Source organism: Meleagris gallopavo, chromosome 1 (assembly GCF_905368555.1).
Source record: "Meleagris gallopavo chromosome 1, MGAL_WU_HG_1.1, whole genome shotgun sequence".
NCBI classification, from domain to species: domain Eukaryota; kingdom Metazoa; phylum Chordata; class Aves; order Galliformes; family Phasianidae; genus Meleagris; species Meleagris gallopavo.
The window spans coordinates 70,247,170-70,739,669 of record NC_139404.1 but is presented as its reverse complement, the minus strand read 5'-3'; the positions used below and the strand labels follow the sequence as shown (position 1 = coordinate 70,739,669).

The 492,500-nt window shown below is 39.0% G+C and overlaps 9 protein-coding genes and 1 long non-coding RNA gene across 27 annotated transcripts in view; 7 read left to right on the top strand and 3 right to left on the bottom strand.

Annotated features, from left to right (window-relative positions):
• Positions 1-7,503, top strand: part of LOC100543750 (protein mono-ADP-ribosyltransferase PARP12-like) — a 25,102-nt gene extending 17,599 nt beyond the window's left edge. For all 3 annotated transcript variants that reach the window (XM_085233377.1, XM_010716069.4, XM_085233382.1), the window contains 3 exons: positions 2,589-2,719; positions 4,740-4,891; positions 5,524-7,503. In XM_085233377.1, the coding sequence (XP_085089503.1) occupies positions 2,589-2,719; positions 4,740-4,891; positions 5,524-5,807 (567 nt within the window). In that variant the 3' untranslated portion in view covers positions 5,808-7,503. The remainder of the gene's footprint in view (positions 1-2,588; positions 2,720-4,739; positions 4,892-5,523) is intronic.
• Positions 7,504-18,699: 11,196 nt separating this feature from the next.
• LOC104915621 (tetratricopeptide repeat protein 38-like) lies at positions 18,700-36,817 on the bottom strand. The gene is made up of 14 exons (XM_085233359.1): positions 36,635-36,817; positions 34,454-34,531; positions 33,625-33,706; positions 32,565-32,736; positions 30,983-31,156; positions 29,273-29,348; positions 28,123-28,242; positions 25,262-25,321; positions 24,080-24,118; positions 23,830-23,911; positions 22,806-22,971; positions 21,775-21,934; positions 21,416-21,489; positions 18,700-20,601 (listed from the first exon to the last, which is right to left on the bottom strand). Exons 1-14 carry the CDS (start codon positions 36,656-36,658, stop codon positions 20,508-20,510), a joined length of 1,401 nt encoding a protein of 466 aa, XP_085089485.1. The 5' UTR covers positions 36,659-36,817; the 3' UTR covers positions 18,700-20,507.
• LOC104912478 (polycystin family receptor for egg jelly) lies at positions 36,776-44,504 on the top strand. Its single transcript, XM_085233358.1, has one exon. The coding sequence runs from the start codon at positions 37,065-37,067 to the stop codon at positions 43,857-43,859; it is 6,795 nt and encodes a 2,264-aa protein (XP_085089484.1). The 5' UTR covers positions 36,776-37,064; the 3' UTR covers positions 43,860-44,504.
• A 7,190-nt stretch (positions 44,505-51,694) lies between these two features.
• Positions 51,695-68,083, bottom strand: TTC38 (tetratricopeptide repeat domain 38). 3 transcript variants are annotated; one of them, XM_085233347.1, is made up of 14 exons: positions 68,008-68,083; positions 66,334-66,411; positions 65,505-65,586; positions 64,015-64,186; positions 62,245-62,418; positions 60,654-60,729; positions 59,458-59,577; positions 58,203-58,262; positions 57,238-57,276; positions 56,352-56,433; positions 55,245-55,410; positions 53,630-53,789; positions 53,271-53,344; positions 51,695-52,457 (listed from the first exon to the last, which is right to left on the bottom strand). In XM_085233347.1, the coding sequence occupies exons 1-14, from the start codon at positions 68,044-68,046 to the stop codon at positions 52,364-52,366; spliced, it is 1,416 nt and encodes a 471-aa protein (XP_085089473.1). In that variant the 5' UTR covers positions 68,047-68,083; the 3' UTR covers positions 51,695-52,363. The 3 variants fall into 3 exon arrangements, with proteins under 3 accessions (XP_085089473.1, XP_085089470.1, XP_085089482.1); XM_085233344.1 differs by lacking the exon at positions 68,008-68,083 and adding an exon at positions 67,553-67,683; XM_085233356.1 differs by lacking the exons at positions 64,015-64,186; positions 68,008-68,083 and adding an exon at positions 67,553-67,683 and having other exon boundaries at positions 62,245-62,317.
• PKDREJ (polycystin family receptor for egg jelly) lies at positions 67,624-73,231 on the top strand. Its single transcript, XM_085233335.1, is given in 2 exon segments — positions 67,624-68,153; positions 68,757-73,231. Coding segments are annotated over 2 exon segments (4,617 nt in total). The 5' UTR covers positions 67,624-67,972; the 3' UTR covers positions 73,193-73,231.
• A 1,276-nt stretch (positions 73,232-74,507) lies between these two features.
• On the top strand, positions 74,508-93,925 carry CDPF1 (cysteine rich DPF motif domain containing 1). 3 transcript variants are annotated; one of them, XM_085233307.1, is made up of 5 exons: positions 74,508-74,655; positions 78,691-78,931; positions 83,999-84,118; positions 86,324-86,435; positions 87,150-89,451. In XM_085233307.1, exons 3-5 carry the CDS (start codon positions 84,006-84,008, stop codon positions 87,384-87,386), a joined length of 462 nt encoding a protein of 153 aa, XP_085089433.1. In that variant the 5' UTR covers positions 74,508-74,655; positions 78,691-78,931; positions 83,999-84,005; the 3' UTR covers positions 87,387-89,451. The 3 variants fall into 3 exon arrangements, with proteins under 3 accessions (XP_085089433.1, XP_085089442.1, XP_085089425.1); XM_085233316.1 differs by lacking the exons at positions 78,691-78,931; positions 87,150-89,451 and adding an exon at positions 92,345-93,925; XM_085233299.1 differs by lacking the exon at positions 78,691-78,931.
• A 1,396-nt stretch (positions 93,926-95,321) lies between these two features.
• PPARA (peroxisome proliferator activated receptor alpha) lies at positions 95,322-269,136 on the bottom strand. 8 transcript variants are annotated; one of them, XM_085233236.1, is made up of 17 exons: positions 269,053-269,136; positions 268,322-268,519; positions 248,956-249,121; positions 227,795-227,884; positions 227,313-227,510; positions 214,739-214,856; positions 213,617-213,728; positions 191,823-191,992; positions 190,559-190,655; positions 132,232-132,332; positions 130,357-130,423; positions 113,058-113,302; positions 111,053-111,213; positions 109,548-109,686; positions 106,697-106,899; positions 104,009-104,456; positions 95,322-102,511 (listed from the first exon to the last, which is right to left on the bottom strand). In XM_085233236.1, the coding sequence occupies exons 12-17, from the start codon at positions 113,263-113,265 to the stop codon at positions 102,264-102,266; spliced, it is 1,407 nt and encodes a 468-aa protein (XP_085089362.1). In that variant the 5' UTR covers positions 113,266-113,302; positions 130,357-130,423; positions 132,232-132,332; positions 190,559-190,655; positions 191,823-191,992; positions 213,617-213,728; positions 214,739-214,856; positions 227,313-227,510; positions 227,795-227,884; positions 248,956-249,121; positions 268,322-268,519; positions 269,053-269,136; the 3' UTR covers positions 95,322-102,263. The 8 variants fall into 8 exon arrangements, with proteins under 8 accessions (XP_085089362.1, XP_085089368.1, XP_010714318.1 ...); XM_085233242.1 differs by lacking the exon at positions 191,823-191,992; XM_010716016.4 differs by lacking the exons at positions 190,559-190,655; positions 191,823-191,992; positions 213,617-213,728; ... (4 more) ...; positions 268,322-268,519; positions 269,053-269,136 and adding an exon at positions 134,776-134,915.
• Positions 118,260-136,457, top strand: LOC116217114 (uncharacterized). Its single transcript, XM_085217305.1, has 3 exons — positions 118,260-118,307; positions 134,095-135,342; positions 135,699-136,457. Exons 1-2 carry the CDS (start codon positions 118,260-118,262, stop codon positions 135,088-135,090), a joined length of 1,044 nt encoding a protein of 347 aa, XP_085073431.1. The 3' UTR covers positions 135,091-135,342; positions 135,699-136,457.
• LOC146545401 (uncharacterized) lies at positions 140,359-142,206 on the top strand. Its single transcript, XR_014885654.1, has 2 exons — positions 140,359-141,023; positions 141,243-142,206. It is a non-coding gene; the product is annotated as an uncharacterized LOC146545401 (long non-coding RNA).
• On the top strand, positions 268,494-299,171 carry LOC146545400 (uncharacterized). 5 transcript variants are annotated; one of them, XM_085233275.1, is made up of 4 exons: positions 268,551-271,638; positions 292,621-293,389; positions 293,818-294,123; positions 294,655-299,171. In XM_085233275.1, the coding sequence occupies exons 2-4, from the start codon at positions 293,263-293,265 to the stop codon at positions 294,822-294,824; spliced, it is 603 nt and encodes a 200-aa protein (XP_085089401.1). In that variant the 5' UTR covers positions 268,551-271,638; positions 292,621-293,262; the 3' UTR covers positions 294,825-299,171. The 5 variants fall into 5 exon arrangements, 2 of the variants coding, with proteins under 2 accessions (XP_085089401.1, XP_085089408.1); XM_085233282.1 differs by having other exon boundaries at positions 268,552-271,638; positions 293,824-294,123; XR_014885652.1 differs by having other exon boundaries at positions 268,540-271,638; positions 292,621-293,378; positions 293,824-299,171.
• Positions 299,172-492,500: the final 193,329 nt, after the last annotated feature.

The window sequence follows — 492,500 nt, the reverse complement described above, 5'->3', positions numbered from 1 at the left end:
GTGGGGATGTGTGGGGAAAAAAAGCCATCTTGCTTTCTAGAGCTCATTTTACTTGCTGAGTTGGAACCTAAGAAAACTGTCTCTTACCTTGTAAACTGAGTGCCTTTCATATGAAAAGAAAAGTTAACTCTATCTAAAAAAAGCCCTCAGTACCCTTTGGTACTAAAAATAAAAACCTGATTAAGTTATTTCTCTGGGAACCTAAGCATGTTTTTTTGCAGTAGGTAATATTGGGACTGGCTGGGATTCTGCATGCATGTGGTGACCATCGTAACATCTGACAATTACGACTTGATGAATTCCCTTCTCTTCAGACAGTGACATTTAACCCCAGCTAACTTCCCTGCACTGAAAGTGATCAATTATAAAAAGGAAGACCTATGAGATAGGGAGGAACTCTTCCTTCTTTTAAAAAGAGCTGCTCTGTTTTGGTAACATTGCTTATTTTTTGAGTGTTGAAGTGTCTAAATCTGTAAATCATGTGGAATCATAGTTCTATGGAAAGTAGTGTAAAGGAAAAGCTTATTAGACATTAGTAACAAACACCAGTTGGAAAATTGGCACGAGTCTCCTGTCTTTGTTTTGCAGATAGAGTGGAGTTAGCTGTTGGCAAAAAAAAAAAACAAAACAAAACAAAAAAAAAAAATTGGTATTATCTTGGAACTTCGTAGCTTAAATTGTGTCTTTAATGTAGAACTGAGAAATATGTGTGATGAAGGCAATATGCTTTTGTGTCAAGAGGATTAGTATTCATATAGCTGCTGAATCCTGACAAGACTGAAGATTGCTGTGCTGTAACAAGATTGGGAGATGATGTGTCATATAAAGTCTGTCCATATACTTTTTAAACATTAGTTCTACTTGGGTCAGTATAACTATTAGAAACTGTTTTGCTTCCAAAGCCTAAGTTAATGAGATATCAAAGTTTGATGTCCTTTTGTACTGAAGTTTTGCAGTCACATGCTAATAATAAATTACTGTCAGTGTCTTAAGCAGTGATTCTTTCTCTGCTTAAGAAATTCCACTCCATTGACTGTGGATTAGCAAATGCTTATCCTCTCTAAGTTTTCCTCCTTAAGTCTAGAGATGAAAGGAGCTTAAGAAGTTCTGCTATTGTGAAGCATTAACTTCCAGTAGCAAGGTGGTGTTACTCTTCATCAGCATCTTTGAGGAAATAAAAACAATCTCCGTGGAGATTCTGTGCAAAATAGAAATGGCTTTGTTGCTTATAGGCTGTGCTATCGTAAAATAATTGAAGTACCTGTCTTACAGCCGTAGGCCTTGTGTCATGTTGCTGACAATTTTACCCAGGACGTTTACAGTTTTTCAGCAAAAGATGTTATGTAGCAAAAGCACATTTCATGATCTACATAGACAATTCTTATGTATTCATAGCAGATGCAGTACTAAAATATATTGACGTTATTTTCATCTTGCAGGTGGTGGTGAACTGTTCTGTTAAAAAGCAGGCAGATAAGAAATTCTATCTTGTCCAAGTTATTTTGTATTGCATTGTAAACACGCTTTGCAAAATATTCTTGTGTGGACAGATATACAACATGTCACTCAACCTTGTAAAAACTTTTTAATAAATTCAGAAAAGTAATTCTTCCTTGTGCGGCTGACTTTATTCTTACTCCTTGCAGTCCTTTTCTGTGATAAGCCTCTTCTTCAGTAAGTACTTAATGCTCAAACTGGACACAATGTCTAGGAAAACATTCCTTTATATATATATGCAGCTGTGAAATTTAAGTCCTATTTTATCTTCTCTCCAAACTCAGCCTTCTAAAATGCGCATCTTTTGACTGAAAGATAATCTTGATCTCATGATACCTCCTAGGATGACCTCAGCTTTCCATCTTAAAATACGTCGTCTCGTAGGTGACTTTCAGTTGGCTTAAGCAGCAATAAAAAGGAGTGTTACCACATGACATTAGTCTGCCAGCATTAGGCATTTTCAGTCTACACTATAGAAGTACCAATTCTAGAAGATGAAGGACAAAATTGGAAAATTAATTAAGATGAATTTAAGTGTGTTTTTACTGCAACATTCTTATTAGAATCTTAATTGCTCTCTTATGCTTAGAAATGTAGCTCTTTTTAAAATTATTTTTAAGCCTATATTTAAATGTTTTCAACTTTTATCTTTGAAAAGTTAAGGAGTTATGATGTTCAGAAATTATATGTGTGTAACAAGTAATAATGTTATCAAATATCTTTGTTCTTAATCAATTTTATTATCAGTCTAAGTTTTCTTTCTGAAATTACTCTTTTGTTGGGATTTATTGTTACAAGTGTCAACTCCTACTTGGAGGTGATAAATATTTAACTGACCTCCTCACTTTCAGTGTCTTTTCTGAAGAAAGGTGAGGGGTTCTAGCAGAGCATGAGTGACATACTGATTTGCACATTAGTTGTTTGTCCTCACCATTTGCAACAATTTAAAGCATTAAATCAGCCTCCAAAAGTATAGTTTGAAGGCCTATTTGGAGGGCCATTTTGAATGTATATCTGCTGCAGACAGGCTTCTGTGTGGAATATGAGCTAACTGAAGCCTCATGTCTTCTGCTTTGGTTTATATTTTATAGGAAGTGGAGATCAGTAATATATCCTCTGAATACCAAGAAATAAAGAAGCAGTTTGAGCAGACTATGAAAAACTACATCATCATTAAAGTACTCAGGATTCAGAATCCATCTCTCTGGAAAGTGTTTCAGTGGTTAGTATTTGTTTTGTCATCCTTAAAGGCAAGGAGTTTCCAAGTACCAATGTTCTAAATCTACGTCCTAGGAAGGGAAATTTTTAACTAGTATTTCCTTCTTAGAGACAGTTTCAAGAGTGAAATGAAATGTCTAAGTCCTATCAGTTTAAGATTATCCATGCTCCAGGGGGAGCTGTCTTCTGCATGACTCCTTAGAATGTGAAGGAGACAGAAAGATGTGAAGTGACACAGCAGGATGAGGATATCCAAAGTGGAGTCAAATAGTGTATTGTCAGAATAGTAATTGCCTGTTGTAGGTGCATTCTGTTGTAACTGTTTATCCATTACAGTATACAAAGTACTTGTTAAAAAAACCTGTTGGTCCCAGGAAGCAATGGGCACCAACTGGAACATGGGAGGTTCCCTCTGAACATCAGGAAGCACTTCTGTGCTGTGACAGAGCACTGGTTGCCCAGAGGTTGTGAAGTCTCCTCCTTGGGGATCTTCAGAAGCTGCGTGGATATGGGTCTGGGAACCTGCTCTGGGTGGCTTTGCTTGGGTAGGGGTGGGACCAGATGGCCTACACAGGGCCCTACCAACCCCAGTGATGCTGTATGATTCAGTGTGAGGAAAAAAAGTGGGCAAAGGTAAGGATGTGCTTGAGCCCCTTTGTTCCAGTCAGATTTTTTAAGGCTTATTCAAGAGCTTGGGTACATCTGCTCGAGCATTCACTGAGAATGAATCCTTATGCTTTCAGTTAATGATCTCTGTCTTGCGGAACTCCTTTATGTTTTTCAACATGTGCATCAGTGATATCAAATTCTTAGTACTTATGCCAAGATACATACCAGTAGATTAGAGCTGGCAGCAGGGACAATGACCATGTTCAAGTGAATGTTCAAGCAGATTGAGCTGTTGTGTAGAACAGTGGTCTAGTTTAAAACAGAAGCACAGATACTTAGTATTTAAGAATTTCATATTTAGACCTGTAAAGTGGCTCAATTCAGGAAGTTGTCAGTTCCTAATTCGATAAAACTTTTCATCTAGCAGAACTTAGGCACTTCACTGTGTACTTTTTGCCCTTCTCCAATGAGATGTTTCTGCTAACCGGACAGAGTTTAACATAGCTGCAAAGTTATCAGTAAACAAATTTCAGTCAGTTGCTCTATTTCCCCTCTACCTGGCTGTAAACCTTTTAGCTGATAACTTCCTGAAGAATATTACTATGTTATCTACTTCAGGAGGTTCTGAAAAGCTGTGGAGAGTCATGATGCTGTGCAACAGTGATGGGAGATAATAGTTAAGTCTCCCACTGTGATTTCTCTTTTGGTACTGATCATAGCTCACTCTCTGGTGCTGGCTCTAAATTACTAAGTTCTTCAGTGGTGAGAGAAAGGCCAGTTTATCTCTTTCTGTCTCCTCAGCTGAACTAATTTCTCTGAGGAGCTCAGGTAGGAGTTCCAGGTGGCAGAGAGTTACACCAGAAGAGATGATAACAGGGAATGTTAGGTGTGTGCAGAATGCCCATTTCAGCACAGCCCTGCCCTCTTGTAGAATGTCTGGCCTCACATATGGCAGTTTCTGTTTACCAGGGGAACACAGAACAAGCTACATCTAGGTTTACTGGAGCACGGAGTCTTAGGGGTTAGTATGACCTCCACTCTGTGCAGAATCTGGGGATGTGTGGGAACAGACAGGAGACACTGGAGCATAACCAGTGGGAGTCTTCAGAGGAGCAAAAGCTTTGAGGTGTGTAGTAGTGTCAGTGCTTACTTAATTCTTCTTTAGGCTTTCATCAATTTTTATCTAAATTTTATGGGCAGTGGTATCAGTAGATTGTTTGTCCTGTAATTTTTTATCATACTGGTAGTCTGTCTCCCATGCTGAGAGAGGAGAAAGTAGACTGAATATCTCATCCAGCTGGTATTTACATGTACATCCTGCACATTTATTTATTTATTTATTTATTTATTTATGTATTTGCACCTTTCTCCCTTTTCTTCTGTGATTCATTCTGCTACTGCCTTTTTTCTGTTAGGCAAAAGGAGCAGCTGAAGAGACAAAGTGGAGGGAAGGAAGTAAAGGAAAGCCTTCTGTTCCATGGAACCATGGGATGCCTCCTGGAAGACATCTGCCGTCACAACTTTGACTGGAGAACTTGTGGGAGCAATGGAACGCTCTATGGGAAGGGTATGTAGGAGATATGACTCTAAGTATCAAACCTTAGACTCCCCTGACACTAGGGCAATTAAAGTTTCAAAATTTAAAAAAAGAAAAAAGAAAAAAAGAATTGGCATTAGAATCTTTCTTCCCTCTGAAGAGGACAAGAATTTGCTTTGTTCAGGAGTATGCCTTTTCCAGGGTGCTGAGGGAATTAATTTAGGGATTTGAAAAAGTCCTTGTTGCCACAGGAGAGATCGTCTAAAGGCTCACGGTCATGATTTGAACTTGACAGAGAAAGGGCACTTAGTCATGGCAGGGAACTAGAAGTTGTGCATTCCCTCAGTATGGTTGTGGGAAGTCTTCACGTTTTCTTGTCTCTCCCTCTCATAATAGCACACAAATACTTATATTGTTTTTATATTGTGTGGTTTGTTTTTTTTATAACCATTATTCCTACAATAACAAATTCCTAATAGAAATTCTATGGTGTAGCTGTTTCATTTTATTGATATAATTCATATTATATGATGTTATGTAGGCTGAGTAAGAGGAGATCTGAAAGTCGGGTTAAATTCCTCCTGAAAAATGAGGAGATGCTCAGTTTTCACTGTCATTTTCTAGACATCCCTTTTAACCATGCTTTCTTTGTCATTTTCTAGGAAGTTACTTTGCTAGAGATGCTTCCTATTCTCATGGATACTGTCAGTCTGCAGGAAAATCAACCGTCATGTTCATGGCTCGTGTTTTGGTTGGAGATTATGCTCAAGGGAAGGCAGACTATGTTCGCCCCCCAGCAAAGTTGGGTGATAGGTTTCGGTTTTATGATAGTTGTGTGGACAACGTGGCAAGTCCTTCAATTTTTGTTGTCTTTGAAAAAAATCAAATTTACCCAGAGTATCTAATAGAGTATAAGAAAGCGCAACAAAAATGCATTATATCTTAGAGTGATCAAAGTTGTTTGTATCCCTCATGTTATTTTCTGCATTGCAGATGTCTCCATACTTCTTTTTAATACGATACTTTGACATGTTAATCCAGAGAATTTCTGTATTGAAGAGTGTTGGCAAAACAAATGCTGTATTTGTTGAAACTAACTGACTGACTTTTTCCTTTTTCTCTTCCAAATGAAGCTTAGATTTTTGGATAGCTATAGGAGAAAAATCAGAACCGTAGGACAGGAAATTGAATATTAGAACTTCTGCAGGTAAATAAGTGTAAACACATTTTCTTGGAAATGAGATTTCTCTTTACAAACAGATTTGGTTAATTAACAGTACGGTAGTTTTTAAGCAAACTTATATTATTAATGGTTCTCAAGTTTCTTATGGTGTCCTGCAATGCTGAAGGCTTTGTGGAGAACTGAAGATCCTTTTTAGCACAGAGTACAACTGTACTTGATCCTCTTGTCTATTGCAAATCTAACTGTGTCAGTGTACGTAAGAATGACTTGGCTTACTTTTCAATGTGCTGTTTGTTAATGTCAGTACTAGTTTCAAGACTGAAATGATCGGTTGAATTTCATGTCGTAAGTTCTCATGTGGAGAAGTTTCATCTGTACAACGGCAGCTGCAGTTTGGATCCAGAAGCTGTTGTATCAAATTATTTTTGCAGATTTGTGGTCACTTGCTCAGTGACCTGTTCGGAAATACAGATGAAGTGAAACTGAAAGTCACAGGTTATTAAGCTAAACTACAATTTGGTGGCTTGGCTGCAGCTAACAGCTATACACATAAAGGCTATGTCACAATGAGATAGGTTTTTAATTGAACGTGGCCGTTAATTTTTCTTAATGTGAACACTTGCTTAGCAAGTGCCATGGTATAAGAGAAACAGCTTAAGAAACATTGGTATTTTCTGTCCTACTTGTGTACGTTAATTTTCATTTTTCCCAAAATAAGAAAGACCAACGGTAGAACTGCTATCTTGAGGTATTTCATGTGTGTTTTGTTGCCCACAGTGTGTTTGCATGAGAACTTGTTGACAAGTGTAGTTCCTCTTAGTACACTGAGCTAGAGATCAGGATAATCCTGGATACTGCTGCTTTTCCAGGTCTGTTTTTAGATAAACTTGTGTTGTCTTGGTCAGCAAAAAACAACCCTACAAATGATGGTTAAGCCCTATTTTATAAAGTTACATGTTTTCTTGTTCCAGAAGAAAAATGTCAAATAGAGTCTCTGTTGAATTTTACTGATGAGTTTGTAAGTAAATCTGTAGAAAGATGTCTTATGCAGCCAATCCAGCTGTTGAGAGGGAAATTTGCTGAGGCCAAAGAAATTATCACTTTCTGATAAGCTTTACAATAACATGAATAGCCTCCCAGTTATTTGCATATTGAACAGGAGCCTGCCAACCACATGTAGTACTCAAATTTTTAAAGTTACCAAGATGATGGGGAAATAATTGAGACTAGGCTATCTTACTATGTAGAAAAGACTGTTTTACAACTAAATTGAAAACAAGTCAGTAACATACTAAAAGGGAAAGTATGATGTTTTCTCAAGATTTCTCACTTTCATTTTGACTGAACCACATTTTGCCATGTTTGCAAATAAAAATGTTTTCAGTCACTTTTCATCTTGTTTGTATGCATTTTGTCTCCATATGTAAACTGATTACAAAATTAAACACTTAGTGAACTAGCCACTGGATGTAGTTTTTCATTTTAGTATATATGTCAGATAAGTATGAAAGATGCATAGGTCACTCCAAAAGTAATACCTCCTATTTATTTCCATAGAAAATACAACAGATACAAAGAGCACTACCAGAATATTTGATAGAACAAATTCTCTGCTACAAAACCCTGTTTTTCAGTATAGTCACCAGTATTAGCTATGCATTTTCACCAGCAATGAGCAAGAGCCTGCATGCCATGCTTGTAAAATCTGTACCAGCAGAGATGACCCACTGTCTCCACTGCTGAAACGTACCAGACACAGCCACACTGTGCTCACATCCATTGTTTGGTCTCCATAAATGCTCAGCATACATCAGTGAATGTCAACAGGTGCAGCTTTTTTCTGTGTAAAGGAATTCAGTGACACACCTTCATACCCACTTCCATCTCGGACGCCATTTTGTCAGACTTGCATTCTGCTGCTATCTGTTGCATGGCAACAACATGTAAAAGAATATTGGTGGGAAGGTTCAGACTCTACTGTCATACACCTACATCCACCTATGATGTTGTGGGCCAACATAAAAAAAAGAGGAGACATTGTTTTTGGATTATCCCTCATAGTATACAGTCTGATTCTTTGACAATATGCAAATGAAAGTTGAGCTGAGATGTAGTTCTTCATATGAAGTACTTTGATAGTTTGGTTAGATTCCACATAGTAAGCAACTACTTTGAAGTTCTTGTAAAACCTAGAATGACTATGTCATAGCAGAACTGTTTTTAAAACATGGAAAAAGTATTCAGGTATCCTTATTCTAAGGATGTGTCTGTCCTAAAGGAGTAACTTCTAAAGAATTGAACTAAGTGCTGCAACACATAGTGACACACTTCCATCCCTCTGCCCCTTGGCAAAGTCAGCCCAAATCACAAATCTAGAAGAAGCAGCTAAATTTCCACACTGTTAAGATTGCATTTCCGTAAGTGTGGCAGGAAATGCACTAGGTGGGGAGTCACAACTGGTGCTTGGGACGTCAGTTACTATTGTGTGAGGGTGAGGGAAGTCAGACTGTATGTGGGATGTAACAAGAGTAGTACCAGCACAATGAGAAGATGTTACAAAAAGAAGAATATTTACCCATCTCCAAAGATCTAAGCTTGCAGAAAAACTCCACAAAAGAGGGGATCTCCAACAAGAGATCCTTTCTCTGTGGCTATCAGTCCTTAAATGACATCTAAGAGTTTGAATTGACTTCACCTATCCTTCCAGGGCTGATCAGGTCTTTTCTCCAGGTGCTCAGTCAGTGGTTCGGGCCATGACTCAGCAGTTCCCATACACTCCACCATACACACAGCGTGAGCCACTGATTAAGCCGGTTGGAGGGTGAGCCTTCCCTGATACTGAGATCCAACACACCATGATGCTTATACAATTGCCCATCACGATGTAGGTTGACACAGTATAAGATGATTGATAATCAGTTCATGGTTGAAGTTCACATTCTCTCATGGGCCAGTGCTCAATGATGTTACTGGAGGCATGAAGTTGTTTGCTGCAGGTCGGTCTTACGTTCCATCAGTCCCACATAGGTTCTTGATCTCATGGTTACACTGCAGTGCTTCGATGACACTTTGCTCCTTCTGGTGATCCTGGAGACTCTAAAGACTCATGGGAAGTAGTGCAGATTTTTCACTGGTACCAAGAGAAGGAGGTCTAACCCTCAATACAGGCTGTATTCCTGTCCTGGGTCAACACTTAGGCTGCACTGGGACATGTCCTAGCCGTCCACACTACACTCTTTGGCTAGATATCTATGACTGCATAACTATATCAGACACCAAATGGGGGGTCCTGATCTGCCATAGGGGCATGATTAGGGTCCCCATAGCAATGAAGAATGGGGCGTTGACCACAATATTGGTAGGCCATGTACCAAATACTGGAGGGACTACCGAAACCCCCACCTCCAATAATCTGCCTCAAGGTGAAAGTAGGCCACACCACTTCGGTCTTACTTGGCACTCTACTCTATTCTATGGATACTGGGTTCTAGATTCTCAGGAACAGGGAGAGAAGGTTATTTTCATTAGCAGTTTGGGGTCTTACCTGATTGTCAGTGCCTGCAATTTGGATCCTAAGCGGGGAGGCTCAAATTGTTTGAAGCATCTTGAGGGTGCTGGGTCTGCTATCCCTAGGTCTGTTGTTCAGGTCCCACAGGGTTTCATGCAATCTCTTCATCCACTCCTGCAGGGACCGAGAATCTATCTTCAGAGCAGTCTTAAGGATGCCATTATAACTTTCAGTGAGGCCTGCTCCCGTTGGATTATATGGCAGATGAAATTGCCATTCAATGTTGTTCTCTTCCATCCAAAGTTATAGCATTACACCTGTGAAGCGTGTACCCTGGTCGCTCTCGATGACCTGCAGAGTCCTGTGGGCTGCCATTAATTTGGTTAAAGCCTTGATGGTGTAGGCATGGTTTGCTTTTGGTATCAGATAGGACTGCATCGGTCTACTTGCCATGTTGACTCAAGTTAATGCGTATCTGGCCTCCTCAGATCTCAGGAGAGACCCTATATAATCAACTTGCCACCTTTGAAGAGGGTTATGTCCTCTGGCAAGGTGGGCAGTCATCTCTGGCAAGGGTGTGGTCTCATCCTCAAACAAGCATCGCAATCATGACATGCCTGGATATCTGACATTGTTACAGGCAGCCCCCATGCTTTGGCTGCTGCCCACATCATCTTCTGTCCAGCACATCACAGCTTCTGGTATAGTCAGGGAGCAGTGTTCTCTGAAGGAGGGTTCTCAATCCAGCATACTCAAGCCAGTGTGTTGGCCTCATCATTTCCTGGTGACTGCAGGGGGTGATGTCCAGAAACACGGTAGACACATATGGTTCTGTGTTTAACCACATTCAATATGTCTAGCCACATCTCCTTGCCCCAGATTTGTAATGTGTGAATGGTCTTGTCTTGGGTGGCCCACTGCGATCCAAAGAGAAAGACCCCAGTACACAGCCCAATCATGTGTGCAGATGTTCGGTTCACTGCCACTGGGTTCCATGGTGATAACCATCCACATAGCTCGCACCTCTGCCCATTGGCTACTTTGACCATCCACTTCTTCAAATCATATGATGTCAGTGCCACTGCTCTCCACTTGTTCGGATTACCTTTGCTGGACCCGTTCATATACTAAGGATCTTCAGGAAGAGATATTTCCCTTCCTGGGTGGGACATATTGTATGTTTCCTCTGCTCTGTGCCAAACCTGATTGGTCTCAACCTCCCTATTGGGATCTGAATGGAATTCTAGCATTGCCACAGATCCCAGCCAAAGCTATCCTGAGTGACATGGGCATTCAATTCAGCTGGGATGGTAAGATTAAATACACTTAACACCTGGGCTTGTTTAACAGGAAGTTTTGCCTGTTGGAAACCCTCATTTCTGTTCTCCCCCAGCCCCACAGTTGCCCCTGTTTGTGAGTCTATATAATGGTTTCAGCTGCTGCACTAAATGAGGTATGAAGGAATGCCAATATCCCAATATACCTAAGAACTCCTGCAGCTGCTTTGGCATTGTAGGGACTGGAAATGCCTGAACCTTTTCTATGACAGCACTGGGTAGTACTTCGGTCTTTCCTGACCAAACTACCCCGGAATTTTACAGACAGGCCCGGACCTTGCACCTTCTGAGGGTTTATAGCCCATTCTTTTCCCTGCAGATAGGTGGTCAATGAATCTGCTGTTTGTCCTAATGCCTCCAGTGAGTCAGATATCAACATGAGATCATCAGTGTAATGATAAAAGTTAACATTACTAGGTTTTCCCCAATTTGCCACATCATGTGCCACTAGATTATGGCAATATGTTGGCAAATGCACATACAGCTGTGGCAGGAGCTGAAAGGTCCACTGCCTGCCTCCCCATGTAAATGCAAACTGGCCCTATGATTCTTCAGCAACTGGAATACTGAAGAATGCATTTGCCAAATCTAGGACACAATGGTAGGTTTTTATCTCCCTACTCCATGTGTCCATTTAGGGAGGCGATATTTGGTACGGCTGCATGAACAGGCGGTGTGACCTTATTTAATTCTCCATAATCTACTGTCATTCTATATGCACCATACGATTTCCACACTGGCCATATGAGGGAATTATATGGGCTATGTGTGGGTCTTATGATCCTAGCTTTTTCTAATTCCAGCACAGTCCTCAATACTTCATCTTGCCCTGCTGTGGGAGTCTGTACTGCTTCACATTAGTAATCCAGCGTGGTTCTCAATCTTCACATGGCCTCTCAACATCACCTGCACCACCCAGGCACTAATACACCTTTCTCGGAGTCTGAACTCTCCTACAGTTGGCTGGAAACCAGGCCCCATAAAACATCAATGCCAGTGGCAACTGAGCATGGACTCTTGCTATTGCAGGAGAAAGATCTTTACTGTAGGAGCTCACAACCTTTTATACCCTTGCAACAAATCCTTGGTCACGTGTACTCACCAGGCGCCTCATGCATGTTTACATCTGGTGCAAGTAGCTGCTGAGCTTGTTTACCCATCCCAAAGTCTTTCACATACCAAAGCACTTTGTTTTCATATGGTCCTACATCTCCTCCTTCTTTATTAGTTTGAACAACAACCACTTGGTTGAATATAAGGAATACATACCAACAAGCATGCAAAAACAAAAAGACACATTAATCTGCACCACCTTTTGGACCCACAGTCTCAAGCCTTGATACCACCCATCAAACCAACCCTATGAGTTTTCAACTCGAAGCTTTTGCCCCACAGAAAAAATTTTCTGAGGTAGTTGTCACACTGCTTGATGCTGAGAGATTGCTTGCAGTGTAGTTGTACCAAGTGGATCCACAGAAGGTTGTTATGGATCTGAAGATGCTGATGGTACAGTCAAGAAGGGCTTTGTGACTCTGGCTGGAATGCACCATGGACCAGCGCCTGTGGAAACACAAGCACAACCTTTTCCCCAAAGCTTTCACATTTTGGTGTAAAAAGGTACGCGATAACTATGTCTGTTCAAACGTACTAGGTACAACCGCAACACCTGCCAGTTGATCTGCAGATTTATTAAGTTCTGTAAGCAGTCTGGGCAAGGTGGTATGGGATCAAATATGTGCGACGAAGTAACACTCATTTCAGGTATTAATCAAAAACAAAAGGGAATACAGTAACGTGAATAGCCACTCATTAGACACCTCTTTTAAATATGGTGCTGGGCAGACACGCTGCCACTGCCTGCCTGGCGCCGAGACTCTCGCAGCTGGAGCTCTCCTCCATGCTGGGCTGTGGGGTGGCCCCAGGGTGGGCGGCTGCGTGGCTTTTTTGTTCAGACAATTCGGTACAAGTGACCTGGCTGACAACACGGAAAGTAATTCTGAAAAGTCTGATTTCATCACCGCAAACGCTGCAGCCATCATGTTGCACTGATGCTGCATAGTGCCCACTTTATCACAAGTGTCTATCAACTGTAAGAGGGTAGGCTTGATTTGCGGAATCAAACTCAATAACCCAGAGTTAGGTTGTAAAGCAGGCATGTTTTATTCAGTATTTAGCACCAAGCTGGGTGCAAGGGGGATAGCTCCTTTGAAATTGCACACCGTAGGGCAAAAGCTTGGTACAGATATAGGCCAAACTAATACATAATCAATGATTTTCCCAGAATTCATATACATATTCACTACATTTCTGAGAACCCATCAGCATATGGTCCCTCCCTCTTGCACGTGCGCCATGGACAGTGGGGGTCTCCTTCTGGTGGTCATGGGATGAAGGCTCACTGTCATCAACAGAACTAATTCAATCCCGACCCATTCCTCTTGTGATGTTTTCTTCAAGTTTACAGTAGAGTTTGAAGCTGTTCTTTTTTTATCTGGACTCACATCCTGCTTACCTGCATTCCCATACAATAGTTAACCCTTATCGTGTCCTCTCTTTACTCACATTCCTATACAATGGTTAACTCTTATCTACTGCACATCCTGCTTGATACATTCTTTTATCTTTATCTGTCTTCGGCTTCCTTTACAGCCAGCCCATGTTTACCCTTCATCCCCTAACTCAGGCTTATTCAGAGGGCAGAGAATTCTCTGATAATCCTCATTAGCATTTTCTATAGCCATTTTTTGTAGCAATATTTCCCATGCCTCCTCAATTTCCACCTGTTTGTCCAGACTACCTTTCAATTTATCAACAAACTGCTTGAAAGATTCATCCGGGCCCTGCTTTATGCTGGTAAACTAACTCTGGGGCTTACCTGCATCGGGGACTCTTAAAAAGGCACCAAGAACTTAAATCTTTGGATTGGTCCAAAGCTGCAGCATTCAATTGTATTTGAGCCATTGTAGTGGCATAATTACCTTCCCAGAGCAAGTCTTCCATACCAATGACTTGTAATGGGTCCCCGTTCAGTCTACCGGTGCAGGTTCTCTCCAAAAGCTCATCCACATCATGAATTGCATACTTGTCAAAATCAGTTGTGCCAAGATCATGAAGACAAAGAGCATAGTGGTCTGGGGTCTAAAGGGTCATTGTCTTCCTCACTGTAGCCATTTGCAGCAGCTCCCACCGCAGTTGGAGCAGTGGGCTCTGTTGGTATGGTGGATTCTGCATGTTTTTTCAGCGACTCAAAACTGATCTCCAGGGCCCCAAAAGTCCTGAAGGGCCACAGGGATAGAGAGCATAGCTGAGTCCCACAGCCTCACTCTTACCTTGTCTCATGTCTCTGTGTCATAGATTGTAGTCCCTACAATCTACTACTACATCAGAGAGACCCACACCAAAAGTTGCCACTTTAGCGTGTTGCTTCTGCAAAATCGTTTCCATTACTTGACAAACTGCCTTCTGTTCCTTTGTCATGCACGTTCCCATAGTTCCCCATTGTTCACCTCCATCCTGCAGAAGTGACTGTGTCAGCGCAGCTTGCTCCTGCTTCCTTTCAGCAGCCCTGGGTTCTGCTTCCTTTCAGCAGTCTTGAGTTCAACAGGACATGCCACCAGTCAGCTTGATAGCCAATTCTCTCCCGAGACCATCCCCTGATATAGGGTTCCAGTTCGGGCGTCATTTGTGGCAATTGAGGCATGGACTCCATTGCTACTGCAGGACAAAGACCTTTATTGTACGTGCTTACAACCTTTTATAACCCCACAACAACCTCTTGGTCACGTGTACATCTGGCGTGAAGCTTTTTTACTCATCCCAAGGTCTTTTGCATATCAAAGCACTTCTTTTTCATATGGCCCACATATGCCCAAGATGTACTCTGGGACTGGGGCAATAAACACCTTATACTCCTGGGGTGGGAGATGCCCAACCCCCAGCTTCAACCACATCTGAGTAACAGGAATGGTCTGTCCCCCGAACCAACCAATCATCACTCTATCCCCATTAAACTTAGTTGGATCTCCATAAATAATAGCTGTTTCTGTGCCTGTATCTGCTAGGGCCATTACATGTTGTATGTTCTTCAGGGACCAGAAAGTCATCAAGTCAACAAGGTCCTAGTTACGGGGGCAATAACATCCCCTGTCGTGCCATGAACTGTGAGACTGCCAAATCTTATTCCCCTTTTCCTCAGGCTCTTTTTGCTTGAGCCACCTGAGGAGGTTTTTCCTTTTATTAGGGACTATAATGTCCTCTAAATTCCAAGTTTTTGTTGGGACTTGTTCAATTATCCATACCCCTGCTCTTTTGAGTGTATTTTGAAATTTTTGATTGTCCCTTAGCTGTTCCTACTGTTGAAGCAAAACACGATTGGGTTGGCAATCGATCTTTGTGAAGGTCACCCTGGTCAGTATAAGATTGTTAAACATTTGTTTTCAGGACACCCATATGGGGCCCAATCGGGGTGCCTGGGGGATGGGTTTTCTGGTTCTGATAACTGGAAATACTTCAGTGCCTTCTTCCATCCTAATATTGTGCCTTGCTCTTAAGTGCCCCATCTCCCCCAGATTGACCACCAACTGGGTGGTCTGCTGAACAATGGCCTCTGAGGCCAAGGAATTCATTATAGACACTAACATGCCATATTGGTGAGAGGGTGCCTGCTGTAAAATTAGGTCTCCCATTCTGGCTGAATGTTCTACTAAATCTGGGCTTTTGAAGGCTTCCTTATATATTGCCTCTTTCATCCCTAGCTTGAGAATAAATGTTTGGAGGTCCTCCATGGAGAACCATAAACCTGTACGTACCAGGACATTGGCCTTATCAGGACAAGTGATACGGCATGTTGCCATAAAACAATCTATTAGTGAATGGTTTTCATCATGGTGTTGCACAGTTGCATACAGTCTTTGCCTAAGGGCAAGGTGTGAGGCAATCGATGCAAGCTTGGAAACTTCTGGTCCATTGATCACAACAGTCTCTGCCCCCATGTCCCATAATTGAAGTAACCAGGCAGTACACTTTCCCTTGTCTTCTGTCAGAATTGTTGTACCAAATCCACTAATTCAGATGTTGTACAGGGGCAAGCTGTTATATGGAGGTGGTTTTGGGCAGGGGCCATTGATCAGGGGGCATCCCTACCACTATATCCTGTCCCCTTATGGGTTTTTTTGTGTCACTATATGTAGGATCTCAAAGGAATCCACCTCAAATGGGGCTTCAAGATCAGATCTTACAATTTTTTCCTTTGGATCATCCAGATCCACTGATTCAGGGACCTGAGTATTCTCAATATGATATGCTGTATTTGTTTCAGAGGGAAAGTTAAACTTGATTTCTTCCCTGTCAATACACCAAGCTATTGCTCAAGTTTCTCAATGAGATCACACAGTAATTGGTTCTCATTTTCTGAAGTACTATTTGAAAGTTCTGCATGATTCAGTGCCACTAGAAGTGGCCACGCCACAGCAGACGCAGCCAATTGTCATTCTTTTGTAATTAGAATGTCTTTATCCAATCCATAGAAATATTCTGCCATACAGGGAAAAATATTTCCATTATCCTACAAGGGGCCCCACTTTTCAGCTATGGCCGCTATTTCATAATATCCCAGAAATCCTGGGATATGCCTCGGCAGGGTTTTATCTACGGGGACAATTTTCTCCCCCTTAACCCCACTTAATGTTCAAAAGGAAAGCTATTTTAATAGTCCAGTCTGCCTGGCTCACCAAATGTAATGGCAACAGGACCAGTGCAATGAGAAATTGTTACAAAAGGAAGAATGCTCACCCATCTCTGAAGATACAGGCTCGCAGAAAAACTCCACAAAGAAATTATTAACAAGCTTGATCCATTTTTTTCCAGTCTAGCCACATGCGTTGGGGTGCCAACCAACAGTGTTGGCCAGGTGTGATACCTGCAGTCAGCTGCTCAGCAGCCTCCTCCCTCCACTCTACCTAAAACCTTCTGAGCATTAGAAGCATAGTGTTGTGAGACGTCCATGAATGAGGGTGGTCACATCTTCCTAGCCTGCCCTGAAAGTCTGCTGGGGTTTCACTTTGCTTCCTAGCACTTTCAAAGAAGATGCCATGTTGGCAACAACGCTGAAGAAGCATAAACTGAATTTGCAGGGCCTGTGACAACAGCTGCTCAGTGATCTCCTAATCTTAAAGATGAGGTGGCTGCAGGCCTTGGGCCTGCAAGACTGCAGAGCAGTTTCCTGGAAGACCTAGGACCCTGGACCAATCCCATCCACCACTGTCAAGTGCTGGCTTGTCATCTGAGATTGCACGGTGGCTGTATACGCAGGTAGGCACAGTAACACCTCTGTAGGTCTTGGGTCAGTTGCAGTGCATGAAAAGAACTTAAAGAGTATAAAGCTTAAACATTCTATTAATTAGAGAGGTTCCTGCAACTGACTGAGGCTTTTCTTTCGTATTTGAGATACGTATGTCTCTATGTTCTATACGTATGTCTTTTCTAGATAAACCCTCAGTTAATAACTTGGTCTTGATTAGGAATTATAAAAAAAAAAACCACAAAACCCTCAAAACCAGTGTCTCTGTTAGAATAGTACATCTTAATACCATTCACTCTGAGAGATACTTTCTTTGCCAACAAAACCAATAAGCTCCGATACTGTAGGGCTTTGGCGCTGCACGGCAAGAGCCTAGGCAAGACCTTGACCAGGAACTGGATGGCAGCTAAGTTTTCAGAGCAGTTTCCCACACCTACCACAAAATAAACATAGTTTTAAAGCAACCTTAATTGAATCTTATAATGGCAGGCAAAGCTGGTGAGTTGGTACTAATTAAAATATAGCGGGGTTTTAGTACAGCTTAGCAGCACTAGCATTCTATACCAGCCAGGTCTTTAACTTCTTTGAACAGCTCCTGAAAGATACACCCACTGTGGCAAAGACTTTCTAAATAAGCTTTTGGTTTAGTTTGCTTAATGTTAACAGAACAGCTATGAACAACAATAGCAGCTCTGTAGCAGTGAAGCCTACTACATTACCAGCTCCACAGATGACAAGAAACAGTTGATACTCACAAAGCTGTAGCTTCAGAGGTAAGTGAGCTAATGGCACAGTCTGAGCTCAGGTAACAAATAAAGCAGCTCAGGAGGAAGCTGCAAAGTGATGACTCTCACCTCTCTGACCATCTGCAAATCTTAAAAAGTACTGCCAATGTGAAAAGGAGATGTTGGCAGGCGAGTTACTGCCCAGGCTCACAAAGTTTGACACGCAGTACAAAGGAGCAACCGTTTCTACTCCTCTTAAACCAGAAGAAGAAATACAGAGGAGGTTCCAGGAAGGTTGCCTGCTCACTTCAGAGTGAGCGGTAAAGATAAAACAAGAGCAAGGATATGTTTGTGCATACACAGTCTCTGCAAAAAAGCATCACAGCAAATGCTTACATAATACTATGTAACAGCTGATTTTCAACTGCTCTACTGATATTTCAAAAGGGGAGCTTCTAGGAGTCAGCATGCTCTTTGGTTAGGTTCTTCCTCTGCTTCTCCTATTTTCTTGACCAAGCTATGTGTGTTTGTTGTTTTCCATAGCAGTTAACTGAAAATGGTTCAGAAAGACCAGTTGGATCATTTCACATAAAAGTAAGAAGAGGAAGATAAGGCAGAGAAACAGAGAAGTGCTCATTTATAGCAAAACATGTAGTACTACTGAATGAAAAAGCTTCTAGTCACGTTCATGGGGAAAAAAAAGACAATGCATATTTTACAGGTTTACAAACTCAAGTTGAATAACCCATTTAGAAGCTTCATCCTTAGAGGCAAAGAAGTCACACACTTGTTGTTCAGCTGAACTCATCTTCAAATTTATTGATGCAAAGTAGACAAAGTTGTAAATCTGTATCAGAAGTACTAAAAATGTCATTCTTAGATTTGCATAGCAACTCATCACTTAGGATACACATTTTGTAAGCAGGCAGCAGATTTCTCAGGCTTTTGTTGCCTAGTAAGATTTCTTACATTCATTGAGTAAAAATTTATTTGCTGAAGTCACTGCTTGAAATACACAGACTAAAAATGGGGCGCAAGCTACTGACTGAGCTGATACGTTGGGAACTATGACTCTGCCCAAGATTCGAAAGGCTGCAAGCCTTTACATGATTTCACATTGTTAGCAATTTATAGCTAAAATATTTTTTCCTTAAATGAAGGAAGAAGGCTGGCAGCAAGGCACTTGCTCATTTCAAGTCTATGCGTAGGTACTCCAGGGTAAGTGCACGACCAGCTACACAAGTGCTTTGCATCAAAAGGATTACATGGGAGAGGAAACTGTTGTGGGACATGGGGATGAGCATGAGCTGGAAGAAAGGAGGTGCAGGCACATGCCTAGGAGTGCTTGCAGATGCCAGACCTTAGGTAGTAAAAGAGGGAAGCATTTCTCTCATGGAACAAGAAGAGGAGGTCTTAGAATTGCTTTGAAGGGAAGCACGTCTCTCTTCTGAAACAAGAAGAAAAGGCCTTAGAGTTGCTTTGAAATTCTATCTTCTTTCCATTAGGGAATTCTGTATTACTGCTCCAAGACAACATGTTACCTCTGCTACACTGCAGAGGCGGAAATCCAGAGGCACCAGAAACTATCAGAGCTTCACAGTTCATATCACACTTATTTGCAGCATCAAAGCTTGACACATCATTTGTGGAAGGATAAAGCTTTGTGTTGGTTACTATTATCTCTCCTTACGTGAGAGCTTCCTTCCAGTCCTTATCTGCACGAGATACCCAATGTCCCTATCAAGTGCATGAAAATTAGTTTTAAACTCTACTTTGCTAACATGGCATGTGTGCTACTGAGATGGTAGTAAGGCCTGACTTCCCCAAAGCTAAGGAAAGCGCTAAGATTGCAGTTACAACTACCACTCAGAGACCACACAGTTTTAGCTGAAATTCAGGCTTAAAATTTTTAGTAAAAAATGATAAAATGCCAAACAACTATCCACATTAAAATAGTCCAAACCAGTTATCAGCTATTGTCTCTATTGTCCAGTTTCATTCACCTAGTAATTCCAGGAAACTCTGAGGGAACATATTGTAACGAAAAAAAAATGTAACTTGTTGTAAGAGAGTGTTTAAAGATATACAACAGGAAAAAGATTCTGAAGGCAGACAGATCTGTAATGCCAGGGTAAATCAAGTCTTAATGGACTGGGAGCTTGACACTCCAGTGGCTCTGGCCCCATACTTTCCTATTCTTATGCTGAGGAAGTTCATTTGAATTATCTGAAAAGTTTTCTGATTATTTAACATATTAATGTAGTAACAAACTGGGCCAATGAATGACTGAAAACCTGGCACTGCTACTGTACTGAATATTAGCATGCTCAGGGGGAACTTCAAAGAAACTATACTAGAAAAGCAGTGTCCCAGGAAGATTCAGATAGCTGTGATCACAAGCAGGTAATCTTCTCATTTCCTTGTGGAATCATCCAAGATTTAAAGCTGTTGCATTTCAGGCTGTATCTTCCAAGTAAGCTGTCATCAGATCTCTCGCTCCTAGCGATTCTTCAGCATGGTTTACAGCACAGCATCCCTCCACCCAAAGCGCCCAGACTTCGACTGATAAGCTTATTGCTAGCAGTGAGGACAGATTTATGCCACCGAATGAACAGCCGCTGCCCTCCTTATAAGTCGTTCCGTCATTGGTGAATTTGGTCTCATCACATCACGTTCTCTCAAGAGGCACCTGAAAAAGGAGAATAAGCAGCAGGAAAACAGGAAGAAAGTCACTGAGTATGTCATTTTTCCCATAAGACTGTCAGCAATAGCCCTACAAGAGCAGGAAAACAACACCTAAAGACCTGCTCTTGATTTCCTTTACTGAAAACATTTGGCCTTGGCAGCGAGATAAGGCAGAAGAGTGTTCTTTCTAACACTGACAGAGACTGAAAATGAGCACTCAGAGGGCAAAAAACAGTCATTCTGATATTTTATCTAATATCTGTGTTTCAAAAAGTCTTCAAGAGGCAAACAGGCAAGGCTTCACGTTGTCCTGAGGAGACAGGCGTTCCTTTAAGCGCACAGCAGGCTCAGCTAATAAATTTAAATAGAACTCTCAGCAGGACAATGAGGAACATCTATGATTTCTACTAAACAAAACTCTTGTGACTTGTACTAAAGCAAGCACGCATATCAGAATCTATTCATCCTATTTCTCAGTAAAACAGCTGTTAGGATTACCCTGATTTCCAGCAAGTCACCAAAATTTAGGAGTCCATTAAGTACACAACCAGCTGGCAAGATGCCACAGTTTAAGATGGAACATCTGAAAATCAACAGCCCTTCAACAAATACAAACGAATCATCCATACTGTAAGCCTGCGCTTCTGGAACAGACAGCTATTGTACTTTTCATCTTAGTTAAGTGTTACTACATTTAACGTGAACGCTTGTGTGTAATTTCAGCACGGACGTAGTTGCTTGGAGCTACTCTGCTACATCCTGATTTTAAAACAGTACTATCACCACAGAAAAAAAAAATTACCAGGAAAAATACTCACTTAGCGAGGTTTTGTTTGGCCTGGGATTTACAATTTAAAGCAGCATGAATCAATAGCTGGCTGAAAATATCTCTCTGAAAAAAGAAGTTAGTAAAGACAGAAGTTAGTAAGTAACTTAGAAAGTACTGCTGGTTACAACGTCTCCTTTGCCAACAGCCCCCAAGTGAAGTGTTCCTGTGGAGATGTTGAATAGCTAACACTGCTGGGAAGTGTTGGCAAACAGGATTCAGTCACGAGCACAGTTTGGTTGTTCCCTTCTCTAGGAATCAAGGGCTCTTAATAATGAGAGCACCTAAGGGAGGCTACTGAAAGTGGACCGAATCACACTGTGAGTCACTTCTTCTATCGATATCCTTTACCTGAGCATTACTGCCTCCTAGTTGGATTAGTTGGTAACGGATCGGGTACAGCAGATCTACAGCCTTGTCACAGTTTCCATTTTCAAACTCCACCAAAGCCTGCAATAATGGCAACCCCACACTAGGAGCCAAAGAAAGCTCATGGTCTTTGCCGGGTTCTCTGTAGAATGAGAAAGTGATTAACACTCACAAATCAAATCAGAAATATGCATATTTAATGCCAGCCTGGCACTGCCTGCAGACAGAATTATTTTTTGACTCAACCAAGCCTGATATTTCAGGTACCGTACTTACACGGTTACTTTTGGTGAGGTTATTTTACTTTCACCTTTTTATTACTCATCAGTCAATCAGATTTCATTCTTCTCACACATTCGCACGCGTCACAAGCCCAAGCCTTTGCAACACATCATCTTGGCTGGGAAAAAAGCCAGAGAACTCTGCACTAATTTTAATTCTGACCAAGGTGTGAGTGAAAAACACAGCATGGTTAAGGTGGAAAGCTTCAGTGCACAATTTATGCAAATAAGTGAACTCGAAAGCAAAATTCTCAAGAACTATTTCAGCACTGCTTAGAAATCAATTTCCCACAGAGGGACTATGACAGTCTCACTACCAGCTAATGGCTAGTTCCTTTTAAAACAGAGCAGAAAGAACCAACACAGACAGCTGACACACTGCACAATGTCCGTATTGTTATACAGGTGAAATCCTTTATCCGCTGCACATAACGTAACTTAGTGTGAACCCACAGCAAGAAAATCCTGAGCAAACGTTCCGTTAGTGTCTGGGACAAACACTAGAGATTCTTGCTGAACACCAACAGAAGCCCCTCTGGACAGTAACTCATACAAATCATTATAGAGATGACCTAAATGGACACTGGTCTATTTAAACCAGGCCTGACCCAGTGACACAGTGAAGCAGAGAGAAGCGGGTGGGAACACTTCTGCAAGCCAGAGAAATCATCACTCAGATGCTCAGAGGCCAAAATATTTATTCAATCCAGTACTTTAAATCACGTAACCTACCTGGCAAGTTCTTCAAGAGTTGTTAAAAGCTCATTAGTAGTTTTGTGGTCTTTGGCTCCAAGTGAGGACATCAACATGTGTGCATCATTGAAAAGAAGAACGTGATCTTTGGTGTGCTTCTTTGCACGCTTGAGGACATTGTCCCACCTGTCTCCAAGCTTCACACCTTTGAGTAAAAGATATTTTTTTAATCAAAATACCAAGGGCAAAAACATCGCTTAGTAGTATGGATCAGCATCACGTGCCATGGATAGCACTGCTACTGAACTCAAAAAGACAGTCTCTGAAATTATATTGTAGAGTAATGTTTATGCCTTCTCTGGGCAAAGGTTTCATTGAGTGTCAGTAATTCATCAGCAATATTCTAGATTGCATTATGTGAGTATCTCTCTTCGTTAGGTGATTGCTGCCATCTGCTTGGAGAAGATGTTCATTCCAAATCACCCACAGCAATCAAATGACAGACTAATAAGATGAATTTCATAAACAAACCCAATGCATCATTAGTCTTGCAGTAGCATATTAGGAAAGTCATTCCTCCTTGCCTTGTTCAGGAACACAAATTTTAGCTTTGAAAACTTAAGAAGAAATGCCAATGAGTTATGGGAGTACATAAAAGCCAGAGGCTAATTAATATCAAAATATGAAGTATCTAATTTGAAATTTGCTTGGAGAAAGTTCTATAGCTTTTTAGAGGCTAACGTACTTGATTTTTCAGCATCACATCTTCAAGGACAACGTAAGCTGAACTTTCGAATAAATAAATACGTGACCCAAGTTAGCTTAAGCTGAATGAGATTCTAACTCTATCCCACCCAAACCAATTCAGCTTACTATTATAATCTTCACACTGGGACTTTTCTCAAGAGCAGAATGGCAAGATTTCTTTTGTAACACTGACCAAGCTAGCTCTCTAAGTGTCTTTAAACACTTTTCTGACATGCCAGGGTGTGCGTTGGAAGGGGAGATAAAAAGGAAACTCTTCCCCTTACTGTTTAAAAAGAATTACAGTTGAATATCCTACCTTCCAGGTGAAGCCTGTACAGCATCGAAGAGCTATCTACTATATCCAGCATGCTTCTACCCGACAGGAGCTTAGGAGCAATCTGTAATCACAAGTACCCGTAAGCCTTGCTAACAGGAACTTACTCAGATAATCAAACTTATGTGCACTGTACAAAATTATAGTAGGTTTCAATTTCTTACAGAAGGATGAAAACACATATCAAAATCTGAAGTATGCCCTTCAATAAATATAAAAGACCCCTACTCACATGGTTGTCATAAATTGTCAAAGCAGCCTCATATTCCCCCTGTAAAAGCAAACAAGGACCGTGTGATTAATATTCTGGTAGACTAAGCAAGAGTGATGGGTAGCAACCAAAGATATAAATACAATTAAGAGATACCATAACATTACTTTGCTGTCACATGACTTCAGGAAAAAAAAAAAAAAAGAAAGAGAGAAAAGACCAAGACAACGCAGGATTTACTAGCTAAAACAACCAGTATATTTAGTTTTCATTTAATAATGAGAACAAATACTGGTGTTTGTTACATATGAGGGAGAAAGATGAGGTTTCATCTCTCTTTCTCACCTTCCTTTCAGGATCCTTTGCAAAAAGTACTGTTTCATAAAACATGTGCACTTTCTTAAGCATGCTGTAAAAAAATCTGTATAGACAGAAGGTGGCAAAACAAACAAGCTACTAGACTACTGTTAGAGCTATGCTTTCTATATCATTACTATGAAGCATAAGCAACTGACACTGTGTTCTGACCAAAGGATAGCACCTCTTCAATGAGATGGGGTCCAATTCACTAAAGAGACAAATATGACAAGTGCTAAGCATTATGAACTCCAAGGAAATCCTGCACTGCAACCTGATATGCTGGATAAGTTGCAATCATTACAAAGGAGTTTCACTAAATTTTAAATCACTTTAATAACAGGAATTAGTAACATGAATCATCAACATAATTAAACATAAAAAACACTGATCAACATAATTAGCTACCAAATTTAGAGATTAGTCTTTTTTTAGTCAGTGAATTTTGAGGTCAGCAACTTAATATTGAACTTGAAGAGAATTTTCTGGTTTTTTTTCTAAAAATAGGAGATCCAAGTTCATATATCCATCAAATAATTGTACCAAGTGTAATCAGTGAGATTATTTCATCTTCAAAGATGGGAAAGTCTCACAGCAATCCTTCAACATTCTAGCAAAGATAATGGATCTTTGTTCAGTGTAATGAAAAACTGTCAAGCTAATGGGACTATAGGACTATCTTGTAAAAACGTCCTTGTGCTATTTTATTTCAAGCATTTATTTCAAGCTATTTATTTCAAGCATTCCTTGAAATAACCCATAAACCCCTATGAGTGCTAGGATTGCCTTTTAACTAGCATTGGATGAATTATCTGTCTGGACCATAAATCAAAAAACATCTCATACCTTTTCTATGAAGCCTAAAGCCCAATGCCAGTAATTGTGGGTAGTAAGCATATCACTGCCCTGCAAAAAAGTAAAAAGAGAGAAATATTACGATTTACATAATAACTTTTCATTTCAACATCTCTAGGCAGATTTCTGTTCTCCTCTTCAACAGGCAAGTGCTTCAAAAGTCAGGACAGACAAGAACTTCACATCAGCTGGCCTACATAAAATCTCTCATTGTTACACTCGCTCCTTTCCAATTCAGGGAGACACTACAAAAAATCAGTTTCCCCCAAGTCTTTTTCCAGAGAAGAACTGCGCTTGGATGCCTCAGGAGAATTCACTTTCTTGCAGCACTCCTTAAGGAAAAAAATCCAAAAGCTATCTTGCTATCACAAGAGTAAGATTTGCCTCTTCTAAAACGTAAGGGTCTTGACTGAAGCAGTGTGGCTAGACAGTGCGGAGGAAAGGCCCACCTTATGAGGGCCATTCATCACACTCACCTTGATCTCCATCTCAGACTGAGTAATCACTTCTTAAAATTACATCTTACTATGACTACAAAACAGATCCCAAATACATGGGCAGTTCCTCAGATGAGATGAATATTCCCTGAACGGTACGAACCTTGCACCATACTTCCCAGCTGACACCAGGAGTTCAAATGCTCTTCCCTAGCCTGTACTTCAAGGCAATGTAACTGCTGTTGACTTTTGTGAGCATGCTGAGAATAGACAAACAGGAATATAATTCCTTTATCCTTAAGGGAAAAACCAAAATACCAGGAAGGTTCTCTCTTCTCATTCTCTCTAACACAGTAGTTAAATTTAATCTTCTCACAAGTGGAAAAAGCATCTTCATTATCATGCTGACAACTCCTTCAATTGAAAGAAGCAAAAAGGTTCCCAGTGAATGTCAGAGCTTTACTGAGCTACAATAAGTCCTGTAGTAATCTTTCCTTGTTTAATATTACACCACAAAATCAACAGCAGCAGCTCAAAAGTTAAGTGTTTGGCATAAATCTCATCATACCACGTTTACTACCATATCAACATACCAAACAACATATGAATAAGAATATGGGATTACCTCACTGTATAAAACAAAAGCCCTCTTCCGCTGCTGACTTGGAGTTTTGAATGAGATTAAATTGCTAAGTGAGAAGTGGGCAACAAATAGAGCACAAATACTCTGGCAGTACAGATAGGTAATCCCAGTCATTAGAAAATTTTCAATTGATCAGGCCAAATACAAACAACTTTATTTAAAGCCTTAGAAAGCTCTGCTTTCTTCAACATGATTACATCTTAACTGGCTTCATGATGGCAAAAATGAAAAATATTGCATAAGTGAATATGTACATTTCATTATGACAGTGTCAGCTATTATAAGCCTTATTATGACAATGTCAGCTGTTATAAGTCTTAACTATATTGGACCAGGCAAGAGGATACATCAGACAATTATACTTCTGCTTTATTCTAAATCTTGTTTTATTCAAATAAAGGGTATAAATGATAGAGACATGGAACTATTTTAAGAAACAGAGTCCAAACAGGTTTCAAAAGTTAGAGAGCCATTTTAAAAATGTTGGTGGTGGTTTTGAAGGTGCCACCCAAACTGTCATTAAAAGTATTGTGTCAAAGGATGAGATGCTTTCTAAAGACATGACAGATATGAACCTCAAGAGAGGGTTGCTTGCACATCTAAACTTGATATCTGAACAGATTAACTTTAAAAACACCTGAAAAGTAAACCATCTATCTAGTCTCATTATCCAGCCTTACTCTTAGGGTGAGGTGAAATGATGACCTCACTTGACTGAAATAAATTCCTGGGAGTTCTCTCAACAGCAAACCACGCAAGCTTCTGCTCTGAACATTACCATATTACCTGCTCCGTGGGTAATGGTCAGGAAAAAACATGCTGCACATCACAAATAAAAATTAAGCTTTACTTGCAGCAAAGGACTACATGACAGACTAATTAAGCTGTCCAATACAATGTTTTTCTATATAACAACCTTGTCAGATACACAAAGCAACTTCAGGAGACAAGAGACAGAAGCACCATTTCTCTTTTATTTTCTTACAGTTGACATATGAAGCCTTTCACATCCAGAAGCAAAGAAAACCGACCAAATTACAAAACAAACAAACAAACACCCAAAACAACAACAAGAACAAACTAATTACATGAGCTTTCTGAACTGTGTGCTTTTGATGTGTTATTTCACAGCTCACCTTGGATACACAAGAAGAATTTAGACAAGTTTCTCAACTGATGTCTGATTCTCAGTCTAAGCAAAAGGCTTATGAAAATATCATTGCCCACTTTGCTGCTATGAACATGTGCATATCAATGAACCATAATAATCACAGCAAAGTTTTATCTGATGCTACATCTGCCAGCAGTGACCATGGCTTTATGTCACAAAAACACCTAGCCCGTTCAACCTGCTTAGAAAAAAGAAACTATGGTGTGTGCTTGTACAACTGACACTCTTGTTGAAAAGCAGTGTGCTGTTTTATTTAAACAATACTCCTAGCTAACATAAGGCACTGAGAGAGGACAGATTGCATGAACGCTTCCCAACTTGCATGTAATTTGGCATCCGAGTAATTTCACTAACAATGGCTTGAAGTCGTCCAGAGTACGGGCCTTTCATAGTTGACATTTTTTTGCTTCTTGCTTCAAAACTGACATGGATAACAGCACCTCAAGTGAAGTTTTCTACTCATTTCTGAAACCTGCATTACTTGTAACACACACACACACAGACAGAAAGGAATTAGATGAAGAACAATTGCAGGACTCGGCTGGAGCAGGCAAAGACGACCTAAAAAGATATTTTTCAGAGATGCTGTGACAAAGCTTACCTTCCAGTTGTCTTCTGTTTCCTTCATGAACGCCAACCCTTTCTCCACCTCTGCTTTCATTTCATTTACGTGAGCTATAGTATGAGCTGACCATGCATCTGTCCGATCTATATCCAAAGCCTATGAATGAAAAAAGGAAAATGTGATGAATCTCTCAAACTGGCAAATAACCAGTTATTACTGGTGACAGGGAAACAAGAGACTAATTTTGTGTGCTGCATGTTAGGTACAACCCTGTACTGCTCCAACCAGCTACACCTGGAAGACTGATATGGACAGAAAGGAAGAAAAAGTTTTCTGGATGACGTCCTGAAGTCGACTGCACAGAGGTGAACATGTGCAAAACAGCTTCAGAATGCAGGATTCAATGAAGCTTATCCAACAACATTTCATTCCACAGACATACATCAGAACCAGCCATGAAAGAGTTGCGTGCACAGGCATGATGCACTCTACAACAACTCCTTACAAGCAATTGCTTTTTAATTCGAGACCACAGCCAGACCTGAATACTGAGCAAATAACTCCTTCTTGCTCCAATCTCTATTATATCTTAGCCATTTTGTAAGGTTAGTCAGTAGCAGTTTCGTCTTTGTTGCCACTTTCAGCAACCTAATGCAACAGAACCTTGTCAAGACACCCATTAGAGATTAACTCCATCCAAGACCACAAGATATAAGAATATAAGAATAATCCTGAAGACTGTAGAAGATCAAACACAACTACTATCTTTATAAAAAGGGTATATGCAGACTAACTTTCATCCCCAGGAACACTGTACACTCAACTGCTCACTAATCCATGAGTATGTGTCTGGAAAAAAAAAAGAAACAGAGAGGGAACCCAGACAGAATGAACTCTCAAGAGCAGATTACAATAAACTAATTTAACATTCTTTACTAGAAATTAACAGCCAGTTACACTTAGGGGGATGCAGCAAAAGGCATAGAGAAAGGAATCCTACTAAGGGATAGTTATTAACAGTTCCCTATGAAACTGAGCATTTCCATGTTAAGCCTTTCCTACTTCTACTAAAAACTGCAATAATGAAGAGTCAGTTTACAGCATTTGTGCAAAACATCACTCAGAGATAGGGAGCACATGACTAACAATTCTAAACACATTTTACCATCAAGAACGGGCAGCTTACCTCACGGGCAAGCTTCTCTGCACGATCAAAAAAGTTTGATTCCATGAGTCCAAAAGCGTAGTAGCCCTTCACGTAGCTGACCAAAATGTGAAAGAACAACACTTTACTCATTCAGAACTAGATTTAAGCAAGGATTGAAAAACATACTAGAAACCGCATTCAACTCAAAACAGTCCTTGCAAAGTACTTCACAACACTGAGCAACAGGAAGAGCTCACGGCCTACCTATTATAAATGTGTGTACTTAACAAAAGACCAACCCTCCCTCATGCCCAACAGATGTACTAAAAACTGATTGCATTGCCAAAAGCATCACGTGGAACCAGGAACACAGTTTTTTCAATGATGAATTGTAGATAATGGAGACAATATTGAGAGTCAGTGTCTCCATTCCTGTAGCTAGTCTCAACCACTGTCATGCCGTTTTTCAAATTCAATGTGTTTTGTAACAAATTGAATTTTACCAACAAGGGAAACAGAAAGCACCCATCAGTGACTTCAGATTTACATTTCCAATGTGGTGAGTGGGAGTGTGTCAAAACACACTCTGATTTCTAAAGGTGACTACTCCAGCTCCTTCAACCCATCGGGCTGTAAGTGAAAGACATCTACTGAGAGGCTGCTGCTGGTGGCAAACCACACTGCTGTTATAGGACTCAAAGGATTCAAGCTTGCAGAATATGGAACAACGAGCTACTCCTCATAGGAAAGGGAAGGCCCAAAAATGCCGGCACAGGAATCAGTGACAAGAGGCATACCACCAGTAACTCAAGAGCAGCTGACATTTACTCTTTTGGATAAGCTGGAATTAAGAGTTGCACAGAGCAGTTGTAAAAATGAAAAATTAGATGTTCATGAGTAAGAAAGAGCTGTCACCAAACTTATCAGAGTATCTCAAAGGTAACAAGAATGACTGCAGCCATCTGCATTTTCTTCATTGCGCACTGTACACAAGTACGTTAATGCAATGTGGCAAAGGTAGCATCATTAAGCAATAAAGACCCAAAGAAACTGGGCTGTTACATGCCCCTGGGATTAATGCTCCTTAATTGTACCCAATTAAGCGGATAAGAGTTTGCACCTTGGTAGAACTGCGCCAAAAACAATTTACAAAAGCACAGTCCAAACTGCTAAGTCCTACCTCCCCAACAAATGACATTAGCATAGCATATAAACAAAGAACAAAGGATTTCACATTTTCTTCAGTTAACACTGATGGAAAAATGACACTGCCTTCTGAGTCATGAGACTGCACAATGCCATAGTTTCATTACTAGATTAATATTCAGTCTACACTGTCTGCACTGTTTGTGGAAGAGAAAAGCATTCTGTCCTGGTTGTTGAGGAACAAAAAAAAATAAAAATGGGCACACAAGCCTGAAGGCATTTTGCCCCTGCCTGAGATGAGTACACAACTCTACCTTAGGCGATACGTGACATGTGCCTTATTTGACAGCAAAAATCACAAAGTGAGCCACTGCTCATTTCTGAAAACTAAACTAAACAACCTCACTAACAGTGCCAGCAAGGATATAGGGGAGAGGTTCGAGCTGGCGTCACCTATAATTCACTCGACTTCATTTATAAGCTGTTAATCTTGTCTACACTTCTGCTTCTAACAAATCCTATTATTTAGATGTGTTGAACCTAAAACCTACAAGTATGCATACATCAGATACGGAGCCATTTTGAAAATGAAGCATGACCTACCTGCTCAGAGGAACGTCAGGTGTCCAGAAAGGAAAAACCCGAGCAACAGAATCTCGCATTTCTATTTGGTATCCGAGAGAGAAATAAGTGTCATGGCAAAATTTGAGGGCTAGCAAGTCAGTCGGATGGTTCTGTAGAATCTGTTCCCATACATCACAAGCTTTTGGAAGCCGTCTATAAACAAAAATTTTGATAGTTGAAAGAAGACATGCTTACCTGCCCCTGCTATCAGTTCTAAACTCCTCCTATTCTGAAAAAGAGAAGATTCAACAACAAATGCCTTTTTCTTCTTGAACAAATTTTAGTGAAGTTTGTTTATTTCTTTAAGCAACAATGACACTGTTTAAACAGGGCACTTTCTGGGAAATCACATGAAAAAGTATTCTTACAAAAGCTGTCAAAGCCAAGGAAAAAGAAACAAGCTTGAACCATAAAGACTTTCCCGAGATTGAACGTGAATCTGCTGCTATCTGCTTGGGAGCGGGAAGGCTTTGCAGATGAATTTGGAAAGGCTGGCTCAAAGGGCTAAGTCCAACTGCATGACATTCAACAAGGCTAAGCCCCCGGTCCTACACTGGAGTCACAACAACCCCATACAGGGGTACAGACTTGCGCATGAGTGGCTGTAAAGCAATGTATAAACCTGACACTACAGAACCTGGTATAATGACGGAACTTGGTAGTTTGGCCTTAAAGACGTTTTACATGCTAAGCAATTCTATAATTCGATAATTAATCTAGAGTCATAGGCACACAGACACCTTTGTTCCAATGGGAACTGAACCCATACTAGCAGGGTTTTGGTAGCTTCCTCTTTACCTTTGCTTTGAATTATGGAAGGTAAAGCCATGTTCACATGTTTGATGAATAATAAAAGTGAATGATTACTTGTCTAGAGTGCACAGAAATTCATCGTACTGAAAGGAACAATAATGCTGTACAGAACTGCTGATACTAGCATCTCCCACTCAACTTTCTGACACTAGGAGCACTGGAACAGGTTGCCCAGGGAGGTTGCAAAGTCTCCTTCTATGAAGATATTCAAGACTCATCTGAACTCATCTGGTGGTGGACTCAACAGTCTTTTGTGATCACTCCATCTCCTGCAATTCTGTGAAAAGTTAGTTTGAGGATTTGCATGCCCGGTTCAAAGTACGTATTATATTACAGAAGACCTTAGAGTAGTTATAAGTATCCCATTTCTAAACCCTTTACTGCACTGATGTAATTAAGACGGATTTAAAAAAAGAAGTGCTTAAAAATATGTCAGAGGCCATATGGCACTTTCCCTCCTAGGATTCTGATGGCAATACAATTCTGGGAGACACATTTGAGAACAGTAACAAACACCTGATCCTGATTCTTTGCTACATGACTGGTTAGACTGCTAGGACAAAACCCGACAAGGCATCGCCTCAACCTTTGAAAGCTTAACTTCTTCACAGTACTTTTCATAAGAAGAAAGAGGAGAACAGAAGAGCAAATGGGACACAGTGTAAGGCAGCAGTACACAGTAACAGCAAGAAGGCCTTGAATGACAAAACCAGCCACTATCCCCTTCCCCACAAGGCCAGCCACTTACCCACTGGCAAACGTGTCCAAGGCCAATACGTGAAGCTTCTCCCACTCAGTCAGAGGCTGAGATCTTGACAGCGTCATCATTGTTTGCAGCGCACTGCCCAGATCTTTGTTGAGCCGCACTGAGCTTCCAGCACCAATAAGCTCCAATCCATTAGCAATGACATGTCCCATTACTATGGAAATCAGCAAGTTATATCATGAGCAGTACAGAAATGCACATTATTCATTTCTATATGAGCATGAAGAGGTTTGGGTTGGTTTGGTGGAAATGGGTCTCATTTGTAGCCAAAGACTGAAAAGACTCTAAAGCTTCAAGTTTTCATTGCCCTTCATGACAGGCATTACAAAAGACTTGAGTGAAAAACACGGAAACATCACCACAGCCTGCTCTCCCCTCTAAAGACAAATTGCAGAATTCTATACCACACCAGTTTCCACTTGCCAAAATGAAGTACAGTGAACACAAAGAAACAGGATAGAAGGGCTGCTCCAAAAGTAATACCTCCCATTTTATTACACTGATCCACAGTGTCAGAGGCGAATGTTGGTATAGCAGTAGAACTTTCCAGCCAATATTCTGTAACATATTGTTGCTGTGTGACAGATGGCAGCAGAGGGGCAGCCTGTTAAAGCACTGTCTGACGTGGAGGTGTGTATGAAGCAAAGATGTTTCCCTGAATTCTTCCACATGGAATCAATGGCAACTATTGAAACTATTGACGTTTGCTGAACACTTATGGAGACCAAACAGTGGGTGTCAACACAGCAAGGTGGCAGGTGATACATTTCAGCAGAGACAACAACAGGCCACCTCTGCTAGTGCAGATTTTTACAGGTGCAGCATGCATGCTCTTGATGGTCTCTGGAGAAAATCCATAGCTAGCTGTGGTGACTACGTTAAAAAATTGTGTTTTGTAGCTCAGAAAGCGTTACATCAAATAATATTATTGCGCTCTTTGAATCCATTGCAGTTTAAGTGGAAATAAACAGGAGGCATGATTTTGGAGTGATTTACGTATCATCCAGCACTTCCCATGCTAACAGTTAAAGGTTACACTTACCAAAATTTGGATCTGCAGCCTTTAACTTGGAAAGACACCCTTCAATACCTCCTAGATTCTCATCGTTGCGCCACGTCGCATACTGCAAAAGAGACAGACAGTGCCAACGACACTGGGCATCTTCTCATTCTCACACAGAATGACAGAATGGCTTGGGCTACAAGGGACCTCCAAGTTCATCGAGTTCCACTGGCAGGGTTGCCAATAAGTCAAACAGGCACTAGATCAGGTAGCCCAGGATCCCAGGCAGGATAAAGTTAAAGGAAGCAAGACAAACAGAATCTTTACACTTAGTACACTGAGTTTACTTAGGAAGAAAACAGAGAAAATGTTTTCTTTAAGGTACTCCGGCCACCAGCAGAACTAACAATCTTCATTTTCTAAGCAGCATATGTCTCTTCCATGATTCTCCAGTGTTAAGTGTCATAAGCGTATCAGATGAAGCTTTTCCCACAGCTGCAACACTCAGCAGAGCTCTCTGCTAACTAGGTTAATTAGGTTTTCTGCTGACAGCTAGTGGCTGAACTCAGCCTGATTCTCAGGCTCTGTTCCTCAGCCTATTCCCAGAAAATACATGAGAGCGTAACACCTCTGAGACCACAACTTACCTGTTAGATTTGACTCTGCTGTGGGAAAGAATCATGGGCGTACATCTAAGTACACAATAGCACAGTGACTGCTTAAGTGTTCTTTCCTCAATCGATAAAACTAAATACATCTTCTTCTCATCTTCCAGACGGTCACAAATGCAAAAATTAGCTACAGCAAAGACTACTTGGTGCACAAGACCCTCCAAAACACATTCTCTTATTTTTGCTTTATGTCATACCTGGCTTAGCGCAGCATCAAACAGTTTACAGGCTTCGTTGCTAGTGGTGGACAGCCCAAGTCCAGCATCCTGCCAGGCCTGCACAGTAAACAAAAAAGGAACTGCTTATTCCATGCACTGCTTGTCCAAACGCAGCCAACAAACTTCAAAAGCAATCATTTGCTGACGCTTCTCAACTACGTTTTCTTGTTGTGTTCTTGTGCTGTACAGACAACTCGAGCAGCCACAGAAACATTCTCTGCAGCCGTAATTACATACGACATTACATTATGACAATCAACTCCATTAGTTGTGGTTAGCAGAGGGGAGGAAGAACCAACACATCCTAAACGGTAAAACTCAACAGGCTACAGACCTCAAAATGCAAGAACGATTCTCAACTCATCATGGTTCCCTTTTGACAAGTTCCTCTGCTGCAGGCCCACCTCACGTGGAACTGTCACATGCTGAATTAAGGCCCTGCTTTTCTACACGTGACAGCAGCACAGTGTTTTCCCACACAGGATAGCAACACAACCACAAGTTTGTCATCAACCATCTGTGATCAACTCTTTTTTTTTCCCCCTTTGTGTATGTGAACTGCTGAGCCTTGGCCTGAACAACTGATTGAGTACCTGGAGAAACGACCCAATCAGCTCTGAAAGCCAGGCTCCAACCTCTTGGACCTAATTTAAGGGCTGACTGCCACTCAGGAATGCTCTCTTACTGAAGGTCACTCCTTGGTGAAGTTTTTTCTGCCAGCCTAGATCTTAGGAGTCTGGCAAGCATTCTCATTCTTCATAACAATTTTCCATTGCACTGGTCCTTCTGCCCTAACACCTTGGCTCAGAGCTCACTTTATGAGACGTTTTTGGTGATAAGGCTCTAACTGACAACAGCGAATTATCTAGGAGGGCAAGTGGTGGGTGTCACCGTGCCACAACTTTTGATTATGGTTATAAAGATTAGCAGAATTTGGAGGAGGGGTGGGGGCCCTGCTTGAAAGAGCTGGCCACTGCAAAATGCGATAATGCCCATGCATGGTAATGAAGGCACCAATCCCTGTTGATCTGGAGGGCCAGGAGTATCAAGCTAACAGAAAGATAAGAAGAAAAAAAAAGAAGTTGAGAAGTGGGCGATAAAAGGTATCCACTAAACTAAGCATAATGTAGAGAAATTCCCTGAGAAAAACAAATCCTTTATGAAAGAACCTCCTGGGCCCTACTTGCTGCCAAGCTTCCTGGCTTTCTCCCATCTCTCATGGTGACTGGAAGAGTTCCTGGGATCAAAGGACAGTCACAAGCTACATTAGACCCTCGGTGCTGACTATCCCTCTTGCTTTCCACAAAGACTCCTTGCTTTTATTTCCTATCTCCTTTCCAATGCCTGTCATCCCTTCCCCATCTCTCTAAGTGACTAGGATTTATAATAAACTGGTAGGACAAACATTGCACATGTTGTGTCTTAATCTCGCCAGGGGATATATATACATGAAAGAATCACCTCATGCTCCTGTAAATGGTGGGAGACACAATCTCAGGTGCTTCCCTTCCCAACTTAATCACACAGCGAGTGCCATCCTTGTCAAAGCTTTTAGGTAGGCTGGAAGACATTTTTTACACAATATTCTAAAGCTTTCACACTGAGATTTGATTAAAGGCTCACATACCAACCATTCAAGTACTGGACAGTTCACATTACACGCCTGCAAGTACTCGACAATATAACGTCACAAACTTGTTTTTCTTTTTTTTTTACAACTCGCAAGGTTGAGTTCAGAAAGAAGCGAGCAGAAAGAAAATCACCGAGAGAGCAGCCAAGCCAGGGCTGCAACTCACAGGTTACCTGGCTTCCCCCGGAGGGAAGAGGGCAGCACTCAGCCCGCTGTCCGAGCCCCAGGGCGAGCGAAGCTCCCCAAACAGCGCCTCTCGGGACGACCCGGACGAGGCCGCACGAAAGCAGGGCCGGCTCCCCACGCCCCTCCCAGCCGCAGCCGCCGCAGCTCCCAGCCGCGGGCTCCTTCCCCGGCCCCACGTCCCGGCGGTGGCCGAAGCAGAGGCCTGCTCGCCCTCGCCGCCCACTCTCCCGGCAGCTGCGGGACCCGCGGGCACAGCGAGCACAGCCGCCCGGCAGCCTGCGGCCGCGGAACGAACCCTCGGCTCGGCTCCGCCGTTGCGCCGCTCTTTTCCGGCCCACCCGTACCTTGCAGTCCCTCAGCGGTGCCATGGCCGTCCCACAACCCCTTCTCAGCCTTCGCCCGAGCGACTCTGCACTTCCCAGAGCACGCAGGGGCCGGGCCGGGCCGGGCCGGGCCGTGGGGCGGGGCGGGGCCGGTCCTCCTCTCGGCACGGCGGCCCCGCCGATCCACCCGCCCCGCTGAGAGCAACGCGGTGCTGCCGCCTGCCGCGCTTCGAGCGGTCCGTGGCCCCTTTTGGCAGCCCGTCCAGGGGCCGTTTCGAAGCCGACGTCGTTTTTCTGCAAGCCGCGCCATGGAGGAGGGCGGCAGGTACCGCTCTGCACGCAGAACGTTTTGGCTTCCGAGGTCGTTCGCTGACAGTTGGCGCTACGCAACCGGCAGCCGCCGGCTGGTCACGCCGCAGGACGAGCGCTTTCCGTCGCCCGTCGTCCTGCCATGGCCACGCTCGTTTTTCTGCTCCAGCTGCTCACCTTTTCCCTGCTAGCCCTGCGAGCCTCCTCTCCGCGCATGCAGGCGCCGCCCCTGGCGGTCACCTGCCTCGGAGCTCACGGACGCGGCTCCGAAGGGCGCAGCGGCGAGGGCTGGCTCTCCTGCCTGGGGAATGGCACCTTGAGACTGCGGTACCAGCCAGCCCCAGGAGCGAGAGCGGAGGCAGAGAGCAAAGAGAGGCAGCCTGCCTCCCCGCCGCACTGCCGCTGGTACCTGAATTGGGGCTGGGTGAAGAACACCTCCCTCTGGTCAGGGCAATTCACGCTCCAGACAGGCCTCTCCCCGGGAAGCGCTCTCTGGCCCGTGGCCTCCAATCTCATTACAGTGCAGTGCTCATCTGCCTCATGCGCTGCACCCGAGTGCCTTTATGGCAACGTGAGCGTCGAGATGTCAGCAAGGTGGGCCGCCCAGAATAGCTCACACGCTTACCGTGATGGCACGAGAAGCGCCGCCTGTGTGTTCCACTGCTCTGCTTTCCCCTGGGATCCTGAGAAACACCAAGGGTTCGTGGCAACAGTGGGCGGCACCCGAAGTGGACTGACACCAGCTCTCCCAAGAGTCAGGGATGATGCTTCAAGAACAACAGAACCGGCAGTGCTCCACCAGGAAGCAGCCTGCAAATTAAACTCGGTTACAATTCAAAAACCTCCTCTTCACACCTCTGTGATACGTCAGAAAAAGGGGACAACGTTTTACCTGTATGCCAGAGTGCTAGTGGACTGCAACCTCCGCGTGTCCATAACGCCTCAGTGGATATTCTATGCTGTTAAGGACATGAAAACGAATCCAGACTGGGACCAACCTTTAAATATATCATCGATGCCCGGTGTAAACACAGTACAGTTAACGGTTCCCAGCTGGACTTTGGATTATGGAATGTATCAGGTCTATTTTACTGCTACAGTATACGTGCTTGGGACCAAAAGATCCTTCAGTAAGACAGACAGAGTTTTCCTCGAGATAGAGAGAAGTGATCTTGTGGCAAGTATTGCAGGAGGTGTCTTCCGGACAGTAGGCTTTTTTGATAATTGGACTCTTGATGGCTCTGTGTCCTATGACCCCGACTCACCGGAACGACTAAAGGGAATCACGTTTACTTGGTACTGCACTAAAAAGCTATCGGACTATGAAAGCATGAGAATCGGTGCAGGAAATAAATGTCATCCAGCCCAGAGGGATTTGAGGTGGCTGACATCTTCAGGGGCTGTCCAAGTGGTAGCACCGGAAGCACTCCCAGGAAACACTGTCTACCACTTCCGTTTAGTCATTCAAAAGGACACAAGAAAGAGTTATGCTGACCAAAGCGTAAATGTGCAGTCTGGCTTCTCGCCTCTCCTGGATGTGACGTGCCTTGAAAACTGTGGCAGCGCTGTAATTCCGACAGAGAGGTTTACGTTGTCAGGCAAATGCCTCAACTGTCAAACGAGCAGCAAGCCAGTCTACCACTGGTCGCTTTGGCTGGAAAATTCTACAGAAATTAGCTTTGACTGGTCTTCCAGAACCTCAACAGGTAGGTCTGGTGCTTACCTTTCTATACATGCTCTGACTTTTACCAGTACTGCAGATCAGTCATACATACTGCTACTAAAAGTGACGACGTGGGGCGGTAGGTCATCGCTCTACAGATACGCATTTAAAGTGAATTCTCCACCCAGGGCTGGCAAGTGTAGCATCAGCCCTCACCGCGGAACGGCTTTCCTGACAAAATTTGTTGTCCAGTGCAGTGGATTTTCTGACAGCAACTTACCACTGACATACAAAGTCATAGTAGCTTCCGACGTATCCAAAACTGCCAAAATTAACTCGGTGAAGGACAACACATTTGGCACAATTCTGTACTTTGGCTATCAGCCTAGAATGCCTCCATCTCTCCTCCCAGTTGGTGAACCCTCTCGGAGGTATGCTCTGACACTGTACGTTCAAGTGTGTGATTCTCTGGGGGCGTTTACCCAACTGAGTCTGCATGTCAGAGCACAGAACCCATTGAGAAGTCGACCGCTAGCTGTTGTGTTTCATGAACTGCTTGCCTCAGTGAGTGGTTTAAGTGCGCCCATGACAGCTTATCTCCAGACCGGAGACTATTTTAATGCGGGTTATTTGGCTTATCTTGCAGCCTCTGTCCTAAACTACATCGAAGCTGCACCAACGCTCCCGATGCCCAAGGCTCAGTTGAGGGAAAGCCTTATTAAGGCAGCCCTGAATATTTCGGTTGAGAGCACGATGGTAATTAACCAAGTGGTAGCCTCTCTTTTTCAAGTCACAGAGCAACCTGAGGAAGTGAATGCTCGATCGCAAGAGATTGCCATTACAAAACTGACTGAAGTAACCAGGGTGTTGAAAACACAGAGGAATGAGAGCCACTGGTCTGAACAAACAGAAATTCAGACGAGTGGAATACTAAAATGCCTGTCCAACATCCTGAGAGCTGCTCTTCTGCGTCGCAGGAAGGTCAATGTTAGTGCAGTCACGCAAGTCTTCTCCATCATGGAAAACTTAACTGAGATTGTTTTCCAAGGCAAAGTCCCTGGGGAGGAAGACACTGTCATGGAAACCAGCAACTGGAAAATCACTTTGATGAAGGACGAAAACTGGAATGTTGCAAATGCTTTCTCTACCACAGAAGCCTGCAGGAATTGTTTCTATCCAACACTAAAAACTGGAAACTCTTCAAGATTGTCTTACGATGCAGTCATTTCCACTGCCCTGTTTGAGTTTGATGAAAACCCTTTCCCTTGGTTGAATTATACTTCAGAAATTGCAACAGCCATCTTGGGCTTCAAAATGGCAGAGACCAAGGCTAATGGGGATCTGCAAGGGATCCTGCCTGAAGAAGCAAACGTCCTTATCGCTAGGAAAGACACCGAGTCGTCAACATTTCAGTTAGCAATGGGACCTGATAAAACACAAACCTACACAACCGGAGGATTTAGTCTTGAAGTGAACAGAGATACCAAAATCATATACATCCAGATCCTGACCAAATTACAAGTGGCTTTCCAGGTGCTAGTGTTCACAGGCACTAATGTCACTCAGAATTTTCCCATAGCCTCTTTTGATGCTTTTCACAACATGACAACGGTGGCAAGCAAAACCAAGGCAGTTGATGAAGAGTGTAACATCAAGGCTCCTTACATCATCTGCCTCCCAGAGTCAGTGCTGAAAGTTGCAGCTCAAGGAAGCGGTGCCCAGAGTCGGAACATTTCCATCATCTTGCTGACCCCCTACATCACAAGGTATCCAAACATGAGGCTGGTGAGCATACACACTTTTAGCGATCACTGCTTGTTTCTGGGGGGAGTTCAAAATCAGTGGAGGGAAGACATGTGCAGACTTGGTTCCCTGACCAACTGGCAACGGGTACACTGTGTCTGCAGCATGAAGCGGAGTCACAGGAGTCGGTCAGTCCTCACTGCGTCAAATACATCCACATTTGACATCAAGTTCCTGGCAGCCAAAGTCATCGTTACTCCCAACACAGTAGATCTGAAAAGAAACCTAATAGCAGACATCCCTAAGAACCCCGTGACTCTTCTAACAGTGCTCTTCATTTTTTCAGCCTACTTTCTTTTGTCTCTCTGGGCCGTGCGAAAAGACAGGGCTGAGATGGTCAGCAAAGACAAAATTATCGTTCTGCCCGACAACGACCCCTTTGATAAAGTCAGCTTTTTGGTCACTTTGTACACTGGCAGTCGCTGGGGAGCTGGGACCAACGCAGACGTTTTTCTTCAGCTCATCGGCCAGAACGGCACAAGTGATATCCACTGTTTACGGCACCCACAGTTCCCTGCTTTCCGTCAAGGAAGCACTGACTGTTTTCTCTTGACTACAAAGGAAGACCTGGGAGACATCCTCGCCTTCAGGGTCTGGCACAATAACAGAGGCCCATCGCCAGGCTGGTTCTTAAGCAGAGCCAAAGTTGAACACGTGTCTGCTCGGAAGACCTGGTTCTTTATGTGCAGGAAATGGCTTGCCCTTGACAAGGGAGATGGCTTACTAGAAAGGACATTTTCCGTCACCAACCCAAAAGCACCTCTATCCAGAAAGGACTATTTTTTGATTGATCTGGCCAGTGGTCTGAAAGAGGGCCATCTATGGCTCTCCGTTTTTGCTCAGGTTCTCACTGGTACTTATAGCAGGCTCCAAAGGTTATCTTCCTGTCTAACAATATTATTATTAAACCTGTTTGTTAACATTATGTTTTTTAATGCTGACAAGAATGAAGAATCTCCAAGACACTTGAGGTACATGAGATCAATTGCCATAGGCATTGAATGTGCTTTGATTACAATACCCGTGGAAATGATTATAATGGCCTTATTTAAGTATTCCCAGAAGAACCCACAGAGAAATCTACCCCTCCTTCCTGGAAATCTTAAAACCTGGAGAGAACGTTTGCAAAAATGGAAACTTTCAGAAAGGTCCTCACAGTCTGGTAGCATTAGTTCCCCGGAGAACGTTCCTGCTCACAGCAATTCTCAGAGCCCGACACATCACAGAAAGACGAGAAGCCTGGGAGCTCCCCAGAACAGCAGGAAGTTCCCAATTGCAGAAGGAGGTGCAAGTACCACCAGAGACAAGGAGCAAACAGAAAAGAATTCCCCTCCAAAGGTTAAAGCCTGGCAGAGAAGACTACTGTCAAATTCCAATTTTAGCAATAACTACGCAAAAGAAGCAGGGAACTTCCAGGAAGAAAGCAAGCTACCCAGCGTTACTTCTGCTCTTTTGTGCAAGAGACCACCCGTGGTTTTTTGTTGGTGGTGTATCTATATCTCGTGGGTGTTAGTGATAATTGTAAGTGGGGTATCATCATTTTTCATTGTACTGTATGGTTTGTCTTACGGCTACCAGACTTCGCTGGAGTGGCTTTTAGCATCGGCAACCTCCTTTGTTCAAAATGTATTCTTTGTTTCAATCATAAAAATCAGTTGTTACTCAGCTTTGAACACCGTTCGTCCAAAATACTGTGAAAACGTTCCATGGTTTACCCAGGATCTCTCTTCTGAGATTAAAACAGATAAGGAAGCACTGAATGAAGAAGAGATGCAAGAGAAGCACTTTAAACTTGCCCAGATCAGAGACACCGAGCAGTATAAGCCTTTAGAAGATGGGGAAATTGCAAAGATGCTGGAAGCAGCAAAAATGAAATTCAAGGCATTCAGTTTCATAAAAGATGTGATCGGTCACCTTGTTGTTTTAGCAGTTGTCTTACATTTTGCTTATTCTACTGAGAACACTAACTGTTTCCACTACAACCAGTTTATTCGGAACCAGTTCTCTCCCAGACTCCCTGCTGTGGTTAAGCTAGCAGATATTTACATGTGGGTGAACGACACCTTCTTGCCTTTGATCCACAACGACATTCAGCCAACTTTTCTTACCGACAGCTCATCCAAAATCATCGGTTTGCCTCGGATGAGGCAAGTGCGGGGTAAAGGTACTGAGAAAACATGCTTCCACCCTCACAGCTTCGTAAATAAATTTGTGATCAGTAGAAGCCACTGCCTTCACAAATACGGCAGGGACATGGAAGAGAAAGGTGACTATGCTGGCACATGGACCAAAGTCGCCAACCGTTCTTTTTCTGAGGATACCAGCAGTTACCATGGGTTCACTTACCAACCAAACAGGACTCCCTGGACTTACGTCTCATACGGAGATTTGCACACATACGGACCAGGAGGATACACGTTTTACTTCTTCCCTGAAGAAGGAAAATATAATTCCACAACGAGGCTGGATTTGCTGCAAGAGAGCAACTGGCTTGATGAAAAGACCTGGGCTGTGATCATCGAACTGACCACGTTCAACTCTGATGGAAATCTCTTTTGCAGTATCTCAGTCATATTTGAACTGTCTTATTTGGGGATCATAAAACCGACTTTGTCAGTATACTCTTTTGCTGTCCCCATTTTCCATCAGCAAACAAAAGGTCAACAATTGTTTTTCCTAACCGCTGTTGCCTTTCTGCTCGTGTACATTGCAGACGGCCTCTACAGCATGGTCCAAGGAAAGGAAGATACTAAAAATATTTCTGGGACAATCAGCTTCATCTTAAAATCGGCATTCTTCCTGCTTGTTCCTTTCCAGGTTTTAAAGTTCAAGATGGGAGCGGATATCGTTCATTTTTTCTTACTTTATCCAAACGATTTCATTCCTTTTCATGCAGTTTCTCATCTAGATCAGAATCTAAGGAATACTTTGGGCTTTTTGGCCTTTCTTGCAGTTTTGAAGACGCTAAAGTATTCTCGATTATTTTACGAGGTGCGTCTGGCTCAAAGATCAATCTTGGCAGCCCTTCCTGGGATCTCCTCTATGGCCTTTGTGGTGGTGGTGTACTTCTTTATCTTTATGGCTTTTGGCTACCTTGTGTTTGGCCAGCATGAATGGAATTACAGTAATATGATTCGCTCCGCTCAGACCGTATTCTCTTACTGCGTCTCTGCCTTCAGAGACACTGCATTTTCGTCCAGCAGGCTGCTGGGTGGTTTTTTCCTCACCTCCTTCCTGTTGGTGATGACCTGTGTTTTGATCAACCTCTTCCAAGCTGTTATTATGTCTGCCTATGGAGATAGGAAACAACTTGTCTGTGAAGAACCACCTGATGAAGCAAGAGCGGTTGCTTTTCTACTGCAAAGGATGAAACAGATGCTGTGTTTTCTGATCTGTAGAACGGCCAAAAGAAGTGGCCCCAATCTTTGCCACGGTGTGCCCAACGGGCAAGCTGAGAGGAAAGTTCGGTGACATTCGGGCCTCAAGAAAAGAAAAGGAAACGAGGAACAAATGGTTTATCTTGTAATAACAGCAAAGCAAGATTTTATATTCCAGACCACCTCTACTCTGTAACACTTATGTTTCAAATAAATGTTTGTAAATTATTTTTTATTTATTTTTTTTTTTTTTCATGGATTTGGTAAGATTTTAACTTTTGTTACTGATTGTATTGAGATTTTCTCAGCTGAGACAAATTGTGCTGAGCATATTTTGCACCCATTTCAGCGGTACATGTTGCCGAGGTGCAGTCTGCTGACCCAGCTGGGAAGGTAAGCCCCCAGCCAGTTGGTTGCTCACTGCCTATACATCAGGATGGGCAGGGAATTGGAATGGCATGGTAAGAAAAAAACCATGTGGTTTGCAGTCTGTGAAAGACGATTTTCCGAACCCTTCTGTTTATTCTCCCTGGCTCAACGCTTCCTTTGTGAGACCTTTTTTGGTGATAAGACTCTATCTGAGTACTGGGAATTATCTAGGGGGGCGAGTGGTGGGTGTCACTGTGCCACATTACTTGTGATTGTAGAGATAAGCAAAAGGGGGACAAGGAGCTTTTTTGGGGGGTGTGTCTAGAATGAGCCTCCCACTGCAAAAAGCAGCAATGCTTGTGCATGGCAATAAAGGCACCACTCCCTGCTGGCTTATCTGGAGGGCCTGGAGCATCACCCTAACAGAGAAAAAAGAAGAAGGAAAAAAAGAAACTGAGAAGCAGGGGATAAAAGGTCCCCACTCACCTAAGTACCTTGGAGAGGAATTCCCCGAGAAAAGAAAGCACTCTGGTGGAGGAATTTCCTAAGAGTAAGAAACCCCTTAGAACAAAACCCACTGGGCCTTGCTTGCTGCCAACCTTCCTGGCTTTCTCCCATTCCCCATGGTATTTGGACAAGTTCCTGGCATCCATGCAAAACTATGAGCTACACTGGAAACTTCGGTGGTGACTTTCTCTATTCCTTTCTCCAAAGACTCCTCGCTTTTATTTGCACTAGATAGCCATGCTGCTTTGCTTTTACAACTAGGGCAGCCTTTGCCACCACCATCGTCATCTGATGTGTTGGACACTGCCTGCCTGCCAGTCAAGCCAGGTCAACACAGGTAGGCAGCAGGCAGGAACAATCACAGACCCATGTATATGTGTGGGTGAGTGATGTCTTCTTGATCCACAACAGTGTTCAATCAAGCTCTATCACTGACAGCTCGCCTACTATCATTGGTTTGCGTAGGATGAGGCAACTACGGGGCAAAAGTACCAAAATAATAAAAAAAAAAAGTTATTTCCATCCTCACAGCTTTGCAAATACATTTATTATCAGTAAAAGGCTGGATTTGCTGCAAGAGAGCACATGGCTTGGCAAAAAGATATGGGCTATGTTCACTGAATTAATTACATTCAACTACATTTTCCTGTTGTTTCCTATTTGGATCAGATTTCAAGGATTACTATAGGCTCTTTGACATTTCTGGTAGTTTTGAATGCTCTAAAATGTTGTTGTAGGGTGTTTTTTATGACGTGTGCCAGGTTCAAAGACCATCCTTGGCAACCTACCTTCTGAAGAATCAAGAAGAAATGAGTACTTGTTCTTGTATTACAAAGGATCAGAAAGGCACTGTGTTTTCTGATGGGAAGACCAGCTATAATAGGCAACCCCAGCCATTGCCACAGTGTTCTCTATGGGCATCCTGAGAGGAGATGTCAGCAACATTTAAGGATTGAATAATAAGTACTTTAGTCAACATCATATTGAATTTTACAAATGTTATCACAGTACTGGCTATTATGTGATAAGTGAAAACAATCTAAGGTATAATACATACAGTTTTCTTAGGAAAATGTTAGTCAGCTTTTCCTTCTGTCCACATCATTCAATTGTTTTTTCCCAAAAGGCATCTGCAGGAAAGCGTTCTCTGTTTAATAGGACATATGATCCTTGGGGCTACATGCCAGGTCTTTTATCCAAAAGTATTTCAGGCATGTATTTCCTTAGAAAAAGTAAGGAGCTTACTGTTAAAATGCACTGAACTCACTTCATAGTGATAGAGTTATATAACATTCTCAGTATTATACCTTCTGCTTATTCAGATTATTGGAACATTATTCCTTTCAACTGAATGACTGGAATATTAATTCATATCCCCTTCTTGAGCTGGTAGTGGTTAACTTCTCACAGTGATACAGTTTGGGGAGGTAAATGTAAATCTGAGAACAATTCATCCTCTTCTTTACGGGAGGAAAGTGGAGAAGAGCAAGCAGGAAACAGCCTAAGGCAGCTGTACACAGCAATAGCAAGGAGATCCTGAATGACAAAACACCTGCTGTCCCCTTTCCCATAGGGCCAGCCACTTACTCACTGGCAAACATATCCTGCACCAACACCTGAAGTTTCTCTCGCATGGTCAGAGGCTGGGGTCTTAACAGCATCATCATTGTTCTTGCCTCTGCACAAGCATGAAGAGGTTTGGTTTAAGATGTGACTGACTTGTAGCTGCAGAGGAACAGGTAGTCTCATAAGTCTTAAGGTTTCTGGGCCTATCATGACAGGTATGTAAAAAGTCTTAAGATGAAAAACAAAAACAAAAATATCATCCTAGCACCTGCTCTACTCTCTAAAGAAGCTCTACAGAATTCTATAACCTAGCGCTTTCCACTTGCCTAAATGGAGCATAGTGAACACAAAGAGGAAAGTTATTATCCAGTACATTCCATGCTAGCAATGAAAGGTTATACTCACTAAAATTTGGATCTGCTGCCTTTAACTTGGAATGGCATTCTTTGGTGCTTCCTAGACTTGCATCATTGCACAAGTTTGCATACTACAAAAGAGAAAGTGGCAATGACAGCGAGCGTAACATTTCGGAGTCCACAACTTACCTGTTAGATTTGACTTTAATGAGCTAATCAACTCACTTGTTATGGGAAAGAACCACAGGGGTACACGTACGCACACACATGAAGACACTAACAGAGTGATTGCTTAAGCATTTTTTCCTCCAGAAACAAAACTAAACAGAGCTTCTTTCTCATCTTCCGGATGATAACAAGAAACTGTCTGAATGGCCAGACCCAGGGGGTGGTGATCAATTGCACAAAGTCCATTTGGAGGCTAGTGAGTAGCAAAGTGTCTCAGAGAGTCTCGTTCTGTTTAATATTTTCACTAATTATCTGAATGATAGAATAGAGTGCATCCTCAGCATGTTTGTAGATGGCACGAAACTGAGATGAGAGGCTGATTCACCACGGGGCTGTGTTGCCATCCAGAGGGATCTGGATAAGGAAGCTCTCCAAAGGAACCTCGTGAAACTCGACAAGTATTTAGTCCTGCATCTGGAGAGGAACAACTCCATGTATCACTACATGCTGGAGGCCACCAAGATGGAAAGCATCAGGCAAAAAAGGACTTCAGGGTTCTGGTGGACACCATGTTGAACGTGAGTCAGCAGCGTGCCATGACCACAGAATAGGCTAATAGTATCCTGAGCTGCATCGGATAAACTATCTATCAGCAGCAGGTTGGAGGAGGTGATCCTTCCCTTCTACTCATCCCTGGTGAGGCCACACTTGGAGCGTTGTGTCCAGTTCTGGGTTCTACAGCGAAAAAGATATGGATATCCTAGAACAAGTCCAACAAAGGCACATGAAGCTGCTGACACTTATAGATGTCTTGCCTGTGCTTTCCTACACTCTCATTTCAGGGCACACCTCACAACAGTTCTCACAGATGCCTGTTTACAAGTGAAATTTATACATGGTTGTGTAGGTAATTTATACCTGTTTGCTTATGGAAATGAAGTTTGTAGAAAGACGTAATGTCTTTTTCAAGACCAAAGATGTAGTTAAAAATAATCTTTTCGTCAGGAGCCTTTCTTCAGGCCTTAAATCAGAGTGATTCATCAGTGTCACAGAGTGGGCCATAGGGGGTTAAGTGACACAACTTACATTTTTCCTTCTAGCTTACTCTGACTTAGGAACTTGCCATGAATTGGAGATATTGCTGTTAACACAGAGCTATGGTAACCCTGGTAAAAAAAAAACAATAATGTTATTTCTTACATTCAATCAGTAGAGGACAGGCTTTAATTACATTAAGGATGCATGAGATCTATGCACATGGTTTACATCTGAATATGTTTTACTAACTGTTTAACTAACCTGGAAAGTGAATTTAGCCAAATCCTGTTTCATGTGCCAGTTAGGAAGGGAGTTAGAGGCTTCAGCTCAAGCTGCTCCGTAGTGGCCTTACCTTCTTGGACCCTGGCCTCTTCCCAAAAGTTCTTGTTAAATCAGATGCAAATGGCGGACAAAAATAAGAAAAAAACAAGAGGGAGAGAAATCAAGTTACAGTTAGCAGAGAATCTCAGTCAGTATGCCTGCACTTCTGTCACTACGGGTAGAGAGTTACTAATGGTGCAGGAGCATGTACTGCTGTCACAGAGCAGTCTCTAGAGACACCTGGAGGTCACTCAGCACTCTGTAAGGTTTCCTGCATGTAACTCATTAAGGAATTGTATTTTCTTGGTTGGGTAGGTGAACAGTTGGGTAGGTGAACAGTTACCTGATTTGTTTCTGCTAGCCCTTGTGTTGGGTTCTGGGAGCCCCGGAGGTGATGCACTCTGATCAGCTCAGCCCTGAGCTCACAGAGATCACAATACCAGGCCACCACGGTGCCTGTAGGCTGTGAAGGCCAGCTCACAGCACTGCATCTGAAGAAGGAAAGAGGCAGTCTGCTGAGACTGCAGTTCACAATTACTTAGACAGTTGCTCATTCCTTGTTGAAATTTGGTGACCAGCAACATTCATTTTAGCAGCTGCAACTAATTTCAGAAGACTTTTTCTCTTCCAGAGCCCTGCATGGATGAGAGGGACAGCCCTTCACATCACAGAATCACAGAATGGTAGGGGTTGGAAGGGACCTCCAGAGATCATCGAATTATAAACATTAATAAGATCCCCTCTTGGTCTTTTTTTTCTCAAGGCTGAACAAACTCAGGTCGCTCAGCCTTTCCTCTTAGCTGAGATGTTCCAGGTTCTTTGTCATTTTTGCAGCCCTCTGCTGGACTCTCTCCAGGAGATCCCTGTCTTTTTTGTACTAGCTTATAACCGGACACAGTACTCCAGGTGAGGCCTGATCAGGGCTGAGCAGAGAGGGAGGATCACCTCACTTGACCTGCCAGCCACGTTCCTTTTAGTGCGACCAGTTCAAAACCATGTGGGTTGCAGTCTGTGAAAGACGATTTTCTGAATCCCTCTGTTTATTCTCCCTGGCTCAACGCTCCCTTTGTGAGGCCTTTTTTGGTGATAAGACTCTATCGGAGTACTGGGAATTATCTAGGGGGGCGAGTGGTGGTGTCACTGTGCCACAGTACTTGTGATTGTAGAGATAAGCAGAAGGGGGACAAGGAGCCCTTTTTGGGGGCATGACTTGAATGAGCCTCCCACTGCAAAAGGAAATAATGCTTATACACCAGAATAACCTACAGTGTATTGTTTGTTAGATTTATTACTGTCACCAGTACTGGTTTGCAGGCCTTCGGTTAACACGGCGCTGCCCCTTTAAGGAGCACGGGGCGCGTCCCCGCGGTGTGACGCGTCGCAGTCGAGACGGAAGCGGCGCGAAGCCGAGTTCCGCAGCACAGCGTTGGCTCCCAGTTTTTAGTAGTCACAAGGCGGCGTGGGTGCCGGCTGCGTGCCCGGGCTCTGAAAAACGCTGCCGCTTTTCTCCCTGGCGGCCGGGATCTGCGGGCCGCGATCGGGGAGGACCTTGGGATCCCGTCCCGAGGAGCGGGCCTCGGGGCGCCGCGGCGGAGCGCGGGCGGCAGCGGCAGGACGGAGCCCCGCGGCAGGTGGGAGAGAGGGGCGCTCGCAGCGGGGCGGCGTGCCGCCGCGGTGCCCGGCCGCCAGCGAGAGGGGTGCGGAGGGGCCGAGCCGGAGAGCGGCCTGCTGCGCGGCAGGGGGCTGCGGTCACAGCTCCCTCCTGTTCTGCGGGGGATCTGCGTGCGAACGCTCTCCCTGTTTGCGATAACGTAGCGGCCGCGGGTTGCTTCTCCTCGCTTGAGGCTGCAGCTGCGGGACGCGGCCCTGAAAAGGATTCCCGGAGAAGTGAAAGGCGGCCCGAGGGCAGCGTGCGGCGATGCTCGTGGAGGTGCGCGGAAGAGGAGCTGGAAGGAGTCTGGAGGAAACCTTTGTGTCCTCTGAAACCTGGGCGTTTCCAGTATAAGGCTGCACCCAACCGGCTGTGCTTTGGCATCGCGGCTTTGCACTGAGAGAGCCGCAGAGCTGCGGAGACAATCGGGCACCCGGCTCCTCTGTAAAAATGAGGAGGAAGCTGGAAGTTTGCAAGAGATTTGAGAGACAGTTGCACAGTTTCCTTCCGAATTCGCTCTGAGAGCACCCAGTAAGTATCCCCGTGGCTCAGTAATGTAAGAAACGGCCTCTGCTGCCGGAGAGAGTTTGGTCGGCTCCGAGGCACTTGAGCAGGTAGGAGTGTCGTCTCTGGCTGCACTGCAGAATGCCGTCAGAACTGTTGTGTCTTTGGTGTAACGGACGGAATAATGCCTTCTGCTGTCTGTCAGACCTCTGTGCGTCTGTGAACCTAAGACTTAGGTTTGTGTCCTGGTAATCGTTACCCCAGGCAGGTCTGTGCGTTGTGGAGTTCCTTCCACCAGGACTTTCCCCCTGCTCTAATTTTACCAATATACCAACTTGGAAGGACCAGTAGAAGTGAACCAGTGCAAAGACAGCTCATGTTGATTTCTTTCTCTTAATTGGTGTGGAATACAAGTCGTACTGATACAAACCCCTTTTGACAAACTAATTCTGTGTGAGGGTGCTACATTAACTGTACCCTTACCATTGAAATGGTATATTTTATGTAGAGAAAATGTATGTCCTTTGTGCTCCAAGATTCTGTCCTAGAGAACTTTGCTAGACAAATACAACAGGAGCATTACTTTGTACACTGCTACAAGTAGAGAAAGGATGTACATCTTTACAAATATGGCATACTTGTATAATCAGGAACAAGGGACGAGTCCTTGTCAGTTCTAGCGTGCAGATCATGCAGTTATCAACCCAACTTGATGTGGGAGTTTTCTCCCTGGGCTTGTTGAGCCGCTAAACTTTCTAGCTTGTGCATTACCTTTGCAGTGCTCTTTTTTGCTGACACAGAGCTTTTACTGCCAAAAAAAGTCACTGAACCAAAAGTGCCATAAAGAGTGCAAACGTTGTGATGGTTGGGGATTTTTTTTTTTTTTTTTTTTAATTTATATGACTTATTTTCCCTTTAGGCCAGAATATAGAGAAAGGGGGCCACTGAATGTTCTGTAGTGTTCCTATTCTCTGCCAGCTGAAGAGAACCCCTTTTACCTGCTCCTTCTGCTTTTTCCTTTTACTGACCAGCTAACACATGAGCCACGCTGTCTCCAAAAAGTCTCTAACTACATACCATAATAATTTTGCACTAAGCCCTCTTCCCCCACCTGCTCACTGTCAGAATTTTCTTACCACTACTTAAATTTCTTATTAGAATCATAGAATCACAAAGTTGGAAAAGAGCTATAAGATCATATAGTCCAACCATCTTCTCATTGCCACTGCTACCACAAGCTACTAAACCATATCTCGCAGCTCCTCGTCCAGACGCCTCTTGAACACATCCAGGGACGGTGACTCCACGACCTCTCTGGGCAGGCCATTCCAGTGCCTGACTACTCTCTCTCGGAGAAAATGTTTTTCCTCGTGTCTAAACCACGCTTATACGTATGTATCTGTCTTAAATGATGTGTGTCTAAATCTGTAACATAAACGTCACAGCATGTTGAAGTGCCATCTGTAGCTATATCCAGTACTTTTACACACTCTCACAACACAAACAAAGGGCATATAGAATTTGTAAGCATACGCCATCAGCATCAACCCCCAACATCACTTGGGTGCCACTAAACAAAAAACAGCAAAACATTGTTCCAGCTTCTTACAACCTGGAAAAAGATTCTGAAGGCAGACAGATCTGTAATGCCAGGGTAAATCAAGTCTTAATGGACTGGGAGCTTGACACTCCAGTGGCTCTTGCCCCATACTTTCCTATTCTTATGCTGAGAAGCTCCATTTGAATTGTCTGGAAAGTTTACTAATTATTTAACATATTAATGTAGTAACAAACTGGGCCAATGAATGACTGAAAACCTGGCACTGCTACTGTACTGAATATTAGCATGCTCAGGGGGAACTTCAAAGAAACTACACTAGAAAAGCAGTGTCCCAGGAAGATTCAGATAGCTGTGATCACAAGCAGGTAATCTTCTCATTTCCTTGTGGAATCATCCAAGATTTAAAGCTGTTGCATTTCAGGCTGTATCTTCCAAGTAAGCTGTCATCAGATCTCTCGCTCCTAGCGATTCTTCAGCATGGTTTACAGCACAGCATCCCTCCACCCAAAGCGCCCAGACTTCGACTGATAAGCTTATTGCTAGCAGTGAGGACAGATTTATGCCACCGAATGAACAGCTGCTGCCCTCCTTATAAGTCGTTCCGTCATTGGTGAATTTGGTCTCATCACATCACGTTCTCTCAAGAGGCACCTGAAAAAGGAGAATAAGCAGCAGGAAAACAGGAAGAAAGTCACTGAGTACGTCATTTTTCCCATAAGACTGTCAGCAATAGCCCTACAAGAGCAGGAAAACAACACCTAAAGACCTGCTCTTGATTTCCTTTACTGAAAACATTTGGCCTTGGCAGCGAGATAAGGCAGAAGAGTGTTCTTTCTAACACTGACAGAGACTGAAAATGAGCACTCAGAGGGCACAAAACAGTCATTCTGATATTTTATCTGCTATTCGTGATTCAAAAAGTCTTCAAGAGGCAAACAGGCAAGGCTTCACGTTGTCCTGAGGAGACAGGCGTTCCTTTGAGCGCACAGCAGGCTCAGCTAATAAATTTAAATAGAACTCTCAGCAGGACAATGAGGAACATCTATGATTTCTACTAAACAAAACTCTTGTGACTTGTACTAAAGCAAGCACGCATATCAGAATCTATTCATCCTATTTCTCAGTAAAAAGCTGTTAGGATTACCCTGATTTCCAGCAAGTCACCAAAATTTAGGAGTCCATTAAGTACACAACCAGCTGGCAAGATGCCACAGTTTAAGATGGAACATCTGAAAATCAACAGCCCTTCAACAAATACAAACGAATCATCCATACTGTAAGCCTGCGCTTCTGGAACAGACAGCTATTGTACTTTTCATCTTAGTTAAGTGTTACTACCTTTAACGTGAACGCTTGCGTGTAATTTCAGCACGGACGTAGTTGCTTGGAGCTACTCTGCTACATCCTGATTTTAAAACAGTACTATCACCACAGAAAAAAAAAATTACCAGGAAAAATACTCACTTAGCGAGGTTTTGTTTGGCCTGGGATTTACAATTTAAAGCAGCATGAATCAATAGCTGGCTGAAAATGTCTCTCTGAAAAAAGAAGTTAGTAAAGACAGAAGTTAGTAAGTAACTTAGAAAGTACTGCTGGTTACAACGTCTCCTTTGCCAACAGCCCCCAAGTGAAGTGTTCCTGTGGAGATGTTGAATAGCTAACACTGCTGGGAAGTGTTGGCAAACAGGATTCAGTCACGAGCACAGTTTGGTTGTTCCCTTCTCTAGGAATCAAGGGCTCTTAATAATGAGAGCACCTAAGGAAGGCTACTGAAAGTGGACCGAGTCACATCGTGAGTCACATCTTCTATCGATGTCCTTTACCTGAGCATTACTGCCTCCTAGTTGGATTAGTTGGTAACGGATCGGGTACAGCAGATCTACAGCGTTGTCACAGTTTCCATTTTCAAACTCCACCAAAGCCTGCAATAATGGCAACCCCACACTAGGAGCCAGAGAAAGCTCATGGTCTTTGCCGGGTTCTCTGTAGAATGAGAAAGTGATTAACACTCACAAATCAAATCAGAAATATGCATATTTAATGCCAGCCTGGCACTGCCTGCAGACAGAATTATTTTTTGACTCAACCAAGCCTGATATTTCAGGTACCGTACTTTACATGGTTACTTTCACCTTTTTATTACTCATCAGACAATCAGATTTCATTCTTCTCACACATTCGCACACGTCTCAAGCCCAAGCCTTTGCAACACATCATCTTGGCTGGGAAAAAAGCCAGAGAACTCTGCACTAATTTTAATTCTGACCAAGGTGAGAGTAGAGGGAGAGGAATCTAAGTCTGAGCGAAGCTTTTAACCAGCAATCTGCAAAGCAATACCACCAATTATGGGCTTGAAAGCGGGATGAAATGGAATTCCTAAGATGCTACAGCGAGAAAGCATAGGAGGAAAGGTGGTAGCGTAACTCCAGGCAGAGAAGCTGGGCAAATAGGGATATCATTTGACTCTAAGTTGTAAGTTTACTATCCTAAAAAACCCACGCGTCAGCTTTGTGTTTCCTAATGCATTCTCTCTAGATTTCAGCAGCCTTTTATTCACTTACAGCTGGAGTTGTTCAGCGTTTAAATATTCACATCTGTCAATCACGCTTAAGGGAGAGATTCAATTTAGAGTATTTATATCTCAATATTTATTAAGTATTCTCTTTTTTTTCCCTCCCCTCTGTTTACTGCAGAATCTGGTCAGGTGTTCTGTTGGTTACAACTTCCAATCCAATAACTTTTGTGCGTAAAACTGTACCACTCAAACCATTAGCTTGCTTTTAGGATCTACCAGCTACATTTACATCATAGATAGATGAACCCTCTCAAGAAAAATGAAAAAAAATCATGGTCATTTACAGTTAGACATTGCAAAGAATATGAAAAACACAACATTGTTAAGGTCAAAAACTTCAATGCACAATTTATGCAAATAAGTGAACTCGAAAGCAAAATTCTCAAGAACTATTTCAGCACTGCTTAGAAATCAATTTCCCACAGAGGGACTATGACAGTCTCACTACCAGCTAATGGCTAGTTCCTTTTAAAACAGAGCAGAAAGAACCAACACAGACAGCTGACACACTGCACAATGTCCGTATTGTTATACAGGTGAAATCCTTTATCCGCTGCACATAACGTAACTTAGTGTGAACCCACAGCAAGAAAATCCCGAGCAAACGTTCCGTTAGTGTCTGGGACAAACACTAGAGATTCTTGCTGAACACCAACAGAAGCCTCTCTGGACAGTAACTCATACAAATCATTATAGAGATGACCTAAATGGACACTGGTCTATTTAAACCAGGCCTGACCCAGTGACACAGTAAAGCAGAGAGAAGCGGGTGGGAACACTTCTGCAAGCCAGAGAAATCATCACTCAGATGCTCAGAGGCCAAAATATTTATTCAATCCAGTACTTTAAATCACGTAACCTACTTGGCAAGTTCTTCAAGAGTTGTTAAAAGCTCATTAGTAGTTTTGTGGTCTTTGGCTCCAAGTGAGGACATCAACATGTGTGCATCATTGAAAAGAAGAACGTGATCTTTGGTGTGCTTCTTTGCACGCTTGTGGACATTGTCCCACCTGTCTCCAAGCTTCACACCTTTGAGTAGAAGATATTTTTTTAATCAAAATACCAAGGGCAAAAACATCGCTTAGTAGTATGGATCAGCATCACGTGCCATGGATAGCACTGCTACTGAACTCAAAAAGACAGTCTCTGATGTGGCAAAATTACATTATAACGTTTAGTTACAGCCTGCCTTATCCGGGCAAAGGTTTCATTGAGTGTCAGTAATTTATCACCAATATTTCAGATTGCATTCTGTGAGGATCTCCCCACATTTGCAACGGGGAGAAGAATCAGAAGGGCAGAAGTGAGAAAACTTGTGGAATCACATAAAGACAGATAAGTAGGTAAAACAAAAGCAGTGCATGTGAGCCAAGCCAAATAAGAAATTCATTCGCTACTCTGCATTGGTGGGTAGATAGGAAGTTCAGCCACTCCCAGAGGGAAGCAGGGTTTAATGATGTGTAACAGTTTCATGGGAAGACAAAATTTAACTCTGAAAATATCCCCCCTTCCTCACCCTTTCCCCAACATTTATTGCTAAGCAACATCTCAGGGTCAGCTGTATTCTGGCTGTGTCCTCTCCCAAATTCTTGCATGCACCCCAAGCCATTTGCTGGCAGAGCAACATGAGAAACAGAGAAGGCCTTCACACCACCACAAGCACTGTTCTACAATGGCTGAAATATCTGCGATATCAACACTTGCTCTGCTCACGGATTCACAATGCAGCACACTGCAAGAGTTACTATGAAGAAAACTAACTCTACCCCACCCAAACCAATTCACCTTACTATTATAATCTTCACACTGGGACTTTTCTCAAGAGCAGAATGGCAGGATTTCTTTCGTAACACTGACCAAGCCTGCTCTCTCAGTGTCTTTCTGACACACCAGGGCATGTGTTGGAGGGGGAAGCAAAAAGAAAACTGTTCCCCTTACTGTTTAAGAAGAATTACAGTTGGATATCCTACCTTCCAGATGAAGCCTGTACAGCATCGAAGAGCTATCTACTAAATCCAGCATGCTTCCACTTGACAGGAACCGGGGAGCTATCTGTAATCACAAATGCTCATAAGCTGTGCTACCAGGAACTTACTCAGATAATCAAACTTATGTGCACTGTACAAAAGTAACTTTATGTTTTCATTCAACCCAAAATACCTGTCTCAAAATTGCACTGCTAACTGCATCGTTCCTGAATACAGCAATTTGTAATGAAAAACGCTTCCACGTTGCTTCACTTGTCTTGTTTTATCTGTTATCAAGTTCAACTCTGTAAGCAATTGGGTCACCAATTTTATTTTATTTTTTTCCCCTCTAATCTTGTGCCATAAATATTACCTCAATATGCCAGAGTTAGTAGAAAGAGTCTGCACAACAACTTCCTTAACGACAACATTGCTTTTACAATCCTTACAAATATATGTTATCCTACCAAATTTGATTTTAGTTACTAAGATTGTGTTGAAATCTACACAGTACAGAACCAGAGCATATTAACTAGAAATGCAAAGACCTGCTTCTGTTAATATCAGCAGTGCAAAATCAATTATTCGTATGAGTAACTTGACTTTATAGGACAAACACTTTACATCCTTTTAAAAAGCTTTTTCTTCTTTCCCTCCAAAAAAAAAAAAAAACAAAAGCAAAAAAAACCCTGAGACCTAAAGATCACGAAGAAGACAGACACAGGTTTTTGGGCATTTCACATGGTGAGAAATCACTTTCTTAACAACAGATGTAAGTATTACATAAGCACTGCACACTGTGGTAGGTTTCAAGTTCTTGCAGAAGGATGAAAACACATATCAAAATCTGAAGCATGGCCTTCAATAAATATAAAAGACCCCTACTCACATGGTTGTCATAAATTGTCAAAGCAGCCTCATATTCCCCCTGAAAAGGCAAACAAGGACCGTGTGATTAATATTCTGGTAGACTAAGCAAGAGTGATGGGTAGCAACCAAAGACATAAATACAATTAAGAGATGCCATAACATTACTTCACTGTCTCATGACTTCAGAAAAAAGAAAGAGAGAAAAGTCCAAGACAAAGCAGGATTTACTAGCTAAAATAACCAGTATATTCAGTTTTCATTTAATAATGAGAACAAATACTGGTGTGTGTTACATACGAGGGAGAAAGAAGAGCTTTCATCTCTTTCTCATCTTCCTTTCAGAATTCTCAACTACTGTTGAGAGCTATGCTTTCTATCTCAGTAGTACCAAACATGAGCAACTGACGCTGTGTTCTGACCAAAGGATGGCACCTCTTCAGTGAAATTGGGCTCAATTCATTAAGGAGACAAACGTGACGAGTGCTAAGCATTATGAAATCCAAGGAAATTCTGTATTGCAACCTGATATGCTGTGCAAGTTGCGATCCTTACAAAAGAGTTTCACTAAATTCTAAATCACTTCAATAACAGAGATTAGTGTCTTGTTATAATGAAAAAGTTAGTGAATTCAAAGGGAATTTTCTCTATTTTTTTTTCCCAAAAATTGGAGATCCAAGTTCATATTTCCATCAAATAATTGTGCCAATGTAATCAGTGAGATTATTTCATCTTCAAAGATGGCAAAGTCTCACAGCAATCCTTCAACATTCTAGCAAAGATAATGGATCTTTGTTCAGTGTAATGAAAAATTGTCAAAGTAATGGGACTACAGGACTATCTTGTAAAAACGTCACTGTGCTATTTTATAACAGCATTCCTTGAAATAACCCATAAACCCCTATGAGTGCTAGGATTGCCTTTTAACTAGCATTGGATGAATTATCTGTCTGGACCATAAATCATCAATACGAAAACATCTCATACCTTTTCAACAAAGTATAAAGCCCAGTGCCAGTAATTATGGCAAGCAAGCATATCACTGCCCTGCAAAAAAAGTAAAAGGAGAGAAATATTACAATTTACATAATAACTTTTCATTTCAACATCTCTAGGCAGATTTCTGTTTTCCTCTTCAACAGGCGAGTGCTTCAAAGGACAGGACAGACAAGAACTTCACATCAGCTGGCCTACATAAAATCTCTCATTGTTAAACTCACTACAAAAATCAAAGTTTCCCCCAAGTCTTTTTCCAGAGAAGAACTGCACTGGGATGCTTCAAGAGAATTAACTCTTTTGCAGCTCTCCTTAAGGAAAAAAATCCAAAAGCTATCTATCACAAGAGTAAGATTTACCTCTTCTAAAACGTAAGGGTCTTGACTGAAGCAGTGTGGCTAGACAGTGCGGAGGAAAGGCCCACCTTATGAGGGCCATTCATCACACTCACCTTGATCTCCATCTCAGACTGAGTAATCACTTAAACTTACATCTTACTATGACTACAAAACAGATCCCAAATACATGGGCAGTTCCTCAGATGAGATGAATATTCCCTGAACGGTACCAACCTTGCACCATACTTCCCAGCTGACACCAGGAGTTCAAATGCTCTTCCCTATCCTGTACTTCATATGAATAAGAATATAAGATTACCTCACTGAATAAAACAAAACCCCTCTTCTGTTTCTGACTTGTAGTTCTGAATGAGATGAAATTGCTAAGCAAGTACTGGGCTTCCAGGGTGCTCAAATCACTAAACAGAAACAGGCTATGAGAACTCACTGCACCAGTTCTGGAGAAAAAACATTCCCACTTGAGACTAAGCCATGCTAGCATGGGGATCCCTCTGCTGAACTGATTTAACCCTTCTGATTTTGTGCTCAAATACATATAAAATGATAGGCAACTGTGCTTCTGTGAGAGGAACAATAAAAACTATCATGTAAAGAAAACCTGTACAAAATCTTCTGTGTAATTTGGCATCCGAGTAATCTGACTAACGATGGCTTGAAGTCGTCCAGAGTACGGGCCTTTCATAATTGACATTTTTTTGCTTCTTGCTTCAAAACTGACATGGATAACAGCACCTCAAGTGAAGTTTTCTACTCATTTCTGAAACTTGCATTGCTTGTAACACATACACAGACAAAGGAATTAGATGAAGAACAATTGCAGGACTCGGCTGGAGCAGGCAAAGACGACCTAAAAAGATATTTTTCAGAGATGCTGTGACAAAGCTTACCTTCCAGTTGTCTTCTGTTTCCTTCATGAACGCCAACCCTTTCTCCACCTCTGCTTTCATTTCATTTACGTGAGCTACAGTATGAACAGACCATGCATCTGTCCGATCTATATCCAAAGCCTATGAATGAAAAAAGGAAAATGTGATGAATCTCTCAAACTGGCAAATAACCAGTTATTACTGGTGACAGGGAAACAAGAGACTAATTTTGTGTGCTGCATGTTAGGTACAACCCTGTACTGCTCCAACCAGCTACACCTGGAAGACTGATATGGACAGAAAGGAAGAAAAAGTTTTCTGGATGACGTCCTGAAGTCGACTGCACAGAGGTGAACATGTGCAAAACAGCTTCAGAATGCAGGATTCAATGAAGCTTATCCAACAACATTTCATTCCACAGACATACATCAGAACCAGCCATGAAAGAGTTGCGTGCACAGGCATGATGCACTCTACAACAACTCCTTACAAGCAATTGCTTTTTAATTCGAGACCACAGCCAGACCTGAATACTGAGCAAATAACTCCTTCTTGCTCCAATCTCTATTATATCTTAGCCATTTTGTAAGGTTAGTCAGTAGCAGTTTCGTCTTTGTTGCCACTTTCAGCAACCTAATGCAACAGAACCTTGTCAAGACAACCATTAGAGATTAACTCCATCCAAGACCACAAGGTAACAGGAATAATCCTGAAGACTGCAGAAGATCAAATACAACTACTATCTTTATAAAAAGGGTATATGCAGACTAACTTTCATCCCCAGGAACACTGTACACTCAACTGCTCACTAATCCATGAGTATGTGTCTGGAAAAAAAAAAAGAAACAGAGAGGGAACCCAGACAGAATGAACTCTCAAGAGCAGATTACAATAAACAAATAGAGGGAACCCAGACAGAATGAACTCTCAAGAGCAGATTACAATAAACCAATTTAACATTCTTTACTAGAAATTAACAGCCAGTTACACTTAGGGGGATGCAGCAAAAGGCATAGAGAAAGGAATCCTACTAAGGGATAGTTATTAACAGTTCCCTATGAAACTGAGCATTTCCATGTTAAGCCTTTCCTACTTCTACTAAAAACTGCAATAATGAAGAGTCAGTTTACAGCATTTGTGCAAAACATCACTCAGAGATAGGGAGCACATGACTAACAATTCTAAACACATTTTACCATCAAGAACGGGCAGCTTACCTCACGGGCAAGCTTCTCTGCACGATCAAAAAAGTTTGTTTCTATGAGTCCAAAAGAGTAGTAGCCCTTCACGTAGCTGAGCAAAATGGAAAAGAACAATTTTACTCATTCAGAACTAGATTTAAGCAAGGATTGAAAAACATACTAGAAACAGCATTTAACTCAAAACGGTCCTCGCAAAGTACTTCACAACACTGAGCAACAGGAAGAACTCACGGCTTACCTATTATAAATGTGTCTCAACCACTGTCATGCCGTTTTTCAAATTCAACGTGTTTTGTAACAAATGGAATTTTACCAACGAGGGAAACAGAAAGCACCCACCAGTGACTTCAGATCTACATTTCGAATGTGGTGAGTGGGAGAAACTCAAAGGCAACACATACAACTGCAGCCATCTGCACTTTCTTCACACTTTCTTCACTGCCCACCATACACAGGCACCCTCATGCAATGTGGCTTTTTCAAATCAGTTGAAGATAATGTAAAAGCAAAAGGTACCATCATTAAGTAATAAAGGCCCAATGTACAGGGAAGCTTAGCTGTTCTATGCTCCGATGAACGTACCCAATGCAGTCATTTTAAGAAATATTTAACTGATACTGTATTTGCATAATCATAGAGGGCAAAACACCACCACAGGACATTTTTCTTTTTCTGAAAATACCTGCTTAGCTATTGGTTTCAAACTCAGAAGGCAAGAACGGTACTAAAATATGTGGAGTATATTGCACCTGAGGAATAAAGATTTGTGGGTGTGTTGTTTGGTTTTGTTGGTTGTTTTTTTTTTTTTTTTAAATATATACTTATTTTTTGCCAAAGTATAAATTCATATGCAACCCCACATGCCTATCAGTTTGAGGACACATAATAGTTGCCAGATTTTTAGATAACAAGGAAAGTTTGGTAAATGGGTATTGCCCACTGCTTCACAACTAATTAGACAACAGTCTGTAGCACACACCTTCTTGTGCCAAAGAAATTTACAAAAACCCAGTCCAAACTGCTAAGTCCAACTTCCTCAATGACATAAGCATACATAAGAAGAACAAAGGATTTCACATTTTCCTGAGTTGAGATAACACTGATGGAAAAATGACACTGCCTTCTGAGCCGTGAGACTGCACGATGCCATAGTTTCATTACTAGATTAATATTCAGTCTACACTGTGGGAGAGAAAACATTCTGTCCTGGATGTTGAGGTACAGTGCGTTTGTCCACAGGAAAAAAAAAAAAAGGAAATGGGCACACAAGAGCCTGAAGGCATTTTGCCCCTGCCTGAGATGAGTACACAACTCTACCTTAGGCGATACGTGACATGTGCCTTATTTGACAGCAAAAATCACAAAGTGAGCCACTGCTCATTTCTGAAAACTAAACTAAACAACCTCACTAACAGTGCCAGCAAGGATACAGGGGAGAGGTTCGAGCTGGCGTCACCTATAATTCACTCGACTTCATTTATAAGCTGTTAATCTTGTCTACGCTTCTGCTTCTAACAAATCCTATTATTTAGATGTGTTGAACCTAAAACCTATGAGTATGCATACATCAGATACGGAGCCATTTTGAAAATGAAGCATGACCTACCTGCTCAGAGGAACGTCAGGTGTCCAGAAAGGAAAAACCCGAGCAACAGAATCTCGCATTTCTATTTGGTATCCTAAGTAGAAATAAGTGTCATGGGAAAATTTGAGGGCTAGCAAGTCAGTCGGATGGTTCTGTAGAATCTGTTCCCATACATCACAAGCTTTTGGAAGCCGTCTATAAACAAAAATTTTGATAGTTGAAAGAAGACATGCTTACCTGCCCTTGCTATCAGTTCTAAACTCCTCCTATTCTGAAAAAGAGAAGATTCAACAACAAATGCCTTTTTCTTCTTGAACAAATTTTAGTGAAGTTTGTTTATTTCTTTAAGCAACAATGACACTGTTTAAACAGGGCACTTTCTGGGAAATCACATGAAAAAGTATTCTTACAAAAGCTGTCAAAGCCAAGGAAAAAGAAACAAGCTTGAACCATAAAGATTTTCCCGAGATTGAACGTGAATCTGCTGCTATCTGCTTGGGAGCTGGAAGGCTTTGCAGATGGATTTGGAAAGGCTGGCTCAAAGGGCTAAGTCCAACTGCATGACATTCAACAAGGCTAAGCCCCTGGTCCTACACTGGAGTCACAACAACCTCATACAGGGGTACAGACTTGTGCATGAATGGCTGGAAAGTTGCTCAGCAGAAAAAGAGCTGGGGGTGCTGGCTGACAACCAGCTGAACGTGAGCTAGCAGTGTGCCAAGGTAGCCAGCAAGGCCAATGGCATCCAGGCTTGCATCAGAAATAGTGTGGTCAGCGGGATGAGGAAAAGGATTGGGCCCATACTCAGCAATAGTGAGGCTGCACCTTAACTACTCTGTTCACTTTTGGGCCTCTCACTACAAAAATGATATTGAGTTGCTGGAACTCGGTCACAGAAGAGCAACAAAGTCAGAGGGACTGTAAAACAAGACATTTCAGGAGCAACAGAGCCAACAGGCTGTTCTGCTTGGAAGAGGCTAAGGGGTCTACCTGAAAGGAGGTAGCAGTTAGGGGGCTACCAGTGGAACAGCTTGCCTAGGGAAGTGGTGCAGTCCCAACCCCTCCATTCCCAGAAGTATTTAAGCAATGTGTAAACCTGACACTACAGAACCTGGTATAATGACGGAACTTGGTAGTTTGGCCTTAAAGACGTTTTACATGCTAAGCAATTCTATAATTCGATAATTAAACTAGAGTCAGAGGCACACAGACACCTTTGTTCCAATGGGACCTGAACCCATACTAGCATTGCTTCGGTAGCTTCCTCTTTACCTTTGCTATGAATTATGTGAGGTAAAGCCATGTTCACTTGTTTGATGAATAATAAAAGTGAATGATTACTTCTCTAGAGTGCACAGAAATTCATCGTACTGAAGGGAATAATAATGCTGTACAGAACTGCTGATACTAGCATCTCCCACTCAACTTTCTTTCTGACACTAGGAGCACTGGAACAGGTTGCCCAGAAAGGCTGGGGAGCCTCCTTTCATGGAGGTGTTCAAGACTCATTTGGATGCCTACCTGTGCAACATGTTGTAGGGAACCCACCTTAGCAGGGGGTTTCACTCAACAGTCTTTTGTGGTCCTTTCCAATCCTTACAATTCTGTGAAAATACTTTTGAAGAATTGCTAGTCTGGGTTGAGGACTGCATTATTTTACACCAGATCTTAGAAGAGTTAGACATAAAAGTATCCCATTTCTGCCTAAGGCAGCAGTACACAACAACAGCAAGAAGGCCTTGAATGACAAAACCAGCCACTGTCCCCTTCCCCACAGGGCCAGCCACTTACCCACTGGCAAACATGTCCAAGGCCAATACGTGAAGCTTTTCCCGCTCAGTCAGAGGCTGAGATCTTGACAGCATCATCATTGTTTGCAGCGCACTGCCCAGATCTTTGTTGAGCCGCACTGAGCTTCCAGTGCCAATAAGCTCCAATCCATTAGCAATGACATGTCCCATTACTATGGAAATCAACAAGTTATATCATGAGCAGTACAGAAATGCACATAATTCATCTCAATATGAGCATGAGGTCTGGGTTGGTTTGGTTGAAAATGGGTCTTGTTTGTAGCCAAAGACTCATAAGCTTCAAGTTTTCATTGCCCTTCATGACAGGCATTACAAAAAACTTGAGTGAAAAACACAGAAACATCACCACAGCCTGCTCTCCCCTCTAAAGACAAATTGCAGAATTCTACAGAAAGGCTGCTCCAAAAGTAATACCTCCCATTTTATTACACTGATCCACAATGTCAGAGGCGAATGTTGGTATAGCAGTAGAACTTTCCAGCCAATATTCTGTAACATATTGTTGCTGTGTGACAGATGGCAGCAGAGGGGCAGTCTGATAAAGTGGTGACTGACATGGAGGGGTGTCTCAAGCAAAGCTGCATCCCTGAATTCCTCCACGTGGAAGCAATGGCAACTATTGTCATTATTGACATTTGCTGAACACTTATGGAGACCAAACAGTGGGTGTCAACACAGCAAGGTGGCAGGTGATACATTTCAGCAGAGACAACAACGGGCCACCTCTGCTAATGCAGATTCTTATGAGTGTGGCACGCACGCTGCTGGTCATCTCTGGAGAAAATCCATAGCTAACAGTGTTGACTAGAGAAGCCGAGAAAACCAACAAATTAACATGATACGCCATTTAATCACAGAATCACAAGATTGGAAAGAACCTACAAGGTCATCTAGTCCAACCGTCCTCCTATCATCATTACTACCACAGCTATTAAACTTATCACTTGTAGCACTTCATCCAGACACCTCTTGAGCACCACCAGTTACAGTGACTCCACCACCTCCCTGGGCAGGCCATTCCAGTACCTGACCACCCTCTGAGAGAAAAAGTTTTTCCTTACATCTAATCTAAATCTCCCTTGGTGCAACCTGTGGCCATTTCCTTGGGTCCTATTTGTTTCCTTGGAGAAGAGGAAGACCCCACTCCTCATCACAACCTCTCTTCAAGTTGTAAAGTGCAAATTAGTTACATCAAGCAGGTATTCTCTTTATTATTGCACTGAGTGCATGGGGGATCACTCCACCAACACACACACTGAGAGAAGCAGCGACGACATATTTAAAGGTATAGTGTATAAATACACCTTCACTATATTCCAAGGACAGGGGCAGAAATTCCAAGAAATAATTAACAACTCATCCAGGGATGAAGGCTAATAGTCATTCGCACTGTAAATTTCCAACATATGAAAGGGGATAGACCAAACCAGTTCCCACTGGTGTAGCGTTGGTGCATCTGGTTACACTTACCAAAATTTGGATCTGCAGCCTTTAACTTGGAAAGACACCCTTCAATACCTCCTAGATTCTCATCGTTGCGCCACGTCGCATACTGCAAAAGAGACAGACAGTGCCAACGACACTGGGCATCTTCTCATTCTCACACAGAATGACAGAATGGCTTGGGCTACAAGGGACCTCCAAGTTCATCGAGTTCCACTGGCAGGGTTGCCAATAAGTCAAACAGACACTAGATCAGGTAGCCCAGGATCCCAGGCAGGATAAAGTTAAAGGAAGCAAGACAAACAGAATCTTTACACTTAGTACACTGAGTTTACTTAGGAAGAAAACAGAGAAAATGTTTTCTTTAAGGTACTCCGGCCACCAGCAGAACTAACAATCTTCATTTTCTAAGCAGCATATGTCTCTTCCATGATTCTCCAGTGTTAAGTGTCATAAGCGTATCAGATGAAGCTTTTCCCACAGCTGCAACACTCAGCAGAGCTCTCTGCTAACTAGGTTAATTAGGTTTTCTGCTGACAGCTAGTGGCTGAACTCAGCCTGATTCTCAGGCTCTGTTCCTCAGCCTATTCCCAGAAAATACATGAGAGCGTAACACCTCTGAGACCACAACTTACCTGTTAGATTTGACTCTGCTGTGGGAAAGAATCATGGGCGTACATCTAAGTACACAATAGCACAGTGACTGCTTAAGTGTTCTTTCCTCAATCGATAAAACTAAATACATCTTCTTCTCATCTTCCAGACGGTCACAAATGCAAAAATTAGCTACAGCAAAGACTACTTGGTGCACAAGACCCTCCAAAACACATTCTCTTATTTTTGCTTTATGTCATACCTGGCTTAGCGCAGCATCAAACAGTTTACAGGCTTCGTTGCTAGTGGTGGACAGCCCAAGTCCAGCATCCTGCCAGGCCTGCACAGTAAACAAAAAAGGAACTGCTTATTCCATGCACTGCTTGTCCAAACGCAGCCAACAAACTTCAAAAGCAATCATTTGCTGACGCTTCTCAACTACGTTTTCTTGTTGTGTTCTTGTGCTGTACAGACAACTCGAGCAGCCACAGAAACATTCTCTGCAGCCGTAATTACATACGACATTACATTATGACAATCAACTCCATTAGTTGTGGTTAGCAGAGGGGAGGAAGAACCAACACATCCTAAACGGTAAAACTTAACAGGCTACAGACCTCAAAATGCAAGAACGATTCTCAACTCATCATGGTTCCCTTTTGACAAGTTCCTCTGCTGCAGGCCCACCTCACGTGGAACTGTCACATGCTGAATTAAGGCCCTGCTTTTCTACACGTGACAGCAGCGCAGTGTTTTCCCACACAGAATAGCAACACAACCACAAGTTTGTCACCTCACAATCTCAGGTGCTTCCCTTCCCAACTTAATCACACAGCGAGTGCCATCCTTGTCAAAGCTTTTAGGTAGGCTGGAAGACATTTTTTACACAATATTCTAAAGCTTTCACACTGAGATTTGATTAAAGGCTCACATACCAACCATTCAAGTACTGGACAGTTCACATTACACGCCTGCAAGTACTCGACAATATAACGTCACAAACTTGTTTTTCTTTTTTTTACAACTCGCAAGGTTGAGTTCAGAAAGAAGCGAGCAGAAAATCGCCGAGAGAGCAGCCAAGCCAGGGCTGCAACTCACAGGTTACCTGGCTTCCCCCAGAGGGAAGAGGGCAGCACTCAGCCCGCTGTCCGAGCCCCAGGGCGAGCGAAGCTCCCCAAACAGCGCCTCTCGGGACGACCCCGGACGAGGCCGCACGAAAGCAGGGCCGGCACCCCACGCCCCTCCCAGCCGCAGCCGCCGCAGCTCCCAGCCGCGGGCTCCTTCCCCGGCCCCACGTCCCGGCGGTGGCCGAAGCAGAGGCCTGCTCGCCCTCGCCGCCCACTCTCCCGGCAGCTGCGGGACCCGCGGGCACAGCTGGCACACCGGGCACAGCGAGCACAGCCGCCCGGCAGCCTGCGGCCGCGGAACGAACCCTCGGCTCGGCTCCGCCGTTGCGCCGCTCCTTTCCGGCCCACCCGTACCTTGCAGTCCCTCAGCGGTGCCATGGCCGTCCCACAACCCCTTCTCAGCCTTCGCCCGAGCGACTCCGCACTTCCCAGAGCACGCAGGGGCCGGGCCGGGCCGTGGGGCGGGGCGGGGCCGTTCCTCGTCTCGACGCGGCGGCCCCGCCGATCCACCCGTCGCGCTGAGGGCAACGCGGTGCTGCCGCCTGCCGCGCTTCGAGCGGTCCGTGGCCCCTTTTGGCAGCCCGTCCAGGGGCCGTTTCGAAGCCGACATCGTTTTTCTGCAAGCCGCGCCATGGAGGAGGGCGGCAGGTACCGCTCTGCACGCAGAACGTTCTGGCTTCCAAAGTCGTTCGCTGACAATTGGCGCTACGCAACCGGCAGCCGCCGGCTGGTCACGCCGCAGGACGAGCGCTTTCCGTCGCCCGTCGTCCTGCCATGGCCACGCTCGTTTTTCTACTCCAGCTGCTCACCTTTTCCCTGCTAGCCCTGCGAGCCTCCTCTCCGCGCATGCAGGCGCCGCCCCTGGCGGTCACCTGCCTCGGAGCTCACGGACGCGGCTCCGAAGGGCGCATCGGCGAGGGCTGGCTCTCCTGCCTGGGGAATGGCACCTCAACAGGTAGGTCTGGTGCTTACCTTTCTATACATGCTCTGACTTTTACCAGTACTGCAGATCAGTCATACATACTGCTACTAAAAGTGACGACGTGGGGCGGTAGGTCATAGCTCTACAGATACGCATTTAAAGTGAATTCTCCACCCAGGGCTGGCAAGTGTAGCATCAGCCCTCACCGCGGAACGGCTTTCCTGACAAAATTTGTTGTCCAGTGCAGTGGATTTTCTGACAGCAACTTACCACTGACATACAAAGTCATAGTAGCTTCCGACGTATCCAAAACTGCCAAAATTAACTCGGTGAAGGACAACACATTTGGCACAATTCTGTACTTTGGCTATCAGCCTAGAATGCCTCCATCTCTCCTCCCAGTTGGTGAACCCTCTCGGAGGTATGCTCTGACACTGTACGTTCAAGTGTGTGATTCTCTGGGGGCGTTTACCCAACTGAGTCTGCATGTCAGAGCACAGAACCCATTGAGAAGTCGACCGCTAGCTGTTGTGTTTCATGAACTGCTTGCCTCAGTGAGTGGTTTAAGTGCGCCCATGACAGCTTATCTCCAGACCGGAGACTATTTTAATGCGGGTTATTTGGCTTATCTTGCAGCCTCTGTCCTAAACTACATCGAAGCTGCACCAACGCTCCCGATGCCCAAGGCTCAGTTGAGGGAAAGCTTGATTAAGGCAGCCCTGAATATTTCGGTTGAGAGCACGACAGAAATTAACCAAGTGGTAGCCTCTCTTTTTCAAGTCACAGAGAAACTTAAGGAAGTGAATGCTCAATTGCAAGAGATTGCCAAAGCAATTAAAATTATTGGCAAAGTCCCTGGGGAGGAAGACACTGTCATGGAAACCAGCAACTGGAAAATCACTTTGATGAAGGACGAAAACTGGGATGTTGCAAATGCTTTCTCTACCACAGAAGCCTGCAGGAATTGTTTCTATCCAACACTAAAAACTGGAAACTCTTCAAGATTGTCTTACGATGCAGTCATTTCCACTGCCCTGTTTGAGTTTGATGAAAACCCTTTCCCTTGGTTGAATTATACTTCAGAAATTGCAACAGCCATCTTGGGCTTCAAAATGGCAGAGACCAAGGCTAATGGGGATCTGCAAGGGATCCTGCCTGAAGAAGCAAACGTCCTTATCGCTAGGAAAGACACCGAGTCGTCAACATTTCAGTTAGCAATGGGACCTGATAAAACACAAACCTACACAACCGGAGGATTTAGTCTTGAAGTGAACAGAGATACCAAAATCATATACATCCAGATCCTGACCAAATTACAAGTGGCTTTCCAGGTGCTAGTGTTCACAGGCACTAATGTCACTCAGAATTTTCCCATAGCCTCTTTTGATGCTTTTCACAACATGACAACGGTGGCAAGCAAAACCAAGGCAGTTGATGAAGAGTGTAACATCAAGGCTCCTTACATCATCTGCCTCCCAGAGTCAGTGCTGAAAGTTGCAGCTCAAGGAAGCAGTGCCCAGAGTCGGAACATTTCCATCATCTTGCTGACCCCCTACATCACAAGGTATCCAAACATGAGGCTGGTGAGCATACACACTTTTAGCGATCACTGCTTGTTTCTGGGGGGAGTTCAAAATCAGTGGAGGGAAGACATGTGCAGACTTGGTTCCCTGACCAACTGGCAACGGGTACACTGTGTCTGCAGCATGAAGCGGAGTCACAGGAGTCGGTCAGTCCTCACTGCGTCAAATACATCCACATTTGACATCAAGTTCCTGGCAGCCAAAGTCATCGTTACTCCCAACACAGTAGATCTGAAAAGAAACCTAATAGCAGACATCCCTAAGAACCCCGTGACTCTTCTAACAGTGCTCTTCATTTTTTCAGCCTACTTTCTTTTGTCTCTCTGGGCCGTGCGAAAAGACAGGGCTGAGATGGTCAGCAAAGACAAAATTATCGTTCTGCCCGACAACGACCCCTTTGATAAAGTCAGCTTTTTGGTCACTTTGTACACTGGCAGTCGCTGGGGAGCTGGGACCAACGCAGACGTTTTTCTTCAGCTCATCGGCCAGAACGGCACAAGTGATATCCACTGCTTACGGCACCCACAGTTCCCTGCTTTCCGTCAAGGAAGCACTGACTGTTTTCTCTTGACTACAAAGGAAGACCTGGGAGACATCCTCGCCTTCAGGGTCTGGCACAATAACAGAGGCCCATCGCCAGGCTGGTTCTTAAGCAGAGCCAAAGTTGAACACGTGTCTGCTCAGAAGACCTGGTTCTTTATGTGCAGGAAATGGCTTGCCCTTGACAAGGGAGATGGCTTACTAGAAAGGACATTTTCCGTCACCAACCCAAAAGCACCTCTATCCAGAAAGGACTATTTTTTGATTGATCTGGCCAGTGGTCTGAAAGAGGGCCATCTATGGCTCTCCGTTTTTGCTCAGGTTCTGCCTGGCACTTATAGCAGGCTCCAAAGGTTATCTTCCTGTCTAACAATATTATTATTAAACCTGTTTGTTAACATTATGTTCTTTAATGCTAACAAGAATGAAGAATCTCCAAGACACTTGAGGTACTTGAGATCAATTGCCATAGGCATTGAATGTGCTTTGACTAGAATACCCGTGGAAATGATTATAAAGGCCTTATTTAAGTATTCCCAGAAGAACCCACAGAGAAATCTACCCCTCCTTCCTGGAAATCTTAAAACCTGGAGAGAACGTTTGCAAAAATGGAAACTTTCAGAAAGGTCCTCACAGTCTGGTAGCATTAGTTCCCCGGAGAACGTTCCTGCTCACAGCAATTCTCAGAGCCCGACACATCACAGAAAGATGAGAAGCCTGGGAGCTCCCCAGAACAGCAGGAAGTTCCCAATTTCAGAAGGAGGTGCAAGTACCACCAGAGACAAGGAGCAAACAGAAAAGAATTCCCCTCCAAAGGTTAAAGCCTGGCAGAGAAGACTACCGTCAAAAGTTTTTTGTTGGTGGTGTGTCTATCTCTCGTGGGTGTTAGTGATAATTGTAAGTGGGGTATCATCATTTTTCATTGTACTGTATGGTTTGTCTTACGGCTACCAGACTTCGCTGGAGTGGCTTTTAGCATCGGCAATCTCCTTTATTCGAAATGTATTCTTTGTTTCAATCATAAAGATCAGTTGTTTCTCAGCTTTGAACACCGTTCGTCCAAAATACTGTGAAAACGTTCCATGGTTTACCCAGGATCTCTCTTCTGAGATTAAAACAGATAAGGAAGCACTGAATGAAGAAGAGATGCAAGAGAAGCACTTTAAACTTGCCCAGATCAGAGACACCGAGCAGTATAAGCCTTTAGAAGATGGGAAAATTGCAAAGATGCTGGAAGCGGCAAAAATGAAAGTCAAGACATTCAGTTTCATAAAAGATGTGATCGGTCACCTTGTTGTTTTAGCAGTTGTCTTACATTTTGCTTATTCTACTGAGAACACTAACTGTTTCCACTACAACCAGTTTATTCGGAACCAGTTCTCTCCCAGACTCCCTGCTGTGGTTAAGCTAGCAGATATTTACATGTGGGTGAACAACACCTTCTTGCCTTTGATCCACAACGACGTTCAGCCAACTTTTCTTACCGACAGCTCATCCAAAATCATCGGTTTGCCTCGGATGAGGCAAGTGCGGGGTAAAGGTACTGAGAAAACATGCTTCCACCCTCACAGCTTTGTAAATAAATTTGTGATCAGTAGAAGCCACTGCCTTCACAAATACGGCAGGGACATGGAAGAGAAAGGTGACTATGCTGGCACATGGACCAAAGTCGCCAACCGTTCTTTTTCTGAGGATACCAGCAGTTACCATGGGTTCACTTACCAACCAAACAGGACTCCCTGGACTTACGTCTCATACGGAGATTTGCACACATACGGACCAGGAGGATACACGTTTTACTTCTTCCCTGAAGAAGGAAAACATAATTCCACAACGAGGCTGGATTTGCTGCAAGAGAGCAACTGGCTTGATGAAAAGACCTGGGCTGTGATCATCGAACTGACCACGTTCAACTCTGATGGAAATCTCTTTTGCAGTATCTCAGTCATATTTGAACTGTCTTATTTGGGGATCATAAAACCGACTTTGTCAGTACACTCTTTTGCTGTCCCCATTTTCCATCAGCAAACAAAAGGTCAACAATTGTTTTTCCTAACCGCTGTTGCCTTTCTGCTCGTGTACATTGCAGACGGCCTCTACAGCATGGTCCAAGGAAAGGAAGATACTAAAAATATTTCTGGGACAATCAGCTTCATCTTAAAATCGGCATTCTTCCTGCTTGTTCCTTTCCAGGTTTTAAAGTTCAAGATGGGAGCGGATATCGTTCATTTTTTCTTACTTTATCCAAACGATTTCATTCCTTTCCATGCAGTTTCTCATCTAGATCAGAATCTAAGGAATACTTTGGGCTTTTTGGCCTTTCTTGCAGTTTTGAAGACACTAAAGTATTCTCGATTATTTTACGAGGTGCGTCTGGCTCAAAGATCAATCTTGGCAGCCCTTCCAGGGATCTCCTCTATGGCCTTTGTGGTGGTGGTGTACTTCTTTATCTTTATGGCTTTTGGCTACCTTGTGTTTGGCCAGCATGAATGGAATTACAGTAATATGATTCGCTCCGCTCAGACCGTATTCTCTTACTGCGTCTCTGCCTTCAGAGACACTGCATTTTCGTCCAGCAGGCTGCTGGGTGGTTTTTTCCTCACCTCCTTCCTGTTGGTGATGACCTGTGTTTTGATCAACCTCTTCCAAGCTGTTATTATGTCTGCCTATGGAGATAGGAAACAACTTGTCTGTGAAGAGCCACCTGATGAAGCAAGAGCGGTTGCTTTTCTACTGCAAAGGATGAAACAGATGCTGTGTTTTCTGATCTGTAGTACAGCCAAAAGAAGTGGCCCCAATCTTTGCCACGGTGTGCCCAACGGGCAAGCTGAGAGGAAAGTTCGGTGACATTCGGGCCTCAAGAAAAGAAAAGGAAACGGGGAACAAATGGTTTATCTTGTAATAACAGCAAAGCAAGATTTTATATTCCAGACCACCTCTACTCTGTAACACTTATGTTTCAAATAAATGTTTGTAAATTATTTTTTATTTGTTTTTTTTTTTTTTTCATGGATTTGGTAAGATTTTAACTTTTGTTACTGATTGTACTGAGATTTTCTCAGCTGACACAAATTGTGCTGAGCATATTTTGCACCCATTTCAGCGGTACATGTTGCCGAGGTGCAGTCTGCTGACCCAGCTGGGAAGGTAAGCCCCCAGCCAGCTGGTTGCTCACTGCCTATACAGCAGGATGGGCAGGGAATTGGAATGGCAAGGTAAGAAAAAACCATGTGGTTTGCAGTCTGTGAAAGACGATTTTCTGAATCCCTCTGTTTATTCTCCCTGGCTCAACGCTCCCTTTGTGAGACCTTTTTTGGTGATAAGACTCTGAGTACTGGGAATTATCTAGGGGGGCGAGTGGTGGGTGTCACTGTGCCACAGTACTTGTGATTGTAGAGATAAGCAGAAGGGGGATAAGGAGCCCTTTTTGGGGGCATGACTTGAATGAGCCTCCCACTGCGAAAGGAAATAATGCTTATACACCAGAATAACCTACAGTGTATTGTTTGTTAGATTTATTACTGTCACCAGTACTGGTTTGCAGGCCTTCGGTTAACACGGCGCTGCCCCTTTAAGGAGCACGGGGCGCGTCCCCGCGGTGTGACGCGTCGCAGTCGAGACGGAAGCGGCGCGAAGCCGAGTTCCGCAGCACAGCGTTGGCTCCCAGTTTTTAGTAGTCACAAGGCGGCGTGGGTGCCGGCTGCGTGCCCGGGCTCTGAAAAACGCTGCCGCTTTTCTCCCTGGCGGCCGGGATCTGCGGGCCGCGATCGGGGAGGACCTTGGGATCCCGTCCCGAGGAGCGGGCCTCGGGGCGCCGCGGCGGAGCGCGGGCGGCAGCGGCAGGACGGAGCCCCGCGGCAGGTGGGAGAGAGGGGCGCTCGCAGCGGGGCGGCGTGCCGCCGCGGTGCCCGGCCGCCAGCGAGAGGGGTGCGGAGGGGCCGAGCCGGAGAGCGGCCTGCTGCGCGGCACGGGGCTGCGGTCACAGCTCCCTCCTGTTCTGCGGGGGATCTGCGTGCGAACGCTCTCCCTGTTTGCGATAACGTAGCGGCCGCGGGTTGCTTCTCCTCGCTTGAGGCTGCAGCTGCGGGACGCGGCCCTGAAAAGGATTCCCGGAGAAGTGAAAGGCGGCCCGAGGGCAGCGTGCGGCGATGCTCGTGGAGGTGCGCGGAAGAGGAGCTGGAAGGAGCCTGGAGGAAACCTTTGTGTCCTCTGAAACCTGGGCGTTTCCAGTATAAGGCTGCACCCAACCGGCTGTGCTTTGGCATCGCGGCTTTGCACTGAGAGAGCCGCAGAGCTGCGGAGACAATCGGGCACCCGGCTCCTCTGTAAAAATGAGGAGGAAGCTGGAAGTTTGCAAGAGATTTGAGAGACAGTTGCACAGTTTCCTTCCGAATTCGCTCTGAGAGCACCCAGTAAGTATCCCCGTGGCTCAGTAATGTAAGAAACGGCCTCTGCTGCCGGAGAGAGTTTGGTCGGCTCCGAGGCACTTGAGCAGGTAGGAGTGTCGTCTCTGGCTGCACTGCAGAATGCCGTCAGAACTGTTGTATCTTTGGTGTAACAGACAGAATAATGCCTTCAGCTGTCACCCACCTCTGTGCGTCTGTGAACCTAAGACTTAGGTTTGTGTCCTGGTAATCGTTACCCCAGGCAGGTCTGTGCGTTGTGGAGTTCCTTCCACCAGGACTTTCCCCCTGCTCTAATTTTACCAATATACCAACTTGGAAGGACCAGTAGAAGTGAACCAGTGCAAAGACAGCTCATGTTGATTTCTTTCTCTTAATTGATGTGGAATACAAGTCGTACTGATACGAACCCCTTTTGACAAACTAATTCTGTGTGAGGGTGCTACATTAACTGTACCCTTACCATTGAAATGGTATATTTTATGTAGAGAAAATGTATGTCCTTTGTGCTCCAAGATTCTGTCCTAGAGAACTTTGCTAGACAAATACAACAGGAGCATTACTTTGTACACTGCTACAAGTAGAGAAAGGATGTACATCTTTACAAATATGGCATACTTGTATAATCAGGAACAAGGGACGAGTCCTTGTCAGTTCTAGCGTGCAGATCATGCAGTTATCAACCCAACTTGATGTGGGAGTTTTCTCCCTGGGCTTGTTGAGCCGCTAAACTTTCTAGCTTGTGCATTACCTTTGCAGTGCTCTTTTTTGCTGACACAGAGCTTTTACTGCCAAAAAAAGTCACTGAACCAAAAATGCCATAAAGATTGCAAACCTTTCGGTGGCTGGGGATTTATTATTATTATTATTATTTTTGAATTTATTATGACTTATTTTCACTTTAGGCCATGATATATAGAGAGGGCCGTTGAGTGTTCTGTAGTGTTCCTGTTCTCAGTGCCTGGTGAAGAGAACCCTTTTTACCTTTTTTTTTTCTCTTTTTTTTCCTTTTACTGGCCAGGTGACACATGAACCCCACTGTCTCCAAAAAGTCTCTAACTACGTACCATAATAATTTTGCACTAAGTCATCTTCTTCCACCTGCTCATTTGTTTTGGCATTATTTTCCTACCACTAAGGAATTTTTTTTATTAACCATGCTGTCATGTGTATATATATGTCTGAAAAGGACATATGCATTTAAATTTGTAACATAAATGTCACAGCATGTTGAAGTGCCATCAGTAGCTTTATCCAGTACTTATACAAACTGTTAAAACACAAACAAAGGGCGTATTGAATTTCCAAATATACCCCATCAACTCTACTTCTTGGTTAGCTCCATCTTGCAGCCCGTGTTCTCATCCTCGACCTCAGTGTGATCTTAGTCAGCCCCAGTTACTCTTGCTGAACAGATAGGGATCTGAAGGGTGAAAAACCTTCGTTACATGTGGAAAAATCTGTCTCTTTCTCATTTTTACCTGTGATGAGTGGATGAGTAGGTTTGTCCAGAAAATCTTCTGGGAGGGAAGTGCATATGCACACATGCTGTTGAGGGCAAACTCTGCAGAATACAGAACATGGGGCAGAAACCCCTACCTTGGGTATTTGTATTAACAGATGTCTCCCATTGTTTAAGAACAAGTAGTATTTCTCTGTCCTATGGAAAACTATGGAAGCAGTTCTTGTAAGTGGGCTGTGATAGCTACTTGGTAAGAATATTAGGTATTGAAGGAAATAAGTTCAGCCTTATTTCTTGTGTGTGTGTTTTTTTTGTTTTTTTTTTTATGCAGAGTAATTCAGGTAATATTTGGGAAGCAAAATTTTTCAGAGAGTAAACAGATTAACCTGTACACATCTACAGTTGTAGTGCCTGGGCAGTTTACATTATGGTGCTACATATACAGAAAATGGGAATTTACAGTATGCATAAGTGAGGAGGACTTGTAGCTACTAGTCTGTGTTTTAGGAATTGATTTACTCTGTAGGCTGTAAATGAAATGGAAAAAAAAGCATAAAAAAAAAAAATACAGCAACCCATTCTCCCCCAGAATTTGCGAGCTCTCAGCAACTGCTCTGGAAGAGGAAACTCTGTAAGTGAGAGTGGGCTTCTATCCTTTATAAAAGATGCTAGGGATATCTCTCGCATTAGTGGCTCATGCTCACTGATCACAACAGCCTGGTCAGTGAACTCTGAGCAATACAACTTTCAGGAGAAATGGTCGTGCCTGCAAGAAGGTCTGTGGGGCTATATACATTAGAATGTTATGCATATAGTAGGTACAGCACTTTGTTCTTTATTCTTGGGATTTTTAAAGCTGGCAATATGTACCTTATACCACCACACTCATCAGTTTTGTGTTTTGTTTTGTAAGGTGTTGCTTAATTCCATTAACTGGATTATGCAGTCCTTACCTTGAGCTCAGCCCTAACAAACTGGGAGCATCAGTCACATTATTGGAAAGAATTCTCTTCCCCAAGTTGCTTAATGCTTAACATTTTGCTGATCTCAGGGAAAAACAAGCACTACCTCTCACAGCAAGGACACTGTAACATGTAACCCACATAGCAGAGGGTGTTTCTATCAGTACCAACTTTCTTACTCTAGAGAGATAAATCACTGAAGCTATATTTATTTCTTTCAGGATTATGTCAAGTTGCAGTGTCTTATTCTGATATACTGTTCCCCTCCTCCCGTATTTCCACGAAATCTTGGTGTTCCTAGTTTTATGCTGTTGAAAGTGTCATGCTAAGTTTAGGTTGTACTTAACCGTGCCGATACTTTGACTGGTACATGTGGTCCTCCATAACTTTTCTTAAAGGACAACCAAAGGGAAGCATAATAGCTTACATATTAATAGAGCCTTACTATCTTCACCATGGTTATAAATCTAACAAAGCTGTAACAGGGAGCAGTAGTTTGGAGGGAAGAGAAAGTCAGTTCAGGACAGGGTAAAATATAGCTGTAGCATGCTTTATTGCATCTATACCAGAAGGGAGATCTACTGAAATTAAACCTCAGATCTTTTTTGCCTTTTTTTTTGGCAAGGAATAGCTGTAATCCAGAACTGATGTTCCATTCGGTGTGTTCATTTGGTTGGTCTCCTATGTTAACTACTCTCCCCCCAAGTCCCTGTAACTGCTGCGAGAAGAGCAACAAATTTGCCTTCTTTCAACTTACGGGCCGTTTTTCCTATAGAATCACTAGGATGGATGATAATCAACGATGTGATAAACATTGTGCTCTACCTAGAAAAGCCTGTTGGAAGAGCAGAAGAAGGAAGAGTAATGAGGGAGATGGGGGGGGGGGAAAAAAACACCAAAAAGCAGAAAAGATGATAGATTAATTTTGGGGTTAGTGGAAAAGATCCAGTGATACTGCTGCTCCCTGTGTCAGCGTTGTTCAGTTGCATGACAGGGATCCAACATTCACTGTGCTTCTGCAGGCAGACATGGAAACAGCCTCAGACATAGACCCTAATGGCCTATCGTGCATACTTGGGCAATTTGCTTTTGTGGTATGCATTGATTCACTCTTGCACTATCCACGTAGCTGGTCTTTTACAACCGAGGCCCTCCTAACAGCTGAATTACTGAACCAGGAATTCTCAGCAGCTGGGAATAAACACTACAGCCAGAGCTGTGCTGCTCCGACGTTTCCACCGGGGGGCAGTAGTATGTGCCTGTTAATCAGCGCCTAGTTGCAGCATTCTTGCGTGAAGCTGTTAAATTCTCACCTAATTTGAAATTCTTTACTAAGTGCTGTCTAATTCAGAGCTGGCTGGCTGCCATATTCAAGTAAGGAGTGGTTGGGCTAGGGTGTTGGTTTTTTGTTTGTTTGTTTCACAGCGTTGTTAAATGCCGTATTAACAAGTGTCCTTTTGAGACTCATGTTCCTAAAACCTTTTTGCATTAGGAAAGTTTTTGATTTTTAAGAAATCTATGTTACTCTGCTGCAGTATTTTGTCTGGCACACTCTATTTAAACATTTCCCTCCAGGTGCTCAGAAAACACGCTCACTTTCTCTTCTGTGTCCGCCTCTAGGGCTGGCCCCATGGGATAACCACTGGCAGGGCTGTTTGTCCTGCTGCCATGGGGACTCCCACTAGTTGTCATTAAAAAGCAGCACTTGAGGCCTACTATGTGACCTGTACCTTGGGGGAAGCCTGTGTCCTGCTGTGATCTCAGTTCCTTCTGAGCAGAGAGAGCAATACCAGCACCCAGCTGAAGAGAGAAGTTGCTGCAACAAGTCAAGTTTAATTCAGTCAAGTGATCTTTGTGAGAGGTAATAAAGATAAAAGTTCCGAATGGCCACACTTGGCTAAACTGCATTTCTAGACTAATTCTTTGCGGTGAATCCAAGGTAAGTCAGCTCAAAGAAAGAGCAGGGAGGCAGGCCAGTAAGCGACCTAAATGTGCCTTCAGGGCAGTAGCATAAGGAAACTGGAGGGAGAGAGAGCTGTTCACCTGGGGATTAATGAGCAGGAAGAAGGTTCTGCTATTTTATTTACTAGCTGAGCAGTGAGGCAGTAGATTCTTTTTCTAAAAGAGGTGAGTACATTCCTAATGTTGAAGTGTGTTTAAACTTATTCCACTCCAAATGCTGCAGAATAACTTGCTGTTTACTAAGCTATGTATTCAGTGGCTCCTAGCCTTCCAATAGAGAGCACTTCTTTTCATAGAGAATCAAGCTGTGAATATTTTAATAGGTCATCATCATGATCACTGGCTACAGCAGGAAAATCTTGGCAGGAGAAAGAAACGGGTTTAATTGGAGAGGATTAAAGGTGTGTCAGTGTTGATTTTATCTGACGCTCTTTCAAATCAAAGTCTGTCTATTTGTAAGCAGGTTGTTTCTTGTATAGTTTCTTTAGTTTATGGGTGATTTAGAAATACATGGGTCTTGTGTAATATCAAGAGGGGCTTTAAACTATACGTTGTAAAGACTTGTACTAACAAGGTTCCAAGCAGAGAAAATCAGATTACTTATCTGTGTCACTGCTTTGCCGCTGACCCTGACAGTTTAGTGGTGATTTATTATTTCTGGCATGCCTTCCAGACCTGTTAGCAGTGTGCTCCAAGCAGAACTACCCTGAAGTTTTTAGGAGTCCCCAGAGAACTGCACTGAAAGCCATTTCCTCCGTCTGTATCATGTATCAGTCACAGCATGGAGAAACACTTTTAGAGCAGTGCTAACTTGCTCCTTTCTTTTACTGCAGTTATTTCTTCAGCATGACATTCAAATCTGTGCTTTGCCTTTCACCATGACACGTGGGCCAACCTCACATCTGTCCTGCAGCGTTCTGGGCTTGACTTGGCAGGTTTCTGCTGAGCATGCTTGTTCAGTGTTTTGCTTCATAATCAAATGTGTTGGTAGCAGAACTGTTCTTTTCAGAAGAACTATGCATGTGCTTAAAGTAAGTATGTGTTAAAGTGCCTTGGGGCTTACAGCCAAGAGGACAAATGCAGAATTCAATTCTAAACAAGCTGTTCTTAAAGATTTCTTCATTACATCCCACCCAGAACATTTGGCATGTTACTGGGATATGGTGCTTAAAAGAGAAAGAGAAAGGTGCCAGAGAAAAGAGAAATGCCCAATGTTAGTACAGCTGATGATTTGAGTCACTCTGGGTCACAGATTTGCCTGTCATGGTGATAAAAGGATTAATCTCTATGGCTTTTACTTCCTCAAGAGATCCTTCATCCCGTAGTTGGTATGCTGGAGAGGAACTAATCCTCACTCTTACTTTGCACATCTGCTTGGAGGAGAGGCAGATACTTTGTCGTAGTTTTCATATTGGGCATCTTGCTAAGATTGTGTGTGAGACCAAAGCAATGAGCTTGGAGTCTGTGGTTGTCTATCTATCCCAGAAATGCTTCTGTGCCTTTGTTATCTGAGATGAAAATAAGGTTCTTTAATTGCAGATGAGCTTTTTGGAAGTACTAGATGCTTTGTGTGAGAGTAGGATGCATGTGTTTGGTGGTTTAGACTGAAGGTGTGAAGCACGTGCATAAACTAAAAGTTTATTACACCTGTCATTAAATTTTTTTTGCAGAGGTATGACAACCTTGCTTTGTTATGTAACAGACTTTACTTAGGAATGGGAGCATTGGTCCTGAAATCTGTATGTGTGTGAACTTTGCACTGTCAGTTAGTAACCTTCACTTTCCTAACTGCTACTGTGCAGACAAGCTCTTGGAACAAATGCTATTTCCAATGAAGTAAAACTTCGTACAGCTGATACTAGTGACGTATAAGCCTGGATTAAAATGGAAAGCATTGTGAGTTCACCTGTGCCTTGCAGGCAGGATCATGTGCTTTTCAACTGGCATAGCCAAAAATCTGTTTGTACGTAGATATCATTCCTTCCCAGTGGTAGTCAGTGAACAGATTCTGTTCTACGTGCCAGAGGTTTATAAGTGAGCTGGTGTCCCTGTATCTAACACGCTTCATCTCTGAAGCTTGGGCTGTTCGTCTAGCTTGGAATAAGGACACATTCATTCCAAAGTCTGTGATCTTCACTGCCATAAATATCTTTCTTTTACGTTGTTTTTTTTTATTATTATTATTACTTAATTTGTGTTTTGCTTTATTTTAATGAAAGGATCACTGTGATTATGTTGTCTATTTTAATTCAAGTGACTTTCCATACCCTATGGGGTTAATTATTTCCCCTGTTTGAAAAAAATAATGATGACTGAAAATTACATACAGTTTCCTAGACTGAATTTCATTCAGACAGGTGAGTGTCCTGGTATTGCTACTGACTGCTGACAGAAAGGTAACTTTCAGTATGTTTGGGGGTCTTATATGTTAAACCTAAAATGCGTGATTCAAAAAGCAGACTTCTTATTTGAGTTTGTATATAGTTTGAAGATCCCTAAGTTTAATATTCAGGGAGAAATATATAGCACATACGTGCTTTATATCTAACTGGAAAATCTGAAAGCACTTCAGTTAATTAAATTTCCTCCACATCCCTGTGGGCAAAGTAAAATACATAATATCCAAGGTTTACATCACTTTCCAGAAAATATAGTTGCCTAAGGTATTTAAGAGTTGAATTTATTTATTATATCAGTACCCAGACCCATTTGTGTTACATTTGAAGAACTCATACCACTGAAATGCCAGGAATGGCAGTGGCCAGTAATGGCCAGGAATTGGTGGTGGTTGAAGGAATTAAATGATAAGGGTGATTATTCCCAAAGTTAAATTTCACAGTTTAACAGAGCATGAATTTATGGACTGATTGTCTGTTAATGAGGCCTCGTAACATCTGAGGATCTTGGGGCTCCCTGTTCTTCTGGAATATTAGATGTCAAGTAGTCACAGCCCTGCTTCACCTTGCCCTCAATTCCCCTTAGCGGCATGTGTCTCTAAGGATTCAGTTTCACCACACTGGGTGAGCAGAAATAGCAGCTTACTGTCACTGAAAAGGGAAAATACATGTCCCTCTTCTCAGCCCTCCCTTTCTGGCTCTATGGTTTTGCTTCTTACCATCTATTGCTGTTAGCAGTAGTTGGATTCCTCTGCAAGCCAATTTAGCTCACAAAAGCAATAGGAAAAAAAAAAGTAAAAGTAGTTCTTTTACTTTTGACTACACTGGTAGCTAGTAGTAAATAGTGTGATGCAATAAGAGCAAAGCCATGAACCCATGTATTTGATGCCAGGTACTGGATACCCACTCTGTATCCATCAGGGTGTTTCTGACTCTGTGTAGTCCTATCCTGTAGACTGAATGCCCTTTAGTTGGACATTCAGGTTGGAGTGTATTAAGATACTTAATATGCTTTTGGAACATCTTTCAGTTGAGTTTTATCTGAAACTCTGGTTTGTGGGCTTTCAGACTGCTCCATGATGCCGAGCAGTGTGGTAAGCGGGGACAATTATACAATTAGTTTCCAAAGCATACCCCCATCCTCAGCTGAAACGGAGACATGGCCTTAGTGAATTGAATCAGCTCTGCAGAGGAAGGGTGCAGATGGTAAGCTAAGAGAGTAGGGGATGATCTGCTGTCCTTTGGCAGAAGGGAGCTGGATGACAGCTGAGCTACTGTCCAAATCTGAGTTCTATCTTCTGAACTACTTGATGCCAGCTCTGGTTCACTTAAAAAAAGCTGATAGGTTTACAGCTGAAAACTGCATGCCGTGCAATGTGGGAAGACTTTAGTTAAAAGTTCAAGTTGTCTTGCCAGCTGCAGAGTGAGTGTCCATTCAGGAAAATGGTGCAGGTGAGCAAGGATTCCTGAACTCTGTAAACAAGTGATTACATTACATTCATAGACTGGGGCAAGTTTTGGGCACGCATGTTGTTAGCTGTGTTTGTTCTGATCATGCCTACACATAAAAATCAGTCCTGAAAGAATACTTGCTGCACCGTGCTTTTTGAAAACTGCAGCTTGTGCCTCTCAAAGAAAGTGGTATCAGTGTAGAATAAGCTCCCAGATGGAAATCCATGGCCAAAAGTTTAAACAAATTCTATTGTAAGCACTGGAGCTGAGAGAGCATACTACATTTTATTTTCTGTCTTGGAGTTGATAGCTATATTTTTGTAATGTGTGACTGAAGCCTTTCAGAAAGATGGACAATAGCTTTCCTATGTGCAGGTTCTCATTATTAGAAATACACAGGTATTCTGAGTAAAGATAAAACAGTCTCCCTTCCGTTTTCTGCCAGTTTTCTTAAAAGGTATAGAACATAAACATTTTTGAGGGGAACTGCTCCTCTGTGCTGTGGTTTGAATGGGCCAACACTCTCTCTACACAAGGAATGATTACATTAGCCTTGTTTCCATTAGGAGCCAGATAAGAACAGGGAGTCAGTGTTAAGCTCCCAAAACTATGAGGAGGTGAACCAGATGCAAGGAAAAAGTAAATCTTTGCAGCACCCACGTTTCTCATACCTGCCTCATCAGTAGGGCCCCAAGCCTTTCCTTTTCACAGGCTCCATTTGTAGCTGGTGGGATGAGATGAGCATTGCAGAACTGGACTGGGATTCTGCACAGCCGATGGAAGATCGTGGCCTGAGAGGCACTAAGGGAGCATAGGACTCAGATTTTCCAGGTCACAGTCGTGTACCTTGCTACCTAAACTCTTTCATGGATCAGGTTCTAAATTAATAGGCAAATTTTTCTTTTTAGACTCCTATCTAAGAAATTTGGAAACTTAACTGGGACATGGGAAAATAACTTGGTTTGGGAGAAAATGTTTACTAGTTAAGATTTGCAGTAGCCAATTTTCCATTGGAATTTAGTTTGCAATGCTGAATGTTTCATGTTTTAATCTTCTCGCAGGCATGCTCCCATAACTGCATTTTGGAGCTAAAATATTTTTGCTCTTTTTGTTAATAGCTTAAAGATGGATTCTCCCAAAGAACCTGCGCCTACAGGAGAGTTCAAGTGTCAGCTGTGTGGCTTAACAGCTCCATACACATACTACGGGCAGAAACCACCAAACACACACTCTGTTGTGTAAGTATAGTTTTTCATGTTTTACAGACTTCATTTATGCTCTAGGCATTGGAAACCTTGTGCTGCAGAATAACGTGTGCTGATTTAACCCAGTAATATGCCATACTGACCCTGAATCTTAGGTTTGGTACTTAGTCATTTTCTTTTTCTATAGGAAAGAAATTTTTTTAAGTGTCAGTGTTGATAGCGAAAACAAGAATCAGCTTTCCTATCCTGCTTCAGTACTGTGGACAGACTTGTATTTTGCGTATTTCCTAATTTAGTGGCCTACAATTTACCTATAGCATAATTTTCTTACTAGAATATTATTGACTGTCAGCACAGCCTTTCTGGGAATAGCCTGTACGTCACAGCTGTGTCAGCTGGGCAACATGTAAACACAGCATGAATCTCATATGTATGGTAAATACACTTTTCATGAACTGTTTGACATGTGGAGTTTTGAACAGCAGTGCTTTTCTTGTACTAGACAGTTCTTGGGCATTAAAGCGTGTGGCAATTTAGTACATATTTACTTTTTAGAAGACTTAAGCCTTTTCTATCTGCCAATCAGGGATAGTTTGACCAGAAACAATGAAGTCAGTGCTTTGTCTGCAGACATCGTATTTACCACAAAGCAAAGTACTTAGCTTTAAATGTGTGAGCAGTTCTTTTGAGGCCATCCTGGTCAACAAATCCATCAGACAAACATATTCAGCAGTGAACTGGAAATCAGGTGTGTACTCTGTGTTTTACCCTTCTAAGACGGCTCTGTTTCCTATAAAGTTGAAGCAGCTGTTGATTGCCTCCTACTTCAGCTGAGATTAGATTTGTTATCCTTGGATAGCTGTATTTTTATCATTCCAAATCCCACAGTGCTATTAATTTTTCCTTTGTCCACTCAGAAGAGGAATGGACCTCCTTTGATCACATGCTTTTGTAGAGTCTGGATTAAAGCTGAGTGTAAATCTTAATGCTAGGTTATCCAAGCTTGGCTTTAACATCTAGACTGTAATTGAATTGTTGAAATTCAAACAGCAAAATAATAATGATGTAGCATAACACTTCTGTATGTGCATAAAAAGTAGCTTTACGTACTGTTTTTATTGATTTATTTTCTTGTCTACTCGCTAGTTCTAAATGCAGTGCTACAGAAACCATATGCCAAACATGAAGGCTTGTACAATGGCCTGGAATCTATGCTGATGATGACTATATCAAGCCTGAAAATCTTGCAAAGGAAGCTTTGCAAAGATAATCCAGTGTTTATACACTAGAAGACTTGTTAAGGAGTTGATCTGCCATGTAAAGATGCCTGCTTCTTGCTAACAATGAAAGGGTGAAAGGCTTAAGCCATCCCACTTTTTGTATGAGCAAGGGGGGAAAAAGGAATGCACCTACAGATGCTCATGTACGTACATGTGTCTGTATGCAGGCAGTTAAAAGATGATAGTATGAGTTAACAGTATCTTTTAAGTATGTATTATACTCCATGTTACTACAGAATTCAAGATTGATTTATATGAGAAATAAGCCAGCCTTGCAGGGTGCCCTGTGCAGACAGACATCAAACTGACTTCTGCACTGTTTTGTGTAGAGCTCCCAGGAAGAATAAGGCTTTATCTTTCCCTAGCAAGTTGCCAATTTATTAATAAATGCAAATTATTAATAAATGTTACTGTGAAGCAAGCAGTACAGTCTTTGACACAAAGGAAGAATATATTGGATCACTGTAATGCTTTGTGCTATCAGCTCCTGTTCGCAAGTGATGAGAACCATAGCTTTACAGCATGGACATAATTAAGAGCAGGCCTTTTTTATTTTATATTTGGTGTACGCAGCTTTGGAAAAGAAACCTTACTTAAAGTTGTGCAGTTGAGGTAATAACTTGAGAAAGTACTAAAACTGGCTGTGTGAAGGAGTGCCTGTCATGAAAGCAGACCATAAGAAATACTTGAAAGCAAAGCACTGAAAAAATGCTTAATCAGACAATGTTGAGATTATCACCAATTGGCCTAATCTTGAAAGCTAGATAGTGGAGTATTGTTGGCAGAAAACAGTCACAATGCTGGTTTTGAAGAAGAAGGGAGCTGCATAGCTGCTACATTGCCTCAAGCAACACCGGGAGGGAAGGCTACCACCCTTTCAGCCTCCGTGATTTCCCTGTTTGAACTCTTCCCATACTGTGAGATTTACCTTTAAAAGTCTGAAATTATTCTCTTATAGGATTTTGGAAGACAGTTATGTCATGAAGGACCCTTTCACCCCTGACAAGGAAAAATTCCTCATCCTTGGGTCTCTGTGCAGTTTGTGTAGAAGAAGTGTGTGTGTTGGTGCAGTAAGTAACAAACAAAACAAACTTCTTTAGTCATTTATTTTTGTTCCAGTCCAAGACCACACATCAAAAACCCAAACATCTTATTTTTAAGGCTGGTTAATTGCATGTTCTTGTTGATTTCCCTGTGATAAAGTTAATAAATGGATAAAGTTAATAAATGGAAACAATCAGCAACTTTGTGTGCTATTTACTGAGGAGCACACAATCTCACAAACACGGTGCAAACTCTTTTCTAATTTCTCAGCACATGCAAATGCAGGGGAGTTCACATACTACTTCAAGATCTTTAGGTTCCTACTTACAGTATATTGTGTTATAACAATGGTAGGTTTTTTGCATAAAGAGGATACAAACAACCATGGGTTTGCATCTGCAACGCAAGCTCACCATTGTATTTGCAAGCGCTCATGTAGAAATTAAACAGAGAGGAGCGTTGAGCAATGCTGTGATAGCTCTCTAAAGACGAATGAATTTGAATAGCAGCCAGCACCAACTTTAAGCTATGAAATCTGAGCGCAGTCCAGAAAGGTGGTATAAAATTACAGTTGTCTTAACAACTTCTCCTGGGTGCTGGGCTGGTCCTTTTGTTTGCTGTGAGTTCAAAGCAAAAATGAAGACAGTTATTATACAGTTATCACTGTCTGGAGGCTGTACTGTGCTTCTTTAAGGCAGTACAATGAATGAGAAAATTCAGGTTCTACTCCTTTCCCTCAGCGTGCCAGTTTTGTGGCTGAAAGAGATTTGGAACTCATGCAGTGGTCAAGATGCATGGATGAGTCAACCCAGGAGGAAATGTCACCTGATCATTTAAATGGACTACAGCATGTATTTGCTCAACCAGACGCCACTGCCCTAAGAGCGGCCAAATCCTGGCCTTTTTTCCAAAGTGGTCATTCCTTATCTCCAATCAATGTGGTTAAATCTGGAGCGCAGCTAACAGCATGTATCTGAGCACGCCTTAATCTTAAGTGTCAGCTTTAGCAGTTTTCAAATTCAACCTTTTCAGCCCTTTCTTTGTTTGCTCTTTCTAGGGACTAGCTTCAGAGACATGATTCTTGCCAAAAGTAGCTAGTAGTATGAGTAGTATGAGTTTAAAAACAATCAGCCAGCCAAATGAAGAAAAAAAAAAAAAAAAAAAAAAGAAAGACACTTCGTAAAGGTGTGGGATTTTTTTTCTCATGTTGTTTGGTAGCCAGGTATATTTCTGGTAGGACAAAGTAATGCTGCTGGCATCCTCAGAGCAGGAAGTGAGATAATGTGAGCAGCTGAGACAGTTCATATGCCAATGCCGGACAATTTCTGTGTTGGAACTGAGGAAATTCTCCTGAGATTAAAAATAAAGTTATGCTCACCAAATTCAGAGGGAGAAACACAGCTGAAAGAAAATTGAGACTCTTGGACAAGTTTAAGTGTTATTCTGATTTGCAGGGAATTATTACTGAGCATGACACTGCTCTAAGAGGAGTGCAAAATTAGCACTTTTCTCCTGATTAAGTTTGTTTACCATTTCTGAAGTCTCTTCTGTTACGTCAGTGAAAGAAAATCATAAAAAGATCAGATTAGCATTTGGAACTGAGATTTCTTTTTCTTTTTAGAACTACCTGACGATTCCTATGGGAATCAGATGAAGCCCGAGTGCTGAACTCAAGTTTCTAGAGCCAAGTAGCTTAAGGCAGTTGTGTGCATGTACACAGTGTGGAGGTAAAGCTGACATGTGAGCAAGGTCTTCCTTGTGACAGTGAATGTCCCTGTCTGGGCCGGTGGTTGCCTCACTCACACACAAACAGCCAAAGTGATAGCAAGCATATGGGCAAGTGCAGATCACATAGTTAGGGGTAATGAGCTTGATTCTTGCCATAACAAGTCAGGTTTACCCCTCCTATGTAATGGCACAGGATTAGTAACTCAGGTACACTTTGGGCAAACCTGAGCTCTTTTTGCTATTTGCATTCACAATTTAAGTGTGTTGAATTTATGAAGGATTCAACAGATACTTTCAAATCTGGCAATCAAATCTATCAGAAATATTGAGGTTCAGCCTCTCAGTGTCCCACCATGCAGTCTTCCTTCTTTTATTCCTGCCTATTTTAGCTGTTGTGTAAATATATCAGGCATTTACTTTTTGTTATCTGAGTCTTCAGGATTCTCCTAATGGTATCACTCAAAGCAAAATTGCAAAATCGTAATCATAAATTATTGAAAATAAATTCCTTACCGAACTGGCCAGGCCAGATAGTGAATCGTGCATCAGCTATGATTTCCAAATCTACTTAGCAATGCTACTTAGGTAACATTGAAAAAGATCTGCAGAAATGATAATTAATGCTTTAAACACCCACACCAAAGTAGGTAAATACATACTATTCCTCTTTCATGTAGGGAAGATTAGAGTGTAGAGAGGTAAAAATTTATCCAAGGCAACAGAGAGAGACAAAGTTATAATAATATCTCTGTGGGTTGTTTCTGGTTGCTGCTATTGCTTGACCCAAGTACATCAACTGAGCCTTATGCTGTTTCCACAGTGTTATAACATAGGAATTGAAAGTAAGAAAATCATATTTTCTTGGTCCTCATTTGCAAAGAGGCTGGAGCAATATGATGGAAAGCTGTCAGTGACAGGTTGCTAACATTTCTATGTTAACTCAAAATATAGTACTAGACTAACATGTAGTAAAAATAAGACTTGTCTGATCTTAGGTTGAGCAAAGGGATTGGATTTAATTTGCTAGCTTTTGTATCTTAGAATGAGATTTTAGGCTTTTTTTGAGACACCCCACGCTAGCAGAAGGGTCTTTATAACTGCTGTTCCAGGGAAAGTCAAGATTTATGTTCTATATGTTCATAAACTCACGTCTTCAGATAGTCTCTGAAGTCTCACTAAGTTATTTTACAGTCAACTTACATTGTACTCACACTACTGAACCAATCTTTAGCACATTATTGATAAGTACGTTTGGTACAAATGGAAGTAATTCTAATGATTGTTTTAAAACGTGCCAAAAAAAAAACCCAAAAACCACTGTAAAAAGTAGGATAATAAAAATATTTTTTTAAAGTCTTTAGAAAGACTGAGTGCCTTTTTCCTGTTTCTCTTTCATTAAAGGGAAGAGGAAATGATGTAATGTGATCATGTTAGTCATTTAAAGCAGGTATTTCCTTTTATTGCAACACTTACTAAAAATAGGTTTTAAACACTTTAAGTCGCTTCTTAAAGAAGAAATGAAGAAAGAGGGCAATTTTCTTCTGTTATTGCTCACTGTAGCAGAAGCTGAGTAGACAGTGACCTTGGACGTGATTGTAGGTATTAAGTGATAAACATAACACTACAACTGCTTTCCACTCAACTTTCAGTCATGCAAGGTCAGTCCTGAAGAAGGTTAGGCAGAATCTTTCCTTTACATAGGGTTTCCTTCATAAGTGTGCTAAAAATAATGCCGCTGTCTATATTACTTTTTGACATGATCCGTATGAGAAGAGAAATAAACTCTGTCAGTTAGCTTTGACAGCTCAGAGTTAAAGAATTGTTCAGTTAAGGATGGAGCCCTGTCAGGACAGTGGTCAAAGAAGGGCTTGGATATACGTAATAAATGTAATTAATAGTAAATAGGCTACATTATCCCATGACTGAGAGAGGAGACTGAGGACTCCATCCCTAGAGGTGTTCAAGGCCAGATTGAATGGGGCCTTGGGCAACCTGGTCTAGTATTAAATGTGGAGGTTGGTGGCCCTGAAGGTGGCAAGGGTGTTGGAGATTCATGATCCTTGAGGTCCCTTCCAACCTGGCCATTCTGTGATTCTATGATTCTGTAATGGTGTGTGTACCGAGAATCCGGATGTGTGTGGCTCATAGGCATGACTTTCTGTAAGCTCGGTAAGTGGAAATCAGCAGAAGCTGGCAACTCATTTCAGCTAAAAGAATGCAAATTAAGCACCTGTGTGTCTGTAGGGAGCTTGGTCTTAACATCTGAGTTTCCCATCTTTAGAGTGGGGCAAAAGTCTCTCCTGCCTTTGCCACTGCTGAGCAGTATCCTCAGGTGCAGTGGCCATCTTCTTGTTCATGGAGCCATGAAGTTAACCTGAGGGCCTGGGGAGCTGTGTGCTATATTGTAATACAAGCAACAATAGCAGGGCCAACTTAAACTCTAATCTTCCTTTTTAACTGGCAGCTTAATGTATTAAGGATATCAAAGGACAAAAAACAATAGGCTGTGGAGACTGTGCAGGGGGCTTTTCAGAGGGCTTTTCAGAGAACAGGGCCTCACACAACTCTGAATGTGCAAAAGCCTGACAACTGGTGCAGAAAAGGACAATAGATGAAGAGAATTTGTCACATGGAGGCAAGGTGACTGTGATTTTGATATAATTGAGTGGTACCTACTGTTGAAGTGCAGATGGTGAGTGACAAGGGAAACAAAAGTGAGAACAGAAATGCATAAGTATGCAAACCACGTTCTTAGAGAAAGGCCAGCCACAAACCATCATAGCAAGAGGAAAACTTTGCTATTTAGGTAAAACCCTTGAAATCTACTGCACCGAGAAAGATGTCCTGATCCATCTGAACTGATGTCTTTATTCGTGCTTAAATCCCCAAGAATAATCCATCAGTAACACCACTCTAGCTTACTTATTAAATCCTGTTTGGAATTTAGTGATCAGCACGCCTGGAGAACCATGAACTTCAGTCTCACTGCAGGGCAAAAGAGTAACACTTCAATAAGTTTCTCCTCCAGTTGTCTGAACTCTGCACTGCAAATAGATTAAAATATTCCAGCAATTTTGCTTCTTCCCATTCAATAATTCTAGCATCTGGTTAGAGCTAACTGTATGGAAAATAAATATGGGGTCTGTAACACTCCTTAACTAAATCAGATGTGAACTATTTCAGATCACAGCCATTCCATTTCAAGGGCAGGAAAACATCTTGGAGCACAACAGATTCTAATACTTTGCCTTCAGTAACTTGGGCAAGGGATGTCCACTCAACCTTTAGTACAATGCATGTTTTTAGTTTTTAGTCAGCGAGTACATTTATTCAAGGTAAGAAAGGTTAATGGGTAAAATCTTGGTTAATGGATGAAATCTCAGTTGAATTGTCTCAGCTGAATTAAATTCAGTTAGCTATTCTGATTACTGGACATCTCTATGATATTCATATAATATACTTTACGTATTCTCCTAGGGCTATGCAAACATGCAAATTACAAAGACAATTAAGTTTTCAGGTAGTTGTGGAAAAATATGCGGCTAAAGTCTCAGAGCTTACTGTTTCTGACCTACATTCTTTGTGCTTGCGTTTGCCCTTTTGCTGTTTCATGGAAATTTGCAAGAAGAGCTTTCTCAAACTTCAAATCTCAAATGCCAGTTCAGGAAGCTGAAAGATCTTCCCAGCAGGGAGAAATCTTGGGAAGTCAAATGAAGATTTAGCGACAGAGAACTTTGCTGTTTAGGTGAAACCCACAGAATCTGTTACTCCCAGAAAGATGTTCTGATCTGTCTGATGTCTTCATTCGTGTTTAGCTCTCCAGGAATAATCCATCAGCAACAGCAGCTCGGCTTAGCCATTACACTTTGTTTATAATTTAGTGATCACACCAGGAGATCCATGAATGATTCTTGAAGGAAAAAGCCAATTGCAAGGAAATTGGTAACTGTTTACTATAGCTTTGAACTGATGAAGGTCAGTTTTTAAAAATAATTGTTTATTTGGTTAGCTTTTGTTACAGTCCAGTTTTTATTTTTCAAATAAAAAGCTAGAATTATTGAATAGAAGAAGCAAAATTGCTGGAGTATTTTAATCTAGAAGAATAATTTAATTCAGAATAAAGATTCTACATATAAATGTGGTTTAATGAGACTGGAACTTAGGCAGTTCCATTTTGTGTATCCAGCTAATACTGTTTTCTTTACAGGAATGTAGTCTGTTCTACACTAAAAGGTTCTGCCTCCCCTGTGTGAATGAAAACCTACAGGCTTTTCCTTTGGAAATACAAGAAGATATGGATAAAAGGAAACCCCAGTCAAAGTCTAAGAAAAAAATGGATTCAAGAACATAAATACTGAAAGACCAAGAAAGAGAGACAGTTCTTTGGCTGAGCTTCCTCCTCTCTCCTTTTTAAGACTATCATGTTGCTCCTTTTGAAGTAGTGACCTTCATTAGTTCACTGCTACAGAAAACAGCTACACGTTTCCCACTGGCTTGGCTTCAAGCATCATTGCGCAGCAATTGCAGCACCAGCAGAATGGCCTTAGGGTGCTGGAAAAGCAGAAAGAATGTCAAAAAGGCCTGTTTGTTGACGTATCAAATGCATGTAGTAAAAAACTGAGCAGTGTTAAAGCTTAGGATCTATGTCCAAATTTCCCATTTGCTATTTTAATGTGTTGTATGGTTCTTGATAATCCTACAGTGTTATGAAAAATCTGAGAGATGTATCTGACTTAATACATCCAAGAATGTAATTGTTAACCTGTCATTGTTAGCTTGGTAAGATTACAGTGAAGAAGGAAGTCCAAAATAAAACTGGTAGGACAAAACATCATAGATAGCCACAGAAATATCTAAATTCAAAATTCCAATATCAACACTATCACAGAAAGTACATGCTTTTATAATGGCAACATTTACATTTTTTAAAATAATAATTTTAAAAAGGATACAAATCTGCAGTCACTTTGCACTCAGTCTTCCAGTCCGTCTCTGCACAGTGATAGAAGAGGTTACTTTGTCTAGTTTATAGGATTTCCTGGAAATAGGGAAATTCAGCTACTAAAGTCAATTGTTTTCTGAAGCGGGCAATTGAACAATCAGGATTTGAGAAACATAGTTTTAGTAAAAAAATATATATATAAAAAATTGCTAGGAGAAAAAGCAATTTCTTTAGTCTGTATATTGGCATCATGAATGTCTGTGTTGACTTTGTCTTAATTGTAAGGAAGATTTATATGCTAATATAATCAATCAGTCACACATCTTGAGGATATGTCCAGAGTGCTCCATAATCACCACATTCATGTTATTTATTCATGCTTTTTTGGTCACTGGTTCAGAAGCAATGTCTGAACCAGTCAGTATCAATGCCTCGGTTAACATCTCTCCTTTTCTTTACTCTTTCAGCCTTATCATTTGTTTTATACTTACACAATCCTTTTAGGAGAATTAGCCATGTATCTGTTAGAAGAAATCAACATAATTTTAATGGGTTATTTTATGTTGTTTAAGACTTTCTAGTGTCCTGGAATCTTTCACTGTGTTTTTTACTGAACCTCATGTATTCGTTTCTGCTGTTGGAGACTGGAATTTCTTGCAGTTACCAGATGAGCAATCATGGATATATTACAACCTTTTTCAAGCTTTAGTTGCACTTGAGTATGAAATGCGTAGACCTCTTTAATTGCCTAAAAAAAATACTTGTTAAAACTCAACATTTCAGATTCCTTTCTGCAGTAATAAGAAGTTAGTCTTTCAAATAAAGTGATGTACAGCTTGCTTAAAATTAGTGTTATTCAATTTCAGTTTCATGTTACACACAGCTCCTCCCCCCCTCCTTACTTAACACAAGATCCTATGGTATGTTTACACAGGCAAATGTCTTTCTAAAACATTATCTAAGTTTTTATTTTCTTTATTTCACAATATTTGCAGCAGGTTGTATGTTAACTCTTAGCCTGAAAGTAGGTTTTAAAAGCCTGGTGAATGCAGTTCGCATCTGAATGAGAATGTGCCTTTGGGCTGTAAGATACCTGAGGCCTGGGAAGTGCACCCACATGGTGCTGGGAAGGACCTCTGTTTTCTGAGCTGTTTTTCCTCTAATTCAACCTATTGTGTGCCCTTCTTGTGCTAGGAAAGGAAAGCTGGCCTACATGTGATTAGGGATCTCCTGTAATGACAGGGTTATTATCTGTGTCTGACTGTTACTACTTGCATATTCTGCATTCTAATACTTCCTACTGAACGTGGGCATTATGCTCTCTATCACAGTGTGTTGGTATATATGTGATTTTACAGATCGAACGCTGTCATCATACCTAAATTTACCACAGCTTAGCAGCCACGAGTCCTTCCTTACAGGATGCACAAAGCCTTTACAGTTGGGTTTTATCAACTCCTCTTGGTACTTTCTGCTGCTGAAAATGAGGCCCTCAATCCTCCAGCACACAGATGATGAAAAAAAAGTTTATTTACTCTGTTGTGATTTTCCTTCAGCACCGTTTTACCACTTCAATAAATCCCTGGGTTTGCAAAGGAGATAATGCATATGTATGTTACACACAAATCCCTAACAGCACTTACAAGCATCCACACGTTCTAGATACTTCAAATATTATTCTGTCATTAAAAAACCCTTGTAATACTAACACGTTAAATAGTAAGCTTATGTAGTACTTCTTTTTAAAAACAGACATTTGTTGCCAACCCCCACAATAAATGCAGCCATTCCTAGCAAAGCTTGCTTTATCCGCTCGTGGTCTCTACTAGAAGTAGTATTCCTGGTGTGAAGTTGAGCAGCTGAGTGTTTTCTGAAGTAGAGCCCTGGATATCAAAGTAAGGCAAATTTGTTTGAATTGTTAATTAACTAGAAGAGCACTCCTGCCACTGGTGCTGTCTCAGAAGGAGTGATGGCTGCCATCACCACCACCACCCTGCACACCCCAGGTTCTGACTCTGCATATATTGACAGGAGCTGCCAGGTGAGGACATAAGCTGTACAGGAGGTCAGAGCAGAACTATCGTAGTGCACTTAAAAGTTATTGATGCGTGTATGGCCATTGGAAGGGATTCAGTTAAGATGTGGCAGCTGCTTTGGATAAAGTGCAAGAGGCCACAGCTCTGCCTGTCTCAAAACCACAACACTTCATTTTCCTGGAAATGAAAGATCAGCACAAATCAGGTTCATTTTAAAAATACTTTATTTTTTTTTTTAAACCATTAAGGCAAAAACATATTGCAAATTAATTGTGTTTACATTCAATCTTGCAGGATAACTTTTTTTTTTTTTTTTTTTTTTAAAGCACAGAGGTTTCTACCAGTCTCTATACAAACAGTGAATCCAACCATTTATGTTTTAAAGGAGGAGGAAACAAAAAAACAATGTAAAAAAGTTCCAAGTTTTTTCATTCTAGCTTGGTAGGCTGGTAACATCTGAGAAGCCATCATCACATTACACTATATGTAATTTTTACACTCACGCATGTAAGTGACTTTGTCTTTCCTTATAAGACCCTGTGAGCCCAGGGCTGCTGTTCTTTCCTGGAAATCCCATCTGCATTTGGTCTGACAGAAAGACCCACAGGAACCCGGAAGCACTGGGTGGGATTTCACTGGGAAACACATTCCATGGGAATCAGGTTTGACTACTCCCTTCAAGAAATGCCAGCTCTTTGCAATAAAACACACCCCAAAATTCCTCTAAAAATAAATAAAATTAAAAAAAAAAAAAAAGTGACTGGAAACAATGATTTGTTGCTTGCTTTTTTTTTTTTCTTCTTTAATATCATTATCTTGATATAATTAAACACTTGTTAGCTCTACTGATTAGGATTTGGCAATGCTAACAAAAATGTGCTTTTTCTTTGTCGTAGCAGATAACAGACAATTTAACACACCATAAAGGGTTCTAACATCATGATGTAATTAAATTGTTACATTCCTACAGAAAATCAGAGTGATTGTATAGTTGTGAAATATCAGGAGCAATATGAAATGCAGCTCATCTGAGAAGCTGATACCACAGACAGTGTCCAACAGTAACAGGGGTGTTCTTTTTAAAATCTGCACTATTCAAACTTAGCTTTGTTGTCACTAAGGAAGCCGGAAATGTTCTTCCACTTCTGAAACCAGAGGAAAATATTTGTGGCCACTGAGAGGAAGCCACGGCCTCCCGCTGCCAGCCGCCCCACCGGAGCTGTCCCTGCAGGGAGCGAGGTGAGGGATTTCGTTGAAGCAGCCTCTTCCCATTCTCTGTGTGACTGTCAGCGGACGTAACAGCACAGATGAGCAGAACTGCTCCACCCCCAGCAGCTCCGAAGAGCGCTGCAGGACCGATGGGGCAAAGGCGCTGTGTCTCCGTGAAGGCAATTCCGACACCGGGCAGCAAAACTTTCCTGTGGCACACGCAGATGTGCCTGAGGTAGGGAAGCCTGGATGTGGATGGCTCTTTGTGTGGCAACTTGTATATGAATCACCCAGCAGTTTGGCTAATCTTATGATTCCCATTACACATCACAAAAGAGATTTTGAATGTTTATACTGCACTCCTACGCACAGTAGGAGGAGAGTGTGCCAGTATTTTGGTTGGCTAATATTTATCACCACCATTTTTTATTTTTTTCCTTTCAGGGGTGAAGAATGCCGTAAAACTTTTTGCATTGTGCTGCTTTTTTCTTTTTTTTTTTAATTTCCCCTCCATAGAAGCAATTACAGCTCATGCGTATCCAACCTGAGAAAACGTACCAAAATACTTAAAATGGCTTTTGAGTACCTTATGCCTGCTCTTGCAGTCCAGTCCATTCTTAAGGCCCAGCCTGTAAGGAGATGAATTTCTCTTAGGCCTGTAGTCTACCCCAGGGGCAGAGGCAGCTCAGCTGAAATTGAGGTCCTTGCAGTAGAAATTCTGTTTTGAAACAAGGTTTCAGTGGAATCTGACGAGATAACACTGATGCAATCAGTCAAGAAGATTAAGGGGAAAAAAGGCTTCAGAAGCTGAAGAAGTTTTAAAAAACTGTAAGCACGTTAGGGAAAACAGAAGAGGAATGCCTTTGCCCTAGGATGGGTTTAGTTAGCAATGCATTTATACGATATATTTACAGTGTAAAGTGACACATTTGATGGTACCTTTTAAAGTTTTTTTTCCATTGCTGCCTAAGAAATTCATAAAAGAAGCAGCCATAGGTTACATTTCATCCTAACCTAGACTTACTTTAAGGAAGTCTATATTCTATGTGAAAATACAATTTTCAATTTGGCGCCAACCGTCAATGCCAAACGTCAACAAGTTGCAGAATTTATGATAGGAATAAAACTCACGCAGGAATAAATAGATGCTTGTCTTTGACTTAAGGCCCACCACCCTTAGCCATAAAAGTAAATCTTTCCTCACTGTACAAAAGGCTTCACAAGATAAAGTATGAAACAAGTATTTAAATTAAATAATTTACATATTTTTCTTAAAGTACCTCTGTAATATAATTTAGTGAAAGTTTATACCATGCAATTATATTCTGATATTTTACAAATCAAAACGTGAAGAAATGGTATTACATTAAATTAAAAAATTCCATAGTACATATGATCAATACTCTCAGATCAAATCCACATATAATTTAAATCTCTAGTAAGAGGATAGCAGAGCTAATTAACTCTAGATTAAAAAAATATATATGCAACTTATTATCAAGAAAGCACTTGAGATATAAGCAAGTACCAGATACCGTACTAACCCTCGTATTTTGACACTTACTAAGGGGTCAGGGTTTTCAGTGAAGGTCCATAATTTTAAGAACTTATCCTTAAAGTAATAACCCAACAGCTGCAAATGCATTTGTTGAAGGCAGTTGCAGATTTTCTACTAAGTAACATGGTCGCTTTTAAGGAGAGACAGAGCTGAAATTGTTCCTCTTTAGACACAGTAGAAGCAGCTACAGCACAGTCTCTGATTTCTCTGTCTGACATGATGTGCAAGATGTCCAGGCTTTCCATTAGAGATAAGGAGGAAATTTCAATTTACCAGTGTGTGACCCAGCTCCCACCATGAATAAATCTCCAAAGCTTTAGCAGTTTGAATAAACAAACAAATGTTTGGATGCTTATTATAAGCTCTTTGATTTGCAAACTTGTGCTAGCTCTCTCATGAGAACAGACTTAGTGCAACTGCTGGTATTTCCTAAATCTGTGCAGGCCAGAAATAAAGCTAAAATATGCTCTTTGGCAACACTTCAGCTTTCTAGCAGCTGGCTAGAACCAAAGCACAAAGGCACATGGAAGTGACAAAAGGAGAACACTTCTTTAAATGCCAAAAAAGATTCAATTTCTGTAAGTGGAGAACATTCCTATCCATTGAGAGTCAATTTGTGTTTAAAATAAAAGTGGATTTCTGAAATTTATATAAGTACAATGCAATGTTTTGTTTTTCTTTTAAAGACAGCTGTGCACTATCAAACTGAACACAGAGTACCTTTAAAAAATATATTATAGAGTTTGAAAATGAGTACTCCTAATTATTAGAAACAAACCCTTATTTTTTTTTGCTTTTTCTTTTCCCTGCTATTAAAGTACTTAAGGCTTACCAATAAATCAAAAACAAAGAAACAAAAAGACCCTCCAAAGTGAATAGGTGGTAGGTTTGTTGAAATCCTAAATTGTACCATTAGGATCCCTATCCACCTGTTGCCTCTGGCTGTAAGCTCATTGTGGGTACCTGGTCCCTAACCAGGAGTCTTCAGTGCTATTACATTAAAATAAGCTAGTGTCGATACGAATCAGATCAAAACTATACATAACAAACTAGTAAGCCTTTAATAAATCTTTATCCTGAAATCAGCTAATTTTATTTCCCTCTATAGATTGAACATTTTAAAATATTAAATGATCTCTATGATGTGGAGATACTGAAAGCTCCTCAGTGATATAAAGCTTGTCAGACTCCAAGCTTCTTGAAAATGAACATAAATAGAGTAATTTTGACATCTAATTGGCAAATATCTAGTCATCCACACAAGTCTCTGATGTAACTTTTTAGAAGCATAAGGTTTAAATTAAGAACTTCCTTTTGCACACTTATGCAAGTGAACTGTCTGCTCTGTTTCATTCTTTGAGAAACACACAGAATCACAGGAGTTGGATGAGACCTCTGGAGATCAGAGTCCAACCTCCTCTGCTAAAGCAGGTTCACTACAGGAGGTTGCATAGAAAAGCATCCAGGTGAGTCTTGAATGTCTCCACAGAAGGAGTCTGTGGTTACATGCACAGTGCAAACCTGTAGACAGTGGAATTTATCCAGAATTTTCAGCTACATTATCATCTTGTTTATACTTCTGTAACTCTGTAACTCACAGATGTATTCTTCCCGTACATTTAAAGGCCTGCAATTTAATTTAAAATAGAAATTGAATGCTGGTGTCCAAAGGGATTACTCAAAAAATGCTTGCATTTTCTTTTGTTATTAAAAAAAAAAAAATGCACCTGAAGTAGGAAAAAATGCAAATAACACACTTTCCTAATGCCTGTAATGGGATCCTGTTACAAAGAGGCTTCTAATATAGATACAATGCTGTTTTAAATTCTTTATAATTTTTGCCAAATGTAAGTATTTATTATGAAACTTTTTAGTTTCAGTTAAGTGTATTAGCCATTTTTGGAAACAATAACAGGGAAAATACATTTTCTCCACAGCGAGTTTGTCTTTTTGTTTGTTTGTTGTTGTTTTTTAACTTTTTTTTTTTTTCTGAGAAACTTCAGTACATGCAAATAATGGAAGAGAACTTTCAAATTTGCACATGACTGCGCTTTGGGGGAAAATGCAGCTTACACTTCTTCAGAAGACAAACTTGAGCCAGTTGGCTGTTAGAGTTTCCAACTTTAGAATTTCCACCGCCATCAGCTGCACAGTGTTAAGCACTGTGCGCTTCCTATGGATGGATGCAGTGTTTACAGATTGCTGGTATGCCATTGTGAGATTTTGGCAACTTCCTTAACTAAGCAATATTGCTTATCAAATACCTCAGTGCTGACTACCTTATGCCCAAAAGCCACCATCTCCTAGAGAGACAATGGCGACTTGAAGAATTAAGCAGCATCACTGGTAAAATCTTGTTATTTCTGAGGCCATAGTACTTACTGTTGCAAGACACAAGACAACCCATTTCTCATCCACTGCTTCCCAGTAAGACCAACAATCTTCTCTTACTGAAGTGTTCGAAGGAACTGTAACACAATGCTTATTCATCCCAGCTGTGGGGAGAAGGTAACTGACAGGGAAGGCAAAGGAGGAAGTTCGATGCATACATACCTAATTCTTCTATCTTGCCCTAGATAGTCACTAAATTTGAGGCTGGTGCTTTAGTATTTCACACTAAAACTTCTGCTAATGGCCATCATCTAGGTAAATACCAAATTGCTGTTAAACCAGTAATTTATTCAGTGCCTAGCCATGCCAGTGGGTTTGTGCAAAACAAATGTAACTAAATAAGCACCAATACATGATGCTTTCACTTCATCCATCTTAATTAATTCTGAGAATGTCTAAGATTCTAATGTTTCCAAACAAGCTACAATGAAACAAGGAGAACGTGTCATCCCTGTGGCACTGAAAGCCTAACTGTTGCAACAATGTTAAGACTGGCTCCTAAAGCCTTTGTTATGAAACAGATAGCAAAATACAAAAATAACAAACTGAAATTACCAGATTAAAAAATGTCAAGAAAAAGAACTAGCACAGTGCCTTGTATGCAACTAGCACTTGCTTTCACATTTTGTGCATTAATCTCAATAAGGGATCCTGCAAAATGCCATAGGCAAGCAGTTTCCTTGTAGCTTATTTTGAATCAAGAGTAAGTACTTTTGTAAAATACTCAGGTATATGATAAACTTACTCTCAGTTGTGCTCTCATGATTTCATAACATCAGACAATTGACAAGCTCCATTTTCTTGTCACTTTATCCGCTATGGCGCTAATGAGAAGGAGAAAATTTGGTAAAATAATCCAGCTATTACTTCTATAGGCAAGGTCTATCAAAGATTAGAAATATATGAGTGAAGAATTGAAAAAAAAGAAAAAAATGTACTCATCAGAAAAGTAAACAAGTTCAATTAACTCCGTACTGCCAAAACACAGGACAAGAAGGAAGGTGCCTTTCCTATGTAATCATTTCTTCAGAGTGAGCTATCATTGCACGAGAATACTGTACAGTTGAAATTCCTTTTTTTCCCCCCCCCCTCAACGAGGATCAGATTATTCTGTCTGTCCAGAACTCTGGCTGATTCAAAGTTGTATTCTTAAGTCAAAACTGTCTGCATCTTGAGCTACTGCAAGTTTTCCAAGCTACAAATGGTTAGACGCATTTTTCCTCAGGGAGATTTTTGCATTTCCTTTCCTTTTCAAACAGTTCCATGACTTAGCACTTTTAGTCTTCCAGAAAAACCTGAATAGTACTACTATCTGCTGTCTTTTAGATAATGCTTAGGATTTTATTTCATTTCTTGAAAGCATTGTCTTTTCAGTGCACTAATCCTAAAGTACACCAATGCCATGCTATGTGAAGCTGTAGTGTGCTTCATGGATTTCAAGCAGTGGCACAAGAAAGGTCTTTCAAATTTTTTTATATATGTATGTACAGTAATACCCAATCATTTGATAAATCTAGAGTGAATGCCTCTAACGAAAAATATTAGTTGTTTCTCAGTATTTCTATTAGCCAAGAATGCATCATCTTTATGACGGTGCTTGTAGCTGGAGAGAATTTGCTGAATTTGTTATTGCAACTCTAAAATGACTAAGCCAAGAGGAAATACTTTTTTTTTTTTTCCATTTCTGTTACTTAACATTCTGATTTATTATACAAATATATATTCTTTACCAATCTTCAGATTTCCAAATAAAAGAACTGCTTTTAAGGCGCTTCATGAACATTACGATCAGTATTTTTCTGCAGAACTCATTCAAAAGAAGACAGAAGAACTCAAACCAAAAGACCTTTAGCACTCCAGTTACTTAGCTTTTACATTTTTCACGCTCCGAACTGAGTGAACAGCTGATAGCTGTGCAAGTGATTTTGCTCCCATCTATTATTAATATTGCTGTTGTCTTTAAATATTGTGGAAAAAAATCTAAAAATCCTTAATACATGTCCCTGTAGATTTCCTGCAGTAAAGGGTGTAAATGTGCATCAGATTCAGTCTTCTTGATTATCTGAACAAGTTGAGCGTGCTCTGTGACAAGCTGTCGGAGGTCTGCCATCTTTTGGAGAAGTTTCGGGAAGAGGAAGGTATCATCAGGATGGTTGGTTTGCAAGTGCAGTTTCAGTACATGCACAATGCTCTCCTGCATTTTTTCAATGTGTCCTACATTCACAAGACCAGGACGATCTGTTCTCAAAACAGAAGAATACATGTCAAAATTTTTGAAATATTCTTTATTGTAGGCTATTTTATAGATTCTATATTTTATAGATGAGTATAAATTTACATTATACAATTGAGGGCAATGACAATAACCTCATCAGCTTCAACAGGACTTGGAACAGGCTTAAAGTAAACCTTTAAAAAAAATGTAGTCTTAGCCCTCAGGTCAAAGCATTTTCAATGCCCACAGGTATTTGAGGAAAGTTCATAGTATTAAACACAACCTGTGCTGCTAAAGGAAAAAAAAAAAACCAAAAACCAAAAAACAACAAAACCCACCCCTTTCACTCACAAAACTACAAGAAGCATTCAGCCTAGGAATCCAGTTCTCTAATCTGCATGTCACGATAAAATAATTCAAACAGTAAGTACAAGAGTTAAAAAACACATGGTTATTTCTAAGGACTTCTTCAAGTTTGGGAGCTCTAATCAAGATACAAAATATCTGGCTTTCACCCTTGATTCCCATACATATTGCTATAGCATAAGTTATTGACAGGGTGTAGAGAAGTACCTATTAAGGGTGTTTCACACTTTCCAGCACTGGATCCCACTTGCAGCTACTTACAATCCTATACTTGAACTCTCTGGGTAAAACTTATCTGTGAGAAGTATGAGGTCACAAGCTAAATTTGTTTCTTGCAATCTTCAGCTATTTTCAAGGAGAAGAAGAGAGAAAAACACCATTTTGCCTGAAGAGAACACTCTTGACTTTTGAAAACTCAAAATATCAATATGGTGTGCAAAAGTAACTCAAGATTTGGTGGGAACTTACTGTCTGAACTCGCACTTGAAGCATTTGAAAGTCTACAGACTTTCTCTTCTTGTAATTGTTGAGGATGCCATTAACAGTGAAATGCCTTATGAGTTTGGCAGGATATAAAAAAAGCAGGCAACCATGCCATTGGAATTGTCTTGATCTTCTTATTTTCTTTTTTCAAAACGCCTATGAATAGTTTTGAATTTAACCTTAAGTATGTATGTCCTTTCAGGAGGAAAGAATGGATAACGTTTGTGTTCCTCCTCTCATAAACAATGAGCATAAAAAAAAAAAAACAAAGCCACATTCCCAGGTACTATGAAATTATTTTTTAAAGCGTCATAAACTAGTTTTTGGAATTAGCTGATCAAGTCGGGTTTTGAAAATAAGTTGCAATTTTAAAATCAGAAAATAGGATGTGCATCGATAGCACTGTGCATTTGTGCAGAATTCATTACATGATCCAATCAGCAAGTCAAAAGTGAGCAAAACTATACCCCTTTGTTTCCAATTTCATTACAAACTGCTTTTCTGTCCATTTTGTAAATGCAAATACTGCTTCCTTAAACATAAAAAAATAATAATCCCCAAACATCAAACAAAAACACACCAACACTCTTTACATTTCCCCTTAAAAATACAGAGTAATTAGACCCCTCTCTAATTTTTACTGCCTTGAAGAATAAATACGTAGCACTTACCTCCACAGCAAATGATGGCAGCGACAAAAAGTGATATATCACTATCATCCAGTTCCAGTGCATTGAATTTCATTGCAAAATCAAATTTTGGCTCCATTATATCACAGAATGGCTTTCTCAGACTTTTCAGGAACTCTCGGGTTATAAAACCATTTCCATAGGCTACCAGCATCCCATCTTTGTTCATTACAGATGCTAACATGGCAAAGATGGCTTCATAAACTCCGTATTTCAACAGCGTCACTTGATCATTCAAGTCAAGATTGGAGAAGCCAGGGATAGATTTGGCAAATTCAGTAAGTTCTGTGACAGTCTCTACAGATGTACACTGGCAGCAGTGGAAGATTCGAACTTCGGCTTCCTTATTCTGAATTCCATTGGCAACCAATTTTGCTACCAGCGTCTTCTCTGCCATGCACAAGGTATCCATATCATGTATAACAAAGGGCTACAGAGAAAACAGTATTAATTCATCAATAAAATAAAAGCTATTAATCATTGCTTTGCTAGAGAAATTGAATTTGGGCGAAGCTTTTAATTTTCATAATAATCTGTTTTTAAACTATCAATAAACCTTGAGTTCTTTTTCTGCATACAGAGAAACCATGTATTTCAGAACTATGAACTGCATTGTTTACAAGCAAATCTGCTCTTCAAACAAGGCAAAAAACAAAAGGTAAATAGGTATGACGTATCTTCAATCTACTTTTACACAGAATCATAGAATCCTTAGAGTTGGAAGGGACCTCTGAAGGCCATCCAGTCCAACAAGTCACAAGAATGTGACCTGTTTATTACTCTTATGTTCACTTTCAGATTTTCGTAACTATGTCACAGCTGTTCTTCCATAGAAATTGTGCTCGACTTGCCAGCTACAGTAAGTCTAAATAATCTCTAACACCAAATCCCATTAGAATGTCAGACAACACTAAACTTCAGGCTTGATCACACTCTTTTCTGTAAATAAAACCCTCTTCATTTAGAAAATATATGCATTACAATCTGATGAGGTATTGCCAAGTTATTAGAAGCCAAATATAAAAATGACACCTTGTCATCATGAAAAATACTGGTTTATTCTGCAGTGAGTGACAGTAGTGTCAAGAATTAGGATCTCCTGAAATCAAACATTAATACATAGTTCAGAAATAGGTAGATTATTAATTACCGACGACAAGCCTCTCTTTCTCCTTTATTTTATTTTATTTTATTTATTTATTTTAGGTTAAAAGAAAAGCAAAATATATTTTCCTGGAAAGATGATAAGGTTGAAAAAAAACCTCTCCTCTTTCCTGTATATTGAAGAATGAGGAAATAACCTGTTTCTACCATACTGGTTCTGATTCCTCATTGTTTTTTCACTCGTGAATTCACTGATACACATGCAAGCCACTAGCTTCTGATAATCAGACAGCTCTAATCTGAGAGCAATTACATCAACTTCATTGCATGAATACAAACACAAAAATTAAGACTTAGTTATCTAGGATCCCTACACTTAAAATCCATATTGCAACTCTGGCACGATAACAAGCTTAAAGATGACTTTATGGAGATATCTACTTGGTAAGGTATTAAAGCATAGTATTTACTTTAGGCTTATGTCAGCTTGTATCCTTCAAAACATTTACACCCATGCTTAATTTTTAAGCATCTCATCAATCCAGTGTAAAACACTGGCATTATTCATATGTTTCTCTTTTAATGTGCTTGTATGCTTGGCTAAACTAGACTATAATACACTAAATTCCATAATTTGGAAGACAGCTTGCTTACAATTTTCATAACAAACAATTTTTTTTTTTTTTTACTGGAATTAACTTTTTTTTATTTTACTGCTGATTTTATCTTCTATATCATATATACAAGATACCTCTTCATTGTCAGACATTGGCTTCCTTGCCATATTCAATCACTTCTAGGAAAATTCCGCTCATTGTCAAAACATCAGGGCTCTCAGTAAAATCTCAGATAGCAGTTGTGCAACTGCTAGGTAACTATTTCACAATATCTACTAATTAGTAATGAACAAAATACTGTAAGTTAAAATTCATAGAGAACATTCATTACTTTTCTCAAGACCTTGGATAAATTTCCTGGAAGAAAATTAAACTGTTTAGCATACATGTCCCCACAACCTTGCCTCTCCCTTTCAAACTAACCACATAGTTATGACTAGGAAGGTTGCATGAGGAAATGTATAGTACTGTTAAAAAAGAATGAGAAATGTGAGTTCCTTCTCTTCCTACCATTAATACTGTTGGGATTACAACAACAGAAACTCAGAGCTGCTGTCCTAAAAGATAACAGTATTTAATCTGGTATCTGTGGCAGAAAAGCATTTGAAATTCCCTTGTTCCCCAATCCCCTTTCATAACAGGATATTAAATTTGAACCATTTTCCCCACCAATATCACAAGGTGTTCACATTCAGATACCCATTTTGTTTTCTGATTAAGAACTGATTTTTGTTCCCTTACATAGCTACTATAATTTAGTGGTTCCTAAAGCTATTACTCTCATAGTGCCTAAAAGTACTTACATTTAGTATAGGGATTTATTTTTGTATATCTCATCTGTATGAGCATGTTACTCATTTTCTAAAAGATATGCTTAAGAATTTAACAAATTATTGTATCACCTTATGTCCTTCTAGCTTTACTTTAAAGTTACATTAAAATTACTTACCGGATTGTTGTTAGTTTTCCCTGCGAGGATGACTCTGGCTTTAACCTTGTTCATATTGAAGTTTTTCAGGTAAGCATCATGAATTCTTTTGGCAAGTGATTTAAGATCTGCCATTTCTGAATCTTCTAGATAATTTTCACCCGTTAGAATTTCTGCTTTCAACTTGGCCTTCTCAGACCTTGGCATTCGTCCAAAACGTATTGCTGATAGAAGGAAAAAATTGTAAAAAAAGTTAAAAAAAAGTTAAAAAAAAGTTAAAAAAAAGTTAAAAAAAAGTTAAAAAAAAAGTTAAAAAAAAGTTAAAAAAAAGTTAAAAAAAAGTTAAAAAAAAAGTTAAAAAAAAAAAGTTAAAAAAAAAGTTAAAAAAAAAAAGTTAAAAAAAAAACTGTGCCTTTTCCCATTGCTGAATAGACAGCAAGATTTTCCATTCAGAACAACCAAGCTAGTGAAATAGTCCTTTCCAGCACAGATGATGACTGAGACCAATACTGACTGATGAAGCTCATCTAGTCAGTATACTAAACTGAAGGTAATTAGACATTTTAGAACACAAACTGGTATCTGCAATGATGTAGAAAGCACGCCTTTTTCCTTCTACACCACCTAAATAGTTGTTCTCTCCTTGTTGTGTCTTACAGCTCCTAAAGTGAGAGACTCAAAGTCTACCACGGGAATTCTAAAAAAATTCAGTGATGAAAGTCATGTCAGGAGCTTGGCAGAGAGCACAAGTGCTGGCTGGAAAGCTGCCTGGAGAATTACTCTGCAGGGAGATGGGACCAAATTCCAGTGCCGATTCTGGACCTGCTAGGGCTTCAGCTATTTATACACTGGATGTTTGCTCAGTTCAACATATACATACTGTCTAGTGAGAATAGAAGAGATCAGAGACCCATACTTACACTCAAAGGTCACAGAATCACAGAATTGTAGGGGTTGGAAGGGACCTCTAGAGATCATCGAGACCAACCCCCCTGCCAAAGCAGGTTCCCTACACCAGGTCGCACAGGTAGGCGTCCAGGCGAGACTTGAATATCTCCAGAGAAGGAGACTCCACAACCCAAGATCAGAGAGAATGACAGTAGAGTTTGAGTATCCAATCTAGTTGCTAGGACATTCTTTTGAGGGGCAGGAGATGTGAGTTTGAAATCTCAATGGGGATAGGAGTTTCCTGTTTCTTGGACCACTGTTCTTGCCACTTAACGACAGAATAAAAAGCATATTTTACATACCTCTTCAATTTCATCTAAAACCAAAAGGAACTCCATTTTACAAGGGACCCTGCCCTCTGATAGTGGTGAAGTTTTGAAAGTTCAGCTGGTCACTCTTGCCTCATTTCAGCAGTGGGAGGAAAGAACCTGACTGCTTTGACTGAGTAACTCCAAGCCTGTGTAGAATTAGCCCTTAAACATGCCAAGGAATTTTCTCATGATATAAGGTGATTTGGGGCATGATCTACAGTGTAGTTTTGGACTTCAGTGGAAGGTCTGCTCTGAATCTGGCCATGAGTCTATCAGAAAAGTGGAAGAATCTCTCTCCTAAACTGAAATTTATACTGTAAAGATCATGGCTGTAAATCTAATTAAGATTTATTTCCTGAGAAGCATGGCCTGCAAGTTAGAAGTCTTTTCCTTCCTTTCTTCCTTTTTGGCCCCCCATATGTTTACCATAGTAAAACTTCTGCATCCTTCAGCTGGAACACATGTACCCACAGGGAAATCATTTCAACTGAGGACTAACCCTGCTAGTCAGCACAGCTCTCTACTCAGTTCCTGCTCTTGAGATGTTACTTTGTTAGCTGGCACGTTCTTCCCAAGTCACACAGAGACTATACACCCACTCCCAGTGCATTTTAGTATCAGTCATGGTTCCTCACAAAGGAGCCAGACTTCCCCAGAACCAGAAAGTTAACATTCTCAGTGTCACTTCCTAGGGCTCTAGACTACACAGCAATAGGCAGCTTCTTCAACCAGGTTGCCACCCCAGCTATCTTGATGGCATTGTTTCCTCAGAAAGTTTGTCTTCCAACCCACAGCTTTTCACCTAGCCCAGCAACTTACTCTCAGATCACACCTGCTCCCAAGTTCAGCCTTGAGATTTACGTAGGGAAAGCAAACTGCTGTCATTTGGACACCTAAAATATGCTTTCTTGTGGCTTGGCCTCTCCCTCTCCTCTTTACCAAAGTTGCTTAGCAAGCTACATACTGTACATAAAACTGCCTTGTGGGGTTGAAATTGGCCTGTAAGCTGCAGGCTTACAAGCCCTATATTCAGTCATTAACACAAAAAATAACATAATTTTTTTAACTGTATATCTAAATGCTCTAAATTTTTACCATTCCATTTAGCAAGCAATCTATCAGATACCTGCTCCACGGTCAGTACACACAGTCAGCAACCTCTCCCCCCCCTTTCCAAACCATCTGTCCAAGAGCTATTGCACAGTAACTTACAAAATATTAGAGCCTGGTCTTCTACAGATTTCTATCCTATGTCTTTCTCTCTCCCAAAATAGTTCTCCTTCTGCTCCTCTGCAAATCTGACCACAATTCTTCCAGTACTGGAGCTTGTTTCAATGTTACCAAAGTTCTGGTGTAACAAACTAAATTCACCATTTCATGGAAAAACAGAAAATCCACACAACCATGTAAAGTTCTTAAGTGTATGTTTGGCAGGTGTTTATCAGTTACTTCAACTAACCATGATGGAAATTGGCCCTCTCTGCCACAATTTATACTGAAAAAATTATGAAGTTCAAACTCATGTAAAGAAGTATATAAGTTTTCCAAGTGCTTGCTTCCAAAAGCAGATCCTGGGTAGAAACAAGCAAATTATTAAGGGCACTCTTACCTACCATTATGTGACATTCCAACTGAAAGGCACTTTTGAAAACGACAGTATTGGCACTTATTACGATTTTTTTTCTGAATTTTGCAATTGCGATCACATTTATCATAGATGAGTTTTAATCGGATTGTTCTCCTAAAAAAACCCTGTAAGAAGTTTGAAAAAACAACATGTAATGTTAAAGAGCTGTTGACTACTAAACTTTAATCATGTACGTAATTTTTTACTGTTTATTGCTATCACTAGCAAAACAATGTGAAAAGCATAACCTGTATTCCCCACTCTCTGCAGTGAGGTGGTGTGTATGAAGGCGTGTACAGAATGGAAACAGGAAAGGAGGGATAGTTTTCATCCCTCTTCCCCGTGAGAGGGCTGAGAACCTTGAGTATCAGAGTAAATCTGCTATTAAGGATTATGTAAAACAGTCATACCTTCCTTTTGCATATATTTTCTCAGTGCCTGACAGAAACAACCTTCATCATTCACACGTGTAAGTCACACAAACAGAATCAACACATTTCTATTCAGCAAATGTGAGGGGTATTACAGTGCAGCACAGTGTGGAGAAAGAGCCAAGAACACAAAATAGGCATTATAGAAAAGCCTGTAACTCATCAGATCTTACCACGATGTCTTGATATTGCAGTGTAACACCAGACTCATACTAAGAAGTAATTAATGGGTTAGCAAAGCTTTTTAAAGTCATTGCAACATTTTGCTTCACGTGACATAGTAACAGATATCATTTAGGCTGTGGAGATTTCTGACCACAGGTGATTATGAACTTGCTCTCCTTGTCCTCAATGCTAGTAGAGTTTCTAGTATTATCCCATAAGATTTATACTTGAAATATCACCTTCTGACATGGAGCAGCAGAGAAAACTGTAAACACACAAAATTATTTCTCTCGCCTTACATTTTAATATAGAAAAAAAAAAAAAAAAAAAAAGCAAAACTAAAACATCAGAAAAAAAGAATCTTAGAATTCTTGGGCCACACAATTCCCCAAAATCATACATTAATGATAACAGTAATTTGCCTCAGATATGTGCACTACAAGAGGTACAGTACTAAGTGATTCAAGCTGAACAGGATGGTGATGAAGAATTTGGGATTTAGTAGTGTTACAGTGGAAATGTAACAAACTCACATGCTTCTCACAGCTGTGCTCCCAACACAAATAAAACACTAGTGGAGCAGGTAGGCTTTGATTTTAAGTCATGGTTTAGTGCTCTAAATTGTTTAACTAACTAACTAGTTCCACAACAGCGGCATTCAAATTTTCATTGTGAATTGCCTCTGCTTGATGAAGGTCTGGAATTGAGTTAAGGTATCTAGTTACAGTATCTGAACAAATTATTTCTCAAAGAAGATCTCAGATATATTTATTAAATAATTTTAATGGCTAAAATTATACTAATTAAACATTTACGAAACAAATGTTTATCTTTAGATAACCCTGTAAATAAAGCGACATGATTTAGGCTCTTAAAAAGAAAATTATGACTGTACCTTACAACCTTCACAAGCATGTACTCCGTAATGGTAGCCTGAGGCTTTATCCCCACAAATTCTACATTCAATGTTTAATGCTCCACTGGGTGATTCATCTATGCTACCTGGAGCTGTGGCAAAATTAATGGATGAAGGACTGGATGCTGGTGAAAGGGTGTCTAAAAGAAAAAGGAACACTTCATAATTACTATGCTAAACCCACAACAACAACACAAAAAAAGAGCTTATTTTAAAAAAGTAATTGTGAGTCAGTAGTGAATAATCATAGCCATTAAGTGAATTTGGCAATAAGTGTTTGAAAAATAATTCCTATTTATTTTACCAGCAAAAACACAAACAGAATACAGGGCATACTTTGCTAGTTTCAATGAGAAATACAATGTCAGTTGACAAAAAGCCTTACTGAAGTAACTCTAACAGCAAGAACTAGAAGGCAGACAATGATCCTTCAAGATTCACCAAGAGTACTCCACACAAAATGAGAGAAAACCAAGCTTTTTGGACTTCCCTGCATCCCATTTTTAACTTTGAATTTTTCTATTTTTTGTCTGTTGGGTGTGAATATAAAATTGTTTAATTTCCCAAACTTAAAGTAATTAAAAAGTACTCAAATAATATTTCACTCAAATGGAGGAAATTCTCTTAACTGTAAAAATGTGCATATAAGTGTCTTCACTAATAATGTAAATATGAAACCAAGAAACAACATTCAACACATATCTCCTACTCAAGACAAACAGTGCAAACTATGACAGGAGGGGAAAAAAAATCCAACCCAAACAATAAAATAGACTTCCTCTCATGGCTTCAATTTTGTGTTACAATAACCATCCAACCTGTCAATCGCTCTTTCCAGAAACGTTATTAAGAGCTCATCTTGCTTTTATGTTTCCATCTCTTGTGCTATAATGTTTAGAATGAGATCTATTACTATAGTAAGACAAGGGACATATTCCTAGCTCAAGCTGAATTTGTCCAGCATTTGAAGATACACTTACAAATCCCACTGACTCATTACTCATAGTTTTAAATTAACTTAACTGAGACCTAAAAAGCAGTTATACACATTCATTTTCTAAATAAAACATTTACTTAAAGCAAAAACATACTCCTTCACATCACTGAAAACAGACATTAAAAAGAACGTAAATGTACTTCTGAGATATCCAAGCAATAAAAGCCTTGATCAAATATTTTTACCTTTTGAATATAATGGGAAAATAATCTTTGGAATGTCATAAAATGAAATAAACTCTCAATTTTATTACTAGATGAACACGTTACAGAACCAACACCTTTCAGTTTTAACTATTTCAATTAATATTTTCACCCTGTTTGAGGAAAATATTTTCTGAGGCCAGAATTTCTTTTATCTTCATCTTAGAACTTGTACCACAAGACTTCAGCAAATTAATGGGTGTGTTATTTTAACAGAAAGATTAAGAAACACTTATGAATGTAGGTCAGCAAGTATGACACTGGAAAAAACACTGGCACAGAACTCAGACTGCACTGCCAGCATTGCCAAGCCCACAGGCAGAGTCATCAACAACAGCCTAAAACACAGGATTTTTTTAACATATAATTTTCATTTCTTTCTACTTGTGTAATGGAATTTGAGCCTTAAAAGTTCATGTTTTCCAACTTCTCTAACAGAAAAACTAGGATCTTTTGCCATGAACACTAAATACTGAAAATAAGAAGGCGACACTAGAAACTGATCCAAATTATCATAGGACTTGCATGCATACACAAATAATTGAAAAACAAGCAAACAAACAACTTCATGTCTCAGAAGAGCTGTATGATAACTTAAAAACCAGCAGCTTTATGTTACAATCTAGTAAATTAATTCTATCCTTAAGTTTATTAAGGCAAAGCTATAATCAGCTCATATGTTTTTAGTGTCATTTACTCATAAACAATAATTATTACATTAAAATGGCTTTCATTTCTATCACTTTGTATTTATAAAAGAAAGTTTTATGGTAACCTCTCTTACCTGTTATAACTGATCCATCAGATCCTGGACCATTTCCCAGTGATTGGAACTCTGTTAAACTTAAAGCTCCAGAGCTATCGTCACCTAGAGACTGAGAAATGTCTTGTATGTTCTCCATATCTTGTAGAAACTCTCCAGATAAAGGACTACCTATATCATCCTCCTCTAGGGGAGTAAGTGGATAGAGATGGTTTTCAGTGTCCACCATTTTGGTCAAGTAGAGCAGTCACTTAAACTCCTTTATGCTGGGGAGGGAAAAATGTTAAAAAAAATAAAATAAAAAAATCAGCACTTACAAATTCAGAATTAATATATATATATACATTTATATTTGATTCAGTTACACACAGTACACTGGATAAATAAGTTCTGATCTGATAATGAGATACTATACAGCATTCTTTCTCCAGAAGACTTATGCAAAGCGAATCTCTGACAGGTTAGGAAGAAAAAGTCCACAAAATATTTCAGTACAAAGAAAATATATGACAAGATCAATTTGTAGATGTTGTTTTCTCTCCTTTGCTGTTGAATGTTATGAATTGTTTCTACAGTGGGTATTATGCACTTCCCACCAAACTTCACTGAAAAATAACAAGTATCAATATGTGTATGTAATACATTAGAGTACTCTTTTCTCACCTCATCTAACAGGTTTAGATATGTTGATTGAGATTGATTCTCATCTCTTAAATTTGTTTGATAGTTCTCATGACACTGCAGAAAACAAAGTACTGCCATATGCAATGCATCATTACAGAGGCTGGCAAAACTAATAGTTTCTGGCTTACTTAATTCAATGAACTTACATCTTCAGCAAGAATGTTCCAGCATATGCAATCCAACATACTTATAATTCCTAGAGTTTGCTTTATTTCCCACAATGAAATAAGTTCTCAAAGTTGCCTTCCAAACTCACTAACAGTGTCATCAACTTTGAGTAACAGCACAGAATTCTAAGAAGATTAACTACTTATTTCACAAATATCAATTATTCTTCTATTGCCTTGTCAGGTGACTATTAATTCTGCAATGTATTTATTAATTAAATGCTGCTTCTTCTGCCAAGATACACTTCTTCTAGAAGAAACTCATTTTTAGACTGAGCAGCTAATACTTGTCTACACATACAAATACGTACTGATGCGTTCAGTGAGTTTGTGCTGGCTTTCAGAGAAGCTTTGGCTGTTCCCACGGTTCCCACTCAGTGTTGACTTTTACAAAGAGCCATATTTTTGCTGCCATTTATCATAGAACATGAAGCCACCAAAAACTGGTATATGGGGATAGGCAAATACTCCTTTTCCAATTAAAGCGCTAGCTTATGATAAAAGCAAGCAACCAACCAGCCAACCATATATAAATAAAAAACAACCCAACTTTCCTTGATGCTATTTAAAGTTTCAGATAGAACTGGTTTGGTTTCAGTGACATTGAACACTTTATTTTAAGCAATCAATCCATGTATCTGATAATCTGTAAATGACAGGTTCATCTTATGTGCGTAGGGTATTTATTCAGGACAAAAACCCATGATTTTTTTGGCTATATAATTGACCAAAAGATTACAGTTATGAGGGATACAAATAGCTGACTATTGCTTTACATACTAAAGAAGAAAGACAGCCATCACTTGTATTTGGTTGTATAAAAAGATCCTGAAATTTTAGACGAGCAAGATTCCTACAATCAAGCCTTTTCTCCCCAGACTGATGGCAAAAGTCTGCCTTCAACTATATTTGTGTAACTTTACAAGGCACTATTATCAGGTGGTATAACAGGGGCCAAAATGATCTACTCTGTGGAAGAGTAAGAGTTATGCTTTCTACAACCTGTTATGTACACACAGTTTTTAAGTGATTTATTTTTCAAGCGCACTTAGCAGTATGCACTCCTACCTTATGCTATCTCATGGAAAACCAATGGTGCATATGTATTGTTTCTATGGTGTTTTCCAATGTATTCATTACATGATATTATGGAAAACAAAAACAAACAACAACAAATCTGTATCACATAAGGCTTTCCATCTCACAATTCACATCCTTCTTAGCATTGACTGGCCAATCAATGTTATTTTAAATATATACAGTAGACTTCTCAGAACTTCCCCCTGATTTTCAGGGTATCCTCATTTTTAAAAGTAATACCCAGTGTCTATAGTAGTACAGCCTGTATACCATTACTCATTACTCAGTTATCCAATTTGACATATTAATTACTCATTAGAACATCATATTAGACTGCCAGCAATGTAATAGAATATTTATCAGCAAGGCAGGGATTTTCATGTGTATCTCAACCTCATGAGAATCCAAGTAGCAATGGTTGTGATGCCCAGTAATTTTAGAACAGAACAAAACATTACAATGGAAAATAATGAGACTAACTCATACCATACCAACTACCGAACTGTACTTGCTGTCAACTACATTCAGCACAGAACTTTCATAATTTGAAATTATTTGGTAAAAACAATTCCTAATGCCACTTTTGAAGCTCAACAGATGCCCTGTCTCCAAGAATTGCTTTTATTTCTCTAGTAAAATGTACTGGGAGATATTATACTCCAGTTGAGAAATTAGGAATCACTCTTACGTATTTTACTTGCAAAAAATAAAAGCTAAATTACTACCCCTTTGCTTTTCATTGTGAGGGAAAGGAGTAAAGAAATCTTGATGAACGCAATTTTTATAAAGGGAGAATAACAGTGTCTGCTCTCTGGCAATTCAAAGGGGACTACCTAATTTATCTCCCCAGGGAGCCATCAACAGAAAGGGAAGAGAAGCCTGCCAGAGAATTTGATCAGCACTGTTCTGTTGGTGTGCTCAGTCTAGCACAGACACATTACCTTCCTCTGCAGACATCACACATATACTCTGCCAAAGCATTGCTGGGGAAGATTCAGGAAGCACAAGGCTTTGCATAGCTCAGCATTGCTTGCAGCTCCTCACTGAATCACAACCATCTCTGCTTATTAGTCTATCACAAGTATTTTTAAAAGATTAAGTGAATACTGAAGTTCAATTTTCAATAACATCGACATTAAACACTTGATAGCTGAACTCTGAACATGGCAACAACTCTTTCATCACTACAATCAGTTTTGCCCAAATTGCATCATACTTATCCACTTTCACAGTAAATATTTAAAATTCACTAGCCTGTTTAGCTGGATTTGTATAACAAACTAAACAGCTGGTAAAGTATAAATAAAGTACTTTTGTTTTTAACTGTTAAATGACATACCCTTCTGTACTTTCAAATATTATTTGTAAATTACTGCTGTTTAATCATTACTGCTTATGTCAATGGTTAACTAGCTACCTTAGCAAGCGCAGCTATTACATAACCACTGCTGAAGACTGCCAAAACACACATTTTTAAATCCTTTTTTTTCAGAAGCACCTATACAAAACCTTAATTCAAATCATTTAGTCCGCATGCAATAAACCCCTTGCTTTTTGTATTCTGTGTATCTTGTGCATGTTCACACATGCACATGCTTTCATTGGCAGGTTTCACTTAATATGCAGGGATACTGTTCACATGAAAATAAAGTCTCTAAAATATAGAAAGTAATGAGTATGAAGTTTATATAAAAGATATTCTCAATGAGTATTTTGCTTTGTAAGTAAAGCTATACATGTTACAAGAGCAGATGGTGGTGGTAGCTGCAGAGTCTACACACACATTTGTATGAGCCAACATTTCTTCTTAAGACTTCAGAAAATCCTATGCCACAGAGACATTGGCAGTGTTTTCTCAGCTCCCTAACAACATCTTAGTATCTATTCCCACGCCCACATACAAACACACACACAAAGTGAACTGAAAACAAGATGATATGACATAGAAAAATGAGAACAATTTCATGCAATTATGGCTTTGAAGATACATAGGTTTTACTAGTACTTTCTCACAGTCTGGTATCTCTGAAGTGTGCCTGTTTTATGAAGACAACCCCCTTTCCCACCACCACATTGCAAGTACCCTCTGAGTAACTTACCAAAAACTTGAGGCAGATTTTAAAGAAATCAGTCAGATTACCAAAGAAAAATGCCTACTCATGCAGCAATCCTTTTTTTTTTTTTTTTTGCTTCATTTTTGGAAAGGGACGGCGGGACCCTAAAGCCCTCATCATTCCACATTTAATACCTGCACATTACGGGCAATCCCTGTAAGAAGACAGATCTTTGAGTTGCAAAGGTCTCTGAGAAAAAGTAACAAAGTCTGGATTTACTGCATAAACAAATTGATCGTGTAAAGGGCTTGCTTGCAAATATCAAGGTTAAAGTTGAAACAATCATTACCTTTAGGTTGCTTTGAGAACGTTGTAGCTGAACATGAAACATTTAGAACTAGGGGGTGCAGCAGACAAATGCTTTTAGAAAGCTCAGGTAAATAGGAAGAGCCTGAGTGAATAAATAAACTGCAGGTTATTTCCTATATTCTGCTTAAACACATAAAAATCATCCACTGGAAATAAAGTTGGGCACCTAGAATACAAAGTCTAATCTCCTACTGGGGAAGAAACACAAGCTTTCTCCTTTATCCTCTGATAGCTTTATTTGTGATCTTTCACCTCAGCAGTATTTTGTATATTCCAAAGCATTAAAAACCTAAATCAAAGAGAATTTACAATGAATGAGACGAAAATTTTTGCTGTGCTACATCTTCATCAAGACTGCCAGCTGGATGCATGCACATACACACAAACTGAAAAACTGTGGGTTTTTTTTTCCCCTTTTCACAGTTGTACTCCAAGATACCTTGTACAACTTGAAAGTATCCTTCCCTTTGAAACAAATCAAAAGTCATATACTCTAATTTTCAAAAGTTACACAGAACTTGAAAAGTTGAGCTATTAAAAATTACAGAATTAAGAAGTTTATGCAACCTCCACTTTTTTAGGCACTATGACAGAACGTTAATGTATACTGCACAGTATTCTTTCCCTGGACTGTTCCCCTTATAACTGGGCAGTGCATTAAGCAAAAGTGGAATCAAAACTTGCAGGACAGCCCAGTCTGTATTCCACAGCAGGAAAAAAGCTGTGCATTTTCTGTTTGCTCAAACGGGAAGATTATTCTTTACCTAAGAAAACTGGGAGAAGAGAGGGAGAAAATAAAATTCTCCTTCCCAGAACAAGAAGTACTCACAGAAATGGAGGAACACTAGAGTTTCTTAAAGGAAGGACACATGCCAGAGTCCACTGGCTTACAGAAAGCCAAGGAGCATGATGAAATGGTGAGTTTTAACTTTCCTTCCCTGAAGACGCTTCTCTAATTGCATTAGGAGATGAAGAGATAACATACTTCTAATCTCACACTGAATGTATTGTCAGAACTCTGACACACTGCAAGATGGGAATATTGGTTTGTTTTTATATTACTGAGCCAAACCCCAATAGAACTTACTGAGCCAGGAGGCAATATTTCTTGGGTCCCAGGCTTTTCTGTCCTATCGGATTTTAAAAGACACAATCCAGAAAGAGAGAAGAAAGGCAAGATTTTCATACTGAAAATCACCAGTGCTTTTCCAAACATAAATCATTGGTCAGCACCATAAGGAAGCACTTGTAAAGACAGAATTAAAACATGAATTAACATGCTGTACAAGTAAATCAAGAGTAAGAAGATGCACATGAGCAATGCTGACTAATGACAGGTCAGGTGTGAACAGTATAACATGCACAACAGACTGTACATTGCACTAAACAGAAGTACTCTTCAACTAGAGGTACTGTGTCAGATTGCCAGGGGAATACACATTCCTTCTGCATTGAAGCACCAAATATTAGCCCACCACAACTGGAAGAAAATTACTGAGAAGGCCAACATGGCTTATTTAGGCAAAGTGATAGGATTTTAAAATCAAGTGACATAAGCAGAACAGATATTTTCCAGCTATTTGGAAAAGTACAACAGTGTTCCTTAAGTGCATAACATACAAAATCACAGTTCAAAATTTAGCATTTGCATCAATATCATAATCTATGAAGACCAAATAGCCTCAAATACACAATAGAAATGATTGCTCAGTTATGAAAATTCAGACAGATCCTACATACATGGAGAAAAAAAGTGGATAATCAGCAATGGAAAACAAAAAACAAAAAAACTGAGACAGACTGAAAAAATGCAAAGGCACTATGCAACTACTCTGCATTTACTGAGCCAGTCTCAATCCTGCTGGCACATGCCTGCAGCCTTTTCCCAAGACGTAGTGGCAGAAGGAGAAGCTACTTCACGGGTCCTAGCTCTCTGAAGTGGAGTTTCATTGCCTAGATTATTATATTGAAGAAATATAAATTTCTCTGAACAGGGCCACTCATTCTCTTCTAAATACAACATACTTGCTTTAAAACTATTCAGATGCTTTCTATATCTTCATCCTTATATACTGATAATTTCCTTTGATATTTTTAATTATGTAACACATTCACTACACATGTATAAGTAGTTATAAAAGTTGTTTTGTCAAGGGCGCTTTTCAACTTGCAAGAGAACAGCAGCAACACTGCACAGGAGGTAAGTGTTCCAAATGGAATACCCTCTAACTTTGACACAAATGAAGCAATTACTGACGGAGAAGAAAAATTATAAAAGCAGAAATCAATTTGCAGTGGACAGACATAAGAGGGGTATTCACCTCACTTAATGACAAGCATCTCATGCACACATCCGAACTGAGCAAAACTCAATGAATTTTCCAGAGTGTGATTGATTGGTCTTTGAGGCCAACATTTCCAGAGCTCTTCCACCAGATCATTTCCCTGTTCCAGTTTACTGCAAAGTCTTACAAATATGAGTGCTGCCTCAAACATGGAGCAGAAATAAGCACTTGTGGAGAGGGAAGTGTGCTGCACAGTCAACAGACATAGGTGTATGTGCAGACCAAATCCTCTCTGAAGAATCCAGTAATTGTACCAATAGCCTAGACTGCTAAGTCAAGTGCTTGCATTGCCTGAAGAAAAGCAGCCCTTCCACTCAAGTGGCTGTGGAGAGCAGAAAACCCCTTATAGCTCACACAGCCTCTGTATTAAAAATCATCTATTGATATGGCCACAGAAGCTTCCTATCAGCAGGGGAACTTGCACATATCCCCGTTATCTACTGCTCTTCCAACAGTAAAACTCTCATAGAAATCGACTAAATGGAAGGTACAGGCATTTACTCTCAGCTGAAACAACACACTCCACCCTCATCACCCCTCCTCCTGTTCAAAAAACACAAAACAACAAAAAACGGTGTTAAGATTTCCAGTTCTGGAAACTATGAGAGGTATAATCTAGCTCAAAGAAAGAATAAAATATCAAATGGCTTTCTAATAGGAAATCTGAAATTCAACAACTCTCCCCCCAAATTAGGGGGGAGGGAACTCAGTTGAGAACACTCTGAATTTACCTGCATGACATTTACACTGACTTTATACTACACCTGAAAATATATTTCATCTGAGTTCTGTATTTGATCCACAACATTAGACTAGTCAACCTCTAGCAGACAGATCTGGACTTATGATATGAAGAAATACCACAGTTTTAAATTATCAATATGATGGGATCCAAAGCCTGTCTTTAAATCAGCCACTGCAAACCGCTTGAACAACAGGAGCCAGATTTGACTTCGTCAGCAATGGGACATAAAGGTTTTGCAATCTTACCTTCAGGCTCCAGAGACAAGACTTACAGGTCTATTGCCTCAAGTCTACATTTATCTGAAGTCATGCTTGCTTTCTTCCACATAAATAGACATCAGATGTAACAAATATGACAGTACTCAAACTTGCATCTGGATCTTTCTGATAAAAGAAGAATTCTGTTTTACTTAGCTCATTTCTGTAAAGAATGGAGATTGTATTGTTGCTTGAATTGATATGAAGCCCAAATAGTTTCAAGTCTGCATGCATGTATGGAATAACAATAGGACAATCAGAGAGTTTTTCTTTTTTCTTTTTTTTCCTCTCTAGGTGTAAAGTTTTAATTCAGCTGTTTCTGTATTTGGAACAGAAAGATCAGAGCTATTTTCACCCTAACGAGCTCTGAACACAAACTTTTGTCGGAAATCACTACATGTCAAAGTAAAACATTTAAATCTCTCTTTCAAATCTGTGTCTACTGAATCCTTTAAAACTTCAATAGTCAGGAATGCAGCATTAGTCAACAAACTACGGAATGTTCTATCAAGTTTTTTTTGTAATCAAGACTGTTATCCTTCACTTTTGTTTTCTTTAAGTAGCATTTTTTTTTTTTTTTTTAATCTGCAATACAACCCAGCCAATACAACCATTTTCTCTAGAAAATACCCAACTCTAAAACAAGCATCACCAAAGTCTTAACTGGAAAATCTGGGGGAAAAGTCTTTACTATTGCTTTGATTTCTGTTATTGAAATCCCTAGAAATCCTGAAAAAATGGCAATTTGTGATTATTTTTCCCCCCTACTCCAGCTATCCAGTTTATGATTCCACTTTAATACCAAATAATGACCTCTGACACATGGTTGATGATTGCTTAGTTTTAGATGAGGGCTGCCCCAAAAGTAATGTCTCCTAATTTATTCTGTTGATCTACAGTGTCAGAAGTGGATATTGGTCGTACAACAGTAGAGGCAATATTCCTTACTGACAATATTCTATTACATTTTGTTGCTGTGCAACAGTTGGTTCCAAAGTTCCATTCTTTAGAAAAACCCCTCCCCTCCCCCCCGTCATGAAGACAGGCAGAGATAGCTGGGGCTGTTCAGACTGGAGAAAAGATCTCCAGGGAGAACTAACAGCTGCCTTTTGGTATCTAAAGAGAGTGCTATAAGAGGATAGACTCTTTAGCAGGGTCTATTGTGATAGGACAAGCAAATCAGTTTCAAACTGATTTAGATTGGATAAAAGGAATTTATTCATTTATTTATTTTGTTTGCTTTTAAGATAAGGGTAATGGAGCACTGGAACACATTGCCCAGAGATATGGTGAAGAGACCTTCAAGGTCATGCTGGATGGGGCTCTGATCTAGTTGTAGATGTCCCTGCTCATTGCAGAGGAGTTTGACTATCTCATGTTTTAAAGCTCCCTTTGAGCTCAAATGATTCCACAATTCTACCATTCTATGACAGATGGAAGTAGAGGGGCAGTGTTGACAAAATGGTGCTTGACATGGAATGCTTATGAAGCAGAGGTGTGTCAGTGAATTCCACCATGAAAAAAAAAAAAAAGTACCCACTGACATTCATTGGTGCTTGCCAAACATCTACTGACACCAAACCATGAATGTTAACACAGTGAGGCAGAGGGTGGTGTGTTTCAGCAGTGGTGACAGTGATCTGAAAGACAAGCCACATTTCAGGCAGCCATGCGCAGCTGTCACACCACAAAACGAAGAGCTCGTGTTCATCACTGGCAGAAATGTATAGCTAGTGGTAGCAAATGTGTTGAAAAACAGTATTTTGGAGAAGAGAATTTGCTCTGTCGAACAGTGTTATTGAGCTTTTTGTAGCTGTTGTAGTTTCCATGGAAATAAATAGGAGGTACTACTTTCAGGGCAACCTACACAGAATAGGCACATAATAACTAGCATTTCAAAAACAAACAAACAACACCTACCAAGACAACAGTATGTGGGAAGATTATTCAGTTTACCATGTTAGTTATCAACATATATAAAGCAAATATTCAGATTGGAGTTACTAATATCCAGTATTTTGAGGCATAAATATGGACATAAATTAACTTTTTTTTAACAAGATACTCAAAAGGACAACAAGAATTTGCAGCAGTACACACAACACACAACACAGCACAACTCAGTAATCTCTGTGCTATAGTGTAGTTGGTGTACCAGTGCACTCTGATACGTGCTCTCTTTCAAGTTCAAATACAGTTCCCCATGTACTTCTAACAGCCCACCACAGTTGCTAATAAAAACTCCACTTCGCTGTTATATATACTTCTGTGCTTGCAACACACTTTTTTTCTTTTCCTCTCTCCACATAATCTCTAGATTTACTCTTTATTCAATGCTGTGTCAATGTCCATATCTCTTCAGGTCACTGTTACATTACACACATACCATTCCATACTCGAGCGAGATTCAAATGATTACGTGTTAATCATAGCAGCCATAGCAATTTGCTGTTCAAACTTTTACAGATTCTAAATCACCTATGACAGCACCATGAAGGTAATGCAGCTCAAACAATTTAGTGCACAAATATGCTTTTTGTTTTTGCCAAACACTTGTATCTGAAGACCACAACCAAAGATATTAGGTACTGTTTAAGATGCCATTTTCTATGCATGTACATTAAAATCTAGGATTTGATTTATGACTGATACTTGAACCAATGCAAGGTCACATTCAGACAAACATGACATTTTGTATTTGCTATTTGATCCAAGAACAAGGTCACATTCACTCAGATGTGTTCTCTGACTACCTGCTGTATTTTTATTATCACATTAATCAACTCAAAGCTCTCTGATTTTCCCCATCTGTCCCCAAACTCCTTATCTATCTTTGTGATACTGACAAGTTAATTACCTAAGCCAATAGTTTGAATCAATTCACAGTTAAAGTCACCTTATGTATACTATGTCCAGAATTAAAATAACTTGAACAAAGCAAACAAACAACAAAAAAAGATTGTTATTTATGAACTACATGCATATATTAGATGTCCTAAACTATTTTCTATGCTCTTTTCTAATTTATATATATATATATATATATAACCTATATATTAAACCTATATATATAGGTTTAACGTTCAAGTCAAGGTCTGTTTCTATGCATACAGCATTTACAAACAGCCTACACATCTGTCCTAACTTGCTCCTCACTGGAAACCAGATCGTTGAGACTAAATTGAAATGTTGCAATTGTTTCCTTGCACGTGTGAGTAATGCATCTTAGATTACGCAAAGTGATTCTCAACGACATTCTAACCATGCTCTGACATTCTACAGTAACGTCGTTTGTTGAAGGATAAAGATATAAAAGAGCAAGAGGCAAATACAAATTGCATTTTAACATGGTGACTAAATGATTATCTTCAATATAATCAATTTTTGAGTAAATAAAATGTAAGCCTCTTGCTAAGTCTCCTGCAGAGCACATTTTTACTACATGCGGTAAAAATAAACTTCAGAAGCTTAAAAATTAAAGACATCTGTGCAAATAAAATTGTCAATTGAAATTATAATCTAATACACACAGAGGCTGTGCTAGGCAAGTTTCTTGTTGTTTTCCATTACACTTACTGATGATACTGCAATATAAACATTTATAATTCAGAAATTTTACTTGTTCATGTACTTGATTAAAAAAAAAAAAATAAAACAAAAAACAACACACGGTTGTCCTATTCAGAAAGACGTAACTTTTCCTGCTAACAAATGAGATGCTTTAGACAGAAAATATTTATAAGAAGAAATTAAAATCAATTGTCATTAATTTATGGAATCAACTGAATACTTTGATGATTCAGTGAGAAGCAATTTCTAAACCTTCAATAATATTACAACAGTCTTTAGGGTTCACGTATATGTACAGATGTCTTAAAATGCATTTCTACAGAGTAGAGTGTAAGAATTAATTTCATCTTCACAGAGCCTTACATGTGCTGTATATGTTGGTATGTGTTGTTAATAATACCTTATTGGCAGGACTGGTAATAACGTACTCCTAGGACTAAGAATTCTCACTGTGTTGTAAATAGAAATATCTGCCTTCAGTTTAAATTTCAAGTAAATTGAAGGCTGAGAAACTGTTTTGTGATATGACTTCGTCTTCATTTTGTGGTATGACTTCATCTTTGCTGATTATTCAAGACAGCAAAGAAATGTTCCTATAACAAAAATACTTCAGCTGAATATAACCTAATATCAGGCTTGATACTCTGCAACACAGTCTAAAATATTTTAAGGATACCAAGTAGTTTTGAGTTACCTGCTAACGAGATTTCTGAAGTTTTACATAACTTCATGAGTTCAAGCAATGAGATAAAATCTTGGCAGTATTAAGTTGTGACAGTATAAAAATGCAGAAGGTAACATTCATGTTGATATATATATTTTTTACTGTCAGTAGCACCGAAACACTGGAAAAAGGGCAACTGTTGTAAGAAATAAAAAGCTTAGATCTCTACTGATTATCTTTCAAAGTCATAATATTTTCATACCATTGTCACCCTACATCATCCTATCGTGTCTTCCTATCTTCCTTTTCTCACCATACTTCCAGCTACCTCTCCCCACACATCTCTGAACTACTGACTGGACAAACAGTGTACATATGCTGCAGTTGGCTCAGGGCTGCATGTTGCAACTGGCTCACCACTGCTCCTGTGCCAACTGGCAATTGACAGGCCAAACAGTACAGATAATTTTCAAATTCATATTGCATCATTTCCTCAGGGGGGTCAATAACACGTTTTCCTTTCTTCTTTCCAGCTTCCAACTTCTATAGAAGTTCTACTACTTCAAAGCCTTTGCAACCACCAGTCATTTGTCAAATTGCAGGTTTGAAAACTTGCAGGTTCAAAGCCATTGGAAGAAGAAGGCAAACTCTAATGCATATTTCTGAATTTCTGAAGTAACTAGACTAAAAGATACGATAAAATAATCCTAAAGATGGTTATTAACATAGCAATTTTGAAGCATAGTTCTTCTGATACTTTACTCCCCTTTAAAAATATATATATATATATATATATATATATATATATATATATACACACTACAGTTTGATTTCAGTGTTAGTTTTACATTTATTAAGATCTGTAGATCGCAGAAACTGTATGATGGATGCTTGAAGTTATGTCAGTACTTGAAGTATTCTACAGTTTCACAGGGTCCTTCATTCGTAATCACATACTCTATTAAGAAAAAGACAATTGGCTGTCCTTGAAATAGTGTTAAAAAATCACATTGGCTATGGACTTCTGACTTGTAGGCAAAAATACTAGTTCTTAGAGGGATTGTAATAACAGTCTTCCCAAATAAAGCAAAGAGCTATTGTTTTGAAACAATGCTTAATAACCCCTCCCCCCCCCCAAAAAAAAGAGAGAGAAAAAAAAGCAAAAAGATGGATTCAAGTAAAGTTACTTAATGCAAGAAGGTGAAGGATGATTTGGATTCTCTAGCATATTATTTCAAGACTATTCCTTTTATCTTTAAGATAACACAAAGCTTTGACTGAATCTTACCTGTTCTTCAATCACAACCTGAGACTTGCTGTCTCCCCTTTTTAGGGCACCTGTCAGACACAGCTTCCTCACCTGGTAAACTCCCCAGTTTTGCCATCTCTGATTTCATCATACAGGCCCTATCCTGAAAAAATCAAAATAAAAAACCCACAACTTTGCATCTGTATGTGTAACTAGAGTAGCTCTCCTACAGATGCTTGGCATTCCTTTGAAAGGTACCTCTTTAAAAGGAAGCCTCATCTATAGCTTAGAGTTCCATCTTGGCTCGGTCTCCTTGTTTTGGTTCAGTACAAACGCCTAGTTACTTCGACATATAATGCTGCAGCTTCTGATTTAGATATCAGCAACACTAAAAAAGTCTTTTTGCCTCATGTAGATCTTTTCCGCCTCCAACACTCTCCTCATCCCAAAATCTCAGATTTCAGTTTTTGGCTTTACACCAGCACGCTTAGCTTCAATGCTCTTTCAGCTGTCTTAGCCTTCTCTTTCACAAGCCATGTTAACCCACCCTCAAAACACCTCCTTCATCTGCTTGAGTCCTCCCGTCTTCTATCTCAGCTCCTGTAGTATCTGCACAGCTGCACTCTTCTCACCATCTGCAACCCCCTGCATGATTCGTTATCAAACATAACAGACCATGATTATTTGCTGGTTGAAAAGCTACAGTGAAATTCACATCTGTTTCTGGAAGAGATTCAAGAAGTTTGAATTTGCTTTCTTAGAGGAGAAGAACATCACTGTCTGTTTTCTGTGGTTTTATTTCATTGATAAACTTCACTCCCCTGCCCAGACATCTAGCAAGACATATCTGATAATCTAATTTCAACTTAGTAAGACTTTTATCCAATAGAAGAGACTGACCTTCATACAAAATATTACAGATTAAGTGATTAAGTCCCCTTTTTCTTTTGAAAGTTAATAGAGAAATCCCAGTGAGTTGGCTTTCATGCTCTTCTACCAGTAGGCATGTCTTCTATACACAGCATCCGGAGGCTGGTTTATTTATTCTTCAGGGTATTGATTTTACTCACTCCTTCAAAGTATTTTTACAGGCTTTCATCACTCAGTGATTACATTTAAATTTGAAACAAAAGCCAAAACCAACCAAACAACAACATCAAAAAACCCTGCTAAAAATAAACTAAATTTGATTTAATGGCACGCCACAACTCAGAGCACCTAGTTGCAATGAGAAACAAAATTCTTTCATTTCAGTTTTGTTCCAGTAATTTAGAAATTCCTGTCATAAGAAGTTTTTCTTCATGATCATTTTATCACAGAAACAAAGCCTACAACGAATTAACATTGCAGACTGAAGTCCTGTCAGCGGGTATGAATGCAATGGATCTACATTTTTTGGCAAATGGACATCAAGCACTTGTACTTCCAGGCTACTGACAAGTCAGATAGAGGGTATACTTGATTCACATGACTTCACAGTTCTAAATCAGGTCACTCACTACAGTACAGAGATCACAAGCCTCTCACTCCTGCGTGATCAAAAACGTCAAAATACAACCAATTATTTTCCTAACATCTAAGCTCTCCGTTGGCCCTTTGCAAGACATGAAAGGTATCTACCTACTGGTTTAACAGCACTGTATTCAGTGCAGTGTCACCACTGCTGCCTGCCTGCCACCACTCCCTTTTTTTTTTTTTTTTTTTTTTTTTAAATTAGGAAACAACTACATTACAGAAAGATGGAACAAAAACTATCGGACTAATGAAACAATCAGGATAAAAAAAAATCTTGTTTATGAAGTCATATATATATATATATACTTTCATTACTTTGTAGCGTACTTCATGAGACATTTTAGCTGACTGATCAAACTTTGGATAATCAGCTATAGGGATACAGCATTTATAGCCTTCTGCAGAGTCAAACAGAAGTTTGGTGCTGCAAAATAAAGTTGCATTAAGGGTACGGCCAGTTAAGTAATCCAATAGCTCTCTGACATCAAAAGAATACCCCTGCCATCGCTCCCTGACACTGCCAGTCCTCCACCTTCCCTCTCCTTCATTTCCAACCCTGCAGTCCCAGCCTGCCCTTGTGTTGGCTCTCACACCCATCTGATCTCCCTGCCCACAGGTATAGCAGTAAATAAAACAAAGTCAAGAGTACAGGCTCGAGCAACACTGTTAGTGCTCTCTTTGACACCATTTTGGCCCATCTCAGCTTGGTGTTCTCCCAGATGAATGCTCAGGCAGGGTTAAGGGGACAGCAGAGGCCAAACAGTGAACTGTTCTCCATTGGCAATTCAGATGCAGCCACTCTGGTTTGGGAAGAAACCCAAGCTAGAGTGCAACCTTTCCACTTAGCTCTGAGAACAGTCCCTGTCATATTTTATTACCTAGTATAGACACAGCCTCAGTGAAACAATTTGGCTCCAGTAAAACATAAAAAACATAACATGGGAAAAATGTAAATAGACAGAGATAGCTGAACAGACTCACTAAAGGGCAGCAATGAGGAGGGACAGAACCACAGAGCCGACAGCAAAGGAGAGAAGCATGAGTGGGAGCATGACTGATCTTCAACAGCGATTGCCAGATCAGCTCCAGCCATGCCATGCAATCGCACTTCTTGCTGCAGGGCTCTCAGGAACAATAGAGAGGGGACACCCCATTCTATTCTTCTTCTTCTTTTTTTTTTTTTTTTCCATACATACACACCAGGTAGAAGAGAAATAAAATGATTGATAGCAGCCAAATAAGCAATTCTATATTCTTAAAGGATAACTGCTATTGAAGAATTCTCACAGAATTTATTGTAGAGAAAATGCAATTCCCTGTAACCTTAGAATTATGGCAGAATGCTGAAAATCAGGTGCCCCAAACACACACCTAACAGTTCAACATTTAGCAGCTGTTTGAAAACATTGGCCTGTTTATGTACAGGCACTGTACATCTCTATGGAAGCACAGTACATAAGAAGTGCAGCTGCTGCCTTTTTCAGAAGCAGCATCCTGTGCTAAAAACTATTCTCATCTCACAGCTACCTCTTTTGTAAAGCTAATACTTGACTTATTTCTAGTTCATCTGGCCTGCATCTGTCTCTGCTCTGATGAGAATAAATAAGTAATTAAATAAAATAATATATTTTCAGGGGTAAAAAAAAAACAGCTCAAAATTCTTACATGCTCTTCTCTTTGGGCAGCTACATGTAATACGAGCATTCACACTAAACCATTTTCAAATTTCAGACATGTACAGCTTAATAATATAAGTATACTCACAGAGCAAAATTCTCTGTAACTAGCTTGTCAGAATCAACAAGGGACAGAAACCTCCTCTTTATACGGCTCTCTTCTAGTGAAACTGCATCCACACAGCATCTTGCATTGACCAAAAAAAAAAACAAAAAAAAAAACAAACTCACCCAGAAAACCCCAGTAACACAGCACACTGACTCCAAACTGTATGTATCTACAGACTAAAAATGATTTGAAGATCCACTTTCAAACTTTTCCAACTATACTGACCAAGTATCAGTATCCAATATTCTGTGCATAACTATACCAGTTATTTTTTCATATTATTCTTAGAACTACTAACCTTCATGACAAATCTAGTTCTAGCCTTCATCAGAAACATAATGTTTACATTGGCAGTGTGTAGTTCCTGTTATCCTCCCCTGAAAACTGCCAACAATCCCACAGTATTCACTATGAACTGTGGGCTGAAATTTTGTTTTAATTTTCACAAGTGGGTAGATTTGTAGACGGTTGTAATGGAACATTCACCAGCTCCATGGCAAAGAATGCCATCAAGCACTGCCTGACAATAAACCAGGAGTCTCTAAATCAGCCTCTTTTGACAAAGCACTCACCATCTCCACATTTCCACCCTCAAATCCAAGTGGTTTCATACTATACTTTTCATTCTAACTATACTGAGAAACATTTTTCATAGGTGTTGAATGAAGATGTGAGAAGGTTTTGTTTTCTTCTCCATGAGCCCATAATGTTACTCTAATGCCATGTGCTTAGTAACATTCTTGCTGAATCTGTAACTAACAGGCAACTAGGAAGCGTCAACAGTAATAGTAGTCTTCACTTTCAAAGAGATTTTACTAATAGACAAAAGTTCTTACCATCTGGACACTCACATTCTGGTTTAAGTTCAGTGATTTCTTCTGTGAATTGTTTTATCAGTCATTTCTGGTAAATAATTAAAATAAAACAGGCATGTAGCAGTCTATGTGTTAAAAAAAATGAACTACAATACAACTCTACATGAAGATTTAGAACTTTCTCAGACAGTGTCACTGTGCTAGATATGTAGATAAATCCACCAAGAAGTAAACCCTCTTTCGAAGCCTTAATAGAGTAGTTTCAAATGACTTTTTTTTTTTTTTTTAATCTAAATAACATTAGGACAGATAGCGACAGCATTTTTTCATGCAAAACACATCAAACTCTAAGCTACTCACAACACTAGATGCTCTCAGCTCTAATATATATATATATATATATATATATATACACACACACACACACATTTTGTTTGTTTGTTTGTTTGTTTTTTACACATTTAGATGAATAATTTATTCAGCCAGCAATTCACCGAACACCAGCTCTGATTCCCCTTTATATACTTACCAACAAACTGGACTATAGAGATATGAAAATACAAAATAGAAAAATATTGGACTAACTTATTTTCACATGCATTACAGCTGGCTGGAACCTTACAACTTCAGCAGCTGCTAAGAGCCAAGAAACTACTCTCAGTTTCTCATGGCAGATATTTTTTTTTTGTTTGTTTTGTTTTTTTTTTTTTGACCAAGATTATTCTGCTATTAGGAAAGTTTAATAATAATTAATCTTTCCATTTATATATAAATTTACACAACTTAAATGGGGAGGTTGTGGCCCTGCATGTGGCAGGGGGGTTGGAGATTCACGATCCTTGAGGTCCCTTCCAACCCTGGCCATTCTGTGATTCTGTGAAAACCAAATATTGTTGTGCATCAGCAGTTCTAGACAGGGACAGTTAACCTGCCAAATGCTTGCAAATATATCTCATGCTGTCAGCATTTCCACAGGTATGAGACAACTTGAATCTAAAATGATATATTTAGTGAATATAGCACAACAGAATGAACTATCCTCTTTGCTAGTTCTCATCTTTCAAACTGCAAAGTACAAACAAGTTTCCACAGCATGCATGTAGAGCACTTTAAAACACATCGAAGAAACACAGTGATGTAACAAGCCTAAATCAGGATTAGAAAACTGCTGAATAGTATTTTATAATTTGTAATAATCTATGCATAGAGAGCCCTACATTGGATACAGATTATACTTCACAGATATTTAAAATATATATGCAAGGCTCTTATAAATAAATACTGTTTCATAAGCAGAAACCATTAGAACTGGTATGAGGAAGCCCAATCACAATTGGCAACATCTCAATGCCACATGCAATCTGGTCAGACAGCAATCTGCCTATATCCATATAAAGTTTGACAAACATGCCAAATATCACACTTTTTAAGACAGAGCGATTTTCACTTTATTTTGAGTCCAGTGCTGATTTATTTAGAGTCTAAGCTTACAGGATAAGTACTTTTTCATTCAGTGACTATTCAGCGTTCTCCTTCAAAGAAGAGTTGTTCAATATTTAACTTCATAGGCCTGGTCCTGAGAGATGCTGAACACTCTTAAACACTTCTAAAAATATTAAGAAGTCAGAATTCTTCTGGATAACGCCTTTACACACTTCCTTCTATGGAGAAGTTCAACACAGAAAATGGACACCACAGCATAAGGAAATCTTACTTATTCTGTTCTCCACGATCTTCCTTTTATCAACTGTTTGCACAACTTATTCAGATTTCTTTCTTGGTCGATTGACTATTGTTACATCAGTTACACCTTACAGATACACTTCCTCAAATGTTTTTTCTTCTCTAGTAGTTTGGGAACATTGCCCAAGTAGTTCAGCCCACATATTCACTTACCACTTCACGCAGCATCTTGCAAGGTTGAAACAGAAGCTGCTTTCCATAATCTGTTCCCTTTCCATTTCACGTGCACATTGGTGATAGCAAGTGGCTCTTCACTAAAAAAAAAAAAAAAAAAAAAAAAAAAAAAAAAGCTGAATACTATTCTTTTTTTAAATGACTGAGGCTATTAATACATGCTTAATTTTACATGAGGACTACACTGACATCTAGTTAACTAGGGTCTATGACTGGTACGTCCCAATAGCATTCAGATTTTTTTTTTTCTCCATATTAAAAGTAAATAATTAAAAGCACTCAAGATCACTTCACTGAAAGCCTTCTGGTATTTTCACTATATACTGTAAAACAACTCATAAGGAGCATCCTCACAAGTGTTCAAGTGTTTATGTGGACAAACTGTTAAGGTTTTTGAGGAGCACACACATGCATCCCACAAGACGTCTTTGCAATTGGCCTTTCAGCTACCAATCACACCCCAAAGAGAGAGATTTTATTGTAACATGTAGATAGTTACAAGCATTACAGCGGAAAAAAAAAAAAAAAAAAAAACTGCACATACATAGCTATAAAAATAAATTATAGTCTGATTAAGTTGGCTCCATTCAGCTCAAAACCACACAAATTAAACCTTTAAGGAGATTTTGCAAGAGATGCCAGATTTGATTAAAAATGTTAAAATTCCAAAACACTGCAAGAAAATGTTTTCATTTATAATACATATAAATTCAGCATTATTTATTTTTCCAGACAAGTATGGCATTCTCTTGTTCCTGGATATATCTTGTAACTGATATTCCAGTTGCAAGAGTGACAACTCATAGCTCAGATCTCAGCAGGTAAGTTAAAGCATTTCAAACAGGAGACTAAAAAACAAATAATAATAATAATAATAATAATAATAATAAGGTGTTATTTACAAATCTGAAGAAAGAGCTTCTTCAAAACACTGAGAATAAAAAATATATATGTATTCCCCTCTTTGATCAATTCAGGCAAACAGTAAGCACTATAATCCATTTTCCAGAACAAGATGAATACCCTGGGCCACCTATCCTACTGTGCTGTAGGATGTTTTCTCCCCTAAAGTTTTTATAACACCCAAAATAAACTATTAAAAACAACTGAAATGCAGCCTCTACTGCATGGTTTAAACCTCCTAATTCTCTTTGAAAGCAATACAGTTTGGAGCGACATGCACAGGAAATTAAGATATTGAAAAACAAACAAACAAACAAGCAAACAACAACAACAACAACCCAGTGGGCTGAACTGCAGGTGAGAAAAATGCCAGGTTTTCAGGACACATGGGATTATACAAGGCAACAGAACTCTCTATGCCGCCTGACTGTGCAGGATGAGAGTCAATACAGGACATCAGCAGACCGATAAGAACTTTTTTTGGCGTATGTCAAGTCCTCCTTCCAAAGATGGGAAAAGCAAGAGAGTGTGCTATTTACGCGGTTGTACAAACCTCTGATAAGGTCTGCGTGTGCACTCAACCTGCTGAAACTATACACTCTGCTACGTAAAAACCAAAAAGTTGCCATGAAAAGCTACTAAGAGCCCAGGGCTGCTGGCTGGGCGGCTCATGCCAGAGAACAAAGGTTACGACGCTGGTTTAGCTTTGAGCAGCGTGTGACCACATCACATGTACCACCGCTGCCCTCAGTCCCAGCGCTCCGCCAGGTATCCTCAGCATTAAGACAGCGATTCAAAAATATATGAAGGGAGCATTTTTACGGCTTCCCGCTTTACTACCTGCAAAGACCGCGCGAATTTCAGCAAAATAATTAGTGTGAGATGCTAACAGGAAAGTCTGCAGGTGTTCTATAGCCCTGCAGGGGACGCCGGAACTAGGTCCTCCCAACTACGGACCCTTCCAACCCGAGCCACCCCGACTGCTCTCCAGCACCCGCCGTGTCCGCACAGCCCCTAACGCTGCCCCCCGCCTCCAGCCCAGCCCCACTCAAGGCCGGCCCTCGCTCGTCCCTCAGCTCCCGGCACCCACAGCATCGCCTCGCCAGCAGCTCCCCGCCTCGGCTAGCGGGACGCAGCGTACAACACGGCAAAGCACAAGGAGAACAGACGGGAGAACCGGCCCGCGCCCCCGCCCCGCGCCCTCTACCCCCCCAGCCCGTCCAGCGGCTGCCCCCGGGCAGCGCCGCGCGTTCCTTCCGCCCGCGGGCACGGCCGGCCGGGCTGAGGCCGGCGGCGTCGCGTTCCCCGCCCGCACCCGCCCTCCCGGTGCCGCGGGCCCGCCGGCTCCCGGCCCGAGCAGCCCCCCGGCGGCAGCAGCCCCCCGAGCTCCCGGGACACAGTACCCCGCTCCTGCGGCTGGCTGAGCGGCTCCGGGCGGCGGTGACAGGTACCGGAAGTGAGGTCGCGGCACACACCCCCCGCCATGGCCACCCGCCATTGGCTCGGCGGGCGGGCGTAGGGCGAGTGCCGGCGGCGCTGGGTGCCTCCTCGCCCCCTTCTTCCCTTCTCTCACCGCCATTCCGCTTCGATTCCCGTCCGTTCGCCCGCGCCGGTACTCACCGCGGTCGGGAGAGAGAAGGCGAGACTGAGACGCTGAAACTTTCAGTCAAGGGCGGAGAAAGCCCCGCGGTGCGGAGAGACGGAACGGCGGAGAGCGAAGGCGGCCGTGTGGGGACAAAGTCTGCGCTCGCAGTCCTCTTATCCGCCCGCCCGAGCTATTTGTGGCAGGGGCCGGGCGCTCACGTGAAGGCGCGGCGCTCGGGCGGCACGAGGGGGGCGAGTGAACGGTGCCCTCCCGCCCCGCGGTACCCACACGGGGGGCTGCCCTCGCCCCGTCTTTCGATAGCGCGGCCCCCCGAGCTCTTTCTCGCCTAATAAAGCGCAAAGGGGTCTTAGCGTGCCGTGGGGATAGAACCGCTTTGGGGCTGTTCCCTGAGGGCCTTGGCAGTGTCTAGGGGGAGCGTGAGTAGGGCCCGAGGACATGGAGATGAGGAGCTTCGTTCTGTTCTGGAAGTAAAGGCAACATCTACAATGTAAAATCCCTATTCTTCACTAACAAACGGCATGAACCTAAACAAAGCTTTGTGAAAGACTTTTCATTTCTTTAATCTCTTAAATCCTCTCAAGGTAACGCAAAACACAAATGCTGCGGTTTTATAAAGGAGTCAGCCTTCCCCCTCCCCCCTCATTACTGCTCCTTGACTGCTTCATGAATACTACACTTCTTCTTTATCCTCGTAATTGTTGTGGTTATCACTACAAAACAAACAAACCAAACAAACAAAAAAAAACATATATATATATGTATCAGTAGCTTGCTTTTTGTAATTGTATAATTGCACTGTTAATTTCATATTCTTGCTCATTACTGTCTGGAGTAGTCTATGGAGAAAACACAACCTGTTTCATGTGCTTCCAAAGGGAAGATCATTTACATATATTGAGCATATGCTCATGGCTTCTGCTTATTTTTATTCCTACAGCTCAGAAAATAGAAACACGGGACCAGAAGGGAAAGAAAGGCAGCTCTGCCCTCAGCTGCATTACAGCAAGCACCATCTTCAGTTTCATACATTTCTCAGCCTCTAGGTTAAGCACATGGACCTGTATGCTGGAGCACTCACTGCAGAAACAGCAATGATAGAGATTGTGGCACAACCAGAGAACATGCTTCAGTGGAAATTAATAAACAGCATCTGCTAACAGCAGAAAACCAAAGCTAAGGAAAGCTGACATTACAGTATTTGAAGGCCTTTTCAAATGTGTTCTGGAGGCAGCCCAACTTCTCAACCAGTTGTGCTCAAGCCAGGCCAACACCCAGTGCTGCAAGAATTAGCTGGTTTAGAAAGTTAATTCCCAATTTTAACACCTACGTATTTCCACACGATCTGTATGTAAGGGAGCCCAGCTGATAATGAGACAATAAGAGATGTTATCTGGGAAGATCAGCTTTTCATTGTTTGCTTTTGTTCAGTTATTGTTGTTGTTGTTGTTTTTCCTTTTTTCATTTGTTTCCCTGAAAATATAACCAGTTAAGATGAGCTTCTGTACAATTACAAATATATTTTGTTTTGATTTGAGTTAATGATCAGCTCCTAAAAATATTAATCTTTGCCCTCTTTCAAGGAAGCTAACTAAATTTACCTAGCTTTAGGTGCTTTGGTCACATGTATACTTCTACTGCTAGTCTTGGAGATGGCACTGTACAAGCACTACAGTAAAATTAAAAAAAAAAAAAAAAAGCTATAGTTGCAGGCTTTTGCCTTTTGAATTTACAAATTTTAGAGATTTGCCACAGCCAGGGCTTTGCTTTTCCAGTGAGAAGCATGCCAGGCTGTCTAGGCTTTGCCCTAGCTCTTGAGCTTAGCCATCTTTTCTGAGGACCAAGAGATGTTTCGTATGTGTTTTACTGGGTTGCACATAAATGTGATCCCACACTGAGTAAAAACTTAAAAATGTTTATTGGAATTTAAAGTAATTTGTGGGCCATTTCCTGTTGACAAGCCATGGGTTCCCCCTCCCACGCTCTCTGATGGCCAAGCTTGCAGCGGCCTCTGTCTGCAGCAGTCAGTGAAGAGTACCACGTAGCCCAAGACCCCTCCTCTGGAAATGTTTTCTTTTCCATAAAATGTGTTTTGTCCATAAAAATGGCTGGTGTTGCAAGATGTATCTGCACTATATACATCTCGCATTTCAAATATTTGCTGATTTCTTTGATACTGAAAGTGATTCTGCATGCAGCTTCCTGATAGGGTTGCATAAATTTGTATCACAGTTCAAATCTTAATAACACTAAGTATCTGAAACATCCATTAGCTGTTCAAATGTGCAAGCTTTTAGAAATCTGAAATTAGATTATTTACCAGGCTTTCAGATGGAATAAGCTATAATTAGTGTTGCATTCTATTAATGTGCAATAACAATATTGGTGTTGCTCAATGGATTGACAATTGTGAAACAAGCAGTCAGACTTGTGCAGTGGCTGATTTTCCATCTTTTCAGCATCTAGCTGGTTTTGTCAGAGGTCTTCATCACACGTAGTCTTTCTGTAATAAAATGTTTCCATTTGCAAAACAAGAATGTCTTCCTGGCTGTTAAACAACAGGCAGGGAGTCTTGCAGCATCCATGTGGAAGAAGGTGAGCGGATCCAGTCAGACCATGGACCACAACTTTGGGAATGGGATCAGCAGAGGCTCGCTGTGCCTTTGCCAGCTCCTCTGTCTCTGGTGACATGCAGGAAGTGGGCTGTCCCTGCGCTCAAATATTTGCTGTGGTTTCTCTTGCTTATCCAGCGATAGGAATTTTAACAGACAATGTGTCTCAGTTCTGCTGTGTCATCATGAAAGACTTTCTTAACAAGGTCACTACAAGCCATAAAGTGGGGCCTTCCTATTAGGCACTTATCTGAACAGAAACTGCAGCCCCAAACAGCACATCCAGTGTTTCATAAGCTGGAAAAGCACACAAGTTCCATTTCTCTTTCTGTGGCTAATGATTTAATGATAAGCTACTGTTCACTCACTGAAAATTATTTCAGTTTAACTGAATTACTCTTCTTAAAGGAAAAGAGGTGGCCAGACTCTCACAAGAGAACACACTATGTGAACAGAAGTCACTAACAGAAGTATACAAAAACTTTTGAGTGTAATTTAAGACTTTTTGTGCATAATTTTGTGCAGGCTGAATCCTGCCCACTTGTGATCTGTCAGAGTAACATGAAGCCAAAAGTCCCAAGTGATAATAAATGGAAGATGACAACATGAGTTATATCAGTTAAATACATGGCTTACGTGCATGTGCAATATGCAAATTATTCTTAAAGGACTGGTTCTCTCTCCAAATCAACCCACCTACACAAGCGAACTAGTGAAACAGAGGCAAATGTGAGATGAGCCCATCCCTACCTTTCTTACTGAAAACCTGTCCTACGGCTGAAGTTTCACAGAAAGGTCTGTGCTGGGATTAACTGTTGTTTTAGGGCAAGCTGTCTTTGAGGGCTGGTTGGCTTTAGATGCAGGTCTCTGGGCTATATTAGAGCAAACTTCTAAGAGTGGTAAATGAACACGTTCTAAGATAAATAATCTCAAGCACACCTGCCTCATTTTAATACGACAAGTCCTGGACAGAACCAAGGAGCAGATTACAGGCTTACACAAGCCCAAAATTTCCACAAAACTCTGTAGATACTGGATTATTTTTTGTCTAAGTAAGGTTTACTTTTCCTACAAAATAAGAGATTAAAGTTGATAGCTATATTTAACTATATTTAATTTTCATTACAGATGTTTAAGGTGCTGTTCCACTTGATGTAAGCTGTGGACCAAGATGGTCATTTCTAAAATAATTTCTATCCAACTTTGAAAATGAATTTACTCATTTCTTCTTACTTAGTAGTGAAATAGTTCATTGTTTGTCAGAACTTCAAGACCAAACGCTCCAGATGTCAGTACATCTCTTCCTGTCTCCTGTCTGAATATAAGATGCTGCTGCTCAAAACTTACCATTTAACCTTTCTTGGCCCAAAGTGTTAGAATTTGTCTAATAAACACTATCCTTTTCATGCTGATGCTTTCATAATTGCTATTGGCTGGCTATTATTGAAAACAATGATGAGAATTGTGGATTTATCCTTTACTTAATGAGATAGTTCCCCCAACATTATTACTGTAACTCATTCATTTCTCCATTTTAATAAAAAGGTGATTTTTTTGTTTTGTTTTGTTTTAAGAAAAACTGTTGTTGGTGAGCAAACACTTTTCTTACATTAACAGAGGATTCATATATTATGGGTAAATGAAGGGAGAAGCCCTGTCCAAGATCTTCCGGAGGGGAAGCCCACTCTTGACGCTTCTGTAACGTGTCAAGCAACCATCGGGGAAAGTATATTAGCTTGAAAATAGTTTACAGGAGCAAGCAAGTACTCTTAACAAACATCTGTTTGGTTCCTTCCTAAATACACTCTACCTCTCATCCAAACCTGTTCCTCCCTCAGTGTAAGATTCCTTTCCTGTGCGTTTTGGTTTCACTTGGCACTCTATTACCAGATTCAGTAGGATTTAGCAGGTTGAATACTATTTAAATGTTTCCTGCTTCAAAGACAGCATTTTTCCTATCTAGGCCTTTCACTTCCCTGCTTTTGCCCTGTTGGCTCAGCAAATTCTCTGCTGCTTCTTTTTCCCCAGTCTGCATTTCATATTTAGTGTTTCATTTGTCAAACTGAGGTTCTCTGCTTGGGCGACATCTTTAAAACCTCTCTGTCAACAGCACCATCACTATGATTCATGTCTTATTCATTATTTACTATTGCAACATATTTTTCGGCCTTCGTTCTTCCCACTCTCCAGTTAAAGCAACCCTTTACTGTCCCTCTCAAGCCTCTTTAGTATTTGCAACAGCTCTGTACTCCTTTCTGATGGCTGCTTCCAGCAACCAACCCTTCTTTCCTCTAATACCTCTAATGCCCTGTGCTCTGCCTACTGTCCTTTAATAATCGTGCTAAAATCCACCATGTTCCTGAAGATCAATACAGAACACAGAAGCAAGAAAGAATGCATGGTGGATCATGTTTCTTAATACAATTAGCAGCTTATGGTCGGTTCTCTTTAAGACTTGTACTGTGTCCATTTAAATACCCATGCAGTGCGTGTGTATGTCCTTGCATGCTTAGATTAGCACACACCGCAACTGGTAAGTTCTCCCAGCATACTTTGATCAATACTTATTTATTCTTGTCTGGCTTAAGTTATAGCCTTAATCTAAGCTTCAGTAGTTTATGCACCCTTTCTCATGTATTATGCAGAGTTCAGGAAGGAATTACCATGTATATGTCAGCTTCCTGTGATCTCAGCTCTTTGCAAATAATTCAGCCCAGACACAGAAATCAAAACTACAGTTGGAAATTATGTTTGCCTTCATATTAGGGATTACACTTCAGCCCGCGTTCTTCATGCACTAAAGGTATAAGTACATTAATTTAGCAAGCAAATGTAGTGATTTTAAAAGTTATGTTATTGCTGGAGCACCCAAGCAGAGTCAGCGTGAGTCATGTGCACTTATATTTGTTTTCCTGCAAAGTCCAGTGGTTTGGCTTAAGCTGCTTTTGAAGGTGAGTTTAAAGTTAAGCATTGGGTTTGACCTTTTTTTTTTTTTTTTTTTTTTTTTTTTTTTTTTTTTTAAAGGCAATTAAAGGGAAAGTACAGGTTGCATGCTGCTTTGAGAGTGGCAGAGTGGCAGCACATGGAGAGAGCAAGTTGAAAACTGGGAGTTACTAGGACTTTGTATCCGCTCCGGTCTATTTTCCAGAGACCGTCTAAACACACTTTTGCACTGCTCCAAGAGCCTTAAAGCAAGTGGTTTATTTTTCTAGTTGCTTTTGCTACCCTAAATACAGTCTTAGAAAACACCTGATATTAATTTTTTCCCAACCTGGAGAAAGATATTTTTATCAGTGTAGGTTTTCAAGTAGAAATTTTGAGTTTGGGTACTAGGGTGTGTAAATCTGATACTTATTCAAAGCAATTAGCTGAGTAACTATTCTGCTTAAATTGTTTTCCTACCCTGTTTTCCAGGCCATGACTAACTCTCACTGTGCTACACCCATTTTTTCCAGCATTCATGACTGATACTTTGAGCACATGCTAGAACAACCTTTTATGAAGAACAATCACATGTTTCATTTTTGGGCTCTTTACTCAACTATTACATATCCACAGATCAGATTTTTAAGTAAAAGAAGCTTGCAGTTGGGCTGATCCTTTTAAGGTGCCGTTTTTATCTTCACTCTTCAACTGACCATGACCTCATTGAGGTATTTCTCACTGTTCTTTAAATTGTTTTGCTTTGTCATGTAAAAAATCACGATTAACAGGTTTTTGAAAACAAGACAGTGCTTCCAAAACTGTTTCAAATATTTGACAAAATAATTTCCAAACAAGATATCTTGTTTTGTGGAAGAGGTCAGATGAGATTTGAAAATGCATGCAGATTTACTGTGCCAGGACATATTAACCGGCTTATTTCTTGCTAGGTGTCCAGGGCCAGCTCATCTAAGGCGAGCAGCAGAAAGGCCATAGATTCCTGATACTGCAGACTCAGGAAGGTCTCAGCACTACGTTCTCACCATTCCCTCACTACCAGCAATATTTAGGGCCATTCTGTGAACCAGATCAGGAGATCTGTTCAGTTGAAAAATAGTTTTTAAAGGCTACAGGAAATAAAAATCATTTCCTAATCAAATTCCTGGCATATGCCCATGTACTGGAGAGACCGTGTGCTGTGATGAAGAAACGCCGTCTGATTTCTTCCATCTGCATTACCGCTGGAACCTGCCTGGCACCAAATCACAGTCAGGCCTAGCCAAAGAAACAGGGGATGAAGCAGTGAGTGAGCCTAAGAATCATGAAAGAGGAAAGAGCTTATTTTCTTAGAAGATAGCTACAGAGAATCCTGAAAAAGAAGGTGATTCTCAAGTGGATGAAGAAGATCGAAGCTGGTAAATGTCTTCAGGACTGTTGCAGGTTCCCTTTGTTTGGACATGCAAGCAGCAGCAGGAACCACGACATTCAAACCCACTGAACTTATGGAAACGGGGAAAGGAAGTATTTCACCAACCCAAAGCATCAGCTCCTTAACACTGTATTTGTCCAAACTGTAATGAACAGTTTTAAGTAAGAAGATCTTATGGAGCTGTGTTTAGCAGGAATATCTGTGTGGGAGAGGGGTGGATACCTTTGGACTTTGTTAATAATCAACTGGAGGAGTGTGCTAAAACCTATGGAATGGATAGTATGGCAGTAAAATACCATGACTCACTGAAGTCTGAGGTTAGCAAACGGACAGAAGTAAACAAAATAGCGCATGTCAGATCCTCATGCAGATAGACTTGTTTCTCCTTAATGAAACTGTATCTGAAATGCTTCCTTCGCTTCTGGAAAACACATGTAAATAAATTGATTCTAAACCTGCAAGAAATAAAAATTGTTGCATTCAGAGTTGGATATGAATCTAGCATGTTTTCCAAAGCTTTTCTATAATATTTGCAATATTCAGCCTATCTACTGAACATTTTTTCTTTTCTCATAATAATCCCAATGTTAACATCTTGCCAGTTAAAAAAAAACATACAAAGAAACCTTCTTTTCTCAGGTCACTTTGCTTGAAAGGAAGTGAAAGCCAGGATAAAAATGTGGATGTGTAATTTTAAAAAGCAACAGAAGGACATTCTGTGAGCAGCAGGCCTTTCCAGTCTGCTTTTCATTGTATGGGTGTCACTAAATGGTGGGTTTTTAACTGAACTGTTTTATAGAGCTTCCCCATTTTTTAAATTATTATTTTACCTATATCAATATAATTATCTCCTACTATCCCTTTTTACCTCGTAAACCTCAGCTTGAGGTAACAACTTGTTGCTGCACTTGGCTCCAGGAACTGGCAGATAAAATTCCTCCTGTTTGAAAGAAAATCAACAAATATTCCAAAGTTGCTCTCCTACCAGATTCTCTATGCTTGGAGGGTTTGTATGTACTTATTGGGAGGATTCCCTCTTTTGACAAACATAGCTGGAGACCTCAAAAGGTTCCCAAGCCACAGGAAGCACTAGGAACAGGGCACACAAAATGACTAAGTTCTGTTCCAGAAGAACCCAAGTACAAGAAGCATGGTACAAGAGTATTTAGAGACTTCACACAGATTTTGCATCTGTTTTAAATCATGCTACCAGCTGCAGTTTCTTTGATTACTTGGTCCATCCACGTGCATGTCTGCAAATATTTGTTAAAGAACTCAAAATATTTGCTGTTTATCCTTGGGTGTAATATTTCATATATTTGTTTAATGTCCAGGCTAGGATTTTCAAGCTTGCTCAATATACCTTTAATTTATTTCCAATTGCTCTAGAAAGAAAATAATTTCCTCTGTATACATACCCTACACGTCTATTCTTGAAATGTTTACATTCTAGGAGTTAACCTGTTGAAGCTGTGTAAAAGATAATGCTTCCTGTTGCTCTTGCGCATGTCAGCAGGGGTTTGTCATCAAAAGAAAAAAAAAAAAAGCCTTTGCTGCAACATACTTGCAGTGAGCACCCTGCACCGCTGGAAAAATAGGGTGAAGACAAGGCACTGCTATTTTATCATGGGGTAAATGAGGCTAAGATTAGTCAAGGGTGTGAGGGTGTTGACATCACTTAATTGCTTGGTAGTAGAATTACAAGTGCTGTCTCTCCACTTGAGATTTTACAGTTAGATTAGCTATTACATATTCCTGTGCTCTAAGACAAGGGCTTTGCTGTAAATAAAAACAAACCAAAGCCAATTAGAATGCAAAGTGAAAATAGATCTTATTTTGAAGGGCAATGCCATAGTTTAATTTTAAGAATGGAAAATGAGTGACAGGATCACAGCATGGCTGAAGCTGGCAGGGCGCTCTGGAGGTCACCAGGTCCTACTCCTGCTCAAGCAGAATTCCTCAGGGCAAGTTGCTCAGGCCCATATCCAGGCTGCTTCTGAAATTCCCCTAGGATGAGGCTCCACATCTCAAACCAAGGTGTCTCAGGCTCCAGAGCTGTACTTTTGGTGGTTATGGCAACAGAGCAGTCCTTTAGGATTATGTCGATGTTGCCACTCAACAGCATTGAAAACAGAAAATTCCACTCCCTCCTGCCCTTTTTTCAGGCCCATATCTCTGTCATTTACCTTCTTTGGGCTCTAGAATTTTCAGAACCCCAAGCAAGTAAAAATTTGACAAAGATTAACCAAGTGAGTAAAACTTTGGTTAATCTTAGTCAATTTTTCACTCATTAAGTTGGCAAAAAGACCAGATAATTTTCTGTAGGTGCATGAGTTGGGCTGACTCATCAAGGAGACAGCAGAGCAGGCCCACAGGAGAAGAGATGGCCTCAGCCAGGGCAGGGGGGAAGCTGGATCTTCCCTGTCGCGGCTGTAAGTTGTTACATCAGTTCAGTTGTTTGTTAAACCACACCTGGGAGGAAGGTGGCAAAGGCCACTCATTGAGATGTTTAAAAGTAGATCAAGGAGTGGCTGAAATCACTAGTGGGGTTTGGTTTTCCATATGACCAAGGTTAGTTATTCCTCTTTTCTCCCCGCCTTCTCTAAGCTCCTTGGCTAGGGCAGTGTCCCCCTTAGCAAGCCTCCCATTGTTCTTTCCTGCCATCTTTGAATCAGTTCTTAAAGCCTTATTATTCCACAAACTTTTTTTTTTTTTTTTTTACACATTTTTAACTGACTTCCATCAACGTAATTATACCAGAGTTGTTGCTCCTGTTTACCTGAGCAACCATGGCAATTCTTTGGGACAAACATCTCACACTGTTCACTTCTGTAGATAGTCTATAGATAGCTTACAATTCTGAGATATTTTAACAGCTTTCATTTGCAACTAGCTGCAGAAAAGTCAAATACCTGAATCAGTTGTTATCCTCAAAGAATCCTCTGAACTACATACAAGAAAATAGATGTAACTAAGTAATAAAATTGAATTACCCGTTTTTTAGAAGTTTGAGCCAAATCAAACTGTTCTTAATCTAAACTCATTTAATCTCCAATTAAAAATAAAAAGATTAATACAATGCTGAATTTTTTAAAAACTGCAGTTCCTAGAAGTGCACAGTTGGAACAACCAACCCTTTTTTTCCCCCTCTCTCTTATATTGACCTTTTTCGCTCCAGAAATAGATGTTTTACAGCTGGTATATATATTATGCTTATGATGTTTTCATTTAGAAAGATACCTACAGATGTTAAATTAATCTAGACAGATTTTATTTACCTTTGAGACTTAGCTACAGTGTTTTCTCTTGGAAAGTATTCACATTTTATTTGGCTCCATGGTTCATGAAAGTCTGGCTGTCTGCACAAATTATGGCTGATCTCATGCTTTTTCTCAGACATCCACTCATGTACATACATATGAAAGATGTGTATAGTACTACCTGAGGATGTACTTTAGAATCTGTTTTGAATTTGGTTGCTAATTCAGTGGCCCTGCTTTTTCCTTCTGAAAGCAATTTTTAGTGTCAAATGAGACTGAGCCTAGCAATTCTGCTCTCTAACTAGCCTCCTGGTAGAGCTACTCCATACTGAAGATATAAACCAGATCTTAAGATATAAGTTTGGCAATACAAAGGTATGAAAATCTGTCTGTTTGCAGCTCTCTGAATATGTATGGCTGGACTCTATACTGCTCAATGTGAAACACCAGGCTGTACCCAGAGCAGCCTGTACCGGATATGAGGCTTCTGATAAGCTCCTGGATACCAAAGATTATTGAGCAAATATGTTTGATACATCAATACACTATATTATATTGTATTTTCCATTACTGATCACAATCATCAAAGGGCTAGTAAAAAGTAGACAATTCAATTCAAAGGCTTTGGGCTTCAGCAAAATTAAAACTTACTTTTAAAAAATATTCATGTGCCTTGAAAAAAAAAATCAGTACAGCATTTTTTTTTTTCCTCTTTTTTTTTTTTTTTTTTGGTCTGGATTAATCACTTGAAGCAATGTGCTAAATACAGTGAGCCATTCTTTTTAGGATCGCATGGATCAAGCCTCAGTTCTTGGCAAGTGCATCCTTCATACCATGCATGCTGCAATCCACCACTGTTATTTTTTATTCATGGCAGGAGAGCAGAATGATTACAGCAAGTTAAAGGATAGCTCCTCCCTGAGGATCTTATGCTACAGCAGGAGATATCACTCAGGAGGAGTGGGGGAACACAAGGGTTGCCATAAAGGTCATGAAAAAAGCTTGATGTGGCACATGATGTTCAGATTGGGGCTCAATTGTGTGTAGCTGGTATTAAAAATGGGGAATGAATGTACTGCTGAGATGTACCAGATGCAGACACATCGTGAAAGAAAGGAAAAAAGACCTTCAATTGTACATTGTTGGTAGTGGAGACTTTGGAGTGGGGCCAGGAAGTAGAAAGATTCTGTAGACACTCCAGTCCTTCAGTCCCCATTAGGACCACACAACCCATCCACCCCATGACCTGTGGGGACCTGACCAAAATTACAAGGTTTTGTCTCTTTTTTTTTAAATGGGTGTTCTGTGAGATAAAAGTCTTGCAATTACTTTTGCCTTGCTGGATTCACCAGCATAGAAGTGATACAAACACAGAAAGTTATTAAAAAACCAAAACCAAACAAATAATAACAACCACAAAACCCAGGAACATTCCCCAGTCTTTCCCCAGTATCATTACCATTATCATTGACCATTATCAGTGGTCAATGTGGTAAAATTACAGCATTAAATGTAATAAGAAAAATTTACTTTTTAGGAGAAAAGAGATAATGCCATGCTTTGTTCATATCAGGCAGAATGCAGTCTCAGGTCTCACTTGAGATGATATTGAACATAAAGAGATTGATCAATGTATCTTTTCTGTTTCTGTTCCTCCAGGACAAATGGAAATTACATCTACCTTACGTTGACAGAAACTGCATCGTAGCATCCTGATGTAAGGGCACTGACATATGCTGCAACCATACCTAGTAACTGCTCAAAGCAAGAATTCTGCATGTCCTGTTAAGGATGATACAGAGCTTCTCTTTTCCTGATACTCACAAGGCTGTACCTTCTGCTGCTTTTCAGAAGGTCACAACTTTTTAGTTGTGCCTCTTTCCAGATGCATTTGTAATGCTTATCTATCACACAACCTGGGTTTAACTGCAGTGTAAGAGCTGCAGCTCTTTCATATTCTTATCTACATTACTATTTTCCTTGCCCTGCTGCCACAGATGAGATGGCTTTTTTGCCAGGTTCGTAGTAGAGAAATAAAACACACTTTCTTTTCCTCACAGCCCTTATACTTGAATGCAGAGATGGTGGTGGTATCAAGAAACAAACTGAAAAGTTGCCTGCTAGCGTAAGTGCTTCTTGCTATACAGTAGTAGATATACCAATGTGCTTCTGAAGCCAGAAAAATTCATTATTTAATAAAAGTAGTGAAAAACACATTCAATAGGTATTGTAGGGATCCCAGGCCTGGTGACAAACCAGGAAGTTTGATGTTTATAGTTGATACTTCAGCATGATTTTACCATTCAGCTGGCTTATATGACTATTCAGCAAGCACCATATGTAGCAAATGAAGATTAGTGCCCACTTCAATTACATTCAGATTTGCTGAAAAGCAGGCAACTTTTAGCTCTAATTGAACCGTTACTGTCACTTAGAAGTATTTCTCCTTTCATTGACAAGAATACAAATACATAATTTCCATCAAGCTCTTATGTTTTTTATTCCCAATAACAAAATATTGTGTCTACAAAAAGCAAAGAATATCTGCCCTGGAAATTATTTAAAAATAGGAAAAATATATTTTATGTTTAAATCACTCACTAGCAGGAATGAAACACTGCATTCCCACCTTGGAGGATGTTCTCAGATGCAAACGAACCAGAATCTATGCAACTTAGTCACCAAAACCACTAATGTAAACCTTAAATCCAGTTTTAGGAAGTTCTATTTTACAGTGCTCTCTGAATAGTTTCGTATTACCAGCAGCTTAAAATAGTAACAGAACAATTGTACCATCCTCAAAAATAATCATCCTATCATAAGAAAAATATTTGCATGAAGTAAATGGACATTGAGTAACTGCGAACTTTTGTACCGGTGGCTGCGTTGCACCAACTCACGTTACAAACAAAGTGGGGAGACAAGGAAAAAATGGACATACATATAGCAGTTTGTACTCCTTTTCTGTTGTATTATGAAGAGTATCTTTCAAACAGTGACAAAAAGGCTTACCTTTACTACAAATCCTACCCACATCCAAACAGAACAAAATGAGCTTGCAGGCCCAATTCTTCCTTTACTGATAGTTCATTTGACTGATACTTGGAGCTCTGTGATTTTTTGTTCTTTCATCTGAAATCATCTAGCAGAGACTTTTGTAGCGGAAAGAGTAGCAATCTGTCTCGATATTGTTTGAGGTTTTTCATACTGGGACAGATCCTGACAGCTGTGCTGTACTGTGAATTGTAACCCTCAGTTACAAGTCGAACCACACTCACCACTGAAGAGAGGGGAAATCAATGCTCCAGCACACAGAAACTTGGGTTGCAGTCTCCCTATGTACAGACCCTGAAGTTGGAGCTATGAGAAACTGATGGAAACTATCCTTACATTCCCTCTGCTTGCTTGTAAATTGTAAGAAAAAGGTTTAACATCACTAACAAAAGAAGTCACAATTCACCTGTGGATATGATTGGTTTTACAGCTGGGTCTAAGGTTCCATGATTTCAGAGAGTTGGGAAATATTGAGGATCCCTAAATGTTCACTATATTGCTCCTTCTAAAAATGTAATAATTCTTTTTAAAGCCAAAGAAGTAAAACGAGGCCTTCTCATAAGCTTGGTATTGAATGAAATAATCACAGTGGACCTTTGTGCATTAAAATAAAATACTACTTTTTTCTCCATTGTAAAACACTAGTGAAGGCACAGGAATTCTTTGTCTGAGTGATAAGCAAGTATTAGGACAAGCCAGGTAACTTAAATGAGTCTTGAGCCACCAGGGGAGATGGTCATGCTCACCTGTGTCATGCAGACTAGCAGCATGATTACAGGCTTGCCCTTCAACCACTGGCAGCCTGAATGATCCATTTCAGAGTTCCCTCTCAATTAGGACTTGGTCACAAGTTCACCTGCTAGTTTTCAAACACACCTGGAAGATAATTTTAACATGTAATGACAATGAGTAGGTGGCTGCACCCAGGGACAATGCTAGTGATAGCAGTTGCTGTCAGAAATCTCTCTGAGAAGGTTTAGTGCATGTTAATAGCCTGAAGGAAAGAGCAGGCTTGGAAAATCGTGTATTTTCTTGCAGTCCACCTGAGGAGTGGAATATGTTTCATTCAGGTGGAATATGTTTTAATGAGAAGCTGGATTCTCTTTGAATTTTCATGGGGGGGGAAAAAGAAAAAGTGAAAAATGTCTAGCTTTTCACTAGCAAACCCAGAAATTTGAAGTGCTGCAATAGTGGCAGTGCCTGGGTCTGATCAGGACACACCCAAAGGGCTCTGTCCATACAGCCTGGAGCTCTCTTTCATTACTGGATAGTTTCTACCAAAGTATTGACCCCCACCATTAATTTAAGAAGGAAAGGCTAGCCGAGATGGTGTTTTATCTCCTCTTCAAAAGCAAAACAAACAACCAACCAAACAAAAAAACCTGCTCTTGGTTAGATCCACAGAACAGAGGAATATCATGCAAATAGTTTCATGGAAGGGTTGGTTATGTGAGAAGTTTCCTTCCGCTGAGCTGCTTTGGTCCTTTAAGTAATGCCATTAATCATCAGGAAGTACCCTGCATGCAAGTGACTATAAGCTTTCTTATTAAATCCCAGTAGCACAAGCTATTGCATGCTGTTGGTCTGTAGATGGCGTCGTTATAAGACCACTCGTGAGCATTCATAGGGAAACGTGTGATGATGGAAGAGAAATAGCACAGGTGGGGTTATCTAGGGCGAGATGCAATTGCAGTGATGTCACTCCCTCTTACTGTTTTAGTTAACTAAACAGTTAACATTTTTTATTGGACTGTTTTAGTTTAACTAATATCTTATTGTAATAAGCTGTCGATTTTTCTTTGGTGCTTCCAAGCACAAAAAATATATTATAATCCTGTATAAAAGCATACATTTGCTCATGCTCTGTGAAAAGAATAATATATTCAGAAGTGGAATAATTGTTTTTCTATTCATGGTTGTCTGCAAGAATATTTTCTGCACTTTAGGAAAGACCAAAACCAGTAAACATTGTACATCCTTTGTATTTTCATACAAGGTGATTGCCTAGCTAATAACTTGGTGGAAAAATTAAGGGTTTACTTTATTTGAGCTATTTCCATACATCAGCTAGCCACCTCTTCTCCCCCATTTCCTTTAGACACTTCCTTTCTTTCCAGCACCCCCCTGCATCGAATGGCAGTTCTACAGTACCTCTCATCTAGGGGATGCTAATTTTATTCCAGGTTCCTGCTGCCTGACCAGTTGACTGCTTCCTTTTGCACTGATACGTGTCCAAGTCAATAGGCAAACATTAATCTACTCCACTTTTGCCATTTTTTACATATTTTGTGGGAACTTGATTTCACAGAATCTAATACTTCCCTGGCACTGTGGGGTCTACATTGCTACACTGCACACAGTCCCACTGTTCACCCACCAGAACCTCATCTAAATGCAGGGACATGTACATCCACCACCAAAGGAGAAGCATATTCATCTGTTTTGAGTAGCTACAAACTGCTATAGAAAACTTCTGCACCTGATTCAAAAAGTGCAAATACTGCATCTAACATTTTCATCACCATTATTAATGTGAAAGCTATGATTTCTCTGTTACTTTTGGCCCTTCGGTAACTCAAATTAATGCATGTATCTTCTTCGTGTGTCTGGAAATTTCATCTTCATACGTAGCAAACTACAACACTCCCCAGGAAGTGTTACCAACTAGCTTTTCTAGGGCGAATAAAATACTTAACAGTCTAGATTAGTCTTTGTTGGTGGTTGTTTGTTGTTGTTGTTGTCATTCTTTTTTTTTTTTTTTTTTGAATATATCAAATTGGGAAAGGTACAAATAACACATCAACACTGTGACACTGTCTTTCAGTAGAAATCAAACTCTACAATTTTTTATACAAAATTACAACTAAACAGTTGTAAGCATTCTGATCTCTAAAGAGTGTTATTCCCATTCGTATTCATATATGTGTTATTGGTATATAAGAAAGAGAATAATTTTATCCAATTTGAAGTGATTTTATTTTCGAACCATGCGGTAGTAATAGTCATTAATGACGCTAAAGATAATGATAAACATCTGACCTCTAGTGGCAGCTATCTCAAAAAATGCTTTAAATATGAAGAATTAAATATGAAGAAGTCGGAGGAATTGGAAAGAAAAAAGAATGTGGCTAAAAAATAAGATGGAATTGTAAAAGGTAACCCAAACTTTCATTAAATCCGTTGTTATTTTTTTGTTTGTTTGTTTTGTTTTGTTTAAATATCTTTTCTATCAGAATCATTGTTTGGGATCCAGGACAGTTTGGCTTCTAAAACTTTTATTCTCAAATCTTTTAAATGGATTACTCTGCTTAAGAAATGTGTGAATGATTTTCCACAAAGAGATTTTCTGAAAGAAATATAGCAATATTCTAACAAGCTTTGTATCTTCATGCAGAAAATTTTTAGTAAGTTTGTTGTGTTGTTTGTTCCCACTTTGTGCATACACAGTTAATCAACAAGCACATTTAGATTCTCATTAGACTTCTCCTCAATCAATGTGTAACGTTTCCCAGAGAAAATTCATGCTTCACTATCAGCACTCTTTGCATCAAAATTTGTGTTCCTGTTGGACTAAAAATACTGCAGCTATTCCATAAACAAAGGTCATAGCCTTCCTAATCAAGTGGCTAATCCAAAATTAAGTCCCATCAATGAGAAACAACAGCGTTGTTTTAAACCCTGTAGGATTATATTTCAAAGCACTAGCTAGCATCGTTGCAACACAAACTTTCTCCTAAGCCACAAACATTAGCTGTAACCTAAGCCTGCTTTTCCTTCCAGCTTCAGGAAGGCTTCGGACCAGTCTAACAGTCTTTTAATGTGATAGTTAAATCTGGGGCAATATTAATTTTAAGGGTTCATTATTTTTAGAGTTTGACTTAGAATAACTTAGGCTTATTTCCTGAAGCCAGAATGAAAACGGAGTTATGTAAGACTCAGATCTGTTTGCACTTTAAAAGCAAGTTGGTACAGCTATATGAAGATATCACCTCTGTAAAAAAAAAAAAAAAAAAAAAAAAAAAAAAAAAAAAAAGCCACGCTAGCAAATACTACAGCCCCTTTAAATAATCAGTGTGACATAATAGGGGTAAATTTGTGTTCTTATCTAAATTTGTGTTGACAAACACTGATTTGAGAAGCGTCTACTATAGACCAAGATAAAATTGTTTAATTTTAATATTTCTCATTAAAAATGATTAAACTATCACAGTTATGTGTAAACACAGTTTTATGCTTGATCTGCTTACACATTTTCTACTTAAGAGAAAAACTTCTGTGGTGTTTCTCTTTTGGAAGCCCGTGAGAATCAGATTTTTTTGGTCTGTTGAGACTAGTTCAAAATCTCCTTCCTTATCCTCAAGGTGCTTTGGCAGGAGCCCAAGATATCCAGAGGCTTGTCCTAAACAAAATGTCAAAGTAAATTAACAGAAAAGATGTGAATTTATAGTGAATGTAACTAGCGTGCATATAATTCCTTTATGGACACACATTTAGGAGTCAGCTGGCCATAATTACTTTAACTTAATTCACAGTTGAAGTGAATTAAAATGAAGTAAATTGATAGCTTATCAACATGGGAGAGACACTGTGCAATAAGCTCATTGTAAATTCACAGTTCACCAACAACTTTGCTCTGACTTTTCTTGTAGAAATACAGCATGCCCTCAAGGTGCCTTTGTATGAGGTAATTTAATTTTTTTTAGGGGAAAAAAAAGAAGCTATATATGGAAGTGTAGGCTGATTGATAGCAGGTGCAAAAGTGGTTGTATTTCAGTGGTGATACATGTAGAAAAAAGGTCAGCATCTATCATCCGTTCAGTTGATGTCTCTCTTATGTTTTGTTACCACAATGGCACTTTCTACGCTGTAGGGTCCAGCTTGAATGAGGCAAAGTTGTCTAAGGCAAAAGCATTTTCATAGCAGGGATCAGGCAGCAGATGTATCATCCTTGCTTATTGCTCGGGAACTTCACCATGTAGGAGAGTAGATAACCATTAACTTTTTCTGAATAAAAACATACAAATGTAGTTACACGCTTTAAATTGACAACATTATCCAGCTTGGTTTAACTTTACAAGTATTTCCGCATTAATTTTCCCCTCAGTGATTTACCAGATTTGCTAGATTTAATGGCATTTTCTGTTGGCATAAACAAACCGATGCAATAAGGAATATGGAGAAATATTTCTACGTGCAGTACTCCATTTAAATTTGATCAGCATAGTTAGGCAGACCCTGACATTATTATCCAGTTACGAAAATACCACTGGCCCTATTCATTCAGCCATTTCTGCTCATTTTTCCAGGCACAGAAAGTTTGCACTGTAGCATTCCTTGTCAGATTTGGTTCCTGTCCAATACCTGATGAGCATATTAACAGTGCTCCTATTCATACGTTACAGCTTGCCAGTTCTATCTAATTTTAGTTAAGTTGCTATTTATAGTTAGATTGCTGTGTTTTCTCTTGTGAAAGCATTGCAACCGCTAGGCGTGGGCTAAATACGTTTTAGTTCTGTTTGGCACTCAGAATTTTTCACATTTGTAAGTTACCTACGTCCAAAATACTCTGCTGTTCTCCCAAAGTAACGTGATGCTCCCTGCAATGATTTACACCAAGAATACTGTGACACAGTTGGCTATTTGTTTCTCAGCCCACCAAGATATGCACTGCGCAAACTGCATATGCAATCCTACTGTTGCCTCAATGTAAGTAAGCAAGGTAGTATGGAATCACAGTCTTTGCTATGTATTATTTTATGAAGAAAGATTTCAAGGTGCAAAGGGAGAATGAATACACCAAGAAGCAACATTTTGCTATGACCAAATATTCTTATCAACATATGCACATCCTTATGCATACAGGTATGTACGTATGAAAAACTGAGAGATAATAGAAAGGAAATTAATAATACTGTTAATTTCATCTTGCAGTAAAACACGAACACGAAAAGTGAGCGCTTTGTAAGCATTTCCCTTAGAAAAGTTTAAATCACATATAGTTTTGTGCTGCGATGTAGTATAATGATCCTTAGACAGACACAAACTGGACTCTACCTTAAAACAGACACTTCATTATGTTTTTTAGTGATTGGTAACTGGTTTGCAGTTTTGCTGACCTGACAAGATGGCGACCAGACATGTGGTTGAAAAATTAGCTTTCATTTTTTTTTAAGTTGAAATTCAGTTTTTTTCATCTTGGAATTTCAAAATGAATTCCGACCTCGATAGGAGGAGGTTCTGGTCACAGAGTTTCAGCCCAGATTGGAACTTTCTGGAGTCAAAACACACAAAAAACTATCAAAGTAGATAGATTTTAATCTTCTTTTGTCTCTGTACTGCTCTCTGATATTGGTAATACCTATCTCCCATATTTCTAAATGGAATTGCAAGTGTTGTTTATGTTCTTCTGATGTCTTATCTTGCTTACATAGAATATATACTCTAATGATGCTTCATTCTTGCTCCAATAGCCACAAAAACTTAGAAGCCAGAATAGATGAGAATCACAATATAAGAGTCACAGAAAGTCAGAAAATAATCTTAGCACTCAGCTATCTCATTTGTCATCTGAGTCCTAGGCAATATGTGCATCACAAAAAAAGGGAATCAAATCAGCACAGATTTTGATTGAGTTGAAACTCAAATTCAGTCTAGCTGGAATTATTTGGAAGTTGAATTGAACTGGAACTGAACCAGAAAAGTAGCTGGAGAAAAAAATAATGGTGTGATTTGGTGGATACCATGACTCAAATGCCAAAGAATAATTTCTGCTCTGCTAATTCATAGCTGACTGCCCCACACGGTAAGAGTCCATAACCACCAATCCAGAGGTCACAGGGCTACAGGGAAAGCCATGACTCTAACTTTTGGAGGCAGAAACTTGTTTTTGCAGAGTAGTTACATCAGTAAGGCTATGCTTCTCCCTCTCTCCTCCCCAGCCCAACACAGATGTTCTAGAAAAACAACTAGTTTAGATGTTACTGTAGATACACACTGCAGCATTGCCTAATGAGAATTACAGGTAGAGCTGTAACACTTAGAGCTTTACAAGGGCTCTAGATTAATAAATATTTATATTAGTTTGAGCTTGATTTATGGTAGATGAAAATGTTCCGTGCGTGTTACTGGCAGGATAGTATTGAGAAACCTTCACAGCTGCAGGCATGTTTGGCTTTTTTTTGAGAGGATGTAGAAAGAGGAGACACAGCATGAGAGGCGATGGCTTCGGCTGAGGGCTGGGCTTTGAGCTCGGTTATCCGTGCCAGAGTCCAGCACCTGCGGGGTCGATAAAACACGTGTCTGTGCATTTGGTCAGCTGGCTGGCATCACACCCATCTCCCACCGAAGTCCTCAGAGCCCTACCTGGGGCTGTTCTGACACTGCCTACTCCAGACCCGCGAGCCCAGCGGGCAGCCCCTGAGGGGCCAGCAGCATCCCCCGCACACCGACAAGGGACGCCTGCTCCCAGCTCTGCTCCCTGGGGACCTGCGGTGCTTTCATCCCTTCTACCTCCTCGAAACAAAAGATTTGCACCACACCAAGCCACCTTGTTTGCTTCTCCCGCATTTCCTGCGGCGTCCACTGAGGTAAATTTAACTACACTCCGCTTCCTGTTTGCGATAACCTATTTTACTTGATCAAAACAACACACAATCGCCGCACACCATAACTTTTCTTTTCGTCCACGTCCCTGCTGATTCCCGCCGCTGAGGTCGGACCTCTGCTGTGTTCCGTCAGCGCCGCCCCCAACGAAGCCCGCCGCGCCCCGCGGAACTCACCGCTCAGCCGCGGCCGCCGCCCAGCGGCTCGGTCAGGGCCCTACAGGCACTGAGTACGGGGCCCCCGGCCGGGCCCGTGGATGTTGCCCGGCGCCTCATCCACTGCACATCCCAGGCCGCTTAGGGTATTGTTGAGCTTTTTTACGGTCTCAGAACAAAATAGCTTTTTTTTTTTTTTTTTTTTTTTTTTTTTTTTTTTTTTTTTTTTCCGCCCTCCCCACCTCATTTTCATCACTTGCTCTGCTGGCGGCAATTCCTATGTGAAGAAGGGGCGGCTGACAGTGGAGCAGGGTTTACAATCACAGGAATGCTTCTGGGAGCCACCCAGACTCAAGCACAGCACTGTCTTGCTGCTCTTAAATATGATCCGCACTTCTGGTGCTGTACAAATGACCACAGACGGTTAAAAAAGACATAATAAAAATCAACTGAGATGCTCACAACGTATTCAGAATCACAGAATCACAGAATCACAGGGTTGGAAGGGACCTCCAGAGATCAAGTCCAACCCCCCCTGCCAAAGCAGGTTCCCTACACCAGGTCGCACAAGTAATCTTGCACAGGGCAGTGCTAAAGATCACAACAGCTAAGAGGCAAGCTCAGCAGGCTGCATTCTGAACTTGTTGCTCAGAAATCAGGATTTTTTTCTGCAGCATTTCTCATTCTAGTCTGCACGTGTACTTCACCTATTGGTCACACACTGCTTGTTGTTCTGCAGCCGAAGACTCTCTTTTCCATTTTGCCCACTCTCCGATCTCCATGAAAACCCACTGTTTTTTTAGACTAGGAGAATATCGCTTCTGTAATAATTTTTCCAACCAAATCCACTACGCATTTTTTTTCCATGAAGATTTCATGCTGTGTAATACATTTGTGAATAAACTCTTCCTTTGGAACATTAAAATTAAACCAAGAAGCTTACTGCTTACATCAAAGCCAATACAAATAGCCTCCGCTGGGGACTGAAGTAAGCAGCTCTGCAAACCAGATCTTGGGGGGAAAGAGCACCAAGTTAAAACAGAAGTATTCAAAAGTGCCAAAAGGGAAAGGAATTCTTTCAAAGAGCAGCTTTATGTTTAGTCAGTAACACTTGCAAAAGAGTTGAGAAATTTTGTAGGAAGGCACTATTGAACTTGGAAAATATGTAAAATTATATGAAGCAAAGAAAAAAAGACATTGAGATATTCATTTTTGGTGTTTGTAAGTCATGAGCACTAGAGCATCAATGCTTTTCTTCCTCATCTCTATTGCTCCTACTGATTTTCTTCATTAAAATTTCATAGAATTTCAGGTGTCTCGCTTTCTGTCTTTGCTAGGGAGCCTTCTGTGTACATCTCAGAATCTCAGCTCTAGGAAGGTGAAGCCCCCAGTTTATATATCTGATGTCTCTGCACATGTAATCCTTCACAGCTCTCTGATGACCTTGTCAGATCTTCCTCCAGCCTGTCTTCAGATTCTCCTTATTTCAATACGATGTGTTATATTAAACAAGTATTACATTTTTTTTCTTTATCATCTTCATATACATACTGACATTTACTTTAACAGTACTGAAATACTATCATTTTCAGCTTCCGTGTTTCTTTCTTATTCCTCTCTTTGCCTTTTCTTCCCTATTTACTTCAATATTCAGTGGACATTTACACCTGCAAGTCAGTAACTTGTGCTTCTAAAATTTCTTCTCCCCTGACTCTTTTTTCCATGACTCCTTCTTGCACACTGGGAATGCAAAAACTTTAACATCTGTTGAATATTGAACTGCAGGGGATCCTTTTGGCTCTCACTTGGCTTGCTGAACCTCACACATTTGAGAGTTCAAATGCTGTTCTAGGCAAATTTTCAGTCTCAAGGTTGTTCCACATGGAATTATTTTAAGCCCATACATACAGTTCACTAGAGTGTGTCCTGTTGGCCAGGAAGAATTTACATTTTGAGAAACTCAGACTGGATTGATCAGACTCATCTTCAGATTCCCTCCAGCATCAGATTTCTACCTCCTGACTTAGCTGACTTCTTCCACTACTAGTTCATATTGCTGTCCTCCTGGTTCCAGATTATTTTTCCAACTTGATCATGTTGCATATATGCAACCTCACATTTTCATGACCAGTTGAGTCACTCTCTACGTCCTTCCTTCCTCCTGCTTCTATTTTCCATGTTCATGATTTTCCTCTCCTTTAGGAGAAAATGGACAAACATCATCTTATTGGCTGTCAAATGTACCTTGGCTTGTATTATTTTTAGCCTACTAAACGTTTGGTTTTAGCACCAGGCTGGACACATTTCAGGGTATGAATTATAAATACCGATCTATTAGTGTAAATCCAGGCTTCATTCTGCTCTTCAGGAACTACTTTAGTTAGTTATGACAGACTTAAAATAAACAAGTAAAAGACCATTGCACCTTTACTACATTTACTCTATCGTTCAATACCAAAAGCAAAAAATGTAAGAAGAGACAAGCAGAAATTTCTCCTCCTAGATTTCTTTCTTTTTCTTTTCTGTGTGTGTGTTTTAAGCATATTACTGTTCCTTGAATATTTGAATTTTTTTATGATGTAGTTTGATCTCATTTCCTTTGGTTTTACCTTCCATGTCACCCTACTCATAACAAGACAACTGCCATGAATACAATAAAAAAGGCAAAATTTGGTTTAAGGCCTATATTTTGATAAATGATTGCTGTTCAGTGTTTGTTGTTGCTGTTTTGGTTTGTTTCATTTTGTTGTTGGCTTTTGTTTTTCTTGAAGCACATTTTGTTGCTTTGATTTGTGTATCCTTACTGACGTAAACAGAGCTTCAGTTAATAAAAAGAAACTCTACTGCTTTATTATTGTTTCTCTCTCTCTCTCTCTCTCTCTCTCTCTCTCTCTCTCTCTATTTCAAAAGCCTCCTCTAACTGCAAAATGTCTCTTAAAGTCTAACAATAGCTGACTAGGATACGCCTAATTCAATAAGCTTCAGGAGGTTTCTTACAACATTCATGAATGCAAGATCTATCTCTACTGATCCAGACAGATGCATATTGGCCACAGATGCAACAATTCAAGAAAAGTTTTGGGCACAAAGACTCCATGTCTCACTTTTGTTTATAAATGCATGAATGGATGGCATACCAGCAAAAACTCTGTATGGTTACATACTCCAGAGAGACCATCCTGTTCATGAGGCATGAACAGGACTCTATTGCATCCTCAGATAAGAAAGATGTGCACTTTTCTCACTGAAAATATTCTAGACTTTGCTTGACAGTATCCAGGATAACCTAACCTAAGTCTCTGTTTCCAACTGTGGTTTGGACCGGGTGATCTCCAAAGGGGCTGTTTGACTCAGACTTTACTGATTCCATAAGGCAGCCACGGTGCACAGGGAGGGGAGAAAGGCAATGGACAGGACAGACTCAGGACACAAATCAACTGGGGGCTGTCATTAAACATCTACAGAACATCTTGTCAAACACATCTAACATGAGCAGAGTCTGTCTGATGCTGAAGCACCAGTGAGACATCCTCAAAAGCTGCTGAGCTTACTTATAGCCAAAAGATAATATATTACAGCAGTGCTGCCATCTATTAACTGCCAAATGTAGTTACTCCTGAAAGTTCAGAGATATCTGGCTATTTAGAGCACAGGAAAGTGTTGCCAAGTCTCTCAAATTAGCCAAATAACTCAATAGCTGTTACACTCGGCATATAAAGCAAAGGGAGATCAACACACTTAGTTAACAGGATGTGTTTATTCAGTGTGCACAGAGACTCACTGGATAGTATTATTTGAGAGGCTTCTTAAGTGAAATTGAAATCTAAATCATCCAATATCTCCAGGAAGAGGCCCATATATATTTCAGATGCAAGAGTGAGAGATTGCATCAGCGGATTTATATGTATCAGTTTACTTTTAATTAAACTTTGTGCTCTGCTCTGGAGCCTGTAGCATTTATTGCAGCTGGGGAATTGTGGTTTACTGCAGCTCTTGGTTGACATTAAGTAGGCTACAGAGCCAGAAGAGTGTTTACAGGCCCCCGTTATTGATTCATGGCTGTTTTCTGCTTGTAGCTATAAAGTAGAAAACTAAAGCTGTATTAAGAGTTTGGGTTTTTCCCCCGCGATGAGAATCTAGATTTACCAGCAAAAGAAAAATGAGCATTTTCAAAGTTCAGAACTGACCCATAATTTCTGTTCTTATTTTATCAGTAGCGTGGTTTATATTTGAACCTTTTGTTGTGTAGGAAACAAAAGGCTGCATTCACCTCCAACTGTTAGGTGTACAGCAACAGAAAGAATAAAAGGTTCAGCCCCTTCAGTTGCTGTTTGATAATTAATCAGTATCTCACTGGTTAATTGTCATCAAAAGTCATCAAAATCCATCTTAGCAATACTAAAGCAAATCTCCAGTTTTTCTGTCCTTAAATTTACAGCAAGTCTTGGAATATAAGCAAAGAATATCATCCCCATTCTACAGAAAAAGACATCAAATGCCTCTTTTATGTTAGTGCATTTTTGACCTTTTATTATTAGAGTATTTTGACCTTTTATTATTTAACTGTACATAACAGCAGCAAGAAGTGCTGCTGCAATACAGTTTAAGCTATGACTTTGTACATCCATTCTATTACAGAATTTGAATTATGTGTCCCAGGGAATGGTTGTAATTGAGTGTACAAACAAAGTGCACGAACAAGAGGCTCCTGACAGAAAGAACAGAACCAGAGGAACATCTTCATGACTCTTGTATAAAAGTGCCTGAATTCTTACAGGTACGGAAGCATAATGTACAAGGCACTTTCACCCCTTGCTGTGTGATGTCAACTCGAGATGGCTTTTAGTTTTTAGCAGCAAGTCTATTTTCTAAACAAAGTAGGAATGCCTCCCAAATGGCAGTAGCTTTGAGATTTATCTTCACCATGTTCATCTCCAAAAACCCTCTTTTCCAGCCAAGTCACTATTGCAAAACAACCATATCAAAAGGAAAAGCACCTAAACACACACAAAGCCTTTTACAACTTTTAAACTAAAATGAAAAAGCCACTTCTCAAAATTAGCCTATAACCCTTGGATGAGCCATCCTGAGCTGCGTCAAGAGTGCTATGCCTGCTGTAGCCATTAACACATCTCTCTTACACTGCTCTTTAAGCTGCTGCTGTTGACCTTGCCAGGGGGACCACGGTGTACTCAACAGAAAGCAGTATCTCCACCATTTTAATCATAACAGCTTGTGAAGAAAAAATCTCTTTTTGAGCATTTTGTACCTGCCATTCCCTGGGTCTCTTACTGCATGAGGCAGCACGCAGTTGTTCCCCGCTCACCTTTTCCACATCATCAATAATCAAAGACTAAACTGAGTGAAACTCCACTTAGCAAATACATAGGATCTTCTGATGAGATATTATCATACTATTGAAAAAAATAGGAGGTAATGTTCAGACTGTGAGAGGTTTTGGCAGATGTTCTGTTATTAATGACACAGTATATTCAAAGTACACCGTAAGTAGGGATTGATAAAGTCATTATTCTGCAATGCCTGCTGCAATGTTAGCATTTGCAAAATATATTGGCTTTGATGTCACTATTTGCAGCACATACTGTGAGGACACAAGCATGAGGAATTATGTAATCGGTTGGAAAACAGAGAGGTGGAGAACAAGTGGATTCCAGGAGGACATACATCTCCCCTTCCTGAAATATTACATCACTCGCTCTAATTCCTTCAATACCATTCTGGAGGATATCGGGTATCTCAGAAGACCTGAGCCACAACTTTCTGGGGCAACACTTTGAGACACTGCAAACTGTTGCAACTGTTGGAATAGTTTCTTGTTGGCCATCAGTTCAGATTCCTGTCTTATGCCCCATGAGAGTCCAGACCTCCAAAGATAAGGTGTTTAAGATGTGGATGATCGGCCAGTGAAATTTCCAAGGAGCATCCAAGGCCTGACCTGCTCTGACTTCTCTTGCTTTGGGAAGAGCTTGCAGTGCAATATATCAGAGAACTGGAGACAGCATCGCTCTGGAAGCTAGCAGGAGCAGGTGCACATTTGGATTGCTGGATGCCTTCCTAAATAAATAAATAAAGTGTCATGAGATCCTTGCTATAGCCCTATGCTGTAAGCAGAAGAGAGATAAATTTTCTCAGGTAGAAAAATAATAGATCTTTGAATGAGAGGGAGCACACCAGAGCTTTTCTAATTAATGAAGAGAACAATGCTGTAGCTGGAAGCAGGAGGGGATTACGGCACTTGCATGGGAGAGAAAAAGTTCCTATTCTCAGCTTCTGTTTCAAGGCCAGGGCCTCAGTAGTACTTGTTGGCCCAGGCGTTATTTATTGGCTGTCATTACAGCTTTCTATCCTCTGGCCAGCTGTTTCGTGTTCATGTTGACACAGTGTTCAGTGCAGGCTGTGGTCCTGCAGGTGACTCCATGCAGCTCTGCCCACATGCGCATGTACTTCTGTGTGGCTTCTAGGTCACACACTGCACAGTAGGGACAGCACCTGGTCTTTTTCTATGTGCTACAGTTTTGAGATAATTGATGAATACATATACAGTTTTGAGATAATTGATGAATACATATTAAAAGTATTATAAAACAATTACTTACAGCATTATTTTTCTTGTCACACCATCATATTGAGGAAATCAGGCACAGCTTTTGCTCCACTTTGCTATGAAAGCCTATCATAAATTATTTTCCTTCAGCATCAGAGAAACTGCAGGATATGGTTAACCAAGAAAAACACAAGTAGGTGATGCAGCACAAGGTGGCACTCATACTGTGGAGTACCTACGTGCCCCGATGATACGCATCTTTCTGGTACTCTGTATGTAAAATTAATTCAAAAATGATATTTTGGGATTTCCTACATGTACTAAATTATAATAAAAGTCACCTGTTAATGGCAAAGCCTCTCAGCCCAGCCAACTGCAGATTCCTCCCCAGCCATTGGTCAGAGCTGTCAGACAGCCAAAATCCACTTGAGATTGAAAAGGTGTGAGCTGTAAATAAAGGGAAATCCTGGATCACCACAAGGTGTTCAGCTCCCACACTTTGACCTCCCTTGGTCCGTTCTATGTTTTGTTAAGATTGTATTTCTTCATGCACTGTCTGGTTTAAAAGCCACCATAAATCTACGGTGTGCAGCAAGAATAACAGAGAAGGCACTGTGTAATACAAGGAGCTATAATTCCATCCAAGGCATTCAGGAGTGGTCGTAAATCAGCATGGTGGAGCTTCAGCTGGGAGAAGCAGGACCAGAGGCTGAGGTGAGAGCAGTCTCCATCCTCCACCTGCCCTCAGCCCTGCTGCAGTGACAGCTCTGTCTCTGGACCATGCCCACCTTCTGCAGCCTGCCTTCCTGCTGCAAAGCTTGGGGCTCCTCAGGAAGAAGATAAAATAGAATCACAGCTAACTGGAGTTTAAGGAAGGAAGTGAATGAGAGGTATCATGCTGGAGGCAGGGGAATAAGGATGGATATGTTTGAGGGATATGGATGGGCAGATGTCTGGAAGGGTTGTAGGCATAAGAAGAGGTCACATAATTTCCAACAAAATCCTAAAGGGATTAGAGAGCATTCCTTATCACTCATGGTTTCTTTTTATTTTTCTTACCAGCGGTATTTCCATGAAGCACTATGAGGCTGTGCTCAGCACTGTGAAGCTTGGACAAGGCCCACTCAGAACCAAGCAAGATCAGGATGGCCACAGCCTAGGATTGTCACCAGCAGCTCAATAGTGTTTGATGGGGAGAAATTTGCTTCTGGGTCTGCCCACTTTCAGTTGTAATTAGGGATAGGAATAAAACTGTAACCTCAACTCAGCTCCCTGTGCTGCTTCTCCTGCATCAGTAACAGCACAGCACTCTGCCAGCCTTCTCCTTCTTTTCTGAGGGTCCTCTCCCACTGCTGATCCCTCACAATTTCATTCGGACCAGAGGAGAGACCTCATGAAGTGAGTGAAGGTAGATTGCACAGAGATTGCAGTAACGACCAACACATTCTGATTTTTTTTTTAATTATTATTTTTGATGACAGAAAGCATAGTGTGCAGCTAAACAGGACCAAAGAACATTTTAAATATTACTGGGAAACTCTGCACCTCGTCCCATTGCTAACTTTGATGGAAAGAAGCTGCTGAATGAGGCCTGCTGCTGCTTAACACCGGAGTGCTGTGCTCAGTGTGCAACATCAGGCTGAAACCCGCCCTGTTCCCTTTGTGTGCTCCAACATGCTTACCTCTGCTTGGCATCACCAGCACAAACTAACCACCAAGTGTTTTGGCTCATGGACAATCAAACCATTTTTTTTCCTTCCAGCTGCACATATTTTGCAGAGTTCAAGAAGCTGAACACAGGAACACACGATTTCCAGCTGGGGGTACTTTCTGTAGCTGTTTTAGCTTCACTTTAGAAACAACTGTTCCTTACTTTGTGTTCACTTACTCAAAGTAACACACACAGCTTCAATCGTTAGAAACTTGGATTAGCTTGAGCGAAAGACACAGCACCATACACTGGATAACACATTCTCCTTTTCTTTGCTTTAATATGGAAAATCTTCTTTCAAGCGTGGAACACTTCTGAATGATACCCTCTTTCTGCACAAATTTTAATAAACCTTGAGAACGATTACTTTTCTTATTTCCTTTTCTGTCACTTGGTACAATGCACTGAATGTCTAAGGCTTAATGAATTTTAAAGTTCTCATTTTGCTGCAATGGAAGATCTGAAAATTTCTTAAGCTTTGGAAAAGCTAATGAACTGCAAAGAGGAATGAAGTGGAAACTAATTTGTCCATTTGAACTTCAAAATGTCAGTGAGGTTTGATGAAGAAACAAAAGTTAAATCACTAAACTCTGGGCCATCAATCATTGTATTTTACTTGTGGTAAATGGTAAAAAAAAAAAAAAAAAAAAAGAAAATATATCCACAGGTTTTGGACATGTTGTAACTTAGGGAGAGAAAGAAATTATCATAGTCTAACTCTATGTCTCGCATACCTAGTCACAGCAGAAGTCATTGTGATGCAACAGCAAGCCAAGGCTAAATAAAAATAGGACCTATGGGATTCCAACCTGATTTTCAAGTAGTGGTTGCTGGAACCCCATCTGTCAAGCTCATAGGGCAGCTTTTTAGCAGATGTAGAAGACATGGTACCAAATTCAGGTTAAAGACACATAAGTGTGGAGCGGTCACCTGGGAGTCACCTGCTCAGAAGAGGCTGTAATGGCTGAGATGGGTTGGAGCTCCCAGGCCATGGAGTGCAGCAAGCCAGGGTTTGCTCTTCCACAAGAAGTGAGATGTTTTCATCAGCAAAACTGAGATGGTTGAAAAACCTGTCCAGCTGTGTGACACAAAAAAGATTAAGCTGCCACTTTTCACAAAAGCTACGAGATCTGTTCCAACAGCAATGCCTCCCCTTTTATTAAGTTGGCCCATGAAATCAGTGGTGGATATTGGTAGTATGGCAGTAGAGGTTGAACCTTCCTGCCAGTATTCCATTACATTTTGTTACCATGTGACAGATGGCAGCAGAGGGGCAATCTAACATAACGGCATCTGGCACGGAAGAAGCAAAGGTGTGTCACTGTATTCCTCCATGTAGAAAAATGGCACCCGCTGACATTCATTGCCACTTGCTGAATGTTTCTGGAGACCAAATGGTGAATACAAGCACAGTGAGGCAGCGGGTGGTGCATTTCAGCAGTGGTGACAGTGACATGAAAGAAAGGCACATTCCGGATGGCCATGCATAGCTGTCACAGCATGAAATGAAGAGTGTTTCAATCAGCTCATCCATGTCCATTGGCAGATTATTACCAGGGAACTGTGTATGGAACTGAATATCAGCTTTAATGTGTAGGAAACAATGGTGGCAATGTTAGAACATTGCAAAGTTTGAGCCACGTGAGTCCCACACATACTCACACAGGAACAGAAATAACACCATATGCAACTTTTTCAGGACCTACTGAACCAACACACAGCCAAAGGTGACACTGCCTGGATTGCATCATTACTGGTGACAAGACACAGTGCCAACAGTAGTCAAAACAGCAGTCCATGGAGTGGTGACATGTAAAGCCCCCATCAAAGTATACCTTTGAGATGCAGCCCTCAGCAGGTGAAGTGATGTGCGCTGCCTTTCAGGATAGGAAAGTGGTGATCCTTCTGGATTTCCTGGAACTCGGACAAACCATCAACACTGCCTCCTACATTGTGACGCTGACTAAGCTGAAGGCCTGAATTTCCAAAGTCAGGGGAGAGAAGACAATCTCTATCTTGCAACACTGTTAACACCATAACCTCTGTTTGAAGACTGTGCAGCATGCTGCCAGTCATTAGGCTGTCCTACCATACTCACAGCATAGTCCAGATTTGGTGCCTTCTGAATTCCATCTATTTGGGCTGATGAAAGATGGACCGCATGGGCAACAATTTCCTAGCAACAACATCACCACACCAGCTGTGAAACTGGGTCATTTCCATTGGTGCAGATTTTTATGAACACGGCACGAAGGCTCTTGTTCACTGCTGGTGAAAATGCACAGCTAACTGTTGTGATTATACTGAAAGACAGTGTTTTGTAGCTGAGAAGTTGCTCTTATCAAACAGTTCTATTGTTTCCCTGGAAATAAATAGGAGGCCTTACTTTTGGAACGACCTCTGTAAATGCCAACTGCCTTCCACGAGATCAGAAATTACTTTATTTTCAGTTTAGATGTTTACAACGAGAATATATGAAAGGTGCTTTTATTTGTGTCACTTTTAAGTGCATCAAGTATTTCTCTCTTCCAAGCGTTAATTAAAAACATGCACTAATATGCAAACTGCTGCACACTTGCAGTTGATTAAGAGATCTTTTTAACAGGCTAATGCCTTTGTTTGCATTGGGAAATCTCACTTGGACTCCTCAAGAATGGAAATACAATTGTTTATGTTTGAATATGCAAGCTGGACAGGCAAAATCCCTAGTAGGCAGGCCCTGGCTGGAATACAAAAATAAGCCGCATCAGGCAACATGGTTACAATTTCGTTGTCTCTTAACCTGGTGACTCATCTGGTTTTGATTTGCACTAGAGACAATGCTCGAGCAGTGTTCCACAACCAGACAAAAGCCTTCCTATGATCAAATGCTGAGCACAACTGGCAATCATAATTGTTAAATGTTAGACAATTAAAAGTGCCGAAGCTATTTAGGAACACAGATCTACTTGAAAATCAGAGGGACACTGGGCCTGGTTTTTTTGATGCCTTTGTCTTGCCTTTTTTGCAGTGCTGGCACTGATTTTTCTTCTATGATCTGGACATTTAAGTCACTGAATCCTACGTCCCTCTAGGAATCTTCGCATCTCCTATCCCTCATAGTGTTACTAATGAACGCTGTTAGCTGGGTACCTCCTTAGAGCCATGTTCATCAGAGCCATGTCAGCACAGCTGCAGACCTGGGCCCTCCCGTGGGCTCAAGCACTGCGAAGGACAGCACGTTTGAGTGCAACCAGGAGCTGGTGGCCATGACTGAAGGCTGTGCGACACAGCCCCCGTCTGCCAGATAGAACTGTGCCCACCTTCACGGCAGCGCAGCTGAACAAGGGCCTGGCTGAGGGCACTGAGAGGGCTTAAAGCAAGCACGCTCCAGGAGCTGACTTGTGCAATAGCTAAATGGCCTTTTTCAGTGTAGCCTACCCCTCCTCTGAGAAATCAGTAGCATCAACAGGATTTCCATGGTGCAGTTAATATCTTTGTGAAGGCACTGAATCACAAGAGAGAAGTGCTTGAATTTTTTTCCCAGTTGGTGCCAGTCTTTTTCCTTCAAAAATATCAAGCATCAGCAGCAAGCGTGGCACAGTTTGGATCATCTGGTTTTTGTCTGCTCCAAGTATACACTTGGAGGGACTTCAGCTCTCCCATTTCTATGAAGTGCATTAACTCACCTATTAACTCAGACCAACGTCCAGAGCTACAGGTGAAAAGCACAACAGAGAGAGATGTGGGGGTCTAAACATGCCTTGCACACCACCTGCAGGGCACTGATGCCTCTGTTCTCCATGCAGCAGTGCAGCACACGCTGGGAGCTGCCAGAGGCAGCCTTTGGAACTGCTGTCCTGCCCCTGCCAGGCTGGCCCACAGCTGACTTCTGCATCCATCTGCCTGCTGAGAGGAAGGGATGGTATATTCCTGCTCAGAAGGTCATTTGATGGTACTTGGTTTTTGTCTCTCTCACACCTTCTCACCTTTGATTTGCTTATGTATTCCACAACAGAAATGACTCCTTTAGTAATCTTGGCAATCATTATTCCCATAACTAGCATGTATTCATATTCTGAGAACTGTATAGCATTAGTTACAGAACACCTCCAAGCCCAAACAGCTTTTTGCTGTGACATCTCTAAGGTAACTGCTGCACACAATTACACTCACAGTAATTAAAATTCAGACCTCCAGTTCTCAGAATGGTGTGTATTATCACAGATGACTCCTTCTAGAAATTTAGTTCTTATTTAATACTTGTCTCTTGTTTGGAACACAGTCCTAGGAGCAGATGGGGAAGCTCTGCAAGCCCAAGGAAGGCAGGCATTTTTCACCAGCTCTCTGTGACTCCTGTATAGCAATTTGGTATGTCATGCTGAATCATGTAACAACAGTGGCTGGCATACCAGTCTTACTGCATTTCTGGATCCATTTCTTATATAAATCTCCTTCCTAATTTGCCATTTCAGGGAAGATCTCAGGAGCTATTTCTGTGTTCAAGGCTTTTGCCCTCTCAGGGCAGCCCCAAAGGTACAGTCTCACAGCGTGCACCTTGCAGCACTCATGCACAGCAACAGTGCACGTTTTTACAGCTGGTAGCACACACTTCTGCCAGAGTTATCCAACTGGTCTGAAAACTTGTTTTCACTTGTTTTACCTTTTATCAAATTGAGACAAAATTTTCATGCTGGGCATTTGTTTTAGGAGAATAGGGAGATTTGCATGTTCAAGTAAAACCCAAAAACACAGCACCATTGAATGTGCTTATAGAAGATGTGTAATGTTCCACAAATCCATGAGGCAGAGATCTAAAACCTGTGAGCAGTAGCCTTCAAGGCAGAAATTTCAAGGCAGATGGATGGTTTCATTGTCTGTGTGACCGATCTTGTCTCAAAAAAGATGTACCCTCTCCAAGGTAGAAAAGGAGAATTAATACCAACTGCCCAAGGACATTGTGGATGCCCTGTCCCTGGATGCAGTCTAAACCAGGCTGGATGTGGCTCTGGGCAGCATGGCCTAGTGCTTGGTGACCCTGACATAGCACGGGGGTTGAAACTAGATGATGATTTTGGTCCTTTTCAACCCAGGCCATTCTATGATTCATTCTATGACTCTATGAAAATCCCAGCCTCCCAGAAAGTCCTGTGAGCATTGATTTTCACTTGGTCTGCTATAACCAAATGTACAGGCTTTGTTCCAGCAGGAAATACTCAGCTTCTGCTCACCAGTTAGCACTGTTACACTAAAAAAAACCCAAAACAACAAACAAGCAGATATAGGTTATAAAATCGTACATTACGTAGCTTATGATTGCGTGCTTTTCTCTCACCTAATGAGTGCCAATGAACAATGCATGACCTCAGAAAGAACTAATGATGTCTTGAGTTTAAAAAAACACCCTTGTTTTTAATAAGAATTCCAGCTGAAGCTACTACTTCTGTTTTGATACAAGCATTTTTGAATACAATTCTGAAAAACATCTGGCACCATGGAGTTGCGCTTTCAAGTTTCTGTTGCAGTTCCCATTACCTGTAATGACACCTACTGCTAGGGGCAGACCTGATTAACTGTATGCTCACACACTACTCAATACAGGCACACGTAGATCCTAGTGAAGCAAACACCATGGATTTTTTTGGCCCTTTGTTTTAACACGATTGCCAGGATGACTAGAATCTGAAAACTCACAGCTCGTTACCAAGAACACAATGCTGATCCAGACAGAGCCAGAAGATTTTAAAGTGACTCCAGGGATGAGACCTAACAGGCTGTGGTAGAATGTGCAGAACATTTTCCCTCTTTTTACCCCTTTCACCGGTATGGACCATTTGCTACGTATTTACTGAACGTAAAACTAAGCAAGAAATTTCCAGGCAGTTTTGCATCTTGGAGAGCAGCAGCATGTTTTAAGCTACACACGGTGCAATCACTACTCACACTCATCTAAAATGTTTCTGCTGCAGCTGAGAGCCTGCATTTCCAGCAGAAGAAAGAGTTCAGGATCTGCAATGCATGTCCCAGAGCCCTTGAACATGGCCAGCATGGCAAGTATCCTTAAAGCAGTTTTAAAGTAAGAGATCCTCTTTAAACAGCGAGAAGATTAAAACCTGCCACAGTATCGCCTATTCTCCTGAGTTTTTCAGACACAGAATAATTTTTCCTCTTCTACCAACTGCCTTTATCTCTATGAACACAGGTCAAATAACTTTCCTAACTGTTTATCAATGGTATTAACAAATGGCCTTGTTTTGAAGCATTCAATGACCCCTAAAGCCCTCAGAGTCCAGGTATGTGTGATATTTTTGGACAAGAGAAGCAATGAAATACCCAGATCTGCTGCTGAACATTTTATCAGTTTATTCGCTCTAACCATGGATATCTGGGCTTGCTTAGCTACAGGTATGACAAATTTACATTCCAATTTACAGTAATCAGATGCTGTATAATTAAAATATACACAAATGACTCTATGGAACCAGCTTGAAACCTCTGATCTTAAGTTAACCTTCAGTTTTACATGATTCCCATTTCCTGAAAAGTTTTGCATGTGGAAAAATGATTTCCACAGTTGGGGTGCTTTGGTTTTTTTTTTTTCCTTTTCCTTTTTTTTTTTTTTCTTGCATTAAGACTATAGTTTGTATTTCAAAATGTCTTTAATGGACCCAACTAACATTTCCTGACCATGATTTTCCAGGTACAATTTGTGCCTTTTAGATAGTCAGCAAATTCACTTTCAGGACTATTTAAATGCCATGAAATGAGACTGCTTACGAACAACTGAGGATACAAAATCAATGTCTGTTTTTGTCTTTTCAATCTGGTCCTTGATTTTCATCGACACAGCTTTTTATCTGTAATATAAAATTGATCTGCTGAAGAGTGCTGTGTGACAATCATTTGTAAAACACTGGAAGATTCCTGAGTGGGACAGAGGGCTGAACAAAAACAGTACACAGCTAGTAAAATTTGTTGCATTCAAACTAAAATGTCCAGGAAATATGAACAACTTGAATGCAAGTCCACAGCATTTTTGGAATCATTTCCCTGAAAACTTCAATCCTCTGAAATGAACCAGAAACAAAAGAAATCAAGAACAGACAAACTCTTGAATAGCAGAACTTTTTTAATTCTATTTTTCCCCATAGAGACTTTAAAACAGATCATTATTTTCTAGGCAGTTATTAAAAATAATGCCAGACACTGAAGTTAGATGTATTAGGGACAGGGTAACAACAATTGTACGTAGACTTACTTTGCTGGTCACAGAAGTCTATTTTAGCCTTTAGTTTTCTGTGAATTAAAACACTGATGTTATGCTGCCTATCAGGGAAGGCAGTAGGTTGTATAGTTATCTCCTGATTGGGGCAAAATCACTACCCTGAAACCACACAACCTACTACCTCATCCTGTTAGAGCATCAGGTGGATCTTCTGAAGCAAACTAACATTTCACCTACCATAAGTAAGATTCCCTAAACACTTTCTAGCTCCATTTCTTAGCCTCAAAAAGAGCGTAATTATGTTCTGTCTGCCCTTCCTCAGAATTCTTCCGGGAAGTCCATGAGAATTGGTGGGATGACTCTATAGACAGAAGAACTGCAGTGGAAAGCACTCTCCTTCCCAAATTTGCATGATGTAATAAAACACAGGTTAAATCACAATTCAAAAATTGATTTTAAAAAATCTCTTCGCTGAGGAGTCAAGCATTTACTGGTTCGAGGGCAGAAAATGAGACATCCTCTTTGTATTACTATCCAAGTCATCACCTGTTAGTTTCTCAAACAAATTATCCTAGGTGGGTTTACAGAACCGCTGAAAAAGTGGCATTTGCCATTGAATATAAATACAAATGCCACAAAGTAATGAAGAAATGGATCACCTTTTTCCAAATGTCTTTCACTCTTGTGAGCACACTGGTAGATGGAGAAAACTGAGCATAAACAAACCTTGCAGACCAGGTTGTACGTCTGTGCCCTCTGATACCCCACTTCCTCTGAGAAGATGAAAAAAAGGAAATTGCTTTCCAATCTAAACGATAGAGGAATTTAAACACTTTAAGGACATTTCTTTTCTTTCATAAGAATCAAAACTAACATGTAGACAGAGCCAGAGAATGTTACAGTTGAAATACATTTGCTTTGCATTTTGAAGACATATCCAGCGATGATATCACAGCCACTTCAGGAAAGACAGTAGATTGTATAGTTATCTGACAGGCAGGGCATAACCCTAAAACTATACAACCTACTACCTCACCCCAAAGGACAGTCAGACTCCGATCAGAGAAACCACAAACTATACTCCCAGAAAGCTGGATGGCTTGGTGATGACCTAGAAGACAAAAAACTCTGGAGACAAACATTATCAATCTTCATTCTGAAAGAGTCTGCTATACACCAGTTGACATTTTGCTTAATGAGCTCTAGTTTCATGTTTTAAAAGCTTAACAGATTTGCAATATGTGAAGTCATGTCAATGACAAAATACACAAGAGGGAAGAGGATACGGAATTCATTTTTAATAAGTGCACTTTTGTACTTCCAGCTCTGGTATGACTGCATCTTAACAAACCAGTTTTGTTTGTTCAAGAAAGGCATCACAGTGACTTAGAGAATAGATGCTGATTTAGAGGGATTTGTTCTGCACTGCCCTCTAGGTATTTCTCTGTTATCCTACTGGGGAGAAGCTCAGTTTCTCTTACTGACTCTCCCAAGTTCTGCATGGGTAAATCTATAAGATTGAACCAAGAACTTGCTGACTGTCAGAAAGGGTTATGGCTTACTTAAGCAACATGATACTTCTAAAGGACAGTACCTCACCACTGAATCAATGGCCAAACTAAATGTACCCTACCGTACTACACAGACACTGGTTAATATGACTAGCAAAATTGCCACTACTGTACCATAATCTCACACCAACACTAGAGTTTGAGGATGCTGTCACTCCCCACCATCTGGTTTGATGGACTACAACACATTGCACTCAGGGAAAATCCAAATAAGTGACAAAAACTACAATATCAGTCCATATTTGTAATGTAAATAAATAAAGTTTTCAAGCAAATACTCCAACTTAAAAAGCTAACTTAGAATCACAGAATCATAGAATGGCCTGGGTTGAAAAGGACCACGATGACCATTGAGTTTCAACCTCCCTGCTATGTGCAGGGTCACCAACCACCAGACCAGGCTGCCCAGAGCCACATCCAGCCTGGCCTTGAATGCCTCCAGGGATGGGGCATCCACAACCTCCTTGGGCAACCTGTTCCAGTGTGTCACCACCCTCTGAGTGAAAAACTTCCTCCCAGTATCTAAGCTAAACCTCCCTGTCTCAGTTTAAAACCATTCCTCCTTGTTTTATCACTATCCACCCTCATAAACAGCCGTTCCCCCTCCTGTTTATACGCTCCCTTCAAGTCTTGGAAGGCTACAATGAGGACTTCCTGGAGCCTTCTCCAAGCAAAATTTTTTTTTGTTAACTGCAAATTAAAGACAAGAATACATGATACACACTGAAAACTAAAGCCATCGTAAACAACAAAACAGATCTCACCCCAAAGTAGGTAGGTCATGTTTCAGGACAACTGATGGGATCTTCCACTGCTCTTAGCAAAATCAATATGGGGATGCAGAAAGAGAAAACGCATGTTTCAACTTCATTTCAGTGCACACTGAAACAATTATAAGTTGAGTGACAGCAAGTGAAAAAGCAGACAGCAGCTTCTCTGTATATTTTCTCAGAGGACCATTCACAGCACCAGCTTTCTCTTTCTGTTGTTATTATCCCATCATACTACAGCTCAGGGGGCACCCCTAATCTGAAAAAGACAGACAAGAGACAAGGAATAGTGAAAAACAGAAAAGGTTTGTAGGTTTTGTTTTTTTTTCAGATTGACTGATTGAAGTATTCGCTTCTTCACTTTCTGGGAAAAACACACTTTTAAAGAAACTAGAGAAGGAAGGAGAACACAAATGCCTAACCACATTAGATAGCAATGTGTTAATCTATAACAGGCAATGTTACACTGTTAGCTTCAAAGATCACTTAACTACACTGGACTGAAGCCACCTGTAGGAAGAGGTTACTGATTGCTGCAACCTGTACATGGGACATACATGTGACACCAAACTGCAATGGTGCAACTGTCCTCTCTGAGACAACCATATTGGACAAAACGATGTACAACTCTGAATTCACAACTTGCAATACCAATGGCACTGAAGATCAAAGTAGATATTCTTCATGTACTGTACAGAAAGAAAGAAAGAGTAGCAAGAGAAATTTCAAAACCTCTTTAACTTAAACTAGTAACTACTGGTAGCAGAAGTTGCTTTTTAACCACTATCAAAGGAAGTCATTTGGAAAGTTCTGCAGCAGAAAGCTCCACAGTTTATATACTTAAGGGTTTAAAAATTGGCATTCTCTGGGTGTGAGCTTGTTTGGCAAAGTCAGTTACGTTCTGAATAATCCTCTGGAAAACAAACAAAAAAACAACCAACCAACCAACCACAGAACTATTCTGTCCCTGTTTTTTTAGATAAAATGTTTAAAATTAAACATCTTCTTTATGTGTGTGGTCAGAGATTTCAGTGTATGAGTTCACAATTTGTACAGGAGCCTTGGCTAAAATTCAGTGCAGAAGCTGGTGAATTTTGAAACCACCAGGTGAGTACCTGTGGCCTGTGCAGTCACATCACAGAAAGGGCTTCCACTTTAAAACAAACCCTATCCTTATATAAATCAGCATTATATAACATAATTGGAGGAAAGCTGCGTATTGTGTGTTTTACTTCAAAGCGAGACTGCTGAATAAGCATTTCCTTTAGGATGAAAGAAGAAAAACAAAGTAACCCTTCAGAGTAGCTGCTCTTTATACTGGATATTCCTGTGAAAACAGTTCAAAGCCATTAAAATGATATATTCACAGTAGTGAAAAGCCCAAGCTCCTCAGAAGACCCAAATCACTGTAAATTTCAGATGAAAATCCTAAACTGGAGTCCAGAGCCACTGGACTCCAGTGATTCCAATGGCAGAAGTGAAAATATGGATTCAAACAGTGGCAAAATTTTGGAAAGCCTAAGCATGTTGTAGTGATTTACACTGTTGCCTATCTGTAGCATACCTTGGCTTTACTTTCACTCATAGGTGCAGTTCTCATTAGAAGAAAGGAAAATGTTCACCCTTTTGAAAAAATGGTGCATTTTTAAGAAACATTTCAAAAGGATTCACTTATTTTCTAGTAAATACAGCTAAGCTTTTGATAACGTTCAAGATTTTTTTTCTATACATGAAGTTCTGATATAATATTGCCTTAATGTATAATCTGCCACATAAAAAGTAGTAATTTAGTTTACAAACACTGAGTTATTTAAAATGTGCTATAAGCTTTCTGTCGTACTATTTTCTATAAGATCTGTTATTATGGGTATGAATAGTTTAAAGTATTCATTAGCAAACAAAAATAGAAAAGAATGCTCTTTATTCAACATTTAAAATTAATTATTCTTCTGCTCTCACGGGCTGCTTGTAAACTCATTTCAATTGATTAGGTCACAAAACAAGAATGAACTTTAAAATACTTAATGAAAGAAAAGTGCATATTCATTTTCTATGAAGAAGACCTGCATACAAAATAACTATCTGGCAAGAGTTATGTTTCTAGTTCAGCAACTGCTTAATACTAAGAAAAATATGACATTTCCATATTCTAACTCTCAATGTTCAGTGAAAAATGTATTGGAACAGATGTTAATAAATACCTTAGCAGTTGCTATTAAAAAGGTGCAGAGCCAACTCTGCTATTTCTATGATGCAATAGGAAAGATGACAGTTTTAAAGTTGAATTGTTACATAATTAGAAGCCTTAATAATTAACAAACTCTGGGACAATACCGAACAAGCAATTTTCAATTTTTGGAGCACCTTCTACCCAGAAACTCAGAATGATTTGCAAATGCAAAACCTCCCTGTGCTTCCAGGAAGAAGGTAAATGCCCCAGGTGCATTTGTGAGCAAGTGCACAGTGTCTGCAGTAGGGAAATGTGTGGCCCAAGGCAAGCCCCAGGGGAGCCTGCAGGGCTGAAGGGCTGCATGCAGGTCACATCAGTGGCTTCCAGCTTGTTTCCACATAATGACTATTTTCTGGCTTCCAAAGTGGTGTCCAGTCACCACTGTGCTCCTGTATGGTTGTTTTTTCATTTTTATAAATGTCACAATCTTGTGCTAATGAGAGTGGTTGCAAAGTAAATGGTGGAGGTTCTACTACAGAGGATGCTGATACCAAGGGAAGCTTTCTGACTGAGTCCAACAGACTCTGAGCAGAAAATGAAGCTGATGCATTGCCCTGTCAATCCAGACAGCAGTACCATGGCAGGTAATTGTTCTGAAGATTTCAGACAGAAGCTAGTCGGAGGAGAGAAGGATCATCTCCTGAGACCTACACATAATAAAGTTCACATACAATATTTCCAGGTCTACTTTTAAGTAAATATAACAAAAATAACACCCTACATTTTCATATAGATTACATCCTTCAAGAACTGAAAAGTATTTTACAAACACAGATTTTGCAACTCCTGTGAAACATGATGTATACAGTGACTAAATCCATTACTGAAACACAGCTGCTTCTAAGATTGGCAACAACAGTTCTTTCACAAATTGTAAAACATTACCATAATTTTATAAATTAGGACAGATTCTGCCGCAGCTTCAGAGGAGCACAATAGGAAATATTCACAGCATCAAGTCTACTACACTCTATTGTTTGTCTAAATTTCACATTAGAACAGAATTTAGAAGCAACTGACTGTACTAAGCTCTAATTCTATTAAAATCAGTCACATTATTTTCTTCGACTTTTTAACTTTCATTATTGCACAGAACATTATAGGTGCTGTATCTATTAAATAATTTCACATGGTCACTGAAACCATTCTCTTTATCAAACTGTTCAGAAGAATTTGGCAAAAAGTAGCAGTTATACCAGAACTCTGTGGAACACGTGTTTCTGAGCTCTGTAGTAATTTATGGATGTTCCTAAAATCTTGAACATTCTAGGTATGGGGAAAAAATGGCAACAGCACGTAAAAACATACATCAGTGCAAATAATTACATCTGACACACTGCAGCCTTCCAACTGCAGACCTGTGTAAAGGCTTCCATACTCTCATGTGGACTCCTGCTAACTTCACTTAAATTCCTCCACATAAATGATGCTTATGTAACACTTTTCATAAAAGGTTCACAATGTCACATAAAAATGGAATATGCTTAATAACTACTGCTTTAACCTACTGAATGAGTGTATAAGAATCTGGCTAAAATTAAAGACAAGGAGCTGGAGCTGGGTGTACATCAAAGGAGTTCTGCACCTTCACAGACATGTTCCATACATGTACGTCAGGCATTTCTTAGCCTGACCACTGTGAAATGTCTTGAATGTTAAACAGATACTTCAAAAGGGCACACCGTAGGAAAAAGATCATTTTCTATCAAAGCAGCACCTTGTTTTTCTTGAATGTCGGATCATATCTTCTGTTTATGCAAACTGTAGCACTTACATTGACATATTTTATTCTTCTATTTCATTTATTTCTGAGTTCTGCTTATGTAATACTCCAAATGCTAAGAAAAAAACAAAAATACCCAGAATGATAAAAACACTCAGCATCTCTCAAAGCTTTCATAAAAAGAGAAGCTAAACCAGAGCTAACCACTGGCTACTTTGTCTGTTGCACTAGTATTCTTCAGCAAATCAATATTTAAAGAGACACCTTTTTTTTTTTTTAATTTTAAATAAACTCCATAAGGAAGCAGAACTGTTTAGTGTATTAGGAGCTATTTGTTTGTACAACTTAAATATTTGCCCTTGATGTTTTCCTAGCCTAATTTTTCTGTCTGCTCACTTACCAGTTGATTTGCTGTGCTGGCCCTGGTGGGCTTTCTGCCCAGCCTAAGCTGGCTGCCAGGCGTGACACGGACATCTGTGGGAGCAGCAGCAACAGGATCTCACCCTGAGCTGTGCTTCCCAGCTCTTGAGGGCAGAAACAACATTCGGCAGATCCCAATGGGAAAATGGGATGAGGCCAGGATCCATGGGAGACAAAGCCTGTATAGGAAGGGCAAATCCACCAGGAGTAAGCGAGATGTGTCTTATGAAAAACAAATGTTACAGGTACTTTTCATACCTCACCAAGCATGAAGGCAAAAAAGCAAGGGCTGGCTTATCAGGGAGATAAGTCTCTGCAGGAAGAGGAGGTGAAGCTGTGACAAATTAGGGATTGTTTCTTGTTGAGCAAAAAGCTAAGATAATGTGTCAGTTATTTTCTCTTGTCAGAGATAGCAAAGAACAAAACCTGCATATAACCCTTTTCTTAACAGTAAGCATTTCCTAAACATTCATAATTCATCTCCATGCACTATCTTGGATTATATTCACGTAGATGATAGAAAAATGAAATACCAATGACTCTCTTCTGCCAAAATATTTTTATTTTAGGATGTTGATTACTGTATCTTTTTTTTTTTTTTTTTTTTTTTGGAAGAACTGTCGCCTCAGCTTAGGTCACCTGGATTTGCTTAGTACTGCTGAACATAAAATCTGACACTTAAACTATGCACCCTATCTTTTATTTGTAAGTGACGCCTAGCTCTTCAAAATCACACCTTCCCCAATTCCCCGTGGAAATAACAAGTCCAACTGCAGGAACAATCAAGATCAGTATCTTCCAACCCATCTCGCTATATATACTTGGCCATAACACAATTATTTTGAGTAATGTTTCCAAGCACTTTTTGATAGAAAAAAGAGTGCTCACTACGCAGAGAATCTTAAATAAGGTATTTGCTTAAGGCAACTATACTTGGCTTTTTAATAGGTGCAATTCATACAGTGTCACATCTAGCCTATGTGCTATCACTGATTACAAGCTTTATTAATTGCAGTTCTCCATGTAAACAGGAAAATAATGTCAACTAAAGACACAAGATATTGTTAAAACTGTTAATCTGATGTTCTCTCACAAACTGCCAACCTCACTTCAAATGCCTTTTCAGGAAAGCTAGATTTTCACTGTGAGAAGAATTTAAATGCTTGGAAACTATTTTTCGTTCTAAAAGATGTGCAGTAAAACAGTATATGTAAGTTCTGACTTAATTAAGCACCAAGAGAGAATGTCAGACAGAATAATACATTCTAAGTCTCATCAACAAACTAAATTTCACATTATAGAAATGCAGTTGCACTAATAACTCTGGTTCGTAGAAAAATGTCTTTTGGCTTTTGCACCACAACACTCCCACTTTAAATTTTAATCCCTAGTGAGTTAAGGCAGTTTATGAGTAGTACTGAGGAAATTAGTAGTTTGGAACCCAGGGTTAGACCAGTCATCTAAATAACTCCGCTTTACATAGATTTAGCCTACAATTTTGTATTTACACCTATGCACACTTTTATTTGTTACTGACACAATCACATTAAAGGGAGTGCTAACAAAGAATAAGCTTTGTATTATATCAGCTAAGCAAAGTTTGTAAACAGTTCTATTTGTCATGATCATTTTAGACCTGCAGTATTTGTAACTGTGGATAGCATTATGTGAAAAATTAGCATAAACCCAGCAAACTATGTATTTTACTATATAAAAAAGTACGTTGGTTTTGAAACACTGTTAGAAGTTAAAAATTAAATTCCACTGCATTCCAATGCAGTTTGGACTGCATTTGGCTTGAGCTGCTGTGCTCAAGGTTCATCCTGATGTTGAAGAAGCAGAAGTTTGGAAGTCTAAATACATTAAGACAGAGAAAATACTTATGCAGTCCTTGCAAACCATAACTGCACTGGGCTGGTTATTTCTGGCTACTTGTATTTTTCTTTCTGGAGGCTACACACCTGAACAAGAAGTTTACTTGCAAAAGCAGAAGTATTTACATTGACTGTGTTAGACTGCAATCAATCCACATTATTTAAAATCCTAAACAGTCCTAAATTCACAGCCATTGCAGCCTGTGTAAGGACTACTACTGTTTCATCAGGGACCAAACTAACATTGCGAGGCTGTGCTAATATACCACCTCCACCCACAGGAGACTTCTGTTGGGCCATCAGTGCTGATACACACTGGGAGGGGATGTTATGCACAAAGAGAGATGAGGCTTCACCTTCCCATGGTGTATCAAGTGACAGTGAGAGAACTCCACCTGTTAAGGGACACAGAAGCAAAGGCCTCTGCTGAGCCTGCCCACTCACACAGCTGAAGGCTGCATGCATGCTTCAACTTCTGGAGATGTGATAGCTCCTGACACAGCTGTGTCTGGTTCGTGTTCTGCCTTTTGCCTCCACCCTTAGCCGTCCTTTTGGAGCCTGAACTGGGCTTTCATGTTTCATGTCTACAACTCCTGGCAACCTCAAAGAACTTACTGTTAACAATGCTGCTAATTATTAAGATGCCTTTTACTTTCCAATTAGTGTTTTTCTTTGGATACCAGCAGGTGACCTCTATGTACAATAACAGCTTTGTTACTCTCCAACATTGTCTCAAATTGTAGTATGATTCAAAAAAGACACACAGGTGGTTTTGCCACAACTCTCTTGTCTCCGCTCTGATTGGTTATTGTTATTGGTTATTGTTACTGTCAACGGAAAGAAGGCTTACACATACACTCACTGCACAAGTTAATGAGATTACTGGTCTCATTAGCCATGTCCAAGACCCAGATCAGGTTTACATAACACAAACCTTAGAAAAGAGAGGGGTGAAATCACCAAAAGTTGCTGATACTTGCCAGGGCTGTTGCACCCTCACTTGCATGCTGCAGCATGCAAGTGGAGTCTGCAAGACTAGGCATCCCAGACTGTGCTGGTCCTCAGCATGATGACCTGCAGGGATACTTCAAGCACAGCAAGCTGATGTCAAGTGCAAGGGAGGCAGCTGCTGTAGATATGCGTGCCAACGGAACCGAGCATGGAATCTGGAGTGCCCTGGGGTGACTGGGGCAGTGACACCGATATGGCACACGTCTGCACAACAAACACTCTTCGTGAATTGCAGGCGAGGAGCTCGGGTGGCCAGATACACAGCTCTGCCTGCTTTCAGCTCCCTCTGTACAACCTTTTGTTTTCTCAGGTGACTGAGACTCTCAATAGATTTACTCCAGTGTAAGTCTTTTTACTTGAGACTAAAGCTTTCACTAGTTAAACATTCATTAATGAACTCGAACCATGGCTTCAGGTGGTGGAGAGTAAGCAGATCTTTGCCAGCATTCAATGATGTATTACAGACTTTGTGTCCATTATTCATGATGTTGTTGCTACAGGCTTTAATTTTGCATAAACCAAAGTCACAGGAGAAATGTTATGATGAGCAACTGTGAAGAGTACAGGAAAAGAGTGCCTATCAGTTGGTATTAAAGACACAGTTCAGCATTGCATTTTCTGATTTTGAAGCCTTTTGGGAGTGGAAACAGAAATTTTCTGTGAAGCATGCCAAGGTAAAACATAAAATTTTGAAGATGGTCTTCAAAGTTAATTTATGTCTTCTGGATAACTCAATTCAAATTCCCCAAATATAAAAAATACACAATCTTTTATCTATAAATAAATGTACTTTACAGTTCCTTTTAGATCCTTTTTAAGAACTACTAAAATTGTATCCTAGCTATCATGTGAGCTATTACTCTGCATCTTCTCTGGTAGGCCAGACCTATTGGGAAAGGAATATGTTATACCATCTATGAAGTTATAAACATGCAGACCACTAGCATCAACTCACCAACAGAGCAAGCAGACTTGAGGCCACTGTCCAAAAAAACTTCCTCTCCCTTTACGAACTTAAAAACCAGGCATATGAAAACACTGACTTTCCTATTTCCCAGCATCTGTAATATACACACAAGACAGTAATTCAACTCTGCCTGTAGGATGAATGACTTCAAAATAAGCTTCAGGCTCAGAACCCATGACATGTAAATTATACTTCATGTGATATATCTTAGTCGTGAAAATGGGTCATGCGTTTAAGGCATTTCTAAACTATATTTATTGATGTAAATATTCTAAATATATTCTCATGTTTATAGAATAATATTTTAATTATTTACCACATTTCATTCTCTATGAACTGTAAAGGAATTGGATTTCTATTAGCCCTCGTAAGGTGAAAAGTCTGAGTACTTCTTTGTAACCTTTCATAATTTTATGTAAAACATGCTCAATTTCATAGGGAACTTCATTCTTGATCCACTACATAGAAAAGTTGATACAGTAGAAAAACCTGATGGGTGAAGATCACGCATAGCACATGTAGAGATTCTGATTTAACAGTATCATGAAATTTTCAAATTTTTACTATCTTGTAGCATTTTAGGACTAATGGGATTTCCTCAAGACTTTTGTGTGCTGAGTATTTGTTCAGCTGATTACGACCGAACCATTCCAGGATCAAATTTAAAGGGAAAAAAAAAAAAAGGGAAAAAGAGAGAAAGTAAGAAAGAAAGACCGAGATTCTATGTGTTTAACATATGAATTCAGTTTGCAGGTCAGAATGCATATTCAGACAACCCAGACAACCCAAGGCAATTTGAACTGGCACAACTATCAATATATCCACTAGGTGTCACAAAATAATCATACAGACGAGAAACAATTATATGTACAATGCATCATGTACTACATCAATTAAGTGGTGCTTTGAAATGAAATCTGTTGTGAGCACAAATGCAGGAAAATGTTATGAAACTCATGAATATAGATACTGTCAGAAGTGTATGGGAATATCAGACACGATACTCGAAAGCTGTTGCAAACTGGGGTGTATGTCATGTAACAGATTCACATACAAATGTGTAAATGCCCAATTAAATAAAACCTTCAAGAATCATAAAATCAATATTACCAGTTCTCAGAATCACAACTCTTAGGCTACGTGTTTTTTAATGTTCCAGCTAATGAATTTTGTATTTCTCTATTTTGTCAGATTTTCTAGAAGTATGTGAAATTCCCTCCTGACTACAAGGAAAATGCTGCAAAGAAAACAAGTTCTGAAGAGTTGGGGGATAAGAAGCAAAAAATACTTAATTAATATTGCTATGAAATCACAACAAATGGTGAACACTGGAATTGAGAATAACATAATGATAGATGCTTCTTAGATCCAGACTCCTCTTATGAAAAGGTATGCTATGCAGATTTGGGTAGAAGGATTACCAAACTGAGAAATTAACCTCAACACTGGAGGTATTTAGATGTTTTTAAATATTCCTGGAACATTCTAAATTCATCACGTATGCATCTGCACTCATCCAAAACACTGACAGCATTAAAAGATCAAGTCCAGACTGCTGAAACAAGTAATCCGGTTTTCCAAATGGTTCTGTAATGACAGTAACTTTTTCTCATAGCTGCATAAAATTTTTATGGGCCACATACTCTGCAGTGTGATTTATCACTATCCATGCAGGTACACACTACACTCTATTAAAAATATTGTAATCAACATCATATGCAAGATTACAAAGTAGAATAAGTGAGTTAGGTAAGAGGAGAAAACATGCCCTCGATGTTTTTATCACATGCACAAAAAGGCTATATACACTCTACTGACAAATGGCATTAAAAAAAACTATCTAAGCAATGTTAGTAACTCTTTGCCCTCTTCAGAAATACAGTAAATGAACATTTGCTTTAATGCTACACTATCTGTTCATACGTCATTTTATTTGCTTTGTCATAGTAAGTTGTACAATGTAAACATGTAAATGTAAATGTAATTAAAGCTCACAATACAATTTGAACTTTTTTTATATATTATTTCTTTGTAAGATTTACTTCGTAAATATCAAAGCTGGACAACAGATTTCAAAGTTTTGAAATACTTTCTAATTTCAGGATCATGGGAACAACACTCTTCTTCTATCCCCAATTTCCCCTCCCCTTTTGAGCCAATCAATTAAATACTTGAGTTTACAGGAATACAGGTACAAATTTGAGAGAAAAAATATTGGTTTTTTTTTTGCTTTTAATGCCAGCATAACTTCACCTGTATATTCTAAAGGAATCTGTTAATTGTGAAATAAACTTTCAGAAAAAACAAAAGCTTTTCTCTGAAGTTCTCCCAACACGAAAAGCATTATTTGATTTCAAAGAACCCTCCAAACCATGCAAAACTCGGAGTACCATGAAGACAGTACGATTTTTGTTATTTGATTTCAATGAAGCCATGAGTTCACTTCAGAGAGAGTCATGTAGAAAAAAAAACTGGTCCTACTTACCACAGAATCCAATAAGCATAGAATAATGAAGCTTGGAAGACCTCTGGAAATACCTAATCCTCCTCAAAGCAGATCTAATGAGATCAAGTTGCTAAATTCTATATCCAGTTGAATCTTGGATATCTCTAGGGATGGAGATATCATAGCCAATGTGGACATTTGTTGCAGTGTTTCATCACTCCTTGGTAAAAAGCTTTTCCTTATATCTGACTGGAATTTTTCATTTTCCAGCTTGTGTCTGTTAGCCCTCATTCTATTTCTGTGGCACCTTCAAGAAGAGCCTGGTTCCATCTTTTCCTTACTCTAACATCAAGTAGGTAGCTGCGGATAGAAGTAAGGTTGCTCTTGCCTTTCTTTCTCCAGTTAGGCAGACCCAGCTCTTTCAGTCTCTCCTTGCTCACCACATACTCCAGACTGGGGGCCCTCTACTGGACTTGTGCTAGCAAGGTGGTTGCTACCTTCTACCTTAAAACTGGGCACAGAACTCCAAACAGTGTCTCACAAGTGTTAAAAGGAGAAGCCCCCTTCTCTAGAGCTGCTGCATTTAGTCTTGCCAATGCAACACTGAACGCAAGTTGGTTCTGCTGGAAGAGCATATGGCTACCTCATATTCACTTTGGGTATTAGGACTACCAGATCCGTTTCTACCAAACTGATTCCTACACAGCTGGCCCTCAGCCTCTATCACTATCATCTCACTCATGACACTACTTCTCAAATTAACAATATTAAGAAGGTATTGGTTGTTTTTTTTCTGTTTCTTTTAATTTGAAAGGGCATATATCCTAGAACTCCCTCAGCCTTAACATACGAAAAGCAGAACAGCTTAGAAATGTGACTGTATAGCAAATGTGAATCCTATTACCCTAGCTCTTAATGCTAGAGCAGTAGTTCCACTCTAATCTTACAGAAGCTTTAGTTTATGAAAATATATTAAGTCTCACCAGCAACATACAAGAAACTTACTTTTGGTTAAGATACACTAACAAATCCATGTAGTTCAGAGGTCTAGCACTTGTGTAAATCAGTATTTCACTTAACAATGGAATAATTTAAAATTAAATTAAGAACTATAATTATACTGCACTATGATTTAGTTCTTTATATCTTCTGCCATTGGAAATAAGCTCGAAAGAAGACATCCAAGCCAAACTGTGGTATTCTTGGTAAGTTTATGTTAGATGAGAACGTTTACACTCATAACTACATGATTTTTTTCAGCTTAATTCAATATGAGTAACAAGTTCAACTTGGTTTCTGCTCATTAAAGAGCAGTTGGAAGGAAATGGTTAATCATTGTTTGCCATCTGCTGTAGACAATCCACACTATAAAGAAACATTTTTGCAGCCAATCTAAAACCACAATGCACAAAGAGAGCAAAAGGAAAATACTGTTTTCAGCTATATATTTTTTTCAGTGCATGCTAAAATTGTAAATATTTTGTGGTTAACCCTCTCTCACTCTTTGACAGCACTTTCCTGTGGACAGTGGTCTCTGTGGTACATACCACATCATTTAGCAGTCCCTATGAAGGTACAGCAATAGTGCTGTGGAGAAGCGTTAGTGGTCTGCTCAGTAACAACTTAATCATGGAGAGCTAACCTATGAAACCACAAGGCCATCTTTCAGAAGGTCAGAAGGCCACAGGCCACATGCAGGATGCCACCTGTGAACTTTGCTGTAATCTAGAAAAATATTATCAACATTAGTAGTTTCAGCTTTTTTCTCCCGTTTTTCTTTACATGTAAATAGTAAACCACTTTCGTGCACTCCCCATCAGATTTCCTAGCCCATAGGCCCTTTCTATCATTTCTTTCATTTCTGCAGTTGTCCCAGGAAGGCTCTGAATTCTCTAAATCTCTCCAAGCTGTTTTATCAAAACCAGCTGTAAGTTTTTCTAAACATAAAGATGTATCAAGCCCCAAAAACTCAGATCTTGCCTTCTCAAAGAGAAAGAGAAATGCAAGAGGAAGATTGGTGACTATTCATGCTATTTTCTGGTTCATCTTCCCATCTGGTAGTACTGACAGGGGCTGTGTCATAATTAGAGAGGGAAGTAAGTTGCTATTTTTGGATTGTTTTTTTAATCCACAATCTTCCTCAAAAATTGTATTGGTTTTAAAATGAAGAAAAAGATATGTGAATGACGTAGAAAATATTCCACTTAAAAACAGAAAGATTGCTGGGAAAAGGCAGTTCATAAAGTTTTATTAAAATACACATTGCTAATAGGTGGCAAAAATATCAGAAGAAATGCAAAGAGTGAGAAAATCAATACTGCCAAGCCCATTCTTCTATCAAAGATCTAGCACTGGAGGCCGTAATTCAGGTTATTGAAGTCTTCTTTCAAGATTGATTAAAGTTCATTTTAGTAATATCAGCAGGGATGCCTGGCTCCAATGATCTTAATACTGAGAGTGCTAAAGCCTGCAGTCTTCTAGTAGAAAATAAAAGCTTGTTCCTCTAGGCCAGAACTCACAGCATATCCAAAGACCTGTCAGTCAAAATATTTTTTCTTTAAAAAAATCTCATAAAAAGAACACTGAGAAATAATCCCCCCAACTTCCTTCTTTTGCAAGCCATAAACTTTAATCGTCCTCCTCCTCTTTGTAGATCTCCTGAGGTATGTAACTGGGGAGACTTATTCTTACACATTTCTGAAACCTGCAATTAGCTTCTAATTTGGGACAACTTGTACCACCAGAGATCTTAAAAGGGGATCATCCAGTAAGCCTTTGGAGACTTCAGTGTTCATGACTCAGTGCAGTCTAATATGCACTGGGAGGACTTGCAGTGTCTCACTAGTGTTGGAAGACAAGCTGTTGGAAGTCCCCCTCTATCAGAGCTTGTAGCAAGAGAAAGAAAGATTTAATGAGAACAGTGCACAGTAGAAATGTACAGTTTTCCAAGAATTCAGAAAAAGATGTTTTCAAATCAGAGTAAAGTAAAATGGAACAGAGAAAAGTTCTTCGGAAATTCAGAGAGTTGGATTCATTTCACAACCGTACAACAGATTTTCAAGATTTTCTTTGTCCTCTTGTACAAGTATTTTCAGAAAAGTAAGTTCAGTTCTCTTGGTTTCTTCGTGTACAATAGTAATTAGTCAGACCTTCAAAGGCAAACTACAACCCTGCTTATTTCCCTGAGCTGATCCATGCTGAATGATTTTAAGTATAACTGTCAAGGTTACATGCCTTAAAATATTCACATCTGTGTTTCACTTCCACACCTGTGAACTATTATGTCCCTACCTTTATGAACTGAGGAGAATAAATTTGTAATGTCCATGAATGAGCTTTGAGAATCTTTGGTGGCAAAGTCACACTGGTATGTATACTGATAGATGGGATCTGTTTCTTGGGGACCCAATCCTACATCTGTCTTTGATAAGAAGGGAACTGTAATTCTACAAACCCCCAAAACATGATCAGGAGACGTCAGTAAGACAGGCTCCTCTAAACTGCAGGGAGTCTGGCTTTTGAGCCAGTCCCAGGAATGAGGAAGGTTCTTTTCATACCTATCTTTACGTGAGTAGCGTCCTTTCTCAGATGTGTCTGTGCTGATTTCAACTGTTCACTGTGCATGTTGTTATTATACTGTATCTTATTACAAAGTGGAGATATTTAGATAAAGATCTGACTTCCTTTTCTAAGCACAGCAATGCTCTTTTACAGCCACACAGTACTCAGTCAATTCAGATTCTGGTTTATAGAGATTAAGACTATATATACAAGGACATCTTAAACCTACCTACAAACTCCTAAAAAGTCTTAAAATTCCCTGCATCTACCCATTAAAGTCTCTAGACTGTTTAAAATTTAACTAAAAGATATGAGGTTGGATGCTTTAGGAATAGTGGATCAATTCTCAAGACCAACATTCTAGCACTTCAAATCACGCTAGGTGCTTAAAAGTAGCATTCTGTCAGATGGAACACAGCTTTTCTTGAATGTGTTTTTCCAGAGCTGTTCAGATACACTTTAATTCACTGCCCATAATGGTGAGACTGGCATAAGTGGTAACCTGAAACACCAGCAAAATTACCTCATTCATCTTTCAGCTGGACCCAGCAGAAGCTGCAAGTCAAAGGCCACACCAACAGGAATTTAATACCAACTGACATTATGCAGCCATGTTTTTCTAGGAAATTCTTACATTTTGTAAGTTTGATTAAAAAGATCCATCAGGAAGACACATCAACAGCTTTCTATCGACATGTAAATAAGTATAGCAGATTATTAATACTAAAATATCATCCCTAAGCCAGCAGGAATCAGGCACAATAAAACAAGGTATGGTCAAGTATACACAATCTTAATCTGTGACAAGACGCTATATAGGGCTGTCCTCTTGTAGACATAACTCAAGGCACATCAGAGCTCCATACTCTGTTCTTTTCTTCTGGATAGATCCATGTCTTTGGTTGAGGATTATAAATTTTTACATATGTTTTCCATTAATATTAACAACCATTTTTGTAGCACTCAACTTTTTATCCATACTCTCCATATCACTGCATCAACATTTATTTGATCTATCAGTAATATCATCCCATCAAGATTTAATTGCTATTTTCTATAGTTCAAGCATGTTAACACTTGCTTTCACCTATGGTACAGCTTATCCTTCTCCTTTCAAAATTCCAATGATGTATAAAATAAAGTACCCTTATACAGCATGACTCAGAAACGCATGATATTCCTTTTTTCAACTAATGGTAAAGGAAATGGGTACAAAGCGAAGGCAAAAGAGTTCTCTATTCTCATCTACAGTTTTATACTGAAATCCTGAGTGTCAAATGAACAGGGCTTTTAGGAAAATGTCAGCAACTGTAAGAGTTACATAAGATAGAGATAGAAAAATATTTTGCTAAGAAAAATGACAGTTAGTCACTTGAGAAGATGATTTATACTTCAGTTTCAGAACGCGAACAGCCAACATGTGACCTGACATTTGCTAAAGAAATCAAATAGACATTCAGCAAGATTACAAAAGCAAAAGCATTAATTGTTCCATACAAGCAGTTCCTCCTCTCTGTACTAGAGAAAGATCTAGAACATTATGCAAAAAAAAAGAAAAAAAAAGAGAGGTCACAGTAACAGGTCTTCCTGTGCATTTTGTTTTAACTTAATTTATGAAAGCTAAGTTATGTTGTTTATGCTGGCCCTTTTGCATTACGTGTCGTATTCTTTATGGACAAGAAAGATTCCCAATTCACATTCCCTGTGTGTTTTAAGTTACTTTGCAAGAGAATTTGGCTGTTAAAGCAGTGCAAAAGGAATGCATAGCTGTTGACATACACATTCCACACCTGACAGAATATGACGAAAAGGACAACAAATGCAAGGATGTCCAAATAAGGAAGATGAGCTGGTTGGTGCGGTGAGCTGGCTTAGATTGTGAGCTCTGTTATATACTTCCTGTATGATTTGAAATGATTACATGAGCCCCTGGGGCTCTACTATATCACTTTTTTAATGGAGATCATAATTCCCTTTCTCACACTGATACTGTAAGGCTTAATCATTAATAGGTTCAATTCAGTGCTGGGCAGATGATCAATACAAATTTTATGCATCACTGAAGAACCATTTAACCTCAGATCTTAAGTGGCATATAGCCTTGTGTCAGCCTCTTAGCAGCCACTGCATAAATATTATATATGCACATTACTGAGAGTATTTGAGGGACATGAGTTGTCAGCAGTACTGATATTGCATTCCTCAAGTTACAAATCTGCAGAACAACGAACTTAAGGGAACATATCCTTTAAATACAGTGCGATACTAGTACTAGCACATTTATTTGTAGTGGTTATACATGAGAAAGAAAAGAGAAGGTGGTATAACTTGTGCACTGAGTGTTCAAGTGCAGTGATTTAAATGAATTCATGAAATGATGATTTTAAAGCCTCAGAAATCGACAGTCTGGAAGGATTTTATTTTGGTGTTGGGAGAAGCAGTGTTTTTACTGACTTCTGCCAAGAACACAGCTCATGAATGTGATCATCTACTAGAAATGCAGCTACAATTCAACACAGTAATGACTTTTAAGATGTATCTTGAAGATACTTATAAAGATATATACTTACTCTGGCAATCAAACAGAAGAAAAAAGTTCTTTTCAGAACATCTTTTCCTAGGACTATTTTTAAAGCTTACTGCCACAATTTACCTATCATGAAGACCTCTACACCAGCAAGAAATTAATCTGCACTGTGATTGTCATAGATACCTTGTCATTTTCTTTGCATAGATGACCAATCTTCACTTCTTTCCTCTTCTAACTTCGTTAGTTCATCTTGTAACTTGGCTCCCCCTAGGTCATTTCTCTTTTTCAAAAAGGAAAGAAGAAAAAAATTGTAAAACATTTCCGTTATCATTATGAGGGAAGTGAGAAATGGACATACAGACACTAAATGCAGTTCTTCCAAAAAGTTCTGTTTACAAGGAGTTTGCTTCAGTACATGGGCAGTATCCCACTTTAAACTTATTTTGAAAGCCTTGATCAAAGATAAGTGGGGCATTAACAGTACTTTGCAGGGGGGTGACATTATTCTCAGGAAAACGCTGACTTAAAATTACTGAGACTATTCAATTTAGTTGCTACTAACCTTGAAAGCTTCAAGTAAAAAAGTCTCCTCCACTTTCACAGCTAAACAATTTTAAAGTAGTAACCAGATGAAATTTTTTTTAACCTTTACTCCTGAATATTGGAATTACATGCAGTCCTTTATAATTAGTATGACTAGTGGTAGTAGAAAGGTTAACTGCACTTTGACTAATCAATCAGGAAAAGATATCAATACATCAGGTCTAAATTATTCATAACATGTAGTAGTCAGCAGCTTAGTCTCTGCAACCAGTAATAATAATAATTTTTTGGATAGTACATGTGTATCATTAATACCTTTACAAATAGATGGTAATCAGACTTCAATATAGACACCATTAATTGCACACAAAAATACATACAGCATGATGAAATAACAATCTTTGTTTTCTTGCACTGTGATCATTTTAGGAACACGACATGACACTAGATAAATTATTCTAGGTCATCCCAAAGAAGCGATGTTCTCTGCCTATTCATCAATCTACTCATTTATTCATTCTCACTCGATTCACTTGTTACTGATTTCTATTTTCTCCAGCTAACTCTGCGTTTTTGATGAAAGGTTACTCTTTTCCACAATGTCCTTAGCATATGTATATATAGAACCCAGCAAATCTCCTTGAAACACTTTCTCCAATAAGAGACACCAATGTTTACCCACTGTTCATTCCAACCCTTTTGTTTTTCTGAAAATATGAACTGTGTTAATGCTATGTTTCTACAAACTATTTGTTTTGTTCTGCGTTATGTACCAACCTAATTTTCTATTTTTTCTCGACCTCTTTCATTATTGCTCTCTCATGCCACAATTTACCCTTATACCATTCCCACACTTTTCTTATGTAAGATTTTTCTCTCTTTTACTGTTGTTTCCATAACTCACCTTAGAACTAAAACAGTCAGGCTTATTTTACTCAAAGCTATAGTCTTAGCAATTCTTTATTTTTCTTTTGTGGTCAGAAATCAGCTCCTCTTCTTCTAGTCATCCAGCGACATAATACTTTGTTCTCTATTTAACTTATTCTGAAATGTGCTAGTTCATCTCGTGCCATTCTGCATAGTTGAAAGAAGAGAAAGGCATGTGTATATTTTTCTTAAAATAGAATACAGGTACTACTATACAAAACGTACATGAAAATAATCCTTAGCTTCAGACAGAAATGTGGCAAATGGGATCCCACCAGCAGAAAACAGTCCAGACACAAGATGGGACAGAAATATTGCTGGTAAAGAAACTCTTCAAACTTGACTGCCTTAATATTGTATGAAGAATATGTGCTGACACAGTACCATATTGAGATTTTATAGACATGTTTTTCAGACTGTTCCATTATTACACAAGGCTACAGTCCTGCAGATGTTTAGACATGAAGAACTTCAGTCATGCCAGTATTTTTATTATTGGGTCTTAAATTCCTTCTCCAGAGAGTTAAGGAGAAACCCCCTCACTCTTAGATTCATAATAGAAGAGCGGCAGTTGTTAGGTATTCCTCTTGTTGAAGCAATGGAATGTACTACAAGAAACATTAAACTTCTGTCTCTTCTCTGATAAAGCATTATGCCTATGCTCCAAATCCTTCAAAGTCTTACTTAAGCATGCAATTCAAATTAAACATGTCTACATTTTGGTTTGAATTGGGATATTACTAAACATCATTTGAAGGTCACTGGGATAAGCCATCCTTTTTAACAGATTTGAGTTTCTGAATTCCCTGCTGTGCACAAACTTAACATTTCCTGGCTTTTTGTTTTTACTTTCTCATTATGTGTTTAAATCCATATTTAAAAAACATCTGGGGCAATTTATCACAAAGATGGACTTCTACTAGTAGCTTATAAAAAGGAAAAAAAAAGACTAAGGTGCTGAGGGGAAGGGGTTGTGTACAATGTGAAATACTGTTAATTTGACAACTATGATGTAAAAAACAGATTTTCTTTTTTCTTTTCTTTTTTTTTTTTTTTTTACTTGCAAGGTTAATCCGTGTTTTCTTACAAATTCCTGATGTATGCAACAAGATGTGCAGCAAAGAGGAAGAATAAAATATCACGCATACTCAATATAACATACAAATGAAACCTGATGGTGGCCATTTAATGTAGTGAATTAGCAAATGAAAGATGGTTGGTTTGTTCACAACACCCTGGAATTGCAATCCTACACTCAGAATAGGAATTCAGCAAAGCACAAATCTGAAGTACCAAACCACCACTGGATACCTGTAAGCATCGTGGAGAGTACAGAGGCTTCAAAATAAACGTATTTCCTTGATCCAAATGAGATATTTCTTTTTAAAGTCTACTTTAGGAATATACGTATTTTAAAACAGAAGAGGAAAATTCTCTGGTTTGGGAGCATTAACTAATCCATTTCAACAGAAAGAAACATGTCGATATGCTAGCAGAACAACACTCAGCTCCTCCGTTTTAGTTCATGGTTTTATTTGTTACTTTTACTAATAATGATAGCAGTGCAATACTAAATGCCAAATAAGCCGTACAACTAACAGATACTGTACACTGAAGCAGTAAAGACAAAATTCACTGTGCAACACCGCAAGATGTTCACTTCAAGGAGAAAAAGCTTACTGTCCTTGTATTTGATTAAACAAATGAATACAGCCCACAAGATGGATCAAAATCTTACTGCTATTTCTTTTCAATCCCCTTGAAGTATAGAGTGGAAGCATTTTTTTTTGGAGGATTTGTCACCAAAAGCAATATGTTTCAATTTACATTATCTCTCAGCTGGCCTTTAGAAATCAGAACACCGCTGTTCCTCTTTTACTTGCATTATTTCCTTCACGTAGCAGAACGTTAGTAAGCAGCAATATAAGTAAGCCCTAAGTAGGCTACTGCACTTTCACAACTTCCACAGGTTCTTCCACCAGTACTGGTCAGACTACAGTCTTGTCTTTTTCCCATATTCAAAGTTCCCTGTGCATGCTATCTGATTCCTGGACTGAAAATATTAGATATTCTTAATTAGAAAATGCTGAGATCTGATACAAGTGTACAAAGAATTAGAAGTACTTTTCTGAGTAGATCTCTTCAGGGAAATATTTTCTTTCAGAAATATGCTGACATAGCCTATAGAACCTAGATTTCAATAATCTAATATATTACATGAAATTTTCAGTCCCATTTATATTTACTGCATTCCCACAGAAGAACTCTCGCTTCAAATAATGAAAAGAAGTTCCTGAACTTAACCCAATTAATAGCACTCAAGTAAAACAATCACAATACTCGTTCCTGTTTCACAAGAACTAAAGCATCAGTTCACTGAGATATACTATTAAAACCTAATCACAATAGGAAGAACATGTCAGTATTATGAATTACAAAGATGCTACTTCTACTATCATGACCAGACTGGAGTTTACTTCCTCTAAAACATTTCACTAATACTTGTAATATTAAGGTAGGATTCTGAATAAAAAGTTGCTTACATTCAAAATGGTCCTTGAACCAAAACCTATTAAAAACAAACCCTACTAAAATGCTCAAGTAGGACCTCCATGATATAGCACCACTGGTCCCATTTTAGGGACGTGCTGACATAGACTGCCAGACTGGCTTTTGCTCTAGTCCAGGCTGGTAATTCTTAAGTTCTTAGAACTTTTAACTGAGGAGACTGTGCTGTCAAGTTGTGCTTAATAAAAATGCCTATAAAAACGGCTAGGCTACAATAATTTACAGTCAAATACTGCAACGGAATACAAGCAAGAAGACCATCATTGAAGATGGAGAAGTGCTAGAATTGAAGTACAGTTAATTCAGATCCTGAAGTGCCTCTCCAATTCCCTGTGGAGCACATTCCACAGCAGAAATTGTTAGCCATTGATAACTCCTAGTTCTAGGAGTCATATGTCACTGAAATTTTGCGTGCAAAAGGCTTTGGCAATAGAAATAAAGTGCAGACATCATCAAGAAGGCCTTGTAAAAAGAACTGTGAAACCTGTAATGGCACATGTGCCCTCTTACAGAAATGTGACCCCATACACAGGAACCACACCACCACCAGGAGGGTGTCCTTGTGACTGTTCTGAGTATGGCCAGCAGTACCTTGTGGCTTTGGAGTGACAGCACCAGAGCACCATCCCTTGTGGCATCCCTGGCTTTGCTGGGGGCACCACTAGGCCTTTATTGAGAGCTATGTGAAGCAAACTTACTGCTCCTTTATGCCAAACATGGCAAGTGCCTGTCAGAGGTACTGATGTGAATGGTTCTCCATGCATTGGTCATGAAAACCAAGCCAAAAAGAACACGGCTCCATGGGTTTGCTAAGATTTTGCTCCTGTGCCGAATCAGTAAATGCAGTAGTTGTATCTGATACTGCTTTGATCCTTTTTTTTTCTTTTTTTTTTTGGTCGTTAACAAAGAATATGTGTAACTTTTTGAGTGCAACCCCTGTTCTGGAATGTGCTGAACAAATATTTTATAAAAGAGGAAAAGTTTGGCATAGAGTAATTTTGCTGTCAAGTGATTTCTTAGAACTCAGAGCCAAAACAGGTAGCAGCCCTAAGAAAGTGCTGTACTGCTTAAAAGAGCTTAAGAGTCACACTGCACACTTTGCATTGGGGTTTGGGGACAAGGATGGGAGTTGAGTTTTGCCAGTCAAATAAAGATTTCCCACATGTTTGTCAGTGCAATTTCCTTCATCAAAACCCGATAAAGGAGCAGTTAAAGAAATGCATACTTAATGAGGCTGCACGCTAATTATTATAACTTCTATATTACAGAGTTGGGATTAGCCAGTTAATTTTTCAAACTATCTAACTTGGAAAACAGCGTTTGGCAAAGTCCCCTGACATCTGCCACAACTTTATTTAGCCTCCTGCATTCCCTGGAGGTACTGCATATGAGCTGCTCTGCAGTACCGCACTAGAGCAACTGCAGACAGAAGGGAATGTAGACAGACATGCAAAGTGTTTAAAATAGGAAACACAGGCTCTGTGCTGGGGGCTAGCATAACAGGTGTATATATATTGGGAGCTTATATTAATGAGGCTTCTGTTACACATGCACAGGGCTGCCGGCAGCCCTTTCAGAAGTAGCTGGGTATTTTGGTAAAAGTCAGACAGAGTAACCTCGTAGTAACCTCCAGTCTGGCTCACAGCCACTAGGGAGGCTTCTGAAGGACTGTCCCTTGGTGCTGCATTGATTAGATTTCTTCCCATAATACATCCAGTGTTTTTGCTCAGCAAACCTTACTGACAATTGAATCAAGAATAAAGAGTGAGGGGGGAAATAAAAGCTGATCTCCACGTGAAAATGGGCCATACAATTAACAAGGTTCTCAACATCAAATAATTCTGTCTGCTTTCTTCTGGTCAGAAAATCAGTCTGTAAAATAAAAAAGCAAGCACTGAAGGAAGAAAAACAAACTGAAAAAGTTCAGAATTCATGCAATGTCAAAATACAAGAAATCTAAAAGCTCAACTTCTAGTGACATTTAAATATTTCCTTGCCCACATGCATCACTTTTGTATACCAGTTACGCTGTAAAATGTACATTTCCTACAGTCTTTCATGGTGCTGTGGAAATGCTAATATAAACATTTCTTAATTTCTATGTCTTGCAGCATCAACAGTGCACAGAGAAAGCACCTTCGTCAAAACAAAAAGGCCACACACACGCTTAAATAAAATGTGGATGATAAACTGGGACATAGCAAGTCTGCAGTAGAGTTCTTTCTCTTCTAAGAATATTGGTTCATATAGACAGTAGGGCACGATAATTCTTCCCACCCAGAAAACACTCTAATTAAGCTGCTGGATGCAAGAAGTGCACAGTTCTCTGTCCTGACTTACTTCAGTGAAAGCGCTGAGCATGTCTGCTAGGACACGTTTTGAATTCACAATACTTTAATTACCACTGTAAACAGACTTTCATACAAACTTTTCAAGTGAATGAGAATTTGTCAATGCAACAATTCAGCACAAAAGTCTCTCAGACCTGCTGGATTCTTTAATAACATTTTAGTCCAATGCTGCTTTTTACAGCATGCTAATGTGACTCCTAAGAGAGCTCATAGTGTCTGTACAAAAGGTTAGGCTGGTAGAAAATCAGGAACCTGAGATTTTTGTTTGTGGCTTACTAATAATTTTTACTAGAATGATGCCTAATTGCTAAAAAAAAAAACTAAACCCCAAATAGTCATCTGTGGAAAGACAATGGTCATGCTGAGCATTGTAAATAAGCTGCTCATTCATTTAAGACTTTCTATCACCAATGAATCATCTAAGCTGCAAATAACAATTACAACTCTCACCTACTTGGTAATTCATAGAAGAAAAACTACGATCTTTCCAATGTAAACACAATCCAGTACAAAGCATTAAAGTAGGCAGGATGAACAGGACTGTCATGACTTCAACTATCACCAATGCATGATGAATGATAAAGCAAGAAAATGGGCTATTTTATAATATCTAGAGAAAGACAGGAACATAGCAAATGGGATTGCATCAATAGGAAATAAAAATACACAAATAATTTATTTATATATTCTCTAATAGCAAATGCTTTCAGAATGATCCAAAAATGATATGCGTAGAGAGGAAGACTGGTGCAGCACACATCCTAATTTCTGAAGCTTTATAGCCATATCAGGATACCAGACTAGACCTAAATTCCATGTATTGAAGCTACAAACATTTCCACCACTGGGACCTGATGAATAGAAGCAGAAGAAAAGTGCTTCTTGATACATGGAGAAGAATTGTCTAATATCAAGGGGAAACAATGGTAACAACCTACAAATACTGGCATTTGTTTGAAGTTTTCTACCTGAGTTTTTTAAAGTTAATGAAGTTCATAAAGTAATGCCAAGAAGAAAATAATCACATAAAAACTATCCAATTAAAAAGACATCACCTTAGGAAGCCTAACCCAGCTGATGTTGAATTATTAGCAAGCCTTTTTACTTTTTTTGTTTAAAAAACTGATCTGAACATCTTTGACCCTTTGACATTAACTATGGAAAAGGAATGAAAGCTGACCATTCACCTGGCACTGGCTTACATTCCTAGCCACTGTTGATCTCTAGAGACCTGCTGAGTGTCCCAGCACCATCCAAGTGAATTGCTTGGAAAACTCTTGCAAAAACTTGCGACCTATATTCAAGAGGAGAAGATTTTAACTTAACATTAAAAAAAAAGAAGATAAACTAATCAATTACAAAAGAAATCCAAGCATGTTTAAGAAAGAGGATCAGATTTTTTCATGGAGCTTTCAGAACTTCAATTGTGTAGCCAATATATTTTGCATAAACAGGACTTAAAATATTCAAATACAGCTTGAGTTTTGAGTGCCATTGCTTTCCCATATTCAACATCTTCTCATAAAAGGCTCAGAAAAAAATCAGACAATTGAATGACACTCCTCTGTGCAAGTCTGTCCTAAACCTCTTAGGCAAACACAACATAGAATTGCATGAGGAATAAAAACATTTATTAATAACATACCCTACTAAGAGGCCTACTAGGACTTTTGTTTTTGCCACAGATATTTAGGTATGAACTAAAAACTCATATAGATTTATTCGACACGCAGAAGTGCAGTTAACTTTAAAAAGCATAAAGAGCATGAGTAAAAATTAGCTGTTATTGCAAATTTCTGAAAAAGGCATTTTTGTACAGAGATTGCAGAGACTCCACGGAGTTTTTCATCCTTTCTGTCACCTTAACATTCTGGGAAAAAAACTCAAGGCTGTTCTCTTGCTTTGGACAGAATAATACTCAACAGTCCTTCTCAAATTACTTGAAAGCTAATAGATGTCAGCTGGGAGACTCAAAACTAGAGTTATTTACCTGTTCAGTTACTGGATGCACTCTTGAGTGCTCTGTTAGAGTACATAATTTCTGTTATTTCAGAATGGGCATATTCTAGCCAGCATTTGTCCTCTGAAATTTCCATGTGCACCAGTGTGCCCCATGGATACTAGAAAGGACACTGCAAGACCCTCTCATCTCTAAGTTTCTCTGTCAACATGGAATACAGTTTCTGACATTCTATTAATGAGAAGGAAGTAGTCCATGGAACGTACATGTGGATAACTTACCCCCAAGCACTTTGGGTACTATGCAAACAAAAAGCCTGCCTTTCTTCTTTCAGCGCCTGCCTTCAAGCCATACCGGTGGCTTACACACAGTAATTTGATGTACTAGGGTTCAACTAAAAATAGATGGCAACAAAGTTCTGCCAAAAGAGGTGTCTGCTCTGGCTCATTCCACCAGCAAATGGTGTTTGCAAAAACTATGCGAGGAACCTCACATGGCTGCTTTCCAGATGTCAACATAGCAGACACATCTCAAGGAAGCAGAACATGCTTGCTGTCTATTCAAATTAAACGTGTAATAGGAAGGGACTTAAGGGACCAAGTCCAGTTCCTTGCTGCCATAAACAAGCACAAAACATAAGCCCTTGTTATTGCTACTTAAAAAAAAAAAAATTAAAAAATCCTTTGAGATACTGCCTAAGACATGGATTATCAAAGCAGCAAATGTTTTAAAAAAAGTCTTAGCATAAATGCTCATATTCTGCTTGCTGAGGCACCTGTCCCTAGGAAGGATGTCTTTATATACAAAAATCACAATAGTATGCTATTACAGTTATAAACACATAAGGCTAAGATGTACGGTCATAAACTACCTTGTAGTTCCAAGGTGGTTATTTTGAATTAATGAAAAAACACTTATTAATCCCCCAAGGAAGCTAATTTGAGACACTACATTAAAAATATGGCCTTTTGTAAGAAGAAAGCAAACCTTATAAACTTCTACCTCCTAGCCCCTAACTATACCTTCAGAGAACTGACTAGAAATCCAGATGTCTTATCTCTGTAACCTATGATTTGATTCCAGTTCATTTGCTCTTTTGTCACTAATTTCACCTTAAATAAATTTGCTTTCCATTCAGTTACTTTTTCTGACAAAAATATCTATTTGTAGAAGATACTTTTCAACTGAAACCTAAAATCTCTTTTAGAACTTTCCCCTTTATAGTTGGAGCAACAAGAATGTTTGAAATTGATTAATAATTCATGTGAAATGACTTTGGGCAGAGAATGACTCAGTAGTTCTCAAACATCATGACTAGAATTACATAGGAGACAGGCCCACAAAAGAGAATGGCATTTAAAGCAAAGTTTTAACGGCCCTCAGTCACATGGGTCAAAGAATGAGATTCTACAGAAACCTGGAGGCCCTTCCCACACTTGGACATGAAAGATAGTCAAAAATTCAGACTCCTTTTTCACCTGTACAATCAGAACTGCCACCATCTTGCAACCTATGATGGTATAGGAGTCACAAACTAGGGTGCCTTGCCCACAAGTCTGAAGAAGTGCTTGATCCAAACTCTGTGCATTCATTGTCCCTGCTATTGATATTGACAGCAGTGGGTTCAACACATCTTTCTTCAAAGTCTAGCATAACCACCTTTTGATCTTCAATGCAGTATTTCAACAAGTACACCAGAACTGCAATATACATTGGATAAAACATGCAAAAAAAGGAACAATTAGTGAGTACAGAAAGGAAATATAGTTGACCAAACTGAAAGCAGTATCAGTGTAAAATCTGATTCAAATGTCACCAGATTTACATTCTGCTCAACACAGACAATGAATGAAGATCTAAACAGTGGCAGATGAAGATCAAATACAGTGAGTTTGTGAAATGGAAGCTGACTGAGATGCATGTGAATGAAAACACTGATTACTCTTGCTACCGTGACATGACTTCTGTTGTACGTGTACATAGTTAACTCTTCTTAAGAAACTCCCTGTAGTGATTGTGCAAAGCATACTACAGTCATGACACTGATTTAAGAAAATAACAAAACAGAGCAAAAATGGTAACTATAAATGAAAAAAAAAGACAAAACATCTAGATACCTTATCTATAATTGCTCTTCAGAAATAAAAGAAAAAAGGTAAGAAAAGTTCAAATGTGTCAGAGGTGCTCTAGTAGGAGTAGGACCTAAGAGAACTAATACAGACTGGGAATGACTTCTGCAGACATAGAGGCCTGCTGACATGGAGAACTCTCTGCAGGACAACAATGAAAGAGACACTATAAAAATGGAGGATGGTCCAATGCAATTATATCAGTCATATCAGTTTGATGACTAAAAACATCACTGCCTCTTGCTGACCTTCAAAAAAACAAAGCTTTTGATCAATGCAATGGGTGAGGGTCAGTCCCAGATAGTGGGCAACTAAAGAAAATGTAAACTTTTGAGATAATCTATATGTAAATAAAAAATGTAGCTGACGTAGTTATAGATGAATATTCTCTGGAATCTGGAACTGATACTTTCATACTTGTGTAAAGATAAAAGTCCTCTGAGTTCTTAAACTATTAAGATTACTGAGTTATATAGTTCACATTTTTATCACTAATGACAGTGAAAAGTGTATTTCTAGTGCATTGCAAGGGCTTCATCTAACTTACACACACTTATGATAAAGAAATATCAATCCTTATTTTGCAGGTGAAGAACGTATGCATAAACAACTACTGTGCTTTTGTGTGCATCACTGTGCCAGCAGCAGAAAACGAACTTTTATGTACAATTACCTACATCTGCATGATGTCCATATGATCAGCTTTCTGAAAGAGTCTAGTAGACAGAGGAAGCTGTCTTGAGAAGAAAATGGGAAGAAGCAATTTTCAAAACAGTTATCCTAAAAGAAAGTAAAGTATCTGCATGCATCTTCCACCCTACAAGCCAACAATACCCAAGAAAGCCCAGCACACAGTATATTTTTAGAGAGATCTTCAATCAGGTGCGGCAATTTTTTTGCCCCTCCTCACTCAGTCTATAACTGTGTTCCTTACATGGCAACTAGTCTTGCTCAAAGTGCTTACTCCATTATATAATTCCAGATTTTTCTAGCAGCTTTGAGATCTTACTGTACAAGTATGGGTGAAGAAGAAAGGAAAAGTAATTCTATAGAAGTAGTTTCATATGCTTTTTCACTATTGTATACACCGTTTTCTGAGGTGTTTGGCACTAAGGGTGCAACGTATTAAAATGATTGATTGATTGCTTTTTAAAAATAGAAGTACTGTTCTGATACTAGGATGAACTATTATCATTAAGATACGGCAGAATTTTAAACACCTTTGAATCTGCGCCCTACTGTGAATGTAAAGAGCCCTTCCCCATTCCCCCTTGCCCACATTCTATGCACAAAAAAGAGTTTTTCATAAAGGAAGCAAATGCCACTACTGCTCTCCTTGCTCAGTTAGCACCCCATCCATAGGAGCACGATAACAATTCCACAGTATCCCTTCAATTCTGTTTGCTTTCAGCAAACTTGAAGCCTCCCTTCCTCTCTTTTTTTTCTGAACAACATTGGTTGCTCTATGGGAGAAGCTTAATTATAGTGATTTCAAGGGTTCTTATTTTTAAACATCCTATATACTGTAGATCAAATCTCTGTCATTGAAGGGGCTGTGAATAATACTCAGAATAAATAGCATAAATTGGTGGCCTAGTGCAATGTGAGCAGGTTCTGATTCAGAGTTGGGTTAGCAACTGCAGCTACAGGGAGATCCTGCCAGCAGCACGTTTATGCCAATAGAAAAGAACAGTTGATGGCATCTACCCAAGGTCAGCTCCTCAAATTCGGGAGCTGGTCTTCTTCCAGACACTGCAAAGTCAGTTGTTTAAATGCAGCCAGTCGGCAACAATTAAGCATCTAAATAAAATATGCAGAGTTTGTGCTCCTTTTGAAATCGCCTCTATGCCATGCTGTTTATTTTCTATTTCTCACAGTCTTCATTATCCAACAATCAGGCTACAAAATGGCGGTCAGAGTGAGGCAGACATTTTGTAACTGTCTCATTAAAAGCTAACGGAACAATGGAAATGCACTGAATGAAAAGAAGCAATTTGAGGAGCCAAAAGGAGCACGTAACATTACAGCTGCTGAGCTTTTAAGCAAATCCTTTATCTAACTTCGCAGAAAAGTTGAAACAAAGCCATACTGAGACGCAATCTGACCATATTTAACCCCCCATGTGAGTAAAATATAGCCCGGCATGGCCCTTTTTTGACTTAAGTACAGCTCTTCACCTACTGGAGCAAAGGCTCATCTGTCTCCCTATCTACTATGCACCACATGGAGTCAAGACCACCCATCGACGGTGATTCAGTCGCTATAATCCTAACCACATTCTTCCCTTGGAAGTCCAGAAACTAGTGTTTTCTATTACAGCTTCAGGAACTTTACAATGTTCAGCACAGCATTTAAAGCACTTTCACCAAAAGCAGCAAATGAGCATTTAAAAAGGGGAATCTTTCTCCATCTCTGCAGATACCTTTTCATTTCAATGTACAATAAGCTAAGAGCAGCAAAAGCAGGAAAAAAAGTAATACTATGGCTAATAAAAGCAAAAAAAAATCCAAGTTTTAATAGGCACGTAATATTCCTTTCCAAATTGTATGCCTATTACATTGTTCCTAGAATTATTAACAAGTGATGCATCCTAAGAGGCAGATACACAGATCTTTAGGAAAAAACTTCAAAGCACATGCTTCTTAATAAAGAGGAACCTTAGGTTTCAAGATTCAGACATTCTTACATTGTTCCCTCTGCAAAAGAAACAAAAAAAACCCTAAACCAAACCAAAATAAAAAAGTTCCCACAATAACTTTAAAAATATATAGGTTGCTACAAAAGTCCTATTTATTTCCATGGAAATGACAACGGATACAAAGAACACATAACACTGACAGAGAAAATTACCAGCTACAAAACTGTTTTTCAACATAGTCACAGATGAGCTGATCTGGACACTCTTCATTTCATGATCTGACAGCTGTGCGTGGATGTCTGAAACATGGCTTATCTTCCATGTTGCTGTCACCAGCGCTGAAAGGCACCACCCGCTGCCTCACTGTGCTCACATCCACTGTTTGGTCTCCATAAATGTTAAGCAAGCATCAGTGAATATCAATGGATGGCCATTTTTTTTTCTGCATGGAGGAATTCAACAACACAGCTTTGCTTTATATGCACTTCCATGTCAGACATCAGACATCATTTTGTCAGACTGCCCCTCTGCTGCCATCTGCCACATGGCAACAAAATTTAATGGGATAGTGGTGGGATGGCTCAAGCTCTGCTGCCATCTCAACATCTGCCTCTGATGTCGTGGGCCAATATAATAAAAGAGGAGGCATTACTTTCAGAGCAACCCTCATTAAAAATTTTGCTTTTGTCATCCCCTTCTAAATCAAATATGGATGCGGGGATTTTGCTTACATTTTTTAACTATGTAAAATTAGCTAAGAGACTGGGCTAATGTTATGTTTGAAAATGAGAATACAATTAAAAAAAAAACAAACCACTCTGGAATTACAAAATTAAAAAACAATCATTATTAATTTGACTTTGAGGTATTTGTAGTAGATGACAAAAAGAAAAATCAACCAAACAGGTAAGACTTAATTTCATAGACGTTACCATGGGCATACTGACATCAGAAGAAGCAAGGCTAAAGCAACACATCTCTCTTTCTGCTTTTCTTACCAATGTTTGCACTCCAGCAAGTAACTCCATTAATGACACCATTACTTCAATTCAAAAGACCAAGCGGTAAAATAGGCAAAGAGAGAGGTCAGAGGAACAGGAAGAAGTGGCTGGCTCTCAAGAGCTGAAAGTTTGTTCACCAGGCCTAGGTACAGGAGGCAGAGTGAACAACTGGATAACTAGCCTGGAGAGGCTTACTTCAAAACTTCAGATCTTTGTGGTAAATGAGAGGAAGCTGGTGTCCCTGGCTGCACAGAAAAAAAACGACTCAGCTCGAGTCGGAGGGTCAAACGTTCTCAAATAAGGGTAAAATTTAGCCTATAGTTTACCTACACAGTAACAGATCAACCAGTAACATTTTCTCTCTGTGCCTTTACACTGGAGAGATTTCCAGCCTACACACTGAACCTTAGGGGAGATACAGCAAGTGAAAGGAGATTTGTTCAGGCTGGCTGGACCTGAAGTATATGTAAGAGGACAGAAGGAGAACTATTACTGCAGCCTGCCCCCTCTGCTCAGCCTGAGCCATTCTGGCTGGGCATATGTGCAATGCTGTTAACATGTGGTGGAGGTCCCACTGCAAATGCTGCTGCAGCCAGCCCAGAGAGAGATGCATCTGAAGAGACCAGCTGCTTGCAACCTCCTCGGTACGCCAGCGAAGGCTTTATCTTACAGCACAATATAGCCTTCTGTGTTTTATGGGAGATGTTATTTCCCTGAGACATTTATTTTACAGTGTCCTGTATCTCTGTGGTGAGGCCAGCAATCTGCCACACTGCTGTGACAACAGGTGGGACAGCCCCTTCAAAACACAAGTAGACCTGCCAAAATAGGGATGCTTGCCAAGCTTAGTACATACATGCTATGTTCAAAGGTTACGAACCATCTCTAAAACCACTGATTCAAAAGCTACACGGGTTACACTCGTGCTTTGCTTTTGTTACAAAATTCTCCAATCATGGAAAGAATTCTAAGTTTTACTACAAACTTTGAAAACAGGCCAAAGTTGATTAAGACATTCCCTAAGGGTTGTGATCCATCAGAGGATCTGAGGTAGAAGAAAAGAAGCTCTGAGTTAATGCAGGGTTTCACACTGGAAGTGTGGGAAACTCGTGGTTTTACAAGTTTTCCTTGCAAAGGCAGGTGAAGTTCAGTGGTTTTTCTGATATTTTACCAAAAGTGTCTGGGTTCATTTGAACTTGAAACTTAAAGCAGAATCCAGTAGCTGCTATCTTAAACATGGTAAGACAAAGATTAAGAAAAAAAAAACATCTGCATGAGCTCCTGGGAAATGAATATACTAGTTTTACCTGCTGAGACTCAGGAAACCAAAAGTTTCCACACACTGCTTTCACTCAGGGAAAACATTAGGGAGGTACGATGGAGGCATGCTTGCATGACATTTTTTACTTATCAAAGTAAGGAACCTGAGAATAGACTACAGAGTACTTGTTAACTTCCCTTCTCACTATTTTTCTTGCAACTGCTCTTTATTTCTGGAAGTTAAGCAGTGCTGCCCCCACAGGAAAATCTGCTGTATTACAGCCTCCCTTCCCCAAGGCTACCAATACTTACTTTCAACAAACAGGAGAAAATGAAAGAGAAGTTGGTACTAGCCCTTAAAGTTAGCCCTAAACAGTTAAAAAGGCCAAAGAGTCACACTGCAGCAATATTTCTCTTAAAACAGCACTTTTCACCTGTCTCCTCTATATCTGCAAGCTTTCAGAGCTGATAAAACAAATGACTTGGAGTCACTTCCAGTACCTCCATGAGGTGAATCATACTAGCTCATGACACTGTGAATCTCTGTGATACTCTGTGACAGCTAGCTGATGCTGAACTTTGAGCAGCCCCAGTCTCGTGGTTGCAATAAAAGCCAGAATGTAAGCCAGAGAGGCAACAGAGTGTGGAAGAATACCAATCACATGGTCACCAGTAGTCTACAGCCATAATAACATATCAACTTTGTTTTACCATATGTTAGAATAGGAAAAATCGTATCCTGTAGGGTGTTTGCAATATAAAGATTAATAAAACAACAGGCAAAAATTTGAAGAGGGGTTCAGAAATCATACTGAGAACCAGGTAACAGGTTAAAAAGATAAAGGATGTTAATTATAATATGTTGTACTTCTTTAATACATTTTTAAAAGTACTGTAAATGTTTTAAGCAGTGAAAACCACTAATATTGTTTAAACTTGATTCTACTGTTAAATCCCTAGAGAAAGAAAAAGAATTAACTTTTGTCAGCATTGGTTTTTGGTCTTCTTTTGTGAACTATTTCTTAATCATTTGTGAACGCTGGAAATTAAATATGCTGATTCTAGAAACACATCGCCCGGAATGCTCCTTGTTCTCCAGTTATCCTTCAACACAGCAAAGATGTAAGAAAATCAACTATTTATAACAAAGTTTTTCAAGCAGATCTCTTCAGGAGTCACTACTCCTTTCTCCCTCATGCTGTAGTTGCTGCCTATTTAACTGAGTGAGGCTTTGAAGAAGGGCGGGAAAGTATTTTGCAGACAATTATGAAATGTAATGTCTGGTTTTTTTTTCGGATGCTGTTTTGCATCCATATTTGATATATCTGTTTCCTTGTGGAGGAACTTAGTAGATACACAGATGAGAGAAACGGATACAAAACTGAGTATACAAGTGCTGTATTTTTTGACTGTGAAGCTGGATAATATTAAGCTGTAAAAAAAAATCATCTCTAATAAAATGAACTACAACAAGAAGAAACTCCAGAGTACTTTCTTGTTCACATATAAAGCAGTGGATTTACCATTACAACCAACGTATTCCTATATCACTTTCTCTTCATCATTTATGTAAAACCAGTTGCTGAGACAACTAAAATAATTGTTTTAATAAAGCGGTGTCCCCCTATATTTTAAACACTGCAGGCTCCTGAGAAAAATCTACTCCTCAACTCCAAAGACCCAAAATGCAGCAAAAAAAGGAAGTCGACAAAAAAAAAACAACAAGACATGAGATACCTGTACAGTGAATGCATTTTGCATGGAAGTGGTGTTTCTGGTCCACAACTCCAAACACAAGCTTACTGCTTATTATAAGCTTTACTACACTTCCTACTACTCCCCATGGCAAACCAATCAAATTTGTGTCTGTTAACTCCACTATGACACACATAACCCAATGCACAATGCAGGTGTTGTGATGATACAGTTTTAAATGCTAAGATCTCTGTACAAAGCATCAGTTAAATTCAGGTGTGCGGTAGTGATGAAAGGTTCACGAAGTGTCAAGAGAGTTGTTTCTGTACGTCTGAGCAAGCAGCCTTCAAACCAGTCTACACAGATAAGGTAAAGGAGATGTATCTTTGCAGGAAGAAACTGTCCTAAAGATTACTCTCAGTTGTAGAGACAAGGAAGAGTATAGGTCAGTGAAGAAAAAAAAAAACAAACAAAAACAACTGGTGGGAAATTACGAGAAGAAAATTGTGAACATCTCGGTTCACTGGAGTGAAATGCTAACTCTATAAATTCTGTATGCATGTTCTTCAGATATGGACTTCTGTGTGCTTTGTGCTGGCCTGGAGAGACTGCTTCCTATTCTACAAGGTTACACAGCTCACTAACAGTTAATAAAGAATGGATAAAAGAGACAACTACACATTGTCAAGGGAGATGAAATTAAATATCCCAGCAGACATTCCTGTTCATATGACATTCTGGCCAACAGGCTTCTTCAGATACTGAAGTGATAACAACACAGTTTTCTTACTAATGTTAGTTCAGTGGGAATTAAACTGAATAAATACTTCAAATTAGCAATTTCTTTCAGCAGTTTTGGGATGGCAGTATAACATCTGTATCTGTCTCTCTGTAATACAACAACAGATAGCTTAAACTTCAAGTTTGCCTCCCTGCAACATTAGGCATCACATTACTAATGCAGAGCTAGGTTATCATTCTCCTTCTAATCTTAATGAGTTTTAAGTTATCAGAAAGGGGTTCAAACTAACAAGAATGGGTAGTAGCAGCAGCAGCCCAGCGACTGCATGGTGTGTGCAAAGGACTGTATTATCTACCTTAGAAACTGATCCTTCACATTGCTAACATGCAGACAGCTTCTGTGACTACTTTGATGAATGTGTAATTAACCATGTTTCTAAGTTTACAGAGCAGGCTGTATTTTAAAGATATTTTGAAGCCTATGCACTGCATAATCTATTCCACATACATTTTTAACTTTTCAAAGGTTTCTTCTGATACATCACACTTTTCTGAGTAGGAATCACATACAAATTACTTGGGTTAGAATTGCTACTTTCATGAGTTTTGAGTTCAAATTTTCAGTTTCTTATTTCTTTGCAATAATGAAAGAGTTAATCTCACATCTAAATGGGAGTTTGCCCTTAATAAGAAAGCATTAAAGCAAGCCAAGAATAATAATCTAAATGAAGGCCATTCTTTTGCCTTTTGTCAATATTTTCATAGCGACAAACAGATCAAACACATGATATTTTTTAAGGCTTGTATTTTTTCCCTCTTTGTAAATCATAAATGCTTTGGTATATTTAATTTCAAAATGAGCTCCATGGGGATTAGGCTAACATGATGGATTAAAAAACCTTCAGAAACTATTACATCTTAGATGGAAAAGTACACAAAATGTTCATTTGCTGCTTCCCCCAGCTCATTTGCTGGCTGTTTCTCTTTTTCCTACACCTAAAAGAACCAAGCTGTCTGCATTAATCAGAAAAGTTTCATAGTCTTGCTCTCAGACTTCAAAATGCTTTAGCACTTTTTTTTCTAATTAAATTAAAGATTTAAGACTATATTCAGAGGAAAGTACTCGAGAGCCCAAATATTTTCTGTGCTACACATATTCATGTGGGAAGGGGTAGAAAACTCACTCCTGCATTATGAATTCAGGCCTTGAAAAGCACAGGGAATGCTTGCATCTTGTGACAGTCTGCACAAGTACTACTTGAAATGTTTTTGAAGATCCAAGAGCTTGTTACTCATGAATCTTCAGTGGTTTTAAACAGCCTTTCTTAACAAAGACAGAAGACACTTCTGACTGAGCTGCACTTGTAAGACTTGACTAACTTATCCATGCAAGAGCATAAGGACAACAGCTCAATGTCCAGACATGGAAAATATTCATCTTGCTTGTCAGAGGGGATTTACTTGGTGGACTTGAATGTTCTTTCTCCTACCCTTCTGTCCTTATCATTGCACACCACTGGAGGGCTCCTGAATGATCAGTACAGCTCTTAACAAACGGGAGCTGGGAAAGGCTTTTTCCCCCACTAGATAAGTTCCTTCCCTGGAAAAGGCTTTTGTATAAACTGTGAACTCTGGTCCAATTGCAGATGGAAGTGAAGGAAGTGGTGGCAATGAGACTGTCCAGAAGTCTGCCTCAACAGAGTGACTTTCAAAGCCTCAATCCAGACAGGGAACCTGGGTGGGACCACCTCCTCTTTCACGCAACAGAGAACAATTTTAAAAATAGAAGTGAAAGTGATAGGAAAAGCTTCTGTTTGAAGAGTCATCCAGCTGGCCTTGAGCAGCAGTGATGCTTACTAGCATGAGACAAGCTCATACAGAAGTGTCCATGAGGAGGCCTTGTGATCACCCTTTTCCTGTGTGATGTGAGCACACCCAGCACTGAGCCAAAGTCAAAGTGTGTCATCTGGAAACCGCCACAGTGGTAAGGACAGAGACAAACTACTGGCAAATAGCACCCAAGGTTTTAACAGATTACTCAGAGAAACAAAAGTCTCAGAGAAACAAAAGCTTCAAAATTTTATGAATTTCAGCTTTAGCAAGGACACAGTTTTAAGTACTTACCATATATATGAAACAATTGAAGTCTTTTTTTTTTTTTTTTTTTGCTGTGTTTATTTTGGAATTGGCTATTTTTAAGGTCACAGTCCTTGCTAAGGGAGGAAACTGTATCTCTAGGGTATTAGGAATTAAACAGAGGAAAGAAAAAGGCACAGAGAAAGTAGCTGCCTTTATACAGAGAGCTCAAATGTTTTGTTTCCTTCCTTGCTCGGTCTGTAGTAAAAAAAAAAAAAAAAAAAAAAAAAGAACTTTACAGTAAACACTGAGTCATGCATTTAAAAAAAAAAAATCTGAGTTTGACAAGATTTCTTTAACTTTTTCCCTTCTGGAATCCCTTCTGATAAACTGCAATATAAAGGGACATTATCACTTCTCACTAGTTTTTATCACTTCAAAGGCTAGGCTTACCACTCTCCACCAAGGTGACTTGTGTAATGGATCAAGCCAATTATCTCATGTAGTGTCCTACTTTGGAGATATGAATAAGGAGGTAGAGAAGGTAGCAAATGTTTGCAGAGTCTTGGAAAAGCCAGCTGAGACAGAATTCAGCTACTGCAGAGGGCATGCATTGCACTGACACCACGCTTCTGTGCCAGGAATCAAAGGAAACTGCTGCCAAAGGCATGGTGCAAGACAGGAAGGGATTGAGCAAAGAGAGAGGCTGTGAAGACAACCAAGCTAACTACACGGTAGTTAAGTGCAGAACCTTACACCTATCAGCTCTGCCCCTGCTTTAGGAGGTCACAAGAGATGTTGCCACAACAAAGCTACACTGCATACTTGACAAAAAGCATTCTAGTGTTAGGAGTTCAACTCTGGAGTGTTAGGTGTTAAATAATGCAAAGCGGGTTCAATGCCAACAGTGATATAAAAATAAGCTTCATAACTTAATTGCTCATTTGCAAAATACCAATGTTATTTATTTAAGCAACTATGACCTTTTTTCTGATGTACTAATAACGTAATGTTCATGTGTGGCTGTCAGAAGAGCATCACGATAGAACAGTAATACCTTAGATCAAGAGTTGCCCAATTTATTTTGCTGCAGAAACAGATTTGCTTACAGAAATAGAGCTACAGCTCTACCACTGTGCTACAGAATAGTACTCACTGTGCTACTACAGCTGTGCCTCACTGAGACAGGGATTACAGATGTTTCCAATTCTAACCCAGGCTCTGTATTTGCATTGGATGCACTTCTCAAATGTCTTTTTCTCATGTGTGAACCACAGTACACCAATATTTTGGAAATCCCTCTTCTTAGCTAGCCTCTGTTTTTCAGCTTGCATCCCAGATTATTCTGTCAGGTACGTTCTTGCAATTGCCAAGAAGCATCATTTTAAGGTGCATAAGATGCTTTCCATGGCTCTGCTTAGACAGATAAAGCACATACAGGCAAGGAACTCCATGTGCACAGCAGTTCAGAGAATACCTAATGTCCACTACAGTAAGTTAAGGAACACTGTGACTAAAACAAAAATCAAGAAGGCTAGGAATTGTAGGAAGAAACTCTCATGCCTTAACAATGGTACAATGCTAGACATAATCTGTTCTTTATTGCTTTTACAAAAAAGTCAGTAATAATACGCAATCATTAATCAGAAGTCTCTACTTGCTATTTGGGCCAAGTGTGGGTGAAGAACACCAATGAAGTGTAGCAGTTATCAAAACAGGAGATGAAGAGAAATTCTGGAAAAGGGTGGGGTGAGTAGATAGTTGTATAAGAGTTCTGCACAGAGGAAAAGTAAGGAAGAATTTATCCAAATGTTTCTTAGGTAGGGCTATTTTGCTTAAAGAACTGGGCTCTAACTCACACTTAAGCATCTTCTACCTACCTATCCTCAATTTATCTTTAGGTGATATCTACATATTCATACGCAGAATACATACTTGCACCCTACCTTCCAGAGACATGAAAGTGGCATAGCTTTTTCCCTTAATCATCCGTGTATATATTATGTAATATACTTTAATGTAAGTATGTAAAAAGAGAACACAGAACTAGTGTAAAGGGAAAAGAGTGTGACCTCTCCATCCCTTTTAAACACATTAGTAGGCTTTAATATAGTCAAGCTACACTGTTAGCTGTATTAACACAATCAAACCTTCCCTGAGGTGTAAGGGAACTGTGCATGCTAAAATGAGAGCACTAGTACACTTAAGAATTAATAGTATTAAAAACCATATGGTTACCACATTAAAAATTAAGCTTTTAGGAGTTCAGGAAGGAGATCAAGAGCCTGTAAAGCTTATTTAGATAGTGAATACATAAGTATTAGGTTTCTGTTGTGGAACTAGTTTTATTTAAAATTTGCTGTATAGCAGCCAATATATTGTTCTGAATGCACTCCTAAAGCAGATGATGTTATTTAGTAGACTTTGAATACAAGACTATTCTTCCTGACATGCAGAGGGATGTAGACTTACCAAGAAAGATGTAACAGAAACACCAAATAATTAATTCTGAAAGAATGCGAAACCTATACAGATACAAAGAGCATTGTGTTTCATTTGACCAAAACCAGAACACAATGCTGAAGTGCTGTGAAGTTTTCTAGAAGTTTAGGATGTGGCAGGATGTTCTAATTAAGTATAACTTTACTCAGAACTGGTGAGGCTGCATCTTGAATAACGCGCTCAGCTTTGGGCCACTCGCTACAAGGAAGACGTTGAAGCCCTGGAGCATGTCCAGAGAAGGGCAACAAAGCTGGCAGGGTCTGGAGCAGAAGCCTTACGAGAAGCACCTCAGGGAACTGGGATTGTTCAGCCTGAAGAAGAGGAGGCTCAGGGAAGACCGTATTATTCTCTACAATTACCTGAAAGATTGTAGTAAGGTGGGAGTTGGCCTCTTCTCCCATGTGACTAGCAGTAAGACAAGAGTAACAGCTTTAGGTTGTGTCAGGGGAGGTTCAGGTTGGATATTAGGAAAAATTTCTCAAAAAGTGGTGAGGTATTGGAACAGGCTGCCCAGGGAAGAGGGAGTCACCATCCCTAGAGATTTTCAAGGAAAGGGCAGATGTCGCATTGAGTGATGTGGTTTATGGTGATGAGTTGACAGGTGGACTAGATGATGCTAGTGGTCACTTCAATCTTAATGATTCTATGGTTCTACGCTATGTTGCAGGAATGTGCTGGGTTTTTTTCTCCAGTTTTCTGGCAGCATGAACACTCTACAGAATGTAAATGGCTTGTGTTTTTAGCAATGTTTCTTAAAAGTATACTTTAACTATGAAGGAGCGGAAAAAAAAATCTGCTCATGTGAAGGTCCGTGCTCTCAACTCTTAACGGACTTAGGAGACTGACTTACCAAAATGATTCTGTTTGGAGTCATGGTACTTCTCAGTCTCCCCTATTAGCTCTGAATCGTATCTGGAAAGACTACCAACAGGCAGATTCTGGTTTGCATCTTATCAGTGAACCTAAAATAAAGAAAATAATTTGTTCAGAATTACTTTTATTCTCCATGCCTCCAGAAACCTAAGAACTGTAAAACTTAAGTAGTGATACATTTGAAAATTCCACTGAGCTGTTAAAGATAACATCCCAACTCATAATTGACTTCATACAAGACGGAAGGCAATTTTAAGATAAGGTCTAATCTACAAGAGCTTCTTAACCATAACATTTAGAGCTCAGGTTATATTCAGGCATAAGTCAGAATCTCACTTAATTTTCTCTTGTAAGATGTTTTTCCAGTGATACGCTGATTAAAAAAATATATATGTAAATATTCAGTACTTAAAAACCTGGAGAAACGTCAATTCCTGAATTCCAGATTCTCACTATAACTATTTCAAACACTCTCCGTTATGGAAGAATACCACATTGGTACTCAAGTACAGCATAGCTCATGCACTTTTACACTGACAGGAGGACTATAAGATAAGCAAAAATTTTTAGTTTTTTGTGTGAGTCAGGTGAGCAAGCAGCACAGCAGCCTAAGGCATCAAAATACTTATACTGTACAGTCTTGACACATTAATTGTCCAGTCCGTTATTTAATAAAAATCAGTGAAGAATCCGTATGTGTTGATAACCAAGTCATGAATCCTCTTCTCTCCAGAACAACATTAGACTTTATATAAAGAATAAAATATTCTGATGATCTCTGCAACAAGTGTGCAATTTACACATTCTGGCTTTCATAAACTGTTTTCACACCGCTAGAAGATTCAGGCACAAGTATCTGAAGAAATTCTGCTGCATTCCATGCAATAAAACAACTGGTGGGAAAAATCACCTACCTTCTATACTATGTCTTGTTAACTAGGAATAATCCCAAACTTCCTTTCAGAACTGTTCAGAGGTTGTATCATAACTGCCCAGCACATTTAATAATACATCACTGAGTTGCATAATCCAATTGTAGAGACAAAAATGTTTGCTATTTATGTAATTACTTCAAACATCCAAGCAAAAATAAACTTGCCTCTATTAGAAAGTTGTTGTGAAGGTGATTTTAGTTTCAGGAAACCAGAACTACACTTGATAAGTAAGGACACACTACAATAATGGTGTTTTCTATCATCTTCAGGTCTGTAAAGGTGCTGGGGAAAAAAAAAAAAGAATAATAAAATCTTGCTTCAAGGAATATCCAGTGCCAATATCTACAATGAAAAAAATCTAACAATCTACAGATTAATTTATCTTCAAATATGGTATCCTCCTTCTTCTGAACTCTCACTTTATACCTCTTCAGAATGTTATACAGAAATGCATTTTCTCATTCTTTCTTTGCGAGAGCTGTTTAAAAAAAAAAAAAAAAAGGCTGCTGGCGGAAGCGGAATGGAAACCAACAGTGAAAAAGACGTAAATGTCATTGATAAAACATCTTTTAATTAAGAAGCAGAGCACACCCATGATGGAATCTGATTTGTTTTTTACATCTTTTAAAACTTCACAACTTTCAAATTTCAAATAATAACATGCTTACTCTTCTGTTAAGGAAACACAGCTTTTTTAACATATCATCAGTGAGGCTGCTGTGTTATTCATATATTCTATATTCTTTCAATCTTTCCTAAGGTACGGCTCATTAAAAAAAATCAGGTGGGACTTGCTGTCTTAAAGGAAAAAGTTTAAATAACACTATACCAGCAAAATGCAAGCACTCATATTTCTTTTTCTCATGTTTCCGTGCTCCTAAGGACATAAATAATGTTAATAAAATACCCTAAGTATCAGCTCCTATTGTTATTCACCAAAACATCTAAAAAAGAAATTTGATGCAGCTTACAATAGCTTCAAATAATTCACAATTAGCCTCATTTTGTCTTTCAAGTCAAAGGAAGTATATCAGGATCCTGAGTTCTAAGACGCAATTTATTACACATTTTTTACTAAGTACTTTCTGCTGCAAGTACTGAATTGGCAAAACACTTTTTTATTCCTCAAAGCAGTGCACTGAAAACACACACATGAATTTAAAAAAATGTTCACACAATAAAGATATGTGTGAACTCAACTACATCTTTCCCCATTCAGACAGACATCTGTATATTCCTTGCCTGGACTCTGGCAGTTGTTTAGGAACAGTTCTCTCTGCAGGGTGCTTTGCTATGATTTGATTTTAAAGGAGAAGTGGTATTTAGTCTTGCTAATTACATTTTCCAGAAAGTGCTTGTGACACATTCTTTCCCTCCTCAAAATCATTTTTATGATTATCAGTACAAATTGAGCTCCTAAGAATGGACTGTTTTCTAAAACATACATCACGCTGAACAGGCCAATATGGAATCCATTTTCTTCAATTTTTTTTTTCCTACAACGGATAAAAATTCTGTAAATCCATATTCCAGATACTGCTCAATTATCTTTTATGAATAGTACTTTTGAAAGATAACGTAAAATAAACAACAACTTTCTAAATTATAAATAATAAATTAAAAAAAGATAATCGATACTTAGCTTCCACCATCAAGCCTATCAACTCAAACTGCTCTGTTTCTATAAAGAAAGAAAAGATTTATTCCGCCAGTACTGAGAATCCGGTGTGAATCTAATCCTTCATACAGAGAATGTCCTGCCTTTTAATCCAACTCTCAAAGCCAGCTGTGGTCTGGTTACCTCCTTCAGATGCCATGTGTCCTACAGCCTCTTAAGTACAATTCCTTACTTTCCCTAGAAGTGATGGTGACAGTGTTCACACTGTATTTTGCGTGCCTACAAAAAACAAGTGCTCATTTCACAGATTAAAGAAGGTTTACTCCAATTGTAAACACAACCTATGCATTGTAATACTGTTGGGATTTCCCTCTGCTTCACTCTATCGGGAGCTTTGCTATATTACTACACATTACAACCAATGTACACTCATCTGTGCACACACATATCCATAAAATGTATGTTCTACATGTTTGCCCTCTGAAATACAAATTAAGGAAATGTTGTTGCTGACAGCCTGCTCTTTTGTCTGTGCATTACTAACAGGAGAACAACAACGCTCAGTGGATTTCAATCAGATATTAAAAAGAGAAATATTCTGTATATTTCCCTTTCTTCACATGCACAACTAAATCAGGTGTGTCTTCTAAGTGCTCGTGCAGATAGATACTGCTTTCATATAGTTATAAATAATCACCAGAAAAAATTAGCAGGGAAAAAACACATAAAAAGCATTACTACTTTTATTTATTTATGCACTGTGTTTCACAGCACTTTTTCTTCTCGTAAGTCAACCAGTTAGACACAGCTGAAAGAAATAGCAACAGAAAAAGAAAGCAAGTCTTGGAATTATTTTCTCAAAGAAACTAAAAGCAAACTAAAACAGAACAATATTCAAACAGTGTTATATTAGAAATGATATACCAGATTCTACTAGCTGGGGGAAAAATGGCAAGCTAAGAAAATCCCTTTACATCTCCCATTTTGTTAATTTTTCACAGGCATATCTACCTACACAAGACTTAAGCTGAAATCCCATTTAATCTCTCCCTAGACTATCCAGGAGACGTCCTATTTAAATATGTTCTCATTTTCTTTATGTCATGTTATGTGTTTCTTCCCTGGGAGTGCAGTGTGTTGGCCTGAGAGAGTAATGCAGGCAACACTTAATATGTAATTGTACAGTAATAGTAGCATTTATCAACTCTGAGTTCCACTGGCAGTAATAATTCTCACAGAATATACCCATGTAACTGAAGCCACATATTCTGGGACTCTGAAACACTGCAAACCATTTTTAACACCGAACAGAAAGGGAGCGAATTCAAGAGCAGGCATCTGCACAAAGACCAGTGACTACAATGAGTCTGCGTCCTGGTTCCAAGAGCTGCCGTTAGCATTTTCTCTCACCTTCCTGAAAATAAAGCATTTCATAATCACAAAGGAACAAGAAAAAAAAAAACGAACTATCTATAAAACACACTGCAGTTTCCCTTTCAGTGGCATCTAACATTTCTGCACTGAACATTCATTAATTCAACAGTAAAACAATGGAACAATCATGGAGTATAAAGGAAAAAATTTTGTTTCGTATAATCAGTGTAAAAATAATCCTCTAAGTAGGCACACTAGGCACTAACATATATTCATCTAGCTCCAAGGATCTAGATTAAATATGTAAACTAAATGACGTATCAACTAGTATGTTTCACTAAATGCAGGTATAACCGCAAAAAAAACGGAAACTCTCTATAAAAATAGAGAGAATACAGTTCACAAAAAGATCACCCTCTGCTTTTTACTAGCTAGTGGCACATGCTGCTTTAGCCTGAAATATTATTATATTTTTCAGAACATTACACGGAGTTCAGTGGCTGCTTTATCATAAGCATTCTAACTCATTCTAGTACGTGTCGCTGGAATAGCATGATACAAATCAAACTTGCATTCTCACCTTTACTCCTTAAATTCTCCTAAACTATACTGCTGTCTTGAAAAGGTACAATGCATGGGATAAATTCAACAAACTCTGCACTGTTCACCATTAACAACACACAGTCATGCCATTCATTTAAACCTGAAAAGTTTAGATGTATGAAAAGTCACACATATGAATGGGTCCTCCACATCTCAGAGAGGCTTACCCTGACCAGTCACCAAAAAGATACCAAATCCTAGTCAAGAGAGAAATCTGTGTGTCCTTGCAACAAATGCATCTGTTGCCCAAATCTATTTTCCAGTTCCATTGCCCAGAAGGATGAGCTGTGCTTGCCTACCTGCTGGTCTATATGTCAGCTTCTTGGCCTCTGTTCTTCAGACACAGATACCAACACTCCGCCTAAAGCATGGCTGGTGGGAGATCTGCTGTCCTCAACTCATTATCAGTGGCCCAAGTAGGATGCATACAGAAACGAGCTATGGCAGGTGGCTCAGAGAACAAGTTCACACACACCAGGCAGAAATCCAGCCTTTCTAGAGACCTGGGAGGATCTCACTATCCACTCCTCCTGTGGAATGTCTTTAGTAGGCACAAACCGAGGAATTTTCAAAACTACTCCTATAAACAAAAGCTGATCAGCTGGCATGCGCCAGGTTTGGTAGCTTCGTAGTCTCAGGTTGAACAGCTTACCTGAGCCCTGACAAACTAAGAGACGTAAGAAAGCATTTCTGTAGTTGGATCCATGTTTTCTTCTGACTGTAACATGATAGCTCCTGAATACCATAGGAAAGACGGAGCACCTGAAAACAGTTCTGCTATGTGCATTTTACACATTTTTATTTTAGTTATTTGAGGAGAAAGAAGTTTAAGTTTAGAAGTTAAAATTAATTAGACTTATAAGCTCATTTATCTATGCAGAAAAGGATCAGAATTGGAAAATAAGCAAAAATTTTCAATCATCAAAGTGACAGAGACTAACATAAAGGAGGAAAGAGAATATTTGTATTTTGTTTAAATATGCCATTTTAATATAATAGCTCCTTCGATATTTGGGAGTTCACTTAAATGTTTTAACGTTCTAAAATGTATCTTCTCTGAACTACATCATACTAACATTTACTCCCTCAACCATTTTCACTGAAACAGAAACCTAGTAAATACTCAATTTCAGTAACTTAAAGTAAAAACGGAGCTGTACCTTTGCCTTCAACCTCTGTCCATCTCCGCTGTGCCCAGGACTATTTTCATTTGCCAGTGATTCCTTAAGCTATAAATGCACAGTAAGAGACACAATTGGCTGCACGACTGAAATGGCTCTCCGGAAGGAGGATGCAAAATCTGAACTGTCACCTCCAACTTTGTTTCTCAGTGACACCAAGGCAGAGTTCCACAAATAGCTGGGGAGTTATATTAAGAGGCTGTGTGATGTCCTGCCAGGGTCTTTACTAGGCCTCCAGAGCACAAAGGTTATACACTATTTATTTATAGAGGAGGATGATACTGTACAAACCATATGCAGTATTAGCAAGCTTCAACTTCTAACCTAAACACTTCTGTCATTTTGTGGAATAACGATTGTACACCACATTTTCAGAAATGGTATTAGAGTACACCTATGATTGAAAGGTACCCTCTTTAGCTAATGTATGGTCTTGATTCAAGAAAAATCATCAGACGTACTTAAATCTCTCTTATTTTGGATATAGCTTACCTTGTGCTATGGTTTAAACCAAATTTACAGGAGATTTCTGTCTCTTTTATACAGTTAAACTGAGCAGTGCTGCATGAGGATTACCTCTTATTATGTGCTTGTACAGCTTAGTACAACCACGTTGCTTTTCTCCAGACATACAATGACTTTCTCCTTTGCATTTGCACACTACACTGAATAAAAGTATAACCTCTATAAATGTACCCTTTTCAGTGGTAACAAATGTGACTTAAGTCATCATCAGAGTTGGTAAGATTATTTCTCACCCCAGTCATGCCATTCAGTAACTGTGGGCTTTTGGTCAGATCACTTCTGCCTTGCCTCTGTTCTCCTGGGTCAGAATAGGAGAGTGCTGATATTTGCTAGACAGCTGTTATGTGGTTTAATTATCTCCACAAAGAAAACAGAATTACTGCATATTATTGTTCACTGTCTGTCATTAATCTCAGCAAATCAATCAGTATTTGAGTACATACAAATACAGGCTGTTCTCTAAAAATTGAACACCTTTTCCCCCTTTTTAGACAAAGAAGGGTCTCAAGTGACTTTAAGTCATGCTGTGAGCCCTGTCTTCACATATAATCAGGCTGAAAAACTATACAGCATCTTGTGCACCTCTGTCCAGATGCTGTTTTTAACACTACCAATTTTCAAACTTTACAAAGCCTTTAATAAGGCACTATAAGAAAAGCTGAATATCAGTCTCAAGCGTAAGAAAAACACTCCACTTTAACCTGCCTAAAAAGCAGCATACAGCTTCAAGAAAGGAAATGGTCAGAATTACATAAGTATTCTGGATTAAGATACTTCTGTTGTATCTGTACAGACCTTCAGTACACGTGAGATACAAGTGCTCACCAGAAGATCTATAAAGTCACAGGTCTTACAAGTTTGTATTTGAGATTTTTTGCTTAAGTTGAATTTATTTTGATAATAAAGAACATTCTGCCAATTCAACTTAGAAATAAACTGAATTCCTACAGTATTTGAAAAAAATACAGCTATTAATGATCTTCCTTATTACACAAATCTGGCAATTTCTGGCCCATGCCAATACCACAGTCATGCTTTTTGTGGTATCTTTTTACACCTTGATGGTTGTTTTTTTTTTTTTTAATGATTTCCATCTTTCAGTGCCAGCAATGTATGTTTACAGCATTTTCTTACACCTTCTCTCTTATTTCTTTTTTCCTTTCCATCTTTATGATGACATTTTATTCCTTCTGAGGTGTTCCTTTTCCCTTTACTGCCTGCCTCCTTAAAAAATACTAACAACAACAACAAAAAACCACAACTCATAAATCTGCATTGTTTAAAATACAGGATTAATACTGAGCATCCATAATTCACTTCCTGCACTGAAACAGTTTTTATCTTACTTAAGGAAATTTAGCTGCAAGCAGATTTTCCAGTGCTAGAAGTCCAGTGCTGACGTCAGATCATGGAGAGCTCAGCACCCACCAATTCTAGCTTCAGTTTTTAGGTTCAGACAGAGCCAATAGTGCAGAGTATTTCTTAAAGTTCAGCCTTTTGTTCTACTGTCTAAATAGGATTTTAAAATTTTTGACACTCCGTTCCTTATTTTCAATGCCTCACCGTGTCATGTGAAAACACATATAAAAAGTATTCTCCCAACCTTTATCATTGCATAAAAGGAATTTAGGATATATATGATCAAATATTGAACTACACATAGTTTGAGTGTCAACCCAGGACTCTACTATGTCTCATTTAAGAGCACCACTGTTATAAAACACAATGTCCATATTTTATTTACTTTAATAATTGTTAAAAAGAAGATTAAACATATAAGTTAAGTTTCAGTGGACTAAAACTTTCAAAGTCTGTTTGCATTAAAAAACCTCAGAATGAAAGCTGAGGTACTCCCATAGGCAACCAAGCATAATAGTCTTTCAATGTCACACTTTTCTAAGTATGTCTGGCCGGTCGTATGGTTTTGCATAAGAAATCTTAGCAGTCTGCCAAACTGCATGTGTAAACAGTAATCTTAATACTTTGCTCTTTACACTGCTTTCCATTTGAGGCTCTTAATGTCTTTTAAAAGCACAGCAAGTAGATGTGCTTTTTATTTTAGATGCTACAAAAGATGCTACAAAGGGGTGACTGTCTCAGAAAAAGAGCAGCTCAGGCAGTCACAATTTTCAGCTCTGCACTATGCCCATTCCGAAGGACAGATGAATCTGCTCTGATGATGGACAGAGACTGCAAGGAACTCTTATTATCAAGTTTCACCCCAAAAAGCTTAAGGACAGTCTAATCTTAAACACCCACCAATCTGCTCTTCCAGGAAAGAAAGCGTACCAACAATCTCTTAGAAGGTAGAAATAATGACAACTTAACAGTCTTTTGGATCTTTGTCTCTTTAAGTACTATTTGAGCATTTGTTAACACATTCCAGACAGATCTTGTGTCTCAATATGTAACAGACCAATGACTCCTGTCCTTGCTATATTTTTTAATGTCAGGGTTCACAATGCACCTTTCCTCTTCAATTCTCCCTTCTCACTCCTGGTCAGATCACATCTGTTGGAGAGCTGGAAATTACTGAGCTTAGTGATCTCAGTGAGATTCCAGTTGTTTAGGAGGAAGGAAAGAAGGAAATCAAATGACAGCAAAGTTTGAAGTATATGGTGTTTATCAAGCAAGTAGGCAGATGTGATTTTAACATACGTGTTCCAGCAAAAATTAAATTTTATAAATATAAAGTACCTCAAGAATAAAATTGAGCACCTATCATGAGATTTTCCTGCTGTTACCAAACATGCCCATTGTTAGAACTGATATGGCAGCTATGACATAAATTCCCTTGGAGTGCAGACCTTTTAGGTTAGTAGTTACCTCATTTACAAGGCTACTCTATCCCAGACTACTAAATTATGTTGATCTACCCCACTAAGCTAACATCTTCCCAGAATTACTCACATTTCAAAATATATTCTCAATAATCCTTTACCAGCTCCGCTGTCGGATTCTATAATGCATTCTTTCACTAGGAAGAGGAAGTTCCAAAACAAACCAAACAGGCAGTGGCTCTTCATAACACATGTTAAGCTATGGGACTCCTACAAAACAATGTAGATGGTCAGAGTTTACAAGGCTCAGAGGAAGAGCATACGAGTTTACAGAATAGAAATCCACTATGGTTACTAAATACAAAGAAACTATGCCTGGCTGAGTACATCTCTAGGATGGCTGAACATCGCAGGATAATTCAGCAGAAACATGATACATAATTTACTTGTTCTTACTCACTTCCTTAGGCAGTCTGTTTTGGTTAGAGCTGAGGACAGGTGACAGTTGGAAGGGGGGACAGCCCACCTCTCTGCTGGATGAGTCCCGGGACTCAGCCCGTGGGCTCAGATCTTCCATCCCTTCCTCAGGAGATACTGTAATGCGAGTAGCTCTTTGCTCCCTGCTGTGAGGAAGTAGTCAGGAACAGGTCAACAAAATGTAAAATACTAAAGTTGATCATTCCTGTCTTAGTCTGTTGGCCAAATTTGAGGAAAAAATCTTTCAGCATTTTTTAATTCTCTTATTTCAGAAAAAAACTACCATTATTTTTTCAGTATCACCCAAAACTAACTCCACATGAAGTTTTAGAATAATGCATTGTAATGATTTTTTTCACTGTCATAATAAAAAAATAAAATAAAATGTTAATGGCATTAAAAAAAAATCAAAACTGCTTTGCTGACCAGCCATCTATACACACCGTAATATTTTTAGTGAAGACATCAACCAGAAATGATTGAACCTGTGAGGATCACTCTTCTGTTTCTTTCAAATTCCTCTTATCAGAACTAGAAGCAAGGAGAAATTCCAGAAAAGTTTTCCTCATAAGTCTGCCAGCTGATTCTGCAAATTCAGCTGAATAACAGATTTCTGTGCACTTCTCTGAACAGATCCTCCTAATGATTCCTAACAGGGTATGAGAATAAAATTAGAAAAGAGGTCGGGTGGACACGATTCAAGGAATGCAGAAACCTGTAGGTATCATTTAATAGTTTGCAAGCAGCCAAGTATTTATTTTCATCTTGTAGGTGGAAATTTTAAGATGCTGAATCTTGAAATGGATTATAATTGTGTCAACTGAAATTTCATTCAACAGGACTTGGCAATCAATTCCACCACTTATCATCCATAAGAAATTATTTAGCTTCAGCATAACACAAAGGACACAGTTACTTGGAAACATGGAAGCATGCTTTCAGTCTCCAGAATGGAAGGCAAATTTTAACATTTTAAGAAATCTATTGAAGGCAATAATTTTGCCTCCTTTCTTTATTCTTCTAAGAAACGCAGTAGTTTCCTTAAAACGCTAAGAATTGCCTTTCATTACCAAAATTGAAAGCCTGTTTATGTAGTTTTAGCTTGGTGGGATTACCATCAAGGTGCACAGATCGCACCTACTGCTCGAGGTTCAGGGTCATCCTCAGTGCCTTTTTTTTTTTTCCTTCTTTTTTTTTTTGAAGTACAATGCGAGAAAAATCAAGCCACCCTGAGGTTTGGAAGCCAGCCCATCTTTATATCATTTTTCATATTCATTTTCCTGTGGATCAAATCAATCCTCCCACTATCCATAAGAGACTACTGGGATCTTTCCTGTGAAACCCCCTTCTTTTCCTCTACTGTACTTCCCCACGATCTCATTCTCCACTCATATATCTTCACATTCCATCTGTAGGCTGATAACTCATCAATTTACCCCTTCTTTCATGCCATCTCATTTCATCTCATCCCAGCTCATGTCTCTTCTCTGGTGTTTTGTTGTCAGTTATATTATAACCAAGCTTAATTCACATCTTAAATTCTCTTCCTTCCGCACGTAACACTTTATTATTTAATATATGATACTGAGGTCCAACTTCTGCCCCGCAGAAAAAGAGGAAACAAAATAATTTATCTTTTTGAACATTAGCAAGAAAAGCAAACTTTCAGACCACAAGTTCTGGAACTTGCAACATGAAGGCAGTCAGTTAATTTTTTTTTTTTCTTCTTTCCCAGCATCCTCATCATATTTGGATTTTATAGCTGATATTTAACCACTGTTGCTACATTTGCTTTGCTTGAGCTAGGGCTGCATAATAGGTACAAAGACATCATTTTGAAATCCAAACATCATAGTCAACAGCAACCAGACATCAATGTCACTATTCAACACTGAATCAACTGAATCAATTTCAAAAAAATAGCCAATACTCCAGTACTTTTTGAAACCACTGCCTTGGTTACAAGATGTAGCAAACAGAAATGAAAGACCTGACTTATACAATTAACTGGAATAATCTTGCATAATATCCTGTATTAATACTTTTTTTTTTTTACTAATACTTCCTACACTCAATATAGAGTATTTTGGAATGAAACATACTAGGGCTTTAACAGTGAAGTTTTCCACTCTGGAAAGTTCCACTTAAAATGCCATCATCTTCTAGAAATACAGTGTTAATAAACTGATAGAACTACTCCTCTGAAAACTAAAATGAATAACAATTTCTTGAATATAACAACGCTCGTGAATAGCTTCATTATAACGGCAATTTATTTAGAAAATAGTATACTGGGATACTGTTAGAAGGAAAAAAAGTTTTGCAGTTAAGTTTTATGTGCAATTTTTTCCTCAGAGAAGGAAAAAAAATTCCTTTCTAAAGTAGCTTGTTACTCACTGTTATCCAAATTATATATAGTTTGAGATTTCTCAAAGGAAAATCTGACTTTTAGATTTTTCTTATTTTGAGGGAATCAGATGTGCTAAAATGATCACAACGTGACATCCAAAGCCAGGTTTATTTTCCCCATGATTATGAGTTTTTGAACTAAGTAAGATCTCTAATTCACATCTGAAATGCAGGATATTTGATTTGACCACCAATTTTTCTCCTTTGGCTACAAAACTATTTCTTAATTTCAGGTTACATAATATTCTCAGATACTATACTTCTTATCTATTGTCAACAGAATTTGGATAAGGCTCATTTGTCCTGTCTTACAGCACGAACTCTCTTCTCAATGAAACGTGTAACTGAGCAGTTAAGCACCTTAAAAGTTAAAATAATACAATTAGATTAGTTATAATTAATCTTTCTTATAGGAAAATAGTATCACTCCTAAAAATTGAAGAGAAAAATTTTCTAATTCTACATTGCCAGCTTCTGACAGCAGATTCCTGTTCTTTTCTTCTGGCTCCAAAATCGTATTTTGGGGCCAGTGATCTGGCTCAAGGTTCAAAAACAGTGGGAACAAAACCAGGAATTTTTGTTGCTGTCATTACATTTTAAGATGATGCTACTAACAACTGCTTGGATTGAAAGACCAATGTTACCAATAAATAAATAAATAAATCAAACCAAACCAAAACAACAACAAAAAAACAAACAGCCAGTAAAGAAAATATAGATAAATGAGAATGCTACACTATCATTCACTGATCTCAGATCTTAAACCTGTACAATGTGTAGCAAAATCATGTGCTTCAATTCTGCATGCAAAGCATCTGAGGCTCAACTCAGATGAAGTAAACTGTACAGTGTCAAAACAGCAGTTTAATAGCAAAATTCAAGAGAGTAATCAATATACTGTCTACCAACACACTGCCAAAACCACTGGAATGTACAAATAACAAAACATGAACTTGAATAATATCTGAAAGCTGGCAGTGCATAGTTTAGGAAGTAAAGAAAATATTTAGAGTGACTTTGTTGTTCACTCGTATTTACTTTTCAGACAGTCACATATGGTATAACATTTAACAAGGGTGATTTTTTGCATAATGCTGACACAACTGTCAATATACACCCTTTGGAGGTACCTGTGCTTCTGCTTGTGGGTTTTTTTTTCCAGCTTAAAATATGTGATTATGAACAACAGTTTGCAATGTTTGTTTTATAATCATTATTATAAAGAGATAAAATAAGACTGTAATGATTATAATACTAAAACATTTTCTTAGAATGCACGTTGTATTGATGCATTCTGCGAACAATACTCTTACCTTTATGCTTCTTAGCAGTCCAATTTGCTTCACTAAATTAATCAGTTATAAATAAATAAAAATATAAAACCAGTCAATATCACTACACTATTATTGTAATACAAAAATGTATGTGATTACACGCCATTAAGTCATTAGTTTTCACATCTAAAGCAGACCTGTCATCACCTGCTCACAAGAAGCTTTGAAAAACAATCACACAATCTTTCTCCTTGTTTCAATGGAGACTAAACAGACACCTGTACTACTTTTCCCTTTACATCAGTGAAAGAAAGATCTATCTTCCTAAATCTATAAATCTACAACCTTACTCTAAACCATCCTTGCTATCCAACTAGAAAGTCCAGTTTCTACAGTGGAAGAACTGCAAATGCCAAACGTTTTTTTAACTGTGTTTAAGATGTTCATACTATTTAAATCTTAACAAAATCTTTGGAGTACACAAGACCTTCTCTCACCTCTTCGCACTCGAATGAGTTTCACCCTCATGGTAGCCTCACCTCTGGCTTGCTCAGATCCCAGGATCTAACTCAGTTCTCCTGGGATCATTGGGAGTTTGACAGTGCCTTCTTCAGATGTTGCCTTTTCACTTTTCTCCAGTGGAAGTCAGGAAAGAGCCAGCTTTATCCCCAGCTCCTTAGATGGCTGTGAGTGCTCTGGGTAGTAATAAGGTAAAATCTGACTTAGCTAACAGGTAAGATAGAATATCCAGCAGTCTACATATGTATTGAACTACAAGCTGCAACTCTTACACAGTACTTGTTCAATCACAGCTTCATCTGATAATTGCAGCTTTAATGATTCTTGTGACTTTTTCATTTATTTTATGTTGTTTCATCATCTTTTGTGAGTTAACACAAATATTTACCCTCAAGCCTGTAAACTTGAGTACCTTACATCATGCAACAACTACTTGTATACATAATGAAATCACAAATACCTGAACAACTTGCAGATCAGCCTCTACTGTCTTCTTCTTGTTTCTTGAGTTCATTTTGCCAGACTACTGCATCATCTTTTTCCAGGCAGCCTGAGACAGATAAAGTGTAACAGCAGAAGAAAAAGCTGAGTACAAATTTAGTTAGAAAATGCAGAATAAACACACCAAAAGCCAAAACATCATAAAATAAACACTTAAGTACTGTTACCCCCTACAGCCTGTTTTACTGATAAATATGATATATCACGCAGAGCAGATAAACAAGAAACAGTAAACAAGCCATGTAATTTCATAGAAGATGATGGAAAATATTTCCACTGTTCCTTTAAGCAGTGGTTTTGAAGTTTTTGAACTGAGCTGCACTCAGGACTATTGGCAATGCTTGATGCATTGCTCAATTTAGATATTCTTTGCCCCCCCAATCATTCACATTTTTCAGTTGAACCAGAAAAGCACATTAGCACAAGTGTAATGTCTCCCTTATTATATACAGACACCTCACTGCCTTAAGACTGATGACCCAGAGTGTACACACTAGAGCAAAATTACTCTTGAAACCTAATGAAAACTTTCCCCTATCCAAGAACTGGGAGATTCAGAAACTATTTGCAGCATACTAAGGAAAAGCATTTGCCATACATACCAGCATAAACTTGCTCTGAGTAGACTGCTCTGCCAGTTAATACAAGCAGAGAATTTATTTGGTCAACGTACGTGTAACAAACCACCTCTGTGAAATATCTTTATCAGAGGAAACACCAGAAATAGCCCTTTTCTTTCCAAGGCACTGAGAAGTCTTTTTTTTGTGAAAGCATCAGATCACTGATATTAACATAAAGATCAATCAGTACACACTCAAAGATTGGAACTTCACATAGATCTGGATAAAAATTAACTGCATGGAGTCATTGCTGACACGGCCTACTCAGTTTTAGATTCACATTCATCTGAAAAAAATAGCAGTCCACGTGATCCGAGTATTAAAATCCCTTATATCCTATCCACTACAAGTACATAATTAAAAAAAACAAATATAGTGTAAATGGCAACTAGTAGCTGTGTATAGTACTTAGGTTTTCATACCTTAATAAGTTTGCAATCACTGACAAGCACAGGCAAGCTGCCCTATCAACTAGGCACTGCAAGGGGTCTAACAAGCATACGTGTAACTCCCTACCACCCGCTGCTGCTGCAGGCCTCTGCCTCACCTGGTTACAGCAGATTGCAGACCAATGCCTGAGGTGTTCAAAGGTCTCACAGCAGCATGCAGGTCTCATCCAAATCCAGCTCCAGTAGCAGATGACTGACGTGTTAGATCTTGATTTGAATCACTTCTATCTGCTTAGTTCCGTCTTAACGGTAACATCAGAATCTGCACAGGGTTCTAAAATATATCTACTGTGCAGGTAAAGGACTCCTAATACAAGTATTCTTTCATTAACATTGGTAAATTTTAATTTATCATGAATAATGATGCAAGCCTTTTAAAAAACTTGGGGTTCTATGATTTTAGAAGATGTTATCTTCCGTAACAGCAATTTATGAAGATTTTGGAGCCCTCTGAGGACTCCTGAGGCTGACCATCCAAAATCACTATTTATTTTCCAATCTGAAGGCTAGGCACCTCAGTGAAAAGTTCTGGAGCAGACACTATTTGGAAGAGATCAGATGATTTACACGTCAATGACATCCCACAGAGTTCAAAACCACATCCTTTCTTAGTAGCCAAATTTGATGTACAATCAATGAATATACAGATTATATAGTATATTTGAGAGCTTGGCTTATGAAATTATTTTACTGGAGTAGAAAAGGACATTCACCCTATCCTGGGCACACATAGGAAACTCCGGTGGAGTCGATCTCCAGAACAGATCCTTCCCCACAGGCAGTCAGCTCTTAGATGGGTCTAGGAGAGGTTGAGCCAGGCTCCACCCCTTCCTGCAGCACAGGTGAATTGCCTTCACCTGTGCTCCCATGGCTGATTCATTGCTCGCCTCATGTGATCAATCAGAGGTTCAGGCCATGACTCAGCAGCCCCATACACAAATTCGGCCATAAGCAACAAGTACATAATGTCAATAAAGTAAACTGTAGGGCTAGAGCAGTAAAGGATAGATAATGAAAACTCTCTGCACTGAGTAACTATGGGGAGTCTAAACTGAAGATCTAATAATTGGTCTTATCTCTATCAAGGTGCAACAGAATAAGCTGATAAGTGCAAGAATGTCTGACAAGGCCCTAGGGCTCTTTACAGCTTGCAGTGAAGCTTCATTATTGTGAAGAATTTTAAGGATCATCTCATGTGGAGAGAACAAGAGGAATTTCTTTTTCCTGCCATGCTGCTGATGTGGATATATGCAAGGTGCACTTAAGTAGATAAGACACGCTTCTCCCTTCATACAGGCCGCGACAATGCTGAAGTTTCACTGTTGGGTTCTCCTTTACACGTCTTCTCAGGCATGCAAGCAACAGGTGCATGAAGAATGACCCCTGGTTGAGCTGAAGGTCTGCTGTCTTGTGGTGCAGGAGCCCAAAGGAAAACTCACTTCAAAGAGAGAACTCCTCCTTGAAGTTCCTACATTTCCATCTCTGACCAACCCTTATTCAGGACAAGTTAATATATTCCTGCAAGTGTTTAGATTAAGAGATTTATTAGTGCTTATAAAGATCACAACAGTAGCTAACACTTCACTTTCCAAATTGAAGGAAACATTTTGCACAGTGGCAAAAGAAATGGTCCTTCCTTCCCCAAGCTTTAACATAAGCTGAATACTACAGGTAGGAATGCAGGCACACACTTTGTGTCTTTCTGTGTAGGATGCCTAAGTGTGTGAGCATCAGGTTTATGAAACTCTTCCTCCAAAATCACAGTAGTTCCTCTCTGAAATATGCAAATGATACGGTGCCATGACAAACAGAAGTCCATTTTGCACCCGTAATATCAAAAGATCCTTCTTTGTCTTCCAAAAGAGTTTCAGTGCATTTAGTTTGCAAACAATTGAACTCTGTTCTACTCCAGACCTCCATAAGATACTTTGCCTTTTAATAAAAATGGCAGGAAGACTGCCACAGAATAAGCAGAGCGGTAAAATAGTGGGATTTAAACTGGCCACACCTGAATAACTGCACAGTTTGCTTACGATGAGATGCAACTACCGCATCATCTGTTACCTATTCAAAGCATCAGTTCCTTTAGGGTAAGCTACAATCAAGGTATATGAGGACATTTAAACAAGCAGGCTGTAGCTGACTGAAACCACACTCCGCAAGGCAACAGAGTGGAGACCACTTTAAGATGGCTGTACAGTATAAAGGATGCATTAACATCACGTTTATATTTTGCTTACAGTATTTCAGGCATGTTGAACTCACAGCCCGTGGGCCAAATGCAGCCCAGCACAGCTCATAGTGCAGCCTGCTCCCTGCCCAGCACCATCACATGCAGCAGCTCTTCCCCACCAAGCCAAACATCAGGGCACTATGAACCCTATCTGGGCTGAAACCAGGGCATGGGGGTGCAGTGCAGAGCGAGCTCAAATTATGACAAATGAGTTGCTGCACTTTAATACACTGGCTGAACACAGTCCCATGAACAGCAAAAAAATACGAAGTCGTGCTTTCCATTTTGATAAAAACATTTGAGGTTTCAAGATTGCTGAAAAAAAATCAACCGTTTTCTAATTTGCAACTGTTTTCATTCAACATAAATACATTATTTGTGAATTTTCAGACGGAATGCATAGAGTTGCAATTAAAAAGTGGATCACATCTCTTTACCAGACTTTTATATGATCTCTCTTACCAGAGGGAAACATCCCTCACTTCACCTTATTCATGCCATCACTTTCTGACAGTATGTACATTTGTGAACAACTGTTTTGAAGGATGAAGCATGGGAATCTCATAAAAAATCTCTACTGAACACCTTGAGAACTAGCTAAGAATTGCAGCCACTGCCATTGAAAGAGACTGATGCATTGGTTTCACATAACCAAGGTCAAATATCCCTCTAGTTTTATGTTTTTATTGCTCTCTTTTTTATGTTTTAATAAAAAACACTAAAGAATAAAATGCTTTGTTATTTTTTATATACATTAACTATGTTATATATTTAATGAGGGCTGCTCTGAAAATAATGCCTCCTCTTTTATTGTATTGACCCACAATATCAGAGGCAGATGTTGGTGGTATGGCAGCAGAGGTTGGCCCATCCCGACAATATTCTATCACATTTTGTTGCCGTGTGACAGATGGCAGCAGAGGGGCCATCTGACAAAATGGCATCTGACATAAAGATGTGAAAATGAATTCTTCCACAGAGAAGAAAATGGTACCCACTGACATTCACTGATGCTTGCTGAACATTTGTGGAGATCGAACAGTGGATGTGAGCACAGTGAGGTGGTAGGTAGTGCATTTCAGCAGTGACAACAGCAGGAAACTTTCACTAGTACAGAATTTTACTAGCATGCCACTCAAGCTCTTGTTCATCACTGGTAAAAATGCATTGCTAATCGTGGTGACTATGTTGAAAAGTAGTGTTTTGTCACTGAGAACTTGCTCAATCACAGTTATTGTGCTCTTCTGTAACTGTTGATGTTTCCATGGAAATAAATAGGAGGCATTACTTTTGGAGCAACCTAAGAAAATCCTTTGTACCTACATATAATTCCTCTTCACTCAGGGCCACACTTGCAGCCCAGGCAAGGCAAAAGGTTGGACACTCGTGCAGAATCTAATTCAGAAAATAACAGTAAGCTTTGTTTATGAGGATCGTATATCTCAACAGGTGCTTCATTGTCCTTCTATTTTAGTTCTAATTTAACTGCTTCTTCCTTCTCCGTCAGTGTTTTGCTGAACAAGCAGGGAAAATGCTTTAGCACTGAATCTCAACTGCAACATCCTATGCAGCAATTAAGCAAGCTTTCCACAAACAGCAATTCTTGTTTCATAGGTCATCTCTTCAGTTATTTGAAGGAATAGGAATGTTTCAGAAAATCCTTCATATAGCTGTTTTCAAACCAACTACCGCATGGGTCTCTTGTAGAGTTAGAACATATTGACTGTAGCTGGGTCAAGTGAATAGTTATGCCACATGATATTCTTTCAAGTTCACTGATGTTCTCACACAGTTCTGAGCCTTTTTTTGTGCCTGTGCTTTCTGATAGAGATGAAAGAGACCATGTTAGAAGAGATGCTAATGGGAGGTTTGGGTTACCCTACAACCTCCTTTCTCAAGCTGATGACAGATTTTATCATTCTTACCTTCTGATTAAATTTTATTAGTTGAGACAAAAATTTTGAAGTCTAACTTAAATCACCCCAATATCAACCAACAAAGCAAAATGAGAGCTGCATTTACACAACCTACAAGAAATTATTACTGGCAGACTATAGCACACAGACAAACATGAATGTCTTAGTGTCATGTTTTGTAAAAACACAGCCTCTAGCACAAACCTAGCAGCTTTCAAAACCCAACAGTTGCACAGTACCACTTTCATTGATCCTGGATGAGGAAATCCACATGAAGTAACATTTAAATTGAAAATCTGACCCATGAAGTGACTGACTCCAGAGATCTGCTCTCTGCCAAACGCAACTTGTCCAAGTCTGCCATCATTCGTCCCATCTGTCCTTCCAGTTACACCGTACCAAAAACTTTGTGCCAATAAACCACAGAGGAACTTGCTTCAGGAAGAACTCCAGCACTGCATGCAGAGAGGGCAGATGGGGTTTGCATCATGCCACAGCATGACCATCCTGGGAAACCGTAACGTACAGAACAGACTGAAATGTAGCCAATGGTCTCCAATCCGTAAAGTGGACTAATGGCACTGTCCTGTCTCACACAGCTCTTTAAGCTCTTGACATGAGGAAGGCTGTGAAAAACTCACATGCTACAGGAACAACAATCAGATGATACAAGCAGTCTTCATTTCTGCTGAATGCAAATAGCATTACCATTTGGAAAAGCCAAACTTACCATTTAGAATCCTTAACAAAGGATTATGACCTGACTGGAGACCGGCAAGTTAGAAGATGTACTTCACAATAATCCAATTCATCCAATAAGCACATGTAGTTCAATGAGCCTGTTTATATGAAATCCATATTGCTATCTTCATTTCCATGCTTGAGATGGCCAAAGAAAAAACAAGCTAGGAAAAAATCACTTATATCACAAATCACTTAGCCACATAAAATGTCTGTGTTGCTCTGGCATGTTCCATCAAGAAATTAGTTCACAATGTTTTGCCTTGAAGGTTACACTTATTACTCACAAGCACAGGAAACAGGAATAAGGACAAAACATCTGTATTCTAAATTCAGCAGTCTGAGGCACGGAATAAGACTGTTCATCCTGTCCTAAGGAACAGTGTAAAAGACTGTCCAGAGTAAATAAATAATTTGTAAAATGTTACGCAAAGCATACTTTTCAGTTAAACATTTCTCTCTTAATCCTTTAAGGACTAGAATATCATTAGTCTAATTCAAGACTACGTGCTATACTTCCTCCTTCCCCTCAGAACAAGGCCCTACCAATCAATGTGCACTCGTTTTGCAAATCAGCCTCTGCGAGTGGCTTGCTTTCCTCTGCAGCTGTGCACTAGCTTCACCGCAGAGCTGAAGTCAGCTGCTCTAATGCTTGCCACTAAAACATAGAATGTCAATCACTTGCACTACTCACAGAATTAGCACAACACAAGTCTAATTAGAAACTAAGCACTGTATTATCTGCAATGATTTGGAGATAGAGTAAACTGATGCATGTTTTAGGAACCTTTCTTGCTGCACAGTAGTTCATGATAACACCCACCTCACAGCTCATTAGCAAATCAAAATATTACACTGTATAAATACTACTTTGCTCTTTTACGTTTTACAGAAGCCCTGGGTCTCAGAAGCTGCCATTACAGTGTATATGTGATTTAGCTCTATTGGAACATTATAGGAAATGGAAAGCAGCCCAGACTGTCCAAAAACAGCAAAATGGCAGCCAATACACTGTATACTTTGGTTCTCTCTCTATAGAAGTAGTCCCAACCAGCCTCAAGACATTTTAAACTGGAATACATATTGGCAGAACACAAAGAAACTATATACTGTATGACGCTGCACATGAATTCTCAGTACTTCTGCACTGAATTTATTTCTTTCTCTTGATCTTTTGTGCAGAAAACAACGTAACCCACTATAAATCTAGAGAACACTAACACAAGCTTCAAGTAAAAATCCAAAAGCAAGGAGGAAGAAACCCAGCAAAGAACTGAAGTCAAAGATGCAAATGTTTAACAGCAAAAAAAATAAGATATGAAAGGATACACAGCTGTTTTTCTGCATGATTTCTCAAAATGGGAATTGGAGAGCACAAATGTAGACCATGTTCTCACTTGTAGTTGAGATAAACATTTACAAGCTATTCATTTTAAACAGGAAGACATAACATCAGGACACGACCTTTAATTTCACTGAGGTTGCAAAGGCAAACAACCACAGCTCTGCTGCAATGCAGTTAACATCCAGGAAGAGATGCATAGTATTCCCTGCTTTGTTATTACAGGTGTAGTTGATTTTATATTCAACGAGGAAGGTGCAATTTTATGGCTGTGTGGAAAAATCTTTAAAATGCTTGCGGGTGGATGCCTAATGATGCCAGACCGGTGTTGTAAAACATAACACAAAGATAAAGTATTGAAGAAATTGTCTATGTGCCAATGAACAAGCATCTAGGTAAATAATCCTAAACCATACATGCATATATTTGGTGTCATTACACTGTTATTACAGATGTGTACCTTTCTTTTGTTGGCTTAAAAGAGTGCAATTCTGATGCTTTACGATTAGCCTTCTAGCTGGAAGCTGACAGAACTTGAAAGACACTAACAAAAGGTAGCGGAAGATTAATTTACAAAGAAAATGTGCATTTTGAAAAGCCATAATCTACTTGTATCTTAAAACATGAAACAAATTTCTAGCTTGTATAACATTACCTACATACAAATCTAAACAGACTTTTTTTTTTAAATATAGGAAATAAATACAGAAGATATCTCTTCATGTTAATGAACAAGGACGTATTTATGGCATTTTCTTATAAAAATGAAAATAGGCAAAAAGCTAGGTGATGAGTTTGGACCCTTGTACCCCAACTTATCAGTGACACTTATAGGAAATCCATGTCCATGATTTGAAACTTTAGTAAGGCATGTTGGCTTACTAAAAGTCCTTAAGTTCAGTTCTCCAACATTGGTGTTTTTGGAGTTACTAGTCATTTCTAAACCCTGGATCACAATCTTTAAAGAAACGTTTCCTAACATGCATGACAACCCAGGACAGAACGTGTTAGTTAATTCGTTTGGGAAAAAATATTGTACATATATATTAAGGATAAAACTATTTCCCAGTCTATAACTGGCTTCTCATCATTAAGGACCTTAAATAGAACTCTGATTTAGCTTACTTTTACTCTCCATCAGGAGAGAAATGAGGATCCCTACAAGATCTTTATTTCAGGCTTCGAACATTTAGTTCCACTTCAGGTTGCAAGAGCACACCAAAGCTTTGAAACAAGCAATTGCAAAAGCTTGAGAAATCTTTTTGAAGAAGTTCTAAGCCCAAAGATGGCTTAGACATATGAACTAACTATACTAAAGAGAAAAGGACTTCCACAATATTTAATAACTTGGTAAAATGCTAACCCTTTATTTTCTGTGAGAAAAATATGCAGAACTATTTGAGGTTCTAGAATTCTCAGATAGGCTAACAGTACAGAGAATTACTTTTACCTGAAAGTTTTTCCATTCTAATATATTTTACTGACATTTATTTTTCCTCAATAATAAAATGTGCAAAATCAACATCACTTGTAACTCTAGCAAGTATTTTGAACACTGAAAATGAGATTGGCTAAAACTCCAGGTTCTACAATATGCATCAACTCGATGAAAAAAATTATCTAGATAAAATACATACAGATGTCTTGCACATGATTTCTGAGTACACAGCAGACTGCAAAGATGTCTAGGCATGGTATTATACATTTCTACAGTTCTCTAAGTAAAATTGTCAGAGTACTCAAAAAACATGACTGAGATGTGTACTGAGACAGTGTACTGAGTGGAGGTGAAACCAAGGCAAGGAGAGATTGCAAGGAGGAAGCCTGTAGAAGAGCTGGGAGCCACTCAATCCCACATATTTAACCACAAGATCAGCTTCCTTGTTCGAACACAAGGGGAGGTATTTCAGAAGCATCTTCTGCCTCACTGCTTGGGGGGAAAATGGTTTAAAATCTTATGACAGGAAGAACACATCCAGCTGTTACCAGGTTTCATTAACCATCTAATTCTTAAGCACCTTGTCAAGTTTTAGGAACATGTTTAAGAGTACTTGGGCCACAGCTAATTGAAAGCTTGGATTTCAGATTTCTAATTCCAAATAAAACTCAGTTTTACATAACTGCAGGCAGGGATAGGAATTATCTAAAAGCTTTTGCTAAATATCCACTGAATCCCAAATGAGGGTCTGAGATAACTGAAATAAAGGCTGATATATCCCAGAATCACAGAAGAATTGAGGTTGGGTTGAATGAGGCCCTTGGAAATCATCTGAACCATATGAATATTTGAACACAGCACATTTCTTTGACCCAAATCTATTAAGGGACAAAATGAAAGAATCCCAATTTAAAGCAACACTTGAACATATAGTTCATGTTTATTTATGATTACAAATTCAGGAAAAAGGAGGAAAAAATGATTTTGGGAAACACACAAGTCATGGAACTTGCCTAACTCTAGTTAGAATGGTCCTGGATGGCATTTTTAATCTCAGTAATGCTACTTACATGACAAATTTTGCTGGAAAATCCTGATTTTGTTCTCATTTCATGAAATTCACTATCCTTAGATAATATTTTTATTTTCATATGAGATTCATCTTTTACTTATATTCAGATGAAAAATACCAAACCTTAGATGAGTTAGTCTTACGAACGGGGGCCCAAAACATTCAGTAAGGTAATGGGGTAGGGCTTGGTTTTTTTGCAGAAAAAACAGTACAGTCCACATCCAGTTTAACAAACCACCACCTCTTGCTACAATGTGTATAAAGCCACATGTTCTTCCTTTTGTTTTAAGACTGCTTTCAGGTTATAAATACTATGAGCTGTTTTTTTTCCTGAAAACTAATTGCTATGAATCCAGGCCATTGTGGTCAAGTGAAAAGCAGCACAGTACAGGACTGAAAAATGAGAATGTCAGCAAAGCCCTGAAATGCTTTATTAAAGGCAATGTCTTAAAAATATGACATACATACATAACATGTATATGTTTTAGGTAGTTCTCTATACCTGGTAGTAAACTATGGTTATTACAAGGAGAATTTTAATTTGTCCAAACCAAACCATAAATAATAAAGGCCAGCATTTGGAAATCGGATTTGTGTGGGTGGATTGTTTTTGCATCCCTGTGGATTCAATGGCAGGATCAAAGATTAGGAAAGCCAGAAATAAACTCAATCTGAATACTCCTGAAGTAAAAGCACCTGGCATTTCCAGTACAAGGAAGGATCTGTTTTTACTGACACCCACCCAAATGCTTGATGAGCAGAACACTTTCAAACCAGTAAAAAAAATTAAAAAAAATTAAAAAAATCATATTCTTCTCCCACCCTTCCCACAACTGCCAATTTCTACTTTATCTATTTCTTTGAGTTACCAGTTAGAGCTAAGGGAACAACAAAGCTGGCATCTTGAGCCTCACTTTTTCTTACTACTCTAATTAAAATTAGTTGAGCTTAACCTCCTTCCCCCAAGCTATGTATCTAGACCTGATTTTTTTTCAGCTTTTCCAAGACACAAACTGTTTGTTTTAATTTCAGTTGTTCTGAAAGCAATCAGAGAATAACTACACCCATTATGAGTAATGACAGCAAAGAGAAGAGGCAGATCTACTGGCTCCTACTGAGGAAATTGTTGACAGCTGTCACATTCCAAGTCACTTGATGTTGACAACCAGACATGAACACATACAGTTCTACTTTTGGTCAAAATTACTGAGAACGCTGTCACAAGTCAGGTTCAAGCATCTGAAGAGATGGTCCAAGATATCACAGTGCTGTGTAATACCATAACAATCAGAATTGATTACAGATGCATTTGAGAATCTAGACATAAATAATCCCTAGAACACAGCTCCCACCCATATGGGTAAGAGGTTAAATACTACGGTCAATATTATGGACAGAAGGAGCCTAAACAATGTCCCCCAGTCCCCTTAATTTCTGGGAGAAATTCAAAGCTAACCAACAATTCAGTTGATTTCCATGGAAACAAGATTTCAATTCATGAATTGAAATTGCACGAGAGCCAAAAAATGCCAAGAGATTCCAAAAACATTTTTCCACACTGAGATTCTCCAAATAAAAGCTTGATAGTTAGCAGAATAGAGATAATAAATTCACTAGGGCTTTTTTTTCTCTATCATCTACACCATTCTTCTGTTTGGTGTACGGCACACCTACCTTGTATACACACAGTTATATTCTTTGAAGGTTTTGTTAAATGCCCTAAATAAAGGCACTTCCATATTTTTTAATATTTTAATAATTTAAAGAGCAGAAAGTGTCTATGTGGGGAAAAGGCACAGTGATTCAGTTCTGCATCTCACCACAAGTCACCTCTGGATCTGGATATAAAATACTGGTATTTTAGGGGAACAGTTAAATACATTTTTATTCTATTTTCCAGTAGAAACATATTAAGATTCAGAATTATCACTTCTCTTGAATACCTACAAATAATAAATTATTATTCCTCTGGAACACATCTATAGTAGCTGATTTCTCTAAAAAAACATGGGTAACTGTTGTACTTTCATCTTAGAATTAACAAGCTCTTGCAATAAATACTTGCAGTAATAGTTAACTTTCGCAGAGACAAAATTGTGTAATATTTTGTAATTTTCAGTGTTTCAGTGAAGGAGGTTTTTCATTTTACATCATTTCTCATAATCTATGCAATAAAGCTAGATCTGCAAATATCCATTCAGACTCAAGTATACAGGAGAGCATGTGGTACTCTGCATAATACCAAAACTGATTGACTTGTTGACATTTTACTATCTGTGCAGAATTTTTTCAGGTCACGTACATTTAGAGAAATTTTACAAGCTCTGAAGAGACCATGTAGCATTATGGACCTGACACAGCTCAGATTTTGAACACACAGGGAAAAAATAAAAAGTTTTGAAACTTTGCTTTGCAGCTCTTAAAACAAACCAATTCATTTCTAAATTGAAAAGTAACGAATAGCTTGTATAAGCATGAAGACTGATGAATGAATTCAAATGATATAACTGAAATTAAATGGAGTTTGATGGAAATTTTATCTGGAACACAGCTAGTGGTTTGTTCATTTGTTTTTTATTCCAAGTATCTTCATTATTCAGTTCAGATCTTAAGATGTCTGAGTATCTCTCCATTAAGTTTTCAGTTTTACGCACAATTTTCTCTTTGAATAAACCAAACGTACTGCAACTATATAATGAAACCTAGCAGAATACTTCACAAACGTATTTGTTTTGTTACATCTTACTTATTCTTTCTACATATGCCTAGGTTAAAAAAAAACACCCTCTGAACCTTCAACTGATGTAATTATATTTAATCCCTGTTACTAGTAAAGGTCATTAGGTATACCTTCCTCAGACTTTTTAAAAGTTGTTTTTGTATCCTACTGGAGCTGAGAACCAGAGGAGTAGTAACTTCCAATGATCCTTTTGTAGACTGAGGTAGTTTAACTGTGTCTACTCACCCAACAAGACAATTCCAATTCTCATCGTTCAAGACAGAGAACAAACAAAAGCTGCATTACCCTTCCATATCAGCCAGAAGCACACAAACTCAGAAAGGTAATTTGACTGCAAACATCAGCTGCTGTACCAAAATTTACAGGCACAACATAAAATAATTCAGGAAATTCGAGACCCAAAAGTGCTCAAAGTTTTAAGGAAAAGAAAGCACGTGCATTTAGAGCTTAACTCGGATCCATTGCTTGACTCAATAACAACCCAAAGAAAGTGTGGCACACAGTATATTAAGTTAATAAAAAACCAAACAAATGTACAGCTACTAAATCTGAAAATTCAAACCTTAAGTTCCTCATTATAAAAGCCACAAGTGACTTTCTAAGCAGAACTACCCAAACCACTGTGCTGCATCCCTTGAGACAATCATTTTTCCTTCTCATCTTCCTTGCTCCTTTTGTAATGAGGTATGAAAGTTTAGTTGTCTGAAGCCCAACTATTTTCAGGCATCTTTGAGCACTCACCAGTCAAGGGATGAGATGACCATATGCGATGAAAGGACAAGGTTAATTCACAATTTCTGGTTGCTGTTAGCGTTTCATGTACCACATAATGACTAACAACATGAGAGGCCTCTATTCTTCTAAGACATAATTGGCTTTTCTTTAGAGAAAAGCGCACAGAAATACAACAAACAGGGGTAACATTCAGGTCATCCTCAAACAGATTAACTTCCTCAGCCTCTTTCAAGCATTATCTTCCTACTTGTCCTCCTCTGGGAGCTGCAGTTCAGGTCACCACAACTTCTCTCCTGGCAGCTGCTGCTCTGCCCTTTAGGGAAGCACTTGGTGACCGGCCAGGCCAGGGGCTACCATTGCAAAGACACCTACAGACTGCCGGCCTTTGCCGCCTGCCTACCTACTCCAGTTTGGTTTCATGCACTCCGAGCTCTAAAACCATCACCTGTATCCTGTTATGCTGAAACAGAACTAGCCTGCACCATGCCAAAGACCCACTGAAATGCCTCTTGGCTTCACTATGACCTCATATCTGACCAAGGCTGGAAACCCACGAGGTATCAACTATCCTCATACTGCAGTCCTGCTGCTCCCTACTGAGTTACACTCTTGAATGCATTCTTACCAACCCCACAGCTCACTGCCCTTGTTTCACTGCAGCCTCACCACACTGCGGTGGCAGTGCTGCTGTCTCCATGCTCCCACCACTCTCTGAGATGCTGCTGATCAAGCAAATGCAGTTGTTGCAACCAGTAGCTGAAAAAATACCTGTCAGCCTGCCCTTTCTGCAGTGGACATATGCTACAAGATGCTGAATTTACTCAAGTCTTGCTGCACATTTTCTCCTGTATCCTGCAATCTCTCTGGAGCTGTACATATACCTGCTTTTTCAGAAGAAAAGCTGCACACAGCACTGAGCCTTGAGTAATGATGATTTTCATGCTCCTTCCAGTACATGCTTAGTACCAGTGCACTATCACAGCTGCATCCCTTGCCCTTTCATCTTTGTCAAGTTTCCCGGATTCACTCAGACCACAGCCTGTGCATTGCATAAGTGGCTATCATTATTTCACTCCCTTCCCTGGACATTTCAAGCTGTTCTTAATGTTCTTTGCTTCATTCCTCTAGGTTAGGCATCTTTTCTCAGCAATTCCTCCTATAAACTGGAATCACATGTCCCACAAATTATCCTGTCTCTAATTAAGAAATCTTTTATGTCTCTAAAGCTACATGTGCATGCCAGAATTCTCAGCTCCACGATGCAAGCATCTATCCTCTTCTCTGCTTCTGCTTCTGGGATTTAGAGAAAAGTATCCCTCTGCTACTTTGGCTGTATATTTTCCTCAAATATTTTTCTCAGCTGTCTCAGCTGTTTGCATATTCGCTCCTGGCAATTTTATTTCACTTTCATTTTGTCTTGTGAAAATGTAAAACAGCTGTATCTTCATTTTGCCACTTTTATTCCCATTGCCAGGATCACATGCAACAATAATTTTTCATATATGCATGAAATCTTCATGGCCTGCAAGTCTAATATTTCCTGTGGTCCAGTTCCCTGCAGGAGGGTCTAATGTGCCCATCTCTAGGTGCTGATAATCAGATTTTTCTCTCTCTGTGGGTCTCTCTCAGTCTGTCTGATGCTAACCATCTTTCCAGTCCAGTATGCTAAGTATGTAACACACGGAGATTTCATGTTTTTGAAACCTACCTCTAAAGAACTCAAAATACACATGTTAATACATATAGTATGTAGATATATCAATGAGGCACAATGAGAATAAAAATTCTACTTTTTCTAACTGGCAAACAATGCTCCTCTTTCCAAGTTCCAGTTGGGTTGCCACAGCCAGTGACAGGAGGTTACTCTGACAAGTGTGACAAACACCTCCAAATCTTTTGAAGTCTCCTTCACCTCTCTCGTCCCTAAGTATTACGTCTCTTTTCCCACATTTGCAGTTACCATGTTAAAGTAAACTATGCTATTCTCTAACAGAGAGTTTAAAAAAAAAAAAAAAGTGACAGTTGGTCCAATTAAAGGAAAACACCTTTGCTTGTCAATTTCTGGAAACATTGCTTGTGCCTAACAAATCACCTAGCAGAACAATTTTCTCAATTCTGCAGCAGGCAACCCATCTCCCCATTAATTCATGCCTCTAAGAGCTTCTCAGCTCCATAAACAGAAAGATTATGTTTTAATCAAGTCTGTAAGCACTGAAAAATAGTGAGAAGTTCTGCTCAGGGAAGATACTGAAATCTGTCCCTCCTGCCGTGCTGAGGTGCTCCACAGGTGCCTAACGCCTCAATTCCTCCTCCTGCAGAGCAGCTCTGCTGAGTCACCGCCAAGGGTGTGCCTGTGGGGCACTGCCTCATCTCTCCTGGACTCCAATTTCACACCTGGAAGTGGCCATTAGCATCTCCTAACACCAAGCACTTCCAAATGGGTCACAGGTAATAGCCCCCACAAGGAGGGACACAGGACAACAAATGAATTCTCAGGTCAGCAACAATGCTACATTTCCAAGAAGCAAAAACACTGATGTTCTTTAGACAATAAATGAAAATGCTGCAAACAAAGATGTAAGAATGGAAACTGTTTTGAGAGGTTACTGCATGCTTCATTTCACTATCCACTATACTCACTAGTGCCTATTTCAGTAGCCACTATCACCGAGCCACAATGCCAAAAAACACCTCACAATGCAACTGCTGTGTTGTCAGAACTGCAGTTCTGGATTCAGTCCTCCACTGCCTCTCCTGGAAGAGTAACTGACAGCCAATTTTAAAGGCTAAGATTTGGGATTGATGCAGGCCTTTCCTTTTGCAAATGCAATTTGAAAGCTCAAAATAATTGTTGCTAAAAATACAATAATAGAAGGGTTCCGGTCTTGTGCTATAATGAACTGCAGGCTCAATTGTCTGAAGGAATAAAATTACATTGATGAGATGGGATCAAAGACAAACTAAAAATCAGACATTTCCTCTTGAGGGAAAAAATTTTAGGAGGGTCACGCTTTTTTAAGTAGTCCCTACTGAAGTTAAAAGGCTGAGAGAGCTCCTACTCAGACCTCTTTCATTATCAAAACAACAAAAGAATTGGGTACACAAGAATCTCAGTGTCAGAAAACACTCAAAGAAAAGTAAATGCAGCAGTTCTGACTACCAAGTAGAATGCACAACCAGTATTTCTTTGTTTCAGAAATTAGCTACAACACAGACAACAGAATGGCATCACTAACAGCTCAAACCATCTACCATGCCTGGGCAGCACACCCCCTGTAAGACTTCAGAGGTGCCACCACTTGTTATTCCTTGCCAACATACACATTTGTCACAACCGTTGGGATGCCAACCATATAACAGCAGAATGCAAACAGCAAGACTTTTAAATCCAGTGAATACTGAAAACAACTTATGTCAGTTCCAGTACCTTATTCTAGAGCTTGAGAATAATACATCAGAGAGTTGTCACAATTAAATGTAACAAACATAGAACTGCTTAATCCTTCATGCTTTTATTTATAAATAAAATTGTTTATTCGGGGCAGTTTTCTGAATGTGAATTTTGTGGGCACAGTTTAATCATCCAATAATGTTTACCACAAGAAAAGTGAAATTAAAAAAAAAAAAAAAAAAAAAAGCAGAAAAGACAGGAAGTTCCCCGATCCCAGGTTGTACAAAACCAGTTTTATAGCTGTACTTTCTGATTACGTCGACCATCACAGCAGACTTACTTGCAGTTTGTGAAGCTCTTCCATGTCTGGCATTGATGAATTTTATTTCTAGCTGCTCAGCTGTATCTAAAAATGGGAAAAGACACATCGTGCCTTCTTTGTACTATTATTCTATAATCTGCATTTGAAGTCAGAGCAGTAGAAACCGCATGAATCTACAAACTTAGAGCCACCTGTGCACCTATCACCATGGTAGTTCCACATTTACATTAGAAATAACATGCCCTTAAATTTACTTTTCATTGACGTTGTGTGTTCTAGAGTCTTGACATAACAGAAGCAATTCTCACCCACTAAAAGTGCATTCATTAAAAATACATAAGTGAAGCATATCCTGAATATCCCACGTCTAGATCTCAGTTAGAGCCCTAAAGTTGGTTTCTTAAAAGCAGACCCACACTGCCCCTCTTCTCAGGCCACCTGAGGAGAGCTTACCTTTGACCTTATTAAAGGTCAAAACTAAGAAAAAACAACGAAGACTCTTTTGGGTGGTTCTTACGAGCCAGATTGTCTGAAGCATGCATCAGTGCTAGACATCAATTCGTAAATGGGAGCAAAGCTATAATTCCTATTCAATCATCTAGAACAGTTTTATGAGACAGGTGGGAAAAAGCACCTCACTTCCTACATGGAAGTTACATCTAATGTTTTAAATATAGCAACTATACACATTTTATTTTTATCTGTCTCAGGTTCCTCTTTAGGTAGCTACGTAGCTTCCAGTGATGAGAATTCATATTATATACTATGCTAATCATTGTTTAATAATTCACTTTTATTAAGTACTAATAGAAACAAATTATTGGAAGTACTGAAGTTACTGAGAGACTGAAAATACATGGTATTCTGTTTGATAATCTGTAAAATTCTAAGATTTATGGAAAATAAAAGAATATGACACCTACCAAAATACTTCAAAGTATTTTAATTGAACTTTTACTTTGCAGCCTTTTTACTTTTCTCAAAGTTAACCTAGTGAATTTAATTACCTTCTTACTCCTTGCAAGCTCCGTTTGTCTCTCAAATCTTCAATTTTTATTATTATTATTATTATCATTATTATTATTATTATTATTAAAGATAGCTACAGCTAAGCCACTTTTTGTTACAGGTCTTTCTTTTGGCATAATGAACAGGAAAAATAGCCACATCCTGAGGATAGTTGCTGGATTTATTTCAGGCAGCAGCCTTTACCCTCTGCTGGTTTGAGCATCTCAGTTGTTCTTGCTCCCTGGGCCAGAAACTGAGAAATAAGTCAACTTAATAAAAAGTCAACTTAATTTGAATCTGCATTTCCATCTCTTCTCAAAATGTCTCATTCCTCACTTTGCAACAGATAAGACAAAACCAGACTGACTGACACCACTTACTATTTTTACCTGGAGCAGTGCAGCATAAGCAGTGCTGCTGTCAGTGAACCTCATCTATCAAGGAAACCTGAAGCACCGAGAACAATTTCTCATCCCTCAAAGTATCCAGAGTAAGTGTACTTGAAGGAAGCTTACTTATTGAAAGACTTCTGAGCTGCATTCCAAAAATTCAAAATCCATTTGAAAACCAAAACAATGAGAAAATAACAAGAGTGCTTAGTGCTGTCAACAGAAGGTGCAGCAGTTTTCGGAATGAATCTAGATTACCACCAATGCAGCTGTAATACAAAATAACCACTGAAAGAAAGCACTACTCTACTACCTAACAGGTTAGCATTTGTTGTCACAATCACAGTTTGTCTGCATATTTAAATTACTTGTGGCAATATCGCTGGGCATTACTTTGACTTAGTATTAGCAGCATTTCTTTCACAGAGAATGAACATTAACTTGCAAAGACTTTAACCCTTTAGCCTTAACAAGACATCATGCCATTAGAGCCCTTGGATTAGATCATGGTTATAAACGCACCATGCTGGAGACTGCAATTTAGTTTCTGATCTTGCAGTTCATTCTGAGGCTTAGTTCTCAGGAGATAAATGTACTGCTAGACTTACATACATTACAGATAGCATAAATACCTATTTTCTTAGTAACAACAATGAACCTCTTAACTGGTCTAGTTTTCCTCTCTATTTTTTTATAATCAGATTATTAAGGTGAATTATTTACATTTTAAATTCAGCGTGAAATATAGGTGGACACAAACCTCAGTTGTTTTAACATCACTGGCACATAATTCAAGGCAGAAATCAAAGATGGAAACCATCAAACTGGTAACATTCCAGCAATGGAAGTTACTACTCCATCCAATTATTTTCAAGCCTTGCAATCTGGCCCCTCAGTGCCTTTCCAGTAGAGATGCACACTCCAAAGACATCCCTAGTTTTTATAGAGATGCATGATCTTCAAAACCAACACATACACAGTGCTTTAAACTAAGCAGCGTTGGGAATCAAATCATAGACTCAAATGGCACTTAGAGAAACTGCATTAGCTAGCAACCCTCCCTCTCACTCGGCAAGGTCCCTCCAGGACTGGTATCTCTGTGGAGCTCACCTGTGTCAGGACTGACACAAAAAAAATCCACAGCTCATTAAGTTACAAGGTCTGTCACATATATATGGCTTTGTCCTCAGACACAGTAAATCCTAAACAGCCTATATTTATATACACGTGCGCATGCACCTATCTGATCAACCACATATATTTCTTATGCTATACAGAGTTCATCAGGATTCCTGTTCACTTACAGTTTCATTCTGTTCTTAATATTATATATGATATAATATTATCTCAATATATAATATAGTTGGACTATACAGCCTACAGGTCAGGGCAATGGAATCATAAAAGCAGTTTATACTAGAAATTTCTAGAAATCACACACTGATGTAATGGTTAGTAAGTATTTGCACTATCTCCTTAGTATCTCTCTTGATCTGGGGTGTGCCCAGCATGTGGTATAAGGGTACAGATATAATATTATCTACATTGTTTGGAATGATAACAACAACAACAAAAAAAGCATGCATGTTTTGCCTTCATTGCAGTCATTCAAACAACAGGGGAAAACCAGAGCTTTATTTTTAAAAAAAGGAGTCCAGGCACTATTGACTATCCCACAAATACTTATTACCAACTGCAGTGTTTTCTACCACAAATATTCCCTTTGATGTCAGCAAGAAAGAAGAGATGCAAAGGCTGCAAAAATGTTTATGCCCACTGCTGTCTTAATTATAAACTTGTCTGACTACAAACAAATGAAAAATAAGTTGTTTGTATGCCCTGGCCAAATTCCTAAGGTTATAAAGTGAGCATTCCATTATTTATTATAGGAAGCATTTTACACCACTGTGAATGTAAATGCAATAATAAGAACTGTATATATTTAGAGAACCAGGTCTTTGGTGTGAATACTGCTTTGCTGCTAGCACAGGCTGCCCAGAGAAGCTGTGGATGCCCCATTTCTGGAGGCATTCAAGGCCAGGCTGGATAGGGCACTGGGCAGCCTGATCTAAAGGCTGCCAACCCTGCTCACAGCAGGGAATATGGAACTAGATGATCTTTAAGGTCTCCTCCAACATAAGTCATTCTATAAATTTTAATTATACATATGACATGAAAGAGAAGCAGGAGAGAAAAGAATAATATAAGAAAGTACTGCTACTCTTTGGAAAGTACTCTGTATGTGAAATATTACAGTCACAGAGAAAGTATTCTGGTGATATCTCTATATCATACAGCAGTAAAGAAATAAACTGGAAGTACAAAAAATCCAGTTATTTCTTAGGAATGAAGCAAGCCAAAATTTACTGTATTAGTTAGTGACTCATGTTGTCCTAACTCACACTGAACATTATATACTTCCTTGTTTGGAAATACACTATCAGAAATAGAAAAAATGATGTATATTTTCATTTTTGAATAGCAGACAATATTTATTGCAATATGTAGTCCTGGTAATTAATGTGGGCTTACTGTTGTTCCAGTTTTCATTACATGAAAAAATAAGGCATAAAAAATTTCTTACATGGAATTGCTCTGAAAAACATTTCAGCATAGAGGTCAATTTACAAACACCATCTTCTTCCCCAACCCAGAATTATACCTTCACATTTCCTTTAAACTTCTACTTTGCAACTAAGTTGTCTTGTTATTTTTTCATCTTACCACAAGTTGCAGAAGAATTTTCTGGGAGTCCTGAAGATGATGCGGTAGGAAACCTCTAATATTGCATTCTGAAGGATGGTTCAGACAAGGAAGAGCTATTTCACTTGAAAACTCAAATTCTGCTGCTGCGTATTTCACACATCTGGGCTACATCCAGGCTGAGACACTGAAAAAAAAAAAAAAAAAAATTTTTTTTTTTTGCCACGAAGAATCACAGAAACATACATCAACTAAAGCAGAAACCATATACGAGAGTTGTCTTTTTCCTGTCTTTTGTGTTAGCCATAAAAAAGATATCTGAACACTGCATTTAGATCTCAGGTATATGCAGAATTAAGTACAGAGGCTGCTCCAAAAGTAATACCTTCTATTTATTTCCATGGAAACACCAACAAAGATGAAGAGCATAACAACAGTATTTGACACAGCAAATTGTCAGCTACAAAACAGTCCTTTTCAACATAGCCACCATGATTAGCTAAGCATTTTTGCCAGTGATAAGCAAGAGCTTGCATGCCACGGGCGTAAAAATCTGCACCAGTGGAAGTGACCCACTGTGCTCACTTCCATAAACATCCAAGCAAGCATCAATGAATGCCAGTGGGTGCCATTTTTTCCACATGGAGGAATTCAATGACACACCTTTGCTTCATGCACACTTCCATGTTAGACATCATTTTGTCAGACTGCCCCTCTGCTGCCATCTGTCACACAGCAATAAAATACAGTGAAATGTTTGTGGGAAGGTTCAACCTCTACTGCCGTAACACTAACATTCACCTTTGACGTTGTGGTGAAACAGGATAAAAGAGGAGGTGTTACTTTCAGAGCAGCCCTCGTAGACAAGTAAAAGTCAAAGAATAAAAGATTTACAGAAACATCCACTTTTAAAAACTGGGTCCTGTATCAGAAAGTAGGCAGGAAAGCACAAGCCATTCTCCGTTCTTCAGTGAACACATTTTAACTGTGCAAGGGCGGCAATTCTCAATCAGCTGCTTGTACAAAGATTTTATTCTTTCTGTGTGCCTTTTATTGCAACACTGCTAGATATTTCTCAATCCATTAGCTTCGTGATTGTGCTGCACAGAATGACAGCTTTTGTCAGGGAACTGCCCTGCACCACTGTGGAAAAAGCAACAGATCAAGGAGCCTGCACATATATTACAAACTGCTTTCTATACAGTGAAGCAATCTATAAAAGAAGTTATCTGCATTGTAAAGCAGGATGGCAGTACTGTTTTGAACTGCACACCCCTTGCATTTCAGCAATGTGAAAAGGCCAGAGACCTGCTTTTTAACTTACAAGTCACATAGTCTGTAAAATAACGTAACATATATACATAAGTATGTGTATACATATATATATATATATATATATATACATGCGTGCATATACACACACATAGGTGTAACATAACCATTTCTGAAACATGCTGTGGATTATTTCTTACAGGAGTTGTTTTCCAGCATAGAGAGTGCCAGTGCCTCACTCTGTAATTGTGCAGCCTATAAATTCAGAGTGCAGATTTCCTAAGGACACAGCACAGTGTTCAGGAAGCCAGAGATGGAATCAACATCGCAAGTTTTAATCTAGCTCCAGGTAAGACTAATTGATGGCTGAAATCTGGCTGTGCTTTTTAACAAGAGAAAGACCTCCACAAAGCTGCCATCTAGGTAAAAACCCATCGTGCAGCTTACGAGAGCGAGGCCAAACTCAGCATACTGGAGCAGAATCATTCTCATCTGCAGCATCTCGGTGATTCAAACCTTGCAGAGACAGGAATGCATGCTGCCCTGCTCACACACACGTTTCTTGACAACTGCAAGATTTGAAAATCCTAAGAATTCAATCTTCAGAAGTTATTACAGCGTGAGATTTACTTTAAAGAATGCTTGTCCTGGACAGGTAGATGTTTAAATAAAAACCTATGCGTATTTTATAAACAGAATGTATTTTTACATTTAAATTATATGCAATATGTAAAATATTAAATTTAACTTTATCTATGCAGACTACAAAAACTTTCTGTAGAAACTAGATGCTGCTTTATTTGCCAAGCAATTTATATCATGGCAGGGTGATTCATCTCAATGCCTACTTCTAAGTCTGTATTTCAGAGTATTAATGTATATGCTCCTCTGCTCAACACCTTAACAGCTGTGCCAAGCAGCTACCATTTTAGAACGTGACGAACATGCTTCCTTATATAAAAGGAAAACCAATACCCTCATCATAAAGTATTTACTTTACTGAAGTTTGAACTATGCAAAAAAGCAATAGACCTCGATCTTGTTAATGTGGCTTAATTTGATTATGACATCACAAATTTCATGACATTTGGTATTGTTCTTAATGACCTACTTCCTACAGTTGTGCAGTTACAAGACAACTAATGATTTTTAAGACTAAATGTATTTATATACATATACACACACACACACACACACATCCTCACTCTTATGGCTAAATGCTTAAAGCGTGCATCTCAGCCACTCAAAAACCACACAGAAAACTAAAAGAAACTCCACAGCATTTTAACATTTTCCATCATTTAAACTATGTCCTGATTTTTGAATCCAAGTTAAGATTTCCCTAAATTATTTCCTCAAAATCAGTAATGCCACACCAGCAATCCAGGAACTTACTACGAAGGCCAAGACCAGGCCAGGTAACAGAGCCAGCTCCTATCAGTGCTTCCAGTTGAAGGGCAGCAGAACTATCTACAGACTTTAGGCAAGCTTGGTGAGAGTAGCGTCATGCTTGCTCTTGCAGTGCCAACCTTGCACTGGACTTACATATGACAGCCCCAATAATCACAGCCAGGCCTCCCATCACTCCTCAGCTTGCTGAGCCCTGCAGCAACACAGACAGATGAAGGAGGAAGACCACCATGATAACTGAGGGGCTGAAGCATCAGCCCTGTAAGAAGAGGCTGAGGGACTGAACTTGGTGACAGCAGCTTCTCCAGCCCTGAGTGAGGTTACCAAGAAATCAGAGCCAGGCTGCTCACAGTGGTGTGTGATGGGAAGACAAGAGACGATAGTAAGCTGAAATATGACAGGTTCAAGCTGAAAACAAGGAAGAACTTTTATACTGTGAGATTGGTCAAGCAATGGAATCTGGAGAGGCTTTGACAGCTTCCATGCTTGGAGGCCTTGAAAGCCTAACTGGAAGAAACCCTGACCTACCCAGACAGACCTCTCAGGAGACCCTGTTCAGGGCAGGAGGACCAAGTAAGAGGCCTCCTGACCTATGCAGCTTGAAGAATCCTATGATCACATTTTGTGTTGTCAATCGCCACTGCCTTCCTGCATCTTTTCTGGAGTTAATCTCTACTGAAAAGACTTCAGCTGCTCTACCCACTCTTAGAGCCCCAGCTCTGACACCCAAGAGTGTCGCATCTGACACCAGTACTTTTTTCTTCTGAGAGAGAACTATTCTTTCAAGCACTTGAATCCCAAAGTACATTTGATTTATTTTTCAAGTATTTTTGAAGTATTTTTGATTCATTGTTGCTATCTAGTAAGTAAACCTACTACACTAGCAACATGCAAAACTGAGAAGGAGCAACATACCAGTAAAATATTTTTCCTCATCACAATCCAATTCAGTTCAAGCCATTTTTCCCTTCTCTATTCAAGAAATATACCCTCATACAGCCCCAACATGTCCTTTTTTTGTGGGGAGTCAAATCAGCTGCTGAAGCTATTGGTATAAATATATCTCCATTGTTTTTTTTTTCTTGTATATATTATACGTTATCAGCTCCCAAAGCATTCTGTTGTGCGGGCAGGCAGCTTTCATACACAACAGAAAATCAGAACACATGAACAGCAAGACCATTGAAACAGATCTCCACAAAAGTACCTATTTTTATGACTACTGTAACATGGAGACTAAAAATGCAATATATGAAGGAGCTGGGAACCAAGACTGTTGAGGTACCTAGAACGTCTACTGCCTGATACTTGAAAATGCTGCTGATTAGCTCTTACATAAAGTCCTGGGTACACTTCGGTACAGAGTTTATTACTGAACCCTAAACATATTGCAAAGTGAAACTCATAAAAAAAATCCAAACACTCCTAGTAAGAAATACAGCCATAGCTGGCCACCCCAAGGTACCTGTAAATCCAGTTAGAACATACCTACTGTACTTTTATTAGAAGACCACCTTCCTAATGCAAGTGGGTTTCACTGATTCCTGGAGTGCTTTAACTTTGTTTCTTTTTCTTTGCCTAGCAATACCTTAGCTTCATTCTCTTAATGTATATAATATTCCCTAAGGAAAAAAAAACAGGTTTCTAGTTCTGGCACCAAGATACTATTGAGCTCTGCAAGCTATTAAAAAGTCCCAAACGATGGCAAAAAAGTCTCTTGAGGCTTACTTAGAACAAGTATAAAAGACACAAGTCTAAGCGTGCCAGAGTGTGTGCCTCTTACACATACCGAAGCCTGCCTCAGAAGAGAAAAAAAGCTTCATTATGTATGAGGTCCAAAACATCTGTGGTGAGCTCCAAAATCTATATTCAGAAGGGCTGGAGACAGGCAGTACTCCCAGCTGCACTCTCTGTCAGCAAGAGCCCAGTGCCTGTCTGGGAGCAGGTGAAAGTGGAACGGGATGATCTGTCATTATAAAGGATGGAAAAAATATCAGGGGGAAAGGGGTACATGGAGCAGAACAACAGGAACAGAGAAAACATGACTAAGGCACAAACATCGGCCCATACAAAGTTTTCCAGAAGAGCTCTCCCTTCCAGTATGGCAGAAGAAGCATACTGAAGGTAAGAAGGGATAATGTTACACTGGCTTTAACACGGACCACAGAACCCTCAATAACAGAAGTCAGAATGACAATAGCAGTAGACCAGGAGGAACGAAGAATCTGAAGTGGCTTTCTTATTTACTTTTTTTTTTTTTTTTTTTTTTTTTTTTTTTTTTTTTTTTTTTTAAGAACTAAATACATCTTTCCAGGTCAATCTTACAAGTTTTCTTAATGCTCTTGGCAGCTTTTTTTTTTTAAAACTATAGTCACAGCAAGTACTCATATTAACTATTTGCTTCTATGCATGCCATACAGCTCAATAATGTTCCACTTCCAAAAAGGAAAAATATAACCTTTTTATCTTTATGACAACTGAAACTCTGAGTTACACCAAGGAGAAACTGCAAGGGGCAAACTGTGCATGTATCCTCTTGCTATTCAGTAAACAGGGAAGAGAGAGTTACATTAAATATAAAGGAATATTGACTATGAAAATATGAATAAATCTTTCTAAGTAACTGCAGCCAATTCTGACAGAAAGCAAAAGCTGTTTACTTTCCTATGTATGTCAAAATCATCACAAGTAGTTGCCTGCTATGTAAAAATACACTGACTTTTTAAACACTGCAAATTAAGCAATGGTTTCAGTGATATCCCTTGCTAAAAAATCGCACATCTCTCTAGGGCTAGGGTTCCACGTGGAATTTGAGGCTCTGCATGGAGTGATCCTTTAAACCCCTACACATCTTAGAAAGGCACTGACATTCACACTATGGCGGAACTTGCTGTCACACATCTATGTCACCTTCCCAGAGGTTGCTCCTCCCAGCTGCCAGAGATTACGACTCTCTGCTTGCTGGTTGAGCCTAGAGACCTAAGCATATTCCCACAGCTTAGCATAAAGCCATGAATTTTACACGATTTGAACAGAACCTGGGGTTTTGCAATGAGGCAGCTAAGGTGTGGGCACACGCTCCCAGCTGCAAATTCTGCTGAGGAAGCACTAATCTCCAGCAAAGGGTGGAGCGGAGACTTTGGGACAGAAACAACTTAAACCACTTCAAGGTCTGCCACGGCTTGTCTGTCAGCACCACGGCTTTGCTCCTGTAGAGAAGCCTATCGACATCAAAGGGACCGTGCAAGCTGGTGCAATTACTGACATCCACGTACGCAGAGAAGGCCAACTAAAATATGTAATTTTTAAATGTATGCTAATGACATCATTTTCACTTAACTGAAATACTACGCATACTTGCTAGGAAAAATATTGCAAAGTTATTGCTCATTTATTTAAAATAAGGTCAATTTTGTCAACATTCACAGAACATTTCCAAACAGTACTCTTGCTAATCTATGCTGATCTGTACACACCAGCAAAACCTTGCTATAAAAGTGCCTTTACGTATCTAGGAATACGCTTATGTCTAAACAGGGAATTTTAAGTTGTTTCCCAGACTGTTCCTGTATCCAATGCAACCTGTTTATTTTGACCTCAGTTCTTAGAAACTGTTGATGCCACGGTAGAAATATGCTGTGTGTTCCAACAGGCAACAAACAGTCCTAATGACAGAATACTCCATCTGTGCTGCCAGAGCGTGCAGCCTCACTCTATAGCTTGTATACGCTTCAAGCAGGAAGGCTCAAAGCACAGAGAGAGCAGGGATGCACACGGCGCTGCAGCTCACACTGCAACGTGCACTCTGACTTGACCAAACCAGTCAAAATAGGCCTTTGTTCAGAGTCTACTATCTACTCAATTATCTCCTTTACATCAGTATACTCCAAATGCACCAGCAGCACTTTTGTGCTACCCTCCCTGTCCTGATTTTATTAAGTACATGCTTTTAGGGTGTTTTGTTTTGGTTTTTAATGTTTCAAAACTACAAAGTCAAGAAAGCTGATTTCAAACTGTCTGGTATTATCAAAAGGTAAGTGTTCAAGTGTGCAGAACATATGGCTCTATTTATGGCAGGCTAGCACACCAAATTCAAGGGAATTTTCCAACCACCTCATACCTTGCAAAAGGTATATTACAGAAAAATGCATGTGGGGATCCTTTAATTATTCTTACAACCTCACTTAGAAGAAGATGCTCTTCTTATATGATGCAGCTGTGGAGCAACATCCACTGGTACTGGTAGCATGAAAGGGCAATCCTTTTCTTTTACAAAGGTCTGGTACCAATTACCGTGGATTTAGAGGCACTATATAAAAGACAGTGCTGATTTGTTTCTAAATTTGTATCTTAATTAAACTGTCAGACTACAGCAAAAAAAAAAAAAAAAAAAGCAGAGTGTACCTGATGCTAAAATGCTACTACAGTATATTATCCAAGAAGCATAGTACAATTTCGAGGCACTTACAAACGGATCTATACAACATTTTATGGTTAAATTTTACATTTTTGTCACACCAAATCAAATGGAAAAGAAACAGCATTTTATATTTAAACTATAAATTCAGCATGTTCCAAATGGTTTTTTAAAAAGCAGCAATTTAAGCTAATAACAACCACATTATTATTTTCAAAATGATTTTAAATATATTTTGGTACAAAAAAAAAAAAAAAAAAAAAAAGAAGAACCAAATTTCTCAGGAACACAGATGTAAACCTCCACGAGTTGGAATAGCATTTCTCAGCATTTATCTCAGTAAATAAAGAATTTGGTCTCACCCTGTTAAAGCTAAGTTATTTCCCCCACAGTGGCTTCAAAGATACTGAATATATTTTAACTATCTAGAATTTCAACATGTAGGATTAGTGCTGTAAACATGCATAGTGATTGTGGTCTAATGAAAGAAAACATCAACATAAACACAATGAAGCAAAAGCAAGATCAGCCATGCAGAACTCCCAAAAAGTAGTTTAGGAATTAAACTACCGTTATTAAATCGACTGTGATTAAAGTTTTAATAGTACACTCAACCACTCAGTACAACGCGTATATTACCTAAGGAATAATGACTCGTTTTCAGTTGTGATTGGAAGCCCTCAGTTTTCCAAAAGCCCCTGTTTTCCCCCATTGCTCTTCTATGTCCTAACACAGATTTTTGATTTAGCTGTACATAGCAGCTGCATAAGAAAATAGTTGTTCTACAGCAATTATTCAGCATGCACCCTTCCAGAGAGGGAATATACGATAAAGTACTACATCATGAAGATCAGGCATATTTTTGGATCCTCAAAGTAGAGCAATTGATCCTCCTCTCTCCCCACATTCAAATGTGGAACTTTGCTGCAATGGGTTCTTTCCCACACAAATCAAGCCTTAGCTCTTTTGAATTGAAACAATATGGGATGATTATTGTGGGAAATTTTTTACTGTTCTGTAATTTAAAACTTTCTGTACCCAATTTTGCATTTTCTATAAATCAAAAACCCATTTCACTTAGGGCTACAATTAAACAGAGGAAATCAAAGACTAACTTCTAAGCAAGTCTTGCTATTAATCATAGGATGAACTAGTAGTACAACTACTTTTACTGCAGTTTCTTTCTGCCTGAGAACTACATTTTAATCTAAAGCTTGAACTCTTTAGAAGAGACTGTGCCACAGATGAGAAAAATTAAATAAAGGTATAGTTAATGGTACAGCACTGCATGCTATTTAAGATGTAAGACAAAAAACAAAGCACGCTGACTTCTGTATTAAATCCCCACCCTCTCCCCCCAAAAAATAATCTAACCCCGAATCGCTAGTGACAATACAATCAATCAAGGTTATTCATGGAAGGCTCTGTCACCTTCTGACACAACAGAAGCCTGGTAAAAACTACAGCTCGAGCAATGTTTGTCCTAATGCAGTGCTACTGGAGAGGCAGCCACCTAAGGTCTGAGGCTGCGACTTACAGGGGTTATTGGGCTTCTCTCTTCACCACAAGACACAGTCACATCTTTTACTTTATGTCTCTGAACAATTCTTTTTCTTCACTTTTAAAAGAATAATTTACAAGGGTAATTAATTTCAACATCAATATTTAAATTTGAAATATGATATGCAAACAAAATACTCTTGAAAAATGAAACTATGTGGGATACACGAACTTAGGACTTCTGCTTTTTCAAGCATGAAGTCAAAATGATACTTCATTATTTTCTAAAAAGAAAAAATCCAACCTAATTGGTAGACAAAATGAAATACCAACTCCTAAATCGCTGAAGCATACATTTTATCAAGGCTTCCTGAACTTTTTTTCCTCTTTCTCTTTCAAAAAAGTTTCCAGCGTCTTCATGGCTTTTTCATCATCAGTGCCCAGATATTTGGGGGGATAATTTTAATGCTGTAACATACACCACAAAGAAATTTGTGTAAGCCACTGCATTATCTGCAGCTGTACCCTGACAGTAAGAATAAGAAATAATAGCAACTGACTCAAAAAAATATACACTCAAAATTAAATTGACTTCTAGTCAAACACACTTTTGTACTGTGCAAGGTCTCTGCTGAAGATGAACCTTGTCCTGATTGTGAGGTAAAACTAAAATATCTCCTGTAGAAATTCCCGTGTTTTTACGCTTGGAAAGGCTTCTTACAACAAACATGAAACAAAAACTAACAAAACAACAAAATCTTTCCTGATGCTGACTTGGTATTTGAATGTTGTGCTTCAGTAAAACACCAACAGGAAAACTGTCACCTCCTAGAATAAGTATCAAAGTAAGCAATTGACTTAGCATAGAGCACTGACTGAAACACTGTTTTACTGTTCACTTTCTTCCGCGCTAAGATTTCTAATGTATTTGCAGGTCCCTTTATCTCTGACAGTGAGCTCCAGAAGCAATCAACAGTCCTGTTTCTCAAAAAGTGCATTCAAAACATGTCAGATGGTCTGTGATATGGTGAGTTCTCCAGTCTTTGCTTCGCCTCGGTGAAACTTGCTCACCATTGCGATCATGCTGTACACCTAGCTGAAGGGAAGGAAAGCTTCTAATTCTGACTTCTTTCTGAGCGCCAGGCAAAGGCGCATGGGCTGCAGAGAAGATGCACAAGCCAGAACACTTACCGCAGCCATAATATTCTTGCCTTCCAGTACTTTTGGGAAGACTGGATCTATTGACATAAAGAGTGAAGAAAGAATGAGTAATAAAACCTCCAAAAACAAACAGCCTGGAAATTTCATGCAAACAGTATGAATGAAGTGGAGCACTTGCTGAAGATTACTACATAACACTTCAGAAAACTCTGGTTATAGGCCTCCTGTATTTTCACTTCTGGTTCAAAACGTTATTTTTCACACAATTCTCACTATAGCTGCAGATAAGTGAAGAGGATAAGCAGTGGTAGGAGACAGAGAGGACAAAGAAGCCATATAGTCCGGAAAACGTGGTGATAACTCATTTATGAACTCTACTAGACTACCAGTGGATGCAGAAGTAAGTTCTATGCATGCACACCGCAGAATTTGACTGTCACACGCACACAAATCAGAAACGTAGGAGGAAAAAAAGCACTTTTACAGTCCTAACGAAACTAGAGCTGGTCTTCTGTAGTGATGGAAGTAGCAGCACTCAGGCTAGCTCGAAGCTGCCCACGCGGTGGAACAAGTGTGGCTCTCCTCTCGTGGTCTCACTGCTAGCTTCCCAACGTCACACACTGCCTGCACGCCCAGGACATGCTCTGTGTAGTTGCACCTTGATGACACTGAAATCTGCAGGCAGGGCAGCTGAGAAAGCCTGCTCACACTTGAGCTGACTGTATCCTGCTACATAATGCCAATACTGCAAAACTAGGTACACTTGAATAAAACCTAAATGCAACTACATTCAGGCAACAGGATAAAGATACCAGTATTCCTAGAGAAAAACAGCAAACAAAAAATCTAAACTGTTTGATTGCCATTATTTTTTCAAAAGTTCCCTTTCAGTTAGCAATTCTGCAGGGAGCACACAAAGCATTATGATCTGTAAGTTTTTGTTTCCATGGTCCTTGTTTGATATTCTGTAAAGTTACTGGTTTCCTGCTTTTTTTTTTTTTTTAAATAAAGTCAATGACCTAATTAATTTTCCCATACTATTTTAAGACATACTAGACTTTAATTACTCGTACAGCAGAATCCTAAACTGTAAGGCAGGCAATTTCAGTGCACCTTGCTGTGAGCTACCCCGATCAGACTGGGACTTGGATATGGGCTATTTCTACACAGACGCTGCCTCTGTTGCAACCTCTCCTATTAATTCTGAACAGATAAAACAGAGTGACTAATGTGAAAGGTGGAGGCAAATGAAAGAAACACCACAGCAACTAAGCAATGGCAGCACGTAACCTTCCACTCTCGTACTGAACTGTGGGAGGCAGCGGAGCCTCCTCCTACAGCTCCAAGCAAAAGCCTCCACTCAAAGGAAGTGGAGGACTGGAACAGCAGCTGCAGCACAGACCAAGACACAAGATGCAGCCCTGTGCAAAGCGGTATTTAACCCCTCAGATTCCATAAGCACGGCCTTGCGAAACAGTATACAACTCTTCCCTCCTCTGCCTGTTTATTCACAGCTCAGCTGTTTCTCTCAAACCTCACACCCAACATCCAAGTTACCTGCAGCCTTCAAGCAGAAGGTGTTCTGCCAGAGGAGGAAGAAACTTGAGGCGGCTCCCAGTGCTGCACCCAAGGCTGAATGTAAAAGTGTCTCTCAGCTTCTTACCATTCTTCCACACAAGGGCAATACAACTCACATATAACTTATGGAGGCCTAGTTTCTGGACAATAGCATATATAAGATACATATTTTATAAATCAAATGATATTATATTAAAAGTGTAGGAGAGAAACTAAACGAACCTTCTGGTCTGCAGCTTCTATTGATCATAAAGAGTTAATCCCATCAAAATTAGCAATACAAAATTACTCTTTCTGCCCTCTTTCTCCCAGAGGCGACTCCAGAAGTAGTTCATGGTACATAAAGGACAGAGAAAATCTGGGTGCTATCTGAAGCTCCACGTTGGCCTTGAACCAATTATCTGCAGAGAGGCGAAATTCACCACACAAAGAATGGCTTTCCTTTCTAAAATTGCCATTAGAAAGTAACACCAACCAGGCAGTGATAAGAAGAGTAGCCACTGACTGCCTGGGAGAGCTTTATTATAAACATTTATCAAAAATACTTGTACAGAGCTTTAACAAAGCTTGCAAGTGTACTGACAAAGTAATTTTTCCCCTTCTTCTCTTAACGCTAATAGAATTGCGAGACTTTTTGTTTGTCTATTTATTATTCCTCTACCTTTAAATTAACGTGTATTTTGGGTTAGATGGTGTATCAAGAGGAACATGCGGATGACATATGAAGCTAGGAAATTCAAGGACGTGATGCTCACTGCCTCAGAATCTTCTCCCTGTGAATTTTGGAGCAGCACCACACGTGTGAGTGCCCTTTAACATATTCGGCTCAGCAGGGAACAAAAGTTAAAAGGCTTACAGCAATTATTTTGACAATAATGGAATTGTGCTTCTGTGTACAACCCAGAACTTCACTTAGGTGTAAGGCAGCCATACCCAATCAACTGTAAAAGATGTATATATTTGGGGAAGATAATTATGTTTCCATTAAGTTCCTTGTAATTGGTTAAAACCAATTGCCAGAGGTGGACTATTCATGATGTTACAGCTGTTTTTCTTTTTAAATCCCTGGTGAGATAAAGCAGATCAACTTCCATGCTCACTTGACTTCTGTATTGGCCTGCTTTTCATACAACCACCTTTCAAGTCTGCTTTTCTCTCCAACATCAGCCCTTTACCTGGACTCAGAAAAAAAACTCTAGACCACCTTGTTCCCTACTGATGGTATCTGCAGCCAAGAGCTATTCTTTTTCTGCTTGCCTTCAGCCACACTATGTTTTGACTCCTGGAAGTATTTTGAAGAAAAATACAAACCTACGAAAGGTATCATTTTATCCCATCAAGTGTGACCCCCTGAGAGCATTCTGTATCATATAGAAGGAACTGCCACTCTAAACAGGTAGTAATTAACATCTTAAAATATGTACACCTGAATATAATAAATTCAACTTCAGTTTTAGCTACACCAAGTAGGATTGTGTCCATGCAAAAACACGAGTCTCACAGGTGAAACAGACATATACTGTGGAGCAGGTTATATTTTAAATGAAATAATTTTACAGAGATATTCAGAAGGCACCAAGGAGACAGTAGAAATAATTGTTTTAGTATCATTTAAAATGTAAATGTTATGTAATATGTAATTTAAATGTAAATCTGCACCTTAAACCTTCAATCCATCAACGTAAATCTCCAGTTAAGAAACAAAATTTCCATGCGATCATGTTAATTCCTCCTTCTATAATAATTAGAGAATGAGAAATGTATAACCTTCCATTAAAAAACTGGTAACTATCTTCATAACAGACTGAGTTGGAAAATTATTTAAAACCTGGTTACTAATAAAAGTAGATTTAAAAACGTAAATGGTTTATTCTTACATCCAAGCAACAGAGAAACCATGCATTTCACACTGCATTAAAAACAAAAACAAAACTCACAATGACCCTCCAACAGCAGAATTTCTATGTGCATGCCCCTTGGGCCCCTCTCTTATGGAGTTTCCATCCATTTTGAGATAACACAATCAATTCCTTCCTAGGCATCCTGAAATTCATAAAAGCATGCTGGAGTAGGGAGGATACCAATGCTGTGCCCCTTAAAATAGGAAAGGAAGATTTTGACACTCCTCAGTTTAAACTAGACAAAGAAAGAAGGCAAAAAAGCTAACTGCGTTAAGTCTGTAAGGTCACACAGAACTGAGCGTTCTTTAAATGTACTTTAAGAGTCATTCAAGTTCAAGCTTCCTGCATCAGGTTTTCAAATTAGCGTTACTTCGGTTTAAGAGTACAATCCAGAACGCTCTGATATCTGTGGGAGACTTTCCACTGACTCAGTACTGGACAGACTATTTAGTTTCCTATAGACAAATAAGACAATAAATCTCATGTGCCAAAATTAATAAAAATAATCATGAGGACTCTCTTTAAAAAAAAGAAAAAAAACCTAGAAAAATAAATATAAAAAGGGAAAAGGAAAAATAAAGTATCTTGTCAAAGAGTAAAATCTTTTCAAAATAATGCTTTTTGGACATACAGATGAACAAGTAAATACACTGGAGTTGTTTGAGGATGAGAAGCAAAACAAATACAGCGAACAAAATCTCTTTGATGCAGTCACACAGCTTTCCTATCCTTTTGCATACTGAATTGCAACAAAAAGCAAGACTAATACTGAAAAGGCTTCTAATGCATTTAAAAGCCTAATGTCAAAGCTCTGTGCTTTTCCTGAACTGAATCAAGTAACTGTCTATCTAAAATAGTAGAAATATTTGTAATTCTACACTTATTGCATCTTGTGGATAAAGCTACAGAAGCATTCATATTTTCATCACCCAGACAGAACAAAGTCCCTTCTATCACCCAGCCTACTGTAACTCTGTAATACTCGTGACTGTGAGTAGCCTATTAGAAAAATATAATGCTGATTTTTTATACAAGTTGCATTAAGTGCATCACATCACCTCTACAAAAATCCCCAACCAACATCCCTCTCTGATGAATTAACTTAGATGCGAAGCATTCTGGCCTGCCACGACTGTAAATCACAAAATCACTACCATGTCTTTTTCTAAACTACTCAAGTGTCACTGCCTGCCCCCCCCGCCAGCATTAAAATTGACAGACAAAATGGTGCTGCTTCTTGTTTTCTAGCGCTCTATATCAATTGGGTTCAGCGTCTTTTTTTTATTTTGGAAATTATCTAAGACAAGGAAAAATAAAGACAATAAGGAAAACAAGGCCCCTTTTAAATAATTCATTTTATTTTTTTTCCCAGTTTGGCATTCTAAAAATATTTGTCTGCAGTTACAAAAGCACGTGATCTCTTTTGTTATTAAAATTGAAGACGCATTCTTCTTCTGGAAATGCCCATTTACATTGACAAAAGAATTTCAGAAGCCAAATGAATGCTCCTGTAAACATATCTGTATGCAGGTATCTGAATAAATGGGCAACATGTAGAGCGTACATCAGATTTAAAAGGTTATAAAATATCAGTCAGCAATGCAGACATAATTAATCTAGGGCTATAGAATATTATGATCTAATTAATATTTAATAAAGTCATATTGGTTATTATAATAATTTTATTTTTCCTTAGCTCATCTTCCTTCCCCTTTGCAAAATTTTCTATCAGCATCCAAAGCAATTTGCTCTCAATTTAATCTATTTGTGTTTTAACAAGTTTGAGAAGAGCCAGTCACTATGAAACTCCAGAGAGACTGGAGAGGAGCGAAGTGTTTTCCTCAGCAGGTAACAGCAGGACATGACAGCTGAAGTAAATATAAACTTGTATATATACGTATGTATGCTACCTGAAATCTATGGACTCCTTCAAAAAAAAAAACAAAAACAAAAACAACCAAACACCACCACAAAAAAAAAAACAAAAAAACTTGCCCTAATTTAAATAAAGAATGCAGAAGGTAATTCATCAACTATGTACCTAGTAGGCAAGCAACACTCACTTTTTATTCATACAAAACTCATTTGTTGTTCTCAGCGAGAAGAAGCTCTTTGGAGGCTCGCTGCCCCCCTGCTCTCTCTCCTTTTCATAAAAAATCATGATCAGTGCTTCTATTCGCATTTTAGAGTACTGCTGCTGGACATTAGTTACAACAGTTTAGAAAAAGTTTTGTGGAAGATCCAGAAAACCACAGCAATAGTCAAGTCTTTACTGCAAACTATTACGTATACAGACTTAATTCAAATCCCATTTGAAGTAAATGAAAAAAAAAAAAAACAAAACCCACTGCTCAGATGGTCAGAGGCTTCTGGATCAGACCTTTTGTTTCTAGAGGTATGGCACAGCACATTTCAAATGCATGCAGGAAAGAAGAGTATGCAATCACTGAACAACTGGTAACACTAATTTTCTGCTAAAACAAGGCTGTTTTTACAAAGGGCAACTCAAAATGATGAGAGCTTACATTTGATGGCATATGTTTTTAAAAGGCTGCAAAGTGGCTGATTCTGGGCATTTTATCCTGCATATATGCCTACAAAACATGCATCATAAACAGAATTATGTCTGATTTTGAAGACAACAGTCTTTCATGAAAACATGACAATACTAGGATCACTAGAAGATTTAAAAACATTCCATGTAAGCGCAGGGATAGCTGTGGAAAAATTTTTGCAGCATACTTAGGAAAAAAATCACAAAGTGGTTTGCTTGCTAGTGTTAAGTCAAAGGCAAGATTCAGCAGCAACTTCCACGAAATGTACAGACATAACACATTAATGAATACCTGGATAGAGAGGGATGGATCTAGAAACCCATCAAACTTAACCACATTCTCTCTGTTGCGGCCCAGGCACGGAGTTAAGTGCACAACAAGTGCAAATTTACACAGTCAGTACAGTTTACAGCAGTATAAACTAAGGACTTGCAGAAGTGCACATGCGCTTGAAAAAAATCTGCCCCGCCATTTTATATCTACTGGGATCACTCTCCTCGTGAACGCCTATTGTGCTGGCTACAGCCATTTCAACTTTTTGTCTTCTGGTTGCAATCATAAGTCTAGCTAGCTGCATGCATGCTGAATACATGAATATGTATCCTTGCAAAAATCAAATGCATTGTGCAACAACACATGCTATATGAACACACACGACTGTGAAGAAACATGCTTTACAGTACGTCTTAAGAAACAAAGACATGGAATCATCACATTCCTACATTCACTGTATTTTCAATCCGGTAGAGACCATATAAATCAAAATTAAATCTGCATCACAGAATTGCTTTGTTATAGATGCAAGTCCCCCCCACCACCACCACCATCGCGGGGGGAAAAGGAGGGAGTGCTGATTACCTGCACCTGTTTCAAGCTGAGAGCAACTGATGCAGTTAGCAGGCAAAATGCCTAATTAGTGCGCATTTCCATGTTCTGGAAGGAAGGCATCACGACGACAGGCCTGCCTGCACTGCAGCACCATGTGAGGAGGCCACAAGCCGGAGGCAGGTGAAGGCCCCGGTCTGCCAGGAGCACACCTCGTGTGGAGCTGGGCCTGGCCACAGGGAACCCACCTGCCTCTAAGTGGCTGCCAGAATGCTTCGGGGATGTGAATTATACAGACAACCCCCCAAAAAACTCCAGGCGAAACCTAGATGCAACAAGGCCTTCCTTCCATTCCTCCTTTGTATTTCTCCTTCATAGTTACAAAGTGACTGTGAATACTTGGCAGATGTGGGAAAAAGGCAGTACTGTACAAATGCACCCATACAAAACAGAAGCCAGCTTGACATTAGCGCCTAGCTTTGGAGAAAACAACAACTCAGGGCTGCACCTACATCTGAAAGCGTGAACTCCTGTTCCATTCTCTTCCCTTTCTCCACTCCACCTCCTTCTTTTCCGCTCCCATTCGCCCACAATAAAACCTCCCTTAGCCCCAATCCAAACCTTGCAGTCTTCACCGGGGCAAAATTCCAATTTATTTCAAAAAGTTCAGCCTGGATAAGAATGCCACACATCCAATTTAGCATCTCCACACATCACAATCCATCTACATATAAAGCACCGTGGGCTGTGCTCACTCGATGCACGCTGCCCTCTCCCCTCCACATAGCAGAGCTCTGTGCAGCCCTGCATTGCGCTCACGGGCCTAGCAGATATCTCTTCTGCACTCCTTGCCCTAGCACCACCTGGTGAAAGCCAAGGTTTTGCTCAGGAGAGCCAGGAGCCTAAGAACATGACCTTCATTTACCAGAAACACCTTACATCCCTTCCTGGAAGATAAAAATTCACTCGGAGTAAGGAGTGGGGGAGAAAGACAGTCTGGAGCAAAACCAATTTCGTTTTCTAACAGAGCATCTAAGATTATTTTCACTATGTTCTACTAAATTATTATCTGAAAACATGCTAAAAATTCATCCTAGTCAATTATGGAAAAAAAAATATTTTCATGAAGAGAAGTATTGCCTATGCTTTCAATTTTTCATTCCATACACCAAGTATTTTTGAGGAAACTATTTGGCAGTTCGACACAAAATGCTTTCAAATGTAAATGCTTTAGCTCACGTGCATAATTCCTGAAGGCATTCATTTGAGGAGCAGAACATTTCTATCAGCAATTATATTTCATGTTCTAGACTAAAATAATTTTGAATTTAAAACCCAATCTCATCAACAGATTTTAATCCTTCTTCTCCAATTAGCATGCACATGATCTTTATGCACTGCTACGTCCACATTCAGCGCAGTTGAAGAAATCCTCACCGTGAAACAAACCAGAAGTAAGTCAGTTCTGTCTCTTTCACTTCCACAGTGATCATTTCTAGCAAGCCATCACAGAATAATGAACTCACAAACCAGAAGCAATTTTATATTCCTTTAAGTGCTACTACTCGGCAACAAGACAGCCCCAGCAAGTGGTAGAACCTAAGAGAAAAATTCTCTTTAGATAAACAGCATCATTGGGGGCAATATAATAGAGTGCTCTGAAATTCCACAGAGAACATCGTTTAGGAGTTTGCAATTTTAAAACAATTACTACAAGATCAAAATATTAGTTAATATTTTATCTGCACTGCCCTGGGCAGCTACTACAAGCCTCTGAAAAGTACTTGGAAGAAATTAATTGTAGCTGAGCTATTACTGAGCCATACGTTCCTAAATTCCTTTCTTAATCTGCACAGTTCACCAAAACATTCTCTGCTTACTTTGAGTTTGATCGGCCAATAAATACTACTTTACTGCTTAAAGTTACGAGTTATTTTTTCAGTTTACGTTACCATAAAACAGCTCAAATGCAATGTCAATAAAGAGATGATTTTGATACAATACTGACAATGGCCTGAATTTAAAAGTTGTGCTGTGCAAGCCACTGGGTATTTTCTAGTTATTTTGCAAAGGGAAAAAAAAAAAGCATTTGGATTTGCTTTCTCGTATCCATGAATTTAAATAAATAAATCAAATTAAATGAAAATATTCAAATACTTTACATGAGCATCCAGGTTTCTTCAGCATAGAAGAAAGCATTTTGTACTACAAATACATATGGAAGGACTAGGTATCACAGAGAGGCTCCTTAAAATATATTAATTTCCAGATACTTTAGCTTGCATGTGCACTTGGCTATATAAAGCACAGAAAGTGTTACAGGTTAGGAAATTTCATAATAATTATAAATCTGTAACCCTCTGCCAAATAATGGCTAACACAGAACATCCATAACTGCATGCTACTTTGATTTAGCTATAAATGGCATTAGTCTAATATTTAAGTAATATACTTAAGTAAATTTCTTCATCAACACCCAAAGAGCAAGTGAAAGAGTGGGACTGAGTGTGAGCACGTACCTGCACATGTACGTAGAAGATAAAATAGAAAATACACTTATGGCACTTACGGACCTTTGCAGGCTATCAAAAAAATCATTGCAAGAAGAGATGATACAAATGGCAATTATAAAGCAATCCTGAACAATCCTAGCTACTAGAAAAATTAAATATGAGCCCTGGAAATACTTATGTCCAAATCCATGCCGCTAAAAGAATCGAGACGCATAACTAATGCGATACAATTACTGAAGATTATCTCACAGTTACCTCAAAAATATGAGTTCAGGACGGGTATGGTGGTGCCCAGATGTACAAATGGCACAAAACCCCATGGACTCGCTCCCAGGCACATCGTGACTGCTCTGCACGCCGATGTCTAGTAACGCCTGGGACACGTCGAAATATTAAATAGATATAAAAACTTGCACCGCCCAACTTTGTCGGTTTCTTTTCTTGAGCTTCTTTCTGTTTAAGAAATAAGGGAGGGGATTGCCATTGAAGCCAGCAGCTATTCTGCAATCAATGAAGGCAAGACTGGCACAAGTCCTGGAAGATTTGCATTCAGAAATAAAAGCTGTGATCGACCTTTGTCTGCTAAGAAAACGAAGCCCGCTGCTTCTCGCCAGCCTGGCGAAGGGAGGGGCCGCCTCGCTGGGCAGGGACCGTCCAACCTAAAACCCGCCGGCGGTGGCAAGTATCGCCGCACCGCGTCCCTCGCGGCCAGCCCTGCGGGAGGGAGAGAGAGAGGGAGGGAAGCGGGCTTCGACCTCGCCACGCTGCCGGCGGCCCCGCCGAGGCGCGATGCCCGCGCACTTTCTTTCCCCAAGTTGCGGTCCCCGCTCGGCGGGGCTCGGCTTACCCCTGAGCGGGCTGCGGACCGACCTCGGGCGGCGGCGTCTCCGCCTCGCGGCTCGGTGGCCGCGGGAAGGGCGGGCGGGCGGCGAGCCGGCGGCCCCGCAAGTGCACGCAGGCCTGCGAGGAGGGAAGGCGGTCCTTACCTAGCGGGCGGCTGGCGGCTCCTCCGCACGCTCCCCCTGCCACAGCTGCTGCCAGCTCCCAGCGACAACAATGGGAGGCTGCGAGGGGTGGCATGGAGGGGAAGGGAAGGGAGAGGGGAGGGAGAGAGAGGGAGAGAGAAGGGGAGGAGAAAGAGAGAAGCATGTTAAGCTTGTCTGGTAGTTAACAAGTCTTGAATGAAGAATGTTAGCAAACAGACAAACAGCATGTCTGATGCATGCTAATAGTCCTGGCTTCACCGCTGACACTATGAATAATTCAGTAAGAGGAGGGTGGGAAGAAAAAAAAAAAAAAAAAAAAAGGCGCCCTCCACTCTCCCTTCACGCTTTCCAACGTCTGAAGAGAAGACAGGAATAAAAAGTATGCCACAACTTTCTCCTTCCGCCCTGCAGCTCGGGAATACCCGGCGAAGAGGCCGGCGAGGCAGCGCGCTCCCGCCAGGGCTCCTCCCGAGGCTCGCGGCTCCTATTTTTTGCCGGCTATTAATTTCCCCCACTCCCTCTTTACAGCCTATTCCACTCCTTTTGTCTGGGAGCTGGCACCTGTCCCAGAGGCAGCGTTTTGCTGCACATCCCTCTCCCCTCCGCCGCGGGGAGCAGACGGGCCCCCCGCTCTCCGCACACCCCCGTGTCGGCCATCGCGGGGGGGGGGGGAGAGGGGGGCGAAAGGGGGAGCGGAGCCCCGCTCCCTGCGGCACGGACACCTACGGCCGCCGAAACAGAGCTGTAGTACAGAGGCAGGCAGAGTGACCAGCCGTTCCGTGAGCTGCGCGGTGTGCCGGTACTGGGTGGGAGGGGGGAATGTGACAAATAAAAGCCCTCGTTCTCACAGCATACAAACTAGGGAAGCCCGATTCATCGCTCGGCCAAAGAAATCAATTCCTCTTAACCGAGGAAAAAGAGAGAGAGGAGAGGGAGAGAGAGAAAAGGATCAGCGGAGGGGAAAATACTCGGAGTTTTAACCTCAATGCAACGAGATACAGTACGGCCGAGCCAAGCGCAGGAGAGACGGAAAATTAATCCGTTCTTCAGCAGTGAAAGGAGGGTTAAATGGAGAGAGAGAGAGAGAGAGAGAGAAAGACGAAGAGGGGAAAAAGCAGCAGCGCCTATGCGCAGCATTTTAAAAAGTTCTGCTCTGGCAAAGGCCGTCTGAAGGGGAGGCCCTTGCAGCAGGAATGCGAGCGGCGGCAGCAGCCTCGTTCCAGAGTCCGGCCTCCCCCTCGCAGCGACTGCAGCCGAGAGGCGGAGGAGGCCGCGCTGGCGCGGCGCAGGGCCGGGGCTGGCGATAGGAGGGCGGCACGGCGCGGCACTGCCGAACGGCCGCGCACAGCGCACCGCAGCGAGGGCCCGGGACCGTGCGGGCCGCGGAGGACAGAGCAGCCGTGAGGAGAGACAGCGGGGCCGGCTAATGCAGCTTTTAATTGGGGGCGGGAGGGGGGGAGTGGGAGGGAAAGGAAAGGAAGGTCCTACGGAAATATCTTCCGGGATTAGAACAAGGAGCGCCGGACTCCCGTCTAGATGCGGCCCTGTAGGAAAGCGCTGCGGAGACTACGGAAAAGCTGCTCGGAAGACCCACGGCGCTGAAAACGGGGATTGGAAAAAAAAAAAAAAAAAGTAAATGGTGTGTGTGACAAAAAAAGCTGGGTGATTCTGTTTTCTCATGCCCTCGCTCCTCCACCAGCTGCACAGCCAAGCGCAGGCTGCTTGGCCCTTATAACTATCTTGGCACGGAGTCAAAAGCTGATAAGCATTTGGGCGAGACAGCTCAACTGCTGTGCTGGAAGAAAAACAGCTGCCATGATTTCTGTTTGATTGAGAGCGCTTACACACACGCACAAAAAACACATCGGGCTGCAGAGACGGGCCACGAATGCCTGAGGATTCAGCTTCAGAAGAGCAATGCACGTTTCCTTAAAAAAAAAAAAAAAAAAAAAAAAAAAGTTTTATACAGTTTTGCCTCTGTTCCTCCTCCCCTTTTTAAGGAAAATGTACTGCGTAGATTCGCTCCTCTCCTTCCCATCCCCCTCCATAACCTCAAGCAAACTCGAGGAATTGTGCCAAAAGTCCCGTTGCTAGTTACCAAGTGCGTTTTTTTTAAACGTCCCTTTGATACTTCTTCCCCTTGTGCTTGCCATGGAATATGCAAGTACGATAATCTTTCCATTACTTAGGAAAAGTAATTAAAAATGAAAAGAGCTTCTAGCAAGCCTTCCTTTTTCTACTTTTTTTCTCTGAAGGGGCAGAAGAAGGGAGGCGAGAGAGAGAAGAATATTTTTTCTCTTTGCAGAGTCCAACATTTGGCTTTTTCCATTTGTGGCAGATCACTGTAACGCTATTGTAAAACAACTTCCTGCCCCTTTTGGCTCCGGTTCCAGAAGCTGCTAGTTTAAGTTCATAGCGCAAACTTTTTTCCCCCTTGCCGAAGAAGAAAGGCAAAAAAAAAAATTCCTGCAAATTATTTTCCTCCTTCTCCGGCTAATGGACTCACAAGGTGAATTCATTGCAGCATTGTAAGAATGTCACACAAGAAACAGCGCTATCCCAGCTGGATAATTCATGAGCTGAAAGGTGGGGGCATTATAACTATACGTCTGTCTGTGTCTCTGTGTGTCTGTGCATTTTAATTCTGTAACTTTGAGTTGCTAGTCTTAATACAGGTGGATAACGAGCTAAGCTGCTTCATCTGCTGTACTAATTTGTGTATCTATCATAGCGCAGATCACTGGTTTAGCACATACACCCTCCTGCTTTCCCATTGCTCTCGCATTCCGAGGTGACCTGCTAAACCCTCCCTTCCTCTAGATGCTGGATCTGATGAAAATGCCCACCGAGGACTGCTAAACCCTCCCTGCTAGAAATGAGATGGAGCAGTCTGTGTTGCGAGCCAAAAGGGAGAAAAGAAGGCCTCCACAACTTGCTCTCTCACGATCTCCCTCTCCCTCTGTTTCTCTCATAGCAACAGCATTTCTTGGTACGCCTGCTTTGGCATACATCAGCATTTCTACCCGTCCAAGTGTCCTTTTGCGTCACATCTCGCCATTTCACTCAACCAATGAGATCTCCTGGTTGCAGTAAAAATATATATACTTTTTCTGTTATTGGTATATTCGAATTTTTTTAAGTGCTTTCCTAATAAAAAGCGTTGTCGAGCATTCAGTTTGCCCTTTGTAAAAAAAAAAAAAAAAAAAAAAGGACTGCAGGATTCAACGATTCAACCTCGTGAAGTCTTCTTTGTGGAAAATACGTTACCATCAGAAAAAAGGGAAAAAGGGATTACATGGCTACTTAAGGGAAGTTGTAGTTGTCCCCTGATTTAATATTTATTTTGCTTATGTTATCATTGCTCCCCCGATGTACTTTTAGAGCAGCTGGACAGTTTCAACTAACTGGAAAAGTCAATACCACGCTGTTTCTAACACTTCTAAAAATATTCCTGAGGAAAAAAGATACTGATGTCTTATTCCTCTAAATATTGATAATGAGATGATAGAAAATGTGAGATGGAAAAACAGTAGATGCGTGATCCTATTCCTTGCAACTCGCAGATCCTCACCCCCTTCCCTCTTCCTCCCCCCCCACCCCCCCCTTCCTTAGTGGCTGCTCTCAGACCTACTACTTTCAAATGCAAGGTCCTGTAAAAAATTGCAGAGGTCTTCACAGCCACAGAGGTTTTTTTTAAGATGCATTTCCCTCTTACATAAACTCACTGACTTCTAAAAATATGGTATTTAAGTGATCTGCTGGACAGTGACAGACTTACAGTAGGCTTGTAACGCAGCCATCCCAGGAGCTGCGTGCACTCTGCCTGATACAATTGCTAAAAGCAAGAATTACAAAGAACAGAGTATCCTGCATTTAGCAGGACATCCTTTCCCCCTATATATTATAAAGTATATTAAAACCCATCTCATTGTTTTCAGACATGACACTCCAGACAGAACGCAGTAAATGTGATTACATCTGCTCTATTAAAATGCACAATATTAGCTAAGTCTAGAAAGCACAGAGTGGCATGTGGGTCTCAGAACGGCTGGCTGAGCCACATCTTGAATGTACTGCAGTGACATATTTAGGGAACCTCTGCTGCACATTTTTATCCGGCCTCAAATCTCACGAAAATGCTCACCACTGGCATTCTGAGGAGAATAAACAGTTCCTTTGTAAGCCAGATACATGTTTTATGGTCTACCCTTACCAGTTTCTATTTTTTTTTTTAATACTGTGAAACCACAAAATGTTTTTAATATTTATTTTTAGGGAATTACAGTAAAAACATACTAGAGGTTATCAGGATGTATCTGACAAGATATTTAAACAGCAACTTTCCCACAAAGTTTTATGTTGGTAAAATCATACCTAGGAATTCTGAACTCTTCTTCTAACAACTTTTGTGTCTGCTGCGTATGGGCTGTAGATGTGTATTCATAAATCTTGAGTGCTTAGAAAGTAAAAGCAAGCGTAACTTCTGGAGGACAGACTTAGCAACAGATAGCCGTGGTATCCCGCTAAAAACTCTTATCATTTTTATTTTGAAATAATGATGTCTGTGATAGTATTTATTTTTAACAGACATGCACAGATGAGAAATGTTAAGAGATTGTAAGCGATGGTGCATTCAACAACTTTTGATGCCAGTGTAATATAAAAGACAGACCACAGTTTTAAGAAAGGATCAGGCTCACATGTATGAATAGCTTAGCTGGCACTGTTCTACTTGCATTTAATGGGATCCCCCAATGACTTTTTGCCCTTTCTCCATGACACTATTTTCAGCTCCTTATTTACTACTGTATTTTTTATATAAAAATACAGATCTCCTTGTCCGTTACTCTTTATACCTATCCCTTTCTTTCTCATTTTTTATTCATAAAAATGCAAAGACAGCTGAGTTCCATCTCTGCTTCTGTCTCGTAACTGGGATAACTGCTGCACTCTGATGGTTAAAAGTGCATCTCATTTACAGAACTGCAGCTCACACTGGCTCACTGTATATTATCTTTCTTCAAGGAAATGCACAAATACATCATATCTGTCACCATAGCTGTAAAATAAGATGGCAAATCATCTAACTGAAGATTACTGCTGTACTAAAAAATAAGGATTCAGGAAAGCAATTAAGGGAAGTCTAACTCGCATGCTTCACTTAAGAGAAATGGAATTCAAAAGAAGGAAGCAGAGGAATTATTTTAACACTCATTATTCCTGAATAATTTGAAATTATGTAAATTCTAAAACAGCCATAGTTTTGAACTGAAGTTTGTTTGTCTATTACATAATTTTATAACACTTTTCTCTCCCCTTATCACAAGTTCTGTCTATTGGGAACTCATTGACGCATACTTCTCTAATGCACTAATTTGTTTTCTTTTATTTGAACTTGGAGTGCTATTACATCTATACTTTTTAAGCAGTACAGACATCAAAAACATTTCTATACAGATTCGTGATTTTTTCTTTCTAAATAATATAGATCATTTTCAATATCGGAATGTTTCTAATCTAACAACCTCCAGAAATGTTTAATAAAATATGACCAGGTACATGTTTTTTAGAAAAATAATCCAATCAAATTTATTAAACTTTTAAGATAAAGATGCCCGCAAGAGTGAAAATTCATATTTCTGAATTTTTACTTTTTCTATCTATAAAATAATCCCAGTATGCGTTATATAAAGCATCAGCAGGAAATCTATACTTTTTTTTTTTTAAAGCATCTTTTAAAAAATAAAAATAGAAGCAAAGCAGTTTGCCCATTGTTTCCTGATGGGATTGAAGGTGCTCTGTGGGATTATAGCTGATGTACGCATCATAGAAGCGTACTTCATTGAATAACTCACATTAATTCTAGAGGATCAGTGGCATATTAACCTAGAGGGGAAAAAACATTCAGAATACCAAATACAGACAAGTTTGATGCAAGTGATTCTGAAATGTAAAGGCACAGCTGAGCAAGGATGCATTTCCAGCATCCAACATAATGAAGCATTTTGCAAAAATGTTTCTTTCAGTATACTGTATATTAACGATAATGTTTTACAGCAAAGTGGGCATTAAACTGGTACCAACACAAAGGAAACTCTGGCAGTAGGACAAGCTTTTTGTTTTTTAATATTTTTTTTCTCCCAGAGGAAGGAAGTATCAAACAGTGCATGACATTAGCAGTTTTTTAATGGGTGTTACCAACACAATTTTGTTTATTGTGCAACTTTTTTTTTTAACATACAAAACCGTATGCTTGAAACTGATGATATTAATGATTTTCTTGTATACCATTCCTACTGTTGAAAATTTACATCTCAAACAACAAATCCAAATCCAAGATAAGATGTTTTTTACTGGCTTCTACTTATTTATCAGAAAGGTGCTATAAAGTTCCTGGAGGCTAATTTAACTGCAGTATATACTTGTGAAGGAGAAGCAGGCTGGAAGCTAGGCAGCGGCAAAGTCACGTCAGATAAGGAGAAATCTCCTCAGCCGTAAAACATTGCTATTTTGTTTTATTGACAGTGTAACTAAACTATAAACCACATCCAGTTTTCCCAGGCATACTACTTGATGCTCTGACAGACTGCAGTCCATTCCTCACGCTGAGCTCAGACAGTGCAGCTGCACTCTGCAGATTACCGTCTCCTATGATTTTGGGAGCCCACATCATACCGGCCTCCCCAGCTCCGCTGCCCCCAGCTGCCTGCAGCCCCATAGGTGCGGGTGCCTCCCAGCCCGGTCCCGATCCTCTTGCTGCTGCCCAGGGGCTCACAGCCCCAGCATCGCCTCGCGACAGCAGGCAGCCAGCCCAGGTCACAAATGGCCACCACGCTGCTAATTCCAGCAGAAAAATAAACCCCAGCTTTTTCCTCTAGCTACACTCAGAGGAAAAAGAGATGGCACTTATCCCAGGAGATGCCATATTTCACATGCAGTGCTTAACCTCAGAAACATTAAAAGGACTTACCATCCGCTATTCCTGTACCTTCAGCAGAGACTGACAACTCCAATTCTCAAAGTTCAAGTGCTCTGCTCCAGCACTACTTTTCTTCTGATTTCACTAGGAACGCAGAGTTACAACAAGCTATTGGATTCTAAAACACACCCCTGTTTATTTAAATGGGCAGGTCTGCTCAAAATTGCATGCCCTGAAGAAATAGCTACTAGGGGAGAAAGGGGGGGGAGTGAGAGAATTAAAATACAAATATATAGAAAAAAGAAAGTAAATATCACCTTGTAAAAAATTATGAAAATGTTGATTTTTAGAGAAAATTAAGCTGCAAAAAAAAAAAAAAGCAGATAGACAGACTGAAATCTGCAATGAAAACCTGAAATTTCTTAGGTCCACACACAGGGCATTAAAATACCTTCATATTGCAAATTACTCACAGGCTTTTCAACTAGGCAAAAGTTGCCGAGTGACCAAGTTTTGTATTAAGAGGCTCTGTTTTTTATCTGTTGTACAATGGAGTGCTACAAAGTAAATTGTAGTGGGAACAAAAAGGAGAACATATCACAGAAATTGCTCTTTTTTTTGGTTTTTTTTTTTCAGTGAAATGTTAGGAAAGTGACAAATTCACACACAGTGGAAGAAAATAAAAAGGGTTGCCCATTGTGATGACACATTCATAGCAGAGTTGCAATTATTTAGTATACATGAAGATATTTAACCCAAATTGGTTGCAGATAGTGAATTCATAAGTACTTTATCCATCTTTGAGCTGAATATTAGTATCCCATCTATTGTACATAGCCAACTTCATTTTTACAGTTCAATTAAATATTTCTCTTTAACTTTTTAAAAATAAAATATGTAATGAATCACGTGCATCTTAGATTCATCTGTCTAGCTTGGCTATCTGAAGTCTCAGAGTGTAACAGTGTGTTGGTATTTAAATCCCATTCCTTAAAAAAATCCTCTTAACATGAACAATATTGACTCATAATTATTATCATAAAAAAGAATATCAATGGTATAATAACTGTATTAATGTATTTATCTGTACAGAGGCTTTATATTATTTATATTAATTGATAGTATAGATTACAGTTGAGGAAAAAATAACACCACATTTAATTCAGTACTTTATAAAATTTGTATTCCATGAACTGTCTTCCTGGGAATCATTTCTCTCTCATGTCATGTTATACTTACCAAAATTGTCACACTTGTATTCATTACCAGGCTTCCTACATTTTGAAAGGATGTCTAAATTTACATATTCGGCTTTAACAGTATTCTGCTATTTTTCAGCCTTAGTAAACAAAATGTCACACATACATGTGATTCTGTATTTCCTTTGTCTAGAAATTTTTATTCCCATACACAGATACAGTTAAGCATTCTGCTTACACACACACACACATGCACACACACACATTTCATATTTGACAAAAATGACAGAATACACAACAAGGATTTTAGAAAACGTGAATGGATTTCTGTCCCACTCTCAAAGACACCCTGTGGACAATGCACTGTATTATGAAACATGCACTGGGGAAGTCCAAGCGAACTCCACCACCAGCAGCTGCAGCAGTGCAGTTTTGGCTGTGGAGTTCACAGGCAGTTGGAGCAGCAAGGCCTCGGTTCAGAACAGCATCTCTGAATCGAACCATTTATGATTGTCCAGAAAGAAGAGACTTTTACATTAATTACCTTGGCCTTGGATATAACGCAAAGTATTTTTTAAAAAGAGTGTGTCATCTTGCTACTGAAAGCAAAAAATCTTTCTTTGTAATGTTTTACTTTTTTACTTTTTGAAAGATGAATCAGCATCCATACTGACTAAATATATGCCACAATTTAATACTCATTGTTTTAATGAAGCTTATTGCAGCATGTTAAAGCTAAAACATTCCTAAAAGCAAAATATTCACTGGGGTTTTTCTATGCTACCTACACAAAAAGTACAATGTGAACGATAACGCTAGCACCTCAAAAAAAACAAACAAACAAACAACAAAAAAAAAAAAATTAAAAATAATGAAAAAGCACTTCCAGATATTCTTAGTAAACTATTTTTTAAGTTGTTTAAAAACACTTCCTTTTCAGAATACTGAAAGTTCCCGGGGGATATCGGTGACGAATCCATGGAAATTTCAACTTCCAAACTTAACCATTTTTTGCCAGGGCATTTTACTAGAGATTTTAGATGGATGATAAAAGCAATGAAATCTTACAAGGTCAACTCTGAAGTTGCCTCTCAGCGTATCATCAACCTTACATTGCATGCAAATGCCATGCAATGAGTTTTTCCTGGTTCACCAAAAAAAATTCAAGAGAACTGTACAGTGCTTTTTCTAGTGCAACGAGGAACTTAATAAGAAAATCATGGAGGGAGGAAAAAAAAAAAGACAATGACACCTTTTGTCTCCTGGCAACAAGACAGCGAGACTCTGCCTGACTCAATTAGAAATACATCTGCTTTTCGAAAACTTTTAAGCCAAATACCAAAACTGGAAAGCCTAAATTGCTTCCATCATTTAACAATAAGAAAAAGAAACAATTTCCTCTCCCCCCAACAATTATATTAAAGAAATGACATATACTTCAGCTCTTCAGCATGTATGTGCACACACACGTGTAACACAGCAGACCATACATGTCAAATGTATGTATATATACAGTCCAGAAGGCGTGAATACTGTAAGAGCAAGACTATACATTAATATTTGGCTTACATAAAATTGCACAATATAAATCACATTAATAACTCAGCCTGAAGATTACTAATAAAGGGTTACATTTGAATAACAGGAAAATCTTGGAAGATACTGTTTAGTACATTTTTTTCTAGTTATACAAATAAACATGGCATTTAGAAAATGTTATAAAATATCTAACTATACAAAAAATTTGGTACTACATCAACAGTAATTTTCTCCTTCAACATTATCGTAACAACTCATCACTACGTTCAGAAAACATGTACAACTAACTAACTGCTCTGTAACTACCTGAATTTAAGACCTCATTCCCTAAATAGACCTGCAACAATTAGGGAAACGGTCATAAAGATCGGGTATTTCATCCAATAAAGCACAGCACACACAAACCAAAATTCTGTTCCAGCGCTCAGTTGGCAGTGCTAGGAGTTTTCAGCACAGAAGGGAAAGCAAACAGATATTTGAGATTCATTGTGGGGATTTGTAAAACACAATTTTGCTTTAATACAGTACTTGCACACATGCTCAGATAGCAAATGGCTATGCCATACGTACAGAGGAAGATTTTTATAGGAATATCAAATTTACAGTACGAGCATTCACCTTTTACTGGCCAGCAAGTGGCCAAAACCTTAATCAGGCTGAAAAACGTAATCCACTGGAAAAGATCATTTTGTGCTGGAACTACTGTTTTATTCTAGCTTTTGTCTTTGCGTTTCCCTAGCAGAGAACGCCATTTTGAGGCTGTTGTACATTTCTGTGTCCAAAGTGGATAATGCCTGAGGAAAACATAAGAATGATATTCTCATACTGCAGAAAAAGGTAACCATGCAGTGCCACAGAAAAGTAACATTTTTATTTTTACAGGTGCAACTTGTCTTGCATTTTCCTGTATTAAAACCCACATACGTAACTGTTCAATACTGTATCTGTAATATCTCTAGCCATGCAGCATTTTGAAACTTCAATGTGGTTTGTTTTTTTTTTTTTAAATTCAAGTATTCAAAGGAAAGAGGTAGAAGGAGAGACTTCACCTGAAGTCAATGTGGGCAAACACGCATTTACTTCAAATGGCTGCTGCGAAGTTGCAGTGGCCCTAAACCATTTATCTGTCAGTCTGGTATTAAGATAAAAGTTAAATTAATAATAATAATAAAAAGAATAGGTTCAGGAATGTCCAGCGTGCATGTGAAACCTGACCAAAACCATGCTCCACAGAATAGCTTTGTAACTTTTCATTTCTTCTTTCCAAAGGATCAGGAAGATCTGCTCGTAATAGAAATGGCTTAATATTCAAGGCAGAACAGGCATATGTGTAATGACTGGGGGGAAATGCTTTTCCATATGAATGGTTTTTACTTCGTCTTCACTTCAGGGGTCACATTTGGAAACAATTCTGATAAAGCAAGTTAAGAAAAAGTAATGCAGGAGTTCACATCTCTAACTTCCTAATTTCAGTAACATCTTCGTCTAGGAAATAAGAAAGGTCTTGAAAAGACTAAACCAATGATTAGCTTTATCATGTATACTAACTGGAAAAATCACTGACAGTAACAGTTATGCTGAGGACTCAGGTTCACACAGTAAAATAGACTATGCCCTGCATACTCTTTTCATGCAAACTTTGCCAGGGATAAAGCTCTTTCTATACAGTTTTGTTGTTGTCTTAAATAAGATGATTAAATAAGCAGTAAGAAAGGGGGGGAATGTCTTTGCTACACATATCTTCAGAGTTTTTACACAGATATATCCAAAGCAGAAAATCTCATAACGGCTCCACTCAGTAAGAAGCTTTCAGAAGTGGCACTTTTACTACCACATTATCATATTGTATGTTGTAGTATTTAACACGAAGAAAAAATAGCTTTCCTTTCATACGGGCACATAGTATATTTTTATAAAATTCCAACATTTTTCTGAGGAAAAAGTATTTTAAAATTTGAATATTAGTCAAATGTTTCCTTCATTTTCATTTTACTTTAAGCAGCTATCCACATTTTAAAACTGTCCTAAAACCCTTCAGCTCCAGAGCAAGCGCAACCCTGTCAATGCTTTAAAGCAAAGCAAATCAAAAACTCAAAAAGCAATCCCACAAGAAAAATAAATGCCTTCACACTCTCTTTAGTATTTTAAATCCTGCAGGTAACTAAAAAGCAACATCAGCACTGAAGAACACATGGTGTAGTGAATGGACCTTGTATTTTCATTACTATATGTACTAATTTTAACTAATGAACATAAGTGAAGAATACACACATGCTAACCTGACTTTCTCATCTTTATTGGATATCGGATACAGTAAGGATAGTTTTCCCCTCTGTGTTCTATTAAAATGTAAAGCAAGTAGACTCGGCAAATTTCAAGTAACGAATAATAGAAACAGAAGGGTCTGTTTCAGTATTGCTATATTCAGTGTCCCTGCTACTGACATACTAACTTTGTGCCCTTCTTGCTTGGCTCAGCTTTAAATGCAAGTTTTCATTAAAATGGAATGACATCTGAGTTGCTTGACCACTTTTTAAAATGATATTTTATTAATATTTTAATAATAAATAATTATTTTGCTATATTACAGAATACATTTTTAAATCTACAAGTAGACAACTGGAAACGTTTGTTTAAATAGCACAACTGCAAATAAAATAAGGGAAAGATGTTAACTTTTAAATTGTAATGTCAGGAATGCCAAGTAAACAAATTAAAATGAAGAGAGAGACGGACGGAAACAGAAAACACTGCTGTCTCACACAAAAGACAGTTAGAGTACCCTGTATTGAGTAAATTGAGTAAAATAAATATTACAGCATAATCTGAAGCAGCCTAAAAGGAGTGGCAAGAAACACGCATTGGATACTGCAGCAAATGGTATTAGCAGTGCTGTTCCCTAAGCCATCAGGAAAACCCCCTCTGAAATCTGTCACACCAAAATGTTAGCCCCTCAGGGATTTACGGAGGCATAAAAAGTGGAGGGGAAAAAAAAAAAATCAGTATGCCCTGAAATGCCCAAGTCTAAGAGCTAACACCTACTGTAATGCACATTTTTACCTTGACGCTATGTTTAGACCCATTTATGTTTAGTATTACGAGCCTCAAAGTTTAGTACTCAGTACTAAACTGAGTAGTGTAACTCAGTAGTGTTACTTATTTCTGTGATGGCACTGTTGTCAGTTCCCCCATACACATACACCCCACCTGTGCTCACCATTTACCCTGCTGGGTTTTACACTACTTGCCTGTCATCAGCAGTTACAGGCTTTTTTTTTTCCTGTTTTTTTTTTTTTAATAGAAGGAAGGGTGGTGGAAAAGAAGTATTTTGACTGAAGATATGTTTGCAGTTCAAGTAATTGCTTTATGATCCATCGTTTTATTTCACAGATTTTACTACTGAACAGATATAGAAATGAAAAATAATGAACATTTTTCAATGAAAGGTGATTGTTTTCTATTGTGAATTTTCCAAATAATTTATCTCAAATATAATGTTTATGAATGTTCACCAGTCACAACAAAAAAAAAACTAGATGCATCACCTTCTGCCACCAATTGTTTTTAAAGCCAAAAACAAAAAACTCCACCAAACAAACCAGTTTGTTTGTTTATAACGTAGAATTAATTATAAATGAGAAATTCCCAGTTCAGTCTGGCTTTGGACCACTCAGTTACCCTATCTGGCTTCATGTTTGCTACATGTGTGTATTTATATGATGCAGTGCTGGGAAAATGCAGTGAAAAAGGCGATCAGCACAATCTGATGAGACACAGCATCACGTTTCCTTACAGGCTGAATATCAGCACTTGTCAATTGTAATACTCTGAGACGCAGCTATGACCTTAAAGGCCCAAGTTCAACGCGGCAATCCCTACAGCATTTTTCTTTTAAAAGAGAGAAATCCTGCAATTTTCTCTCACCTACTGCTTCTTCCCTTGGAAAAGTCCAGTAAGAGTTGGGGGAGATTAAAAAAAAAAAAAAAAAGAGGAAAACAAAAGAAAAACGAGTAAAGACAGCACGCAGCACAATCAAGTTCCCGGTAGTGGCAGGCCCAAGCAGCACACTCTCCTCAGTGAGGTCCGGGCACAGCCGCCACCAGCAAGCAGGGAGCTGAGGCCTTCCCTCCGGTATGCTGCCATTCTCCGCCAGCACGCGCCGAAATTAGTTCTCCATTTTGTGGTGGCCCTTGGAGAGCAATTCCCATTGAGCGGGGAACAAAGGCCGTGACCCCGGGGTCAGAGTGTAATGCAGGAAGCATGACCTCCCCTTTGTTCACAACAGCACTGTTTACTCTGCCTAAGTAAAGATCACCAATACATTAACTAAAGAGGATTAAAAAGGTCATATCCCCAGGGATGGAGCTCATGCAAGTGGCAACTCTCTTCAGTCACTAAATCATTCCAATTTTTTTTTTTTCCTTCCACTTCTTCAAACATAGAGACACCTTCAGCCGCCAAGGCTCAATGGCATGATATTTCCCGAGAAAAAAATACATACAAAATTCATGTAGTCTTCCTTCCAAAACCAGGCTAATTGCTGCACAGTTAGTGAATTGTTTTGAAGTTATCAAAACATTTTGTGTGAAAACTACCACCTCAGCACGCTTTGTTTTCAACATCTCTGAGAAAGTTCTAAGCTGATTTATAAAATTGTTTGGGTCTTAAAACAGTTTAAAAACTGTGATCTTTTGTAGCTATCATAAACGTAAACCTTAAAATATTTCACAGTATACAAATGTGCAGAAAAAAGTACCTGATGCTGGAGAACATAATGGCCAGCTCCAGGATTATTCACTAGTAAAAAAGAAACAGACAAAAATAAAGGAAAAATGTGCTGCCTATTAGAAATCATGCATGCCACTATCTAGGCTTAATCAGGTTAAATAAGCACTTACTTTTGCTCTTGAGCTTTCTGTTAGCAACTTGTTTACAATATCCTGGGACAACATTATTAATATGAGATTTATCAACAGAAGAAAGGCTTCATGTGTAGGCTTCCTTATCTGTGGCAATACTGCTTACCAGGATATAAGTCTTACCACCAGGTACTCAGCCAGGATGGGGGGAAAACAGCATGTAAATCGAGCGGCCTAGATAAAACATTTTCCCCTCTACCATCAGGCAGGTACACTTGAAGAATCTAAACATTGCTAGGAGCTCAGGAAGAGAATATGATTAAGGCCAGGCAGGGGTGCCACGCTGACCAAAATCTTTGCACCAGGGAGCTTAGTACCACAGACAGATTCCTCAGAGACTAAGTGCAGTTGAAAATGAGCACTAGATTACCCATGTCAGCAGACTTTCTAAGGAGGTCCAGGAGTGCCCGGCTCCAAAACAAGGTCCTAAACCAGAGGGTACAAAAGTTGTCTAGATTAACTATTTGAGATAGGAGGAAGGGTGTCTTCCAGTTCTTAGATACTTTGTGCAAAATAACACATTTTGAATCCATAACAATGCATGTAGTTTTACATGTAGAGTCTAGCAACAGGAATTAACACTTGAAGTTTCTCATTCCAGATGAAGCAATCTGGGGTCTCATTAGACCCAGACAGCATGCCCCTTTCTCCCTCTTCTGCTAGCCATGCATTCTCAAGCAATATGCAGGATGAGAAAGGTTCTTGCACTCCTCCCTCCTCAGGACATCTGAGAAGTGACTCTTCCTGTTTGCAAGCTTCTTCATAGCAGGAACCCATGAATTTCAATTTGTTTTATATGGATTTGAAGAGAGAAATGAAATCAAGAATTCAAAAGAAATAACATTACATTTGCTTTACTGTATTTTCTGTTTGTGAAAAGAATCGCTTCCTTCACTCACCCTTGCTGTTCCTTGTTCTTGCTGTTTCTGGTCTTTTCTTACCCCAATAGGAAGGGAGGGAAAGAGACTATCATCAGGAAAACTGAAAGGAAAAAGCCTCTGTAGATGGCACATGCCACCAGGAAGCATGAGGTTTAGGCCAGAGGGCTCACAACATAAAAGAAACTTCTAGACTACGCGTTGGCATCAAGCTGGGTGACATGCCCACTGCAGGTGACTGAATGACTGGCACTGAGTACAACTCCCTTCATTTCTGTCCTTTCCACTTCTTTGTATAGAACATATGAATCTAATCACGCAGTTTCCAGTGACTGTTATTCCCCAAAATGTACAAGAAAAATATTGGGCTTTTTAATGCACCAAGGGTCAAAGAAAGAAAACTGAAGTTGGAAAGCCGTGACAGACAACTAAGTTTAAAAAAAGTCAATTTCCTTAGCAAAACAAGCTCCTAGGAAGAAACAAAATACAACAGGTATTTAAAATAACCTACAGGAAAATCCAGTAACATATTGTCTCATTGCATGTTTATCAGATCTTACCATTGACTTAAATGGGAACACTCTGCTTTTACATGTGAAAGATTATGCAGGCATAGCTTACCGGTTCAAAATAAAGGGAGACAATCTCTAAACACAGAGGAAATACGTGGACAAGGGCAAACTGGGTACTGAGAAAAACTTTACATATGTCAAGGCAAAGAGGTGTCTTTTTTCAAAAACAAAAAGCACTGAGCTGAAATTAATAGAACAAAGAATGTACTTACAAAGTAATATTTAAACCTGAGATTAGAAGCAGAAGGACTGAACCAAAGAATCAAAGACATAGGGACAATTTATTGACATACGTTAGATGCAAGAAAACTGCACAACAGTTGTCTGGTAGGTTTGAAATAATACTGGGGAAAAAAGGGAGTGACTGAAGAGGAGGAAAAACTGCAAAAAAGATAATGGCTGATTATGACCTTGAGATCTTTAGTCACACACAAGAGTAAACTCAACTTATATATATGGCCATATGGCCATATTCACATTTCTTGATAGCTGGGTTCCTGATGAGAGCTATGTTAAGAAAAAACATACATTTCTACAACTACTAATCCTCCTGAAGAAATGCAAGACCATATCCTTCTCACCCTGCAAGTCCTTCATTCTCCAATTCTTTTTCTTTCACAGCAGCCAACAGCAATATCTAAATCCAAAATGGGAAGGAAAACCACACTACAAGAAGTTATGGAATAAAACATTCCTTCTTGGAACAGGAAGATAGTTAGAGGAAATGTGACTCTGTGACACAAAGTTCTTGCACATATCAAATTTTCTGGGTGGAACAATACTGTCCACTCTTCTCCCAATGGCCAGAAATTCAGACAGACCCAGAGGCAGTCTTCAGCCTGAAAAGAACAACTTCTTTTTAGGCCTAGAGCAGGCAGAAACCATTCAAAAAGATTTGTCCTAACAAAGTGATTAAATTGCATTTTTGGAACCCTCCAGATTACATCTCGTTAATCTCTTTTTCTGCAAGTAAAGGGTGAGAGAGCAGTGCAGAAATAACTGGATAAACTACAAGACAAGACAGGCTGCTCAAGGTTGAAATCAGCGTTTCCAACCAAAAAAAGAAAGAAAAAAGAAAAAGCATTCTCCTATCTGGAATGAAAGAGTAGTACTCCCCTCCTTAAATAGCCACAGATATAATTCACATTACATGCCAATGAATTCTAGCATTTAATAATATGGTTGGAAGGCTACTTGAAAAGATGTTAACCTGAATGTCTAAGAGGTTACAGAATGGAGAGAAAAACAACATAGCTAACGTAATGAAAAATATGTCTTTTTTTTTTTTTATTGGAGTGGCTCTGCAGATGCAATTATTATTTACTTGGCCATTCAAAAGGCCTTTGATAATGACTCAAAGATCATAAAGAAAACAGAGCAATTGTGACTGAAATTTAGACTAATGATTAAAAATGAACTAAGTAGCCCAAAGCAAAATGCAGGAATAAAAAAGACACTTAAGAAGAAAAAGGTTAACAGTAATTGCATGCAGAAGTTACACTTGCATCAGCTTTTAACATTATTTAGTAGCATCGAAAAATCAACTGTAAAATAAAGAGGCAAAATTGACACTTGGAGTGTATTTGGATTACTGAAGAAATTTAACAAAGTGAAACGACTATGAAACAACATGATAAATACTTTTTGATAATTATTAAGTAAGTTTCATTGCATCATTCTCAGCAAAGGAAAAAAGATCTGGGTGCCGTCACAACAATTCAAAAGCACTGTCAAGAAAAAAGAAAACAATTTTAACAGTGCATGCAATAAAGCACAGAAACTATGCTTCTAGTGTTTACCTGACAGAGAAATACCTTCAAGAAGAATGCTGTCTACAGTTCTCTTTACCTTACTTCATTAAAACTAATTAAAACTAAAAACAGAACATGAGTGTAAGGGCAGGTGACTAAAATGATCTGGCTCTCGAGATGACTGCCATGTAACATGACAAAGAGACGATGTTATCAAGCACACGAGGCAACAGGGAACACAACAGAGATGCACGCTTTGAAAATCAGAGCTGAACTTTTTCACTTACAGTGTTGAACAGGAGACCGTGCAGTAAAATTAAATGAGCAGCATTAAAACTATGGAAATATATTATCTCACTAACTGTAGGCTAAGCATGTGAAAATCAGTGCCACAGTTCTTCATTAAGGGACATCACTTAGACTATGAAACAATACTGTTCTATGCACAGCCTAGAAAAACATAGTGTTAAATAGGATTGTTTGCTGGAAATACCCTTGCACAAATCTGTAACAAAGCCAAGGTATCTGGCTGGCCCTTTTTCTGAAAAGGACAGGATATTCCAGAAGGATCAAATGCTGGTTGTTTTTGCCCTGCATTTTTGTACCAATAAACCCTTTGTAAGAATGGTCTGAGTAGACTTAGCATTGATTAGACTGCAGATCTAATCCAGTGCAGTGATTTCTACATTTAAATGTTTGCTATGGTTAAAAACAATGATCCCCAAAGCCTCTTCCTACCTCCACCTTCCCCCAACAAAAGAAAAAGATACAGTGTAGAGGATAAATTGTTTCATTTTTACTAAGTTAGACGCTGTGCCTGATGCAATGCTACCAATGCATTTCTCAAACTTCACAAAAATACTTGGAAGCACATATTTTTTTTTCCTACCTGCTTTTCCTCTCACTCCAAATAATTAGGAAGAATTTATAAGATTATAAGATTCTACTTCACAATACAAATGTGTTTCCTTATTTTATTATCTTTTTTCCCCATCCACACATCATTATTTGTAAAACCCATTTAATAATTCTAAGAGATTCCAAGATGTGTGTCAGATGCTGGGATATTGCCACTTGTGTGGTGGTTTGCTACACTTAGCCTTTAGTCTTGTGGCTAACAATTCATCCAAAATGTGATAATACCTCACCACAACCCACACCCACACCCTGCTGCTCTTCAAAGGAGAACAAGGATGCATAATTACAAGATGATGAGCTCAAATGTAAGACAGGAGATGAGGGAACAGATTCTGTAACCACACCTGTGAGTGGTTAAACTACTGAAGAAGTTTCTGCAGCTCCACTTTCACTCACAGCATCAACAAAAGCTACGCATTTTCAAAATACCAGAATAACATTTACTACAGTGGAGGAATATATACAGTGATAATACCTTGTCCCTGCAGAAGAAAAGAGGTTTAACGTCTATTAAGAATGTAAATAAGCATTACTAACAAAGTATGTGTAAGCAAGATACACATACTTTTACTAGAAATACTGTCAAGATCTCATTCCTCAAGAATTTTTACTTTAAAATAGTCAAAGTTTCATTCCAACCTTTTGTGATCAAGTAGTTTCACTCATAACATAAGGAACTAGAGAAGAAAAGATCTGAGTATCCATGTCAGTTCTGTGGCTGACACTGAAGCATTCTGTACAGAAATTAAGAACTGGTTACAGATACACTTTAGAGTCTACAAGATCTGCCCCGTAGTGGATATCCTCAATAAAGAAAACATCAAAGCACTTTCCTTACTAGACTAGAAATGTTGCAACTAGTTTTTGTGGGTTTTGTCGTCATTAGTGAGTCAAGAAATCTGAGGCAAAAGAAGACGCAATTAAAGACACCATCAAACTCAACGACTGTGAGAACTGACCATCCTTTCAAAATATGCATTAATATGAGATTAATGAGTAAGGATTTAAAAATAACAGGATTACATGCCTACGTGATTTCTCATTATTAAAAAAAATAATAATAAAGAAATCTCTTTTACCTAAGAGAAGTCTTCTTTCTCTGAGGTTGAAGGATCACAACCCCAAAGCCAGTCCCTGCCTGCACAGCCAAATTCTCTAAGCGGCAGCCACACCCTCCTCTTCCTCATTTTTTTCCACTGACCATGAAATGCATTCTAAGCCAGGCACTGAAAAAAAAAAATTAAAAAAAGATCATAAGTACATTTTTAATGGACACCAGATACCACATGGCTGACTTAATTAAGCAGATTAGAAGCAAATAAGTATATTTATACAAATATATTTTTATTTTCTGTTTCATTTCAAACAAATTTGGTAGGTCTGATTTGGCTCTATTCAAATCACAAGAAATGTCATTAAGAATGTTCTGTACTGACAGCAGAATCAAGCCCTCTCGCTCTTTTTAGAATGTAGTATTTTATCTATTTCATTGCTAATGTAAAAATGACAAATGAGAGGCTTTTCAGAATATCTTGGCATAAGCCTGTGGACTTTGTAATAGAAACCAAAACAAGACAACCTTTGACAGATGTTCCAGAGGTACTCTCTTCAATGAATTGGATCACTGTATCTTCAACAGAATAGTACTGCAGTATCACTCAACATGTACTTACTGTTGTTATATTTTACACAATTCATATCATGAATAATTTCACAGTACATAGAACATTATAGAAATTGATTGTTGTTGAAAACAGTTTTGCACACTGTATCATCTGCTGGCTTTAATTCATTATTTAAACAACATTAATTACACTACATTTCATATTCTATTCAACCATAGAATATTGAATAGAAATACAGAGTGATAAAAACACTTTTTTCCAGTAACTCAAAAAACAAAACACCCAAAACAACAAGCCATAACTCCCCCCCCCAAAAAAAAAAAGAGGAGAGGAGAAGAGAGAGAAGAGAGAGAGAGAGAGAAGAGAGAGAAGAGAGAGAGAGAGAGAAGAGAGAAGAGAGAGAAGAGAGAGAAGAGAAAAGAGAGAGAGAGAGAAAGAGAAGAAGAGAGAGAAGAGAGAGAGAGAGAGAAGAGAGAGAAGAGAGAGAAGAGAGAGAAGAGAGAGAAGAGAGAGAAGACCCAGCAACACACTTCAAGTAACTAGCTACAGGATTAAACAACAAAGCAAAAATAAGTATAAGTAGGGGTAAGGAACTTAATCTCAGTTTTTGCAACAACTGCACAAAGGTATTGTTCAGCTTTCATAAGGACAGAGAAATTAACATTATTAAAGTCACTTGGTTTTTTGTTTGTTTTTGTTTTCTTAATTTAGAACTAAATAATGAGACCAAAATCTGCAGCTCAATGCTATTACATCTCTTGACAGAGTGAGTTGATATAAAAATGTTAAGGTTACATTAAGATGAATGCCCGAGGATGATGATATTTTAAGTATTATAGTCATTATATAATGCCAAGTCCAAAATAATTTATAATCCCACCACTTCTTATTTATTCATTTACGACTCCATCATCACAGAAAAACACTCTTATGAACGTGTTGTGCACTTTCAGTATCAGAAGGGCTGTTCACAAGGGCATTTTGCATGCTCCTCCATCCTAACACGTTGCCAATATACAGCTTTGTAAATCTCAAAGCCTGCACAATGCAAGGTTAGATACAGTACACTGGCTGCATACACATTTGCACATACAGTAAAATACTTGCAGAATCGTATCAACACCGCCGTATTCATAGACATTTATTCATGCAGAAATCTTTTTTCTCTAAACTGCAGAATATGAGGCATAGCTCTCACTATAATGGAACACTCTGGTACACAACACTGACTTTTAAACACAAATATGATGATGACAGCACTACCATGCCATTATTTTACCTGTCTGTAACAGTCACCACCTGCTAGGCCCCTCCCACTCATACAATCTGTGTCAGAAAAGCACACTTACTCTAGATTTCCATTTGTATCTACAGAGGTGCTCTACAAGAAAGGGAGCAAACAGAAATCCAGGAGTTAACAGGAAAAAAAAAAAAAAAAAACCAGCAAAAAAACAGAAAACACAAAACCCAACATAAGCAAAATCCCCAGTCATAATGAAGGCCTTGCAGGAAAAATAAAATCTCCACCAGATAAGAGCCTAACAAAAAACAGATAATTGAGAGACCCAGCAGTGCCTGGATACAATCTTGGGATTTAGGCAACCCTCGATTACAAGGACTATTCCCTTGAAAACCCAGCCTACAGTTCCTATACTGTTTTCTACCAATAACACATCTGAACTGTGACTAAACACCTCATTATGCTTCTCTGGCGCTGTCTGAAGCAAATGTATTGTACAATTTTATGCAGCACCTAAAAGCAGAGATAAAAAGAAGCTGTTTTCCTTACAGACAGCACAGGCTTGCAAGATGACTGAATACCTCCCTCCCCCTGAATGCTTTTCTGCACTAGGCAACAGGTGGTAAAATACAGCCCTCAATCTCCCACTTTAAAGTAAGAAAATTTACCTCATCTATAAGACATCTACAGTATAGTATTTTGTTTTTAAAATTTTTTAAATTTGAGAGAAGAGGTTTAACTGGGCCCTTATTTTGGTTTCACAACTTAACTGCCTTTCTCAAACGTTCATTTGCAGATAATAGACATTTCATTTAAAGAAAATCCAGCCCTCCCAGTTACAAATAATAACCAGCAACTTTAGGTAACAAGACAGTACAGACAGAACTTACAAGAGAAAAAGCAAACTCTTAAAGCATTTTCAATGGAACTGTATGCCTCAAGTACTTCACTACAACCTCTTTCTCCATTTACTTGCTAATTGATCTTAAATACATAGATGAATTATAAGGCAATAACCTCTAATTTTCTTAGTCTTACTCCAAATAAACATTACGTTGTGATTTATTAATATTTGAAATATTTAATTTGCTGCTTATGGCAGTTAAATAGTTAATCTAATTTCGAAAAGAATACCACATTAAAGATTCCTGCTATTTTCTTCTTTAAGCCTCACCACTTCAAAAACATTTTTTCCACCCATTATTATTTAGAAGCGGTCTTCCCCCCTGAGCTGGGCATACTAACATAGTTCACGAGGCCATGTTGGCAGCCCGGTTTCTTCTCCAATCTCCATGTTATTCATTAGGTAATATTGCTCCGATACGTACACAAGCAGCTGGTCAAGTGCAAGAGATGACTCTCCACATGCAGTTATGTCTCGCACACTTCAGTCAAAAGCCCTTAGGAGAAAACGCAAGGCTACAAAATACTCAGTTTCTATCTCTGGCCGTTTCTGGAGCCTTACAGTGCTTGCAGTGACAGCATTTCTGCAGCGCCGGCACCATGTCCTCAGCAATACACCTGTGCCCCTTTTAGAACTCCCCCCTCCCTGGCAGCACGTTAAGGATGGAAAATGCTTCGATTTTGCTAAAACCTATTTCTCAATTCGCAATTAAAAGGAATCTGGCTTTAAGGGTGCTATTTCATGAAATATTTAAACGCTTAAATGCAGTTTTGCAATTTGAAAGCTCTGCAGGTCTTCCCTCTGCGAAAACACAGATCCTTAGTACCAGTGTGGAGTACCTGGTGCAGCAGATGGTTAAAATTCTGCATCATTTTTAATAGCCCTAAGAGCAAGCGCTGCCTTTTTTCCGTCGGGGGGGGGCTGGGGGTGGAGGAGAGGAAAAAAAGCTGAGGACAGCAATTTGCAGACTTTTTTATCCTTGACAGCAGCTAGCCACGCCTCGGTCTGGCCCTTCCTCCAACCTCTGCTAACCTAAAAACCAGCGCCAGGCTGGCAGAGGGCCATATATTCAAAAGTAAACATTGTTCTCCTGCCATTTTTCAGCGCTGTTTATCGCAGCCCCGATCTTCCCGCCTTCCTTCCTCGCTGGAGCTCAGATCCCCGTCCTCGCCCCGGTTTGTTTCGCTCTGCAGCCGCACCGAGCTCTCAAAGCCACACAGTTACCCGGCACGGCGACTCCCAGCACACGCGGCGCTGGCAGCCGCGGAGCAGCAGCCCGTTCAGTTGGGAAAAAGGAATCGGGCACATCTCTCAATGCCGCAGTCCCACAGAAAGAGGCGGCACGTCCTCGCTCTGGCACAACGCGTGCCCCCTGCTAAAGCTGTAGCTGCCATTACACCGCGGCTTTTGCCTTCAAAGCGTTTTTATTTCCTTATTTAACGGCAGCAAGGCTGCAGGAAGAGCAGAGCGGCGCGCACACACGGCTGGCGAGCTGCACCTGACTCTGCCAGCCCGCGCCCCGGCGGCTCTAACAACTCCGCACCGACACGACTAGCTGCCGAGCGCCGGGATTTTATTTCGTTTTCACATAACCACAAGCTCCATCAAACGGACAGCTAGGAGACCGGGAGAGAAAGTGCCAGAAAGAAGGGCTCAACATACAAATAAACACGGGTAGAGGGCGGGCGGCAGGCTCCGGCGCGGCCCCTGCGTCACCTGGTGCCGGCAGCGCGCCCCGCGGCGGCCATGTTGCGCGCTCACGGGCGGCCCGCCGCAGAGCCGTGCCAGCCCAGGGCGAAGCCTACTGCCAGGTCTCTCATTTGTGCCCCCAGCTCCGCGAAGGGGCGGTCCGATCGCCGCAGGTGGGCGGCAGGTAACGGCGGGGCCGGGAGGGGCGCGGAGCCGCCGGCGGGCTCGTGAATAATTGCGAGCAGCTCGCTCGCCATTTCCATATTTAAATCGCGGAGCGGCGGGTGATTAATTAAGAAGACAAAAAAAAAAAAAAAACAGCAAAAAACCAGCCGGCTGCCCGTGTTAACCCCTTCCTCTCCACCGGCTGCCCCCCCGCAGTCCTCCAGCGCTCGGCGTGAATGCTAATTGCCGCCGGCCGGTCACGTGGGGCTATGCGCGGATCCGCGCAGCCACCCAGTACGGCAGCGACTTTGCGTGGGGGGGAGAGGGGGGGGAAGCGCCATCATCGACCTTAGCGTGGTTGTAGGCTAATGTATTTTCACGTAGTGAGGTTAAAGGAAGGTTTAAGGGTTTACGAAGTTATCTGCATAAAGAAATATTGTAATTGAGATCCAGTACGATGTGTAATTGGAGTTCTTCGGAGCGCTGCAAAGAAGGGAAGTACTTCGGGTTCGAACGCTGCGATTGACGTGCAGGCAGCAGCTGGGATGCTCGGGCAGGAAGGAAGACGCGGTATAGCTCCGCAGTGCGCAGCAGTCAGAACGCTTAACGGCTTAACAGCTCGACTCCGCAGCCCAGCGGTACCGCACGCCGCCCGGCTCTTGCCCGCGGCCGCGCTCCACGCTCAAAGGTCCCACTCAGCCTGCTGCTGTTGCCGGGGTGCTGGCGCCCTCCCCGTAGTCCTGCTTCTCCGAGGTGTGCTGTGCTTCCTTTGCCAAGCAGATGCACGTGCACTAAGCTAAAGCTGTTGTGCTTTGATCAAACCAAGCATGTTATATTGCAACTTACTAAAAAAACTCCCCCCTCCCCTCTACCCTCTCCACCTCAAAGAATGAGTTCTTGATGTTCATAGAATCATAGAATGGCATGGATTGGAAGGGGCCAACCCCCTGCCATGGGCAGCGCTGCCAGCCATTAGATCACTCTGGGCCCCACACAACCTGGCCTTGAACGCCTCCAATGGTGGGGCATCCACAGCTTCTCTAGGCAGCATGTGCCAGTGCCTCACTGCCCTCTGAATAAAAAACTTCCTCATAATATCTAACCTAAATTTCTTTTACTTTTAAACAATTCCCCCTTGTCATATTCCTACCAGGCCATGTAAAAAGGTGGTCTCTCTCCTGTTTCTAAGCTCCCCTCAAGTACTGGAAGGCCTGAGTGAGGTCTTCCCAGATCCTTCTCTTCTCCAGGCTGAACAAGCCCAGCTCTCTCAACTTTTCTTGATAGGAGAGATGCTCCAGCCCTCTGATTGTCTTTGTGGCCCTCCTCTGGACCTGCTGCAACAGCTCCACATCTTTCTCGTGCTGGGGAGGCTCCAGCTAGCTGCATCCATCCAGATGTGTGCTAGGCCAGTTATGCTGATCTCCTTGGGGTGGTCAGCAGGTTTGCACCAATAGTCTGTGATCCCCTTGGGATTGCTCAGTGTGTTAATAAACGTCCTAAGAAGGGGTGGAAAGAAGAGGTGAGATGAAACATTGTGAGGCACTGGTTTTTGGACTCTGATATCACCCACATGGACGTCTTCCAGTCCCTCATCCACTGGACAGCATTTGGTAATGACTGCAATGGCAGAAACTAGGGAGCAAAAGCATTGCTGCTCTGATCAGCAAGGACCAAGCTCTGTCTTTCCTTCCCATGACCAGCCTTCTGAGGCAGTGTTTACTGTGAGTCAACTTTTCTTCTGCCTTGGCTATACGAAGCCCCTTTTGGGCAACTCACCAAAATCTCTGTAACTATCACCACCCAGAAAATTTTCATTGCCTTAACATGTCAGAATAAAGGATATTCTCATATGCAGTGTGGAAAGCAACTTGTTATATATATATGTTATAAAAAACAAATGTTTTGCTTTTGTATTCAGTATCTAACATTAAACAACAAAAGGCATACTGAAAAATTATAGCCCAAAGGCAGGCCCAAACTACTTAAATATGTATTTGTTTTTAGAGGCTACATAATATTTTGGGGGATTTCATAGCTATAAAAAATGTTAATAAACAGTTAAAAATGAGTAAGAAATTTGCTGTTCTCTCCTATGAAGTTTGTGAAGTGTAGTCACAGTAGCAAATACCAGACATTTTATTAAAAAGAGGTTAAAGCTGCATACATATGAATGGTGCTCATTATCAGTGTTACTGTATATTCCTTGCCTCTTTTCTCATTTAAAGTAGCATGACACTGTCAGAGCTAGTGCTGCCCAAACAGCCAAACAAACCTGGATAAAGATATCACTGCGTCTTTACTCTCTGGTTTCTAATGTAATTCTTTGAACATGTAAAAATACTTTAAAAAATAAGATATGTTGCGGGTATTAAATCTGAAAAAGTCAGTGACAGTTTAGTATATTTTCTCGAATTTCTTACAAACATGTTCAATTAATTACAGACGTCCCAATATTCTGAAGATTATGCTAATTGGCTAGTGATTGCAAACATACCCTACTCGCTTAAAATGATCTTTCTATGCTTTGTAGCTCAAAGCACTATGAGGAAGCTGCACTTCTGTATTTAGCTGAATTTTAATGGAAAAAAGACTCCATTAAAAACCTTAACTGCATTATTAAATGATCCAAAAATATTATAGGTGGGGCTGGCACAACTGCCAGCTGTTAGGATTGCCAGATACCTCATGTTATAAGACTATGTTTTCAATTGCTTATAAACTTTGCCAAACATAAACTGTTTGGCTGAAAATTTCTCTCACCAGGTGTGTGCCTCAGGGATAACTTATCTGCAAATATCTAAGCCCAGTGGCTTAGAGCTTTCCAAGCACAAGCCCATGGAAGCGCCAGTCCCTCGGTCCACATTGCGAATCACAGAAACATTTCTCTGCTTCCTTGTGCTTGGCACAGAGATGAGGAAGGGAGGGAGCCTGGGAGGAAGTGCCTTTTGCCACTTCATTTCAGTCAGGTTATAAACGTTTGGCAATGCCAGTTCACATACACTTGCTAGAGACTTGCTGAAATTAAAGAGGAAAAATTCCCAAAGATTCCACCTGCACTGAACACATTGCTTCCTCTTGCAATGAAACTAAGCTTCTTGGCCAGTGGAGCAAATAGGAGCCGGCAGAAAGGTGCCAACAGACATGAGTGCTGAGAAGCCAGGACACTGAATTGCCAACATCTGCATTGCTCCTCTATAGAGGTGCTTTAAATAGAGAATTATCTCCTTATTGCCACCAGCTTGAGGAGCAGGGCACTATGGGATGGCTCAGAATATTCCACTCCTTCTGGTGACTCATTTGGATGTTAGCAGACTGCTACAAGATATAATCTCTCTTTATGCAATTTGCTCTTCATCCTCCCCTAACTTGCAAAAAATTACATGCGCTAACATGTGCGTTCACAAAAACGTGTGCATGCATACATGTGTTAAAATTGATTAAAACAAGGGTTAATCTTGTTCAAACAGGATTAAAGGGTGCAGAATCTAACTGAAAAAGTAGGAATAAAATCAACTGTGTGGAGACACTTCTTATACACTGTTTTTGTGCGACACAATCCTCAATCTCAAGCCTGTATTATATCTTTTCTGTTGAGTCCTTGCTTTTGTGAAACAAGACAATATCAGCATTAGCAGCCCTTCAGTATTTTGCATTCACATTACTAAACAACCTGAAGCTGCAGGCCTTGCTTCCTGGATTTTCCCCTCAAATTACATCCTGAATTACAAAGTTTTCCTGTGGCAGTTCAGTCCCCGAATGCTTCTCAAAGATCTATTGCTTTATCTTCACAAAAATCTCTTGAGCTGGATGAAGAAGAGACTAAGGATTTGGCACAAGCATCCATCAATTCCAGGCACCCAATCTGAGAGCTGAAGAACTTTGCTTTTCAAGTCAATCCGCTGTCTGCAGTGCTGTATATATTGGCATTGCGTGATGGAAGCACCTTTCCCCCAGATTTCCCTGGCAGTGGCAAATGCTTGCTATAGATCACAACCAAATGAGAAAATGAGGAACCAAACCTAACAGATCTATAATTTACTTGGATTAAAACAAAAAATACCTGTCCTAATGCATTTCTGCCAAATACACAAACCTCTTTCTTTAGAAAAAAAAACAAAACCCCAAACTGCATGGCATAATTTGCTTTACGTAGCATTTTTCATTCAGTTTAATAGAACTATCTTAGCATTAAAGAAACAGAACACTAAACTGGTTTTAAAAATATTTTCGACCCCTAGAGATCTTCATTAAATATTAGGATCTGAGGGAAGTTTGACTCATAAGTTTCTAAAGGTAGAGCTTGCAGTACCAATAATGCCTTAGGATGAGATGTAACAGGTTGCTGAGCCTTCCACTCTTTGTATCCAAGCTGAATGCAGTACACATTAGGTATGACTCACAGTTGCTGTAACAGATCTGTTCAGCAGTCCATGTCAACCAAGTGCTCTGACTACATAGTGACCATGAAAAATACTTTCCGGGCTAAAGTGACATGATCTTCACTAGTAATTTCCCTCCAAAGGAATGACTGAAAGACTGAGAACGAACATCTATTTTACATTTCAGCAGCATAAAACCCTTAAGAGTCTTGCTAGAAAGTCAGCCAATACCAGTTTGTTGTTATTTCAGACAAATGTTATTCCAGTAGCACTTTGTTGAGCGCGTTCTGCATCTTCTGAAATTTCATCCTCGCTTATTGAATATTTCAGGTGTTTTGAAGAATCCCTGAAGCTGAAAATCATTACTTACAGAAATCTGTATTAATGTGAACGTTCATATTAACTTTCAGGGGTGTCTCTGAGATATTCTGACTGCAGTAGTGCTTTAACCTTGCTCTGGAAGAAAAGCTGTTAAGTCAGTTAAGCCTCAAAATCATGGATAACATGCTGTGAAGTTAAAAGTGAGGATATTCAAAAACAAAATTGTTTTGTGAGGTCAGTGACCCCGTACAAACTCACTGCAAAGAGATCTAACCATCAATACTCTTTTCATAGTGACAGGAAAACTCGAGTACCAAAAGGCAGGTTCGGTCTTTGGAAGAAGGAACTTCTACTTTGTCACATAATGATGCCAACACCAAAGATCTTGAACTGAAGTGAGCTCAGATGACAGCTTCCAAAAAGAGTAATTGCATGCGTTAGTGAAGTAGCAAGCAGTTGTCTGAATGTATGCTAGACAAATTATTCTAAATCTGCAATGATAATGCACAAAATTTTGATAACATCATTTCCAAAGTAATGACCAACATCTTCTCAATGGAATAGCGCTGACTGCTTGGGTTAAGTGTTCTTAGTACAGTTCTACAACATGAAACTAACCTTGCTCAGGGGAAATTTGACAAAGGCTAAAAAATTATTTCAAAAGATAAAGAGTTCAGATACTCCAAACAGAACTGTAAAGCACTCAAGTATACTTGTGAAGACACTCTGGTTACTGCATGGATGTTTTCAATGAAAAAATAAGCTTGAATGTGAAAGCATTGCATTATGAAACATTTGCATATTTCTGGTAAAATTTTTCATTTTCAAAAGTCTGTTTATTTGGAAAAGGTACAGCTCATTTCCCTGCACTCTTTTAATTATGGCAACAATTCAATCTGAAAAGTGACTGAATGAAGATAGTAAAACTAAGAGTTAAAGTTGTCATGTTTACAAAGCACAATGTTAATTTTGGAAGGTTAAAAGGCAAGTGAAAAAAAAACAACGTGTAGAAGATGAAAAAGTGCTGAAGCTTCCTTCTTTATGTGGTTCCCAACCACACAACTGCAGTTTAAATTCTGAATAAAAGTCACATTATTCTTACATTTGTTACATTTTGTTGCTGTGTGACAGATGGCAGCAGAGGGGCAGTCTGACAAAATGGTGTCTGATGTGGAAGTGCGCATGAAGCAAAGGTTTGTCACTGAATTCTTCCATACAGAAAAAATGGCACCTACCAACATTTGTCAGTGCTTACTGGACATTTGTGGAGACCAGAAGGCAGGTGTGAGCACTGCGAGGCGGTGGCTGGTGAGTTTCAGCAGTGGTGACAGCAACATGAAAGACAAACCATGTTCCATACAGCCATGCAGATATTTACAAGCACGGCATGCAGGCTCTTATTAGATACTGGTAAAAATGCATAGCTAATGGTGGTGACTACATTGAAAACTGGTGTTTTGTAGCAGAGAATGTGCTCTGTCATATAGTCTTACTGTGTTCTTTGTATCTGCTGTAGTTTCCGTGGAAATAAATAGGAGACATTACTTTCAGAACAGTTTACATCTTTTGACTAAAGATCTCCCATGTAGATATAAATCTAGCTAATCTAAAGCTGTTTTCAGGAGTTGAACTTAATGAATTTATGTACAAAAGCTAACTGATGATAAACAAACAAACAAACATCAAAGACCATCATAATACACTTCTAACATTAGAACTCATTTTATCGAATGATTCATACTTTGTTGGCTTTTCTGGATTTTCTTTCACGTTTCCGCTTCACTATTTTAAGATGTATTATTTTTCATCCCAATACTGCTATTCTACCTACACCAACATAGAGATTTTCTACCATGAAATCCCATCGAATGGAAGATTATGGATCTTTCACAAGGCAGTCAGGCAATGGGCCAACCACAGCACAGCATAACCCCAGAAAGTCTTCCGCACTTTTCAACTGCATAATATCAAGATTTAAAGCTACAGAATAGGAGGGATTTGTTTTTTTCTTTCATAAAGCAAAAATAATAGAGGACAGTGCTTTGCATCCAGCTCTTGAGGAACAGTGGGTGTACTTCACAGCAGAAAGCAGAACAGGTTTCATATACTCACATATCATTTGTGATATGGGCAGAACCTCTGAAACGGCGAGTTGGTTCTGCAGAAAGATACCAACAGGGATACAGATCTCAGACTGGAAGGGGTTACGACAGGACAAAACTCATCTGGAACTTGAATGCTTTGTAAGAAATTCTCCTATTTAGAGCCACCACAGATGTTTTGCCTGAATCTGTCTGCACATGCAATTAGCAGAAAATGAACAGAAAATTGCAATCATTTAGGAAAGGCCAGGGCAATTGTTTTAAAAAATAAGTCAGATCTTTTATATCCAGAACTTTCTTTTCACTTAAGATGTACCACCACTCCCCATTTAAACATTAAAATAAGATTCTTCCTTCATCATTTAAAGGACACTGGAGCATACTGTGTAGTTTGAAGATTTCAGAATTACTGAGCATCTAAGTTGCAGCAGTGTACAGGGACAGTAACTGGGCCCGATCACACGTCAAACAAAGATGAGGATGCTCTAAGCCTTCAGGGCAATGGCACTTTTTACAGAGTAAGTAGAAAAGGCAGCCTTACTGATGAGTAACAATCAGTTTGAAATTTCACTTGAACAAATGAGACTTTAAGGGTATTTTTGTGTAGGTCTAAGTACTCAATACAGCTGCAGTTAAGTATTAATTTGAAAAACACTAATTTCACCACCTCATTGGATGAACAAATTAAACTTTTTCCTTTTTTTTTTTTTTTTTCTTTCTTTAAATGGTTGTTACTCTGGAAATTTCTTCTCAAATTCCATTTTAATGCGTGGTGATGTTAATAAAAATATCTCAAAATATTTTTTTCCACAGTAAGAAGTTTGAAAGATAAAAGTCTCTTAAGTAACTTTTCTTACACTGATAATAACATAACATGAGAGAGGTACTTCAGTTTGGTGCTTGCATTTTTTAAGTTGAGCACTTCTTACATAGAAAATCTTAAAGGAAAAAAAGATCAGCATATGTTTGAGTTTTGTTTACAGAAAAACAATCTAGTTATCGCTCGTAGTTATTCTTTTTATATGTAGCTGGGGAACAAGTTCATGTTCCTTTGAAACAATGGCTTTTTTTCTTGAGAAGTGTTTTAGAGGTAGAAAAATACTAGTTGCTGCTGCACAATGAGCTCTTGATACATAGAATAGTAGAGGAAATAGTCTCAGAAACTATGTAAACGGCTTCCAGCCTGAACTTAGCAGGCCACTTTTTGCCAATATTTCAAAATATGTTTAGCTGAATAAGCATATTTTAGACATTACAACAGTATAATCATGTTTTTCATCTGATCTGCTCTACGTATGTGCTTTATTACAAAAAGGTGGAAAGTTATACATGGGGAAAAACAGGCAAAATAAATTTAAAATAATAAATTACTCTAAAACATTCCCCCCCCGGCAGTCTCCCCACTGAAGTACATGAAAAACCTCATGTGAATAATGAATACATTACTCATGGTGGAGCCTCATGTAACTTCCTCTTCTACCACAAGCTTTCACAGGATTTTTCTCTCACTGGCACTAGCCACCATATGGTGGATGGATGTTTCTTGAGATGTTTTCTTTCACCTGAACTGAGCTAAACAGCTTGAGCACCATCTGTGAAATTGCTCCTTTCAGGGTGTGGAAGCTGCTCAAAGAGATGGGTGAGGATTCCTCATGTCCCCACAACCCAAGCAGTCTCCCTGAAGCTGCCAACCTGGGAGGACACCACAAGGTAATTTATCTCCCAAAGCTCAGGATACTGAAGGTATCAGGACACAATGCAAGCATACACCAGTATATGAATGACACAGGACTAGGTGCCTGACTCCCTGTTCCAGGCCAAAGACTTACTCCATCTGACTGTGACGATTCAAGATTTCACCAAGTGCAGCATTTGTTTGGTTTTACTGAGAAAGGCTACTAAAATGGCAAAATAGAATCTTTGTCCATATGAAGTAAGCTGCAGAAAGCAGCTTCCTCACTGCTCTCTTTCCAGACTTCAAAGGAGATGCCTTGGCTGGTGCACACCCTATAATTCATGTCAGCTCTGAACTTTGGCTGCACACGGAGAGTTAGGAGGCCAGTACCTTTATGAGGGCAGCCTTCGTGTGATCCAGTCTTCTTGCTTGAGAAAGACAGTTCCTGGGCTGAAGATATCTCTATGTTTAGTCATTTGGCATGGAATAGCAGAATATGTGGTTAAGAAGTGCAAGCTCATGCTCCTGTGTTTGTGATCTCTGGCTAATGCCTAGCTTCAAGCTCAGTGAAGAATATTTGAACACTTACACAGGCCAAGTGCCAAAGAAAGGGATGGCTGGATGAAAACACGGCTGTGTGTACAGATAACAGGTTAAACTTTTTGAGATTGTGCCACTTAAAAGAAAAAAGACAAACATAATGGTCAAGATATGAAAGAGAGAATTGCAAAGTGCTATACACTATAGAACTTTTCAACTTCTGGTCACTTTTTGGAAAAAAAAAGAGTTTAGGTGGCAATACTTGACTGCTACCTGCTCTCCAGAATTCTCTATTCACACTAATTAGTGCTGTGGAAGTAAGTTCAGATCTCAACTTTGTTTTAGGGTACTGTCGCGAGAGGGTCTGCTTTGGAAAACTTACAGCATTAATATAGACACTAATGAGGAGGAATATAATGCAGAGAAAGGCTAGGAACAAGAACAATGATTTGAGGATATTAATAATTGGTCCCAGGCTGCACCAACAGTTGCACACAGAAGCATGAGGAGTGCAGTGTTAGGTTGAAAACAGGAGAAAAAAGCTGAGAAAAAAGAATAGTGATTGTGAGAATTAAAGAAAATATATTCCCCATAGGTTATCAATAATTATGTCTGTGAGATCAAGAGGATGGTCATTCAGTGCCATTTAGTACCAATGGGTGTAACCGAACAGAAGGGTACAACTGCCTTTGCTCTGATTTAGCAATACCTGTCCAGTTGAGTTTACGCTTAAACATGGATTCAATTTATTGTATTTATTTGTCTGTTACTGCAGCTATTTTCATTCCTATTGTTTCGTGTTCAGTATAGTAAATACCAAGGATAAAGCCTAATTAATGATGACAGGACTGAATTAGGAATGTGAGGAAGGGCCGTGTGGTCTTTTAGACTCAAAGATTTTGTATCAGCAAAGTGAAGAAGAAGAGACTTAGACGTAAGCATGCAAAAAATGCTATAGTGCTGTGTTTAAAACAAGCTCGTAGACAAGAAGTGCAAATATGGAAATCAAGTTGTATCACTAACCTTGGGTCTTAGTTTAATTCCAGAGCTGTAAGTAAGTTACATACTTGGAGGTACAGAGTGGACAGGGGAGGGGAATGGTGGAGCAGAGCTAAACAGATGCAGATAATGAAAGAGTGCTCACTCAAAATATGGAGCCTGGTCTTTACAAAATTTAAGTAAAACTCATGAGACTAGGACACTTTCAGCACAGTTGGGCACACAGTGCCCTCTTCTGCTGTTTGTATGTTGTCAAGTGATATCAATGTTGATATTTGCAACCATAATTAGAGCAATTGAGTTTGCTTGGGATGAGCAGGAGCAACTATATACGTTTTGTTTGAGAGAAAACCCACGCAACTCTCATTAGTCAACTAATGGGAGGGGCTGTCATCTGTAAATGTTCATCTATTATTTAGAAAGGAAAATGCAGTACAGTGTTTTCTTCCATACACCAGACTGTTTCCTTAGCTCTGGAGGGCTGAATATTATCATTTACAAAAGGACAAAAATAGCTTTTGAAAGATATCATGGTATTTTCCATGTTACGGACTGTCTCCATGAAAACCAAATTATGCCTCAAAACTCTACAAAATGATGCATCAAAAACTATGGAACTAAGGCTAATTTCCACTGGTTCAATGGATTTTTTTGTTCAAATACTGTTACCCATTACATTTACTTGCTATTTCTTTTCTAGGCTACAAGCTATCTACAGTGCCTATCAGCATAAGTTCACCAGAGAAGGCCCTAATCTCTGCAAAACAATCAGTAGAACTATAGTTTTTGTTTAGTTTAGAAAAACTCTGTAAATCTCGGGTTTCATTAACTTCCTCGGAGACTGAACCACGGGTGATCTCTCTGCAGTTAAGTCATTTTTTACTTGTTTCCCACCTCTTCTTTGCTAAGCTGAACTCAAACATGTTGAAGGATGGTGAACTGCATGCTGGATTCATTTAGAGCTTTTGCAGAGCAGCCTGCTAGAGAAGAGCCATTAAACATTCTCTCAGAAGAGACCCAAATCTCAGAGTACTTTCCCAGCCAACTACTACTTGAAAGGCAGAAATTAACTAAGATACAGAAGTTTCGAAGGCACATCAGAAGGCTAAAAGCATGCTGTGTATTTACAACTTTTCATTCTGTAGGTTGATTTATCAAGTTATGAGTGCCAAAGAGTATTTGTGTGTGCACTGTTTACAAAATGACATACTACAACATCTTCTGCATTTAGAAGGCTCCAAAGGCATAACCATAGTCTACTTCTATCAAGATTACCTTTATAAATCCATAAAGACTTATAATACAAATATTTCTGATACAGTCCTGGTGATTTTGCCTGAAATCCACCAATTTTTATTGTATGCAAAGATTGTAGCTAACAGCTATTCAGAAGCTTTCAGAGAATGTGTTAGGAGTTAATAAGTGAATTAATTTTTCTGTTTTATAATCCTTTCAAGAAACGAATAAACTATGATGACAGTAGAATCTTTAACAATATTACTCAGACAAATGTTTGGACATCTGACACACTGGAGTGAAATGCGATAGTCTCTATCACCAGCTGATGAGGTATGATCATACACCATTTCCCTGCAACCAGAAACTGCGTCAGATTGAAATGCTGTGCTGGAGAGTTAGACAAAAAACTTTCTTGCAGAAACATCATCACACAATCTTCACAGTCTTCCCCTGCAGACATCAGGAAAGGAAGACCTCAAACAAGAATTTCAGGTGTGCAACTGGCAGCAATGAGCAAGTGGGACTGTCTGTGGGAGTTATACATATGAAATTACCTTTTGGATATTTAAGCACATATTTAAGTGCTTATATTTAAACATAAGACAGTTGTGACACATAGCCAAATTTATGGATATGATATGGATATCCATATGGATATGGATCTTCTTAAGTGATTCATGCAATGCTGACAGAAATGCTGATACAAACATAAAACCATGTCTCCATAATATGCTGAAGAAAACCACCACTATTTTAAGATTACACTAGGGCATTCCGCATTTTTACTGGGCACTGCTTTAGCTCTAGAGTTTTAAAATCAGTTACTTTCATTAGCAGAAGTTTTGCTGTGCAAAGATCAGAGATCTGGAATTTGTTAAACTCCCTAAAAATATTCTAAATGTTTCTTACGCAATGGAATGCCACAGTTTTCCAAAGACTGATATCTGGAGACTATTAAAGGCCTGAAGCCATAATTTGCACTCAAGCGAGTGCCACTTGAGGAATAAAATAGCCTGTTTCTATTCCACCAAATTATCAGATCTTAAAAGTGTGCCACTGATCTGAGACTGAATACCACAACTACTGTGCTTCTTTATTTAGGTAATAAAACACATTTGTGATACATGTTGATTTCTGTTATATTTCTGTTGTTCTGAAGTAACAGAAAATTCCGGATGTCAGAAAAAGCCATGAAAGAATTAATGAAAAAAAAAAAATCTGCCTAAAAACCAGTGTATCAGACGGGTATCACCATATTGGTAGACAGGATAGTAACAATGAATCCGTGGCATGCGCTTGACACAGACATATACTGGAAACTTATGTAATCTGTATATAAAACTCCGTGATCTTCAGAAAAGATCAAATTTTATTCAGCCTTATGTTTTAGTAGCTTTTCACTTTATTCAGAAGTATACATTTTTAGGTGAAGCATTAGAAAATGCTAAAATAATTACTTCATCTTGTCTCAGGCAACTTAACATTTTCTAGTAATGCATGCACATACAGAAAAAAAGAAGATGGCTGCAGAATTAGAATCACTGTCGTTAAAATAATCACAGCATGTTACTGATCTTTAACGGCAATTATTATTTTGATAGCCCCTCCAAATTACAAGAAAAAGAGTAGGTAGAGCTTTCCCTCTGTGAGCAGCACTCAAACCCCACCAACGGAAGAAAAGTACTCCTTGCGAGGCCTGCCAGAAGGAGCCCCAACCAAGCATTGCATCTTCCCTTTCCCAGACACCCAAAATTTACACAAAGCGGTCAGAACTGGCCACGCTCCAGACCAACATTCCCTACAAAGTGAAAATCCTTTGGTTATGTCAAACAAAATCCCAGAAGAACTGTATACAATACCTAACTCAGTTTAATGTCTGGCAAATACAAGTCTGATAAAGGCAACTAGTGCAAATCCTTCTTTTTATAAGAAACAAATCAATCATGGCAGTGCCTTCAGTGACTTTTTACCCTACTTCTATGCCATGTATTTACCTACTCATTTTCAGTCTGTCGTGCACCTTCTCACAGGCCGGATGGAAGGTAAAGTAGTTCATACAAATACAATGACAACAGGAAGGATGGGAGGGGAGCAGGCTGCTACAGACCTCCCTGGTTTTCCACTCTGGTTCTCCTCCAGGCCTTGCCCAGTGACCTGCCTGCTGCACACCATCCCATCCATCCCACGGCTGCTGCCAGCTCTTACACACATTCAGAACTGAATGCTGTGTCTCACAAAACAGTGAACTAGGATAGGAGGACTATCTTCACAATAAAAACTCACTGCATTTACTTTTTTTTTTTTTTTTTTTAACTACAAAGAGCAACTCCTTATTACATCAGGAATTTTGCTGTGAAATACTGCAGAGCAGTAAAATTAACAGGGAAGATATTTCTAACATGGGGCAAATTTGGGTTCCCTTTGGTGACCTTTACCATGGTAAAGTAATTTGAGATGTCATTTTTCAGATTTAACTATTACTACAACTGCTTTTGAATTGAAATTGGCTAAAAAATAGACTAACAAGTGCAGGCCTCAAGCTGGCAATCACAAGGAGACAGTTCTCCCCATCAGTTCCTCAAAAGAACTTTTGCATTAATGAACTTTGACTACACAAGAAATATCCTTAAACTTCTAGTGTATGCAGCAGAAATAAAAGAGGATGATCAAATAGTGCTGTGATTATTTCTACAACATAATTAAATACATTTAAAGCAATATTGTGTAGAGTACCCATTTACTGACAAGTCCCATTTCATTATGCAACTGGGCCAAATTCACATGCACCAAATACTAAAATACAATGAAAAAGACTGCCCAGGTTTAGGTTTTAGACTGATTAAAGATGACACTGATGCTTTGTAATTATAATTCAGTTTTTAACATAACTGTTCTTAAAAACTTAAGACTAAAACCAGTATTCAGATTTTAGACCATCTGAATTGAATGAAAGCAAATGCTTAGAATTTTCTAATGTAATAGGTCGATGAAATAATGCTGAGATGAATAAATCTATATTTAACTGCACAACACATTTTTTTGCTGAAGCCCACATGTACAGAAACAATGATTAAAACTTTCCACAATGAAAAGTAGTTTCATTTCACTATTAAAATTAGAATCTTCACGAATCTTCATTCACTTCAGGCCTGGTCAGGCCTAATTTTCTCAGTATGAATGAGTTACTCTCAGCATGTCCAGAAGCAGAGGATATTAGAGGGTACACTAAAGTTAATCAGAGCAGGAATTTTTTCTGATCTTTCAAAGATTTGACAGGAGGAGAATAAGTCTCCTTTGCAGGGATCCAAGTTCTGTTTGTCAGCTGAATTTGTCCTTTATGTTTCCCACTGTGCCTTAGTCATAGCAAGAGGTGAATGGAGAAGATGAGACTTCCTGACAATTCTTCTGTCGCAAGAACTAAAACCTGCCATTAGGTCTTCTACTATCCACCACAGAGAAGTCCTAGCAATTGCAAGCCTTTGCAGACCCTACTTCCTGTTCATGAACCATACTTTTGGACTTGAGTCTGGGGGGGGGAGGGGGAAATGCAAAGAAAGCAGTTAAAAAAAGAGAACTTAGGATCAGCTGGCATCTATGTGAGCAAATTGCAACTATAATATCCCGAGGGGCAGACAACGACAGGCTGTCACAGCTCTACAGGGAAACTGTGGAGGACAGAACACAGGGCTGAGAAGGAAAACCCCGCAGTGGCGGGGATGAGGCCTCTCCTGAGGCAGGGGTAGCAAGACTGCAGAAAATGAAGCTCAGTAGGCTGCTGGCAGTATCAGAGCATGTAAATACGTGTCATGTTCACTGCCTTTTCTTAATGTCTATCAAATGCATAATGACACAATGAGGAAAACCATCATTTATTCTAACAGTGAAACATCAAAAGCATCCTACCTCCTCAAAGCAAGAGTATACATATTGCTGAAGTCTGGACATAGCCATTAGTCCATAGACAGAGCTAGTAGGAGACAAAAACTGTGAGTCTCTCAGAGATAAAAATCAATGTTGAACCAAAAAAAAAAAAAGGAAAAAGTGGAAAACTGAAGAACCAAGCAAGAAAATCCCATATCCTCATCTTTCCACACCTTAAAACAAACTGTCTAAGGATGATTTTTATCTTTTTTCTTTCTGGAAAACTGAGAGCTCACAATAACCCTAACTATAGGATCTCTGTAAACGTCCGCACATTGCGCATACCTAATCAAAGGATTGTCTTCATCCAAAATTCTGCTGTATATCAGTATTCTACTCACTCTGTTTTTGTGGCACAGAAAACTCAATAACCAATTCCAGTCTTTTCTCTCCCCTGCTCACTACCAACACCATAATAAAAAAATTAAAGAAGTCCCTTAGCTGGTTAGGGCTGCAACCCTCAAAGGATGAGCAAAACTGGAGGATACCCAAAGGCAACACAGGCATACAAACTCTGCCTGCAATTTTTGCTTTCACTTGCCAGAAATCCAAGGGTTTTATAACTGATGGAATCCACCGGAATAAAAGCATGTGCTAACACAATGTCTGCTTCTCCTACATTAGAGTTGTTACAAGTAAGATGTCGTTCATGCTAGGTTAGAAAGCAGCGTGTATTTTTGTAAAAATAAATCTCTATTCTATAAAACAAAAATAAAAAATAAATCTTTATTCTACAGTCATTACAAAAAGTAAAACTATTCAGCCTGTGTGCTTCTTACCTCCTTAATTCTAAAAACCACTGAAGAGCACACGTGCACACTCACACACACACACGTGACTTATAAGAAAAGAATAGTGCCAAGAAATAGTTTCATAAATCTGATGTAATATGCAGAGTTTTAAGAGTAAAATAATTGGCAAAAGAAAGCTACTCTGAAGTTGTATGCTGTGTTAGTGCAGGAGAGAAAAATATGATTTATAAAAGAATTTTTTTTTAGTCTAAAATCTGACTATATCTACATGCTTATAATGTAATCTAATTTTGTTTACTCTGTTTTCAGAACTAGCTATCAGGAGCTTCCCATGTGCTGAACTGAATCCATGATTGTAAAAATATTTCAAACCACAGAAAGGATCTATGTGCAGATGTGCTTTCTGAGTTAGCAAATAACCCTTTTATTACACGGAGTGCTTCACAGACAGGTCACTACTTGCACGCATGCAGAAGTTATTGCTAAATGAAATTATTAGTAAATGAAAGAACTGTTTTTTCCTATGCAAATGCATGCCTTACAAATGGTTAACAAAAAAAATCAGGTGAATGTAATAACAACAAAAAATCACTATTATAATTACAGTATAATAGAGCTACTAACAAAGGTAATCTATTTATCAAATAGTGTCATAACTGAGAAGCCCACACATATGAAGCGTAGGAGTATATTGTAAGTTACTAAAGCAAAGGCTAGCAGATACAAAACTTCTGAATTGCATTTATACATTTCTTTGTCCATATCCAAACCTCGGAATTGACTGGAATTGATGGGATTCAGCCTGTGTTTCCTCTGTGTGAGTGGCAGTCACCCACATCACTGTATTAAGTGTTCATTTGCCCATTTTGAAGCTAAGACTCAAATTTGATTTCAGAGCATGACTACATTTACAGTTAGTTTATCACTGCTCCTTTACTAAACATATGCCATAAAGCAATACGTATCCAACTGCTGAAAACATTTTTAATAAATCAGTCATGCTACTGCTTCTAAAATTGAATTTCTATGTGTGGCAAATTATGTTGTCCATCAAAATATTCAAAATTGAAATATGTATTTCCTAAAGCAATCTTGTGATGGAACTGAAATTTTAAGAGTTAATTTTTGTTTTTAGTTTTTTAATAAATTTATTCCCCAATGAATTTCCAATTCCTGACAATTCTATAATGTTTGCACCAGGCTAGTAGTTGTACATTTGCTACAGTTTAAGAAAGGAGACTCCTCAATATATATATATATATTTGCTTGTTAGTGTATTTTTTCTGTGTAATTTTTAAAAATGATTCATCTGTTAAACACTTCTTCCTAATCTTCCTAATCTTTTTATATCTTCCTAATAATATATTATGTGATTTGTAGAATGCTTATTCTATGAGTAGTTTTTTACATTAAGCTTTAATATTTGTAAACACGTCCATTTAAAACTTGCTTTTGCTATTTACATGTGTCTTATCCAATATGGCATTTTAAAATAGCATTCTCAGCTGTATTTCTAAAGGGTCAGATGCAACTTGGCATGGACAAGACAACGAACTGCTTATACCTAAGCATTTGTTTCGGGGTAATTGTTTGCAGCTAGTGCAGCTGAAGAGTTAAAGCCATGTGCTGAATTTAAATCTATAAACATGAAAGATGGTGCCAACTTGGCAGCGAACCGTGCATTCAAAAGTAAACGGGTCTCCCCGGCTGTTCCAAATGGAGGCATCAATACGAGGTTTAGCTGCAGCCTCTCTAGTTTACAGATGCAACCTTCCCTGTCTCTGTCGCCTTTTACTCAAAACAGCTCATATTTTGCAGAAAGACTCTTTAAACGAGACCAACAAAGGTCACAGTTTGCATTTCAATGGGAATATTAAAAGGAAATCTGGCATGTTTTATGACTTCTATAAGAAAAACCTCAGAACTCGAGATACAACCATAAAAACAGAATTTTTTTTGTAACCGATTTTTAAATAAATCAAATTCAAGTAGAATTTACTGTTTTCAGAGTGATGAGGAAATGAGATGTCAGCTAATAAACCTGCACCAGTACCTTGCACAAAGTATTCAGGCACACCACTTAAAATTCAAAATGCAGTTTGGAAGAAATCAAATTATGGATAAATCTATATTTCATTTTAATAACTGCAAAAGGCAAAACCTCTTCTAAAACTAAAAGTTGAAAAACAAAGGTAAGGAAATGCTTTCTTTGGGAAATACATTCTTTTTATATAGATTTTAAGCTTGGCGAACAAGTTATCAAAAGACCAGGTTATCAGCAATATCCCAAGACTGTTTCCACTGTGTATCTTTATAAGTGATTACTACAGCTATATCAACAGCTTCTAAGTCCTGAATTCTGAAGCTTGCCTAGCCTTTGTCAGTCCGTGTATAAATGAAGATCTCCACATAATCTCTGCTTGCATTTGAGCAGGAAACATCTCAGAACATAGCTCAGAAGTATCTAAATGAAAAACGGAGGGAAAAAAAAGCAACAAACAACACCTCAAAACCCAAAACAGAAGAAAGATTAAGCTAATGCAGTGTTTTCTGTGAAAGGACGAATGTCATCTTTTATTCAGCTGGACTCTTTCTCACAGAAAAGGAAAAAATAGCAGCAATACAGTGCACTGGTGAGCACTGCCCTCTCACTGTCTCCAGATGTACTGACATTTGATTTGTTGCTGATTAGTATGGGCAAAAGAAGAGAGGGGAAAAAAAGCTGGCATCAAGTCACGTCCTCCATCTTAGTCCCAGCTGGTACCAAGCTCCAGAGAAACAAAGCGACTTCAGACTGTGCTATCATATATTCATGACCAAGAAGAAATATAAAAACCAGCACGTTTGAATTCCTGACAACCATAGAAGAATAGTGCATTGGCATGTTGAATTTTTCCAGCCAGCCTTTGCTGACCTATAAACCTTTGTGACTGGAACAAATGCAAATAGAGCTGACTTGCCTCACAAACTACTGAAGGGTATTCAAACTGAGTTGTGTCTAACAGGCTAACAATAACCCACTGTCCCACCCATGCAAAACACACAGTCTGGGAAAAACAGCTTTAGAAAAGCACTTGACGGAGACATAAAATGCAGACCATGCCAGGAAAAAAAAAAAACCAACATGTTCTTTCATATTTCTTTACCTAAAATGGCACAATAAAGGAGCAATTTGGAGTAAAATTATCTGAAAGTGAAATAAAGAGTGAGCAATTTTAAAAATAGGCTGGGATGCAGGAATGGAAAATATCAGGGAAGGCATTGTCTAATGTCATATCGGGCTACAGCCATCAGATTTCATGGCCTTTTAAAATCAAATCTACATTAAATAACAATGTGTAAATAATGATTGTGTGCTAATGAATTACATAGTAGCACTGAGCTAAATCACACTTTGGGAAGGCATGTATCCAGAGTAAAATGTCTGCTCCACTGCAGTCCCTAGACTATATTACTCTTTGAATGATCATTCTTCTTGCATTTTTTACTCAGGGAAGTGAGCAATCTGAAGGTACTGATTTTTCCAGCTTTAATATGGCCCTAGTAATAGCTACATATAAAGAGGATCAAACTTATGTAGTAATTTAGCAGAACCCTTTTATTTCAGAGAAAGGAAATAAGGCACAAACTATAGGACATTTATCCAGCGAAACAGTTTCTTTTTGTGATGGAGTTAAAATAGGAAAGAAGTGGCTAGCTCTTTTCTCGAGCATCTGCATGCCCTCCCTATCCTTTTGTTTCACTCTGCACAGCCCTGTGACCACATGGGCCCAGGCAGCCATCTCCTGGTCTGCTTCCAACAAGGGCTGAGTAAAGCAGCCTCCCCCTCTGCGCAGAAGGGAGGAACAAGAGCAGAGTAATACAAGGGAGAATGTGGTGATGCCTCAGTGCTCCTGCTGTTAGGTGGTCGTTAGCGCACTGCTCTAACCCTTGCATTCATCCTGTGCTTGCACGGCTTCAACATTGAAAATGAATGTTTATCCATACGGTATGTTGTATAATTTTCATGTTAAGACTGACAGACAAGTTCAGGATTTCCCCCACTTAAATTCATGAGTTGAGACATTTTCAGAATGAGGATTCTATCATTTTCAGAAGCTGTGTGTATAAGCTCTGAAGAAAAACGGGCACTGCTGCCGAAAATTCAGATCTCTAAACTGGAGGCCTTGTCTGAGCAAGCTCATAACCTGGTACTTTAATTTAGTTCCCAGGCCTAATCTCCCTGAAGCAAGAAGCACCAGAGCCAGAAGCAGCTGCCATAAGACTTTGTGCAATCAGTAAACTACATACATGTAGAAAATTGGCTGTGTGAAATTTATAGATTCTAAGCATTACAGGTATATTTTTAAACCTTTTCAACATCTGGCCTTTAGGAGCAGAGTGTTAAGGGAAGCTGAATAGATTTGTCTCAATTTCCATTAAAGTTAGTATGATATACAAGAATTTCATAAAGATCCCCCCCATGTTCTTACAAACTGTGGAAGCAACTAGCACTCCAAATAGCTTAAAAGGAAGCACAGAAAGAGAAATTTGTGTTTCTGTTTCTTATTAGCAACATGTAAGGCATAACCCTTGTGAGAGACTACTGAATGCGAACAGGAAGGTAGAAATCCCTGCGGGAGCAAACTGCCATGTATGCACACACCAGAAGGTTTAAAATGGAGCTTAGTAGCATGTGAAAGCACTTCAGAATAACTGATTTATATGTGGCAACAGATGCAAAAAGTGTCTAAAACAAAAAGGTAACATATTTGTGAGCAATTCCTACTGACAGATTAAAAATCTGCCTTTTTGCCATCTTCCTTGTGAAAGGAGACATCAACTTTCTGGGACATTTGGGAGTTTTGGGCCTGTAGTAGTCTCTGGGCTCATTTAGGCTGAAATTCATCCCACAAGTTGTGCACGTAGGTACTGAATATAACTTGTACTTTTGGCAAGTATCGTCACTGGAACAAGGCAAGATGATAGTTGCCTTCCGAGGTGACAGAAGGCCCATCTGCCTCTACAGGTAGTACAGGAGGATCTCTGACTTCAAGAGGTAAGACTCATCTGTTACAAAGCAGCTATACTGCCCAAAAATTCATTAAATTCCACAATGTTGAAATAACAAAAGTTAAACAAAAAGTGGTATTTCATTAAAACCCTGATATTCACCTCTCCATGGCACTGCTGTGCATATTTTTATCTTTTAAATTTATTCCATTTTTAAATAATTTTTCAGTGGCATTAGAATTGATTACAATATTGATTCTAATTTGGCTGGATTTTTGCTGAGCTAAAGCATGCAGAAAGGCAAAGATGAGAATAGGAAAGACATTGACTAGCTCCCTTTGTCTTTTCTATACTAGTGCTTGCTAGAACAGCATTAGTGGTGCAGGGAGTAAGGGAGTATTCTGCCATGTGATGAAATGAAGGGTGAATAGTGAAGCCAGATTACTCTGTATTTTAGCTTAGAAACAGCTAGTAGATAGTTTTGCAGAACTATAAAAGATATCTTTTAGATTTAATAAACATTTGGCAAATTCATTTTATGGATTAAAAAAAGTTTACATTAGAAGTGTACATTAAAATTCACAGAGATAAATTTAATGAACTTGTTCCAGTGTGAAAAACTGGTCTGTCTTTTATAAATCTTCTCCAAAAAAAAGTTTAAGAACTCAAAGGGTTGGGTGAATTTTAGAAGTATATGATATAACTTCTCCGGAACTCTCATCCTATCCTATGAAACTGGAAAAAATTAAATCAGGAAAAGTATGTAAATAACTAAAAGCTGAGTTCCCAACTCTGGTCTCTGGCTATGATGTTGTCCTGGCATGACATTTCACGCAATTTTTATCATTAAATACATAGACTATGTTTCTCCAAAACAGTGAAATCATATACCAAATAAACTCCCTTCATTTTCCTGAGTCCAGTTAACATAACATACAGCCTACAGGTTTTAAGATCACATAACATTCAGCTATTTAATCATATTATTTCTTACTATAAACAGCAGAGTACAATGTATTTTCCAAAAGGTCTGCTACATTCAACAGCTCCATCAGCCAGCTAATTACAACTAGAACTGCTAATTTGGTAGTCATAAACAACTCAATTCTCTCCACCCTATTTTTCTGCCATTGCTCTTTATGAAAAGCACTTAACATTTTTACTGCTGGCAAAGAAAGATACAACACATTCATTTAGGCTTTCAGGCAAGATAAGTTAAACTTGGGTGCTTACAGTGGATGCTAAAAACACCCAGCCAAAAGAGTATAACTTCCATGATACTTCACCCATATGTCACGTCTGACAGAAAGCTCAAGAAAGGAGGAAAAAAATAATTTCATAGCATTTTTGGAAGCCATAGATTCCACCACACAGTTGCCTAATTTCTCATTCTGCAAGGAGAATACTGGGTGTTTCAGTCCATTTAACTTTGAATCCTGACAAAACAGCCTTTGAAATCCAAAGGTTTTTTTAAATAAACCACTATACATCAGATGGGGAAATCAAGAGCAGAGATTAGATATAAAAGGTATTAATGAGAATGTTTTGAATACTTTTAACACCTCAGGAAGCTAAGAAGCCCATGGGTAAGACAGAAGCAAAAACAGCATTTTCAGAAGGACACCCATGTTGAAAAAGAGCTCACATACCTGCAAGTGTAAGAATGCACTTAGAAAGACTACCTTCTAGGTTTGTTGTTCTGAAATTCTTGGCCAGATGTTCTCTAGCAGACTTTCACTCTTTCAAGTCACAAAAGCAGCACAACACTTTACACATGCAGCCACAGGAAAAGGACTCCAGGTTTGCTTCACACAGCTCCCTAGTGAAGGGAGCCTAAAACGAAGTGCAGAACCATTAGACAGGCACTGATTGCTGCTTTCCTGAAAAGCACTTCATGTTAGAAATGCTAATGGAGAGATGCTTGAAAAACATCATTTTGGAGAATGAAGAAAGTTGTTGTTTGCAAGGCAAGGCAAGGCAAGGCAAGATCAATTGGGAGAAATATACTAAACCGCTAACATATCTTTTGAAGCAAGGCATGCATGCTGAACATTTCCAAGGACAGTCCATCCCAACTTGCCTGCGCTCCCCTATGGTTCTAGAGTTTTCAACCTCTTTAGGCAATGCAAGACCTTATCAGACAGGCTGTAGAACTCTGCGTGATCTCTGCTGTCAGGCAGATCTGGGGAAGTCCCAGTCTGGAAGGTGAAAATGTTGGCCCAGTTTTCCAGAAGGTAAAGAAAAAAGACCGTGGTAATAATAGGCCAGTCAGTCTCACTTCAGTGCCTGGCAAAACTGCAAGAGAATATTATTCTGGGTGTTACTGATAAACATCTGAAAGATAACACAGTTACTGGTTACTGACAACATAGAATGAGAAGCATAATGTCCTGTCATATGAACTTTATCTCCTCTTATGACAAGTTTACCCACCTAACTGACCAAGGGAAGCCAGTTGATGTAATCTTCTTGGATTTCAGCAAAGCTTTAAATACTGTTTCACACAGTATCCTTCTGGATAAAATGTCCAGAACACAGAAAGACAAATACAGAAAGCAATGGATGAACGATTGGCCGACAGGTCAGACTCAAAGTGTTACAGTAAATAGAGTTCAGCTACTGGCCAGTCACTGATGGAGTCCTGCAGCTCCTTTAGGGCATTTTCTTCAATGTTTTCATAAATGACTTGGATACAGAACTTGAAGGTATACTAAACAAGTTTGAGAACAACACAAAATTAGGAGGAGCTGTAGGCTCCCTCATGGGTAGAGACCTCACAGAGATATCTTGACAAACTGGTGACTGAGCAATCACCAACCACGTGAAGTTTAGCAAGCGCAAGTGCTGTATTCTCTTCCTGGGACTGGGCAATCCTAGCTATATATTTTTACTGGAGAGCAGCCCCACAAAAAGGGACCTAGGACTTCTGGTTGATGGCAACTTGAATCCAAGTCAGCAGTGTGCCCTGGCAGCCAAAAAGGGCCAACAGTACCTGAGTTGCATCAGCCCAGCATTGCCAGCTGGGAGAGGGAAGGGACTGTCTCACTCTGTTCTGCATGGGGTGGTCTCATCTTGAGCACTGTGTGCAGTTTGGGTTCCAAAATAAAAGAAGGACATAATTCTATGAAGGGGAGCCCAAAGGAGGACTACAAAGATAAAGGTTCTAGAGGACAAGGTGTACGTGGAGTGACTGAGGTCTCTTGGTGTGCTCAGTCCAGAGCAGAGGAGCTGAGGGGAGGCCTGATGGCGGCTGCAGCTCCTAACAGGGAGTGGAGGGGCAGCGCTGAGCTCTGCTCTGTGTGACAGCGACAGGGCCCGAGGGAACGGCATAGGGCTGTGTCAGGGGAGGGGCTGCTGGGGGTGAGGGACAGGATCTGCACCACAGGGTGGTTGGGCCATGGAACAGGCTGCCCAGGGCAGTGGGCACAGCCCTAAGCTGCTGGGATTCAAGAAGCATCTGGACAATGCTCTCAGACATAGGGTTTGGATATTGGGTGGTCCTGTGTGGAGCCAGGATCTAATCCAGTGATCCCTGAGGGTCACTTGGAATACTCTATGATTCTAGGATTCTATGAATAAAATGGGAAGACAATTCTCTGTATTGTCCATAATATACTTAGGCAAAATTTAGACCCTTCTTCGGTATTTTTTTACTTAGTATAATCAGAATACTACAGACTGTGCATAAACATCCTTCTAAATAACCTACTCTTATCCCCTTTGCATTTTACCATCTTATTTCCTCAAAGTAATGACTAATTCGTGATAGGTCTGCACAGAAACAGATCTGAGAAGTATTTATGGGCTATGGTTATAGAAGAGAAAGAACTTTTCCTTACAAAGAGGGTTATTCCTACTAGAAAATTTAAATATGCCTAATAATGTGAAAACATAGCCATGCTCTTGCATTGCTGTGAGCTGACAAATATTCTCATGCACTGCTCAGTTCTAGACTCATCATTATTTGAACAAGGGAGCATTACCTCATATGGGGACAGAAAAAATAAATCTTGCTCTCAACAAAGTATTCTGTCCCAGAACAAAAAAGTTCAAATAATATGTCTCTAAAATCAAGAAGTACTGTTCTGATATTGCTGCTTCCAACAAATGAGGTTTGAATTCTGCATCTAAAATCATGCAGAGAGGTTTGTTGAAATAAGATATAAAGAACAAGCTAAACAAATAAACAAGGACTGTAGAAATGATTTTGTTCGATCTCAGAAAGAGAAATGGCCTCAGACTCTGAATGGAAGCTTTTTATTGAGTTATGGGCAACAACATGACTGGAATTCAGTTCTCTGTTTTAAAAATATGGGATCTTTGTATGAATTCATCCTACAGAATGGACATCTCACATAAAAATCACAGGAATTTTGTAAATCTTCCTAAAAATTTACATGTAAATACGTAAATCTTTTCCATAAAAGGAACAACTGAACTTGACATTATTTTTTCTCAGGATATTATACCAGTGGATTTAACCAGTAAAACAGATGACTTTGATCATTTTAATTTTGTAAGGATGGCACAGAAAGTATTATTTCAGAATGACTATCATAAAAGGCTTTTGCTACGGGATTTGGGATGAGCAAGTGTTCCGAAGCAAGCAACGTCAGTGAAGTTCTGTTGGACCAAGTCACATAGTTAGAGATGTAAAAATATGGATATAGATACTTTTTAAAAGATCCTTGGCATGTGCAGCTGATTTAATTGCAATAATGACCATGCATTTAAACAATAAAACTTAGGGGAGGGGAAAAAAATCCCCGTTTTTTTTTTTTTGTTGTTGTTGTTTGTTTTTTGTTTTTTTTTTTTAGATCATCAAAACTTTCATCTTTGGTAGTTCAAAGAAGTTCTAGTGAAAAGCCTGCTATGGACTTGCTTTGAGTTTGCATTGGAGCAACTCCTTTCTTTAAATTTTCAGTTTAGCTTAGCATATAAATCTTCAGGAAATGCTTTTCCCAGTTACATCTGCTAATATTTTTCTAAGATTATTCTTCATGGTGTTATGCACACTGTATCCCTTGGGCTGTCTGTCCTTCTTTTGTGAGCCAAAAGGGACAATAGGATTCTTCAGAAAAACAAGTTGCAGCATTTCCTTGGAAAAAATTTACAGTTCATTTTCTTCTTTTCAACATAGCAGCGTGGACAGCAGCACAGAGATCCTGTGTTGCTTCAATCAGATTGCAGGAGATTTAAAGGATCTTCATCTCAATTCTTTTTGAACGTAACATAAGCACCCCTAATTACTCCACCCAAAAGTCAAGTTTGGGAATGGTGCTACAGTGCAGACTTGTGGGTGCTTGGCCTAGGATCTGTGCAAGTCCCAGATCTACTACGATAACTGATCAAATTGAATTTAACTACTAATATTATAGATGCCACCAGTGCTGCAATTCACTGCTTGAATCACACTATGTTGGGAGAAAATATATGGAAAGTGGTATATGCTGAAGATATTGACAGATCCTGAGGAATATTATAATGTCCTATGACAGTGAAGTCAATTAAACTTTTGCTGTTGCCTTCGATGAAAGTAGGATCCATCCTCTTCACTTCTGGTCTTTGCTGTAAATCAGGTTGTTGTCATGAATTATAGATCAGAGCTGTAGGAACTTATGGGTAAATGTTAAGAGACTTGCACAATTAGCATGAGACTCACATATGTGTGACTAGGGAGACAAATCTTTCTGATTATTCATTCCATTAATTCAAGATGCTTTCTTGTGCTCAGATACTTTCTCTAATATTCCCATAAGTAAGTTATGACTGAGGTAAAAGACTGCTCCACATTATTTTTAGAAATGTGCTCCAAAAAAGCCTAACAAAAATACTATCCAGAATAAGACAGTCTGAATGGGAAGCGATACAAGGCTATATACCTAGCTGTACAAATGGGGTGTGTGACCAGACATTTGGAATGGATCATTAGGAAGCCTCCCAGTGCTGAATTTAATAGCCAAGCAATACAATTACACCAATTTTTCTGCACTGAGGCAGTCTGGAGCATGCCTGTGCAGTGGGAGGCATTTCCCATCCTGGTTCTGGGCTATGGTAAATCACCTAGGTTGTTCCATACTGTGTGTACAGTCTGTCACAGTGTTCTACAGGTGCCACAATGGAGGGTGGGGAGTGTGCATCCTATATGCCTCATATCCCTCTCAGAGTTGGCAGTTAACAGAATTCTGTAAATTAATCTCAGCTTTGAGATAAGCATTTTCATTGTTACGCTGTTCATTCACAGATGATAATATAGAATAAATTTAAGTTACTACGCTAAGACCATCGTAAAAAAACTCACACGTTAGCCAAACGGGGAACAACAGAAATGATCAGAGATCTACTTGACATTCTCCAGCACTCTCAAAAGCTCTAGTAGTCTCAAAAATCATTCTACACTAATGTCAACACACTCTCTGATAATATTCTGTTTTAGAAAGTGTATTTGTCCTGTCTTTGATTTTTTATTTTTATTTTTTGTGTAACATAATGGCAACAAAGCATTGCCTTCTCTCCCAGTGCTGATTACTTTCGTTTAACTCTCTATCCTGCTCTTTGTAGGCTGATTTCATATTACTCTGTTTGTTTTCTCATGTTTTTTATTTCTAGAACAAATACAAAAACCACGTGGATCAATGAAGCAATTCAAAGCTGTGATTAAGGAACGCTAAAACAGGCTTTGGACTAGCCTCTTTTTTTACATATCTGAATACACTGTCCATGCATGCTGGTGAGTTTTCCACATGTGGTCTCCCTCACATATCTACATTGCACATCAGATACCTGGATAACAGTTGTTTAATAATGAAATACAAATTCCGTTCACTGCACTAATAACAGTATTTAAAATAAACTGTCACAATATTCTAACATCATTCATTCACAGCAAAACTTTTAGCATTGTAGGCTCATGTTACGATGTGAGGGAAAGAAGCACAGTTAACTTTATCTCAGACAAAAATATTACAAGAAGTGTGTTACAGAGCAAATATGATTTCATTATATTCTCTTTTTCATTTACAGTCTCAATCCAAAACATTTTAATGGCCCTGTATTTCATATATACCTATCATGCTACTTGTGAACTTCATTCTTTGGTCTAAAACAGATGAGGAAAAGCAAGGCAAACAAGGTAAATGTCTAACATTCTTTTACAGTACAATTTCTTCCAGCAGAAAGCAGCATCAAGTGAAGCCAGAAATATTCCTATCTGCCCTTTTTCAGATGATGGAATGCACTTTATTTTTATCATCTCAATGCCCTTTTTGTCAGGCCTGCTCCCTTGGGTAGGAGGGGCCATATCCCAACACAAGAACAGACAACTCAAGAATTCAGAGCTCTATGCTCTCTACATGGAACAGATACTGCCAAGCCCTTGAGGGTCACATTTTTATAAGGAGATCATCTCTCTTCATCAAGGCCTGCTCTGCAGAAGCACCCAGATCTCACACACACACAAAACAGAGGGACCAGAATTTTAAATCACTGAAAATCCTATTCCAGCTCCAGGTTTTGAGTACTGTAGATACTTACCTCTAGTCTTTTAGGCTCTAGTACAGACATGACATAAAATCTCGGAGTCCTAGAATGTAGATGAGGACCAATCATGTGGGACTAAACACACCAGGGGAAAAAACTGCAGGACTGAGCTGTGCTGTCAAGGATGTGGCCATTGCTATCAGATGAGTATACATCCCAGTTTTAAAGAAAACAAGGAAGATACAGACTGATACTCATTTACCAGAACAACTGCATAAAACTGCTTTTGTAGCAGCACAAATTATACACAAGATTGTAGCAGCACAAATTATACACAAGATTTGTGAAATCCTCCAAGAACAACGGGGAGGAATACAAAAGGGAATACTGTATTAAATATAGCATTCTTCTTAGCAACACATTTATTTCCATTTATTACTTGAACTTTATATATATATATATATATATATCTTGTAAGTCGTAATGCGGATTTCAAAGATCTACATTATTTTGCTTAAAATTGGAATGCGCAGTTCAGTCATAAAAGACAGTATCTGCTTGAATGACATCTACAAGACAGACTGAACTCTGGCTTAAAAAAAAGCAAAGCCTGAGGGAAGTTCAAGGCTGAGAGAAGCAGCACAGGATGAACTGAAGACTGCCCAGGTCAGCTGTGTAGCCAGTGCTAATCATCTGCAACTCCCATTCTACTCCTCACAAGCAGCCATTATATATATTTGCATTATATTTAAATGACATACATTAAGGTATTTAGACATCTGTCACTGAAACTAAGTTAAATTTGTTTTGCCTTGGAGAAAAAAATCTCATAACATTTGAAAAAATTGCACAACATTTGAAATTGTTTGTAAAAGATACCATCAAATGCAAAACCATATAGTTGATGCATGGTGGATAACTCAATACTTACAAGGAATTTCTGTTCAGGTCAAGAAAGTATGCACAAGGAAATGTAATTAATTTAAACACTTGGGGTCTTGGAAAAAGAAAGAAAATGCAGTCATGTGAGAAAACAGAAATTCTTCATATTATTCCTCTGAAATTTTCATATAGCAAGGTTCATCTGACACAGTACACATGGCTTTAATGTTTATACAACAATATTTATATTTTGATACATGACTTGAGCAGCCACTTCTTAAATGTCACTACATGACATGAGTGCCTTTACCTCACACACAATTCCTGGTGTTTCCTCCCTGGTTTTAAAACACAGACATCTGAGGATGGGGAAGAACATTCTGTTTCACATTATGCACTTCTTCATATGTATCAACTTTGTGCAGCAGATATGCCATCTATTTGTAATTTTGGGGCGTCTTCTGTTCATAACCTGATTGGGATGTTTTGCAATACATTAGTGCAAGTTTCCAGGGCCCAAATTCTCTGTGTAAAGGAAGGAGAGCAAGACGCATCCACTTAGAAGAAAAGCCTTCTCATTTCTCTCGTTAGTATAAGACTTGACATACGAGGGCCACTCTGAAACTAACACCTCCTCTCTTATTATGCTGGCCCACAAGATCAGTGGCATATGTTTGTGGCATGGCAGCAGAGCTTGTACCCTCCCACCAACATTTTGTTATATTTTGTTGCCATTTGGCAGATGGCAGCAGAAGGGCAGTCTGACAAAATGGTGTCTGACATGGAAGTGTGTATGAATCAAAGGCATGCCACTGACTTTCCTTCATACAGAAAAAATGGGACCCGACGGTGTTCATCAATGCTTGCTGAACATTTATGGAGACCAAACAGTGGATGTGAGCACACAGAGGCAGTGGGTGCTGAGTTTCTGCAGTGGCGATAGCGACATGAAAGACAAGCCACGTTCCGGACAGCCATATACAGGTGTCACACAACAAAACAAAGGCTGTCTCCATCAGCTCATCCACAAGAATTGGTGGATTACAGTCAGTGTATGGAGCTGAATAGCTGCTTCAATTCATGAAGTGGCAATGTTGGACTATCTCAAAGTTTGCGCCAAGTGAGTCTCATGAATGCTCACAAGGGTTCTTATTCATCACTAGCAAAAATACACAGCTAATGATGATGACTACATTGAAAAATAGCATTCTGTAGCAGAGAATTTGCTCTATCAGGTAGTGGTATTATGCTCTTTGTAACTGTTGTAGTTTCTGTGGAAATAAAAAGGAGGCATTGCTTTCAGAGGAGTTCGTACAACTGTCTTTTTAGATTAGGCATTTAGGAAAGCAATTGCCCCCTACATTGGATTGTCAGCCATATTTCTATTATTCGTTTTTATCACTTTACTTCCAATTAAGTGGGTAAGAGAGCTGCCTTCATAAAAATGTTTTGCATATTTATAACCCAGTTTGTAAGTAAATATCTTTTATTGCTCTTTGAGCTTAAAGATGGAAGAGATGTAATTTGTACATAAGTCCTATGTACATACTCTAAATATACTGCAGAATTTACAAACAACACATACGGTGCAGAATGGCAGTTTTATCTCTATTATCTGATATTATCTACCATCCCTTAACAATCTATTATCCACTAGTGTGCACTTGCAGTCTGGAAGGCCAACTGTATCATGGGCTGCATCAAAATAGGTGTGGTCAGAGGGGTGAGGGAGGTGGTTGTGCCCCTCTGCTTTTCCCTCCTGAGGCCCCATCTGCAGTACTGCATCCAGGCCTGTGGCCCCCAGCACAGGAGGGATGTGGAACTGTTGGAGCAGGGCCAGAGGGGGGCCACAAAGATGATCAGAGGGCTGGAACATCTCTCCTACAAAGAAAACATTGAGGGAATTGGGCTTGTTCAACTGGGAGAAAAGAAAGCTCCAGAGAGACCTCATTGTGGACTTCCAATAGTTTAAGGGAGCTTATAAACAGGAAGGAGACAGATTTTTTATACACGTAGTGACTATAGGACAAAGGGGAATGGCTTTAAACTAAAAGAGCTGAAATATTTAGGTTAGATGTTATGAGGAAGATTTTACTCAGAGGATGGTGAGGTAGTGGAACAGGTTGCTTGGAGAAGTCGCCAATGCCCCATCTCTGGAGGTATTCAAGGCCAGGTTGGAAGGGGCCCTGGGCAGCCTGATGTAATGGCTGGTAACCATGCCCTTGGCATGGGTGTTGGAACATAATTATCTTTATGGTTCCTTCCAACCTAAAACATTCTATGATTCTGCTAACCACAAGATGACTAAACTTTAAAGACCAAAACAATATAGATTTTCAGAAATGAGTGTCAATCTGATATTAACACCACACATCACCTCATCAGATATTCTGTATCTGTAATGAAAATACCATGAGTATTGCTTTCTTTCCTGTTTTCCTATAACATGTTAATACTGCCACTAAAACCCTCTGGGTGAAAGGAAAAATAGAAATAATATTTTTTACAATCACTAGTTATAATCTAGTACAGCTTTTTTATACAAAAAACTCATGATTCTAAATCTCGGTCTCTCTGGAGAGAAGTAGTAACAAGTGCTATGTGTCCCAAAAACTGCAACTTTCTCCTTTCTGTTAGCATAAAGACTTATTTCACGCAGATCTTAAACATGCCACTGAGCTATCGAGTGGTGTGGACTTCTGGGCACCAGGCCAAAGTAATTTGGGGGAGAAATTCCACATATGCAAGGGGAAAAAATGAAATAGTTCTCTGGCAGAGATGTATATGTATGTATGCATGCATGTCTTGCTAGAAGTGGCTTTAAGTTGCTGAAAGAGATTATGGAAGCTCTTCCAGAGATCTTGTCTTGATGAACCAGCTACCCCAAGTCAAAGATACATGACCATTACTGCTTTATTTATGGATGTTGTCCAAATGTATACACACACAGACATGAGGACACTGCACACACACACACAAGATAAACCGTTACAAAACTACTAAGAGAAGTAGATTTTGCCCTTCTTGTAGCTCAGGGAATAACTGCTGTGGTCCTTCCGGCTTCTGACAGTGAAATTCTTTATTTCAGAACAATGAAGCTCTGATAGTATTTAGCAAAACAGTAATCCTCAAAGAGCCTTAGTTGTCAAAAATCAGAAATGCTGAGACTGAAAAATGTGAGCAAAATACCTAGATTTTGTTGGTCAAGATCAGACACCCTGTCCACACTGAGGGATAGCCCTAGTTTCTGAGCATCAAAGCCAGAGGAAAACTGATGATGTGCTCCAAAGATCATCTTCTACACCCAGGACTGTAATTGGAAGGAAGATAGGTTCTGCCAACAGCATGGTCGTGACATGCAGTGAGCTTACAGCAAGGACACTCAGCTAGGAACAAAGTCTCAGAGGTACAAAGCAAACGAAATCTGCCCTTCTTAAATAAACTGCAAACATCTCTTGGCTGAAGCTGACAACAGACTAAGTTGCAGTACTGCTAGCCATTTCCAAGTTTATTTAAATATATTATTCCTTAATTAACTATTACCATCTCCATGTCCATACAAAACATCCACATAGGCTTTAAGGGAACTCATTAGACAAACCTGATCAGATTTTCTTCTACCATATCCATAAGAGGAAGATTCAGTGAAAATCAAGAACACCATGAGAATTTGACATAAGCATCATATCAATCACAAGATTTAGACAAGTATCAGAAGGAAAAAAGTATGTAAGATTTTTAAGCTGTGATCATACTTTTTTTCTTTTGTACAGTACCTAGAACCATAAAATAATGATTTCAGTTATTGGTATGACAAACACAGAAAAAGCTTTGAAATTTTTAATGGACTAAGAGGGGAATTTCTGTTTCTGAATATTAGGCTGCTGTGCTATCATGCAAGAAATACAGAGCTACACACAACATAATGAATACTTTCCCATGTTTCTTTAGAAACGTATAAATTAGAAAAACTTAAGAGAAGCACAGAGGGAATAATTTTGAGAACATTCATTTTAACTTCCCAAATAATTACAGAGTACTTTTATTCTAACTTTTGCTTTTAAAAGGAGCCTAACAAGTGATGTAACAGGTGATGTCAGTAATTAATTTGTTACCAATACTGTCAGGGACAGTGGCTTTCTGATAGATGAGCAGGAGGTAATTCTCCAAGTGAGTATCAGAAAAGACATCTCTGGTTCCTCTGACTCTGCCACGGTAACTGAATTCTGTTGTTATAAAAATTCACACAACTCTGATTTTGCAGAAATTATAACTATAGATACTATCAGAAAAATTTACATACACAAGAACAGAGTGAGAAAAATCTGACTGTGTGCTGTTCTTTTCTGCGTCTCTGAGTAGTGCAGTTGATGGAAACATTTTGCTCTCCAGCACTTACACTCTCAGGGTAGTGCAAAACAGCTTGAAAAAAGCCTGAATGAAAATTTCTGATTTTATCTGAGTCAGAAAATGCAGTCCTTTGACTGTAAGAAAATAGCAATATTCTAGCAGGTGAGAAAGAAAGTTGACAAAACAGAACAAATATATTTACTATGTCTTCTCAGCTCCACATAGCCTCAGGACCATGTGTTTAAATTGAATAGCCTCTACTGCTACAGAAGAAAAAAAAGGAAAATTCTAGGAAAGGTCTATGAAAGCAGTTACAGAAGGAATTATATACTCACAAAGGGGAAATCAAATGTTAAAACCAAAAACGCATGAGTTACCTAACTGAAATGAAATTCTGTGTTCACTTCCAGAGCAACATTCAATTGCATTGTTGTGACTTCTAACTGAATGTTCTGTAGGCTACACTGACACAGTACCTTCAAGTTGATTCTCATACACGTTAAATAGAAAAAAACAGATTTATTCAAACTTTTTCTGAGCGAAAGTCTCAACTTTTTGCTGAGAAAATCATATTTTACCAGGGAACTCAGTGCTATTTTAAATGTTTTTTACATTACCATACTGTCAACTAACAGAAGAGATGTTTGAGCAACACTCTCAACATGTGCAGTGTGTCCTCTGGGAGGCCCACTCACTGAGGCCAGTCAGGAGCAGGTGCTGGCAGTGAATGTGGAACAGCTCCCCTGATTGTCATTGTGATGCAGGTCGTCTCGTTCCCAGAGGGAGCAGGTCTCTCTGGAAGACTTCACAACTCGCTGCCTGACAGCTCAGCCTCTATAATATGAACTACATGTTCACACAGTACTGTTTGAACCTTAAGGGTTTGAACAAAAAATCCAGTGTTTCACTTTTGCTCTTAGCTGAAACATAGGACTCTAAAATTAAAAGGTTATAATTTTTATATAATATAAATATATAATTTATATTCATATTATTTAGGCATATATATAATTTATAATTATCATATAATTATAATTATCACTGTTGCAGAACAGGAGAGAGCTGAACTGGCCTAAAGCTTTGGCCAGAACTTAAAGGAACAAACAGAAAGAAAGGGGAAAGAGAATTTTGTTTTTTAATGTGCATAATTTATCATGCTGTTAAGAAATAGAGCTCAAGAATTTCCCTGGAGTTGTGGAGGGATGGCAACAGAGCTGGTGACAGATTTTTAAGACTCACAGCCACAGTACATTACCTTCCTACCAACACAGTGTTCTGTCAACAGCCACATAAAATTAAGACTGTTTATGAGGGTAGATAATGATAGGATGAGGGGGAATGGTTTTAAACTGAGACGGGGGAGGTTTTGGTTAAATATTAGCAGGAAGGGTGACACGCTGGAACAGGTTGCCCAAGGAGGTTGTGGGCACCCCATCCCTGGAGGCATTCAAGGCCAGGCTGGATGTGGCTCTGGGCAGCCTGGTCTGGTGGTTAGTGACCATGCACATAGCAGGGGGGTTGAAACTAGATGATCATTGTGGTCCTTTTCAACCCAGGCCGTTCTGTGATATTATTATATGATAAAATTAAGGATAAAAGGACTTGTACAACCAGTCAGTTACTGGTTTGAAATTCAGGTATAATTGCAGAGCCTCTGATGTTCAAGTACATGCCTAATCGTCCCCATCAGCTCATCAGGAGTGCTCACACAAGTAAAGTGAGGCAGGAGCAGCAGTTTGCAAGATGAAAGGCCCATGATACAATTTTCTTTGTGGCTTACAGTAAGGGCAGAGTAGGACTGCCTTCTAGCAACCAACTCAAGCACTTCTTGCCAAGATGGACTAATGACATTCTAGCCAACAAATGCTACTAGGAAAGTGGAGAGCTGTGGCTGCTGCTAACTCCATTTGTTTTCTCAGACTGTGCTCTTCAAGCTGTCCATACTTACTTCTGTTGGCTTACATTTGCCTGGGCCTTTCTTGTGTACCAGCTGGTATTTACCCCAATGTGATGCATGGTAGATAAACTGACACAGAGTATACCCTCTCCTCATTTTGCACTGCTTACAGATCCTTCTTAATATAAACAAACAAACAAATCATGCTATGCAACAGATGTTCATCCTTTTAGGACTGCCTTTTCAGTAAATAAAAACAGAGGATTTTGTAAAGTGTTTCTTTCAGTAGTCACTAAATTCATTCAGTATTACATCGCAGCTTTCTTACATACTGAGTTGGGATGTAATTTCAGCTTTTGTGTCAATAATATTCTGTTTCCATAATTCAGGTTAAATGTCTCTGAAATTCATCAAGAGTCTTTCTTTAGCAATAAAGGGAGGACCAGCCCAAGCCGCTGTCCTCCAGAACAGTTTGAATGCATGTTCAGTCGCCTCCAGTTTCACCTCAGTGCCTTTTTCTCACTGTGTTCTGCAGTCCTTTCGTCCCTTTGGCAAACATGTTTGTATACTTGAGCTCTTCATTTCCAGTTCCAGTGTTGAGAAACTAAATTTGAGAAAGTTTTGGCTTTCATTAGCAAACCATCGGTACCAACAAAACCACAAGCAACAAAAAAAGCACATCAGTATGCTTTCCAGGGCCGTCGCTAACTGCCGTCTTCTCCTTCCTTGAGCTTTGTGTGTTTGGGGGGGGATTTTTTGTTGTTGTTGTGTTTTAATCAGTTAATCTAGACTATTGAGCATTGAGAAGGAAAAGAGAGACAGTCCTTTCATTTTATAATTAGTGGAAATTCAGTAGTAGCATTAACAGCTGTCTCTTTCAAAGAAGTGCTCAGCATCACCCATGCACAAGTTACGGCACAGGCTGGGAAGAAACACTGACAACACGTTTCACATCCATGCCAGTGACACACTAGCAATGGCTTTGAGCAGGGGACAGTCCATACCAGTTGCTCAGGCTGGCTAACAGCTTTGTTTTGCTCTTTTCTTGCACGGAACTTTTCATTTTTCACTTTTTGATTAACAACACGGAGGAAAGAGCGCCCAGGAGAAGCAGACAGTAAGACAGACAGAGCGTCCCACATGATGAGATCAATTAGGCAATCATTCTGGACATGTTCAGACAAAGAAGGTGGTCTCCTTGGAAACTGCAGCCGCATGCACACACACTCAGAATAACTTCTCCCACATTCTATTCTCTGCTTCGTATAACAAACTTGGATGTCAGCTCCGAGGGGCAAGCGTACATCCAGTGTCTACAGGCTTGTCAGTATTTCAGATTCCATAAAACAGCTCCCTAGGCTCCTCTCCAACAAATTTAGTAAAGATTGGGTTATTTAAAAGTGTATCGGGAGCATGGCAAGGAGGGGGCAGGCGTAACTTCCGATGTTTAAAAGCCAAAATTACGACTGTCCAGAAAAAAAGATGGTATAAAAATGCCGCTTTTAATCCTGAAAGACTTCAAAAAACTCAGACGTAAAGCAGTTGGAGAATGTTACATGTCTAAAATGAAATACTGGTAATAACTTTACTGCTGGGACAGGGAAAAATCCCACACACTGAGGAGCTGTATAATTTTGCAGCTTGATAAAGTGAACAACAATTTTTATCCGTATTTGCAAAAAACACTTCTTCAGAGAACAGTTCCTTATTCACTAAAACCAAAGCAAAACCAAACCAAAACAAAAACAGCCCTTCTTCAAAATAGTGATGTAGTCTTTAATGTCATGAGTGATGAAGTGAGATGTTACAAAAATTGGTATGAACTGTATTAACTATTATACTGACAAAAGGTGGCAATTTAAAACAGATGAGAGCAAGCTTAAATTCTTTTTCAAGTAAGTACAATCACATAAGCCTAGACTCCTCCAAAATAAAATATTTCTTAGTCTCCTATAACATTTGATACATAGGAGACTTTTAACCATTTTTAATAGCCTTCATTATATTCATTTCTTTGCATTATAAACATACTTATAGCTTAGTCAGTGTAACACAGACTTGGTACACAGATGACACAGAACTGAATGTCATTTTACACAAAATTAGGTGAATCTCTTCCTTAGCATTCTATTTATAGGCTTCAATTTACCATAAAATGAACTTGTTTTTTTCAGACAAAAAGACAAAATCTTCTAATTGGAAGCTTGTATGACCACACAGTGCCAACACAAGCACTGAAAAGGCCAACTAACATAGCAGAAAAAAAGATGGTTTACCAGCACTCTCATTTTACTTCACGCATAGTTTATCATCGTTGTAACTCTCTAACAGGCCTACTGAGGCAACTTGGTATGGCACCGGTATCAATGGAGACCAGGTGAACAATCATGGGCTGCTTCAGTAACACTGAACTCATTGGCTGATCATTAACAAAGGTACTATTAATTTGGGGACTAAATGATAATGGAAGATGAATTAATCCTCCACATTACGTCAACTACATAGGCTGGTAAGGATATTCCTTTTTCAGATGCTGTCATTAAGTTTCTCTTTTGCCACCTGAAAGCAGATGAAAATTGGAGTACATAATAAATTGTTACGAGTGTTTAAAAAAGGACAAAATAGAGACAAATGTGATCTGAATTTAAATTTTGAGCTAAAAACATCTCTTATGATAAGTAATTGGAATGGAAAAGTTCACATAACATTTTCTTGCAATTTTGTTTACCAAGCGAAAAATAAGAAAAAAAAAAGAGCACTCTTTCTGCCAGTTTTTTGTGAAGGGCACATAGAATCATAGAATTGCTCAGGTTGAAAAAGACCTTAAAGATCATCTTAAGACTCATAACAAACACCTTTTCCTGCAGGAAACAGAATCAAACCACAAAAGCTCTGCTCTTCTAAAGTTTCAACTTCAGGACTTCATCTATTTAATTTTGCAACTACAACACATCCTGTCTCTAAACTGTATTGGACATGTTTAAACACAGATTCTTATTCATAAAACTACAAATAAAAATTTTTTTTTTGCAAAAAAAGGCCAAAGATATAGAACTGCTACTGATTTCAGGGTGAATCTCGAGGGCTTTGGAGGTGTCTCATTTCTGCAACGGTCCCAGATAAATCTATTGCATAAACTTGGTCTGTGTTGGTTGTAATCATTGAAGAAGTATAGGGCATTGTTGGTATGCACAGAAGGGGATTCTTGGACTGATTTTCGAAGTTACATAGCTAGCCCTGCCAGTAAAGAGTAAAACTGATTTGCATACGTTGTAAATCAAATTTCAGTGTGCTTTAAATAACAAAAAACTTCTGAAGATGAACTTCTAAGCATTTGTTTTCAAAATTCACAATTTTGGGTACTTTCTTTTGTTCTGATTTCATTGATTCATTTTTCATACAGAATGGAGGCTCTAAAAATGATAGCAGTCTCCTTTAAACCTCTTCAGGGCAATTAGTCATATGAAGTATTAGAAGTTCTGCCAAAGCACGACCTGCCCATTTCAGAGATTTGTCAGTTCCATCAACTGTGCATAAATGTCCTTGAGCCTCGTCACACAGACAGCCAAAAATATCTAGGTTTTTAAAAGTCCTTCTCGACAATCTGTTACCTTACATTAATACAGCATGTTCACATTTTGATTCTATATCCTTGTGTAAAGGTGATCCTATACATCATTTTCAGGGACTGATGCTGATGTCTCTGACCCGGAACAGGTTTTCCTTCTGCCCTGTTATTTCTCTGTCAGGCTTTCTTAGGGATCTGCTCGCCAGCTGAATTGGATAAGTGGTAAGAAGCTGCTTGAGTGTGTGCAGAAGTCACACATTCATCCATAGACATCTGCTTTATTCCTTTGTAGACTCACGCAGCACGACTTCTGGGAGAGCAAGAGAAGGAGGTTGATGGTTGAGAATAACTAACTCCTTTCCAGGTTTTTTTCCTCACTCCTTCAATTACGGACTTAACTAGACATCCTACTAGCCACTCTCTGTTTAGATTTCATTTTTCCTTGTTGAAATCTTACCATCCTAATCCATCTAAAAGGAGGATGTTTGTTTTTGCCATTGTCTTGAAGAACTGAAGAGTCTTCATGTGAACACAACTGGTTTTACTTTACCAGACACAGCCAGGAGAAACTTCCTAACTTTCTAATCCAAGATGCAAAGTCCCACAACAAAAACAATGACTTCTACCTGAAATAGTATTTGACAGGTAGGGCATTTTTGTTTTTGTTTTTTATCCAAGACTTGGAAACCTCACATTCAAACTTTAATTGTGTAGCATAGAAAACCGCTGTTGGAAATTCTGGTATAGACTGGTACTTGCATAGCATGGACAATATTTCTAATCACTGTTAAGCCTGCTTTGCTGGTTATCATCGAAGTCCTCGCTATGCTCAACAGCATTCCTTTGGAGGAATTATTTACAGGAACATATAATAATTTATGCCTTTTTATGAAAAGTAGATGTTCCCCACTCTGAAGAGGAGATGGAACACATGGGAGTGCATAAACCACATTATGAGAATTAATGGAAGGCAGCCTGATCTCAAGAATCCCTGATGAATCCATGGGAGCTCACAGGGCCAGGCAGACCTCAGTGTGGGCTTTAATTTTTGCACCAGAATACTTATATGCTTTATAAAGGATTTCTTGTATTTTTACAGATTACAAAACTGATGCTGATGCAAATTACGGATAAGTAATTTAATCAATGTTAGCACAAAGAAGTCTACAACAAAGCTGTGAAAGGAATTATTTCCTCTTACTGTATTAAACACAGGTCCTCCCTGAAATCTCCTGAAGACCAAAGTTAGGAATTGTCTAAATGTGTGTAACTCTTTCAGAATGAATCCTCACACATGAGGGATGATTTGATGCATTTCTGCTGTAGAAGTTCATAAACAAAGCATTAAAATATATTTTCAAAACCAGCACTCTTTCTACTATCAAAAGCAAATTTTAAAAACATTTAATTAAGATGATAGAAATTCGCACTTAATACTCCTGTCTCAAAGAATATAAGAGTTGGCAAAAACATGTAATATAAGGTTTTAATTAGGTAAACACTGTCACCTAGAAGCTTGCTCAGAACCAGGAATCCCATGACAAAAAAAGTGGTTCAATAAAAGGGTGAAAATTGCTCCTTCTTTACAACATCATGTATGCGCTACTGTACTGACTTGTTCAGGAAAGCTCTTAAATAAAGGAAATCATACTGAAAACAAAGTACAAGTATTTGGCATAATATAAGTTCACTGTAAACTCAGTAATAGCAGAGAGAAAATATACTGCTCAAATCATATTAACAGCTACCCGCCTACTGCCTCAGAAATTACATTATATCACCTATTCTTTCATGACCATATACCCATATGTTTAGGCACTCTAGTTTTGTATATATGGAAAAATAAAGAACTCCATTTTATTGCCAAAAATTTCTGCACACTTTCCATTCTCTCCTACACTGTTGAGTCACAATAGATGAAAGGATGACGTAGGTTCTGCAGTGGGATCGACACTTTTTCTGACCACACTGCACACAAAGGGAGGAACTCTAAATGGGGCATAACTTGGAGCTTGACTAAATGGGTTTCTTGATGTTGGCAAAATGCCCATCAGGTGCCTTCTTGGTAGATGAATGCTAAATTTCCTGATGACTCTGTGATGAGTCATCTCAGCATGATTCTGCTCCTACCTTCTGAAGTTGGTCTGAGAAGAATTTGGCAATAAGTAGCTTGACCAAGTTGCTTCCTACTACTTTCATTTTCTTGGATAGAAAGACGAAGACTATCCTGATTTATGTCTGAAAAAATACCTTGTGCTTATCACAGAAAAAAAAAAAAAAAAGAAAGAAACAAAACCCAACAAAACAAAACTCATGAACATGTTGCATTCTTGACTGCTGAAAGGTGAGCATATGTTCACTGAAGTTAATGAAAAAAATAATTCTAGGGGTTTCAGTTTGTTTTGGATGAGGTGCTAGAAGACTTCCTAAATATTAGGTCAAAGCAGAAACATATGAACTGGTATCTTTCTCGTAAGCTGGAAGTTAAATAACACACTGAACACTGACAACTCTTAGTTACTGTAAGTCTCTTAACAATGAACTCAGAGGAAAAAAAGGATGAAAGCTGAACCCCAGAAGAGCTGTGTACTTTTCATTTTAAACAGACGTAAAAAATACAGCAAACTGGATCAGAACTGAAATTGCTTCTATACACATTACTAAATTTTAGAATCATAGTAGTAATTTCATGTCAAACACACAGTCATTTTCATTCTGTATTGGGAAAAGGACTTTTTTTTTTTTGCTACATGTTCCTAGCCAAGAAAACCTACACATGCATTTTTAAATCTTACATATGGAAATACATAAGGTATTTAACATTATTAAGAATGGCATATTTTGAAAAAGAAGCGTAAGCCAAAATATACAAATTAGGAGAGCAATTTGGGTATGGAAACAGAGACAGAGACAGGAAATGACCGAGAAGCCGGCACGCTCTCTGACCCACCTCCATAGCATCATATCACTGCATGGCAGCACACACTCAGAAATGAAAACCCAGCCTTAGCTGAGGCTACCTGCAGTGTTACCTGTCTTTAATGTACGTGAGTTTGGGACTCCGGCTCAAAAAGCCCACATGTTTAGCCTCATGTCAGGCATTTTACAGTGACCTCAGGAAAGACAGACTCACCGAGGACAGCCTGAGTCACGCTCCTTCCATCTTTAATGGAAGGAAGGCTATTTTTTGGCCTCATTGTAAGATGGGCTCAACTCTTCTAACTCACGAGAAAGTTGCTGGAACTTGTACCTCATGCACAGATTTGTAGGCAGCTCACAGTGTGGTACAGAACTAGGCTCCAGACTTCATCTCTCTAACATCTTCGTTAAGGCACTCTCACTAAGGCATTCTCTACTCTACTGCTTACCAGAGCCTTTCTTATATGCAAGGCCGTAAACTTGATGGAGTTTTCTAGATGAAGACTAAAGAATGGCAGGTAAGGGGAAAGATTGTATCTTCCCTCAATCTACTGACTATGCTCTTGTGAACACAGCCAAGAACGCCTACATTAGACACAAGGATACTTGGGAGACTTTGTTAAAAAAGGCTTGCTAAATTTATGATAAATGATATCTACCGCTCTCCCTTCCTCATTCACAGCTTCATCCAGCTGATTTATCATGGAAGGCAATTAGTGTAACCTTGATAAATCCACCTGGAGCGTTTCCAGTCACTTTCTTCTCCTTTCAAACAATATACTACTGTTTATTATTTACTCAGTGCTCTAAAATGTCATCAGTGTGTTCAATGCATGTAGAAGGTAAGAGCACACAGGCTTTGTCACTGAAATTAGCAGCAGAAGTGCTGCTTCCAGAAATATTTTCATGTCTGTACACACTGTGACCAAAATTTCTTTGCACCAGATAAAGCTTTGCTACTCAGCACTTGCCAAAGTATTCAGCTTCAGTCAGGAAAAAATGTTTATGGATATGTATACACATATATGTACAGATGCATTTATGTTTGTGTATAAAAATAAAAAGATAAACCAGTCAGTCATTTCCATTCTCCATTCTCCATTTTTCATGAGCTGTTAAAGTTCATTCTGTCAGTTCTGATTTTCTAAAGTATTTTAAGCATACTACTGTGTGAACTACTACTATGAACTCCAACTGCAAAGATTAAGACAAAGTATTTCACATTGCTTTCAAAATAATAAATATTAATAACCAATTCTAACATATATACACTATGTACTACAATATGTACTTCAACTCTCATAAAAACACTCTATAGCATTTATTATGCAGTTAACTACCAACAGTTGCATACTGTAGTTCTGGCCAATAAAGAATTAGAGATGATCAATTAATTAAATGGCTCTAAAGCAAAAGCATAGTAATGAAATATATACATTTAAAAAATAATTTCCATAGAAAAGCACAGATTTATTTAATCTCAGTAAATTTCTACAGCCTTTTCCCACAGAGGGATATTGCCTGAAATGAAAAATAACACATGCAACCCTGGTTTTTTTTTTAGCAAGTCTTATACCTGCATGCTCTTGAGACTACATTCTTGTTTCTGCTGGTAGGCGTTATATAAATTTGTAATACAGACCATCTGATAAGTATTTTCCAAGACTGCTTCTTCCACACGAACAGAAATAAATTCTCAACACATGGATGTCACAGCATAAAAATGATAACTGAAAACCAAATTTAGAAGTCAAGTATCTGGAAACAGCAAAAACATATAATGGAAATCCTAGGTAGAAGCATAAAACTCTGTAGTATTCTACATCTGACTAGGATAAGAATTGCTGCCAAAAGTGATAAACTGACCACACTGTGAGAAATGTAATATAAAGCAAAGGAAAGCTGACCTTTCTAAATGCACTAAATTTTTCAAATGTTTAACTATCAAAAGAATTCAGGCTGCTGTTTTTTTTCTGTTCACATTTATAAAATTGCTGTTGTCTTGATAACACAAGTAAGCTAATTCATTCTCATAAGGATATGACAACTGAGGAAACCTCACATCTTGAACCATTAAATACTGGGGAAATTAACACTGCTAATTTGAGACATTTAGCATGATTTCTACCTTGGTGACTTGAAGGAAAACATACTTGAGAGTGAATGTCTTGATGATCCATTTTGTGTTAGAGTCATAGTAATGGCAAGATTACATTTTTTTATGCAAGATTTTAGTGTATCTTTGTCACAAATGCAGTTACTGATAAACAGATAAACATTAGTTACTTTTGATGTAAGCCTATAATAGACTAAAATTTATTGTACCTTTCTATTTTATTCTGTCTTTGCTGTGTGTTATTTTATTTTAAATATATTGGTTGCATCTTGATTAATGGCTATGGATTTATTTTCAAATTTTGTCTTGCTTTTATACTGGAAACCAAAGTAGTCCCCTGTTGATATATAACATGAAGGATTTTTTATGAAGTGATTGAAAGAGTCAAAACAGAATGTCCATGAGAGATAGTAGTACAAACTGTTTGCTCAGCTTTCCAGGAGCACTTTTTAAAAAGTTATTAAATTTCAGTTACATCACTCAGATCTCAACTTCAGAAGAAGCTGTACCTAGAAAAACATGTACAATTCAAACATATTGCATTATCAGAAGCTCTTCTCTACTGTGTAGCTTAGGTATCTTTACATTAGCTTCACAGATGTTTGCAATATGAATATTAAAAAAAATGCACTAAATAGTATTTTCTGACTATAAGCAAAATTTTGCACTTTGACAATAGTGCATTTCAGAAGTTTGAGATAGTTAACAGACCCCACTAAGAGTCTGTTTCAAAAATAGTGTCAAGCATTTCAGTAAGTAAGCTTTGAAACACTTAGTTAATGTTTGAGAAACTTCAAAATGGGAAATGAGAACAGCAAGCAAAAGCAAATGATAAACAATAGCGGGATTTATTTTTTGTTTAGAAAATAAAGGTCATCTTGTTCCAACCCTGTGCCGTGGACTGATCTGCCTGCTATTAGATCAGGCTGACAAGGGCCCCATCCAACCTGGCCTTAAATACCTCCAGAGATGGGGTGTCCACAGATTCTCTGGACAGCCTGTTTCAGTGCCCCACCACCTTCTGATTAAAATCTTCCTTATAACATCTACCTAAATCTCCCTTCTTTTATTTCCCCTTGTTCTATCACTAACTACCCTTGTGAAAAGAATAGCTCCTTTCTGTTTATAAGCTCCCTTTAAGTATTGAAAGGCTACAGTAAGATCTCCTCAGAGCTTTCTCTTCTCCAGGCTGAACAAGCCCAGTTCCCTCACCTTTTCCACATAGGCGAGATGTTCCAGCCCTCTGATCATCTTAGTGGCCCTCTTCTGGCCCTGCTCCAACAGCTCCACATCCCTCCTGTGCTGGGCCCCCAGGCCTGGACGCAGTACTGCAGATGGGGCCTCAGGAGGGCAGAGCAGAGGGGCACAATCACCTTCCATACCCCTCTGGCCATACCTCTTTTGATGCAGCCCATGATACAGTCAGCAGTGCAATCTATTACGCTAAAGTTAGTTGCACAACACACAGCTCTGTACATTTTAAGAGTATGTGACGCAGTCCAGGGCTTGTTACATTAAAACAAAAACAAACAAACAAAAAAACCTAACCAAGCAAAAAAAAAAAAAAAACCAACACCCTTATTTTCTGTAATCAAACCTCTTAAAAAATAAACTTCTGTATGCAGGCACTGCTCCTTCTTATAGCATTGTTTTTGAGTAACTGGTATTTTTACTCCTTTCTAAAGGCAAAAGTAGTCTGGTCAGAAGAGATAAGGCAAATACAAAACAGGTGAGTGAAAGGCACAACCAAATCTTCATCCTAGCAACATAAATATATGGCTGGAAACAAAGATTTGCAATAGAGAGCAATACCACAGATGAATTGAAGAAGAGGAAGTAGACTGGAAACTACAAGCAGCTATAACAGAATCAAACCTGCGATCATTAAGTAACTATGATTACGCAGTACAAGTTTAAGCAGTATGTTATCAGTCTCTCAGGACCGTTATTTTCCTTTCTGATATACAGATCTTTTCTTTGTACATGCAAACATTTGAATTCCTCTTTTAAATACTCTATTTACAAATGAAGTTAATGCCACTTTCCTGTAAGACACTGATTCTCAGTTATTCTCCAGGCTTTCTGACCAGATTAATAACAGACTACTGAGAAAGAAACATTCTTAAAACAAATGAGTTTTCGAAGCTTTCAGCACAGATGACATGAAATCTCTTTCACATATTGAGAAAGCCGAGAAAACATTTAACTTCTAGGACATGTCAGAACTCCATGCTTGTCCTGACAAAATCATGTTTTTCAGAAGACACTGTGAGACTATTGAACAGACTGGTTTTCAGATGGGCATTACTTTTGTGATAAGAACTGGCTTTAGCCTCCCACAGGAGATTAATCAGCTTGACAAATACTTGAACATGTATCCTTTCCCCACCTGACCTCTTTCTGTACCTCTTAGAACTTGAAATACTAGCCACAGAGATTTCTTCCAAAGGAATGGGAAAAGTACCTGTTGCAGGATTTTTCAGTAGCAAATTTTGGCAGTACTTACATAGGAGCTTGCATGGTATTTTCAAAAGGAAGTGTTCTATTCTGTCAAGATGCAATTATCTAGGAGGAAGAGACTATTTATTTCAGCAAAGCATGCATTCAGCTGAATTTAGCAGTACCTTTTAACTCTATACAAGAGTTCTGTTAACTTAGTTCCTCTGACTTCTCTAATAAGAGGGACTGTTTCAAAAAGTAAGAAGTGAAGAAGAGCTTTACCATTGCCTTCTCGGAGGTGCTTATTCAAATGTTGTCAGGGGGCCAATAAAAGAAATTCCAGCCATAAACATTAGATCTAAAACCTAAGTTACTGTATGCATTTTGAATGCTATCCCATATTGGAAGCAACTTTCTGTCTCACAAATTCATATTAATTTTCTGCGAATATTACATAATCATATATTTCCATAGAATGTGAAACTGGCCAGTACTTTTTTTTTCTGCACTTTATTATAATATAATGTTCTCCTCACATCTTTATGAATAACTAAAATGAATTCCATGAAAAACACTAAGAAGAGTTCCTTTCAGGTATCATTCAGATGTTCAGGTCTACAAGTGGAATTTCAAAAACTTATCTTGATAATAACATCTAGATAACAACATTCCCTTCCTTTCTACTCATTTAGTTACTTACATATCTGGATTTCTTACTCTTACCATAACCACCTTAATTTCACCTGACATCTTAGTTCCTTTGTCTACAACTTAGATTTACAAACTAGGAATTCATTATATTCTCAGTTCATGCACTAGTGTTACCTGCTCATATATTTAGCTCAGCATGAAACAAAACAGTCTTTAATCGCTAATAAATATGATCTGTGGTGCTACACAGGTTTACATAATAGACTAGACCTAAATAAGTACTCAGAAAATGGAAAAGAGCATTCAGTTATCTCCTCAGCTTTAAACTGCACTATATCCACTCGTACAGCACCCTCAGCCAGCAGAACAGAAATGTTGTTGAAGCCATTTTATTCTTCAAAAATAGATGTGAGATCCATGGTAAGCATAAAGAGAAATCTCTACGAAAGCAGGTTTGCAGGCTGGTGAACAAGAATCTCTCTAAAAATAAGCCCCTCTGGTAGTCCTTGTCCACATTCCCTACCTTAGGACCTCTCTCCAAGGAAGCAGTCTGTATGAAATTCATACCTCATTTCATACCTCAAATTCATGTACCTTTGCGCAAGCATGACTGTAGTCTCGTAACTCAAAAGGTGACCAGCTTTCTAGAACTCGTGACTGTGTCATCTGAACAAAATAGACCCACCTTTCCATCCCCTCAAACCCTTTCTACAAATCCAAGCATTTATTTCTAGCATTCAGTGACTTACTGGAGAAAATGAAAGTGAAATAGGAGTTACTTTTGGGATTGCAGAATGTGCAGAATATGATTAAGTCTTGAAACTCTTTGATCAAAATGAACCAGAAGATTACTTTTAACTTCTTGTACTAAGAATACTATATGTTGGCAAAAACATCATGGAATAAATCAAAGACATGATGTATTTAAAAATATAGCCCAATTGATGAGGTATTTCAAAATCAGAATTCATTTTTGTCTTGTCCTTTATATATTATCAGACTGAGTAAATTATTCAAGTCTCATAGACAGCAGGGGCATGAGAAGTTGGATAAACTTTTGTGTTGATTTAATCATTGACTTCCCATAGAAACATTGCTTTACTAGAGGAAGACGAGAATAAAATCCACTCCTTTAAAAAAAAAAGCAAAAGAGAAGGAAAAAAAAGCAAACTCTTGCTTCCTGTTACTTTTCATGCTATCTTTCAAAAGTTCAGCAGCTAAGTACTACTTTGAAACAAGCCAATGAGACAGAAACCAGTGAATAATGCTTTTTTCCACCATATCACACTGGATGGTCACGCAACCTCTACATGCTAAGAAAACTCACTATGATGAGCATACACACATCAAAATCCTCTTTTCCAATGATGCTAATGAAGATACCAAATTGCCAGCTCAATTTCACATTTGATTCCTTCTTTCTTCTCCTCCTACACATAATGGATATCAGTAATTTGTTTTTTTCTCCTTTGCTTTTCCATGTATGTTCTGTTTTATAATTCTGCCTCACAAATTAAATGCTTTCATGCTTCCAGTTTATCAAGTTGCTCTTTAGAAAAGCATGCCATCAAGTCTTACATCTCACTCTGCTGTCCCTTTGCACAAAGAATGAAACAGCTTTTTTGCTTCCCCTTACTCAACTCTGATATCAGTCTCTTCTGTGAAATCTTCTTGCACAATATATACTGAACCTTGAGTATGATGCACTGTACTCAGGGATTATTCTTGAAACAAAGTCTCAGTTTTTAAAACTTTCTTGAATTTTTTGCTTGAGTTTTGCTATATCCATGCAGAACAGAAACCAGAACTATGTAACATTTTTCCTACAAAAATTTATGTCTTATTATTCAAAGGTAAGATATGTTCTTATTGGCCTTTCTACTTGCAATTCTAACAAACATACTGGTTTTGCCTTTCTGTAAGACTACTAAAGGCTCATTTAGAAAGAAACATGCTTTAAAAAGAAATAAAAACAAGTATTTTATAATCTCTGTCAAGGCCAATGGGTAGTCATCCACTCTGTTAGCATTTTACCATCATTTAAAACCAAATTCATAGTATCTAAAATGAGAGGCTACTTAATGCTCTTATGTGCAGAAGAAAGCTGCAGACTAACAACTGTGTACATCTTTCAAATCATTCAAAGTCCTGGGTTATTAGTTATGCAGTTAGTGCTGAAAACAAAACAGGAAAATGCTATCCAGAAACTAATGTTGAACAGTTCTGTACAAGGAAGAAAGTAAATGTGCAAAAGATGGAAAAGAGATTTTAAGAGCTGTCATGCAAGCTAACACCTCGTGTTCAGATGTTTTACCATTAAGCCACCCCCAAAGTGTTCCACAGAAGTCCTGAGGTCTCCACTTCTGTACAACATCCCTTGCAATTACTCAAGGAGAGCAAATCCCAAACAGCCTCTAAGTCATGCAGCAGTGTTTTATAGTGTTATATTTTTGGAAGAGGAGAGAAGAAATGCAACACAGGCAAGTATCTTGTAATTCAAAAGGAAAGTATATGAGTTGTGTCTTTCTCTCAAGCTTCTTAGTATTTTTCTGCAGTCTTGTGGTTCGGAGGTTCTTTTTTAAATTCATTTTCTGTAGTTTTATTGTTTTTTTTTTTTCTTTTTTTTTTTTCTGAATTACTGGAAGTAGAAGCATACTGAATCGTCTTGATTCTCTTGCTCTTCAAGCAGAGCACTGAAAAATCTGTCAAACAAAAATGAACCTATCCCTGGACAAATTATTCTTGCAGCTTTAGGGGTTGTATCCAGAAACTTTTCTCTTTAGCCACTGAAAGTTGAGTGAGTGATTCTGCCCCTGGGAAGGTATGGTCATCGGCAGTCACATAATATTAGCATTCAACATATCCATGAGTGATCTCATCTTTCTACAATCCCAGGGTATCATTGTTTTTCCACTTTTCCAGCATTCTTCTGTCTGAATTGGCACTACAGTTATTACCAGCATTAGTCAAGAATTTAAACCTTCAGAAAACTTGTACACACATACAGAAAGAGTTGCCTATACAGTCCAGATGGGAAAGTAGTCATAGAGGTCTTCTGTCTCCAGTGTCTTCATGTATATAGAGCAGAGCTCAAGCAAAAAATGTAATAGTGTCTGGTCTGATAGGTTTTGAAAATGTGAACAACTTTATCTGTTCTGAAGAAGTACATACCATCTCTACTCTCCAGTACAGCTCAAATGTCTGCAGGGACTACTGAAAACTAACAAAAAATTAAAAATTCTAAACAAGTTAAAAACTCTTATTTTCAGAAGTTAGTGCATATGCACACAAAGCATGCTCGTGTAGCCAAACCAGCTGCAGGAGCACCTATGTTCTTTGTTAAAATCATTTGTATTACATATAGTTGGGCATCTCACAACTTACGGTCATAACTTCTTAATTGGAACAAAACTTATGCTTTGGCATTGGATGGTTTATGTCACAAAAACCGTGAAAAGCATAAGGAAGTTAGATGATCATCACTGCAGTAGCAATAGTCTTGCTTTAATGGCTCACTAAGGAATTATAGAGGTGTCAAGGAGTTCCACGCATGACAATGAGGCCCATCACCATGCTCATGTGACAGTGTACTACTGTTTTGTTAAATATAATGATAAAATGTTCTGTAACAAAACAAGAAGCATCCTGCATCCAATTACTGGCTCAAGCCCAATATGCTCATCTTGGGACACCTTATGGGTTCACAACAGAGAGGTATCATATACACAAACACCAAAAAAGCAACATTTGTTTTACTTCTCTTCCAAAGTATCAGTATGGTTTTCCCTTTTCAAAGACTCTGGTGGTGGTAGAAAGGGGTTACAGTTTTTTGCCTTTTCCCAACTCAGAATTGGGTAATGATCATCTTAATCTTAATTCACTTTTGTTCCTAGTGGAGTTTTTATGACTATTCCACACCTTTGTTGGAAAACCATGTTTTGTTTTGTTGACAGCAATTTTTCCAGTTTGGACAAGAGCTTAAGGCCAGTTCCCAGAGGTGAGAAACTAACACAGTGAGGGCTCCAGAAAGCTGTATTTCATCCAGAAGAAACCCCACAGGTAGGTAAGATATTTGCTAGTCTGGTTTGAGTTTATACTGCTGAACCTTATTGGCCATATGGTGTCAGCAGATATAACCTGATTTTAACATGTTTAACTATGAGGAGATTCCTCAAATCCAACCTGCAGACAATACTTTCCAGGTTTGTTTTTACTATTCCCAGTGTAGCATGTAAGAAAAGGGAAGTAAAAGCTAACAACTAAGACATCTGGAAAGCACCTGTTATAATTTGTTGCGCTGCCATTTGCATTAATAACTTTTTTAAATCCAGTTGTAGCTCTGCAAAACACAAATTGAAGCTTTATTGCTGCTAAGTTGTGAAGACAGTTGTACAGAAATTCTGGCTTGCCTAGCCAAAAACATTCATTTCTTCCAAAGTTTATGCAAATGCAAAAAGAAGTTTATTTTTCTGATGTGACCTAGATTAAATGTAAACTAAGGGAAAACATACAGGCAAACCTAAAAGTCTTCTACAAAGAGCAAATTCAAAACTTTAAAAGAGAAAAATAACAACAGTACAATAAATAGCTCAGTAATAGCTCTGCAAACTTTATTTTCCCCAAAGATCTAAGACTAAACACATGCTTGACCCAAAAGAAAACTGTATCAGTGTAGTACAAAAGTAATGTAACGTTCAGAAATTAATCCCAGTCCTTAGCTGGACAGTTCACAATGCTTTTCCAACATGACAACCTCCTTAAAAAAGCATTACCCAATATCTAACTACATGTGCAACAATCCTGTTCTGAGATGAGCTGAAAAAAGAGATCTGCTGGAAATGTAAACAAATGCTAATTTGATAAATTCACCCCTGAGTTTTAGAGTTAACCCAGATAGAGATGGGGTGTAAAACAGCTTATTGCTCCTGTTTCTATTTTACAGGCTGAGCCAATGCATCATAAGTGTTTTGACCAAATCTAAATACTTTGCTCATAAGAACAATTAAAATGAACAAGCAAACAAAAAACTCCCATAAACTTTAGCAAAGGAACAGTTGTGCAGGATGAAAAATAAGCAATATTTAATTTATTCTCTATAAATTTACTAATATTGAAAAAATTACTTCACTTTTTGAAATGTGATTCAAAGTTATTCACCACTTATTTTCCAATCCTATCTATGTTTATCTTATTTTTTATTATGTTAAATAAGTGTGGCAAAACTGTCTGGCAGTTTATCTTTTGTACTACTGTTGCTTCAAGAAAAATAAAAATTGACTTAAAGACATGCAGTCTTTGAAAAACAATACTTTAATACTTTTTTTTTAATGCGAGCTGTACTGCTTCTATACCTTCTCTGTGACAGAAGACAACAAAACTTCAAACTCAACATAGCTTGTCTACAGAAGGTAGGACTTGGGCTTTATTTCCATTCTACCCTGACACGCTGAAGATAAGTTTCTCTTCAGACACTGCGTAAGAAGTCTTCATTTAGGTTGGCTGTCAAAGGAAAAGCCCAGAATAGCAGAGCTTCTCAATTTTGTCTGAGATAACACATCTGCTACAGACTGCTCATTAGAGATAGGTGTCACTGCTGTTTAGTGACTAAATAATCTCTACTGGGAGAGTTACCAAGCACATATCAAAGATACAGTTTTCTAAACTTGGAAGTAGCGCTACAGCATACAGCTGGTTCTTGAAGACAAATGCAACATATAATAGCTATTGTTAGTGGAAGCCCAAATTCCTTCCATGATCTTAAATGAAAGTCAACAACAACAAAAAACAGCCATGGTAAGCCTGTTAGTTCCTACTAGGCAAATAGAGCTGAATAAGAAGAAAGAAAGCGTCAGTTTTCTCTTTTGTTTTATTACTAAAAGGATGATAACTAGCACTATATGCAAAATACTTACACAGACTTAGGTGTAACTTCTAAGTGTAAGTTCTGTGATCAGTAAATTAGACAGCAGTTAGGCTGGTATGATGTACCAGTGGTGGGAAGAACAGCCCCTTCCCCACACTGCTTTCCACTGGCTCCATAACTGAGAGAAAATTAGACCAAGAACTGTGTCAACATGGGCAGTTGGGTGAGGAAAATTAGGCTGCTCTTCAGATCTGAACTCAAGTGAGCTCGCACATACAGGTCAGATGGTTTTGCAGTCCATAGGCTGAACTCTAGAATAAATATTCTCAGGCATTTTCTAGGAGAGAGTTTGGAGGGACTAAAATTGTGCCAGGAAGCATACTTCCAATGTAATAGCATGTGATGAATATCCATTGTTTGAATCGCCTGTATCTTGGCCCCAATTAGTTTGGCAAGATAGATGTTAACTTGCTTCCCAGATGGACTTGGATGTTGATACCTGGCTCCTCAGCACAGAAGAGGAAACTTGTGTTGGAGAACCAGCAGAATCAGTAGAATGCTAACAGGCACCTCAGAAAATAGACTCTATATGGAAATCTATACTAGGCTTTATTAAAAATCACAGGGTCCATGAAGTTTCAAGGGCAAGTGGAAAAAAGAAAAATATTTCTCTAGGGACTCCTATGGCAATTAAAGGGAAGATAAACATCTGTAGACCTAATTTCAAGAACAACTGATTTCTTGGTTATGATTACTACCCTGTTCTTGCCTGAATTATATGTACTGAGATGCAAAAGATACTTCATGTGAAGTTTGTTTTTCTTGTACAGAAAGTTAAGAACTTACAGGAGATGTACAAGCGTATTGCACTGAGCAAATATCCACTCTCTTCAGAGACATGAGGAGAAGAGAAGCAAGACAGGTCACTGAAGCAAATCCAGAACTTTGGTGGTACCAGTTGCATAGCTCCTAAAAACTGATACAATCCAATGCTACCTACTGTTGAATAGTTATGAAAGATTAGGACTTACTCAATCATCTCTAAGAAAAGCTTTACAGATTCTCCTGCTTAGCAAAGCAGTAAATAGCAGCTTCCTATCTGTTTTTACATTAGGTTCCTACCTATGTCTGTTCACATGAGATGACCGAGCATATAAAAATTGGTATTGTAGTATTCAGCACTTTGGATCCTGAACAATTTTGGTGCTTATTTTATAATTGAAAAAAGGGTTTCACTAGTTATTATCCTATAAACAGTAAGGCTGTGAAAGTACTTGAGCTGTATTCTGCTGTGGGCATTAGCCACAACCAGTCAGCTAAATTCCAACTGGAGAATCTTACGGCCACTGAATGCAGCACTGAATGAACACAGAGTGGTTTTCAAATTCAACCCTTTGCTGATTTGTTATAAAGTGAATCACTGAGAGAAAGAAACGAAGATAGGAAAGGGAATGAATTAAACACAAAATTCCCAGGATGTCATGCTTAGTCATTCTTCCAACCATTAATACGCTTTGGAAAGAATTAGCACTTGTGCACAGTAGAGAAACAAGCTTGTAGTTAATGCCTTTCTACAAAACAACAAAACACAGAAGTCTCGCAGAAAAAGAAATATCTTATCTTCTGAGCTGCAGCAGTCCTGAGACAGATAGAGTCTATAGGATTGCAAGGGGTGCACTGTAACAAGGACTGAACTATAATGCTGATGAGTCTTACATCAGACTTCTAAGTCTATCAAGAGGTACAAATTTTACCTTTATGATTAAGTTTAAAGTAAAATGCTACATATCTGTATTGATTTCTGAATGGGAAAGTATAAAGACGAGGAATAACCTGATGGGAAATTTTACCCAGGAAATAAAAACATCAGTGACAGGCTGTTTGGTTTACTATTTGTCTAGTAGTACTTAATTGTCACAGTTAGGGATCAGAGCCCTGCTGCTTTGGGTATGAAGAGCAGCACTCATAAGTATGGATGACTACAGTCACCAGACACTCAAATCAGTGGAGAGGCTCTGCCATGGTTCTTTCCATTCTTTCTCAGTACAGAGAAATTTTGCCCAAGGAAAACAATAATACCCACATCAGCTGAGAAAATGTTTTCTTCCTTTTGGTCCTTTCCAAAGAGATAAACAGATAGAGTTCTCTCTTCTTTAAAACAGAATTTAGAATTTTTTTTTTTTAGTACTGAATTAAATAAGCAGAACTGTAACTTAAGTTGTACTCTCAAGTCAATTATAATGGAATACTAGATCTGCCATCCTGTTCATGTGTTTTCCTTTGCAACTCTTAAACCCTACTTGTGGGTAGAAACTCTCGTTTAACCCATCCAAAATTATGGAACTCATTGCTTAACACTGCAATGTCGAAAGTATATATAATTTCTGTATCTGTTCAGCTGCTGTTAGGCTGCCAACAAATGGACTGACTTACACCAATTTTTGTGGGAATTTCTGTAATCCAGACACTTGTGAAGAAGAGATAAATTGTATACAATTCACTCACTAGAACTCTCTTACATTGAAAAAATGAATAAATATTCTGATTCCTGAAAACAGTTATTACAAACAAGTTGGAAGAAGTGACTTCTAAAATTGCAGCCACATTATCTGCTCCTGCAAACTGTGTTGGCCTTTCCTTTTCATCCAGTAGCTGATGTCTCTAACATAGATATATTTCTCTAAGATATATGTACTTCTCCTCCGATGTAAGCTGGTAACTCCCATTTACTGGTATTGCATTATAAAAGCACAATTACATGATGTACAAAGAGAAGCATAAATCAAAAGAATGCACATGTGCATTACATTTGGGACAACATAATGATAAAAATTAAACTGTTTTTTTCCAGTTTGTCTATTCATTTAGCTAAACCCTTTAAAGAATGCTAACAGCTCTCCTTGCCCACTTCCCTTTTTGTCTTTTTGGTGGCTTACCACAGATGACTTTCATCTGGCCTACAATGAAACTATTTGATGACTGCTTGTCATATAATTACTCAAATACATTCTAGGATGTAAGCACATCTGTAACTTTCACAGTCTCTGAATTTAACGGGTTCCTGTTTCTTGTTAAGAAAGTAGGAGATGATGCAAGTGGTTCTCTTATGAATGGAGTCATTTCTTCATTGTGAAACAAGATCTTCAGAGCAGTTCATGGCTGTAAACATAGTAAATATAAGCATAGGAAAAGATATAGAATATAATCTAGGCATGGGATCAAATGCTCAAATCTTGATGATAGCAAACAGATATTTGCAAACAGATATTCTCTACTGTTACAATCATATCTAATAAATTCAGGGGAAAAAACCAATACAAGCATAAAGATCAGAGAGCTTGAGACCATTATCTATGATGGATTTTTAAATCCACATACTTCAAAGTTAAATTTAAATGACAGAAACTTAAACATAATGAGATGCCCACTTTAAGTAAACACAATATAAATTTCTGTCCAGCTCCTACTGAAGTTAGTAGATGATTTGTCATTCAGTTCAGAAGGACCAGATGCAAAGCTAGCAGACTTGTCTATGTTCTCATTACACCAAATATTTCAGGGGTGTTTTAAATAATTTTAGTAAAATTCCTGTAAATGACTGCCTGGTTATTCTTATTTCAGTTAAAACTAAATTTGTTTCATTTAGATTAAGTCAAGAAAGTGAACTAAGCTGAACTAAAAGTTATCCCTTTAACCTAGGATTAAACACACCAAGCATTAAACTGTTTGTTTATATGTTCATATAATTACATTGGTATAGCAATTCCAGAAAATATTCCCATGCAAACAAGACTTTAGAACCATATTTAGATTGCACAGAAAGATGTCAGTCTGAAACTAAAAGAGCAGTGTGTCCCCCAAAACAGTTATGAAGTTTGCCCAAATCACTTCAATTTTGTCAATACAATTGAGTGACTGAATAACCCTAAACAAGCAAAAAAACCCAAACAAAACAACAAAAAACAAACAATAAAACAGTATAAAGCTGTAATAACACAACAAGAAACTGTATTATTGTTTGAAAATTAAAGCAACAACAATTATTAGCAAAAAATAGCACAGTGCATAATTATTTCTAACACAAAGGACTTGATGGATTGACTTTTTACACAGTTGGACTGATAGGACAAGAGGAAACAGCTTTAAACTAAAAGAGGAGAGATTTAGGTTATGTATTATGAGGAAGTTTTTGATTCAGAGCATGGTGAGGTGCTAGAATAGTTTGCCCACAGAAGTTGTGGATGCCCACAGTTGGGTGGGATCCTGGGCAGCCTGATCTAATGGCTGGAAACCCTGCTCATGGTATGGAGATAGGAAAAAGATGATCTTTAAGGTTCCTTTCAACCAAAGCCATTCTGTGATTCTATAATTCTGATTCCTGCTGAAAAACATGAAAATGAAAGAATGAAAATGGAAGAAACTAGGTTGAAGCCTTTTCCACTTCCTGGAAAGGAAACCTTCTCGCAGAAATAACAGAGTATAACAGAGCAATTATATTTCAAAAGCAATGCTGCTGGACTGTAAGCAAACCTGAATACTTGACTCTATATCTAGCATTGTTAAGCATCTGCCTCACTGCAGCAGTGTCTCTGAAAGAAGAGTCATGGTGCAGAAGAAACAGAAGCTGGGAATTTATTTACAAAGCTTATTTGAATTACAGAGTTAAATATTCAGAAAGGGCTAAAAAACTTCATGTTTGTGAAGAAATGCATAATTTTTTGTGGCTTTTACTGCCATGATAGATACATAGCCAAACTTGATCAAAAGTGCACTTTTGGAAGGCAGGATGAATATTCTGAAAAGCTGTCACCTGGAATAAGTGGAAAATTCAGATTTAAGAGCCTAACGCTTTCAAAATCTTTTCCTCAGACTGTGTCCATTCAAATATTGTTTGGATTCTTGCTATCCCCTCCTCCCTATTTAACAGCACAGTGGGCAAGTCCACTAAAAGTAAATGCTAAATCCAAATTAAGAAAACATAAAATAGTAGCACTGGATTGAGGCAAGCACAATTTTTTTGTTATTTCCCTTCTAATGATCATGTACTTATTGTTTAAATGCTCTCCAATTCCAAACAGATTTGTAAGCAGGTTGTTTTGGTAATAGTGATAAGTAAAACTCTCCCCAGACTAGAACTGATTATTTCCAAGAACATGAATAAAAAGTTCTTGAGCAGATACTCAAATCCTTCCTCTGGAATCAGACAGACAAATCAATCTTCCCCTGACTTCTCCTTTCTACAAAGCAAATGCAAAAAACTCACAAACGTACTGAATTACTGCAATTATTCAGGAGTCAGTTTGGTGATCCATTTTGTCATCAGAATCACCAAATGCCTTCATTTTCTCCCATCCTTGCTTGTCAAATAAAATACTTTTTGTCTACCAACTACCATTAGATATACTATGTGATGCTGACGTCTAGTTTACTGCATTCATAACCTCTCTTTCATAATAACCTTACAGTAATAACAGCTTTTATTTATACACGAGATAAGCTGCCATCTAATGACTCTAGTAAAATATGTATTTGTTATATACTGTTTATCAATGGAAATAATTGCACATGGAGCATTCTTAAGGATTGCAATTACAGAAGACTTGGAATTACCAGTTACTCTGGGAAGAGCACATATGTAAAATTAGTGCTGACAAAACTTTTGATGAATGTGTAATCAACTAATACACATTCAGACTTATAATGAATGTGACAAGTTACATGGTGATGGCCATTGTACACACTACTGTTATGCCCTTTTCCACTCTTAATTCCTCCTAATTCTTTGTCCTTCTCTTTCCACTTGACCATTTCCAGTTATCAAAGCCAGTGTGAGTTAAAGAACGTAACTTCTGTTCTTCACCCATATTTTTCTAAGAAGAAAATCAGTCATTATAAGCTGCCTAAGGCCATTTCTTTGTTTTCAAGGTTCTGCTTTTCACTCCCATTTTATTTTCCTCTTTACTTTTGGACAGGAGGGAATAGTCAGTATCACCTAACTGGTTGCACTGGCTCTTGTCCTGAAAGATAACTATGCCTCTCCCCCTGACTGGCCACCACCAGAGTTAAGAATCTGCTTCCGGGAATGGAAAGGGATACTAGCAACTGCTAGGATGAAAAGAAACAAAGTGCCTATGTTTCAAAGAGAAACGCATCTGGCACCTGAAAGCCAGATGTAACAATTTGGAAGCACACAAAGGAGAAGGAGAATACGCACACACCTAAAGTCCGTGTGAATTTGAGACAAAGAGCTGTGGCACAGTGCATAAACCAGCAGCGTGACTTCTTTTTAGCCTCTTGGTTTATAATTTTGAGTAGTAAGACTATGATTGCAAAAAATAGAGATAGCTTGAAATACAGAAATATCATCTATAAAAATCTTTAAAACTTGACGTAAATCAGTTTTATCAAGCAAGTCCATGACCTGATGTCAAATTATCAAATTACCACTTATCAAATGTTTTCTGTCTTATTTCCACTCTCCTGATACAGGTAGTCCATCCATAATGCCACATTTCATGTAACAGACTTTGGCATTATTGGTGATCTTAATGTTGCCCGACCAACAATATTTCACATCCATTTGCAAAATCATCTTTTATATTTCAGAACTGAGAATAGCAGTATGTGTTCACATAAAGCAACACTTACTAGATGCAAAGACAACAACAACTGACTAAATCTTAATGTTTGTTCTTTTTTTTCTTTTTTATATTAAGTATTACAACATATGTATGTTACAACAGCCACATACAAACACTTAGCACCTTCTCTCAGTAGCAGCTGTTATTAACAATATATTGTATTGTATGTATGTATGGGAACTGCTGAATCATGGCCTGAACCTCTGATTGATCATCTGAGGCAAGCAATGAGTCAGCCACAGAAGCACAGGTGAAGGCATTTGCTGCTGGAAGGTGACCCCTCCTAGACCCATTTAAGAGCTGGCTACCAGTAGGGAAGGATCTCTTCTGGAGATCTACTCTGCTGGAGATTGGTAAGCAAGCCCAGGATATGGGTAAGCTTTCTATCTATTCTCTTTTTGTTATTATAATCTGCTTTGCCTAACTCTCTTGTTTATTTTGTAACTATGATATCTTAATATTCATTGATTATACAATGTATAATCATTATTCATTTCCATCTCTAGTTAATTCGTTACAACTAGCAATGGCTTTTTGTTTTTGTTGGTGGTCTCCTCTCTGAGACTTTTCTAATTTGAATCCAGGGCCATGATTACGTGGCAAACCTGACCTGATTTTCTCATTGAAGGCCTCTTGATTCTATTCCTCTGCTCTTTGCTTTGTTACTCTACTGGAGTGAAAAACAAATTCATTATAAACAAAGCTTTCTATGATGGAATATTTTATCTGTTTTCTGTACCATATTGTATGTATTGTTGAATATACATATTAGACTACAGAGCCATTAATTTAAAAACACAAATAATTTCTTTTTTCCACTCTTACTGAAAACTTCCTGACCTATGGAGAACTGCCACTGAGTTGTCATCAGTTTCTCTGAACTTTTCCTTCATCTTATAACTTCATCTCATCATCTGGGGTACTTTAATGGGAATGATCCATTCAGAGTCTGACTTCAAGTCAGTATTGTTCTTCCGGTTCTATATCAGTTTTGTTAGCCAAGAAGTTAGGTGACCTAACTAATATCTGTTACATGAAATGTTTAAGCATAGCTCCACACAAAGCTGTAGGAAATGTCACCAAAGCTTACTCAAATCATGCATACTTAAACTACCACAGAAATCTATTTATTCCCACAGTGCTCCCTGTAGACCCACTGCCATAAATGTATAGAGATTAAGTTCCTTATATTATACACACAGCATCCAAAAGGCCAGACAATTTGTTACTCTGAAGAATGAATAATAGTGACTTTGCAATTCCTTTCCTTATATTTTCTGGACGACTTTTCCCTTATTCTACTAAGACAGTCAAAGTCTTTGTCTACATCCAGATTCTTTCTCTCCAATATATACACTGAAAACACTCAAACACTTCCAATAACAAATCCAGAAAATGAAATAGAAAGTAATATCATCAATTGATTAGAAGACTTGCTGGACCACTTCTGCTTTTCAGTATATTTCAAAATGTTTCTGGCAACGGTTCACAGAAATGAATGTGTGTAGGAGACTAAACCTAGAGACTAAACTACGTGGATTGTGATCTCCAGGCAGCACATACGTTCAGTACATTGTTCCCTTGCTTAGGCTGGAAACTGAGAGTCTTTGATGCTTTATGTTCCCCATAAGAAAACAAGGAAAGAGAGTGAGACAAGCTCATGCTAGTTTCACCTGCAAGCTAACCTGATGACTCATTGTTAATTTCATACCTCTTCCTAAAGCATTCCATAAATCTAATGCCCATGGTCCAATCTTTATTACATCAAGTTTTTAAACTTCTATCTTTCCTGTCTCTGAAAGACTGATGTCATTTTACATGAATTACATTCAAAGCAGCATTACTAACTGCCCTTTCCTCATGTTGAGAGATTACTTCAGAAGAAAATCTTCTAAAGGAACACACACTGACACCATGTAGCACTACATCATTATTCAGGAACAACTCTTTTTTGCAGCTTGAATGAAGTTCAATTCATCTTTAGTCTTAATCAATTAATCAATCTTTCAAGGTTCATGTATACTCATAGTTGGGAAGACATCATTGACAATATAACCCTGCTCTTAATTATGCAATTAGAATTGATTAAGAGATAAGTGATCTTTATTGCATACTTTGTTGCAAGTGCATTTTCTTTACCAAAGATTTAATCAATGATTTTACTAAACGCTTCCTCTCCTCGAAGATGTCTTGCACAACATGCATTACTACAGCCTTCCGTTAAAGGTTTCACATACAATAGTTTAACTTTTCTAACTTTTTACAACTTTTATATTTCAAACTACTTAATAGAGAAAGCTAGAAGAATTTAGAAGAGAGGACAAGAAAGAGGGAAACAAAGAGAAAGGAGAGAGGAGACAGAAGGCTAGAGATTATGTCTATTCAGGAAACCAAGACTCCTGAACACAACACAGAAGCAGGCAGGGGAAATCCCTTCAAAATGTTTTCATTGTGATATGTTATTTGAAGTAATCAACAAAGTATTGCAAATCACACTAAAGAATCTTTAGGCAGAATATACTGAAAGAAACAAATTTCCTGATCACAGATAAGGCACATGATGGTATGCTCTGGAGTAAATGATACTTTTTCCTTACTCCTTCTTTCAGCACACAAACCAACAGATTTGCTGAGGAAGTGGAAGTGCTCCACTGTTTTGTTATTCTTCCCCTTTTGTATATTCAAAGAAAATGTGAATTTGTGCTAAATAGAATGAGTCCTTAGTAAGTACAAAGTGCTTCCTATAAAAGCATAATCAGACTATTTAATAGACCTTATTTGAAGTCGGTAGTCTCATGTTTTATAATTTCTAAGGAAGAACTGAAATGAGTTAAAGAGAACTCGGTATAAGTAAGGACTTCTGGATTAGACCTAATATAATAATAAATTATAGTATCTTATAATATATACAACCTACTTCATCTTGAAGGGTGGTCTCAGGGTCAGTGCATTCATGTAATCTAGAAATCTACAAGATTGGGAATATTCTGTCAACATCTTACTTCATTTGGAAATGCCAGATCATTCTAAGGAATTCTCATGCACCAGATAAAATTTCTAGTTAGAGAGAACAACCCCTCACAGCAGACAATGGCTCAGTCATTAATATACTCATCTGCACTGTAGGAGATATGGCTTACAAATGCTTCATGTTATGCCTGGTATTCTTTTCTATTCATGTTTTACTGTATGCATACTTAATTACATGTTCATTGGGCTGCAGAGATGGATTTTCACAGTCTGATGATTCAGACACTTATCTAGGAAGTAGGAGACCCAGGTGAAAGTCCTCATGCTGTCTAACTCTTCAGAAAGATTTCAAGCCAGCTGAATACCTGACAGATTACACTGGTCCACAAGTTCTTCTGGTGTATCCTAATTTTTTCCCTCTTCCCTCAGAAAACTCTCAGAAAATTTCCACTTATACAGTCATTCAGACAAAAACCTGAAGATTACTCTGAACAAACCCTCCTCCACAGTCTAAGTACCACACCAGCACTGTGCAGCACCAGCACCTTATCATATCATAGAATCATAGAATGGCCTGGGTTGAAAAGGACCTTAAAGATCATCCTGTTTCACCACCCCCCTGCTGTGAACAGGATTACCAACCACTAGAAAACCATCTTGGAAAAGCAAAGCCACACTCAGTCTTGCTTTAAGGGATCTAATACAACACAGAACACAAATGACTACATTAAGGACTGTCAAATCTTCAGTAGATCATGCATCTGGTCTACAAAATTTCCACAGCTCTACAAATTCAATTGGAATAATAGGGATACAAGTTTTTCTTTCTCCTTCTGCATAGATGATACAATGCTCCCTTATTCCTTTTCAAGTATGAGGCCACAAATTCCGTGCGACTTTGCTTTTCTCCATTCTTAAAAATGAAAAAGAGAGAAATTCGTTCATGGATTTAAGCATCATTCTGAGGCATCTTTAAGTTTGTGATGATCAGAAACTGTTTCAGGGCTGCCTTCCAATGTGGGGGAAGTACTATAAATACTATTTTTTTTTAAGTACTTTTAATTTTATTGAAGGCTTGTCCTAGATCATAGAAGTCATGCCCAAGCTTTTGGTTTTTATGATCTAGGACAAACCTTTGATAAACTGAGAAGGTTGACATGGGATATGACACAACTGACCAAGAGAGGAAAGAATATATGAAGCAGCAAGTTAGCCGAGCTCATCCTTAGGGCTTTAAACTAGACTTGATGGGAGAAGAGGATATAGTACTGAGAAACAGAAGAGTCGGGAAACACTGTCACCTTAGGAATTAGCAGGGGAAAACCTCAGATTGGTCCCAGAGGTTTTTGAGATAGCTCCTCCAGGAAAACAATGCAGCTGAAAGCCCAGCTGAAGTGCCTCTATACCAATGCATGCAGCATAGGATATAAGTAGGGGAAATAGGAAACCATGGTGCAATTGGAAATTCTATCACAGAAACATGGTGGGATGACTCTCATAACTGGAATACCATGATTAAGAGCTATAAGTTTTTTAGAAGGGATAGGCAGGGTAGGAGGGGTAGGAGTAGTTGTTCATCAAAGGATCCCAGAGGAACTCACTGATGTGATTGCCAAGCTGCTCTTCATCATATTTGAAAAACTGAGTCTGTCAGGCAAAGTCCCCAAAGACTGGAAAAAGGAATTGCTGAGTGGTGCAGTTGGCACAACAGAAGGGAGGGACACCATCCAGGGGGATCTAGACAGGCTTGAAAAGTGGGCATGTAATGAGCTTTAACAAGGCCAAGTGCAAGGTGTTGCGCTAGGGTCAAGGCAATACTAAATATGCGGACAGACTAGGAGAAGAACTTATTGAGAATAGCCTCAGGTCCTGGACTTAGGAGTCCTGATAGAAGAAAAGCTAGACATAAACCGGCGGTGTGCTCCTGAAGACCAGAAGGCCAGTACTTGAAGGATGCAGAGAGGAGCTCGAGGAGAGCCACAAAGATATTCAAAGGGCTGGAGCACCTCTACTAATGAAGAAAGGTTGAGGAAGTTGGATATGTTCAGCCTGGAGAAGGTTCTGGGGAGACTTTGCTGTAGCTTTCCAGTACTTGAAGGGAGCCTACAGTTAGAAGATGGACCAACTTTTTAATAGAGTCTGACAGTGATAGGACAAGGGGGAATAGCTTTAAACTAAAGGAAGGGAGATTTAGGTTAGATGTCAGAGGTCAGTGACACGCTGGAACATGTTGCCCAAAAAGCTTGAGGATGCCCCATCTCTGGAGGCATTCAAGGCCAGGTAGATGGGATTGTGGGCAGCCTGATCTGGAGGCTGGCAACTCTGCCCATGGCATGGGGGTTGTAAATAGATGATTTTTAGGGTCCCCTCCAAAATAAGCCATTCTATGATCCTATGTTATGATAATTGGTTTGTTTCCAAGCTAATCTTTTAAACAAAGAAAAGGAAACAACGTACATGAATCTAGACACTAGTAATACAAGTAGACACTTGTGTTGCCTTCTGTGAAAGAAAGCTTGGAATATGTATTTCTATAAAATGCTACAGTGCTTGTGTACAAGATCTCCACAGATAAGGTATTTTGCAGGTAAACAAGTAAATAAGTACCTTTATTTTTATTAGTAGTCATCTTCACATTTGGGCATAGATACAGAATTGATCTATCCTAGGAAGTAAAAATAACCACCCATTCTGTGTAGAGCAGAAAATTTACATGCACATTTCTCTTGCAGCTTTGTTTGGCAGGAATATGCAATGGAAAGAGACATTCACATCACCAGAAGAGCCCTGCATAATTTAGCAACAAGAAAAATTTCCACTCATTTCTGAATGAAGTGCCAAAGCCAGGGAATGCTGGTTAGGGGAGTACAAGCAACTTCAATCAATATAAATCACCTGAGGCACATGAATTTTAATGGATGATAACTTACATAAAGAGCACTTTTTCTCAAACATCCAGCTCTCAATAACTTCTTTAAATCAGAGGGGATGTCTCAAGAACACAATTCACGGAATGGTATACATATAGAGTCTCTTGTCATACTTACCAGTTAGATTTGCTTTGGTGGGAGAACAACTTCAGAAACTCTCATCTTACCATTTACAAGAAAAAAAATGGTAGTATGCCACATTCCCTTTCTAGAAGCATCCTTGATACTAAAAAAATAGCAGCAATATACAGCAAGAAAACTTAGGATTAAAACTTGCAACCAGATGAGATTCTTCTGGGAAAGGTAATTTTATATTTTTAACTTTTTTTAATGAATTGATCACTCAATTCTAGTAGAATGTTTCAGTATTTATACAGGTAAAATTATGCACTTCCGAAGAATTGCATTGAAAACAGAAATAGGAGTGACACATGAAAAATGTAGCATCTATTTAAACCTACCACCTTAAAGAACAGCTAACTAAACTATTTTCCATTAAGTTGGGCAAATTGAGCAAGTAACAATTGAACTTAAATCATTTCCTTATGCCTAAGACACTGTTCTCTTATGTGGTTTTAAGAACTTCAGATGACAGAAAGTTAACCTTAGCTGTTCCTTGTTTAGCTTGCACCATTTAAATAAATAACACATCTGTTTTCATAGATACAACATATTTATACGTTCCTCTCCACCCCCACATTGGGAGGAAGAAGGGCATTTGTCTGCTAATTTTGGTCTCTGTACATGGGAAATGTTATTCATCACATTGAACATGGATACAATTAAGTAACCATATTGAGAGCTGCTGTTCTGTTTCTTAAAGCCCTAAGTTAACTTGAGTTGACTTTGTCCTTATCAGAGTGGAATGGTTCCTTCAACCAAGCTGGCAAAGTTTGACTGAAATGGTGTGCCTGTAATGCACACAGTAATGACAGACAGATGCAGACAAATGAAAGAACTCAGAATATGAAAAGAATGATGAGAACCTTAGAAAATAGTACTTTCCAGCTGGAGTGGACTGGGCATCTCTATGCTAGCAAGAAAAAGTTGAGAAGGTATTATCATGATCATAAATGCATTTGAAAATGGTTATTAATGACAGCTTGACTCCAACACACAACTTGGTGTCATTAGGCATGCCTGAGGAACAGGATGCGATCCAGAGAGACCTAGACAATCTTCAGCTGTAGGCCCAGGTAAACCTCATGAGTTTCAACAACTTGAGCAGCAAAGTCTTACACCTAGGTCATGGCAAACAGTGCTGTCAGGACAAGCTGGGGGGAAGTAGGCTAGGCCAGGCTCTGAGCAACCTGGTCTAGCTGCAGATGTCCCTGTTCACTAGAAGAGAGTTGGACTACATGACCTTTAAGGGTCACTTCCAACACAAATGATTTTATGATTCTATGATTAAGACAGTGAATGTCCAGTTTTGCAATACCCACGTGGTAGAACATGTGGGAGTTTTATCCCATGGGGTTAATGACATTACTTAACAGAAAGGGAAACTTTGGTTGTCTAACTCTTATGAAAGCATGAAGAAAGAGATTCACTAAAACAGGTTACCCAAATAAGGCTGTGGAACGTGCACAGTTAGAATTTTTATTTTTTTTTTAAACAGGCTAAATAAGCACCTCTCAGAAGTAAGAAAAGTGTTGCATGATTAATGTTTGTAGGTATACTCCCTTCTAAAGGCGTTTTTTGTTGTTGCTGTTGTTGTTTTTTGTTCTGTTTGCTTTGTTCTTTACAGTTCAGGAATGTAAAAATCCCAACTGTGAATAAAATAGCTTTTTCTCTTACAGAAGGAAAGTAAAGCATATGTCTCTACGGCATCTGTTTTTCCCTCTCAAAGGTAAATCAATTTGTATGCAAGACAAAGTGAATATAAAATTGGTCTTTGAAGAAATTCAACAGTTTTATTCCTGAGACCCTTGGCAGAACAAAACAGACTGATTAGACTTATTGTGAAGTTAAAACTCACTGAAATCGTACATACAGGCTTGACTCAAATTCTCTGTGTTAGCTTTGTGAGGTTTACATAACAAGTAACAGCTTTTTTTTTTTCCATTCAGCTCAAGTATTTTTCTCTATAGACTTTCCTTAAAACTGTCAACTACTGAAATGTATTTTATTTCCATGGACTTCCAGGATATCAAGACATTACCTCCAATTACGCAATTTTTCTAAAAAAAAAAAAAAAAAAAAAAAAAAAATTTCCTTTCATGCAAGAGGAGTAGGGTGCAAACAGACCACTAAGTGAGTACAACTGCCTGTCCCTCTCTCTGTTCCTCTCCACCTTGTCACCACCCTCAATATAAAAGACTTCTTCCTTATATCCAGTCTAAATTTCCCCTCTTTTACTTTGAAACCATTTCCCCTTGTTTTACAGCAACAGACCCTGCTAAAGAGTCTGTCTCCTTTTTTTTTATAGCCCCCCTTTTGATGCTGAAAGGCCACAGTCAGATCTCCTTGAAGCCTTCTCTTCTTCAAGCTGAACAGCCTCAGCTGTCTTGGCCTGTCCTCATAGGAGAGCTGTTCCATTCCATAGATCATTTTTGCAGCCCTCTCTAGACACACTCCAACAGGTCCATGTCTTTCCTGTACTCAGGACTCCACATCTGGACGCAGTACTCTAGATGAGGTCTCACAAGCACAGAGCAGATGAGCAGGATCACCTCCCTCAACCTGCTAGCCATGCTTCTTTTGATGTGGTCTAGGATACAGTTGGCTTTCTAGACTGCAAGGACACTTTGCTGGCTCATGTCCAGCTTGATATCCACCTACCTCCAAGCCCTTTTTAACAGGGCTGTGTTCTATCCTTTCATCCACCGGCTTGTACTGACAGTGGGGGTTGCCACACCTCAGGGGCAAGACTTCACACTTCGCTCTAACACTAACACACACACACTAACCTCATGAGGTTTTCCTGGGCCCATTCCTTGAGCTTGCCTAGGTCTCTCTGGATGACTACACCGCACAGTTTGGTGTCAGCAGTAAACTTGCTGAGGGTGCACTCAATCCCGTTGCTGACATCATTGGATGAAAATATTAAAAAGCATCAATCTCCATCCAGACATTGAGACATTGACCACCATCCTTGGAGTACAACCTAGCAATTTGCTCTTTGCCCATCAAACAGTTCACCCATCAAATCCACTTCTTTCTAATTTAGAGAGAAAGATGTTATAAGTCCAGATATGGATGATCAGTGGCTCATTCCTTGTCTACTGATTCAGTTATGCCATCACAGGCCACTAGATTGGTCAGGCAAGATTTGTCATTGTTGAAGCCATGCTCGTTGTCCCCCATCAGTTCCCTCTCTTCCATGTGCGTCAGCATAGTTTCCAGGAGGATCTGTTCCATAATCTTCCCTGGCACAGAGGTGAGGATGGCAGGTCAGTATTTCCCAAGAGTTATCCTTCCTACCTTTCTTAAAAAATGGTACTTCATCTGACTGCCATGACTTTTCAAATATTATTGACAGTGGGTTGGTGACATCAGCCAATTCCCTCAGTACTCTAGGATGCATCTCATCAGGAACCACAGACTTGTGGATGTCCAGATTCCTCAGCTGGCTGCAATCCTGGTCTTTGCTTTCAGCAGGAGGGACACTGAACTTCCAGTCCCCACCTTCTGATTATCTGCTCAAAGGCTGCGCAAAGAGCAGTTGCAGTTTCAAGGATTTCATTCTAAGCAAAGGCGAACAACAGCATTGTTGCCACCAAGGATGGTGGAAAACCTCCAGAAAATGGCCTTCCTTTATAGAACTATCCGTGGACCCAAAGCTTCTTGAAAAAAATCAATTTAAGAAAGAAAAATAGGCAAAAATGATAAATCATGAAGTTGAAATAAGCTGGATTCTGAGTTACTGAATGAGAAAAATGATTGTTTAAGCATTCTTAACATACATACATATCACTTAGTACTGAAGAAAAATAAAAAAGAAGAGGGTAAGGCTAACAGAACAAGAACTGGTGCCATAGAGGAAAAACACAAAAGAAATGTAAAGAAAAATGTGGAGAATAGAGGCTCTGAAGCATTTTCATCAGTGAACTTCATCTGTAGCATTCAGAACATGTACAGAACAATGTGACAGAAGAGGAGGACATGTTTGTGCACTCACTGACTGTGATCTATCTTTTATTGTATGAAGATCTCTTAATAGTTCCATGCAGCCCTAAAATCCCTCAGTTTTGTAATTCTTGCTTGTTGAGGTACCTAAAATAGCTCTGTAATGTTTTGTGGCCTGGAGTCATAGATATTTAGGCTCAACTTTAATTCTTTAATACAGACTTTGCCAAGAATATATGCCAGCACGTTACAAAACTGTTAAATAACTTTAGTGAAGTTACTTCTTCAAACACAGTGCTCGGCTTGAGGTAATCACTAGGTGCTTTGGCTATCCTGGCTATAGGCTATTAAGGACAGAACATGGGAGCAACTGTTCCCATTCTTGGAGAGGATCCAGAAGGTGGTATTAGGCAAAAGCTTTTTAATCTAGAAAACACATGACCTGGCTAACAGAGTGCTCCAATCCTGTTTGTGTATGTGAGTCACTGTGGTGCTGTGGCCAAATACTGGTGTTAAATCCCCTAGTCCTTCTCCTTCAGTTTCAGTGGAATATTGCCTTTCTGTCCCAAAACCAGTGCAGTTTGTGCAGATTTGCTGGGTGATTTTATACAGCTGTTGTACATCACTGTGGATACATTGTATTTCTGTGGCAGGTGAAAATAATTGTATACTTTAATCTAATTGTATGTACAAGTGATGTACTACAACTTTTTAAAAGCACTGACAATAGGTCCTTAAAGTATTCTAATAATCTCAGAAGAGAGCAAAGATATTGTAACAGCAATTACTAATACTGCATGTTGAATACCCTCTCAATATCCTCACCACAAGTTTCAAAAATGCATAGTAATACTGTGCAACATCATCCAGACAATTGTTTTTGAAAAGGCATTCACAGAGTCCTACACTCTACTGATGGAATTCCAGTATCAATGATTTGTAGTCATTTTACAATTTCTACTTAAGGAAAATCAAGCTTTACTTTTTTTATAAAATAATCCATTTCTGCCTAATTTTGCTAAGTTATAAAAAACCTGATAGAAATGACTGATTCTTCCTGGATTATAACTTTTCACAAGTAAGCAATTTATGTCAAACATACTGCAAACCTGCAAGATATTAGAAAAAATCACCAAACTAAAAATTGCACTGCAGAATACTGCAGAATAGAGCACAATATTATCTGAAACATACACGGAATGGATTAACTCCATTTAAGAGCAAACAGTCCTAAAATTGCTGGTATTTTATCTGTTTTTGTATCCTATATTTTATGGATCAGTACACAAAAAAAATCCTTTTTCCAGGAGGACACATTTCATATTTTTGTTAGTTCTTTTCTGTGCTCAATTGTTGTCTTAAAATGTGAGAATGAAAGCCTCCAGAAGTAAACAGGTAAATTTTTAGTAACACAGTTATACTGGAAGAAAGGATTCCTTTTAAAAATGAAAAAAAAAAACCAGTGTATTAAAATCTAGAATGAATAAGGCAGTTGAGATATAAGAAGTGTTAATATGCAGACAATAAATTCTGGAGCCCAGAATCATTCCATAATAAGGCATGTGAATTATAAGCATGCTTCTCAGTAATTGCCTATTGTCAAGACACACACACTTCTAATACCTGAATATCCTCCTGGTAATGACTAGTCTTCTTGATGATACAAGCAAGTTCTAATTCAAGTGCCTCAAGATAGGTGGGATTTTTCCTTCTACCTGGCCTTTTAACTCAATTTCATCATCACCAACTTCACAGATTTAAACAACATTTCAACTATGCTAGGATGTGAAAACATGCTAACTGGCATGCCCCCATATATACCACAGAACAATTCCTTGCCTTCCCCAGATACACTTCCAATATATTTCCCGTGCCTGGACACACAGAAAACAAGGATGAGAAGAAAGAGTTAAAAATAGCACTAACAAATATTTTCTATATCCTAAGGAAGTTATTTTCCTGGGGATAAAATTGGAACTTTTGGCTTAAACAGATTTTCACAGATTGCTATTTTTAGATGAAAACAGTGCATTATCAACTCAGGTCATCCAGCTGAGTCACTGTACATCATTAAACACTGGTTCTATAGAAATAAAGCATCAGGAAAACAAGACACTGTGCAGTGCCACAAAGTTTTCCTGGCACTGGAACAGACTTTCAATATTACCCACAACTGATAAAATCGTAGGTAGTCTTACAGGTTATTTCAAATCACTGTTGATAAAATCTTGACATATCATGTCTTTCTCCACCAGGACTATGCCTTAAGAAAGACTACAGAAGTTACACTCATCCATGGGAAAATCCCTACCTCATAAAATGACTATTCTTGTTCTTGGTAGTCTTTTTGCCCAGTGTTTGACACAAGTCTAGTTTCTGTTGTTTTTCTTTAAGGAGAAAGAAGTGCTACCTTTTTGTCTTTGTGAAACTGAACTTCAACAGAACCTAACCAAATCAAACCCAGCAAAAATTTGTTTAATATTTTTAGAGATCATTTTTAAAGATACTTTTAAACTAAGAATGCAGATGATCTTTCACATCTTAGTTAAAATAACCTCTTATATGTCACAAACAGTGGCAGCACTGGGCCGTGTTCAAGCAGGTGAAATAACTTCTTAAAAAGGCACATTTCAGAACATAAATACACAGTCTCTTTTAACACTGAAAACCTACAGAATTGTTTTCCTCTGCAGCTAGTAAAAATAGAATTTTCCTTAAATTACCTTTAAGGAAAAGTGGTAGGTATCAATCTCATCATCTTGCCCTCAGTGCTTCTTTAAAGTAAGCAATTTACTGCATCGTTTGTTAGAAATCTTTCTTTCTATTATTTGATTGTTTTATTTTCAGAGATGATAGTTTGCCATTTTTGCAGTTTTTCATTTAAACATTATTGATCTTATATACTAACATTAATTGGTCAAACCAAGTGGATCGCAAATGATCTCCCTGCATATGTGTACAACAAGATCCTCATGGCTTGGGAAGAGGCTAGGTGAAAGGTCTTTAAAGCACTGCTATCTTGAAACAATTAATGCAGTTGAGAATTTTATTTTGCATGCTTTAGGACAGTACAGAATATCTGTAGTGTCATAGTGACAGTACAGAATGTTCATAGTGTTCCGCCTCTTACTGATCTTTGAAACCTTGAGGAATCTCTGAGAAAGCTGAGCAGATTTTGCAATGTTACTTCTAAAGCTGGAAGGGCTTACAGAATACTGCATTAAGTCACCTCCCAGATTTTGGCAAGATTTCTGGTTCATCTTTAGGAGTCATGTCCACAGACCTGAGCCACTTAAGCAATATAAATATAAGGCTTTGTTTTTGCCTTCATTTTGGCAGCCCACAGCCCATGTCCATCTTTTCAAGACCAACTAAGGTTTAAAGAGTAACAGAATGCTGACCCCAACTTTAGCCCTCCTTTTCAGCATCTTTTTAGGTTGACATTTCATTGAAACACATACTTCCAGATATTGTTTCCCTACTAGCCTGTAACTGTATTTACACTCTATTTTCCACTATATTTCTTTGAATTGCTTTGCACCAGACTGAAATGATCGTTTCTGTGGGTGAACGCTGAAAGTAAAGAGAAAAGAGATGCCTGCCAGTGTGCTTATCCCCATGCCTTCCTTCCTGGCCATGCTGTCTGAGGCAATTGAAATACATCTGATTCTAAGTACAAATGTTTTTCTAGAACAGCAAGTTCCAGGTAATAAATCATTATCTGAGTATTGAAGAACATAAAACAATATGATGAGAGACCACTTGTTGTCCTTTATATCTACTAGTTGTCTCAAAGCAAGATCAATTACTGTACCTTGAAATAGCTACGATCTTAAGGTAAGACTTGAATAGGGCACAATGGCACTGGTACATTCTTGGCAGTTCTCTGCTCAAGTAATCTCCCATCTCTCAACTCTGCAAAGACAGTACCTCAAACTGTATTGCACTGTTATAGATCACTTATAGTATTTAAGTCTTCCATATAATACTAGTGAATAGGTATGAAAAATTGCCTTCAACTGACTAGATTATTAAGCAGCAGGTGTGCTGTTTATATTGTGGTGTTCTGTGTCAAAAATTGTATAAACCTGTTGACTGACATCAATACTGACATTCAGTCACTGAAAAGAGTTTTTAGAAAAGAGACTTGCTATTCATCAACTTGTCAGTTACTAGTTTCTCAAGTCACTAGCTATTGAAGTTACTAGCTATTCAAGACACTGATGAATAAAAGCTATACTCCAGCATGTCAAAATCGCTACTACCAGTAACATTCAGAGAAGTAGATGGCTTAGGTAATAGAGCCATAATCTACAGAAAGCAAAATAAAACACAGAGGCTACATCTATAAGCTTGACAGCTGACATAAGTGCAATCCACAGGTCCCTTGACAAAATGCAGAACACATTGCAGAACATTTCCACAGAGGTATGCCAATGAAGCAGTGGCAATGAAGTGTATTTAGCACTGATACTGATGCCACGCAAGTCAACCAGTGGATTTAGACTGCACTCAACCAATGATGTGATTGCATCATTTAAGACATGGATGAGGAACGATGTACAGTTTATCCCTTCTCTGGAGACTTAAAGCGTGAATGAGATCACTGATTACATCCAGACTAGAGCCACTGAGGCAGAATTGCAGTAAAAACATCTGCAGACTGAAATCTCTAGGCCAAAAATGATGTCTGAAACTGGGGTGCATCACCCCAAATCATATTTGGTAGGCAGCCCTATTAGCCAGGGAAATTATGCAGGCTGCTAGGTGACCACATGTGTATGCTTAAAGAACAGGGCTTTATAAAGAGTGTTTTTGTTATGTTTTGATTTCCTGTGGTTTGAAATATTTGATTTTCAAAGACTATGAATTCTTTAAAAAAGAAAGCTTATATACAGGTCTACTATTCATAGACTTTGTGCAGGAAGGAATTATCATTATTCCCATTTAAATGATGAGAAAAAGGAAGCATAGGGAAGCGAATTGTTTACTAACCACAGCAGACATTGACAGGATCAGAATCAAGTCACCTATTTTACTGACCAGGCCTCATTGTCCCTAGATGGAGAGACTGAGAAGGAACAGAAATAAAGTGACAGCCTTACTGCAGTAGCAAATAAGTACAGTTACATAAAGGCTTAGGAAGAGCACAGATCTGCCGCAATCAAAGAAAATTATTTTATCCCTGAGTTTCTTTCCATGTAAGGATACACAGCTAAACAACCACCTATGTACAATAAAAGCTTGATTTTATTGCTGTAAAGCTAGACAGTCATTTCATATGACAAAAAAGCATGATTTTTGCAGCTGTATAAAAAGACCAGCTTGTAGGCATGTATTACTTTGGAACAAAGATCCTTCTGTAGCACCTCTTAGGGGACTGATAAACAGGAGAATCCTACCTAGGAATTACCTAACGTTAATGCCCAAATACTGCATGCCTTAAGCTGCACCAGGAGAAGTTCAGTTTGGATATTAGAAAAAAATTCTTTTCAGAAAGAGTGGCAGTGCATTGGAACTGGCTGCCCAAGGAAGTGGTGGAGTCACCATTCCTATAAGTTTTTAAGAAATGGGTGGATGTGACACTGAGGGACATAGTTAATGGGCATGGCAGTGATGGGTTGGTGGTTGGACTAGCTGATCTTAGTGGTCTTTTCAAAATGTAATGATCCTATTCTATTATATTTGAGAGAGATACCTTCTATTCAATGCAAAATATAAGATGCTATTTACAACACCTACCACCTGGAACAGTACACCAATAGGATTATGTTGGTGACAGCAAAATGATTTTTTACCTCACTTGTATTACTAATCACATAAAGGTTTTTTAACTGAGTTAGTAGAAAAATAAAAGCAATTTAAATGACAGCACGCTTTTTAAGTGTGTGCATTCTTACAGTATTTAAAGAGGCAAGACCTATAGTTCAGTTGAATTACCGTTTTGTCCATCAAACAATATGTATTACACCAGATGTCCATATTTCTGCATACAACAGCAGAGCAATTTGGACAATTGATTTAATTAAGCACAGATCAGAGAGAAATAAACATCAAAATTAGTAATATGTAAAATATGTTATAAAGAAGCACACAATGTGATGTTTTATATTGAAAGCCAACTGTATCCTGGATTGCATGAAAAGAAGAGTGGCCAGCAGGTCAAAGAAGATGATCTTGCCCATCTATTCTGTGCTGGTGAGACCTCATCTAGAGTACTGCGTCCAGATGTGGAGTCCTGAGTACAGAAGAGAAATTGACCTTTTGGAGTGTGTCAAGAGAGGGCCGCAAAAATGATCCATGGAATGGAACAGCTCTCCTATGAGAACAGGCCAAGACAGCTCTTCGGGCTGTTCAGCCTGGAGAAGAGAAGGCTTCAAGGAGACTTGACTGTCACATCAGCATCTAAAGGGGAGCTACAGGAAAGAAGGGGGCAGGGTCTGTAGTGATAGAACAAGGGGAAATAGTTTCAAGCTCAAAGAGGATATATTTAGTTTAGGTATAAGGAAGAAGTCTTTTATAGTGAGGGTGGTGAGGCACTGGAATAGGTTGCCTAGTGATGCAGTTGATGCTCTGTCCTTGGAGCATGAAGCTCTGGGCAACCTGATCTAGCTGTGGTGTCCCTGTTCATTGCAGGGGAGATGGACTAGATGGTCTTCACAGGTCCCTTCCAACTCTAAAGATTCTATGATTCTATGAGTCTATGAAAAACACAATACACTGGATTTCCAACCAAAGGAAACCAATAAGTTGTTTTTCAGTTGTACAAAGCTCCTTTTTGTTTCTAGCAATGAAACAGGAAACAAACAAAAAAAAAAAAAAAGATTTTTTTTAGAATTCTAACATAAATATTAATCCAAATGTGTTATTGAACCACATATGAGTTTTGCCTGTCCTCGACCTCAGACACACAGAAAACAATGCAGGAAATTCCATATTCCACTGAGGGAGAATAAAACAGTACTGTCTTCTTCCTTTTTTCCCATCACTTATTGTAGTGGCAGCGGCTTGAAATTTACACAGTTAAGTCTTAAAATCAATGTCATGGTGTTAAATTACAATTGACAAAAAATCAAAAGGTGAAATACATCTTCTGTCACCCTGATTTTTTGTATATCATAATGTCTGCATGCATTTATCCACAGAAAACTGTGCAGAATTTCAGTTCTGCCTGCATATCAACCAGCATCTTCTCAGTGTTTCCACTCCTTAGAATGTCTACAGCTTAATCAACTGAGCACCATGACTATACTAAAAAAATGAGGGTCACGCACATAAACCCATTCAGGAGCAATGATTTGCCAGTGATTCAACTTCAGGACAAGTGACTCTAACTGATTTTTTTAAAGGTAACATTCTCTTTTTTCAATCTCAGCTTAATCCATCAGAGCACATGGGAAAACACTTATTTTTCTGAGAAGAATACATCCTGTACTTCAACTTCTTCTAAGTCACTTTACCTCTTCTATCACAAATTGAACTCTACTGAAAAATCCAAATGGCATTATATATGTCTAATCTATCAGTTCTGTTTTTCTTTTTATCCATTAGTCTATTTCTTCAGCTATTTAAAAATTGAACACTGGAAGCCTTTTTTATATTCTGCAAAAATAGTTTGGAATAAATTTCTACATAACCTGCAGCAATGGAGGTTATTCTAATAAAAAAGCATTATTTACTTGAGTAATTTCAGAAAATATATTTCTTAACATCTGCAGAATTATAGGGGTGGGGGTCTTTTTTGGGTTTTTTTTGTTTGTTTGTTTTGTTTTAATTACTGCTTATACATTATTATTGCTTACCTTAAAGTCAAATACAAAGGAAGACAAAAATTTATTTCTCACTCTCTTTTGATAAAAATAATTAAATAAATTTTACTTATGCTCACTTAAGGGAAGACCATGCTTTTAAGAATGCTTAATAGATGTAGATATGTATGTGATGTGAGGAAAAGTATACAAAGAAAGTTTCACATCCCTTTTATATTTCAGCAAGCAGTTTTTCTTAAAACTTGGTAATATTCTTACAAGTCAAACTATCAGAGACTATTATACCAAAAATCTCAATAATAAGAGTTGATTGAGCCTTTAAAAATGACTGGGTTCAACTGAAAATAGAAATAAAAGAAAAAAAGAAAAATCACAAAAGAGTTGTAACAGCTTCTGAAAAGTACATAATTTCTTTGAAGCAGTGAGTACTTTGTAAGACAACTTCATATGCAATCACACATTATCCTCACAAAGGGTCTAGTGGAGTAAGTGGTGTGCCTTCTGAGGAAGGATGCTACTCAAGTTGGATATATGTAAAATACCTGATCCTCTGGAGGTAGAAGAAAAGCCCTGGAGTGTTAGCACAATTAGGGGATTTTATTTTTGATTACAATCTCAAAACTCATATGCCACTCAGTATTATTTTTTTATTGTATTTGAACAAGAAACTAAAAATATTAATCAACACTCTTACATTGAAAGCCATTTCTGGATAAGAAATAATTAAAAATACACAGATGTTGTGCCAGAAACATACAGCATCTTGGCTGTAGTTGCATTTTATAGCGATAGACTTTAAAATAAAACAACAGAAGATAATGTAAGTTTCAGAAAAGTTTTAGATAATCTGAAGGTAGTTCTAAATCCTGATCTCAGAACTATGGATGAAAATCATCAAAATGTAAATGGCAATGAGCATTATTTCAGTATCTAAAAAATACACAATTTTTAGTAATCACTTTGAAATTCCATGTTTTCTATGACTAATCATGTACTAAAAATCTCTATTTGTACATTCATTTGTACCTTTACACAACACGTTGCTTCACTGCCTCATTACATTACACTGATATTTATGTCTGCATATGGAAAAATGAATATAGATTAAAAAAAATCTCCTGGCTAATTTTTTCAAATTTGTACTTTGCCTACTATGTCTTCCATTATTCAGAGGCATTATAAAAACATGTGCATAAAAAAACAAGAGTGCTAGAGCTCACTAACCAATGTTTAAAAAAAAACACAACTAAACTTCCAAATATTTCTGACTGCCTAATAACTTCATACAATTTTTTTTCCTACCTGTCTTTTCTATCATAAAATGTTCAAAATGAAGGAATGAACAAAAATCAAGCCTGCTGCTTGCAATATAAAAGCTGATTACTGGGAAGAACTCGAAAGAAAAGGAATTTATTCAGACTGAAAGCATTAAAAGCAATTTGAACTTTCTGGATTACATCATTGGAAGCAGTATGTAATTTGTTCCAATTGATGTCATTTGCTCTCATAAAGCCATTATTTTACAAAGCACCTTAGCATATTTATACTCTCCTTCCTCCTAACACTCAGATCAGACTCAGTCACAGATGACATGTCAAACACATGAGAAAAAGAACAGAAATAAAATCAAGTCTAACAAGTACATTTTTGCCCAAACCCAATTAATACTAATACATAAAATGCTGCTTCACATATATTTTAAAGCATCCTTTTGAACCCAAAAAATGTGAAAAGAACTGTCCACATTCTGTTCATACAATGACCTTGGATAACTCGGATCTGTTCTTGTGGGATTTGCAACTCTTTCCTGAATGGATTCAAGATGAGGTAATGCCATTCAAAAGGGGCCGAGCAGTGAAATGTTACATGTAGAACTCAACTATCCTGGCCTCAGTTCTAAACTTGTAATTATATTTAACTGGGTCAGTGGGGTTTCTTAGCCCCCACTACTCGCCGCTTTGCTTCCAGGTTTTAGAAGCGTCAGGTTCATACGGACAATAAACCGATAGGCAATATTTCAAAGTAACGCTAGAAAAAAAGGCAACGAACTGCAAAAAATACAGATACGTGCAAATGATGCACGGGTCACAGCAATTACACTTTTGCTGCTCGCCTACACGGCGGCTGGTAAGCTGCAGCGTGACACTCGCTGCGCCCCGCTCACTGCACTGGGGCAGGGGCAGGCCCTCATTGTTCCACTGCATCGCTAAGAGCCACCCAACTGCAAGTGCTGGTTTTAATTAACAAGCGATATTCCTTCTTAACAGCGCCTTAAACAACACAATCTGTCTGAAACGTCGGATAATTATTTGTTTAAAATTACTCTGAGGTCAATTAAAAACAAGCTACTTCACTGCACACTGTTAGAACTGAATGAAGTTGGGGAAAAAATACGTTCTGTTTCATTTGACCCGACAAAAAGGAAATCCAGCAGTTGAAAATCTCGAGAAACATAGTGGCAGGTCAATGGAACTGTTAAAATATCACAGGGTCATTTCTTTGCACACATTATGAAAAAAGTGAGCTATCTGTCTCAAGCTATTTAACTCACAAATATATCGAGCAAAGCCTATAAAACCTCAAAAAGAGGACTCTCAGTAAGCAGAACTTCATCACAGCATAAGCTTGTGCCATATGAGGCAAGATAACCATAAACAACTCATACAGATACACAAATAGATACACAGGCAGATAGATGTAAGTTCTCTACTCTGTTTTCTTTGCAGAATTTCATCAGCTAAGTATTTGAAGGTTATGTGATGCAGACTTGGAGTTTTAAAACAATCCCCAAGACTTCAGTTTATGTTTGGCAAAGTTGTTGTGTTTGTTTTTTTTTTTAAATTATTATTATTTTAAATGCATATATCTTGTCTTAAAAATAATTTTTAAAAAATGTGAAATTGAAAAAAAAAACACACAGATAAATTAAAAAAGAATAATAGAAGTAATAACATCTCTCCCTTACCTTTCTCATCTCTGGTGGGCCATGGTTAATATTTGTCTATTTAAAAAATCCTTTTTTAAAATGTAACTTTGAGCCGGCGTGCCTGACAATGCTATAAATTACAAATGTAGCATAAATAACTGTATATGTGCACCATTAAAAGGCACACATCTATAGTTTCAATCCTGCACTTTCTTCAATACAAAAAAAAAAAAAAAAAAAAAAGATCATAGTAGCATAGTAGGAAACTGTAAAGCATGCAGAAGAATGACAGTATTGCATATTCTCTCTAAAGTGCAGATGGTACTAAAGCAGATTTTAAGATAAAGATGAAAATTAAACCTCATTCACTCCTCCTTGTTTCTCTTCTGGGAATACACACACACACCCACGCACAGCACCAAAGAAAAAGCAATATCAAACACATTCACAGTGTATAAGTTATTTGCAGCTTCTCAACTGGGCAATCTAACTAAGAAGAGTGAGAGAGAAACACTAAGAAACGTGAGAGAGAAAAACAACTTAGAGGCTTTCTTTCTTTTCTAAACTGGACATAAGTTGACAGCCCCAGTTACGATTAATACTTCTCCAGTTTCTTCTGCTACAATGAATTTGTTCAGCAGAACATCAGAATTGATCATTTTTCACATAATAAGACTAATGAAATGTCAGAAGTTTTACAGACAAACACTAGTGTAAAAATACTCAAACTAAGTTTCGTTTTAAAACTTCTGTCAGAAATCTCAAGTGAGTGGTTAGAGCCCTTTCCACTCCAAGGTTATACATCAAAAGTCAGCATACCTTGGGCATTTCCCCTTTCCAATTAAACCTGAACTTACCTTGCATAGTCAAAAACAGCTAGTGAAACTAAGCTGCTAGAAATCTCAGTTCTTTTGTCCGCTATCTCATCTCTATGTGCTTATTTTTCCATTCTGCTGCCATCTGCTGGCAGCACCCTTTTTCTACACGGCAGCAGGCAGTTTGATACAGTCTCCTGCTGTACTTAACACTGGTAAAATACGGACCTTATTTTCCATATTTCTTGGCCAAACGATCAACTGCTGTTAAACTTCCAACTCAGACATTTTCAACATCAACTGGCTGTATTTAAGGATCGACAAGATTTTCTTGGCTCTCAAAAAGTATGCTTCTAAAATGCTGTGCATGAAATATCTTATACTCGTTTAAAAAATCCCTTTTTTTCACATCAAGACTGTAAACATATTTTTAAACACTAGTAGAACTCCTAGTTGCTCTCGTCAAGTGTAATATTCTATCTGGAAGTTTATATGCAACCACTTTCTCATGAGGTTTTGTGCATTTTCAGATAAAATTCACACGAGCAGTAAAAAGTTATCCTGAGACCTACAAGCATAAATAAAATTCATCGTAGTTCCAGAAAAATAAGCTTATTAACTTGTGCAGCATGCAGTACTTTTAAGCTAACTAGTTTTTAATTAGAATTCCACTTTAAGAAAGTAATAATAAAGTGTGCTATAATCTACTAAATTATAAACGTCATGTTTATGCCACAGTGCCTGAGCAATGAAAAAAAAGAAAAATATTTTTATGTAGGCAAAACACTTTGGAACACTACTTGTATAACAGTACTTTCTAATCAGAAAAATTAAGCATTATTACACTGAAGAGTTATGAGGATGAGCCCCTGGACTATAGATGTATATAGCTCAATAGTGTAGGAGGCAGCATTGTTGGTTTTCTAGAAGTTACAGGGACAACCATACACAGACACACACATACACACAAAAAAAACCAAACCTTCACGCTTAATGAAGGCAGCTTTTGTCTCTTTGCCTATGGAGAAACATTTTAAATCTTACTACAGAAAGCAAGGCACACTTTTCAATAGCCAGTAGCTAGAATTTCAGTATATGCAGTGCTATCCCAAGGATTATGCTGTCCCAAGGATTATATCTGCAAGGAGCCTGTGTGTCTTTACTGAGCTGTTGTTCTCTTCTATCATTTTCATTACCATTCTGTGGCAACAAGATGCAAACTTTGCAAAGTTCTTCTCAAACTACAAATGCACAGAACTGAACAGCCGCACTGTGTGTTTGAAAATTTGCTGTCACTTTCAAGGCACTTGACAAGGTCTTTCTTTATTCATCATACTAATTTGGCTAAGAGAAATTTAGTTCTCACATATTCTGTATGGACCACAGTGAGGCATCACTTAGATCTTTGGCTATGATTTTCCCCAGCTAAAATCCACAAAAGCTTTTATTACTGAATTTTTACCTTCTCATGCAGGAGAACTGAAGGATCCCCACAGAGTAGATCGTAACACAAACAGAGCACTGTTACAGCTTTATTCCAAACAGACTGCATCCTGTGATTTCTCCCAAAGCTGCATGACCCGAGCATGACTGCACTGAGGCATTTCTGCTGCCTCAGCACTGGACACAACTTGTCACTAAGAAGTCAGAAGGCTCCTCAGCAAAGGGCCTTCAAAAGGCAAAAGGCCTTGTGAGTGACTAGGCTGGTACAAATCTTGCTGGTAAAGACCAGCTCTGTATCTCAAGTGCTTTGACTGATCTGAAACTGCAAGCTGGAAAACTACTGGAGTCGTCTAAGTGCAATGTATTTATCAGCATCGATAAACATTTTAGTATAATCCTACATTTTGTGAAAACCTGTGTGCACAAAAATATCTATGCTCACATATGCATGTTTACATACGAAGGGCATACTGAAATACCCTCACTTAAGGCAATAGCAAAATTAATGTCATAGGAGAAAGTAGGAATGACTGATGGCTAAGCATAGGCACTCTGTACCGGAAAGGCAAAAGAAAAATCTATAAAATAATGAAGTAAGAATTTTGGTAAAGTTTTGACGTACTTCAACAAGAGCTATAGTTTTCAAGAGCAACTTCAACAGCAGCAAGATTTGAACAATCTGCTCTTTGAAAAGTTGATGTAGAATGTCTAATTTTCAATGGCTGGAGTAGAGCCAAGCATAAGTAAAGCTCAGATACAACAGTTAAAGAGGAGCTTACCTCTGAACACATAGCAGATCCTTCATTACATCCACAGGTATGTTACCGGATTTTAGAGAGAAGAATTTGAAGAGAGAATGCTGACTGTTCCATCTCATTAAACATTTGTGCACTTCTGCAAACTGCCATCCTGGTGCATTAGAACTATTGCAGTAAACACAGCCACTTTAATACCAAGGTGATCTAATTTCTGTTATTACTGTGAGAAAAATATCATCTTTATGGGAAACTAAACCAAGATTCCTTGACTTTAGTGATATAGATATTTTATTCCAATAACATATTCTATTTGTATCTGCTAAAAATTAGCTTGAAGACATTTTGAACAGCCTTTCCATAACAACTATTCTTATTTTCAAAGAGAACATTTAAAAATACTGAAATGTAGAAATAAGAAATATGCAAGAATAAACAAACACGGACATGAACACAGACATGCATGCTTTGCCACACTTTTAGGTAGCCAGACCAGGAGGAGCTTTCTAGGTACCACCATATAATTGACACATATGTGTCCCACTTTACTTCAAAATTCCCTCATGCCCAGTACTGAGACAAGTAGCTTTTTAAACTGGAGCACGGTTTACACAGACCAGATGCGACCATAAAAATACAACCCACTTGAACCTTAATAAAATACACAGTAATGAAAATGTCGTAAAACAGATACTAAAAACATAAAATCTTAACAAGCTTAATCACAATGAAACAGGGTCAAAGCCACTAAGTCCAGCCGTCATTTGCAGAAAGCCAACAAACACCAGATGTATTTGGGTTTGGGGGAGAGGGAGGACAAAATTAACTATTTTGAGAATTGTAACAATCTAAAAATGATACGCAGACAAAATACCTAGAGCTTTTAGTATTTCAATAACCTGAGAAGTTCCAGTTTTGTAATAAAGTTCATTCAGTCACAACTCATAATCTGTCCTATAAAAGAGACATCTGTTATGTGTTAATAGTACACAAACTGAGGGACAGTTGGGAATTCTCTCCCCTCAACACCTTATTTAACAGCATTTTTGAAGAACTTTGGAAAACTCCTCTGAAACAAGCAAGTCCACTTTAATGCAGATCTAAAAATTCCTGAATGTTACTTTTAAGTCACAGATTCTTACGGTTTACTATTGATACTCTCACATGCATATGAGGTTATTTTATGCCATAGAAAGTATGTTTGCATGAAAAATGCCTGAAAATGAAGTAATACTTATATTTAAAAACAAATGACAAGCGTGGGAAAGCAGGGAACAACCTGCTATATTTCTTCTGAGATTGAGTTTGAAGGACTTGAATGATCTGCCACATCCAAACAATTCACAGTATTTTCTTTTTTGTTTTCCTTTTTTTTTTTATTTTTTTTTTTTCTGGTAGGAGTACAGTTTCCTGACTACCAACTTTTCTAAATCACTTTAGCCTTTAAATCCTTTTAGGTGGGTGCTACACTCCTTCGTATGATTTGATAATGCTATGATGCAATGATTGCAAACACCATTTCCCATGGTTTCATAAAATAGCATTTATGAATAGCTCTTCAGGACAACATAGTACTCAATGAGGATTCTGCAAGAAGCAGAAACATCTTTTTATGGTTATGGATTACAAAGGTTTAGAATTGTATTCTCTGGGTTAACTTCTGTGCTTGCACAGAAACTGGGGAAGATCTTCACATAAGTGTAGGATCAAAACCTCTAACAACATGTGGCACAAGCATTTTAAAAGCCTAAAAATGTTATATAGCAAGCTTTAAAAAGCGGCTGCTAGTTCCTTTGTCTTCTGCTTTTTAAGCCCATGCAAGCATATTCCTCTAGCTGAGGTGAAGAGGGCACAGTGTGATAGACACCTTAATTTTTTTTTCCTTCGTAAAATACAAGTGAAGATTTGTGACTTACTAATTGCAGATTCAGGAAAAACACCAAGTAAGGCAGTCATGAAAATCACAAAGAACTGGAATCGAATTTAGTACTGTAGAATTGAAGTATGAGTCTGCCAAAGGAACTGAACAGTTATCTAGCAGCCAGGTTGCTTATACAGTTTTCTAAAAGCAAATAGCACTGCATCCCAAATCATCAGAATACATGATGGAGGAGATTTAGGGGACTCCAGAGGGGCAGGGAGGGATAAAATTAAGGATAAATACAGGAATCACTGTTGAGAATTGCTTAGGGAGATCGTGCAATCTCACTCAGAGGTTTTATGAGCAGGTTAGACAGACTTCTTTTAGGAATGAAGTAAATACTTTTCATGTCCTCTCTGAGCAAAGGAGCAGTTAACATAACATCTGAGTGTCTCTTTCAACCCTACTTTCTGTGGCTTCTATGAAGAAAGCTTTGCAATTGGAGGAAGAAAAAATGCTTTTTAACAATATTAAAGCTTTGTCATAATGTGAAGAAATGGACTTTTAAAAGAAAAGCAGGGCAGTGAAAGCTCTAAAAGTTCAAGCTGGACATTCGACATTCTTTACGTGATATTACTGCTTTCTAGCTCAGTGGATGTTATTTCTTGGATTACTTGTTAAATCTCCAAACATAACAACTGACAGGTTTAAAATTCTTACTGCTAAGAATTCTCTAGATGTTACAGTATTTTTAGGGTTTTTTTTCCTCCTCCTTTATCTGCAAAGGAAATTCTTTAATTCTCCTTATGGATACACATGGAGAGACAAGCAGCTATTTAAAAATAATCTATCAACCCTGCACTGATCTGTCACCCATCAGCCATCACCCTTTAAATCTCCCAAAACAATTTTGTTACTGTCAGGTAATACTCTTTCTAAACACTGACCTTTAATCGCTGCTCTAAGTGGTTACATCTTGAACTGGGTGGATAGACACCGTCACCGATATTTAATATATCCATCTTAATTGTGTTTATGTGCACACATGTATATGTATAGAAAAAATCATCTCTAGGGAGAAAGAATAATTATAGGAAATATGACTAACATCATAGCAAAGAACAGAGGAGATCAATGCAGGTGAGGTACTTTCTCACTGAAATCAGTGGAGCTGTAGTAATTTTTACCAGGGCTGACTCCAGTCTTGATTCCGACACATTCTCCTTGAAATTTTTATTTTAACAGCTATTTCCCTCTTTCCATTAAAAAAAAAAAAAAAAAAAAAAACTTAAACACAGGTCTGGAGGTGGACTATGGCAGGCCAGATTCATTCTGCATGAAGCAGAAGGGAAAAGTGAGCTCAGAGGTTTGTGGCAGGGCCACTGTCAGGCCCAAGTGACTTCTTCAGAGACCCTAGAGTAGCCAAAAGCTGAACCACCTGTGAAATGACCTCCTGCAGCCATTCCCTGTCACCTCCCTGCAGTGTCAGTGCCATCCATGTGGTGTCACACGGTTCGGATACCTCCAGCCTCATTCAGGCCCTGTCCTGGCTCCTCTCCTCCCCTGTCCCACATCATTATGGCGGCTGCTCTTCCCCATTGCTCAGCAACAACCCAACATTGGTGTGCAATTAATCCTTGTTCAGCTGAAACCAGGATACATAACTAATGCTTTTCATTTCTTTACTTCTTCACATAGGCTTTTCTCTGCACTTCCAAATAGTGTCTGCCAACTGTATATCCATTTTCTGTTTGTAGGTACCTTTTCTAAAAGGCAACTACTGTTATAGGGTAGTTAGATGAATCAAATGATGTACAGTTTTTGAATCTTTCTTCAAATTTTCTGTGGAAAAAAATGGCCACTTTTAATATTTTCACTACAGTTCATACTTCCTTTTGATGCCGTTTATTTCTGTGTTTCAGAACAATCTAAGGGCTTCTCTTCAAGTTCTGCTAAACCCACCTTCCCTTCCACCCAAGCTTGGGAACTACCACCTCTAGATCACACTTCTTGCATACGCTTTTCAGTTTATTTTCTAGGCTGTACTAACTAACTGGCTTAAGGAAATGATTTGTCATCTCCAATCTCAAAGCCAGAGCCTGTTAGGCAGGAATCCATCCTACTTCTCATGTTACAGGTACACTGAAGATGTCAAATGCAAAAGGTTTATGAATCTATGAAACTTTAAGAAATAATTTTCTATCTGGCTGTATAAGAAGACAATAGTCTGTACCTTTACTATTTAACAGTTTCATTTCGACTTTACAAAGCCAAATATCTTCATATTTGTTTTAACTGTAGACTACTTTGACACACTTTTTAACATTTCTGTATTTTAAAGCAGTTCTTAAGAATTCCTGAAGATAGTTTTTTATTCCCAGTTGTAACTGAGCCATTCAGGTGCTGAAGCACCTCTTAAAATGCAGACACACACATGTAACTGTAGCAAAATATGCCCTAATTGGCTATTGCAACTTACAACACAGCTGCTATAACTAAAATAATGATCAGTTTTATGGAAATAAAACCATCTAAACTTACACTGACTCCTTTTCATACTAAAAAAACTCTTTCCTTATATATGAACATACATAAAGAAATGAACATATATATGTACCTAATGAACATATTCAGATATGTAGATAAATTAAATGTAGAAAACTTCATGTAGCATCATCAAATAATTTCTTTTTTTGAGTAAAGGCCTCCAGACTGGAGAGGAAAAGAAAATATTTCCTACAGAGAAAGCAACTATTCATATTCCTTTCCTAGACAGATTAATTACACTTGAATTATTCAGAGATGTACCTTACCTTTAAAAGAATACTACTAGAGTTATCGTTCTAGATCTGAAACAAGCTGATTTTGGTTTAATTTCTCCTTAAATAAACCATTAATTTCATACTGATACTAAAATATGTGCAGTCAAATTGTATTTTATTTATAAAGGTAATTCTTCTGTATGAGTCAAAGGGGAAAATGTATAAATCCTTCAGGAAGTTTTTAAAGAATACTCATTCTTTTTTGACAATTAACATATTTATGAGCATATCTATTCAGTTTAGCTTTACATTAATGTTCCTCTCATATAGCCTCATGAGTTCCTAAGGTAAAGATCCTGCTATTTTGCAAGGAAATTGGAATGCTTAAGATATTCCCCACAGCTTCCTCCATGCAAACAGTCCATCCAATGCATGTAACTTTCATTTCTTAACAGCGAAAAAGTAATTTGATACATAGGAAAAACACAGTTTGCAACAGCTGGACAGTTTTAGTAAGAGCACAATGAAATCACAGTGAGTGTCTATGTAAAATCATGCTTAGTCAACCAGCACAGTAGCTGTTCTAAGAACAATTATTAGATTCAATTTTTTTTTCCCTCTCTCAATTAATATAAAAATGGTAGCTTGCAGACAGTAAGAACTATGAGTCATTTAAGAAGATTCAGTGCAAAATAGACTCTTTCTTCCACACACCTTCTCTGAATCTTAGAACTTCCTTCTGCTAAGTGGGTTATACTTTAAACAAGAAAAAAAAAAGTAAAGTGATCCTTTAGCTGAAGTGCACTTAATGTGACAAATACCATAATGTCAGCAGGATAGGCTGGCTTAACAAGAGTGAAAGAGACTGAGACCTAGGAAGGATGCTCCTGTTTTTTGGCCCCTTTCTATAACAATCTCACAATCTTTATCTTCGTGTTATAATTGCAAAGTCAGAGGTTATTATAATTTCAATCTCACAAATGAAAGAGAGACTTAGGGATTGTATTCTAAAAGTGAGGGGTACAGGAACCCACAAGGAAAGGTGCTGTGCTGGACCCTGTCCTCACCAATGAGGAGGGGTTTGTGAGTAATGTGAAGCTCAAAGGCAGCGTTGGCTGTAGTGACCACGAAATGGTGGAGTTCAGGATCCTTAGGGAGTCAAAGAGGGTGCACAGCAAGCTTGCTGCTCTGGACTTCAGGAGAGCAGACTTTGAACTCTTTGGAGAACTACTTTGCAGGGTGACATGGGGGAAAGCCCTGGACACAAGAAAGCTGGTCAGCATTCAAGGACCATTTCCTCCAAGCCCAGAAGCAGTGCATCCCAAGAAAAAAGAAGGCAAGCAAGAATGCCAGGAAGCCTCCATGGGTCAACAAGGAGCTCCTGGACTCACTTAAGCACAAAAAGAAAGCATATAGGGAGTACAAGTGGGAATTAGGATTAATGAGAGGACTACAAAGAAGTTGCCCAAGTAGTTAGGGATCAGGTTAGGAAAGCTAAAACCCAGATAGAATTAAATCTAGCCAGAGACATAAAGGGGAACAAGAAGAATTTCTATAGGTGTATCAGTGATAAAAGGAAGGCCAGAGAAGATGTGGCCCCTCTCTGGAAGGAAACTGGAGACCTGGTGTGAGGGATATGGAGAAAGCTGAGGTACTCAGTGACTTCTTAGCTTCAGCCTTCACCATCAAGGGCCCTAAGCCACACTACCCAAGCTGCAGAAAGCAAAGGTAAGAACTGGGAGAAGGAAGATCTGCCCACTGTAAGTGAAGATCAGGTTCAAGATCATCTAAAGAACTTTAAGGTGCACAAGTCTGTGAAACCTGATGAGATCCATCCACACATTCTGAGGGAACTGGTGGATAAAGTTGCCAAGCCGCTATGCATCATATTTGCAAAGTCATGGCAGTCCAGTGAAGTTCCCACTGATTGGAAAAGGAGAAACATAATCCTCTTTTCAAGAAAGGAAAAAAAGAAGGTCCATGCAACAACAGGCCATTGTCACCTCTCTGTCTGGCAAGATCATGGAGCAGATACTCCTCAAGGCCTTAATAAGGCACATGGAAAATAAAGATGAGGTGATTGGCGGTAAGCATCATGGTTTAACCAAGGGCAAGTCATGCCTCACAAACCTGGTGGCCCTTTATGATGGAGTTACAGCACCAGTGGATAAAGGAAGAGCGAATGACATCATCTATCTGGATTTGTGCAAAGTGCTTGACACTGTCCTACATGATATCCTGGTCACCAAATAGGAGAAAAATGGATTTGATAGGTGGACCACTAACTGGATAAGGAATTGGCTGGATGATTGCATTCAGAGAGTTGCAGTCAACAGCTCGATATCCAAGTGGAGACCAGTGATGAGTGGCATTCCTCAAGGATTAGTGTTATTTAACATCAGGCCTGTGAGCCACACCTCTGTGCCTGGGAAGATCATGGAGCAGATCCTCCTAGAAGCTATGTTAAGGCACTTAAGGCACATACGAGATAAAGAGGTGATTCAAGACAGCCAGCATGGCTTCACCAAGGGCTGATTGTGCCTCACCAATCTGGTGGCCTTCTATGATGGAGTGACAGCTTTGGTGAACGGGGGAAGGGCGATGGATGTCATCTACCTGGACTTCCGCACAGCCTTTGACACGGTCCCTCACCACATCCTTCTCTTTAAATTGGAGAGGATGGATTTGAAGGATGGACTGTTCAACGGATTAGGAATTGGTTGCTGGCCGCAGCAAAAGGGTTGTGATTAGTGGTTCTGTGTCAGGGTGGAGGCCGTTCACAAGCAGTGTGTCTCATGGGTCAGTCTTAGGACCAGTGCTCTTTAATATCTTCATCAATGACACAGACGATGACATCAAGTGCACCCTCAGCAAACTTGTGGATGACACCAAGCTGAGTGGTGCAGTCAATACATTGGAAGGTAGGGAAGCCATTCAGATGGACTTGGACAGGCTAGAGAATTGGGCCCATGAAAACCTAATGAGGTTCAATAAGACCAAGTGCAGGCTGCTGCACTTGGGTGGGGGCAATCCCAAGTATTTATACAAACTGGGGGAAGATCTCTTTGAGAGCAGCCTTGTGGAGAAGGACTCGGGGGTCCTGGTGGACAAGAAGCTGGATATGAACCAGCATTGTGCATTTGCAGCCTGGCAGGCCAACTGTGTTCAGAGCTGCATTAAAAAAGGGGTGGCCAGCAGGGAGAGGGAGGTGACTGTCCCACTGTACTCAGCTCTTGTGAGAGCCCATCTGGAGTACTGCGTGCAGGCCAGGGGCCCCCATTACAGGAAGGATGTGGAGCTCTTAGAGTAGGTCCACAGGAGGGCCACTAAGGTGATCAGAGGGCTGGAGCACCTCTCCAATGAGGAAAGGTTAAGGGAACTGGGCTTGTTTAGCTTGGAGAAGGCTCCAGGGAGACCTCACTGTGGCCTTCCAATACTTGAAGGGAGCATATAAGCAGGAGGGGGAATGCCTGTTTGCAAGGATGGATAGTGATAGGACAAGGGTGAACGGTCTTAAACTGAGACAGGAGAGGTTTAGCTTAGATACTGGAAGTTTTTCCACACAGAGGGTGGTGAGGCACTGGAACAGGTTGCCCAAGGAGGTTGTGGATGCCCCATCCCTGGAGGCATTCAAGGCCAGGCTGCATGTGGCTCTGGGCAGCCTGATCTGGTGGTTGGTGACCCTGCACATAGCAGGGGGGTTGAAACTAGATGATCATTGTGGTACTTTTCAACCCAGCTTGTTCTATGATTCTATGATTCCATGATCTTTGTAGGCGACACTGACAATGGGATCAAGTGCACTCTCAGCAAGTTTGCAGACGACACCAAGCTGAGAGGTGTAATTGACATGCTGGGACCTGGACAGGCTTGAGAGGTGGGCCCATGCCAACCTCACGAAGTTCAGCAAGGCCAAGCGTAAGGTGATGAATCTAGGTCAGGGCAATCTCAAGCACAGGTATAGGTTGGGTGGAAATTGGCTTGGGAGAAGCCCTGAGGAGAAGGATCTGAGAGTGTGAAAGACTCAACATGAGGCGGCAATGTGTGCTTGCAGCCCAGAAAGCAAACCGTATCCTAGGTTGTATCAAGAGACATGTGACCAGCAGGTTGAGGGAGGTGATTCTGCCCCTCTACTCTGCTCTTGTGAGACCTCATCTGAAGTACTGCATCCACTTCTGGGGCCCCCAATGCAAGAAGAACATAGAGTTGTTGGAGTGAGTCCAGAGGAGGGCCATGAAGGTGATCAGAAGGCTGGAGCACCTCCCCTATGGGAACAGGCTGAGAAAGTTGGGGCTCTTCAGCCTAGAGAAGACTCTGGAGGGACCTTGAAGAGGCCTTCCAGTACCTGAAGGGGGCCTACAGGAAAGATGGGGAGGGACTTTTTAGAAGGTCATGTAGCAACAAGACAAGGGGAAATGGCTTTAAACTGGAAGAATTTGACTAGATATTAGGAAGAAATTCTTTACTGCGAGGGTGGTGAAACACTGTAACAAGTTGCTCAGTGAGGTTGTGGATGCTCTCTCCCTGGAAGCATTCAAGGCCAGGCTGGAAAGGGCTTTGAACAACCTAGTCTAGAGAGAGGTATCCCTGACTAGCAGGAGGGTTGTAATTAGATGATCTTAAAGGTTCTTTTTCGTCTAAACCATTCTATGATTGGGTAACTAAAGATGCAGATAGGCACCCACTGCTATTTCAGCTCTTACCCTCATTAACAGACTTAGTTGCAAACTTTTGGTTTGGGCAACAGTGTTTGATTGCTATGCTGTCTATTAAACCACCAGGAATACCATTAAGTCCATCTTTCTGAGTGTTTACATGTAAGTTTAGTTAAATTGAAGAACAGAAGGGTACTATTCCAAATTGGGGGAAAAAATAAAACAGACAAAGTGAATATACGCAATTTGCAACAAAATGCATAACAGGCATTGGAATTATGCCAAGACAGGATATTAAATACCAAATTTAGTTATGTAGTACTTGCGTAATACTAGATGTATTAAACATGCCCTACTTCTGTCACATTAGTTTCTCCTAAATCAAACTCCAGCTCTGAAATTCCAGTTTGTAATGTTCAGCTAAATCTCTACATCTATTTTACTTGCAGCTTTAATGTTTTGTTATTTGATCATAGCATCTTCTGTCTTTCTCTGAAGTAAAATAAAAATCATGAACTGTATCAGTTTATACATAACAAATAGTATACAGCTAAGAAATTCACTGTTTACAGCTGAGGCACTATTTAGCATTAAATGGGTTAGAAATACTTGCATAACATCTCCCAATAAAAATATTGCATTTAGGAGTGGAAAACATGGGTAGGAATCCACAGATAGCTATCTTAAATAATCCTAGGATCAAAAATACTTCAAGCTCCCCAAATAACAATGAAACATTAGAAGGCTGACACTTATTCTTCAATTTCAATATGCATATCACCTCAAAAATAAAAAAATGGATAGCAAAGATTTTCCATCTTTGTTTCCTTCATAACTTCTATAAAATGTAATTGTTAAATGTAACAAAACTATTACCACTTGGACTAAATGACTATTGTGTCTAGCTGAGTGACAGGAGTATTAGTGAACTATAATTTTGTTCTATCAGGATATGTGACATGAAATAAATTGGCTTGAGTCTGAAGTTCTCCTTGGTGTCATGTACTTGCCGGAGCTACCACCATTTTATCTTTGGCAATATAACCTCATAATTATGTCACTAGCTGATGCCACTGTACCTGAACATCTTATCTCAGTGGTGGCAAGCATGCAGAACCACACTATTCCTCCAATGACAGATCAGTCACTGAAATTCTCAAGAGTATGAAATGCTGGTTTTTAGTAGCAAATAAAAGCTAGTCCTGAATCTAATGCTGTATATAACTATTTAACAATACTAATAATGAATAAGGATTTTTAAATTGATTATAACTACAGTTCACTCAACTTTAATGGCTGTTTTAAAAAAGGTACTTATCTTACTTTCTTTGAACTTTATAACCCCAATCTAATCAATCAAGATTGCTGGTAAGAACAAGAAAGCAATACTATCACAGAGAAAATACAAGCTTCTAATGCCATACTAAAATAATGAGCATGTTTAGATAAGCAAACGTAATACTACAGAGATATACTGAGATCTTTGTTTTTCTTTCCTCCATCTCTGAAGCCTCTCTAGATGTTTAGGGCAGATGTTCAGCTTTTCAAAACTATTATATTATAATAAGTTAATATCCACAGCTATTTTACATAAGTTCTGATAAATGGGATTCCCCTCTAAGATGAGACATAAAGCTAATGCTGTCCCAGATAAATTTTCATTGCTTCTTCTCACCTTAAGAACAAGCACACAGTTTCTGAACTCTGTATATAAATATTTATATGACTATACTGAACCAACCGCCCCTAATTTATCCACTTCTTCTTTCTACAACTTAAAAGCTAATTCAGCCTTAAAAACAGATTAATAGCTTCCCTATTCCAAACCATTAATGCTAATTCTTGAACTGGGCTTTAGGACAATCTATGCCCAGGTATGTCCATCCCACAGCCAGTGGGCCACATGCAGCCTGGCCCAGCTCATGATGGAGACTGCCCCCTGCCTCACACCCTCACGGTAGCAGCTCTTCCCAGCTCAGCACAGCCCCTCAGCACCAACTAAACATTGGCACATTGTGAACCCTATCTGAGCTGAAATCAGGGCACAGGGTGCAGTGCAGTGACAGCTCAAGTTATGGCAAATAAGATTATGCATTTTGATACACTGGCTGAACACAGTCTGTGAACAGCAAAAAATATGACGCCATGCTTTCCATTTTGACAAAGGAATTTGAGAATAAGTTTCAAGATCACTGAAAAAGTCGTCCATTTTTTAATATGCGATACTCCATTTTCAGTCAACATAAATACATAACTTGTGAATTTTCAAATGGGATTTATAGACTTGCAATTAAAAATTTGATCATGTCTCTTTACTAGTCTTTTGTAAGACCTCTCTTACTGGAGAGGAATATCTCTCACTTAACAATCATGCCTGTTGGTGGTATGTACATTTGTGTCATTGCTTTTTTAGCAGTATGTACATTTGTGAACAACTGTTCTCAAGGACAAAGTATACTGAAAGTTTCATCAGAAATCTCTATTGAACACCTTGAGACCTCACTAAGAATGAAATCCACTGCCATCAAACCAGACTGATGCATTAATATCATAGAAACAAAATCAGATATTCTACTAGTTTTATGTTTTTTTTTAATATTTTAATAAAAAACATTAAAAATAAAAATAAGTTTTGTTACTTTATACACATTAACTATATTATAAACTTAATGAGGGCTGTTCAGAAAGTAAAACCTCCTACATTATTATGTTGGCCCAGGATGTCAGAGGTGAATGTTGGTGGTATGGCAGTAGAAGTTGAACATTCCCACCACTATTCTATTACGTTTTGTTGCCATGTGACACATGACAGCAGAGGGGCAGTCTGACAAGATGGCACCTGACTTGGAAGTGCATATGAAGCGAAGGGGAATTCCTCCATGCAGAAAAAATGGCACCTGCTGACATTCTTTGACACTTACTGAATGTCTGTAGAGACCAAACATTGAACGTGAGCACAGTGAGGTGGTGGGTGGTTCTTTTCAGCAGTGACAACAGCAACAGTGGGTCACCTCTGCTGGCAGAGATATTTACAAGAGCAGCATACAGAGTCTTGCTCATCACTGGCAAAAATGCAGAGCTAATGGTGGTGACTATATGGAAAAACAGTGTTCTGTAGCTGAGAATTTGCTCAATCAAAGATTGTTATTGTACTCTTTGTTTCTGTTGTTGTTCCCATGGAAATAAATAGGAGGCATTAATTTTGGTGTGACCTATGTATATGCCACCCAAGACAATTCCTCTTCACTCAGTGTGGCCAAGGAAAGCCAAAAGGTTGGACACCATGTGTTATGTGATCAGCTTAATTGCCAAGATGCTTACTACACATCTCAAGCTACATCTCTGAAACTCACTGCTGTGCATTTCTCCAAAAACATCACAGCATTGGCAAGATACCTACTCCTATCACTTACTGGACCACTGGGGCTACCTAAGAAAAATATCATATATCACAGAGAAAACCCTAACGAAAGAATACCAAATGTGACAATATCTAGAGCTTACTCTATTCTTACTACAAAAAGAGGGCTTATCAAAATAGTTACTGCACATGAACTCTCTCTAATATGCACGTGTATGTATACATACACACGCACATATACAAACTGCTTTTTCTTAGGGAAACAGCACTCTTGGACTTGCCTCAAATGTCTAGATAAACACCAAGACCAGCACTACTACACAACATGAGGCTGCTCACATGCCACCTACACTTGAGCTCAGGACAAGAAAAAAGCAGCTCCATGTGACATAACTGCCAGATTTACATACCTGTGTTTGTCATTATTTTGTTTCTAGAATGTATAAAATCCAGCTATGCTTATTATCCGCTTCACATGCCCCTCCTCCCATCACCAGCAAATTAGCAGAGCTTTTCTGAACAGGCAACAGGGCTGACAAACACAGTCTGCACAAAAATGGTACCAATCTGTCTTAGTGGAGCCACTCATTTTTAAGATTGAGTGATGTTGTAGCAAACCAACAAAAAATATTTTATGTGTGGTATGCCTGGAATTGTCTCAAGCACTTTCAAAGTAAGACTGCCATGACAACAGATGAACTGCTAAAGCTGGAGAAGGGAACCCTATAGAGACCAGACAGCCTACTCTAGCCTACACTCCCCTATTCAAGGGGATAATGCACTTGACTGCAGACTTGTTGACTGTAGTCCCCAGAATATCAGCAGGTAGAAAAGGATGCCAAGAGAAGCTCAGGAAGGACTTAAGGACTTCAAAACTCCTGGACGAGTACGCTCACAGAATGAAGACTCCCCACTGGATGGATTAAAGCTGAAGGCAGGACTGGTGATCTTTTTCTCTGTCCGTTTCTCTCTCCTCCTTTTTCCTCTAAAGGTTGTTAAGTAATGCAAGGCTTATTTGGATTTCCTATAAAGTCACATAGTTTAGCTGCACAGCTTAGACTGATATAATTGTAAGAGTGCCAATACTTTTAAGATAATTGCATTACAGAGATTCTCATTAAAATTGATAACTGTGTTTGTACCAGCAGAAGACCCTGGAAAATGCATCTGAAAATAGAATACGAGGACGACTTTGCAACACTCATACTTGCATGTATTTTTTATTCCCTCTATTATTATTTAATATTTTATCATTGGCCATAACAAAATTCTCCAATGTTTTTGAGACCACCACCATTAGGTACAGCAGAGATTCCCTCAAACAAGCAATAGAATATTATCATTGCTATTATCCTAGTACTTGCAATCAGATATAATCAACATCATGAAAAAGTCCATCAGGAATATCTTCCAGTCTCTTTTGAAGAAGAAAACAAAACAAAACAAAAAAGCATAAAAACCAAAAAACTACAACCAACCACAGCTATCCTAGACAAGCAGTATCCAGCAGCAACAGCAGCAGACAGATGATGTCTGGGTTGCTGAGTAAATGACCAGAGGTTGAGAGAAAGCAGATAATCTTTAATTTATCAGTTTACTGGTCCTTATGTGTCAACACTCCTGATACGTTCATTAGGTTAACAAGCAGTCCTGCAATCTATTAGCTACATCTCTTCAAGTTTATAGTGCTGAAATGTGTAATTAATTGTAAATTGTTGTTACACTATTTATGCGGCAGTCAAAAAAGCTAATCCATTTTCATGTTGTAGCTAGTTAGCTAGTCAGGGAGTCTTCCTACATGTTGATTGTTTAATGCTAAAAATGTGAGTTATGGACATTTAGAGTCATCACAAAAAACTCTTACAACTCAGAAAAGTTATAAGATACATGTTCCTGTGAGTATTTTAAAAACAGCTGGCCTTAATGCAAGTGATTGCATGAATCCAAAAGAAAGCACACTAAGAGAAGGCTAACTGGAAATTTCAACAATCTTCTAATCCTCTCACAATTCTTTATATTACCATAACTCTCCAGGAAATCCACCATCAACATCAGGCAATTGCAAACAGATGTGTGTTGTATTTTAAACCCTTGTTGATGTCTTGGTTACCAAGTTAAAATCCCAAACAGTGCGAAAAAACATGAACAAAGGAGGTGACAATGCTCCCTGATTTACTCAAGTAAGAGGAATCATACACTACCGACTTTATTACCCATAACACCAATTAAAGACCAAGATGGCACTTGTTCTACTTTTGTAAGCAATTCTTCTTTTCTTCTTCTGGATAAGAGTAACAGTTTATTTAGGCATTTGAATCAGTACATGATCGTGTAATCACACGATGAAACTCCACATACTGACTAGCAATTAATACTATTAATGCAAGACCATGCTATGAATGTAACCAGAAAATAAGGCTTGCAGTAACATTTTGAATACAGTTATTCACACTTCAAGGTTTAATAAATACTACTACGCTACAATCAATATGAATTATATTATGAAGGAAACTATGCACTCTCAGTGTGTGAAATATGTCTAAACATTTGCTTTTATCTACCAAGCCTACACATGCAAATTTGGGAGTTTAAGTAAATCTGTATTTGCTATCGCTACTATTCCTTCAGCTGGAAAAAATGAGTAGGTATAAACCAGGGGAACAGCAAAAATAAGAGAATAAAGAGGAGAACATAGGACAGAATAAATATGACAGGATATTGTTTTCAGATTATATAATATAAATAGAATAAATATTTAATAAAATGATAATCTCTATGAAAACAATGAAGGGAAAGCATAACTGAGATCTTGAACTTATAAACATTCAAAGAGGCATTCACCTCAGTTACCTGCATCAGTCAAAAAAAACTGGACACCTGTTCTAAGGATTTCATTCTACCTCTTTCTGAAGCCAGTCATTCCAGAAGCAAACTGATTCTCCCTACCGGGGGCACTGATTTTTGGATTGCATCATTCACTGCTTCCTCTGACTTCAAAGGGAGAGGCACAAAGCTTTCAGATGGCTAAAACCATATACGACAAGTCTGGGGTTTTCTGTTCCTATTTTGTCCATTTTCCCTGGAAGACTGCAGGGTCACAGTGAAGAGCTACATTTGTTCTGAGCTGGTTAGATTCTGAAATCTGGCTTTTCCAACCACAGACCCTGGCTTTCTTGAAAAATCTTTAAAAAATATATAGAAAAAATATATTTTTAAATATTGCACTTAATGGAGAGTATGAAGATCACTTCCTGTAACAACAGTGGGCAACCTTTTATCAAATGATTTATATATCTTTTTAACATTAATTTAAAAAAAATCTTCAACATAAAAATGAAGAACAAGATAGGAGGGTTTGAAAAATGCTCCATATGTACCCTAGGATGATCACCATATTTGTTTGGTTTGCTGTTCAAGTACATAATTTTAGAAATGGATACTCATGGAAAAACCAACTAGAGGAGGATAAGAAGTAAAAATGTAGCTTATGAAAAAGATGTTTCATTTCTTCTTACAAAGCAAATGAACCAAATGACCTAATAAAGACAAAACTCACATATTACAAAAAAAAATTATATTAATTTGTGTGAGAAATATTTGTTAAACGAGGCCTTAAAAAAAAGAAAGATTTCATAATTCATTGCCATCCCATCAAAAGCTAATGCATAATTAGGGAAAAGTCAGAACAAGCCAGGAATTCTACAGTAAAGTCAAAAAGAATGCAACGATCTTTTTCTATACTACAGACACAAGCCTGAATGTTAGAAGCTTCCTTCAGCTATTTCATAGTTACATTTACTCAAATTTGTATGACTCCCTTTTCTCTAGGAAGGCACCTTCCTCTACTTTCAGTTTCCTACATTGGTTTTACTAAATTACTTTTCTTAAATTAAAAAGAAAAAAAAAAGGCTAGATTCTCTCATCTTTCTAAATAACTAAATACATTTTAGAAGACAAATTATAAAGTCTTAGAAGGAATAGTTTCAGACACAACCAGGTAAAACCAGCAACTATAGGAAAGGTCATTCAATCCAACGTTGCTGATAACCTCTGGGTAAAATTGCAGAGGTTTTTTCAGCAAGAAGCCTATTGGATCAAGCAAGTAATGAAAAACACCTTTATGGGAAAAAAACACTATGGCAAGTTGCATATACTCTAAAAAAATAGTTACAGGACTAAAACATACATTTTCTCTCATCAGTACAAAGGATATACCACATACCTTTCATCAAGGTGAGGTCTGGGTGAGATCTGGACACTGCATGCTTTTGTTCCAGATGGTAATCCGATTTAGGCACTTGACCAGTCCTAAAGCAAAGCACAAAGAAAAAAAAAAAAAAAAAAAAAAAAAAAAAAAAAAAAAGCAGAAAAATCAGCATCTACATTTGCAATGTTTGGACACACAAATACCTTTAACGCCATCCTATTAATCACATTGCTCTTGTGTGCATTTTATCTTTTGGTTTGTTCTATGATAGGAAGGGCAAAAAAATATGATGACCTTGTTTAGGCTTAGCCAGTTAAACACCAAGATCTGAAGGGAAGAATTAAGTCTGCATATTTCTGAAGCACATTGTCAGAAGCATTATGCCAAATCATCTTGGCACTGTATATTGCCACATATTTTTGTATACTACTTAATAAAAAAATTTCTAGCCAATATGCCCATCTGTCATGTAAATGAAAATAATCCCATACAAAAAAAACATGGAAAATATACTTACAAATCTATAACAAAGTTATTTTTCTGTAACTGTTAACAAAATTTTATGAATGTTTGTATATGTTATGTACAGAATTAAGTGTAAATATTCAATGAAGAGTTAGTTGTACAAAACCATACCTGAAACCTATTTGAAGATTAGCACAAGTTACACAAAGCCTGAAGTATTTTTAAATACTGATATGTTGAAAGTAGTTTCTTAATAACAACTCTGAAGCTGAAAGTTCAAAACTTAAAACAATCTGGGAAATATTGTAATTCAAACTTGATCTAAGATATTAAAAGTCTACCGTGAAAAAAAGCTACCTGTGGCAATAAATCTTGGACCAAAGTTACAGCTGTTCACAGTCAATGGACTCAAACAAAAGACAACATTTAGGGACTGGTCAATCTGCTAGTGACAGTGACAGAACCAACTTGCTATAGACAGCTTGCTTCCTTCCTCTGCTACCGAACGTTTTGGCAACTGTTTATTTTTAACTTGGACCTTATACTTATCACATTCAGAAAGTTAAACAATACCAACATTTAAAAATAACAGAGAACTATCTAAATTCAGCATAGAGGGTGGATATACAAGAAGTCTACATTCACTCAAAGTTTTGATATTTCACTGAATTCAACCTCTAAACCAACATGTTTTGGTTAGGAATGACAAGCTTGAGCTGTCAAGAAGCACTCAGTTGAAACCCCATGCAAAGCACTGTAAGAAAGCCAAGCCCAAATAAAGGCGGCTCTTCTTTCTTCCGGGTGAGAATGAACTTGTACTCTATCTACATGTGAGAAATACAGACTGAAGGAATACTTTCATATTTGCTAAAGGCATGTATCTTGTAAAATTAAATCATATCTAAATCAAATTCTTAAATATCATCTTTAAATAATAAGAGCTTAACAGGTTATACTAAAATGATATTATATCGGAATGAAACCCTACATAAACACACTATTATCAGTCATAAAAAATATATGGACTATAACAACCTTGTACAAACTGCTGAAATATTTGCAGGCTAATGAATTATTTTCAGTATAAAACATTAAGATGAAGCAGACTTTAAACGATCTCTTTGGATGCTATACCATAGAGAACATGACACATGCAATATTTTTTTTCTGTACTGATATTTTTAAGAATCTCTCACCACCACTTGTAGTCATATTGTACCACAAAGTTAATTAGGAAGGCTAGCCTATATCTTACTTCTTTTTCATGAAAGAAAATAAATGTTATCTCCAGACAGGTTAACATAAATTAAAAACCTAAAGTTATTAGCTATTATAGCTGCCAAACAAAATTACTTAGTAATGGCAAAAAAAATCCGATATCCATCTGGTACTCCTTGACAAACTGAAACATCTACGTATCGTGAATAAACCATGGGGCTGCTAATGGCACAACGATCCTCAAGTCTCCAGAATATCTGAAGAGATCCCTTATGAATTTCTGGTGCTTCACAAACTTTGTAAAAACTTTTGTGCAGTTGGTAGCTGAATCCTTGCTGTCATCAGATAGCTCTCTGAAACGAATCATCCCAGTTGGCATCTTCATGAAGAGTATTTGAAGATAAAGAGGCTCTAAACTGCTTGAGTGTGGGACTTATCTGTTCACCCCCTGTATTTTCTACAGATTACCAGCTCTACACAGGAAATCTTAATTTAAAAAGAAGAACCCCAAAACATTTTCTCAATGCAGTAGACTCTTCCTTATTTCAACTGCAAGTGCTTAAAAGACAATCTCCCAAAAGAAAAATTCTCATTTCTCTTAGTCATGCTTTTATTTAAAAATCCAAAATAAAAGAAATATATAGGAGAAAACCTAATCAGTACAGAAGTCTGACAAAAGATGTCCATTACTAGCTAAAATCCTTTTGATAGAATATTCAAAAATGTCCTGAGAGTAAGAGAGAACTGCCTGCAGCCTTCAATACATTTAATAAGCAAAAGTCTGGACATTTCTCAAGAAAGAAACTATACAAAGAGCTCTATAGAAAGGTGGAGGAAATGCTCTTCATGCATTTTGAATTTCACCTTCTACAATTAGACACACTGCATTGAAAAAAATCATTACTGGTTCAACTTGCTGCTATGGAAACTGTACTGGATAGCTATTCCCCCTTGGCAATGGAGATACTCTGATTACAACAGTTGAAGGAAAAGTAAAGTTCTATTTGCTTTCACCTGATCTGAAGAAAACTCTTACTTCAACATCCAAAGCAGTCCCAAACCATTCTTCCACAAAAATGAGCTGGAAGCAGCCTAAAGCACATCACAACTTCTTACCATCATATTACCAGTGTAAAAAGGACAGAATAAGTCACTTCAACTAAAATGTGAAATAGGGAAAGAGGTGAAAAGGTGAGTCTATATCATCAAAATAGCACCTAAGCTGAATAAGAACTTAATAAGTAAATGGGCCATGTGCATCGCGCTAATTATTCAGTTTAAAGAGTTGGTAATAGCTTATTATTTTTAAATTTATCTGTATATAAAAAAATGTATGTTCAATGACAAAAGTCATATATATTGTAAAAGTACTGTGACATAACTCCAGCTGGTCCCAGCTTTATCACACATTACCATTAAAGAATCCATATTAAAAGAAACACATACTAAACTACAATCATACTTGCCTAAAAGCAGATATCAAATACTCAGTGTTGCTCTTCTAGGATTATATCTTGCCTACTTCTCTGTAGGACTGATTACCTGCATTACCTGTTTATCTGCATCCAGTGCACTGAAGATTACTGCACATGACACAGCATATGACAAAACACTGTTCTTGGTACGCACACACAAAAAAGACTCTTGGTAATCCATCCCTGAGTAGACACGGCAGACTTCAACAAGATACACATTCACAGAGCTTTTTTTTATTAAAAACAAACAAACAAACAAACAAACAAAAAACACATCCAGACTCAGGTGTTTTCTTCATGGTACTTGAAAGAATTAAATACACATTCTCACTTGCAGTGGTCATAGAATGTTTTACTTTAAAAATCAAGACTCCTAGTTGTGTGTTGGTACAAGAAGTAAAGTTTCTTTGCTTCTAATATAATAGACAAATTGTTCAGACTCCAGTTCCCCATAGAAATATGACCTCTGTAATTGCTGTCAAGGTCAATAAGAACAGCGTAAGAACTTAAGTGCTGGATGTATAATTCACATCAGGCTAGAAGAATGTTAACATGATTTTCAACTTTCTCAACCTGTTTAATGTTTACTGAAACGCTACAGTTTGGGAAAATATAATTATTTTGAAAAAATAAAAGGTATCCTATGAGCCTTTTTGACTACAACTGCTTTCAAATATGCATACTGGTTTTTTGTTTTGGTTTGGTTTTTTTTGCAATCATTTATAACAAGCTCTAGAAGAACTGTGGATTTGAATAATTAAACTGAAGTCAAATGGCATCACTTTCCCTTTTAAAATATCAACAAGTTAATGAAGAAAAAAAGCAGAAACAGAAATGGTAACTTTTATTTCCTCACAATTTCAGGTTATATTTTTTGTGCAATTAGTTAACTGCCATTAACATTTATTGAATATAGCTGAAATATCCCAGTTCTGATACACAGACTGCAAAGTTCAGTCACTGGGCTACATCTGCTAAGAAAATGCTGCTAAGAGAAAGCACATTTGTTTAGGTCTACTTGGTGCAGTTCTAAGATCAAAATGAGCTGGGATAGTAACAAAATAAAATTGATACATAGCTCATTAACTAATGCAGAAAACACCTGGAGTGAGGGGGAAAGGAAGCAAAAGAAAGACTGTTAGTGTCAGAAAAACCAGAACAATAGGTAAACTTTAATGCTAAGGAATAGGGAAAAATGCAAAAAAAATGTTTATCTTTTTTTTCCTTCCTACCCATAAGTAAGAAAACACACAATTCTAAGACTATGCTAAACTTATCATAAATGCAGTCCAACCCTGTTCAAGTACAGACACCTAGCACAGCTTACCCAGGACTGAGTCAGGTCTTGACCATCTCAACAGATAGAGATTCCACAAACATTCTTGGCAGCCTCTTCCAGCTTCACAGAATCACAGGGGTTTGAAGGGACCTCAGTTCAACAACTCTACTAAAGCAGGTACCCTATAATAGGTCACACAGGTATGCATCCAGACAGATCTTCAGTATTTCTATAGAAGGAGACTCTACAATCCCTCTGGGCAACCTGTTCCAGTGCTCCATCATCTTACTGTGAAGTTCTTCCACATGCTATTACAGAACTTTCTATGTTTTAGTTTAGGCCATTGCTCATTGCCCTATCATCATGCATCTCCAAGAAGAGCCTTCTTTTGTGTATTTATAATCATTTATCAGATCCCCTCTCAGTCTTCCCCAGGCTGAACAGACCCAGGTTACTCAGCCTTTCTTCATACAGGAGATGCTCCAGGCTCTTGATCATCTCTGTGGCCCTTCCCTGGATTTCTTCTAGGATATCTATCTTTTTTGAACTGGGAAACCCAAAACTGGACACAGTAGTCTAAAGGTGGCCTCACACAGCAGAGTAGAGGGGGAGGATCACCTCTCTCAACCTGCTGTTTTTAATACACCCCAGGACACCATTGGCCTTCTTGGCCACAAGGGCACACTGCTGGCTCATAGTCTATCTGTTGTCCACCAGAACATCCAGGTCGTCCTCTGCAGAGCTCCTGTCCAACAGTCCTACCCTAACCTGGACTGATGCATGCGGTTATTCCTCCCCAGGTACAAGACTCGACACTAGCTCTTGTTAAATCTTATCAGGTTCCTCCCTACCCATCCCTCCAGTCTATCCAGGTAGCACAGTCTGCAGGTGGGTCAGGCACTCCTCCCAGCTTTATATCAACTGTAAACTTGCTGAGAGTGAGCTCTCTCCCTTCATCTAGGTCATTGATTAAGATATTGAACAAGACTGGACCCAGCACCAATCTCTGGGTAACACCACTAGTTACAGGCCTCCAACCAGGGTTTTTGACAGCTCTCACAAGAGCAGAACATTTTCTTGTTTTCAGATGAAATTTCATGCATTCTCTTGTACGCCAGGGCAAAGCAGAGAAGAAGGATCTCTTTCTCAACCTGCTGGCAGTGCTTTCCTTGACACAGCCAAGGGTGATGTTAACCTACTTTGTTGCAACAGTGTTCCTGGATCACAGCCAGCTTAGTGTCAAACAGGCTCCCAGCTCTGCAACTGCTTCCCAGACAATTGGCCTCAGCATGTACTGGTACATGGAATCATTCTTCCACATGTGCAGGATTCTGTATTTCTTCACGTTGAACTTATCAAGATTCTTCTCTCTGCATTTCTTCAGCGTGTCCAGATCTCTCTGAATTGTGGCACAATCATCTGGCATGCAGGCTCTTCCCAGTTTAGTCATTTATAAACTTGAAGAGTTCAATGCCCCATCATCTAGATCACTAATGAAGATGTTAAATGGTTCTAGCACCAGCATTGACACCTGAGGTACACCACCGGCGATGTGCCACAAGCTAGACTTAATGCCACTCATCATAGTTTTACCAGCCCAGCCATTTAGTCAATTCTCAATCCACCTGTCTAATTATCTAACCCATACTTCATCCTCTTATCAATTAGGATATTATGGGAAACAGTGTCAAAGGCCTTACTAGAGTCAAAGTAAACAGCATCCATTCTCTCCCCCCATCCATCAAACCAGTCACCTCATTGTAGAAAGCTATCCAGTTGGTAAGCATGACTTCCCCTTCATAAATCCATGCTGACTTCTTACAACAACCTTGTCCTTCATGTTTCTGGAAATGGTTTCCAGGATTAGTTACTCCATCATCTTCTGAGGGACCAAGATGAGGCTGACTGGTCTGTAGTTCCCCTTGGAACTAAGATCTTCCTTCTTGGCTTTCTTGAAGATAGGAATGGTGTTTGCTTTATTACAACCTTTAGAAACCTCTTAATTTACCTTAACTTTTCAAAGATAATCAAGAATTGTCTTGCAATGACATCACCCAGACACCACAATCCTTTTGAGTGCAATCTGTCAACCCCATCAGCTTATATGCACCCAGCTTTAGTGTTCTCCAACCTGATTCTCCTCCACCATAAACGAGTTTTCTTTGCTCCATACTTTTCCTTGGGTCTCTAGGGCTGTGGATTTCTACAGACATGTCTCTATAGTAATGCGTATCTTAACATAATGACCAAAATCAATGCATTTCTAGTTCTAATCCTATTTCAGACTCATTCTGTAGAAGACTGCACAGAAACAGTAGTATTTTTCTTCAGTATTTCTCTACATGTGGTTATTTTAAGATAGCAACTGACTTTGCAGTTCATGATAATAATACAATATATAGTAAAGAAATATATGTAATACATTTCTGCAAGCAAAAGTAAGTTTACAGAAGACAAATTCCATCAATGGAACTATTCAAAACAAGCAAACAAAATAATAGAATACAATACAATTCCTGCTTGAAGAACAAGACAAAGCTGTGTGAAGTTTGAAAGTTAAATTGCTTTTAAATGATCTTTAGAGTAGCTACACAAACTACTTCTGACAGTGATGAAAAAAATATTACCCTCACACGTATGAGTTTTTTGCAGGGTTTCCCTTCTTGAGGAATTAAGGCTACAAATAGATTCAGAGTAAATGAAGGATTAAAATAGAGACGCACCAAATATTATAACTATGGTGTGTCACATGAGAAGTCCACCAGGAAAAGCATTCTGCCAAATTGGTACAATAAAATCTGTGTCCCTTCAATGAAGCTTGGAGTCAACCAAGCTCAATCAATCAATTTACAAACATAATAATAAGTCAAGCAATTTTACATGGATTTGTTCTCCCCCTCCCTCCAAGTTAGTTGAAGTTGTGTTACATTTACCTGATACAGTTCTTGTGAAAAGAGATCTGAAAGGAGCATAAATTTCTCATCCAAGTGACTGCAATACTACACCGTAAATGGCCGCATTTTAAGACTGTGTGTGGCAGTTTTTGTTATTCACAGAGAAGACAAACAGGAAGTAAGTACATAAGTAAATTCAGATTAATGGGAACAGCAGAATGAAGGACTGAGATTCTATCAATACTGTAAAATCATTGCTTTTCACAGTGCCATCTGGCAAACATCACTTAATGCAACATTAAGGGGAAGTATAAACATGAGACAAAGACATATGTACTTCCAGATTCTGTGGTTACTGAATTAATTTCTAATGAAGGCTTGGAAAATGCCAGGTAAGATTCTGACAGACACTCTGGCAAGATCATAACAACATGCCCAACAATCATTGAGATATAAGTAATTCTGCTGTGCCAGACTTTGATTAGAGACAAACTTTGAAGCAAGGAATCTTTGTTGTATATGCAAGGCTGTAGCAAATTACATACATGCATCCTAAGTACCAGAAGTGTTCTTTCACACATGGAAAAATATTGTCTGTTGAGGACAAAAGAAAGTATGGATCCAAAATCTGGGTGCCAGACATGCTGTAAAACTGGATAAAAATATGGAGAGAGGAAAAAAGGAAAAAGCAACAAAACAGCACGCACACACACACAAAACAAAGAACTCAAAGCCACACAGTGACCGGCTGCAATAAGCCAACGAATATCTCAATAAGAAGCAGAGTTTTTCCCAGCAGTAACTGGAAATACATTGTCAACTCCAGGGCACACTGCAGACAAAATTGAATGAAACCCCAAAAACGTGGCGGGCCTATTATGGAAGTGACAGGAAAATCAACTTCACAGAAATCAGCACATGGAACTGCATTGTTTCCCAGTATGCAGAAATCAAACTAATGAGTGGTTTTTGATGTTATATTATTCCAACCCTCTCTTGCCTTCCTCCTCAAATCCCAACAGTCAATAAAATTCTTTCTAATATCAAGAACAGAACCTTCTATATGGGGATGGGTCCATCAGACACACTAGCACAATTAAATAACTGTCCCAAAAGTTCATATGTAAGATTTTTACCGAACAACTTATTAGTGATGTTAGAGTTAGTGGAATTAGGTTTCCTCAGTGTTCTTTGCTACGAGTCTGTATATTTAGATTTTGTGACAAGTCTTTACGCCAATGCATTTAATTGAAAAATGCAGAATTATTCCTTTAATCACCATAGTATCTGCAAAAAATATTTTTTTCATCATAAAGTAATAACCATATTTCGCCCATTTGCTTTTATTTCATATTAACTGCAAACAGAAAGAATCAGATACACCAGCATTTGCTTGTTTCCTTGATTTTTCACTTGACTTTTTAATTCTAGAAAGCCACTAAGAAAGCCTACATAGTAGATAGCATAAACAAATTGAAATTATAAAATTAAATACAGCAACGATGTCTCATGACAATTTGAATTGATTTTTATGATTACTCTGGATTTATCTTCTATCAGAAAACACCCGTTTTGATAACCTCAGGTTCATGGACATAAATGGAAGGATCACGTTGCAAAAGGGAAGACAGACATGGCCAGAACACTTTCACCAAACAGATGGTAATGGCCTTGGAGCAAACTGTAAGTCTTATAGTCTGTATTAAGCAGAAAAGCCAATGGCAGCAAAATGGAAGATCAAGGTAGAGTTCATCTAACCTCCAATAAAGTATAAAGATGTATATTTACTACATATACTGCACGTTTAGGAATAATTTTTAACTCACTAGAGTATGTTTGGACATGTAATGACTTTGGGATCAAAAAAATAATACTCCTGGCTTTTCTATGTGGTAGAAAAATACAGCATCAGTATTCTTTTCAGTTACTATTTGCACATTATGACTTAAGTGTTGTTTCAGTATCATTCTTCTAAAAGTCCCAAAGGGAGGAAGCGTTAACATCATTCTAAAATGAGTGAGTGACAGCTATGCAAAGGTTATCAGTTCAATAGTGCCTCACCTGCCTACCCATGAATGCGTATGAATTTGACCCACCGCACTGAACCGAAAGAACAAATAAGCTCCTTGAAAATACTTTAAATATATTGACTATTTTTATTAGAGGTCAGAATAAGGATCACTATTACACAGATACTTAGATTGCGTTTTTAAGTGAAGCTTACAACCTATTACAAAATAAATACACCACACATTCACACACCACTATACATACATAAAACCACAATAACCAATAGATTTTTTACTTCATTTTTACCCAGGAAAATGGAACAGTTTAACAGAGTTGATCCACTCACGGTTTCGTCATCTCAAATGTGTGACAAAAATAGGAATAATGAACTCTCCATTATCATTTTCCTTTCATTTTGCTGCATTATGGAAATATCTACTTGCTGCAAGAAGTTAGATATTGTTCCCTCAAGCTATGCTGAGGGATTAAGTTAACTGATAGGATGCTAACCTCACAACAACCATCTAACAAAATGAACTTCTTGTTTTTTCAATACGTGCAAGACTGTATGTTTTATATCTATACAGTTATGATAGAAAGAATTCGTCATCATTGTTAAAGTCCTACTAAAGGAGTTCCTCAGGCTCAAAGTGACTGACAGGCCCAGCCTGTGGAGCTCTGACAGCCCACGTAGTGCAACTAAAAGACTCTGCTTCTATAGCCTCAGTGCTTGGGACAGACAGCAGGCTGCCCAGCACTTCCACAGCACAGACGGCCCCAGGCTGGGAGCATAGCAACTACAAACACAGAACTTCCCTGTTCTGAAGCAAGAATAAGAACAGACCTACCAATTATGAAAAGAGGACAAAACTGAAGTCTGAAGCAAACTTCATGTAATTTAGTAATATAATACTCCCAAAGAATCTTACTAATTCTCAGATGTGTTTAAGGCAGTGAAAGTAATCATTGTTACACACATAGCTCAAACATGCTTTAAAAAATACAATACATTAAAACAAAAAAAAAGCCAGAGACCTTTGTTTGAGTGTCCATGTACATAGGGTGTATTCATCAGTATAATTTCACATCTGCAAACAAAGCTATTTTAATTTATATATTGGAAAGTCTGCTCAGTAAAGTAGAGTTCACGTTTCTGTGATACTACTCTAATCTCAATAAGTATTGATGGGACAATTCACTGCCTGAAGAGAGACAGCAATTTAATAACTTTTTCTACTCCTCTCTGGCAGGTTTTGACAGATATACATGTTCTCAGTGAGAAAGAAGCTCAAGAGGATCTGAAAGTCATTACAGTTTCTCTAATTTTCCTATCTGCCTTCATTTATCACCATTATTGCTTCAGTGACGGTAAATTCAGGATGTAATATGCAATTTACCAACCCTTTCAGTGAGTTTTGTTAAGTCCACTTCATAAAAAGAGGAAGGAAAGATGAATGAATTCTGCTATTACAACTTCTTTGGTTTTCATACAGAGTGATACACTAGTGGAAATAACAGTCCTATGCTTTGCAAGACTTACACCTTATATAGCAGGCTTCATGGACTGTCCTAGCAACGATTTCTTTACTGCAGCAGCAAGTGATTACGTGCATTTATTTTGGCTGATATTTCTGCGATTTTCAAATGCATCCTGTTTTTACATGCAAACTTCTTAATTGAATACTCCATTATAGAAAGCGAGTCTCTCTCCATATTCCTCAAAGAAGAAAATGGCTTTGCCTTCAAGAAATGCAAACGGAAAGGTGGCAAATGGTATAGCCCTGACAAAGAGGTATCACAATTCTTTATCATTATAGAGGAAAAACAGGCTGTTAACAGAACTTTATTGACACAAAAGATTATTGAGAGGTACAGAGAATAACTACAGTGTGACTCTGAGAGAAAACAACACACTGGGTAGAGTTGCTGGGAGAGGAAGAAACTCACCAGTACAGGGAATGAGCAAACAGGTAACAGGGCAAAGAGCAAGGAAAGGCACAAATGGGCATGCGAAGTGGAGGGACAGAGACATCTCATAACATACATGGGGAAAAGCACTTCAAAAGTTATTCAGGAAATTACTTCAGAAATTCTGTAACAGATTTTGATATAGGGTTTATATGGACCTTAATGCTGCCTGCTGCCTGTCATGCAAGATTTAGAGATGATTTTCAGGAGAATGGAGGCAGTTCTCACCTGATTTTTTTTCTTCTGAAGCAACAGTAAATGACCAGCTTTCCACTTCTCTCAGTCTGTGAAATGGTGTATCACTTAAATAAGAGCATTTTGAACTGATCAATTTTTGACATCATTAAAATAAAACATCATATTGAGAAATGATGAAAGACAGCACTTAAATCATCACTATTGCAACTAAATAAAATGTGAATATAAAACCATTTGGCTCCAATTACAAAAAAAAACAATTTAGCCACTGGAATTCCATGCTGATCTTCTCCCTTCTTGAAGAGGAGGAGCATAAAAACCTGCTACTGACACATAAAATACAGAAGAGCATCTGTTAAAATACTGCTCTATAGTCTTTAAGAGCAGGGGTGCAGAAAACACACTTATTTTTAACTGTAGAATGGAACAAATTATTTATTTCATCAGTTCTTCAAGTTCTTCTTTTCAGTTCAAAGTCAACAGTAAATGTTAACAATGTTAATTTAGCAACAACCTTTTATGAAATACAATGAAGAAGACTGACTTGATATAACAATAGTACGACTTCTTTGGGCTAGTACTGGTAGTTTTAAAGTGGCCACACAAACACTCTTCTGCTCCATGTTTTTGTTTAGGACAAGACACCTGTCAGACACAGTTACATCACCAACCACAGGACTTGATCAAAGGATGTAAGAGACAGTAAATCTGATAACATGAGTGAATTAGCTTGAATGTAATGAAGAGAAGTGTTTTTGTTGGGGATATTAAGCATACATGAAAAATATTAATATAAATAATAAGGCTACCATTAAGTTGGTACTTTGGCCAATTTTATGGAAATAAAATGACGTATTTTAAATTAAAATGTGTTATGAAATATGCAATAATTTCCAGCAGACGCCAGCACCATTGGTGCACTACAAAACTCTAGGATTTTCTAGAACTATACGTGTTTTAAACTTGAGCGCAGTCCACAGCCTACTGAGAAAAACACACAAGCTGCATATGACAGCTTTCAGAAATATATATAATATATATAATAATATACAGTATGTTTCTGATTTGCATGAATACTGCACTCCAAGAGTCAGTACAAATTACTTCCTAGTGAAATAAAATATACACACTCAAAGCCATTTTGTAATAACTATCTAGTAATCTTTTTTCCTGAAGAAATGTTACAGACCAAAGTAGGGAAACACAGACTGAAAAGCTCCAAGACATTCATAATACATAGACAGTGAAGAGGAATTCAGCTTCTTCGCAGTCACTTAGCTCAGAAAGGTCAATTAACTACTCACCAGCAGGGAAAGTATGCCACAAACAGAACGCTGATTTGATATGAGATTATGGCTTGTTTTGTATAGAAATGGAAGGCAAAATATCCAAAGGGTGTGTTGTTGATTTAGGTCTATCAGTTCCAGAATGACTCAAGATTTTTTCTGCTAATAAGGAAGAGTGACAGCTTTTTTCTTTCATGTTGGCTTCCTGAGTTTCGAGTTCTGCTAACTATCAGTTTCTAGTGTGCTTTTATACTGTTTGTGATGATTAGTCACCTTGGATACACAATTATTCTTCTCTATTCTGTGATTCTATGCCAAATTTCAATTAAAAAATACAGCAACTTAACACACAAGTAAAGGCTTCATAATGATCCCAAACTTCAGAAAGAAACCTTTGACCAAAATGCATAACAACCAAAATATTAGTTACATTATTACTCCATTTCATCCGTGTTTTCATAATCAAAATATTGATTTTGCAGATACCTTCAGAAAACTAATAAATGGTCACGAACATCAAAGCAAATTCTCACTTTTTACTTGAGAAAATGTTGGCTGATCACTCATGCTATATTCACCAAGTTGTAATTAGAATTTTCTGTGGTAAGAGTCACACTGAATCCTCTGCTAAGTTTTCCCTATAGGGGAATATATATAATAATTTATTATGTATAATCTCTGTATATGGTGAAACATGTCTATTTATAACAAGCAAAATAAAAAGGATTAAGTAGGATTTGTGATAAGGATTTGTGCATGATTTGTTCCAGTTTAGCACTTTTTAGACACTATGACATCATAGCTAATTCCAAACCTCTTGATATAGTTAACCTGATTTATAAGAGTATCGTATTCCCACTGGGTTACATGAGAAACAGAATACTAAATATCACAGCTGACACCCCTCCCAAAGGCACCATCAAATATTTCATTGAAGATCTTAAGCTGTAATAACCCCAAAGCCCAGCCATTAACAAACCTTCACACACGAATGTATCCGCTTACCGTTTCAACACATTTCTAACACCGAAGCTGCAGCTCTCTCAAACAAGATCGCTTGTTTCACTTTGTCACTGTCTATGTGCGAATGAGGCAATAGAACTGAATCTAAGGAAAATAAGCCATTATTCACACATTGCATTAATTATCTTACTAATGAAATTAATAATTCTGCAAAATAAGTAACACTCAAGACTGCAGCATGGGATCTGACTTCACTGTGCCAGTGGCAGCCAGCTTGTACACCGTACGGCTGAAGTAGGAACCTAGACAAACTTCTCCAGAGTGATCAGTTCTGTAACTGGAGCAAAATACTCCCTCTGCTATCAGTTCCCTTTATTCTTTATTTTCAAGTATTTCTGCACAGAAGATTCCACCTCTGTCTGCAGCCTCCAGGTAAGCAAATAAAACGTCCTTCCCTCGGTTACTCCCTCAGAAAAGCAGTTATCACAGTTAATCTGCTGTCAAAATTTCAGTGAACTACTGCACTACTGTTTCGGTAAGTATGCAGCAGAAAGGCAACTTTATCAGGCAGATTTAAACTAAATCTAAAATAAGACGTTATAGAAAAATAATTGTTTTGAATTAGCCGGTAGGTTAAGTCCAGCATAGAAATACGCCACACATCATCCTTACGCTTAACAGAAAAAATATATTTACTAAATGGGCTGCATAAATTCTGTATGTCTCAATGCAGTTTCAAAGCTACTACAGTGCCTTCACACCCAGCAGATGACACCTAAAGAGCTGAGTATTCAGGTATCTGCCATCAGGGACTGGAATTGCAATCAGTCGCTCTGTCCAATCCAAGGGAAGCCCAATGACACCATGCAGTACTTGTTTCTTGGACTGCAGCAAACATTTTGTCCAAAATTTAACGATTTCAAATACAAATCTTACCTTTTCAAAAACACATCATATTCAACATTACAAACGATATATATTTGGCTGCTGCTGGACAAGTTTCACTAAAGAATACACCTCTAACTGAAAGCAGGGATTTTGTACTGGTAACATCAACTATGAAACACCACCCTCCTGCTGAAAAGCGTAGGACATAGCTGAGGCTATATATCATTGCTCTTTCTGAACACTGAACTCAAGAGCATACTTTGCTTTCCCTCAGCTTGCCATCAATATCCATCAGCAGCAGATCCAAAGCACAGTCCTTCCCGTGGATACTGATAAAATATCTTTTCCACAGGACCTGCTGCAGCATTTTAAAACTCCCTGCTTCCCGTATTATTCTCAACATTTGCTCTAGTGTGTTTATTTTTCTCTTCTCCCCAGAGTCAACACACCACAGGAACACCACAATTACATGACCTCTCAGTCCACAAAATGTGAAGAGACATGTTAGCAGGACAGTGTGAAACCTCTTTGGGGAGACTGTCCTGGCTCTAGGGAGGTGACTGCTTAAGCCCATATAGGATGTATCTTTCGACCTGCCCCATTTACCTCATCCTTCAGACAATTTATACTCCTTGTAAAGCTGGCTCATTCAAATTCAATTATTTCATCCACAAAGAGGTTGTGATGCACTCCATTCCCACTGTCATCCTTTTAACATTTGGGATTAAAACGTGAAAATTGGGGATGAGAGAAATAAATAGCCAGGATAAGAACTGAATCGATTCTGAAGCTACAAACAGGGTCGCAGAATAGACAGTCAGTGAGGTGTCATTAAAACCAATTTTATTGGTTGCTATTGATAGATAGGTTTTCTAAAATAAAGATTTATAAAATCAGAATACATGCTGAAATATATAAAAAAATACTTAATATTACAAGTATATTTTCATGAACATTTTTAATTTGCTATTACTCAAGAATATCTTTATAAAATCTGTACGTCAGGTGGTATGAATTTAAGAATTTCCAGTGAAGTTTTCTGTTCCCTTAGTAAGACAGACTGTAATGTCTTAATCATAAATGTATGATCTGAAATGGAAATTGGCACAAGTATATTTTAGCTAGGAGAGTTTTTATTTTTGAAATATACATTTTGAAAATTTAACTCTGCAATTTATTGGCTTACAGATCCGTAAAGGAGAACCACATGAAAAAGTTCCATTAGAAACTGAGCAAAGAGGCTCCATTTCTATCAGCGTCCACTTAGGCAGACTTAGAAGGTTGCATTAGTCTGCACTTGGAAGCGCATTAGAAGGCTGTAGCACGAACACTGCCTTTTTCTGACATGTAAGAATCTCCAAGAGGGGCAGTACAACAGCAAAAGATTTTTTTAGTGTCTAATAAAGGCTGAGCTCACACATGGCGAGGATAACAACGCAAGCTCTCTTCTCTAATTCAGAGAATTCCTTTTTCCAGAATTATAATAAAAGGTTTCCCAACTTAAGCAAATGGTCATCTAAGAATTTCAGTTCATCAGCAGTGGGCCATGCTCCTCTTCATCACAACATACCTCAAGTCCTTTTGATAATTCCTATGCTCCACATAGTCAAAAATTATTTTTGTCTTGCGTACTTCCTGGGCAAGCAGCAGCCTATGTTATAGCCACAATACATGGCACTTTGCATGTCTGACACATCAGGGCTGTGCAAGGCATCTTATCAGGTAGACTTAAGTCAAGCAGTAGTATCAAAACAGCCACTTCTGTCAAATTTGGCTAAAACCTGACAATCAATTTCGAGGTTCCTATTAGGAACATGAAAGACAGACAGGAGCATAATTCACATCTCAGGATACCGGATCAAAATAGAAGTTTGGGGCACTATTGGTCTTGAAGACATTTTTCTCTGAAATTGTGCAAGTCAGAATTCTAAAACAATAGTGCTGCACTGTGTAGTCTAAAAGCTTAGGTTTCAAAATGAGAGAGAACTATACCAGCACTTCTGAGGTGCATGGAAGATGGGATGTTTTAAAACTCTGATTGTTAGGTGTTTATGGAGTCAGTCAATAATCACTGGATTGGCACTTTAGAGCCAAACTGGCTCTAAAAACAACAGAGCAGCTGAAACGAGTATTATCTCAAATTTTCTGCAAGCCATCAATATTAATTTGTATGAATGAATTTTAGAACTAATTTGCTAAAAAAAACAACCACCCACCCACAAAAATAGTAACGATAAAAAAAAAAAAGAAAAGAAAAAGAAAAGAAAGTTTTCTGAGTCGCTAGTGCTGTTTTCTTTGTTTCCCATTGTGTTCCGTGGTTGAGTTGCAATGCCAGATAGGGTCTGATACTGTAAATGCTTCCAGATGTAAAGATCAGATTTAATACTGCATGTGGATGTAAATCTTATTCCCACCAGTTACTGTTTGTATAACCCTTCTGAGTTCAGACCTAAAAAAAAAAAAAAAAAAAGTAAAAAGTCTATATCCATTATAATGTTATTAACTTCCTTATCCTCTGTCAGAGATAAAGGAACGCGGGCCTAAGCAATCAATCAAGGTCTAAAGAACATGAGCTTTATTAACATTAAATTTTCACTATCATGGAACTAGGACTTCACCTGGTTTATTGGCTACCTGAATAAGGACCAACAGAGAACAGGAACATGCAGTAAACAGCTACCAACTCCTAAATCTTTCCACGGATCCACAGAAACAGCTCATGCTAATAAGTCTATTTTATACCAGTACACGTGACCTACCATCCAATGGTAAATATCCAGAAGACATTCTAAAGGGACAGAAGAAAGCTTTTACCCAATTATCCATGCAACCGAAAACAGCAGAGCACTTGTTACATATGGCATCTTTTCACCATCCAAGAAGTAATACTAGCTTCATACTGGATCCAATGAAGCTTTCAATACTATCTAAGCAATCTTTGAGCACTGGTATCGTTTTTTCTTCTTTTCTCTATCAATTCTGAATCCTCCTTGAAACTCAGACCAGAGGCTCAGTGAGGTTACAGACGTGGTAGTGCTAGAAGGTACTTTCAGAAAACTGCTGTGATCAGGTTTATGATGCTGACAGCTCTTCTGTGTCCCTCTGCACTTTAAAATGAGAAATCAAATGATGCCTTGGAATGTCAGAAGCATGACACGATCTCTAAGACTTCGGAATCTGCTACAAACAATAGTAATTTCTACTACTGTCCAAAAATCCAAGAAGTCTCTCAAATAATTTAACTTCCCTAGACAAGGACAAGTAAATATACACATCGAAAACTGCCAACATGTTTCAGGTTGCCTAAGGATCTCAAGCAACTCTTCTGTGTGTTCCATTCACTATTTCACTGCAACAGAACAATTTTTGAGATGTATCATTTTTTCTCTTCTTAGAAAAAGAAGTCAATACTTTTTCTTCTAAAAACAATTTCAAAGTTACTTTGCTAATGTAAAATTAAGAAATACTTTAAAAAGTAAAACCAATAGCACATTCTAGAAGTTTATAAAATAAAACACAAAAGCACCTCTCGGGTGCTGGAAGCCTTCGTGCTTCGGCCTTTGTGCCTTTACAGTGGCCCCATCATGTGTTAATGTTTACATACATTTAGTAACAAAAAATAGTTTCCTCTAGAATTATGCACAAAGAACATCTGTCTACAGTGACTCTGAAGCTTGACTAGTCTGCTTTGGTTACAGTTACTCCTCATGCGCTATCGATACCATTTGCAAGCTTAATAGTAATGGTTACACAACCAGTAGAAAAGGGAAATTAAAAAAAAATATATTATGCAGTTTTAATGTGTCCACTCTCTTACAAGAAATTAGTGCTGGGGCTGGAAGATGGAGAAGGACTCGTGGGACAGTTTTCAAGTACAGACATATATCGCTAAAGGTGCGAGACTATTTATACATATTTTAAAAGTTAACCACAGAGAAGACCCTTGAAGATTTCTCCCATATTGCTTTGAAACCCTGTATTTCTCCCCCTCTTTTTTTTTTTTTCTCTGGATGCAGAGATTCCTGCTTGGAATCGAAAGGAGAACAGGAAGTAACGTCTGAGCTCCATAGAGATTCATTTTTATTTGCTTACAGGACGTGGCAGATTCAAAAACTGGCTTCATTTTTCAGTATCCTTAAAGGACCTGGCTTTCTTTTTTTTTTCCTCCTCTTTTTGGCGGGGAGCACAGCTGGAACTCCAAGTTCAGCCAAAATAGACAATAAAACAGTAAGAAGGCATAACGCCAAAAATGCAAAGACATCAGCATCCAAAGCATAATTCCACCCTTCTCCCTCCCCCAATGATTTACACAGGAAGACATAAAAAACAGAAAACCCTCTCTGTCCTAGAATGAACTCATCATATTTTAAAACAGCCTATGAACATCTCAGACCCACTGGAGGCGAGCTAAAGAATGATACCGCTCATTTGAGCTGACAGATTTTTTTTTTTAATCCATATGTTTTATTGTTACGCTCTTTTGAATATCATACTTTGTTCTGCATCTTGGGAGAAAACATTTGTGTGAAGTAACAACATGTGGAATCTCTCACACCACACAATATGCAATTTGGTTTAAGACTAACTTTTTTCCTCCTACTTCACAATACAGTTTTAAACATTCTCATTGGCAGTAAGCCTGAGCCGACCTCTATGCCAAAAGAATCCCACTTATTAAAACTCTCATTTTGTTGCTGAAAAAATGATTATTTATTTATTTTGTTTAGGGGGGCTTAGCCAGCAAACAATGCCATGAAAACAACGAGCAACTGCCAACAAAGATGTAAAGCTTCTCTGCGAGGATGCGTGCAAATGTTTCCTCACATTTACAACAGGAAGTCAGGCGGGATGGGTCTGGGGGAAAGTCTGGAAGCTTTATAGCGAAGTGGAGGGAAAGACAAAAATAGATTTTAAAGAGGATATTGTCCTCCGTGCTGCATTAGTCCTTCTTTGGAATTAAAAGCTAATTATGTCAGCATTTCCTTTCCATTGTCTTAAAGTCAACCTATATAATCTGCAGAAAGTATCCAGAAACTGCACAATGCCTTCCTCTTATTAATGAGAGTCAAAGAACAACCTTTGCCAAAGCATGTATCCAAATTGGACAGAAAACAAAAATGGCAAAACACAGGCTATCTCCTTCACTTAAGAGAGGCACAGCGCACCTGAAGAAAACATTAACTTTTTTGCTTTCCTATGAAAGAACATAAAGAAATGTTAGAACATTTGCATTAGAAAGTATTTAAGAGCTACAAAAGAAAAAAGGTAGGCTTTGGGAGGGTTGAATTTCAAAGCATTTGTAAGGCCAAGCACTAGAAGCCACACAGCTTTGGAAAAGTGCAGAAAAGACCACAAAGTCACTGAGGGTTTAAACATGATTTTCAGAGGAACTGCTGCACGAACTGACTCAAGCAGATGTGGCAAAACGGCACTCTAGTTGGAGCCAGTGAAAACTAGATCATCCAGAAGTAGTGAGGCAGAAACAACAACAAGAAAAAAGAATTTCTGAGACAATTTTCATGACACTGACATTTGGGGTTTCCAGGTTCTGAAAGGAAAACAGTAGCAGGTACAGTAAATTTAAATACAGAACAGATGGCATCTGTGTAGCTGTGGGCTGGTCCTGTGAATAAAACAAGGGAAAACAAAACAAAAAGCCAACCAATCAGAAATACAGGAAGAAAAAAAGAAAGGAAGCAAAGTAGGCCCATAAAGGACACAAGAATGGACTGCTACAGATTATTTAGCAAATCCCTGCAACTTTAAAGGGGTGAATAACAGATTGTCTACAAGGGCCACTACAGAAGTAATGCCTCTTATTTTATTATATGGCCCATGACATCAGAGGTGGATGTTGGTGATATGGCAATAGAGGTTGAATCTTCCTGCCAATATTCTGTTACATTTTGTTGTCATGCAACAAACGGCAACAGAGGGGCAGTCAACAAAATGGTTTCTGACATGGAAGTGCACATGCAACGGTCTGTCATTAAGTCTTCCATAGGAGGGAAAAAAAAAAAAAAAAAATGGGACCTACTAACATTCATCAATGCTTGTTGGATGTTTACGGAGACCAAACAGTGGATACGAACACACTGAGCAGTGCGTTTCAGCAGTGGCAATGGGGGATTCACCTCTGCTGGTGGAGATGCTTATGAGCACAGCATGCAGGATCGTTCATCACTGGCCAAAATGCATAACTGATGGTGGTGGCTACATTGAAAAATAGCGTTCTGTAGGTTTGAATTTGCTATCAAATATTATTACTGTGCTCTTTGTTACCTGTTGAAGTTTCCACAGAAATAAGCAGGGGACTTTTGGAGCAGCCTACATATATTGATGTTCAATAAGTGAGTATTCACACGAATGTGTGTATGTTTCACTGATGTCACACCAAAAATACATTTAGTTGCAAGAGCAAAGGGCATATAGCGTTTTTTACTAATATGGACTAAATATAAATAAAAATCACAGTGGAAGCTCACAACACATCTGGTAAAAGGACGTCCACTAGGTTTCCAGAGCAAAAACTAGAATTTTAGTTTTGCAGTAGCCTGACACAAAGCTCTGCTTCATCTGAATCACCGTGGTATCTCATGAAAATTCAAAGTTCCTTAGATATACACTCCACGAAAGAGTCCTGCTTCCTGACTGAACTGCAACTCCCCTCAATGGACTCTAGCTTAGCTCTAGAGGCACATAATGAAAATGCACCAAGCAGCACAACTGTCAACTATTCTGTGGCCACTGGAAACCCAAGATGTTGTTACATGTGCAGCAACACATTTCTAAACAAATGCATGCAAGCTCTGCCTGCTCTCCAAACTGGCTGTGTGCAAGCAGAGCTTTGTGCTAACAGAGACATGCTACTGTTTTGAGGCAATCCTCAAATATTCTTCATTTGGTTGTCTTCAGCCATAAGCCTAATGTTATTTATAAAAGACTGCATATATGAAGACAGTATTTTCAAGCACTTTTTGTTGAATTGTCAACTTATGTCCCATATTTATCCAATGGAAAAATACATACTTCCCCAGTTCTAACCTAGAAATTATACACAAAGAATAAAAATAGGCAATACAATAGAAAGAGCTGAAATCCAGTGTTTGGTTTGTTTTTTGTTTTTTTTTTTTTTCCCCATTTGGTGTCATTTTGGGAACTCTCCTATTTATTTTGCTGACTTTTAACGTACATGAAAACTAGTTCAGAGGAGAGAGTATAAGAACACATGCCCCACTTGTGCAAGAATAAAGAGAAAAGACTCATCTAAGTTCTGGGAGTAAAACAACGGGACAATTAAAGCTAGAGCTGATAAGTTTTCACTGTAATAGAGACACAGCGTTAGCAGAAACTATGTACTTATTTATTCATACCACATTCTTCATTAAAGACACGAGAGAAAAAAGCCTTCCCCTGCATACTGTGTGCCACCCCCATGAACGCTGCTCAAATGGCAAAAGAATGGTTAAGAGCCCTAGAAGGTCTACAACCAAGAAAGCAAGCTGCGGATGGAGGAATGGAAACCAAGCCAATTGTCTAGACAGCAGGCAAAAACAAACAATCAAAAACACTGACTAAATTTAATCAGATGCCATCTATTTTCTTAAGAGAATGGGTAGATTGTAGCTAGGGTGACGCAAAAATTGTGATTGAAATTTCTTATTTGTATTTAAATAGAGAGAAAATTCATCCCAGTTCTGTACTTGTCATACTCATTTTTGCATACTGAAATCAAGAACCATCCACAAAATAAACACTGGCTAGGGATAGCCAGCCTCCAAATTCAGCAGTGATTCTACACTCCTCCTATCTGTATGTACTCTTCTGCCGATCCTCCCACTCATCACCTGAAACAGAAAAGGTCCCCTGTTTTCAGGATACCCACAGTTTTCTGTTCTCCACAGAAGGCCCTTTAGGATTCAGACTGGCATATTCTTTCTTGAGAAGTGGGCGAATTTGGAGAAAGACAAATAATGTGATTTATAAAATGTACTGACTATAAGTTGCACAGATTGCAGTACATAACAGCTGGCAGGACATTGAAGGACAATTACAGAGTTGAAATAGTTCTTGTTAGAGATCTGCTATCTCCAAATTTTCACCCAAAGACGTTGAAGAAAACGTGCTGAAATTGTAAAAATTTCTTGAGGAAAACGACAACTTCTGGTGGTGCCAAAGTCAACACCTCCCAACACTTCAGTTTTTCATGTGAAAATTATCTGAGGCCTGAGATTATTGACCTTGTAAAAATAGCACCTTTTATAATTTTTTTTTATTTAAAGCATAACTTTCATTGGCTTCTCAGGTTGCACTATAAGAGTGTATCGTGATCCCGTTTTAAAAGCAGAGAATGGTATCAACAATGAATCCTTACTCAATGTGAAATATAATATAAAAAGTTTATGATATTAGAGTTCTTTAATCTAGAAAAACATCACTGAAATATATAATTAACATCAGTTTAAGAAGTGTACTTGTGTGTGCTAAGCAATGTTTTCTGAGACAAGCTTGTGATAACTCACTCGAATATTTATTCAAAAAGCAATTGCTAAGTAAATATTATAAACACTGAAAACATATTAAAGATCATAATCTGAAACGCTGATATTAAAATCTCATTTCCCACACTCAGAGATCATGTGTCATGAAATTCACATTGCAATTTAAATAATCTCTATTTCACATAGTATCAGCAGAAACAAGATGGACCGAGAGCTATTTATAGGCTTTTCATCAGATGTCTGTAAAAAACAAACTTAAGTAAATGGCATCCGATTCACAGATAATCTCTGAACAAAGGGATTATGTTTAAGTGAATTGCTATGAATTGCTATCATCACAGCAGGTTCATTTAATCACAGAATAAAACACTGAAGAAAAAAAAAAACACTTTCTGCTTACCAATGGAAAGCATAGATATACTTTATTAAACTAATAAATTCCCCCTTAAAATACCTCTCAATACAATTATGATATGCCAGTAATGACAGAGTGTAAAGGTAGGTGTATATGTGTATCTCTACATGCACATATAAGCCCCAGTTCTTTAATTTTTTTTAATAGTTGCAAATATTAGGGGGTGGGGAAAGAACAAGTGAATCTGTATGGAGCCAGCAGACCACTGTTAAGTTAATCCATAAAAAAAAGATCACAGATGATGTGGTAACAACATGGCAGCCTTCCATTATCTTTTGCATCAGGGTTGCATGGCATTCCACGATGCACTTGCATGATGCAAGTCAGCAGGAATGAAATCTGCATCGTATGCAAGACAGGTTACAATCCTCAATTATTTTTTTTTAATGGAATCACACTTCAGCACTAAAAAGATCCAGTTGCTCAGTGTTTGGTATGGCTTCTGTGACTGCTTCATCTCTCAATCTGGAATAGCTGCCATGGTGGATAAAACAAACTTCAGAACAGGCTAGGAATTCCATATTCAAAGCATATGGCATCTAAAATACTACCTTTATCTAGAGCAGATTTCATCCTTCATTTACTAACTTGAATGTATTATTATGCAAGAGTAGGAAAGAAGGCACACATTGTGAGCTAAACATAAAACTGCAGGAAAATAAGATGAAGAAGCAAAGCAAAAGTCTTATGCTCATGAGAGTGAACAACTATGCTAGCAACTTTGTAAAAAGCCACAAAAACAATCAGAAAAAAAACATGTAAGGATAAGAATATGAAGAATGAATAAGAATATGAATAAATGACCTAGAAGAGCAAAGTGATGTATTTAATACATATAAAAGGGGTAAAAGTTAAATGAATAGACACGTACTGGCAAAAGGCCAGCTCCTAACAGAACACAAACCTTATAAGACTTGAGTTCTGTTTTTGATTTGAAACTCATGAACTTTAAGTGGATTTGAAATTAAGCAAAATACGTTCATCCATTCCTCCTTAATAACAGGAAGAGAAGAAAGTTATAGTTTGGAAAAGGCAGCAGGGTACAAATCATTCTTTTGCTTCTCAACCTAAAGACGGGTAAAGCGGAGCAGTTAGACGACACAAAGGAGCAGCTCACCGCTGGCAACTCTCCTCCCAGAAGATTGCAAAGAGTGCTAGCCTGCTGATCCTGATTCTCTCAAAAGCTCTCTTTGGTTTGCTTTTTTTCTTGTTGTTGTTGGTCTGGGGGGAGAAGAGAAGTTGTCCCTTCTCCTTCCCATTTTATTAAACAGGCAGAGAGGTTAAAAAAAAAAAAAAAAAAAAACTCCTGTAGAGCTGTAATGAAGGCAAGACCTGTCCAAGAAGCACTGTGCACACATTGTAGCAATAACGTTACTGTAACCACTGTGGTCAGAGAAGACATGATAGACAAATTAGTAGAGATTATTTCAGGCTCTTGCTCACTTCTACCGGAGGCCTGAAAAAAAGTGGTGCATCTGAAATCTCACTAGATTTTTCCATGTCACCAGCTGGCCTACTACAAAGCATTATTAACCTCTCAACATATTTTCAAATCAGCAAGTTTTTGAAATTAAATCTATGACTTTATTTTATATTTTGAAGCCCAGATTGGGTTTCAGAACCAAGTGGTAGGCACACAGCTAGTTTTGCCACTGGTCCTCACACTGTGCTCAGTTGCACAGTCTTCCACAAAGATGTTCTGTGCTTAACGTGAAAAGATAGATATCCACATTCTCTTGGGACAGAATTCTTGTAACCACACTTAGAATTACCTAAGAAATGCAGGCATGAAGAAAGGAAGCACCATAGTTAGCACACATTCCAGCCTGATATCCCATATCATCCACTCTGGGATGTCTCCTGAACTCCACATCTCTGGAATAGCCAGTGCAAATAATGCAACACTGCACAGTGGTTACTGCCTGCAACAGAGAATAACAGCACTACTACCGACAAAGAAGAGCATGAAACTCTTCAGCTTTTTCCTCTTTCCACTGAGTTCAATCTGAGCAAATTCTTTGGCAAGAAAGTGAACTAAAAGATCCAAGAAATCAAACATATATGTGGTAATCTTCTGAGAGGGGAAGAGTACTGGCAGGCTGTATCACTAAATACACTGCGTGTTATCTAGCAGATCCAAGATTAACATACAGAGATTGGATTCTATACAGGAAATCTATTATACCAATTGCTCTCCAGCTATGTGCATTGATGATTTCAGAAAGCCAAGTGCCGAACTCCGGATGCATGAGGAACAAATGTGTTTCCATTGAGACAGACTTGGTCAAAATACTTCCATGGAAGTTGTTCCTCAGCAGTAAAACAGCTTTTCAGTGTATTCTTCCTTTTTTTTTTTTTTTTCTTTTTCTTTTTGTGAAAAGTATCTGCGTTTGAATGCATTACTGACATGTGATCCAGCTAGAAAACCAGGACCCTAGAGCAAATAAACTTATTTTTATAATCATAGCATGAAACATTTCGTTTCTCATTTTAAAATCCTCTTTGTTGGGAACAGTTCTGGCTGTGACCTCTTTTTAAGCCACTTCCATGCAGGAAATCCCTTCAGAACTCTGTAATTTTAGTAGATTTTAGCACTTCGATGTAGACTTTATGGATGTAAGCCATTCTCTTTTTGTTCAATATTGGTTTTCTATTAAGTAGAATTTCAGAGAAATACTGATCATGTAAGACCAAAATCTGTCCTGATCTTATTGAGTGCAAAGGACGCTTACTACTTCTGCACTTACACCATCAACCACTGGCCTCCCTGCTCAAAGGGAGCTCCAGGAGAGTTCACAAAATGTTTTCTTAGCATGGGACCATCCTGTATTTGCCTCATAACTGGCTTTGTCTCACTGCATGGTCTTGTGAGCCAATAAAAACCTGCAGAAAAAGAGCTTTCACTGACACATTAGCTCAATGTTTTTCGACACTAGAATTATTGCCAGGAGGTCTTAGACATTTGAATACTAAAGGTTTCTCAAGATAGACACTGACTGACATTCTACGGAGGCTTACTCTCCTCTGGGTGACACTTAAATGACAGTTTAGGTGATTCCTCAGCTGTGCTTTCCATAATTCTACAACAACTTGCTTCAACTGACTAATGGAAATTAGACAGGGATTTCACATCCTTGCATTTAAAAGGGTATCATTAAACTTTAATTCCTCGCCAATGAAAAATAGACTGCATTTAAAATAAAGAATACACATTAATACTGATTAATCTCTCCACTTTTAAACTCAAGAAAATCTTAGAAAATCTTTGTAGCTTAAAAGACCTTAATTTATCTAGTTTCTAAAAGCCTAGCCTTCACTATTTCAGCCAGAAAAAAAGTGCTCCTAGGCAGAAACCACAGTATGAATCTACAACCAGAGCAAAGTGTTTATGGAAAAAGTTATAAATCCCTGAAGAGGACTATCTGATAACTGAAGTGCTGCCACAAACTGCTCTGTAGCAAAATAAATAGATAAAAAGACCTTAGAACCAAGCAAGCTGCTTTTGACTTCCAAAAAATCAACGTATAGAAAAACTGCATCTACAAAGTAAATTTTCCTTAGACACTTCAAATGAACATAGCAAGATTCAGTAATAAAGAAGAAGCAGGCCATGCCAAATTCACCAACAGACTTTGAAAATTAATTGCTTTTCTACATTTTTAATGAAATAAAACGCTTTTACATGCTAGACATTCTGGAGTTCATTTTGGAAATATTCCAATTTTCTTCCTTGTTGAAGACTTCCAGAACTCTAATTTTAAGAACCTTTTGGATCAAAGTAAGAACAATATTTGTCACAAACACTCTGTATCTGCTATACATAACTTCCGTTTTAAACAAAAATAAATATATGGAGTATAGTATCTTCCCCCCTCCTCAAATCAGCAAGTCTTTCCATTGTATCAAATTCAAAACATCTGACATTCTACAGCATTCCTGCTGTGAAATTTTCATTGCAGTATGAATTCTACTTGTTAGCTACAGCTAACAGTGTACTTCTAAGACATTTTTTCCACATAGCCAACACTTTTGTGCTATTTTCTATAGCGGCAATGCATCAGATTTTATTTTTTTTTAAATATATTTTTCAAGTGATGGTCTTGTACTGTGAAAGAGAACTGATTCATCTCAAAAGGACTCCTATCGTCAGATTTGCTCAGCTGCGTTACAGAATTTAGCATCTAGAATTCCAAGGAGCACCATCTACTCTGGTTTAACGTACACTGCATAAAATTCAAAACTGGTACACTCAACTACGCTGACTCCATAGGCATAAAACTACTGAGTCTGCCTTTTACATCGTGTAAAGCAGATCTGTGTTCACAAACTCGCAGCTGAGTACTAAGGCGGATTCACAAGTAAATTACTTTGCTCTAGAATGTACATAGATCACTCACAAAGTAATGCCTCCTATTGGTTTCCTTGGAAACTACTACAGATACCAACAGCAAAACACCACTATTTTGATAGAGCCAATTCTCAGCTACAAAACACTAGTATTCAATGTAGTCATCACTATTAGCTATGCATTTTTGCCAGTGATGAACAACAGCCTGCTTGCCACGCTCAGAAGCTTCTGCAGTGGTGGAGGTGACCCACTGTTGCTGTCACCACTGCTGAAAAGCACCGACCACCGCATTTCATACGCACTTCCGTGTCAGATGCCATTTTGTCAGACTGCCCCTCTGCTGTCATCCGTCACACAGCAACAAAATTTAATAGAATATTGGTAGGAAGGTTCAACCTCTACTGCAATACCACCAACATCTGCCTCTGATGTTGTGGGCCAACATAATAAAATAGGCAGAATCACTTTCAGAGTAGCCCTCATATTTTAACATTTCTGAAAGGCTGCACAGGATAACATGCAGAAATACAGAGGCTGTGTTTGTAATATATTCTTAAGAAGCCAACACGACTTAAGCTACTCTAAAGCATTTCAACGCTTCAACACTTCTGTTGCTGCAGAGAGAGAAGCCTGTGAACATAGAGTATGTACCTACTTCACCTCTCCTTGTATGCCTCTTCCCAGTATCTCTGGTAGGGTACAGATAACTTAGTTTCTCTCTAATTTACCTGTGCAGAGGACAGCCTTCACTCTTGGCACACCATTTGAATCCAATGTTTTTATAATCTCCATCAGCTGTAACACTTCTTGAAAGTAAAAAAATGTTACATAAATAAGACAACTGAGTGCTGGATTACAGCAGAACCTTGCCAGTACATATATTGTTAAGCAATCACTCATCACTAAGCCTACTAAAAGGATTTTTTGGTTTACTTTAAGGACACACACAAAAAACCAGAGGAATCAAAACACTGAAATTATCAAATAGCACCAAACTCCACTGAGCAGGATAGGGTAATGACTTGTTAACAGTTGAACTCCAGAGCCATGATACACAATGAAAGAGCCTATTTTGAACTCATCGGGGTGATAATTCTGAAAAGTTTCAAGGACTGAGTTAAGAAAAATCCTTTAATGTAAGAAAATCTTTTTCTAGTGTACCATGTGGTAAACAAGCAGCATCTTTTGCACAAAACTACAGATAGGGGCTCTGATAATAACAGGGTGCCACTACTCACTCCACTTAAAGGTGTGAAGTAATCAACACACATAGCTAAAGAATTGTGTTTTTTTTTACAAACTAGTTCAGCAGTAATATATTTTTATCCATATTTAAAATCAATTTTGATTTGCACAAGCAGAGCAAAGATAAATTAGCGCATGCTTGGTCTCTGGAGAAGGACACAATTCAGACTTAAGAATATGCATTAAAATATCACTCACTATCACAGTTTTGCATATGAAAGACAATACATTAATCCTGATAATGGTAAGACTCGGCTGAACAAACTAGCTATAGGTACCATTTCTTAAGAAGTCCTGCTACAAACTTTTAAGCTAGCCAAGACAATTTTGACACAATAGGCTGGAGCAGCTACACTTATAGCTTTGTCAGCTGAACTGAAGAGTGGTAGCCCTTGGCAAAGTTAAAAGCAAAACAAAACAGAATAAAAGGCAACTGCAAACAAGTTTAGTTGGCAGCCACATAACAGTTGTAGCCAAGAGCATGACCCACCCTATCTTACATCATTAAAATAAATCTTACTGGGAGACCCTTTTCCCCAGTACTGGAAATGTTCAGTGGGATCTCTCCAGATTTGACAGGGCAGGCAGCGAGCAAGGCTTCACCCCTTCTGTCCACTGCAGAAGTTACTAGTTGGCTCCATTTTTTGGGAAACAGCTACACATCTGAACAGGAAAAAAAAAAAAAAAAAAAATCAGCACTTGCCTGCCTGATTTTTCCACAGTTACCAGAAAATATTTGATTCCATTCACAGCTACCAGTTGCTTCTTATGCAGATACGGGCATTTCCTTTAGAAACTAGAAGAAACATGTGACTGATAAAAAGAGACTGGCAAGCCAGAAGTTGGATATTTAATGCGTATTCCACTATTACTATATTCAGAGCCTGTATTTTTATCATAGGCAGGATGATGGAAAGCTCCCAGCAAGTACATGTAGCACTGAGAGCAAATAGATTGCAGTTTTATTGTGGTCATGGAAATACAATATCTAGGTGAAGATTTTTTATTTAAAAGCCAAACAATATCCACTCCTGTTTTTTTGTTTTTTTCTTCAGGTTAAAATACCAGCAAGTATTAAGAAATTATTAAGAAATAAAAGGAGAAACAGACACAAGACCATGCTCAGCTGTTTCCATTTTGAAATTCAATGTAACAATTAGACCTTTCAGCATTCCCTCTTAATCACTTTCCCCCAAAAAACCTTCAGTGAAATCTGTAAGGTTTATTTTACTGGAAGTAAGACACTAATAATTGTCTCAAATAGAAATCAGACATCTCCAATCTTGCTCTGCTGAACAGATCTTCACCCCAATAACAGAAATTACAATACTAGTAGTCATCAATGTACGCTCTTTTACTGTTGGGCCACAAACATGTCTCTGTGAATCTTTAAGAAACAGCTGTTTTATGCAAGACAAAGTAGTATCTGATAGAACAACAGAGGTGCTACCATCTGGATTCAACTCACCTTTTTGAACACAAGTAATGACCTAAACCAGTACTTCTCATACTGAACCACAACCCTCAATGAAGTAACAAGAGAATAGAAAGGGTAAGTAGGAGTTGTGGATAGGTAGGGGAAGACTTAATTAAAAATTAAGCTATTAAGTAGTAACAAAAGCAAACAATAAAACCAAATTACCTTGATTTGCAGCTGGAAGGAGCTCACTTCCTCCAGGGGCATCAGAAGCTGTACATATTTACATTAGCTAGTGAACTACCAGCTCCCTCAAACTGCTAACAGCAGCTTAGTTCCTGAAGGGCCATACAAGGAGCGCTTACACCTGCAGCTGATAATGACTGCTGATTTCCACACCTTCCCCCCAGCACCCTAAGGAACTTTGCCACTGAAATTAAAAGTAGCACAGTAGTAATTTTTTCTTTGGGAGTGCACAAAAGCAGATGAACTCAAACTGTTCATATTTGTTCGCCGAGTGAAATGCTCATCTACCCTATTCACTGCTTCATTAGTAAAGAGAACCTACATCATCTTGTGAAAAGAGTTGATTAATGCAATAAAACGTGCCTGAAACCAGAACCATGCTATTTTTCAAAGCTTATGAAAAGTTTTCTTCTTTTCTGAAAGAGTGGTGAGGCACTGGAATGGGCTGCCCAGGGAGGTGGTGGAGTCACTGACCCTGGAGGTGTTAAAGGAACATTTGGGTTTTGTGTTGAGGGACATGGTTTAGTGAGAACTATTGGTGAAAGGTGGATGGTTGGACTGGATGATCTTGTTGGTCTTTTCCAACCTTGGTGTTTCTGTGGATTCTGTGATAAACCTGAAAGTAAGCTACAGATAGTGAAAGATAGTAAAACAAATCTTCATCATACATATTCATCATACTTAGTTTGAGAATAGTTTTCTAACTGTTTTGAAAGCAATTTTCACCCAATCTCATCCTTTTCACATATTCTTTTATCTGAAAAAGACAATTTTTCCAGCAGGTCTTCTAATCATGTCTTGGGCAAACATATCAAACAGTATTTGAAAGAAGGCAACACCAATGTACAGTTTTTCAGTATGAAACTTCTGGAAGTGTGATCAAAAGAATACCAGCAGGGTAGTTTTAGTTTTAAAAACCACTGGCTATTTTCAGGTGTTTCAAATTTACAACTTCACCTGTTGCTTTTAGAAAACCTATAGCTTTCAAGACATATACAAAGCTGCAGCTTCCCATTTCTACATTTTTGCAGTTATATTCAGCTCAGATGCTCATCTGTGCCAGGAGAAAAAAATATATATATTTTAAGTTTAAGAATAAATTAAAAAATTTAGTTTATCTAATGTCAGAATTAAAATATGCTTTTTATTATCACTCTTTTTATATTATAAACACACTTATATGTTATCACACTTTACTGTAAATAACTGCAGAAGCACTGCAGAATGGGCTGATTTAGCAGAGGCTTCACTCCCCATTCCCCTCAAGCAGCTCTGTCTTCCAAGCTGCTGCAGGACAGGGAGATGCTCTGTGCCCGTATCACGTTTATCAGGGCAGCCTGAAGTACCAACCTTTGCATTTGCTGACACATAGTTACATTTTCAACAGTCATTTTGGTATGAAGTCCTATACAGAGGCAAAGTTTCATTATACTACCTTGCTGTAGAGACAGCAAACTTGCCTTGTGTCCACTGTTTTGTGAAATGATAGCTAACGTATCTTGTTGAAGCAGCTACAGACTACAGGGGCAAGCCAACAGGCAGTACGGTGGTTAATGTTTATTTGTGATCAAGACACACAAAGTATGCAAATAAAAATTATTGTTAACTACACTAGCAACAGTTTACTGAAAACTTGGAATTGAGGAAATTTAGGCTCACCACCATTCAACACCACCTAAGCTGATCAATTATTGAAAAGTTCAGAAAGTTTAATAAACTGATAACTTGTTGTTACATGACATTAATTTCTTCGTTATATATGACCTAACTAAAGACTGACCAAAGAGAGATGGATAGAAACTGCCCATTTTCAGGCCAGCTTGGCAGCAGGTATTAACAATAGCTTCAGAAAGACATCATGCTGAGCCCCACAGAACTGAATATTTTTCATTACTTAACCTATACTTTAAGACGGAAAAAACAGATCAAAACTAATCTTCAAAATGCAAAGTGAAGTTCTACAACAACAACAACAACAAAAATGATCCAGTAAGAAAAATAAATAAATAAATAAATAAAAATTACTCTTACACTGCCAGCAGCTAGCTGGCAGTTACAAATGCATTCAGACTTATTAATTCAAAGAGCTGCCTAAAGAAGGAGAGATTAAGAAAATGAGAGAAGCACCACTGACAATTAATTCCTTATTATTCCTTATCTCTCTCCACCCCACCTGGCCAAGTTAAAGCTCAGAAGGAAATCCCTACTTCTGCTCTGCGACAATTTCCACTTACGAAGAGCAGGCAACCAGGCCACCCATCAGAGGAAAACGACTGCCGTCTGCCCGCCTTATTGCCCCCTCCGTCCTTAGTGAAGGCAACCACACACACCTGTCACCCCGCCCAGCCAGCACACAGCTCCTTCGCACAGCCCCGTTCAACAGGCAGCCTTCCCCTCTTCCACCACAGACCTTCCTCAAACCTTCTGTCTGTATTCCCGTCACCCCGTGACCCTCACGCCCGGGTGGAGGGGACACCCGAGGACACCTTCGTCAGCCAACCGCCGCCTGCAGGTCCCAGCCCCTTCTTCTGAGGAGCCTCCCTCTAGACACAGCTGAGCTGCGGTGGGCTTCCCTCAGCCCCGCTCCGGAGAAGAAAACCTATCCTTTATTCTCGGTGGCGGGAGGGATTCTATGATACGATTACTTGGTGGACTTGGGGAAGATTCTTCGGAATTCTAACGTTGGTTCCCTTCAACGCAATGCGCCCTTCACAGCCCCTCCGGCAGCCCAGAAGCACCCGTTCGCGGCTCCGAGAGCACCGCCGAGGGCGGAAAGCAGCCTTGACCCCTCAATCCGGAGCTCAGCGCCACCCTCTCACCTGTCCCCCCGCAGCTGCTCACCCAGGAGAGGCGCGGGGCAGCTCCCTACCGCGCCTCACTCACCTGGGGCTCGACTCAGGCAGCACGGAGTGGCGCCGCGCGCACCTGCTGCCGGCGGCTGTTGGGCAGCGGCTGCAGGGAGGGGGGAGCGAGCGGGGAGCAAGTCGGGGAAGTCGAAATTAAATCCGAAGGCTGGTAATGCGGCAGCTTAGCCTCAAGCCTGAGAAGCAGGAAACTTGGGGAACTCGCAGGACGGTGCTCCGCTTAGTGAGCCGCGCCCGCAGCGAGCGCCTGAGGGGTGCTGAGGCGGCGGGAAGGCAGGCCGGGGCAGCGGTAATTCTGCCCGACGCTGTGACAGAACTCGGCAGGGCATCGCAGAGCGACGCCTCAGCCTGAGGTTTCTTGTGATTTCAGGGATATTTGGGGAGGTGCTCGTGCTGCACATCTCTTAAAATGAACTTTGGAAACACTGAAGAGACTGATGAAAGGCATTTGAATATTTTCCTACTAAAGAAAGCTCACTTGAAAAGCACTATTCCAACATCTCTGCGGCACCTTCAGTTCAACCCAGTTTACAAGGCATAGCTGTGTCTCTGGTCTGTAGAGTGTCTCCATGCAAGGCCTAAGGCAGGCTGTGGGCATTCACAAGATCCAAGTTCATAGGGGACTATGTCACCAACAAGCCACGGGCTCTTCAGGATAAAGAACAGCACCCCATGAGCCTGGTGTAGTGAGCAGCAACTTGCCTATAGCAGGGGGTTGTGCCTGATGGGCTTTAAGGTCCCTACCAACCCAAGCCATTCTATCACTCTATGATTCTATTAGGAAGAAGGGCAAGCACTCCATGCCGTAGCAGAAAAGGTGATTTTTGATCCAACGTGCCTAATTCAGCTCTGAGAAAGATTACAGTTGAATGGACTTGGGGCAAGCCAGGGTGGTCAGCCTGCTGCTATTGGAAGGGACATCACCTGGCTTTCTTTATGTTGTTCAGCCTTTATGCAAGAAGTAAAATGGACCATTTGCCCCAGCGTAACTTGGAAAAAAAAGTATTAAACACGAGAAAATATTCAATACCTCAATTCTGAGTGTATCATATTAAAGAATTCATCAAATTACTTCATTCAAATCTTCATTAAGATGTCAAGCAATGATATTTCCTGTGTATTTTGTACATCTTTTGCAACCAGTCCCAAAGAGATGGCATGGTCCTTCCACATGCAACCCAGAGCACATCTGTTGATAGTATTTCCAACTAAAGTTTGAAAAAATAAGGTCAGGAGCTCTGTATTTGAATTGAATTCCATATAGCAGTAGTTTTTCCAGAAAATGAATAAATAAATACATATATAAATAAAATGTGGCATAGATGAAGTTTATCTTATCAAAGAAGAACCTTTAAAACATTAGGTACGTCAAACATTAGGTATGTCATATGCTTTCCACAGTGCCTTTTTTAGCTTAGATATTAAATATTTTTATATCAAATGATGCAGAAATGCCAAATATTTTAAAAGTCACACTTTGTCATAAGTCATAATTTGTATAAGTGTCTTCATTTATTCAAGCCAAGTTGATCTCAGCTATTTTCCCTGTTGAACGTACTGTATCTTTTCATGATTGCAAAGAAGTGATAATAAGTATTTGTTTGAAAAAATTAATATACTATACAATGAAGTCTACTAGCAGCCTTCAAACAGTACCATATAATTTGCTTTAGCAAGAATTGTATAGAGTCTTTAATCTTAGTTATTGTATATAGTGATTCCACTAAGCATGCATTTGGAATTTCATAGTAATATATTAAGTTATGAGCATACATAACCCTACTTGCTACTTTTTTGATACCTGTTCTATATGTTTATGCACGTGTTAGAACAAAAAAATATATATTGTTACAATCAAATTTCAGTTCTATTTATCACTTGCTCAAAACTTCCTTTAACTTCCCAATTTTTTTTGTTTCTATCCCACATAAACGGTTTTTCATGTATATATATGTGTGTTTTATGTGTTTGTCGTTTGTTTTCAGGTTTTTGTTTTTGTTTTTGTTTTTGTTTTAAATTTAGGCTCATAACCAATGCTGGAGAATTCATATCTATCTTCCCACCAAGGACATATATGAAGCTCAACTGAATTAATTTAGCTAGCAGTGATTCTCTTTAGTATTAGGCTGTTTTCATTTATGCATGTCCTAAAGAAATCAGCCATCCTTAGGCACTCTTAGATTAAGATATTAAACTCAAGTCTACGTTCTGTTAAATCTACTTCAAAGAGTTATAAAAGGCTTTCTACACTGTCAACCACTCCTGCTGATCGGAAGTCAAAGCAAGCTATGTAGGAGGTACACCGCACAGACACAGCAGAGAGTTCTCTCAAAAGCTTCCTTCAGTAATTTGCATCCATTTTTCTTCACTTTCTGTATGCCATTTCCAAGTCAGCCCCATTCAGAGAACTCTGCAGTGTACAGAAGTTAAATTAGTGATCGAATAAAAACTTCAATTTCTATCTAACTGTGGAATGGACCATTTTCCTGGCATATCTGTCTAAGCAACCTCAGGAAGCAAAAGGCAACAGTAGCATTTTTTTTAAAAGATGTTTGAAATGGATAGTGATGCTGCCATCTCCAAATCTTCCATTCTGAAATCATGTTAAATATATATATATATATATATATATATGAACAGCATTTTGTCCTTTCATTCATTTTTAATGAAGTTTGAAGCTATATAGAAATACTGGAAAAAAGCACAAAAACCTTAAAGAGCTCATAAAATTTTGACTATGATGGTGGTTAAACTAGCTGCCTTTAAGAAAGTTAGTATTTTGTTACTTCCCAAGATTGGATACCAGATCATGGCTTCTGTACCAAGCTAGATAATCACAAGCTATTGGCACTGGCTTCATTATAATTATGAAATGGGAGCTGAGAGCAGAATTTCTTTGGAGGATCAGCTGGAAATGATGAACAGAGTGTAATTTTAAAATGAGAAACATAAGAATTTTGCATCATGTCATGACAAAATCCCATTACCATAGTTAAAGGGATTTTGGTACTGAAAAGCAATAATTTGGGCGAGAAGAATTAAATATATGGGGGTATTAGATTATAATCATTTTCATTAGCTCTCTCCTTCAAACTTAAAAATTCACAAAACCTAACAAGAGCTCTAAGTCAAAATAGATGTCAGTGAGACATAATACCTTGTCTCAGGATTAGCATCTGGCTAGATAAATGAAAACAGACGTCAGCAACTCACATTTGAATTAGGATCTAGATAAAAAAAATAATGCATTGCAATTCTGGATTACTTGACACTTATTTCTGAACAAGTCTCTGACTGAACTTAAGCAACTAAGTCCTAGCCACAATTCAGGCTTACCTAGCATGGGACAAATAATCAGGTTCCGACTGAAAAGGAACCGATTATATCAGTAAATGCTAGAAATTAAACAGAAATTAAACTGGAAAGGGACATATATCACAGCCTTAGACACCTTAAAACTTGCAACAGAAAAGTCCCACACCGATGCCTAAATATATGCATCCATATTTTCTTTCAAAAAAAGTGGCATTTTTTGAAGGCAACCAGATAAATAGGTTTCCATCTTTTTACACAGTCTCTCACATGTTCTTTTAACATAAAACAAAGGAGCTCTTCTGACCACCAACTAGAACACAGACCTTCTCCTCAGTGCTTACAACACTAAGTTACCAGGGCATTCTCACTTTGTTTTTCTCTTTCTAGTCCAGTAAGACTCCAATTCCCCATGTACCTGTCAGTGTTTCCAGGAGTGCTGAGAGAAATGCTGCTTATTTGATGCAGCAGTTGAGGAGAAGTACTGTAATTGTTTTCAGTACCACCTGGCCAGGTATAATTGCCTAGAAAACTCTTTTGGTTGCTTCCTTTTTTCCTTCCTGACTTGTTGGCTGTTTCAGAAAGAATAAGAGTCCTGATGCATGCATGTTTTCAAAGAAATCTGTTCTTAAACCCTAAAATGCTGAAGCAGAAGATGACAATCTGTTTATATGTTTCTGAAATTTCATAAGAGTTTCTGCATATGCTATATGGGCAATCTGAGCCAAGAAAGTGAATTTCTACACCTCTGAAAATCCACAGGTAAAAGGGCTTCAGCAGGCTATGGAAATCCACCTGCAGAGACCTGACTGCATGGTTGATGTCATAAATTGCAGTCTGATTATCTAGCCTTCTCCAACACTGTTTTCATTCAGCCTCAAAGGGCTGCATCTCACTGAAAAACATTAGTAAAATAATGGCAAAATCTCCATCAGATCTTGATAAGTTTATAATAAAGCCCATGTTCAGCTTTTTTAATCCTCCCTCAGTTGGCTATGTAGATAAGCCACGCACCAAAATATCCCTTAGAGCTCACAGGATCAAGATTCATGGAGAGAAAATCAGAACGAAAAAGCTTTTGTTTAAACCATACCTACAATTACAGTGAATAAGTAGAAATGTTAAAAAGTGACTGAAACCCAGTTTCCCACAAAAATCAGAAGCATCAATTTTCTGTGGCTGCTACAGTCATTAAGTGCTCTGCATCTGGCATGATTAACAACAGTCAGCACACCGATTATAACTTGATCCACTTCAGCATATACTGTGTCACAAGAGGGACTAGAATATTGTGCTCCATAAGAAGGTTGCTGAGAGTGCTGAGATTAAGAATATGCCAAAGCGTAAGGTCTTCTAACTGCTGCACTGCTAAAGATCTGTACAATTTTCGTCAGCGCTGACGTGGAACCACAGAGGCCCAGAAGATTAAAACAGAGCTTGGGTATGATTAAAAATATAAGCTCAGACATTGCTGTTTTATTTGTAATGCAAGAGGACAGTAACATAATGGCCACTGGTTAATAATCATACAAAAATATAAGTATTTATTCACATGCTGTATTTCGTATCTTAAGAGTCCAACACTTTCAGTTCTTTACAATACCATAAATGAGTAGGAAAATAAAACCACCACTTATAGAACAGAATGTCCAAAACTGATGCTTTTCTAAAAAACCCAAAACATTTCTTAATTATTCTCAATTATCAATAACATACATTTATACCTATTTAGAGCAGGAGATACTTTTTTTCTTCTTCACTATGTGAACTAACCATAATCAGAGTTAGGTCAGCCCTGAATTGAGCATTGTACAGTTGGTTAAATTGATACAGGAAAAGGTTGTCTCACTTACGAGGAAAGTAATTTCTGTATTTAATAGACCAAATCTGTGTTATCAACATTCTGGTTACTCAGAGCATCGAACAGAAACAAGCATAAGGATTTGTATTAGATTTAGCATTCTTCCATTTGAATGTGTTAGAGCAGTGCTGCCAACCAACATATATGCAAGCAGCTTTAAAGACTGTTTTTAGCCTGGCAATATTAGCTTAATAACTGAACAACAAGGGAAAAAAAGGAAAGCATTTACTGTACTATAATTATATAGTAAAATCGGCAATATCTACCAAATGTTAACATGTTTTGGCCTGCTCTTGAAACTGAATCAGCTGGAAACATTCTATGTACCTTTGGGAGAGATCTATAATAAGAATGATGGAAACTACAAATTTAACAGGTTTTATTTAGTGATCTCATGTTTCACTACATTAGAAAGCATGAATGTTTTAAAAAGATGACTTTACCAGGTAAGCACATTGTCAAAACTTGTTTCAGTAATACAGTTGTTTTTAATAATACACCAGTCTATAATAACCCAGAATAGTAACTCAAACTGACATTATCTATAAGGCATAAGCTCCAATATGATTCAATTAAATACCAATCTAACAATTTTTATGCAAATTTCTTTATTGCATCTTGCACATTCTTTTCTCTCTGGGGATCATTCTCAATTTCCTTTTCAGAAGCTTTTCTAGCACTATGCTGCATTTTGGTAATATCACCAGTGAAGCTGAAGACAGCATTTCAACTATTAAGCCTACCAGAAAATTATAGTTAGATTTATGTCTGTTTTACTCATACAGCTTTACTTTCCAATGATTTTTCAAAGTACTTTTCCATAAAGTCTAGAAAGTTAAGATAGGATATCAACATTGTTTTTAGTCTACTCTTTCAGACTTGTTTGGGGGAATAGTAGCCTTTGTACAAGCATGCTCATTAGGAAAATGGCTGTTAGCATATCCTATATTGCCAGACTTCCCAATTTTAAGCACTAGTTGCTTATAACTTTGCCAAATATTAAATGTTTGGACTGAAGTTTTCCATTCAATGCTTGTGCCTCAAGCTGAGATGTGTTGGAAAGTTTCAGCTACAAAAATACAGCTATTTCCAAGAAAGATGGTAGGGGGGAAATTAGTGTTTCACTCATGAAAAAAGGAAAACAAACTCAGCCATTTTCACTGAAAAGCTTGCTTGTTGTCATGCACTGACCTGAAATTGGTAGGAAGCAATCCTTTTGTTAGGGAGTTTGCTGTTTCACTTTCCCCATGAAAATCAACCTATATATATATATTAAGGGCTACTTACCAGCCCTTGAAAAGTTGTGGCCCATATGCTTTACTACGGCATGAGATTGGAAGGAATTCCCCAATGGTCTGAATGGAGTCCCATGCAATCGTGACAAATGTGCAGATGCACAGTTCCGAGAGCTCCACAGAATCCTGGCAAGAACTCCTGTAAGCCCTTGGCCACAAAACACTTTATAAAACTGTATAGCATACCGAGAACATGAAGAATGAAATTAAATACATTATGTCAGTATGCAAACAGAAAAAAGAGTAGTAAAAATACTGGTGGGGAGAAATTGCTAATATAGAATAAAACTTCCAGGTGACCTAAGGACCAGACTGCTGGGCAGACTTCGGTTTACAGGGGAGGGCAGTGGCACTTTGCAATTTGATCTAGGGGGAAGAAGATTCCTCATGATTCCAGATATGGACTTGTGTTTCAGCAGGAACTGTTACTGGCAATTATACCCACTCTGCATGAGAAAAAACTAGATATTCATCTCTGGCCTGGGCATGACCAGGCCATATTTGTGAACAGAAAATGTCTCTCTAGTATTTTCAGTGACCCACTGCTGCTGAGAAAGGAAAGTGATATATTCAGTAACCAAGGGGAACAAGACATAGCCCTGCAGCAGCAGCAATGTATGTGAACAAAGGGACTCAAGCGGGAAGAGAAATGGGTTGGTCTGAGTATGGGTCTTGTAGGGACAAGAGAAAACTGCAGCGCTCAACAACCCACATATGGCACACACATGGCATTTTTAACTTTGGTATCCGAATGATCTCAGAGGCAAGGCTGTCCTGCCATCAGCCTTTCAGAGATACAAGCCAACACTTTTCTGTAACCACAAAATAGCTGTTTGCAAAGACTGACTTTGTTGATACTCAGTTTTGTAAGTCATGACAAAAAGCAGGCAGTACCCCAGAATCATTACGGGCACTGAAGTTCTTACGAGGGTACGTCATCAAGAAAGATAAAAATTTCAACTTACCTGAAGCTGTTCTATGCCACTGATTCCTATTTTGTATTCTTAGCCAATTTTGCCCATGTTCCATGAAGCTTTCTCATGGTGTACTGTAGTTATGTTTTTTAGCCCTTTGTGGTTTCTTCAGAGGGTAATATACAGACACAGTCACTACAAGTGAGGCCAGAGCATTGTTCTCTGCTATTTTATGAAGGGACTTTATGTTAATGAAAACCTGTTGTTACAAGGGCATAAAATAGTTAGCTACCATCAGCCCAACATTTGACACTGACTGTACTAGCCACAGACCCAGTGAAGACTGAGAACCAACTTCAAAGTAGCAATCACGGCTCATTTCTGTACCAGTTCAGGCTATTACAATAAATGCAGTGGTTGAAGAGGTTTGGGGTGAGTTCATGTAAAATTATTTTTGTGTGTAGAAATTCTAGAACCATTGCTGGTCAGGCAGAAAAATTACTAATCATTTGTTTTCTCCTCATTCTGCATTCTATAGCTGCCACACACGATGGTTAAAGAGTGAAGCACATCAACTGCATGTTCTATGTTCTTGCTCCAGATTCTGTGTGCTTTAGCATCACACAAGTATTAAAAAACTGAAGATCTCTAGTATGATGAGGTAACAGAATTGCAAATGGAAAAGACCTAGTTCATATGCCTTGAGTTCAGGGGCAAAGCAACAGCATTAACTTTCTGTAGAGAAGTGCTACAGATGTGACAGAAATCGGATAAAGAATAAGATTTGTATCTCCTGTAGAGGTCCTATGTGGTAGAAGAAATGTTTTCCACAGCCAGACACCTAATTGTGTGGTGTGTTTCTGCTGGATTCAAGGACAAGATGTGCAAAAATGCAGAGCTGCCACAGCTAGAGCTAAAATAATTGAGCACTGCAGCTTAAAGATATGAAGTACAATGAAGCTGTGAGCTCTAAAAGCTCAGAAACCTTGAATTAGGCGTCTGAAATTTGACTGCTGACCATCAGGCAGTCTTTGTTTTTGCGTTTTGACAATTTGAAACTTTTCAACTTAAAATTCCCTGAACTAGAGGAAAAAGAACTCAGTGCCATTTAAGCAGCCTATCCTAGTTTAGGTGTCTCTCATCCATAGGCTTTAGAGTTTTTGACTTGTGTAAATACATGTATTTATGTATGTACATAAGTTGCTAAAATATTCATTAATATGAACATTAATCCTATAGAATTAAATGTAAGGAAAACAACAATGGAATCCTTAGTTAAAAATGAAGTCTGTGTTTAGGAAGTTCAAAAAAGTAATGCAACACAGTGGTAATTTAGCAACACAGAAGAGCTGCCTCTTACAGTATATCCTATGCCATTCAAAGGTTTCTATTCAAATAAAGTAGTATATGAAGTTATGAAGACTGAGCTAACTTTGAAGGTAGCTTCTTGAATTTCTCAACAGCTTGGCCTCTCAAAATCAATGCAAAGAATTGTGCAGTGTGATTAGTCATTTATCTTGTTTTGAAATTAATAAGGAAATTAGGAACTACAGTGAATATAAACTTTGTTAAATATTTAAGGAACTATATTACAGTTAAGTCCTTGTGACGAGGGAAGAAATCTTAACTATGCTAAGACACTATAAATTCTTAAGTCTCCATAGGAGTTTAGAGCAGCTCAGTCATGCTCGGACAATAAGAGTAAAGAAATTTTAATTGGTTAAGTCCAAGTCTTAAGTGATCCTGCCCAAGCTAAGTGCTTCAATTATTCCCAAATTTTTGGTTGATTTGTCCAGTCAAAACAATCATGAGGTCAAAATTATAAGCTTCTGAAGTTAGGTCTAATTTCCCTCCATATCTCTAGCCTAAAGTCTACATATCACGCTCAACCACATCTTCAGTGGTCAGAGCTGAGCCTCCTCTGAATATTACTTTCCAGGCTGGATAAATCTAGACTAAGAGCTTCTGTCTGCACTAATGCTCGTAACTGAACACAAGACCCAAATCCTGCCTCAAGTCCTTTGTGGTACTCACTAGCAAGATTTATTTAAGGTCAAGCAAAAAACCTGAAATCAAAAACTGAACTGTCTGCCAGTCTTAGCTCTCAAACCAGATCCTAAGTGGTAAAGTATTTTGTGACCCAGGAAGTATACTGGGAATGTTAAAAAGATACCAGTTGTACAGTTGAAATCTATTCAGAAGTAAAACGGAATTTTACAAGTTACAGTATTTCATAGGTAAATAATAAAAAAAGAAAAATGCAGCAAGCAGCAGCTGTTTTCAAAATCATTGTTCCACATATGTTCCATCACAAGGGACAGGGAGGTGATTGTCCCCCTCTACTCTGCTCTTGTGAGGCCCCATCTGGAGTACTGTGTCCAGGTCTGGAGCCTCAAGTACAAAAAAGACAGGGAGCTGTTGGAGAGGGTCCAGAGGAGGGCCATGAAGATGATCAGGGGACTGGAGCACCTCCCCTATGAATACAGGCTGAGGGAGCTGGGCTTGTTCAGCCTGGAGAAAAGAAGGCTGCGGGGTGACCTCCCTCTGTACCTACAGGGAGCCACAAACCGGAGGGGAATCAACTCTTTGAAAGGGCTGATAACAGCAGGACAAGGGGAAATGATTTTAAGTTGAGGGAGGGAAGATGTAGGTTGGATGTCAAGGGGAAGTTCTCTACAGAGGGAGTGGTGAGGTGCTGGAACAGGCTGCCCAGAGAGGTTGTGGATGCTCTGTCCCTGGAGGTGTTCAAGGCCAGACTGGATGGGGCCCTGGGCAGCCTGGTCTACTATTAAATGGGGAGGTTGATGGCCCCGCATGTGGCAGGGGAGTTGGAGATTCATGATCCTTGAGGTCCCTTCCAGCCCTGGCCATTCTGTGATTCTGTGATTCTGTTAGTCAGGTGCATACTGATAGGCTGAGATAAAAATCCTGTCTATTACATAATGGAAAGTTTTACCTATCATGTAAAGCAAGTACTGATAATCAAATTGTGTCCACAACCACCCCCATACATGCACCCCCGTCCCACAGTATGCTATTGTTAAAATGCACTTTTTTAGAAGTTTGGAAGTGTAGCCTAACTTCTTTTAAGATTGGCTGGTACGACTTATTTTCTGATGGTAACTGTTAGTAGTAAAAGTAATTTACACCCTCCCTAGTTAAATACCAGATTAAAACTCATTTTAAAGCCATTTTAATAGGGCAATCACTATAAACAAAAAAATTCTGACTGCATAGTCAGTAAGCCAGAGGGCATGTAAGAATTAAAGCAATATTTTAGGAAATTTAGAACAAAATTAGCCAAATTCATTAAAAATAGGTCATTAATATAGCTGAGAATAAAATATAAATTTATCAAGACATTGATCCTTCAATTATAATCATTATATTTCAGAAGAAAGGGAGCTTCTAAACCTAATAAATTTGAGCAAACAGATCCTATAAATTGCTACTTTTTAATCTTGCAGACAGCAGAAGATCCCTCCACACAAATCAGTATTTCATTAATGGCAATGCTGTGTTTATACGTTTTCTGACTTCTTGCAGAAAACTAATTTATGATCAGTAAGAGATCTGTATGGATAGGTAGTAAATTTTGGCCAACCACACATGGGTTAGAGTCCTAACAGCTCAATGCAGAATTGCTCCATGTACAAAGACCCTAAATTTGCAGGATATAATCTCAGAGGAACTATGGTTATATTGCTGGGAAAATGTTACACTTCGTTTTCACAGCTTTGAAATTAATCAGAAGACATCAATGAAGAGCAGTTATTCTTCTTATGAACTACTGAGCAGTTATTCTTCTTATGAACTACTAAAGCAGTCTTCTTTGTTTCTGTTTCAAATCACCTTAAGCAGCAGTTTCTTATAGCTAGATGTTGTAAAATCTTGTTTGCATGTTGAGTAGAACATGATGCGGGGGAGAAACAGACAATGGATGAAAACCACCAGGAAGTAATTATTACCTCTATTAAGGAAAGAAGCGCTAGAGGACAAATTGAAGGCCTTAATAAAAAAAAATTATTGAAGAAAAAGTTATAAAAACTAGTCATGTTTAAGGCAGTTGTCATCTAGAATAACTGTAAGGAACACAAATAAAGGAGGATGTCCGAACTAAGGAATCCTGGCTGAGGAGCCATACAGAGGGCTTGCAGTAAGAGGAAGACAAGGGGCCAGTAACTAAAGATTTAACATCCTGATTCAAATAGTATTTTAATTTACATGTTTTAGATTTACTGACGTGGTTCACAATCACATAGTAGCAGAGGTTGGTAGGGACCAACCAGAGTCCATCTGGGCCACCTAGGCCCACCTAGGTTGCCCCAACCACATGGAGATGCCTTTGGAACCTCCATGAGGAAAACACCACAGCCTCTAGACAACCTGTGCCAGTGCTCCTCCACGTGGCCTCACACATTTTTCTGGTATTATCAACATTAGAACACTCAAAAGTAGAAGTCATTCTTACAGATGACAACCTAAAAATAACAAGATTGTTAAAAATATCTTGCATGATTTCTCTGTTTCTAAACATACAGATAGTAATTAAGTCAAAACTGCATTCAGATGCTTTTCCTATAGCCATAAAAACTAAAAATATTAATTAAAATATATATTGTTTTAGGAGATTACATTTCTATCTTCTGTCACAAGTTTAAGAGGTGAGACAAACATGCAGCTTCCACTGCTACAAGCTAATTTACATAGCCTCCTCCTATGATCAATCTGTTTTACTGGAACTAGCTGTAATTATGCCCTTCGCTTAATGTTTGTTGCTGCCTGAATGTATCTCAGCTTAATAGTGCAATTGTCATATATCTAACAAATCATTCAGCACTACTGCTCAAACAAGATCAGTCTCAGGCCCACCTGAGGCAAGAGAAGAACCATTACTAGTCTTTATTATACTTATAATCCATAATGAGAATATTGCTTCTTTTCATCTAGCAGTTTATAATTCCTAAGAGCTACTGATGTTTAGGAAGCTAAAACATTATAACTAGAAGTTATAAAATACCTACTTATTACAAGTTTCCTGAATTTTGAACAAAAACATTGGATATTTCAAAATTGCCAAGCAAATACTATATTAAAAGCATAAATACACCTGAAAAAAAAGATCATTTGCATAAAGACTATTTGCCTCTGGACAGCTTGAAAAGGTGTTTATTTTATCCAAACGTTGATTCTTTCAGAATAACCTTTTATGACTTTTAAGTATGAGAAAAGATCTAATTTTTCATCATTATTACTATAATCACATTAAGTAGTTTCCAAAGGTGAAGTTACTGAAGTTACACATGTAGCATAAGTGTACACTTGTACAGACATTTTAACAGTATCTTGGTGTGAGGAAAAGGAGGATAAACAGACAAAAATTATCGCAGTGAGAAATGACTCATTCTATGTAGGTTGCTCCAAAAGAAATGCCTATGGAAACTACAACAACTATTTGATAAAGAAAATTCTAAATTATGAAATATCATTTCTCAACATAGCTATGCATTTTTGCCAGCAAGAGCCTGCATGCTACGCTCAAAAAAGTCTGCTCCAGTGGAGATGACCCAGTGTTTCACAGCTACTATGATGGTATCATTGCTAAGAAAATGTTGCCCACACAGTACATCACTATCTCAAACAGATGGAAGTCAGAAGGAGCCAAATCTGGACTATGCAGTAGGTGTGATAGAGCAGTCCAACTGAGATTGGCAGTGTGCTCCAAAGTCTTCAAACTGATATAGGAGCCTGGTGTTATGTTACAGGAGAAAGTTGTTTGCTTCTCTGTCCTGACTCTGGAGGTTCGAGCCTTCAGCTTAGTCAGCATTATGATGTAGTGGCCTGAGTTGATAGTTTGTCTGGGTTCCAGAAAAACCAGTGTCACCCCTTACCTATCCCAAAAGACTGTACACATCACTTTGCCTGCTGAAGGCTGTGTCTTGAACTTTTTCTTTGATTGGAAATTCACACATCACCACTCCATGGACTGCTGTTTTTACTTCAGCTCATAACAGTGAAGTGTCTCAATAGTAACAGTACAATCCAGGAAGTGGTCACCTTCAACCTCATATTGGTTCAATAGGTCCTGACAAACTTGCCTATGATGTTCTTTCTGTTCTTGTGTAAGCATTTGTGGGACCAACCTGGAGCTCTGCACTCAGTTCCCTGCTTGTAATCCACCAAATAGCCTGGTTAGACTGATCAAGACAATCTTCATTTTGTGGTGTGACAGCTGTGTATGGCTGTTAGAACATGGCTTGTCTTTAACATCACTACTGCTGCTGCAGGAAGGCATCACCCTTTGTGTCACCGTTCTAATATCCAGAGTTTGGTCTCCATAAACGTCCAAAAGGCATCTATGGATGTCAGCGGGTGCCATTTTTCCGTGTGGCATCCTGAATGGCACAGCTTTGCTTTGTACACCAGCAAAATTGTACACAAAATGGTCAGACACCATTTTGTTAGACTGCCTCTCTGTTGCCATCTGTCACACAGCAACAAAATATAATGGAATACTGGTGGGAAGATTCAACATTAAATGTCCTACTGCTAACATCTGCCTCTGATGTCACGGGCCAACATAATAAAATAGGAGGTATTACTTTTGGAGCAGCTCTTGTAGCACTCTCAGAAAAGCTCCTGCTCAGCCAGATTCTAGCCTGTTTGGTTTGAGCATGGCTCGGGTTTTGTTTAGCTTATACTTCCTTCTTAAGAGATTTTGTCACGTTATGGTTTAGCTGTACATTTGCTTTTCCAAGGGTGGATTAATCCAGGCCATTCCAGGGTTGTTTTTGTTCTCCTCATGATATCAGTTTAAAGGTTTATTTCTGATTAATTTTGTTTCTGTACGCTTGTTGCATAGAGGCTAGGGCTGTTGTTTGTTCAGGCAGCTAGCAGTTGCAGCTATTCCATTGTTTGTCCTACAGCTTGAGGGAGAAGATACCGGAGATGAATACATCATGGCAGACTGGAATACTTTCCTTCCACTTCATTATAAGTGATAGCATCTCCCAGATATACCAGATACTGGTTTTGCATACCAAACACTAACAGGCTTGAATATTAGATAACAACAATAACAACAAAGACAAAGAAAAAAGCTGTGGCCTGATGTTTACTCTGTTTAATTACTCTTTAATTAGTCGTTTCATGGCAAAATTCTCTTTTATTTTGAGAGTTTTCCTATCTCCTAGCACCTTCTTACAAGATGGTGGTTTCTTCATGGCATATTGACTTTACCCAGATACTTGCTAGTCATCCAGTGCCACAAGAAATTATTATTAATGAACAGCATAAAGCTCTAATGAATTTGAGCAAGTACTTACATGCTAATGAAGTCTTTAGGTTTTAGGCAGGCACACAGTTGAGTACTTTGAGTTTCTAAGGAAACCCACAATAAAAATAATACAAGCTTAAACTTCCAGCATGTTCACAGTACATTTTCAGAATTAATCTGTGGAATTACAGAGATTTTTTTTTTCCATGGATATTATTCTTATTTAATTATTGAATTTCTGAGTTTATCTGCTTGTGACATTAGAGAACAATCAACATGCCTTGCTCTCTACCCCTTTCCACACATGTGCTGAAAAGGGAGCAATGTGTTGACAAACATACAATGAAGGCTTGAAACACTCTTTTAACAGCAGTCATGCTTTGTAACTACTATAATATCAAAAGAGTGCTAGCCTGTTCTGTCCAAAGGCCTTTTTCTTTGTCTCCAGTCAGTCAAGGGAGCTGCCTTTAGGCAATCAACATGCAGGCAATTATGGCTGAAAAAAAACCTGAAAAGGGGTGGCTTTTATTTACACACAGTGCTGTCTGCTCTCTTGCCCACTTCTCTGCCTTAACATGTTGGTCTGTCTCACTTATATGTCTTGCAGCTGAGGGCCAAGGTAGAGCCTGTGTTTTGCTTCAGAATCTGGTACCAGCTAATTTGATCTTGTAAGTATACTGGAAACCACTCCAATTGAGTATAATGTGATCCTTGTTTCTTCTCAGCAATGTAAACTGGATATGGGTAGGACCTTCCTTGAAAGTTACTTCTACTTCCAGCCATGCTATTGCCATGCCCGCACAAATCCAAAGGTCAGTGGCTCCTGCATGCCTTCCTGACTCCAGAGAATTCATCTGAAGCTGTTCTGTTAATGCTATCGTGTGCCTGTGTTACCTCTTAGGGCAGTCTTGGTGGAGGCTGATCTGGAAAGACTGAACAGAGTTGCCCTTCTTTGGCTGGTTTTAACATTTCCAGGCCATGATCATAGTTAGTTTACCCCAGATGTGCTCCGAAAGCACCAGGAAGACCAAGGATGGACATGGACTTCATTGTCCACATTACAAGAAGACAAGGATAAGATCTCAGAAGTATCCTGTAAAACAAAGTGGCCACTAAGAATCTGTTTTAAAGATGATGTAAGTTCCTGATATGTATCTGTTGCACATTATTCATTTTGCTCCATAAGTGCTAAGAATAGCATGATCAATCACTTAATTTATAACAGCACTCACATAACATACAATCTGCTCTGCAAATACAGCCAGAGAACATCATTCCTGACAGACTATTTCAAGAACAATGTCAGCCAATTCTGTACTTTACTCAGCAGAAATATTTTCTACAAGGAAGGCAGCAGGCAATGAGAACGCAAACCTCTGAGATGTCTAGATCTGCCCACTGGGACCCCAACATTTATTCTGGTCAAGCAGGATTAGACTGCCTTGTTTAAATTAGCAACTTAACTTGCTTGAATATCATTAACATTTGAAAATTATTGCACAAACCATGGTCTAAATCATGGAACAGTGTGCCTAATCTTAATGTACTCTATACAATTTACTTCTTTATTATCATTATTTAAGGAGAGGGAGTAAATTGAAGCTATATCTGTAAAGAAAGGAATTGCACATATGAGGACTTCAGATGTGTTACATGATATGAATTTTAAAAAATCATTTATATCAGGAAAATCCAAAAATCAGTAAAACCTACTAACATATTTGTTTAACTAAATTATTATTATTTTGCTTTACTTACAGAAATCAAAGATTATTCAACTGTCTTTACATAGGTACATGCAAGTATATATTTACATTAATCATCTACTTCTAATATGAATATGGAGCCAGAGTCAACTGGAAGTGTCACCTTCACTTAGGACCACAATAAACTAGAAATTCCTTTTAAAAGTAAGGTTGACATGAATATGGCAAGTCAAACCTTTATAGTCTTTTTAACTGCTCTGGAGGTGTAGAAAACAATCTCTAATATCCCAAACAAAGACTTTGTGGTGATGTGGGGGTTAATTACAAACAACAGAAGTTCATTATACATTCCACAATGTTGTTCTCACACACAAAAGAAGCTCCCGCTTGTTAAATGTCTAGCCTAGACTATCAGAAATTGCATTACACTGCATGCCCCTCCTCTTATTCCCGGACTTTCTTACCCTAGCCCTTTTTTTTCCCCCCTCCCATCTCTATTGAAAGATAGTAATTAAACACTAAAGCCTCTCAGTTTCTGCAGCACTGCAGGGGAACTCCTCCCTGTAATAAGCTCCAATTACTGGCTGCGACTGCAGCTGATGAAGGATTATCCTCTCACTCAGCTACGGCAAGCTCTAGGGTATAATCTTCAATTAGTTCAATTCATGTAGCACACTGGCAGGCAGGCCACTACATTTCCCACGACTTACACAAACAGCCTTTCTTTGACACCCCCCAACTCCGCACAGATGGTCCCAGGACTGTCTGTTGCAAAGTTCAGTGCATCTGGCCCCTAAACCCACCTAATGCAGGCAGCAAAACAAAGAGTGGAACTCAAGTGCTCTACAGTACCTATTTGTTTCAGTAACAGCAGGCTTTTTCTTTTCTTTTCTTTCCTTTCCTTTTTTTTTTTTTTAATAATAAAAGAAAGAATTTATTCAAGGAGTCAGAAAACAGGTGGATAAACAAAAAAACAACCAACAAATAGTCTGGAGTGCTGCTATAAATTACTTCATCTAGTAATTTTTAACTATGTGAAAATTTTAAAAATTCAATTTTATGCTAACATGGTATGTCTGCAACAGGCAAAAGCCAAGGAGGGCAAAATTGAAATTTCAAGCACATTTGCAGCTTTCCCTTTGTACTTATTTCAGTACTTGTTTCTTGAGGTATTTCAGATAATCTCAAGAAACAGTTGGTCTTCTATGCAGAATGTTCGTACAATGCTTAGAGCAAAGACTATTGTGATCATATTCAGTCTGATTTCTGAGTTCTTGACTTCTGCATTCTGATATTTTATATGATGTACCTATCAACTCATGCTTGATTTCTTTAACTGCCAATTGTAAAAAGGAACACAGGTTTACTTAAGCAAATATTTAAAAGCAGGTACAATTTAATGAGTTTTTTCTTTGTGTTTCTGATGTCATTTTGCTTTATGGCAACTAAAATAATAACTGAATAGACAAAACAGATTAGTGCCACCGACATTTTACACTGAATAATTCTGTTGCAACAACTGCCTTCACTTTAGAAGAGCTGTGATGACCACAGGGAAGCCAGTACGTGAAGGCATGCTGTCCCAAACACCTGCATTTATGGCCTGATATTTACATCTGTCAGCTGCAACACCCACTGCTGCCTCCATATAGCTGCCTAAGAAGAAAGAGAGAGTGTTATTTCCCAAATGGAATCTTGTCTTCACATGTAAAGAAGTGGTGTAACCTCTAATTATTATTTATCTAATTAAATAGTTAACCAACATCATGAGAAAAACAATATCACAGTGGTAACCGCTTTGGTACTGTCTCCTTGCACAAGCTGGATGCATAGACCTCCCATTTCTAAGCCAATAAGTTTAAAATTTTGCATTAAGATGATCAGTCCAATACTCTGCATTAGTAACAGCATCAAATTCATATTTAAAAAAATCATCCCTCATTTCAAGGCCTCAACTCCATGCCTCATCCCATTAAGCACAGTGGGATGTTCTTGTGCAGGATTACTGCTCAGCAACTCCTCTTCTGCCACCGCGAGTGCAAACTTGGGCACAGCCCAGCAGAGCAGAAAACATCAAGAATGTGAACTTGTAAGACACCAGGCTGTACAGCTGCACAGCTTCTGAGTACTTGTTAAACTAGACCTCAATTTTTCCCAGTGTCAGATTGTACACTTTTGTGTATTTGGTACACAGGTTCTTACATATCATCAGACCTAAAAAAGGGCTTGTATGTCTAGAATTATCATTATTTCCAACTACATTAACTGATTTAATAAGGTGTATTTAATTCACAAATCTTGATTCAGCCACATCTTTGTACAACCACCCTTACCTTACGTAATACTAAGGAGGAAACCACTATACACACTTCAATCCTAAAAAACAGACAGAAGCCCCACATTCCACAGAATCAATTTGGAGGGGACCCACAAGGATCGTTGAGTCCAACTCCCAGCGTCACACTCCCAGCTTCGCCCCAAATCCAACTCTGTGTCTGAGAGCACTGTCTACGAACTCCAGCAGTAGGCAGCCAGTGCCCTGGGCAGCTGTCCCTGAGCACCCTGTGGTGCAGCCCTTGTCCCTCACCCTCAGCAGCCCCTCCCCTGACACAACTCCATGCCGTTCCCTCGGGCCCTGTCGCTGTCACACAGAGCAGAGCTCAGCGCTGCCCCTCCGCTCCCTGTGAGGAGCTGCAGCCGTCATCAGGCCGCCCCTCAGCTCCTCTGCTCTGAGCACACCAAGGGACCTCGGCCACTCCTCAGACATCCTGCCCTCTAGAACCTTCCCCATCTTTGTAGTTCTCCTTTGGGTGCTCTTTCATAGAATTATGTCCTTCTTTTATTTTGGAACCCAAACCTGCACGCAGTGCTTGAGGTGAGGCAGCACCATGCAGAGCAGTGACACAATCTCTTTCCTCACCCAGCTCGCAGTGTTGGGATGCATCTGTAAGATATTATGCTGTTAACATCAGTGTCTCAAAGCTTGCTGGGGACACAGATGGACTTGTCCGAGTCCAGGCAAATCCTGGGCAACGGTTATGAAATCCTTTGTCTGAAGGACATAGATGAACAAGTCCAGGCAAGTCCTGGGCAAAGGTTGTGAAATCCTTTGTCTGGAGAACTTTGATGGGCAAGGCCAGGGGCAAGGAGAGAGAGATAAGCTGCAGCTAAATAGCTGTGAAGTGGTCTTTTGTGTGGACTTATCTCAGGATGATGGCTATCTCACGACTCTTGCTCAAGCGCCCAGGGATGTCACTTAGGGAGGATAAAAGGAGGAACCGAAAACCATGAGGGTAGGTGTCTGCCATCAGATCCCTCACCACGGAATTCCTGCGTGCTGGCGGACTCCCCTGAGCCTGCTACCTGAGTCCTGCTGCTTCCTCCTGGATCGGCTCCGCGACTTCCTTCTGCCACCTGCTTGCTGCCCAAGGCCGGCCACGCTGCTTCTCTCCCTCCCCTGCTGCTTCTACCTCGGACCATCGAAACGTCGTGCAACGGGACCGCTGCTGGATCCTGGTGGTGACTATCACCGCTTTATGCAATTCTTGCTTCTTTCCTCTCTTTTCTATCGCCCTCCTTCCCTTCCCCGTCTCCCTGATTAGGATTATAATAAACTGGTCGGACCAACATTTGAACCGTTGTTTCTTAATTTCACGCCGGGTATATAATATTAAAAGAACCTCATCTCCCTCCTAGAAATCGGAGCGAGACAGCATCCCAGGGTACAGTTGACTTTTTTGGCTGCCAGGCAATACTGCTGGGTCAGATTCAACAGTACATCAACCAGAACCCCTAGATCCCTTTCCATGGGCTACTTTCCAGATGCTTATCCTCCAATCTGTACACATACCCAGAGTTGCCCTCTCCAAGGTGCATAATCCAGCACTTGCTCTTGTTAAACTTCACGCAATTGGTGATTGCCCAAACCTCCAATTGGTCAAGATCCCCTGCAAGGTCTTTCTACCCTCAAGGGTGTCAACAGCTCCTCCCAGTTCAGGATTATTTGTTTCAGCTGGGCTGTGTATTTGAGATGGCTGAAAGAGAACTAAAAATGTAGTTGCTGTTTTGTACTCTGCAACTTTCAAATGAATGTTCTGTAGCTGTTCATCACTGTCCTAATGCTAACTCAATCTTTTATAGTACTATAGGTACTATTTTCACAGAGGAAAAAACAAAACAGCCACAGAATCAATTTATAATGGTGCCTTTCAGGATGCAATCTCATTTTGTAGAAGTTCAGACTTTTAGACTTCAGACACCCTAGGTTAGTCCTGTATAAACACATGAACAAGTTTCAGATAATATTAGTGAAGAGGGACTGAAAGAATACCTTTCCTCTTCCCAATACACCCAAGAGCTGAGTGAAGTTGCACTGTACTAATTTTGAGGAAATCTAGGGGTCCCACCATTATGAAATTGAGGAAATGTAATATATAAATAAATATTCCATAAACTTTCCTTTCCGCTGTGAACTTGTAGAAGAACAGCCAAAAGTGGACGACCCTCACTTTTCACATAGGCCATTTACACATATGAGTCCTCATATACATTTCTCATCTAAATGTTGGAACAGGAATTTAGTTTCATTAAAATCAGAACAGTGTCTTTGGTACTGCCATGTACATCCAACTGTAAGATTTGATAAAATGTCATGCTAAGAGCTATATAGCATGAATCCCAAACTAAAAGTATAGATTATTTCATTTTATAACTCCATAGACTAATGCTGAACCAAATCCCTAACCTAACCAGTTACAAAAATGTTGTATCTAATGAGCCAAATTTCTGCACTGCACTTTCTGAGAAGCTTAAAATGTTAGGTTACTTTTCTTAATAAGTAAGGATAGATCACAAGTTCAGCAATATTTTGATAACTTTAATCTCTCTCAAATTGAACAGTTTGGTTACTATATGGCCAAATAAGATAGCAGGATCTTGCTTTCCATTGTCTACTGGGCACTGCAGAGAATCAGAGGCAAGTACAAGTAAGGGAAAAAAAGTATTCCTTTCCAAATAACCTCTGAATTTTGAGCAAATGGAAAACAAACTGAAGAAAATCAGTGATAAGTGTCAAGTGAGCACCTAATCACTGATCCTTGTCGGATACAGCCAGGGGCAAGCAGCAAGTCCTGACTGTCACCATGCAAGCATTGCTTTTACTGCATGATAAATGATCAAAGGTATTATGCCTCCATTCTCCAACTCAGTTGAGAAGAAAAATTAAGTGAGGAAGACATTTGTCAGGCTTATAAAGACTTTAAAAATTTGTGAAACACCAAAAAGGCAGACCCTATGGAGTATGTGCAAATAATGGTGAATTTTTTAGCCTTCCACATACCCTGAGAACAAAACTTCTGGCCTAAAAGTAGTATTTTAATAATTGAATATGTAAAATATTCACATGAAAAGAGCATTACAATAGTAATTGTATTTTTTTTTATTTCTTTACTTAGTTTGAGTACAAAAAGCTTAAATGCAAGCAGTTGGAGTTCTGCCTTAAATAAGACTTATCAAAATGCATCACAGACAAATTTTACAGTCTCCTATCTTGGAATCCTAAAATCTGGATTCTAAATCCCTGGACCCTAAAATCTTTAATTCAGGTTCGAGAGCCCTATCAGGTGTCAATCTCAGCTAGTAAGACAGCTGTTACAGGAACCTAACAGAAATCACTTCAACTGATGAAGCATCTTATATAAACATACATACATCCACAATGTTATACACCTCAGAATTTTCAGGTTTAGCTGATATCATGCGCACAGCATCCAAAACACATTAGTGTTGTATTGCCTGTCCCGTTTATAGGCTAGAGAGGTGAAGACAGTGAATTATAAATGTAGTCTAGCTGTAAGAAGCTATATTCATTAAACAAAGTGACAATTAAAATGTTCATAAAACATGAAAAAGTGCACCAAGGAGTGTTTGTACATGTATGTCTAAATACATGTGCTGTACAAGACACAAGTCACTTGTCAGTGCAAGGGGTGCCTTTTTCTGGGTGTTCTTCAAGGATATAAGACGTCAAGAGTTTCTTTTCCAGCAAAAATTGCCTGGTCAGACCTACTTCAGAAATAGGACATCTGAGTTGAGTCAAGTATGATGATGGTACTAATACTGTGACTAAGCAGAGAAGCTTTAGCTCCAGAGCTGTCAATCTCTGAACAGCACTAAAACAAGACAAATACATTTTAGTAGCAGAAAGTGTACAATGGAAATGACGTTTCCATGAGAGGATAAAAAGTAAATATAAGATAAAAAGCATTTTTGCAGAGTTGCAGTTCTGAAAATGAACATAATCTTAAAACCATTTGCAAGGAGAATGATTAATTCTCATTTAAAGCATAGTACAGCAAAGAACAGCAAGTATCAAGAATGCAGTCACCTGCTCAGAGCTAGGTGCACTCGTAAAAACTTTTCTGGATCAAGACTGTTACAGGCTGTTAATATATACACTGGAAAAGGACTGTGCCAAATAGGTTAAAATGCATCTAAGGAACAAATTGTGTCTTGAAAACTGCACTTATATTGCTGTATTCTGACTTGATGGAGCACACATAATTATAGTGTTCATTATCAACAAAGTACTATGCTTCATGTAGATACCATAAATAGGAGGCCAACTGAGAAAGAATTATGTCATTGTTTCATATTTTAATTGAAAGCAGAAGTCAAGTTTAAAAATTTTATGCCATCAGTCTTGAACTTTTTAAACTGTTGAGTCATTAAAGGAACAGCTTTCTCTCTAGCTCTACAGGAAATATAAATAAAACATAATCTAGTATTACAGAAAAAAATTTTAAGACATTAAGGAAACTTGCGAGCGTCACTAACTTTGCAATATCAGGGGCTTTATTCACCAGGAAGTACATATAATTTATTCCCTGTAAAAACTTATCATGAATATTGAACACTGTGTGTAACAAATCACTGGGCAATAACAAAACAAAAAGAGCTTCATTTCAAGACACAAAGGCAAGCTGACCCTTTTCATTTATTACTATTATTAATAATAATATTATTTATCCTAAAGAAAAGAAATCCTTATTTTTATTTATTTTCTTAAATCCTTATTTTTTATTTATTTTCATAAGAAAATAAATCCTTATTCAGCAGACTTAAATTTCAATAGGGAACATGAATGAAGAGAACTGTACATGTTAGAACTGTACGGAAAGCTAACAAGCCATAACAGAAAATGTTAGCAATCCAGAAAACCATAAGAATGATGAAAGCTGTAAAAAAATAACCTATTTTTGACATTTGACCGGTGTGTTTAACATGGGTGGATCTGAGGCATTTAAAATATGTTTGTAAACAACTCCCTCCCAACTTGAGGGAGCGCATATTGGTATAATTTTTGCTTTATATGACAAGATGAAAAGATGGAAAATATTTTAAGAAATTCAGCATCACTGCATAACACATTTTGATACACCTTCTTAGAACGTGTGCATTTTATATTTCAGAAGAACACAAAGTTACTGAATAGTTGGAAGACTCACTGCAACACTGGCTGGAAAATTAAATCTCAAAGCTCATGTAATTTTCTTTTGGAGAAATATCTTTACATAATTGAGCTATTCAGTGTGCAAGAATATCTAAATCCAAGATAAGTATTGTAACTATCAGTCTAATATAATTCAGTACAATAGTTTAACTTAGTTTAGCATCAAGTTCAATTGCACTAGACATTACATTGAAATAAGAACTGTAAGGTGATAAGGGACTCAGATGCTTCTAATCAGTACCATATTTTTGGTGCAATATCCTAGTTGTGGAAGTCAAAGAGCTTTTGCATTGATCGGGATGACATGTCTATAATTTGAACTCCCAAATAATAACTTAAAAAAAAAAAAGAGCAAATGTGATGTGTGTAAGGGGAAATAAGAAATTAGAGCAAGAAAGACTTTCAGTGTTTCTTTATAGTCTGCATATCTGAGACAGGGCTTCAACTGCCAACATTTCTGGAAGAACTTTGAATAAAATATCCCATTCTACAACCTTGTGAAGGCAGCTTGATCCAGCTAAGACCCCATTCACTGAACACAGAACAAATACTTCTGTCACCCTCATCAGTAGACACAGAGATATTAAAGAAGTAAAGTTTAGATTACAAGATTCCTGACTATGTAAATCCTGGGAGCCAGCACTTTAAGACACTGGAAGATGACAAAAAAGTCCCCAAACCGTCCTCACCTATGCTGGCTGCCCACCATCAGCCAGTAAAATCCAGAGGCCCAGTTCTGGTTTCCTTCTTTTTTATTTCACTTGCTGATTGTCATTTCCGAAGTGAAAGGGATGGAAAAATAATCTGTTCTTTGTGGAAAGCAAATAGAAGAGAGCCAGAGGGTTCATATCCTGTCTTATCTGCCACAATACTGATTGCTTTCTGCCCTCATTGCTCCCTTGCACTTTGACCAGGTGCAAAAGGCAAGCTAGAAGTGATAAATACTAATCACTTATTTGTCCTAATTCCATGCCAAAAAGGCTTTGAAAGTGGAGCACCATGGAAATGAACAGCCTTGTATCACAAAACTAGGGTTTTGAGTGAGTGAAGACCAGTGAAGTGTGGCAGGATGAACACACTGAGCAGGCTTCACTGCTTTGTACATCCCATTCAAACAAACACTGATAAATCTAAACCAAAGACTTCATGGTTCCAATTAGAGGCCACATTGCTACATATGAAGTCTCAGATCTTAGGAGTGGTAACTGGAGCACACTAAACATAAATTAGGAAAAAAACTAGTCACATGGAAGCAGCGATGTAAAAGAATTTCTATCCCCATGCAACCTTCTATAGACACCTAAAACACTCCATCATAAACCCTGGAAAATGAAGTTTAGATACAAATGTAGACTTGACAATTTTGAATGAAACCTCTGAATTAGTTTCAGAGAAAGCTGTCAGGCTGTTCTTGCTCTTCAAGTGTGAAACACTGATGGGCTTGTCCTGCTGTCACTTGTGTCACATGCAGCTTAGCTCTGGGTGTCACTTAAAACACAAGTCAGCTTGTCACTCCCAGCTTACGCTGAAGTGAGCAAATCTCTAGCAGAGCAGTGTTACATCAAGAGGAGGTTTTTCTTCTTTTTTTCCAAATGAAGTAATTACAGTCATTCTTTATTTGAAAAACTTTTATTCTGCCACCCCTTGCAAAACACACCTCAGTGTGCAACTTGGAGTATTGTTAAGAAGGGCTTCACGAAGCATACCCAGACTCATTTTGGTGATGCATATCATTTGCCACAATAGTAACTTGCCGCAACTTGGATGAATGCAACTCTCCTGCGCTCCCCCCTTGCAGGATACAGAGTGGGGCTTGCTGTGTTTGCAGCCCTATCCCCAGCCAGTCAGGATAGGCAGCTGCACAGTTCACTCTTCTCTAACGCTCTTCCCACAATCATTCATCCTCTGCCAGCCTCCTCTTCACATTTTCCTCTCTCCAGTTTCCTACACTTCACATTTTCCTTTTATGCCTTGTCATGTTCTTCATTCTTCTTCTTCCTTTTCACATATTCCAGTACATACATGGGTTTATATCTCTCCCTTCCAACTGCATTTCCAAAAATTTCTTATAACATCCTGGCTTCTCAAAACACTACTTCTTACTGCTCTTGCAAGAATGGTAATAATTCCATATCCACACCTCCCTGCCTGGCTTCTATCATTCAGTGACAGCTTACCTGCATCCTGGTACAAACAGCCTTGCCAGTCTTAGGCTGTAAGAGATCGTGATGATAACTTGAAGTGCAGAGACTTTCCTAAAACCAAAACACTGTAGAATCATTTTCTTCCTTTCTGTAATTATTTTTTTGAACTGTAGGATCAATCTTTTCTCTCAAAACAAATAACCCTCAACACATGAGCATCAGAATGCTTTTTCTTTTTAATTTAAACATAGTGAATTGTTTTTCGTACAGTATCTTGATTGGAATTACCAATATGAAAAATAACCTAGTTACAACTCTCTGTATTCCTCTCAAGATTATAAAATGCCTTTTTGTTCTACTTGTATAGCACCTGAGTCCTGTCAAAAGTATTGTATGAATGCTAATAATCACAGCACATGACACTGTCACTTGACTTTGATTTCTCACAGCATACTTTACATTTTTGTTAAATTTTCTCTCAAAGTTTAAAAAGCAATCCTATGATTTTGACTGGCTATTTTCATCTTGAAAACAATTACTGAACACTTTGGAGTATTCTACTTTAGAAGGCAGAATGAAGCAGATCAGTCTCAATAACAACAGCAAGAGCTGAGAATCTTTAGTGAGGAATGCATAATATTTCAGTCAACTTTATTGCTACACTACTACAATAATTATTTTGGCACAAACTATATGCAGCCAAGTTATTCTGTTGGGAAATAACCCCGCCAAAGTGTTTATACTGCAAAGCTAACACAAGACCTTAAAAATGTTTGAAACACAAGCTAGTTAATATTTAGTTGTGTGTCAATACACTGATTTCTTTACAATTTTTTTTAATTTATTTTGCATAATATGATACTTTTGAGACTTGCAGCAGTCACATTGGAAGATATAGAAAGCATTGAGCCCATTGTGGTTCACTGCCAAATTCTGGAAACATGCTGAGAAATATGTAATTACATTTACTATGCAGTAGTCCTTTTAGATCCTGTATCTATGGTGATATCCTTTCTAATAAAGTCATGACAAAAAAAAAAAAAAAAAAAAAAAGAAAAAGAAACCTATTATCTGAATGAGAAGCCTACAAGAAAGCAACAAAACAAAAACACACTGCCCCAGATTTTGCCCTTAAGCTCTTCCTATGCAGCTCTTCAGGGAATAGTTACGCTAAGGGCTGAAGGGATTGTTGTACAGGCAAGATCCAGCTCCCTTAAGTTCACAGAAAACAAAATAAAGTAAAAAAAAAATAACAAAATTAGCACTGTTTGGTACAGATGTATGTTGGGCTGGAAAGAAATGAGAAGAGATAACACTAAAAGTGAAGCAGTTAATGCTCAGACTGGAAGAGGTCTGCAAAAAAGTTTTCCTGAAACAGCATCATGGTCTGCTGCCAGAAGCAAAAACAGACAAATGTGAAGCTGAATATAGGCAGAAATACATGTTATTGATATTTGAATAGTAATAGAATATTGCTATTGAATTAAGTTATATTAAGAATTGGGTTGTTAGAGACCTTTGGCAGCAAACAAAAATAGGAGGAGAATGACAGTACTGCAGGTAGGATTTTGTTATTCTAGAACAGAAATAGCAGATTTGTCAAGGAATCACTGAATCTTCAGAGTTGGTTTTGGTAAATAGTGAACGTGAGATAGAAAGGTAATTGCAGAAAATCAATTTAATGTTCATAACAGTTTGACAGAGCTGCACATTGTGGAAAGGGGAGCCTGGGTACATTACGATGTGTTTGGTAGAATCAGAAAAAAGGAATGAAAGAATGCTATATCGTATATGCAGAACATAGGGACAAATATTTTGGATCCAAACTAGGGGCTCATAAAGTAGAAATGAGAAGAGTTATCTGGTTATTTTATCACATATTGACTGTGAATTGCTGATATGATGCAGCCTTGGAAAGATATCGGGATATATTAATGTTTCCCTTAAAAAATAATTGTGAAATTTATTACAAGAGAACTTATGAGACTTCATGCAGATTATCTTTGTGTGCTTCTGGTTATACAAAGACAAAAAGAGAAAAACGTGTTAGCAGAGGAATTTAAAGTAGACTGGAAGAGAGTTTGACCTGTGCAGCTTTGGTTTGAGACTCAATAATGAATATACAAGACTACAGCTGCTCAAGATCAGTAGTAGAAGAGAAGAATCGTTTAAATGAAAAACGAAAACTGAAAAATTTCATCCCAGCAGAAGATGATGAAATATGACAAAAACTGGGACCAAAATCAGAAAAAAATGATTCTGGATCAGCCAGCTTGTTGAAACTCTAAGCAAAATCTCTCTACTTTTGAGGTGGTAATGCAGGCTTACAACAGATGAGCCTTAGGCTTGGGGGTATTTGCTAGTCACATGTCCCAAAACAGGTAGATTTGAAGAGAGTTAGTATTAAAAAATTGCATGAAAACCTGTTTTAAGGAAGCTGCAAAATGGAACTAAGACAGTGTAACACTCGCCCTTAGTTTTGGCACCTCTTAATTTTAAACCTCCCTCACCATAAAACTCTGAAGTTTTTTTTGTTTTTTTTGTTTGTTTTTTGTTTTTTGTTTTTTTTTGTTTTTTTTTTTTTTTGTTTTTTTTTTTTTTTGTTTTTTTTTTGTTTTTTTTTTGTTTTTTTTTGTTTTTTTTTTGTTTTTTTTTTTTTTTTTTTTTTTTTTTTTTTTTTTTTTTTTTTTTTTTTTTTTTTTTTTTGTTTTTTTTTTTTTTTTTTTGTTTTTTTTTTTTTTTTACAAACTTGGGCACACATTCAAGTTTATATAACTTTGATGAAAGATAGCACTAAACTAGCTAAAAGACTATGAAAAGCACATGGGTGATGGTTTATCTGACAGACTGATTGTAGGAGGTAAATTCAGACAGTGAAACACATTTTCACTGGTGTTTAATAATGCTGTTTTGGAGCAAGGCTGAAATTCTTTCTAGTTTGTTTCATAACACTGCCCAGCTGGAATTTCCATTTCAAGTTATTATAATACAAAGCTTTACAGTGGTATTTTAACCGTTCATTTTAGAGGGTTTTCACACAGAGAAGTTTACTTGAATACCAGATATACTGTAAACATACTGAACATCTGGTAATTAAGTATAGTGCACAGTAATCTCTGTAAAGCCTGTATCTGTGGTGAAATCTTTTTAATAAATAGTTGATAATGGAATGAAGCTATTAAAAGAATTACAGCGCACATGGCAAAACATAGCAATTATTAATTCTGTAGCATGAATAAAAACTTCTAACTGTCCATTTTATCAAGGATATTTAAGATGGAGCTGTTCTGAAATGAGTGTCAGTATAGAAATATCCCATTTGTAACAGAAAAAATAGACTTCATAATTCACATTTGTAGCTGTTCAGATCCCGCTTCATGATAGCGCAGCCCCCAAAGCCTTCTCTAATCTGGCCAGGACCATCATTCACTTCACAAAATGGAAATGGAGGGATCCTGGGATCTCCACTCTTCTGTTTCACTCTCCTGTAAGAAGTTTTTCACTGTAAAGTAATTAATGCACATCATTTTGGTTGTCCGTTTTCACCCACATTAGCAGCAGAGTGTTCTCCTTGGACCGGATTGAGACTATGCCAGAACAACTGTGAGTACCTACTCCTCTTTGTTTAAGATTTCTGAAGAGGACTCTAAATGCAGTGGCACTGTGCAGGTGTGGATTCATGCATTCTCCCTGAACAATGAAGATTCCAAACTTTAAGCTCAATTTGTAGTCAGCTGACAGTATCCTGAGCAAGTCATTATGCCATTGGTCTTTAATATGCATTACTTGTTGTTCTCCTACATTTTATTTCAAGAAACAGTCATTGGAAGACACAAATAAACATTTTTGTACACCCTTCTACCCTAATGTAATGTAATTAACTAATGTTAAAAAACACTCCAGACTTTTCTAAATAGCAACTTTCTTCTGCATTTGCCAGTGATTCTTATTTTTAAATCAAGTAATCCAAGGACAAGCTCACCCACCTTGAGCTACCAGGTTTAGAGGGAGGTATCTCTTCAGATTAACAGGGAAAACCTATTTATACTACTAGCTATTTTTCAATTTCAGCTTTTCCACTGACTATTTAAGGCCTTCTGTACTTTTTCCAGGAGTGCTGGCACATCGTTTAAATCACCAGTATGACTCATTAACTCATTCTCTATTTTAGTCAGCTAAGTTCCTCTGTCTTACACTCCTCTATTTTCTTTTTCATTCATGATTCAGTTGCTGTCCACTTGTGAGCTGGTTGAGAGTTGTCAAGCAAGATGTGAATGCATGCTAACATCAAAGGTCAATGCATACACTCCAAGCTATCCACATTTACTGCTTTTGGGGCATGTCACTTTCCTGTGTCTGTAGGGATAGCACAAGGGGAAACAGTCCTAAGCTAGAGCATATGAAGTTCTGCAAAGGTGAGGGAGCACTGGAACAGGCTGCCCAGGGAGGTTGTGGAGTCTCCTCTGAAGATATTCAAGACCCATCTGGACACCTAAATGTGCAGCCTGGCCTAGGGAGGCTGCTTTGCGGGGGAGTTGGACTTGATCTCTGAAGGTCCCTTCCAGCCCCTGCAATTCTGTGATTCTGTGATCTGTTTTCGGCTGCAAATAATTCCACTTCCATTTTGTTCCAGATAGTTCTGGACAGGATATTGAATACAAACAGTGATGACAATATTCTGTTACTGGCATTTTTCAGGACACTTCCTCAAATTTGTTCACCTCAGGTATTTTTATCAAGGGGAGAATCTTATTGATTTCTACTTTTCATTTCTCTATCTATCCCATCTCTACAGTATGTCCATAATCTGACCTCCCACGGTAATCTACACTTCAGAATTCCTCCCTCTGTCTATTGAGTCTCTGAGCCTCCTTAATGCCTTTATGAGCGTATCTTTATGGTTCTTTGCCTGCCGTATATTCCCCAAATCCACAGATTAAGCCTTTGGACTTTCATGGTCACTCAGGCAAGGAGCTTCCTCTCCCTCCAAAAGAACAAATTTCCTGGCACCCAAGCTGAACAGATCCTCCTCAACACTGGCAGTTTACTCTAAAAGAGATAGAGAATGTCTCTTTCCTAGCACTGCAGGAGATTATCTTCCAACACTGTTCAAATCCTGGAGTAGGCATTACAGCATGGTTTCTGGTGGTGGATGGGTGCTGAGCACAGGTTGGCTACAAAGGTCCTATTCATCTTACCTGCATTTTCTGCTCCAAGTAGTTCGAGGAGTGGCTATTACATGACCCTGAGGAAGTGATAGCTGTGATTTGCCTCCACCATGCATTTGCCTACAATGAAGGAGGTAGGAAGAGCTGTCAGCAGTGCACCTGACATGTGACATATTGTTTCTCCAAGCAAGAACTAGTGAACCCTCAGACCAAGGCAGGGATATTCAAACTGTTGTGCAAGTTCAACAACTTTTTTCCTTAGGTCAATTACTACAGCTGTCTCACCTGCCCACCCACATGTATGCTCCCCATCCAAAAAAGCATTAGTTCAGAGTTGTTTCTGAGGAGTATTAGAGTTTGTTTCCATCTTAGAACAACCACATGGCTTGAGTTTATATTTCCCCATCCTGGTACTTCACGGAAAAGGGCAAGAATATGGGCCAAGATTTTTTATGGCAACACCAAAACCCATTCAGGGCATATTTTTGAAATATACTGCATATACTTTTGATAAATTCAGCAGGTATTCACCAGAACTGATATAGAAGCAAATGACACAGGAACCAGAATTTAGCTATCGAAGTTCAGATAAGTTGGCCTCAACTATCTTTGAACCTCTCTCAGCCCTTCCCTCCCCTCCCACCAGAAGAAAACCCCTCTTTCATGTGGCAATCCACCAGCTGTACAAACAGCACAAACTGCCACAAACCTTACAGTTGTTTGACATGCAATTTATGCAGGGGAGAAAGGCAAAAAAAAAAAAAAAGGTATTTCATCAGGACTTCAAACTTCACTTTGATCTGACTGCTATTGTAATAGGGCCAATGAATGGCTCCACATCCAGCCTTCAGTGTGTCCTTGTTTCAGCTAAAGTATGTGTCTGGCAAACCATCCTGGACTGTTAAAATGAGCAGATTTTTAGTTTTGCAATAGTGCAATATCAAGTGTTAATTCACCACCAACTCTAGAGCTGTAATGGACTTTTTGGCACAAAAGTAATCATGGAGGTTCTATTCAGTTGTTTTTATTACTTGGTATAGTCCTTTTCCTTTAACTTGCAGTGGCTTTTCTCCAACAATAAGCAAAAAGGAGGACAAAGCTTGAAAGAAAAGAGAAATGAAATAGATCTATTTGACTGTAAATGTATTCAAGGAATAATCTAAAAATATTATGAATTGCCAGTATTAGTTTCTAGCTTTGATTTTTAAGTCAGACATGATTCTTCTGAAAAGAAATGGTCCTTTTCCCTTTCTGTTTGCAGATATTCTGATGAGGAATTATAAAAATCCGTGTTCTCTGAGTTGAACGAAATCAGATTCAGGATGTTTCTTTCTAGAAAAATGGAGACACTTTCTAAAAATCTGAAAAAAAATTTCTAGTATCTGTAGCCTCTGACACCAAATTAAATGTCATGTACCAATTAAAAACATCAGAAGTGTTTCAAGAATTGCTGAGCTTCTCTGAAAAATACACAGTGCCAAGCCCTTGCAAATCTAAATTCTTGCCCATTAAAAAAACTCTATATATACAAGCACTGCTTGTGCAATGCTTACAATACTAGAAATCCAGTAGGTGGCAAGGGAGAACTTAAAATCTTCATATAATATTAAAATACTTTCCCAGTGCCAGGTTCATAAAGATCTTTCTATCACTCTCACCAAATGATGCTTCTACAAATACATAGGAGAGGAAGGTGGAAGATTCTGCTTCATTTTCCCTTTCAACTCTTTAGTTCAGTTTTAAAAGTTCATATGTCAGTTCAATATATTTGAATTTACACAAAAAGACTTATAAAACACAGGGTGAATTTTCCCAAATTTAGTGTCTTCTTTGTTTTCAGATGAAAAACGTATTGTCTACATGATGTAGCATTTGTTTTCTATGCATGCCTTGCCAGTTCAGATTTGCTCTCCAAAAATGTGAGATCAGCCCCCTGTACAGCACCAGAGGGGTTACCTGTTCATGCTACTTAACACTCTGTATCTTCTGCCTTCCTACCTAGCTAGTTCAAAAGTAAAAGGCAGCGTAAGTTCACAATCTACACCCAAATCAATTTGATAAAAATGTGGAGAGGTGCTCAGATCTGATTCAGTCACTTTGTAGTGGCTCGCTGTCCAGCAAAGCTGATGAAACTAGAGTGAATAGAGATACAGTCTATAAGGAACCATAACGATTCATCAAGCAACTATCTTCAAGTTTGTACACTGAGCTGAAAACCTTTCAGCTGAACTAGGGCACAGCCAGCAAGCCTTCATTCTGTAATACTGGGCTAACCACACAAACCATGTGTTTAATCAGTGGATATACAGATGGTATAGATATATATCCTTGGCTAATAGAATTTATATTGGAGAAATAAGAGAAAGTCACTCACCCTATCCTGGGCTCGTGAGATGAACTCCTCATGGAGCAGATCTCCAGAGAGAGATCCTTCCCCACTGGCAGTCAGCTCTTAAATGGGTCTAGGAGAGGTTGAGCCAGGCTCCACCCCTTCCTGCAGCACAGGTGAATTGCCTTCACCTGTGCTCCCATGGCTGACTCATTGCTCGCCTCAGGTGATCAATCAAAGGTTCAGGCCATGATTCAGCAGCCCCATACACCATGCTCTTGGATAAGGTAATGAAGTCTGACCTGAGCTCTCTTTTACATACATAGCTGTGCTGCTACCCTAAGTACCCACTTCAGCAGATTTAGAGTACTTGACAAAATATTCTGTCTCTATATCACTGAAACAGGTTGCCGATCCCGGGAGGCATTCAAGGCCAGGCTGGATGTGGCTCTGGGCAGCCTGGTCTGATAGCTGGTGACCCTGCACATAGCAGGGAGATTGAAACTAGATGATCATTGTAGTCCTTTTCAACCCAGGCCATTCTATGGTTCTATGATTCTATGATCCTATGATCCCAGAAAGTAGTTTGCTTTGATCCAAACTAATTGTCTACAGCTGAACAGTTTAGATATATTGGCAATCTAATTCCACTTAAGCAGCAAATCCTATAGATATAGAGTGAAGTAAAGCCAATTTAACTGCAGGTGGTGTCCATACAAACTGAAGAGATGAGCTTCCACAGTGTTATATCTTAACTTCAAAGGCCACATCCTGTAAGTACCAAATTCTATCTGTTTTACCATTCATGAGCTAAGGAAAACATTTGCTTGCTAAACATATATGAGGAAAAAAAATCATTTATTCTTACTTTTTAATTTGCTTTTTCACTCAGGTACTTTGATTTTTGAAGGCCATTTCTTGCATAATTATTCATCAGAGCCATTTAGGGAAAATAGATCAGTGTTTCCTTCTATACCACGACTTTTGTATGATGCTGCCTTGGCTTTAAAACTAACCTGAGCCTCCCAAGTCCTGAAAGAGTTCAATTTTGTTCTGGACGCAGTCACTGAACAAAACTCACCATTCAAATTTCAAATCTTATCTTACAAAGTCCTGAAGTAGTAGCTGCCTTAATACAGCTACCATATCCCCCTTTGCATGTGAGATTGCAAAGCTAAAGGAGATATAACCACTGAGAACGTAAGCAATTGTGGTTAACTACATCACAGAAGTCTTCTCAGGTAAAATATTTTCTGCTGCAATTAGATACATTGTGACTACCTTGCAAAATACAGCAGTCATACCTTATGCTCCACTATGTCATCTTTTGTATATTAAATTAATGTCTTAATAGATCTCCAGGTTGTATATGGTATAGAATTGTCAATAACTACCTACTAGTAGAGAAAAAAAGGAGAAGAAGAGAAAAAATAAAATAAAATCAGATGTTAAGCATGTAGCCCTAAATGTAAGACTTTGAAATAACCTGAGGGGGTTTCCTAAAATAAGTACAGTGATGCTATCTCAGCAAAGAAAAAAAAAAACAAACATTTTCTGAAGAGATTAAGACAGTGAGCCAGATTTTCATTTACTGCGAGCCAAAATTGATCAGATTACTTCTAATCACCAATTTTTTTCACCAACTTGGGCTCAAATTCAGAAGCTTGAGTTTTTTTCTTCTTTGTACATGGTGGGCATTTATTATTGTTTGCTGATTTTCTGTAATTAGAAATAGAGTACATGGAAAGGAGCAGCACAGGTAAGCCTGTGCTAGGTAAGCCTAGATTGAAGTAAATATTGCTGCACAGAATAAAAGGAAAAGAATACTTTATGAAAGCAAATGTTTCTTTTTACTGAAGAACTTCATACTACTTACTGAGGAAAAATGTTTTTATATAGAAATATTTAGACATTGCAACAAAGGTGAAGGGAAGAGAGAACATGTGTACTCATATTTAACTCCAAACACAAGAATTTTATTACGTTTAAATTGAAATTCTGCTTTTTCCATAAGGATCTTATGTTACATTTTTACTACAGGAAGTTAGCCATGCCATTGTAGGAGAACCCTGGTTTCATACTCTGGGATTTCAGCTAAACAAATCACATGTGTCAAAGCATTGCAAGCACAATTATCTTCCCTTTTCTCCCTCCTTCCCTTAATAAGTCTTTGTTTCTTAGGTATTTATACTGAAATAAAATAGCAACGTTAAACCCTGAACCAAGATCCTATTCCACAGTGCTACATGTAAAAAGAAAACAAAAAGCACTCCCTACATTAAAAAGCATGCAACTTGAGGAAACACAAAGGCTTCAGTTTCAATTAAATATTCAATCCATAGTAAATGTAAAAGTATTGGGATCAAATATGTACATGCTAGAGATTCATCAGGAAGAGATATCTAAGGTTACTCTGTGGAGTAAGTGGGCAGGAGTCTACCTCTGATTGTACTGTACAGGAGAGCTTCACAAGAGGAAACGTGTAGTCTTACATTCCACAGGGAGAGGCTAAAAAGGCTGTAACACAGCAATAGGATATTCCCCTCCTTTGTTAGGGCAAAGTGCACATATGACATTATTTACTTGGTCAGGCAAGTGAGGTCTCAGACTTGCAAATGTGTCTCAAAAGATTCTTTGTTTGGTGCAAATAAAAAAAGCAGTTGCCTTAGGCAAGTTTGGCATTGCAACTGATTGAGACAAACCACAATGACAGAGCTGTATGCTAGGGGTTTATTCTTATTATAGTAAGTATATTTAAGGCCCTACCCGGCAATCTTTAGTCACTTGACTATGGTGTTTTCAAATGGAGTGTTAAGGAAATCAGTTTTTGCAGTGTTACCAGATTCCAAGTAGGTTAATTTTTCACAGGTTGCACTGAGCAAGCTGTGTCAGTTCAAAGAATAAAAATCTGGGAAAAAAATTCTTTCCCTTAAGGAAATAAGGCAAACTAAATATAAATTGATAATAAAATATGCAGTTTGTTTTCCTTCTAAATACAGTAGCCTACTTTCAAAATGAACACCTCACCAAGAAAATATGTATAAGTGTGTGGCTTAAAATATATTAGGCACACTTGCATGATTCCAGGAAATTCCTCAGTTTTTGATCATAATTCTTGATATTTTCTTGCATCCTAACATTCAAGATACCTTTAACATTACAACATAAATCTTTCCATATTAGCTTTTTAGTGATCTGTATATGTCAAGTCCAGAGTTTCTTCCACCCCACAATGTGATACCAACTTCAGTCTTCAAATAAGGATTCCGCATTAGATATAGCATCATATCATTTATTTAAACACTTTGGTATCTGGGCATTAAGGATCCACTACATTAACTATTAGTATACACTTCTGCACCCCTCAGCCCCAAATTACAGCCTACAAGCTTGGTAGGTTATAGATAGAGCAAGCAGCTAAGCAGGCAAACAGAAGAACAAACTCCACTAAGCCCCTTAGTTTCCACTTGCTCTCAAAACAAGTATCACGTTGATAAAAATAACAAGAGCATTTGAATAAAGAAATAACTCCAGTACTTCCCTGCATCTTTATCTGTATTTTCACAGAATTATAGCTACTGAATGCTTTCGTAATATTTATCAAAATACCTGCAGATTCAGGGTCTTTGTTCTCCAGATAAAGGTATATACAGAAGGGCAGATTTTTTCTTTCCCCTTCCCTAAACTCCAAGCTCAATGTTACACTTCTCAGAAGTTCCTTTCAAAGATAATGAGGTCCCATGAAGAAATTCAATACCAAAAATATAGAGTTAGCAGTAAGCAAAGCTCCAGTTATTAAAGCCAGCATGCTCTTCTGATTATTGTTGTCAGGAATCACCAACCATTGCATAATAATCACACCTGCCCAATTTTCCCAATCTTTTCGTGACAGTGCAGCCAGGTGTAACAGATCAAGGAAGTAGTGTGGACTGAGCTAAGTGCGAGAAGAATGACAGCCCTCAAATCCAAACAACCACCACCCTCTCGTTCTTCATATTCATTCAAACACCTGCCAGTCTCTGCCTCCTTGATACCTAATGTACCACTCCATCCATCAATAACCCTACACTTGGTGCTCTGCACAAATAAAACCAAGCCAACTCAGATGCCATCGTAGCACACTGGCCTCATATAACACTTGAAATAAATATTATACACATTATCACCATTTCTGCTTTGTTGTTAGCTGTCTAAAAAGTATCAGGAGCAATAGGTTAAAAGTCTGTAATCATCATCATGAAGACTAATAAAAAGTACTTGCTATGTTTCTCTTCATGAGTAGTGAAATAGAAAGCAACTGTTCTACAGTGAAACCTCTGGTTTACGTCACCTAGCTAACACTGCACAGTCAATCTTATCTTGCTCATCTGCCACCAAATGGATGAGCACAATGAATCCTCAGTTATCATGTCCTCTTTAACATGCTGCACAGGCGTAGAAATCCCAATTGCATTAATTCAAGAATCTGACCAAAATAACACTGTCCAATGCTAAGTATCAACTGCAATTTGCTTGCAGCCTCCCAGCGCCTCATACACTATAAATCTTGTCACTTACACTTCCATTATGTTAGCAGCCTCGGGGAATGCAGCAACAGATAAGTGCTTCTCTTTATGTTAGGTTGTGGTTTTGGTAGTCCTTGTGTATACATACTTCCATTTTTTGTCACTGTTCCAGCTGTGAAAAACCCCTCCATCACATCCACTTGCATCTCTAGAGCTTTTTCTTTTCTGACTTAATACCATCAGTAGATGACATATCAATAGATACCTACAGGATTCTTACCAAAATGTCCATCTGTGATGACTTTACTTCCTGATTCCTTTAAAGAATCTCAGCAAGCTTCATGCAGCTCAGCTAGCAAGGCAGATACAGCCCTAGACAGTTGTGACAAGAGACTCATACACTCCTTCCACCCTCCATCCCTGTAAGCCTACACCTATATTTAAACAAGATTTGATCATTTTATCTATTGAGGAGATCAAGAGTGCTTACTTACAAAGCAATTTCAGATGTTCCTCCCACTTGAACTGTAACTAAGAAACTTGAAGATAATTAAACTCTTTCCTTTTTACCTTTGCTTCTAGTGCCTGTGATGGTAAACCACAGGACTGATGGAATGTGCTATTCCAGCTTTGATCAGATGAGGCAAATTTTCTTATCCCTGCCAGCCCAACTTTCTACTTGGCTAGAGCTAACATTATGCATAGCCTTTTTGTGCTTTAGTGCTTTACACTACAACATATACAGAACCGTTCCGAATGTTGATAGCACAGTTACATCTAATTAGTACTTTGCTCTGTACTCCCAGCTTTGTCTTCTGGGTGGCCTTCCTGCTAATAATGCAAAGTGACTTTTGACAAGTCACCATTTAAGCAGGATGCACGGCTATGCAATACAAGATGACAGGCAGTGCATGGTTGGGTGATTACCGTATGCCTCAGGTAGCAGTAAGAGGCTAAAGTGCAAGTGACTTTAACCACCCAGCAATTAGAGTAAACCCCCAAACACGCATACTTTCAAAATCCATCCTGATGGGAATATCAGGGAAATAAATCCTTAATCTGTATTCAATGGGTATTATGGGAACAAACACCATTATTACAAAGTTTATTCAGAGTCAATCCATGAATCAGAAGATTCAGAAGAACTGCCTTTTTCTGTTGATCCTTTCTACAAACTGATTTTCTATTGACACAATTAACAAGAAATGCTCTCTTTTCTACAGAAGAGAGAAAGATCTTCTCAAAACACCTCCAAGTCAGGCCCTGCTCTCCTTAGCAACTTACATTCAGCCACAGAGAACTGTTCAATGGTCACTGTTGCACCCAGGGGAATAAGACGAGTGCCGAGGATAACACCAGTAAAGATAGTGCAGTACCCTCATCCCTCTGGCTATAAACAGGGCTGGAGCAATGACAGCACCCAGCTCCACTAATATTCCCTGACCAGATGAAATGAGTAGATGACCTGGGCTCCTGCTAGGGAGGACAGTCGAGAAAACAGGATTCAACTCTAGAATCATGGCTACAAATAACATAAATTTTACAGTCGAGGAAAAAAAACAGAGGCAGGACCAGACACAGGCTTCTTTTGACCTGATAGAAGTTTATGCAAGCAATCACATGTATTGCCATGTATCTGTGACTAGTCATTATCTTAGATCACCAAAAACCGTATCAATTCATGTAAACATAGCTGTTGATGAGTCATAAAAGATCTTCTAACTGGCTTAACCAAAATAACTCACAAAGTTGGTGTGTGTTTTTTTGTTTGTTTGTTTGTTTTTTAATTTTTTGAAGAAAGATGAGCAATGGGTGTATTACAGCAATATCAAAGGCAACTTGCCAACATACAAAAATATCTGTATCTCTTCTATGCTTCACGAAGCATAGCAGGGGTGTTTTTTGGTCTGAGTTTGGTTCTGGTTGATTGGTTTTCTGGTGGTGTTAAAGAATGATTAGAAAGTGTTTGGAAAGTGCTGTAAGTGTTGAAGAAGCTACTGCAGATTTTAAATAACAGTAAAAATAGCACAGAGTTTGAGGATTTTTTATTAAAAGAGTCGATGCTCTATTTCTAGGTGTACAAGACTGAAGTCTGCATGTGGGAGTGAGCACATTACCTGCAGAAGCATTCAAAAGCATTGTTAGTTGAGGATCATTATGAGATCCCAGCTACGAGGCACTGTGTTGCCATGGTGTAAGGCACTGTAGGAAACCTCACTAAAAGAACTTCCCAATACCATCACAGTCCCAGAAAAGATAACTCTTCTGCATGGCATTTGGAAAACAGCTGCAACGATTTTGTTACTGTGAATGACTTTATAATTTTCTCTAAATCTTTTTAATACCCTTCAGTACTTGAGTTTTCTTCCATTTAACTCTCACCAGTTGCACTAGACACAGTTTTCTGTCTCTAAAGAGCCTGGCTTAAAGCAAATCTCACTCACTGCTGCATGCATAGGTATGGGAACTGAACACTCGAAAGTCTAATTTGTATGCAATAATCTTAAATACAGTCAAGTCCTTCAGCCTTTAGACCTCATAGGAAAGACAGTGCTTAGTATCATCATAGCTGCTTATCCACACAAACAAGCTTGTTGCAGATAGCTGACAAGCACTGAATCAGAAGCACTGAATCAGTAAGCTCAATTAATTACTCACCAGGAAAGCTGTCTTGCTGAAGGGATGGTTTTAATATTGTTTGAAGTGTGGCTTAAGTGCCTCCCTGTTGCACAACACCTATATACTGGGACGAAAGTTATGAAGAGATGAGCAAGTTCCCTGCCATCTGAACAGATGGATATAGAATCACAAGGTTGGAAATGACCTATAAGATCATCTAGTCCAACTGTCTTCTCATTACCACTGCTACCACAAGCTACTAAACCATATCTCGCAGCTCCTCATCCAGATATGTGGGCTGCCAGGTTTTACCGTACACATGCATTCAATATAAATACTTGCAGCAATATTAATAAATGGAAGTGTCCAAATGTCCCCAAAAAAGATTTTCCAGGATATAGGGCTTGTTTTCTTTTCAGTTGCTGTTCTTCTTCACTATGTTTGCAGTGGGAGAGATGCTGTTCAACACCTGTACTATCCAGTGCTCGGGACAGAATGAAGAGTATGTCTTCCCTATATGCACAAAATTATGACTTTTTGTTCAGGAGAATGCAAAAGCTGTTCTTGACATACTAATCACCCAAATGGCACTGTGCTAATTTCCATGTGCCTTGGAAAAATCTGGAAAGCATTTTCACCTTTGGGGAAGGAATGGCTTCACTTGCTGCTAAGAGGGAATATGAGCTTTCTGTTCATCTGAATTATGGAAATACCCTATTTTCCCTCCTTTTAGTTGTCATTGTTAGATTTCTGATCATTCAAGTCTCATTTGTGTTCCTCTCTTGAAAAGGAAGTTAAAGAAAAAAGTTTTGATGCAATACGTTAAGGGATGTATGAAAAAGACAATACTACTTGCTAGCAGATAGGGGATGGATGGAGCTGTGTTTCTTCTCCCCCCCATGATATTTCTTGGTGGAATAATGCAGTCATTGCCTTCATGAAGGACAAGGCTTTTCTTCACTGTGCTTCTGCAAATATATTTCTGGAACCTCTTTCTCCCCAGTATTCAGGCCCATGTACAACTCTGGATCTATACTTTGACTAAGCAAACACACATATGGAAAATTTACTTCCACTTGCATTGGGCCCCGTGGAATTTTCCATGAAACCTGGCCAGAGTTTTTTGTTTCTAATAAAACCAAAGCAGTCTTCAAATCCAGCTTCAAGCTTCGTTGCAAATATTTCTCACAATGCTCTGGAGCAGGTATAATTACAGTTCTTATTTATCAGGTAGATTATGCAAATCCCCCAGTAAGTAAATTGTAGGAATAAGAGGAAGGTTAACATGTTAGATTAAACTGACATATTTATTTACTTTTTTCCAGAAGAAAAGACTAAAAGATAGTGACCTATCATGTCTATTAATTCAACATTTAACCCTGCCTCATCTCCAGTGATTATCTCTGCAAGTGCCAAGTCTCAGTCTAGCAGACTGTGGTGCAATACTTCATACTCAGAAGTTCTATTTATCTAATATATGCTATCTGTACAGCTCATGATTTTCAGGATTGTAATATTTTGTACTTTTGCAGCACCTTCTCTCTTAGAGTTTTAAAGGGCTTGATTTGCAGTCACCCCACAGACATTTCTTATCCTAATTTTATTGATACAGACTCCAAAAGAATTATCAAATACATGTTTTCTATGACATGTCTGGATGAAGTGGGCAATTTGTGCATGATTTGAAGCCAGTGAGTTCTCTGTGAGTGCCTGAAAGTGCCTTTCCTATTGTAAAAACCGTAACCCTGGCTCTAACAATAACCTGAACTGCAGATAATTCAAAGTGTGAAGGCTAACTGGATGTCCCTCTACTTTCTGATACTGGCATTAGTATTGCAATCATGTTGCCTGAGAGCTGATGCTGCAGTTGAGGACAGTGATGAAAAACAAAGAGGAATCTCACGTTCCGCAGACTCTGTAACATCAATGCATGTATGCCTGAATAGTGACCAAGCTGTTTTGCTTTTCAAGTAGATTCTTGTCATTCATTTTCCTGTATTTCATTTTATATTAGTGAGAAAGTTTCATGCAACAGCACTGCCTGAACATGTTGGTGATCATGAGTAGCACATGCTGCCCCAAAGCAGATCACAGTCTACAGATAAAAGTTATAAATTTTATCTATCCACTGAGTTGGAACTTTCTTACTGCACAATGCGTGTGCATCCCTGCACCACCCAACTAGTCAACGAAAGGAAGAAAAAGAAATAGATGTCAAATGGAGAAGCAACTTTCCTGCAATCCAAACAAAAAAGGCACATGGCAGAAACAGGACACTGGTCTCCATGACACTAACCTCCAGTGCCTAAGCTACTAGTCTTAGTATTATAAATACTCCTTGAGAGTGGGATGAGGCAATCTGTTGCAACAGGCAATACTTTCTGATATTGACATGTTGTTCCCCACTCCAGCACTAGTGTCATGCCTTCTCCACTTAGGTAACCATTCCAGGCTGATTTGAAAAAGAGCCTCCATGCACATGCCACCTAATATGTGTATTATGTAAATGCACAGCAAATTGGAAGCAGGCTTGGATTTCATGCTACGAATCTAATGACATGACCATAGATCTGTCCTCCTCACTTTATATAAAAGTTTCATCCACGCATGCTGGCCTTGACAGGTTTCTATATTTATCTGTTCTTATTTTAGGAGGCCTGCAAGAGAAATGTATAGATTACAGATGTGGGGGTCCTTGTTTTAGCTCCTTGTTTCCTATGGGGATAGTTGTTTTGGGATAGGATCCCAGCCTAGAGCTGTTTGCTGTTAGGCTGCCAAATGGGGCTGCAAGCATTTTCAGTGCTCTGCTTGACTAAGATTGAGCAGTTCACAGGCTTTGAGACAGGGAAGGAAAATTCCATCACGAAATAGCTGATTTAAAGTGCTGTGTCCCTCAGCAACAGTAAAGAGTATTTGCTAATACTAACACAGCTTTCAGAAACAGAATTGAAGTCCAGCTTTCAAAACAAGTTTTTTCTTGGGAAAGGGACCAAATTAATCTTCTCCATCAGTTCAAAACTTCAGAGAGTTTTGGACAGATAACCAACTCTGATTTGGCAACTGACACCAGCTTTGCAAAATGTGAGTTGTTACAGAGAGGAGGAGAAGGAGGGTAAGAGAGTCCAATGACATATCCACCTCTCTTCTGTACACAGGGAGAGTACCAAGCTGCAAACACACTGATATGTCCCTCAGTCATTGGTGGGATTTTGCTTGCGTTAGGAATAGCTTTGCAAGAGGAGGCAAGGAAGCAATCCTGAATAAAACTTTATTCAGAGCTTTACAATTTACATTGTATACTATTTTGACAACTAGTATTTCAGACACTGACATGCAATTTCAGACGATAGCACAATATGTAGAGATAGCTAAAACAAAAATGAGAAGAAAAAACAGCAATGCCAATATTTAGCAGAGATCCCAATAAAGATCATTCTTGAGATCCAAAATAAACTAATTTTCATAAAAGAAGGCAAAAAAAGGGAATCATTCTATCCAGAAATTTAGATCCTACTGAAGAATGATCTTCATTTGCAGTGATTAAATAGTCTCAGCATTTTTGTGTGTTTACATTTGATAATACTCAGTAGAGATAAACATATTTAATATTTGAAATGTAACTTAACACTGGACATATTAAACATATTACAAGAGATTTGTAAGAAAGAGCATTAAAGACTATTATTAGCTCCAGCTGCAAATATCCAACATGAAGGACTGCCTGAATGTGAGTTAATTGCCTTCAAAATGGCAGGCCTTATTTAAAACCCTTTCCAGAGGATGCCTTTCCACTGATTTCAGCAGTCTTTGGGTCAGGCTTTCTTTTATTAGGAAGAGATGTAATTTAATAGTGGGAGGAAGAACTGAAAAGCCAGACGCAAATGTTTCCTTTGCTTTATCGTGTCAGACAAGGTTACTCAGTGTAATCAACAATCAAGATTTGGCACATCTTAACCAACAAAAAATGAACATCAGATGCGGGAAAACATCTTTGATACAAGATCAAACTAAATGGAACAGAATTTCAGATGGAGAGCTGGGGCTTGTTCCAGCTACCACTAAATTCACCTGAAAGATTTCTTCATACTTCAAATAGTGCTGGCACTAGCTGTTCTTTTCTCTGTTAGAAGCAGTGGAGATTTTGCCACTGACTTCAGTTAAAGGAGCATTAAAGCTGTGTGTATTGGCATAATTATACAGATAGGCATTTCCAAGGGAAACAAGGATCAAATGGCTACACAAATTACATCAGTTTTTTAAAGGACAATACTATATGTGGAGAAGGATATTTCAGTTTTTCTGATAGAGAAATCCCAATTTTCTTCTTAATTTAGCACTCTAACTTTCCTATGATGAAGTAAGATTGCTACCAATGAAAATAAATCCCTTTTTTTTTTTTTTTTTCCTGGAGATAAACTAAGAGATACAAGAAATATGATGTCTAGTAGAAACAAGGCCACAAGAGATACATCAAATACTGATTCATTTTTATTTTAATTTTTACCAGTGAGTTGTGGCCAGTCAGATATCACATTAGTTGGTTTACCTCTACATTGCATCCTTCCAAAGCATGATTTAATCAAATTGATTTAAGTTTCCCAGTACCTTTCACAAGCAGGAAAATCACATGATAGATAAGGCCCAAGTGGCCTATCAATTTATACCTGCACACATGGCCCTACCAAAAAAGGAGAAAATCACAGTAGCAACAGTCCTCAGCAGCCCTTCACAGATGAGATTTCTAGGAGAGGAGGTCTGTGATGAAAAGCTGCAGGATTCATCCCTCCAGGGATCTAGCACCAGCTGAGTCAGGCCTTGCCCCTACAGGAAACTGGGGAAAGGAGACACCTCTGTCCACATTGCATGGGAAAACAAAACAAAACAAAACAAACAAACAAACAAGCAAACAAACAAAAAAGAAAAAACAAACCAAAAAAGTCTGTGCAGAGTTGTGTTTAAATCAGTGGGAAAGAGAAGACAGACAGATGGATAATATTTTAACATCAGGTTCATCTTTCAAATTGAGCCCATGTTGTCAGTGTATGAAACTTGTTACCAGGGTTTCTCTCTTTAGGATACTTCTTAGTAACTACCAGGCCCCTCCAGAGGAGCCTTACTGTCTTTCACCACTGCTGCAGTCTGAAGATGGGAACAATGGGAAATATTTGCAAAAGACATCAGCCTGATTACGATGTTTTAGTTATACTAAGTAGCCAAAATGTTCCCACTACTTTCAAAAGTAAAAGTTTGTGCCAGGTAAGTGGAAGAATTTAGCCCTACAGACCTTGCTGTTCCACATAAATAGGCTGAGTAATTCTCAGTTTCACTTTCTCATTCATAACTGGTATGGATGATTTACCTAGAAGGAAGGGAGTCACCATCCCTGAATGTGTTTAAAAACCGTTTGGATGTAGTGCTCAAGGACATGATTTAGCAGAGCGTTGTTAGATTTAGGGTAGTATGGTTAGATTGTGGTTGGACTCGATGATCTTTAAGGTCCTTTCCAACGTGAGTGATTCTATGATTCTATGAAAACTGTCTTCCACTGGCTGCAGGCACACCAATGGACATATCTAATTGGCATTGCTTTCTAGGTCTCTTACATATTTTGATAGATTTAGAATGATGTTTCATGTTCTTGTGAAGTTCTTTGGGTTGTTCTTGTTAAGTTGTTTCACTTGTTTGTGAAGTTACTTGGGTTCTGGGGTATAAAGGAACATCTGATGTTCTGTTTTTCCCTCTCAGCATTAACCCACTGACATTGAACTCAGATATGTATTACACTCACGTTTAAATCTGCTGTATTTCTTTTTGTTTATAAAGATTTTTCATCCACTGTGTAAAGATGATGCTTTGAACAAGCCACCACCTTACTAACACTGCTATGAGTTGAGCAAGCAATCATCTTTTGAGGGAGCTTCAGCAGGTCACAGAGTTGTGAGGTGACTCTGCTTTGAGGAAGCACAAAAAGATGCATGCAGGAAGGAACCTCAGTCCAACCTTCTGCTTAAAACAGGGATGACAATAAGATCAGACCAGGCTGATCAAGTCTTCACTCAGCTGGGTCTTGAAAGACTCTAAGCATGAAGACTGCACAACTACTCAAAAAAACCTGTTTCCTTGCTTGAGAGACCTCATGATGAAAAGGTTTTTATTTACATTCAGCATGAAACTCCATTGTTTCAACTGACATTCTCCTTCTCTCATCCTCCTACCACTCACCCCTGTGAAGAGCCTGGCCTCATCTTCTTGATAACCTCCCATGGGTACTGGAAGGCTCTTAATTGCCCTCTGAAGACAGCTCTCCACCTATGACCCATTGCTCTGAGCCCGAACATCCAATCATTTTTTTATGCATTTATTTATCCACCTATCCAGACTGTAAAGTCTTAGATACTACACCACTGTGGGAGACAATGTTCTAAGGTGACATCCACTTCTCTCTCCCATTGCAAGTCTTGTGATTTTGTCACAGAAGTCAAGAAGATCACTCAGGTATGATTCACCTATTGAGAACAATCTCTCTCAGCTTTTTTTTTTTTTTTTTTTTTTTAAAGGGTGCGTTTGGCATCAAGAAGAAAGCTATGCCTTCTCTTAAAGCTGGACTTCTACCATCAAATAATTTAAAATATTCAATGATTTATAAGTAAAATACGCCTCAAAGCTCAAGAGAGAGAGCCACTAGCAGTGAAGCAATGACTAAAGGCTATAATTAAGACCACAGGCTCAGCATGCTTGAGAAACAAGTAATCATAGAGATCAGTAGTTACCTGAAGACTAGTAAATTCGATGCCTCAGCTGTTGATGGCCCTGGCACAGGACCGACTGCAGTGTTACCACATCCACTGGCACTGCTTGGCCTGTGCCAACTAAAACTCTTCCAGATAATTCCTGGCCACAGTTTGGCAGCTGAAACATCCCAGGAACAGTTCCCAACAGGCTATTTGCGTGAAAACATTCTGTTTTAGGGACCAAGAGTTTACTAATGTGAATGTGGGCTGTTCGTGCCTACTGGCCCCAGGGCCCAAAACATTCCCAGGCATGTTGAATCAGCTGCTACATACTGAGTGACTGCAAAGTTTTCCCTCAGCTCAACTTATTCAGATGTGACTCTATTCTCATCAACATGTGCTTCTTTTAAGATTTCATAACTAAGGATCAGTATCACATCACATACATATTCTAGGAGGAAAACTCATGCTGATACAATCAAGCCATATCAGCTTGCACCTGTGTGCATTTATGAACATGAAAGCTTCTCCACAGATAATTTTCAAAGCAAGCTTGTACAGCATCTGGTTTGATTCTGTTTCACCACAAGCATGCATAAGCACCATCATGTAGCATACCAAGATACATCCAGAGAGTTAAATACATCACAGAATCACAGAGGATCATAAAATGGCCTTGATTGAAAAGGACCACAGTGATCATCTAGTTTCAACCCGCCTGCTATGTGCAGGGTCGCCAACCATCAGACCAGGCTGCCCAGAGCCACATCCAGCCTGGCCTTGAATGCCTCCAGGGATGGGGTGCCCACAGCCTCCTTGGGCAACCTGTTCCAGTGCATCACTACCCTCTGTGTGAAAAACTTCCTCCTAATATCTAACCTAAACCTCCCCTATCTCAGTTTAAAACCATTCCCCCTTGTCCTATTACTATCCACCCTCATAAACAGCCATTCCCCCTCCTGTTTATACACTCCCTTCAAGTACATCCCTCATCCATGAACGTGCTGCCCTCACTGATATTCACACAATGCTGAAAACCATGAAATTACATGATAAGAGAACTGGCTGCTAATACAGAGTACAGTGACTTTCTCCAGTCAGGTCAGGGTGCTATTTCAGAGACACAAGAAATACCCAGTCCCATTACGGATCGGTGAGAATTAGCCACCTGACTCCATGCAGTGTCTTGCAGGCTGTAGAAAGAGGGATTCAGAGACCACATTAGGATAAAATTCCAAGTTCAATACATGGTTTAAAATGTTGCCCATCTATTAGGTGTGCTCATGTTTACCTAGTCACTGATTCCTGTAGCTCACTAGAACACTATCTTCCACAGATATTCCAAGTATCTCCAGCAGACCAGTGCTCTTTCACAAGAGGTAGGACAGCAGGGAACAGATTACAGCTGAAACCTGCCTTTAGGAATAATTGAAGTGCCATAATCAAGATGGTGAGATCAAATTTTTTTTGTATTGCATTACTATTGTTGATAGATAAATAGTTCCACAGATGTGCTGAACTATGAAACACATAAACATGCAAGAGGAAAGGCATATTTTGTCAGTAATCTTTACGTAAATGTAGCACAAATATGAAAACATCAATAGTGGGATATGGCTTAAATTAATACATTGTCAATTTTCCATAGACAAAATAGCTGGTTTGCTGAACTCCTACGCTTCTATATTGAATAAGTAGTTTTATTCACAACAATGAAACTTCTATTTTGACAAACCTAGTGAAGTCTTTTCTCAATTGAGATACAAAGACAAGGAGAAAATTACCAGCTTTCGGTCTAATCTGGTGTCCCACCAGGGGATGTGCAGTGAAATTGTGGGGTGCAAAGATTCTCAAGTCACCCTGACTAAGAGAGGACAAGCATGGGCTTCAGAAGAATCCAGCTGTTTTTGTAGAAGCACTGCATCTGTTCTCACTCCTCAGAAATGTGACTGCAAGTTGTGCTTGCTTGCTTTGCTTCTCACTATTTCCCTGCTCGCTTGCCCTACCAAAATAATCAGGATCACAATAAAAAATACCACAGAACTTCACCCCAGCACAGATATGCTTTAGGTCTAGAAAATGGGCTAGGTTGTCATCATAAAAACACAGATCTCTTAAATATATAGCTATTACTTCTGCTTGTATTCAATTACTCCTCCAAATCTATCCACCTGTCTCTTCAGCTTACAATGATGATTCACTGATAATGTTAATGAAACATGAGAGAGTTCACAGAATCACAGAATGGCCCGGGTTGGAAGGGACCTCAATGATTGTGAATCTCCAACTCCCCTGCCACATGCAGGGCCACCAACCTCCCCATTTAATAGTAGACCAGGCTGCCCAGGGCCCCATCCAATCTGGCCTTGAACACCTCCAGGGACAGAGCATCCACAAGCTCTCTGGGCAGCCTGTTCCAGCACCTCACTACTCCCTCTGTAGAGAACTTCCCCCTGACATCCATCCTAAATCTTCCCTCCCTCAACTTAAAACCATTTCCCCTTGTCCTGCTGTTATCTACCCTTTCAAAGAGTTGATTCCCCTCCTGTTTGTGGCTCCCTATAGGTACTGAAAGGCTGCAATGAGGTCACCTGAAGCATTCTTTTCTCCAGGCTGAACAAGCCCAGCTCCCTCAGCCTGTCCTCATAGGAGAGGTGCTCCAGTCCCCTGATCATCTTTGTGGCCCTCCTCTGGACCCTCTCCAACAGCTCCCTGTCTTTCTTGTACTGGGACTCCAGACCTGGACACAGTACTCCAGATGGGGCCTCACAAGAGCAGAGTAGAGGGGGACAATCACCTCCCTGTCCCTGCTGGCCACCCCTGTTCTGATGGAGCCCAGGATACCATTTGCTTTCCGAGCTGCAAGAGCATGCTGCTGGCTCATATTAAGTTTTTCATCCATCAGGACCCCCAGGTCCTTCTCTACAGGGCTGCTCTCAAGGACTGCTCCTTCCAGTCTGTATAGATGCCTGAGATTCCTCTGGCCCAAGTGCAGAGCCTTGCACTTTGCTGTGTTGAACCTCATTATGTTCACCTGGACCCACCTTTCTAATCTGCAGAGCTCCATCAGTTTGCGAACTAGGAAACAGCAACTGACTACAAAGACATTTTCCATCCTTTTTTTTTGCAACAGATCGGTCAGATTTGCATTATGGTCCCTGCTTCCATAACAAAGCTCAGATTAAGAACTGCCTGTCTTCCAGGTTTTTAATCAGTCTCCTTGTGATTCCAGATGTGCCAGAACTGCTGTTTTTGCAACTGTCATGATGAACAAAATCACATGTGTTGAATGAGGAATGAGAATTCTTGGTGTTGGCCTTGCCAGTGGAAGTTTTTAGGCCTGGACAAGATGCTGTTTTTATACTTAGATAAATGATTTGGTACAAAGAAAGCAGAAGTTGCATCTATTCTCAGAAAATCAAGCACTCTCTGGGCTCTGAAACTCCTTTAGAGGACTGCAGTGTGTATCAGAGTGTGCAGAGTGTATCAGAGTGTGCAGACTGTACCATTTTCAATCTTGTAATTTATAAGCCAAGGACAGGAAAAAGATGCAGAATGCCTTGTGAATCTGGGTAAAACAAAGTTTAAGGTCAGGTATCTGTAGATGTTTCCACACTCTTAATATAAGGGATGCTTGTAAACAGAGTATCAGTCATACATACCCATGGGAAGATGCCACCTATCCCAAACTTCACTGGTATTTTTCTTGGATGTACATATTTTTGCTGGAGTACTCCAGCAAATGTACTTCCAGCTGTTCAAAGTACACAGAGTATACTTTGCATTGGCAAAGCGTAGGCAAAAAAAAACCAAAAACCACAAACAAAAACCAACCAAAAAACAAAAAAACAACAAAACAACAACAACCAAGTCTAGGAAAGAGCATATCATCATATTCCTTAAGTTTTGTTATGATGTCATTTAAAATAACCTTTTAAAATTTATTCATATATATACACACTTTATATTATTTGCAAAGGCATATAGAAAAATATGAGGTAGAAGTGCCTTCAACCTTCCATCAACTACAAAGGGAGCTTAGAAGTTGAGATCATCTGTCAACATCTATCCCATAAATGTTTAAATATGAACAGATGAGAATGTCATTGATTATCTGGTTTCTTTCTTCTGTAAAACTGAGGCTAGATGAATGGTGGTCTACCAGAAGGAACATGAGCTCAGGCAGTAAGCTGTTGATTGTACACAGGCAATGGAGAGATGGAAAACTCTTCATCCTTAGTCTTCAAATTGCTGGGAAGTCAGGGGTTGCTTTTCTTGTATTCAGAATCCTTCACTTTCTATCTTGAACTGTTGTAATGCATTGTCATGTAGGCTTTTCAAATCCCCTGTTTGCTTTAACTTCTTTGAGTGTTGCATAAATGACAATTAATAAAAAAGGAATATAAAAAACGTGCTCTGGAAATCATAACAGTCAATGAGCAGGTACCAGTGACTTCAGCAGGCACTGGATAACATTCTAAGCCCTTAAGTCTGTTTGAAGTGAGAACAAAACTGAAATGTTTTGCAGAAGAAATAACTTCCTATGCCAGTGTTAGAAACCCCCTAATGTGTGCCTGTTCAGTAAATACAGCTCTTTGTGGAACAAAATTAAGAACTTCTATGTCTGAAAGGTAAAACTGAGCAGAAACTCCTTGTGGAAAATTTTCCAACTATTTACTGAAGGCATACATGGACGATTAATATCAGCCTGCTCCAATTCATTTTCTTCCAGATTACTGTGCTTTTTTTTTTTTTTTTTGTCTTGTCAGTGCATTTTCCGGGACTTGCCTTTCATTGTCCTTTTCTCAGAGTGGCATCACCTGGAGGTGTCTTTCCTTGATGCTAGAGCATTACACAGCTACCATTGGGAAAATCAGACCTTGCAAATGTCACTTACCAATGGAGTTTAAAATGGCACCAGCCTTCATGGAGGTTGGGTTGTCTGAAGTCGCCATGAGCAAAGTACTGGGCAAGTCTGTGGAGGACAATGAGGCTGCAGGCCAGACTCATGTCATACTAACATAACATCAGTACTTCCTGGCTTTAAGAGATTCCTGAGTTATAGGACTACAGGTGAATTGGTAGTCCTGTGATGTCTCAGAGTTTTATGGTGGAATCATCCACATATAAAACCGCAGACTCAGATATGCAAGTAGAAGTATTCAGACTACATCAATGACGAAAATTATATTCTATGTACAGAATTATTAACTATGATGTAATCCAATTTTCCCTTTTTAAAAATATATTTTCATGTCCTCTACCTTCTTGAACTTTATCTATATAATAGCTTGTACCATATTAGAAAATCATTAAATGCTGATTAAAAAAAAAGATATGTATGTGGTTTAAATTAATACAGTTCTTCTGGCCACCACAGAAAGAGCTCTTTCCAGCTAGTACTTACCTTGTTTTCTCTTCTCCAACCCAAGACCCAGAGTGGGATCACTGTACGTTTAAATGTGGTCTAGTATGTAAAGCACAGATACAGAGCAAACAAGAACAAAGGAAAAAAGGAAGTAAAGAATGTTTTGAAGGTAGGTCAGAATATCATTGGCATTGCAGCATAAAGATGTATCAACGGATTTTTCTGTAGCAACCTGGAGCTCCAGGAAGCATGCAGAACCTGGACGTATGTGTTGTCTGATGATAACACGTTTTACCAACAATTTCTGTGTTCCTGAAATAGATACAGAATAAGAGTTATGCACAACTATAAAGCTGAAGTTGCTGAAGAAGTTATCATGGTGTGTTGTAAATGTATTAAACGTGCTTACAAAGTATTGATTGTAGAGTTTTTGTTTTGTTTTGGTTTTTTGTATTTTGTTGAATTAAAATTTGTTTAGATGTATGTCCTCTAAAATGTTCCCCTAATGCAAGTCATTGTTTCTGTCTTTCTATACTCTTAACTAGAAAATTGATCTTGCTCTTGATGGGTTTTAAAGAGTAGGAGGAAGTTCCTCTGACTATCAGTCCCCCGAGTCTAGAAGAATTTTTGCATTCGATAACCTTGAAATACAGGGTACAGCTGACGTGTGAAGAGAAATATACAGGAATTGTATAATTACATACAGATACCACAGTGCTGGGGAAAAGCACACAAAACCAATCCTCTGCAGTCATCATTTTGTTGAAAGTTAATCAAAGAAACAATTCCAAATTACCATCTATCTTTGTCACTGCCTCTGTATCAGAAGAGCAAGTACTGCCTGCTGGGGAAAATATAAAATGAAAGGTTTAATTCTAATAATAACACTACTAATAATAGATAATTTATGCTACTGTAATAAAAAATGAAAGGGGCTAAAACCAGAGCAGCATATGGCAATCAAGCTACTTAAAGTTTGGTTTGTTCATGCAGTCACGAGAGCAGAATAGAGTGGAAAGCTGAACTACCAGATATTTGGACTGCTCCAGGCAACCAAATCTAATGCTGAGCATCCTCATCTATTGCTTCTTTTAGCCTTTTAGCTGTTAGCACGTTCCTAGTAAGGTGCAAAAGGTGAGATCATTTTATCTCTTTGGAATAATCTTCCAAATGTACATGAGGTTGTACAGTATCAGAAAAGATCTTGAACTAAATCTTAGGTAATGAATGAAATGTTAACTGCTACATATAAAGAATGTTTTAAATAAAATCCATACCTAGAAAAGTAAATGTAATGCTAAGTGCTTAAAGTTAAGTATCCTTTAGGAAAGAAATAGTCACAGCTTCAGTTTTCCTGCCCCTAAAGTGTTATGTATCTGTTTTCTAAATAACTACAGGATGTTTAGATGGAAGTCTCAACATTAGAGCATAATAATGCTATTTTCAATCCCTCTGCACACAATACTAAGTGCAATGCTTCTAAAAACATGTCCTATCTACTATACTGCAGAATCAAGTCTGATTTAAAAAAATAAAGCAGAGTGAGTGATCAAGCACACATTATAGCTGTGCCACTGGGTCAGTAAGTGAGAAGTTAAAATAAGAAGTTCATTCAATAAAATATTGATTCTAGAAACAGATTACAGGAAATCATACAATACCACTAACTTAATTTATAAGTATTTATATTGCAGGAATTATATCAATATATCAAACAGAATGTCTTCAACCTTAGTTCAAAAGAGAATTTTATCTCTAAGCTTTAACAACAGGACTGAAAATAATTCAGATTATATGGGCAGCATTTTAGCAGCCCATTTTCATCTTCTTTAAAAGCAACACTCTAATGCATGATGGTTAAGGATCAAGTTGGGATTATGTGGAGAATGTTAAACGTATACCAAATAATACATCTGTTTTGAATAAAATATGTTACATACAGTTCCAGTTCATTTTTTGTTCAACTCTTTGCTGTACGTGTTGTAGCTGCTAAGTGAAACCATGCATGAGACAAATACATCACTTAAATAACAGATTGCTCATCAATTGTCTGACATTTCTGAAATATGTGAGTTAAAAATACTTGGGGTCAAAGGTTTTCTAGTCAGAAAAAAAAACAACCACTTCACGTACTCTTGTGGCTCATTCCTTCTCATCTGAGCTTTTAGGAGTTCTACCATTGCCTCAAGGCAGGTGTTAGATCACTTCCTCCATGGTGGAAAAGCATCAGACCTTATCACATGTGCTCTGCCCAAAAGCTAGTCTGACTCAGGACTGACCTGTCAGCCTCCAGCCAACAAACAGGTTGCTCCCAGTAAGTCAACCACCAGTGCAGTCTTTAACTGCTCTGTCTTGTGGTTTTAGCATCAGTATGAAGCAACCAGTTTTTCAGAAAATAGAATTTCTGTTCATTTAGAAATCCTGATGCTTTGATATAAATATAAATATATTCGATTGGAATAGGAAACTGAAACATTTCCACAAAGTACAGATTGCCAAAATCTCTAAATTTGACTCACTAATAATTTCATTTCGACAATGTCAAAACATGACACTATAACATACTGAAGTTAAATAACTCGATTACAAAATCTGTGCAGTAATATTCTTCATACCAATCCTTTTAAACTCACAGAAACAACTGTTCAGCACTTCAGGTCCTTGCAGGAGCAACAAAAGAAGACCTTGTGAAGCACCAGAGAGGGTTGTTCAACACAGGAGATCTCTTCCTTCTCTGCTCCCTGTTCCATGCTGGCTGACCCTTGTGTCCAGGCCTGTTTACCCAGCTCCCTAAACATGGACCTTCAAGATCTTCATCTCAAGGACAAATGTTACACAAATCCCAGCCTATGCATACTTCTTTTAAAGGAAGAAATGCCCTCTGAGAAAGTTCTGAGAAAGCAGTCATTGGGCCTTGTGGCCAAGACCCTCCTGAGGACAGGCCAGAGGACACAACCAGCCCCAGCAATGCAGGCTACCGAGAAAGGTCTGCCACCACCTTCAGACTTCCACATTGGGCCATCCAAACAATGGCAAAAACTTACGTTCTTCTCACTCACTTTCTCAGTAAGTAGACAACAGCATGGCTGCCCTTATCATCAGAGGAGACTGTCACTCCTATCATCACACAGCTGATGGGGAGCCCCAGCTGGCCAACTCATACTCCCAAACTAGTTCCTTGATCCTCTGGGAACAAAAAGGGAAGAATTCTTTGTGGGATAGGAGACATGCATACAATTACAGGGTTTTACAGGGTTTCTTGACCCAAACACTTTCCATTATAAGGGAAACTGAGTACATGTGAATGCCATATGCTCGGCTGAAGTCACTCTGCTTCCTCCAGAATTTGCTGAATTTCAGGCAGCATTCTTCCCCTTTTCTCCTTACTGATACCCTCCCCCTCTGCAGCCTAACCTTTTTGTCTGCAGAGGATTTCTCTGTCAGGCTCCTCTGGGGACAGATAGAGAGGGTATTTAGTTTTTCATTTGAGAAAAAAGAGTAGAAATGGCTACAGTGAGAAGCCTAAAGAGGAGTCTAAGATCAGTGCAATTGTAAGGAGATGCTTGCATCAGAAGAGCTTCACTGAGAAAATAACTATGATTTGTTCTCATTGAGTAATTTAAAACACAACAGTGAATAATCAGTCCCTCTCTGGCTCCTTCACTGTGCTCACTCACTTTTCCTGTTTTGCTGGACAATTATATCTTTTTCATGCCAAAGTACAGAGGCCAATTGATTTTGGTCAAAGAGCATCACAGCCACATTTCTCTGTCTGCCAGTACTGCAGCCAGTCCAAGTCTTCTCACGTTCATGTCAGGAAGAAAGAATAACCAAACAAGCCTGCACGCAACAAAGGGTTTGGGAACTGCTGGATCCCAGGAACACGACCATTCTGACATCATCAGGTACCAGAGACAGATTGCTTAGTAAAAATGCAGTCATCACTTGTCATCCAGGCTGATCCTGGACTGACCTTCAAATATTTCTTCGCTAGTGTAATACCCTGTGACTTTCAGATAACCTAAGGCAGATGCATGTGATGACAGGAGAAATACTTTGAACCTGATATACTGCTGTATTATTTTTGGGACAGACTTTTACTATGATTGTGAAGCAGACGGAGAGAATTAATACTGTAGTATCTGCGAAACACCAGAGCCATTTACAGTCCCATTGTGATCTGGCTGCAGACCTTTCTACTATAGGTAGTAATCACCCTAGAGTAGAATTTTATCATTGAAAAGCTACTGTTGCAAGGGCACAAATGCTCAATGATTGTAAGGCAAAGAAAACCTCATCACAGCAGATGTTTCTGCAGTCAGTGGAAACTGGCATAGACAAGAAATGTAATTTCAAGAAAAACAAAAGATTTATGGAATGGGAACTTGTCATCAAAGGGGCTTGTCTAGTCCAAACTACAAGCCCTGCCAGCAATCTTTAATGCCTTCTCAGCGTTCTGTTCTCAGCATCTTTGGTTTTTTTTTCATTGCTGTCCTCACATAAAGTACATCTAAACTACTGGCCTAAGTAAGCTTCAGACATAGGATTTGTCAGCAGTTGCCATCACTGTGAGAGTTACACCAGCACACTAGAGTTCTGCACTGTTAGGTGCCAAGTGAAGGAGATGTGCTGTTGTGATCACAGCAGGCCAAGAACACAGCAGGTTAATCTGGCAGCAGCTTTCTCCTGGCAGAACAGCTGTGTCTACACCAGGAACTTGCTGGCTGAACTTCATAGGGCAGGTGTGATTTTAATATGTTTTTTCTTTTCAATCTAGGCTAACATACTTATGTGAGCAAAACTTTCTAAGGTAGGCTCTATGAGGAAAGTCTCCAACACTGATTTAAAAAGTAGTTACCTCTCCATGTATGAACAAGCTTGCTTGCCTTTCAGTTCCAACTACAATACAATTAATATATTTCTTCCAACAAAGAGAGGTGGAAAGAGAAGTGACTCTGATGGATCATAGAAATGTCAAACCCCCTTTAGTTTTCCTTGAAGCAGCTTCTTATTACTGCTGCTACAGTAATGCTACATCATTAGCGTAGAATAAGCTTCAGATTAGAAGAGCAGACTAAAAAACCCACTGTTTCAGAACCTGCAGAACCACTGCCTTGCAAAGTCTTTTTAAAATGGGAGTTTAGCTAATTAGCAGATATCCTGCTACTACTTCTATTACAAAGCTGGGAAAGTAACACAAGATTAACATAAATTTAGAAATGAATCAAGACATTAAACATTAGTGTCAGATTAAATGTTTACTTGTTGACATGTAGTATCTTTTTGCTATAGGACCTCATTCACCTTGGAGGAGAAAAAAAGCATTTTCGCATGAAACTTTTAGGATATGTAATATAAGCTGGAGATCCCATGTTGCTTGATAAACAGCTTTGAGTAGCAAAACAAAGTGATATGAAAGGGCATTTTCATGTACCTCCTGTTAAAAGAGAATTTTTTTTCTTCTTTGTACATGAATTAATTCAGTATTTTATTTTGAAACAGCATATCCATCATAACAAACAGAAGAGTCAGATGTAAGACTTGTCAACAAGGAAAGAATAGATAAGCAAGTAATGAATGTGTCATGCCAATACACGTGTCAGGCTCATACCATGTTACTAATTTCTGTTTTGAACCACTGTCACGAAGTGTATCCTCCACTCTTAACATTGTTATTAAATGTATTATAGCCTTCTCTTTTTCTGATTTACTTGATTTTAAAAGACAGCAATATTCCCCAAGAGAAATTCTGTAACATATGCAACAGATGCCATGAACCAGGACTAGTCTGATATCTTAGGTCATGTGCCATATAAAAAAGAAAAACTGTGCTAATGCAGTATCAACACTGGTCATTTTGCATTTTATAAGCCGGGAAAATTATGACATCAGGAAAATTATGACATAGAACATTGTTAAAGTCATATTCCTGCAAAAAGCCTATCTTTTGCATTTCCTGACTTAAAAGAAAATAAATAAATTGAAAACTTGAAATCTTCATAAAGTTTGCAATATGGGGCATTTATAATAACTTGATAAGTGTTAAGTAAAGTTAAATTCTGCTGCCAAACATCAGGATTGCCAAGTTAACATTGACTTGCAGAGAACCATTATCATCATGGAGAATTCTTCCTAGAGAAATAACGTATTCGCTGAAAATGTAGCTTTCGTAAATCAAAGCAGTCCTTAATTCATGTAAAATCTGGCAAACAAATATGAACATTTTTATCAGTGAAGGAAATCCTTTGGTTCTATTAGTTCAATAAAAGAAGAACCTGACCCCACAGGACAAAGGTTCAGACTGAACAAAGGTTCAGTCATCCAGGACTGGGATGTTTATTTTGCACTTTCTGTTCCAAAATCACTGAAGATGAGATTTGACCATTTTGCCCTTTAGTTCACCTGGTAACTTCTCTCTGAACTGCTACTAGAAGGACAGGGGAAAACAGGAATGAGGAGAATTGCCATCTACTCCCTTCATCTGGATAAATCACTATCTTTTCATTTTCATTAAAAATGACCAGAAACATTTCACAGAAGAAAGGACAGTACATATTATTAAAATGTTTGGGTTTGGATCTACCTAAAGCAGTATTTAAAAACTTGAGATGGCTGATGAAACAAAAGTATCATCTATATACCTTTTTTTAGCCAGTACTGCATTTTCCATGTTCCCATACAAACTTATGTCCTGCAAAATTCTGCTACATTCATAGAAACACGAAGTGACCAAACACAGCCAGTATGCAAAGATCTCAATGCAAAAGTTATATGTGTGACAAGGAAGCAAAAACAATATTAACGATAAATAACTAAGAGAATTATTATGCAAGGAGCCTATCTTTTTCCACAAAACACACACGACGTGCTGTAGGTAACTTAGCACATACAAAAGCATATTTTTATCATCTGGAGAGTTTCATTTCAGTATATTATCCAAAATTTGCAGTCAGCAGCTGAATTGTCCAAATCAAGTATATAACGATTGACCAGACCCTGGCCAACCATCTCTGCTGCATCCAGTCTCTCCAAGCACTCCTTTCCTGACTGCATTGAGAATTAATCCCAGATGATCCAGATTAGGGGGAGATCTGAAAACTAGATTAGACAACACTCCCATCTAAAATATAAAAACAAGAAGATTTGATTAGTATATTTTAGAGGCTTCCAAAACAGCCCAGTCCATTTAAGTGATAAAAGGTTAAAGAAAATCGCAGCAAGCAACGAAGAAGGGGCCTTGTTAAGAAATGGCTTTTCCAGTGTTAGTGAATGTCTTATATATTTCACTGTTTTCTTTTCTTTTACAACTTTCTAATTTTAGACCTCTTAAGAAAAAGCTGATGTAAAGAAAACCCTTCCCAAGAATCAACAATATTCTCTTGAGGTTGTTTTAGGCAATTCTAATTTTACTGTTTCCTCTTCACATTGGATAAGGATCTTGGATAGTGTCAGAGATTTGGTATGTGCACAAAATCTTGACCTTGAAACACTAAGTTGTCATAGCTATTTTAAATATCTTCTAAACATGATAAGATCCACAGCAATCTCCTTCTGAAGTTTAAAGGTCTCTTTTATGAAGCATGGTTTCGAAGTGTTTCAAACCAAATCTTGCAATTTTGCCTATCTGTATATTTACAGCTGCTATTTTACCCTAGATCTTCATTACTTTCTGTTTTCAGTGCAGGAAAAAGGAGCTGAATAAATTCTGAATTGTTCTGAAAGAATAACAGAGATTGTTGATTCCAGCAGTAGCTGGAGTAGATTCATAGAAGAGAAGATAAAAAAGAGGAATCTAGAAAGTGGATGTTATTTTTTTAACAATCTCTTGAGCAAGGTCTATTGCCATAAAATAATGCCATTGAAATTAAAAAAAAAAAAAAAAAGAAAGAAAGAAAAAGCCCAGCTCAGAAGGTTAGGTCCACTCTGAGCAGGAGATTGGAGCAGGTCACTTCCAAATGTTCCTTACAACCTAAATCATTCCACATTTCCAAAGAAACTGAAGCTTTTCTTGTAAACATACTTGTTCAAGAGAATAAAAGAGATTTTAAAATTAATATTGACTGAATAAGTAGTCTCTATTATATCCAGATAGCTTGTAAATACTGAAAATAGTACTTCTTCAGTAATACAAGTAATACAAAAAATACTGATGCTATGGTTTGATCAAATAAGTAATTTAAAAAAAAAAAATCTGGGCATAGAAAAATATGAGACATTTAAAACACTTTCCCCAAGCTTTCCCACTGATGAAAGACAACCTTTTGGTCATGCCCATCACTGCTTCTCTCATACTTTCAGTCCTCTCCTTGTGTTCCAAAAGACCTGAGGAAACAGTGTTGTTAAACACACTATTTTATGAATGCTATACAATAAAGATCTATTGGATAAATGTTTCAGCTAAGAAATGTAGGCTTAATGTGGGATACGCATCACTCATGAACAGGGGACTTAATTTTTATTGCCTTGTTGGTTAAGCATTACAATTGTTAGCAATTTTTCACCAAATCTATTTTACCATATTTTTTCCTTTTACTCCACTGGAATGCACTGGAAAGCATCACAAATGTAGACAGAGGAGCATTTTTGAATAGCGGTGTTAGTGCTCATAAATTCACTCTAAAAGAAACTTGCTGTAAGCAAATAGTAAAATGCAATATGAGGCAGACACTGAGGTAAATTAGTAAAGTTTACCACGGAAATGAAAATAGGAATACTTTGGAAGCTTTAGTTTCAGATTCATGTTAGGTGAATAAATATAGTTGTCTGTACTGTTTTTCCTATTGCACTTCTGTTCCATAGTGGTGCTTCAGGGTTCCAGTTGCAGATATGAACATAGCTGGATAAGGTACAAAAGAGATGCAAGGATGAAACAGTTGTTAAGACTCTTCTAATGCCAGTGTCCGAGTGCAGGCCCAGCCTTGCATTACCTATCCGAGGTTTCTATACTCACTTCCATTTCAATCAACCTAATATCCTCAGAGGAAATCTTTTTTTCTTCCAAGGAAAAATTTACAGTTAAAATAGACTATGTTGCACTAATTTGAACTATAAATACAGTATTTTTCCCTAAAGCTGCTAGAATACATCCATAGATCTTGCTAGTAAAGATAAGGACATTTGTATGCTTTTATGTGCAATCACGCAATCATAGCATTTGTTGTTTTGATAGGTAATTTTGACCATGTCACCAAGTCACCATGCCCATCCCTGGGATTCCCAAATGTTTTGAGGTGAAGTTTGGTTTTATCACAGAATCACAGAATGGCCAGGGTTGGAAGGGACCTCAAGGATTATGAATCTCCAACCCCCCTGCCACATGCAGGGCCACCAACCTCCCCATTTAATACTAGACCAGGCTGCCCAGGGCCCCATCCAATCTGGCCTTGAACACCTCTAGGGACAGGGCATCCACAACCTCACTGGGCAGTCTGTTCCTCACCACTCTCTCTGTAAAGAACTTTATGTCTTCATGCAAGTCTGAATCAGCAGCAGTTCAAGACATGGATAGCACAACTGGCTGCAGTTTACTCACTGTAAATATTTATGTGCACTCCTCTCCCACAGAGAGACTGAACTGCTTCCTGTGATTATAGGTAGTTATCAGTAAAGACATTCTGGAAGCAGTTAGACACCATTTTCACTCCTCTTACTGGAGGAAGCAAGATGTCATTGACTGACAGGGTTTTGAGCATTTGTTGATAGCTGTCGTTTAATAGTTGGGATGACTTTTCACTCATGACACATGAAAAGATTCTCTATGTGGTACTACCATGGGTAAAATGGATAGCTGGTAAAGGCAGTCATCAGGATCAGGCCCAAAGCACACAGAAAAGCTTGTACTGTCAGTATTTTTTATTACCTCTGTTTTTATTAAGACTTTGTTAGTAGTGTGTTTTTTTCTCTTTAAAAGCCACAGTTTAAACCTTCGCACAAAAAGATATCATTCCTTCATATGGTCTTCTAGCTTGAAATCATTGGCTTTGACTTCCTTTGTAGTACCCCTTCAGACATCTTTAGGACATACATTTGTCATAGGGAGCAGCAGAGATTTCCTCAGACAACAAAAGTGCAGAGACAACAGACAGAAGTCTCCCTTCTCACCATGAGTGAGTTACTGACACCTCTCACTCTTCTTCCTTGCTTTTTGTTGTTGTTTTTTAATGTTTCTTCTGTTTCTGTTTTGTTTTTTTTCTTTGTAATGACCACTGACTTGAAAATGTTTGTTAGAAAGATTGCCCTGTCTTTCCTGAGGTGGAGGCAGCTTATCATCAGTATTTGTACAGTATTTGCAACCGTTGGCCATTGCACAAGATGTTGTAAATACATGAACAGTTCTTCTCATGAAGAGCTTACAATTAAGTGTCTGGCAAGAAACTGCAGTTAGAGGCAAAAGAAGGTCAGGCAGGCACTAACACAGACAAAAGAGAGAGACTGTCTCATCGCTTAGGATAAATTCACCTATTAATGAATCACTAACAAGACTTAAATGACTGTATGATTACTATCCAGTTACGTTTACCAAGCCAAGCTAACAATAGAGAAAAAGGAATGGCAACTTTTTCATGGAAGGTGTTTCCTTCACCCCCTCACTAGGTGAGAAGACAGAGTACTGGCAGATCATCACAGCTGCTCTGGAGTAGAGAATTTTGTCTTTGAGCTCAGCAATCCTAAGTGTACCAGGAGAAGAAAACCTCTCTGTCATTCCCAGAGGACCATATTTTTGTATCTTTTTTTCCGCTGTCCTTTTACGGAAACCTCTTCAAAGCTATGGTCAATGAGAGAAGAAGATCCAAAGATGAGAAGTTTCAGTTGCCTGAGGTCCTGCGGGTGGAAGCCTTTGCAGAGGAGACGCCGTTTCCCTCCTCCTAGGTCTGCCTTTCATATAGAACCGTGATACCCGGGGAATATTTTGAATTTAGCTTAACTGTAATCAAATTCTATGCTATACTCCAGCAAGGCTAAGCTAAAAGTCTTGATGAGGAAATGCTGCTGGAAAACATCTGTGCTTTGTTGTATGCAACTGAGGAGTTAAAAATATTTCCATAAATACTATAATGTATAAAAGCTGTGAACAACCAAATGTAGTGTCAAACTTCCAAATTGTGTAAATGTATTTGTCTCTCATATTAGTAAATGCTATTTGAACAGAAATGGTACATTGTAACAGCCTAACAAGAAGCAGTCCTTCTGATGACATTTAAGAATTCTTTGCTCCACTGTATGGAAATATTTAAGACCTAAAAGATTTATATTACAACATAACACTTAAAATGGTCCAGCCCTGTTCCCAGGAAAGTCAAAGAGACTTTTTACCATCAGCTTCAATGGAAACAGCACAAGAACAAAGATGAATTTGAACGTGATATTTTTTCCTATTTTACTCTAAGAGACAGCCCTCCCCTCCCACCCCCCAAAAAGTTACTAATTTATTTATCAAATGTAAGTCATTGTCATGTCCAGAAAATACTGTCAATTGAGACCTCTCTACAGATAACAGTAAGTGGGATGCAAATAACAGATTTCTATTCAACACTGGGCACAGTGAAACACTGTCTACTTCTACCTTCATATTGGAAAGCTTCAATTATCTTTTAGAAGCCTTTCCTACAATATCCAACGTACTGCTGTCCTTCCTCTGAGACAAAAATTCTCACCTTACACCCTGCACTAACTTTGAAGATTAAACTCAACATGAACTAAGAAGTCATAAGCATGAGTTAACAGCATTTGATCCATTTTTTTGATTGATAATGCCAAATTAAATGATAAACTATGAAATATGACCAGTAATTTCTAAAAGATTTTTTCTTCAAAAATGTAAATAATATAAGGATAAACATCATTTCTCTTCAACTTTTTTTCCATCTAACTCCAGTGTTTTTTATTAGCTTTTATTTTCTACTGTTTGTTTTTTTTTTTTTTAATAAAGTTTTTATGGTGCATTTTATATTTCTATTGAGCCTTGATATGTGAATTGATAAAGCACATTTGACTTTTTGAAAAGAAGGTAACAGGAAACACGGAAATGTCATGTTCTAATATTTATTTTCTTCTTCCTTCATCTGATACTTTTTATTTGCCTTTCTTCTGTCCTACATATTCATTCTGCTGCTATTCCCTAAGTATTAATGTAGTAGCAGAATTTTCTCTGTAGTGTCCTCCACTGCATTTTAATGGTGTATTTTCCCATAAGTTTGGCTGACATCTCTTAACATACCAACTACATCAGGACACCAGTTCTCAAAGTGAACTAGGGAGCTATCACTCCCATAGACTGCTCAGCTCTCTATCTTTCTAACTGCATCTCCTCATTTATCTCAAACTGCTGCTTTTCAGCCGTTTGTGTTGGCACATCTAGAAAACACAATGAAGAAATATAATGGCATTTCTCACTTAGTTGTATAGTTCGATGTATTTAAAGAAAACTAAAGGAAAACTAAGCTTCTAACGAAGACAGTGAGCTGG

Bases quoted from the DNA above. Each gene is read 5' to 3' on its own strand.
- LOC104915621 (XM_085233359.1), bottom strand. From the start codon at position 36,658: ATGGCACCGCTGAGGGACTGCAAG. The intron at 31,157-32,564 runs GTAAGTGGCTGG...TTTTGTTTATAG, and splicing joins TTGGACACGTTTGCCAGTGG to ACGGCTTCCAAAAGCTTGTG. The intron at 25,322-28,122 runs GTAAGCTTTGTC...ACTTTTTTGCAG, and splicing joins AAACAGAAGACAACTGGAAG to GGCAGTGATATGCTTACTAC.
- LOC104912478 (XM_085233358.1), top strand. From the start codon at position 37,065: ATGGCCACGCTCGTTTTTCTGCTCCAGCTGCTCACCTTTTCCCTGCTA.
- TTC38 (XM_085233347.1), bottom strand. From the start codon at position 68,046: ATGCGCGGAGAGGAGGCTCGCAGGGCTAGCAGGGAAAAG. The intron at 62,419-64,014 runs GTAAGTGGCTGG...TTTTGTTTATAG, and splicing joins TTGGACATGTTTGCCAGTGG to ACGGCTTCCAAAAGCTTGTG. The intron at 57,277-58,202 runs GTATGAGATGTT...TTGCCTTTTCAG, and splicing joins CTTTATACTTTGTTGAAAAG to GGGGAATATGAGGCTGCTTT.
- CDPF1 (XM_085233299.1), top strand. From the start codon at position 84,006: ATGGATTCTCCCAAAGAACCTGCGCCTACAGGAGAGTTCAAGTGTCAG. The intron at 84,119-86,323 runs GTAAGTATAGTT...ATTCTCTTATAG, and splicing joins CCAAACACACACTCTGTTGT to GATTTTGGAAGACAGTTATG. The intron at 86,436-87,149 runs GTAAGTAACAAA...CCTTTCCCTCAG, and splicing joins GAAGTGTGTGTGTTGGTGCA to CGTGCCAGTTTTGTGGCTGA.
- PPARA (XM_085233236.1), bottom strand. From the start codon at position 113,265: ATGGTGGACACTGAAAACCATCTCTATCCACTTACTCCCCTAGAGGAG. The intron at 109,687-111,052 runs GTACAGTCATAA...AACTTCTTACAG, and splicing joins ATGCTTGTGAAGGTTGTAAG to GGTTTTTTTAGGAGAACAAT. The intron at 104,457-106,696 runs GTAAGTAATTTT...TTTTCTCTGTAG, and splicing joins GGAAAACTAACAACAATCCG to CCCTTTGTTATACATGATAT.
- LOC116217114 (XM_085217305.1), top strand. From the start codon at position 118,260: ATGCCAGAGTCCACTGGCTTACAGAAAGCCAAGGAGCATGATGAAATG. The intron at 118,308-134,094 runs GTGAGTTTTAAC...CGCCGGAACTAG, and splicing joins CCAAGGAGCATGATGAAATG to GTCCTCCCAACTACGGACCC.
- LOC146545400 (XM_085233275.1), top strand. From the start codon at position 293,263: ATGTTGCGCGCTCACGGGCGGCCCGCCGCAGAGCCGTGCCAGCCCAGG. The intron at 293,390-293,817 runs GTAACGGCGGGG...ATTGTAATTGAG, and splicing joins TCGCCGCAGGTGGGCGGCAG to ATCCAGTACGATGTGTAATT. The intron at 294,124-294,654 runs GTGTGCTGTGCT...TTTTCTTGATAG, and splicing joins CGTAGTCCTGCTTCTCCGAG to GAGAGATGCTCCAGCCCTCT.